Here is a 566,194-nt window from a genome sequence, read left to right on the forward strand (position 1 = left end):
AAGCCTGTATCTGAAACTTCAAAGGAAATTTAAGAAACATTATCACCCAGAAGTTGACCACCAAGACAGTGACTACAGGGAGGCACTTGGCAGAGGTGATGTTGGCTAGCAATCTAGTGCTACTTCTGGTGAAGAAAGAGCTACCAGCCCATCAGGCAGAGAGTGATGTGGTGAGACTGTCCTAACATCCAGTTAACTTCCACAATTTTCAAAAGTTAAATATTTGCAGTGGTCTGAAGTAGACACAGGCATGGAAAAAATAAGATTCTGTCTCGTGCCTTGCACCTTCTCAGAGGCACCTGGTAGCAGCATAGAGGAGCTCTAACACTTTTATAAATCCAGCACATTAACCAGATAATTTATAGTCATTACAGTCAATATGTGTTTCAAAACCCCAAGAGAAGAATAGGATGGGGTTATTCCTGGCCAGTGTTTGGAAAGATGAAAAAGAAATAACAGGAAGATGTTTCACAGCTTTTTCAGAACCACAACTCAAAGGAATCATTGTAAAGTGAAGAAGTAAAGGCCAGTGTCGCCGCCTTGCACAGAAGGATCTAAAAAAGTTTTTGTATTTTCTATCTCTGATTTCATTACTCCTAATAACTCGTTTCCTGATGGAAGGTAAAGAGGCACCTGAAATATAGATTTGAGTCCTTTTAGTTAAACCTTTATCCCTTTGTCATAGCAGGTTTTTTTCTTCTGTAGTTCCATTCATCTGCTCTACTGGAACTTTCAGTCGCACAGTGTTGAAATATGGCTGTTCTAAGCTAATATGCATTAACTTTTTAAAAAACCTGTTTTATACATAACCTATTGTATTAATATAAAACGTTAAGGCCATTTTTTCGTTTCCTGGGAATGGCCCATTACATTGTGAGCAATCTACTCTTGCTTTTTTAAAAAAGACTTTGAACTCAATACAAAAGGAAAATATAATCATGTACAACTATAAAGACCGCTTTTTTCCCTTTTGTGCAGTGTAACAGAGGTGGATGAGTAGCATGGTAATGAAGAGATGGACCGTCTTTATTAGCAGGCTCGGTGAAAGGGTTCTTTTCAGAACTTCAACTTTTCTTATCTTCTTAGTTTTCATGACGTCTATTCGGACTCTTTCCTTTTCCTGACTTTCTTTTAAATATATCTGACAGACTGGCAAAGCCAAACCAGTTCATCCTTCTTTCCACAGAAGGCTAGATACAAAGTCTACTGGTTTAGATGCTTCCATAAAAGTTTTTCATATATTTAGAGAAGTATTGCTGTTTGCATTGCTTAGGTGCTTAGGAACTAGTCACATGTATGTCTCATAGTCATTCTTTAATTCCTCTAAAACCACAAACAACAAACTCCTTGCTATGCTGTTTTTATACTGTAGTTAAAGGAGGCTAATGATATAGGAAGTTTCTTTGAGTAACAAAATAGGACTAGAAATGCCACTTAACCCTGTGCCCTAGAAATTGGTTAATGTAGTAGATTTGTAGAGGACTATTTGATGATCTCTCGCCCTCCTCTACAATGTGTCCCACAACCTTTTTTGATATTTCTCTGCTCCTCCTCCATGCTCCCTATTTTTCTGGTGTTCCTCCCACTTCTTCTGCTTCGTATTCTTTGTTATATAGACAGTTCACTTTTAATCTTGCTCAGTTAAGGAATTCCAATACAATGAAAGGAAATGGCCACACGATTGCAAAAAAATTCAGTCCAGGTGGTAGAACAAATGAAAACTACCTTCCCTACTGCCATTCTGGTGCGGGGGAAGTATCCCATCATCACTGCGTTGAGCACTGAGGAAGGAACCTCAAAAATAACAATCAAGAAACAGGAAGCATTATTTATTATCTGAGGCTGGAAAATTAAAACCTTAGTTTGTTGTCTGGTATTTACTTATTTTATTACTAAAAGAATATCACAGATATACACCACTGGTAGTTATACTACAGTCCTCTGCAAAGGACCACTATTATTGCATTACTCATAGTGGAATATACAGTCCAGGAGTGTTGCTATTTAGCATGTGTATCTTCAGTGCACTAAGCTATTAAAAGATCTTGGTCTTGAAAGAATATGGCTTTTATACAAAGACTATGGAGCAAAATTAAAGTATAAATGAGAAACGATGAATTGTGTAGACTGAAGAGGCTGAAGCACATAAATAATGTCACAGCAAAGTTGATTCCAATTAGATCTTATGGCATGAGTATCTCAGAATAATAAATACGGTTATCTTGGTTCAACAGATGATGTGTTCCAAAGAAACAAACTACCTGCTTTGAAACAGATTTCCAAGGCACCTATCAACACTGTATAGAAATAGCATGAAAGAGTGATTTAAGGCCTTTGTTCTTACAGGTGAAAAAAGTGAAAATTCATAGACGTGTGAATCAGTAAGGTATATTTTGATATGAGTCATCTAGACTGTGCTTTGAGGAAGAAGCTGGACTAGATGATCTCCAAAGGTCCTTCCAACCCCAATGATTCTGTGATTCTGTGAACCATAATTTTGTTCTGCATCTAAACTAAATTAATGATCATGTAGTCTTTATATTTGATCATTTACAGGAATTTACCCAGAACAAACAACTTAAGAGTGTGTGTGTGTGTGTGTGTGTATGTACATATTTCAGCAATAGCATTACCAGCCCAGGGAGTTATACCCCCAAAACTGACATTAATTGCACGCTTATCAAATCAACCAATACAAAGTGATTTACACATATATGTAAGAATTTCTTTATATGCATATGGAAATCTCCTGTCCTCACTGGCAGTAAGTCTGTTACCAGCTTTTCACCAGAAGATTATTTCAGAGGTGGTTGTTATTTAAAATGATTGGCTAGCAGTGAGTGGCTACCATAATCTGCTCTTTGTAACAGCGATTTGTTTTCAGCATGAAAAATACATCTCCAAAAGAAAATACTTATTAAGCAGACATTTTTGCCAAGTCTTATGAATTTCTTAGGTGATCCTCATTGTTTAAAATTCTCTTTAGATATAAGCACCACGTGTAGTTAAAACAGCATTTTTCCTGGAAATTTGAAAATTTTTTACTGGAAAATAAATTTTCTTGGAAATATACCAAGTGTTGAATTTTTAGGTAACTGTTGATTATTTTTTTTTTTTTACGTTTGAGCTCAGGATACGTAACGAGGTATTTTCTTTTTCCTTTGGTGTCTTCAGCTATATCTGACTGCTCAGAGACGTAAAACTGTTCTATACCTAATGATGGTCGAGAAATAACAAGATGCAACTTGCAAAACTAGCATATACGCTCACAATAGTGCGACAAGTCCTGACGTGGTTACTTTGAACTGCCTACAAGATCTGTAAAATCATCCTTCCTTGGCTGCCAGTTCCCACTGTATTCTTCTTTCTTAAGCATAGTAAGTATAATGCTGTGTTGAAGGGTTCACTTTTTGGTACAAGTACTTGCCTGACATAAGGTTTTTCAGGTGACTGTCAAAACTCTTGAGACCATTTTATTATACTGATATGATCATATCCTCTCATTTAAAAAGGAATATACACATTTAGATTTTTTTTTTTTTCTGAGTTCCAGATAATTAGTCTGTCACTGAGATGCAGGTGTGTTGATGAAGAGTTGTCTGGAAGGTAGAGTAAAATCTTTTAAACATTCTGCACAGAATCCCTGTTGTCCTCAAAGAGTTTCCATTCATTGGCTGGAGCCCATGCCAGGAAGTTATAAATCTTTTTCCTAGTATTTCATTTGGTAGGAGAAAGGCATAAAGCCAATTTGCCTCACCTCTCCGCATTTGGAGTATCTTTTCCGAGAGTTCAATTATATGAAAAATTTCTCAGTCTTACCATATTTATTACATCTATTCTGTGTCAAGTGGTATGAATTCCTCTATACAAAAATGAATTTGAAACTTGGAGCTGAGCAAGAAGTGTTGCAACCATCGCAAAACTGATATACCATGAAGTATATGAAAACAGTCTTGTTTTACGCTGTTGGTCTGGTGAATTGGGCCTGTACTATGTTGACTTGCAACAAAAGCCAATACATTGTGTCTTAAATCTACTCACATTTAAAAGCATTAACTCTGTCAGTTCTTAAGAGCTGTTCAGGCCTACGCAGCTCATTGGGTCAACATGGTTAAGGCATATGGGTTTCCGCAGCATGCAGCCAGCTTCACATCAATCTGTCTTTTGTGCCTTATACTAAGCCTTGCTGACCCAATCAGAAAGTCCCCACATATTTTGTACTAGTCTAAACAAGACCTGCGATGGGTACACCAAATATTCAAAAGGTAATCTGCCTGAAAAGAAAGCGTATGGGCACATTCCTTTTGCTCAGAGAAATGCTCATGCTTCTGGGAATGTGCAGGCCACACACTACAAAACGTTTTGCCTAGCCACACCCATGGTAATACTGGGATCCCCCTGCTAGCAACAGTAGAGATAAAACAGGACGCAATCTTTTACAAAATTGCTTTAATCATCATACATTTTCTGTAGTGTCTATCTTTGCAAGCTCATGCACATCCAGTTACTCCCCAGAAGAAAACTCATCTCTGTAATGAAACACAGTGCGTGCAGACTTTCTGTCTTTTAACTTGTATAGACAGTAAAATGTAAATCTTTCCCATGTCTTTAATGCAATAAAAGCATCAGGATGGGTTGAAGCACTTAGTTAGTTCTTAGCTTAAACGGTCGCTAGTTCTTGCCTACAACTGACCACACTGGTCCTTTCTAGCTAGCCTAAGAGATGGTGACAGTACAGCAAGTGGCCCTTTTACAGGAACAGCAATTTAGATTTTGGCCGAACAGAATCCAGTGAAGGTCAGCAATACATCGCGCTTTACCTGCGCAGATGATTCACCAGCCTCCAGACAAGTATGACCCAGCCTTCGGCACCACACCAGTGCTGCCTGAAGGCATCAGCTCCTGGTGATCAGATTCTGGACCATGAAGAGAAAGGGACTCTGTGACAGTATGTTCTCACCGGACGGTGAACGTAGCCCAAGCACTGCTGGTATGCTGGGCAGCTGATTGGGCTTGCACAGCAAATCTGCTCCGCTAAGCTGCTCGTGTGCATGCAAGAACCTCAAATTATACTTCCTTCTGAAACACTACATCCAAGTTTTGAACACCTGTTCTCAAAAAGATGGGTAAAGTAAGAGATCAAACGCAAAGCTAAATGTGTAGATTTCCAAATGAGAGGGGCTGAAACGTCTGGGACTGTGTAGCTTTATGAAGATCAGCAAACAAGTAATACAGGGATACAAAAAATAGGAAAATAGCTTTGTTACTTTCAATTACTACTTCTCCCAATCCCAGATCTGTGCAGAAATGAAACAGAGAAGTGTCACACATTTAAAACCTAAGTTTAGAGCTAGGGAAATGTATTGTAGATGCAGCATATAAATAAATTGAATCATTCACTAGTATAAGGTATCTGCAAAACCAATAGATTAGCAGGACTGAACAAAAGAACAATTAATTTCTAAAGCATAATAAGAACAGCCACAAATATTTTGGACAACACAAAAATAAATGACTGGGCCAGAAAGAGAAAACATCTAGAATAATGTACTTTGTTACTGTCCTCTGTAGGGTTTCCTTGCATTTTCTCTGAACTACCTAGTACTCGCCACTGTCAGAGGCTGGATGGTGGCCTGGACAAAGCAATGATTTGATGAAGAGTGGCAAATGTAATGTTTCTGTTCCGGAAGAATCGCTAAACAGACTAATTCCTGCGTGCTGTTTTAGCATTTTCCTCTGAGATTATTGACTAAGGTTATCGCTTCTGGCAAATCTCTGTTTACTCACTGTTCAGTATTCAAGAACTCAGAAGCAAATGCATTGCCACTGTGTATTGCTCTTCAGCCACACGTGGGTCATCCCACTGACTACAGATGAAAATGGTTACTACCCAGACCAGCTTTGGCTTCGTGACACACTGGGATGTTACGTGCCCTTCTGGTAATTCTGGAGGAACACAGCCCACATGGAGGGCATGGAAGGGGGAAGAGATGAATCAGACTAAATGGCACAAGCAGTTGAACTGTCAGATTCATCCACAGTACCTCATGGCTTATAGTAGCAGACAAAAACAGCAAGACTTTCCTGATGGTGATTTGTTTCATTTTCTTTATTTCAGTTACAGTGGTAAGTATCCAAATATGGAAATAACATTAAATTTGGCTCAGCTCCTGAAAATCGGAGTTTGAATTTATGCTTAAAGTGCAGCTGCAGCATTGCTGTGAAATATGCTGCTGCAACTGTACATCTACAAAGAAGGGAAAACTGTACATCTACAATGAAGGGAAAAACGCATTTTATAATCTAGCGAAAGATAAAGCTGCTGGCTGAAGGGTGACAGGCTGTTATGTCAGTATGTTCTGGTTCCAACAGCATTTTTTTGTGCTAAGCTCTTGCTGTTAAGTAGTCTGGTCACAGTCTTTTAAACGAATTCTGAAATATTTCATTTGAAATGTAGGCTTAGGTAAGGCTTGGATTTAATCACTATAATGATAGGATTTTGCAACTAATTTGGATGTTCCTTTTTAGCTGAAGGTAATACTATTTTATGAACATATATTTCACAAAGATTCCCTCAGACACTTGTAATAAATTCATTTATAGCTACTTGCTTACACACAATAAATAAACTACTGGCATATTTTTATGGAGAGTCTGTAGAAACTTTGTGTAATGTTGAACAACAGCAAAAGATTAAAAAAACAGAAAAAATTACTATGATCTCTTATTGTTCTTCCTTTTCTTAAACCTATTCAAAGAGTCAAGTAATTCTAGTCCACACAGGGTAACTGCAAAGCCTGGATTAATACACTAGATTTATTGCTTTTCTGATATGAAGTCTACTGCAGATGGTATTACATTATACATAAAATGGCACCTTTTTTTTTTTTTTTTAGCTATGATGCTTGTGCAGTGTTCTTTCCCATTCTAATGGCTGGACCAAAAATTAACGTGACTGTGTACGCTCAGCTTGTTAGATCCCCGCAGTTCTGGAGGGCCAGAAATCCTGTTCTCATTGCTGATGATTGAGCTAAATGTACTGCATCACATATGTGAACCAAAATAGATATGTATACAGCTGAAAAGTGGTAGCACCATTTCTATTTACTGGTAATTTGACTCTTAATGTGAGTTCCTGGTTCTAATGAGGAAATTGGGAAATAATATTTTCTGTTAGCATAGAAATATTTTTTTTTCCTGCTGCTTCTTGTAAAGAACAACAGAAAACACCTGGCTTTCAAATCAGTTCAGTGTATTACTTGTGTGGGGTATTGTATTGCTGTCATGCTCAGACAGGAATCGTTTCACCTTCTTTCTTTGTTTCCTCTTTCCTGTAGCTTGTATGTGTCATCTGAGCTGGATTACCAAAAATATGTAACACATTTTAAAATGTGATTAGAAATTACAGAAGTCACCTTTCCTTTCGAAAAATAGCCTTGTTTAGCAGGAATATAATAAAAGGACATGTTAAAGGCAGGCATTTCTCACGGTGTATTTGGATGAAGGTTCTTCGTGCTGTCTTTGGAGGTCACTGATCTTCAGGAGAGCTATTCATGATAATATTATGTGTACAGAAAAATACTTCATGCATTGGAATTCGACTTCTAAAGCATTTTAGGCACATACTTTGTTAGTCATTTTCTCAGCCTCAGCATTAGTACACGTGTGATGAAGATCTGAACAGTACTAGTGTCTTGATATCCTATCCACTTCTGCGTACATGGTGTTTTGTGAGTGGGAAGAGAAGTTAAAGGCAGTGTCATTAGTATTTAGAGTTCCTGCTTTCTTTTATACACCCACACAACTGGAATATTCCATAACTTTAAAAGCAAATTTGAGATCAAGAAAAAGTCAGTTTTATTGTTGTTATGTTCTGGTTCCAACAGTTCTATATTATCATTGTTTGCTTCAAAACTGTATTAGTGCAGATGGGGAGTACTGTTCTTGAATTTTTCTCATTGTTTACTTTATTGATCAAGCTTATTCAGACTGAAGGTGAGGGAAAAGCCTAATGAATGGATAAAAAAAAAGAATAGGGAAAGAAAAGGGAAACAGCTCTGGGCCATGCTGATAGCAGGAAACACCTAGTGGCCCTCAATTTGGACACATATTGTAAACAAGCGAAGTAACAGCACAATCAGAAGGAAAAAAATCATCTAAGGAAACAGTAACTAAGACATTAAACCATAAATGTAATAGCTGATCCAATTTTCAAGCACTGAGTTATTAATTTCACAATAAAATGGCTTTTACTTGCTTATTATAATACATATACGACTACATTATAGCAATGTAATGAGAGATGCAAATTTCAGTAGTGTGACCTCTCCAAGGCATATCCAAAAGATTCATTTGAAAACTTTATATTTTAGTGATTAAACAAAAAGAGATTATCAGAGACTGATGCCTAAACTGTGTAAAAACTTGGGCTGAAAGGAGACTAATATAAACTGAATGTGAACAGAATCAGAGTCTGTCCATTCAGACACCGTACACTCAAGAAATTTCACAACTTATGAGGGAGGTTCATGTCTTAGCATGCTATCACTCCTCTCAACAAATCATGGACCTGTAGATCTGGTAGAAGCCTCCAGGGGGACCTGGACAAGCTTGAGAAGTAGGCCTGTGTGAACCTCATGAGGTTCAACAAGGCCAAGTGCAAGGTTCTGCATCTGGGTCAGGGCAACTCTGCTATCAATACAGGCTGGCGGATGAAGAGTTTGAGAGCAGCCCTGTCAAGAAGGACTCAGGGGTACTGGTGGATGGAAAGCTGGACATGAGCCACCAATGTGCGCTCGCAGCCCAGAAGGCCAATTGTACCCTGGGCTGCATCAAGAGAAGTGTGGCCAGCAGGGCAAGGGAGGTGATTCTGCCCCTCTACTCTGCTCTGGTGAGACGCCACCTGGAGTACTGTGTCCAACTCTGGAGCCCTCAGCACAAGAAGGACATGGAGCTGTTGGAGTGGGTCCAGAGGGCCATAAAGATGATTAGAGGGCTGGAGCACCTCTCCTCTGAGGAAAGGCTGAGAGAGTTGCGGCTGTTCAGCCCGGAGAAGAGAAGGCTGCAGGGAGACCTTATTGCAGCCTTTCAGTACCTGAAATACAGTGTCCAAAATCAGACACGGTGCTTTAGCTATGGCCTAAGCAACGTAGGGCAGGGCAGAAGGATTATTTCTTGTGCCCTGCAGGTTATTCTCCTGTTTATGCATCTCAGGACCAGGTTGCTGTTTTGCTTTTTTTGCTTGTTGAAAGCTTTCCTTTTTTGTTTTGCTACAGTGTGCTCGGATGTAGAAAAATTTTTTTTTCTAATGCATGCAAGATGTTGTACATTCCCAGGACAAATGTCAGTTATTTTAAAAATAAGTCAAAACCAAATTCTGACTCTAATTTTAACCTTCTACATGCTGATTGTGAGAAGCACTACATCACTTGCCAAAGATTCCAGCTGCTTTGTTTTTGTTATTTTCCAAGCAATGCATACACACAAAATGTGATCTGGCAGTCAGGACCTGAATGCTAATATGTAGAACGAAGTGTATTATATTTATTTATCGTAAAGAATAACTGTGTGCAGGGATATATTTATATACTTTCACATAGCCTTCTGTGTGGGTACAGACACAAAAACACATTTTGTTGTGTGCCATCCTATGGGATAAGAAAAGCAGAGTAAATGCAAAAGTGCTGGATGTTGGCTGGTCTCTCTTATGCTACCTCGCATAGGCTCCATTTTATATTTGTTTTGGTGGAATCTGCTCAGTGCCTGTTACTTTAAGCAGAAGGAAGTCAACACTACATATTTTGTTCAGCCAGAAATAGATCTGAAATTTAGCATCTTTGAACTCTAACCTCTCAGTTGGATGGTTCTAAGAAATTCTTGACTAAGTGCCATTTGTACATGGTTCCACTCACGCTGGAACTGTTTTTTAGAGTGTTTTTACATCACATTCCCTTTAAGGTTTTCCTTGACCTGTGTCTCAGAAGAAAAAAGTATTTCTTCCTTTAAAAAAAGTCATAAACTGTTACTGATTTTCAATTTATAAAGTGGTGGTTACACAGAATTGTTAAGTTCTGTAAGCCTTGTCAATAGATTTAAATGTATCGTTTTCATCTGAGTACAAAGTGGGGGGAGGTGGCTCAAAGGTTGGTTCAGTCTTAAAGAGAACTGCATCATAGGCAATTAAGACCTACCCAGCTCTTCTTAGAGTTGACGGAAAAAGTTCTCTGTATCCACACAGATACTTCTAAATTTCTGTCCTACATACATAGACGTTAATAGCTATGTGGGTCTTTTGAAATCAGCTGCACTCTAGAAAGAGAGACCATACCTGTTTGGAATAGATCGTTATATTTTATATCTAAAGGCTAGCCTTCACTAGGTGTTACAACGGTAGATGTTGTTTCCCTTCAAGGATTTCCTAAAAATCCTTACATGCAAACTTTCTGATAGAACAGAACTCACTTATGATGAATTAATCATGTGGTACTTTGCAGTATCAAACATTTTTAACATTTGATGCATTTTCAAGTATTTCTGGAAGCACAGGATGGAGTATCAGTGTTTCTGGCATTTTGCAGCAGTGACCTGGAGCTGTATGATGGTAGTGCATTCCTTTAAAAGAAATCCAGGTAACTGCTTCTGAAAATGTTTTTCCAGGAAGGAACGCAAAGACAGCTTCAAGAGGGCTTAAAAATCTCTTTGGGTTGTCTGCTAGGAGACTTGGCTGCTCACCAGTCTCTCTTTTGTACTTCTAGTTCTGAGTAATTTGCTTGGTCCTAGCCATGTAAAACCAGCTCACTTTGCACATTTCCATGAGATTAGTACAGATACATTCTTATTATTCAATGAAGTTTGTTTGACAGTCTGTTGAAAATGCAATTGTTGAATCATCATTGCCTGTCCATTATAAGTAAATTCCTCTTACCTTTTGAACAACATGACTCATTTTGAAGGACACAAAAGACAAAAGGTATTTATTATTGCTATTTCTTCTTGGCCTAAGTGGTTATCCAGAGTTTCAGATCCTGCAGACTGTTTCCATTGGGAAAGAAGCTCATGATACGAGCAGGCAACCTCTGTAGAGAGCTGCACTGAAGAATGTATGAAGATCTAATTTTGTACTTATATGAGGATCTGAACAAGAAGAAGCAAATTCTATTGCCCGTGGCATCACCAGGTTTCAGCACAAAATATACGCAAGCTTTTCTAACAACTATTCTCCTAGTGCTATTTCAGGCTGTATTTCATGCATTCTAAGGATTTTTTTCCTATTTCTTGTGTTTCTCTTCTTTCTCCCTTATACAAAGGTAGATAGATATTTCCAGAAATCACCTCTTCCCAGTGCATTTAAAATCACTGCCGTCTCAAATGTACCTGTGGAATGATTACACACGCTGGCACTGTGATTTGAAGCCCCTCTTGTTTAATTTATCTACCAGACATTTGTCTCAGTAGCACAGCTGAACTTAACCCAATACAATTATTATTCTTCACCAGCTCAATTTTAACATTACAAAAATTCAGTCTCTTCTCCTTCTGTTTCAGATGTTCTGCCTTCTCCCTCTGTCCAGTTCTGCCTTCTCCCTCTGTCCAGACCAGCAACCTTGCTACCGTATCAGATTCTCTTTTTGTGCTATGTCCATGTTACAGATTTGTCCAACAAGTCCATGAATTGACTCTTTTCTGTGCACTGACCACCTTGTCTGTATAATCCCTTACAAAATGTACTTTTGAAAGCTTATCAGTTCCGGGCTCCAAAAGAAAGTAAGTGCGGAAAGGAAGAAAATTGTGCTGCCATGAGACTGCTTCTTCAGACAATATGGAGTATACAATCCTTCAGCTGAGTTACAGATCTTTGTGTTTCACACCACCCAAATTATATCACTGGGGGAGTTCCTGTCAGGCCAAAAATTAGATACCAAACCCTGCAAAGCCAAAGCAGTTGCACAGATCTGACTGGTCAAGCTCTCTCCTTTATGTCTCTTCTGGCAGAATCAACCTGTGCATTGGCCTAGGTGTTTCCCTGTCACACTGCTGGCTGATGGATACACAGACAAAGTGTTAACATGTTAGTTTTGTGTAGTATCTTGAGATAAGAAGCCACTTTCTGTACCCTGAGCCTTTTGAGTGAACACCTAAAAGTCTTGAGAGCCAATTTCCAGACAGTTTTCTCCCATTCCCTGCACTAACCCTTGCAGTTTCTTTCCTACAGTTTTTTGGTTGCATCAGCATGCACTTCTCTTTTCCTTTTTGCTCTGTCTTTCCCCTGCTTAGATCTCAGTTGAGTGGGAAGACCCAAGACCCTCCTAAGCTTTAATTACTGTCACAATCTGTGGCTTTATCATAATCTACAAAGCATCCAAGTCACCCCTTACTCTTTTCTTCTTACTCTGTATCACACAACTCTCATTAGCACATGTGTGCTTCACTCCTCTGCCCCACTGGCTGTGTGGGAGCCTTCATTTCACCCACCAGGAGGCAGAAAGGTGGTCTAAAGAGGGCCAAGACAGGATACCCTTGCTTTTGTTCCCTGGTGGGCTGGGAGGCTAGGACTTGATTGTGGAAATCATGAGGCAGAGGAATACACAGTACCCATATTGCAAGATGAGACAGTTTGGCCAGGCAGTGGTGGTTTCCCCTCTTGTTTCATACCACAACTCAGACTAAGCCAAAATTGCAGAATGTGTGATGGAAATTGCAAATTGGATGGCTACAGGAGAGTTAAATCTGTAACTTGGTCAGTGAGAGTACCCCACTTGCCTGAAGCAGATGATATATATTCTTTGCAAGGACCTTCTGTGTTTTGTATGATAATGAGAATCAATCAGAACTAGAAAAAAATAAAATATGTGCTTTTATAAACAGCCCCTAAACTGCAATTTCCTGGGATGCTGGGGTCCTGGCAGACAGTGGTGGTTACTACTTATCAGATAGAAAAAAAAAAAGTAATATTTTTGAGTAAATGGATGTTGAAACCCATACAAAATGTTGTTGATTACTTTGGGTTTTTTTCCTTATATTTCCAATCCAACAGCCTGCAATTCTAGCAAAGGCAAATCCCATTGTCAGTGGAATTTTCACCTGGGGAAGGATTTCATAATCGTGGTTTTTGCAAAGCACATTCATAGCAAACAAATGCCAACCATTCCTTGTCTCTACTGCAGGGTAATTGTGTTACAGTGAAAGGCTTTTAACCACGAATCTGACTGAATTGCTCAACCCCCCTAGCAGGCATTCCTGAAACATGAATTTCAGTCTGGCATGCTGAACGCACTATTCCTGCAGCTGCTGCTATTGCTGACCAGATCCTCTGTAGGAAGAGAGCACTTTAAGACAGTAGTGGCAAGGCAATCCTGAGAGAGTGTGGGAGCTGCTTCAGAGCCTGAATGGCACTGATTAGAAGCTTCAGCATAGATTTTAAAAGTGATATAAGAAGTAGCAATTTTATACACAAAACATCCATCTATGTAATGAGTTACTGACTGTCATTCTGCTGACCACAGCCTTCTAACTGCTTCACTGTTCTGTTAATCAGAGTAATAGGATAAAAAATCATGCACTTTTTAGTTTTTCAGGTTAATTTCAAACCCACAATCAATTAAATTCCATCATGTACTATACTACTTATGATGATGATCAGCTGTGCATCAAACATTGCCTTTTCTCAGCAGTGTCTGGTTCATACATTTACTCAAAGAACATAAGCATGAGAAGGTGCTTATTACAGAGTAGCTGTCACATTTTTGATTTATTCTTACGGAAGCATAGTGTTGGCACTAAGCTCCTGGAACCTTTTGCTTTTCAACTTGATCCCCTGCCCAAAAGAAATGAAGAGGCCTTGTTGCAGTTCTAATTTTCTTCTGGAAAATAATACAGAAACACACTTCAGATCATTTTATTTTCTTACTCTAAATGACTGAATAAGGAAAGGACACAAAACTTAAGAGAGTTTTTCTATGGATACTGTCCCTGATCATCTTTATCTGATGTCAATCACTACATTTCCTTTGTGCTTTCCCAAACTGAGTTTACTCCCTAGAAAGTTCAAACTAACCTGTTATATGATAGCAGCACAATTTAGGAAGCCCTGTGCTGCTCAGAACCCTCCTCTCCCTGCCTGGGCTGACCACTTTATGAGCAAGGGAGAGTCTTTCCAGGAACTAATCCTAGCACACAGCTCTTTCGGTAGTAAAACATGGCAAACTGAGAGCAGTGTTTTAATTCCTCGTTGTATCATGTGTGTACCAACACATTTGTGTGATTAATCTTTTCTTCTGTTCAGGAAGAGGTAGGCGCAAACATAAACAAAGCAAGAAGGGACAGGGTACTTATAATAAAGTGACTCATGTCTTTTTGGTCAGTGGACTGAGATGAAAAACAAAAGGTTTCCAAAGCCTCACGATGCACACAACCACTGTCCTCCTTCTCTGAGGGTATTTCAAAGAACAGTAACGCATGAGAAAATCACAAAAACTGTTTAACAGCATCTTTCACACCATTGACTAGAAGTGCACTCAGGGCTGAATATTGTTCTGACAAGCAAAACATTCTAATGTACAGGATTTTAAGATTGTGCTGGCAGATAAATGGATAGGCAGGGACAGTTTCAGGACACTCACCCACTGTTGCAAGGTCACAAAGTCCTAGAGGATGTAACATTTCATCCACGCTCGCAGGAACATAGGTGCCCCAACAGCCTGAAAGAGAGAAAATGGGCAAAACGACCGTTTCAGTCTGGAAGTCCACAACAAAAGTATGTGAAATACAGGATAATAAGGGATCAGGCTATGGAGCCAGGGGCATGGGAAATACTCTGAATGAAGGAAACTCCACATGAGAAATATATTCTTTATGGCTAGACTGGGATCTAGCACGTTGTCTGCAGCTTTCGGGGGGCTTTTACAAATGTAGTGGGCTTTGCTCTGTTGCTGTAAGTCAGGGAGGACTCCCACCTGTCATACTTGCATGGAAGTAAAAATGTATTTAAATATGCATGTGGTTCTATTAAGGCATTTTTATTTTGTCATTTCCTCTAAGAATAAAATCATACTTTATTTGCTGTTTATTTTAAAATATCCTTCAAGAATATAGCAGAAGTCCTATTCAGATTTGGACTCTTCCAGATTTGCATGGTAATAAACAGCTGTCATTACTGGGGTACGGGATGCGATCTCAAGGTGTGCATTGTAGCTGCATCCTCATTCAACCCGGGGGTGAGCCCTGAGCAGTGTTTCTTCCAAGAGCTATAACTTCCATGAACGGAAAGCCCTTCACATGTGGGCCAAAAAGTAGCATTAAGTGGTCCAAACAGCTCTCAAATCCGGACGATGAGAACTCATACCATGTGAAATGTTGCTGTCTATACCTGCCAGGTATATACAAGCTGTAAATGTGTTTTCAGATCCCACATGGCAAGAGCTCCAGAACAAAAAAAAAATCCGTTCAGGGTTTAACACCTAGAAGACATTTAGCTTTAAAAGTTAGATTTTTGAAAAGAAGTAGGCCCTTCTGAAACTCTTTATTCATTGGTCTGATAGGCAAGAAAAGCTGAAAAATGTTTTGCTACATCTCCTTTGCTCTCTTTCAGAACAGGCTCAGGATATGGAGTATCCAGGTTCTGGGCTGTATCGGGAAATCTGCCAGATCTCACTTGTTTCTTCTGCTTTCAAGCCTAGTAGGAGTGATACCTACTTTTCTCCAGCCTGGTGAATGACACAGGTGCGGGTTGCAGGGAGGCAAAGAACTTTCCGGCTGATGGGATTATTTCTAACCTAAATGTCACTCTTGGTTGAGGTAGGAGGAAGAGGACTTTTATTGGCCTGAAAACAAGGCTCTGAAAAGCTGCTGGACTGCAACCAAGGGAGAGGATGACAGCCTGAGGAGAACACTAGGCTTATAATTCTTTTATTGCTCATTTGCACCGTTTACAATTCTGAAAGCTCCTTGTCTTGTTGGCAGGCCTCTTTCCAAGCTCAGCCAAGAAGCAGTCTATTTAGTTTACCTTTGATGAAGCTGTTTTTGCCTATAATAACACTTAGGGGGATGTTAGCTTGTAAAGGTAGATCTGAACTCTTTAGAAACCGTCATGCTGTGTACCTGTCTTGTAGAGGTACAATAACAAGGATAGCAAGAGCACAGAAGGAGTTGTCCTCTCCCAGATATAAAACCCCCTGTAAGTGGGAAATCTTCTAGTGCTATGGTGTGTGTTGCCCATACAAATGTGATTAATACATAACAAGGGAAGGGCCTGTGTAAGGTTTGAGGAACATGCATTATCCAAAAGAGAGTGGAATAGCTGGATACCACTGGGGCTCTCAGCGAGCTAATCAAAACACATGTAGGTCAGCACTAATGCTATGAGATTACTCCCAGGACCCCAGGTAGCTCAGGTGTCTCATTCTGTTGTCCAGTCTCTTAAAGAAATATTTAATATAGTTATTAGCATTGGTTAAAAAGGGATTAAAAAAAAAATGTATTCCTCTTCAATGAAACTCAGAATGGTACCTTTTTAATATCTGTGTCAGAATACGAAAACATAAACTAAGTTCTTTAGGTGGCCAAAATAGACACTTTTAATTTATGGTTTAAAAGTCTAGTTATTTTTTGAAACCTGAAACTGTGATAAAAATTGGTATAAAAATTCATACTCCATAACTTGTCCGAGAAGTAATTATAATAGCAAATGAAGGATTTACTTCAACATTTTTTGAAAGCTCATTCTGTGTCTTGACAGTTTGGGAAAAGAGATACAGTATTCTGCATACATATTAAAGAGATGAAGGCAGAGACATTGTCTTTGCTTTCAAAGTGCTCAGCATATTTTAATAAGATGGTGAAATACAGCCATATGTGCAGGCATATTTTTTCAGTTGAAAATCTTATCTGTTTCCATTTTAAAAAGCTGAAAAATTTCTACGGGAGCCCCTCATCAATTAAGCAGTATGTACATTGCACATTTTCATATGTGTATATATGTATTTTTCCACGCTAGAGATAACTTTATGTGACGTCAGTGAAAAGCAAAACAGACTTCTTTTGTGGCTTTAATGACCTTTTGCTCTTTTTAGATTTAAGGTGCTATTACATAAAACACCTCACAGGTACAACCCTGCAGAATTGCCATAATATTGGCATGATGAAGTTTTCTAACTTGGACTTTGCACATCTTCCAAGGCAGGAACTCACAAAGTTGGTAACTTCATTTCTGCTTAAAATTCTGGACTCAGAAGTAAATTTCTGGTGCAACCCCCATTTTTTCCAGTGGAGTTGTGAACTTGTGATACTCCTTATGAACTGACTGGTGACTAGTACCTTGAAAAGTATGTTTCATTGTACATTACTTACTTGTCTAGAGACAGAAGCTGAAATACAGTGCAGATTGTAGAAACATATAATTTCATGTGGAATGACTCATGGGATAATTAGCAAGGCATTCTCACGGACCATGAATTATTGACTGTTCAGATCTCTTCATACTTGAGAGGTGTAGAAAAATGTTGACTTCTCAATAAATGCCTACACATCTACCTCAGTTGTATAAACCAGTACATATATCATCCTGCCTTTGAGAAAAGTTGCTTACTATATAATACTAAATGCTGCATAAAAATTCCCAGCTCAGGACTGAGTGGAACAGTAGCTCTGCTACCTTCCTTCATCCACGGATACCCAGAGAAAGGGGAGAAGGAACAGGATTAGTAGGGATGGAGAAACACCAGGACAAACATCTTGCATAACATACTGCCTTAAAGTCACAGTAGAAGTTTGCGTTGTCAATACTACTATATTGTTGGGGAGTATTTTTGACCTGATTCAAGTGATGGGTTACTGGGTTAGGCACAGATGTAAGCCTGTATTACTAGGATAGTAGCACTGCCATTGCCTATGAAGGTGTCCTTCTAAATCTCTAAGTAAAAAGCCACTTTCAGTTTTATAAAAAATAGATGTAATTGAAAAGCTTTTTTAAAATGTATTCCTTATCTTGTTCTTCATACAATCATGTGAAACCATTTCAAGTTTTTGAAAATATTGTTCCTGGACTCAGCAATATCAAACTGCTCTACTAATTTTTGTGGTGAGGATGATTCAGTTTCATATTGGCTTTTTAAATTTTGATATATAACATATGGCAGGTTAGTGAAATAGAACAGCCAAGTAAACCTAGGCATTCTAGTTCAGGGGTGGGGGAGAGGCAGACATTTTTAAAATCGTATTTCTGAGTTATGAATAGCTGAAACGGTGTTTCTGTGTTGCTTAGTTACAGTTTTTGTATAGTTGGCAACGGATTTCACTGAAAATATTTTAGCTTCTGCTCCTGACAGCTACAAACATGTGTTCACATGTCATCTTACAAACTCAAATACTGTTAAATGCATGCCTAATATACCTCCTTAAATGTGAGCAATGCATAGCACTGCCAAGTTGCAGAGTCAACACTGAACAGCACAGTCTTACTCAGCTAATTACAAAAAGTTTTCACTGGTTGGTCCATTTCTTCAGCTGTTTATACTCTGCCCTTTCATATCCAGAACAAACTTCAAGAGCAAACAGGAACAATTTGCTAGTCTGGTTGGCAGAAGCCAGGCAGTACGAATGGCCTCAGGAGACTGATGCTGACTTTATGCCAGTTTCAAATCTCTGCTCAGCCTCTCCAGTTTACCAAAAAAGATATTTTCCTTCCAGCCACACTGATAAGGGCAACATGCAGAAGCTTGGTATATGATTAATGTTTACCAAGTGTTAGAAGGCTTGTATGGAGGGAAACATGAAACCTTGTGACCCTGACTCAGAATAGCCAAACTCCATCTGCTCTGGAGCTTCAAATTATAAGAACGCTTCTATTTCTTACTGCGGACATGTTTGGAGGTAGGGTAAGGAACGTGATGATATCAGACTCATTCCTTTTAATCTGCAAAATTTTCATGAAAATAATTGAAAAAATATCTGTTCTTAACTTTTCTGGGAAGAATTAATCTTAAGAGACCAAGACAACCCTCAGATTTGAAGCCCAAGTGACATGTTGGATTTAAACGCAGTTAAGAGTCTTAAAGCAACCGGCAGACAAAAGACTTGGTTGTATTGCCAGCTGAAGTAACTTCAGAGTAGCTGCAGGAACAGAAAATGTAAATGGAGCAAATGGATCCATTGACAACATACAGGCAAAAATGTTGTACGACATACTACACACACATGTTGTCAGGACTAAAATATCTTTGGAATTTTAAAAGTTCTCAGGGAGCATTTCACAACTCAAGGAGCTGCATTCAACACAGTGACATTCCGTGAGATCCTATTTAGAAAAATAAAGAGGGACTAATCATAGTGTTTAAAATTAGTGGTAGCTTATCTTGAAAGCATCATATGATCATATTTTTATCTGCAAATGGAAACAGTGAGAACTGCTTAAATATATACAGTTGGTGAACTTGTGGTGGAGGCAAACAATTAGAACAACATTCTGTAACTTTCTTCGAGTATGAATCATCTTCCACATAGCTCTATATGGCAAAACTGTGATCTTACAAGTCACTATAAATGCAATACTTATGCGTGGTTTTTTTTCTGGCACATTACTTTATCCAGCAGGGAAACCTGAGAAACTGTAACTACAGAATCTCATAAAACTAGAGAAGAAGAATGAACAGGTGCTATAACTTACAACATATTAATCAGTGTCTGATAGAGTCTTTTACAGCAAAATTTAGTATGACCCTTCACCTGGTATTTGGCGTGGGGAATCATTATGACCAATATATTCAAAACACCAATGAAAAATACCACCAGAGACTCCTTACACAAACTGAGTCATCCCAAGTCAGTGTCGGTACCCTGAAGCCGTGTTTATACCCATGCTAGAAGATGCCTGAAATCTCACTTATGTTTTTTCCCTGAAATATCAATATAATGCTTCTTTCACTATCCTGAATACTTTGGTAGTTTTAAAAAGAAAAATATTAAAGGATCAGTATGCTGCATAGGAAGCACTAGTAACTACCAACCGGGCAAACCCTGATCATTGTGTACCGTCTTTATAGGACGGGTGCTTTTGGCTTTTGTTACAGATCACTGTTTTTTCAGTGAGAAATAATTTATTTATGAAATTAAACAACCTCAATTTCTACAATGCTTCCAATCACTGACAAAAACTAGGTTTACTCTCTGTAGTTCCTTTCAAGTTTCGCCCTAATAAACTCGGTAACTGTCAGAGGCTGCTTGTTGTTACTTTTTAAACCATCACCTTTATACTGATACCACAATAAAAACTTTAAAAGAAATTACAAAAAGAATAGGAATAACATCCCTGATCACACAAAGACTTCAGCATGTGCATACTTGACTCCCCCTGTTCCACTGGAATACAGGGAGTTTTCAAATGCTGTAATGTGACAAATACGTAAAAATTTTCAGAAAATAACATAAAATGTTAATTTGTTTCTGTCTGCTTTGTAAAACGATTTGTAGGTCCTCTTTGACAACAGCTAGAATGATAAGTACAGTAACAAGGGTTTGGCTTAGAATAATCTAGGAATATACTTCCATTGCCCCATATATTTAAACCAGACAATTATTTCCCAGATCTATATTTTCTCAGATTCTTTTTCACTGTATCCATGTTATTTACAAAAGTGTCGTCTTGTACTGAAGGGATTTCTAATTCTGCTTTTGGAGATGGGAGAGAAGGTTGGCTTTTTTTCTGACGATTATGAAGTCAGAACATTTCTGATGACAGCCAAAGACTCCCTTACCTCCAGCAAGCTATTGTCCAGCGGCTTGTGAGCTGATAGTTGTAACTGTCTTCAAAGTCTGATCTAGTTTTATCTAACTTCTTCAGTCTAAGAAGATATGCTGGTTTTATAAGAAATTGAACTAGTCCACTTTCATAAATGAACAAAACTATTTTCAGATACTTTGTTTTGAAGAGGATTTCTGGAGTTCTCAGCATAAGCTTTTCAACACATTTCTCAGTCAGATGGTCTTTTCATTTCTGGTTTGATACATAGCTGTGCAGTTCACTTAAAAGTATTCCTTTGTCTACTGTCTGGAGAACTAAATTTAATTACATCCATAGAATGAAGAAGAAAAGCATGAACCATATACACTGGTGAATGCAATTCACTTTGCAAATAGTTTTTATGGTAATGTTGGAGAAGGCAGCAGGTATTCACCTTGTAGTGGTAGGAACAGGCAGAACAAGTCTATTTCTTGCAGTGGAATATTTAACAGCCTAAAACATTGAGAATATTAATAATGATCTTTCTACGAAGCACCATTAGGGCTACTTGACTGGTAAGGTCACTTGGCTACACTTCCGAACTAATCCACACTCAGTTCCTTTTTGTTTAATTTATGAGAAATATAAAAAGCTGCTGTTAAGATTGCATACAAATCCTACTTTGTGCACCATGAGGAGATAAGTGGCTTTGGTTACAACTAAAATTAGAAAAATAAAAATGCCAAAACCGAAAGGCAGTAGTTGAAATTTTAAACAAAGGCACAGTAAAAATTTAAAGAAAGCAGAAGGAAAGTATTATCAGAAGAGATACAAATATCATAAGCTTCTTGCACTGCAAATGAAGGCAAGTGAAGTACAAAACCATTACTTTCAAATCGCTCTTGTACAGTGTCTTATAATTGAGATGTCTGCTATGGCATAAAATATTCTTCTGCCAGAAACTGAGCATGATTTTCATAAACTGTGCTTTTGAAATAATTGAAAATGTAGAGTACATTAGGGTACATTAGAGCATATTATTAGTTAATCTGATTTCATGTTGTAGCAGTTGCAAGTGCAAAAGCATCATGCAACAGTATGATTTGTATCAAGCACATTAATCTTCACGGAGTGCTTGTGAATAGTACCAACTTGCTGGCAATTTTCACACCTGCAAAGTGAATGTGTTTGTAGTTCTTCTACCCAGCAGTCTTAGGGTCAGGTATTACAGGTCCCATTCCACTTTCCCCAAAACCCCATGCAAGATATTAACAAGCAATGTTGTCTCTGTGTCCTATGTTTACGGTCTACAGGATCTACAGGGCCACTTCTGCATCACTTCCATGTGTGTAACATCTATATTCCACTTCTACTCCAATCTCACTCAGGATAATGGCAAAACTTCTGTGTCCCTGAGAGTTTTTTCTTGGGCTCTTGGCACCACATGGAAGCAGAGCCGCTAGCTTGGTGTGGATCCCCTGTCAGACTGCTGCTTCACACTTGCTTCACAGAAGAATCTGTATAAAACAAAAGCTTTCAAGGTTTTCTTCTGTTTTTTTTTCCAGCTGTTAGCTTTAAATAGTATCTTATGGATAAACTTTTATGGTCAAAATAAGAGACCTGTGTCAGCTAGGAACGTGTAACAGGTTTGTGAACATAAGTAGCTCTGGGAAGGAAGGCTGACTGCCTGCTGGAGTGCTTTTTAATACCGAGGCTATTGAATGAGGAAAGTACATAGTCAACAGAGGTGGATGCTTCTCACTAAACATCTCTGCCAAATATAACTGTATTAAGTCTTCTAGACTCACCAGTGAGCAAACATAAGAGCCTTACCTTATAAGGAATTAAGGATGCTACTCTAAAGCCACCACTCCACTGCTGCCTAAGTCTGGAACTCATATGTGCTTGAAGCATTAATACTAAAACCCAAGCATGTCCCCGAAACAAGGCTGTATCATAACACCAGTGTAGGTGCATTTCATCACCGGCGATAATATTGACATCAAATATTTTCTTTGTAAAGAACAATACCAATAACCTGATGCCTGAAAATTTTTGGTAGAAAGTGAGTGTAGCACTACAGCATTTTTATGTTAGTTTGATCTTGCACCATGCTATCCCTCTTTTCCTTCCTGCCCAATACTATTTTAGTATTATTCAAGGTTTTTAAAAGCTCAGTCCAGAAATCAAAAGTCAGAACTTGATTTCCATACTACTCACAAATGGCAGCTCTAGGGCAAACACAAAATGTCATGATCACAATCAGCGCCTTTTTTCCTACTGAAGACTCTTTCCGTATTCACATAGGGTAAACTCAAAGGAAAAGCACATAAAAATGCATTTTCTCTTCATAGTATGCCTTTGGCAGGGATAAGAAGTATTGAAGTATGGCAGATGTGCTTTGGCTGTACAATGGAAATGAAGTCTTTTATAACATCTGTTTAAATATTTTTACTTCAATAAATGCACTGCTGTAATTGGACAGTGGCATGTTATCCTCATGGTCTTCTTTCCCAGATGGAAAGAAGCCCTATGTTAGCTTCAAATATTTAAGTGTTTTACTAGACTATAATAAGATGACATAATATTTCTTGGTTTATTGAGGGCAAAACCAAAAATGCCTTAAAAAATGAGAGTTGCATATTACCCTGGTTTGTCTGCTAGCAAATATTAACTGAAGTATTTTTGGTGCATTTGTGTAATAGTTTCTCAATAGAAGGTTACTGTAATCTCATCTCTTCCAGAGTAAAAAGCCTAGAATACATCAGTCCCTCTGTCAAAGTGAAATGAGATGGGTTAGTCAGAGGCAATGTGTCTTTATACAGTGTATGTCCCTCAAAACTCAAAAACCTTCGCTGCAAATCTAAAATCATCTATGTATGTAAGCCAGAAAAAGATCAACAATAGCACTTTGCCTTTTAAAGTTTTCCTGGGATTATGCTGCAACAGAAAGAAATGTGTAGTATCTGTGTCCCTAATCTACGCTGATTTCACCCTAGAAAAGGTATTAGCTTGTGTAAAAGGCATAAACATAACAAAACTCTCCAAACCTTTTAATTACATTGTTTAGAAACTGTTTTGGCAAAGGTGGGCTCACAAACAACTGCTATTTTGAGGGCCTAAATTACCAAGGAGAGCAAACGTAGGTACTGCTATGAACTTCTAAGAGCTCTTCTAAGGAGCTAAAGGAAAAGGATGAGCACATGTGCTTCCAAAAAATGTCTAGGGGTGGCTTAACGTTCTTTGATCAGCACACAGCCCATAAATCAACCTGTTTTAGCCCTCATGCTGGGGCTGTGCCACAAGACCATTTCGGGAGACTATGACAACATGAGGGCTGTTGGATATTCCTAATATCCAGTGAGGGCTAAAAACATGCCAAGAAGGTCATCTGACGGAAATATTGCTGGGCTGTACTGAGATCTAGCCCATATCCATCCCACTGTGAAGGAAAAGGATCACAGGGAATCCTGGAGTGAATTGTCCCCAGAGATTCTCTTCCATCCTAGTCCTCTGAGGTACCTACTCAGTAGGTTCATTTTTATGGCTCTTAACTAGAGGAAATATTCTCATGCAGTAAGGAAAGCTGGCCCCTACTGGTCATCACAAATGATGTGTATCTGAATAATATCAAAATTGCAAAATCAAGCACTCAAAATGTAGGAAATTACAATGGTCAACTTGCATATGTATATTGAAACTAATTATGATCAGATTTCCCTTTTTTTTCATGAGGATGCTTCTTCAATGCAGTGAACAAAAGGACTCTGCTTCCCTGGTGAACTTTGTTTTCTGTGTTGCTTGTGTATTGTGTTTAATTTAACACAGTCTGATCAGATCCTATTGTGACCACAAGGTTAATGGTATCTTTATGAGCTTTTCTTTGTGCTCATCACTGTAGAATCACGGTGATTTTCAAATATTATTAATATTTACAACAGTGCTGGGAAATGCAGAGATACCACTGTTATTCCCTCTTTTCAGATCGTTCAGTAGGATGGACTCGGAGACTTGAGCTCCAGCCTCTAAGAGAGATATCCTGCATGTGTATAATCCCACTGGAAAAAAAAAAAACCTGGACAGATTTTCAGGGAGGACATCCTTTCAGATTTCAAGTCCCTGTCTGAGACCAGGAACACAATAAAGGCGCTTAAAGAAAAGGTCACCAGAATGTTCACAATAGCAGAACAACATATATGTCCTAAGATGTTTGGGTAACTGAACGGCATTGGCTGATGCTTTGTGACACACAGACCCCAAATACAGAAAAAATCAGTTTAAAAGATCTTAAAATTTGACAAACCCATACGTGTCTGAAAAGAGGGTCCAAGTGCGAGAAACGTAAAGCAACCATAGTTTTGTCACCAGCATGACCAACAGTAGTTCTGGCAGTACTGGCCTCGGGAAGTCTAGCAGGTGAGGTCTCAGAATGCGTCCTCCAGTCCCGCTTCCTTTTCGACCTCCTGTGGCTGGAATACTCCAACAATTGTACAATGAAGTTTAGCTTTCCAGGAACAGTCATTTAAAACAAACTCATGGAATTTTGCCTTTACACGGAGAGCTGACTGTGCAGGCCTTGACTTGTGAGCTACAATGCATTTGAAGATCCAGGCTTGGAATAATGAAAGATCTGTTTCCCATATCTGTTTTATCTCATTTTATTTGAACACGAGCCAGCAAAGTGCCCTTGCAGCACAGAAAGCCAACAGCATTCTGGGCTGCATTAGGGAGGGTATGGTCATCACGTCAAGAGACACAATTATTTTCCTCTACCCAGCACTGATGAGACCACATCTGGCGTGCTGTGTCCAGTTCTGGGCTCCCCAATACAAAACATGGATTTATAGGGGAGAGTCCAGGAAAGGGTAATGAAGGCGATTAAGGGACAAAAGCATCGGACATATGGGGAGAGGCTGAGAGAGCTGGGACTGGTTAGGGTGGGGAAGAGAAGACTCAGAGGGGATCTTATCAGTATTTATAAATACCTGATTGGGGGTGGAATAAGGAAGACGAAGCCAGACACCTCTCAGAGATGCCAGAGACAGAACAAGAGACAACATGCACAAACTGAACTGTAGGAAATGTCACTTGAATATTAAAAAAAAAATAATTACTGTAAAACTGATTGAACAATTGAACAGGTTAGATTGAATAGAAATAGAACAAGAACACAAAAACCAAAATGTCAGAAAATGTTAATATGGAATGAATCCCGGTCTTGTCAGGAGCAAGTTGTGGCTATGGGCGGATAATACAAGCTGCCAGCTATTGTGCAATATTTTGTCACTTCTCTTTCCGTTTTCAGGAATGCTTCCAAATACCAGATAGCTGATGAGCCACTAGGTCAATGAGAAGGTGCTTCCTCACTGCATTTCTTGGCTGCTCCTAGAAGCACAACTTCTTCTGCTTAGTGTCTAAGAGATCTTTGTCTCCTGCTACTTCCCCAGTGGTAACATCATTTTTTCTTTATCCGTGTACAATTTTATAAATGAGATTCTTCTCTGTGGTCCTTGAGAAATTCAGATCCTCTACAAATTTGGAGTCGATGAACTTCTGACCCAGCAATCTCTTTTCTTTCCAGTCTGATGCTCACCTCTTACCCTCTTTTTGTGCCAGACTCTCATTTGCTTTTTTTCTTAGCTTTCATTTATCTACCTTTCCCATTTTTCCACTGTGAAAGAAGCATTAGAAAGATCGGCACTTCAAGATAACTTAAAAGCTGCTGTCAGGCATGAATGTTGCCAATTTCAGGGGACAAGGGAGAATGTGAAATGAGTCTTTCTTCCATTAGGAAAACCAAAGAATACTGAAGACAACAGAGCAGCTCTGTAAACATTTGCTGTGCGTTGTACAGTCTCCACCTAAAGCTTTCGGATTTGTGTAATTTTTCTCTAGAACCAATATGACTTACATGTGAAAAACTCGTGCTTCAAACTAGGTATTTATTGTTTTGATGCTACTGTCGTGTCATTAACGTATTTTAAATCCATCCAGGTCTCCTCCTGTTGTTACACACATGAGGTAGCACGTCACGATTGCTTTTTGACTACAGGGCAGCTATAGCTGGGTTTCCTGTTTACACAACTCAACAGTCTGGTTTTTAACCAAGAAATGCCATCTGTCTGTACCAGCCAGGATGCAGCCCAGAGCTATGGCAGTTTCTTTCCTCACTTACCAATTGGCTCACCTTTTTTTCTCAGTCAGAACACATTGTTAGTGCTGCCTATGCTGTGCTCAGCTCACTCTTTAGCCATTTGGTCTGAATTATTTGCATGTATAAGCTTGCAAGCAAATTTATTGTAAGGTGTATTTTCAAAGCTGTGAAAAGAAGTCTATAAACATATATATAATCTGAGGTGTAGTGTGTCATTACCACCTAAATAAATGATTGGATTTGTCTTCCTTGTTTCATTTGCCTAATTTCACGACTTGTTTCTTTTATGGGTGTGTGTTGGTGCCCCCAGCAGGCCCTCAGAAAAACTAAATCTGTAATCCTGTGAACCAAACCTTGCAGGAATTAACTTGTTTACCGTATTGTGATGAACAGAACAGCTGCATCGAACGTATATGAAGCTGCACAATGAATTACTATATAAATGTGCTGTCTTGTGCAAATGTCTCATGTACGATCTTTAACAGACCATACTGCATGGTACAAGTAAATATAAAGCTCTGAATGCTCTCATTAGAGTACTCCTATGATGCTAATTACAATCCTGTCCTTAGAGTAGTGAAGAACACCTATGTAAACAGGACAGTCTCAGACTTACCGAATGTCTTTGACTTTCACTGAATGTATTTATGAAATTATTACTTGTATTGAAATAATTTGTAGGTTTTATCTGAGTTCACTTTACAGAATTGGACTCACAGTTGTCTGTCTTCTTGAATGAAAGAATTTACAGAAAACTCAAATTTGCAGAAAATAATTAGAAGACTTGTTTCTTTATTCACTGCAGATCACAAGTCATTATTTCACATAAGGTCTGATTAAATTACATGTCCAAGTTATATATAACTCATTGACAAAGATTTTTAGAATTGTTATGATGTGGAGAATATTTTACAGATCTTAATTTTACAAACAAGGAATCAGTGGGACAGCTAAGTTTGCACACTTCTATTCAGAAACAACAGGCATTGGGAGCTAGAGAGGAAAGGCTATTGAAATCACCTGTGAATCACAGGACAGGAATTTTATTTGCCAGGAATCTAAGTACTATATCCCTTTTTCCCTTGAAAACCTCTTAATTCTAAGGAGAGATGTGGTACTCAAATAAATAAAAGACTCTGCTACTGAGAGGCTTCTTCATGAACTGTCATGAGGGAGCTCAGTGGGACTACAGTCAATTGGTTTTACGCCACACATCTCATGAATAATACAAAAATAGAAGTATCTCAGCATCGCATCAGAGCTTTGTATTTTAAGTACTTATGCATGAATGCAAAAACACAACTGTGGAAAAAATTATAAATAGATATATTTTATTTCTGGAACTGATTGCTAGGAGAAACGGGGAACAGATCTTAGGAAAAATAAGTTTCCTACAGTGATCAAGTAAGGTTGCAGCCCAGAAAGCCAATCATATCCTGGGCTGCATCAAGAGAAGTGTGGCCAGCAGGCCGAGGGAGGTGATTCTGCCCGTTTACTCCGCTCTTGACCTTATAGCAGCCTTCCAGTACCTGAAGGGGCCTACAGAAAGGATAGAGAGGGGTTTTTCACAAGGGTGTGTAGTGATAGGACAAGGGGGAATGGCTGTAAACTAAAAGAGGGCAGATTTAGATCAGATATTAGGAAGAAATTCTTCACTATGAGGGTGGTGAGGCACTGGCACAGGTTGCCCAGAGAAGCTGTGGATGCCCCCTCCCTGGAAGTGTTCAAGGTCAGGTTGGATGGAGCTCTGAGCAACCCGGTCTAGAGGAAGATGTCCCTGCTCATGGCAGGGGGGTTGGAACCAGATGATCTTTAAGGTCCCTCCCAACCCTTACCATTCTATGATTCTATAAAATGAAATCTATTTGAATTTAGTATGGAAAGATCAATTATTATGAAAATAAGGGACCTAAGGAGGATCACCTTCTACCCATTATGAATTTTCTGCTGACCTATCATCTATGAGGACATAGAGGCCACAAGGATGTTTAATGGGGTACCTTGCTTCTAGGAATTCCCAGGCTTTCCCTCAGACTCCACCCAGTACAGTGATGAAAACTCGTTAGTTCATAATAACAGATTATGGTAGCCTAATGGCTTCATTAACAGCTGAGCAAATTTAGGGGCAGGCCATGAACCAGTGCTCTTCCTGCTCAGAAGTATATCCATCTGCATCTAGCAGAGAGAGCTGACCCTAAGTTGTGAAGATAAAACTCGGCTCAAACAGCTAAAAATGTGTTCATCTGGCTCTGCAACTAAGCAAAATCACCTTTCCTTTCAGCCTTTGATGAAAATTTATGATTGTTGATATACAGCAAAGCTGGCAAGGAAGGATAAAGGAATAAGGAAGTACAGAATCACAGAATCACAGAATGGTAGGGGTTGGAAGGGACCTCTGTGGTTCATCTAGTCCAACCCTCCTGCCAAAGCAGGGTCACCTACAGCAGGCTGCACAGGACCTTGTCCAGGCGGGTCTCGAATATCTCCAGAGAAGGAGACTCCACAACCTCCCTGGGCAGCCTGTTCCAGTGCTCCGTCACCCTCAGAGGGAAGAAGTTCTTCCTCACGTTCAGACGGAACTTCCTCTGCTTCAGTTTGTGCCCATTGCCCCTTGTCCTGTCGCTGGGCACCACTGAAAAGAGTTTGGCCCCATCCTCCTGACACCCAGCCTTCAGATATTGGTAAGCATATATTAGGTCCCCTCGCAGCCTTCTCTTCTTCAGGCTGAACAAGCCCAGCTCCCTCAGCCTCTCCTCGAAGGAGAGATGCTCCAGTCCCCTCATCATCCTCATAGCCCGCCGCTGGACTCTCTCCAGTAGCTCCTCATCTTTCTTGAACTAGGGAGCCCAGAACTGGACACAGTACTCCAGATGAGGCCTCACTAGGGCAGTGTAGAGGGGAAGGAGAACCTCCCTCGACCTACTGGCCACACTCCTCCTCATGCACCCCAGGATCCCATTAGCTTTCTTGGCAACCAGGGCACACTGCTGGCTCATGGTTAACCTGTCGTCCACCAGGACACCCAGGTCCCTCTCCACAGAGCTGCTCCCCAGCAGGTCTGCCCCAAGCCTGTACTGATGCATGGGGTTGTTCTTCCCCAGGTGCAGGACCCTGCATTTGCCCTTGTTGAACCTCATCAGGTTCCTCTCTGACCAACTTTCCAGCCTGTCCAGGTCACGCTGAATGGCAGCACAGTCTTCTGGTGTATCTACCACTCCTCCCAGTTTGGTGTCATCAGCAAACTTGCTGAGGGTACATTCTAACTCTTCATCCAGGTCGTTGATGAAGAAGTTAAACAAGACTGGGCCCAGTACTGACCCCTGGGGGACACCACTTGTTACCAGCCTCCAACTAGACTCAGTGCCGCTGATGACAACCCTCTGAGATCTGCCATTCAGCCAGTTCTCAATCCACCTCACCGACCACTCATCCAGCCCACACTTCCTGAGCTTCCCTAGGAGGATGTTATGGGAGACAGTGTCGAAAGCCTTGCTGAAGTCTAGGTAGACAACATCCACGGCTCTCCCTTCATCTACCCAGCCAGTCATGCCATCGTAGAAAGCTATCAGATTGGTCAGGCATGATTTCCCCTTGGTGAATCCATGCTGACTATTCCTGATAACCTTCTTTTCCTCCACTTGCTTGTTGATGACCTCCAGGATAAGCTGCTCCATCACCTTACCCGGGATGGAGGTGAGGCTGACCGGCCTGTAGTTCCCTGGGTCCTCCTTCTTGCCCTTTTTCAAGATTGGTGTGACACTGGCCTTTCTCCAGTCCTCGGGCACCTCTCCTGTCCTCCAGGACCTTTCAAAGATGATGGAGAGTGGCTCAGCAATGACATCCGCCAGCTCCCTCAGCACTCGTGGGTGCATTCCATCGGGGCCCATGGATTTGTGGGCGTCCAGATCGCTTAAGCGATCCCTCACACAGTCCTCCTCAACCAAGGGAAAGTCATCCTCTCTGTGGGCTTCTTCTCTTACCTCTGAGGCCTGGGATTCCTGAGGGCCTGCCCTGGCACTGAAGACTGAAGCAAAGAAGGCATTCAGTAGCTCTGCCTTCTCTGCATCCTCCGTCACCAGGACACCCGCCTCATTCAGCAGCGGCCCCACATTGTCCCTAGCCTTCCTTTTGCTGCTGACGTAGTTGAAGAAGCCCTTCTTGTTGTTTTTGACATCCCTTGCCAGCTTCAATTCCAGGTGGGCTTTGGCCTTCCTCGTCACATCCCTGCACGCTCTGACCACGTTCCTGTACTCTTCCCAAGTGGCCTGCCCCTCTTTCCACATTCCATGGACCTTTCTCTTTCACCTGATCTCTGCTAGAAGCTCCTTGTTCAACCGTGCAGGTCTCCTGCCTCCTTTGCTCGATTTCTTTCTCAGGGGGATGCACTGCTCCTGAGCGTGGAGGAAGTGACCAGCACTCTTGGACCCCCCTGCCTTCGAGAGGCCTGGCCCACGGTATTCCTCCCAGTAGCTCCTTGAAGAGGCCAAAGTTAGCCCTCCTGAGGTCCAGGGTTTTGATCCTGCTTATCGCCCTGCTTCCTCCACGCAGGATCCTGAACTCGACCATTTCATGGTCACTGCAGCCGAGTCTACCTCCAACCTTCACGTCCTCCACCAGTCCCTCCTTGTTTGTTAACACGAGGTCCAGCAGCGCGCCTTTCCTTGTTGGTTCCTCCACCACTTGCATCAGAAAGTTATCATCGATGCTCTGTAGGAACCTCCTGGATTGCGCCTGCCTAGCTGTATGGTCTTCCCAGCTGATGTCAGGGTGGTTAAGTCCCCCATGAGAACCAGGGCCTGTGACTGTGAGGCTGCTTGCAGCTGCCTGTAGAAGGCCTCATCAACTTCCTCCTCCTGGTCAGGTGGCCTGTAGTACACACCCACCGTAATGTCACCCGTGTGAGCCTGTCCCTTAATTCTAACCCACAAGCTTTCAACTTGTTCCTCATTTGCCCCCAGGCCAAGCTCAATGCATTCTACTTGCTCCCTCACATATAGAGCAACTCCCCCACCTCTCCTTGTTGGTCTGTCTTTCCTAAAGAGTCTGCAGCCATCTATGACAGCATGCCAGTCATGCGAGTTGTCCCACCACGTTTCTGTGATGGCGATCAAGTCGTAGCCGTCCTGCTGTATAATGGCTTCCAGCTCCTCTTGTTTATTGCCCATGCTACGTGCGTTGGTGTAGACACACTTGAGCTGGGCTATCAATCTCACCCCTGACCCTGGCATGCCAAGCCTAGGCTCATCCCTAGTGAGCTGGGCAATGTCCTCTTCCCCCTTCGAACCTAGTTTAAAGCCCTCTCAATGAGCCCTGCCAGCAACCCTTTTTCCCCTTTGAGACAGCTGCGATCCGCCTGTTGCCAGCAGGCCCGGTGCTGTGTACACCTCCCTGTGATCAAAGAAGCCAAAATTTGACCGATGGCACCAGTCCCTGAGCCATTTGTTAATCAGGTGAGTTTTCCTGTCCCTTTCAGTGCTGTTCCCTACCACTGATGTGATGCAGGAAAACACCACCTGCGCCCCTGATCCCTCAACCAGTCACCCCAGTGCCTTGAAACATATAGACAATAAGAATTTAATTTGCTTTTGTACCTTGGGTGAAAGAACGAGTGAATAATTACAATCTGAGGATTAATTCCATTAGCCACGGTAAATTAAGTATATCTCAGAGAAAGTGAGACATTAGAGCTGCCAGCACAGTGTGGATAAGGTAGTTTCTAAGGATAGGATAGGATAGGATAGGATAGGATAGGATAGGATAGGATAGGATAGGATAGGATAGGGATAAGGAGTTTCGAAGTGCATGCTGTTATGTTATAAATGAACACTTGTAGGGTCAGGTCAGGCCCAGAGGCAGCACAGCTGCCTTCAGACAGCGGGGAGTTGAAATAATGTACCTGCCAGGCCCTTATGGGTATGTGGATAGCCAGCCTAGCCCTCCATGAACCCTATTCCTATGACTGGGCATAAAGCCAGACCCTCTTGACCACGTCTGTGATACAGCTCCAGCTGATCAGTTTGATTCAGGTCCATTAAGCAGCACCGATGTGCCTGCCCTGCACTCACAGAGTAAGGAGCCTGATGGCAGGCTGTGTGGGTCTAGTGTGGTGCTAAGTTCTATTGTCTACTGAATTTTGTACTGGAAAGAGACATAGCACAGCCTGAGTCCAGGCCTGCCTCATATCTCTGCCAACTGCAAAGTATTTTCATGATATTTATAATCTTGAAATTCCTTATGTTGTCCTGAGTTGTGCATACAAAGTTCTGTTTAAACCCAGTATCTTGATTGTCTGTAGATCTAAACACTAATAATTTAAAAGAACATTTATGTAAAGTATTGCATCTTCAAAGAACTATACTTCATCAGCTAATTAATCTTTACAATAGTCTTGTGACTAAGATAGAACTTGTTGTTTATTTATTTCAACAGACACTCTTTTTCCTGTGAAATAAGATTCTGAGATTCTGCCTTCCATTCCCAGTCCAGCTATCTGGCTCTTGACATAACTGGGGAAGTGGACTAAACAGAATAGCCCCATTCATACCTTCCCCTGCTCATCCAGTTTTGTAAGACTGGAAGAATTTGACAAGAATCCTATGGTGCAAACCCCTACTCAAAATAAAGTAGTTCAAGTAGAAATATGAAACCTATGCATACCCATAATGTTGTCAACATTAATAATTTTAAGTATATTTCTTACTGTGTGGTTTTTCTGAGTCTTTTTGGAATTAATCTCAGGATACGGGCTTAGATTTCAGGTGTGCAAATCAAACGACCATCTGTTCAAAATGTGACTCCACAGAAACGCTTTGATATTGGTCATCAAACAGAAAAATGTTTATAGCTCTTCTGTGCAACATGCTGCTAAATCTGTGCCAAATAATAATACAAAAGGCGATTGCTGCATTGTGTTTTCTTAATGGGAAATGGTATCACAGACCCATTGTAATTCATGCTATGAATTTGAGAGTATTTTATTTCAAGGAGTATAAACTAACACAATCCTCCTTGTGTTGGACCTCATTATGATATAGACGAAGCTTTCATTTTACATTCATTAGGAAGAATCATGTCAAATAAGGATGGGCACAGTGACGCAGAATACAGCTCCATATGTAGTGAATAAGCAATCTTTTACTGTTCAAGAAATCTGCATAACTAGTAGGGCATAAATAAAATCGGACATATGCCATAAATCCAGTTACCTCTTTTGCTTTCAGGAAGTTAGAAAACAGTTCTGGTCCTGCTGAACACAACAGCAAAGTGCCAACTGATTTTAAAGAGCCCAGGATCTGAACTTTATTGGTTCACATAACCATCAGCTCAGCTGTGTTTTCTCCACCTTGCACCTGTGCTCATGCTACGCCTTCTATGTAGAACACTGTACTTTTTCTTTCCAGTATATCTGTTTCTTACCAGTCTATCTGTATCTCATTCCTATCTGCTTTGTTGTTGGCAACACTAAGACCTTTTCCAGAATGTCACAGTAGAGCTATCATGAGAAGTGTGGTGCAAGGTTTTCCTGAGTAATGGGGGGAAAGGCTTGTGGTGCTGTGGAATTTCTGAAGAAAGTGCTTTGAAGGGAACTGGGGAGTTGTCCTGAATCAGTGAGGAGGACTGGAGTAAGAAAGAGAGAGAATAGGGAATGATGCAGAAAGTTAATTTGGGAAGGAAGTCCTTACTTGTTCTAAAAAAGCCTTTGCTGTGCTATTATAGGCTGGGCTTAAGGATTAGCATTGGAGAGGAGAATCAGTATGTTGCTTGTAGGCTGTGTGGGACAGCTTTATTAACATCTGCTTTGGTGAGACCCCACCTGGAGTCCTGTGTCCCGCTCCGGAGCCCTCAGCACAGGAAAAACATGGACTTGTTGGAGTGGGTCCAAAGGAGGTCCGCAAAAATGATCAGAGAGATGGAACACCTCTCCTATGTGGAAAGGCTGAGAGAGTTGGGGCTGTTCAGCCTGGAAAAGAGAAGGCTCTGGGGAGAACTTATTGTGGCCTTTCAATATATAAAGTGGGCCTGTAAAGACCTGTAGGGACAGAACAAGGGGTAACAGTTTTAAACTGAAAGAGGGTAGATTTAGATTGTGCATAAGGAAGAAATTTTTTACAATGAGGGTGGTGAAACACTGGAAAAGGTTGCCCAGAGAAGCTGTTGGATGCCTCATCCCTGGATGTGTTCAAGGTCAGGCTGGATGGAGCTTTGAGCAACCTGGTGCAGTGAAAGATGTCCCTGTCCATGGCAGAGAGAGGTTGGACTAGATAATCTTTAAAGGTCTTTTCCAACCCAAACAATTCTATGAGTCTATGAGTCTATATGCATTGGTTTTACATTTGTACATCATCACATCTTTCACAGCCCTCACAGCATACAAATTCCAAAAGAACACATATGCAGGTTTCTCTGTCTTTATTCCACTGTATCCTGCTTATTCCTTTGAAGTCAGTAGGTGTTGTGTATGTACAAATGATAATATCTTTTGGTTTCTACAACACTAACCACACTGAATGTGGCACTGCTGGATTCTAAACATGCATCATAGTTCTGTCAGTCTTGATCTTACTTTCAGGATTTCCAAATGATACACTAGTTTAAACTATTGTTAGAGGCAGAATTTACATGCTCTTTCTGGACTTCCATATAGCAACACAAAACATACTTAAAATCACCTTAAATAACAAACTTGAGACTCCTCTAGAGAAAGGAAATCTTACACATTTTAAAGCTGCTGGAGGTGGCCTTATCTTAGCGTGTATCCCAGTTGTAATTTAGGGACAACGGATTGTAGCCAATGCCTTGTGCTATCAAATAGATTCAGTACAGTCAGTCTGAATCAGAAGAGCCCTGAGACCGAACAACACTTCAACAGACATAGGAATCAGGGGAGTACACTGGTGGCTGCAAGCCAGCTGTTTCCACTAGGTACTCTCTTGCACAGATGGCCAGAACTGAGGACTGAGCTGCTGGGGTTTTGTGTGAGTTTCCTCTGAAATTAAATTGGTTTAGTTTGCTAGCCACTGTGATGCTAATGGTCAGGTTATAGATTCTGTGTCCACTAATTCCTCACTATATCACAGAATCATAGAATGCTTTGTGTTGGAAGGGACCTTTAAAGGTCACCTAGGTCCAACCCTGTAACTGCAATTTCATTAGTATGGAGTATCATAGATAGCATCCTATGCCATATAAACTGTATAATAATGTATAAACCCAAACTGCTGTAGAAAATAGGGCAAACCCTATTGTTCTTTGCTTGAACAGTATTATTGCAGTTGCTTAAAACTTCTTCAAGTTCTTGAGATAATTAGTGGTGTAAAGAGGTTTCCACAGTAGCCCTCTTTGGTACCTTATTACTGTGTAATGCACATCTTAATAAATACATTTAGTATTTTTTTCCAGCTCTAACAACTAGCATTTAGCCTTTTGGTTCAAGCTTGTCATAGCAAGTTCCTGTTTGAGGGGAATTTATTTTTTTCTGGAAGATTTTAGCAAGAGGTCTTGGGCTGTATTTGAGTAAAAAAGTGATGGAATGAGTATTTGTATTGGCAAGAAAAAGCAAATAAATATTCAAGGTATGAAATTCAACATTATCTCCCTTATGTCCCATAATGCAAACAACAGTTTGGACCCTACACTTTCTGACTCAGTCTTACAGGCACAGGATAACTTGAAGGCTGGCTGCTTTCTGGTTTTCTGTGGCTTAAGGGCTTCTGCATGGCCCTGTTACTCCTTTGTAAACTATGGAAAGTTAGAAGGCCAGCTGATTTTTTACATACCTCAGCTGGCAAATCTCCATTTCCCAGCAACAATCTCCTTTGAAAGCAGCTGCCGTCCCAAATTTTTGGCTGCATAATCGAGTCTCACAAATCAGATTGCAAAAAGTCCCATTAGCCTTCTGTTCAACACAGAGAAATTAAATCTGAAACATTATTGTGGACTTCCACAAATGCTGAAAAAGAAGGATGTGTTTCTGAGAAAGGTATTTTTGCACCACCAGTCATTTTAATGATGCATAATCCTTTACCTTTTCTCACGTGAAACTACTACAAAAGGTGTAGTAGAAGGCATGTATAGATACAGGTGAGACTAAGCTTAAGTGCATTTTTGGCCATTAACAATCCTGGGTCTCAAATATCTTTTGGGTCATCTCTTTTTCATACAAGTATGTAACTCAGAAAAGCAATGAAGAATGGGCACTATGAGGCACCAAGAGGAACTATGGTCCTTATACTAACGAAGTGTGCTTCAGCATTTTCCTTCTAGCATATGCTCTTACTCACAGGTGAATGGGCACTTGACCCCATTAACATAAGGCCAGTATTCTCAAATGATATGTTTCCTAGGCTTGTTATGGTCTGAGAGTCGCAGCATAATATAATCTGCATTCTGTTTGACTTGTCATGTGAGATATATATTGCTTATTTGGTACCTTTTATCTCAGGAGAACATGCACTGAGCTGGGGTCCAGGTTTTCTGATTTCAGTAGTCGAGAGCTCCTGACACTTCTGTGCAGTTTGGAGACCCTGTGGTTGACACAGACTGATATCAAAACCAAGCCAATATTTGTTCCCTGCTTCCTAAATTTATCTGAGAAGTTTCACTCACATCCTAATCAGAAAGCTAAGTGATTACTCATAATCCAACTGCCAGAGGTATATTTTGGCTGTCTTGCCCTAACTGCTCTGTAACTGAGACACTTGTGAATGAAGTATGGATATACCCAGGGTTCCTAGCCCACTCTGTGCCTGCCTAACTTGCACAATCCAAAGTGGTGTTAAACTCTCATTTAATTGTTCCTCCAAAAGAAGGTACATCTCTGACCAGTGTGTGCCCACAGCCAGCCACTTGAGCAACATCCTGCAGGTTCATGAGCACTGACAAAGTTTTTCACAAGTGAGCACCGACACAGCTTTTCACAAATTGCATTCCAGGAGAGTATTCCAAAGGTCTTGTCTTTTCAAGTTCAGCCTATTTTCTCCTAGCCTTCTGCTTACCAAGGAAATCGCCCTGCTGGCTACCTTTTATGGAGGCCTGTCCTGTCCTCTGGTGGTTGGCTCACTGAACATTATACGGATGGGAAAGGACCGGACAGAAGTGCCCTAAGTGAACACTGAACAGTTGTGGCACTGTGGTTTTGCTGACTGAGCTATGCTGTTGCTATGTACAAAACTGCTGGTACTGCTATGTGTAATACTGTTTGTGTCAGTGAAACAGCCCGTGAGAAAAGATAAAGGCCTTCAGCTAGGAGTCATTTCTGGGCTCCTTCTCAGGCCAGATGCCAGTTAAGCGGAAAGAGCATCTCTGCAGCTTATACTGGCTTGTGAGGAGAAAGGGCAGTAAGGGCTGCCTTGTTGACTGCTCTTGAAGGAAAACTGTAATTACGTGGAATAATGTGATGAATGTTTTATAATACAAGTAAAAAATTAGTGAGCTTTATTGATTCATTTGTAATGTACATACTATGTTATAAATCATTAATTTGAGAATTTAGAGTTCCTTACATTTGAAGCTCTTGTTCTGTTGGTTCCCAAACACTCATATGTTGAGGAATGAATAGCATTGATTTTCCTCAAGCAGATTGATTGCTTAGATGCAAGAATTTACCTTTTTTTTCCCCAGAGACTATAGCAAAGGAAGAGCTGCAGCTTTGATCTCACTGACTGGAAGCCTCGTGTGCGCTTTAATTTTTTTAAGGCAAAACGAAAGAACGGGCTTTTGTGGCATTTTCCTCTGCTATGTCAACTTCTTAGCTGTCTCCTTTTAGCAAAAGGGATTTTTAGATATATTTCCTTAGATTTTTCATCATACTGTTCAGTATCCTGATGTTAACATTTACTTCTGTTAAAGTGCTGGAAAAGCTATGGGAGCAATGAGACTGTTAAAAGGCAGATATGAAATGTGAAGTAGCACATGTATGTAAGAAAATTACACTTGGTACAGTGAAAGAGATTAGAACAGTGTGCAGAGAAGATAGCCCGTGGAGAACCGTAAAAGGCACTGGTAGATTATCAGCATCTGAATTAATAATTTGTGTCCACACTGTAAAGAAGAGAGGAGTTATAAGCCTGAAGGAAGGCACAGTTTGAGTTTTACTTTGCTATCATCTACACGTAGCCCCAAACACGATGTTGAGATTTGTGTAGCTTCCTACCCTACTCCCACGCTACTCAAGGCAGGTTGTATTGACTGTAAGCTTAAGTTTATGGTTTATACAAAGATTACTTGGGAAGACACAATCTAGATCCTGAAGTATTTTGTAGAAAATATTTCACATAGAACTTCGCAAAACACAGAGACCTGCTGCTCTGCATTCCTTTCTCTGCTCATCACTTTTTTAATCACGTATGCGTTAGCATCCCGTCAGGGTTTAACCCAGCAGCTGGCAACTAAGCACTAGACAGCCACTTGCTCACCCGTCTCTTTCCCCCCTAGTAGGATGGGGAGCAGAAATGGACAAAAGAGGAAACTTGTGGGCTGAGATAAAGACTGTTTAATAAGGCAACAAAGGAGATACTACTACTAATAACGATACTACCAATAATGAACATGCAAATCAAACTATATACAACACAATTTTTCTCACCACCCGATGACCAATTCGCAGCCAGTCCCTGAGCAGCGATCGCGGAATGCCAAACTTGTAAATTTTGCAAAATTCCCAAAAAAGTTTGAACTCCCAGACAAGAGAGGATTCGAACTCAAGGAAACAGAAGAGCTGATTCCTGCCCCCCGGTCAATCCCCATTTATAAACAGAGCATGACATCTATGGTATGGAACATATCCATTGGCCAGCTTGGCACTCTGCCTGGCTGTGTGCCCTCCCAGCTCCTGCACACCTGCTCGTTAGCTGAACATGGGAGACTGCAAAAAGTCCTTGATTTCTTAGCAACAACTGAAAACATCAGTGTAATCAACATTCTTCTCGTACTACACCCAAAACACAGCAGCTACTGGGAGGAAAATTAACTCTATCCCAGCCAAGACCAGGACACATCCCTAAAAAACCTGCATCTTGCAGGCCATGCTATCACAGCAGCAGGGTGTGGATGGTTGTCATCGTATACTGGACTCACCTTTCTCCTACCGCGCTGGATTCCTTCCAATTGCTAAATCCTATTCACAGGCTGTACTGCCCAGCATTTTTCACCTACAATAAACCAGAGCCTTTAGGACACAGTTTCACGTTCAGGATGAACAGCAAGCTGGAGGAAGGCTTCAAACAAATTTCTGAAATGTGGACTGCACCTTCCTCCCGCTCAGCTGCTGTGGGTTTACCACCGGGGGGACGGACACACAGGGCTCCGGAGAGCTGCTCAAATACTCCTGAGCATCCTTAGAATTAAAAGCTCGTATTTCTCCCCCACCCCAAACCCAGCCAAGGACCCCTCTGGCGAAGCAAGGGGCAGGGACCACTAAGCCAGGCTAAAGCGTGCGCACTGAGGAGCTCCCGAAAGCCGGGGGAGGCCGACACCACCTTCTCGGAGGGGAGCAACTCCCTCTCGCCCCTCCCCGGGCCGCTACCTGCCGGCGGCGGGGCGGCCGGGCCGGGCGCTGCTCCCGGCCGGGCGGACGGGCTGCCCAAGCGGCGCCGGGTGCCAGCGCGGCCGCGGGCCGAGGCGGGCGGCTGCCACGGAGACCCGCAGCCCGCTGCCGGCGGCGGGCAGGACGGGCTGCCGCGGGGGCCCGGGCGAGCCCATCGCGCCGTGCGCGGAGGGAGGGAGGGAAGGAGGGAGGACGGAGCGACCGACCGGCGAGCGGGCGGGGGGAGCCGCTGCCAGCCGGGTGCGCGGCGACCTGATCCCTGTCCAACATGGTCGCCGCTCACACCTCCCATTCCTCATCCTCCGGCGAGTGGATCGCTTGCCTGGATAAAAGGTATCGGCATCTTCACAGGAGCGGCTGGGGAGGGATGGATGTGTGTGCGTGTAACCTGCCCCCTGCCTGCATGTACGTGTGTGTGTGTGCGCGCTCACTCCCCCCCGCTCCCCATCAGATCCTGCCTTACATAAGGAGCGTGCCGGTGGGAAGCAAAATGCCCGGGGGAAGCGTTGCCGGGGCGGCGGCACATGATGAGGCAGCGATGGGGACGGGCAGTGCCCACCGGGACAGCCGCTCGCCGCCGGGCTCCGCAGCCCGGAAAACGCTGCACGTGGTGGAGGAGGGGGAGCTCCGGGGGGGGCGCGCCGCGGCCGGGGGGCCTGGAGCTGCCGGGCAGGGACCCGCCGTGCCCGCCATGGCAGACCTGCCGCCCGCGGCGTTCGCGCCCCACTCCGCCCTCCCCCTCGCCTCTGCGCGACCCCCCGCCCCGCCTCGCCTGGGCTCAGCTCACCACACCGGCCCCCACTTCGCCTCGCCTCGCCTCACAGCCCCGCGTCTCGCCTCAGCACCCCGCCCCCCCTCCCCAGCCCCCGACCCAGCAGCCTCGCAGGTCGGGAGGGAAAGGGCAGACCCTCGCCTCGGAGCGCTTCGTGGCGCGAGCAGGTGCAGGACTGTTGGCCGGAGGGGGTGTGAGAAAAAATGTCTGCCCCGAAAGAGGCCAGCAGAGGCTTCCTTCCTTGGTTGGCGACAGCTGCTTCTCCCTGTTGCGGCTCCCAGGGGCCTGCGGCTGTCCCCCGGCCTGGCGGGTCAGGTACAGGCGGGCGGCCCGCGCCGTGCGTGGGGGAGTTACGGCTGGCAAACCTGTGCGCAGAGCTGGTGTACTCACTTCTGAAAATACAGGCAAATTATTTATTTATGTTTTTTAAAAAAGAAATTGTTTGGAGCGCTTTGCCTGGATGTTGCAGCAGAAAGTGAGTCTGAGTGTCGGGTCGCATGGTGGGTGGTTTGAAGGCCCTTTGCTGTGCTCCTGCCTTCGACACTTACTGTGTTAGTTCAGAAGTGAAGTCATTCGGTTTCTGAACGCTCACTGTGTCTCCAGTAGCCTAAGAAAATCATTAACAAAAATTTAGACCATAGATAAGCTATATGGTTCAAATAAAGCTGTCTGAGAGGGTTCACGTACACGGCATATAGCGGTTTACTGAGCGTCGTTAGCCAGCTTTTGACAGATGCCATTTGGGGCTGTGCTGTGGAGAGAAGCCTTTGAGCACACGGAAGGAACCTTCCTCTTCTCATGATTTCTGCCATTTCCTAGTAACCTCCTAGTGTTGTAGGACTGCACCTCTAATTAGGCTTTGCTGAACAGACTGGGCAGCAAACTAAGAAGCTAATGAAACTTTTGGTCTGGACACCTACCACAAATACTGATCCCTCTCTGTAACACATGACTAAAGACTAACCTCTCAGAGGTTAAATAATGTGTATAAATGTTGAAAGTACTATAAATGTAATTACCAGCAGAACTGGTGTTGGTAACCTAGGATATGAAAACCGAAGTGAAGCAGAGGGTCTGATTGTCCACTCTATAAACTGACATTGAGCAGGTGTGAAGAAGCAGAGTGTGAGCCCTAGTACTTTTAAATACGTGATCCTGTCATTTCTCAGGTTTCTTAAATGCAGTACATTGTGAGATCTAAATTGTTCAGGGATTCGTGCTTAATGAGGTGCATAGCCTTGGGGAGTGAATGATGTTTTTAGGAAACACGTGAGGCATTTCATTTAGAAATCTCTGGCGTTATAGTAATATAAAAATTATGTGCTGACCATTTTTATAATGGGAATTTCGTTAGAGCTATTAAGATGAAACTTTTTCTTCCCTTTTTGTTACCTGGGAGTAAGTTAGTAGCATGGATTTGTTGAGTGGAAAGAATCAGTTCCAAGTGCCCTGAATGATTATATATTATTATCCTTCTTTTCCAGAAGGCAATCTGGATGTAGGACAAACCCAGGACATGAGAGATTGTAGGTTTTTTTCTGGTGTCTGCCATGCTTTGCTTTGTGATCACAGGAAATTCACTTGCCCATTTTGTTCTACTTTTCCATTTAAAAAAATATAGTTAAAGCTATGTTGGAAAAGTACTATAGGAATCTAAGTACTATTAGATAAAGCATTTTCAATTAATTTACACACTTGTATTTCTAGAGTGTATTTCTTTTCTGTAGATGATCTATCAGTGTACTTGTTTGAATTACTATGTAATTTGTGTGTCTTTTAAGCCTTTTAAAAAAATCTTACAGCATTTTCTAACTCAGATGTGGATTCTGTAAATATAGGATCATTTAATGAGCCAATTCTCTGTAGGATACCATATGTTTTTATTAAATACTAAGGATAGTTTAACTATGTTTTAGTTAATGAATATATTTATATTTTCAGGAGGAAGCCAGTTCTAAAACTGGTATGCTTTAGATTTTTAGGTGAGCCTCAGCAAAGACAATTAAAATGGCGTGTAATGTGGATTATCCATCTTCATTCTTTAAAAAAAGGAGATTTTAACTCTAAATGGAAATAACAAAATACATCATGTACAGAAATGATGTATTTTGTGTACGTTCTTCGTGTTTTCTGCCACGTCACGTATCAAACTAGAACTAATAACATGTAAAACGAGAGCACATATAAAAAGGAAGAACCACCAAAATGTTTCAGGAGAAACATTATTACTGTGTAGGGTCATGTGGGCTAGGACCACCAATGCTTTGACTGTGCAGCTTCCATGTGTGGTTACTAGCCACGAAAGCCAAAGATCAGCACTTAAAAATCGAATATGCAGGACTGTATTTGTATATAAAGTCACATGTGCAACGGTAAGGAAAACAGGAGCGGAAAAGTTCAGAACACTATGCTCTATCAAGAATATTTTATTTTTGCAGTAGAGAGAGAGTATCAGCAGTGAGCAACTACATCCTGGTTGTACCTGGAGATGTAAATGATTTTTCTCTTGCGGAAACCAGTCCTTTTATCTTTGAAATAAATAGTTGCCTTACCACTGATTTCTTTGGGAGCAGAAGCATGCCTACCATCTTAGCATTTTTCTGTATGTCCAATCTGCACATAATTAAAAGAAAGTTGCTGATTTATGCAAATATGTATAATTAGCTCAGGAACAATGTCTTCTCTGCTCTCATGGTTTCTTTCACACCAAAGACTATCTAATCAGGAAATTTCCATGTTGACACATCTTTACTGAATGGTAGACGAAGTGTTTTTTACATAACTTATTTCTCTGGACCTGATCACAGTTATGGATTCAGATAAGTGTTTGAACTGGATTCACATACAAACTTTTTAGTGATGTATAGCATTCAGAACAGTCAGAGATAGCAAGATTTCATACCTGTCTATGGCATCTTGTGTTTTTCTCTGTATTCAACATAACAATTCCTGCTTGACCAACCTGATCTCCTTCTATGACCTGGTAACCTGCCTAGTGGATGAGGGAAAGGCTGTGGATATTACCAACCTGGACTTTAGTAAGGCCTTTCACACTGTTTCCCACAGCATCCTCCTGGAGAAAGTAGCTGCTCATGGTTTGGATGGGTCAGGGGTGGTTTACATTAGATATTAGGAAAAATTTATTTACTGAAAGAGCGGTCAGGCATTGGAACAGGCTGCCCAGGGAGGTGGTGGAGTCACCATCCCTGGAGGGGTTCAAAAAATGAGTAGATGTGGCACTTCAGGATACGGTTTAGTAGGCATGGTGGTGTTGGGTGGATGGTTGGACTTAATGATCTTAGAGGTCTTTTGCTTGATGATATTAGAGGTCTTTTCCAACCTTAATGATTCTGTGATAACCTTCAGTGCCTTAGCAGACTGGAGGAGCAGATCACAGGGCAAAGCATGTAAGTTTGGTAGCCTGTTGTGCTAAGAATATTATGATCTTTGCTCAGCTATTTATAAATTATTTAAATATGAACGGGAGTTTCAAGGACATATTCTACTTCCTGAGCTTTTATATCCTTATCATTTTTGTTAGACTTTTTACTTCCATCATTTACATCTAACAAAACCAAAATGACACATACAGGGTAATATCTCAGATCTGTACCTTAAGCCAAACTCCCATATATTTGAATGTAAATTCAGACTGAAACTATGTAACAGAAGCATATTTGAATCAGGATTTGTTTTTTAGTTAATTCTATTGAGATCTAAGTTATTTCTATATGCTTAGTAGTCATCAGGTCTCTTGGGAGTATACAGATATGCTAGAATGAAAAACTGATATTCTGAAAGACTTGTTGTAAAAGAAATATGGAAAATGCTTATAATTCTTGATAACCTACAATTACATCAAAAACAATGGGATATAGATTTGTAATCAGGCAATATTGTGAATATTTTAGAATTGCTTTACGATGCTATTTTATTTACTTTTAAAAAATATTTTTATGCGATTGGTAAAACATACACTGACTTTTATATATTTTAAATTTCTACCCATGCTTTTTATTTGTAACAAATTCATAGAAATTACACCACCGTTTTTCACGTGGTTTGAATCTGAACTAAATCATGGACATACACTGCAGCTCCTCTTGGCCTGCGTGCTTGATGTTCTCTCTTTGTATGTAGTACATGGCTAAGCTGGTGTATGCTTGGATCAAGTCTGCGTGGAGATGTATCAGCAGCAGGCACTGCAATGGATGCGGAAGCTCAGAGACGGAGCACTATAGACATAGCCTAAGTGCTTTCTAGCACTCATGCGAAGGTGCAGTCTTCTGAGAGTGATGAATAATTACAAATTTATCTTTCCGCATCATGCAGCTTATTTTGTAGTCCAGTGCAAAGGTGCAGTCTTTGATGAACAATGAAAAAAATTCTTTTTCTTTCCGTATCTTCTCAGAGAGACCAAAATAATTGTTAATGTAGCTTGCCATAAGCTTGTAGGTCTGTGCATTTGATTGAATATATGAATTCAAAATAACTCATAGTGAGAGCAGGAGTTGTATTTTAAACAAATTCATGCTGTTGTGTTCTCTGCTCATGAGCTTAGGCGTTTCTAGTCTCAGCTTCCGTTTGTTACATGTGATTGCAGTAAGTTACACACTTGTTCTACGGGCACGTATTAAGAGGAAGAAAAAGTGATTGCCCTAGCATTCATGTGTGTAAACATTGTCATGGCCCACCAGAGCAAACTGGTATGTGCATATGCCTGTTCGGACATGATGTATCATGTTCAAATTTAGTTGGTAGTCTTGTGAAGTGGCCGCATGATTCGTGTGGTGCTTGTGCAACAGTGGGTTTTCTCTTTTACCAGGTAATGCTAGAAACATGTCTGAATTGTCATTGCCTGAGTTATTTCTGGCATGTTGTTAGGATATGATCTCTAAAATCCTGTATTCTGAGCAGATTTTTTTTTTTAATAACAAAAACTTGTATTCCAGCAAGGGAGTAAAAAACCAACAAACTAGCTAATAGAAATCATGTGCTCAAAGTCCGGTGGCCACCAGATATTTTTCAAACACAGGTATTTTTCTTATCCAGTGTGACATCTGTTTTTGTCTGCATCTTACAATTTGCTACATTTAACAAGCTCGTAATTCTTGTGATACTTCCTTTGTTCTGTTAGTATTTTCTGTGCTATATTTGGTGTGATCACTTACTACTACTGCTGCTTTTATCAGTATCCTCAAAGAATATTTTCTGAGCTGACTTTCCACTTCATCTTTGAATTCAGTAGTTGTCAAAATGTACGTCCATGTTAATCTGTAGAAGTTATTTCATAGTTGCTGTAAGTTTTAAATTTTCATTAGCTGTAACAATGCAGATCCTAAATGGGTAAAGGTGAATTTAGCATAGTGTATTGGTGGATGGCAGTGGCCAGAGTTTGAATCAAAGTATATCATCACTTCTGCATATTGTTCAATTATAAATTTCATTTGCAATGTATCTCAGACTCTGTCTTCATATTAATGTGCTTTTAATGTTTCTTATGAAGCTACAGTAATGGTTAATGTAATTTCATCTTCTATCAAATGGAATTTTAACTGTCCTGAGCTCCAGTTCATGTTTATGAAAGTTGGAGGCTTTATTCAAAAAGGTTTAGTCACACCTTGGTTGCAAAGCATGCACCATACATAAAAATTTTCATAAACGAAAGAAGAAAATTTTCTTGTAATTTTATTTTTTCTCTTGAAGTATTTTGTATTTTTAAAAAGCATATGGAGGTGAAAAAATTCACTTGATGTTTTGTTTCCTATTATAGCTCTGTTGTTCAGGTAGTGTATTTTTAATTTGAGATAAATCTTTATGAATATCATTGCTTAATCAATACATCTTTTGCCATTCCACTGTTTATACAGGTCTAAAAATTGACCTATTGGGAGGATGCATAATTTGTAAAGCAGGGTATGTAAAGAAATGAAGCACACTGAATTGCTCTGTGTAACCCTCAAATAATTTTTCAGTGCATTGGCCAAACTGAGTTGAAGGCACAAATATAATGGAGTTATATAACAATGAGATGAATGTGTAGGTAGAGTCCCCCTACTTGCATTCTTTTGGCCCTCACTGGGGAAGACAGAACTCAAATATTACAAATTCTGTTTGACTGCAGCTGACAGCCAGTCGGTCTGCATTTAACTGGCTGGTCAGTCAGTACCTGCATAGATCAGGATTATCTACAGCATTTCTTGCACTTTGCATAGCAGGACATGAGAGATTATCACAGGGATTCTGAATGTAGGTGACACTAGTAATTAATTGGAAATTAAGTATCGTCAGCTTTACTTACGTTGCATCTTTTTAAGTCTGGAATGATTTGTATGTATAAGAATCCTAGGGAACAGGGTTTAAATAAAATTTTATTTCCTGTGTGTCAGAAGAAATGTGAAAACTGGAATCCCAAAGTCTCATAAAAAATCAAAAGAAAAGAATTGTAACTTGATTATTATTGGAAAGCTTCATGATGAGGCTTTTCCTATGACAAGGGAAAGAGGAGCTGAAATGTGAATTTTGAAAACATGAATTTGGTAATACTACTGTAACAAGTGCAAAGTGGCTCTTGGGGAGAGTTGATTGCCTTCTGTCGCCATGGAAGTAAACCCTTATATCTGGACAGATTATTTCAGATTAAAAGGAACTTCATTTATATCTAGTGCTTACGTCTCTTGCCACAGGTATAAAGTGCTTTGATAGGTCACTGGTATCCCTCTCAAACTTTCCTTTCTCAGAGAGAAATTAAAAGTCAGAGAGCCATACAGCATTGCCTGGAGGAGAGGGGTGCTTCAGTGTTGTCCTCTTACTAGGGGCTAATGGTGTCTTGGTACTAGTATTCTGCATCCTACTGCTTTGCTTTTCTGTATGTCAGGAAAGGGTAGGAGGAAGTACAGGTAGCACAGAGGAACGATCTGGTTTCAATGGCATTCCTTGCTGTTCTCTCCTTGCTCATGTTTCAAAGCAGAATGTGCTTTAAAATACTATTAAAATTCACAAAATGGTCCATGGTAGTGGTTAGTGGTGCCTACCCACTCATAGAGTTTGCCTTTGTATCTTTCAATAGGTGCTTCCGTTTTAATCCAGAGATGAATGAGTTTTATTTGTCTACTATGTAGTGTGATACTCTGTCTTATACAAACAGCCTCACTAGTGGAAGAAATGCATCGTGTTTGCTCATCCTTCATTGGCTGTTCACTGCTATCTGAAATGCAATATTGCCCTTTTAAAGAGTTAAAAAGAGCAAGGGAAGGAAAAGGACCTCAGTATTTTCATTCAGTTAGAGCAGAGTTCAGATTTTTGAACAGATGTTGTAGAAATAAACATTTTAAAATTCTAGAGGCATCTTGGCAAATAAGGTGAAACTATGTATCTTCTGGTTTTGCTTTTGAAAGTGTCAAACCAATTATGAGGAATAATCTAAAAAAAGGACAGATCATATGGTAGAAGAGAAAGTAGTAAGTTATAGTTAGATAAACTTGATAAAAACAAAACAAAAAACTCCAACTTGTTGCTTTCTTCTAGGTTAGTAAGTCTTCTATAGCATACACAAACATTCAAATATTTAATCTTAACACCATCAAAATAGTTTCTTTTATAAACCTATATATGCTACACATGAACAGAAATATTTGCCCAAATGTATATGTGAAGAATTGTAGCAATTATCCTCTGTCTGTATTTAAACTTTGAGCTTGAATAGTTTGCACGTAAAAATATGAAATAGCCTTTTGAAGATACACTTCTGGCAAGTTTTTGTATAATCTGCTTTTACAGATAGTCAAGCAGACATTGTCAAGAAAATTGTTTTATCTCTATAAAAATACATGTCTGAAATCTTCACAACCAAATAAATCAGCAGTAAAACATCCTTTAAAGAAGCCTTATTGACATAATTGAATAGAGATGTATAACTAGCATTGATGCTGTCACTTGTATATGTATGCTGTGATGTTATATTGAAGAAGCAGAAGAAGATAGATGATGTCTTAGGTGAAAACGTTGCTGCCAGATAAGACTTACTATGCTCTGAAGAGGCAAATTAGTAATATAAATAAGGAGCTGTATAAAGCATTCAGTGGTCAAACAAAGCAGAAAGGCTTGTAGGGTAGTGAAAATGAATTAAATGCTCTTGCTTTTTGTCATTTCCTAATAATTTTCTAGCCCTGCTTTGCAACACTGGAAATGGCCACCTCACTTTGGCCACAGTGAAGTGGGACGTACTCTGTTGAGACACAAATTTAGAGACAATCATTAAATTGAAGATTGGGGGGGGAGGGGGAATGTAGGAGTGTCAGCCATGTTATCCTTCATGGTAAGAGATACTAAGTGTGAGGTTTTCATTTCCAAATCAGTCATTCCTCCCACATGGTTTTGTCCTGGCATTTGCTATGGTCATGGCATGATACCTACTCAGTTGTGGTTGCGGGCCAGTTAGTGAAGTGTGGTTGCTACAGCAGCTGCTGAAGTTCGCTCTGGGCTAGTACCCTGCAGACTTAAAGGAAATGGAGATATAGCAGCAGATGCTGAAAAGCTGGGAAAAAGGAGTAAGAAGCTGGTTTTTTATGCAAAAAAGATGATGACAAATATAACACTTCCATGGTTTGTTTTACTTAAATTTTATTTTAAATTGGGTGAGCCAGTCTATGAAGTGGATGCTTCACTGGACAGAGTCATAGATTTTCTAGAAGAAGGATGGCCTTGCCTTAAAATGCTTCTACTCTAGCTGGAACCTCTACCAAACTGTTGAGAGCTGAAGAATTTTAATTGATTTAAGAAAGCTATACACAATTTAGATTCATATATGGTGCTATTCCATACGTTGGGCTAGAGCTTTCACAAACAGGAGCATGCTTGTGAAAGGACAGAAGCTTTAGCAGAAAATCTGGTGGAAGTTGAAGTCTCACTGAAATGCATTTTTTAACTTCTTATGGTCACAGATCAGGTTATAACTCAGTAGCATCAGCAGTGAGAGGACACTTCAGTAGCATGCCAGCATCAATGTCACAGAAGAGAAGGACAAGGGGAGGGAGGCTAAGCTCAGTGAGATTGCTCTCTAGTGAGCAGCAGTGGTGATCACAGAGGAGTGACTTCAGGTGCTCTGGTATGGTCTCGGGAAAATCCTTTCCAGAGGCTTTTGGAGCCATGTAGGGAGTGGAGGGAGATTCATCTCCTGGGGGTTGACTTTTGCAGCCCCGCTCCCTGGTTTGGGGAGTGGTTCCTTTCTGGATTAATACCACTGCCTGCTATCAGTGTGACTACACTGACATTAAAGCTTGAATAATTCTCCATCTGCCTTCAGCAGTACTTTTCTAATTAATAGGTTTAATCGTTAGTGTTCTAAGGAATGTATTATAATAGTAGCTGTTCAAATATTATTCCAAAGTATGCTTTAAAAAAGACAAGTTTACAGCAATTTAGTAAGATAGCTGCAGTGAGGAAGTAAATTTATGTTGTCCTGTGCTGATGTTGTTCCATGCTAGGCAGCTTGTACTTAGGAAATACAAAACAAAATTTGCCATCATAAATAGATTCATTAATGTTAATTTTCGTGATGATGACAACAGTTACAATGATGATAATTTTAGTAAAAGATATTTGTAGAAGGTGATCAAACTTTGAGTTTAGCAGGCATGTGGAAAATCAGTTAATTGGCACCGTGGTATTTTATTATTCCCACTATGCTCTCTCACTAAGTAAAACTATCCTTTCAAAACTAGTCTCATTGTTATACATATAAGCACTTAACAGAAGTGAGTTTGAATGCTACGACTATTACTGTTACACTGGAATCTGGAGTTTTTACACAGGCAAAATTCCGTGTCAGTAAAGACTAAGGGCCACCTCAGCTTGAGTTAACCTAGTGTTAACACTAACCTAGTGTTAGTTAATTCCTTACTCCTAAACATTGAGGACATTTCCCAGGAGCTCTGATCAAATCCAAAGGCATTTTGTTGTCAGACAACTTGGATCCTCATTCATTTTTATGCTTAATCATGATCTTAACCAAACAGCTAAAATTTAAACTAGGTGTTTGTGTGTCTCATTTGAGAATCATTAATAACTTGTTATTCTGGGGTACAGTTAAGATTCCTTACAGGTTTCCATGCTGGCTGCTGCTTTATTTTTTTTTTCTTTGTGCAACACAGCTGGAGGAGAAGGTACCTTTTCTAAGATAGCTTCATGGTTAAATTGTTCACTGAAAGCCTCTCCCAAATTCTAGCATCATTTCCAAATGTGCTGGATCAAAACGCATGTCCTCCCACTAAAAAGATTTGTGGAAATGTAGTTGCACACAGTAATATTAAACCCAGTATATTTTGAAAAAAGGCTACTGAAACAAATGGCTTGCAGCAATGAGTTATTAAGAAACATTGTAAGGAATATAACAATTTTCAGGTTGCTACTATGCATGTTACTTAGAAGTTTGGATTCCTCTGGTTTTTTAGAGCATGTTTGCATGCGCCGTTTCAAATGCTATTTCAAATGCCCACTTCGTGTACTCCAAGTGGAAGTAATTGCTGCTAGTACAATAGTAGCTCAGCTGCTTGCTGAAGTAAGCCACTAGGAACACATGAGTTTAATTTGTCTTTCCCAGTAAATACGGATTTTGGTTTCTCACTGATGTGCTGATGTTTAAAACTGAAAAGCATGGCTCAGCTACCTGTGAGAATGCTTGTCTTTCCATGATGGGAAGGATTCCTTACTGGCATCATGAAGCAGTTTTGTCAGAAGAAGGAGCTTTTCCTGCAGTTCATCTGCCTGACACAAGGCACTCATTGCCCTGCTCTCACCTTCTGAACTAGATGGGAACCCCGTCTCTAGAGCCTTCAGCAACTATCGGAAATAAAGCTACACAGTCTATGAAACGATAATAATAAATCCCCCCAAATCTTGTCCTTTTGATAGGACCAGAAGTGGAAGAGATTTCTGCACTCAGTTTGAGAAAAAGTACTGAGAGAACAGCGTGTGTCAAGTTTATACAATTGATGTGTGCTGTTTGCTAACCCTGTTTGCTTTTCACCTGTCCAACTGCATAAAACAGTTAAAGCCACTCAACACTGAGATCACATGGTCAATTCTATGCAAATGAACTCTTGGACTTGAATGGAGTCAGGTATGAGGAGCTGTGTGAGTGAAACAGTCTCAGACAGAGTTTTTCTCGGAAAAGGGGTTATTCTGAGAATCATCTCCCTTTTTTTCCTTGTCGAGTTTTGCTGTTAATTTTGAGAGTCTATAAATTAAGGGAGTTAGCATTCCAAGTGCTAAGGTAGTTTGGGTAGGGATCTTTTATAAACAGATTTTAAATCTGTTTGCAAGCTGCACCTCCTATTCTACTTAAAAGGACTTTGACAAGAGAGTGAGTGCTTACTAGTACCTGTCAGCTAGTGCGGTTAGAAAAAGGAATGGGTGAAAATCTTACTTGAAATATTTCGAAAGGGAGCTGTTGCAGTTGGTTGCGGTTTAAAGTAGTAAGAGGATGTCACTGTGATGTAGAAACAAACGTATACACCAGGGAGTTATTATTCTTACCTGTAGTTAATAAGGGTAAGTTGGAGTGTAAATGAGGGTAGGGATTTAATCCCTCCCAGACTTAATTTAATAAGAAAGATGAGAGACAGAGATTCAATGTGAGTAGGATCTGGGCTTCTTACCTGAGACAGAGACTTGGATCCCTGAAGTCTTTGATTCCAAAGAGGGATATTTAAAAAAAAAATCCTGTTGGAAGGAGTGCTTACAGTGTGGGTGTAACAATAAGATGATAAAGATATGTGTTTGTGAACTTAGTCTTTGTTCATTGTAAGCTACCTGACTTCTGTTGATTTAGAAGCTCATCCACTGGCTAAAAGAACATTTTTGTCAATAAAATTAACTAGCAGCGTTTGAGTGAGTGATAGGCCTAATGATCACTGACAGTTGTCTATCTTTCTGGTACCCCTTTATACATAAATGATTTCTGCATCTGATCTAGCATGATCTCCTAGGAATGTTCTATGTTTCTTTTTGTGCATAGTGGTAGTCATTTAGTCTGTTACGAAAGGTTCTTTCTCATGCTGTCAGTTAGTGGTTGGCTTACCTGCTGATTCATAATGTTTGATAATCACATTTAAAATGTATGTTATGGATCTAATTCACTTTGGTTCTATAAATATGTAGTAGTTTTCTGAACCTGCTGGTCCACATGCTACTTTGTTGGAGGGAGTTCTACAATTTTATTTTTCTGGAGATCTTGGTTTTTTTAAAGGTGTTACTGTTATATATACTGTTATATATTTTAAATATTTGGATTAAAACTCTTTGCCCTTCCCAATGAAGGGTTAAGATTCTTGCCTGCGTGTTTAATTTGTCCAACATTAAGAGACAGGAGCTACGTGAAAGAGAATGTGCTTGTTAAAGTTGTCTTCTTGCTCGCAAGTGAGAAGACAAAACAGAGCACTTACTTTGTACACAGTAAAATGTGGAAGAGAAATGTGGATATGTGTCTTACTGCTGGTATCTAAAGCTCTTCTTTTAGCCAGTTAGGGAGCTTCTGTTTTGGGCACTGATTCCACAGACCTCTTCTGTGTTTGGACATCTGCTTATTTGTGTTCCTTTACAAACTTAAAACTATGAATCATTCTAGGCTCTGTAAGATAAGGACTGTGTCATCATACCTACTCTTACAGTAATTGCTACAGCAGGACTTTTGTCCTAAATGGGGCTCCTGTACACTGCCTGTGTTGAAATGATAACAATCATGCTGAAGTTGATAATGGACAGTTGTTACGATGTTTTGGAAGGGTTTCATTATGTACCTGTGAAGTGCATTTTAATTGGTTTGTATTATAGTGTGATGTTCAATGCAAACATTTGTAAGTTTGTTGCATGCAGGTGGGGATGTTTGTCTGATAAAGCCCTTGAGAATTTTGTCCTTCGTTCTCTTGCAGGCCTTTGGAACGTTCCAGTGAAGATGTAGATATAATATTCACACGACTGAAAGAAGTGAAAGCTTTTGAGAAATTCCATCCAAACCTTCTCCAGCAGATATGTCTCTGTGGATATTATGAAAATTTGGAAAAAGGAATCACATGTACGATAGCTTCATATGTTGGTCTATTTTATGTAGATAAAATTGGGGGTTGGGCTGGGATTGTCTCTAGGAGATGGATGAGAGAGCACAATCAGTGGAATGGACATAAAAATGTTTACAGTCGTAGTCACAGGGGAAGGCAGGACTAAAGTGCTGCTTATTCTACAAACACAGTGTGTAGTAAATCTATGGTAACAAGGCACACATTACTGGATTTAGAACTCTGCCACTGTTTTGTTGAAAGATTAGAAGTGAGTCATTGCACTTAAGCCTTATTCTTCCCCTGTAAATGTATTATTGATCTCTTTTGTAGGTACTTTGTGATTATCGAATCACAGAATAGTTTGGGTTGGAAGGGACCTTTAAAGATCATCTAGTCCAACCCCTCTGCAGTGAGCAGGGACATTTTCAATTAGATCAGATTGCTCAGAGCCCTGTCTAACCGGACCGCAATGTTGGGGCAAAAGTGTATCACCTAGGCATATTGCTGATAGCATGTGGTTTGCAGTCACTCTGGATAACACAAAGACAGTTTTGCAGAGCTGCATACTGCTGTGGGGTGCACCGGCTCTGTGCCTGCTCTGGCAGCCAGCTGAAGGTGGAGAGCTGTGCTTGGTCGATGAAGCTGAGATGGAAATAGATGGTAGTCCTGTGATGAGAGTGTGTGAGTTCCCAGAGCTGTACCAGGGGAATAGCTGATGCAGACCTGTGGTGTTTGGTAGAGTCTCAGGTACCCCTCAGGTAAATCTGGCGTGCTTTAGGCACACAGCACTGGTGTTTGCGTAGAGTAATAGGAATTCTGGTGCTCTGTAATCACACAGTTGGAATGCCTGACCATCAAAGACTTGCAGTTGTTTCTCAACCATAACTCTTACTGAGGTTAGTGGGAGCTGTGACTGCATTGAAAGATTCTGAATTTCAAAGGGTCATTACTGAGAAAGTCTTTTTGTTTGTTTGTTTGTTTTGTTTATTAACTAAGCAGTAAAAGAGAAGCAAACGGGTGAAGAGTGAAGCTGTTCTATGTGCTTTCATTGGTTCTGCAGTGTATCAACCAGTTTACTTTCCAGTGTCATTGAAAATATTGTGATAGTGAGTAAGTAGTCTGATACGGCAAATTCTTTAGTACCAGCAGTGACTACAGTAGTAAAGTAATATGAGGGAAGCAATATGAGGGGAAATGTTTGTTAATGTTGCTAAACTTAAAAGATAGCTCTTATTTACACGATTTCATCTTTCCAGTATTCCGTCAGGGTGATATTGGGACGAACTGGTATGCTGTTCTGACAGGATCACTGGATGTGAAGGTTTCTGATACAAGCAACCACCAGGTAAAATAGATTTTCCGTTGAAATCATCCAGTCAGTAGTACAAAGAAAGGGTATGACATGCTGAGGTAGATAACAACGACATGTATCATACAGATACTTTGTCTTGTCACAAGCATGTTTCTTTGAGTCTCCTTTAGTGTCAGTTGTCCTTTGTCGCTGGAGGCAAATCATGCCATTGATTTCAAGAAAACTAAAACGTAATGCTCTGAAAAGTGGTCTACATTTTAATATGAAACAAGACTCTGTCTTTTCTAATAGTGCCGTATGAAGTTAAGCTAAAGATCTAAGAGGTGTTAGTTTGTTCCCTAGAAATACTTTAATTCAGTCCTTGTTCAGAAAGTTCAAACCAAACCCATCAACAGTGCAGTCTGATAATACCATGCTGCAATCTTCACTGCAAGAATGGGAAAGTATTGTAGTAATAGCAAGAGTATTGGAACTGCTGCCATGTTAGACCAAAAGCCTGCCGGTAAAACGTATTCAGTGTTAAAAAATAGAAGAACAAGTAAAATTCCCTCCAAATTCCAAGTGATTTCTCAGTATCTTGGCACTCCTGGATTTACTGGAATTAAAAGTGGAATTTTAGAGTAAAGAAAAAAAAAAAAGGGATGAGATATTTCTCCTGGAGAGAGTCTCCAACCCTTGTCATCTAATGTCGTGCTGACTAGTCACACACTTCCTGCTGTGAGCTGAGTCTTCTGGGAAGGCATCATGTCCCATTCCCTGCTCCCATGTTTGAGATCTGTGATTGTCCCATCATGTAGCTCAGCATGGGGTTTTACCTCTGACATGTGACTCGTTGTGCCTTCACATGAGCTAGCCAGAAACTGAAGTGTAACACTACCCCTTTTCCCATCTTGACTGAATATAGAATGGGGGGGGGGGCTGGGGGCTGGGGGCTGGGGGATGTTGCTGTTGTTGTTGTTGTTGTGTTCTTTGCCCAAAGTCTGGCTGATTGGTTAAGGTTTCTTGCGTGTAGTAGCAGAATGGCAGAAATTGGATTTTTCACTTTGTTGAGCCTTGCATCACCGGTGAAATTGGGTCAGAATGCAAGTCAAAGCAGTGTATGAGCACTGGGTCTTTAATACTTCTTACTTTAAAATGATAGATACTAAAGGAACTTCTATCATTATTTTTAGCAGCCTCTTCACTATACTAAGTAGAGACTGATTGAGAGTATAATTATCCTAATTTGAGCAATTCTCAGCGTGGCCCGGCTGCCATTGGTATTGTCACAATTTGAAACAGTACTGGGCTCTTATGAGACCCTTTTTTGTGCAGGTCTAAAAGCAATCAGGAATATTTTCCGGTGTCTGCCAAAAGATGGCACCACACTGTTGTTAAGGTCCAACGCTCTTTACTGAATTAGAAAGAAGTATATCCACAGAAGCGTTCTGGATGTGGAAGTTAAATTAAGAATCTCTTTGGAGTGTTGATTTGTTCCATTAGATGGAGGATGGAACATTTCAGCCTTTTAAGAACTCTAAAGTAAATATTTTTTTCTGCTCATTCAGGTTCACTCCATTTTCCTGCCAGAAGGAAACTACAGAACTACAATTCTAGTTCTAGTTCTAGAAATTATATTCTGCAGTTATTTCTTAACCTCACATTTCCATCTCACAGGAACAATGAACTGAATTCTTACCGCTGCCTAGTTGCCATGAAATACAGCCTGACTGCCTAAAGGACAGTGGCTCATGCATTTGCCGTTCCAGTGCTGGATAAGTTTGGTGACTGGGGACTCCTAAGTAGTATTCGAGTCCAATATTTTCTCTGGTTTTGCTCCAGCTTGGTGTTTATACCGTGCCCTTCCTTGCCATCCTTGGTGTCCTGCTCCTTGTCATGCCTTTAGCTCCTGGGTGCCCTGTTCCAGTCTTGCCTGCACTGTGGCAGGCATGGTGCTAGTCATTCTTGAGCTTGAAGTACTTGCTAGCACTCCCTGCCTACTGTGCTCGCTACAAACCCAGATGATGGAGGAAAGTATATCCACAGGCAGGCAGCCCTGACAGACTCAGTTGCCAGCATTGTGCTCCCAGTTAGGAATGGATGACCAGTGCTTAAGATGAAGGGATGCTTGTCACCTGCCCTGGAGCGTATTTTCCACTAACAGCAGTCAGGAGCCAAAGCACCCTTTGCAAAGTCATAGTAATGGTTAATTGCTCTGCTGTTACTATTATACCATAAATGGCACTAATGCTAATGAGAAACTTCCAGCAGAGCAGGAAAGATACAGGAGTTTATCTGAGTTTACAAGTTTAGAAGTTTGTAGTCTTGTGTAAAAGTACAGAAGGACTATGCCATCTTTTCTAGGAAAAGAGAAACGGACTTTGTATTTAGGTTCCTGTTCGTTAATAAGTCTTTAGACACAACTAAAAAGCTTTTAGTACTTAAGATGAGCAGGAGGTTGTAGTAGATGACCTCCTGAGTTTTCATGCAGCTTGAATTATCCTGTGATTATATGATGATGCCTACAGCATTGTTGTAAATACGGAAAATCGATTCTCTTGATTAAAAATGTGTTTCTCCCACTCTTACTGGGTGTTTATCTGTGTGCCTGGGAAACATAAATTTCAGCAAGCCTGGGAATAAACACGTTGTGTAGCAGCTACCACGTACTAACTCTTTATGCAGTCACCCTTGGTGTTGGGTAGCTTTCTTCCATTAAAAGTGCAGAAAGTGACTGTACACTTAGTGCTGACTAAGAATGCCTTAATGGCCTTTGCTCCTACAGAGGCATGTAGTTACATGTCTTGCACTAGAAATTATATTTAAATGCACAAATGGATCAAGACTTCAGTGTAGCTGGTGAAGTATTAATTCATACACAGCCTTGCTGCCCATTAGCTTACTCATGCAGGTGCCTGTGATTTCTCAGAGAAAGCATTAGTGATACTGATTGGGACCAAGTTGAGAATTCATGTAAACAGAAATATTAACATTACCTATTACTTGCTGTTATGATAAGAGGAAGCATTCCATGTGATTTAAATGTTTTAATAAAGACAACACACAGATTTGGGATCTCTCAGATAAAGCCTCGCTTTTATATTGGTTTGGAAAAATCCTTTCTGACTGCTTGCAAAACTGTAGTATGTCACAAGAGGGCAGTGTTAGAACACATAACAAACTGAGTTAAACAGGCAATGTTTAATACTAAAGTGGCTAGTTTGAAAGTCATACTCAACTATTTGCAATATACATGTTTTAAAGAGTTTGACCAGAGCAGATTTCTCTGTTACGGTTATTTCTGTTCCACTGAGGTGGTAAAATATGCTAGCTGCTGCTGGTCATGATGGTAATACCATTTGCCATTGAAATGGGACAATACAATTTACAATACAGCGATCTGACAGGATTGCCTATCCAGTACATCCTGAGTGGTGGCTGCTCTGCTTTCTGTAAAAATTATTTATGAATTTTCTGGCTATTCAACAATCAAGAAGAGACTGAAGAGAACCTTTTTTGCTTTAAGATAAAAATGTCACACTATGAATTGCAGAGGTAAGTGTAATGAACTGTTTTGGTCTTGCCTCAACTTGTTTGTAACAAATACCCTGATAAATACCATACTTAAAAGTCACACAAAGACTTAGTAAGTCGCCTTCAAAATAAACAGAAAATGCAGCCTATTTAGAATTTATCAGAAAGACGTCTTTACTCTCAGTTATGAACAGATTCTGAATTTAATTTTTATTTGGCACTGTTACCTACCCAATATTACAACCGAGGTATATAGTGATAGAAGTTCCTCTTAGAGACATATTCCTAGTTTGGTGTTGTCTTAAAAATACTGCTGACTGCCTTGGGCATGTTTAATTTTTGAACTCTGTTTTGAAAATGAACAAGTTCTGAAGGTTGTCTGTTGGTGATGTCTCAGAATGAAGCTGGGAATAAATGCATTACAACAAAAGCATCAGTGTGACATCTTTGCCAGATTCTGCAGCATTGTCTTTTACTGAATTAGATCCAGAGCTTTTTACCCCAAATGATTAAGATTTATATTCATATGTGATAAAACAAGAAAGAATGAAGAGAAAAAAGACAAAGACCAAATAGCCATTTAATCTTCAGGTTTGCTGTAGTCTGCCGGCTGGGGGCCATTGCTAGTTTATCTTGCCTGTGTTTGGGTGGAGTTTTTTAAGCTGATCAGATTTTAGAAACAGACCAAACTGAACACAGGACATTGACTTTACAAACAATCAGACTTTTTTATAAAAGGTTTAAAGGAGGAGCTGTGGGTGCTTGGGTGGTACAGCAGTGTCAGTTGTAGGAAGATGCAGAAGGCTGAGGATCAAAAGCCAAATAAGTTAGTGGGGTTGCTGAGAAGAATAACTGTGAAGAAAGAGGTTCAGATGTCCATGTAAGAAAGAGAAGAATTTCCTGGCTGTTTGAAACTGAGGACAAAGGAGGTATGTGATAAGATAAAGTGGAAACAAGGAAAGAGATTTAAAGAGGGCAGTCCTTGCAGTACTGCTTTCTGCATTAAATGCCATTATGTATGCATGTAAATAGCCATTATGTATTTTGGAGGTATCCCCTGTGAAGTTGTAAGATAGGTTTGTACTGTAGTCTGTAGTGTAGTGTAAATATGCCCAAGCTCGCTTTAAGTTATTTAGTTTGAGCACAAGAACTGCTCTACCTATTGTAACACAGAGATTGACTGGACTAACGTACTCAGCTGAGAAGCTGAGTGTGTTGGCCCATGCTGAGCTCCACAGTGTCGTGGTTGTACTAGCTTTGATTATGAACTTAGCTTATTGAAAGCCGATATAGAAAAATCATTTCACTTCTGTCTGCCAGATTACATAGCAAAAAATCCAAGAGATTGCAGGTAGCTTTTAGAGGATCAGATAGAAAGGTATGGAAGTAATGAATATGTTATAACAGTACAGTTAATCTGATCTGTAAATATTTTAATTAGGAACTAGATAAGAAGTTGATCACAGTCTTTCTAGAAGCATAATGCCTTCTTTAAGCAAATCACCTTGTCCTGTGTAAAGAGGATGCTGTAGCCTATGTTGGAAAACTGCAGTTCTAATGTGGGAAGGTATTTCTATGTTATCTTTAAAAGTAGTGTGATTTCTTGTCTAGTGGCTGAAATATACTCTAGGGGAGGTAATGGAACAGGAAAATCACTTTGAAGATAGTTTACTTACATGTGTATTCTCTGGTTTCTCTGTTATAAAAGGAAGTTTTTCCTGAGGACAAGGCGGACTGTGTCAAAGTAATAATAAACAAACTTTTCAAAATGCCAGCTTGTGCAGATCTCCAGTTAAACATGGAGATGGTATGGAGTCCGGGAGGGACATAGGTGCGGAGGTGAGATAAAGGTGCAAGGTGTGGGAAAATGATGAAATTGAAAACAAACTGGCTATATCAACTCCATTATAAATTCAAAATATTGAATAAACTAAAATTTCAACCTAGCACTCGTAGTTTTTTTTTCCTATTTTCTTAATTTCTCTTTCAGACACCCTGATTTTATTTACACACAGTACAAAAATTCTGTTTGCCAGGTTGGAAAATAGAAAGTATCACAAGTCAAGGAGGAGCATGCAGGCGATATGCCTTGTGATGCTGGGGGAGGGAATAAGGCAGAGCCTTGTTTCTGATTCTCAACCATTCAGTAGGATGGTCTTACAAATTCAGTAATGTTTAGATTGATGGGAGTCAGGGAGGGGGAGGTTTAACAACTCTTCACTGCATGTGTCTCAGCTGCTAGTGAGAGTCAGTGAAACTGAATACACAAACAACCTCTGATTTGAACGCTGCCATTTTATAGTGTGTTCAGGGGACAGACGAGCAATGGAAACAATCTCATCTTTTTAAGTCTTTAATACTGTCTTTTAAATAGCCGTATGAAGTTTAGCTGGTTACCAGCAGTGAGAACCCCCTGCTGCTTCTGGGATTGCAGAGGGGAACAGCAAACTGAGTTTTGAGTTGCTAGCAATCCTCCTGAAGCCTACACTGAACAGCAGGAGATTCTAGAGTGTAAGGTTAACAGGCGGAATAGGAAACGCACACCTGATTCCCCATAGGCTGGAGATATATAAACAAGGGACAGAGAGAAAACGGGGCTCTGAAATTTTGAAGAAGACAGATGGGCTTGCTCCCCAGCTGACTGCGAAACTGCATCTCTGTGGAGAGCAGTGATGGCTAGGGAAAAAAACTGGAAGAGCTTTCACTTTATAGAAGCCTGGACTTTAATGAACGTAGATAGGACCATTCCAGCTCCTTGACTTAACACCCCACAATGTTCATTTATTTCTTAGGCTGAACAGCGGGCTTATCAGAAGTTATCTTAGAAAGTGGTTCCTTAAGTGGTTCCTTCCTAATACTGGTCATTTTCTCCTATTCTCTATTCTGTCTCTAAACATCTATTCTTTAGGGTTGTGAAGAATCCATAAAGGTGAAGCATTTCAAAGCAGTTTATTTTTCTGGAGGGAGGGAGGGGAGTGGTAAAGAAGTTGGAAGATGTAAATATTCCTTATGATCCACCTAATGGGAAAGTTTCATTTTCTGCCAGGTGATTTGGTTATTCTGCCCTGAACAGAGATCTTTTATCTGAACTTTCTAAATAAAGTTGAGAATAATGTATTGGAGACCTGGAGATCAAATTTTGTGTGATGAGTAGGCACATTTTCTTTGTGTCTCCTTTGAGTGCAGCTGTGGGTATGGTAGTGTGCATACAGTGTTTCAGCTCTGAAAGATAAGCTTGTTAAGGTGGAACTTTAAGTGTATAGCCTGTATTATAGGCTGTTTGTAGAGACTTCTCTTTAGATGCCTAGGTGCTCTTTCCCAAATACTGTTTCTTTTAAACAGTGCCTGTCCATATTTACCTTCCTTGAAAATTTATTTCAGACAGTTTGTAAATTCTTCCTAGATTTTTTCTAAGACATAATGGATTTTGTTTTCCTGAACACATTGTTCTATATGGTAGTATCTGTGCAAAAGCAATTTGCTATGGTTCAGGGATCTGGCCTATTATGGGCATTTGTCTTTGTAATGCAATTATAAAGCTACTAACTTGATCTTAATAACATTTGCCTATTACCACTTATTAGATGCATGAAAGGAAAACAATTTTAAACACAGAAAATGATGCTGAAATATGCTCATGCATCTCTCCTGGATTATCAGCCATAAAGATACAGTGGATGGGATGACAAAATACTCCAATTTCATGAATCCTACATTTGAATACTAAACTGTATTTCTAATGTTGTGTCAAGTAAAATTAGCATGTGTTTTTATATGTTTATGTGTATTTGTCTGTGTGAATATATGAGTTCCTTAGTAAAGTGCAGTATGTATCAGTTTAAATTTTTAATGCTGTTGCTTTTTTTGTTTTTTTTTCACTACTCAAAAGACAGTCAGTTAAGACCCAACTTAGAAAGAGACATACATAAGTGTTCAGCTTGAAGCCGGCGCTCAGGAACATAGCAACTTGTAAGCCTAGAATAGAACATGTATCTGAAGATCTTGAAGCAGCAAGTTATTTAATTTCTAGTAGTCTAATTTTTTTGTCTGCAGTAGATCATAATTTGTGTTGGAGCTATTACAGAGGAGTTCCTGGCCAAGGGGGATTGATTTAGACATCTTTCCATCACATTAATAGCATGTGCTCCTATAGACTCTTTTGAAGTGGACTTTACTGCATGTTTGGGACCATCCTGAATATTCTGTTCCAGGTTGTTTTGGACTTTAGTAGTTTTCTTGAACTCTCAGACTTATGTGAAAAAAGATTATATATTTAGTCTGGTACTTAATCAGCAGGTATCCGTTAACAATTGAGAGATTTACTGGCATTTTCAACAGAAAGGTCAGGAGTTGATTGAACTGTACAACTGCATTGCACTCAGACCTTGTACAATAGAAAAATGCATTATAAATACAAGAGGATATTATAATTGAAAGGTATGTTTGTAGAAAAAACATAACAGTCAAATTTTTGTTCTGATGAGGGTAGCCTATATAGGGCAGAAATTTATATTCCAGGATAGCATTTCTGATGCTAGTTATCTTCTGATCACCTCTGACATTTCTAAAGGATCTCGTCATCACAGCAGTCTGCAGAGGTAGATGAAGAGCGGTCATAACTTTCTTCCAAAGGTGAAGGTGACTCTTGTGTTCTCTGCTTTGCAGACAGAAATATCTAATTCAGCTGATGGCCATAGAAAACACATTGCTTCCACATTGATGCTTCCTGTGTTGTTAATCAGCATATTAATTTTTTTGTTGGCGCTTTTAATTAGTTTTCTTTTAAAGCAAATAGCTGAAGACTCTTAAGGTAGTGCTATTAGCAAATGTGACATAAAGACTCTTAAAACATGCTGGAATATTTAATATGTGCCCTTTTATTTTTAATTCAAAGGATGCTGTGACAATATGCACTCTGGGAATAGGAACTGCTTTTGGAGAGTCCATTCTGGATAACACTCCTCGCCATGCTACCATCGTTACCAGAGAATATAGCGAGCTCCTTCGAATTGAGCAGAAGGACTTTAAGGCACTTTGGGAGGTAAGTTCAGATTTACTTGCAGTTTATGCAGAAAAAAAGTGGTTTGACCTTTAAAGTATTTCTAATGAAATGTAAGCACATTTATACTGTAGGCAAAGTAATAATTATTTTAAATTAGTTTGGACAAAAAAGAAAGTCTTTTTACTTCTTTTTAGTGCTTCATATTCTGTATGATTACGTACTCCTGTGTTTCTTTCTTACAGTCTTCCTCTAATGAAATAACTCAGGTGAAATTTCTGGTGGAATTTATTTGTATAGTGCAGGTGTTGCTTTCTTAGCTTTAAACTTGCTTTTATTGCCAACATTTAAGAAGAGAGTCTATCCTTGATATACTCTGATATTTTAAATTATTCTCCTTTACTCCTGTCTTATCACCAGCTGTAGGGGGTTTAGAATTTGCAGATGGATCAACTTAAAAATTAAGTTACTGATTACATGTGAATTCCCTTAGAACTTTCCGTTGTGGAGAACTTACTGCTGAGGTTATTCATTGTATAATCTGTGTATGCATTGGTATCCATGCTGAGATGACTTCATTAACATGTTACTGAACTTCAATCAGTTTACATTTTTGTAAGCTTTACACTTGATTTAAAAAGCGTTCTGGGAGTTTGAAGGCATTCTGTTGGCCTGGCCTACTCTTGCCATTTTATACCACCAGCTTGTTTTAAATGGTGACTGTCCAAATTTCAGTGTTATGTAGAGCTGTCAGATGGTGTGACAGTGTCCTAAAGTTGCAGCTCTAGGAACATTAACTATATTTAAGAAATAGATGCTGGTTGTAGCATTGTAGTTCAACTTCTCTTCTAAGTGCAGACTGATGGATTTTTTTTTTACTTTCTCTTTTCCTGACAAAGAGCAGTATTATACTCCAAATAATTGTCCTAAAGCAGTACGAAAGTGAGGCTATCAGGAAGAAAATAAAATCCACAACTAGCTACACTGACTGAGGAAACAGCACTAATAAAACCTGCCTGCAAATATGTTGCCTTGAGCATGGTTAATGGTACAGCATGATCAAGGCATGAAAGACCAATGTGTGAATGAAACGTGCTTGCTGATGAATGCTCTGACAATATCAGATTTCATTTTTTGAATTGCGTAGCCATAATTTATACTGCTTTTTTGGCAATGTCTACAGCTAAAATAAAATGCTAGTAAAGTCTCATAGGAAATTTGAAGAAATTCAGAATGCAGTATTTTTCTGCAATTCATGCTTTTTTCTCAACAGGAGCTGCATTATAGTTTTAGATCCTGGCATTAAAAGATTAAATATGCCAGAGGTCTTATCTGTTTTAACATATGCTACACTTGCCAGTGGTCAGAGATTTTTAATGTAGATAGTGCTTTACTAGCTCGTGATGGAGGAGAATAAATGCAATTGTAGGATTCTTGAGTAACTTTTTTTTAAATTCGCTTTTAATTGGTGTAAGCAGAGTAATTTCTGCTATGTGTCTATGTGTATGACTTTTCTTCTAAGCATTCAGAGATAATTGGTTTCCTGTCAGAAATATTGGGGTAGTCGAGGTTAACTTCCCTCTTAAAAATTTTTAACTTTAAAACATAAAGTTGTTTTAAAACGAAATGGTTGATGTCATTTGCTCTTTAATCACTAACACAATGCCATTTCTAACAATTTTGCTGATCTTGATGATTTTTTTGATGATAGATTTTTTGGAAAAGGTCATGTGTGCTGAAAGTATTAGGAGCTATCGTAGGGAGCCTTAGCACACATCTTGTAAGTTGCAGATTTTATGAAATTGTGCAGTAGAGCATGTCACAGATGCTGCAGGTGTCAGTCACGGACTGCAGTTTAGCTTTGTGGTGCTTCTTTGCCTTTTGTGCAGTTTTACAGTGAACTTTTCATGTATTTTGGTGTGCTTACTTTCAAGGAGGCTATCCTTGTGCATGAGTGGAAAATTATGCCATGAAATACAGCTTCTCTGGTTAGCCTGAGGTAGAATTAATTTGCTCTTTTTTGTCAAAGCAGTATTTGTTTCCTTGCAATCTACTAATCTCAAAGCCTACAGAAACTGCAACTAATGTATGATAAACAGAATGTTCAAAACAGACAGAAAATTATTTAAGAAAATTCTCCTAAAATATACTTGGAATAGCAGCAGTAGTGTATTATTGTTATCTGGAGAAAAGGAAATACTTTTCCTCAGGGAAACTTTTCGATATGTTATGGATGCTGTGTTGTTCTGTCTACCTTATCCCAAGCTTCATGTATCTGTGCTATGACAAAGCCCGTATGGGGAAATGGTTATTGATACAGTGATGTGCCATTCGGATAATTTTTTAATTTTTTAAGTGAAAACCCATACAAAGTCAAGAATGGATCACAGATATTTGTGATCAGTGGTACCATGGACAAAATGGGAAAAGGCAACAATGTCAGTGTCATTACAATTCAGATGCAATAGAAATTAAAATCTGGTGCATGCAATCAATTTTCACCTCTCCAGATGAGAATTTAATTCCAGAAAGAAATAGTTTCTCCATTAAAAAAATATTGAATAGTTCTAAAATAATGTACTTTAAGAACAACCTAAAGAAGTGGTAGGGTTGGAATTCTTAAAATGGTTACTGCTTTTAGGAATGTAGGATTTATATCATTAACAATAGAAGTACAAAAAATACATTTTAGATATGATTAAGGTTCCTGTTTGTTTTGGGGTTTTTTTCCCCAGGAAGTTTACTTTTGGGTGAATTTACTTTTTTCCCTCTTTTGAGGGTAAAAACAAACAAAAACTCTCTGTTAGCTGATTAAAGACTTTTGGCATGCAGAGCATGGAAATTCCAAGACTGGAATTTTTAATACTCTTTTGATGTTACGGTTGTGAATATAATCTAGGAAAATGAACCAGTATAAATTGATTCAGTATTGATGTTAATTTATTGTGTAATGAATCTGAAATTATAGGAGTAAGAGCTATGAACTAACTTCCTTTATAGTAAAAATTTTTTAACACTGAAACCTACTGATGATGTTGATGTTTGCAACAAATGTTTTTCTTACTTTGAAAGACAAAGAGTATCCTTTTCATATATGAATTTGCAGATTTTTCTGACTTTTGTTTAAATTGAAAACTAACTTTTCCTGTATTGCTCTAAGAAACAATTTTATCGATAGAATGTTTCACAGACCAGATTTAACATATTTAATGCACAATGTGTAGAAAAGTGTGTTAAGTTCTTTGAGTATGGTTACAGTTGGGTCTACACCTAAAAGAAAGAGATTGCTACTTCTGAACAAGCTTTTTTTTTTTTTTATCACTATTCTTCTGTCAATTTTATAAATTTAGAATCATAGAATCATTTAGGTGGAAAAGAGCTTTGACACGATCAAGTCCAACCGTAAACTTAATACTGCCAACTCCCATTAAGCCATTAAATAATCTTTGAAGGAAAGATAGGATATTCTTTTATCAAAAATATGATAAGATGCCTTCTGCAATATACAGAACCACATATTCATTCAGCTCTTTAAATACAGAAAGATTTTCTGTGACCTTCATTTTTAACAGTCAAGGAATGCTGGTCAAAACAAATGATACTGTCCTGATAACAACAATTACCAGTTAAAATGGCCTAGTCTTTTCTCTAATGACTATATCGCTTGAAGTAGCATCCTGTTTGGGAACTTCTGTTGAACTTCTAAGCTTATTCATCCTTGGAGTCTTGTTTTTCTATCAAGGGCTGGTATAGCAGATTCGAGGTGATGAAATCTCTGGTTAGGTTCTCACACAGCTGAACACTGTTCCCTTATGAAAAAGCTCTGAGCAGTCACGGAATCGCTGGTCGTGTGCCTTTGTGCACTGATTGCCCCTGGCCTTCATCTCTCAGAAGCACTAACAAACATGAGAAAAGTTTTTCATCACTGTAGACTTACAAGGTGCTATAGGAATCTGTAGGAAGAGGGACTCTTGTGTTGATAAGAACTTGCTTTCCCTCTTTGACATCATTGAGTTAGCGTGGTGCTAGCTACCTTGCCCAAAAAACTGTTTCAAAGCACAAAGGAAAATACATCCAAAAATAAACATGAAAGCAGAAGGTTACGCACGAGGAGCTTTGGTCATGCACATCCTGTTGGGTCACTGGCTTGCTCCACCCCTAATAATTGTATTCTTTTAAACAGAGTAGGAGTGAAATTAATGTATTTGAGCAGTGTTACCATTACAGAAGTTCTCTGTAGTTCATCCTCAAGCTTTGTCCTTTCATGCAGTTGCAAACTGATTCAAACCCAGACAGGAAGGGAGTGAATCTGCTGAGAGGTGACTTATTTTTAGAGGTCTTTCCTACCACAGTGAATTACTCAGCCTTCCTTGGATAACATACACGTAACCAATTTCCTTTTGTGTGGAGTAAGATTATGTTGGAAGATACTGAACATGCCTTGAGAAACATTTGATCTTGAGTAAATGAAGAACAGCTATTACTTCGGTATGCGGTAACTTTGGAGAGAGGGAGTCTTGGCCCTGTAAGGTCAGAATGAATATTTTAATTCTTTGTTATTCATATTCAACAGCACTTGCATGTCTTGTAGTCTGGTAAACAGTAGCGTAACTTGCTTCCTGCTTTTGCCTGTCTGATGATAATTCAATAACCCTCAGCAGACTTCACTGCTCTGAAATAATAGGTTTGGGAGAAGCAGATTTCTTGCTGTCTTTGTTTTCTGAACACTGTGAATGTTACTTTTTAATGAGGTAGTTTGAAAACAGATCCTCTGTCAGAACACAAGAAATTTCACATACAGTTTCAATGGAATGCTATGTAGGAAATACACGTATGACATGGCATGACTTAAATGTCTGTTCAATGAGATTTCTGAATAAACCTTACAAGTTCATCAGAATTGAGACCACAGCTCTCAGTGCATTTGCGTGTAATATCAGTTTGTCTTTTTATGGTATATCTAATCATATCCCTTATATCAGGGTATAATACAATCTTATGCCCTGTTTTATGTGTCAGGATTGTGGCAGTAGGGATTACGAAGGCACTGTAAAAATACATTAATGAAAATGGACATGTAAGGATTTTAATTTGCTTTATCCATTTGGCCGTACTGTAAGAACATTATTTATCAAAGTATGTTACTAAATCTCCTGTAGGTGTTTTGTGATGTAATGCAGTAGGCAGCGTTTCTGAGACACAGCCTTTTCCTTGCCTTAGGCTGCTGGAAAATATATGTTACATTGTTACTTGAGAATGTTCTTGCTTCTTTCTCTGATAGACTCCAGAATACTTCAATGTGTTTAAGGAGTATTAGGAATCTCATGTAAATGTCAGTACTTTCTAATGCACCTTTTCACCAATGAGTATTCCATACCAGAAATTCTTTCCAGTTCGTTTAAGTGAGAGATTATATTTGATCTGAGAAATGAGATATTGGGAGGGGAGAATCAAACAAAAAATCAGATTCATGTCCAAGCCCCTAAACCAGCAGCTTGATTTATGGCATACTACTATGCCAGTTTATTGCCTAGTAATAAATTGCAGAAGTCTTTGCTCTAATTTACTGATTTCCCATAGGTGAACATAGTAGAGGTATAAAACTGTAGTTAATAAAATACAGAATATTTAGTTTTTCAGAATGGATGATCATGTGATTTAAAATAGTGAAGTGCTTGGAGACCCACAAAAGTATAAAAAGGCGGTCATGGAACTCTCAACTGTCTTTATCTGCTTCGTGTCACACTCTCCATTGACTGCTCAAGCTCTGCCTTGAAGATTTGTCTCTCTAATGGGGTTTTATTTGAGAAATGTAAAAGTGATCAGATTGTAGTAGCCTGCATTTGCTATGTAGCTGGAATACTGTGTTCACCAACCTCTCAAATAGCCATCTTGTCAGAATGAGGAAGAATTATTCCGTGTTATCAGATGCAGAATACAACACAGAAGGAGGACGTGGAAGGACCCAGGTGTGTCGGGTCTGTTGCCTTATGTTATCTGCAAATCGTCAGCTGATGACCAATTCAAATTTGCATGCAAAGAAACAGAGCTAGCAAGCTGGCGTGAGAGACATTGAAAAATGAAATGATGATAGGCAAGCAGGAGATTTTTTTTTTTCTAGAGTAACACATGGAAGGAGGAGGAATATAAAAAGTCCTCCTCCCCAGCTTTAGAATATGACGGTAAACAAAGAATTGGCAAGATGTGAGCAAAGCTTTGAAAGTAACTAGCATCCCACTTTCATACCTTCTGTGTTAATACTGATAAATCACGCAAGTGAGTAGCAGGGAAAGATTCCAAAATTGTTAATATACCGAGAAGAAGTGCCGGATTGCACTTCCGGTTTTGCTGGTGTGAACTGAGTATATTTCAGGTGAATACAGTACAATTGCTTTGATACACATGGAGCTAAGTGGGAGCAGAGTCTGGCCTTGTACTGGTTTTGGCTATCCTTGTAATATGCTTTTTGGTTTTTTTCTCTTGTTTTGCTTTGTCAGACCTTTCTAATTTTAATGAGTGATGCTCTGTCTGGTAGAGCAGATTTAAATGAGTATGGAACAGCATTCTATCCTCAGTAGCCAAATTTACGTCAGATCAAGCCTTGTTTGTCAGCATAGCAACACAGTGACTGCTGCTTTCATTTGGGTGTATTAATCCCTTCATGTTTTTAAAAAATGGATGCAGATTTTGTGAACACTGTTTATGACAGTGTATCTCCTAAGGTAACCTTCCTGGCCATTGGCAGTGGAGAAACACACCTAGAAACTAGATTTTTTACTTCGGTAACACAGCTCTTCTCTTGCTGTGATATGTACTGATGGAAGTGTACGAGTCTTTTGATAGAGTCTTGCTATGATGTGTTCTTTTCGAAGTAATGGCATTATGTCTGCAAAATTCATAATCAATAATTGTCCACTTTGTTTCACATAATTTGCCATGCCGTTATGTGTGTTATACAATATTGTCAATGAGGCACAATTTCTGCAGAAGATCCAGTTAGTTTTAACTCTGTGACTTTCCTTTTCTGTGTTATCCTTGCTTTAAGGTGAGAGAGATGGACACTTCAGACACACCTTAAGTGACTGAAAAGCTTGAAAAATAACAAGCTGATTAGAAAGGCCTGATCCTTCTTCATGTCTCTCTGCAATGAACTTTCCTGGTGCATGTTCTTGTACGTCATCCATACAATCAGTTTGCACTTCAGTCACCTGGTTTATTCTGAATGTATTTTAGTAGCAACATTTTGTGCCAGTGTCACTGATTACCATGCAGAGGTGGAATAAAGCTTTGTAGACCTGAATTCTTTTAAACCATACTAGCATGTCATTTCTCTTAGCGGCAATTCTGTATCGCTATAGTAGTGTCCATCATCTTGAGGCCTCTGTTGAATCCTATTACACCAGACACGGTGCAAAAATATATTGTCATTCCTATTTACAGCCCTTGTAAATGTTTATATGTTTATTAGCACTTCAAAGAGTCTTAAATTACATTGCAGAAAGCTTGATTTATTTGAGGTTCCTGCCTGGATAAAAAGAAATATCCAGCGAGCATGTCAGTCACCCTGTTATGTAATGCCTTTATTGGTTTTCTCATATTTTATCATGGTTAGAGGTGAAGTTGAAAAATATGAATTAATCCGATTTTCAGGAAAAGTAATTATTTTGATGAATTCCTAAAATATTTAAATTAAAGAAGAACATCTGACAAACATGCACTTAAAGTCCACAGATGTTTTTGAGGCTGCTTTTTCTTTGAAGCTTTACTGCCAAACTTGCACTTTCTATAACCAGCTTTTTTATTAGCAAAGAAAGTGCTTTTCGTCCTCAGCAGATTGTGTTATTAAATGTGGTATCTCTAAGCATGATGTGCTAAATAGCAAAAACATATATTGCAAAACACAACTGGGAGCCTACGAATCTTATTTCAGGGAGCAAATTTCTGGTCTTTGATTAGTCCATTTTTATTAGGTAAAAATGTCTTTCAGAAGAATCATAAGATTTTTTCGCAAAACATACATTCTGGCTTTTTTTTGCAAACATACATTTTAACTATCAAATATGTGTCTCATCCTCATCGGCCACAGAGAGAAAGAATGCATAACACAGAATTATGTCTTTGTGGATATGTATGTGTATATAATCTGCTGTTTATCTAATACATATTGTGTGTACATATTACTACATGAAATTCATATTTTTCTTGTCAAACTTCTGTGTCAGGTTGCCTGGAGCTTTGGTTCTAACTGCATTTGTGGTTGGCAGTGTCCTTTCCTGCCTTAGAACGGATACCAAAGTGACCAACTGCATAAAGCTTTGCTTACACTTCTGAACTTCTGGATTTGACGCAGACCGTCTGTTGCTTAACTCGCCCGTGGGGTCATAAGTGGATGAGGTTATTTTGGACATTGACCGTTTCTGATCTTCTGGTCAGTGTTACCATCTCAAGCCTTGGTTTCTTTTCAGATGAGTGGTGCTTTTTCTTTCTTACACAAAAGGTTATTCTGTTGTTACTGGTTCCTCTGGGTTCTTGACAAAAGTAGGAAGCCCTTAGAAGCTTCCTTTTCGTAATGAGTTTTTGTTGCTTTACAGCAATGGATATGGTTATGTGTTCCTCCAAGGCATTCCTATAGTATGTGTGCTTGCATGCAGCATTTGAACGGGTGCTTTCTGCTTGTACTATATAATGGGTCAGGCAAATAATGTGATGCCATTTATTAGATCAATGGATATGTTTTAATATTGACATTTTAAAAATCCATTAGCTTAAACCTGCTGGCATTAACAAAAATTAGATATCTTTGACAGTAAGATCTATGGCAGTGGAAGATCTTACACAGATTAACACAAGCAAGGCTATTGTATTATATATTTTTTTTTATTCTGTCTTGTTAGTTTCTAAAATATTTTGTAAAAATCTTGTAAAAGTGTTCACTTTCACACAGCAAGAAAAAATGAAACCTACAGTTCCTATTTAGCAGAATGTAAATTCCTCCTTCTGTACAGAAGCAGTACCCTTGAATGAGCATTCAATACCTTAAAACTCAAAACAAGCTGAACCCCAGACATTATCAATTTATTAGGTATATGGATTAATAAATGGGCCAAAAAGAGAGTGTTCTTTGCTTGCCTTAGATAGTACAGTTCTGACAGGTCTCTTTTCCTGGTCAAAAACAGAGCTGTAAGGGTTAAATGTTTGCCCTTTCTCTTAGACTGGTTCCTCTTCTCTTTTCATCCATGGTGAAACCCTACTGTATTGAAGTCAGTGAGTATTGTGGGATTGCAACCCAGGTAATTACTAATTGCTTCCTTCTCCTTGTATGATAGGCAGCACAGGCTGTTTGCACTAGGTTTAAATCCTCTTTACCCTCTTCTCTTTTGTAACAGTTTCTATCCACTGACATAGCTGGTGTAACTTGAGAGCATGAGGCTGGAATTACTCAAATGATTCTGAGGTGTAGTAGTTCAGGGGTGCTTAACAAAACGGTCAACCCAATACTTGTACTGAGATAAACTGTATCCAAACCTTACAAACTCTAGGCATCCCGGGGGTACGCTTGAAAATAAAGATATAAAAGGCTAAGAACTGAATATGGAATATCTCTCCTGTGGCAAAGAATAAGAATTACAGGGCCCAGCCTGTCATCTGTGCTGATTATGGCCTGTCCCAGATACCAAGAAGAGAAAGAGATTTAAAAAACCCCAAATAATCCATGTGATTGCTCTTGAATCAATCCTTGTTTCCATCTAAGCAGTGGAACTCCAACACTTAAGAGTTCTCAGGGTTAGTGGGTGTTGCTCTAATTCCATTAGTTCGGTGAGCTGCAAAATTCCTAGAAATCTGTTTGCCAGCAATGTGAAAATATCAGACCTGAAATATGCCTTGAGGGGCCAGCAGGCCCTCTGAAATGTTTGAATCTCAACAGGATTTGTGGGACAACCTATTCATGGATAATTTTTTTTTTTCGTTTGGTGAATGGTTGTTTATGCCACAAATATTCAAGAACAATGCATAATAAGACATGATGACCTTCTAAGGCATGTGCTACCTGTATTTTTATACTCTGTAATGTAGTGCATATTCACAGAATTAATGTTTTCATCTAATATTTATGTTACAGGCTGTTGCTGAAATCAGTGTTTTATCAGAATTTGTGGATTCATGCTATTAGTCTGGTGTGATGCTTAAGGCTCAATTTCTTTATCCTTCATGTCATGCCTGATTAGATAAGACTATTAGTGTGTATTTCCTCTGAACTCTGCTTAAAACAGTTTCTCAGTTAAATTTCAAATGAAGAAGTTAAAAGAAAACTGAAACTCACAAATAAAAGTTTACACACTAAATATCTTCTGACTGAACTTCTGTTCATTTTAAGTTATGTTGATAAAATACTCTTGTCTTTCTAGATGCCGTACTTAGCTCTAAACCAGGCTTTTATACCATTTGTTTGAGGTTGATAAATAATGAGCATTTAAAATTAAACCTTGCCATCCTGCATTTAGTACTTATTGATATAATTCAGCTTGCTTACTGTTTAACCTCTGACCGTTTCCTGAGTAATTTCTATTTAATTTTGCATTCCACCTCTCTCTTGACATTTGAAAAATATCTTTTCTCACTACCAATCCAAACCATTTTCTTGGAGTATTAACCCCTTCATTTTCCAAAATAGATAAACTAAATTTGTTCTGTTAATTTCCATAAAACCCTATCCAGGCATTCCTGAGTACAGGTTAGTGGAAACAATATCATCATTTTGTTTTAGCATAATAAACATATGCATTCCAGTATGGTTTTTGTATGACCTGGTCTTTGAGAAACAGAGTTGTTCAAAGACATCATGCTGTTCTGAAAGGAATGAGTTATAAGGGAACTTGTTTGAGTTACTTAGGCTTTTATGCTTAATTCTCTCTGGGGATAATGGTAGAGACTCTCAGTACAATTAAGGAAAGATTAAAAGCTCAGTACAGGCTTATTTTCTCTCTTCTTTCTGTCTGCCAATACCCTTCAAGCCTGTATCCTCTCTAGAATTATGAAACATTTTTGAAAGGCCTTTTTCTTTCTGCCATCATTTCTCAGACAGTTTTCTGGTGTGCATCTCTTCCACAGATCTATGAATATGGTTTCTCTTTCTGCATTTGTCATTTTTTTTTCCTGCTAGTATTTAATGCCAGTTTTGTTGATCTCTGATTATGAGATCATTGGGTATTTCTCCTTAGGTTTATCTGTGACATTTAGATCCTATTAGATAACCAGGGATCACCAAGCAGTTAGGAGATAATTGTTGCACTATTGAAGTTGGTGAGAATTATGCCATCACTTCGTATTTCTTGGTGTATTTGCTCTGCAGAACTGAGGGAGTGAAATGTAGTAAAAGTGTAGATAATTAAGCAGATATGTCTGAATACACTGATGGAGTAGCAGATTTATTACTGAGAAAGCACCCATTTTATGTAATGCTTTGTCAAAGAAGAGCTACACTTCAATCTGAGAATGTAATAGCTGGGGCACGTACCTGTGCTGTTGTTGTGGTATGGTTGAAAGATTATATGCTTTGAGGTTACAGTGGAAGTTCGCATCAAAACTCCCATCTTTGCAGGTTGTTTCTGTCTGATGTATTTGCATACAACTGCCATATGGAGTTGCCTTATAGAAGGTGTTACTTCCATCTGATCTCATGTAAAAAATGTACTTCATGTCATGTTATTCTAAGAGACAGACTTTTCGTGTTTTAACAACAGAATGTGGGTTTTTCTGCCTTTTAACCATTCTGAAGAATTACTTGATATGCCTTCAGAAAATGGTGCATGCTACCAGTCAGCCCACAAATATTGGCACTTGAATGGATTGTTGTCAACTTTGTACTCTAAAATTATGTAAAGGTGCGAGGCACAGGAAATACTGGAAATGCTTCAAGCTCTAGCAATGGTAGGAATACAGATTTTACTACCATAAGAATTCTCAAAGGGGTTGATTTTACATGGGCATCCATACTGTTAATCCAAGTATCATTACAGAATGGTAGGTGAATTACCTTTCCTGGTATCCATTAACTGGACAATGTCTTTGGATAAGAATTGAGTTAATCTGTATTGAAGAAAATTTAATTAATGGTTGTGATATCCAGAAGCAGACCATGAGTTATAGTTTCCCTCCTTATTTAACAAAATAATTCATACTACTAGTATGAATTTCATGCTTTTTTAATGTGTGAGAAAACAGTTGACCCACAAAAAACAACCCTTGTGATGCTGTTCTGTTGCAAGCAGCTTTTGCAGGGAAATGGAGAGGTACTTTATATCTGCCTACTCCCCTGAGTGACAACAATGGCAAAGCTCACTCTTTATAGTAGTATGTATATGTAAAAATAATTACATGTCTAGAAATAAATAGGTTCTTGACTGTGATTGACTATTTATTCTTCGTTGTGCCCAGTTAATGCAAAGCTTTAGCATGTTTCTTCTGTTCTTGCCAATTAACATTTCTGTTGATTTTTTCCTTTTAAGTATACCTTTACTGCTAAAACTTTCTCTTCTTTATTTCAGTCTATGTATGCTTATCTTTATTATCTGATAATGCTGTTGCTACCTGTACAAATGAAAATTATTGATTTAAGACATTGAAGAGCTTCATACAGAAGGAAAAAGCACCTCTTACTTTGAAAGCTATTAAAGTAATAATGAATGCTATCTTTATATTAGATGTGTCCTTTTTGAACGAACATTTTTGAATGGCTTGCTTTGTGTGAGTAGAATTTGCTATACAAGATGCCCATGTGACTGTCACCAAATCAGATTGCTCAGCAACATGAAAATAAATAGAAACATGTATGGAACTTTTGATACTATAGAAAAGAAAGTCTCTTAATGTTGCTAGTTTAATTTTCAAACTGTAAGCAGGGCATTACTGGTCATGAACATGCTGCCTTCTGTAGTGGAAACTTTATCTTGGCGTTTTTACTGCCACAGCAGTGCTCACCTATTTACACTACGCATTAATCACAGACTGCTGCGTAAGAGACGTGGGGGGAAGACAGTCTTATTTTGTTAGGTACTCTGCACGGCGAGAGAGCAGCAGCATGGATTAAGTATTTGGCATCTTAAAACAAGATGGTGGAGTTTATTAAGTTGTGTTTACTCTTGTTAGCAGTATGTAGAAGGACATGATATTCTTAAGCGAAACCTGTCCAATTACACTAATTTTGTTGCAATAATGGACTGTAGAATTTGCCATGCCTGTGGCAAAAGGCTCCACATACTATCTCTTCTGTCTCTTGCTTTGACCAGTATCTGCTATTTCAGAGAATCTTGTAGAAGACCCCTCGATAAACTGTTTCTGTTTTGTAAAAATGGAATGTAACAGCATAGCATCCTGCATAAATAAAAACCTGTCATGCTTCCTCCTCACCAGTCTTCAAGAGCAGGACTGGTTCCATCCCTTCTTTTGGAAGTAAAATTATGTCTTTATTTAATGAGATCTTTCTCTTTCCATTTCTCTCGTTCCATTCACTCTCTCCATCTGCCCTCCGGAGAGCTATTGGTCTCTCTTGTAGGCTCTCTAATGTTTTGTCTTTGCACATTTTAAGTATCCATGCCAAATGGCTTGTCAATGGGTGCTGCTTTAGGAGAAACATTCCACAGCCAAGTGCATCACATGCTACTACCAAATTTATTCTGATTTCCCCTCCAAAATTTTTCAGCGTTGATTCTTTGTTCTTTTCTGTACTGCTTTCATGCCCCTCAGAGGATTTCTCTCTGTCCTCAGTATTTATATCCTTCACTGTTTGCACACTGTGGTCATGTCGATGTTCTGTCATAACTTAAACTAATCACATAACTGTTCTTAATGTTCCTGAAATGCTATCGTGCTTCTTCGTATGAACTCTCTGGAGCACAAAATTTTATGACCCTGTCTTTCCTATATATCTGGAACGTACCTAATCTGATGTTTACTATCAGGTTTACATGCCAGAATTTGATAATTGTTGAAATAACAGCGTTTTGCTATTGCATTAAGAAAGACTGTCACTGTAGTTAAATTTGCATGAATATCTCTACAGAGCTAGAAATGATGTGTACTAGGTGTGCTGTATACTCCAACTATGTTCAGGATTATTGTTTCCAAGACTTTGCTCACTCACTAGCTCTACATCAATGTCTCCATTGAATTTTCCCAAATGGATCTTTTCCTCAGCATTGCTAATTCCCTAGAGACTTACCTATTATATTTATTTTTTGTCCAGTGTTTTTGCCTTCTTCTGTAGTGCGTTCATAATGTGTTATCAAGTTGTTTTTTCTCCCTTTGAGATTACGATAAAAAAAAAATCAGAACCTACCCCCTTAGTACTTGTTTAGACACCTCCTTTTTATGTGTTGCCATGTTTCATTATCTTTTGTTTGCAGTCGTTTAACTAATTGTTAATTTGCATGACAGTGCTTCTACCCAAGGCATTTTCATTTTTTTTTAAGATGATCTACGACTAGTAAATATTTTACTGGTATCCAAATTTGTGACAGTTGTTGCATTCCTTTCTTCCACTACTTCAGTGATTAAAAGAAAACACCCAACAGCAATCCACATGTAAAGCCTCCAACTTTGGTTAAATAGGTTTTGCTGCTTTACAGATTTGTTTCTGTTAACTGTGAGTGAAGGCTGTCTGATCTAAGTGTAGTAATGTTTTCTGCTTCACTCTTGAAAAGTAATTTCCAAGTATTTTTGGGTTTATGTTAACTGTAAGGTACCTTAGTACCTTGTGCTAGATACAGCCTGAACTAAAGTGGTTAGTGGTGGTGTAAATTGTGTCGTCCATGTGCATTGGATGGCAAATAGTGGAAAATTACCACAGTTCTGGTATTGTAAAGATTTACAGAATCAATTGTGAAAATTCACTCTCAAATAAAAGAAGGGAAAGGGTATTAGAAAGTAAGTTATTGACAAGAATATGTAATTCCAATTCTTTTTCTCTCTTACTCACCTGAGTAACTCACTCATTCCTCTTCTGAGTTATTCCTAGCTGTCAATGGACAAAATTCACCACAGCATAAATCAGTGCAACCTGTATTCTGTTATTCTTTGGCACATCTGTTAACATTTAAATTAAAGAAAATTAAGGTTTTTATTGGCACTGCTTCACAATGACCTCTTATCATGATTTATTGTTCTTCTACATTTGCCCCTCTATCGCTATGTACATCATTAAATAAATAAAAAACATAAATTCTGAATTATTTCTTGTCTCAGTGAATACTGTTGGTTACCGCAATATGATAAAGCATTTGTTTCCACATGTCGCAGATGTGTTCTGGTGTTTGTGGAGTATCCCTCTGCGCCCATGTTGCAAGAAAGTGTGTGGAGGAAGAAGTGACCCCAAACTCACGTCCAACTTCATATTTTTGCTTAATGTCACATGTTATTCTCCAGTCAAAAATTGTGTGGCTAACTGCTTAGTAGCAGCTAACCAAGGTCAGGAAGGTAAAACAGAAATATAATAATTATACATGATATTTGCAGAAGGTGCAACATTCAAAGTGCGCACAGTTGATTTCAGTGACTAGTAGAAAATATTCCCAGTCCCCTTCTATGCAGGATTTCTGTAAATATTCAAGTGAAAGTATACTAAGCAACCTCATTCTGTTTTCAGAATGAAATTGCTTATCAGAAGTTTGATTATTAATGTTGTGCTTGTCTCTCTGATGTGGCTGAAACAAGTAACTCTTGTTTCTGTGCGTACTCAACAAACCTGATGCTTGTTGACCTCCTGACACTTACTCATTTATGTTCTCACAGAGGCTTTGATTTTCAAAATGCAGTGTTGTTAAACAGCTGTAGCTCATTTTTCAATAATATTTTAGTACCAGGTCCAATTCCTCTTTGGACTCATGGCTTTTTACTAGTGCATGATTGCCTTTACCTTTTGCAGTACACTTCTTTGAGAAAACTTACACAAGTCTTACTTATTGAGATTAGAGGTTGATGCTAGGAACCAGAAACTTATAAAAGCTTTTCTGCACAGAACAGTGAGAAAAATGCACTGAGTATCATGAGTTCTCATAATCAAATCCAGGCTTGTTAAAAACAAAGAAAAATGTGAAAAGAATCCCCCACTGAAAAGAAACAGTGTACTTAGCATGCCTAGATTTACTTACTCTAAACTTAGTTGCAGGTGGAGAAAGTTATGGTATCATAGACTCATTGAATGTTTTGTGTTGGAAAGGACCTTTAGAGGTCAACTAGCCCAACCCCCGTACAGTGAATAGTATCTCATGAACAGCTCATGGCATTGATCTCCGGATAAGAAACCTGTCCCACATTCGCTGTATGTAATGTTACCTCTTTACCTAGGGTATCTGTCTACATTTGCCAAAACATTTTTTCCATGTTCTCTTCACCCAAGTTGGGTTTTGACCTTCTCTAATGTTTTTTCGAAGTGTGTTTTACAATAGCCTTTACAGATGGGCTTTCTGAAGTTTAACGTTTTTTTGTGAGGTTGTATCTGTCCATTGGGCAGATGCACTGTTCTCAGTTGAGGAAGCTATTTCATCTGGCTGGGTTTGAAGGCTTTAAAGGTAAGTTTAGCTCTCTTGGTTATTAGATATAAATTTAATGATAGATTCAGCATGACAAAGATTCTTTAAGGCAAAACAAGGGATAAAACACAATGTTACGTTGCCATGCAGTAAGACAGTTTATAACGGTCATCCTTTATTTCGTCTTTCACCTGTAGTCTGATCTGACGTGGGAAGTGGAAGAAGACATTTCACAACACTGCCACTAAATGCAAGCAGACATATAGGCCCAGAAAAGTGAGAAATTCAGCTTCATTGTAGCACTGTTGTTCTAAGGAAAAACGTGAGTGAGGCTGATTGTTAGCTATTTCGTAGGAGAAGGTGTAGGCTTTTGCTTTCTACCTATTCAGCTTTTTCCAGTGATTCTGAGTACTGTGTTGTTTGGCAAGTGGATTCTGTAGTCCATGGTACAAGATATATATAGTCTCTTCTATTTTGGTCTTAGTTGATGCTTGCTGCTTGCTCAGCCGACACTGGGGCCTGTGCAGTTTGCAGCTAGTAGACTCCTCTCATTTTTAGGGATCTCTGTATTTCAAATCCCATCCCAACTTCTATTTTGAAACAAATGTCCTGGTTTTTCTTGCAGAGAGTTTTCTTGTTTTTCCCTGCTGTTTTTCTTGTAGAGAGAGCCTTGAAATGTAAACTGGATACCTGGGTTTAAAGTGTTCTTACTGATTTATTTTCCCTAAACATTATTGATTATTTAGTCTTCTATTGACTAAAGCCAGGTCTATACTAAAATTTTGCTGGCAAGGTTGTGGGGGAAATGTCATAGTGTTACGTTGGGAAAACAGGGTTTATAGTTAGCCTAATGAAGGGCTGGTATAAGGAATAGTTGTAAAACAGCTTTTGCTGGCGTAAATTGTATTATCCCCAGGGTAATTTGCTGACCGAGGTTAAAATGTAGGGCAAGCTCTGAGTTGGCCTTTTGAAACTTGTAGCATATTCCTTTAATTTTTCCATGTCATGGCAGTGCTCCATGGGCGGAATGGTCTGTCACTGATTAGATAGATGACCAATAAATTCCTATGTTCTTCCCTGTGGAAAGCCTAAGATGTGCCAGCTCTGCTACGCAGCTATTGTGATTTCTAGCTGTAAAAAAGGCAGGTCATATAAACCTGTCTCATGAAGACCACAAGTCCTTTTGTGATTTTGTTCAAGGCACTTAATTTTACCCTCTTGTTTTCTCCATATGCAAAGTGAGAAGATAATATACATTTGTTTGCTGAAAGCTTTTTGATGATTGTTGAATGGTTGCACAAGCTATGGACATCCAATTGTATCATATGCAACATTTACCTGAACTCAAAGACTCTCAACTTCTAGGAAGAGTTGCCCTTTACTGTATGCTTTCTTGGGGCCTCAGCACAAGCAGCTAGGTGCCCTTTCTGTGATGAGACTCTGTGGCTAAAAAACGCTGTGATTTTTTTTTTGTGTGTGTGTAGTTTTTGCTAAGTTTTAGATGTCCCCCAAACAATAATCGTATTGATCATTTAACCTCCAAAATTCTTCTTACCTGTCTCAATCTAATATTTGACATTTTAGACGAATTAGTTACTTACCTAAGTAAGCACGCTGATATCTGTGGTTTTTAGAGCCTGCATTTTTTTTTTAGCTGCATGTATTTATTTGTTTGAAATTGAAGTGGGCTTGAAATAAAGAATAAATTAGAAATACATTTAAAAGTCTGCTTTTGAAATAATGTTTTTTCCTTGAGCAACACCCTCTTTACAAAACGTTGTATTCCTTTTTCTCCCCAATTAGCTATCTTGCCTTTTAGTAAGGTTTTAATGTGTTTTTGTCAGTAGAGAAGTCATGTTTAATTAAAAGTTTCTTGCATGTTTTCAGTTATAGATGATAATTTGTTTCACTTTACACTCTCAATTGCCTTGAGTAATTTCCTGTAGAAATACATATAATCCATTTACATGTTTGAAGTATTAGTGTGTCATTTGCATAGCTTGTATGTAATACTTAAGCAAACCACTGGGGCTTAGGAAGGACGAATGATGCAGTTTAGTGGCGAAAGTGATACAATGGCTATTTCTTCTCCCTACTGAGTAGATGTGGAACCAACTTTGCTGAGAGAACCGACATGTTATTTCAGTAAATAATTGGGAGTTAAGCAAGTGGGCCAGCAGTAATGTTATATTCATATTTTTGCTTGATGTAAGTCAATGCAGATTGATGTTGATTGTTACTTCAGGACCTCATGTAGTATAGCAGAGAAAATATAATATAACACATCCCAGTTGGTATATGTCAGAATTCCATTATAGGTAAAGCTGTTGTAGTGTTTAGCTGCTGGTGACAAGATGGTAGGAGGTTTAAGTTTTATTGCAACCATGTATTAAAACCATAGTTTGTTTGGTCTACTAAAATAAATTCTGTGGTAAGTCCTTGAGTGGAATGCAGTATATATGGTTCTGCTCACCCACGTTTAGACGAGATGAACTCAAACTGGAATAGGTGCAGAGAAGCACTACCATGGTAAGGGAGGGGGAACGTCTATTTTATATGATAAGACTAGAAGGGCATGTCTTGGTTCGTCTGTTGATGTGAAAGCTGATAGGGGGTATGATTGCTGTTTATAAATACGTAAGACCACCGCTCACTGTTAAAAGGCAGCGCTGCTTAGGACCAGGTGAGTGCTAATGCAGCTTGGATTTACATTAGAAGTTTATTCCTAACCATCAGAGCAACGAGATCCCAAAACTAACTTCCAGTGGAAGTCTGTGGACAAAAAAAATTGTGTGTTTAAAGTGGAGTTGAATTCTCTTTTTAGAGTAACTTTTTGTGTGTACCTGCAATAACAGCTCCAGTGCTGTTTCTGCACCAGATATCAGTATTTTGGCTAATATCCCTTTTTTCCTAGTACAGCAAAGACCTACATGAAACCATGGTGTCCAAAGTTGGTTTCAGTTCTTAGTGAAAAAGTGTCCTTACAACTGATACCGTCTTTAGAATTGGCAGCACTTTTCACTTTTGTTTGCCACATCCACATCACACTTTTTTGTTGGTGGAAGCCTGTCAGGAAGTTCAGCACCATTCTGCTCCTTCTCTGATGTGGTGAATCTTGAATTCTTTTTTGGCATTGTAGCACATTTCTCCACAGAAGGGTGAGGGTTGGAGAACTGCTAGAAGAGTGTAGCTGTTTCTTTAGGACACTGTCCTGAGCCATGAGAGTTGGGAATTTGAATCTCATTGCCCAGAGAAGGCAAATGAAGGTAGAATTATTGCTCTTTGCGTGAGTCCAGTCCTGAGGAGGATTCAAAGCCAGATGGATATGCAGTGCTCTGCCTCCATCTTTCCTGAAATAGAGACCTTCAGTTCTTTGAATGTGTGGTGGTAAGCACCTATTGTCCAGAGAGACTTCTCAAATTCAGACTCGTAAGATGCTCACTCAGAATGTGCAGGGAGCTGCCTGAAGGCTGGGAGGTCACGAGTTTGAAGGTACATCAGCTCCTCAGTGTTTCCGTTTAGTCAGCTGCTAGCAGCTCGGTGTTGGGGATGCTCTGAAACTTTTTTCAGGTACCTTTCCTCAGGAGAGTCTTGCTCTGGCTTCTGGATGCCCTTCTGCAGTCACCGATTTCATTGCTTACGAACAGCACACCAGAAGAGGAGGAAAGCTGGGGAAGCTTGAAGAAGTCAAGTGCAGTCCTGCAACTAGATCTAAAGCTGCCTTTGTAACAATTGTCCGCTAATAAGCGTGCTTAGGTCTTCGTTACATTCTGTCCCCAAGGTTGCTGTGCTCCTGTGGCAGGTGTGACAATAAGTATAGCTAGAAAACTCTTTGGAATGGATTTTGCCACAGTAGACTATCATATTAGAGCAAAAATAGCCCCTCTTTGTTTTAGGGTTTGTAATAAAGTAATGAGTTAATTCTATCTCCTTCCTTCTTTCTTTCCTGGTTTCCTGTTTAGGGTAAGACACTCCATGTATTGCTTTTCTAAAATGAATGCAGATAATAACCAGAGAAGAGGTCTTTATGAGTAGCTGAAATTCTTCTGCTATGGAAATATTACTAGTGTTTAAGTGGCACAGATTTCTTGTTTAATATTCAGGTATGGCATTTGTTTCTTAAAACCAGGGAGGAATATTTGTCTTCTGTGATCAGAAAGAGTAGCAGCTAGGAACAGCAGTGATATGAGTCATTTTGACAGTGAGCAAACTTGTCAGAATGTTCACATTTTCAAGACTAGATGGTCTAAGACATCCATTTTTTCCTAAATATTTTTCAAAGTCCTAATGAAATTTTAAACAGCTGTGTCTCATGCTGTCTGGAGTTGAAAAGATCATGAATTAACAATTGCATTTTACTGTTAAAATACTACTTGTTTGCTGGAAAGTCAAAATAGTAACAACAAGGTTCAGTCAGGTTATTTGTAATACTTTCAACAGCTGAATTCGACAATCCTGTAGTGTAAAATATGTCAGTCCTAAGGAGAAAAGAGAGAATTCGTAATCAACACATACACTGTAAGGCACTGAAATAGTCTTTAACCAAATGAGTTTATACGGTAAGTGCCTTTAACATATAAGGTACTTAGCTTGCTTTTCTTCGTAAGCCCTGTTTGCATTAATTAATTTCACATTGTCCACTTCTTTGGGATAAGCTAGAATTCCACTGCATGCGTATCTAATACCTTTGTGTTACAAAGTGAAAATCCCATGTTTTTGGCTGAAATGTTGGTGTATTATAGCCATCTCTTGCCTAGGGCTATCTGCATAGGAGAATGTTGCTTTAACAGAATAAATCGCTGAAAGACTATAGCAGACTTATTTGAACCATTCTTCTGTATCTCTGACTACTGTTCTTGCCAAAGATACTAAAAAAGAGGCTCAGTGGATAAAAACATGGTATTTGTGTGACACTACCTGCTTTGCGATGGTTTCGGAAAGAAAAAAAAATTGTGCTACATTCACTGGCTCTTTAATTTGGATTGCCAATGATAATGCAGAGTCTACCGCTAAAGAAAGGTAGGATGCAGAAGCAGAAACATTAGTGCTAATCTGCTGCAGAAGGACTAGATAAATCAGCACAGCTCTCATACATCACTAAGAGAGAAGCTGATTGCAACTTGACCATGTGCCTAAGTGGTCACATCAGCAACAAGAACGGAGCATGGATAAAAAACCTAAAATGTACCCTTAGGGCTACTTGCTGTGCAGGACCTATAATAACACATCAATGTAAGTTTAAGATTTCTTTATTTTTTGTTTCTTTCTGTTGTAATTGTTGTTTACAGGATTGTATTTTTATTTTGCATCGTTTTAGGGGAAATGTAGTGAAGTATAATACTAAGCAGATAATAGTTTGATACTGTTTATGGCTGTGAATAATAATGGGCTTTATTACTGTGTGTCTCAACGTAGTTCTTTCTTTGAAGATATTTTAATATTTAATCCTAACAGTCACATCTCGGAAACTGAGTAAGGTTTTGGGTGAGATGATAGTGAGATCTCTTTTCTTCATTTCTGTCATCTTGTGTTTCAAAATTATTTGAAAGACAGAATGCCACAAATACATACATATACCACTTCTACCATGAGAATTTTTGCATTTTTTTGTTATCCTGTTAAGAAAAATGCTCACAAAGAGTGATTTTTGTGGACCTTTATATTCCTGAATTAAGTGCAGATGGTAATTTTCCTACAGTTTTTAAAATTTGTGCAATTGTTTAATTTAATGTCACTTAAGCATCTGCAAAAAGGCAAAGCAGGGATAAGATGGAAACTGAATAAGCATTGATTGCTGGTCTGAAAATTAAATTTTAAAAGGTTTTGCAGTAAATCTGATTTCAGTTCATTTTTTACTAAATTAGATTATCATGTTAAAATCGAGGCTACTATATAGCAAACAAATGTGTGAAACTGTCCTGGATAGCCCACATTTGCTGCTGTATCAGACTATAAAGATGTTGTTGATTGTAGCCACCCAGGAGTACCCTAATTGTAGATTTCAGAACAGCATGTTTAAATAATGCATGGGAAAATAAAAAGGAAAGGTGGAATTTTACTGTTCAGATGTTAAGGTGATGATGCTTTGTTCAAAGAGAAAAAACATATAGCTGTTGATGTGGAATTTCAGGCTCTCTCTCATGGCTTTAGGGAAGGAGGCAGGGAAACCCAAGACAGGTCTTGCTGTGCAGTCTGAAAGTGAGGGAAATTTGGAAGTGCTTCTAAAAAAAAAAACAAACCAGTAATGCTTTATTTATTTAACTTATTTTTAGGGAAAGATAGTGGCTTTAGGCAAACAAATTTATGAAATATTCAAAAAGGGGAGTATAGAATGCTTCAGTGATAGGAACTTCATAAAGTGTAAAGGTACAGAAGAACATCCATTATTTTGTAGTGTTGTAGCAATGGCCAAATATAATAACAGGAGGCTTAGAAACAGAAATAGCATCCATGTATTTAATCTACAAATAGTTTATTTTTGTGGCAATTGAAAAATGTAGAGATGGCTTTATGGCTATTGTCCCCTTCACAGAGCTAAAATATTCAGAATCTGGGCCAGTTTCAGGTCTTGATACATAGATATTTTGTGTAGGTCTTAGCAAAAACAAAAGTTAAGGTTTATCTATTAGTAGCTGCAACTTCACTACAAGAATGATAGATGGGAGTGGAGGAAGGGGAGGGTAAGGCTTTATGGCAAAAAGGATGCTCCTTCTTCCCAGCGGAATAAATAACCAACCTGGCCAACTGGCAGATGAAACATGGACCAAGCGGAGAGTTTAATTTTGTACAAAATATGCATATGCATGATCACACAGGCTCTCAGTTGTACTCAGCCCCTGAAGCAGAGTTCCCATTGGGAACCCGTATCTTTAACAGTCTGACTTATAAAATAATGAACACAAGAAGAGAGGAAAGCTGTACAGCAACAGGAATCAAAGAGGACTGGTGATTTCTTTGACCTTGTTACTTCTGTTCTGATGTACCCAATGTGGTATTAAGCTGTAAACTCCATGGCAAAGATTCCTATAGTTTTGTTCTGTGAAATATTCTCCTTTCACACGTGACACGATAATATAATCAGTCTGGCTCCTCTTAATGGAGTTGGGCTTCTGTTGGTAAAATAAGGGTATCCTTTTTTAGTTTGATCTGTGTTCGTTGGAACAGCAGGAGATTATTTTGGTTTACAAAGACAATGAAACAAGTAGGTAGTTTTCCTTTTCTTGTAACTGGACACAATTTGTAAAGATTCCTACCAAAGTTACTGTGAACAGTTAGAAGTGCTGTGTCTGCTAAATCTACAGCTGCATTCATATTGTGATCTTAAAACAAACATTTGTTTCTGTGTGTTTCTGTGAAGTTTCCTGATGCAGTCATGCTTAAATTAGATGCTAAATGAATTGCATTGCATATGACAAAACTGGACTTAGGTTACTGCTGCTTTTAAGTTTCCTTTTTAGTTGAAGAGACAAAAGTCTACCGAGTGCCTTTTGTGGGCTGAATTTGGTCTTGGATGCAGTTTCCTTTAGTCCAAACAAGGCACATCCTCTTTCTCTAGGGTAAAATTCTGAGTTTATCTGTTTATGATGCTGGGCATTTCCCTGTTACCTGTAAGTTCTTTCACTAGACTCGAACCTGGTCTTCGTTTCCACCTTTAGTTTTAGTCAATAAATTTATGCTAATTATAGTTTCTTGTACTTTAGCGAAAAGTGTGCTAATGGACACTAATCCCTCCACTTGCAGAGCTGCAGGGGGCTCACTGATACCAATTTCAGTATATTGAATTTGCTTGTACTTACAATACTCAGGCAAACAACATACAAATGTTCTCGCTCCCATTGAGTTTAATGGAGAAGCTCCTATTAACGAAAGTTACCAACGCAGGTCCTGAAACCTTTAAGCAGCATGACCCCTGTGGTGATATCTCACACAAACAAAAGGCTGTCCTGAGAAAAATACCTGAGTTTAATCATAGGGGTTCAAACTGTTTTGATTAAATAGCATTTCCTCTAGTTTTCTGTCTACAGAAGCATACAACTTCCACTTGAAGTTGAAAGTCTGGCCTCTGCTGTCTCTGTGTTGTTGCAAAAGACAACTATTGCCCTAAGGAGAGGCCCTGCAAGTTCTGTGATACCAAAGGAGAGGGTGTACTGCTGTATTGCTGCAAAGAATATGTAGTGTTCCTATCCTGAAGTTTACCAGTTCTGCTGGCCAGGACGAGGAGTGACATGGCTTGCTTCTTCCTGCTGCTTCTAGTTCTTTCTGAGCTTTAGTCACTTCTGACAAAAGGAGACACCATTTTGCGACTGTCCCAAAATACCAAGAACTGTAGATCTTTGGAATATGCAAGAAAAGCTCCCATTTTGCTTTATGCACGCAGGCCTAGGAGCTCATTGATTTCTTCCACAGGTTCAATAATCACTAACCATCCACTGAATTGTGTCTGGAATACTCCGTAGCACAACCAGCTTCCGGCATGAAACGTTAACTCACAAGCTACAGCGTATGAAGTAGCCACAGATCAACTCACATACTTTCACACCATCAGTTACCACCTGAAGTACACTTAGAAAATTGTAATAAATGACTTTGCCCTTAGTCAGCATTGCACGTGCTGTGAGGAGAATACACGTGGTCACTGTCAACAAAGTGAACTCTTATCCAAGTATCACTTTCTTCTAGGGAAACAGTGAATCTCTGGAAAGGGCAAGAGAATTTTACATGTAAATTGGCTATAAAAGAAATAGTACCAATTACAGCTTACAAGAAAACCAAACTATTTTCTACCTCAATTGGGTCCTCTAACCAAATCTTGGAACCTATGTTGAAAACAATTCAACAACTAGAAGCTATTATGAAAGAAGATCATACATGAAAAGGCATTTCCTTGGTACCTCTCCTTCTAGCTTTCAGATAGCCTTCCCAGCCTTGCTAAATGTTGTCTCTGAAGTGGATTTCTTCCAGAACATAGGGAACTGCATGGTATCAGTCTCTGCTGGGGCACACACGACAGTGATCTCCGACAGATAGCTCCTAAGGACAACTACTCGTCTAATCTTTCAGTCTTGTTTAAGGGAGACTTATCATGAAAGTATGTTCAAAAAGGGGATCATGCAGACTGATGTCTATAACTCTGCTATTCACTGAAAATCATAGACTCCTAATTAGGGTGACAGAGTTTCATGACATTTTGTAAAGCTTTGAACAGTTTTTGTTACCTCTCTGTTATTATCCTGGAAGGTAAATAGTTACATATTGGGTAACCATATGGATGCTGTGTTAGTGTATTTTAAGAAGATTGCTCAGATGGCTCGGAGCCCATAATGGTAATGCCAGGATTTTTATGTACTGAAAATCTAAACAAATAACTAAAAAATGGAGGGAGCAATCACTGAAAGGAAGAGCGAGCGATAAAATGTAGAATTCACCTTTAGCATTGGTGACAGAGATGAAGGCCATGGGAGAAGTATAGTATGACTTCTTGTACTACACTTGGGCCATGTCCCCATTAGCTTTCCAGTTTGAGCTGGCAGAGCAGTATGGGTGGTTGTTCCTTGTTTGCAGTCACAGTACTGGACTGCCAGTACTCTTTTTAAAACTATATTCCCGTCTCGGTTTTGTATTTCCTCAGTGACTCCGGCTGAACTTCCCAGCAGGAGTGGAAACTCAGGTTGCACTTTTCACCACAAGTCTATACAAACTCCATTTCTCAACTTACCATAACAACTTCTTGTGATAACAAGGCCATTGAATAACCTGGCATTATTTTCCTTGCACAGATGATGAGTGGTAGGAGGAGGGAAGGAGGCAGAAGGGAAGGTGTGAGGAATAATGCAAGGAAAATTGTTGAGAGACTGAGTAATTCCTTTAGGGAGGTATCTCTCATCATTTTTTGTTTGGTGCTTGAAGACTGCTTATACACTATATACATGTTTTCAGTCATATATTTTCTTGAGTGAAAAAGGACCCTATAATCCAAGTCCACTCATTGCACTGTAAATATAACCTCACTGAAGGAAAGGAACTGTTTGAAACACACTTGCATATTTTGGTCAGGATTTATCATGACCTGTAAAGCACATAATTCTCATAAGAGGAAAGCTTTAGATGTTTTAAACTCTGGCAATTTTTCATCCAGCAAAAAGATTCGAGAAATACCCAGGCAGCAAGCCTTCCCTCAGACGAGACAGGGTGGGCTGTTTTATATCAGGAGCTGCCCTTCCTACTTTGCTTCCTCTGCCAGAAATTCTCTTGCCAGAAACTGTCATTTCAGCTTATGTCTGTTTTTGAGGGGAAAGGAGTTAACCATACCAGTAATATCATCATCACTACAACCAAAAGTCTGCAGACAGTTGAAAGGAAAACTGATAATTGCACACAAATGCCTAATTTCCCCAGGCCATGATAAGCGGTGATAGAATTGCCAGCTCCATTTTACAGTACAGATGTATGCCTTTAATATTAAAGTAATCTGTGCACAATTCTGAAACAACAGGGTGGCAGATATCTTTGGTTTATATCCATTACTACTTTTGCTATATTGCTACATATACAATTAACTGTTATGGCCAGTACCATGTTGTGGTACTGGATCCTTGTCTTTTGAAGGAACACACAAGCATAGGTTAGATTTTTAATGAGCTTAAAAAAAATCAAATGTAATCATGAAAATTTTCAAAATTTGGCTACAAGAATCAAAACTTTGTCCTCTTTGATCTAGATATGTATGCACAGACCACATAGGCTTCAGTGGCAAAGCCGTTGCATGCCTTTGACTGAGAATAGCCCAAGAGTGGCTGATAACAGAGTGAGCAAGCTGGAAGCTTAAACACACGTGAGAGCCTATTTTTTATACCATGTGATAACAGCATTTCTGTTGGCTAAATTCTTTACGGGTAGGCTATATGTTAGTAGAGAATATTTGAATGTAAGTGTGGAGCTCAGCTTGCTGAGAGTTAGTATGTAGTGCTCAGCAGTTGGAGGGACCTCTCAATTTCATTTGTTGCTAGTCATGTTAAGGCTTACTGCTGTGGTGAATGGCAACATTCCAGATTGCATCTCAGTCAAATGGATTGTTCTTCAGAGCAATGCTTTTCTGGGGAATAGAATATCCAAGGTCCACATTTAAAGGGTCTTTTCAGTTTTGGTGAACTCACCTGAGAAGAACACTCAATACTTTATGCAAGTGTAACTGCTGAAAGTCTGTAATGTATTTTCTGTCTATGCCAAGAGGCAGTCAGTGGATGCTTGCAAAGGGATAAGGAGTAAAAAAGCATAACTCAGACTGTGCCAGGGAGTGAAGTAGCATATGATATATCAGCTTTTTTCGCTTTTTTTTTTTTTTTCAAATTAAGATCTGTAGTGTGCTAATAACTTTATGGCAATGATGACCAAAATGGTTGTTATCTTTGTTGTACATGCATTATAGCCAGTTTCGAAAGTACCTAGCCCCTATCCAAAAGATTCTGTGACATTTATACAACAGTGGTGATAGTACTGGTAATGGTGTGGGGCTTTGCAAAACAAAAAAGCTGAATAGGGTGAAGCACAGACTTTCTGAAGGAGCTGGAGCACTGGAAGACTAACAGAAAGCTGTTAATGCAATATAGGTCTCGCTTCAAATATGCAGAGAGCAAGCGATGAAAAATACAAGCCCACTTGCATTCCTTGTTATCTGAAAACATTTTTTCCCATTGAATGTAGTCTGGAAGGCACTGATGCTGCTTTTGACCCCAATATGCTCTCCTTAATTCACTGTATTTTTACTCACATATGTATATAAAATCCTCCAAATAATCCAAGCACAAAAATCCTGTGCAGAAAGGATTTTTTAAAAAAAACTGGATGTTAATGCCTCAAAGGAGACTAGAGTATCTTCTGGGATTAGCGAGTAGGTGGGAGGAGTTGATTGCCTCAGGCATAGCCCAAGGCCATTAATTCCAGCTAGTCATTAATCCCCTGTAATGCCCTACGCTGATGCCGGTTCCTGTTACAACATAGAAATAGAAAGCTGACTGACCTATGGATTTTGATGGGTTACGTTATTGTTATAGTGTTTGCTTATATTTCTAAATGGTCGTCACTATAGTGTTGGATAGTGTTTCAGTTTATGAGCTTCATGTCTTTCCAGAGAGTTAATGCGTTGTTTGTTACTCACAGGAAGCCTGCAACGATGTTATTAGTATTCCATTCTGTCCTAGCCTTTAAATAAATCTTGAAAACATTGTAGCCCATATGAGGTATGCTCCGTGTATTGAGTCCTGGCAAAGCAAAATTGATATCAATACTCTAAAGATAATTAGCGTGCCTATTTTCATATCTAGAGAAAATGAAAATTGAACATGTGGTCCCTTTACTCTGGGGTTGCCATGTAAGGCAAAGCGCGGTCTAGGTTGCATTTGGTTTAGTTTTCGGTTTGGTTGTTTTAAAAACAGAACAAAAAAAAGTCCTGAAATGTTAATGAGTTTATTTCAATACCCAAAGAAATGGTAGCGAAGAATAGACTAGTTATGAGCCATTTTGAAGCAAATGCCATCACATGCGCTTTACATGTGTGCTCGTTTACTGGGCAGTGTACAATAAAAGCATTGCTGGGCAGATCTTAAAGTGCAGGAGGAAAAAGTTCAAGAGCAAGAGACAGCCTCCAGCTCCCAGCTTAGCAGATCATGTGAACACACATGACTCTAAGCAGCACAGAGTTTAGGTAGCAAACAGCAGCTGTGAGAATTTCCACAATGCTATACTTGCATGTCTGTTTAAATTATCCTAAAATCTTTTTGCTCAAGAAGAAAGTTGTTAATCTGACCTTTACATAGGGTCCTGCTTTGTCAGGGATCCCACAGTGTTTTACAGATGCGGAGGTTTAGTACTGACGTGCACATGTCGGAGGGAAAGTTAACAGACTGACTGCACCGTGGTTGCACAGAACTTTGGCAATGCAGAAATATGACGACAGATGGGCTTCACTACTACACCCTCTGAAAGACCATACAGCAATACTGCGTAGCAGCTCAGGTCGGGAAGTGTGGGACACTTTACTCAACTGAAAACATAGGTGAGTTAACAGTGCTAGACTGTACGAGAACAATGGTAAACTGCTTTAAAAAGAGAAGAAGCAGTAGCCGAGCTCTCTATAATTAGCACTTGTGGTGAAGGCACAGATTCTATTGCTGAAATGTGAAATTCTAGCACTACATTGATTCCAAGAAAGAGTGTGTGAGGTTGTTTGAGGGTTGATTTAGGATAAATAACCACTTCCCACTGTCTGTGTTCATTATTTACCCAGCTGGGCCTTGTTTAGTTTATGAATTCAAAATTGATCACAGCAGAGAGTGTTAAGGTATATTAGAGCAAAAGAGGAGGCTTAGGATAGACTGTCTTTTGTTATACAAAAAATGGATGATGGTTATAGAATATATTCGTAGGAGAAGGTTCTTAAAGTTTAGTTAGCAATGGTGTTATGGAAGAAGGTTTGTCTATGGATTTTCCCCCCCCCTTCTCATGTGTGAAATCTCCTTTACCTTGTGCCCATCTCATATACATAGAGGGAAAAGAGCCTAGAGCCAGTATTCTTTCATTTTAGAAAGACTAGTTGGAATTCTTTTCCGTTCAGTTATGTTTGTCAATTCTAACGTTTCAGCACCTTTCCTTGAAAACCAGTGTTTTCAGAAGAGGTGTTTTTCAAATGCTTTATGCCTTTCCTTTTCCTTCCTCTGACTTTCCTGTTATAGTTTGGCTTGCCGCTGTGTAGGAGGAGGAGAGATGAGGGAACGAGGAGGTGGAAGCCTTCTTTGCCCTGCTTACTACCCATTCTCCCCCTTTCCACTGGATCAAAATAAATTCTGTACTCTTTGCAGAGCTGTCAGAGAAAAAGAGGGATGGGAAGGAGGAAGAGGAGAGGAGAACAAAGTCAGAATGAGAGGAAAACCTTTGCTCTCTGGAGTCGTTGTGAAGCCAACATGCATCCATTCACGCACCCGAGAATCAGTCCAATGTAAATTAGACCATTTTAGTGCATAATGAGGATTTACTCTCTTACAACTGGGAGTTTGCTAATAAAATCTTAATTTCGTTTCTCTGTGACCCGAGAATTTTTGAAAACTGGGTGAGTTAAATGATGAATTGACTCAGTGAACTAGTCCTTTAGAGACTGTATTTACCCAGTGGATCAGGGGGGCTGACTGAGGAGATCCTGATCTTCCATGAAGGTCTGGGTGAGGCCTTGTCATGTACTCCCTGTTGGCCTAAGCAGTCCTGCAGAAATCCACAGGGGACTGTGCTAGCTGGCAGTGTGTGCATGGTACTGAAGAATTCATGTGGAATTAGGGGTTCGTGTCTTTATCCCAGAAAGCAGAAAGTAGTTTCCTCTGTCGTGATTCTTTTTCTTAGTGGATCTCCTGTCTGTTAGCTTTGATCATCCGTGGGGTCTGGAGCATTCCAGACTTGTGTTTCAAAGGTTGTTGTATAGACAGGAGTGTCTGAAACTGAAGGGAGGGTCTATGAAGCTCTATGCAGACCTAACTCAGCAGAGTTTAATGTGTGTTGGATGCAAATGGTGGGCTGCAGTACTAGTACTTACAGGGGCAACTGGAAACCACTGGGCTAAACCCATCCAAAGATAGTAGTGACTTCCTGCTCACTGTCTAAAGTGTTCCAGAGACAAACAAGCAATGCTTATGTGCTGTTTCCACAGAGACATGTCACTGCAGTTTGATGCTGACTTATTGCTATTTGAATTTATCTGGTTTGGGTTTCCTTTTTCTCTGAAAGGACTTTTTTCCAAATATTTTTAAACTTCCTTCCTGATGTTTGTCTTTTTTCCAGATTCCTAAATTAGATCAAGTCACATTTCCTCATGGAACTTCTGCTGCAAGCAGGCATTGCGCTTTTGCAGCCCCTAGTCTGAAGGTGCCTGCTCCAGTGGATGACCTGCACTGTTGTGCATGCTACTCAAAAACAATTGAACAATGGCAAACTTTAAAAGTTAGTGCATGTCCTCATTACTGTCCCATCCCCCTCAGCCTGTGCTTTCTGACTCTTGCTTGATGTTGCTGAGTCCTATTTGTTGAAGGTACTATTTAATCCATGACTTGACTACTGCATTGTCATTTGACCTGTTAACTGTTAAAGCAAAGAAGTTATTTTAAGAAAGGGCTTGTCAAAGAGAGCATATCTCCTCCCTTTAAAGACCTCTGAGGATGAATATTTGATTGAAATGTGACTGCAGCATTAAAACGGGTGCCCTGTGTCTTTTTGTAAATGAATGACTAGCAAACTTGTGGACTGTCTAGTTTTTAATTGTCAAATTATTCAGTGAAAGCTTCAGGGGGAATTGCAGGGAAGGGTGAAGAGTTAATTGATTTTTAGATAAATTCATTACTACTTTTATTTCTAGAGATAGTCTGAAGATGACTAAATTTCCAGATGCATCCACATATCCAGTTTAAAATTCCTCTCTGGAAATGAGGAAGAGGTTGTGCTCTAAAACGTGGGATAAAACCCCAGGTCCTGACTTGGGCAGCCCCTCATCAAAACCGGCAGCTTAGGTTAGTGGTCATCGTAGTGGTAGCTGTACGTATGACCCATGCACCTGCTGCATCATTCTTTTTGCCTGCTTCTGTTTGTCTGCTGCTTTATTTATGAACTCCAGTGAATGGCTGTTGATAAAATCTGCTCTCAAAAGGGCCTGGAGACCAAATGCCTGTCCATTTTAATACTCTGATGCATCAGAAGGACAGCCAAGTCGTTGTATATGATTATATGCTCTACAGAAGACTCTAGGACAGTCAGTACAGAGATGGAAAATAATAAGTAGACTTACTATACAGTTACCTAAACACACTACTGGAACTCTTAACACTGTATCAGTCTACTGGAAAGTACTGTTGAATGGGGTATCAGGAAGAGGAAGGAAGTATAGCTTGAATCTGTTTGATTTTAATTTTGAGTCTGAAAGTCTGGGTAGCACTTTGTAAAGAGAAGAGACTGTCCCGTTTGATGTTTATGAGTTTGATGTTGCTATCTTTGCTTCTGAAAGTAGTGTAATCCTATGTAACAGCTCATGAGAACTAAAGTGAGACACAAAGGGCTCCAGAAACAGTCTCTTTGAGTATGTCTCTTACTGGGTCAGCATGGGGCTCAATGGTCTCTGACTAATTTTCTTTTCTGGATAGTTGGCTGCTGATTTCTAGTAGAAACAGAACACCAGAAAGTGCTTTAAAAGGGCTACTGTTATTTCCAAAGTACCCTTTTTCAAACCAGAAACCTTGGTAGAAGTGAGATACGCGGGCAACCTCTAGTACCTAGATTCTCCCTGTGCTGTGGACAGGCCAAGGAGCAGTGGCACCGGCTGCAGTCAGAGACTTTTTTTATACATGCTCCATGATCTGGAAGACAGACAACTGGAAATGGTTGACTAATCTGGGTGTTCATCTTTGTACAGTTGGAGACAATGAGACGTTGCATGCAAATTCAAGGTGGAAGGGAGTCAACTGTTGTTTCAGCTTTTCTTTCAGTGGAAACGAGGCCATTATTTTTAATGAGAAGAAAGATTATACAAATAGAACTTGAATCACCTTCATGTTACATTTTTCTTTTCTGGCTGATGTAATTAAATTGATTCAGTGAGATACTCTGAAATGCAGTATGGAGTGGAATATATGCAGTATATACGTATGCGTGCATCTTCTTTGTTTCCCTTGAAAGACTGCTAAAATGTTGTATATAAGATATAAAAACAACTTACTGTAACAGTAGCAAGCAAAACCAAGTGCTTTGTTGCTCTTTTAGAGTTTTATAGCATGCTTTGATTACTTTTGTAAATATCTAACTGATCTTGTGCAGAAAAATGTGGCTATTTTCTCATGTTACAGAGAGGCAAATATCATCTCAAGATTTGCCTTGCCCCTTTCTGGCTATTCTTTCTTAAAGACCCAAATCTGTTCACTGATCCCTGTTCACAGTAGGGGCCCCTCCCCAGTCTTTGCAGACCTGGCAAAGACCTGCTGCAAAGTTTTAAAGCTGAGAATATAGGTAATTAGATGCTGATGAAGAACAGACTGCAGGAGAGGAGGGAAGAGGGTGCAAGAGGGTCGCAAGAGGGTGGTGTTCAATAGCTACATCCATTATTGACTTGAACTCCTTGAAGAGTGCATTACATAGCATTTCAAGATAGTTTCAAGATTAAAAAAAGGTGCAGCTGCAATGAGTTCTATGACTAACATATAAGTCTCAGTGGGTTTATTCCAGGTACACTCCTCTCTTAGTACTACCCTGATTTTAGCCAGTAGCTTTGGTTTTACTAACATTGGTGATTTCTGTCACGTCTTAAGAGGGCACTGAAGAGCCAGCAATGGGTTTTCCGGCAATGTGGAAGATATGTTTTGAAACATCACAGAAAGGTTTGGAATCTGGGCTGACCTTACCATTGGGTAGCAATTCCCCAAACAGAGTGGACTGGCCATCATCATCATCTTTGTCAGGCTGCTCCTCCTGGAAATTTCCAGGGTTGGTCATATGGCCTGGTAATGAGACACGTGCAGTAGTACCTCATTCTCTTTAACAAATTGAACTCAGTATCAGCTGTACGTATCATGTACCCTTGTAATTTAAATTGTAATGGTGTGCAATAGCTCAGTGAAAATGTATTTAGAAAAAAATGCACACAGTAGATTAAATTATTGGTCTAACTGAAATGTTTAGACTCCAGCTATGTTGTGTTGAATTTGGACAGAATGGAGGCCTGGGAGGAATATATAGTCCTTGTAATGCTGCTGGACAGAAATTTTTTTAGTCATAAGGGAATTGTCATTAAAATTCCTACTGGTCTTTCACTGATGGTCCTGGCCATTGTCTGTGCAGAACACTTCTGAAAAGTAGTTTATCATCACGGAGTTTCTCCAGCTTTCCCGGAGCTTACTCACAATGGGAAAAGGTTTTCCAATTAGCCAGGAGAGCCTTGTCAATCCCTAGTTACCCTTGCGCCCAAAGCTCCTGTTTTTGTGCCAAGCTTGCTTGCTTACCCTTAGCCATATTCGTCTCCTGGGGAGACAGCGCTGGCTTGCCAAACTGGAGTTGCCCTGAGCAGCCAGCATAATGGTTCAAATTAGGGCTGCTGTTTTCAGAAGCTGCCTCTGACATTAAAGGAAACAGAACTGGCCCAGTGCTTACCACTTTGGAAAAGGCATCCTCTTTGGAAAAAGCATTTTAATTCTGAATAAAACATTGGGTTGGCTTTTAGCTCATGAATAGCACTTTATTCCACTAAAATAAATGTCAGTACCAACAAGTAATGACATCATGTCATGACCTTACGTAAGTGCATGGCAACGTTCCAAGTTAATTTTGGCTATTATTTCCACAAATGTCTAGGACAGGTTTTTGTAGGTATTAGATTCCTAATTAGGCAGTGCTTTTGCAGACAGGGGCTGTAAAACAACCTGACAATTATCTAGGCTCTGTGGGCTAGTCCTGGCTTCAGACACTGACAGTATCTCTGGTACTTCCTTCCCAGATTCCTCCTGAAGAGTTTGCTTCTTCAAGGAGCACCTGACAGTTGAGTGCTGACACACAACTGAAGAACTAGAATTTTATGGAAAGGTTGGGAAAGCAAGATTGCTTTATTAACAGGGAAAATTCAAGCAATTAAAGTCACTGGAAGACAAATGCTCTCTCATCCTACTTGTGCTCTCCAGACTCCATGAGGAAGTGATGTCTACCAGTGTGCAGCCAGGGAAATAAGTTTTCTTCTTGCCTCACTGGGTCCCTGATTCAGGCAGTCTGCTCTCTGCTTGGACAACAGAATGAAACACCAAATGCCTCATCTTCTGCAACTTCAGAAGCTTGTAATGCTAATCCCTGCAAGTCCTAACCGGCAGTTAGAGGCCCTTGTCATGTGCTGTCATTGCAAAGGTGAACTTCTCCATCATGGTTCTCCTTTTTAAAATTGTATTTTAATTGAGGGTCATCTTCATTTAATAACCCTCTTGTTGAAGTTGGAGGCTTGATAAAGACAGGAGTTCATAACTTTACATGGAAGCCTGAAGTTGTCATATGCTTCCTGTGGGAATAAGAGGGCCAGTGCTTAGGTAACTGTCTCTGCATGCTTAAATTTCTTTAAATTCTGTCCCCGAGGTCACTGAAGGTCAGTGCTGCGTAGTTTCTGAAATGCCTAAGTCATTGCTATAAATGGAGCGTGGTTGCTTAAGTCATTTTGGTGCTTTGGGAAATTTTGTACCTTCACCTTGTTTGCCAGTTAAATAGGGAAGGTTATTTTGTTGCAGATGCTTTGTGTAGGCTATCACTCAAAATATTAACATTAGGAAGTGTAGACTCCTGCCAGATTTCTCTTGACATTTTTTTAATTAGGCAGAGAAAAGCAGATTGAGGTTTGTCATTTAGTGTTTGATGGAAGGCCCTCTCTCTCAGTGCTCTGTTTCTATACAGCAATCAGATCCCACATACTGTACTATATTCTGCCTGGGAATCTGCTAACCTTTCACATAATAGGTTTTATAGCCAGTGCTGCAGAGCCATTTTCAGTGCAGGACTTTCAGCAATTTTTTTCTGCTGCTTTGGTAAGATTTGCAGTGGTTCTTTCTACAGTGCCAGATGTTGCACATAAAACAGGAAACTGTATACTGTTCTTTTGCTTATTGAGCAGAGAGAAGAATATACTTTCAAAACCTAGCTGGGAGAGGTTGCTAGATATGGCAAGTTTAAAGAGGCAGGTCAAGTATGGGAGATGAGAAGGCAAGACAAAACTTGCCTGAATATGACGATGAATGCTAAATCTCAACTGAAACGCAGCTGATGTACTGACACTAAAGGAGTGTACTGAATTTATAATCATTGTGGATATATGCATGGGGTTTTGTATTGTAAGATAATCAAATGAGTAGTTCTTTGTACATACATTTACTGACACTGATGGGAATCTCAGGAGAGCGCTAATGATCAGTATTAAAAAAGACATCAGCCCAATTACGTACTGTAGTGTTTGTCTATTCATGAAGGAATGCAATGTCAGAATAATATGATTTTGGTTAGCAATTCTGTGAGATGCTTAATCTACATATCTTGAAGCATTTTACAAATATTAAGCACTTAATTCAGTAGCATTCCACTGGGCTGTGTTCGCAGGGGTGCTGATGCCCTTCCAGAGTTCAAGTTAAAATGTCCCTCATGAATAACCCTGGTGCCCAGCTGCTCCTGGCCTGCAGGTTCTCCCTACTTGGCCCATGGCTTTTCCCAGTCAGGTACCAGGGAGCAGCTGTTGGGCCACCATGCTGCCGCATAACCCAGTGCCTCCAGCTGCCCTGTGGGCTGTTCCGGTGTCTGCAGACTGAACTCGGCTACCTGTCCGCGCGGGAAGAGAGTATGGCCTGGGCTGCGTGGCAAGGGCCCGCCGCAAAGCTGGCCTCCGGATGCTGTAGCTGCAGAAGTTTGACCATTCCATTGCAAGGCATGAGAAGAGAACTGTAAATGAACACATCAAACATAGTATTAGTTCTCATTAGTAAGCAGTGCCTAACATGTGACACTGAGAATTATAGTTCTAAGGGGATGCATCTTTTATCTTTCAGAAACTTCTAAAACATACTGATGAATTCAGAGATTATTTGGGTCGGGCTCTTTGTAGCCTTTTCTACTAGACAGAGCCACTTCAGGAGTTGTTTATATGCCTGTGTGTTAACTGTCCTTTGAACTGTTCAGTGTGATGGTGAGAGATCTAGATAAAATGTATCTCTGTGCAAGTTAGAGACAACACAATCAACTTCTCTGCTGGGACTGCTGCTCCAACAATTAACCTGGTATATGAGCATTATTTGAGTTTTACATCTCTTGGAAAAAAGTCACACTGGCATGAAACTGGAGTAACACATTGGTGCATTAGACCCAAAGTTTCTGTCTTGAGGCAGAGCAAATCAGCAGGCCTGTGCTGGCCGTGTTGGGCATGCTAGGCATCTTAGTTAATTTTACATCTGCTCTTTTTTGCTCACTTCTTTATTAAAATGGCATCTTTGGACACTTGTAGCAATTTTCCTTTTTAAGAGGTCAGATTTTATCCATGCTATTGTTGACAAATGATTCCCTAGGAAGTATTCAGGCACTAGCACTTTTTTTTCTCGTCTAGATTTTCCCACTTGTTTCTGTTTGCAGGAAGGATTAGCTCTCTGAAGCTAGCACTACTGACACTCTCTGGGCAGTGCAGTCATTCAGAAGGTCTGCAGGCCTGTTTGTGCTGCTCTTTCTAATCATGTCAGATTTGTAACACCTGTCAAGTTTGCTAAACCTAGGTGATACCAGTCATGTGAAAGCTTTGTGATTTTGCCATGAGAAAACACCACCAGGTGGTTTTCCAGACAGTGGCAAGAGTATGTCATACCTGTCTCATAGAGCTTTTGTTTAGTGCTGTTGGAACCTACTGTGATTTCCTAAAGTCTGGAGGTGAAAACAATTTCTGAAATTGTTATGCGATTCTTCTGTAGCATCAAGGCTGTGGTAGGGGCCTGTTAAGTCCTGTGCTCATCCGTGTTCCCTATTGGTAAGGCAATGCAACAGAGCCTGGGAATGGAAGGGGGCCAGGACACAGCTGAAATGTAGGCTGTCTGCATGTGGCCCTTCCCAAGGATGACATTTCCCACTGCAGAAATCAACAGCAAATCCCCTTAAGACTACAGGGTAGTTAGACTTCACATTTCCCAGTTTTAACTGCTTTGTTTCAAGTATCAGTTATGGTGAGTGAGTGAGTGGCATGTTTGGGAACATGGCACATAGCACATGAGATCTAGTCTTCAGTAGTAGTTAGTGGACAATATGCCTTCCTGTCGGAAGACGGATGATCATTAGTGCTATTGGAACAGATCGATGAATACAAATCAGATTTGCTGAAGCCAGTGAAACTGTTAATTTGTTAGCTGAGGATCCATTTCAACACAGTTCTATATACTGGACTGTAAGTCCATAGGAGTTATGCAAATAATAATCTTATATAAAAGCAGAGATTACAATTGCTATCTTATCTAAAGGATATCGAGATTTTCACAGAAGTCTGAAGTTTATAAAGCTGAAGAGACAGTATAATGCTAAAATTGTGTTCTGTGATGCTCCCTAAACAACCAGCTAGCAGTATGTAGGGGAATACCTGTAAATTGAAAACTAGCCAGTTAAATATGTTAGGCATATGTGTACAGCTTCCTTATTCTACAACACTGAATTCTCAGTGCTGTCAAAGGAAGACAGATGAGATAAACAGCAGTCAGCATGTGAAAAAATAAAAATTATATGGAAAACTATTTTTGCCTTATTTCCATGTGCTTGATTTTTATTACAGTACAGTTTGCAAAACTTGTCTCTAATACAGTTTTAGAGTTGTAAGTTAACAGAAGAACTATGTGAAGTGGATTTAGATGCGAAGGCAGATTTTTCTCTCTATTAATGAAACCTTTCTTAAAGGCTGTTCTATAATTACACTTGTGGCTTGGTGGATAATGCCTTGTTCTCATATGCAAGTCATTTGATTCCTCTGGTGCCTCATAACACTGAAGAAGCATGGACTCTTGCAGTGTGACTCATGCTGTAGCTTATTTTACTTTATATTCTATATAAAGACTTTCTTTGAACGGTGAGTGGATACACAGTGTCAAAGTGACAATAACAAGCTTTATCATCTTGCTTCATGAGAGGGAAGGAGCCCTACAAAAACATATTGAAGTGTAGGTCATTGCAAATTGGGTAGCCCTTCAAATAAGAAGTCTTCTAACTAGTCTTACCAGTGACCTTGTCTTGTCTTCTAGAGGGACTGAAAGTCTCATCCCGGTATAGCAATATACTTGCTTCAAAAACTAATCATTCTTCTTGCTGTCAGAAAAAGGGTGAAGTATAGCAGATTACTGCTCAGTAAAACCTGCCTCTCTTCTATCAGGAGTGTGGAAGAATGCCCATGTATATTTTTTTACCACTGCAGCAGCAGGCAATAGCAATGCATTCCAAGCCAGAGCTGCCTGTTTTGGATGCTTAGCGCCTTCAATACTGCTGTCCACAAAAACCTGAAAAATTGTCATTTTAGGACAGCAGTGCGTGGCCATAATGAAAGCACTCAGAAAAATTGCTAATAATAAGAATTGAAGTTGCAAAATAAGTTTAGGGTATAGATATAACTACAGCCAATGGAAATTATTGATAAGTTTTTGCTGGGAGTGGAAGCACTGAAGAAGCTTATTTCCTTTCCACTTTTGCTCTTTCCTGCCACCAATAACTACCATAACTTCCATGATGTATCTACTTGATGGTAGACAATGTATGTGGTGTTTGGAGTTAGACCCGCGAGGATCAGCCAGCCAGTGTGTGTGTCCAGACTAGTCAGCTGGCTGCTACCCGGTGAAGTAGGAGGCAAAAAGTGCTGCCCTCTTTTCCCTTAGTAGTGACACAATGTTTGGGACCTCTCTCCTACCACTAATTTTTATTTAGCATTTAGGACCTTATTTGAGCCCCCTCTCAAATTTGGTTAAAATTCTTCCACTGGAATCAAAAAGTTACTGGGAAGAAGGGAGAAAAGGGAGGCATTTCCTGCCAGGCAAAGTGGTTGCATTTCATTAGGAAAGCAGAGCGGCAGAACAGAGTCTTTGTACCCGCAGGCCCGGCACATTGTGGCCACAATTGTAATGCAAACAATTAAAGTTTGTTTGGGTATGCTTTTAATGAGAAGACTGGGAAAACTGTCAGGGACTGTTGAGTGTAAGGGAAATGGATAGAAAGATGAGTGCACAAGACGCTCTCTCCTCTCAGCTGCCACTGCACAGCCAGAGCTGGGGTTATTTACTGCATCCTCCTAGCAAGGCCTTTAAAAAGGAATTTTGTAATGCATGTGGAGTCTCTCTGAATTTTCAAAATACATTTGTACAGTAGAAGTCTTAAACAATCCATTCATCTTCATTTGATAATCTACAGAAATAATTTAAAATCATAGTGCAGTAATATTGTGCACTGTTATTTTTGCTCCTCTACTGAAAACCAATTTAGTTTGCGCTCTGTGTAAAAACAGTGCATTTGTCTAGTACTGCTGTTTGCTTTGTGTAAATACTGTCCCTTGTAATACATCATTTCCTATGGGTTTGGAACAAGAACAGCCAGGGTTCATGAGCAGCAGGTGGTGGGGCCTCCCCAGCACAGCCTGATGTATTTATTTTAATACCTTTTTGTTATCCTTTAAACAAACAAATACAACATGATTCCATAAAGAAGGAGCAGAAAATACAAAAATACCAGGAAGCGAACAATTGAAAGCAATGGACTAGAAAGATGTTTTATTTTCAAATTTAATCATCTATTGTACATCCTGCCTGTATTAAACCTATATATGTAGTGGGTAGGCTGAGATTTCAGTATGCTGAAACTATTTTTAGCCATGTACAAGGGGGTACCCAGAAGAAATGGCTGTTTGCCCAAGTGGAATGGAACCATAGAAGTTCAGAAAATTGACTCAGTTCCTAGTGAGCTTGCTATCAAATCCGTAACTTTTAAAACCAAGTATAAGTTTTAGAATATACTTTTAAAAGCCAAGTATTTCAGAATGGCAAACTCAGTGCCACGAGCATTTCACTGAGAGCATCTTTTAGCCAATTTGACAGGAGTTGTCTTTCCCCTGAGTGGCCAGTACTTGAGCATTTGTGCTGACAGGTTTTGGATGCTCGTGCTTGGCAGATTGTTTCTGGAGGAGTCTTAGTGCAGGAATCAGCTTTTCTCATTGCCCCTCAGATGGGGAATTTCCTTGCCAAATTGCCTTGCAGAACTGCTGTGCTGTTATACACCTAGTATGTGGCCCAGCTTAATGGTCTGTTAGTGAGTCTTCAGCAAACCTTTTTCTCTTTCTTTTACAGTTGGTTGTTTGCAGTCTTCCGTCATCATAATTTGTGTAGTCCTTCCACGTGAACTTAACAGTAATAACTCTGTCCCTTTGAATCTGGTTATGTACAGTTAAACCTCAATTTCCGATAGTGTTGGCTCATTTTCCTTATTAGTTGCATCCCTTGTTGGTGGCATAGCTTTAGCGTAAGAATGTAACAAATAGCCTTCTTTCGGAAGAGGGAGTGTTTCCTAAGGCATTTTTGGTTTGGCCTTCAGAGGTCTGTCCTGTGATGAGTGCCAAAGCTGTCAACTTCTTGTTCTCTGTTACCTCATGCTCTGATATAATCTTACTTGCTTTATTTGAGCAAAAATCCCTGGTGAAACATCCACTTCTTGTATTTAGTTAATTTCTGCCATTCTGCATCTTTTGTGCTCTGTCACTTGCCTGCTTGCGCCCTGCCTCGAAGTGCGCTGTGAGTCTTTCTGGATGGCAGGTGGAAGAGGCAGGATCTGACCTTTCATTTTGTGTGTAAAACTTTGCAAAGCTGGACCCCAGTCCAGCTGATTTCAGGGCTCTATTGGGCAGAGGAGGAGACTGATAAGATGTTACACCCTTCTCCTTCCACTCTTCTTTCTTTTTCTGGACAGATCACCATTCAGTTTAGTTCAGTACTTTACCCTTCATTATCTTGTGAGTTGTCTCCTTTTTTTTCATATTCCTCTTGTTTCATTTTTCTCTTTTGGTCATGTGTAGGTTCAGCCTTAACATATTTACTGTTTTTTCCACTTACAGAAAATCTATAGTGCATCTTCATTAATGTGCCCAGCTGCATACCTCAAATGCTGTTATAATCTTTGAGATAGATAACATGACAGATCATAGAGAGAATGAAGGCTAATAAAGAGGAATGAAAATCAGGGTGACAGTTTTTTGTGATTATATATTGTACTGTGAACAAAACTCATATTCAAATAATGAAATAAATAGGAAAAACCGAAGGATTTTCAATACAAAATTCCTGCCCACACTGAAGTGTAAGCCTAGTCAATCTAGGCTACATGCTTCATGGTCAGCTCAATTGGAAAAAAAACCCAATCTGAGTAGTTTTTAAATGGTAACCAAAAGGATTTGGATTATTTTTACCCAGCTGAAATAATCTGGGAGAACGTTCTGTAATTTCTTCAACAAGTCACTCCTCAGAATCTCAGAGGACTTTTGATTTTTTCAGGTAGTTTGGACTCTGCTTGGCTTATACTATTTTAATCCTTTAGAACTCATGTTTTCTCTCCTATTTTCTTCTAATTCTGCTTATAATTGACATCCCGGTGCCACAGATAAAAAAGAACAAATGTACGAAATGCTTCACTATGGAAAATTGAGATTATGCTTGTGATTGGAAAATTGGCAGAGGCTTCGTGTTGTATTGTGCGCTGTTCATCTGGATCTGCAGAAGCTTAAAGCCTAAACTGTCTCAACAACAGCTGGATTTAAGGAGCCTAGCTTCTGCCTGTTGTGAAATTGCTTATCTGTTTCTAATACATCAACAGGTAGAACTACTTCAGTGGCAAAAAGACAGAGGAGGGAGTTCATTTATTAGGCAAATCCATGGGCCACTTGTCATTGTCTCTTCTCTTTTTTCTCTTCTCTTTTTCCTTTCCTTTCTTCTCCCCTGGACTGTGCATGTGGATGCAAGGCAGTATATGTAAACACTGTGTTATGAAATAGCTGAAATAACGTTGTGAACTCCAGTGGGGAAGTACCACAGGCAGCATCTATTGCACCACCCTGTGTATGAAAGGGACTCCGGATTTGAGCAGCTAGACCCATAAGAGAGTTATGCTGGCATGGTAATTCCAGGGTGCCATTGCACTGACTGCTGGCTGAGTTGGAGGCCCGGGTATTTTGGGGTCCAGTTAAGTGATACCAGTCTGATTGTCAGTGATTTTCTGTGTCAGAACACACTCTTTTCCATGCACTATAAGGAGTAGACTATGTTCAGTTGCACTTTTTGAGTTATAATTATTTATAATTATTTAGTTTGTCTTTAGGTTGTCCCCTCTTATTTTGTGTTGTACTTGCTGTTTTGATTTCACAGCAGTGTTACTGAGTGAGCTGCACAAGCTGCTTTTAAAGCAGCTCACACTGTAACCAAAATACTATTTAAAAAGCATTAAAGAAAGTCTAATGTTATAAGGGAAATTCCCTTGTATGTTTACTTATTTACAGTTATGAAATATTCTTGTTACTGTTGAGCACAATTGAGTAGAAACAATCAGTTTGAGGAATTATCCATGAAAGTAAACCTGTAATATGAGTACTGGAAGTTGATACTTGCTTGTTTCTGTGAGAATCAAAAGCACAGCGTTAGACTGGCCCTGCTGAAATCATTAAGAGGTTTATATTGATTGTAAAGGAATTAATATTTAACCCAGAGTTCGCTTCCAGATGAAAGCAAGTTTCTAGACAATGTGCTTCCATGCTTAGAGGCTGTAAATATGAAAAGCAGAGTTACAGATCAGCATACCATTTTGCTTTTTCTTTATTTCAAATCTCCCTGTAAAAAAATATAAGGGGAGGGAAGAAACAAACCTGTTTATGAACAATGGATAAAGACACTGCTGCACACAGTGTCAACGTAAGGCCAATGTGTCATTTAAGTTGCACTTGAAACCTATTTTTAGGACTGAAGTACTGCACAGATCTTGTGGTGACTTTACAGAATTTCACTACAGAGGAGTATGACTTCAACCCACTGTCAGAGCACAGGCTGCACCGAGATGTTTGCAACTTTTCTGTGTCTTGGTGGTATATACCTTGTTCCACATACATTTCTTCAGATGAAGCGTTTTTCATAGCATTCAAGTGAAGATACGTTGGTCATGTGTATCTGGCCTTCTGTATTTGCAAGATGGCAATCTGAAGGTGGAGCAATAATTTGGTTTAGAGGCTGTTGCTGACTTCTGACTTCCCTAGTACACACAATCTTTGCTTTTTACTTGTTCTGCAGGTTAAGATATGTGATCAGAAACGGGATGCGTGTGTTACTGCAATTACAGAATTTACCATTCTGTCAAAGCACTTTACAAACGTAAATGCCTTTCTGGTGTGACCTTTTGTCCCAGTTGAAGCTCTGCTCCAGTAAAATGCTGAAGATCAGTTCAGGGAGGCACACCACATGGAAGAAACGGTGTAGGAGGCAGCCTGTAGCTGGCCCAGGCAAGGAGCTCAAGAAAGCCAGCCTCATCCTGTATTTGCGAGTCTCATATTGCCTGTCTCTGACCTTCCTTGTACGCTGTCTTCTTGAGTAGCACACCCAGGCTGAACTCACCTCCACAAAGATGCACAAAGAGCGCATCTTTGCTTCTCCCCTCATTAAAACAGTGTATCTGAAAATAGGAGGTGTGTTGCCTTTGTTGGCATGGCGACCTGGTTCAGGAACCGCACGGCGACCTACCCCCCGGCCGCTCGGGCCATCAGCTCGCAGACACCAACATGGTGGACAGCAAATGGCATTTATTGACGAGTAGCACAGTATTATATAGCTTAGGTTTACAGCGTCACTTCCGTCTGCTTACACCATGGGCTAAACGCTACTGGTTATCAGGAGAGGAGGGGGGGGGGCCTACCTTTCCGTACAGCGCGACATCTTCTGACCGCCAGGCCCTAACTATCCACATTTCCCCCCTCCTTATGCTTAACTAACTAGGTTAATATAAAATATAAAAGTTTTAATACTTAACCTTAAGACTTAAACTTAATATCTGGCCAGACTTAACCTTAATTAACCTTAACTACAATTTAAAAAATGTAAATATTAAAATCTTACGATTACAAAGATAAGGTACCTTAAACAAATGCATTTGTAAATTAGCTAAAATATAATCTTAAAAATTCTATTGTTGTTATTCTTATTCTATATTGTACAGTAGTGTTAAAAAGTATATGCTATAAACTTGAATAAAAAACATAAGGCACAGTAAACGGGTAGAAGTTGAGGTAACTTTTAGGGACGATTGAGGATAACACTGGGTAGGTACATTTTTAAAGCAGTTGTTGGTGTTCTGCGAACATAATGTTAACTTTCTCTAGCCGATTCTTGACGAATGACACGATCTTGTTCAGTATACAGGGTCCAAAAATTAGTGTCATTACGATCATCGCGATCGGCCCTATCAAGGTGGATATCAGGGTGGTTAACCATGGCGAATGGTTAAACCACGATTCAAACCATCCTTGTTGGGCTTCTTTGTCTCTTTTTCTTTTTTCTAGACCTTCTCTAAGTTTGGCCATGGTATCTCTGACTACTCCAGTGTGATCAGCATAAAAACAGCACTCTTCCCCTAATGCAGCGCAGAGGCCTCCCTGTCGCAAGAAAAGAATATCCATTCCCCTCCTATTTTGTAAGACAACTTCTGATAGTGAAGTTAGGGACTTTTCTAATGCCGTGATTGATTTTTCTGTTCATTCCAGGTCTTCGTCTACTGCGGCTCTTAAGGAGCTGAAACCTTGCTGTTGTTGTATAAGAGATGTTATTCCTGTTCCGGCCCCTACTACTCCAATACCTAACAAGGTGGCTATTGTGATAGCAGTGATGGGTTCCCTTTTTGTAATGTGGTGTTTTTCCGCATGCCAATAGTCATAGATTATTTTTTCTTCGTGGTATAGGATTCTTGGAATAATAATGACTTGAATGCCATATTCATTAGAAGCATTAAACACAACCAGAGAGATGCATGGAGTAAGGCCTGTTTTGGAACAGATCCATTGAGCTCCTTCAGAAGGAATAACCCCTTTTGCATTGGTTTTTCCCACTGTGGACGAGACAGAACTACAGAGCTTCCGCTTTTGTCCCCACACTTTGCCTATACAGGCCCCAGATCCAGAAACATATTGCATGGTTACCCCTTTTTTCTTATCTTTCCAAGAACACTGAGGTGGTACGGTTCGGGTGTCTAAGCTGTATGTTGTATTTACCCCTATGGCCTCATAGAAAGGGGGTCTTACATCATAGCACAGCCAACAGTGTGTAGTTAGGTCTGGGTTAGTTTGGTTCAAGGTGTGATAAGTAGCTTGCATTATTTTCCACAGGGGGAGTTCATTTACTTTCCACAGAGGAGTTTCATTTACTTTCCACAGGGGGGTTTCTCCCATCTTGTTTAGGGAGGGTGTTACAGTAATTTTGGTGGTTTCTATGGGGCTGGTAGTTATCTCCGGTCCACTAATGATTAGATTGGGGCCAACTCCCTGAGGAGGATTTTTTATTTCTTCCTTTTTTATGAAAATTAATCCTCCTTTGTCGGTCCCAGGCTCCAAGTATCTTATCCCCCACATTCTTCCGGATATCCAGCCTTGGTCCGTGGGTTGGGTAACATTTAAAAAGAGGTATTTACAGTTTCCACGCCCTTGCCACCCTCGCGGTGGGATGCACCCGTATGGACCCCACTGGACCTTTAGGTATTTATCTGTCCCGCTGCCCGGTATCCATCCAGGGGCTATGGTCTCACAACCCCAGTGACTGCAGTAGTATTGATTAGGGTAGTTACAGTACCCCTTTCCAGGATTTGAGCTAGGGCACATATAAAATCCCATATATTCCCAGCATCGGGGCCTCGGGGCTAGCTGACATAGAGTGGAAGTAAAGCTTGGTTCCCCTGACGTTATTTGGGTTGCGATAATCTCTTGGTTTTCGAATCGACTTAAAGTCCGCTTAAAGGGCTGGTGGTGTTCATTTGTTGAGACTATTAAGGGGCAGCATATCCAAAGTATTAGTACCTCTTTTAGGAGAACTGGTGGGTCGATGGTAACCATTTCTGTTTGTCCTATAGTGGGAAGTTCCAAAATCAAGATCACACAAAGGCATTGCAGCCCCCTTTTGCGGAGGCTATTCTGCCGTTGTTTGGGTTCTGCTGGTGCGGAACTCTCAGGCTCGGACAGGATGCTTGCTGACTTGTCATCTTTTCTTGTCACCGGGGTGTACAGGTTACGGGGGTGTCCGATGATCCGGTCCTGTGAACAAAAACTCACAGTTTTCATTAGTTTTATTCTGGAGGTCTGGTTTAATGGACTTAAGCGGACACCACTTAACTTTACCATCTTTTTTGACAGCGGCATACCCTCACCCTGTAAGGACTAACCTCCACCCTTGTTCCCACTCTCCCAGCTCATTTCTGATTATGACTAACGGGCCTTCTTCTAGTGCTCGGGTGGCCCAATGTTTCTGGGTGGGGCTGTTTACCTCTTCCCCCCTGGGGAATTGATTTAGTGCTAAAAGAGCAGTAGCTAACAGGCGTGTTTGGTCTCCCGGGGGAATGGCGTTAGCAAAACCCTCTGTTTTCGCTAACACTTCTAATTTAGATTTTAAAGTCTGATTTGCTCGTTCGACTATAGCTTGACCTGTGCTGTTATACGAAATACCATGTGTTAGGGTGATACCCCACTTCAAAGTAAATGTTTGGACTGATTTAGAGATGAAATTTGGACCGTTGTCTGTTTTGATCTGATTAGGGATACCGAGCCATGCCATGGCTGTCAACCAATGCTGAATGGTTGCTTTGGAGTCGGTCTTAAGGTGTTGTGTGGCTACAATTATTCCGCTATATGTATCTACGGTTACCGCTAGCCACGCTCGAGGTTTCAGCAACTGACAGAGCGTAAAATCTGTTTGCCACACTTCGGAGGCCTTGAGACCTCTGGGGTTGACTCCACTGGACCACAGTGGTGTTTTCTGACAGTGAGGACACGTGGCTACTATGTGTTTCGCGTCGGTGACTGAGATCCCGCATTTTTTTGCTAGTGCTTTAGCTCCGATGTGGAGAGACTCGTGTAGCTGACGGGCATCTCTTAGCGTCCACACCCCTTTTGCAGCGGCATCTGCCTTGTCATTACCGATTTGGAAAAACCCTTTAATTGGGTTGTGGCTGTTAACGTGAATAACTGATATGGTGCCCTTTCGGGAGAAAAGTGCTTCTTCTAGCATTAGAGCTGTTGTGGATGTTGACACGCCGGGCCCCGACATGGCTAAACAAAGCTTGGCCACGAACATTGAGTCAGTTACTATGTTGAGATGCTCTGTTGGGAACAGTCCGCACGCTAGCACTACGGCCGTCGCTTCTAATTGTTGGACTGAAAGCGCACGATCAGTCATTTTGACACAGTGCCATTCTTCTCCCGATTGCCATACCGCCGCCGCTGTTGAGGTCGCTGAGGATGCATCTGTGAAGACTGTTGGTCCTTGTTGGGGCCGGTCTATGATTTTTTGCGGGAGGTCGACGTTGACAACTGCCATCATTTGAGTCCAGGGAGGCTTTGCAGCGTAACGAACTTCGTCGCCGAATCCAACGAGAGCTATGGCCAGATACTCTGACGTTGCCACTGACTGCGCAGGGAGTTGTTTGCGGAAGGGTAGGTATATCCTGGCGGGTTCGATGCCTAGGTGTCTCAGGGCGAGTTTTCTGCCTTTCATGATGAGATTACCAAGGCATTCGACTCCTGGAGAGAATGCGCGTGATGGTTTTCCCTGAACTACCCATTGTATTGGTTGAGCTTTTTCAGGGGGGCCCTGTGCTAGTGCTCCCACTCCCCCCCCTTTTGTGAAGTGTACATACAGATCAAGTGGCAGATTTGGATTCCATCTGGCAAGTGTGCTTGACGATACCTGTTGCTCGATGAAGTCGAGAGAGTTTGCTGCTTCTGTTGTCAGAGTTTTTTGTTCCCATGGGTTCTTTCCTTTTAAGAGATCATACAGGGGAGCCATGATTTCAGGAGGGATCAAGACAATGTTGCGGAGCCATTGTAAGGACCCCACTAACTGCTGCATATCATAGAGCGTTTTAATGTGACGGTGGATTTTTATTTGAGGGGGGGTCACGTAAGAACTCGTGATCCCCACTCCTAAAAAGCTTATGCATGGTCCTCTTTTAATCTTTGCGCTCGCGATTTCGAACCCGTTTGTTTTCAGAGTTTCCGAGACTGTTGACACTAGCTGGTCCACCTGACTTTCCGACGGCGCGGCGATTAAGATATCGTCCGTATACTGAATGATGGTCGCGGTCGGATTGCTATGTCGGACTGGTGTTAACGCCCGGTCCACCGCAATCTGGCAGATGGTAGGTGAGTTGATCACTCCTTGAGGCAGCACTTTCCACTGGAAACGTAAGTTGGGGCGTTGGCTGTTTGGAAACACAACAGAGAGAGCAAACCGCTCCTTGTCTTCCTCATGCAGAGGTATTGAGAAAAAACAGTCTTTAATATCAAGGACAGCACAGGGTTGTCCTTCCGGCATCATAGAGTTCATGGGTAAAAACGTTTGAACAGGACCCATTGGTTGGATTTTTTTGTTTACCTCACGTAGGTCATGGAGGAGGCGAAACCCCTCGCCGGTTCATTTGGGTATTACAAAAACTGGGGTGTTCCATGGGCTAGTGGAAGGCTCTATGTGACCTCGTTGTAACTCGCGGTCAACTAGCTCGAGAAGGGCATCCATTCGAGGCTTCGACGGGGGCCACTGCTCGACCCACACTGGGTCAGACAATTTCCACGTCAGTTTAATTGGTGGAAGTGGGTGTACGGCAGTGGCCCTTACGGTAAATTTGTCACCCTGGCTTTTAATAGGGTTAGAGTGTCCCTTCCCAGCAGGGGTGGGATTCCTGACATGACATATGGGAAGAGGGTGATGGTTTTTTCTGGTCCTTTTTCAGTGTGAAGCGTGATTGCTACCAATTGGGCACTCTTTCGAGCTCGGGTTAATCCCCCGACTCCTCCCACCATGGGGGCATCTTCCAGTTTCCAATGTGGGGGCCAATTTGTCTCAGGGATAACTGTAACATCTGCTCTGGTGTCGATTAAAAAAGGGACATTAATGGTGGTGCCGTTTGGGGTGTCATAGAGGGAGCAGATTCCCCATACTACCGGCGGGTTATCACACTTTACCGCCAGGGCCACCCTGGGGTCTCGCCCCCAAGGGGTGGTTCTTGCTGTCCCTGAGGTGGGAATGGGTTCGGCTGGACCATCGGTTGAACCGTAAAATTGGTCGCTTCTCGAGGGGGTAGCGGGTCCGGAAGCGCCTCGCCCCACTTGGGGTTGGCATAATTGGGCCGCCTGATGTCCCAAGTGGGAGAGGGCTGTGCACGGCCCGAGTGCCTTCTCCCCCTTCCGTTTCCCTGGTTTGTAGATCTGCATTCTTTGGCGAAATGCCCTTTCTTTCCACAGGCCCAACACGGTCCTCTGAGTCGATTTTGGCGTGGGTCCCTGAACTGAGGACAGTTGGCTACGACATGGCCTGCCTGGTCACATTTAAAACATGTCATCACGTTAGCTATTATGGTACGAACAGCCGTCTCGATCGGGGTTAGATGCTCTTCCTTCGCGACATGCTTAATCATGTCTGCGATACTCGACCCCGCTGATAGTGATTGCAGGATTTCTTTGGTTGTCGAATTACACTGCTGACGTAAACATTCTGCTACGACTGGGCCTTTTGCCTCCGCAGGCAAGGCCGAAGAATCGACCGCTGCTTGGAGACGATCCACAAATGTTGTGAAACTCTCACTCTCACTTTGCTTTATTGTGGACCATGGCGATGGTTTGGCAATGACTCTAGAGGCTATGCGAATAGCTTCTCTGGCCGCATGAGTGGTTGCCATAACTTCATGGGCCCGCAGGCCCTGGGCTTGTGCCTGGGGAGTAATCATTGTGGGATCTGTGCCCATTAACCGCTGCAGGCTGGAGCCATGCAGTGGATGGTCTGCCCCAGTTACTTGGGCCAGTTGCCTCGCACAGTTGTCCTCCCATTCTTGTTTAAAAACGATCATCCCTGCCCCGTCAAAGATCAATCTACAAGTTTGTTTTATATCGAACGGGAGCATATCGTCTCCCCCGAAGACACCATCTATGAGGGCGGAGACAATGGCAGAATTAAGGCCTTTATCCGCGATTGCCTTAACAATCGCTTGTATATCCTTAGGGTTTATCGGTGTGTGGACCCTCTGTCCCCCATCCGTCACCCGGACCAGGAACGCTAGCACGGCTGATGGGGCCCAGTCGGCGCACGTAATCTTTATTTTCCTCCAGTCCGTGAGAGGGATTTCTCCACCTCGCGGTTTCTCTTTAATTTGGATGGGGATATTTTGGCTCTTGACTTTATTTATCTTTGTTTTCTTCTCTTCTAAGTTTAAATTAGTTACGAGCCACTCATCCCCGCTAGTGTCTGATTCGGAGTCGGAACTCGACTGACTGGTTACTTCTGGTCTCCAGTACCTTTTTGCCGAGCTCCGGCCCCCTCCCCTATGGGCGGGCCGCTCCTCCCCCCCCCCCCCCCCCCCCCCCCCGGGCCCGCCCCGCCCTCCGCTCGGCGGGGTGCCCACCCCACAGGCGCACCTTTCGAAATGCACACTCTGGTTGGCTCTCTGCCCCCCGCTCGCCCCCCTTTTCCCTTCTAGGTCGCTCCTACCACTCTTCTTCCCCCTGTTCTCCTCCGCCTCCCGTTTGTGTGCGCTTGATAACTTTAGCGCTTCCTCCCTGTTATCACCAAAGGAATTTTCATCCCGCCTTTCCCCTTTGTGCTCGGCGCCATCTTGGGGCGCATAGGGCGGTGGTGTGGCCCAGACTTTATCAGACTCTGTTTCTTTCGCGGCGCCCCTAGCCTCCTCGGCCAACCCGCCCCAGAAGGATTTAGCTTGTTTCTCTCCCTCCGTAAGCGGATCGGGGTCCGGGAGTTGAGGGGACGTGTCGCCCTCTTGCTGATTTTTAGGCTCAGCAGAGCCGTTATCGTCGGGGGGGTGCGAAGTCTGTGTGGTTGCCCCGATTCCCAATTTTGGGGTAGCTAACAAACAGTTCTTTGCCGCCTTCCAGGTCCCCTGCTCTTGTATAGCTTTCTGCAGGGCCTGCACGACTTTCCCCCACGACTTAAGCTTTTTCCCACAACGCGAGGACATCGTTTCCTCGGCTAACGCTTTAGTGCACTTATCCCACACCTCAGGGTGGAGAATATCCACCAGCTGGTCAATGACCCCAATTTGCAAAAGCCTCGCAACTGCGAGCGTAAAATCTTTGGGCTTACAATCGATACCCCACTGCTTATGTAATTGCGATACGACCTTCACAAGGGCTTCCATCCTCCTTGTTGGTCCGGGAGCGTCCTCCCCGCCGGGCTGGTCCTGCCGCTCTGGCTGCCATTCACCCGACTCCAGGCGAGTCTTTCCCAGGTTTCGGCACCACTTGTTGCCTTTGTTGGCGTGGCGACCTGGTTCAGGAACGGCACGGCAACCTACCCCCCAGCCGCTCGGGCCATCAGCTCGCAGACACCAACGTGGTGGACAGCAAATGGCGTTTATTGACGAGTAGCACAGTATTATATAGCTTAGGTTTACAGCGTCAGAGGTGTGACTGCCTGAGGGTAAAAGGAAGTATTTTGGCCCAGAACTTTAGGAAATTGTTCTTGGAGCAGGTTTCCCTTGTGCATGACCAACGAGATGATGCCAGACTTAGCTTGATCTAAGTGCTGTCAATGTAGCTTTAAAGGTTGGCTGTAATGGTAAGAAAATTTGTGTTAAAATGATACTTTTTTCTTAGGAGTTCTGATCTTTGTTTTCGAGACAAATCTTCTGGCTTTGCTAATAAAGATGCAGTTTTACAATTGTTAGAGTCACAAAGCAGTTTGAAGAGAAGTCAGATTCTATGCTGCCACTTGCATCATTCAGAAAATTCCAGCTAAGATGTGGTTTGCTGCCTCTCTCCTACAAGTGATAATGACTGGGGAAGAAAGGAGAGCACAGCTTGATTTTCTGATCTCGTATTGAGTTTGAAGCACTGCGTTGACAGTCATCATCATCTGATTTTAAAGTGAACAAGTTCAACACAGATATCACTATGAAAAAGTAAATATGGAATTATATAATGCTCTTTTTCAGCCACTTTTGAAAACTTGAACTTCATGTTAAAGGCAGTTAAGTTGTTGTATTTTTTTCCTGTAAATATATTATCTATTCTACGGTTACAGCAGTGTAGTAAAAGAAGACATATAAATCAGATGGGACTTTTTGTTCTTTTTATATGTTTTCTTTGTCCTCATTTTAGTATATGCAATCTTTCCCACCCCTCCCAACCAAGTCCTGTCTCCACCCAGCTGCATTTCCTGAGTGGATTCCTCTAGGAGACAGAATCAGAGGGCTGCATGATGTCGTTTCTATATTTAAATTAGATGAAGCAGAATAGGCTGTGTAATTTTTAATCATTGCTCATGCTCTAATTTCCTTGGATTTGATTTTTTGCAGTGCAGTCTTATCTTTGGGTTTCTATCTGGTAGCCAAGTCTGCTATTTGGCATGACTTAAGGGAGCTGGATGCATTTTTCTTTTCGACTAAAACTCAAGGGGATTCTGTGATCAAGCAAATTCTGCACACAGAGCTTTTCAAGCATGATAAATTGATATAAGTGGCAATGTGACAGAAAAATATATGCCCCCAAAACAAAGAGATCAAATAAAATCTAAAGCATAGTTGATGAGAGCCATACAGAAACATTCAGAAAATGGTAAATAGGTAAATAAGTGGAAAAGATGCAGATTCATCTGCTATTTTATAAACTGTACTAATTCTGGGATCACGATTCAGCAATTTCAAGACGGGCGTTTCCTTCATTTATTTTATCTAAATATGACTAAATGGTACTTCACTTCTGCTATTTCAAGCCTTTTCTGTCTCATTTTAATGACTTGATAGAGTGATGTGTACAAAACAGTCTCTGTTCAGTAAGTTGAGGTAAGATCTTCACGTGGTTTATTTTACATTTTTCCACAATACATAAAGATATGGTTTTGCTATTGTAGCATTATTTTTTCCTAATTTGTCTTTATACTTTACTTTAGAAATACCTCAGCTCCGTTCTCTTACCTATACTGTGAGTGACAGTGAATGTATATATTCTGTGAATGACAAAGGCAAGTGTTTAGTAAGATGCAGGATACTTGGTGTTCTGGAGTGACGCACCAGCTTCAAGCAGTGATTTACTGTCTGATGTTAAACAGCCATGGGTCAAGTCCTGTTTGTAATACCCAGTTGAGTGTCATTGACCTGAAATGTGTGGGAATTTTCTGATTGAGCTTGCTTAGAGGAAATATACTTACTAATTTGTAAATGTACTAAGAAGGCAGTATCCAAAATCAGAATTACACCAGAGTCTTCTGTAGGTCTCAGCACATACTTCTGGGCAATAGCAAGTGTGTTGTTTGGTTTCCCCTTTGCAACAAGTTTTGGGTAAAACCAACTATGGATATGATTATTCGTTATTTTTTTCATGAAATTCTGTGATAATATTGGGCACTTTTTATTGGAAAACACTAATGAATAGTAGGCAGATGACCTGAGATTTTACCTGTCAGGTCAGTGAAGAGCAGTCTTTGGAGCATCGGATCTGAAGGCAAAGATCTAGACTTTGAGACAGCAATCTTTGCTTGGTTTGGTGCGTAAAAAGAGAGTCCAGAGATCTGCAGGGGCTCTTTCACATCTCTCCTTATTGTTCTGGAGAAAAGAGAAGAAGAAATAATGCACCATGGGAGTGATGCGCTTTTGTGAGTAATACTCATAAGGGAGGTCGTTCATTGGCAAAATGGTCTGACTGGTGCAGCCAACTTAGAGGAAGAACACAGTTGTTCTGAGAGTATCGGTGATCAATTATTTATTGTCAAAAGAAAATAGAGGAGCTGGCCCATGTTGTCAGGCCACAGCTTATATTCCCCAAGAGAAACCATTACAGGAGTATGGACAGCTAGTACAGGAGGATTGCACAACGCAGGTAATAGTCAGAATAATAGCATCTAATAAAATAATTACACAAGGTTTTGAAAAACGTGTGTGGAAAGGGCACCTGGATGTTTGGCCTAGGATTTCTGCAACTGAAATTAATTATTTTGTGTTACGCCCAAGTTTGCAAGTAATGCAGGCTCTGCCTTGTCACCTGCTCAGCTGCCAGTGGCAGGCAGAACAGGAGGCAGCAGAAGTGCGTCTGATCAAACTCTGGTTACAGATTGTGAGTGGGGGAGAAAGAGAGAGATCCTGTATTCAGCCAAGCATCTGTTGGGGTCTACAAAACCTTCTCCAATGTTACAAGACACTCACTTTGTAGTATCTGGCCACTTGTAGGTTCACCTTGGGATGGGGAAGCGTCAGAAGCCTGCGTTGACTCCCTAGTTCTACAAACCATCTCTGTCTGGGTCCTCATTACACAGCCCATCAGATACTCTTTGCTGACTGGAAAACTGCTGCACTTAGGAGCCTGTCTGGTGTGGAACCTGCATTCAAAGCTTTATGCCCAGGAGGTCTTCCCTTCATCAGTCCTGAGTCTTTCCCATTAGAGTGCTGTGGTTTTGCTATACAATGCACATGGAAGACCACAAAGGCTCGTCTATGTTCTTCACATCTACCTGGCTTGTTTTTGAGTGTTTGTATTGGATAGATCTCTTTTGTGCTCGTTCTTCCCCTTTAAACAGGTAATAGCTCTTCAGTACTTGTAGCAGAAGAGAAGGGGCTAACTACAAAGACATATTTTATATACCTTATGTACACTAGAAAAATTTGTAAGGAATTTAGAGATAGCTTGCATCAGAATTATAGTAGTTGCCTTTCTAAACATTAGCATATATAAAATATACCAAATTATGTTCAGGGAGTAGAAGAAAATCTACTGTAGTCATGAAAACCTCTGAGACTAACTGCAGCTAACTGCAAATGAAGTCTAAATAAGGGCATGTGGAGGAACACACTGAAAAACCTGACAATGAGTGGCCTTAAGAGCTGTTGATATGAAAATTCGCCCACAGCACCTCCCCAGTAAGGCAAGTGTGTGCTTCTCTTTCCTCCTTTTCTCCCATCCCCAGCTGTTCCTTGTCAGCGCTCTTCTGTGCTTTACGCTACAGCAGTGGCTGAAAAGGTTGTGTTAATTTTCACCGCTGCATGGATATGAGGCGGTCAGTAACTGGAAGAAAAAATACTGTCTTTATTACTCGTGCTGTCAGATTAGATGCAGGAAGTGTCTGATCTTTAAGCTGTTGCGTGATAAGAGTTTATAAATCGGTGGAAATCTGAAGACAGAGTGAATAGGTCACTGAGTGTAGTTTTAAAACCTGCTGTCATGTTGAATTTACAGAACTTGAAGACTTCTGGTAATAAACAAGCTTATGATGATTTGATAGCTGTTGTTGTCTTTCATAAGGAAAGCCTTTCCAGAGTTTGTACCACCAGTGGAATACGTTTTCAAAAACCTTTTGTAAATATTTAGTCTGTTAATCTTCAGGATGATTTTAAATGCCACCTACTAGTAGAATTTAACTTACTGCATTTTCTTTTCATTTACAGACATTACGGTAACAAGATAGGTCTCACAGTCAGTATTGTGTTTTCCTTGTTATCTCAGCTGTGAGAGATCTCACGCCTGAAACTTCATTATTTCATCTGATACTGTAAATCTTTATGTAATTACTTACATCTGTCTTTGCATACCTAGGTTTCCCAGCAAACAGTGTTTCCCTGACTTCTTGACAAATAAATGTCCCTTGACATTTAATTTGGGTGATGAGGTGACACAATTTTCGGTGTAAATTATACCTCCAATGTCAGCCCGCAGCCTACCGAAGTATCTTCGTGGGAGACCACATGTAGGCAGTCATTTCAGCCTTCCCTCCAGATACCCAGATAGAGCAGGTAGTTTCGTTTATGCAGAGGTCCCCTGGAGGAGCCTGCACAGCTGAGCTTTCTGAGGGCATGCCTTGAGCTGATGCTTCTTCTGGTAATGCTGTCTGAACTCCTTCCAAGGCAACACTGCTTGCTGGGCTTGCTTATCAGACTCATAAGCAGACTCATCCCATGGCAGGGGGGACCTTCATGGGAAAGATGACAGAGCTGAAGTCCTTGGCAGCCCGTGCTTTTGTTCCTGGTGGGCTTTGGCATCCTGAGCATGAGGTGGGGCTGAATGGGGTTAGGTGCCTCCTTTAAAGTGTTATATGCAATTGTGGGTTATTCTACCTCTAAGTATTTTTGTTAAGCTAGGCCCCCAAATCTTTTGGCAATTGTATGGTGTGTTCTATGATTCCTTTCATGAGAAGAATAATCAGTAAAAGTGTTAGAGAATTAATCAGAAGGGAGACTGCCATGTGGTGTATTGTGGCTGTGAACGTGGTATAGGAAATAAAAGAGAAAATTACTGTCTTTCTGCAATTCGAGTTCCTTATCAAAGTGGATTAAATGTGGACTAATAATGTATTTCTGGGAAAACGCTATTTTGGGAAAAACAGAATAATGAAATGAACAGTGAGAAAGAACAAAAGAAAAAAACCCTACAAAATTTGATTTTATCATATCCTAAATAAAACATTTCAATTTTCCATTTCTAAATCAGATTTGAAGACCAAATTCAGTAGAAGGTAGAACAAAAATTTTATCTACTGATTGAATGAAATGTTGTTTCAGCTCCTTGTGACATGCTTTCCTTTTTTTCATTTGGCCCGCCAAAATGAGTTTTTCCCTTGTTTCATGTGTGTGATTTACTAGTTGCACTGAGAAAAAAATTCTCACGTTCTTCCACTCGTGGAGCTCCAGGCATAGGACTGGATGCAGAGTATGGGAAAGTGAATGGTTTGGGAAATAAAATAGGAGAGTTTTATCCTCAAATGAAGTAGCATTTATTTTGTGTGACTGACCAGGGATATAACATAGTTTTGCTTCTACAATGTTCAGCTGGATTATCAGTGAGATTTAAATAATATGTTACTAAGCTTTAGGATGTGTAATAGGTTGTCTAAAAATAGGATTGGATTATTAAGATTAATGTAATCTTTGTAGCTTTTGTTATTATTTAGAATGCAAGACACTCAGTTTTTAGTGATAGAACTGATGATAATTTCATATCCATTTCCAAGAAAATTAAATGCTAAAAGCATACTTCAAGCATCTGTTAAAATCCAGCAGCCAGCATTTTAAAAGTGAATACATCCAAACAGCTCCATAGAGCAAAGGATAAAACTTAAAGATTAAAATTGTACTATGAGGGAAATTTTCTGTCTCAATTATTATGTGTGCTTAGTTGAAACCTACGTGAATTTCAGCTGGTTGGTTGTTCATGTTCAGCTCACTGCACACCCTAAGGACTGCATGACACAATTTATTTACGCTGATCATCAGCGTACCTGTTGCACAAGATTGTTTTCTGACAGTTCCAAAAGGGAGTTATAATTGTTTACCCTTAAGCACAACAGTAATATAGTATGATTGAAAATTGTGTCGTTTATTCATTGAATGATTTGTATTTGATAAAAGGACATTTTTTTCTGTTGGTGTTATTTTTTAGCTTCTGTGAATTTCTTAAGCTGTAGACAGAGCTTTGAACCTTATGGTCATGTCACCAGCATTCACTGAAGAAAAATACCAGTTACTGACATCAGTTACAATTATGTAGTTTACAGTGGTACACCGGGCATTATTTTTTACACTTACAAAGTTTCACTTGATAGTACAGTTTATTTGTGTGTGTGTACACAACATGAGGTGCTGGGTTTGTGCGTTTCATAACCTTGTCATTTCTGAAAACCAAACTTAGTGTGTTGGAATTAAACGTTCAGAGTTTTCACACGAAATCCTGTATATTTCAAATTTGACACCAAAATTGTGGTGGTACATGATTCTCATGAATCCGTGTCTCCATCCATACGATAAAGCAGCTTTCTAGCTTGACTTCACCTGAGTAGTATAATTTCCAATGAGCTTTAAAACAGCCTTTATGGGAAATAACACAACTAAGTACAATATTGATTGATTTGAACCCTTGAAGTCATGCTTTGGGGAAGATGGAGGGAACTGTTTTAGCACAACTTTTGATAAAATAAAGGCAGTGTACTCCAGTCAAGAAAGCAGGCCTTGTAGCGTTAAGAGTGAAGACACGTCTGACTGCCTCGGATTGCTTGTGTGTACGTGAAGCATAAGGCAGCAGATACAAAATGTAAATGCCACAGCATCCATTGAATGGCTTTATACATCTGTACCTGACTGAATGTGCCATTGCTGTCTTTCAGAAATATCGGCAGTATATGTCTGGACTTCTCACTCCTCCTTATGGTGTTATGGAAACTGTCTCCAACAATGACAGTAAGTATGAGAAAATAGACACCAGATGTTAGAAAAAAGAGAAAAGAGAAGAAAGGGTAAGATGAAAGTCCTCTGGTTTCAGGTGCTGAATTTAAATGTTAAATTCAATTCAGTGTTACGACTATATTAATACTGCATATAGTAGAAAATACATTGGAACTTGCCTAACTGCATTCCCAACTGTATAAAGTGTACACAGAGCTGTACACAAATCTGCACTATGAACCAGGCCTGTTGACTAAAGCAGACTGTACGACGTCATGTAACTGGTTGCAGGCATGACATGAATTCCATGGAACATGGCCATGAGTCCTGCTGGTATAATAAATGTGACAAACTGGCTTATATTTTTAGTTATGACGAGCTACACAACTTGCTTGGGAGCCTAGGTCAGTGCTTGGGCAGACAGCCTGCAGTAAACATGCTGCTGTCTGACCTTAGTTACGTCGCTAAAGAAGTTTGGGTATGTCTCTGCCTCATGAGAACCTGTCAAACTGTGGGATAGTGCTGTAGACAGGAATCCAAGTGCAGCCTTTGGAACTCATCAATTCTGTAAATCAAGGTACTTTTATTTGGTTGCCAGAGGATTATTTAGATGTCAGCCAGGACAATATCTGATGGCTAGCAATTGCATCTGCCAATTTTGTCCCACATGTTATGTGTTCTACTTGGGAAACAATAGCATAGCATAGCAATGCCAGTTAGTGCAAACCCAGTGTCACATTTGACTTCCAGGTACTAAAACACAGATAATGTTAAATGAAATAAATATAAATAATTCCTGTGTACATACATCAAATATTAAGTTATGAGAAAGTACTATATTTAGCAAACTGTTTCTAGTATTTATACAAGTTAGCTTTTTGTCTTTTTTTGCATTCACCAGAGAAAACTTTTGTCTGAATAAATCTGTTTTGCTCTTAAAAAATCATAGATTAATGCATATGTTATCAAAGTATTGAACCCCTCAGTTTCCTATTCTGTTGATAAATATTTCCACTGTTCCTTAAGGAATGTACAGTATGTACCTATTTTCTGTATTTTTTTTTTAGGAATGCCAGATAAGGACAGTATGTCAAGCAGTGCTCTTTGCCAAGTTTCTAAAAATTGTAATAAGGTAAATCACACCTAGTTTTGCCTTTGTTTTTTGATGGGGGCGGGGGATTTGGTAGTGAAAAATACAAAAGTGCAGCATTAAATTGAAAAGAACCAGATGCAAATAAAAGCATGTAATTGATGCATGTGACTACAGTATACAAATTATAAGGATGCTTTAGACATTGTATCATACAGCTGGAGAAAACAACTGGTCCAGGATCAGCATTATTAGAAAGTGTACTGCTGCCAAAGTTTGTGTTACAATCTGCTTGTCCTGTCTTTGTCAGAAAGGTGCTCAGGGAAGGGAGCAAAGCAGCGCTGTGACAAGACCAGTGCATAGCCAGTGGATCATAAAATTCGTAATTAAATCCGATTTTAAGGCTTAACTGAGTCTTAACTGATGCATAGGCATTGTTCGGGCCCTTTGCTCAGGGTGAATTTTCTCCTGTGTTCAGAGAGCAGCTTTACGTTCCAGTTCCCCTTTGTAAAATAGTTCTGTGCCTTCAGTCTCACCAGATGAGGACTCACATGAAAGAACTCATGAATATTTTTCTGCTGGGTTTAAAGGAATTATAATAATGGGAAGAAATAGTATCAGGCATTGCTGTAAAGATGAATAACTTTTAAATTTCTTTATGGCAGGAGTAGAAAAGTTACAATAATAAACAGATGCTTGGATGCCGTCTTTCTGGACGTAGCAGTTTAATTGGATGCATTTGTGTGATGTCTTTAAAAGGTTAAAGGTATTTTTGTTACACAAAAAACATCTCTTGACAGCAGATAAAGACATTTTAGCCTGTTTCCTTAATGCAAAAATAACTACTTCGACCTCTCCCTGTCTGTCTGTCCTGCTTCCTCAAGGGTATTGACCTTTCTTAATTGTCACATTCAGCCTTTATTAAATGTATGAACGTAATGGTATGCAGTTCCTGTTTCTAGAGTCTTATTCACTAATGCTATACTACTTCCTGACACAGTCTTATCCTGTATGTAAATAAACATTTTTCCATGCACTGAGTAATAATTCTTAGATGCTTAGATAGCACCTTTCATTCTGTAAGCATTTTACAAACAGTTATGAGTTAAGTGTCAGTACTTCTCTACGATGTTGGCATTTCAGTGCTACATTTGGAGTTAAGCCAGATCAGGGGTCTTGCTTGACATGTCAATGAAAACACCAGGCATAAGATCCAGACTGAAAGATGCTGTATTTTCTGAAGCACATGGAGATAACAAGGTAAAAACATCCGTCTTTCCTAGAAGGTGATATCCCCTCAGTAATGGACAGTGATGCTCAGCTAAGGATCGTATACACTTTCGGGTACAAAGTATTTTAGAAACTGAGCAAAGTTTAGTGATTTAATGCTGCTGCCAGTAGCTGGGCTTTTCTAGCACAACGGGACTCTTCGCACACAAAGTGATGTTCACCTGGGTGGGAGACAGAACTTGGCTGGGGCAGGCTCAAACTGTTCAATGACTTACAGGAATAAGGTCTTCTGCAAACCGTATTAACTTCCTTCCCGCGACACACATATAAACCAGCCATCCTTCTCCCTCCCACACTGTACACATTTCTATGGAGAGAAGCCAAGAGAGTAAATAAGTGACAGATGCTTGTCACCTTGTTTCATGCCGGAGGAACTCAGACAGTTCCATAAGAAATGTGGCAGAAGAACCTAGACAGCATAGAAATGGTTCATGAATCCTAGTTCTGTGTTTTTGCCATATGGCCATGGTTCTCTTTAATTATGTTAAGTGAAAGGTAAGTGCAGCAGAGATAAATACTCGAGTATTTTGTTTACTGCATGCAAGCTTCATTCCTGCAATTTTAAACTGTACAACTGTTACAGTACTTACACAATATGTAGATCTGCGTGCCCTGCAGTCGGTTTTGAATGATCAGGGAGATACTGGGATTGCAGGGCCAGATGCCCAGAATTGTTTCCTGCTACTTGAAATACAAAGTAACAGGGTACCAGAAAACCGACCTGTGTTTGTAGTTTTTATATATATTGCTTATTTTGGGGTGATTTATGTCTGTTAAGGTGGCAACTGCATGAGGGAAGGGCATTCATCCAGGGAAAGGGAAGTGTTTGCAGGACACCTTTAGACTACTTTGTATCTTTAGATTGCCAGAATTATATCTGTGGGACTGGCAGCAAATACAGCTTGGAGAGGCCTGCAGGCTACTCGGTAATGTCCAGAAAAAGACCGAGTGAGAAACTTTCTGAGATTCAGAGAAAGTTCCTCAAAGTCTTTAATATAGTAAGAAAACATTACACTCTTAGACGGAAAGAGGTAACATCTTCAATAGTTCTGATGATAATGATGCATTTCCATCATATTTGATGTTTTTCCATCATATTTGTGAAGTTGTGGTAGTCCAGTGAAGTTCCCAGTGACTGGAAAAGGGGAAACATAACCCCCACTTTTAAAAGGGTATAAAGGAAGACCCAGGGAACTACAGGCCAGTCAGTCTCACCTCTGTACCCAGCAAGACGCTGGAGCAGATCCTCCTGGAAACTATGCTAAGGCATGTGGAAAATAAGGAGGTGATTGGTGACAGCAAATATGGCTTCACTAAGGGCAAATCGTGCTTGACAAATTTGGTGGCCATCTATGATGGGGTTACTGCTGCGTTGGTGGATAGGGAGAGAGAAACTGGTGTATCTACCTGGCCTTGAGCAAAGCATTTGACATGGCACGCATGACATCCTTGTCTCTAAATTGGAGAGACATGAATTGGATGGCTGTACCACTCGGTGGATAAGGAATTGGCTGGATGGTCACACTGAAAGAGCTGTGGTCGTTAGCTTGATGTCCAAGTGGAGACCAGCGATGAGTGGTGTTCATCAGAGATCGATATTGGGACCGGTGGTGTTTAATATCTTTGGTGACATGGACAGCGGGATTGAGTGTACCCTCAGCAAGTTTGCCAACGACAGCAAGCTGTGGGGCATGGTTGACACGCTGGAGGGAAGGGATGCCAACCAGAGGGACCTTGACAGGCTGGAGAGGTGGGCCTGTGCGAACCTTATGAAGTTCAACAAGGCCAAGTGCAAGGTCCTGCACATGGGTCGGGGCAATCCCAAGCACAAATACAGGCTGGGCACAGAATGGATTGAGAGCACTTGTGAGGAGAAGGGCTTAGGGGTGCTGGTCAAAGAGAAGCTCAGCATGACCCGGCAGTGTGCGCTCACCGCCCAGAAGGCCAACTGTATCCTGGACTGCATCAAAAGAAATATGGCCAGCAGGTTGAGGGAGGTGACTCTGCTCCTGTACTCTGCTCTGGTGAGACCCCACCTGGAGTCCAGCTCTGGAGCCCTCAGCACAAGAAGGACATGGACCTGTTGGAGCAGGTCCAGAGAAGGGCCACAAAAATGGTCAGAGGGCTGGAGCACCTCTCCTATGAGGACAGGCTGAGAGAGTTGGGTCTGTTCAGCCTGGAGGAGAGAAGGCTGCAGGGAGACCTTATTGCAACCTGAAAAGGCCTGCAGGAAAGCTGGAGAGGGACTTTTTACAAGGGCGTGGAGTGGTAGGATGAGGGGTAATGGCTTCAAGCTGAAAGATAGTAGATTTAGATTAGATGTAAGGAGGAAATTCTTTACTGTGAGGCTGGTGAGGCACTGGCACAGGTTGTCCAGAGAAGTTGTGGCTGCCCCCTCCCTGGAAGTGTTCAAGGCCAGGCTGGATGGGGCTTTGAGCAACCTGCTCTAGTGGAAGGTGTCACTGCCTATGGCAGGGGGGTGGGAACTGGATGGTCTATAAGGTCTCTTCCAACCCAAACCATTCTATGATTCAATGATTTATTTCGGGGTTTGTGTGTGTTTTAATTTTCTGGGGAATTTTATAACTATAAATAATTTGCTTCAAATGAAATTTAGTGTGTTCTGCTCTTGAACTTTGAAAAGCGTGTTTTTCTCTTTCAGCCTGTGCTGAGTCTTTTACAAGCACCGTAATAGATGATTTTTCCATATTTGCTAATTATTTGAGTTTCATCTTCATAGCTTAATTTTTTTCTCCTGTCACATCTATTAGTTTTTGATGAGTAACATAACATTTTTCTTTTAATACATGCTTTGAAATTTTCTCACCATACGGGGATGTTTAGTTTTCCTAGTTCATTAAAATCTATAAAAAAGTTCTATTTGGAGAAGGCAGCAAAGAGATTTACCAAATACTAATTTATTTGCATTTAGTGTTACATTATTGCACATCATTTAATGCAATATAGCAGTTAAATTGAGCATAAAATACTGAGACAGAGTATGCCACTGTCCTCAGTTATATTTTGGGGCATGGAAATGAAGTCAATTGAAAGCTGTCTTACAGAAGGGAAAATAACACAGCTTTGGTCTTTTAACTAGTCAATGTAATACCTGTACACTGGTCTCTCTAGCTCTAGTTTTCGAAAATTCTTATGGGGTAGAGTTGAATATAGCTGGATCTGTGAGATGAATGTAACCCTAAAGCCAAAATGACAAAATCAATAATAATTTCAAGTACATTTTTGGAAAAGATACAGAAGAGTACTTAGAACGCGGGGGAGGTCGGGTTCCAGCGTGCGGACAGAATAGGTGGTGGTTCTGTTTCCATATATTACCAGCAGAGCTGGCAGCAGGGTTGCATGGTGCTTCCCACTACAAGATCCTGTTTTTACAATTTGGCCACTTTTTCACTGTTTACGCTGAATTTGCCATGCTGAGAGTATGCTTCTGGCTGATTTTTAAATTGAAATGGATCAAACCTCTCTGACCTTGAGGTTGGGGAGAAATACATAGCACATATTTAATAGCTTTTACCAGTAATACACTAGCAATCCTGTCCTTTGGACTAGGAGCTCGACAGCTGGGACTTGTTCTGGCAGTAGGGAGTTCCATTTGCGATCTCCTACAGAATAAACCGTATTGTTAAGCCTTGAAAAAATGTCTGTTGAAACTGGCTCACTAGAGGCTCATTGCCATTTGACTGCAAGCTTGTGCACACAGGCTGTGCGCGTTGCGTGTGCAGAATTCCCACACTGTTTGTCTCTGGTCCTGGGCTGCTTGGGCATTCCTGAGCTTATGCTTAACGGTGTGGGTTTTCTCACAATCACTTGTTCTAGTTGCTAGAGCAACATTTTGATTATTATAAAGCCAGCTGCTAACCGGAAACCACAGTTGTCTCCCCTGTGCTTTTACACCCACTACTGGTTCCCAAGTAGGAAATAAGTAAAGAAATAGCCCATTCTTCTTTGGAGACAGGAGATATATGATCATTTTAAAGAAGAGGGCATTGCAGAAATGAGTTGTAGAGGCACAGGAATGAATGTGGGTAAGAACAGAGGACAGACCCATTGAGAGCGTGAATCTCTACTCTCCTGTGGAATGTGAATGCTTTTTTCTGCTATGAGTAGAAGTCTTGAACTCCTTTGCAAACTGTGGATGCTGTGCCTGAGAGCATAGGAAAGATCTACAGAAAGAATAGAAATCTATGATTAATAACAATTGTTCTATTTATTCAAGTAGTTGATAGTAAAAAAGTTCTAGATCTGCTAATGATCCAAGCTGAAGTTTTATATTCCGTACCGTAATGGAATCTCCATATTGCAGTTTACTAGAAGAACCCCTAAATCCTCAAGAAACTACACAAAAACAATTCTGTTTGAAAGGAAGGATGAAACATTAAGTGCTCAAAAGCAGAGACTTTCAAGAATGAAGGCTGAGTAAGCAGTGTTAATGAAGTCCTCCTATCCGTGTTTGTTTGTTATGATACGGACTTCAATTCTTCATGTTTATTGTGGTACAGACTTTGATTACCTGGTCACATACATTTTTCCTGTGACACATTCAATTAAAACAACATCTTGCCTTCAAAAACCAGGCTAGCTTTCTTTTGGTATAGCTTAATCTCTGTAACTGTTTAAAACCTACACAGATTTGTGCCGCCTTCATTGAAAGCATATATCCTGAAAGGGGGAAAGTGCTGCTTCATCTTCTTTGTACTGAGGAAACCATACTGAACATAGATGATATAAGCAGATTAAGTTGTGCAAATTCATACAGTCATTCTTGCTGTTGGGTGAAGAATATATCTTTTTTTCCAAAATCTCTCTCGTGATTAATTTCCATTATGTTCCACATAATGTCTTTAGATTTCTATTGTGATAAAGAGTTGCAGGAGCTCCCCCTTGTGCACGAAGTAATATTCGAAAAACACATGGATCGAGTTCATGACACTTACAGGCTGAAACGTCTCCTTTGTGTTTTTCTTGTAATGACTCCACATCGCTGGACTGGAAGCTTATTGGAAGTGATTTGTTTGAAGATATCTTGTATAGCAAAGCTCCAGTAGGATGTGCTGGAATACTCCTCTGAAAGTCACCTTTTCATCAATCTTCTTCCCTGGCAAATTTGATGTGATTAAATGCAGATTCCTTTTCTTTACTATGTTTTCAATACAGCTTAGGTGCTGTGCTGATTTTTATGCATTTAAATAATTGGAGTGATTGTGAAAACATGATTTGCGATTTTACCACCTCTAACTGCATTTATAAAATTATATTGAAAAGATCTTTGAGTTGACACAGAAGGAAACAATCTAAGTGTTAATTCTCAAAATATTGCAATTTTCAACATTGCCTGGCAAACGGATATTCACTTATTTCAATTTTCAAGCACTTAAATATAGCTCAGGGCATTTGGAAGTATACTGTTTGTAAAGATGACATTACAATTCTCTAGTTGCAGCCTTGAAGAGCCCACACAAGACAGCAGTAATAATCATATTCATTCACCATATTAGCTACTCTAGCAATAAACACAATAATTTTACTTCTGATTTCCCTATATTTCAATTTACTTTTCCCATATGACCAAGAAGAAAGCTTATCTTTTAGCATATTCAGTAGATTGTCAAATGTGGAATTTGACAGAGCATTAGCAGAATGCTAAGGGAAATGTTTCACATGCTCATGAATTTGTGAGCCTACAAGAAAAAATAAAAAGAGAGCAAGCAGAAAAGCAGGGCAGTGTTCTGGCAAGATTATAGATGCAATGACAAGGTGTTTGTTTGGAAGTGGTGACCTCTCCAACATTCACATAAATACTGTGTTATAACAGGACTGATTTTCTATGTGGATGGTTTATATAATGTCCAGTGATATGTGACATTATATATATAACTGTAACTGTCCAGTGATACCAGCATGGGCGAGGTCCTGTGCAGCCTGCTCCAAGTGACCCTGCTTCAGCAGGGGGGTTGGACTAGATGATCCTCAGAGATCCCTTCCAACCCCTGCCATTCTGTGATTCTGTGATGTGTGCATTAATTCCTGTCCTCTCTTGAGCTCTGTGCCAGAGTCAGTTCTCCTAGACGATGTTAGCATAGGGTTAAAAAAATAATTCGCTTTCTGTTTTTAAGTGGTTGCATAAAAGCACTATGTACAAATATTTCTAAATAATGTCTTCATGCAGTCCTAGCTGTACCAATTAGTTTTAGAGACTGCACTGATATTTTGGTACCAGTTTCACATGTATGAAAGTAATCTGCTTAGAGGTCTGTTCAAGTTCTTCATTTTGCTCTAAATGGAAGCCCTCAGGGTTCAATCATTATCACAGCCTGTAACAATTTGGCTAGTGCAGAGGCTGTGCATATAGTCCCTGGCAGTGAGTCACATGGTGACAGCATATGGCAGGAGAGATAACAAAGACAGGAGTGTGAGATGAGTAGGAGTCTGTGAAAAATACATTTTTCATACATTAGTAATGAACTTCATCATGAAAAATGTGAAGGTCTTTATGTGTCATCAGAGCTCTTTAAACAAAATTATTGGTATGTCTGCTGACTTACGTAAGTAAGCTTTGCATAAACTAAATTGTTACAGAACCACCAGGGAAAGTTTTGGTACATCACTGTCTCCAGTTCCAGCCATATGGAGGTGATGCACAGCTGCAGGCTTCCCTTTCAAATGTCAGTGTGAATAGCAGTGCCTCGAAGAAAAGCTTGCGTCACCCCATCTTCTGTTATCCACTTCAACTGCCTGATAATCTGTGAAACTTCTATGACCCATGATTTCATTTTGTACCCTCAATTCTGGAGACCCTAATGGCAGTGTCTATTGGAAACAGTTTCTTCTGCTGTACCTAGTCGTGTAATTGAGCTCCAATCTGACCAATACAGATCTAGAGTAGTCCCAATATGAAACCTGCGGATGCAATTAGTGATTCTCATTTGATCTATTACTGTCCAGGAATGAGTGGCATTGTGGAGAAAAAGAACAGAATCCTTGGTCCAGATTGTTGTGTATTTACCAGTATACGTGTCAAAATAACTTGATTTCTCTTCAGTGTGTACTTGATCCAGTTCAAGGATCCATGAATTTGGAAGGAAAAAATAAGGTCTCTTCTTTCTACAATGAGGAGTTTTTATTGTGGTGGCTTTACAGATAAATAAAGCTGTCTATAATGATAGTGAGATTGGTAAGAGATGGCAGCAAGACTTCTCTCAGTAGATGAATTAAAAGGGCAGAATTTTTCAACCTACAGATGCTAAAGGAATATTCTTATTTTAAATTTTACCCTCATTTTCTGAGGGCAATAACAGCAGAGAATTAAATATATGTATGTGTATTTCAGTTTTAAAATATAAGCAAATTGCCACATTTCTCTTGGGAGAAGATGAATAATGGGAAAAATAGTGTATAGTGTCCAATATCACAGCACAGCTGAATTGTCAGCACCTGGAGACAGAGTCTCCCTTTCCTGTCACAGTGGCAAAACATTCCTGAAGCAACCACTGCCCTTTGCTCGGGAATGGAAAACTGAGCTTGGACAAGTGTGTCTGCATCTGTATCCTTCTTGAAGTGCTGCACTGACTTTCTGAGTCATTGTGAAACTACCTGCGAGATCCAGATCAGGATAGTGAGAGTTTTATCGTGAGGGAGGAGTGAAAAGATGAAGAATGAGAGGTACAGGAGAGAGAGACAGCAGAACAATGCATGTACTCGGGTCAATGCTAGAGCTAAACTGTATGAATTTTTAGTTCCATGACTTTTGCATCTGAGTATTAATATGTATGATCTCCACAGTATTTGTCTGAATGAAGGGTCCCGTCAAGCAGTTATTGTTGCTGTTTTGGTGTTCTCCACTTCTGTTGTTTTTTTTTTTTAATTTAATGTCAGTCTTTATAATCTTTATTGCAATTTATGTGTCTCCTAAAGCCTTGCAGTTCTTGTTTGTGCTTGGTGCTGTGATGCAAAGGAGGGATGGAGGCCTCTGCTGCAAAGAGCTTGCAGTCACAGAAAACATGGAGTGACTGTCAGACGGAAAGATGCTAGTTTACTCAGAATGTTGTAAGGCCTGGGATTCGTATGTGTTCATACATTTCATAGGAGTGTCTCAAAAGAGACACTGGGAGTGGGAGGAAGAAGTTCAGAAATCAATAGACAAATGAAAAACTAAGTGGTATGTATATTTTTGTTAATCTTGTAATTAGGAGGGGATCTAACTCACACTGTTGGCCTTCTTCAGAGTAGCAGATAAGAAAGTAACCTTCTCCCCACAAAAGGGTTATGGAGGTGCTTGATGTAGCATGGGAGAAGCAGTTTGGCTGAAGAGACATTTTCCCTTTCTGACTCCTGTTGCCTGGTTGAATGAGTGTTGCTATCATAGCTTAGACAAATAAAATAAATAATGACAAAATAACAGAAATTCCTACAAAATGCTAGAACTTGTAAAATACTCAATGTTGTAAAGTCGGTGTGGGACTTCTTTCAACAGGAGCATCACTCTCAGTTCCAGTTGTCTGGGGAAACAGCCCATTGCCTTACCTGTCAGTGCTGGCAAGGGCAGTCTGATAATATATACTGTGGAGTCACATTTGATGACTCTTGCTCCTTGGCTGTGTCTTCCATGTGATTCCATCTCCCAACCCGTAAAAAACATGCACATATGCTCCATTTATCTCTTGCAGTTGAAAGGCAGAAAGAGTGGGTAATTATACTGAGAAAGAAAGTCCTTTTCAAGGTTCATGTCTTCAGACAAGTCAAGCGTATACAAGTAACACATTTGGCACTTATATTTGAAACAGCAAAATGAATTTTTTTGAATCTTGTAATTATTTTCTCAAGTTTGGCAGAAAAATTGGATCAGGGATCTTAAAATCAGATTTCTTCTAGTCACTCATATCATCTCTCGCAGAGCATTTTGACTGCCTGTCCTACAGTGCACGCTGGAAATTGGTATTCCACAAAGTCAATTACAGTTCTGAGTCCGTAAGAAGTAATCAGTGTGTCTGATCTGATCATGTAGCAGCATCTTTTTTTGTCTATGTACAGATGACAAAAATTTGAGAGATTAATAAATAGTGAGGAAAAGCTGTCCAGTTATTTGGTTCTTGTTTTTGTGTTCCCTAGTCAAGAATCAGGAGCCCACTGTGCTGACTCCATGCAAAGAGAACCACCACCAAAACAAGTGTTCAGTTTGTGGTGCTCATGTTAGAATTGCTGAGGCAAAAATATCACATATCTACGACAGAGACAAAAATGTAATTGACTGTTATCTCCAGTGATGATTAGGAGGCAAGTGCTGTTCAGGTATTTAAAGATTTATGATTTATGACTTTATTTATTCTTCTTGTAAATTTCTTTCTGGAAGAAAGCTTGGCACAAGATTGTGAGCGTGTTTGATCTTTGTGTGCTTTGTCATCAGTGATGCAGCTGTCTTGAAGATAGCAGTTAGTGAGGAAATACAAATACACATAGCTGAGCTGACTAGTAGGGAAATGAAAAGAATACATAATTTATGTTCCCAAATAAAAATGAAAAAAAAAATCTTACTTCCAATGCCAGTTATTACACTGCTTCTAATTAGGATTACTCAGCCACACTTGTTTTCATCTTAGGAAATGAAATTTTATAAACAATTTGTATAATAACCTTAAATATGAACTGGATGGAGAAAGAGCCAGTAGCTTAACAGGAGAGAATTACGATTTAGTCTTTGTATACTTCCCCGTACTGCTGACGTGCGGAAAACAGACTCCACAATCTGTCAGACTGTACAGTAGGTATGTATATTCGGTGCCGGGCGGCACGGGGGTAGCCCCACCAAAGTCGTGCGCGCCGAGCAGCAACTTGTCTCTTCAACTTATTCAATCAAGTATTACATGTGCATTAGATTTCTCAGTACACCTATACATACGCATAACCTATCCCCGCTTCATATTAAAATTCGTTCCAAGGGATCATTTCCATAGACTCCTCCCGACTGCGCCTGCGCAGTGCCTCCTTGTGGTGGTCGTCGGGGTCGTGGGGATGAAGATAGGTTACTCCTCTTCGTCACCTCTAGTTAACCTTTTGTTCTTGCGCAGTCTCGGTTGTTTCCTGGCTTCCATCCAAACTATGGGGTCGGTCTTAGCCGGTTCTTTCAGGCGCCTGCTAGCCCCCATCAGACTACACAATAGTTAGCAAAACATGAAGCACCAGCAGCGCAGCCCCCCGCTGTGCATGTCAAAGAGCTAAACTGATAGCGCTCAGCGATCCACCAAAATTCCTTTTAACCCCTTCCTTCATTGCTTTGTCCATCCTCACTGTTTAAACTGAAAATGCGTGAGTCTGAGGGGGCTAAAGAAACATCTCTCGTGAGAATTCTTTCACAACGGCGCAGGTGGTTACTTTTCGCCCGAACCCGTTTTCTGTCCCAGCCCACCTTGGAGCCACGTGAGGCCCAGCGGTGACACCAGGAGCAGAGGTAGGAGAGGGCGGCTGTGCACCAGGGAGATGGTGGGAACTTCGGCTCCCAGAGTAGAGCACGTTTGGGCCCGGGGAGAGCCGCGGGGCTGTGGCTGCCCTTCCACAGCAGCTTCCAGGGAACTGCACCGCAACTGCAGGGCACCTGTCTTCCCCCGTGTGTGCCCCCGACATGCCTTCTACATCCAGCTACGCATGCCCTCTTCTCCATCACACTGACAATCCTGTTTGCCTGATGGTAAGGGAGCAGAACTGTTTGAAACACATAAACCTTTTTTTTCTGAGCTTGATTTTCTGCTGTTTTGGATGAAAATTAGCTTCCTGGCCAGGCCCAGCACAAGCAACAGGGCCGAGCCTGGGTGTGGGGTTCAAGGAGGGGACAGACCACAGCAGTCCTATTTGAGGCTGCTGTGAACTGTCTGCAGCTTTCAATGTCTAACCTCCGCACAGAGTACTACCAGGTCTGTCAGCTACAGACTGAGACTCTCTCCTGCCCCAAACCTGGCGTTTCTGCCAGCCCACGTCAGCTGCAAGGGAAGCAGAGGGACACCTGGCAGGGGATCGTTTTGTCAGACCAGCTTGCAGCCCCATCGCAATTCACTGCTAAATCACAAATGAATTTGTGTAATTTCAGCCTCCTGTGTTTAAATACAGATTGGTATGTATCCTGTTGTATTCCTGTTATTGCTGTAACACACATACAGATGCAGGCAAATTTTGTTTTCCTCTCCTTCCCTCCGCTTGATTTGGCTTAATTGTGTTCAGAGCCAGGCTAGATTAGGGATTTTCAGTTTGTGGTCTGCAGGCTGCTAGGTTCTGGCAGCTATTCCAAATGAGTCTGGGAAATAAACCTCAGAAAAACCTATTGTCACTAGCTGCGCAAGGTACCACATCTTGACTGGCAAAACTATAGGTGTCCACAAGATAAGGGAGCCTAACACCCCGCAACCCCACCCCCCACCTTTTGTTTCCCCCAATTCAGTTCACACTCTGCTGAGTGTCAGTGTTAGCTGCTGCAGATTCCAGGGGAATATTGGAAAAACCTGTGTCGACAAAACTGTAACAGGAAGGTTTCTGGCATTCCTTACACTGTAAATGTACAGCCACTGCTCCACAGGAGTCCTGGGCCTGTGTAATAACATGGCTCTCTTGTCTTCTTGATATACTGGTCCAAACTGGGGGAAGGAGGAGGGCGAGGAAAACCAGGAGGTTGCCTTGCTAGAGCTCATGCATGCTACTTAGTCTGTCTGGTTTCCTCTGTGTTCTTGAAGTGCTGTCTTTTGTGTTTTGTCTGGCTTTTCTGCTATGAGGATTGGGGTAGAGAACCTGGATTGCTGCCTGCAAAGTGCTGCATGACCTTGTGGCAGTGCAGACACAGGGCAATCTGCAATAGTGTTGGACTTCACTGTACCAGAAATTCCTCTGGGGAGGATGCATCTTCCTTTCCCCAAGACAGTCTCCTAGACCAACGGTCATGGAGAAGCTGAAGATTCCTACATTATTGCAGAAATGATGGGGTTTTTTTAACACAAGTTAGCTGGGAATACTCTATGTGCATTCAGTATTTCCCAGCAAACTGGTTTGAATTGAAGTAATTAAGCTTCTCTGGAACAGCAAACATTTTCACACTGTGATTTGCGTAACATAGTGCAATGTTCCTTATCCTTTATACAGCCCACAAAGAGACAGTAAAGAGTCAATTAAACCAAAGAAGATTTTGAGATTATGTTTAAAAAGGAGGTGAGTGTTTGAGAGATGGCAGGGGCAGAATTTCAACTGGACAAAGCAATATTTTTAGTGGTGATGTGAAAATTAACACCAACATTAAAGAGAAATAGGAGAAAGGGGATAGATTACAAAATACATACAATAGGTCCCTTTCCATTTCACAAGGACAGGGCTGGTTCTGTGAAATCCCTAAAAGCCAGACATCACAGAATTTACACAGCTTGGACTACATACTGAGAGAGGTAAAAAGAGGTCATCTCTTTCAGAAACATACTATGGTGAATTGGGATGTAAAGAAATGTGGTTTTCTAGGGAAAATGTTAGGCAGAGTAATTTCATCTCTCCATATCAAGTCTTGGGTTAATTACTGCAGTGTTCTTTGTGCATTTATGGAGCCGTTTTTTTCTCAAGTTGCAATAGAGATTCGTTTAGCAATAGAAGTGGCTCAGAGTATGCGTAGAAACGTGTCCCCCTCACTGATTATCAGGGAAGATGAGCTGAAATTCAAAACAATAAGAACAAAAGTGAACAGGCCTGGTTTAAATGGTATCAGATTAGGCAGCTGCAAGCTCTGTAGGAAGTTAGGAGGAGGGAGGAGCAAATTTACAAATATGAAATATTTACTATTTTCCAATGCTAATTGTATTTTGTTCAGATTGGCAGGAATTATTAGTAGTATTCTTTTAATATTTATTTGGGGAACACCTACTGTTCACACAGATGCACATTAACTCAGTGTTTGTATTTTATTTACCGATTATTCCCATTGCATTATGGAATTAATGTGGAAGATGGGGCATATTAATACATATTGTTCAGATCTAATAATTTGATTCCAAATGCCTTTGTATCTTTTAAATCAATAAATACAATTTCTGCCAGTAAAGTATCTGAAGAACACTGAATTAACTAATTAACTGATTAACTAATACATCAGTTATGGGTTTCATTTCATGGTAGTTAAATGTGTGATACCACAATTGAATTTTACTGTAAAAGAAAAAGAAATGCCCTTACCCTTCATCACCAGTATTTCCCCCCTGAATTTACACTGTTGGACTTTGCCCATTACTGAATCAGATGATGATGTGCCCTCATAGCAGGAGAAAGTAATGATGTTGATGGGCTGTCCTCAGAAGATGCATGTTGTCCCTCATGACTAAGTCCCTTCTGTTTTCATAGAATTGTACAGTATCTCAAGTTGGAAAGGACCCATAGCAATCATCAAGTCCAACTCCCTGCTTCTTGCAGGACCACTTAAAACTAAACCATGTGACTGAGCGTCGTCCAGATGCTCCTTGAACTCTTCACAAGCTTGGTGCCGTGACCACTTCCCTGGGGAGCCTGTTCAGTGACCTACCACACTCTCAGTGAAGAATTTTTTCCTAATGTCCAATCTGAACTTCCCCTGACACAACTTCATTCCATTTCCTAGTGTCCTGTTGCTGGTCACCAGAGAGAGGAGATCAGCACCTTCCCCTCTGCTGCCCCCCCCCGAGGAAGTTGTAGACTGTAATGAGGTGACCCCATGTTTTGGTTAGATCCATCTGGTAGTGAAAGTTCACAGTGGTTAGCAGAGCTGCAGGGCTAACGCATCCCAGTCAGGGACAGGAGCTCTCTTGCATCAGAAGCACTACAAAGAAGGGCACTACGCTAACGAGACTGCAATCCAATTTTGAAACAAAACCACCCAATAGTTAAACTGCACAGACTGAAAGACTTGGATGAAACAGGATAGGTAGCAGGTTCAGCGCATCAGCACCCTCCACTTTGACGAGCTTTTAGTAGACGTCATGGGAAATTGAACTTTTAAGTAAGATAAGAAGGTTGTTTTGTGGATATTTGCCAAGAGCAGAATGCTTATCTTTTCCGTTGACACACAAATATGTAAATTAAACAGAAGTACTTGAAGGTTTTGTATGTTTATGACAGAAGACTGAAAGCTGTTGAAGTTAAGAAGTACTTGGCTGAAAGAATAATGCTTGTGCTTTTTTTTTAAAATGTGTTCTGGTCTAGCCATCAGTGTGGGATTTCTTTCCCCTGTTTACTTTCATATACTACAGAAACAACCATTTGCTTTTTTTAGGAAATATATTCTATGTAGGTGGAAAACATCTATGTAGATCATTAACAACATTCTGTGAAGTAGGATAACAGAAGGTGTTGCACTGGATATTGTTAGATTGTTCCTTTTCAGTTTCATTTTTAGCAAAAATTTATTTCTGAAAAGGATGACAGGAAGACAAATGAGTAGATAGGGCAGCTGGAATCTGAGGCAGGTGTGCTGCGCTCCTTCAGTGTTTCTTCATTTCATGTACATTCACATATTGCACTGTCCTGAACTGGGAGAAAAAGGAACCTGGAATCACCGGAAGAGACACAAAACAGGTTTAAATTAACTTCTTTTCCCTGCTTCCCAGAGGCTTTACCTTGTTGCTGACCTCCCCAGGGAATTCAGGAGTTAACCTTCAATGCCCTCTAGCCCTGTCTTTCTGTGATGACTTTTTCTTTCTGTGTTACAAGTCATTGTAAAATGCTCAGGATGAATTTGTAGACACTAGACTTCCAGGATTTCAGTTGCAGCATTCAGCAGTGTTTTCACTTGCTCATTCTCGTAACTCATCAGAGATGTGAGCAGATACTATCGTCCCCGTTTTACAGATGGAGAAGTTGAAATGCTCAGAGGCAGAATGACTAGCTGGACCCACAGTACCTAAACTGCTGTCACCTAGAAGACAGTGGTGCTCTTGTCTCACTTGGGTGACTTTTTGACTACAGTGAACTCATGATTTTTACCACTGATTTTAATCGGTTCACAATTTCACCCCCCAGTCACACTCCATCCAGGTTTTCACACCCTTACCTTTGACTTGAAACCACTTCATCTCAAATTTCGCCACCTAGTCCTGAGAGGGCAGTTCTGGCATCTGGGTGTGATGGAATCGTAGAAGAGCCCATCTAGTCCTGTTTGCCTAGTGGCATGCCTCGGGGGATACGTGGAGGTGGGTGATGCTTGCAGAGGTTATAAAAGTATCTGGAAAAAAGTGAAATAAATCCTCCAGAAGCTTACTAATCTTTAACTTCTCTTCAGTTTGCCTTTTGAATAGTTGCTGTGTACCTATAGCATGGTGAGAGGCAGGTCTTAAAAACCAGAAACCTTGCTGCCTCATATTTATCATACTTTTTAATCTTCATCATTAGAGTTTGTTTCTCAAAAAGTAAATAATTTCAGGCAAATGTGCTGTTAAAGCCATGGATACTAAGAAACCAGTAATTCTCATGAGTGACAATGAAAAAAATGTTTTATTCTTTTGTAGGGTAAAAAAATGCAGCGGCAGAGAAACCCGTGGCAACACTGGCTTGAGATTCCTTATGACAGCTTTAGTCACACCTCTATCAGAATATCAGGAATGCTCACAGCAGAGTTAGCATTTTCTGACATTTTATTCAATTCATGCAGTGTAGTTATAGCAGCTGTTTCATTGTAGCAGGGAAGCAGAAAAATGACAGGAAAATAAGACATCATTAGCCATGTTCTGGGGGGAGGTTGTGCACTGGCCATAGTCTGTTTCAATATTCTTTTTCCCTTTGACATTCACAGTGAAGTATCATTTTTGGTAATGGCTGAACCACGTTGTGTTAAAAGGATGGACATTTACAGTTTGCCAAAGAAGCATTGCAGAAGTGTTAATAATGCAATTTCAATTTAACTTTCTAAAATAAATTTGCTACACTGATTGTATTTGAGAATTTAAAGGGACACATTTTCCTGTTTATGCTATGAATACATGTAGATTACTAAAGAAAAGCAATTTTAGAATGTATTTTAAAATACAGCTTAGTCTTCACATTGTATTACATTTAAAGAATATAGATTTTTAAACAGTCATCATTACTCTGAATATTTTGATAGTAACCCATTTGCTGGCAGTATTCAAAGCATTTTACAAAGGTAGAAATTATTAGCATTCCACTCCAAAAAGGGGAAAACGAAACACAGTGTGATTACGTGATTTGTGCAAGGTCATGCAGTTGGAAAAAAAGAATAAAACTGAGCTGTCTTAACCACTGGTGCTGACAATTTCCACTAGTCTGGGGTTTTTTTGGTTTAGTTAGTTTGTAGTTAGTTTAACATATGGGTATTTAGATTACAGGTGCTGTAGTTTTATGAAACGTGGAAGATTTATAAATGTGATTAATTCCTGTTTCTGTGGAAGTTCCCTAATTTTGCAAACATCCTTGTGACTGTGTGTTCCTCTGTCCATACCTTGAGCTGCTTCCCACTTTTGCTGTTTATGGATGTTTTCTTGGTTGAACATATAGCATGGTTGAACAAGGAGCTTCCAGCGGAGATCAGGTGGAAGAGAAAGGTCCATGGAATGTGGAAAGAGGGGCAGGCCACTTGGGAAGAGTACAGGAACGTGGTCAGAGCGTGCAGGGATGCAACGAGGAAGGCCAAAGCCCACCTGGAATTGAAGCTGGCAAGGGATGTCAAAAACAACAAGAAGGGCTTCTTCAACTACATCAGCAGCAAAAGGAAGGCTAGGGACAATGTGGGGCCGCTGCTGAATGAGGCGGGTGTCCTGGTGACGGAGGATGCAGAGAAGGCAGAGCTACTGAATACCTTCTTTGCTTCAGTCTTCAGTGCCAGGGCAGGCCCTCAGGAATCCCAGGCCTCAGAGGTAAGAGAAGAAGCCCACAGAGAGGATGACTTTCCCTTGGTTGAGGAGGACTGTGTGAGGGATCGCTTAAGCGATCTGGACGCCCACAAATCCATGGGCCCCGATGGAATGCACCCATGAGTGCAGAGGGAGCTGGCGGATGTCATTGCTGAGCCACTCTCCATCATCTTTGAAAGGTCCTGGAGGACAGGAGAGGTGCCCGAGGACTGGAGAAAGGCCAGTGTCACACCAATCTTGAAAAAGGGCAAGAAGGAGGACCCAGGGAACTACAGGCCGGTCAGCCTCACCTCCATCCCGGGAAAGGTGATGGAGCAGCTTATCCTGGAGGTCATCAACAAGCAAGTGGAGGAAAAGAAGGTTATCAGGAATAGTCAGCATGGATTCACCAAGGGGAAGTCATGCCTGACCAATCTGATAGCTTTCTACGATGGCATGACTGGCTGAGTAGATGAAGGGAGAGCCGTGGATGTTGTCTACCTAGACTTCAGCAAGGCTTTCGACATGGTCTCCCATAACATCCTCCTAGGGAAGCTCAGGAAGTGTGGGCTGGATGAGTGGTCGGTGAGGTGGATTGAGAACTGGCTGAATGGCAGAACTCAGAGGGTTGTCATCAGCGGCACTGAGTCTAGTTGGAGGCTGATAACTAGTGGTGTCCCCCAGGGGTCAGTACTGGGCCCAGCCTTGTTTAACTTCTTCATCAACGACCTGGATGAAGAGTTAGAATGTACCCTCAGCAAGTTTGCTGATGACACCAAACTGGGAGGAGTGGTAGATACACCAGAAGGCTGTGCTGCCATTCAGCGTGACCTGGACAGGCTGGAAAGTTGGTCAGAGAGGAACCTGATGAGGTTCAACAAGGGCAAATGCAGGGTCCTGCACCTGGGGAAGAACAACCCCATGCATCAGTACAGGCTTGGGGCAGACCTGCTGGAGAGCAGCTCTGTGGAGAGGGACCTGGGTGTCCTAGTGGACGACAGGTTGACCATGAGCCAGCAGTGTGCCCTGGCTGCCAAGAAGGCCAGTGGGATCCTGGGGTGCATGAGGAGGAGTGTGGCCAGTAGGTCGAGGGAGGTTCTCCTTCCCCTCTACACTGCCCTAGTGAGGCCTCATCTGGAGCACTGTGTCCAGTTCTGGGCTCCCCAGTTCAAGAAAGATGAGAAGCTACTGGAGAGAGTCCAGCGGAGGGCTACAAGGATGATGAGGGGACTGGAGCATCTCCCCTACGAGGAGAGGCTGAGGGAGCTGGGATTGTTCAGCCTGAAGAAGAGAAGGCTGAGAGGGGACCTAATATATACTTACCAATATCTGAAGGCTGGGTGTCAGGAGGATGGGGCCAAACTCTTTTCAGTGGTGCCCAGCGACAGGACAAGGGGCAATGGGCACAAACTGAAGCAGAGGAAGTTCTGTCTGAACATGAGGAAGAACTTCTTCCCTCTGAGGGTGACGGAGCACTGGAACAGGCTGCCCAGGGAGGTTGTGGAGTCTCCTGCTCTGGAGATATTCAAGACCCGCCTGGACAAGGTCCTGTGCAACTTGCTGTAGGTGACCCTGCTTTGGCAGGGGGGTTGGACTAGATGACCCACAGAGGTCCTTTCCAACCCCTACCATTCTGTGATTCTGTGATTCTTAAGAAACTTTGTGGTTGTCTTTTGTGAGCATGGCTGGTTTGAAGATGCTTTGGTAAATACAGTTTTAGACTATGTAGACTGGCAACAGGTCCTTCTAATACTTGCATAGTTTGGTAAACATGGATGAGAGCAGAACCAAGTGCTCTTTCTGGGTAATTTGTCCTTTGTTAATTGCAAAGTGTTGCTAAGTCACCTACAGACCTGGCATGAGGTCAGTCGTCAGTTCTAGACTTTTCCAGGTAGGAGACGTGAGCAGGCATTTTGCTCTTTGACTGCCAGTACTGTCTTGTGGAAAGCGCTAGGGAGCACGGGGTGGTTCTCTCAGCCACTACATACATTTGTGGGTAGATAGTGAAGAGATGACTGAAACATTTCCAGCATTGCAGTGATGATTGCATTTCTGTTTCCACTTTTCATGTCTTCTGGAGGAGTGTGGTGAGGTCTCTCTGCAGATGTGGCTGTGGTCTGCGTTGGACGGAGCTCAGTCCTGATAATGTGTCCCAGCCATCTGAAGACCCTGTGGCAGGGAGTGTGTGCCAAGGTTTCTTGCAGACTATGTACACCCTGTAGGGTTGAGTAGACATCATGACATTGGTTATTTTCTGATAACAAGCACTGGTCAGTGTATCAGCATGTCCTACATAGGGCTACTCCAGCGATCTAGCCTATAGGCTAACAGAGCGCAGAAGTTCCTGCATAATTGGTTAGATTTTCCTTCAAATTTTGACAAAAATGCTTTTCAAAGGACCTTTTTGTGACAGGATCTTTGGCCAGCTGCTTCTCTGATGTTTTCAGCAAGCTGCATTCACTAAATGTATTGTTTTGCCTGCAACATCCTAGCAGAGGTTGGTGCAGTCTGGCTAGACGCATTCTTTCCCTACAGATGGAAATAGGACCAGTGGAGGTGACTTTAGGATACTTTATCGAAGACTGCTTTCCACCTGGAAATGCACAGCTATGACACCATATACTCAGCATTATCCCTGCTATATGGCTGTTTTGTAGTGCTGGAAGTACTGGTTTGTATTGGAAAAAGAGTCATCTCTACAAAGGTTTCTTACCTTTGGAATTCTTATCTATACCTTTGGTCTGAAGTAGCTCAGATGATAGGTGACATATTACAAAAAGAGGGAACTTTTTGGAAATAGATATATGGATTTAAGAAAGAATGATAAGAATAGAAGGACGAGGTTCTGTGTGGGAGGGCTGTGGGGACTTGCTAATTGTCGGCTGTAACTTACTGACTGGCTATACTTTCACCAGTATTGTGGGAATGGTTTTTTGCATGTTTTATTTCCTCCCATGTGAACCAGGTATGGCACTGATAGTCTTTCAGGAGATATATACGAGGACATTCAAGCATATCAGTCATAAGTGGCAGTCATCAGAAGTCATTAGGAAACAGTAGGAGCTAAAGATGCTCAGCTTCCTGAAATACACTTAGGAGAATCAAATGCTACCTGACTCAAAGCCCATTGAGTCAATTAGGGACTTCTCAGTGATTTCAGTGGGATTTGGATTAGGCCCTAAATCACAGACAGCAGTAAATAGTAAGGGTGTAAAACAAACAGACCTCTTAGTGATGTGGCTGTTGCTGCTGCCACCTTTCGACTCGTGTGGCATTTGTCCTGTGTTTCTTCTGGATCCCCTGCCAGCCAGCAGGAAAACAGATGTCACTTGCAATTCTTTTCAGTGCCCTAGTTGGAAATAAAGTGTTCAACAGTAGTGCACAGGTTTATCTGATCACCCTGGTAACCTCACATGCCATGTTTAACTCCCATAAATACAGAAACTTGGTCTCTGTTCAGAGATGAGCTACACTGAGGTCATGGGAAAAACACGTTTCACTGACTTTTGTTTTGTTTCTTCTTAGTTCTTTGCAATACACATTTCCCGTTAACATTTGAGAGTAGTGAATTAGGTCCCCTCCATCAGTTGATGCTGTAGATCCAAATTGCTCTAGATCGAAAGCATTTGTTCAGATCTAAAGGCTCAGAAGAAACATACCTTTACAGCTATTTAACAAGGGAAACAGAAAAATGTATTTTTATAAGAGATGTTCTTGGATTTTATTTGGCAAATTCAAATAACTTCACAAATATGGACCTCATGTTAGGTGTCTGTTATTGTTGTTCATTATATTATTGATTTGTTTGCATATGGCTTGCTCAGTGATGTAAGAAGCACAGAAATAAAGGTAGCCCTCACCGTGTAGCTTGTAATCTAAGGCCTATTTCTCCAGAGATTAAATGTGTGCATAAAATTATACACATGAATAGTCCTATTTAAATCTGTGGTATTGCTCTCATGCATAAATATTTGAATCTTCAAAGGAATGGAGGCTAAAATTGTTACTTTCTCTGCTTCACCCCAATTGAAATAGAGTTTTGTGATTGGCTGCACGACGCGTTTGTTTGCATGGCACAAATGTGAATCCAGAAATGTACAGATACGGAGTTTGTCAATGTTAAAGCGGAAACCATTTTATCACAGTTTGTTGTGATCATTTTCTCCTTTCCCCTACCAACACCTGCAGCTTTCCAGTCTCTACCCTGCAGACCCACATGCACCTGCTCCCCTACAGGGGCATCAGCAGATGGTAGTAAACTCTCTGTATGTGCACTACTTGGAAAAGTACACAGAGTATCTAAAGCTCCAGACGGTACTGCTGTGTTGCTTTATCTCTTGCTGGCGGAAAGCTAAGAGCAGGTACACTTGTCACTACTGTGGCCAGGAGATGGGCAATAATTTGTACACTAATCTAATTGGCTTGCATGTTTGAGCTCTTCACCTGATGACTTTTCCTGTGTTCAGAAGTCCTGAAAGATGTGATCGTCAGGTAGCTGCAGCCATACAGCTCTGTGCAACATGTATGTACTTTAGTCACATTAATTCTTCAAAGATATCAGAATGCGTTAAGAAGGTAATTAAACACCCTGCTCACTCTCTGCTGTTTTATAGGGAGAGCTACTTCTTTTTTCGTAAGTGCTTTGTACGTATCCCTTAATAGGAGATCCAAGATTGTAAAGTCTTACAAAACACTTCTTGGACTTCAGCCAAGTTGTGTCTATTATCCTAAGGTGTGCTTCCTTACAGAATCTAATTTTCTGTGATGGGAAGTTGTTGCAGGAATACCGTATCTCCTATTAACTAATTGATGTTACGTTTCTCTGCCTTTGAAGCATGATTTACCTTTCTATAGCAAACTCGATCCAAGCCCTGTGGTTCGGTTTGTTGCATTTCAGCTCATCTCTAGTGCAGCCAGATTTCACTGCAGTAGGTAGCTTGGAAAGGGTGTAACTCTGCGGGGACTCTTTGCTGGGCATGTCTTCTGGATGGCAGCGGCGTTGTTCCTCAGTAGGAGTGACTGCCTTGCTCTCTCTTGGGTCCGCGCTTACTGCTCTGGGGGCTGTATCATTGATCATCTCTTTAAGCACCACCTTGGGGCTGAACTAATTTTAGGCATGTAAAGGTGTCCTCGAAAATTGCCCAGTCCCACACAGTGAGGCTAAAAGATACTTCGGGAAAGCATCTAGTCCATCCCTGAGCCACATGTGCAATGCGCTATGGCTGTGTCACTCCTGACAGATACCTTAGGGATCCTCCCAAGCCTCCGGAGATGGAGGAACCACACCTCCCAGGCGATCTTTGCCAGTATTCTCTGCTAGAAAAGCTTCACCGATGCCTAACCTGAATCTTTCTTACAGCAATTGGAAGTCTTTATTTCCTGATCTCTGCATGATGGACTAGGTCAGTTCTCTCTTCCTTTCAGAGGCCTTTTAAATCTGAAGACTTTTTTATCACACTTCTGCTAAGACTTGCCTTTTCCTTGGCTGAACAACTTTGCTTATTTATGTTGTGCTTTCTGATTATTCTTATTGCTCTCTTCTAAATTCTGTCCAGTTGGTTTAGATGCTTTTGAAGTAAAATGGGCAAATGAGATACAGTGCTTTAGCTTAGGTCTTATCTAGGCTGACTGAAGCAGAACTTCATTATGTATCTAATCTGCTACTACATCCCAGTGCAGTATTTGTTGCTTTCACACAAGTATGGCATTGCTTACTCAGTTCTGTTTAATATCCGTTGTAAACCTTATTTCTTTTTCTGTGGAAGTATGCTAAGACACTTGTTCCCTACCCTGTCTCTATATAGCTGATTCTGCCTGCTTCAGAAAAGTAGTTAGCACTGTCTGTGTTGCGTAACAGCATCATATTTTTTTCAGACCAATGTCAAAGCTATATAAAATTGTGAACTTATTCTCCAATGTATGTGCAGCCCCTTCCATCCTGAAGTCTCCTGCAGAATCAATCAGTGTACATTCTACTTCATCCCGTGTTAATATTTAATATTATCGGATGTGATATATTCTTGAGAATGTTGGTTAGAACAGACTTCTGGTGTGACTGCCAGTTTGACTTTGCTTCACTGGTAATTGCTTTCAAAATACACTTCTCCAGCTGGCTTTGCACCTATTTTGTAAGAATTTAATCTGCCATTTGCAGAAAAGAATAGCTTACGAGACAGTGCCAAAGTCTTAATAAAGTAAAGGCTTGAAAATCTACTGCTTCTTCCCTGTCTTTTAGTGTTGCTACCCGGTCATGGAAAGAAATTATATCAGTGTGGCATGATTTGTTCTTGATTAATATGCGTCATGTGACTCATCTTCCTGTTCTTTTCCAGGTGCTTACAAATGGACTACTTCTAGGAAGACAAGCTACACTGACATGTCTATAATTTTTCAGCTCCCCCTTTTCCCAGTTTTCTGCCTTCTGCTGCCTTCCTTAGTCCCCAGGAGTTGTCAGAGGTGGCTGCTGATAGCTCTGAGATGGGTGCACCTCTCTTTAAGTTGCTTCAAGCTCTTAAGGTTCCTGCATGAAATTCTAGAAACGCAGCCAATCTGAAAATAGCTAATTTACGTAAAATTTTCTCATCCCTTCTTTTGTTTTTTCAGACAGAGATTTTAATCCTTTCACTCTGCTACTTAGGATATTAGCCATCTCTGCCACTGATCTTTCGGATGAACCCTGATACAAAAAATAAATCAATTGCTTCTGGCCTTCTTGAATTATCTGCCAATAGATTTCCCTCTGTTGAACAGTAGATCAATACTTTTTCTTTGTTTTACTACTAATGTACTTATGGAATATTTCTTGTAGCTCTTGACATTTCTTGGTAGATCTGTCTCATTTTATACCTTTGTTTTTCTAATTCTGTCCTTCATTATTCAATTTATTTTTTATACTTACCTTTTGTAAACCCCCCACTTTCTCCTTTCTGTACATTTCCTTCTTGTATTTCAGTGAAGAGCTCTTTCTTTAGCTGAGTCTTTACTGCACCTTCTAGCTCTGTGCTAGTATATATTGTATGTGTGGTTAGTATTGTTTCTTTAACGAACTACCAGCTCTCTTTAACTCCTTCTATCTTACACTTGCTGCCCCATGACCTGCTCCAGGAATTTAGCTGTCAGTATTCTGTTTTTATGTTTTCTTTCTCATCCATTGTTTCTACTTTGATGTTCCTCTTCCTTCTGTAAATTTCTGACACTGGATCATTTCATGATCACCTTCACCCAAGTTACCTTCTGTCTTCACAGCTGATCCTTCTGTATTGGTCAGGATCAAATGTAGGTGAACAAGCCTTCCTGCTGCTTTTCTGCAGGTTTTTGTGCTGTGCCTTAGCTTTCACCTTGTTTTTTTTCTGTACTTTGGGGTTGAATCAGTTTACTTCTAAATGCTCTCTTTTATTCTGTTTTGATTAGGATGGGAGATTTATTGACAAATCTTCATCCATATTCAATTTATTCACCTATTAGTTTTATGCATTTTTGTTGTAGCTTAATAGAACCTCTAAAGAACAAAAATGTGCATTCATTTTCACTAGTCTATTGCTGTAAACGTCTCTTACATTTTTCATCTTATGCATTTTATCTCTCCTTTGAAGTATATTCCTAAACAGAATTAAAATCTGGAAGCTAGATTGAGTATATTGTGCTTTATTGATTTTAAAAAAAAAATTTCAAGAATGTGGAATTTAAAAATAATTTTCATAATGACTCCAATGCCAGTTTAGCCAACCATTTAAATATATATTTACCTCCAGTCTCATTGAACTTGATGAGGACTTGAAATCCTTTTAAAAGAAAATGGAAGCAAAAATTATTAATAAATACTCAGAGTGATATCTCTGACTTCATTGTTTATTTATACCTGTTTGAAACTTATTCAGTGGTTTTGTTTGCATTAGAGACATCTTTCAAAAGATTCTTGCTATTCTTAGCATGCTTTAACTGCAAATATAGGCTGTCTAAAGCATGCTCCACACAGTTCCAGAAACCAAGAAATACTGAGGGATGTTCTACCACCTTTTTGGTAGGACAGAAATGTTTATAACTTAAATGAGTCTTTGAAAAATTGTTGACTTTTAATGAGAAAAATCGGGAATCCCAATTTAGTTGTATTGATTTGCCTTTTCAGAGGCTTGTTGTAAGGTAGGAGTAGAAATTAAAAACCATTCACATTGCTTTTCATATACAGCCTCTCCATTAAGATTATCTTTATTGATTTCTGCCATGTCCTTCCCTCATTTTCCCTTTCCTGACTGACCTGTGGTCTCCTAGTGCATTCGTAGCTCCTAGCACTATTTGAGTACTACAAGGACTTTGTCACATCATTAAAATCCTGTGGGAGCTAATGTACAGATGCCCAGCTTAAGAAAACCGATACCTGGCAGCCCAGCAGCACACGACGTGTGTCTCGTCGCACCTGCGAGCTGGCTGTCCCGCCTCTGCCATGCGGGCGCGAGGGAGCCGTGGCTGCCGTGGGCCGAGGTGCAAGGTCTGGCCCCTGTGGGAGGGCTCTGCGTTCGCTGTGATCTGCCCTGTCGTCAGGCCCACAATGCCAGCCACACTCTGCCCTCGTGTCGCGTCTCCTGACATTTCACACGGGAAGTAAATTTGGCCCATGCTGTTACCTACCAGTCCCAAGAAAGCAAACGTCTTCCCATCATTCTGAGGTGGCTGCTGAAGTTTGGTTTTGTTCTCCTTTGTCTCCACCTCTATACTGTCCTTTAACCCTCTGCTTTTCTTTTTCCTCTGTGTCGTGCCTGTGCTTCCGTCTCCCCCCTCCATTCACCTGTTCGTTACGGGCCTGCTTTCCCATTTCTCTCATCCCCTTCTCTGCTTCTCGCTTGCGGAGCCCTGGTAGCCTTCCCTTCCGCGCTTCCCTTTGCAGAACCAAGTCACCTACTTTACTCTTTTCTTTTTCCTTCACCAGCCCCTTTGTGAAAGGCCTCACTCAGGTCTCTGCGAGCAGCCTGTGTGGTCTGGCATTTCAGAGAGCGGCTGTAAAAGGGTTGCCAGCTAGGCCCGATGATACTTTAGAAAAGACAGATAGTGGCAGCAGAGCTGTGTCTTGTGCTATGCTGTAAGGGAGAGGAGAGCTGAACAGAAAAAGGTGCTGGAGGAGGAGAGAGTTTCCATGGTGGGCGACAGAGTGGCGGAGGCAGCCGTGTGCGGAGGAATGCAGTCGTGCCCGCTGCAGGTTGAGAGCACCAAGCGGAAGGACTAGCTATACCTGCATAGCGTCAGATCTGGTGTGAAGTATGGCCATTGCACACTTCGTTAGAAAGTTTAACGTGCATTTGTTTGCTCATCTTCACATGTCACATCACTGTTTTAATTTACTGAGCATTAAAAACCAAGTTTGTCTTCAGGATGTCTTCAGAGAGATTTTTCTACTCATGTCCCCTGAGTAGAGCTTGGAATTACACCTCACTCTGGTTTTACAACTTCTTTGTTCAGTTTTTTATTTTAGCCTTTATTTTATTTTACTGCTTAACCTTTAAAAATGTATTCATTTTATTTTTCAGACACCTCTTACTGAACCTCACATCCCACATTGTCCTACTAAAACCATTACACAGGTAATAGGGCACAGGTGTGCTGTAGAGCCAGGCCGCTAGACAAATGGAATTAACTCCTATTATTTCCAACAGTGTGATGCGTATCAGCTGAAGGGATGCTTTCTGTTAGATATGATAAGTATGTGAGACTTCAAATCCCGAATATATACTACATTGCTCTGCAAAAGTAAGCATCTATGCAAGGACTTTTAATTTAGGGAAAAGAGAACTTGTGTTTTGTTTTGCAAAAGGCAGTACAAAGATTGTGGAAAGTTTAAAATCTGTGTGTCTTGGTCCCTTTTTTTTCTCCATGATCACCAAGGTTCCTTCAGAAAAGATCCTCAGAGCTGGAAAGATTTTGCGGAATACAATTCTGTCCCGAGCCCCTCACATGATAAGAGATCGTAAATACCATCTGAAGACTTACAGGTGTGTGAGCTGCTTGTATAGAGGTCTCTGAATTTTTATGCCTGCCATCCTCTGATCTGTGATTTATGCCTTACCATATTTGCAGGTCTCAAAAGGTCTGAAATTACTCTGTGGTGCTATTTGAGTCTGGATGTTATGCAGTCTTTAATGGGCCTGGTAAATCTTTTCTGAAGTAATTTCACTGGAAATTGAGTCCATGATTGTGAACAGAGCATTCACATACAAAAACTCTTCCAAAGTTAATAGCGTAGTTAGCTGGAATATTCTATGCAATATCAAGTTAAAATGTAGATTCTGTTCTCTTTGTGTATCAGTAAGAGATAATAGGAAAGCTCATTAATGTAGTATGTTTCTGTACTGATTGCTACAGCGGTATTGCTAAGTGTGGAGTTTTGAAAATTCACCTGGTGAGAAACATTCCTTATGTAGATTCACTGTTCTGTTTAAAATTATTTTTGTCAGTGTATTGCCAGGCTTTCTTATCTTCCTGCTGGTGGCAGCACTGTCTTGCTGAAGTGGGATAACAATGGCGCTTGCAGAATAGGAATCTGACTTCAAGGAGTCAGGATCTATCTACTGCTGGCTTAAGAAAGAATCAGTTTGTTTTCATGTCTAATGTTTAAATCAAATATCTAATGCATTATTCAGAGTATATTTAAATTAAAATTGGTTTAAAATCTCTGAGTGTGTCTTTTTCTAAATAGTAAATCAATATGTTCCTTATCTGCTTTTGAGTTAAGTGCGTTGATTTTCCATATTTCAGTCCAAAATGTATTTAACATGATGCAAGGTATGTGGAGCTTGTGAGTTGATCTGAGAATATATCACAATATGACATTGCTGATTGTTCTAGAAGAACAAAAGTGTATATGATAAATGAAGACGAATGCTAGTCCAAACAACTGCACCATTTAAAATTATACATAACTGTAAAAAACTGTTTTTGGGTTTTTTAAATATGGAATGCAAAAATTTAGATTGCATCTAGGCAAGGGAAAGTTTTGTCATCAAAATCGAATTTTAATTAGAAGATAATTATTTAAGCTAAATTTCAGCAGTTTCTGAAAGTGATACAAGAAGTGTGGAGCCACGAGAGCGTATCTAGAAGGACTAGCCAGCTTCCTCTGTTCTACATGTGATCAGTTATAGATTTGTAAGTTTTTGATCACATTGCTTATTTGCTTCTGTTCTGCTGAGCTAGGGAGTGTTATGACAAAGCATTTTACTTAGTGATCATGTGGCTTTTTGGTTTTTTTCCCTCTCCATAGGCATTCTCCAGAACTTGAGGCTGGCTATTGTCTGCCTCTGGGTCAGCCAGGAGCTGCGAGGTGACCAGCACCTAGCATGAGTGTGCCTCAGAAGCACTAGATCTGCAAACCAATGTCCCCAAATACAGTGTGGCCAGAGTTTGGTTATGAATGGAGGAACACCCTCATAACACTTTCTCTTCCTGTGGAGGCTGTTGTCATTGGCAAAACTTTTACAGTGTTAGGTGATCATTTTCATGTAGGGTTCTGAAAAGTGTGAAGGTTTTGCTATCACATGGTATAAAGGTTTCCTTTGAAATTTGGGTTGGAGGTTGTTGCATTGGTGCAATAGGTTTTGTACCAGATGGCACAGGCTTGCTCTGATCCTCTGAAATTTGCATCTCCCAAAACGCTTTTTGTTCTGATGAGCTGATCCTCTTAAAACTAAACACCTTCACTGGTATTTCAAGCATATACACATAGATGGGAGATTTGACTAAAATTATACGGAGTTTAAGATATCACTGTTCTTGGCTAGCTCCCTTTTCATTTCTATCTATTTATTTGTCCTTCAGGCAATGCTGTGTGGGGACAGAACTAGTTGACTGGATGATGCAGCAAAGTCCTTGTGTCCATTCACGAACCCAGGCTGTTGGCATGTGGCAAGTATTGCTGGAAGAAGGTGTTCTTAACCATGGTAAGATAAAGAAAATCAGCATCTTGACTAAAACTTGGGCAATGTGTAACTTTCGTGCCTTTGTAGGTCTCTTGTGTGAAACAGAAAGGGATCATAAGCCCAAAAGAAATGCTGCAGAGCAACCTTTTCATTCATAGGTGCAAGTGCAACACACAGACAGTATAATATGAATCTGGCTACCAATATACCTTTTTAACTTACAAGAATATTGAAAAGTAAACGAGCAATTTATAATGCTAATTCTAATTATACTTAAGAGTACACTGGCTTGTGATTATATTGCAAGACCTGTATAGCACTCAGGCCCAAACCAAAAGATGTATTACCATACACAAAACTGATCTTCATCAAAGATTTGCAGCATGTGGAAGTGAATGTAAGCATTTGTGTTTGCTCAGATCCATAATTTTGGAATGATTTTCAGTTGTTTTGGAATGGTTTCCAAATTCAGCACTCCAAATATTCCAATGCAGAGGTCTGGGATTTTCTGTTAGTTTTCTGACTGTATTTTACATTGATTTTCAGTTTCCATTTGGCAGGATTTACTTGGTAACATGATATTGCAGCCCTCAAACAGGTAGCTTGGTAAAGCAATATTCACATTTGAAGCTTCGCATGTACAGTTTCACTAAGTTCAGAAGAACAGCTCTGTTATAGTACACTTCCATTTATCCCCTGTTGTGCTTCCCATATCCCAGGGAGAAATTTCCACACTGAGAAGACTGTTTCCACCGCTTCCTTACCCTAAGGGCTTTAGCTTTAGTTCCTGCCAAATACTCCCTTGAACTCCCAGTGGCAAGCTGTTGCAAGCTGCATCACAGTATCCAACTCAACGCATCACTCTGACTTGCTTGGAAGACCAAGGATTTGTCCTTCACCATATCATAGTCTCTGTTTAGAAGACTTCTGTTGCTGGTCGTTCCACAAAGTTCTTCCACCAGGACACAGGTCAATGAACATGCCCCTGGGATTATATCTTGATGATGTACATTTCTGGTACATCAAAGAGTTTAGATGCTTTTGTTACCTTTTAGCCCTGTCTGAAATGTGCAGGGCAAGGTGTTCATGCTAGAGAACACCTCTTAGAAATTCATGATGTAACCGTTTCCCCAGTGTGAATTGTTGTGTGAATGCTTCTATTCAGCAATGTGAATTGCTTAATAGAAATGGTTTGAAACGGTAAGAACACAACCAGATCTAATAAGAAAACCGCACACACATGCACACACACACATATATGTATACACACCCACAACACAAATACATAAAAGCCTTTTGGAAAGTATTTGTGGTACACAATGTAAAAGTGTACGCCCCAAGCTACATACTTTGGACATATATGAGAAATAAGGGTGTTTTATACTCTTGCAGTTTCTCTGTAGCTCGCTTTCCCTTCTTAACTAATATATCTGTGACATACACGATGCTACACAGATTTCTGCAAGGTTAACTTTAATGAGGAGTGCCTAGTGTTTGATATGTTATGTTGTTTTCAGTGGATCAGGAACACCACTTTCAAGACAAATACTTATTTTATCGATTTTTGGATGATGAGCGTGAAGATGCCTCTTTGCCAACTGAGGAAGAGAAAAAGGAGTGTGATGAGGAGCTGCAGGACACTATGCTTCTTCTGTCTCAGATTGGGCCAGATGCTCATATGAGGATGATTCTCAGAAAACCGTAAGCAGATTAATGAGTTAAGATGGGTCTTCCTTGTGACATGGAAACAAGAGAAGTCTACATTTATTGTCAGGCATCCTTTGGCCAGTTATTTCATTTCAGTGCCAGTTTGTTCAACCTCTAAAGTTTTTAATTCCATAATAAATCATTTCCAGTTGTTATTAATCCTTAGAAATTGAACTGTGTGTTGAGAACAGCAATCAAAGGCCATGAATGCCGTTATACTCCCCTTGAAGAAAATGCGGCATGATCAGTTTTTATTTCATTTCTGAGTGTCCCCAAAAGTAATTTGCAGGTAATAGAAGAGTCCTGCTCAGTTAACATTTTCTGTGTAGACATACCATTCTATTAATTATGCTGCTTTCAGTTATTGTGAGCAAGTAGAGTGGTAGGATGGCAGCACAGCAGGTACCTTTCAGTTGCAGTTGTCAGTGGCAGCCATTAATTAGATTCATCCTTGGCAGAACTTTGTTGAATTAAGATAGGCTGGACTTGGCCTGTTGTAGTTTGCTAGCAAGGTGTGAAATGTGGCTCTGTGGGTTTATTTATCCATTCTTATTGTTATAAAATCAATACTTTTTTTTTTAAAAAAAAAGCTTTCTGTACCTAGGCCACAGAGGATGTCTGCCTAACCTTTTCAGAGCTATCAGATCAGATCCTCTCACTCATCGGTTGGCTAACCATCCTTTCAGCAATACATTCTGGTCACACTGAAAACTGTGCTAAAGGCCTTTTTTACAGGCAGCTTTATAGTGACTTCAAAGCAACCAGTATAAACTCTGTTTGACCCTCCATTGAAGGCAACCTCTTCATTATGCAGGTAGTGTTTAGAGGCCACTGAAGACATATTTTACTGCTAATTAAGTGCCCTGAGAATAATGAATTACTTAAGGTCATCTTCACTGAAGATTTGATTGTAAGGGTCAGTTCAAGAAAGAGAAGTACACGAAGCTGGATCCTGCTGCTTTGAGGCCATTGGCAAAGTCTTCTTTGCTATGGAATAGGATTGGACCTTGCCTTCAGTGGGAGAACATTTTTTGTGCAAAAAAATATTTTGAATCCACTTAACACAAGTGCTTGCTCCTGTTCTGTTTCCATCTGTATCCCTTCCCCGCCCCATTCTTGTCCCTATGTTGTCTGTTTAGATTGTAAGCTCATTTAGACGACACTTTTCCAAACACTTGCTAAAAGCATTGATTTTCAAAAAGTGCCATCAGATACTTGTGCTTATAGAAGTAGTTAACACTGCCATGCAGCAGTAATTTTAAAAGTATAAATTCTCTTTCCTCTGTTAATTAGAGGACTAGTCAAACACAGCCGAAGGAACACTGACTCCCTGTTACACAAAGTACATAGATAAACCAGACTGGGAGCATGGTGCTTCCATAAACCCTTATGGTGTCAGTGAAGTGAGGTGTTTTCTCCTCACAGAGATGTCCTGTGCGTTCTCCACTGCGGAGCGAAGGAGGGCTTTTTGCACCCATGAGCAGATGCCAGGCATTAGAAGACCATGAGCAGTGTGCTACGTGTGATGTGACCCTGTGCCTCTGCACCACCTCCTTTGCCTCAGGCTGACTGAGCAGGTTCACTCTTAGAGAACTGCACCCCTTAGGCTGGCGTGGGCTTTTTTGGCTGCCTGCTTCACTTGCTTTCTATCATGACTTTCAGAGCAGCCAGTGTCAGTTTACCCTGGCAGGATCAGTGTTGATTATCCTCCACACTCCTTGCAGAGAGCTGAAAGGCTGGAACGATGCTGTGGAAAGTACTGCTCTCCCTTCTGTGTCATCACTTGCACAGCATCACCTGAAAGAATATTCATAGGACATTTTTCATTTCATACATAGTAAGGGGAAAGAGGTTTTCTCAAGATTGACAGCAATCTGACATCGTTCCCTATCCCTATCCCTGAAGGTTCTTATTTTTGCTGCCATTTGCTCATGGAAGCAAGCCTGTACTGTCAGGCACCATACTAACTACTGTTCTAGTATTCAGTTTACACGCATTATGATTCTGTTAGTTGAAAATCCACCCTGGGCTGAGCTGTATCAAAGCTGTTAAAATCTCCGTGAATCCTCAGAGTCCTGCTAGCTTTGACTAGACACCATTACAGCTGCCAAAAGTTCAAGGAATTGTCAAGGCTTCAGAGACAGTGGCTCTAGCTGACCTGAGCAGGACCCACGATTTTCAGACCAACACAGCTGCATTTTGTAGTAATCACCATTTCCGGAGAGGTTGCAGAACTCAGATAATTACCCTGAAAGAAATAAGACAATATTCTTTGATGAGAAGATTACTTTGAGAATTTGATTGTATAATGAAGCTGTTGCTTTGAAAGGTACTTTCTATTGTTCGAAATCTGAAAATCTCTAGCAAAAAGTGTCACTTGTTTTGACAGCCGACTTAAAAAATTCTCTGTTTATTACATTAACTGCAGCATTTTAACTGTCAAACTGTGAAAGAATGTTCTATAGTTTAAAAAACAGAATAGAGCTCAGGGAAATTTTTGGCAGACTCTTGTTGCTATTGGGTGGGGTTTTTTTCTTTGGAAACACATACACTGTGAATGTGAAAATAGCTTTTTGTGAAGTAGCAAACACGGCTCTCTGCTCCTTATAATGCCTGGAGCACAGGTGCAGACCTTGACCAAGACCCTGAAAAAATATTGTAGGATGAATACAGCTCTTTCTTACAAGTGTTTCAGTCCTTCAGTATGCAAACACGTCCTGAAAACATTTTTCTAGTTATTTTTATTTGATTTTAATGGTGTTCAGATATAGCTAACTTGATGGTAAACCCTAATTAAACAGGATGCTATAATACAAAGCTAAACACAATAACAGCAGGAGTCTTTAAAGGGAGAATTATATTAATCAGAGAACAGTATTTAACTCAGAGGATCTTATGGACCATATTCTTTTTTAATACTCTAGGCTACAGTAAGTTAGCAGTATGGCTGAAACAATAAATCTGTGTTATATATTCTTGGTGACTTCACTCAGCAAATATTTTTCTGAGTACAAAGAGTGTTTGATTCCACGTGATCAGTAATCAAATTTTAGTGTCACTTGCAGAAGTAAGATTGACAGAATGCTTAGGGACAGGAAGTGAGAACAAATCTAAACATGGTAAACGTGTTTGTATATATGTAATAAAACTATTTTATTATTGCTAAGAATCTGTAGCTTCTTGAAGGTCTTTTATAAGTTAAGCAAGATATATTTGTTCTCTTGTTCTTAAAATTTTTAATTTAGATATTCCGCCCAGCTGTTAGTAGTAAGAACCGTACTGGATTTCTCTGTGAAGACTGTATTAAGTTCCATACTCCTTGCTGGAGTTCCCCGCCAATGATATTTAATAAACCAAGTGTTATTCCTGGAACAGGAAATACAGATTATCTTTCCACATATCAGTTCACTGATCTTTACGGGTATTATAGGTGGTAAATGGTATTTATGGAGTTAATTGAGGAGCAGTGATTCAAGTAGAAAGATTGCGTAATTAGAGTCCATGCTAAAGTAAGTGAACATGCATTCACTTTCACACTCAGACACAGGTAATGGGTAAAATTATTCATGTCTTCTATATATTCTTTATGGTATTTGAAGGCAAAATTTGTACTCTCAAAATATATGCTTATTTGACGTATAATTACAATGTTATGGGGTCTCTGATCTTTTCCCTTGTTCTTATTTTCTGAGAAATTTCTGGTTAGCTGTGTAATAAAAATAATCAATGGTATTGCTTATATGTACATGGTTTATCAACAGCAAAATACTATGTTATTGTCAACGTCCTAGTCACAGAGAAGCTTAATATCTCTGACCTTGATAAATTCTCCAAACACTGAACAGTTTTTATTGATCACTTAATATCACCTGAGTTCTCCTGTCCATTAATGTGTAGCCTCATTCTCTGCCTATTCCATTTATTATCCTTTCTATAACCAGCTATTGCTGTTAGAATGTGTCCCCTGCAGAAACTAGGTCTTTACACAGCAGGATCCTACAAATCAACATCAGTGGGTCACCACACAGGTTTTACAGAGGCAGTGATGCCTAATATCTCTCCACGTGACATCTGCAGGAGCAGAAGTAAAGACTGGGTACGTCCTCTATAGATTGTGAGTCCTCCCAATGTGCTAACACAGGAGGCAAATGGATGTGCTGAAAGAAGAGTGTTGCCTTTTGTCTTGATAGAGATCTGATGTAGTAAGACATCATTCTTTCATATTTTAATTTCATGTAGAAATTTTTTAATTTGTTACTCCGTATTTTCTGTTTTCCAAGACATGCTGGTTTTGCAAGCATGTAATAAAGTTGTTACTTCCCATTGGAAGTACTGTTTGTTAAAATCTTTACCTTGTGTTTCTTAAGTCTCCAGTGAAAGATAGCTAGTACTGGCTTAGCTTTATTCTGTGCTCAATTATGCTGCTACTGCCCCGCATAAATCACTAGGAGTGGCCGCCTCATAATTTCAAGACAGATTCAGAAAGAGTATTTTGAGTCACTAGAGGGCATAGCAGTACCAAACCAGTTTCTGTTCTTCCCTTAACAGATTATTCCATTCTGTATGAGAAAAGAATAATTTCATCCAGAACATTTTTGTCTAAATTGGTCTTTAATTTGGGTATAATAAATGCATGTCATTGGTAAGTGAAGAACAGATGAAGAATATAGCTTGCTTAGCAGAGAAGATATCAGTTGTCCTTATGTTTTCTATGGCTTCTTCAGTACTTGCTTCATATGAAAGAAGTCTCCAGCAAACTTCGTTTGCAAAAAGATGCAATGTAACTCCAGAGTGACACGGTTTCTGGGTACTCCCTCTACCTCACATATGATTTAGGTAGGCTGTTGAACCAAGAGGTGATTAGGCAGAAAACCTGTAGAGCACTATATTTCTTTATATGACTTTCCTGATCCTCTAGATGCTAGAATCTCCTGTAGTACTGACATTTTAAGAGGAAAACTTTGATCGGAAAGGCTCATTGTGACATTTCTTTTCGGATTGTCCAAAGATTGAGCTGTGCTGTTAGTTCTTTTGACACCACTCATTGCAGACAGTGGGGTTTGGAACTGCACACTAGCCTGTTCTTAACGTGAGCACGTAAACCTTCTCCTTTGAACTCCTGCCCCTGGACTGGACTTCCTGTATCCCATTTCCTCATATCTTAAATGTGTCCTCTCTCCCTGCTTATGACTAGGTTGCTCTTTTCTTCTGTTCTTGTCCCATTGATTTAATTACTTACATTCTGCTTTTCAGAAATCTAAAATTGTTTGGAAGGACTCAGTCCTACAAAAGTAACTCAGGATAATGCTTTAAAGGATTCTTTCTGTGGCTGTGTATATAACTGCAATGCGCTGTATGAAATTAGATCACAGGAGAATTTGTCCTCTTAGAAAATCAAGTTGTATTAGACACTTTAACTGAAGAGAATCCTGTGAGTGGGAAAAAGATTAGGAGTTACTCACAAGCTCCTACAACTCTTTCTCGTGGGAACTATTTATTAGATCCTCCAAAGCATCTCTGACACACTGCAGTCCTCAAAGTATTTGTGTCCTTTTTTAGCGATCAGAAAATTTTCAAAAGTGTAGAGTACAGAAGTGCAATTATTTTAGTCACAGTGGCAGCCTCATTCCTCGTTGTGCTATAGGAGGATCATTCCTTCATCAATGCTTGCTTTTTATTAATGGCAGCTTCTTGTATTTTTCAGTGAGAGAAGCTGAAACTACTGAGTTGTTCTTATTTACCTTTCTGGCTAAATCACAGCACTCAGCATTAACTCTGCAGCAGTCATTTACTGTCCTCCAAGATGCACTGCTGCCTCTTCCAGTTCAGCAGAAATTCACACACTCCTTTACAAACCACTGCTACTGTCTGTTTGCTACAGCTAATTAGTGCCACATGTGAAAAATAGTGCAGGCCCTGAACCTGGGAGTCCTTCTGAAAGGAACAGATCTTTATGTATCATTTATGATTTACCTGACCATTTTACATATAGAACACTCGATTTCATCAGGAAAGCTGCCTAATCAGGATCTTGCTAAGGTGGTTGCCATGGCTGCTGCTCGATGTTATTCAGGTGGTTTCGTAGCGCTTCCACCCTTTGTGTGTTTCAGTCCTCCAGCCACAACCATCGTTCAGTCCCTGTTTAGGGAGGATGTACTCTTCAGGAGACGGTACAACAGCATTTTGTATTGTTTTGCACTTCTCTGAAGCAATTATTTGGGGCATTTATTGCATTTTGCGGTCCTTTTTGTCTTCTTTCTATAGACCTGGCCAGAGAACTGTAGATGACTTAGAAATCATATATGAAGAACTTCTTCACATTAAGGCCTTATCTCATCTTTCTACCACAGTAAGTATTATAAAAAAAATTAACTCATCACCAAAAGGCAGGTTGAAATTTGGCTTCTGGTGCTTTTAGAATTGGAGCACCTACAAACTTTTCCATTTATACTTTCCGTGCAAAGAAGTTATTCCCAGCTGTGAGGATCACCCAGATATTATGCAGATGTTGGTTGAATGAGTTAGGAACAGGAATTCCACAGTGCAGAAAGAGGAGGAGGAATTACACAGTGCGGAAAGGTGTACTGTGCAGTGTAGGCTTTTTGGAGTTTGATCCTAGAGTGAAGGAAGTGTCATCAGACACCTTCCCTCTGAGAGGGCAAGAACAGTGTAGAGAACCAACAATAAATGAAATGGAGAAAATGCCTGGAGAAGAGAATGCAACTCTTTAAAAGTCTCACCATCATTGGCACACTGTGTAGGCAACTGAAACAAGCTCAACAGCACTTTGCGTGGTAGCAGCAAGATGTGGGTGCTTTCAGAAAAAGGAAGCCAGTCAGAAAGCAGATTTATGTTTGATAATATCTTCTTTGGAAGCTCTTGATATTTTCCATAATTGTCAGCTAACTTGGACAGATGCAGCTAGTTATGAAGCTGCATTACAGAAAGATAATACTCTGTGCAAACACCTGAGCAATATTTTTCAAAAAGAGTATGCATTCAGAGTCAACTAAGAAGGAACAGCCAGCCAAAATCCTTAAGCATCTCTGGGATGTAGGAAAAAAGTATTTAAAGAAGGACTTCTGTAAGATCCAGAAATGACCCTTTTAAATCAGACAAAAGAAACTACCCAAGATAGACAGATACTGAGAGGGAGCAGAGAACACTCTTGATACTACACACATAACCCAGAACAAAAAAAATATCCAAAACACAAAATATTTCCAGCTCAGAAGAAATTCAAACTTGAGGTCAGTATCCACAGCAAGTAGCATATAGAACAAGTATGGCAAATGATACAAAATGCAAGAAATACTTGGCATTTTGAAGAATTGCAGTTGATTCCATGTTTTTAGTAAGAATTTGGAAATGCCAGGCTATTATGTGCAGCTTGAACTGTAGCAGAGGACAGAAACCATGACTAACTTAGAGGAATTATTCAGAGGAGCAACAGACGGCATTGCTCCTGTGAACCAGAAGATTAATGGTCAATCAACTTGAAAGCAAATGAAATCTTTATTCATTTTAAGCAAGGCATGATTCCTAAAGTAACAAGTTTTCTAGATATGCCACGAGCAGCAGGAAGTAAAATGGATAAAACTCAAGTCTCATGGTGGTGAACTAATCCCTGCTAGAGAAGCCTGTGAAGTTAATGTATGAATGAAAAACAATTATATAATGATGTTAACAATAAATACAGTTCTTGGCTTCATCAGAGGATTCATTCACTGCAGAGGCAAATGACTGAAACAGCTGAGAAGACATTTGAGGACGTACATGGATAGGAAGGCTCTCTACAATGTGCAGGACAGTGCTAATGGGGTTGTATTTCCTGTCCCTGTGAAAGCATCATTGCCTTCAAGAAGAGGTTATAAAACTGTTTGGTGAGCTAATTGGTATAGAAATCACAGGCCTGTGGGTGCGTTCACTGGTCAGTGTACTAAAAAACCCCTGTCCAAACACTTCTGTTTACCCCTTTTCTTCTCCAGACCGCAAACAGGGAGTGCTTTGCACTGGCTGTCCGAAAGAGTTCTGGGAGAGGTGGCTGGTGTGGTACGTTTATGCTTGGTGCCAGAGCAAAGGTTTGGTGGGTGCCTTTAGGACATCAGAGCCTGAATTAGTCCGCCCATCTTAGGTGGTGCAGCCACCAGCATCTCATCTGGGTTGTGTTCAGAATTTGAGAGTTCCTCCCCAAGTTTTTCTTCATGGCCTAAAAATTTTTTCGATTTAAACAGTTGGGAGAGTGGTGTGAAAATACTACTAGTGAACATATGTTGGAACCAGCTTTTGATCTGTATTTGGCGTGGTTAAGTTACATGGTAGTACCTCTGAAACATGGATTGTCACCAGGTGATGTTCTCTGAAAACAAGAATCTCACTGCTTGGAAATTGGCCTGGGAGACTTGCGGTTGTATGAAGAGAGACGTAAAGCACACAGGAAAACTCAGGATAATACGAGGTTCCCAGTGCTATTTTGTGAACGTAACACTAACAGTGTTTACAGTGGGAAAAAGTGGTTGTAAACAGTGTCTCAATAGATGCAGCTGCCCAGTCAGTCATAAGAGCTAATTGCACCGGAGCAATAAAAACCTCGATAGGAGCCGGCTGACGCCAAGGGCAGTGTCACATCCCCCAGTTCCTGGAAGAGGCAGTGAGCTGGACGTTTTGCCTGCGAAGCTGCCAGGTGGCGAGGGGCCTCGGCAGGTCCAGATGGCTGTGCCTCACAGCTCAACATGGCAGAAGTGGCCAGGCTTGCCAGGGGAAAGGTACTGATTTCTCAGGGAAGAACAGAAGTACTACGGAACCCCATGGAGTAACTGGCAGTTGCTAGCTATCTTCTGTAATAGATTAGCTATTACCATTTGAAATTTTCTGTCATGTTAATTTTAATTATTAATGATGGTTTCACATGTGTGCATATGTAGAAAGATGTGGAGAGCTGTATCTTAAAGATGCCTTTGTCTGAGCCATTTGAAGCCAGGAAATGTAGAGGCTCGTGTTCTGTGAAGCCAGTCAGTAGGAAACAGGTCATCAAGCGAAGCAGACCATTGTCTGGCTGTGTGGCTGAATGATGCGGAGGGAAGGGAAGCTGCAGCTACGGTATATTACGTGACTTCCTCTCACTAGGAACAATAAGGTACATACGAAAACTATAATTTCTCTCTCTTTATTTTAAGGTGAAGCGAGAATTAGCAGGTGTCCTCATTTTTGAGTCACATCCCAAAGCAGGAACGGTCTGTAAGTAAATGGAGTCCTGTCAGATCTTCTTTCTCATCTGTGGTATGAATATTTAAAATTTTAATGTTTAAATGACAAGAGCAAAACTTCATTGCACCCTTCAAACTTGACTGGCACTCAGTGTTTAAAACCTGGGGTAATAGGTGTTGGCTTAGTCTGTTGCCAGTTGTAGGGACAGTACCAAAATTAATTCCATATCCTTGGTTAGATGTATGTATTGCCTACAATTTGGGTGTGGTTTTATCTAGAATTTTTTGTTGGACCAATCTCTGTTTAAAATGTATTTCAATATTATCCTTGTATTAAAAAAAATCTTGCACAAAATAGGGATTTAAAATGTTAGATTACTCAGACCTTTTTATACTAAGAAGTTTTAGCAAATGAATGTAAAATTCACAGCCACTAGAGAACTGGGTTAGAACATGGTACTACTGGTGGGATCCAGATCTGTGTGCGGATTAGTAATTGATAACTGACATGTATCAATAACGTACTTGTCACAGTTGTAATGGAAAATAAAAGCAACTTTCACATCCATGTAATAAAATAACTGCTGTATGGCTGTGGGGTTTTTTTCTGAAATCTGAAGGCAATTGCTTTTAATATCATAGTAAGCCCTTTTTCAAGGTAGACATTAAAATGACTGCAGTAGAGTTACCTTGAATTTTATTGAGAGCAGAATCTGGCCCATTTATATCTTGAATAACTATATTCTCACCATAAAATTTTTTCTCTCTCTTGTAGTATTTAATCAGGGAGAAGAAGGTACTTCTTGGTACATTATCCTAAAGGGATCAGTAAACGTAGTCATTTATGGCAAGGTATTTTTTTTCAGAAGCCTTTTTATATGATTCTTATTATTGAAATTGTAAGAGTAAACTTTGAAGGAATATAGTTTAATTTAGAGCAAAATTGCTTTGTCTGAGGAAACAAATGTAATTTTATTAAGAAATGATCCAGTGGTTTCACTATACTTCCAGTTGATTGCTGTATAATTTCGGGATATATTACATACTTTCTGACTGTAATTCAGGAGAGTTACATCAGTATCTTCAGCACAAAGTAGTTTGCTGGAATTTGGTGAATTGCCAGACTTCTGCCTAATGGGGGATTTTGCCCTGTCCCTTTACCACCCTATTCCTTGCATTTGTATGACTAACTTTTCTCACGCATGTCAGGCTTGTCTGACAGAAGTACTGCTTTGTGACTAGTGGTTCTCAGGTTGGATGACCCCCTCCCAAATTTATGCCAGCTCTTTATTTTAGTCAAGCTCTAGACTGAAAAGCATCTCTATTAGATTTCCTGTTTATGAGATTTTTCAAGGAAAAAAAAGGACTTTGGTACACAGCAATCCCTCCAGTCTTTAAAAATCGCTCCTTCCCTATTGGTTTCTCATTCAGTGACTGAGAATCCTCCATTCTGAACAGTGGAAACAATGGAAGACAAGCATTTCACCAAAATCTAGCGTAGAGGCCCTGGTGCTGAGTCTGTTCCTAAGTAACCCATATTTAGCTACATTTCTTACATCACTGGTTGGTCCAGATCCTCTGTTACTATCAATTGGAGTAAACGGAGGACTGCTGATTTACAGCAGCTGAGGATGTGGTGTAGATTTTTTAGGGCCTCTGTAAATAAAAAACAAACAACTCAACAACTTTCTGTCTTCAGCAGGGCTAGAAGAGTCTTCAAGCTGAATGTAATTTCAGAGAAGACAATTCTTTTCTATTCTTGCTTTTCTTTAGTAATAGTAATAACCAGCTATCAAGTATTGTTTCCTAGTTATTATTTTGGCTGTTGATTTCCTGCCAAATAGATTTGTTTTAGTATTTGATTGTGAAGTCCGGTGTTTGCACAAGGGCTTTCAATAGAATCCAGAGTAATGATGGGTTTCTGCATGTAAATGTTTTGCTCCGTGCAGGGTGTGGTGTGTACTCTACATGAAGGAGATGATTTTGGCAAGTTAGCGCTTGTGAATGATGCTCCCCGAGCAGCATCCATTGTTCTGCGTGAAGACAACTGCCACTTCTTGAGAGTAGACAAAGAGGACTTCAACAGGATCCTTAGGGTAAGAGCGGGAAGGGCTGCCCTGACAGTGTGTTATCAGAACTTGCAATTTTTGTAGAGTCTGCTGTATTTCTATGGATATATTGATATTAATAGCTTTATTTGAAGCATCCCTAATTGCAGAACAGAGATGTGACAGCCTAAAAGATCAAGTAGAGAATACATTAATCATCTTTCCTCTTTTTCTGGTCCTAGCTCAGCTGTCAATATGGGACCAAATGGAATCTTTTGTCTCTCACATTTCTGTGGTCTAGAATTTGCCAAGTGCTCAGTTTTTCCTTATGCTGTCCAGGATTTCTGGGCAATCTTCCACCCAAATGTTGAATAAAACAAGGTCAGCTGTTCTCCCAGATAGATCAGTGTCAGGTACCTTAAACTCAATAGATTCAAGGCAGAATCAAATGGAAAATTAAATAAGCTACAGGTAGGTAAATACACAGACGTCTTTATCAAAGAGCTGTAGAAAGATATTTCCAGACTAATTTTACAGTTATTCATGTTACGGCAAATACGTTCCAAAGTTCAGTTGCAATTCTGTAAATACAGGCTGGTTTGTGATCATTCATAGTATAGGAAGTCAAAACCAGTGTCATCCTGTATTGGAATTTATACATGCCCAGTACTGCAGCAGTAAAACCAGTCCAGACAGAGTACTGTGCTAGAAAAATGACATAAGATTGTGTTTACTGTACAAAAGAGAATGAGGATCCCATTGAAGGTAAGGTTGGGTTGGCCATGAAGACTCCCAACTGACTGAGCTTTGGTCGATACTTCAAAGAAAATCAAAGTCCGTGGTCTTACTGATTTTCATCTGTGTTGTTTGAGTGCACATTATATTTATTTATTTTTTACTTTTTCTACTATGATCTGGCAGTAGAAAACAAAAAGTTTACTGACAGTTTACGGAGCTAAGACTTACCATTTTTAGGTGCCATTTTCTTTTTTAAAAAAGAGTAAAGTCAGATTATAGATAATAATGTTCATATAGAAGTGGGGAGACATGACACTCTGTTTTTTGGCAATTTTTTTCCTTTATCGTAGCCAGAGATTTTTGACGTTGTTCTTGCTCTAGTCCTTGCAACTGTACTCTGCCTCTTCCCCCAGTGCCAGTGCTTCCCTCTTGATTCTGCCTGTGGGAAAAGAAGAATAAATATAGATAAATACAGGGGAAAAGAACCAACCCCAGTGTCTTTTGTGTTTGAAAGCCATGCACTTTTTCAGAGTAGCTAATCAGCCAAATTGGGTGCAATTACTTTATTAAAAGTAACTTGTCTTGCAGGATGTGGAAGCAAATACGGTAAGACTCAAAGAACATGACCAAGATGTCTTGGTGTTGGAGAAGATCCCAGCAGGAAACAGAGTTTCTAATCAAGTAAATTCACAGCCTCAGCACAAGTATGTTTTCATTCAATAGTGCAAATGTCAGACAATGATTAACCTTTTCATATGGTATTATTAGCCAAACAATAGCATATTCCCCTTTTCTATGGAAGAATGCAGTGCATATAAAGTTTTGTTTTTTAATCACCAGCTGATCACATGCCCCATACTGGATAATATATCCATTTCCAGCAGCACACCAGTTCTATGTCTTTACACAATAATTCTCTAAAGATCTCACTGTAAATACTTATCTCATGTAATACCTTCTAAATAGACTGCACATGGAGAATGCTGAAACCCTATTAAGCTGAGCTACTGTGTAAAAGACGTGAGAAAAATACATTGTTTTATTGTTAAGTACAGATATTTTCATTTTGGATTTTGATCTCTGGATTCTAAAAAGAGTTTGCTAGGCACAATTTATGTACAAAACGAAGATCTCATGCAATGAAAGTCGCACAGCTTATCCTGCAGAATAGGTTTGCACTGTAATAACGATATTCATTATATTTTCTTTCTTTCTGAAAGGGAAAAAGTACAATTCTGTTTGGATACAACTGTGATAAGAGTAGAGTGAGGCTATTATCATTCCAAATGTTAGTAAAACCCCTAAACACTTTTTAAATGTGTTATCTGCAAATGGATGCACAATTTTCTTCAGAAATGCTCGAACAACTCCATCAAAATAAGCACCAAGAAGTTTTGAATCCTTTACCCTGGACCTTACTTTTTCTCAAAGAAACAGCTACTTTACTGTGAGATATTTTGGGTAGAGTTTTTATCTGGTCCAGGATTTCATATACCTGTTTTATCTGCGTAACTTAATATAAGATTTGTAAAGATCTGTGTAGGGTTGAATAAACCATTCCTTGTATTTTATATACACATTTCACATATTTCAGAAACTGCCATTTCATCTTTCGATTGATCGATTAGAAAAACAAAATATGCTACCAGGAAAACAAGTACTCTTACAACTAATTTTTCTTTGTCTGAGGGGAACTTGACTGCAGCCAGTGGATTTGCATCAGCAGCTGCAATGCACAGCAACTTGGTCGTAGAATCATAGATCATAGAATCATACAAAGTTTTGGGTTGGAAGGGACCCCTAGAGGTCATCTAGTCCAACCCCCCCGCAGCGAGCAGGGACACCACTAACTAGATCAGGTTGCTCAGAGCCCTGTCCAACCTGGCCTTGAATGTTTCCAGGGATGGGGCCTCCACTACCTCTCTGGGCAACCCTTTCCAGTGTTTCACAATCCTCATTGTAAAGAATTTCTTCCTTATATCAAGCCTAAACCTACCCTGTTTTAGTTTAAAACCATTACCCCTCATCCTGTCACTGCTGTCTCTACTAAAAAGATTGTCCCTATCTTTCCTATAGGCTCCCTTTAAGTACTGAAATGCTGCAATCAGGTCTCCCCGCAGCCTTCTCTTCTCCAGGCTGAACAAGCCCAACTCTCTCAGCCTGTCCTCATAGGAGAGGTGCTCCAGCCCTCGGATCATTTTTGTAGCCCTCCTTTGGACCCGCTCCAACAGTTCCATGTCCTTCTTGTGCTGAGGGCTCCAGAGCTGAACGCAGTACTCCAGGTGAGGTCTCACCAGAGCAGAGTAGAGGGGCAGAATCACCTCTCTCGACCTGCTGGCCACGCTTCTCCTGATGCAGCCCAGGACACGGTTGGCCTTCTGGGCTGCCAGCGTACGTTGCCGGCTCATGTCCAGCCTTTCGTCTATCAGTACCCCCAAGTCCCTCTCAGCAGAGCTGCTCTCGATCCTTTCGATCCCCCAGCCTGTACTGATACCGGGGATTACCCCGACCCAGGTGTAGGACCTTGTACTTGGCCTTGTTGAACCTCATGAGGTTCACACAGGCCCACCTCTCCAGCTTGTCCGGGTCCCTCTGGATGGCATCCCGTCCTTCTGGTGTCTCGACCGTACCACTCAGCTTGGTGTCATCTGCAAACTTGCTGAGGGTACACTCGATGTTGCTGTCCATGTCATTGATGAATATATTGAACAGCACCGGTCCCAGTACGGACCCCTGAGGGACTCCACTCGTCACTGGTCTCCATCTGGACATTGAGCCGTTGACCACTACCCTTTGGCTGCGACCATCCAACCAATTCCTTATCCACCGAACGGTCCACCCATCAAATCCATGGCTCTCCAATTTAGAGAGAAGGATGTTGTGGGGGACCGTGTCAAAGGCTTTACAAAAATCCAGATAGATGACATCCATAGGTTTTCCATTGTCCACCCTTGTTGTTACATAGACTTAAATCCTTTTTATTGGGTCTGATATATTTTTCGTGCTTTCAAAAGTGAAAGTTTCATTTAAACATATTTCAAACACTACCTTCCTTGCAAACTCTTTGTACCAGCACTATTTGTATTATTTAACATTTTCTAGTTCAGAATTTGATAAAAATAGCTGGAGACATTTATGATCCCTGATTAGGTTAGGCTGTATTTTAGAGCTTACATTCCAGGAATATTTTCAGGTAAAGCTTGGAATTTCCTTTCTGTAAATATGTTATGCATTTGGTCAGCTTTTGTGTACTACCAATGTGCCAGCAAGGGAGCTTTTGCTGATAACAAGGATAAATAGGCATAACCTACACAAAAGAGGAAGCTACCTTGAAAGTTCATTGTCTTCTCTTCAGCAGTCAGATTACTTTGTTAATAGAGTGTTGGCAGTATCGTTTTGTTTAAAATCTTTTCAAGGAAGCTCACTGGTTTTGAAGATGACGTTTCTTTTGTTTCTTTGTTAGTAAATAGAGTAAGTGGCTACATTTATGCTTGAGAGTCCAAATCAAAGTTACTGGTGTATTCTGATTTCCAGAATGTGTTACTGGAATGTGTTGTAGTACTTTTGAAAATCCCTGTGCCCAAAAGACAGGCTTAACAGGGACCTCTTTGTAAAGGCTTGCTGCTTTGCCCTTAATTGGGTAGCTTACCCCTCTGATACCTCTTCAGATGAGCTGCCTTTTGGGCTTTGCTCCCTGAGCGAGTACGTAGCATTTGCACTAGAGAAATGTTCTGCATCCCAAAGTTGTTCCCTGGGATATCCAGTCAATGAAGAAATTAATTTTCTTTATCTTAGTCTTGGGGAAAACTTCACTTTGAGACCAGATCCTCTGAGTTGCAGTTTGGATTCTACTGCCTCCTCTGCTGAGGAGACATAGCTCCCACACAGCTCCCTGAGCCATGCTTTCAAACAGTGGCAGTTTCGCTTCGAAGGACTGGCTCTGAAGTTCTCCCTCCCAAGATCTAACTCTTTATGGGTGATCACACTCGTGCGGGATGAATTCAGCAACCCTGCAAGTCACTTCACTGTTCATTTTCACTTTCATATTCAGAGTACAGCAACCTGTGATTTCTCTGCTTCGCTCACTTAGATACTTGGTTAGTATCTCTGTGAGAATGTGCACTGGCTTAACAAGTGTTTGTGTTCTTGGGACATCAATACAGTTCTTCCAAAGGGGTTGGCAGGTAAAAGAACTGTGACGGTCAGCGCTCAAAGTGAGGAGGAGCTCCCAGGAGCTCAGCTCCACCACTTATTTCTCAGCAGGAGCAGAGTATCTTCACTTCTAGGGGCTTTTTCTTTCTTTTTTTTTTTAAGTTTCATACTTCATCAGTTGGATTCCAAAAAAAAGAAAAAAAAGATGCAAAGATTGAAAGAATGGAGGGAAAGATTAAAAAATCTGATCTGCAAGGAAAGAAAAAAAAAAAGGATGACAGGACAAGTGTAGCAATATCCTATGATATTCTGCTGGTACTTAAAATCTTGCCAGTGTTTTTGCAGGAAGCAGAAAACCCTGACTATTGCACTAGTTCTCTCACCTCCCTAAATTTACTCCCAGAACTGGTACAATCCTAAGTTTATCCTCCTGAAAAACTTACTGCAGCTATCTAAGGCATTGCACAAATTAGAAGATACAGTGTGCTGTTTCATTATCTGCCCCCATCTTCTCAGCCCAACCCCTGTCAGCGATGCTGAAGGAAACTGTTTCCTTGCTCTGACACCGATACACACCAGTTCTTGTTTCGTGCTCATAGTAAGTCTGTTAAGACCCTCTAATGACTGTGAATTGCTATCATTACTGAGATATTTATTCTCAGTGGAGAAGCATTTCTGATTGCATCTCCCCAGGTTTGCACCAGTGCAGCTCTGCTGATTGCGGAGTCACTGTGGTGGTGTTATACTGGAGTACTTGTGCGGGGAGGGGGCCGTCTGTCATCTCACACTCCCTGGGTAGGGTGGAGAGAGTTATTGCTCCCATTTTACAGGGGGGAAGCCAACAAAGATTGTGAGTGTTTTTGTCCTAAGCCACACAGAGATTCTGGTCAGAGCAGGTGTTTGTACTCTGGCACTTGTCAGTGCTGGTCTTCTCACTGGTGCACAACTGTTTCTTGATTAGCTGTTTTGCCTATGAAATACTAACTGCTCCTTTCCCTCCCTCAGGTATATTGTGATGTCAGGAACACCAGAGAAAATTTTAGAGCACTTTCTAGAAACTATGCGCCCTGAAGCAACTTTAAATGAAGCAACAGGTACCTATATGACAAAGCCTGTGTTATTATTACTGCATAAGATGGTCTTACTGGGGGAACACAGCGATGTGATGCTTTGAAAAGCAGCTAGTGGTGCTTTTTCCCAGAATAAGAACTATCTACTGCTTTGAAACAACCCTGAGAAAACATAGGAAATCCAGAATTAAAGATAGCAATCCACTCCTCCTAGCCTGCCCTATTGTATTTGTACTTTTGTTTCAGAGTAGAACAGCAAAATCTCAAAAGGTACCAGACTACTAGTCATGACTTTAATTAGGCACAACTGTAAGGCTAGGATTGAGCACGCATTACCACCTGATGCTAATGGTACTCATGCTTCTTGTTCTGGATGTCACATAATATTGTGAACTAACTTGATATGCCACTGTAAGTATTCCCAAATTTTCATATCCATGTCACTTTTAAAGCATCGCAGTTTAAATTACTTGTTTGTGATACTTTCCCTTGTGCAGGGAAAGAAGAGTTGTTACTCGAAAGAGAACTCAGCACACCATGGGCAAGTCCCAAGAACGCAGGTTGCTACAGCTGCACTTAATAGGCTGTTTTTCATTAGTGTAAAGAGAACAGAGAATTTACGTCTAGGGATATATATATTTGCTGAGTTGCTATTAGTAAGTACTTTAATTTTTCATAAGAGTCAGGCACAAAAATTTCCTCCTAGTTATGATAAAGTAATGCAGAGACTTTTATATTAAGCTACAAAATATGCTTTAGCAAGTTCTTTTTACATTGCAGATGTCTAAGAAGTATGTATTTAAAGGTGTTCTCAAATCCAGTTAATCTGTTACTGACCTCGTAGTATTGGAGAAACCTGTATACTGGTCCATAAATAGTGGAAGAATAGAAAGATTAGAGAAATCCTTTTATAGTGTATGTTTTAACCACTTTTAAGAATAAAAATTATCCTTTTCATAGATACCTCTTTATTAGGATTACAAGCAGAGTGTTGTTCTTTAAGCATGCAAGTATATAATCACAAGTTTACTATTCATAGTGTGCACGTATTATACAGTTTTCTAAAACAAATTATTTTTTAAACATTTAAAAACTTTTCCCCAAAACATCCAGTGACAAGATTATACCTATATCCTTATGGGGTGCAAAATGTCACAATTCACAAACAAAGCTATTTTTAGGGTACAGAAGCTCAGAGTGCTGGAAAATTGAATTTTTAGTTTATGCATTCCTTTAATTTAAGAACATCCACTTTGCGGTGGATATTACGCAAAGAAAAAGTCCCACCCTTATGGAGATGAATTTTGTCAACTGATATTTTCATATATGAATTTCAGTGGAAGCAATGATGTAATACTACATTACACAGTTATCTTGCCTTATTTTTTCTGGCATCCCTTACTTAGAGGGGTTTTAAATGTTTCTGTTATCTCAAAAGTTGCACTGTGTAAATGATATGCCAGGGTACTGTGTTTATTTTTGCTTAGTGATTCCATATAAGACTTACATAAAGTATTTAAAAGTAAAATAAAGTTTATTCTCCCTGCCAAACTTATGCTGGCCTCTGCAGCCAGGCTTTGTAAATCCTGCTTGTCACAAACATGAACTGGGATTTACACCTGCTAATTTTTGCCAGGGAAAATGTCAATCATATTGTTCATGTATGTTTTAATGTAAATGTAGCAGCTGTGATACTTTTGAATCAAAATAAAACCAGAAATATGACTGTCCATTTACCTCTTTTAGGCCTTCTGCTCGTTGCTAGAATTGCATTATTCACCTTCTGCTGTGCAGGATATACTACATGCGCTGTCTGATATTGTAGTTCCCTAAAGCCAAATGCAGCAGCACTTCTTAGGTACCCAGGTGTGACAGGCCTGATTCTGCTTATGCTAAGATCTCTACACTTGTAGAGAGTTATATCCAAGTATTTCACTTCAGCACAGACAGGATTTTTTTTGCTATGCCAGATTTCCCTTTGACACAGGCAAATGCATGAAACATAATATGCACATAAATGCACGAAAGTTCATGCACACAATAATAAAAGCTTAATATTTCAGATCATATTTTTTGTTCTCCATTTTCATATTTAATGCCTACAAACAAAGTGCAAAGACCCCTTTATTATCTGCAGAGGGCTAATAAGGTGTTTTAGCTGAAAGAAAACTCATCCTTGTGATCCCCAAGCTGTTTGCAGGGTCTTAATTGACTGGGTTTTTTCTTCTCTTTTCACAGATTCTGTTTTAAATGATTTTATTATGATGCACTGTGTTTTTATGCCAAATAGTCAGCTCTGCCCAGCCTTGATGGCACAATATCCTTTTGTAAGGGAAAAGTTACATCCGTTTAACAGCTGTCGCTATCAGTGGTGAGACTGAAGCTTCTCTCTCTCGAGAAAGAAATCACGTTTCATGGAGGCCATGCCTTGTGGGTAGGTTCTCAGTGTCTGACTAACAGCTGTCCATAGCTCAACAACTCTGAAATGGATTGCGTATACCCATGACAAGATAACAGTCCCAGAGCGTGAAAACTGTATCTGTCCTGTGCTGATCACTATTCCAAGGGAAAGAAATGTGCTGTCCTTCCACCAGATAAGTGAAATTACATAAAAGTTTGGATTACCCTTCCTGTATCCTTTCTGTCTGTCTTGTTTTTTGCTGAACTACAACATCTAGAATTAATTTAATTAAGATCATTACGTTTTGGTGATTTCAGTGGTCCTCTTTATAGATTACAAGCTGCAAACTGCCTCAAGCAAAAGGGTGCCTAAACTAGTAGAATAATGAGTAAGTAGTTCGCAGGTGCTGTCATAATAGTCATGAATAAAAATAAAAGTAATAATCTATAGTAATAGTCTATAGGAAGTGTTTAAAAACTGCCAGAAACTTCAATTGCATGCAGATACCTAGGAGATGAAAGCTTGCAGTGGATAGCATCAAGAGCTGGAGGTGATTCTTGTACTGTCTGCATGTTTTACAGAAGGAGGCTGTGAAATGTCCATCAGTCAGTTACTGGCAGGTCATTTAGTTTGGGGAGCTGTTGGGCACTGTTTTCCTTGTGCACAGTGACTTGAAGCTATCAAGTGACTGGGAGCATTAAATAAACATACAATGTTTTCTGTTTTATAGAATTCTGACAGGGGTATAATAACTTCAATTCCCTGTTTATTTTTTTAGAATCAGATTGGTGTGAAAGTGTGCTTCACTTGAAGCTCAGTGGGGCGAGTGACATCTGGGAAAGCTAACACCCTGAAACCACCAAATAGAGCATCGTGTCCTTGTCTGGCAAGCTGGAGAATCCATTTGTGTTACTCCTAGCAAGGACAGTAATTGTTTTGAAAACCTTTGGACCCATAAAACTGGTCTGCAGAAAATTGTTTGTACACCTGAAACAAACACATTTTCCAAAACCACGTAGTTTTGGATATCAAGAGTATTACGAAATGCCGTTGCTGACAGCTTTGAGAGGAGAAGAAAAGGACAGCACTTTTTATGATTTTTTTTCCTGATTTATCTAGCTCATATTATTCAGTCAGTCGATTTGAGAATCAGGCTTCTTTCTCCTCAGTTATAGTTGTATACCTCTGATATCCAATAACTGGGAAAATCAGATGCATAAGGAAAATGGACCTCATTGTTTATAGGGGAAAGGCTTTTCTGAAGATCAAAGTGATAGTGTCACTTATGTGTATGTATTCGCTTGTGACGAAAGCTATTCTGGAGAGGAGGCTAAGACCATGGTCTTCAGTGGGTCATGGCAGGCATCGTGCTAATTCTTTTCAGAGAGGAGGAGGAGAGCTGGAAGTGGCTGGTATCCCACTGCTTTAGTGTCAGCTTTTCCTAGAGCTGAATTATTGTTTATTTGGTCCGTTCTGAATATGGAGAATCAAACTGTGCTCTGTTGATTGTACCATTGAAATTTATTGTTAGAGTTGAAAGGTTGCTAACAAAGCTCATCTTTTTTGAGCAAAATGACTCCACAAAAATGTTTGGCGGTGCTGTGAGACTAAGGAGAGATTAGTTATGCTCAGTGAGGAAATTAAAACAGAAAAAAAAAAGAAGAAAGGTGATTCAGTCAGAGACACTGTTTTTACTCCAGCTCCTAATTTTGAATCAACACAAGTCTATTTTCCTGCACCCACTTAGGAGACTATTTGAGCTGGCAGCATGCAAACATGAGTAGAGCTAGACCACTGTCATGCTTTCAAGCATAGTACTGGGTAAAAATTACTTGGGTTCTTTCATAGTAGTGCTTTGTCATCTGTAATCCTGAAAGGAATGGACGGGTGCACCATTTTGGCTAAGTAACCTTATTGCTTGCTGCAGATTCAGTGCTCATACTGTGCTGTCCCTTGGCACACCACTCTTTTTTAGTCACTAAAGTATATGGATCCTGCAGTATTAAAAAAATCACATGCTTCTTTTTTATGGGGAAGCAAAGGGCATGCTCCCCTGTCCTGGATCAGGGCGTCAGTCCTGTGTGTTGGACCAAAGCCCCTGTTTCCCTCTCTTCTTCACAGAGAGGGAAATGGACAAATTCTCAGAGCTACAGCTTGTCAGAGGGAGGCAGGACAAAGCCCAAAAGAAAACTTTGAGTAGGATTTCCAAAAGTGCACTTGAAATAGTGCAAATATATGAGCATGTGTGCAGGTGTGCATCTTTAACAGACCACTGTCAAAATACTTACAAAGTATAAGCTCCTCTTTTGCTCTCTGTAGGTGATAGTCCTTTAGCATGTTTCTATATGAATGTTTTGTGAACCTTCTTTACCATTATGCCAGTCTGCGTTCTGCTGTAGTAATGGGTGCTGATTTTGCACAGCTCCTGATGTGGTTAAGTGTTCCCACGCAGGCGAAGAACAGACTTCAGAATTGCTTCCGTTTCCTAGCATATGCTAGACGTAATTAGAAATATATATATTGAACTCTAACCAGGTTGGTGTTGATAAATATTTTACAATTATCTGACACTTGTTGCGAGTATACACAATATTTCACTTCTGATTGCAGTCTGCAGTGAAGCTGCATCCTGTAGGTCCCGTAAAGATGGGAGAACCCTTCATTGACTTTCCCTGTGATAGTGTTAATAAAAGAGCAATTAATATAAATGAGCAGTAAAAATACAGAAAAATTACCAGTGCCTGTGGTGAGTCAGTTAATAAGAAAGTAAAAATACATGAAATAATTACAGTGTTTGAAAGGTAAAAAAAGGCATGAGAAAAATTACTCAGTAGAATATTAAACTTGCTCTCTGAGACATTAGAGCACATAGCTTGCAATATGTTATTTACTTCTTACGACCCTTTGACTTACTTGACTCCCATAAATGTACTGACATGTTTAGTTCTCTAGTAATTTTAAACCTTTCCAAATGAAATTAAAATGCAGATTTGTAAAAGTTTGTCAGTCAAATGAGTGCCCCAGTAACCCTCGTACCACATCAAATCTCTGTAGGGGTTTTGGGCAGGAGGGATCATTTGGAAAGTGAGAGTTAATAGATAATTTTTGCCATTATTTTTTATTAGTATAAAATATGTTAGCATTTCTTAGAGAAATGCTTCTAAATGAGAAGCTTAAAATAAATATCTTTCTTAGATAATTTTTAATTCTAATTAATATTTTAAGATATTTTGTTAGAGCAGCTGAAAGTGCAACTTGACAGGGTGCTGGACTTTGCTGTCAGTGAAAGAATGTCAGTATTTTAACATTAATCGTTGCTATGTAGTTGGGAATAGAATTATTCATGACAATCCGGAGTCAGAATTTTGGTATCTGGGAAGAAAAGTTGAAGATGTAACTGCCCTCATCCTGTGCTTACTTCACATTCAGCTACCAGTTTATTGGGAAACAGTTTGAATATATATAGTTAACCTCTGATCAGTGATCAGTGAGAAGTAGGCACACAAATTGTCATATCCTGTTTCTGCTGGGGATTCTTCTTCGTTTTCGCATAGGTAAAAGGCTGCAATTTTCTCAGTTTATTGGCTATCGTGCCTTCACTTTTTCTTGGTTTCTTTCTTTCAATGAATGTTACTTATGGCCTTTTTGCTATTTGCATATTTTTGAAATGTTGACACTTCATCATGAAAAAAATTAATTAAATGCTTCCCATTTTTTCATATTGTTTATCAGAAAGTATCTCTCACAAAGTATTGTGTCCCAAATACGGTTTATTTGATAGAGTGGAAACTTCTGATTTCCTCATATGTAAAATGAGGCTACTCCAGAATTTATTATTTTATCCCATTTCTCTGTAATCAGTCTAGGCTGTAAACTTCCATGTCCCCCTGCCATAATGGGACTGAGGTTCATTGGGTTACAGTAACTTCTAAAAAGAAAAGGAATAACACTGATGGTTCATTCCAGTAGTCTTCCTCACAAATGGAAGACTGGAACTGTTAATAAACACAAAGCGATGTTATTCTTTTTCTTCAGCTGTCTCCAAAGAACAACAAGGAGAAATATCCTTCCTCAGTCTCCACGGTTAATTCCTTTCTCTGTTGTTCCAAGTGTCATTTCTGTTCTGCTCCCCTACAGCAACCGTCTCTGTGGTGGGATTGTGATCATCCCTGTGCCCTTTAGAGAATTCACTGTCTTTCTACTTTTTAGTATGAATTTGAAAGGTTTGCAAGTCCTTATGATAGCAGCAGTCAGAAATCAAAAGTATTTATTGGAAAGTTACGTTTGAACACCCTGAAAATGGTTTGTTGGAAGTCAGTTGTTTGTGAATTCGTGCTGGTTTTGATGTTTTCAATCACTGAGCGTTTTCCTTGACACTGTGGCACCTATCATGCCCAGCCTTCCCAGGGTACAGAGCAGGAGAAAATGGATTATGCCCTCAACAATAAAAGGCGAGTCATTCGACTGGTTCTGCAGTGGGCTGCTTTATATGGAGATTTACTACAAGAAGATGAAGCAGCAATGGCCTTTCTGGAGGTATAAAGGAGTTGTTGTATCGTTTTATTGAAAAGTACCTACCAAGCAAGATAAGCTGAAAGCCTGTTCCTGGTCTGTAGAATTCTGTTATGAACTAAAGAGAAGTAGGTCATTTCAAAGTGCAAACTCATGACTCATGTTTCTTGGCTTTAGCTGCAGACAATATACGTACTACAACAGTGCTTGAAATGTTGTCAACCTCTGGACCTCTGAAAATATCTGCCAGAGTTGCAGACCCCTTTCAAAGCACTGCATGGGTAGATTGTGTTATAGCAATAGACGAATTTGCTTTTTTTACTATTTTCTTGCGAATAGTTCAGAGGCTCCACAGGTTGAACTGCAGGGCTGTTTATGCCTGCCTGAGATGTGCCGGGAAGGAGCTGGAGAGTTCTCACTCTACAAAACCAAAAATCCTTTCCATTTGAATGAAAGGTGTACTGCAGCTATTGGAACTTAAGATCTTTGTCTTCAGAACCCTTCTGATCCCTTAAAATCATTTAATTCCTCAGACATTGGTTGTAAGGTCTTTGTGGTAGGTGCCATATCCTTCTATTGCTAAGGTAAGATGCGCTGCCAATGTCACGTTAAGTCGTCATGATTGCCGTTGTCATTATATATTGTGTTTATGGATCACAGTCCCATGTATTACTAGCTGAATGGAAGTTCTTGCCCCAAAGAGCTTAGAATGGAATCTAAGGTAATACTTAGCAGAGGGGAATAAAGAGGAGCCTTAAGTATGACAGACATACAGCAAGCCCAAATGGGAAAGCTTTTCATAATAGATGAGCTCTGGAAACAGACGTAGTGTCTTTCAGTAGTCCAGAAGTTAAAGAACAAATACGAGTTGCAAGCACATAGATCCTTCTTTGAGTCAGTTTTATGTCAGTGTGGCAGGAAGAGGTTTGAGGCATTTAAAGGAGGGTAATATCGTAGTGGACTGGAGTAGCTGAAAGTCAACAACTCAGTAGCAAATGAATCACTAAGGACTACAGCAGCAGTGGGTCAAAAAAACCCTACCATGCCAGATTATTTGTGAATTTTGTGGTCTTTATCCTTGATAACCTGAAAATGCAGTTTTTGCACAAGCAGTCGGTTACACAGTGAGCTAAGGAGCCTCATCAGGCTTCCTTTCTGCATGTGTAACTCTTGCTTTAAATCAGCTGGAGATAAACAAGTAGAAGTAATAGAGGGTTGGGCCCAGCGTGTGTTCCTCTATGCAGATTATCATTCTTTATAATCATTAAGCTATCAGATGTCATCTCATAATCCTCTCTCCTGAGTACTGCTCATTTACCCCTATAGTTATTTAAAGACTATTCTGTATCACTTACAGGAATTTTATGTATCTGTATCAGATGATACTAGAATGATTGCAGCCCTAAAGGAGCAACTTCCAGAGCTAGAGAAAATTGTAAAGCAAGTGTAAGCACAGTTTTTGCTTCTTTCTTCCCCCCACCCTTTTTCTTAGTAAATAGATGAAGAAAATTTATTGCTTATCTCTATTAAAGATCCATGCTATGAATGGCACTTGGTCATATAAGAGTGAATGTTTGCATGCAAGCTTGTTTGGATGAATGTCTGTGGCCCTTTCTTTCCACATCCTTCTTGCAAACACCAAACTCTCATGAAAAGGTTGACAGAAGGAATAAGAAATTATGTATACAACATTGAAACTAAACTGGATGCTTATTCAAGCTTACATGGACTTTGTATAGTATTTTCCCTACCTTGGCCGTAGGTTAACTATGGTATCATCCAGTCTTCTTCTCATATATGCAAACATGAATATGTTGATGTTGTAGTTTGACAAGTGGCCATGTTCTATGGGTGATTTTGTACACAAAATATTCCAGGTAATATTCAATTACATGTTCTATGCTTTACCTTTTTATAGTTCTGAAGAACCTAAAGCACTGCAAAAGAAGGTAAGATAATTTATGTGTCCATTTTCTAAAGCGAAAGCTTTAGCACAGCAAATCCATAAGCATCTTCTCTTTAGTAATCATGGATATATTAAAACAACACATTGAGAAATAGCTTTTAACATTAAGTGTCAAATTTTGCATTGCTACTCTTTTCTGCCGTTGATAAGAGATCTATTGTAGTGCATGGCTGCGCCATAATGTTTCTTTTTGCATTAATGTGAATCCTGATGATTCATTTTCAGCACAAAGTTCTTCTGCAGCTGTTCAACACAAGTGATGACAGAGCACAGAAACGCCAGCCCATCAGGGGCAGTGATGAAGGTGAGCTCCTCCTCTGCAAAGTTTTCTTGAGCCACTGAAATTTGCAGTGAATTTGTCTCTCTCCAAAAAAATGGTCTAAAAATAAACAAAAGTACCTACCAACAGTTTTGAAGCCTGACCTGAAGCAAACTCTGTTTGCTTTTGCTAGCCCAACATTGTCCATTGTTGATTTGAAGTGCTCCTGGTCTTTTCCCTTAGATACTTATGCTATCAAACACTCTGCTTCCTCAGAGAAAGACGTAAAAACCTTTAAAATAGGGAATGAACAAAACAGGTGAGAACCAGTACAGACAGTGTCCATGCAGGTAATGGCAATGCAATAAACAGTGGATGCTGAAGGTCATGTTTGAGCCTCTGTCTCCCCTGCATAGTTTGAGCTAATGTGTATAGCTGTTCCTTTGCAAGACAGGAGTGGAGCAGATAATCATGCTGTGGATCTCTACCCTGTGGCACACAGCGTAGGAAACAAAATCTGCTGGTTTGCCCTATTGCTACTGTTTAATTCTCTGAAGAGATTAAGGTAAAATTTATAGCAGTGTATCAGAACAACTTTTTCAGTTGTACTGGCTTTTCATATTGTCCTTTACACCAGGCAGGCTGAAGCACTGCTACGTGAACAAAATTCTAAGCTCTGCTGATGAGATCTGTTCATTGTAAACAAAGATCCATGCCCCTTAAAACTCTGAGGATTTCTTTGCAACTGCTAGGGCCAATCTCTCAGTGGTTGTTTTGGTGCATCTTCATCACAGAAAATAGCTTCTGCTTCAAGGTGTCTGATGTTAAAGTATAGCTCTTGCTAGTGAACAACAGTAAAAATAAGGGAACAAAATGCAAGGTCATATAGCTGAGAAAGCTGGTGGCATAAATCAAACCAATGGAAGAGCCATTTCAAAAGCTGGAAGTAACTGTGTATGAACAGCAGATGTCCTGCCAGGCCTGCAGCTTCTGTTGTCCCTATCAGTGTTTGTTCTGGGTCTACAAAGAGGGAAATAGTTGCTGCTGCCAGAGAAGTACTACTGCTTGTGTCTGTGTGGACAGGCAGTAACTGTCCCTTTCGTAAGGCTGAACCTTTCACATTCGTAGGGCAGGCAGCACGCTCAACACTGAAAACCCATGGACAGCTATACCCCAGGGGCAGCTTGGCTTGGCTTCACAGCTGAGCTGAAGGGAGTATTTTGCCAACTTCGTCTGTCTTAAATTCATGTCACTTTGGGCTGCCTTGCTTTTTGCAGGCTGATGTACTATTGTATTGATTTCTAGGCAGCCAGGGGGCTGGGTTCATGTATTACTCTGTGAGCCAGTTTGTACTGTACGCTCAAGTGTATTCTTAGGGTATTTTTCTTCATCATCTACAACATTCTTGATTCAGCAATTATATACTTGCTTGTAAAAAACAGGTTGCAACACAGTTTTATTTAAGTTCTGATTGTAACCAAAACTATTTTCAAATCTATTTTGTAAATATGAAAAGTATTTTCCTGTAATTAAGAGAGTTTGTTGCCAGTTTTCCTGACTCCTGAAAAGAAGTGTTCATTTAAAATATTATAATGTCTGGAACATAACAAAGTGCCAGATTAAATTGGCATCCATAAATAATGTAGCAATACTGAAACACTAGCACTTCAGTGGTTTACGAAAAGCTGTGGGAAAACAGAGAGTTCTGTACTAGAAATTGTAGAACATCTGAGGGATGGGGAGCTATCAAAACCGTAGTGATTTATTGTTGCTTTATTTGTTTCATTTGTGAGGAGTGGTTACTGAAGCGAAGTAATTTGTGCAGTAGAGTCTCTGTGGTTGTTACTTATGCCATACACAGCGCAATCTTTTTTTCTTTAGTTCTGTTTAAGGTGTACTGCATAGACCAAACCTATACCACTATCCGAGTGCCAGTGTCTTCCTCTGTGAAGGAACTGATCAGCGCAGTAGCAGATAAGCTGGGTTCTGGAGAAGGCCTCATCATCGTAAAGATGAGTTCAGGAGGAGGTACTGTATTTGCATCATCTGAAACGCTTCTCACTTCCAGTGAAGCAGAATGTTGGGGGGGATTGAAAGACTAATTCAGTCAAGACTTTTATATCCATGTGCATGTTCAGCTGGTGCACAGGTTCTGTCCTAGATGCAGGTCCTTTCCCTAATGCAGGCACAGACTGGAGCTCACACAGGAGACAGGAAAAATGGAGAAGCTTGTGTATCTGCATGTTGCAGAGCAGAGCTACCCCGAGTTTCCTTCACTGTAAGACTTGTAGGAGTTTTTTAGCAACGGAATTAGGAGGTAAGCATAGATAATGTCAGGCTAGACATATAAATCAGCAACAGCAGAAAACTGCAGTGCAGACATTCCAGTAGTGGTCACTACCATTCTGGCTATTCTGTCCATGCAAAGCACTACTGAGCAACTTGGTGCCAAGCCCACTGACCTATTGCTGGCAAGGGGTCAGGGGACAGCCCCCCACTATAGGCTGTGGAAATGGGAAAGTAACTGGAAGATGGTATCTGCTGGAGAACTGGTGTTGCTGACGTGCTCTGGTTGGGTATGACTGTGTGGACACACACAGAGCTAATGAGGGCTGTGTTGGAAGGCATTTTTGCAAACAGTGATGCCTGCCAAAAACAGCTCACTTCCTGAGAACTGACACCAGGCAGCTCTACTTTTTGCAGTTGCAGCAATTTTTTATTGTCAGATTTGCTGACAGCCAGCGCATGCTGGAAGAGACTGTTTTGTAGGTTACTTAATTATCTTTTCTTTACCTGTGGTGTGATGTTTTTTTAGAACTGCTGTAATGAGATTTGAATACAGTTGCATTTCATCACCTCCATGTGCAGTTACTCTCTTCCAAGGCAAGTTCTGTTAAGAACAGCTTTCCAAATGCTTGCAGCTCAGAGAAGAATGAATGGAGTCCCTAATTATGGCTGATTTTTTGCAGGTAGTTTCTAAGGATGGCAGCACAGGCTTCTCGACCTGCCTGGAGAATTTGGGGCTGGGATTCCAGTTCTGTATGATTGTTTTGTAGGAGACTGGTTTGGGCTGAGCTTGCTGTCATATTTCTTCAATAAAGAGGATGTTGTTGTCATCTATTTTGTATCCTGGACATTGGTTTGCTGTGTAAAATTTGTTCCCACAAGGGTGATCTGTGCAGCTGTTGGATCAGTCCTGCTGTAAATTCTACATACATGTAATAAACAATCTTTTGTTTCATGTTTATAGAAAAGGTTGTGCTCAAACCTCACGACGTTTCAGTGTTTACAACTCTCAGTGTTAATGGACGGCTGTTTGCTTGCCCACGTGATCAGTTCGATTCACTGGTATGTATGTCTGCAGTTCTCAGAAAGTTCAGTTCTTCAGTTTGTTTGAATGCTTGGCCCTTTTTGCAGTACCAACGCGTTAGGTAAGGAAACATTCGCAACAAAGGTCTTGTCACAGTGCTATGGGATAAGCCCTGAAATTAAAACAAAGTAATGTTATAATTTCCTAAACTAGAGCAGAAGTCCATCTGATCCACATGACAGCAATTGATCCCAGTATTCTCTGTGTCACACTGAGCATGTAGGAAGAGCTGAATAATGTCACTAAGACATGCAGCAATTCCTGATTACAGAATTATATCCTCAAGGCCACAGGGATATATTCTTGAAGATAGATGTTACCAATTAAAGCGTTCTGGAGGCTTGATTCCAACAATAAATTCCTTAAAATCTTTTCTTTCTCAGCCCCACAAAATACTGTGTCAAAATCTCAGATGATTCTAAGTACAATCACAGAAAATATTCCTGGTAGCAAGTCTGTTTTTTCTTAGGTGGAATTGTTCACAAGTACTTACAGTTTATACAGTAATTCTGATGATCTCCATGGGGTCTGCTTTTATAGAGTTTGATTTGACTGTACTTTTTGTTCCTTTTATTTCATTAAAAACAAATGTCATTGCCAAGTCATGTCAGCATGAATTCTATTACTCCTAGCCTTGTTTCAGCCTCCTGTATGCTTTTAACAAGCCACTTAGTATGTATGCCTGACTTCTTTTATAGATATGGTAAAATCCATGCTTTGCTGCTGCTTTCAATTTAGTAACCAGGGAATGCACATCCAGCATACTGTAGTTCCATGCAGAGATACCTCTTGTTCAGTTTATTAAATTCTGGTGTGCCCTTAGGGTTAATTAATCCTGCCAAGTAGATACCCTCATGGGGCGTGCTACTCTAAAGCAGGGGTGTTGCGTCAGTACAACTGCTCTGGGTGCTTTTATGTGGCCCTGCATTGTCTGTGTAGACATCCCTTTGGCAGCAAATTGTCGTGGCTTTCTGTGCCTTTTCCCCTGTGCTTTTTACCATGGAGCAAGAACCCGAAATGCTGCAGGGAGCTCTCAGATGCAGGGCTGCAGTTTTCATCAGCGGGACTGACTTCAGTAGGAATCAGGGACAAACACTCTGCACCTTAAGAAAGGTTCTCAGCACTGTGTAAGAGAATACATCCCCTGATCAGATGCATTTTTCAAAGAGGTATAAACAAATTTAAAAATGTTACAACCTTACCTCCCTCCCGCTTTAATCCTCTCATGTTCCAATTTCTGGCTGCTGTCTGTGCATGTACATTTAGTCACATTACACTTGACAGTTCCCGTGTGAAAATTGTTCTGGGTTAGATGAATTTTCAAATATGCAATGAGTTTGCATCTAAAGGCTGCTTTCCTAGCCTTGGAAAGTATGTGTTTGTTATGGTAACAGCTATGTTGTGTTTGTCTCTGAAGAGGGGAAAAACGTGCTTCCAGACTGTGGGCAATTCTCTTTCCACAGATTTCCACAAATTAAGATTTTCTACATAAAACTGCTGTACTTTTAATTCATTTTAATACCTGCTCTGTCTTAAACTAAAGAAATTTTGTGTTTATGCAAATCCCAGTTCAGAGGAATCTGCAGGCTGTTACAAGATTGATGGTTGTCCTGATTTTTTTAGATAATACTCTGCTTGTACACACAATTTTTTAAAATTGTGGACGTAGCTTTTAATGCCTGTGGTTTAGTTTAATTATTTTAAATTAGTTTGTATCATGATGATATCTGAAAGACCAGTTTTCCCTGGAGCACAAAGCAAGCACTGGTACAGAATCACAGAATGTCCAGGGTTGGAAGGGACCTCTGTGGGTCATCTAGTCCAACCCCCCTGCCAAAGCAGGGTCACCTACAGCAGGCTGCACAGGACCTTGTCCAGGTGGGTCTTGAATATCTCCAGAGAAGGAGACTCCACAACCTCCCTGGGAAGCCTGTTCCAGTGCTCCGTCACCCTCAGAGGGAAGAAGTTCTTCCTCATGTTCAGACGGAACTTCCTCTGCTTCAGTTTGTGCCCATTGCCCCTTGTCCTGTCGCTGGGCACCACTGAAAAGAGTCTGGCCTCATCCTCCTGACACCCACCCTTCAGATATTTATAAGCATTTATTAGGTCCCCTCGCAGCCTTCTCTTCTTCAGGCTGAACAAGCCCAGCTCCCTCAGCCTCTCCCCGTAGTAGAGATGCTCCAGTCCCCTCATCATCCTCGTAGCCCTCCGCTGGACTCTCCAGTAGCTCCAGCTCCTACATGCTGTGCCTTACTGAGAAGGTGACTTGATGTATTAATCCAGTCGGTCTTTTTTCTGTCGGTAATATAATATTCCTGTGTAGAAGGGGATTCATTTTGTCCGCTCGTTTTTGATCTCGCCGTGACGCCCTGTTCGCCCTGCGAGCTCGGCGCTGCCCGCACCGGCCCTGCGCCTCCCCGGGGGAGCGGGGCCCGCGCTCTGCTGCCCTCTGCTGGGAGCCGCCGGCACGGCGCGGCTTGGCGGGAACCCTGGCTGCGCCGGGCCCGCGGGGGGAGGGCGAGTGGCGACGTGTGCCGTGTGCAACAGGCTGCTTCCAGCCCGGCCCGGTCTCCAGCCGTCCGGTGACTCTGGCTGTAGCGTAAGGTTTAGTTGTGTGCGACACGGCAGGTCCCGTCTCATTCATTGGGTGGTACGGAAGCGTCTTTCAGAAACGCTTTACACTTGAATGCTTTAAAGGATTCTTAAGGCTGTGTGCATGTCATTTTAATTAGCATAGCCAGGAGTTCTGCAGTCACAAATAGTGCGTCCTCGTACTGTCAAAGTGTGAGGCTTTATAAATGATCAGAAGATCTTGCGGTCACTGCAGAATTCTGAAGTATGGCAGATGTAATAATTCTTACCATTAGAGTCAGTGATTTGCACAAGTATTTGGCCTGGGCTTTGTGGTCTGGTTATTTGTGTATGTGAAAAAGGAAACTGATAACAAAAGCTGTGTGGAAAGACCTATGCTCTTAAATAAACAGATAGGCTTTAGTTAGCACAGTGTGTATTGAAGTCCTTATTTCTGGCTTCAATTTTTAGAACAATGCTAAAAATATCACACTGAGAACAGTCTGTTTTATTTCCTTACAGTGCCTCTGAAGAGCTTGCAGAATTTTCCTATCTCGTGCATAGTGGATACTGGTTTTGCACAGGGCTTTGCATTCCTAGTGCCAGCCTCGTTAAAAGCCAGGTTAAAAGCAAGATTCGGTTTTACTATTAGAAACATGCTTAGGAAAGTGGTCACACTGAAAATCAGAAACATTATGGAAGAAAACCACCAATCATGCAACTTAGTATTTCTAAAATATTTTTATACCACATTTTCCATTTGTAGGCACCATTACCAGAACAAGAAGGACCATCTGCTGGTACAGTGGGAACGTTTGAACTGATGAGCTCTAAAGACTTAGCACACCAGATGACAGTTTATGACTGGGAGCTCTTCAACTGTGTGCATGAGGTATGAGGATCTATCTATTCAGCCAATTAGAATCTGTTAGAAAATGCTGTTAGAAAATGCTTAGTTGTACATTGCAGGCTTGCGCATTATTTGCAAAACTTTCTCTAAGCTTGATTTTCAAAAATACTACAATAAAGGCACCTACAAGTTTTGAAAGTATAAGGCATTCTTAATTTTGTAGGCAAAATGCAAAAATGAAGTTGAACTTCTCCTGAACATGTCTGCTTATTGAATTACTTTTTGTATGTTTTAAGGTATTAACCTATTTATACATAGTCTGTAGTTATGGTTTTAGTATGCCTCAGCTATTGTCTACTGGATTTGCAGCCTGAATCCTTCTCATCTGCACAGCAATAAAGGTAAACTGCAGAGCAAGTTTCAGGCTACATACTGACCTGCTCATTCTTAGCCTCTTTCCTCTGTCCAAAAGATGAGAGTTCTAAAAAAATAATCCCAAACTGTTTTCTTTTTCCTAGCTGGAATTAATCTATCACACTTTTGGAAGGCACAATTTTAAAAAGACCACAGCAAATCTGGACTTGTTTTTAAGAAGATTTAATGAAATTCAGTTCTGGGTCGCAACTGAGATTTGTCTTTGCTCTCAACTCAGCAAGCGTGTTCAGCTGTTAAAGAAGTATATTAAGATAGCAGCCCAGTAAGTATACAGTCATCTGTGAGCTGGCAATGGGGTTGAACGTAGTCAATTTGTTGTTATTTTGCTTTTTTATTTTCATACAGCCACACACAGTAGAGGTTAAAATGTTCTGTATTTGGTAATTCTGTGCATTTCCTTATAGGGCGGTATAGAACCTTGTTAATATATATTCTTCTTTCCTGTCCTACTCTCCATTGCTCCTTGATCCGTGATCTCTTAGGGCCATGTTTTCACATAAAATTTGTGAGTAAATATATTTCAGTTCATTAGGAGGATCCTTCCTTTACCCTTTCATGTATTAGCAAATATTAATATGCAAATTAGTAAATACTAACAAAACAGCCTTAATTTTGCTGAGAACAGTATTTCTAATGCTGTTCAGGAAAACTGTTCTCAGAATTGCTCTGAGTGGGAAAACCGAGAGAGGAGAGCAAAGAGATGTAGGACGGAGATGACAAGGCTCCTGTTACCTTCAGTCTGCTTGGTACATTTTTCTAATACTTCTGTTTGAAAACACAACAATATGATTCTCCTTTTTTGTCACCAGCTGCTGGGTCTGAGGGTGCATAGTAGGCAGTTCTTGCTGTCTTCTATTCTTTTATTCATATTAAAACTTAAATTCTTCGGAGCCTTCATGTCAAAGATGTTGGCCTTGACTCCTTATAGCTGGAGTCAAGGGCAGGGGTGTGACTGACTTCAGAGGGAGCAGGGGCATGCCCCTGCTCTGCGTAGCTACGGGTTTTTATCGCTGTTGCCCTCTTCCTTCCTTCCTTCCTTCCCAGTTCGTGGTGTATTTATTACGCTCACCACCGTCTGAACAAACAGTTTGCTGAGGTGTGCAGTGGGGAGCTGCCTGTCGCTGTGTTTGTCTGTGCCTCTGGGCATTGTGGCTGGAGGGCTGCAGGCAGTCTTACCGAACAAAAGAGTTATTACTTGCGGTTAAACCATGGGGTTTAACTTTTTTGCATCGCTAAATGTAGTAGTGTGAAGGAAGATATTGCTATTACAGCTGTGGTGCCCCTCTCCTCCCAGTTAATAATTCCACATAGCTGAAATCGGTGTTCACATCGGAACGCTGCATCAGCGTGCCTCCCTCCTCCGGGAACCGCCGTGCTCCGCCACGACCGGCTTCCTTCTGGGAACGGCTCCGGGCCCTCCGCTCCAACCGGATTGCGGCTGCTCGCAGGATCAGGTTTCTATTCAGAACGGAGGACACAATTTACCTCTTTAGTTTCTAAAAATACATGCAGCGGCTGTTGCACCATGGCAGTCAGCAGAACGAAGCTGGGAAGCTGTGTCCAGGAGAGGGCAGTGGCACCCGCGCCCGACCGCCTCGCCGGATTCCAAACTCGGGGGCATGAAACGGGAAAATGCTGAAATTAAACATGGTAAATTAAGATACGAGAGTCATTTTCATTAACGCTTGAAATCAGGTATCCCAAAAATTACAGTTAAATGTCTCCTTAATAAACTGCCCCGGCCCATGGGTTCCTCAGTGTCATGGGTTTAATCCTATGCTATTTACAACAGCTTGACAACCTCCTGTTTACTTCCATGTTTCTGGCATCACTACAATGCTAAAAATAAATAGCTAGAAGCGGTCTGCTCTGCTGAGTCCTCTTTGTCTCCTGAAAGCAGAGAAATCTGAAGCACAAGATTTTCCTCCGTACAAACAGAGTGGGCAGGTTTAATTGCAGCCGCTGGAAAGACGCTGGGAAGTTTTGCCAGGCTGCTGCCCTCTGTGCAGTGCTGCCATGGTAACAGGTGCTACAGCGTGCGGTAAAACAAACACAGAGTGCACCGAAGTTAGAGGGGAGAAAAAGCCAAGGAATTGGATCAAAAGATGTGGGCCCAGGCCTTGAAGCAGTATCTCTGAGGAAGTTTTGCTTGTGAAGATCCTTGAGACCTAATGAGAACTTTACCCTACCTACAAGTACTAGACTCATTAGAAACGTGTTCAGGGAGAACAGCTCAGTGCTGCACTATTAATCTTAGCCATGACTGGTGGTAACGAGATGCCTTGCACATACCGATTTTCAAAGATTACTGTTACTGAGAACCCTATTTCCATTCTGTGGCCGGGGGCTCAGACACCGTCGCTGAAGGTGCCCCGTTCTGCACCTGCAACCCCACGCACCCGGCAATGTGCGCTGCCTGTTGGTGCGGGCAAGCGCAAGGCCACGTGCTGGCTCCAAGGGCTGTGCACATGTGCTTTCAGTTCCAGGAGCTGCTGTTGCCTTTGCATCTGCTGGGAAAGGACGTAGAGGTATACCAGGTTCATATCTTTTCTCCAGCCACTGTAGGATTAAACTTCTAAACAAAAGGGAGAAGTGAACTATATTTCCTACAGTGAGTTCTTCCCATGTTAATTGTATTAGAAAGTACTTGCACGTACTCTTATGGGTATCCACACACCCAGTTTGTATGCATTACCTCTTTGCAAGTATAACCACAGGCTATATAGAAGACTTCTTGTGTATCACTATACTCAGACACTTTCATTCAGTTTTTGAAAATCATTCTTTCCATGCACACACGTATGTTATAAGTCCAAGGAGCCTGTAAGAGATTTTTGAAGGGTGTGTATTTACAGGGAAAATGCCAAGGTGAATATGCTCGTGTAAGTACCGAGAGATTTTAACCACATGTGTGTTTGTGTTGGAAACAAGAATGTGTGCATATGTGTGTGTTCACAATTCATACTAACAGGAAGATTTTTTCAGTACAGTCTGTTCTGGGAGGCAGAGGGACCTCTGCTCTGAGCACACTGTGGCGCTTTGGAGGATCCACTTTCTGAGATTTTTCAGGCAGCATATGTGCAGTGGAGCCATGGAGCACTGTTTCTCCTTCCTTACAATGGTCCTCTATCTGGAACTGAACTGTATAGTGTAGAGCCTGTAGAATTTATAGAATATTTTTTGTAGGATGTCATACATCTAGATGGATTTTAACAGGGACTTTGTCAAATTACATTACTTAACAGGGTATTTGGCAAAACTTTTCCTTTTTAAAATGAAAGGTAGATTCAAGTTACATATTGCAGATACATTTGCAGCTGCCTACTATGTTTGAACACTACTGCTGTGTGGTACTAATTATTTTTACCGTGCCACAGGCTGTGGCCAGATACCCATTTCTGGATTTAGTTGTGCCTGGGGAAGAGGTTATCACTGACAGCCTATCCTGACTGCTTTTCCTCCTTATCTCCCCTCAGATCCACTAACGAGGTACTCCCTGATCTGCTCTAGTTGGAATAAGTTGGGGTAGCTTTAGCATTTCAGTTTATCTTTGCTAACCTTGCTCACTGTCCCTAATCTGATGTGGGAGAACTTGTATGAGCAGCTCTGCCAGAAGATCTGAGGGGGCAGCAGTTTCCAACAGACAGACCAGCAGATGGGACAGATTGTTTTTCACGCCCTCAGTGTTCACACAGTGCAGGCACAAGTGAGGCCCAGATCTAAAGGACTCTCCCACTCAATACATCGAGGCTGGTGAAATGAAGGGACAGAAAGAACAGAATAACAATAGGGTACTGTGGCAATTATGGAGTCAGACAGTAGGATGTGATGATTGTACTAATTTTGTCTGGAGCTGAGGGTATCTCAAAGGAGCTAAGAGCTTCAGCAGTGAATTAAAAAAGCTATCTGAGAATCATAGCTTGAATCTTGCAAAAATTTTCTTGGTAAACAGCAAAAGAAGCAGAGACTGAGGTGCTGAAATCAGGTGTTGGCTAATCAGTTGTGCAAAATAGCAAATTATTTGCAGGAACCTAGTGAGACACAGACTGATGAGATATAAGCTTTGTTCTCTCTCTTCCCTTCCCATCGAGTCAATGAGCCACCTGATGCAGTCCCAGCTGAGCAGCAGTGGGCTGTTCCTGTCAGATTGTGTCTACTCCTGCATATGGTGTATTATGGATCTTCCATAATACTCAGTTACATGTCCCAGTTTTTCCTGATTGATAACAGAAGTTCTCCTTTGCATTAGGGATGAAGCGTGACCTAGAGCTCCTAGTGCCCAGGACCTCTTTAATGATACTGGTAACAAATGGCAGTTCTTTGCCTGAAACATCCTAATGAGTTCCAGAATCTACAAGTACTGGTTAGAGATCATATACAGCGACAGAGGTCACTGGCACACAGGGATCTCTAGACAGCTGGTCTTCTCCCTTTAAAAAGACTCAGTGCTCCTGTAAACTGTCACGAAGATCGTCTGGGGACAGCTCCCAGCATTCAGTAGCTGTTCAGAAGCTGTCAGCAAGTTCTGCAGCAAATGAGGTTGTAAACCAGTTGCTTCCACTGTTTCTGGTGTTCCCTGGGACTGAGTTGAGCCCAGTTTCAGGACTGTGTTTCTGAGTGGGGAGGAGCTTCAAAAACTCCTTTAATGTCCTTGCAGAAGTTGGCACCCAGAGAAGTGGAAGCAGGAGGTCACTTTAGGAGAGAGGGGGAAGGAGCCTCCAGAGTGCGGTGGTGTGCCACAGGCGTGCTGGCCAGGGCTGCCCACGTTCAGTCACAGCTATGCTAGATGCCAGGGTTCATCTCTGTGAAGGTTGTCACGTGTACTTGTGACCTGACTGATACATACAACTGAAAACCTGGCCCTTTGTGTTTCAGCTGTAAAGAATACAAAAATCTGAATTCCTTTTTCGCTATTATTATGGGACTGAGTAATGTTGCTGTGAGCCGTCTCTCGTTAACATGGGAGGTAAGTCTTAGCTAAAATCCAATTCTGAGAAGTTTAACTGAGATTTGTGCTTTTAGTTAGCAAAAACATGGCTTGGGCATTTATTATTGATAAAATTAGATCTACTAATTCAGCTCCCGAGCGTAAGCCTTTAGCTAGGGCTGACAATTTTTTTTTGGTAGGGCAGTATACCCATATTTGTGCTGAATACTCACAAGCAGTTAACAAGAGTGACAACAGCAGCTTCTATTGATGAGCTAAACTGCACAAAAGGATGAGCGAGTTAGCCAGTTAACCTCCTACATCAGCCCATCCTCTGCTTGACTTTACTGATCATTTAGTGAGATCACTCCAAAGATACTTCTCTAAAATCCATCTTCTGTTTATACATATTATTTTCTGATCTCATATGGACTCTGTTGCCCTATGAAAATGTGGGTTTGTCCTAACCAGTTCTGGTTTTCTCTCTAGCATGCATTCCCCTGCTTACTAGCAGTTTGGTCTTCGTTCCCAGAGCTTCCACCTTTTTCTGTGGCTTTGCCATTTTGTATGGAGCATATAAAAAGGGTGCAACGTCCAGCAGGGTGAGGTGGTAAACATATGTAACCACAAAAACACACTGGCTGTCAAAAGCAGTGCAGATTTGAATGTGCATGTATTTTGTTCATTAGAAATTCAAAATAGTTGGCATGACTGAGGTCACTGGTGCAACTGAGACCAACATTTGCACACCTTTAAAAAAGTGCTCTGAAACAGGAGATCAGACTAACATATCTGAGGAGACACCAGCCCAGTTTTCAAAAGTACATGTTGCAAGTGGCATAAACAATCATTGCTAAAGGCAAAGATTTGCAGATCAGTTTCTCAGAATAATGATCCTTCATTTGTGGCTACTGAGAGGAACAGTTGGGAGAGCTGAGACACTACGAGAGGAGTATGAAGAGAGAAGAGAGAGCTGAATGTCTATACTACATACAGCAATCTGAAATGGGCACAGATCGTTTGTAGGTGTGGGATATAAACCTGAGTTCAAGGAAATGTTGTCATACTCTGGTTCTGTAGGGCAATCAGTTTATCAAGAGAATTTCTGCAGCTTGATTTTTATCCAGATATATGTGCAGAATATACTTAAAAACAAACATATCAATACCTGATTTTTGCTATATTATCATGCATTTACATTAGTTGCATGCACAAATTAGATATTTGCAGGTGCAAATGTCCAATTATACCGCTTACATCACAAATACCTAATCTGCATGCATATGCAAACTAGGCACACAGTTGTTGACACACATCATTAAAAATTAGGCCCTTGCTGTGGCACAGTGTAAATATCTTGCTAGGGTACACACTCCAAATGTAGAAAGTATTGCAAAAAATAATTTCTGCACTGTAAAATCTCTATTAATTTTTAATGTTACCTGCTGCCAGTAGTAGTCTGATTAAATCAGCAAATACAGAGAAATTTCTTATTAAAACTAGAAACTTGACATATTCTGAGTGTGCATAAAGCATTACTGTGATCTCTGAAATTCATAACATATCTTACAGTCTTTATAGTAAAATTATTTAAGATGTATAATGTAACATGAGGGGGAAAAAATATTTAGTAAAGCCCATCTCATCCCAATCACTGCATAATCAACTGACCATGATTTATTTGTGTAGGTATTGCAGACTGAAAAGAAGCTATTCATTAATTTATACCCCAGAAATTGGTAGAGGCCCTTGGCTGCTGGGCATGTCAAGAATTTGAGCAATAGTTTGTGATACATCAGCATGAACAAAAAAACTTCCTGGAAATGCCCAGGCATAGATTTGAATGTTGCAAGGGCTGTTCATCATAGGTGTGAATAATTAAGCTGAGCGACCCCTATGCAAGCTGTGTGTAAATTGTATTTTCAGATAGGCTACAATCAGGAATGTCCTGAAACCATTGACTTCAGCTTTCACTTACATTCTGAATTCAGTGGTTGCAATGTGAGCCAAACAAAAATCTGAATCTAAACATCCCAAAGGAGTAAATTCAAGTTCGGGTTTAAATCAGGATCCAGGTTGCATGGCTGGTCCCGTCTCTATTTATAATCTGGTTGCTAGGAAACATGTTGTATTTTAGATTAGCACATTGTTAGAAATATTTGGCAAAAAGAGCACTTCCCTGACTTAGGGCGTTGTAGAAGGAACTAGCATTTACAGTAAAATTACCACACAAATTGGATTTAATTAAGGTTTTCTATTTTTGTTTTTATTAACAGAAACTTCCAAGCAAGTTCAAGAAGATCTATGCAGAGTTTGAAAGCTCAATGGTGAATAGCAATAGATCCCTTATTCTATGCACAATCTGAGCTAATTCAGTTTCCGAATAACTGATTTGAATTCCTTGATTCAGAACGTTTTATATGTCCTTGTTTGACTTTAAGAAGTTTATGATCCCATTTTAGAGCTGCTAAAACAAGTATGTATGACTAATAAATTATACTCTTAGGAACCTACTCTGAGAGAACTTATGTACCACTCAAAGTTAATCTGGGAACTCAGAAACGCTTTATCACAAGTTTTCCGATTGTACATATGGGAAATTATATTTTCCAACCTGGATTTCTCCAGGCAATACGTTTTAGTGTTACAGCATATGCAAAACTGGATCTGCAGCTGCAAGGAGGGAGGAAAAATGTGCAGTTCCTTTAATGAACAGTTTTTTGTAATTGTATCTTACCTTGCTATTTGGCATGAAAAATGTTTGTGTTTAACGGCTGCATTCTCATCATGTAAACTGTATGGGAGAATGATAAAAGGCTTTTAAAGCCACAGGAAAAAATAATTATTTTAATAAATGCCATGACATCTAAATGAATGCATACAGTGTCTCAATACTTATAATAATACATATTAGTAATTATTTGATATCTCGTTTTTTCTTAAGGATCCATCAAGAAACCATAGGGCCTACAGACTAACTGTAGCTAAATTGGACCCTCCGATAATTCCTTTCATGCCACTACTTATAAAAGGTAAGCTTGGATGTTACCAGAATTATTAACTTGAAAGCTATTTGTCAAATATTTGAAGAATAAGAGTAGCAGCAAGAAAAAGCAAAAATCAATCTCAGTGTGAGGTATGATCTTTCTCCTTTATAAAAAGCATGACACAGAGACAAGAAAAACTGCTTTAGTACCTCTGAATATCATACCTCAATTTTACTAGTCTCAGAAATGCTGCAAACTAAAGACTATATGTTTTACAGCTGCTTTGATTTTTGTAAGGCATAGGTAAATTTTTCTGCTGTTTTGTATAGCCATGATTCAGTAATGTGCTTTTATGTGGCTTTTATTTCTATACAGACATGACGTTTACTCATGAGGGAAACAAGACATTCACTGACAATCTAGTAAACTTCGAAAAAATGGTATGTATGACATGTTTGAAACGAAATTTAATGAGACTTCCCTATTCATGTCTTCAGGAGGGAACTTCTCAACAATAACTTCCAGGGCCAAAGTGTAGGCAGAACCACGAGCTGGCAAAAATAGTCTGCGGTGTGCACAGCACCTGGGACCTCTGGGTTTCTGGAAAACCTCACAGAGGTGGAGAAGAAACTGCCCGCTGAGCCATGCACAGCCAAAATGTTTCCTAGGAGAGGCGGCAGCAGTGACAGGAAGCAGAGCTGTTAGAGACAAGTTTTAACAGCCAGTGTGGGACCAAGCTGTGATTTGAACTGCTATTCCTTCAAACAGGACTGAACTGCCTCAGGCTGGGATAGTTCTGCATTGCTCCTCCGAGAACGAAAGGAGCTTTCATATAGAACATGCACAACATATTATTTTCTTCTTTCCTTTAGCAAGTGAAAGGAGACTTCTGTTACTTGATTACTTTCATATTGGAAAGGGGGATCAATGATAGGAGGCTAAATTATGCTCAAATTTTATTAAATCCTGCACCTAAGCTCTCATAATTTCAAAAACTGCAGGCAGGCAACTTCTCATGGCAGAAATATCAACTGAAACTCACGTTTTGCAGCAGTGAGAAGCCATTTTCTTGGCTGCAGAGGCGAATTAATGTGGCTAATGACACCTGCATCTGAGAACCAGGGTTAGCCAAGCCCAGCTACAAGGAGCTGCACTGCAAAACCAAACCTGACTTGCTGTTCTGGCAGTACAGCTGCATACAGCAGTCATGCTAGAGCATACCTACTCTGTCACCTATATCCTCTTGTTCTCAGTACTACAGTAAACAGGACCACTCTGTGGTTATTTCCAGTGCACGATGGAGGAGCTTCTCTTACCTTTTGAGCACTGATACTGCGGAGGGGAAAAAGGGCAACTTTCAGCTCTTTAGAAAACTTTGCAGAAAAGGGATCATCTTTCTGAATGATTTTTTCTCTTAGATTTTAGTCTGTAGCTCCAGGACAGTCTCTGTCCTAGGGTGAAAATACCTCTTTACTAAGCTGAGATTTTTTTGTGGGTAAATGGTAGTGCTAATGCCTGAGTCAGGGCCTGACCTCACTTTGCAATAATGACATTCTGCAATTGCATACACAGACTGTGTTGCCATCTCCTTCCAAAGGCCTTGAACCTTCTACCTGCAGAGAAGGACATTTTCCTGGGCCGCTTGTTCTAATTAGATAGATAAATATCTATATTTTAGGACAGATAGTAAATATTTGGTGGAACACAAAGGGATCTCAGACTTGGCTGGAGCACCTCCAAACCAGGACGGATGGCAGCTGCATTGCTATAGCCATGGCTATGTGGCTGGCTCTGTGTTCTCCACCTCACTTGGCCTACTTACACCTCCTGAGCCAGAAGAGCGGGTATATCCGCAGGCCTCAGAGCTGTATGTCTCAGGCTCTTCTTTATTCCTGATTATGTGTAAAAGTCATTACAGGAGGCAGGAGCTCTCCTGCGACCACTTGCCCATAGACAGAAGTTCAGTCCAGGCTTGTCATTTAGAAAATGGTTCTGCACCACTCTGTACCACAGTCTGGCATTCCCAAGGCCACGAGTGAATTTTACAGCAGCTTAAACTGATCCGCATCTAGGCTGCTGCAGGTCTGCCCTTTTCATCCCAGTCTGCACATTGCCTTATCTTCAATGTAAGTATGTTATCTCCAGAACATGGATTTACTAATAGCACCCAAAAGTTTTAAATAAAATTTTATGCTGCGTGAATGTAGTATCACCCATTTTGATCAGTAATCTGAGTTTTGAGCATTTCTTTTAGGAGGGGAAAATGAAGGCCAATTAATGTATTTTTGATGCTATATATTTTTCAGAAAATCAATATAATGTCTCACGTTTCTCCACACAACAGAAAGGGAAGCGTTCTCCTTTCTCAGTATTCTAAACCTTTCTTCAGTTAGTGCTCTACCTAAAAGCTCACTCTGCTTTTTCTCCAGGCCTTACTACAAGTGTATCTTTTGTGGTTTTAATGCTCTGCACTAGCTATTCTGCATGCTTCTATGGTGCTTTTACTGTTTTGCTCAAACCATGGTTCCTCAAAGCAACATGTATTCAGATTCCACCCACGTAATTCATTCAAATCCTAATGTGGACCTGGCATTTTTTAGCTTTTTGCATATGTCATCAGGTCAAGCAAAGAAGAAAAGCCTACTGTTAAACCTCAGTCGCTACCGCCTACTTATGTTAAGCTTACAACTGTCACATCCACACATAATTGCCAGATATTAACTAGTGAAGACAAGACCACTCAGCCAGATAACTCTCAGACAAATTCAGCTCTCTTTTACATAAGTATAAACTGAAGGTAAATCCGTGATGTTATTCTGCCATTTTCAGGAGAAAAGCAGAAGGCAGATTTCCTTGCAGGAATCCTGTCCTGCCGTTTGTTGTTTCTGCCTGTTTGTTCTGCTGCGTGATGTTGTGTCACAAGCAGATGGAGATATCTCTGAACATTGCTGGGAGCCACTCTTACTGATCTGTCTAAAACATCTTCGTTCTTTGCAAAATGATTTCCCTCGATCCATCCTAACTTTGATGCTTGCTGAAGTTTATGAATAAAAATATCTGGGTCGTTGCCACTGGTGGTGCCATTTGCCACCGGAGAAGGTGGATCCTTCCGACTCTCACGTACGCACAGTGATGAAACTGAGAACAGCCTCTGGCATCGTGTCTGCATTCTCACCACAGAGCTCTGATCCCAACAGCTGATGTGCTGCTGACAACTTTATTCCTGTAACTGGCAGCCAAAAGTAGAAGTTTGATCTAGTGGCATCTCTTCAGCTGAAACAGCTTCCTCTAAATCTTTTATGTTTTCTGATGCTACTGTTATTATTTATATTAAATGGTGCATCTTAACACATGCAGGAGCTGTCAGACGGTGTCTGAGCCAGGAGTTTCCCAAGTGCCAGAAACAGTGCGGCCTGGTTTCCTAAACATTTGTGTTTCATGGCTGCCTGCGCTCCGCCCAGAGCTCTCCTCGTGGCTGGGGCATGTGTGGTTTCTTCATGGCTGAGGAATTCTGTGTAAATAGGCTTTTGTCATAACATAGGAACTTGCACTACAGCTTTTTCCCTGAAGGAGAGAGGAGAAGAGGGTGCTTACAAGATCTTTCTCTTGTCCACAGCCATCTATTTTCACAGAAAATTAGTAGGAGCTTTCTTACGTTTGAAAACTCTGGGTTCTTTTTTCAAATTTGACAAAATTGTTTAAAGAACAAGGCAAAACCGGATGTTTTTTAGCAAGTCAAGCTAAAAAGAAAAGGGACTGAGAAATGTTTTTCCTACCACACTTTCCTATAAATCGGTCTTTTCAGAGGTGTAGTGACTGAACTGTGGTATTGGCAGTAGTAGGGGGACATCACTCGGCAGAGGATTACGGAGATTTACCTGCTGCTGCCTTTGTGACTGCCTGCTCCTTCTTCCCCTTCTGCATCTCCCGATCCCCATGGATGCCTCTCATCTGGAGAAGGCTGTGAGGAGTGGGAGGGCAGGGACAGCTAGCCAGGGAAGAGAATGTCATGTGTGGCAGAGTCACAGCTATGCGTAAAGAGGGAAGTTTGTAAGCGGGTCCATTTGGTTTGTACAAGATGTGGGCAAGCGATGTTAAATGTGTCAGAAATAGGTACACTCTTTGTATTTGCACTGTACCAGTGCTCTTTACTATGCTCTTTATTGCATGAAGCAAGGTGGGGGGATGGAGGAAACAAGGATTTGGCCTTAAAATCCAGCCTGGAACATTTTCATACTTTTGGCGGTAAGTAGACAGAATAATTAAGTTACTGGTATTAGTGGTATAACTCTGTAGTAAAAGGCTTTGTCTTCAATACCAAACAAGACATGATTTTAGTGAAGTATTGAAGGTCTTTGACTTATCTCACTGTAAGAAGCTGATGGAGACAACGTACAAGCTGTTTCCGCTATGGTGTTGCTCAGATGTACCTTCTAGGTTGGCATATACTCCATGACCTTGTGTGGAAAAAAGTACCTGCATCTTTTCTCCACTAGTGAGTTGACAGTAGATGTTAGTTGTGTTTCTTTAGAAGACCCATCTATGTAAAGACTGAAGACATACTTGTCATGGAGGAACAAGGAATGAATCAGCTTGTAAAGTTTTTTAAATACTGTAGTTGTGGTTTGGCAGGTTGAGGCCATTTTGAGAGCTGCAAGCAAGCGAAAGATAAAAAGATGGCAGTAGACCACAAACACAATTAGTTTGTGATCTAGAATACACATTTATCTTTTAGGTCCAATAATGACCCTCTTTTCAGGTGAAGGAGAGCTCCCAAAGCTGTCAGTAGTATCAGTTCCTATAAACTCTGTATGATTTAGCAGATACAGGACAACCTACAACCTGCAGCACAGTACATGGCAATATATAACATTCAAGTGACACTGCTTTTATAGCTATATATTTATAAAAAATTTAAAAGCCCTTGCGTAGAGTTATGTTTTGCCAGGGGAAGAAGAGAGAGGAAAGTGAGGAAAGTACTGAACATGACTCTCCTAAAGGACAGGCAGTATTTCATATTCTTGACCACTTAGTGATTTCCGCTTTTTTCAAACCTCAGCTCCATAATCCTGCATTCTGACTGCCAGTACTGGGTTTTGTATTCGTAGACAGAGGGAAGATGCAATTATCTGGGAGCTTTATCAGTGCCATTTCTCAAATCATCAGGCAGCCTGAACAAAGATCGCTTTCCGTGGCACCATCTCCGTGTCGCGCTACCCAGCATGTCTCAGAAACGGCACCTGTAGAGGGAGCAGAAATCACGAAAAAGCTCTGAAAGTCCTGACCTGCCATGGCAGCACCAAACAGTGCCATGATGCTGGCCACTGATGCTTCTCTTTGTCAAGCCTCTTCACCCTTCAGGTGTGAAATGACGATTAGAGAGTCTGTGCAGATTGGTTTTCGGGTTTTGTGGAGATGAACAAAAGGGAATTCACACTCTGATCCTTATGCAAAAAAGGGCAAACATTCTTTCATTTTTGGAACATAAAGATTATGCAAAAAGTGTGTGACTAAAGACCTTAGTAGTTTTCTATGGCATATATGAATATTTATAACATTTAGAAACCTGGGTTTGGAATGGATTAGAAGATAATGTGCTGGCCTGCTGCCACTATTCCAGACTGTGTAAGACTTGAAAGGGTATTGTTGTGTTTATATAGCATGCTGGTATTAGCACTTGCTTGTTAGATTATGCAGTTGGTTCTGTTTCAGAAAGATCCAAATTTAGGTTTGTATGGCTTTTCAGTAATGGTCTTTCTTAGCACAGTGAGAAAACAGAGGTTAATTTTTGCAGATATTAACTAGAGGTAATCCTGTATTTGAAGAAAAATTGTAAGGAGCAGCAATTAAACTTCCATCTGAACATTTTCTCTGTACATGTTTCTAGTTTTCTTGAATCAAAAGAAGACAATCCAACTTATATACAAGATTCAGGAAGGGAAATTCATTTTCGCTTCATATGCTGTTTTTCTGTTCAATGTGCACCTTCCAAAGAGGAGCTCTTTTGAGTTTATATTAGACAGTACAACAGCACTTGGAAAAAAGCAATGTGAAAGGAGCTCTTCGAGGATACATAATGCGCCAGAATCTCCCCACTGGGCTGCGATGCTGTCTTCTGGCCACGGTTTCTCCATTTATTCTGTTTTAACACCCACTTCCTCATTCCTTTGTGTTTCATCATTGCCAGGATACTTCTGAAGACACAGGTTGAAGGAGATTATCCTCAGGAATAGGCAAAGTAACTCCTTAAAAGGAAGCCTTTCCACCAACTGAAGGAAGCCGGGCAGTTCAGCCTGTAACCAGAAGTGGACAAGTTCAGTGCCACTTTGTTTTTCCTTGCCTGGAAGAGTCCATGTAATGAGAAATTTGGAAAAGCGAAAACTTTTTCAAAACCTTCACTACACATGCGATTTGTCTTTCAGTACAGTACAGCATTACAGTACTTATACTGAATGCTATGCTTTCTTTTCTGAACAAATTCCCTACATAAGTAAAAAAGAGTAAAATGATTCCACAGAACACACTTTTTTTGATAAATCTATGTTTTCACCACAAAAGCTTAATACTAAACTAATGAAACATTGAGCCTACAGTCTAGCTCCAAAGATTATTATGAAATGAGGCTTCAAAACCTAAGCATTTACAGGTATGAAAAATTAGGGTGTGTATTAACAATCCATCTACAGCTGGCTGTCTCCATAAAAATGAAGTGTCCTTAGCAAAGCTTCCATTGAAATTAGATGCTCTTCAAACTTCATCAGGTCAGCTGGTCCAGTTCAACTTTATGTTCTCTCCTTGAAATAGTTATTTTAGGGGAGTACTTTTTGAAATGGTATAAATTAAAATAGCAGCATCACATAACAGAAGCAAATATGAATCCATAGAGTTATTAAGCTTTCATGTTTACGTGTTCATGTTGCTTTGATTTTCATTTGATTGGGTTAGACTTGAAGAACCAACACTGTAATATGCAGTGCGTTCTGTCTCAATCCGGTACTATAATGGGTGCTTATTTTTGAGTATTTAAGAGGTTCCATTTAATTCAGTGGGGCTTATTCACATGCTTAATGCTAAGCACATAGGAGAATGTTTGCAAGGTAAGTGCCTTAGAAAGTCTGCCTCGTAACAGCTTGAAGAAGCATGAAAATTAACACAGGATCAAAATTACTCGTACTTGAAATCCACTTAGTTTCCACATGTAAATACATATGACTTTAGGAACAATATAAGCAAACCCATATCCAAATTCCCCAGATCTTTTTGGAACTTGTGTTTTAGAAGTAAAATATTTTAGATCAGTTTCAGAATAGCTACATTTCATTTTATTATTCAATGTGTAATCCACAAAAATGTAGTAGATGATATATCAGTAGTGTTTCTAATGCTGACCACGAGCCATACCCATTTTTCTATGCTTGACAGTGCATTAAAATGTCTAAGATTATTTGGTATGTGTGTAAGGAATGTTTTACATTGGTGCTTCCCACTTCTGTAATGACAGATTTTACAAAGGTACTTTATTTATAACATCAATTTCATGCAAGATTATCATTGTGTGTGAGTTTGAGGAGCGTATGCCCTAGGTTATACTGTTTACTAGTAAGAAATGTGTCCTTCCATTGTGCGAGGCCTTGTGACTAGCTTGTTAATCGCACAAAAATTTCAAGAAGGTACGAAGCAGCCTGGTGAGAGTGCGCTGTGTTAAAAGATGTAGCTGTGTTGTAATAGTTGGACCATGTTAAAGTGCTGGAACAAATGTTAGACTCTGATTAGAACAGCATTTCCCTCCTCTGCTTTTAATCTAAGCAAAAAAAGACTGAAACAAATGTTGTCCGTGTAACAGTGATTGAATCAAACTACCTAGCTAAGGAGTCCAGTTTTACTGCTGAAGCTTCAGTTCATTTGATACTATGCAGAACAACTAATTTTGCCCCCGCCCTGGTAGGTGTATTACCTGTGTGGTGCTAATCACACAAGCCAGTTAAAATTTTGCAGTCCAGGACAGAGTCTGAAATGTTTTGCTTTATGACTTACCTTCATTTATATTCTTAAAAGCTATTGTAAAATAGCATCTGATTAAGCAGAGCAAAATGTATTGATGAATATTTTCTTACCCGAGTAAGTGAAATGATGGCTTATTTACCGGAGAGCAAGCACAGCCAAGATGGATGGAAGTGACTTCTGGTTTTTTTATGAATTGCCAGTAGAAGTGTCCACCAAAAGCAAATCCACTTTTCATGCTGAGTTAGATGCACTTGTGCGAGCTAACACAAACAGGTCGGTTTGATGAAACTTGCTTACAGCACACAGTTCTAACGGTGGCCTTCTCACCTGTGGGTCGAGCATCCCTCCTTTCCAGAGGGAATCGGTGAACACACATCCTTACGTGCTCATTTTACACGCTCATTTTCCAGGAGGTCTGCATTTTAAACTCAAATTCATATTCAAGGTGAAGGCTCTTTAATTGCTGAGTACATTCTAGAAATGGCCTTGCTGTTAGGAACCGATGGTCTTAAAATTAACATGTGTACATACTCCAAGGTGTTCTACATGATGTGTCTTTTACTTTTTAATGTGGGAAGATGCTATCAAAGCAACGCGCATCGAAGGGGCTGATTTTCATTCTTAGTTAAGGCCTTTTACGGCATCCAAGCAAGGGAAAGGGTTCTCTGAGCGCATGTAAATTGCACTCATGCTCATTTAAAGCCTGTGTAAATGCAAATCACACCCTACATATGAGGGTATCAGCATTAAAATTATATTTTCATTCATATGACTGCTTTTATTGGCATATGTCTTCACACTCAGGCACAGTTAGGTGCTTCGTTTAAATGATGATGAAATACAGTGCTTGTTCTCTGATTGCATCCCATCTTTTCTTTCCAGCGCATGATTGCCAACACTGTCAGGACGGTGAAATTCTGCCGCAGCCAATCTTTCAGTAAGTGTATTACAACATCTGCACAGTCAGCATTATCATCAGTAGCAACAGTAATTATGACTAATTCTGTGTGTACCAGAATTGAAAAGCCTGGTTTCCAATGATTCTTCCATGTTTGGATCCTCCACTGTTTCATAGGGTGAAGTATCCTTCAGGAAGCTCTAATAAGCCCCTTCTCCTCCATCTCTTTTCCAAGCCCATGAAGGAGCTAAATATCTGTGAGGTCTCTACACATCCGTCAGATTAGAATTGGTAGAAATTAGCCACGGGGTTCAGAAGTGGTTGAAATCAGGCTAGCAGACAGCAGCACACAGCTACATGCAGAATACTTGCTTGGGTAAACCCTGTTTTTATAGGATACCTGTCTGGAAACATGACGTTTATAAATTAAATAACTGCATAAGGTGATGAACTTAAAACCTGTTTGTCAGTAAAATTACCTGAACCTGCTTAAGGCCATGTAAGATGACAGAGCTGTACGGTCAAACAGGCTTGCTTGGTGGGGCTCACCCTGTCTGGGTGCGCTGTCAGTCCCAGTCACACCGGCATTTCCTCAGCACTTCATTCATTTTGCCTCACAGCAGCCTTCCTCTTTCTCAAAGAACAGAATAAGTAATATAAAACAATATCTTTTTATAACAACAGTTTATTTCCATCTGGGTCAAAGCTTAACTCTAGAAGATCAAGTTAAGGGAGCTTTTTTTTTCTCCCACCACCAAGGTTTTTCTGGCTATGTTTCTTTTAATTTGAATGTATTAAGCACTGTTGAGACCTCCACACGTTTAGAAATGGGCGTGGATTTTCACTATACATGGTATAACGAAAGGCCGGCATATGGATGTACCGTATCTAGGTCTCGTGCTTTTTGTGTGTGTGTACGTGTATTTATATATAGTAGATGCTTCAGTATCTTTCTTTTAAAGAAGTTTAAGTTACCGAACACATATTTCATTAGATTGTAAGCTGTTCACTGTGAGGCTGGAGATACTCAGATTTTAACTTGGTGGTATTTCATAATTGTTGTCGGAGTAGGTATAATACAGTTAAGTAATGTAAACAGGGAGTAAATTTTGAGGCTTGGATAGGGCAGCTGCTAAACACTACAGTGTTACAAACATTTAATACTGAGCTAGAAATGGCAATATTTCATGAAAGGAGGCTTAGATCAGTTATATAGTTTTGAATCTGTGTGAAAGCTGCTGGTTCAAACGCAGATGGGCAGCTTTAAATCATACTAGTTAGCTACAGAATTTATAGCTATTGACTGGTAAGGTGATGTATAAAACTGTAACCAAGGGCCATCAATTTGAGTAAATGTAGCCAAAGATACCTGAGAGAAAAAGTTAATTTGTGGGGGAAGTAACCGGAAAGACTATCAGATGTGGAGGGAAGGTATCAAAGAGAGCAATTTCTAAATATTTTCTTTTTAACTCAGCAGGATCTGGTGTTTCCTGTGGCAGCTTCTGAAGCATTATGCATTCTGTCCAGGCATTTGTTCGTTTAAGTGTATCAATCCTACATCATTTCTCTTTCACCAGATCCCGATGCAGCCCTAACTAATAAGAACCATCAGGATGTTCGGAGCTATGTGCGGCAATTAAATGTGATTGACAACCAGAGAACTTTATCACAGATGTCTCACCGACTAGAACCGCGTCGAGCATAAACATTTGAAGCGATGATGAGAAATGATCTTTTATCCTGTCAAGGTCACTTGTTAAGAACTTCACTTTCTCTGCTACCGCACTGCCACTACAAAAAATAAGCAAAAACATATTCTAAGGTCTTAGGCAACGCACAATGTACCAGCCTGTCGGAGAACTTTGGCTGAGGAAGAATTTATGCACTGTAGCTGTACGGGTGGCCATGTTGTGAACTGTTAATTCATCTTAAAGCTTAGTAAATGATTTCTCATATGGATAAAGAAGGCAAAAGATAAAATAGAATAGCTAGTGAAAAATGCTCAAAAAGCTTCTAACAATTTTAAGAGAGGTAGTGTTTTTCTCCCTAATTAAAGATCTGTATTTTATGATTTATTCTCCAGGTTAGGACCAAAACTGATCATCAGTTCAGCTTGCCCAGCTACTCTTGACCTCAGTAGAACACGTATGTAAGCATCTGATAGAGGAATGTGGGTTACAGAGAGGTCCCAGGTATGGTTCCATTCAGAGAAGACTTACAAGTATTTCCATTTGAAATACAACAGCTAAGAAGAATTCCTGATCTTAATTGTACTGCCTACTCCTGCAAGCGGTGTGGCCTTTTCAGAAAACTGACAGGGCTGAAAATGTTTTGAATTATAAATAGATTAAGCTGTGTTTACATTTTACTTCTTTTTTTAAACTACCAATCAGGTTTTTACAAAATTCCATGACAATAGTGAGGTTGTCGAAATCAATAGCATAAAGGTAGCAAAGGACTGGTTCAAAAAGAGCACAATATGCACAAACAGATTTCAAGAGAATAATTTCTTGGACATTAAAACCTTAAACTTCACCTATAATTAATTGTGGCTGGTTAACACACATTTTCACATTTTCTGGTCTTAAGCATTTACAAATATCTTAATTTTCAGCCAATTGTTTTGCACTTTCAATAGACTGTAAATAAATGTTAATTCATTATGTTCTAGAATATTTATTTATGTAATAGCTATTGTGCCAAAATAATTCAGTTTTATTTATTTTGTTTAGCATGTTATGGGAGTGCAGCTTTTGTCTTTATACTTTGTGTGCATTTTATGTGTAGGAATTGTGTGATGTATGTTTTCTGTAAATAACACGCAGTACCTTATTAAATGTAATTGCCAGAAGGGTTTAGTTGCTGGCCTTATTTGCACTTTCAGCTTCATTCCTGCATAAATACCGATGCTATTAATTGGCTGATACAGCAAACTTCGCCTGTCATTTGCTGGGCCTCGACACCGCAGTTAGCCTGCGTCCACGGCGATATGGATGACCAGTCCAAAGCCAGGCAGCTCTGTCCCTGCCGCAGGGGATGACAGCCTTGCAGTCATGGAACACTATGGTTTTATTAGCTGGTTTGCTCAGAGTTTCTAAGAGGCTCCCTATCCTCCCATGTAAAGAGAGGAAACATTTAAAGTGGAAAGGTTTAAATGAAGAAGGGACGTATTCTTAATTTTGGCTATCTGACTAATTGGTCCTGCTCGGTCACTAATGTGAGCGCTACCAGTTACCTTGTCTTGGCCAGGATTTTACCTCAGGTTGGCTAACTCAGCTCGAGACCTTGGCTCATGGCACTCGAGAGACCGCTGGCCTCGGTCACCTCTGGGCGGTCTGTCAAGTCCTGCAGCCCAGAGGGAAGAGGGGATCCGGCTCGTACCCTTTCCCCTCCGAGACCATCCGTGCTAGCCGAAACCCTCCACGGGATTGCCGTACCGCAGCGGGGCAAGCGCTGATGGTGGCCACGTGTGTGCCAGGGGAACAACGGCAGTCAGCTGGCACAAGGCTCACCTAGTGCATTCACACCGGCTCTGCTCTGCGAAGCTGGATGTTGTGACACTGAGTAAGCCTGAAATTAGAAGTGGCAACTAGTATCACTAAGCTTCAGAGCTGACCTCATTGATACAGCCTACATTTCACTACTGACGCAGAGTATACTTTTCATGGCATTGCCCAGGACTGTGTGAAGTCAGTATACACATAAAGATTTCACTTTTTTAATCTACAAAAATAACTGCATCCTTTTAGTTAAAACATAAATTCTGTAAAAGCTGAGAGGGTCACCAGGGAAATGCTGACACACAGAACTACTATCTGCTCAGTACCTGCACTCTGCAAAGGAAAGAATTACACAGTTAAGAAATATTCTGCAGCATGATGAAATAATTTATTTTAACTTTGCTGTCTGACTAGAAGTTCAAGATGATTCAGAGGAAAACCAGCTAATAACAGAGACAAATTTGTGTCTTATTATTTCAAGTAAGAAATATTTCCATTTGTACTGCTCTATGAATATACTTCTTATGGCTTATTCAGATACAGAATCTTCCCAGAAGCAAAGAATGCAGTAGAATAAACTGCAGGGACACAATTAACTCAAAAGACGTTTTTATCTTTATAATCAATTTAAAACATATGCGAGTTCACAATTTTATTTGTTCCAGATTTGTTCCTATCGTTTGGACTTTCATTTATTTCTGTGTTAACTGGTTTATAAAGCTGCCAGGTTTCAGCTTGGCTTTGCACATAGAGCGATTCTTCATCTGTTTAGCATGACTTTCTCCCCTTGGTTTGTTCTTCTGTTCCTTAGAACTTCTAACTGTTTTACTTGCTTGTTTCCAGACACTCTCTATCATGTAGATACGTCCCAGTGACACAAACAGAGGTTTTATGGCACCTCCATATCAACAGATGAATGCAGTTTACCTACTCAATGAAACCGGTATCTGGCATTTTTTAATTTTCCAATAAAGGGCGCTGTACAAATAACGAGTGTTGCTATCTCTGTATCTAATTCATCCAAGTGGCTCCGATAGTTGCTATGGTGCTGATCACAGTCAACATACCTAGAGATTAAATGAATAAAAGTACCTTCTGGCTGTGGGATCCATACTGGCCTGCTCTCGCTCCCCGTCTTGGCTTTACAACAGGAGGGCAGCTGTCGATGTGTTGCTCCCGCTGTGTGAACGCTAAGCGACTGTTGCAATAGCGTGAAGAATGCATAGGAAATGTTGAAATGTCAAAACGCCCATGCTGTCTTCGCCCTGTGCTTGCAGCTGCGAGTCACAACTCGGATCCTGCCTCGGTGAAGAGCTGCCCCTTATCTGCTGCTCTGGGGCCGCTCTGCAAGCCCGGGCTCAGGTGCCGTGCCAACACAGCCAAGCCAGAGAGGGTCGGGGCGTCCCCAGGCCCGCTCCGCTCCTGGTCCGTACTGCTTTTCATTGCAGTGCTTGTCCACATTTTGGCCCGTGCCAACCAGCACCGTATGAGAGCGTCCAGCCACTGTTTGTGGGTGAGCATGCACCAGGGACCATCTCCAGCGGGCAAGCCAGTCCATCCCATCACCACCACCGGGATGGTGATGCCTTGGGCGCTTTGGAAAATGTTCTGCATTACAGGGTTCCACTGTCAACATGGTTTTTTTGCTCAAGCAGCAGCCCAGAGCACAAACACCTCTGTTTGGGGCTGCAGAGCCCAAAGAGTCACAGGGTCCAGCTCTCCTCTGCCCCAGCGCATCTCCCTGTTGTCGATTTGTTAGGATTTGCTGGATTTCTCAATGGCCGGCCCGGGGCTGCCCATTGCTGGACAGAGCTGGGAACAAAGGTTAAATCCAGGGAGGCTGAATCCAACACTCCAGGAGACCACTGGATCCAAAATATTTTCCCCAGACAACTTGTTCAAACCCAATCAGCCACAACAATGTGACAGTGCCAGATAAAAGAGTGCAAATGTATTTGCAGGACTCTGCAGATGAGGGTTTGGGTTTTTTCCTACTGAGGAAAACGCTGTGAAGGCACACAGCCTCCGCAGACCAGGTACAAAGAGAGAGACGGACAAAAAAAGTCCCTCTTTTCAAAGAGACACTGGCAAAACAACCTTTTAAGCACAAGAAGTTTAAACACAATTTAGAAATCTTACAAAATAAGTTAGAGAGAAATCAAAAGGTTTAACCTGCAGGGGTACCGAAAGAGATAATGACTTTTGCTTTAAAAAAAAAAATAAAAGAAACAGTTTAACAAAATGACAAAATGTAACGGCAGAAAATTATAAGTCTAAATTGTTAACATAGCTTCTTAGTAAGGTCAACTGCATAATATAGAGTACCTTAACCTCTTCCAGCAATTTTTAAACACCACGCAGCTTAAATAGACTACGTCTGAATTCAGCGATATTTCTTCTGGGAGCTCGAATGCAAATCAAGAGGTAATAGTGGAAGAAAATTAAAAGATGTGCTATTCTCATTTCATTTTTTGTACTGATAATAAGGAAAGCAGCACAGAGAGTGATACGGCAAAGTGAACCTCTAACTTCAATAGCTTTTCTTTCACTGTTAATCTGAAATGCATTACACCCTGCCTTTTCAAATAATCATAATGTTCTTTACCGTAGCTGGCATTAAAGTTTAGCAGGCATAAGCAGCAGCTGTCACCAGAGGTCAAGGTATTAGCAATCAAAGAAAATAATGACCAGATTAAAAAGTTATCATTAAAATGACTAAACCAGAAACTTCTGTAGCAGCCTGTCTTCACAGGGAGCACAAACGGCCAGTGCAGCCCTGCCTGTGAGGCTGTGGCTGGGTCCAGGGAGCCCCCGGCACCCTCGGACCTCTCCCTGCCGTGGTGCCGTGGGGCTGGCCGGCCCTCGGCGAGGATGACAGCATGGCCAGCCTCAGCGGCCGGCAGGGACCCTCACCCCTCTGCTTCTCTGGGGAACGGGCACTGCCGCCCCAAACCAACTCCCACCAGGGAGGGAGGGAGCTCCCCGACGTGGCTGGTGGCTAAGGCCCGATCTCTAGCTTCTCACCGTGGCGGAAGGCTGGGCTCAGTGCGCTACCGGAGCACCCGGGCTACGTCCTCCACGCATCTGCCCACATGCCGTCCAGTAACACGTAAGACTGGCTCTTCATCTGCCCCGTGCACTGCTGGAGCAATAAAATACAGCCCTCACGCAGCACCTAACTAAGCAGATAACTTGTAAATTCATAAAATAACATAATCCAACCACAGTCCTGGTGTTTTATGACTGAGGTGATGGGGGGACTATTGTAAAAATGAAGATTCTTATCATTAAAAGGGCAAAAACGAGAGCACGTGCAGCTACAAAAGCTACCATTTACATCCAAGCGCTAAAAGATATTTCACAAAGGGTTCCGTTTTAACAGGTTTGGCACTGAAATGTAATTTCTGAATTCAAAATAAAGTCAGAAAACTACATGAGGATGCATAAAGAATGCATAATTACTGACACAAATTGGAATATTTTTCTTGGAAACTTCATGTAATAAAAATGTGACACACAGAGGTACTGGTAAGAGACTGACCTTTATTTCCTGGCCCTAATCCATTTGGGTCAGAGTGACAAAAAGCAAAGCCTTTGTCACATGGCAGGGGTCAGCCAGACGTGCTTAATTTTTTTTCCTCTTTTTTCTTTCAAATGCAAATAAAGCACATTACCAATGAAAATAATGATTGTAAATGAATACCTCAATTAAAGGAAATTTACATAAAGATACTCAGGACAGAGGTGACAGTGGATACTCCAACATCCTAACAGACAATAATCCATTTCTTAATCAACTTCTGTCAATAATCATAAGCTTTCTGCTCTCCATGGTTTCCTCATTATAACACCACCCCTCGTGTTTTTAAATTGTTCTTTCTTCAGATGCCGTCCGAGCCAGCAAGTGAATCCGCTAGTTGCATTTGCCAGCTCTTTGTGGTTTTTCACAGGTGTACGTTCTTTCCGCGCGGGAGTACCGTCGGCAGCATTGTGGATGTTCTCAGACAACAGAGAGCCAGTGCTGCCTTGGGTTTTCTTTAGATGTCCTCATTCTCAGTAGGACTGACCCTTGAGGGCTGCAGTACTGGCAGGTTGCTGCCTAGCGTCTGTTTGAAATCTAACATTTCCTTCCATTTGTAATTCCTGCCCTAATGCTTCTCCTGTTCCAGTTGTCTGGCATGTAACTCCTTTGTGATGCTCCTGATCAGTTAGCGCTGTTGCCAGAAACCAGTTAGAGGTTTGCACAGATTTTTTTTCCCTCCCTGTCACAACTAGCCATTGTTAATAGTGTGCTAGTGTTTGGAGGGGTTGATCACCTTTTTTCTTGGAAACACAGGCAAAGAGACCGAGATGATACAGCTAAACACATTTATCTAGAATAACGGCTTTTCTAAGGCAGTCTATTATTATGGACATTGTCTAGTCTTGTCTCATCTCTAGATCCAAAGAGAAAAAGATGTGATCGTCAATAGACAGATTTGTTTCTAATTAGTGTACTCTGGATTAAGCAAGCAGCAAAAAATGTAAGCCATTGTACCACTACAGTACGTCATTAAAAGGAGCTGATATTTTCTTTGTAGTTCAAACCGAGTCCTTGTCAATGGTGGCCAAAGTTTTCATGATCCTAGTGGCTGCCTTCACTTTCCAAGAACGGTAAATGTACTAGTTAGATACTAACTAGTTTTAATAAGGAAAATAGCATACGATGCTTTGAACCAGCTGTTGGATGTTCTGTGTTGTCGTCTTCCCCTGGTAGTCCTCAGAGGTGGAATTGTGCCTGCCTCACCCCAGACTCCCTCCGACCCAGCAACCTACTGGAAAAAAATTATGAAGGAAATGAACGGACTGCTGCTTCAGTGGAGCTCAAAGTAGCGTGGATTAGAAGACACAAACGGGGACAGCAACAATAAATTCAGTACAGCTTTAAAACAAAGAAAACAGTGTTAAGCCATATTACATTTTAGAGAAAAAAATGTGCTGAAATTAGAGCAACAAATTAAGTCTATTGGACCACAAAATTTAATATAAGAAGGAGTATGAGCTATATATATATATAATTAAAAATATGTAATGAAATGGTAACTGAGCAGAGTACTAGTGACTGGATTACAGCTGAGTATAATGATCAGCTACAAATTGTGGTTCCAGTAAAAGATAAGAAAACCATTCTTGTAAAACAATCAGGAAATGTATTTCTTGTTAATATTTTGCCATCTCATCACTATCTCATTGCTTATTATACTGACATTTTTGTAGAAGTTATATGTGCTTTTATACTGCACGCAAGCCAGACCAAAAGACAAACAGTGTACAAGCTGCAGCTTGCCAGTTCTGAAAACCACTATGCACAAAGCAGGTATTTGATCCACATGCAACACATCCATTGAATACAAGCCTTCTCTGCCACACAAATGCCTGTATTTTAGCATTCTAGTCTGCATTTAATAATTCTGTGCGTAATAATTTTATAAGGAATTAATATTTTATAATAACATATTTATAATTTTATGTTAAATATACAATATAGACACTTTCACAAATTCCTTATCTTTCTCTCAAATACAAAAAACAGATGAGAAAATAACAGCAGAAGAAACCACCAGATATGTGGGTCTGCGAGAGGTTCGATTGTTAGTACAGGCTCTATCTTTCCTCATTCCTCGTGAAAGCCGAGAATTGGGCACTAACCACAGCACACCAAACACAGCACACTGCTGAAGCGAACAGGAATCACAGCCCCAGCTGTGCGGGCACGGGGGCTGCACATGGCATCAGGTCGGTGAGTCTGGGGGCACGCTCACTGCGTCAGCTGCAGCAGGAAAGGCATGATTGCCTCTGAGCCAAATCCAAAGGCAATTCCTTGTATTTTCCACTTGCTAGAGCTTGCTGACTCCATCTCTCACAAAGACTAAATGCAGCTGATTTTGGCTAGCAGTACCTCGCCAGTTCTCTTTCAGCCATGAAACAAGCCCTGCTAGTTACGTTTTGGGGTGTAACCGCAGAGGTGTGTGGCTGCAGCACATCTGGACATACCTGCATGAACTTCCGTCTGGGCAGCGCAAGCAAAAATAATGCTGCAGAGAGGATTTTCAGGCGAGCCACTCACGCACCTCTTCCAGGTCACAAACCTGATGGTACAAATGGCATAAAATTAACACTACTATGTTGTTACTGTTACTATTGCCCAAACTAGCTAGATTAACACTACTGTACGCTAGTGCTATGTCTTCTATGGCAATGTGTGTACAACCTTTTGTCCTAGTATATCCCAGGCATGACCCCCACCACGTTTTCCGGTCAATTTTTTAAGCCAGAAACAGAGGCAAGCCGTATCAGCCAGAGAAGCAGAAGTGCTTCAAAGAAACCCCAGTACTAAGCCTGAGCTGAACTCTGAGCCAATCTTGAAGGAGAATTGAAAAATATGGAGCAGGTGTCCACCTCCAAATTATCTGTGTCTAGAGTTTCACGTAGAGTTTAAGCTGGCATAAACCTTCGCTGCTGCTAAAAAAGCACTTCCACACTCCATCCCCACTCAGCTGCTCGTATCAGCCCTTGCTCCTCTCCTGCCTTTGCACTGGCATGAGTCTTTGTGCAATTGCCCGCTGACCCGCATTCAGAGCTGGGTGAAAACTGATTGCTTTTCCCTGCAGTAGCTTCGCCTCTGCAGCCCTGTTCACCGTGCAGCTGTACGAATACCATGCAGGCGAGCTGGGCAGTGTGGCGGCAGGAACGGGCCTCGCCAGGCAGGGAAGGGGTGTGACTGCTGCTTTTGGCAAGCAGGATGATTTAAACCACTTGGATGTATGCATGAAACTTATTTTCCATGTTGAAAGGTGGTGAGACGTCATCGCACACCCAGTGTGACAATGAGGTGTAAAGAGACAATTCATACGAATCCTTTCAACTCCAAAATTGAGTTAAAAGTTGCTAGAGCTGCCTTTATCCTTTGCCAATTGCTGTGGTTTTGCAATAAGTTATGTTAGCTTTTAAATGTTTTCTTTTTCTGCCTGTTCCATGTAAGTCGAAGAAGCCTGTGATTGGGATCGGTTTCTCCAGAGTTAATCTGAGAGCTTCCCAGGTTGAATTTGCTGCCTTGAAAAGGGGGTGCAACCACACTGCCATGCATTGGCTCATTGTTTTATATGGTATTATGACCACCCCGGAAACTCTGATTACTCCGGTTTCTGATCTTTTCCAGCTAATTTTTCAGTTCTCATAATAATGGAAAAAAACTTGAAAACACCTGCAAGACTCACTTGCCAGAGGGCAGAGAGAATAGAAACCCGAAAGTGCACACTTAAAACCTTGTTGTAATAATTCCAGCTTCACGATAATATACCACTGGGGCTGGACAGTCATCGCGCAGGCTCCTTCGCTTCTGCTCTATTGTCCTCAATATATCGAGTGCAATTACGTGTTTTAAACAGCGGCATGTTAACACAGTGCCTGCTGCAGACTCTGCACTCCTACTCTCGGAGTAAGAAATATTAACCACCCCCTCGTTTCTCATGCACTACTGGAATAGTTTATTTGTTTCTGCAACCAGGGCCTAAAGTCAGACATGAAAAATTCCAGCTCTGCAGATACACAGCCCTGGACAAAATGCCTGGACAAAGCACCTTAGGCAAGAGACCTCTGAATACAAGCGCTCTGCTCTCCGAAACAAATGCCTACGAATCCGAGTGATTTAACATTTAAATAGATTTTAAAATCATTTGACTAATTGGCAATTGCCTCAGACAGGAAGGATAAACATGTTAGTCACAGCATTGAAGAGACTAAGTATGTGGCACCTCTCCTCCTCCAGAGCATGAGTTTCATGTGATTTGCATTTGATGTTTGTGCTTTCTTTTAAAACGTGGCACCTTTGATTGACTTTGTCTGGAAACTTCTCCAGGCTCACCAGCAGATCAGTTCATAACAAAGCACAAGCACTCTCAGATCAGACAGAAAGTGCCTGAAAGTGCCGTATCTGGGGGAAGCCAGAGCCTGCCGACCTCCTTCACTGCTTGTCTGGGCAATGCTGAACCTGCCAGGCGGGTGGAAGGGGTTAGCCAGCGCCTGCTCTTTGCCTTTCTTAGCATCTTCATGTACTTATTGCACTGAGTGCTTAAGATCTTGCTGAACTTTACTCCAGTTAGTTATTTTGGCTCAGTGAAATAATATAGAATAATGGAATCATTAAGTTTGGAAAAGACCTCCAACATCATCAAGTCCAACCGTCACCCTAACACCACCGTGCCTGTTAAACCATGTCCCGAATATGCCATTTCATGCCCACAAATGCATACTTGTGCTCCACTGGTATTAACTGTTTTTTACCCTCCCTTATGCTGATATAACACACCTTGGGGAAAAGCCTCTCATGTTTGTGAAACTATTGTATTATTTGATTCATCAGCAATGTGTTCTTCCATGATTCACCTCGATACCACACACCTCTGTGATGTACAATTAACATACATGATTCAGTGTGATGCTGCACACCTCTTTGTGATTCACTGTGCTACACAGCTGATTTTCAGATGGCAGATCTACACATACATGTGACAATCGTCAAATACAAGAGATGATGAGGAGCCGAGGTTCTCCAGTGAAAGCAAAACCACAGTATACAGACACCAGGAGATAAGCTGGGGCTTGTGGTGCAGAACGGTGATGGGCACTGAAGCTTGCATGATACCGATACAAAAAATGTACCGTCACAGCCATGTGATGTGTTTGCCTCAGCAGAAAAATTGTGTGCCCCCCAGCCTTTCGAGTCACTTCCTTTGAGCATGACAGCTTATTTTCAATTTGCAAAAAAGCCTTCCGCAACAGCAGAGTACCTCAGTGCCATTAAAATGTTTGGATCGGGAAGGGTCTGCGTGGTTTCGGCGGGCTGAGGTGGGTTGCGTCCCTGTTTTCTTCCCGAGCGGCGGGGATCATCCCGAGGGTCAGCCGGGCAATACGGACCGGTGGTCGCGCTTGCCAGCCAGGTCCTGCTCTTCTCCCACGCCGCTAAAGGAGGCCCAGCTGCGGCGGCACAGCCTTCTCCCTCAGAGCAGGCCGGCCAACCCAGACGAGGAGAACCGAGACCACCCGAGCTGACAGGCCGAGGGCCCCCCGCGGAGGCCAGGCTCTCTCCCGCCCGCCCCACGCCTGTCCGGGCGTGGGGCGGGCGAGAGGGAGCCTGGGCCTCGCGGCCATTTCTGAGGTGGGAGCGCGCGCCCGGCGCCCGTCGCTGAGGCGCCGGCGCGAGGCCCCACCAGGCCCGACGCCTCGCCACGCGCCGCCCGCCCAGCCCCAGCACCTCGCCCCCTGCAGGCGGGGCGGCTGCGCCGCCCGCTCCCCTGAGGCGGCGGCTCGGGCTCGGGCTCGGCGCGGAGCGCGGGGTGGCGCCGCTGCGAGGCGGCGGCTCCGGTCTCCCCGGCACCAACCGGAAGCGGCGGGGGACGGAGCGGGAGACGCGGTCGCGCCGGTTCCAGACACCCCTCGGCGGGCTCCGGGATCGGCGCCGCTCGGGGTCCCGCCAGCCCGGAGTCCCTCGGGGAAGGTGAGGAGGGGCGAGGCGCCCCCGGGCAGTGGGGGGCAGCGCGGCCGGTGCGCGGTTCGCTGGGAGGAGGGAGGCGGCCGGCGCAGCGAAGCGGGGTCGGGCCGCGGGTGCCCCCGCCGGCTTTGACGTTTCCCACCCGCCGGAGCAACTTTGAAAGTCCTTGGAGCGGAGGCGCCCGGCCTGACCTTTCGTCGCCCCGCGGAGCAGCCGCCGGCCGGTCCCGCCGCGCCGGCCAACTCCCCGCACCCCACCCCCCCCCCCCCCCCCCCGGCAGGCAGCGGCGCCCACGCGTGTCGGCGCGGCGTGGCGGGGGTCCCGCGGGCGGCGGTCGGGGCCGGCAGACGGGCCGCGCCGCGCCGCGCCGGGCCGGGCAGGGCAGGGCAGGGCAGGGCGGTGTCCGCCGAGGGGCTACCGGGGAGGGCGGGAAAGGTGCTGCCGGCTGGGGTGCGGGGGCCGCCGGCCTCCCCTCGCCCACCCCTCGGCTCCTCGGGCGCCCTTCGCAGCGCCTTCGCTTCACCTGCACCTGCTGCGTTCTCCTGCGGCTTTGGGCGTAAAATCCCCCGGGTTGGGCTTTGGGGTGCGACTTTCTTTCCCCTCCGTTTTTTCCTTTTCCCCCTCAACTTGTAAGTGAACCGGCGTTCTTCTTTTTTTGCTGTGTTCGCTCGAGTTAGTTCCTTTCCCGCAGCGTGCCTTTTTTTCAGCCCGTGTGAGCCGCCCGTTGCCGCTCCGCCTGCTGTGCTTTGCTGTGAGTTTTAGCGGCAGACCCGTCGGCAAAGCCGTGGATCATTACTTTTTCTCAACTCCAGAAGCAGAAATAATTTGAAAGCACTGGATTAACTGGGTGGCTGCCTGAAAACATCGTAGCTGTCCGCTGGAGGCATGCGATCAGATGTTTTCAGGACTTTGCCCTGGAATTGTAAGTCCTCAGAAGCCTCCTTGTTTGATCTGTCAGTAATGTGCTTTGCATACCGGTGGCGTTGTGTGGGTAGTGGTAACCCTGGAGAGCCCGGCTGGCCGGCGCGGGAGAAGGCAGAAACGCTGGCAAAACCAAGGCCGGGGTCCCGCGGTCATGCCCGTGCCAGGGCCGAGGGGCTCTACGGGCCAGGGTGCAGGTTTAGCTGCCCTGTCTTTCTGGCGTGGTGGTGTGTGCGTACTCCTGACAAGGTGCAGTGTAAGCAAAATGAGCAGTTTAGGGTTTCTCCGAGGTAAAATGCTTTCTATTTAAAGTGAAGCCTTTAAACCCTTCAGTCTCTGCCATTGACACAGCTTGGGTCGAAAATAGTTCTTTTCCTGAGGTACTCAAACTGTTTAGGCTGAGTTGAGCTCTTTTTCCGTAGCACCGAGGGTTGTATAAATTCAAATAAAATTAGAAATGTTATTAATGGAAGTTATGCAGAATTCTTAGGTCCTGACAAAGGACAGGCTCAAATGTTGTTGCTTCTGTAACTAAGGTAGGCAGAGCCGTGCCTCCAGTCTCACCCTCTGCAGGGCTGCTGCTCAGTCTGGTTAAGAAAGTTTAGGAATTGTAGGGGTTGTTGACTTTATTTTAACTTTTTTGGAAATTAGAAGATTAGGATATATTTAAGTTGGAGTTGTGCTTGGAGTTTGTTTGCATCTTATCCATCAGCAGTTCATGATATGATTAAAGGATCTTTTATTTGTAAAAAACTTCTTTCTGCAGTGTCTCTTATAGCTCGATATCACTGTAACTCCTTTTCTGTTTTCTGTTTAGACAAGACAGTGGTTAACCCTGTTTTGGCGTTTGAGGGTTTGTTTTTGTTGGGCTTTTTTTTTTTTTTAATAAAAGGCTTAATAAATATGCTGCTGCAAAAATCCAGGTTGATATGCTCAAGGACTGTAGCCCATGTTGGATACAAAGGACAATTTGGGTCTAAAAATGGATGGTCAAAGATCCTGAAAGCAGATGGGCTGTTTTGCCAAATAAGGAAACTTGGCACATTCTGCTGTGTATTTTAAGATAGCACAAGTGTAGTGTGCTACTACTTTATTGGCAATATGTTGGCAGCGTGCCTTCCTGAAAGAAGCACTGAATCCTGCTGTGTGGAACCACACAGTGAAGTGAGGGCAGCGAGTTGTGTGGCTGTTCTCTTTAGTAAATTACAAAAGGTTTTCCTGAAGTAATCAAATGTTTAAGCAGCGTCAGATGCACGTGCAAGACGAGGGATGCAATTTTCAGTTCTGCAGCCACGTACTAGGCAAAATATGAGTTGCAGTTACTGTGCAATTTGTGCTAAATTCTTTCCTGCCTCCTGTCTCTAGCTTGCAAGTACCTCAATGGAAGCTCTCTGTGCTCTGGGAGCAGTAGCTGAATGACAAATGGTGGGGTGTTCTGGCTTGTACATGGAATAAAGCAGCAAGCTGGGCTTGGCAGCACTTCCCTGATGGTGCGGGCTGGTTTTGGGGAGCTGGGAGGTAGGAGTGAACGTGTCAGGTTCTTCCAGTGTCGCTGTGCTAGGACGCAAGGCAGGGCAGCCTGCAGCGGGGTCGGTTTGCAACCCGTCTGCCTGGGGGCTTGGGGATTCCCTCAGCTGGGGGGGCCTGGGCAGAGCAGCAGGTGTGGGACCCCAGCAGGGGCCTGGGGAAGGACCCCCGTGCCAGCTACTCCCCCAAAATGCTGTAATCACAGCAGGCCAGTGATGGCAGATGGTTTCCTACACTGAGCCCTTGTTTCTGTACTGAACTGAGCTTGTTGTGGCTTAATAGCTCGCTGCAAAGTGACTCTGCATAATAGAGTCCTGACATGTTAAATACCGATGTTAAATAATGTTAAATAGTAACCTGACATGTTAAATACCGCCAAATGTGGCTCAGATCTGTTTTATTCTGGTGTGAAATGAACAGCTTCTTATAGCATGCTCAAATATGTTATTGTGAGAACACCACCACACAGAAGAAGATGGAGATGTTCTTGCATGATCACAAGCTCATGTTAACCATCAGAAATAAAACAGAAGGAGAAAGTTCCTTCTCCCCCCCCTCCAATTGCGTAGGAATAATTAAAATAACCAGCAATTGAATTATTTCTTCAAATACCTATCATTCACCATTTCTGAACTGTCACAATTTCATCGACAACAAGCAACAAAGTTAGTCAAAACACTCATGTAGGAGTGTTCCCCACTCCTACATGAGGACTGTGGTTAAACACTCAGAGCTGTGTTGGTGGGGAAGGACGATGCTGACACCAAACCTTCGTTACGCTGCATGCCTGCGCACGGGGCAGTTGCCGTAATGACCCCAGCCCCAAGCCTGGAGACCCTGCTGCAGAGGGTCTCTGCAGACTGCTCTCTTGGCTGCAGAAGTGTAAGATGCGAAGAAGTGCCACGTGTTGTTGAAATGATGTGCTTGTTTCGGATGCATGTGTAAGACTATGGAGTTTAATGAAGTACCTGCTTTTTTTTTTTTCTTAACCAATGGTGTAAACTCAGATTGTTAAGTATCTTTTAAAACAGCATGACAAGTTAATAACTGTGTGTGGATTTGTCACATGCAGTTGTTACTCTAAACAGTTGTTTTCTCAAACATAACAAAGGGATTGATCTGTCTAATTGAGGATTAACTACCTTGCATCCGAAAACACAGAGTAATGTTTAAAGTCGTCTGTTCTTTCATTTAGAAGGAGAAAACTGTATACCTAACTTAGGCTGTCATTAATTACAGCTCTCTAAATGAGGAGTGTCCCATGTAAATCTCCTCTACTTTCCCTGGAAAAAAGCATCTGGAAGAAGCTGATACAGACCAATGAGTCATTCTTTAAATCATATTACTTTATTGTATGCTAGTGCCTATAGCATCTGTGGCCGATTGACTGTTGTAGATAAGTTTGAAATTGGAAAACTGTTAAAAGAATGAACAGTAGCTTCTGCAAATGCTTGTGTGCTGGGCACTGCATTGCTGTCGCATAAATGTTTAGGTGAAGTTTTAAGCAGCAAGGAGAACACATCAGAGAAGTACTCACTTGTATTTATCAAGTGTCTGGTGTGCGTGTTGTACCGTCTTGAGGTCTGTCTTTGTGAACTCTTGGAATACTATCTTGTTGTATGTTAGCATAACTTTCAGAAGTCAAATCATTTATTTCTTTGTACGGATGATTTGGTTCTTCTGGGTGAGCAATAATTTAAAATAATTTGACATCTCTTCAGAACTATTGAATTCAGATAGTGAAGTCCGGAAATACTTGTTTCCTGTGATGTATTTTTCTTTTTGTTTGGTTTTCTGTTCCTTCTGCCATCCCAAACACAACTATCTAATATCAGCTGTTCACACTTTCCTGTTAAATTTATGGTCCAGTCAGTGCATTTGTTTTTGCCGATGAGTAACATTACTCATCTAAATAATTGTGTTGTCAGTAAGGAGATTATTCACTGGAGCATAATTATCCCCGTGCATAAACGTGTGCAGGGCTGTGACCTTAAATTGTGAGGTCTCTGGGTTGGGAAACTGACCTGTTTTTTTTGCCTACAAAGTGTCACGTATGCTTGAGACACTGTGTACAGCGTTAACTTGGAGCAACTGCTAGAGCAAAGGAGGCAAATGAGCTTTTGTTGCTGAAGAGCTGCTAATTAAGCAGTACTGGCAAAGAAGCAAAAAGTGAAAACTGGCTTCGCTACACTCCTAGTTTGCAGGAGTAACCAATTTCCTCTCCCTTGAGCTTTCTCTAAAGAAAATGTGTGCAGGGCAGCGCAAAAGATGACTCGGGGATGGCAGGAAATCTAACGACAACAACAACAAGGTTAAAACAAGAACAGAAGGTCAGCAGAAGAGCTCAGGCACTTGCTTTGGGGAAGGAGCCGGCAGCGTACTGGATGGATGGGCTTTATTTCATGTCCCATGGGTAGCCCCTGCTCCGACTTGCAGAGGTGGTGAAAGAGCGTTCGTGTTCTGTCACTGGGAGCTTTGCAGGCTGGCTGTCAGCGAAAGGTGTGCTTGAAGCCTGCTCCCTCCTAATCGTGGTGCCTTCTTTCAGCAGGAAAGTTGTCATGGTCTGGTCAGCGCTTGCCTTTACCCTTATGGGTGGTGAAGAGACATAAACTGAAGCAGGCAGTTTCAGAAAAGGCTGTGTGTTATCTCACACAATATGTAGAAAATGCTGGTGTCTTCATCTCTCATTTAGAGAATAGCTGCAACCAAATAGTGCCAGAAATTTATGGTCAAATGATATCTCAAAATTTTAATCAGAGTAGTTGCACAATCAGGAGATCCAGAGGGGAAAGTATGTCTCTGTGTTTGTTACAGGAGGGACTGGGCTGAAGGGATTTTGGCAGTCGGCACAGCTAGGTGTATTACAGGTGCATTTCCCAGCCCTGGACAACACATAATGTGTGGATTCCATCTCAAAAAGCCCTGTGGATTGGAGGCTCCCAGAAGACACAGTGTGTTTTGGTACTGTAGTTAGACCAATATAATAGGAGGTGTAATTTCCACCAGCAACCCAAAACCTCTGTATCTTTTTTTGGCTTGTTTTATTCAAACCCGTTTCTTTTGTTTTATGCTAAGAAGTTTACTTTCATTAATTGCAAGTATAGTAACTTTTGCTGGCAATGAAAACTACTTTGCCTAAACTACTGCGTCTGAAACGATCCCGCAGCAGGCTTGCTGGTGGTTCTGGAGGATGCCGTGTCCTGCAGTCCCACTAAGGACCCGAGGCTTCCTGATCTTACACCATCAAAAAAATACGCCTAAAATTCGTCATTGTTCATGCATTTAGGTGATAATGTTTCTTGAAATTCGCTACGGGCACAAGCTTTATCACTGTGAAATCTCCAAGAAGGACGTTCTGTTCCCCTGGCAGCAGACGTGGGATCATCTCTTGAAACTGCCGACACCGGTCTTGGCACAGGCCGCAGAATTTCAGATATTGTAACCCAGATGAATTACCCTGTACTTGCGCTTTGTTACAACATGCGAACAGAACTGAGTCACTCAGGAAGAGACGTTTGCCGCGGCCAGGTTTTTTCCACATCCTTGCGCGGAGCACCCCTGCCTCGCCGCGAGCGCCGGCAACGCGCGTGGTGCGTGCCGAGGCGCGGTACCCGCCTGCCGGGAGGCCGCCTGCGCGGCCGGGCAGAGGGAGGGCCGGCGTGCTGGGCATGCCTGAGCGCCTAGGCAAGCTCGGCACGGAGAGCGCGCGTCCCCTCCGCCGGCACGCTTCGCTTGCGTCCGGGAAGGCAGCGACGCGCCTGCCTCTCGCAGAGCCCACTCCAAGGTGTCCAGGAAACGTCAGTATCGCTCTGAGGAATATTTTTAGTCATTTCTGTCTCCCACCTTCTTCTAATAGCTGGTGCAAGTTATGCAAACATTTGCACAGCCTGTTGAAGTGCAGGTTCCCAGGCTCTTTTCCTCCTGTGCCCCGTGGATTTTACTGTAGCGTGTTTATGGCGACTGGTTTTGGGGTGTCTAAACGTGCGTAAGGAAGTCTGTAAATCCACAGAGCGTATATGTTAATGAAAGCTTTTCTCTTCGCAGGTTTTGCTGTGGTATATTTTGTCATTATGAGATGTCGTCTACCAGTGCTTCATTTGTGCAAATTAGATTTGATGACTTGCAGTTTTTCGAGAACTGCGGTGGAGGAAGTTTCGGGAGTGTCTACCGAGCCCGATGGATTTCTCAGGACAAGGAGGTGGCTGTAAAGAAGCTGCTCAAAATAGAAAAAGAGGTAAGAGTTTACTTTTAATTCACTTTGCTGTGGAAACGAGGACAGAAATTCTTTTCTAGTGTCTTCCATCGTCTAGGTAATAGAGGTAAACTACCTTGGGCTTCTTGTTTGTTTAATTACAAAAGGCCATAGCTGGATGATGTTATAATACAGACGTACTGAGGGGGCCCCAGCCAAGGGTGTCTCTGATTTAAAGCATTATTATTTTACTGTTTCTTTACTGTCCTCCCCTACTTTTCTTGTTTACCAACTCCTCTCTGCCCTGACCCTGAGGAGGAGGTAAGCTGGCTGCACCAGTGGAGCTAGTAATTTCGCTTTGATACCACTGGGCATGTTGCTAGATAGGAAGAGGTAGTGTTCACTCTTTGCCTGCTTCTGTTTTCTTCTCTGTACATCTGGTCTCTTAAGTGCTGTGGTTTGCGTCTGTATGTTCTCAATAGGCTTAGTGTGTGTTGCTCGGCGTTGTCTCTTCGCTGCCTGCTGGAGGTTTTGATCCTGAGCTCCACTAGCTCAGAGTTAGCCATAGCTGCACTTCAGCTTGGTCTCATCTTGCAGCGAGGTTTAAGCCTAACCGTTCTACCAGTCACCTTCCCTCGTGGCGTCCTGTGCACTTGGAAAGGCGGACAGGTCCTTGGCAATCAAAAAGCAGAATTAACTTACTGCACCTTTACTGACTACAGCTGGTTTCAGTTTTTGCTTAAAAGAGATTTTTAGGTTTACCTAAGCTTTGTACAGTCCCAGCAGAGACACAGTGTATGTGGTCATTGCAGCACTCCAGTCTGCCTGCTGGTCACCACCGCTGATGCAGCAGGGAGGACACGTCGGTGTAGTGATGGACAGCACAGTTACTGGACCTCTGCTCCAGCATGACTATATCTAACTTGTGTACAATATTGTCAAAGTATTTTAGGGAGACAGTTGTAAACTGGAGGACAGCAGAGCAGTGCTAGGGATAATATGCTTAGTAGTCAGACACCAGGGTTCATCCACTGTTGCAGCAGCCAAGTTAGCGTGATTATGTCATGCTTAGTGGTGTGATAAGCATGTTTGATCATGATGAAGCAAGTTGCTGTCTAAAATAATGTGGAAGGATCTCATGATTTTTCAGGATGGTAGGAGATGTACACCTTCTGTCCACTGTCAGTTTGTACTGTTCTTTTTATTTCTTCTATTTGCTAATCTCAGAAGATATACAAAGACAAGTAAAATCGGTGCTATGCAGTATCAGTAATGTGCTCCTTAAAAATCAGCTGGCTGGCAGATCTCAGTAGTAGTCAGTGAAGTATCTTTGTTGAATAGGTGTGTTTCTGGTGGGATTACACAGGAGTCTGTGCTAGACCTGTTGCTAGGTACTTCAAGCATTTTTGAAAGAAAATTTAGAAATTATATTACTATGTCTTGTCATGGGATAAACCTTAGTGGAATGGGAAATAATGGAAAACAGAGGACAGTCATATATATTGCTTGACAGAGTTGGACCATTCAACAAAAATATTTTTTTTTAAAACAGCCAAATACAGTATTCAGCTTGTAATGAGGAACACAGGTTGCACGCTAGGAAAAGGAAACCATATGATGGAAAGAATTTAGTATAATTTAAGGATTTATTTAGAAATTAATGAAGACTTGCAACTCGTTAAGCGTTTATATCGTGGTGCTGTTAGGTAAATTAGGTTAATGCCCTGCATATTCAAATGAGAATCAAGTCATTTGTAAGAAAGAGGCATCCTTTGTCTTGATACTTGATACTGGGGAAATTGGTGTTAGGCAGTAGGTGCAGGCCTGGTTCTGTTGTGTTTGAAAGAATGTAAACGACTGGAGGGGCAGCCTAAGGGGGACTGCAAAACACTCAAGGAGTGCAAAATAGGGGGGCTGTGGGGGGGTGTGCGTTGGAAGGGAGTGATGGACATCATCCATCAGGATGAGTTGACAGAAGGGGAGCAAGTGCCTTCCAGCACAAAACTGTTTATTTTCCTTCAGATTGGTCATCATTTGTAGCTTTAACTAACAAGATAGGTTATAGCTGGGAGCAGCTTGGTGTGGGCACCTTTTTTTTGAAGTTTTCTGGGGAGGCAGCAGAGAGGCAAGTGGTGATACCTTGGAGAAGTCTAGCAAGTTTTGCCAGAACTTGTCTGTCAAAAACCCTAGAGAATTAAAAAATAAGATAAGAGCTTGTTTACAAAAATTACATTTTCATATGGAGAAAATGCTGGCCGTGTTTAATCTAGTGCAAAAAGTTTTACCAAGAGCTAATGGTTGCAATCTGAAGCCAGACAAATTAGAATGGGAAATAAAGCACAAATTATAAGGAGTGAGGATGAGTAACGCCTGGAACAGACTACAAAGGGAAGGAGCGAAGATGGAGAATCCTTTCCATCTCGTCATGTCTTCACATTGAGATGTCTTTTTGGACAGTTGTTTTTGTCAAGTTGTTGAGCTCAACACAAGAGCAGCTTTCTGAAGTATCGTGGCCTGTGATGTACAGGAGGCCAACCTTGGTGGCCTAAAGATCTCCTCTGGCCGTAAGGGCTGTCAGTCTCTTTACATACATAGTATGCAGTATGTTTATCTGTAGCGATGACAATAATGAACGTCTGTGACTGAACTGTGCTGAAAGTCATGGCGGATCAATGGCTTTTCTGATAGCAATAGAAAAATAACTCGCCATAGCTGTAATGTATGTGTGTTTAGTAGAGATTTGGATTGTTTGCATTTAGCCCAGAGAACTAATTGTTACCCTTTCTGGTTTATTTGAAAGGAAATGTCCTTTTAACTTCATGACTGATTGTCTTGTATTTCTGTTAACTGCTGCCAATAATCCATAACAACTGATTAAACAGAAAACAGAGGAGAGTTTGGGAGAAGCTTGCTCAGAGGAATTTCATGCTACCCAAGTCCAAGGACACAAACCAAGTCAATAGAGCTGTGGTATCATTCTGCAAATATCTTGTATCTGTATTTCACTTTATTAAACAAGCCAATCAAAACGAGCAGATCTTGAAAGCTTTATATTAGCCAAGTGGCTAACAAGTTCTAACATGTGAAACAAGGCAATTTTTGTTCCAGTATATAGCAGCATATCATACTAAAATATGTGCTCAGAAAAACTTACAGATATTTGGAAGGGTGTTGCTCAGGCAGATTTCTTCAAAACTCTTTAAAATGTGAGAAATGGGAAGACCTCTGGAAGGCATTAACTTTTTACAGACAAGCAGTAAAATGCGACTGTACGGGAAGAGCTGTATGTTTATGTGAGTAGAATACAGCTAAATAGGTGTGCTGAGAAAAATAAATGTGCTGCAAGGCCTTGATTAGAGTATCAGATCTGAAACTCTGGACCAGACTTCTGCTGAGTAAGTAAACCATAGGAGTGTGTCATGAGTGATTAAATAACAGCAAAACCAAAATTAAATTATTGTTTTACTGTCTAGTCCAAGCACTTCAGCAGTTTTAGGTTTTAAGCAAGGAACAGGAATTCCTTGTGAATTGTTTTATGGAAAATCAAACTATCAGTGTGATGTTTATGATGCATGTGGGGGGAGTAGAAATGCCTCCTATAGTAGGATGTGTGCTTGCTCCTTTTGCCCTAAGTGATAATTGTGTGCATATTCAGGAAGTTATTTGGTGTTTTTGTGAATGATTTATATGAATTATTAGAGAAGCCCATAATTTGGCTCCCACTGAAAGCGATGGAAGAGAATGGGCCCAAAGGCCTTATTCTGCAAATTGCTAGCAGTTCTTTTAACTCCATTACCTTGAGCAGATGACTGCTGGAGTGAAGTGTTACAGCTTTTTTTTTTATGGCTTTCCATGTTAGCTTTTCACTGAATAGCACTCACCTCCTTCGATTGCCTGTACATCTCTGAAGTTCACCCATTATTTGTCACTGCTTTTGAAGGCTGTGCTTTTGGTGGCTGTTTTTTGGCAGCTGGCGTCTGATGTGGAGTGTGGTTCTTCACCTGGAGATTTATTACTGCTGGAATTTTACCTGAAATTTGAATTTAATTTTAATGTCACTGCTGTTTGGAAGTACTCTGTGATCCATGAACTGTCTCGGTGCTGTTGATGGACAGCAGTGTTGCATCTGATTTGCTTGCTTCAGCTGTTACAACCTTGCTACTTAGGTAGAAGTTTGTTTGGTTTCACGCAGTACAGCTGTTCATGGATTCCTTCAAAATGCTGGCAGTGGTCTGTGCAAGCTGCAGGAGAGGGGTGGAAAAAAGTGCAGTAAAATGTAACTGTAATCTTGCTGGGAAATAGGTCTGTTAGTTCACCAGAAGTAACTTGTGGATACAAGATGCTAAATTGAGTATTGCATGCTTTGTTCAGTCATGTCTGTGCAATGCATTTGAGTTTTATGAGACTTAAAAATAAAAACATGTTTTTACTAGTTTTGTTGCTGTGTTGCTGGAAGTCTGACTACCATGGAAATAAATTTTATATTGTCGGGTTTTCTTGTGTGTAATACATGTGCAATAAGCTTTAGGGGATCTTTTAATGCTTCATAAAACTTTTCATATGAAATGTAATGCAACTTGTTCACTTTTTTATATCCATTTCTGGAAGGGACTGTCCAGAAAACATGGATTGTAGCTGTACCTTCTGATGGGGATGAGTGAAGTATTAACCACATGCATGTCACTGGGCTTACCTCACTCATGTTTGTAGTCCTAAAAGAAAGCCTGTGGTCAGTTTAATGTGGGTCGTGAGAGTAAGGACTGGGAATGACTTTCAAGAGTAACAAGAGAAAAACAACACAGTAAAGTAGAGCAAAACAAACCAAACCAAACTGAAACTGATACTTAGCGCTGACAGGACTAAAAATAGTAGATGTTCTTTTTGCTTGCAGTTTATAGCTGGTATGGGTGCTTGGGTGCCAGCCTTGAATGACTCTCCACACTGGGACTTGGCTGTAATGAAGGGCAATTTTGATGTTTTTTATTAACTCTTTCTAGGAGCTCTTACTCCCTTAAGCCTCTCATGTCTGAGTCGGCAAGAATGGAGAGTGATTCAAGGTAACATCTGCCAGGAAATGTCTGGATTTGCCTGATTCCAGCTTGGAGTAGGGGGTGACAAACCCCGTGTTTCCAACCCATGGTCCTTTGGTGCTTGTGTTATTGCTAATGAATGGTGAGGGAGAGCTTAGAGAGTGTGCTATATAAAGGTAAGTAAGGTGTAGGGAGTAAAATATGTGAACTTTCCAGACATGTTCTGCGCCTATATTGGAAAATTAGAGTTCACAAAAAAAGAAAGGTTGTATATCCCTAGAGTACGTGATCTCATGGGAATCCTTCCAGCCCCATATTAATTTAAAGAAATCCTGTTATCTTGTTAACAGCTAAATGGAAGTAAAACTGTATTTATTATACCAGAGAGGTGTCTTAAAATGTCTTTGTTTCTGTTTTATAGAGTGGTTGTTTTGCAGGGCTTTCTATTTCTTTTTTACATTTTGTTAAAGGAAATGGCTTAGAGCAGTCCTCTTGGTGCTGGCTAGTGTATTTGGAAAAGGTATCAAGAGGGTACTTGGTACCTTTTCTTGTCTGTGGAAGTTGTCAAAAGGGGTTCAGATGCTCCAGCTGTCGTGTATTCTGTATCTTGCAGAATAAATTGTTTTGGATAAGACAGAGTTCTGCAATAAATCTCAGACTGCTTTTGAGTTTGCCCTGCTTTTGGCTTTCATTCAAGATACATTTTCTGGAGGACTTTATTTTGTAAATGAATGTCATGTTTTCAGGTGTCAAGAAAGTCACTGCCTTAGATTTTCTTAGTGGATGCTTTAGATAAAACTGTTGTAAGTGTTGAGTGGCATGTGTGTTGCAACAAAAATTGTATCAAAACCCCACTGGTATTTGGGAGATACCTGTATAATGAAAGATGATGTAGCATTGCCAGACTACAATTATTCTTGGGAAGAATAACTGTACTGGGAATAGTGTGGCCAGCAGGAGTAGGGAAGTGATCGTGCCCCTATACTTGGCACTGGTGAGACTGCACCTCGAGTACTATGTTCAGTTTTGATCCCCTCACTACAAGAAGGACATTGAGGTGCTGGAGCATGTCCAGAGAAGGGAATGAGTGGTGAAGTGTCTAGAGAGCAAGTCTTAGGAGGAGCAGCTGAGAGAACTGAGGTTGTTCAGTCTGGAGAAGAGGCTGAGGGGAGACCTTATCGCTCTCTACAGCCACCTGAAAGGAGGTTATAGTGAGGCAGGTGTTGGTCTGTTCTCCTAAGTAACTAGCGATAAGATGAGAGGCAATGGCCTCAAGTTGCATCAGCAGAGGTTTAGATTGGATATTAGGAAAAATTTCTTTACTGAAAGAATGGTCAGGCATTGGAACAGGCTGCCCAGGGAGGTGGTGGAGTCACCATCCCTGGGTTCAAAAAACGTGTAGATGTGGCACTTCGGGACATGGTTTAGCAGGCATGGTGATGTTGGGTTGATGGTTGGACTCGATGATCTTAGAGGTCTTTTCCAACCTTAATGATTCTATTCTATGATTCTATGATAAGAATGGGCTTTAGTTTCATTTTGTCTGTTTTAAGAAGAAACTTCATTCGTCTGTGTCTCTGCTCACCAAAATGATCTCAGCAGTCCAGGCATAGAAACATATTTGTCTGTATTTTGTTACATTTTATAGTAGTGGATTTTTTTACTTGTGTATTTAAACATTTTCATACCAAGTTCTTCATTAGATGAGTAGCGTCTTTCAGGGTTGCTTCATGTAAATAAGGAGTATTTGTAGTACGAGTTGTGTGGCTTACTGAGTTTTTTTGACCAGCGTAATTTGAGATTCTTACTTACACAGGCTTGTGTATATACATTCTTTTAAATCAAGCCAATTTTGTCTTAATTTGATTTAGACATCAGCTTCAATGAAACTGGCATGTCAGGGCCCAGTCTGGCAATCTGTGGCTTCAAAAGTTAGTTTGGGTCAGTTGAGACATAGTGAGTGTCAGCGTTGTCAACATAGCTTACAATAAATGAAAAACAATTTCACAGGTGCTGGGAATCTTGCTGTAGCCATATTTAAGAAGTTACCCTATCTTTTTTTTATCAGCTAAACACCCAGCTTTTGTACTGAATTGTGAAGGGTTAAGTGCACGTGTCCTTCTGATGGCTGGTGGGCAGCTTTGAACAGTTACTACATAAACAAACTTGATATACAGATAAATTAATAAGCTAAGATGCACCAGACTTGTCTGTTGCTTCCTTTTGCTTGACTCTCTCGAACTGCCCTAAACTTTGTCAGCGTGAAGCAAAATTATCTTGCATGTGCTGCTGCTCAGGAATACGTGTACAGTTGCCATAGCTTGGTTGTGGCACAGGGACTTACTGTGTGCCTGATCCCTGCGTTAGGAATATCTCTGTGAATTTTGAACCCTTTTACCTCAATTGTCTTTAATTTTGTTTTTGTTCAGAAGGTGCAATATCTGCAGGTGAACAAGTTTTTATGCCAGTTTCCTACAAATTATGAATAAATGTTTAGAATAGAAAATTTATCTCTGATTGTTTAGAAAACACTCATTCTTATCCTTGTTGCTATCCACAATATGCAGCCTGTTAGGATATTATTAAATATTCTTTAGTTTCATAATTAGTTTAATTCCATTGTATATTATCTTAAAAGTATTGTCAATCTGCTGCAAATTTTTGTTTGACAGTGGGTTGCTCAAGTTGCCAGTAGATACTCTGCTGCAAATAAGGGTATTTTTCCTAGCTGTGTTGTTTTGTTTTTTTTTTTCTCTAGATATGTTTCTCCCTTTTCTGTTTTGTTTTCATACCGGCCCAGTTATTATTTATAATTTGGAGGAGAGGTTGTGTTGCTTATTTCTCCATGCCAGCAGCCCTTGACATCAAATGGCAGCTCTTTTGTTTCCCCTCCCACGACATTCTCTGACCCCAAGCTTCTGTTGAAGTGATCAATGGCAAAATGGTATTTTTGGATGTTGAAGCTGTCCTGAAGCTCTGCTGTAGAAATCTCGTGGATACGGAAGAGATCCTTTTCTCTCAAGGTAGCGTTCTAGGTTGTTGCAGGCTCAAGCAGTTGAGGATTGGTTCAAGTTAGTCTTATCTCTACATTTATCCAACTATATAGTTTTCTTAAAACAAGATTACAGTACAAAATCACATGGCAGGCGAGAACTAGTGGTAGCTGTAGAGTGTGGTAAGAGATTGCATGTTTGAGTCTGGAGTGCTTTTGGAGACAGCTGACAATTTGTATGTCTGTGACCTGCATTGACATCTGTTGGTGTTGCAGTCCCTGGGGACTCTAATTAAATAATTTACACTCACTGCAGCATATGGAAGGACAAATTATTGTTTCTGATAATACCAAAATTGCTGTTGAGGTGTGTAGAAGTATTGTTTGAATCTAACACAGTTTCTGGCTTGTTGCACGCCTCTGTGATGGTTCAGGTGAAGTTGGGGTTCTGTGCAGGAGTTGATGTGATCTGAGTCTGAGACCATCGCTTTCCTGGAGGCCGTTTTTCACAGGGGTATTCCAAGCTGAGCACAGGGGCCAGAATCTTTGGTTGGGGACTCCAAACTACTGGCTACACACATGATAGCAATGGAACCACCCTCTTAAGAAGGCAGTAAAACACTCAGTAGAACTAGACATGACCTTCGGGTTTTTTTTTTTTTGTCCTAAATTTTTGACTGGCTGCACATGAGCTGGATAAGGGTCTGGGGCACAAGATTGCCTTGAAAACAAAGTTGAAAAAAAATACATATCCTGAATTTATGCGAAGCATCAAAATCAATCTTTTTAATTGTAATGATGCCAGTAAGACTGTAAAAGTTAATTCACATTTACCTATTGCCACTTATTAAGGTGCTGATAGAGAAAGTTTCCTTTTTAAGAGGACAATATAAACAGTCACAAGGAAGCATTCAGACCTGTTTATGTTAGCTGGAGACTGCAGAGGAGCCCAGAGAACAGCTGCAGTGTTAACTCTTTCTCTCATACTCAGTTAATTTTGCTAACACACTGGGGAGATGAGGGCAATAAGGGCAAATATGGAGCTGCTCTTCTGATCCAGCTGCCTCCAAACTGCCCTGTTTGTCTTTTTAAATGTGTTTCATCTGTTATAGTTCAGCTACTGGGGAAGAATCCTATTCGCAAATACATGTTCATTTATTAGATTAATGTTTAGTGAATCTGCATTCTGCATAATTTCCATTTAAGAAAGCCAGCTCCACTGGGAGACTGGGCGACTGGAGTAACAGCGGCCATTTCTGTGCCTCCTCGGTCCCCCCTGCAGCTCGGGTGCCTGGTGCTGGGGCGCGGGGCAGCCTCTTGCGCACAGCGGGGTCCCCCTGCGGCCGCACCTCCTCGGCGCAGTAGTGCCTGGCCCCCGGGTGTCACTGGGAGGGGGCAGTGCCACAGGTCTTCCACTTCTTCTGCCTCTGGTTGCTTATTAATTTTGCTCCAAAACTTCTGAAAACTGAGGTTCCTTACAACTAAATGTTGTAAGCAGGGGAGAGAAAAAATAGTGTCGTGATACACACCCGACCAAATCGCTGTGGTTTTGTGTATCGGGCATGTGAGTTTCCAGTAGCCGCAGCAAAAATAAGCGTGGCTTGTAAAAACCCTTGAGCTGCTGTAGGAGAAGGAAGCTATCGGTAGACACAGGAAGACAAAATGCAGTAGCTTTGCGGTTCATCTTTGGAAGGTGGAAAAAACAAAAGGCAGGCATGCAGGCTGGGCGGGTGTCGGCTTTTCAACGAAAGCTGAGGCCCTCTGTCATTTTTTTATCTGGCAGAGGCAGAACAGGAGAGGTGAGTAGGTGGTTGTTCTGGAAACTTGTTGAAATAATCTAGCTGCTGCACCCTTGAGTGTGTGAGTGACATTTTCCAAGAGGATATCTTTTCCTTTTCCTTGGAAGAATCGCAGAGCAGATAAAGTGTAGTGCATGCCTGCATGCAGTTAGAGGGGGAAGCACAGAAATCACTTTTGTCTAATCATGTAGTAACCTTAATTTTAGTAATGTCGTATGTATTTGAGGCAGTCCTGTCAAAGATGATGGCTTATAAGAAGTCATTGGTAGTTTTGCGTTTTGGTGAACTGTGTACATTTAAGCTCCTAAACCAAGAAAAGGCTTTTTACTGTGACCTCTTTGCGATGTGTCTGTGTATGCTGAGGTGCTGCGTGTGATGTAAGTATGTAGCAACAGATGGATGAAATTCCAGGCTGTTGAATTGCTCTTCCTTTTGGATGTCGCCATTTCAGTACCCATTGTAAGAGTCTGTGAGGGCCCTAAAGGCAAGTACAGGATCCAGAACCCCACTCGATAGGACCGAGTTCTGCTCTTAATGTTTGCTTTTTCGGTTGTGTATGTATTTGTACCAAAGTCTTTATAATAAAGTCTTCTCTCCAAGCCAGTGTCTCATCTGTCCTGTGCAGAAGTTGGCAGTAATGTGGTTTCTGGCACCGTGTCCCAAGTGGTTTACTCTGTTCCCATTGCAAACCACTTCCCTGTTAGCGCTACAATTCTGGAAAGAGTCCTGCGATTTTTCACTGACTGAGAATAAATCTCAGTCCTCCTGCGGTAAACAAGCATACTGTTGTTACTTAATAAATTTGAAATATGCAGTGTGGAACCTCCTGCCTTTTCATTACTGTGTTTCTGTGCTATATGTGAGAAGGGAGAGATTCCCAGCCTGTTACGAGACATGGAGTAACAGCACTAACAGGGTGCCTGGCTCAAGAAATTCAGGGCAAGTGACACTTGATTCTGTAACGACGCTGGCATCGGCTGTTAGCTCTAGTGACATGGTCATTGCCTTGAAACTGTGACCTGAGTTCCCTTTTTGGGAAAGAAAAAACCCGCAGACCCATTTCAAAGACTAGGGCAGCTGCTTTGTTTGTCTTTTAAGATCTGTATTTCTGCCTTTTTGCTTGGTCAGTGTTTAGAACCATTAAAAAAGTAAACGTGACATGAGGACTGAGATCCTGCAGCGAGAGCTCCTTTATAATTATATATTCAGCCACAACCGTACAAAGAAAAATGAGAGTCCCTTTTTCTTTATGTACCGTATTTCAGTTTTCCCTTAGGTTTAAATTGGCATTTTGGACTATGTTCGCTGGAGCCACTGAAGAGCTTATCAGAAAAGGAGGGAAACAGAGGGAGGGAAAGAAAGATAGATTTCCAAATGACAACCTTTTGAATAGTCCAAGTTCAATCCCTAAAACAAAAAGTGGAATCTTTTTTTTTCTAAATAATGTGCTCTACAGTTTCACCTCTTCATCTTGAGAAACATGAAAGAGCAAGTAAAAGAGATGACCCAAATCACAGAGTTCCTTTGAAAGAAGAAATTCAGCTGTTTTGAACACTTACAATCAAAGGAAGTGGTTTCCCTAATTACATGAACTATGTGAAAGCTCTCAGAATAGCTCTTCCACCCCAGGATTCCTTGCACTTTAGAAGTTTGCATAAAAGCTCACATGGAGAATCAGATGCAAAGTGTTTGATTCAAATTTTATTAGGCAGAAGTGAGCATACATTCATATCTCTGGGTTTGACAGCTGGTTGGGTTTGGAGCACAATCCTGGGTTTGATGGATTTCAGTCCTGTACTTTAAAATCTTTCACTCTTCAGGTTCTCCGGTGAGACACCGCTTTCAAGAGAAAAGTGGAAATGAAAAAATGGAGAGGGGATAGAGGGGTCCCTTTGTGAGCTTTCAGTTCATGATTCTTCACCCTGATCAGGCTGTTCATCGTTGTGAAAATCCATCCCTGTACACAGCTTTTAAAAGAATGAGGAATGTTACTTCCTCTCATTTTAAAGAATCTGTATATCTTAACATATGTATTTGGAAGAATTGGGATCTGAATTCTACAACTTCAGTGTTATTCTAGCACCACCATTTACTTCAACCCATAAAAATTCAGAATTCAGTAGAGACTTTGAACAAAAAAGCAGTATTTTAAGAAGGCTAGTACACCTTGTGCTTTCTTTTTGTACATGCACAGTAATAAAGGTATGTTAGTCTGAACTGAACAGTGAGGACATCTGAAAAGATGTAGGACGCTTCTAAAGGCTTAAGATCTCTGTTCCTCAAGATTTCCTTTTCAAAAAAAGAGTTTTGCTTTTTTGATGGTTTGGGAGTAATGGGAGCAAGCAATGGAGATCATTTTCAAATGTAGGCACCTGAAGTTAGATGCATCTTTGACCCAATTGAAATGTTCAGTTTTGTCCAAATTTTGGCAAAGTATAGTTTTGTTTTTGCTCTGTAGTAAATGTCTTTTATTTCTCAAACTGTTTGTCAGCTAAACATGCAGTTAGATTTTTAGGAAGATTTATGAGCATTCATTACAAAATTGTCTGTCCTGAAAGTACTAAAGATAGGTATCTAATCTTTACCTAGCTAAAACTAAAAATGATTCTTCCATTCCAAACCATCTCTGAAACTAGCAATAAAGTGCTGTACCTGAGGATACAATATGGAATAATTAATGGTTGAAATATTAATACATAATATTTGCAAGGTTGGCAATAATATGCAAGACCATCATGCTTGCTCTGCACAAGAGTAATCTCCGAATGGTCTTACATTCTCCACTTAGAGCCAACTACAGCAATTATATCTAGATTTGATAAAAACAGAGTTAATCGATGAAACTGGCCTTGAGGAGAAATCTCGAAGCCCTCCAAACTGCAACAATTCAAACTCAAGAAGGAAAAAAGGCAGAAGGGTTGTGACTGCCTTCTGGATATATAGGATCAGCCAAACACTCTTTATAGTAACACTGTATACTAATGACGAGCTATCACTAACTCTACTTGAAGAGATGAAGAAATGTTTCTCTGGGTGCTTTTTCCTGCCAATGCTGCATCTTTCTTAGAAGAGTTAGCCTTCCTAAGCTCCATTTCTTTTTTTTTTTCCCCAGGCAGACGGAGGGACTTTTGCTGGAATCGGGGAATTGTCTGCTAGAAGGGAACACCCTCAGCAGGCTGGTGGTGTTGCAAGAAAAGTGCGCAGCACAGTAGCAGCACACGTGGAAAGGGAGGGGAAATGCCATACAGCACTCTGACAGGGTGGAAAAGAGTTCGGTCTGTGCACTCTGGAGCGATGTGTTTCAGGCGACGAAGCTTTGTGATCAGTATTGCTAGAGGATGATTTTGCTTGAGTGAAGGAGAATGCTTAAAGCCATCCCAACCTTGCATGACCTGAAGGTGGCATGGAAAATTACATTTGCTCATGTTTGATCCTTAATGGGAGTTGATTTCTCCCTATATGTAAATTAGAATAGTCCCCAGACAAATTTTTGCATACATCTGGCATTGGAAAATGAGAAGCTGTGGTATATAGGACGCTGTTATTCTTCCACATGAAAGGAAATGTTGCAGATTTGAATGTGCTGTGTGCCACCGAAACAGCACAGAGCTCTTGAGCCCTGGATCCAGCTTGAGAGCTCAGTTCATTATAGTGAACTTTGCCAATCTAATCCTTGTCATACTCGGAGCATAAATCAAACAGTAGTTGTGCAAGGACTATGGACATTGCTAGAAGAGGAAGAGACACAGAGTCTTTCTGCTGCACTCAGATTCAGATTGAAATTGTCATTAGCTGCAGCATGATGCCTCCTCTTCGGCTTTTCAGGTACAGCCCGCGGGGAGAGGTTTCGTTGATGGTGTGACCCCAGTCCTCAAGTTCCTGTGGGCTCATGTAATGCAGCATTCCCACTTCCTCTTCGCTGTTTCATTTATTGCAGGTCGTCGGGAAGCACAGTGCAGGGCAATGGAGGAAGTAGTGCAAGTCAGTCGTTTTGTAATCATAAAATAGATGGTCTCCATTTTATAACGGGCCTTTTAAATATTCTTAATTCCCCATTGGGGTATGTGTGTGATGTTCCTCTCATTAGTTTCTGATGTGTCTGGAATTTTTCTGATAAAATTATGTATGAGAAAATTCAAATTAACCCTGAAGGTGCAAGTTACTGGTGTGAAAGTAGAAACTCACAAATGGAGAAATGCCAAAGCTGAATGTGGTTGCAAGACGTTCTTTCCCGTTATGTGTTTACCCTAAAATATACAGTGGTTACGTTGTGGAGTGTTATTGCAGTACTGTTATTTTGGGATTCAGCTATCTTCTGTTTGCCACTTTTCCTACCTCTGTGTTGTTTTAGAAATTTTTGTGTGTTTATGTCTGTGAGTTAGAGCAGTTCTCAGAAACATTTGTACATGTTAGAGAATGAGACTTAATGACATGCGTGATGCTGTGATTTTTCCACATTTCCAATTCTTCTTGGAGGAAACATGCCTGGCTTGCATGTGCTCTGTTCCACCAAGCCATTGAGGAGGAGTTGGAGCAAGTCTCCGGCTTTGTGTTCTCAGTTTGGCTCATTGTTCAGTTTAGCTCTTTTCTGGTGGGTTTGAACTGCAGAGCCAAGGTTGCAGCACAGATGCAGGCAGAGGTTACGATACCTCTGGTCATTCTGTCATAACTTTGGGGAAGGAACTGGGCTGGGATATTGCTATTTGGTTGGAGAAGAGCAATGACAAAGTCAGACTTCTGGCTTAATTTGTTATGCTGTGGTAGTACAAAAACTGTGTGAGTTCTCTGCTCCTTGTAAGTCTGCTGTTCATGAACCTCAAAGCCACTGCCTTCGCAGGATACCAGGTCACTCTGTAGTTAGTCTCTGTCACTCTTCTAGATAGGTTCTTCTAGATTTCCACTTTCTACAGAGTTCAGAGATACTGGTGTTCAAGTTATTGACTTTTTACACAATTTATTTTGAGGCTGGACGCTTGTATTCTTATATAGATATGATGTCAACATAATTTTTAAAAAAAGTGTTTCTTTCTGAAAGCTTTTTTAACAAGGATTAGAAATTGAGTAGTTGTTACTGACATACCTGTGTAAGAAGATAGCTATAAAGAAGTCTAGATGAGATAAGGAGTTCTGTGTACAAGAAATTCAGCTTTTCCCCTACTTCTGTTTGATAAAGTTACATCAGAAATGTAAAATCCGGTAATACTAATAAATGTGTTTTTGTGACACTAAAACGAATTTCTAAATATTGCTATTTTTCCTTTAAGGTTTTTATCTTAGACATTGTTTTATTTGAAATTTATTAGTCTTAATGGTAAAAGCTTGAGCTACTATGAAGGTAGCCTGAAGAATCCGAAGAAGAAATAAACAGTGGTTCTGCTCTGCATAAAGATAAAAGCTTCAAATTTCAGGAGTTTTGTCTAGTTTCATTTTTTGACCATCGCTACCCAGTAGGGGTAGCATTTGAGCCAGGTTTCTAAGTAAAATACAATTTTCAATCTTAAACAAAGAAGAGTAACTTTTCTGAAAAGGAGGTAAGGAATTTATGTCCTGAAGCTTCAGTTTTGTTGGGAATGGAGACTCTGTTCCATATGGTCTAGGTGGTAGTGTGGACATAGCCAGAGCTGCTGTGAAGTCTGTTGTTCTCGCTGTTGCTTAATGGCGTGGTCCTGGTTGAAGGGCAGTGATACTTAGTTGGAGAAGGTACAAGCCGGTAGAGTTGGAAGTCCTGTGTTTCTGGCCGCTGTTCTTGCTTATGTTCTTGCTAATCTCAGCAAGGTGAAAGGGAAATCTGGCTGTAACCTGAGGAAGGGATGCTTACTGCTTAAGCAATGGTAAAGAGAAAGAAGACTTCTAAGTCACATAGACAACTTGCTGCTCTGGATTCAGGCAGGAAGATGATCTGTTGCTAATATATGGTAAAACCAAAACTGGAAGAAAATTCATGGTGAAGACTTCACCATGATTCATGGTGGATTATCTGGACAGTTGCACATAAAACCACAATGTGTGTGATGCAGATAATACATTCAGATAATGCACACCAGTCGGAGATTCAGGTTCTGGTGACAACTCATTTTCTTGAAAACCCCAGAGTTTGTGAGCTTGAGCTAAGGCATAGGCAAATGTGGCATAGAATCATAGAATGGTTTGGGTTGGAAGTGACCTTAAAGATCGTCTGGTTCCAACCCCCCTGCCGTGGGCAAGGACACCTTGCACTGGACCTGGTGGCTCAACGCTGCATCCAACCTGGGCCTGAACACTTCCAGGGAGGGGGCATCCACAACTTCTCCGGGCAATCTGTGCCAGGGCCTCACCACCCTCATGGGGAAGAATTTCTTTCTTGTATCTAATCTGCCCTCTTTTAGTTTAAAGTCATTACCCCTTGTCCTGTCACTCCATGCCCTTGTAAAAAGCCCCTCTCCAACTTTCCTGTAGGTGCCCTTCAGGTACTGGAAGGCTGCAATAAGGTCTCATGAAAAAATGCTTTTCATCTGTGAAGGACTCTCAGACACTACAGCAGAAGAATGTCTGTAGTTGGCAGCTACTTTCTCTCTTTTATGCCAGCTGGTCACAGCCAGAATTTCTGTGCTGAAAGTTTTGTGTCTTTTTGAAGTAGGTGGTCTCTGGGTAGGGAGCACTTCTTTGCTTTGCTGCAGGGGCAGGCCATTTTTGAGTGATGACTGGGGAGAGCCTTCTGCAGAGCTCTGGCAGGCCACATGGAAAGCAAAAGCCCACATGGTTCCCCAGCAGTTGCTGTTAACGTGTAACAGGGAGGTAACACATCTCATCATGTGCTGTTTTCAGGAGGGTAGGCTCAGCCTGTCTGGTTGAGGAACATTTTCTGAAATTATAACAATCACTGGGATTCCAGTAAGAGGGATCCCAATCAAGTGCTGTCCCTGTCATTAGCTACAGTAGCTTGGGTTTATATACTCAAAGACAGACTTAAGGTGAGTGCTCGTCAAGAACATGAGGATTTTTTTCCTTGGTTAAATTACAGGTTTCATGATCAAGTTTGAGAAAATACTTTAGTGGAAAGATCATAGCTGCTTTAGAGGAGTGGATCAGGATCCATGAGTATAGCTGCTGCTGTCTCTGTTGGAGTCTGTGCTGACTGTTCAGCAAAAACCACTGTATGAAGAGGTTAGACTTGTTCTTCTAAGTTATGTTATCCAGATTCCTTATTAATACTCTGCAGACCTCAGAAAAGATCATTGCTCTAGCTGGATATGTATGGACATGGCCTTTCTGCAGATACAATTTCTTTGACATGATTTTCTCTTCTGTTGCTCCTAAGCACTGCAGGAGACCCCTTGAGAGGGGATTGGTTTTGCCTGTCATTGTTGTACCAGAATGCCTTTCAAACAAGGCACTCATGAGACTTATAGTGATGATGATCTCAGAAACAATTTCCTTGGATATTTTTCCATTTGTTGGGTCTGGAAAGATTCAGGTATTGTGTATTAGCCATAATGCCTGGTCACCTGTGGAGTGAGCAGGGGGTCAGGAAGTTTCATGTTTTGTTATTCCCTTGTATTTTAGAGATGTCATGGGTTTTGTTGCTGTACTCCATAGTCAAAACAGGCTTGTGTTCAAGATGATTGCGGGTAAATGGGAAAATTTCCCAACACTGAGAAGAGAAATGATGATTGCTGAAAATACACTGCTCTGTGGGAGTTCAGGTATTTCAAACCTGCTGTTTAGTCCCCTCCTCTGTTGTTTCTATTCAATTGCTGGTATTGCTTTGCAGCTGGAGGCAGCTTCTTACTCTAAATCTGCCTGAATGAAATATTTATAATATTGCAGGACATTGCTCATTTCTGGACTCTTACACCATTACAAATACATAGCTTATGTGTGTTTTGAAGAGTTTTACTAACTGTAAATAACACTAGGGAAACCCAAACTGCTGGTCTTGTTCTTGGCAGATCTCCGTTTACCAGTTACCTAAATATTAAAGGCTGATACAGTGTCAAGCTGTATGCTGCAAAATGTAATGCTTCTGTGGGATATGTTGGACACTGTGGATTTCTAGTTGAAAATGTGTCAAAAGTGAGTTATTTGTCTGTGATCTTAGTGTGCTGCTTTTTTTGTGTTGTGGCAGTGCACTCAAAAATGTTGTTTGCAGGCTTATGCAGAAAGTGCCCTTGCTTAGTTTTATCCTAAATGCTGCAGCTTCTGTTTACATCCTCTTCTCTCACTGATAGCAGGTTTTTAACCCCCATCGCAAGGAAGATCAACACCATTATCCTGTAATTTTATGGTTACTGCTGGGTGGGCTCCATGTGGTTATTGTACTGGGCTGGTGTACTACGTCAATGGCAGGGTTGAGCCAGTTATCTTGATCTAACTCCCTCTTACTGCAGAAGGCTGAGGGTCTGCTGCCACATCACAAGGACAAATCTCCCTGTGACTTTTGGAGGGACCAACTGGCTTTCCGTGAGCTGAGCAAGCCTTTGCAGGGTTGATGGGCATGTTCTGAATTCACTAGATAGTACTTCTAATGCCATAGCCTTCCAATTATCCTTAAAACTGCCAAGTTATGTGCAAAGGTTGCTATAAAAACTTATAGTAGAGTATAAACCTCAGTTTTCTTTTCAAATGGTGAATATCCAATACGTTTTACTACCAACATGTCCTACGGTGTTCCTTACCTCCAAAAATGCTCATAGACATTTGCTGCTGCATGATGCAAATGAAATATTTTAAAGTAAATTATGTAAGATGAGGTGAACCTGTAACAGCACATAATAAATTTATGTCCCTATTCCTTCAGTGCTGTACATTATGACAGCTTAACGGAATTGAGGTATCTTAGTAACGTGCTTTTTTTTTGCTTCAAGATTGCAACCTAAAAGTCAATACAAGGTATTTAAAGTGTGTGTTTCTACCACAGTATTTCAAAAAATGATAATCGTGTGGTGATATAAAACAGTGGATTTAAAATAATCAGATGATTATATAGCAATGAGAATTTATTAGTTTCCTATGTATTTCCACTTTTAGACTTTGAGACTTGTAACAGTGCAGGACGTAATTTTGGATGCAAAATGATGCTTTGAAACATTTGGTCAATCAAAATGCTTTCAAGTACATGTTTTGTAGGTCATTGTAGATGTACTTACGAGAACTTAATTCTGCTATTTACAGAAATGCTGATGGCATCAACGTGAGAATAGAATTTAACTCTTCTGTGTGCTTTATGAAACAGTATCCCTGTAACACTGTATATATATGGCTGTCTTCTAAGACATAACAAATGCTGACAGTTTTAACTTGTTACTGGGCTATAGAAAATAGCTTGTATTTGTGGTAAGTTATCCTCTAAATGAGTACTGAAAAAGAACGCCAGGTTCACACAGCTTTAAGTGATATGCAACCATAGTTTTAAGAACTATGATTGCCTTTTCAAAGAGATGGTTATGCATTTGTGCTGGGAGGGTGCCCACACCACTCATCAAAGCACATGATAACTCTGCTTATTTGCAGTTAAAAGATCTCACTGAGGATTCTTTGGCTTTGCCGTGTTCATGTGGTTTTTGTCTTGCATTGTTAGTATCAAAGACAATTTAATAGGTTTAACAAACATTCCTGGAACTGGATAATCGGTGTGCTTTGCTTATTGTTAGCTTTCTTCTTGGGGACCCCAAAGCACAAAACCTTTGCTGTGTTGTTGTTTTTTTTCCTTGCAAAACTTTAAGAGAACGTACAAAACAGTAGGCAAAGCCCGAAATTTTTATTTTGTATCTGCTTGATTTTCTTTTTAATGTTTAGAACTGTAACAAATGCATTAATTGCATAATGTCTCTGCTGTATAATTTTTACTAGCAGTTTTATATTCTAGAATTCTCTAAGTATCCCTGTATTTATTGCATATTGAGAAGATCATTTGTTAACAATGATAGAATGGTAGTTGTCTAAGACTATGGCACGATAATAATGCAGAAAGAGCTAAATTGCATAAACTGTTTCTATATCCTGCTCAGTAAGAATTGTATTCAGTTTAACTTTCAAAAGGACAGAAACAGTGAAGTAGTAAAAATTATCTGCTGTGGGTAATTTCTGGCTTCTACCAAAACCTTAACATGATTTGAAAAGAATCATTGTGTGGCTGTGTAATATTTATGTTAAAGCATGTAAAACATAATTACCTTGTGAAAAAGTATGCAATTTTTTTTTTTTTGCTTAATGGTTTATCAGCATTACATTAAAAAATACATAAGCCTGTTGGATTCTAAGATCCATATTTTACTAATGTTTCATAGCTGAAAAGTAGGTTTAGATTCTGATTGTCTTAGTATTGCATCTGTAAATGATGTTTTGGCCTCGTTTACCTGGAGAAACTGTATTATAAGATACATCATCCCTTATTAGACGTTAGTGAATTCACAGGAGAGCGCTCCTGAGACACTGGACATGGACACAGACTGAATGTATTTTTGAGCAGGAATCTGGAAATAAAGGTTTGGGATTGATTTGTGTTAGCATTCTATATCTTTTTTGTACATGGTTGCCAGTAATAGAATGATTTTAATAAAACATCAACTGGCTGCTTCAGCTGCCTGTTTATTAGAGTGTAAAAACCCCTGAGAGTAGGTAAGTTGCAGCTCTCCCAAGAACATGACAAAGGTCAAAGCCTTTAAAATGCTACAAGACTTAGGAAAAAATGTCTTCTCATAGCTGTCTTAAGTGTGTCTAAATATCTCCTTAATAAGCATGGCAAACATTTCTTTGGAAAAGTAGATAAACTATTGCACAATGTAATAAGAAATATTACAAGGCAGTGAAGGAAGTTGTGTTAATCAGATTCCTTTAGTAGCTAACCATGTCTAACCCTGTAATTTTGCACAGAGCAAAGGTGCCTCTTGCTGTGCAAGTAACTGATGCATTAACAGGAGAGTCGGCTGCCTGCTGGCTGACCTGATGGTTTCACAAGGGCCTGCAGCTGTTTCCCGTGTTAATCCTAAACCAGCATGCTCAGACCAGGGTGCAAGGATGGCAGGACTTCGTCCTTCGCAGCCAGCTGCTCCAAAGGCACCTGGAAGAAATGGTGGTTAAGCTGCTGTGGACCCAGTTTGCCTGGACCCAAGCAGAGAAGTCTTTTGATACCGAAAAAACTCTGCAGACAGATGTTCTTTTGCAGATCCAGATGTGCTGCTGGAATAGGCTCCAGCCCAAACTCTTGACCACTCCTGTTGACTACAAGTGTGAGTGCAACAACTTTGTAACATATTTCCAGGGAGGACCAGAGTAACTGAAATATGCTGAATTGCTTGGTCTTTGCTAACTTTAGCTGCCTTGGGATAGGGAGCTCAAAGAGCAGCTGCAGCTGGTATGAGTAGCTGGCAGGCAACAACGCAGCTGTGCGCAAAGTGCCTCCATCCACATCCTTACTGCCTTTGTGGCAGCAATTAAAGATCTGACGATATGGCCTTGTCTGCATTCCCGAGTAATGCCAGCTCAGCATCAGGTGGCTGTTGCCCACATCTGCAGTCAGCGCCGAACTTGACGATGTCGTCAGAGCTGAGCTGCGTTTGCTGCTCTTGCTGTTCTGGCACTGGACGAACAAAAGCAAGCTAGGACTTGTGTCATCCCGGTGAGCTGCGGCTTGTGCTGCTTATAACGAGACCACACTGTCCAGGTAGCTTGCTTTGTCTCATCATCTGCTGCTGGCCACACTCAAAATCTCTGCTGGTGGTTTCAGTTCAGCAGTTGCTGAACACAGACAAGGCCTAGAGGAGGACACTGTTTTTTACCTGCTGAAAACACTGAATGTAGGAGTATTTATGCATAATTGTTTGTACTAGAAGGTTAAGAGCAGTACTAGCAGGTCTAGAGGCAGCCGTAAGGTAATGTCAGCCATAGATGATGTAATTGATATTTTCACATATGTCAATAAGCAGAGATTAAACAGGCATAAAAATAAAGTAGCTGTTAAGCACTGTGTTCTAGACCATGGTTCTTAGGACACAATTAGCTTGTACGCTGAGGGATTACCCGTGTTCCTAAGTCTCATACTGTAGTTCTCTTATGAATTGGATTTGATTTACAGTAATGCTACAGGAGCCAGTAGTGAGAATTAAATTAAAATGGTTTTAGTATAATTTGCTCTGACCTTGGATTTCATGATAGTGGTTGAATTATGTAAACAATGGGTTCGGTTTGTTTAGACTTCTGAATCCCTTTCCGTTCAAGAAATGGCATCTAGTCTGAAATTCCCTTCAGCAGGACTGAGGAGAGGGACAGAATTCCACCCATACCTGGGGTGTGAGTACAGGATGAATGCTTTTAGTGTGATTTGATGATCAGTACCAGGCTATGACTAAGTTTATCATGGGACTAAGCATAATATTCAGCTCCACTGCATTCACCTTGTGTGTCTGACTGTGTCTCTATGTTACGTCCAAGGGGTTTGTATTTACGTGTTTGGGTTGTGTCTCTCCTTCAGCTGAGCCCACAGAATCACAGAATCACAGAATAGTAGGGGTTGGAAGGGACCTCTGTGGGTCATCTAGTCCAACCCCCCTGCCGAAGCAGGGTCACCTACAGTAGGCTGCACAGGATCTTGTCCAGGCGGGTCTTGAATATCTCCAGAGAAGGAGACTCCACCACCTCCCTGGGCAGCCTGTTCCAGTGCTCCGTCACCCTCAGAGGGAAGAAGTTCCTCCTCATGTTCAGACGGAACTTCGTGTGCCTCAGTTTGTGCCCATTGCCCCTTGTCCTGTCACTGGGCACCACTGAAAAGAGCTTGGCCCCATCCTCCTGACACCCACCCTTCAGATATTTGTAGGCATTTATAAGGTCCCCTCGCAGCCTTCTCTTCTTCAGGCTGAACAAGCCCAGTTCCCTCAACCTCTCCTCGTAGGGGAGATGCTCCAGTCCCCTCACCATCCTTGTAGCCCTCCGTTGGACTCTCTCCAGTAGCTCTTCATCCTTCTTGAACTGGGGAGCCCAGAACTGGACACAGTACTCCAGCCCCATCTAGTTATGCTTTGATCCAACATTTAAAAAAAAAAAAATTGTCTCACACACAAAAAAGTAATACAGTGAAGGAGCCATGTCATCACCATCGCTTGAGGAATGAAATTGTTGCTCATTTAAATTGCGTAAGATAGCAGCTTTACCTAGGGAAGTGAGTGTGTCGTGCCCAAACCAGTGAGGGCTGGCTTCTTCAGTGGCCCTTAGGCAGACAGATGCATGGCAGTGTTTTCTTCCAAGCATTTGGGCATACTGGATTTAAGTATGAGTTTGATGCTTAAAGATTAATTCTAAATATCCTTGTAAGTGCCTAAGAGACCTTTGAAGTACCGGTCTTTAACCACCACTTTGTAATTTGCTGTCTGAAAGCCAGTCTTTCATTGAAATAAGACACCTTCTTGTCAAAAAAGTACAAAAGCTTCAAAGATGTGGATTGACTTGCATCTGGTTTCTCACTGTAAGGAACAAGTGTCTTTAAATTGGCTAATAGAGTTCACAGATGATCTACAGCAAATGGAAAGAGCAAAACATGAAAGGAGTAGTCTAGAATCGCCAGTGCTAACAGCAGCAGAGTAATTAAAAGTGTTTAGAAAGGATTTCTTTCAGAAGTAATGGTCCTGAGAAAGTGTTGACAATTTTTTCTCCCCAGTTTTTAATTTGGGATATCTGTGGGCAATTAGTAGGTGCCTTTCCTTATTCTTAGATGGAACCTTACTTTGGTGTCTTGTTAAATCCCCATTTGGAGTATGAACATCAGTGCGAAGATGGTGGTATTGGCCACAGTCGATACAGCATTTCTTCATACTCCTGGAATGTGATCTTACTGTGTAATATACTTTAAATAAAATAACCTTAGAAAATAATTATTTTTGAATCTCCCAAGAATGAAAGCACTGTGTGTCAGTATGCCCGTGGCAGCAAAGGACTCGTCCTCTTGGCCCAGTGCTCCAATATTGTGTGTTGTCCATTTCATGGTAGCACTGGGTGATGGTTAGGCCTGGGTTTTGCTGCTGGTGTGGCTGCAGTGCAGCCCCTCCTGTTGTCCAGTGACTCTGGTGGGCTTTTACTGGATCCAGCAGTGTCTTGTGTGAGACTGAGGACAGTCACTGGGTTCTGCACATTGCTGTGGTGGAGTAGGAAGCTATGGCACTTGGATGTGCCAGGGGTCACTACTCAGTGCAGCGTTGTTCAACTTCTTCATCAATGACCTGGATGAAGAGTTAGAGTGCACCCTCAGCAAGTTTGCTGACAACACAAAGCTGGGAGGAGTGGCTGATACCCTGGAATGCTATGCTGCCACTCAGCAAGACCTGGGCAGGCTGAAGAGTTGAGTGGAAGAGGAACCTCATGAAGTTCAGCAAGGGCAAGTGCAGGGTCCTGCACCTGGGGAGGAACAACCCCATGCACCAGTACAAGCCAGGGGCTGACCTGCTGGAGAGCAGCTCTGTGGAGAGGGACCTGGGAGTGCCGGGGGATGACAAGTTAACCATGAGCCAGCAGTGTGCCCTTGTTGCCAAGAAGGCCAGTGGTCTCCTGGGGTGCATTAAGAAGTGTGGCCAGCAGGTCGAGGGAGGTTCTCCTCCCCCTCTACTCTGCCTTAGTGAGGCCCCATCTGGAGTACTGTGTCCAATTCTGGGCTCCCCAGTTCAAGAAGAAGAGGAGCTACTGGAGAGAGTCCAGCAGAGGGCTACGAAGATGATGAGGGGACTGGAGCCTCTCTCTTTGAAGGAGAGGCTGAGGGAAATGGGCCTGTTCAGCCTGAAGAAGAGAAGACTGAGAGAGGATCTTATAAATGCTTATAAATATCTTAAGGATGAGTGTGAGGAGGATGAGGCCAGACTCTTTTCAGTGGTGCCCAGCAAAAGGACAAGGGGCAGCAGGCACAGACTGAAGCATGGGAAGTTCCAGCTGAACATGAGGAAGAACTTTGTTACTTTGAGGGTGACAGAGCACTGGAACAGACTGCCCAGAGGGTTTGTGGAGTCTCCTTCTCTGGAGATATTCAGAACCCTCCTGGAGGCGGTCCTGTGCAGCCTGCTGTAGGTGACCCTGCTTTGGCAGGGGCGTTGGACTAAATGATCCCCAGAGGTCCTTTCCAACCCTGAACATTCTGTGATTCTGTGACATGTTCATCACGTGGCATTTTTAACCATTCTCTGAAAAGATTCATCTAGTACTAGTTCTGCAGCCAGGACCTAAATACATTATACCGTGGGAAAGATAAATGTGACAGTAGTCAATTTAAATCTAATGACCTGTTGAGGTACATGTGCTGTAAACACCAGCAGGTGGTGTGCACAGTGCTTTGAAGACATGGATTTTTAAGTACTGTACAAGAAGATAGTTTTATTCTGCTTCTTTTGACCAAGGTGTTCAAGAAAAGATGGTCTAGATTGTTTGTCTGATGTTGTTTGTGGCCTGGTATTCGTGTCTCATTTCTAACAATGTTCAGGTACGCAGTCAAGGAGTATTAGGTCTCCTGGTTATCCAGCAGTAATGCTGGTAGGAATTAGAGGACATCCCCAAATTTAATATTTGCTAATAGAAGATAAAAATGTAATACAGAAGTTTTTGAAGTATAGGGGTCTTGGCGTTTGCTACCTCGTGGAGATGGAGTTTTGAATGACTATGAGGTTACTGAAGGAGGTTGGAGGTACAGCTCGTGAAGTGGGCAGTGCCACTGCTGCTGGAGGCCCCTGCCTTGGGAGGCTGGTGGGGCTTCAGCTGGAGGGCAGAGCTCCTTCTGCCGACAGATCCCTTGCTGATCTGACAGATCCTTTCTGGGATCTCTTGACTGGCTGTAGTAGTGTTGCTGTTTACCTGCAGGTGAGTCTTCCCACATTTGCTTTGATAGCTGCCAATTAAATTATTTTGTAGGTGAGTCAGACTGCAGTATGATTTGCTGAAAACAGTGTACATTTTAAAAATTTACTTTTCTGATACTGGGGAAAAAGATGACTCGCTTCACAGTAACACCCTTTCCCTTGCTAAGCAGGCTAAGCAGCATGAAGAACTAGTGCAACCCAAGTTAAGTTCAAAGCTATAGTTAAATATTTAATTGAATATGTGTAAATCTCAGTTCATTAGCTAAAGATAAAGGTCTTAATTCAAAAATGTGTTGAAGTTACTTAGAAAAGGCTTTAAACAACAACAGCAAAAAAAAAGACCCACCTGGTGCTTTTATCTGTGGTCGTGCAGTTACACACATGTATCATGGTACCAGCTATAAAGCACAGGCCAAAACAGTTACTGTTTTGCTATGTCTATACAGTCATTACAGTAGCACTAGCTGATGTACCATGGTTTTCTGCATCAAAGCTGCTACAGTCTTCCTGTTTTCAGTGAATCTACAAGGCCATAAAATAATTTAATTGGCAGCTATCTAGGTGACAGTACGAGGGGTAATGGTTTTAAACTAAAACAGGGTAGGTTTAGGCTGGATATACGGAAGAAATTCTTTACAATGAGGGTTGTGAAACACTGGAACGGGTTGCCCAGAGAGGTAGTGGAGGCCCCATCCCTGGAAACATTCAAGACCAGGTTGGACAGGGCTCTGAGCAACCCGATCTAGTTAGTGGTGTCCCTGCTCGCTGCAGGGGGGTTGGACTAGATGACCTCTAGGGGTCCCTTCCAACCCAAAACTTTCTATGATTCTAAATGTGGGAAGACTCATCTGCAGGTAAACAGCAACACTCGTACAGCCAGTCAAGGGATCTGAGAAGGGATACGTCAGAACAGATACCTTTAATAAGTTCAGAGGAATTGTGATTTTGTTCTTGTTAGATGCTCTTGACTGGTATAGAGTTAACATCTCAAAGAATTAAAGTAATGCATTGCTGTAGAGAAAACTAGATTATAGTATATATCTGTATTTGCATAATACATATATTTGTGTAAAGACATGTCTAAAATCTCTGGAGTGTTTATTTTCATATACTACAGAGGCAAAACTGTTGAGAGACCCTGAAGGAGACATCTGACCTTCTTTTCTCTCAAAAACCACAGGGGCTGTATGTCTTAATTTCTGTGGATACGTTCTCATTCTTTCAGTCTTTTTTTCAAACCTAGAGGCATTGTTCAAGTGGAATTTGAAGGGTTTGTGTGTTTATCCAGAATTTCCAAACATCTGCAGCCTGCTCTGAGGAGCAGCTTCAACTGCACTGCTGGCTGTTTGGCAATCTCAAACATGCTTGCTGTGCGTATTCAGTCAGACTCTACAGCGCATGCCTGGAAACTCCATGTTTCCAGTAAACACTGGATGAAGCTGTGTGTGCATGGTATACTCTAACAGCCTGAAGCGCTGGACTGGCTGAACCCATAGTACTTTGTGCGTAAACACAGATTCTGGATAGAACTGCTGCAACTCTGCCAAAAATTCCAGATCTTTCTTTGAACAAAGTTTTCCAGTGTCTTCAGTTTTTCCAAAGACTTAGCTTCTACATTTGTGCCTTCGCCATGAAAGAATAGTCTGATTTTATTTTTTTTCCCCCAAACATACTAAGCATTTGCCTGCCAAACTCCCTCATGAGGTTTTCAAATGCCAAGGATTTGTGGACAGTCTTTCCTAGACACCTGTGTGTTTTTGTACATATATATATGTGTGTATATGCACTTGGATATAAAATAAACTGTTTCAGTAAATGCCCCATTCTTAATTGTCTGACTTGTTTGTTTGTTTGTTTGTTTTCAACAGGCAGAAATACTCAGTGTGCTCAGTCACAAAAACATCATTCAGTTCTATGGAGCTGTCATTGAACCTCCAAATTATGGCATAGTTACAGGTAAGGAGTTTTGTCTGACCTTCGTCTTAATTCTGTAAAACTCCAGTGTTACAAGATATTAACTTTACCCAGTTTTGCTAAATTGTTCTGGCTGCCTTTGAATGTTAAGAGTGCTTGGCACCACTGCCTCAATGTAAATGGGAGTGCTGGAGGTAGGAAGCAGGCTGGGAGCAGCACAGAGGCAGTTGGAGCCTGGGGTATTCTTAATGCACAAACTCAGCACTCCTTTAAATAGAAACTTTCACTCTATTCTGTGAATTGCTTTTCCTTTTTAACTTACGTGTGACAGAAACAGAGGTTTTCCTGATACAAAGTTCTGGCAAATTCTGTGAAAAGGGAACACTGAGAGTCTGCTCAGAGCAAAGCTGCACCATGAATTCTGCCTGTATTGAAAATAGGAGAACCTGTTTTGGGAACTTCCCAGCTGTGGGAAGAGCTTGAAATAGAGTGAAGGGTTTATTAGACACCATAAGACAACTCCCTTTATTCACTGGAACCTATTCATTCTGGCATTCCTAGAATTATGTGGAAGTTGGTTTTTGTGGTTTTGGGTTTTTTTCTGTCACCACTTTAAGCTTCCTTCCTTTCCTTCTTGGAGTTGGTCCAGATATAAAATAACATTACAGATAATGTAATTTCTCCCATTCCTGTATGGGAGAAACTAGGTAAAATAGTAGAAAACAAATCCAAAGCAAAGCAATCTACAGTCTGCTGAAACAATGTTTGGAGAGGTAAATACCATGAAAGCGTGCATTAGGAGGTACGTTGTGGCATGTCTGTAACACTGCAAAGAGTTTGATGCAAAGAGTAGTCTTTGCATGTGACACAGTCTAATACCAGTTGGAAACACTGCTGTTCAGGTTTTATTGGTTCTGAGATGGTGGACAGAACCTGTGAAAATTCAGTTACTTCCACCTGTCTCTTAGACGTCCGATTATCACAGTAGATGGCAGTGTAATCCGGTGGGAGCGCATCTGAGATACAGCACTGCTCTGAGCATGGGGAGCTTTACCCACAGGAGTATGAGCCTGCTGGAGGTCACGGTGTTGCAGCCAGTGCTCCAGAGGTGCATGAGGGTGACCACAGTCTGCACCACTCAGAAGATGCACTGGTGATAGCGTATAGACAGGAACTTCAGTACCTTCTTGAAGCAGTAAAAATAATAGAAAGCTAATAAATAATGTAATTTTACTATACTTTATAACATAAGCGTAATAAGTGTAAACCAGCAAGCAGAGTAACAAAGGGGATATGTAATCAACAACTTAAAATGATGTCTGGATCAGAAAGTCCTTAGTGATCTCACAGAAGGTCAGTGTTCGGAGGACATTTGACCTGCTCACCAGTCACAGGACAGACAGCAGCTAAACTAGTTCATTATGTCATTGGGAATGAGGACTCTTTAACCATCTATGAGAAAGAGACTACGTTGCGTAGTCCAACCACTTTGTTGCTCGGGGAGCTCTGATTCCACCTGGCTAAAGAAAAAAGCTTTTTTTAACAAACAACTTTGATTCTCCCTGCAACTTCCAAGGAGACTGGAGTTCTGTTGGTTGGAAGGGAAGCAGGGCTCCATTTCCCCACACCATTTTCAAATGGGAGGGTGGCTACTGAGAAAAGAAATGTTGATTGCACTTGAAATATCTTTTAGAGGGATTTTCACTCCGTGATCTTCTGGGTGGCCTTCAGTGTTGCAGGCTTAATCCTGTGTTTAGTCAGAGGTCTATTTCTTATGAGGGAAAATCCCAAACAAGAAGAAATACCGAGAAACTAATTTTTCTTCACTGCGATGGAGATGAGGGGATTCAGCCAAGTATTGGCACGTACCGAGCATTAGCTGCATGTAACGTCTTATGTAGGATTGTCAACAGAGTTCTCTGAGAAAGCCTACATCTGCAGTCAAAACACGTTTCCCTGCTGGGGTGTATGTCAGTGTTATAACTGATCATCCTGCCCAATGAGCTGCTAACATGGATCACAATATTTTAGATGTCACTGGCTGTCTCAGTCAACAGTGGTCTCAATACCTAACTTTGAGATCTGTTTTTTGACCACAGCTGCCTCCCCCCAAAAAGGTTCTTGGAGTTTGTGCCCCCCGTCTGCAGAATCACAGTGTCCCACAGCTCATCACAGGGTGGGACCAGTCAGGCATTCAGAGCTTTTCTTTTAAAGCAAATACCTCTTTTCCATTATTGACAGAAAATTATCCTTGCGATACGATTTCCAAATCCATAAGCTCCTAGTAAAAACCCGTGACACGAGTGAATATGTAGAAGAAATAGTAAAGGATCGAGCTTTGTTGATTCAAGCTTGCTTGCCTCTGTTCACACAGAGTGGCAAAGGGCTTGGGGAGCTGAGTTCTCCCTGACCCTGGTAGATCAAGTTATGCATTGTAAAGGCATGCAAAGCGTGCAGCCAGCCTATTCCTGAAGAATCCATTTATAATGCAGATGATGACGTCATGGGTAAAAAAAGCTGATGTTTTAATTGAGGAAATGTGCAGGTCAGCAGCTTACTCCTCTTTCAGTGACATCAGAAGCAACACTGCTGTCTCCTGCAGAGGCTCCTTTCAGCGGGAAGTCCTGCAGTACTGATCCAAAACTAACTTGCCACTGGAGTGTTTATTTTCAAGGGACTTCCTGGTTTCTGCCTCTTCCCTTTCATTTCGTGCTGGAATCTTCTCATGTGGCCTGCCATATTCTAGGCTGCAGATTCAGTCTCGTCCCACAGTTTCCTTCTCCACACGGCAATCTCCCAGTGGCTTTCATTTCTTTGATGAGGAGCAATGTTTATTTTTTATGCATTTAGCCTATCAAGTATGATTCATTGATTAATTAAATAACAACAATTTGGAAGTATTTGATGTAGTCTTGGAGGGAACGATTTTATGGCTCCTTTGAAATGTCTGAAATTAAGCATTTCAATTGTATACCAGCTGGTTTGCTACCTTAGGTATGAAGAATTTGGGAGTCTTGTAGGTTTTAAATTCTGCCGGAGAAGCACACTGAATAGCCTTGGGAGAAAGGGACGAAAGGCTTGAAGTTGCTCATTGCATCCCCCTGGTCTTTGTGCTACTTGGGCTATGCTGGGTGGCATATGCCCACTCTGTCCTTGCAACCAGATAGAAGAAAATGTATCTGCTGCTTCAATTCATGAACCTTCTGTTGTGTTTTCAGTGAAAGATGAATGAATAGTAAATAAGGAGAAAGCTTATTTAGTAAATACTAAGCAGAGGAGCTACAGCCTTTCGAACATGACCTGCAGCACATGGAAATATGGCCTGCTTACCTCAGGGTTAGACCTCTAGTTTCATCCTTCAGTATTTTTTATGAACAAATTATTTGATCTGCCATTCTGTTTCTCCATGGGGAAATAGGAAAACAAAATTTTCGTTTCCCTTTCTACTTGAAAACCCTTTCTTCCTAACAGAACATTAATCTGGTTTTACTTTAAAAAAAACCAAAATCCTTTGTTACGCGGCATAATTTGTATGTAGTAATGCTCACCAGTGGGGAATATCCTCTGTCTTTGGAAATAGTAAGAAGGATCTGATACCATCAAACTCATCCGTTAACTGCTCTTCTGATCAGGAGTGGCACATTCACCATTTAAATAGGTAAGAATTTTAAGTTATATCAAAGTGGCACTGTAGAGGTTACAGTTGTCTCCAGTTTCACATCTAAATATGTGTAGGTGTCACTAGCTTGTTATTCCAGCTCTCAGCCCCAAGAGCTCTGACAGAATCACAGAACGGTAGGGGTTGGACGGGACCTCTGTGGGTCATCTAGTCCAACCCTCCTGCTGAAGCAGGGTCACCTACAGTAGGCTGTAGAGGACCTTGTCCAGGCGGGTCTTGAATATCTCCAGAGAAGGAGACTCCACAACCTCCCTGGGCAGCCTGTTCCAGTGCTCCGTCACCCTCAGAGGGAAGAAGTTCTTCCTCATGTTCAGACGGAACTTCCTCTGCTTCAGTTTGTGCCCATTGCCCCTTGTCCTGTCACTGGGCACCACTGAAAAGAGTCTGGCCTCATCCTCCTGACACCCACCCTTGAGATATTTGTAAGTATATATTAGGTCCCCTCGCAGCCTTCTCTTCTTCAGGCTGAACAAGCCCAGCTCCCTCAGCCTCTCCTCGTAGGGGAGATGCTCCAGTCCCCTCACCATCCTCGTAGCCCTCTGCTGGACTCTCTCCAGAAGCTCTTCATCTTTCTTGAACTGGGGAGCCCAGAACTGGACAGAGTACTCCAGATGAGGCCTCACTAGGGCAGTGTAGAGGGAATTGACAGTCGGGCTGGATTCCATCTGCCACGCTTGAAAACACGAACGGGCTAAAAAACCCCTTGTTTGTACGTATATAATTCTGCTGTGGATTTCTGTAGGTGTAGTTGAGAGAAGTTAAGAAAAAGGTCAGTTGATCTGAACAAGGAGCATACAGAACCTTTTACTCTGGAATTTGAACTGCTTTGACTGAGCTTTCTTGACACCAGATCCTTCTAATGTCTTTTCATTTTAATGCCTGTTGTTACATAGGATTTTACTGGTTTTTTTTTCTTCCCCTTAGCAGTAGGTTATGTCTGTGTTGGGATAATCAGAACAGAATACCACTCTCCTGCTACACTACAAATAATACTAGCTGCTGAACCCAAATTCTTTGTCATTAAGCCAGAGGCTGACTGCTTTCTAGAACTGGCAGAGTTTCTATTAGACCTTTCAGTTTAGGTGCAATGTTTTAAAATGCCACATGAGTTTGTTGTTGTTTTTTTAACAGAGTATGCTTCTGCTGGCTCACTGTTTGATTACATTAATAGTAACAAAAGTGAAGAGATGGATATGGATCATATCATGACCTGGGCAACTGACATAGCTAAAGGTAAGCAAGATGAGCGGTGCATTACTATCCTACACAGCCAGCAAAGTGTACAGCTGGAGATGCTTTCCTATGAAGTCAGGAAAGCCTTCCTGTACTTCCTTATTTAAACTGTAAAAAGCAACCCAAACCACCAAACATTAAAAAAAGCAAACCCCATTCACTGTGTTTTTAGATATGTTCTTTGGTTGTTATGAATCCAAAATAATTTCTGGAGTGAAAATGGCTTCTGTGAGCCAGTTTTACTTCTGGTTTGCCCCTAAGTCCGAAGAGGATAATTTTGATGGTGTGGAGTAATTATGAGGTAAAGTGCATAATTATCCTTATGTTTGATTTGAATGGGGACATTTAAGGAAGTTAAGGGCTTATTCTCAGCCAACGTACTGAGATTAGTCCTATAATAATGCAGAACAAGCTGTTTTGTCCTTGTGTTCTCTGTGATCACACAAGAATTAGTGTAAACTAATGAACAATAAATTCATATCTTGGCTTCCCTGTGTTGACACCACCTCAGAGAAAGTAACTAAATATGGCGTTAAAAAGCATTAACATACCCATATAGATGCTCCGAGAGATATATGAGCTTTGCTTAGTGCTTTTTACTGAAAGTAGATTATGGGAAGCTTTGCTTCTCCTTCAGCATATCAATATGAATCATAGAATCGTAGAATGGTAAGGGTTGGAAGGGACCTTAAAGATCATCTGGTTCCAACCCCCGTGCCATGAGCAGGGACTTCTTCCACCAGACCAGGTTGCTTAGAGCTCCATCCAGCCTGGTCTTGAACACTGCCAGGGAGGGGGCAGCCACAGCTTCTCTGGGCCACCTGTGCCCCAGCGCCTCACCACCCTCATGGTGAAGAATTTCTTCCTAATATCTAAACTAAATCTGCCCTCTTTTAGTTTAGAGCCGTTCCCCCTTGTCCTATCACTACACACCCTTGTGAAAAGCCCCTCTCCATCCTTCTTGTAGGCCCCTTCAGGTACTGGAAGGCTGCTATAAGGTCACCCTGGAGCCTTCTCTTCTCCAGGCTGAACAGCCCCAACTCCCTCAGCCTGTCCTCATAGGAGAGGTACTCCAGCCCTCTGATCATCTTTGTGGCCCTTCTCTGGACCTTCTCCAACACATCCATGTCCTGCTTATTATGGGGACTCGAGAGCTGGACACAGTACTCCAGGTGGGGTCTCATGAGAGCGGAGTAAAGGGGCAGAATCACCTCCCTTGACCTGCTGGCCACGCTTCTCTTGGTGCAGGTCAGGATACGGTTGGCTTTCGGGGCTGCAAGCGCATATTGCCGGCTCATGTTGAGCTTCTCATCCACCAGTAGCCCCAAGTCCTTCTCCTTGGCATAGATATGGCATTCAGATACGCCAGCTTGTAATGAAGACAGCTGGTGGGAACCGCTGATAGGTGAAGACCATGTTCAGCCTGCCTAACTATAGATTGTTCCCTTGTTTTGTGTAGGAATGCACTATTTACACATGGAAGCTCCAGTGAAAGTAATCCACAGGGACCTGAAGTCCAGGAATGGTAAAGTAGCAAAACACTGAAACGCTCTGCACTTACTGTTACCTGTTAATGTAGCATTTAAATCTGTACCTGAGCTTTGTGAGCATGCAGAACTAACGCATGCCTTGGCTGTTGTCAGGCTGCACTAGGAGTTGTTGAGGCACAGAAGAGCCTCTTCCCTCCTCTCCATCCTGAGCCTGTCTGTGCTTCGTTACAGTCCCTGGCATCATTTAGAGCACTGTGGAGGGCTTTCTCAAGTTGTGTCTTGCTGACCATGATTGTACCCTGATAAGATTGTATCTTATCAGCTGACAGACATTGCCTGGACCCTCCTCACTTCCTTTTTCTATTTGGAAGGGTTGAGTACCAGGAGAGGCTGGCAGATGCCAGACATGATAGACTGAATAAAGTCTATTACTTCTTATCTGAAAATCTTGTCTTTACTGTGGCCTGTTTTGAGGTTTGACAGATATTTATGTTTCTGAGTAATATGCACTCAAGTGTGGAGCTGCACTGGTTAGTCTGTACTTGGCAGTTGATGACCATTTATGAAGTTTGCAGAACGTTGCCTTTTAACTGAAACTTTCACTACTAGTACTGGGATAGGAGCGATGTAGATTTTAAGAATGCACACGGGGGGAGATAATAGTCAAGAAAAGTCTAGATATCACCTCAGTTGTAAGTTTTCTCCTTTTATTGATTAGTCTTTCAGAGAGCTTCTTGTTAAGCCTAACTACATTGGGGAGAATGAAGTTTGTCTGTAGCGTTTGTTCAGAGGCTTACAGGTGTTCAGCAGATGTTCTCTAAAGCTTCTCAGAGAAGCCAGGACAATAGTGCTTGTGTGCATGTTCAGGTGCTTGCTCACTGCAGGATCATTTTTCTTGATTAAATGCAAAGTCTTTTGCTGTGAAAATGTAGTGTATTTATTTTAATAGCATTCTTGTAACCTATTGTTTTTTCATTTTCAGTTGTTATAGCTGCTGATGGCGTGTTAAAGGTATGAACATTTTAATTATTTGTAGAGAGGTGCTGCTGCTTGACTTGATGTTTTGATGCCTACTGAATGAGATTGATATCCTAATATCTGTTTATTTTTTATTAATGTTTTGCCAGATCTGTGATTTTGGTGCCTCAAGGTTCCACTCCCATACAACACACATGTCATTAGTGGGCACTTTTCCATGGATGGCCCCAGAAGTTATCCAAAGTCTCCCAGTGTCTGAAACGTGTGACACATACTCGTATGGAGTGGTGAGTCCCTCTCATTTCCCTATGCGTAGTAATAAATCTCTAGTATGACATAATTCGTGCAATGCAAGAGCAACAATTCTAAATAAGGACAACAAAAATTATCACACTTTCTTTCAAGACCAACCCATAATTTATAATTACATGCTTGAAAATGATAGGAAGAACAGTGTCTTGCATGTTTAGTAAGATCCTTATGTGATTAAGTTAGCAGCATACCAATATAGGAACTCCATGCTTTGCCACAAGTATTCAGGATATGTCCAAAGGCTCGCAGGAGCCACTGAACAATCTGCATCATGAATCTCTGCTTGTTTTTTTTAGTGGAACAGAAGAGAAAAAGGTTGTCTTGCCATAGGTATGTAACAGGATGAAATTATTGGGATTCCGCTTCCCATAAAATGGAATGACACTGATCTTATGTTAAAAAGTAAGCCACTTCTCCATGCTTAATTGTTTAAAAGACCCTGCTGTCATTAGCTGTGAGAATAGAGACTGTACCTCTTGTGGAGGTAGACGCCATGTCTAGAAAATACAGAAAAGACCAGCATTGCTTTGCCATTTTTCTGAAGGAGGAACAATCACTTAATAATTCATCAGAATATCAGGTTTTCAGGTACAGTAATGTGAATTATTTCAGTCTGTCCACAGTTAAACTCTAATTTGGTTTTGCTCTGCAATGCAAAACAAGTTAGAAATAGCCCTACTGGTGAGACCAATTGTGTGCCTAGCCCTATAGGCTCTTCTCTGACAGAGAGCAGTAATGAATGCTTTGTGGGAAACAGGAAAGGAAGTGGGGCTGTAGTTTCCATGCATACCTCTGTATTAACCATTTTTGGTTTTGAGTTCAGTGGTGGGTAGCAGAATGAGGAATTCTTTCAGTACCTGTCAAGTATTGCCTCTTTGAAGGATGGGAGGAGATAGAGGTGCGGGAAGCACTATGGTTTTAAGCTAGCACCTCTGGCTGTACATAGCTAAGCTGATGTCCCAATGGAAGATGACTTAAACTTTTTGCCAAACAGTTGTTTATAGTGAAAAAAATATGAAAGATGATGTGGCATCACTTACAAATGAAAAGTTGAAGGTGTGCAAGGAGGGAGAAAAAGCAGATTCAACATCCTTGCTTGCTTAACTGAACTAGGTCACAAATAGTAAGAGAACATAAGGTAACAAATGTACATGTTAATGTAAACTGTTACTGGAAGCAATCACATATTATCCACTGAAGGGAAACATTCCAGTTTCAAAACAAAGCAAAAACGTTAGAGGAGAAATTCCAAACATGGTCTTATAGCTCAAACTGCTCACATAGTCATCTTGGTGTGAATTGACTGTAAGTAATGTTCTAGAAGTGGGAGAAGGTAAGAAATTGTTTAATATCATGTCAAGTATTACAAGAGCCTTGGGAACAGTATGTCGCACATAGTTTATTCTTCCTTGTCCAAAAGGTAGAGCTCCCTTGACAGTTCTGTGCTTGGAGGTAAAACTCAACTACCCTCTGTATGACAACAGTTCAGTGTTACTAGAATATTTTGATGTGGTTAAGAGTGTACGGTGCTACTTCAGTATGCCTAATAATATTTGACCCACATTTTTTAATATATTATTTTTGAGCTAATGTGTTCTACTGTGGGTAGAAGCTTAAGAATTCATAAGCATGTAGGAATGAATTAATCTTTTTATAACTCTAATCTTGGAACACCACTGTTTTCAGGGGAAATAGAGGGGTAGAAATGAAGAATGGCAGTGGCCCATGTTCTCTGCTGATGAAATTACTGACGTAAAGAGGTTATTCCAGCAAGAAATTGTCCGAATAGAATGTTGAAAGTTGGAATCTCCCTATAAGAAGTGTTAGACTATCAGAGAATTAGCTAGGAGATTGAAAACAAAAAATCTTAGAAAGGGTATTTTTGTCTTTTCAAATGATTATCATCTATAAAAACAAAATTTAAAGAATCTCTTTTCAAAATGTAACACTTGCCAGCAGCTTTTGTGCTAGAGAGACAAATCTGCTTTTCTTCAGTTAAAGTTCTGTTAACAAAGAACAGAATACTTTCAAATGTAAACTAGTAAGATGCTAGGAATAGATACTCTGTTTGCAATATTTGTCGCCTTCCCCATGGTTTCTTTAATTTCTTTTCTGCTGTTTTTTTTTTCCTGACTGGCTTTTCTTTGTACAAAGGAGTCTGAGATTTTAAATGTTCTGCATAAGGTGTGCAAGAGCTTTTTTCCATGAAGTGTCAAAGTCTTTCTGCAACCTTGTAGGTCTGGGTTGCTCCTCAGCTGAAATGAGTTTTCCTCTTTGTGAACAGTTGCATCTATGTTTATAGCTAACGTTCAGATTAGTTTGTCTTGCTCTTCATGGATGGTTAAATAGGTCCATATATTCTCTTTGATACATAGTAAATAATTTATAATACTGCCATGAAATGCTAAAGCTAAATGTTCCAGGAGATTTAGTACAACACAGAGACACATCTTGCACTTTTCTTCAGCCATACTGTGATTCTCTTTCCTAATGCATTTCCAAATCCATACGCTAAACAGCAGGTACCAAGTGTTAAGTGATCAGCCCAGAAGTTAACTCGCATGTCATTGTGTGTGTTGCTTAAAGATGTTTCCTTGCTTCTCTTCCAGATATGAAAGTATATGTGGAATTACAATGTTCACTCTAAAAGCTGTTTTGAAATCATGAAGATACATGCTCAGAATATGTTATCCTGGCAAAACTGTTTGTAGTGCACTGCAGTGTGTGTTTGTTGTTTCAATATAAATGTGTTTAAACATAGAAAGCTTATGCGATGTAGCTGAATTATTTTAACATGTACAAGAACAAAAAAGTAAAACCATTAACTGGCTATTGGTAGCCTAGAGACTGCCATTAAGTGTAGCAGCTGTTATGCTCCTAGGAATAGTTCATACATTGCGTTAGCTATGAGAACATACGTTATTTATAGAGGGAATGCTGGCCAGCTCCAGGGGTTATCCCTTACTCTTTTTGAAAAGAATTATGAGATCTTTAACTTCCACTTGGATCAATGCAGAGAAGACTGACCTAATTTTCATGCCTAAGGGCAGTACCTCTAAGAGTGCAGCCCTTTCTGTTTATGCTGTACTTCCGCTGATTGTGGCTTCTGACCCTCATCTGTGAATACTTTCCTATCAAGAGGAACGTACCTTTTTTCAGTGAAGATGTTCCGAGTGTTTGCTTTTTCTCATGTAACTAATTTTGGATGTTCCCTATCCTATCCAGCACTTTGAATCTTTGTTGGCTTTGCACTCAGGTGGGTGTGTAGGAGTTTTGTTGTTTTGTTTTTTTCCTTCTGATGATTGTCACATAGTTGAGAGGGTAAGAATTGAAATGCACAGCTGAGCTAACAGAAGTAATTGTGTGAGCTTTTTCTGAAGACCACGTAATTCTTACTCTCAGCTTCATGTGTAGGATGAACATTCATACATTTGTCTCTCCTTTCTGTTTCTCTGTATGCAAAGAAAAGCCCAACATCTTCAGAGGCCACAGCTTACAAACCACTACATTAAATGATCTTGCTTTGTTTTCCTTCATTGTGTCTAGCTTGGCTGTTTCTTTGTGAGCACCTGCTGTCTGTTATCACAGAGATGTGATGTGATCAGGAAAGCAGGTGATCCTCACCGTCAGAGATGGGAGGGGAAGTGAACCGTGTCAGTATCAATTAAATTACACCAGAAATGGAAGGTAGATTGATTTCCATATGAGGTGAGCTGGGGAGCCAGTTCTGAAAATGAGCAGAGTTGTATTTCACAATAAAGAGGCCGGGGTAAGTCAGGGTGAGGTGCTTATTCTGCTGCTGAGTGACCCTGGGGACAGGAAGAGACAAATGGGAATGCAGAAGATACCCATTTGCTGCTTCTAAGAAAAACTGATAATGCCGTCATTCACCTTAGCTGAGGATTCAGGGTAGCTGATTCATGAGATTGGGTTGAGGCTCATATAGAACTGAAGACAGAGATAATCACCATTGGAAGGAAAGGCTTTATCTACGCCATTGGCCTGAACATGAAACTTGCATTGCTGTTAGAACATTTTCTAAACCTGTGTGAATAAATACAATGATTTCTGATATCCCGCTTTGGTATATTTTACTTTGTTCTACTATTAGTAAAAAATGAGACATTAAGAAAAATTCCTCGTACTGTGTCAGTTTGCTGTTTTTCTCTTGAACTATGTGCAGTCTTGAAGTGTTTTAAGCTGGTGCTGTTGGTTTAGGAAGGCAGTGATCCATACAGGCAGTAGAAATAAACACTAGAAGTGTCATGACAAAGGAATCCAGAGCAAAATGTTCTGCGCACGCTTATATACATGAATGAAATGAGACAACTCTTACTATTTACAGCCTTCGAAAGAAAGGTAGCAGAGCAGTATAGTTTTCCTGCTCAAGACTCTTGGAGACATTTAACATGTATTTCATTGTTCTGTACTTGGAAGATGTTTTTAGATACTGGTCTGGCTGATGTACAAACTTGAGTTTCTTCTCTGTGGTTTCCTGGTACAGCCGTTAAGATGAGGTAGTTCTGCAAGGCTGCTCAACTGCATGTTTGATTTGGTCCAGGGGCTTTTGTTTTAAACTGTATGCTTTGTACGCTGCTTTTTTTGTCTAAATTACATGGGACTGCTAAATTATTTCCTTCTCTCACAGTTAAATTTCCTTCTCTACCATTAGAGAGGTGATAATTGCAATTACAAATTGAGATACCGTTTTTTTCCTTCTGAAAGGAATGAATTAAAGCAAATGGGAGAGTTGAATACACATATATTTCTTATTCTCAGGAAAACTCTCCTTTTACTTATTTTTCCAGGATACCCTTACCTTTACCTTTTTCTGAAGCATGCAGATCATTCCGGTAGGTCTATTGATGGACTACCCTGTTCACTTGATTAAAGGCCCAACTCTGCTTCAGTGCATTTTTTCTGCTTGAGCAGCATCTACCAATATTCTTGCATTATCTTTCTAATTACCTTCATAGCTGGCCAGAATCCATTTGAAATGGTATAACTGGAATAAGCCTGGGTACTCACCCAAATAGTGAGTATATAGAGACTTGCATAAGGGTCTTAATGCATTTAGTCAGATCCTATGTAAATTATGTCTTTTTTGTTGATATGCTTGGTATATGGTATTTAGATATTTATAGCAAGATACGTAGATGAAGGTTCTGATTTAAAAAAAAAAAAAAAAGAAAAAAGAAGAAAAAAAGAGACATATACAAATGAAGGTACAAAGTGCCTGGTAATTTGGTTGAACTCCGACATGTAGTGCCAATGGCAGAAAAGCAAGTAACATTCATTGACTTGAAGCCTTTTTGGTGATGCCAAAGTCTTTTCTGCAGAGTAGCTTAGATTCTTGGGTACTGTGTTAACCAGAATGCTAAAAGCATGCAAAATTAGGAGATCTTTCTGTATCTAAGGACAGTGCATCTGTAAGGTACTGAGGAGAGCAGAGTAATTTTCTATATGCTGTGTATTGTTTGGTTTTAACATAGCCACGTACTTGGAGATAAGTAATTACAGTTTTGCTTGCAAAATTATATTTAATATTTTCATAGGCATGTCATAGGAGCAAAATACCTTCTGGATCATATTCTGACTACTGACAAGCACTAGTTGCAATCATATAGAAATATTTTTAAATGCAAAATGAGTACAAAGCAAAGATGTGTCTGGTTGGGGCTGAGAAGGAGAGGAGTTCATTGTCTTCCCAAGTCTCAACTGCCAAATGTGAACTTTATAGTATACAAAGAAAGTAAAAAGCATTTTCCATGGCTCTCACAAAATTGCAGGCATTAGACCCCGCACAACCTGGTTTTTCATCTGGGCTTTTCTGTAGAGGAAAAAGCAGAAACATTCAAATTAATTTAGTGAGAGGATCTTGCACACAAACACTGGTCCAAGTTCCTGCAAATGGAAACTGGTTGCCTGATAATTGGATACAGAATAGTGCTGTATCGAGGTTTAATAATGTATTTAAAATACAAAGTACAGAAATAAAAATTCTTTTCTTTTTTTCTGTTCCAGGTTCTCTGGGAGATGCTAACAAGGGAGGTCCCCTTTAAAGGCTTGGAAGGATTACAAGTAGCTTGGCTTGTAGTGGAAAAAAACGAGGTAAGACTACGTTTCTACATTCAGGTACATAGATCAGAAAACAGTATTGGGGTTTTGCAAAAGACTTTTTCATCTTCTTCAAATTGAAAGTAAGTTCACGCGTATGGAAAGATTAGCAGTAGGAGCTAACACAAAGGGTCAAAGTGATGTTATTCCTCATGAATGGACCCTTTACATCTAATTGTTGCAGCTTCACGTCGTGATGCTGTAGATCAAAAATTGTACAAGTACTGTACTAGTTTCTCAGTCTCAATTGTAAAACCTAGGGGTTTGTTCTTAGTGATGAAAGAAGCCATTGCGTCCAAGGTAGGGGAACAGTTTAACTCCATCTCCTGCGTTTAGGACATCTTTTTACTGGCCGGGAGTTGATATATCTGTAAGAGACCTTCAGCTACTTCAACTTAACTCTCCCAGCAGGAGTCACTATAGTACAAGAAACTGCCGCTTAGATGAAAATTTCAAAAATAAAAGAAGAAAAAATAGTTTTAAAAAAAGAGAGAAATTACAGTTTTGCCACCTACGTTCAACACTACATTGAAGATGAGCTCCTCACTGGTATCGGCAAGGCTGTGGCATAGCTGCAAGCCTCCTCATGCAGAGTCTTTCCATTTCAAAAGGACTTCAGTGGTGTAAACACCGTTTGTACAGTGTCCCCAGCCTCGCTTTTCTTCTTCTCATAAATTGAGGCTTTCAGCTAGTTGGACATGTGAGCGTATATCTGAACACATAGTCCCTTGATATCAAAGACAGTAACTACATTTAAAAAACATTTAAAGTTGTGACTGTACCACACACAGACAAGCATGGAAATCCTCCACAAAGATGAAACCTCCTCTATCTAGACACAGCGGAAGCTTGGGAAACATTACAATGGCGAGGCAGTGGCTGTACAATACAGATTCCTATTATTCTACATAAACTGTTTCTCAAAATGTTTCAGAGTTAAACAGAGGAGTTAGGTTTCCTCCTCTTAGTTTAATATTTTTTGTTGGTGTTTTTTTTCCCTGCTCTTTTTTTCTTCTGTTTGAGGACTGGATTAATTCCAGTGAGTGATACTGTGATATACAGATTAGTCAGAAATGCTGCACTAACAGTGTGAAAGGTTAAGGCTGTGGTCTTCTACAGTGTTTGTCAGAGCAGAAGGCACAATGAGGCTCTTTCTCCTAGTTTAGGAAAAGCCTCATACATCAGTTTGAAGGAGGAACCACAAAGCCTTCCATCAACAGTATTTCTCTATGCCTACCATGTGCGGTTTTATGTGAAGAGTACAGAGTGGCATTGGGAACATTGTAAAGAGATGTAGTCATACGCTGAAAGATGTTGGAGGGTAAAACACACACTTCTCTGCAGTTCTTCAGAGCAAGGAACTGTGTAAAATACAGTAGGAACAAAATGTGGAAACGATCACTGTTTTTACTTGTGGCTGAAGAAACCTAACGGGTGACATGTTCAGAGCCAGCTGTTTGGCTGCCAGGTACCCCTAGCGTGTTGCTACCATCTTCTTTGCTAGGTGGCAGGGCGCCAGGGCATTAACGCTTGCTTACATAGTTTTTATTTTTTCTGGCCGTGACTTAAGGCTTATGCTGAGCATGTTCCCTGTAAAAGTCAGCTTGTGCTGCTTTGCTTCATAGTTCTATGTCCCAAAGCAAGTGTGAGGGTCAGGTTCTGCTCTCAGTTCAATCTGTTGACATCATGGGGGTTGCATAGTTCCAGTTCACAACAGAACTGAATCACTGTTGAGCCAGCCCTTCATTTTTTGCACTGCAAGTCTCTTACTAAAATCAGTGTGGGTCTGAGGCCAAAACATAATTGCACAGGGTGAAGAATCCCCCTTTGCAAAGGCAGAGCCCAACAAATGAAGTGGATTTTAGTGATTCTGTATGGGTCTTTTTCGACTCTCAGCATAATTTCACAGTGTAAATTTTATTCTGGTAGAGTTTCTTGTTTTAATCCAGAAAAGAAAAACATGAGAGTTCAGATTATACTAGGTGTGAGAAACATCATCTTTATTATAATATGACACTTTTGGAACCTACTATCTCTATAATACATGACAGATAACATTCTGTACAAGTGAGACATGCAAATGGTGATTGCAGCTGATTTTCCACCTCCTGGACAGCGAGGGTTACAGACAAATACTGTAGCAAGACTAGCCAGTATATTTTTAGACTAATGACTCAACCAGAGATCAAGCACCAGTACAATTTGTTTATGCATTGTACAAATTTCTGTGTATTTCTTGCACAGAAAGCTTTGCACCTTAAGGTGTTACATTATTTTAATAATCATACTCCTGCAGTGCCCTGGCTCTGTGTCTCATGTTTCCAGTTTTCATGGTGTTCAAATGCTTGTGCAGCAGAATGTTAACTCTCACTTTGGCTGCTGTGGCTTGCAGGCTTTGCAGGTCACGTTGCAATAATATAATGGTACAATTTGACACAACTTGCTCTGCTTTGCTTCTGAAATGCCAGGAGTAGGACAGATCAAAGGGTATTCCTGGCAGGTTGGTCTGAATAGGGCTGTAATACCTGGTTCTCACCTGTTACAGGACAGGGAACCCTTTTTCCAGCTTGACCCCTCTTGTATTTGGACCCATTTTCACTAAGGAAATGGGGGTTTTTTAATCTATGTATTTTTTTAATTTAGTATGAAACATCTCAAGTCAGTTAACTGCCTTAGCAAGAGCAGAGTGATCTCCTTATATGCATAATGTTGTCAGGATGCACGTTTAATCTCAACTGGAGAGGCTTCAGTATCTGGATGTGTGTATATTAGAATGCATTTGCTTTTAGACTTTCTAATGTGGAGGCAGAGTCTTTAAAGCAGAAGTCCTCCAAGACTGACTGAGGGAGTCTTTTAGTTGTTTAAAACTCTCAGCAAAGGAAACCAAATAAGCTTCAAACTAATTCTCTGTAGTCAGAGGTCCTGGCTATAACCAGCAACTCCTTGTCTTCAGTCATCAGGAAATATTTATATGAGTTCATTGTGCTCTCTGAGTGCTCTCTGAGATCTGCATGTCCTCATTAATCCTTCTGACTACTGGCTCATGAAACGTCTCTTGAGTCATGTAGAGCTACACTCTCTTTAATTCACTTAGTCCATATTTCAGCCATTTGTTATATCAAAAGTTAATATAGAATTGTACAGCTGCATCATCTGTGTGGGAGAAAAGAATTAGGGCAGGCTGTACGTTATACCTATCTTGACTAGCATCTTAGAATACCATGCAGTAACCTCCACAAGCTGTTATGTTTTAGTATGACAAGTTGTTTGCCTTGTTTTCACTTGCTTGTCTCCAAGCTTCCTTAAGCAACTCCGTTTGTGCATTTGTTCCATTCCTCCTTTATAGGTCTATTAATTAATTTGTACATGTTGCTAGTGTTAGTAATTTTGATTTTTCTTTTTAATATATTAGTCCTCAGTTTTTATATTGCATTTTAGAGAAGAGTGTGTTTTACTTCTTTGAATTGCATTGCTTTTATAGGAAATCTATTAGTAGCAGCTTAAAGGGAAATGCTTCCAGTAACTGGTACATTGTCTCTCCTTTAGAGATTAACCATTCCAAGCAGTTGTCCCAGAAGTTTTGCAGAACTGATGCACCAATGTTGGGATGCTGATTCAAAGGTAATTTAAATTGTATTTGATTTCTGCACCACCCCCACCCCCCGCCTTGTTTTGCGAAGTGTGTTAGTGTTTCTTTGGGGGACAAGTCCCTGCAACACCATTGCTGCATGCTAGTAGACACAGTTCTTCACAAAGATAGCTGAGGCTGTCGTCTTTTCATGTGTTTACATATCTATACCTAAATGTCTCTACTTCCTTTTTAATCAAGAATTATTATGCTACTAACTTACCTGACTTCTCAAGACAATGCCTGTAAATAGGGTGAAATGGCAAGCCATTTTGGAGCAAGTGAAAAATTATTCTTTTCTATTTTCTTTCAGTAGGTAATAGTTAATCTTTCTTGCATGTATGTGAGCATCATGTATGATGTATCCATTTCAAGGTCCAACTTTGATGCCTTCTTTGTGTTGAAAACATGTAAAGAATAAATTAATCCATAAAATGTGGGTGGCAACAGTAGCAACGCATTCTAAATTAATGTTAAACCTTTCCTAATCTTTTCTCTTAGGACTTTGAATGATGAGCTTTATAATGATTACACTGTAATAATAAAATAATAGAAGTACTAATATACCATTTAACCATAAAAACAGTAAAAATACAAGTTAAAGAGCCAAACCGTTCTCACTATTAATCTGCCCCTATGAGAATAAACTAAAAGGGAAATTAAAGACAGTGTTTACTCAGTAAAAGCTTTTGTAGATTATGGGAGTTACCTTCTTTAAATTGACTCTACTGCCATCCTGTTGTACATAAAACTGGCTGGAAAGAGCCTGTAGGCATACTCGCTTTGTTGCCAAGTGTTAGCATCCATTTCCTTTGCCTATGAAGGTCTTTGAGAGAGGGGAGGATAGGTAAGGAAAGGAAATGATGCTCTTTTTCTCGAGTCAAGGCACCAGCAAGAACTTTGTTCCTTTAAACCCAGAAGAAAGTTACTTAAAATTAATCCCACGGCGAATTATAGCGTTCAGGTGCTCTAAAACTAGAATTTACCACCAGAAAGTAGCCACAGAAGAGCAATATGAGAAAGGAGATTTCCCTTCTTTGTTTCTTTTTTTTAAGCAAGGAGTTGCTTTCCTATAGAGTGGATCTGGAAACTTGAGATCCATCATCAGCGTGTGGTTTCCACGTGAACACCCATTTAAATACCGTTCCCATAATATCTCCCTCTGTCCTCTCCACAGAAAGGAGGGGAGAAAAATGCTTTGAGTCTTTGATTCTACAAGTAGACTGTCTAAGTTCCAGGTCAGTAATTACTGACAGGTACTTTCCAGTGGTAACTAGATAGCTTTAATAACTACTCCCAAGCATCAGCATCGCTACGAAATGCCACGGACTAAGAATTATTGGAGCTTCTTTTCTGTCATTGCGGGACGTACTAGATTAGCTCGCTTGTGGGCTTGCCCCAGCCACATATATAAGTGCCCAGAAGGCTATTGCTGTTTTTGAAGTAGAGGGATGGATCTGCATGTTGTAAGAGGGATGCCCAGCCATCAGGCTGAGTTCTGTCTGCATGAGCAATTCACCTGGGTTTGGGCATTGCCAGAGATGTCTCTGATGTGTGCAGAGTGAATCTCATGTTAGACGGGTTTTTCTGACAGTCTGCTCTTTGCTACTTTTTTCATGCAGCTTCTCTTCTGTTAGGCAATTATAAATGCTTTGTTTGCGTGACTGAAATGGAGTAATCTCTGGTAACAGTTTGGGCATGTGACTGACAGTCACGTGTTGGAAAAGGATAGCTACTTACAGCTCTCAAAATGCCTTGATAAAAGGCTGTGTGGCCTGCATGAGCCAAAAGATGGAGCACACTCCTCTAAAATACAGCTCCGTGTAACGTTCCCTATTCGTCAGGATTAGCTTTAGAAAATCAGATAGTCAATGCATGAACAAGTTACTGAAGGTCAAGCAGGGGTGAGCTTGAGGATGTCAGCTGCTCAAAAGCAATTGCTAACGTGCATACTTTCAGCCTGCAGAAAGCATGAGGTATCTTTAGGTGGCTTAACCCTGAGAAAGAGGGATGTGCTTTTACTGGCCACAGAATACACTTGGAGAGCTGCTGCAGAGCAGCTGGTATGTCAGACACTGCTCACACTGTAACTTCCTCATGGGAATGGACAGAGTTACTGACTTGGCTTTGAATTCTTAAGACTTTCTTCATGTGTGTAGAAAAATGTCCATAGTGCATTGCTCCATATGGTATTTGTAATAGTAGTCTTTATACAGTTTAAACTGCGCTAGCTGGAACAAACAGTCCCTAGTGGGTTCAAAGCATTTTACTATAATGTTAATTACTAATTATTTTAAGTCAGTAATTATTAAAGAACAATCTCAGTGGTAAATAAGTATCTTAAATAACTACTTCCACATGTTAAAATCCCTACAAAACAAGCTGCTTTTGCTTGGGTACTAGATCATTGTACAAACAAGGTTGCTCACCACTGATGCCTTTGTTTACTGGGGATACTTGCTTTTGAAACACAGGTGAGTGGTTCTTTCTCATTTCATCTGTTCCTTCAGTTTATCCCCAATTTAACATCAAAGGTGTTTATAAATTACTGAATATTTTAATGGATATCAGAAACCTGGGAACAGAGAAGCAGCAAGAAAGGAAAGCCATATGGATTAAATATCCTGGTTTTATGCAGACCTATTTATTAAGAAATACTGAGTGGAAGGAAACCGAAAACATTAGCCAGAATTATTTCTAGAGGGGCATATATTTTAAAGATTTTTGTGTGAGACATCACAGATATAAAGGGAAACAATTTTCAAAGGCGACTCATGCCTTGATATTTTAAGAATCTCTTATAAGGAATGACTTGAGATGCCTGACTTTCTAGAAAGTGCTAAGCTGTCATCCACTAAAAATAAGCCTTTTTTAAAAAAAGCTTCTCAGCTTGGGCTGCCAGTTTCAACAATCACTTCTTGCCAGTTTTAACCAAGGTATCAGTCTGCACTTAGAGTGCATTTATTAAATCTGAAATTATCCTTGCCTAGGGGGAAGAAACCAGCAAAACCCACATGACAGTGTAGGCTTGTGTTCTCCTGTCGTCTTTGCCTCCAGGGAGGGCTGGTACCTGTGAATTTGGCAGCTACGAAGCTGGCATGGTAGCTGGTGGCTGTTCACAGAAATTGCCCAGCCAGAGATGTACAAGCTTTGTTAGTACTGTGTGACTGTGCATTTGTTCCAGCTCTAGTTGCACAACTCAACAGCTCCTTTGCCTGTAGTGTAGGACCCAAGGAGTGTGTGTGCCTGCTCCTCCCAAATCAGTCAGTCGGTACTTTCACCCGCCCTTTGTAAAAGCCCTGTTTTCTGTCACCATCCTCCACTCCAGTTTCTCCAGGCAGGCCTGATAGTAGTGTTGACTGTGCTCACTTGGTGTCAGCCCTGCCCTATGCTTCCCAGTATACCCCAAGAAAGAAGGATCAAGCAAAACTCATGGAAGTGGTTTGTAAAAGAATCCTAAATTAGTCATAAAATACTGTAATTAATGCAGCATGGGAATGTTTGCCCTTCACCTCTTCCTGAAAACAGAATTAATTTAGTAAAGGCACATTACGCGCCTGCCAGTCCCTCGGGCAGTACGTAGCAGCAGCAGGACCCTGGTGTATTGGTGGGTAGCCACAATCTCCCACCTGGCAGCTTCCTCACCGTTTGGGAAGCTCTTGGATCCCCTAAACAGTTCCCACTGACTGGGTTGGTAACAAGAGATGCAGCTGTAGCAAGAAGAGGGTGTGAGGGCTGTCGGAAGGTTCTCCTTCCCCACAACTGCATCGGAGTTGTCTGTCCCAGTTGATGCCAGTGGTGAATTTTGTGCTCTGTACCCCTGATGCAGCACACTCCTGGACTGCGGAGGTTTGCGCTCTTGCAGGGCGTGCTCAGGGTCTGCTCAGCTGCAGCAGGTCCAGCAGCATCGCGCATGTAGGGGCATGACTGCTGCCTCCCCCAGCCCCCCTTTAAATGCAGGGGGACTCCACTGGGTTTCCACGCTGGGATCAACAAGTGCAAGCGATGTGCTGCTGAGTAGGCGCCTGCTGCCGTGCTGCTCGACGCGCCCAGGTTCTGCTCCAAGGGCGCTGGGCCGGGGGGCCAAGCTGCATAAGCACGTGGTGGCTGGGGCGAGATCTGCATAGCTCATCCAACTGCCGGTTGCCTGAAATCACGGAGATGGACCAAACAATGATAGACAAACCCTCCAGTTACAGCCGAATAGTGCAGCGTTACAGTCTAAGAGAGCTTGTCTTTTTTTTTTGTTATGCATTTGACACTTTTTCATGCTGTTTGACATTTAAAACAAAGAAATTGTCTTTCTTTTATAATGTGGAAATCACTTGGATCTTCCTGGGAGAGACACCTCAGCATTGTTCATAATTGTTTTTGTGCTCCCAAATTAAAATGCACGTTTTAATTGCGGCATCTGTAATTTTTAGCAGAAATGGTATAATTACAGGCGCGATAGAGAGAGAATGTGCATCATCCCCTTATTATGTATCTACATTGTGTTTCAACCTTTTGTCTCAACCTTGTCTGGGGTCTGTCAAACAGACTAACAGAGTCGGCGCTCTTTCAAGAAACACATTTAACTGTGGCTTTTTCAGTTTTTGGTTATTCTACTTCAGAGCTTCCTTTTGGGACTAAGGGGAAAGTAGCAAACACAGGGGAATTTTAGCTGCTCTCTGTGACTAGCGAGCACAGTGGGTGCTGGATGGAGAGCCCAGGAACAGAAAGTTCAGTAAATGAGCCCAGGACAGAAAAGCACAGGCATCGCTGACATGAGCTCGGCTGCCAGGCAAGACATCCTCATGTAGCCTGTAGATCTTCACTTCTTCCCCGGCTGCTCCTGAGATAGCCAAGTGAGAGGTTTTTCTGGAAAGTCAGTCCTTCCCTGCAAGAAAGGAACTGCAGCCAGCAGCCCATTTTTGATGGGCAGCTGAATAGCTTGTTCACACATTAAAGAGTTTGGGTTACTCCTGTAAAAGGCCATCTGTCTAATTACCAGTTGCTAACGGGTCCAGCCTTCTCTTTTGGGCAGTATTTTCCTTTGAGGAAAACTTTGTTGTTTAGAATTAAGAATCTTGATGGTTATTGATGCCACTGATGTTATTTAATGCTCTTACTGAATACCAAAAGATTTTACTGGTGGATACAGGAGACTAAGCTAAGGCTTGAGTCCTGTTAGCTTATGTGACTCTTCCCAAACTAACCTTTTCTTCAGTGGGGATAACAAAAACAACACATTTACAAATTTACATTCCTCTTGTAGGATGGTGTGTTCAGAAAGCAGCGTCCCAGTTTCTGCTGCTTACAGTCTTTCAATTGAAAAATTCCCGCCAATAATTTTACTCAGTAGTAGTTGTATATGAATGCAAATGCTGTGTTTTGTTATTTTGTCTTCAGAAAAGGCCATCTTTCAAGCAGATCATTTCAATCCTGGAATCGATGTCAAATGACAGCAACCTTCCAGACCAGTGTAACTCATTCCTGCACAACAAGGCGGAGTGGAGGTAAGTTTCCTTCCTCCCAGGATGAAATGATGTGGTTTTCTTCTGGGATGGTGCGAGTCCATATTCTTGACAAAGACATCAGCCTCCGATGATGTATCGGTAGGAAATATCTGTGCTTGAGGTATTTTTAGAACGTAACTTACCTTGTTTTTCAGGAATGCCCAGAATGTTGTGAAACTTGCATTAGGAGCCAATGCATTTAGCTCTACCCTATATTTATTATTACACTGGTTTAGGTATCATGATATTTATGGTTTTGTGATTCACATCTTAAAACCAATTACACGTTTTCAGTCAGTGGCATGAGGGCAGAATAATTTGGGTGTATGTATGTTTGATGCAATTTTCATAGACAGTATATAGCCGTATGTTTATGTTAAAAAAAAAAGGGATAAAGGGCATAAAAGAATAAATTTTCAAATCATGCCTCCGTTTGTCTTCACTTGCATGGGTTCTGCCATTTGTTGTGCATTCTCTCCTGCGTGCTGACTGTGTGTCCACGCATCCAACATGCGCCCAGGCCAGCCCTGGTTTTGCGCAGTGCACCAGTACTGCTGGAGCGTATGATTGTACCGATTGCTGACTGTGATTTGTATTCCTGAGTGATTATAAATGGAGGTGAGATCTGAGAACATTTTATTACGTGACACGGTTTCACAGTAAAAGTTTCAGCCTATTTTCTGTCTGTGCCAAAACTGCAAAAAGCTGTCCCCGAGGCGGGTTTGTCAGTTGGGAAGCTCGCCGCTTCCCGGTGCATCCTTCTCTTCGGAAAGGAAAATCGAACACAGATCTGCGCGGGCAGAAGGCCTGCGCCGCTCGGCCCTGCCTCGGGCTATATTAAGCAGCGCTGGCCCCGCTCCAGCTCAGCCGGGAGCAGAAGCAGATTCCGCAGCCGGACACGAGGCCCGGATCGAACCCGGCGCCCGGCTTTCCCCCGCGGGCTTCCCGAGGACGCCGGGCCCGCCGTGCCGGCCGGGGAGCTGCCGGCGGGCCGCAGCCCGCTCACGCCGTGGGGCGGTGAAAGGCCCGTCCGGCGCCGGCACCGCTCCGGCCCGGCCTCGGCAGCGCGGCGCGGCGGCACCGGCGGCGGCAGCGCGCCACCTGCTGGCCGCAGCGCCCACCTGCGCCGGGGCGGTGCTGCGAGGCCCACCGCCCCCCCCATATTGGTGCCGGCTCTGGACGTCGTGCTGTGGCTTTGGTGGCAGGCGGGGGACGAGGAGGGGTGGAAGAAAAATATCCCTCGGTGAGGGGCTTCTTACATACCCCTGCAGAGTGAAAATATTTGTTTCAAAGATGAGCAAGTATGCAAATTCCTTTAGGAAAAACAAATAATTGGTTACATCTTGCCAATACAGCAGAATAAAAGCTGTGGTAGTTGGCATTTGGTAACATTAAACTTCTGTTCTTTTGCTAAACTGATTCCTGTCTTGGAATGTGACTCACAGAATCACAGAATAGTAGGGGTTGGAAGGGACCTCTGCGGGTCATCTAGTCCAACCCCCTGCCGAAGCAGGGTCACCTACAGCAGGCTGCACAGGACCTTGTCCAGGCGGGTCTTGAATATCTCCAGAGCAGGAGACTCCACAACCTCCCTGGGCAGCCTGTTCCAGTGCTCCGTCACCCTCAGAGGGAAGAAGTTCTTCCTCATGTTCAGACGGAACTTCCTCTGCCTCAGTTTGTGCCCATTGCCCCTTGTCCTGTCACTGGGCACCACTGAAAAGAGCTTGGCCCCATCCTCCTGACACCCACCCTTCAGATATTTATAAGCATTTATTAGGTCCCCTCGCAGCCTTCTCTTCTCCAGGCTGAACAAGCCCAGCTCCCTCAGCCTCTCCCCGTAGTAGAGATGCTCCAGTCCCCTCATCATCCTTGTAGCCCTCCGCTGGACTCTCTCCAGTAGCTCTTCATCTTTCTTGAACTGGGGAGCCCAGAATTGGACAGAGTACTACTCGGGTAGCTCAAGTATTTCTTGAAAATTTTATTCCAATGCACCTAAATTGTTCCTATGAGGAATAGCTAACAAGGTGTTAATGAAAAGCCACGTAGAAATAAAAAAGTTCTTTGGCACTATCAAGTCATGGAAAAACTTCTTACCGTGGAGACTTGTATTAAAGGTAAATTTGGCGGGTATTTTTGAAGAACAAATAACTTGCATGCAAGGAAATGTAAGAGAGAGAACACAAATTCATGAGGAGGCACGATTTGCCTGAAAGCAAAGGTGATTTCTGAATTCAGCTGAAATGAAAACACAGGGTGCAGAAAGAGTGCAAGTCGCGTGGGGACTTGCTCCTCAGCAGCTGGATGAGAGGGGTTCCCTTACCTGAGTTCTGGTGACGGCTGCCTTCCCTGGTGTGAAAGCCGAGTCTGTATGGAGACACTCGGGAAGGTTAAGCCGCATGAACAGAAAGTATGCAAAAAATATGCAAGGTAAAGTACGTGAAAGACTTGTATGCATAAAGAGATCCCAAGGGATAAATGAAAACAGACTAAGACCATTTCTGAGAACAGTTGTGCAGAAGTTTAATGTGTTTTTGAACTTGTGCATTGAAAAATCTTTGATTTTACTCATTGGCTTGTTTTTTTAATACTTCTTATCCCATAGTGGTTTGCAAAGAGATAGTTGAACCAGTAATAGGGAAAGAATGAGATGTGTTACCAAGATATATGGTATTTTAATGAAGCCTGGCTCTCAGAGCCCTGGAGAAGGATGGGCTTGGGAAGAGCGAAGGTTGCGTTTGTTCCTTTGAGGGACCTCCAAATTAGTGATCCAGATACTGCACTTGCGTGGGGATGCTGCACCTACCAAAGCAAGTAAAAGCTCAGATGAACTGGGTTACTTTTTTTCCCCACTCTTAAAAAAAAGACAAGGTGAGGTTCTCTTTGTATGCAGAAAATGCACCTGTAAGAGCGAGCAGCCATAGTCTTCAATGTCTCTGGCTGGCTGGCGTGAAACTGGAGAGTGGGCTGAGCTTCTGCGTGACTGACAGAGGCCATAAGATCAATGACATTTTGACCTATGTTTAATGTGGTCTTACTTGCAACATTTACTGGTCTTGATGTCTATATTAATAATACATTTTAATCTGCCTGTTCTAGCATTTCCTTAAACTAATTCAGTGTCTTATTTCCTAACTGTTCTACGCTTCAAATTTTTATTGTTCAATCAAATAGGGGCACTGTCTTACGACTAAGTTACACAGGTCTGCCTTATGTTTAAGTTCGTATTCTGTGATCTTTCTGGAGCTCTTTCTCAAGTCACTTTTATTACAGTAGGAAAAAATTACTATTGAAGTAATGATGTTCCAATTCGGTGAGAGATCACATTTGTCTGCATTTAGCCATATATACTAGCTGCATTTCTCCTGCCATCCTCTCCCCATGAGTGGCTGGTCTAATGATTAAAATAGTCTATTAGTGATACTTTTGTTAGTGTATCAGTAGCAATTCAAGACGTGTAAACAAATGCCAGTCATTGTTTTTAATCTGTGACTGTTTATCATTATAGTTTCTAATAATACATATGCGTTCTTCAATGTCACAGAATGAGACTATTCTAGAAAAGCCAGTAAGCTTAGACTGCAGAACTGCAGAAGCAAACAAATCCACATGCCCTACCACGTATAATGTTTCAAGCTGCTTCATTTATGAAGTAAGATTCATTAACTGGGCAATGTACGGTAGCCTTCTCTTTAATTACACGGTTTTATTATACAATGGAATTATTTTTCAGAATGGAACTGTTTTCACAGACTGACCTTTTATTATAAGAGACATTTCTGTCTAATGAAGAGAGGTAATTACAGCACAAAACAGACTTTTGACATACAGAAAGCTATTGTTACCAGGACTTTCCTAGTGCCGAATGCTATTTAAAAGAGAACATAATTTACATATTTTAGAAATTAGAGAGTGGTGTATAAGTAGCAGTGATGCTGAGAGACAAACTAAGAAAAGCAGCGCTTGCAACTATCCTGAAATTGCTGTGTAGTTCCCACAGTAGATTGCGTAGTGTATGTTGCACCTGACAGAAAGGGTTGATGATAGGGAAATGGATATTTGGAGAGGGGTCACTTTCTGACCTTCTGTCCCGTGCTTTTTAGTTTTGTTCCTCTGTTGTCTCTTTATGAGGATGTGTGACCACTTTCCACCCAGCACAGAGATCAGCCTTGACCTGTGCATGCCTAAATACGAGAGAGAATTTTGCTTGAAATCTGAAGTACAATAATTGTGAGGGGCATTTGCTCTGACCACCCCACTGAACAGCTCACTCAGCAGGACTGAAGTGTGATAAATGCCTTTGCCCTAGGTGGCTGATTTTTGCGGCAGAATTAAGCGTGGCGGTAGAGTTTGCAGTAGAGTTTGCTAGTTATTCCAGCTCTGAATCCTTTAGCTGCACTTCGTAAGCATTATTCTCTGACAGAGATGTCTTACTAAAATAAGAAATCTATAAGATTTGGAATATTTAAATTATTTCATTTACTTACATAGATTATTTGGGTATGCATTTTCCCCACACTGAGAGCCTGAACTCCTTTAGGTTGATACTGGAGAAGAGCCTAATCATACCCTGCTAGGACTGGAGATTTACAGGAAAGGAAACAACTTGGTTCAGGGTTGAAGTACATGCAATGCAACCAAATACAGACAATATCTGAAGCTTCTTAGAGTGCTGCCTTCACTTCCTGTGTTTCTTGTTTTTCACACCTTTGCATGTATGGGGAGAAGCAGAGAAAAGTAGACCAAATCCTTTTATTAACTGTTCCAAACTCGAGAAGCTTGTATTTGTAGCCATTTGCAGGGCTGGGTCATACCACAGTTTACGTTCTTGCTCTTACATCTTCGCCTAGAGAAACAGGAAGGTAAGTGGGAAAAACACCCAAGTGCTGCTTTTGTGCATTTTGAGTATAAGTCCAAACAATATTTGTAGCCAAGTTATAAACCCAAGCAAAGGAGCTTCTTAGACTGTCTGTATTGTGTTGCTAATGATTGTCCCATTACCAGTTCTTAATGCAGTTTCATTATGGATTAGACTATGTTTCATGATGTTGAGGGAAAAGATGGCATTTTAATTTTTAGCATATTGTTATTATATGGCATTTTACTCTTTTAAATGTTATTTTTCTTTAACTGAAGGTATTATGGTTATTCTCAAGTGTAAATATTGCAGTTTGTTCTTAAACCTCTGAAAGGCTTTGCATTTGGTAATTAAATGAACTGCTTGAGTTAGTATTGTACTTTTCTGCCTTTCACATTTAATTAACATTCAGGTGGGAATTATGAACAATTTATATCTGTCAGGAAAAGACAAGATGTAACAAATTGTCTCCGTGCAGATGTGAAATTGAGGCAACCTTAGAGAGACTAAAGAAACTGGAGCGTGATCTGAGCTTTAAAGAGCAGGAACTAAAGGAACGGGAGCGACGTTTGAGGATGTGGGAGCAGAAGTTAACCGAACAGTCCAATACTCCTGTAAGTAGACAATAATTCAACCTTTCATGTTACTTCAGAAAGTATTTGGAGCTTTGTCTACGTACATCTAATGACATACCAAGGAAATAGTGCCCCTGTTTTCTTTAGTTGTTCGTTTGCGCCAATTAAAGTCTGTTTTATTACATCACTGCAAATAACTATACAATTTTTTAAAGTTTTGTCTAATACATTAGATATCAGATATTGCTGATAGTTCATATTGTGCCATGGACACTTTAGTTTCCCATTGATTTAATTATAGTTCTCAGCTTTAAAAGTTGATTGCATTCAATAAATTCATTTTTCAACTAGAAAGTTGTTGACTTTAATGGATGTAGGATTTGGCCTTAAATGTAAGAACCATTTGTTTCTTGCAGAAGAAGCCTTGAAAAACCTATGTGGATTTTTTTTTTTTTTTTTTTTTTAATTCTGTTCTTAGAGAAGAAGCAAATTTCCATTCTGTGAAAAAGAGGGTCAAAATTTAAAGTGTTAAGTTAGGGCTTTGTTCATAATTATAGTTAACATACTTGTACTGGCCAGTTATTAGCTGTTAGGATCGCCACATTTGTATTAATAAATTGAAGAAAAAAACTCCTTTGTATTATCCTGAATTTCTTAATGTAATATGATGCTCTTGACTACTGATTGGCAGAGGGAGGACCACAGGGTTAGTGCATGGCTAGACATATTACAACAGAATTGTTAAGAAAAATACTGCGTTACCTGCTTGTTTTTAAAGCACTAGCCAAAACAAGTACCAAATTGAGGCTGCAGTAGCATATGATTTTTCTTATGCACAATTTTATCCTATTTTGTAACCTTGATTGCAGCCAGACCTATTTACATACAGCTTGTTTTTAAGGCATAGCTTATTGCTGTTGTTTGAATGAAGTTGCATTCATGTTCCAGCTGTGAACATGCAGTCATGAAATCACGAAGAATGAATGTTTTCCTATGTGCAGATACTGTATGTTCTCAGTAGATACCTGTATGCCTGCTTTAATGCTTGCAAACTTCCAGTAACTGAGCTGTGGCCATCATCTATCCTGAGCACAGCATGAGACACAGCCTTAATGAGCAAATCTTTTCATGAGCAAGGCCCTAGGGTTTTTTATGCTGTAGTTGCTTATGACTTCTACTTTTCCCTTAGAGCTGGCATTGCTGAAAGAATAAAGCATTGTGCTAAGGCCTATTGTGCTAAGCATGAACTATCTTTCTGCATAACATTAACACAACTCTCCCATTGCATTTAAATGTGATTTCTTCTAATAGAGAAATATAGGTTTGTTTTTTCCATAGATCTTGAGTGAACTGTTACACAGAACCCCTTTAAAAAGACCCCTTTTGTTGGTAAAAAAATGACAAACTGGCACAAATTGTCTTGTTCAAGCAGGATTGGTTTTTTCATAGCAAGTGAATTTCTACAAGGCATTGGCTACAAATACAACTATATTTTAGATTCATAGCTGGAAATCATTTGCAAAATATCCCTGGGCATTGTGTTTGCAAGCTATAATCCTTGGAGTCAAGTGTCTCCCTCCTTCCCTTGGTTCAGGGTATGCCCGCCCAGCAGTATCACACTGGAGGATTGCAACAGGGAGATGTGCTGCTACCTTGGCTGTAAAAACTGTAGTAAACATATGGCAGCCAGAGCTAATAACGCAGCTTAGGGTGCCTGCTAGGCTTGTACCTGGTTCTTAACCAGCGCTAGGCCTTGTTTTGTCTTGGCTGGTACTGTCATACCTGCTCTACGCTCTGCAGCCACTTCTTCGTTCTGCTCTGCAGCAAAGACCAGAGGCCAGCAGATAACTGTTAAAGTGGTGTGGAGGCGGAGAAATTCAAACCAAGTGAAAGGAGAACAGGGAAGCTGTCTCTGCCACTTGGTTCTCCAGTGTTTTAGGGTTGGTAGAAGCTTCATCCTGCCATCCTGCATGGTAGGTAGCTATGAGTGGCAGGCTGCTCCTACTCCAAAAAATAAAATACAGCTTTACACACATCAGCATGAGAGAAGGATGAGGCCAACCTTTAGAAACACTTCTGTGAAAGTAGTGTTTTTCCCTGCTCTTATTTTGACCCTGTTTCTGCTATGTCTTATACAGCAGACACCTTTTAGTCTGATCTCTGCAAATTCCCTTTGTGCACATCCCCAAAAGCCTCTTGCACAAGGGAATCTGGAGCCTTTTGGAGGAGTAAAATATATCCACAGCTGTAGTGAAAGGAGAGACTTCTGTTGAAAGACGACCTGACTTTAAGAAGGGAGTGTATGTAGCTAAGCTGAAGCTCATATTTAGAGGAAGACAGTGAGCAAGACATGAAATCCAGATATTCACCTATGGTGCCATGCACCTGCAGGTGGTCATTTAAGAAGAAAAGTGGCTTGTACAGAGATAGGGGAACCCAGCCATCTATAAAAGTCTCTTCATGATGGTTATCATATGCAATGCAGCACCAAAGGCAGGTCCTGTAGCAAAGAGCTCAGAAGTTCTCCCGATAACAAGATGGAAAAATATGAAGGGAGTAAGATGATTATAGCTCACAAAATGAGCCACAGTTATGGCCCATTCACAGCTTACCCACTGCCAGGCATTGCACAACGCTGACCCAGAAACGTGTTTTAGAGCAAAGCTGTTTTGCAGCTTTGTTGATTTTTATAGGGAACTCTTCCGCTATGTCAGGGAATGCTTTTCCATTGATCTAAAGTGACTAGAACTCCAGTAGCTGATGGAAGAACTACCTGGCACTGAATCATGTGTGCTGTGGCATCTTGTTTTTAGAATATTCCTTCTCTTTATCAGTAGGAACTTTTGGTGTCCTTGATCCAAGTAGCACTCTGGTGATGGTGTAACTGTTTTTTTCCTGTATAGCCAGTTATACAGAAGCTTAGCTGCAGGTTCTTTCATCACTTAGCCATAGGACATATGAAGAGTGTTTAGGGCACCCCATCTCCCCAACTTCTTAATTTTATTTTTGTTTCTTAAACCATGATCACTAACTTTTATTAACCACAATGCAAATAGAAAGCCTGTGCAAGTAGGGAAAACTCGGGAGGAAAAAAAGACAGATTCTGTCCTTTTTAATGATGAGTTCAGATGTTCACACATGGCTCCTTTGCTGTTGCTGTAGTAGGTAGTTTAATTTGGGATGAAACTTCTGAGTTTTTACTCCCTGTGGAGAACAGGCAAGCATGTCACAGAGGTTACTAGCCCAGCCACTCGGAAGAGGGATTAATCATTATGTAGCTGGAGAGGGCGTGTTGCATTTGTTGTTACAAACAGACTGGATCAGGAAAATGCCGTTATCTGTAGGTGAAGATTAAATCAGTAGATATTTAATAGGATTTACAACCAAATGGCAGATATCTATTGATATCACTTAAAAAAAAAAAAAAAAAAAGGCAACCAAGCTGAAGAAGCTTACCAGGCGACCAAACAGCCCCTCTTCCCCTGCCTGCTTCTCCCTGGGACAGCTTCCAGAAGCAAGGTGCTGGTGCGGGCTGGAGACCGGTTCCCATGTCTTTTGCATTGGTGAGAGGCTCTTTTCTGGTTGTGGCTGTGGCAGGGTGACCCCTTCCTCTCCTTCTGAGCACAAATAATACTGCTGCTGTTATTTCTGACATTTAGAGGGCTGCTACTTCTGCACCAAACTTTAGGAGCTTGTTTGGGTTCTCTGACCTTAACGTGATTTATTCTTCAATCCTGAAAAGTTCAGTTAAGCAACTCAGTCAGACTTGTGTTGTACCCGGATTGCCTTGGGAGCCAGTCCACCTGGCTGGGAAATGTCACATTCTGTTTTATGCTGTACAAACAAAGGATTGAAGAGTTTGAACCTTCTTTTGTGATGAAAGCTCTGCTACCTGTGGTTCTTGCCATGCAACTCAGTGATTTTGCACTTTCGTTTAAGAACAATGACCCCAGAATGAAGCTGTCTGGTTTAATGAATTCTTACTTGATCTCCGTGTTTAGATTCACTAATCGTTGTGCTTTCTGTTGATTGCCAACTAATCTGGTGGTGTCTTTTTCCTCAATTTTTAAATTGGTTCTAACTTTCACTTTTGCTCTGTCCTTTCCTCCTTTAAATAGTTTTTCTTACCTCTTGCTGCAAGAATGTCTGAGGAGTCTTACTTTGAATCTAAAACAGAGGAGTCAAACAGTGCAGAGATGTCATGTCAGATCACAGCAACAAGTAACGGGGAGGTAGCTGGCATGAACCAAAGTCTGAAGGCCTTGATGATGACGGGCTTTGGGGATATCTTCTCTCTGAACCAAGCAGGATCTGTCCTGCATTCTGGAATGCAGATAAACATGCAAGCCAAAAAGAATTCTTCTAAAACCACCTCTATGAGAAAGGGGAAGAAAATCAACATGGCTTTGGGTTTCAGTGAATTCGACTGGTCAGATGACGATGATGATGATGATGATTTTGATGACACAGATGATAGCAGCGAATGAAATCAGTTATAGAATTAACCTTGAAATCGGTTTTAGCGAAGCAAAACAATAAAGTTTCAGAACAAGAATCCTGTCAGTTTGGTCTGTTTAAATCCTGTAAAAGAAAAAAAAAAACAACGTTTTCCAGGCTGAGCATGTTTGTGTGTAGAAAGACATGTTGTTTTTGTTTAGATTGTACTGACTTATTTCTGCTTTGATGAAATTTGGAACTAAACTTTCCAGACTAATTGAGAATATGATTATTGTAAGAACTGTGATAATTCTTGATGCCTGATTACAGAAACTATGGCTTGATAAACTTAAGATCTGAAAACACTGGGGGAAACCTCAATGCCTTTAATGCCATTAATGTACTTCAGTTTTTTGTGTTTTTTGTCATTTCCCTTACCCTTTAATTGTGAATGGTATGAATATACTTGCACTTCCAGATTTGCTGTTCTCTACAATCCATTCTTTCTTACTGTTGCAGTGAAGGGGTTTGCTGTGTTTCTAATTTAAAGCCTTTTTCAAGGCGGCATTATGGGAAGTCACGTTTCTAGAAAGAGAGAAGCTTGGTTGAGGGGAAGAGAGGGGTTAGTTAAATACACAGTTTAAAAACTGAATAGAAGCAGAATCCAGATAATCCCTATTAGTAGATGATTTGTATAAATGTTCTTTTTTCCCCTCACGTGTGTGTTCATGTGTATATAATTCACTCTAGCAAAGCAAACTGCAATCAGACCTCTGCATCTATTATCAGATATTGTGATCTAGAAGCTAATTTTCAGTTATGTTGATGTAAATCCAGGAAGCCTCATTAACTTTGATGGACTTATTCTTGTACCTGAGAGAAAAATCGGTGTTAGTAAATTCTGATTCTGTTGCATCTCCTAAACTGTGTGTGCTACCCTGATGAATGGACAAAGAGAAGCTGCAATGACATTTCAGCTTAGGCCCTGCTACTGTGGCTTATGTGAAATTCTCCGTGACAGCGGTAACATGAGGAATATTTACTAATCTCTGCGTACATGTTTTTTGCAGCTAAACCACTTTTAAAGTCTTGCCACTACTGTTATGACTTACCGGAAAACTCATTGTGTAACAGTCTGCTGCAATAATTGCCTGCCAGGCACTTGTGTTGAGAGCAGCCAGTACGTTTCTCCTGATGACCCCTTTAGTGGTGATGCAGAAGGAGGGAGGGAAACTAGTGCAAACACAAATGCAGGTTAGAAAGGAAGATGTTGTAAAATATTTGCCCAAGGAAGAAGGGCAGCATTTCAAAAGAAAAACACTACTGTCTAGTTCAGCTGTAGTGGGAATAAACTATCAAAATTCCGTTTTCAATTACTGGAGGGGTTTCTTTTGTGAAAACTTCTGTTTTTGAGTGGCTGCTTTAATTATAGGCTTGCCTGTTACACAGCTCTAACCTACATATTATGGTGAGTGTTTTTGTAGATAGCTTAGAGAAAAATGGATACATTAGATAACAGCAGGCTTGAAATCATTACGTGTTTGCTCAACAAAAGAGAAAGTTCTTTGAAGGAGTTTTACTAGGGTGATGAGTGGGCACCTCTTCAGGTTGTGAGAGAGAATTGTTTATCTTTAAGCATCAGCACTGGTTTGATAACCTGCAAGCCAGCAAGTGCTGTGCTGCGAGCTAGCCTAGTCCACTCAGTTTGCACAGAATTAGACCCTCCAAGTTGCTTAATTTCTGTAGGATGTCATTCCACGTTCCGCCTTCTTCCTAACAGTTGCAAATCCATTGGCTTTAAGTTAATCCTCTTGTATCAGGAAGCTTTTCTCGTGACAGAATTGTCATTTAAATGATGTAATAAGTTTATGGAGTATCCCATGGAGAAACTTGCTCCTTCGGCACGGGTAGGGATGGTTTCTTAGGTCCATCAAAGCAACCTGATTTTAGGGAGAAAAAGGGACATTGAAGGACAAATAATTTAACACAAATAAGAGCAAATAGGCTGTTTCCAGCGCGGATTTATACTATTTTTGTAAGTCTACATCTGCTAACACCCACAGCAATGACACTGTTTTTGTAACTGCCACTTTGCACCCAGGAAATTGTGATCAATTTGTGTAATCTAATATGTGCAATTTAGATCTTAAGATGTGTGTCATTGTGCATAAATTACTGTACCACATAAGCAGTGTAGGGTTGTACAGCTTTAACTGAAAGTGAAATTTGGTTCGGTACATTTATTATTCAAAAAAAACAAAGAAATCTGTCCCTAGCATTGATGTTTTGCACTTTTTTAGCATCTGACAATCTCAGAGCACTTCATGCACATTTATATTTACATGCGTTTTAACTGAATTTGTAAATCCACTCCTTAATCTTTACAGAAGTAAAAATAGTCCTTAAGCAGTGTGACACAGGGTTTCATAGTTGCCAAATCACAAGGTTTAAGTCTGTCTTCAAGGTCTTTGTGCTTACCCAGGTGTGTAACTTACTTCAACAAAATGTCATCAGAATTTGGTAGCATGCTCATAGGAATTTCCACTACCTAATTAGTTCCAGTATTTTTTATGAAACAAAGATGGATTTTTTCCACCTTCCACTTTCTTTCCCCATATATTATTTGTCAAAGCAAATGTAAGCTATATGATGGAAAGAAATCAAACTCTTTTAAAACTCACCTGTCTGTTCCAAGTAACAGTGGTGGTCTCTGAATTACAGGGAAGGTGATAATGTACGACAGACTCTTCTGATGCAGTTCCCTTGAGATAGCCAATATCCTGAATATAACACTATGCTTATTAAAAAAATAACGGTATTGATTGCATTTTTACTTTCCTGTGAAGACTTTCATACCAGATGTCCCCAGTTTAAAAGCCAAAACTCGTATGTGAGAATCAAGCTGTGTTTTGTTTCTGCCTGTGATATGATTCTCACTAGATAAAAATTTTGAAAGTGGCTCTGGTGGGCAGATATGTTGGTTGGAGGAGGTCAGAGTGTTTCATCTTCCAGACCTGATTTTGCTCTGCAGTGCAGCCCACTCTGTCTTCTACCTGTACCGTCACCAGGGCATATAGATCTCCACAACAGTCCACAGCCACATAGTGTGTCAGCTTATGAAAGCATTGACCAAACCCAGAAGGTTTGCTCTGGCCTGTGAACAAAGCCACCAAAAGCTTTCCCATGCCTTGTACACCTCTTGGCTCCCTAGTCCCCACCAGGCCTTTTGGGATCCCAGTTTTCTTTACCTTCCATGAAGCACTGGAGGTATCTGCAGTAAATAATATTGCTGCATTTGACAGAGGGGAAAGGTGAAAACCAGGCCTGAACTTCTCATTTTTACCAGGCTGTTGTATTGCCAGCATTGACCTAGATGGGTAAATGGCCCGAGACAAGAATGGTGAGGGTCGGCTTTTGGCTTGTCTAAAGATGCAGCGCGAGCTGGGACCAAGAAAGGACATCCAGCTCCCAACTCCCTTTCCTTCAGCAGTGGGGCAGAAATGGAAGGGGCAATTAACAGAGGAAGACTTTTGATCTAGTCATTTTTGTGACAAGCACACCACTAATTCCTTGGAGTGGCAAGCGTCCCGAGGTACGGTGTGCAGGTGTGCCGCGTCTCCAGCCGGTTGTGTGCTGCCTGACGTGGAGCTTGTCCCCTCTGGATGGGAAGGGCTTCCAGGAGGTGAAGGTCCGGTGCAGCTCCTTCTCACCCAGTCATGTTCTTGACTTGTCATTTGTTTATCGTTCCAGTGGTTTCGTTAGATGTTGAGCCCCTTTCCTTCTGGGTTCTAGAGTGGTTACTCTGAGTTAAATACTTGATGCAGTGATGATTTCTATTGCTATCAGCAGTAGCAGTAAATCCGTAGAGTGCATATAGCTGTTAAGTATTCAGCGGCGTTACTGTGTGTCTTTAGTACTGTAGTTCCTTTTTCTGTAGTCAGGCAGCTTTTACAGGTTTTTAATAAGACCTCTAACTTGACAGAGGTTTTAACTACAGTCCTAGGTAGAGTGTTCAGGTAGAAAAATAAGTTCATTTAGTAATTTTCACAGCCTTTAAAATGCACTGGTTGGAATCTGGAGGAGAGACACATTTTCCTTTTCCCCCAGACTTCAACTTAGTGTACACTGTAAAATCTGCACAGATTTCTGATGTGTGAAGATTTAATTTTAAAACTGTAGAACCAACAACCTTCTTTAAACATTTTATATTGTGTGCTAAATATTCATATTCCTCTTAAAGTCAGATATAGTCCACTGCATTTCTTGCTTTTGCACTACTGAAGAAGTTTTGTACTGAATAGTAGGAGTCAATGGTACTTACACTTCAAGTGTGAACCGATGAAATTTGAATAGAAAATATTTTCACAGTGTTAGAAAACTTGATTTTCCCTTCTGAAAAAACAAAGCTGAGCGCAATGCCTGTGCCAAAACTCTTGTGCTGTAAACTGAATATATCATTTGTGTGGAACATGCGATGTTACACTTCTGTGTGGTAAAACCTTGCAGCGTCAGTTAATTCTCCTTATTGCACTTGACATATGATGTCTTGTTTTATTCACACGGTGGATTTGATTTTCCAGTGTAAAACCAAAGCAAAGAAACAAAAAGAAATCATGCAATGTATTCAGTTTCCTCAATCGGTGTCATAAACTTTCTTTTGATGTGAACTTTTTCCTTTGCTTCTCTTTGTTCCAAACTTCTATTTTGCAATAAACATTTTGACAGTAAATTTTATGCATCTGTGTCCCTGTGTGAAATGCTGGTGTTTCAAGAGGTTCCTTAATGTCTGCTCATTTAAGTCACGTTTTGTTTTACTCACTGTGTGACATTTCTCCTTTATTCTTCCATCTTAAAAAAAAAAAAAAAAAGAAATAATACAGAGCATACTCTGCCACTGGTTATATTTAAACATGGAAAAAGCTGAAAAAATCCATTGTGCAACTAAAAATGCAGTTTTGGACTTCTGCAGTGAAGGATTCAGTTGTACACATTACTGTGCCAGGCTGCTCCCGCCACGCCGGCCGGTTTGCCTGTAAGCGCCGACGAAAGGCATGGCCCGCTGCCTTCCTAAGGACGCTTGAGGTTGCAGCTTGCCCTCCCTTGTGCTCAGGTGTTGTCCCCAGCACTGCTTGTGCCCCACTGCGTCCCGCTGGGCTGTGGGTAGCTGTTAGCACAGGGAATGCCAACTCAACAGCAGGTGGGTTGAGAAGATCGGCTAGAAGTGTGGTGTCGTAGAGAGGAAAACTGAGGAAGGTCTCTTGCTCTGGCAGACACATCTTCCCTTCCGCTGCTTCCCCCTGATGCCTTTAGCTCAGTCCTCTCTGGGAAGCGGTGGGCAAAGGGTTGGGTCAGAGGGCCCGCTAGGTCCTCCTTGTAGAGGTGGCTTCAGCTGCTCTCGTGGGTGGTTTGTGCCCAGCAAGGTTTGACCAAGACATTGGTGGAGGAGGAGGAAGAGGGTCTGAAGAGTCCTCAAAGTGGGGTGGGCAGCAGAAGGCATGGATCTGGAGGCAGAAATCAAGGGGTGCCGGGCAGTCACAAGTCCTTCAATGGGAGTTTCACATGGAAGCTGCAAAAGGTGTTTACAGAGGTGGTTGAAAGTCACGGGTGGATTATGTTAGGCTCGTGCCGTTGGAGCCACATCGTGGGCGACTCTGCCTGGGGCTCGGCATGCAGCTGGAGGCAGGCAGAGGCGAGGGCCTGCCAGGGCTGGGGGGCTTGTTCGGCTGTGCATGGGGCTGGGTAGCTGGTGGGCGGCAGGGTTTTGGAGGTCACAAAGCCTGGGGGGCTGGAGGGTAGCCAAGCCAGGTCTCTCATCAGTCACTTATGTACGTTGGATAAGTTTGCAGCTATATCGTGGTGTTGAGCCTGTGGGAGACACTGACAGTCCAAATACATACATGCCAATTACTGTTAACCCTTTAACCAGATAAAAATGTCAAGAAGGTGAAGCTTGGGGTACCATATGCTTGAATGAGTAAAATGGCGATCGGTGTTACAGTGACATCTTCTGTGTTAGTTTTCAAAACGTCCCAGAATAACGCAGCCATTCTCCTGTGCATCCTCCGTGGTTCCCTTGTGCTTTGCGAGCTCGCAGCACCCTGTGTGCGGCACAGCGTGCCCTGCGTGGGCCATGGTGCCGGAGGCGGGGGGGGACCTGCTGCACTGCCCCGGCATCAGGGGAGCAGTTACGAGGCGTTGGCAGAAACCAGGAGGGACTTGTCTCTAGAGGAGGACTAGCCGCAGCGGCCCCACTCCACATTCTGCCCTCACTGCTGTCTAGTGAGAGTTTGCTTTCCTTCTGCCCAAAATACCCATCATTTGGGTGAAAATCATAGTCACGGCGTTATTGGAGAAATCAGGTGGTACCAAAGCCGTAGCAAAAGCAAAAGCCCTTGCATAGTGTCGGAGCCAAGAGGAGAGGCAGCTAGAGAGTCCCTCGCCATCGATCTGTTAACTTCTTCCTAAACTGTGTCTATCAGAGATCTGATAATTTTATCTGCATAAAGCGATGGGATCGATTTAGCACTGCCACTGTGCTGTTGGAGCCAGCCCGTGGTCAGTGTGAATCCAATGGTTTAGTGTGTCAGTATGAGAGTCGCAGCCGAGAGTCCTGCCCTTTGCAGGAGAAAAGGAACCGAATAAAATTGGCCGCCGGACTAAAATTGGGGTGGAGGGGAGAAAAATGGTCAGATGGTTTTCTTTTCAATTCATATCTCTCACACAGTTGCTGCCCTCCTTTGATATTTGTGCATGGACCGAAGAAGATGTGGTGAGTATTTTGTGTTAATGTGGCCAGTGTTGCGCTGGTGGAGCTGTCTAACAAATTACAGTGGGTACAGAGGGAGGGAAGGCAGGGTCAGAACATCTGGGTGAGATTTTACTGCTATTTGTTTGGTGAAACTTGTGTCCCAGAAAGGCTTTAAAATGACAGTGAGTAAATGAAGGACTCGAGCGACCTTCATAAAACAGCCACATTAGCCAGTGTCCAGAAAATAATTTGTGCTGGGAGGTGTCAGCAGCCAGGAAGGAATTCCTGAGTGATTGTTGGAGGAACATGGAAGTGCCCCAAGACCTGTCGAAGCAAGGCCTGTCCTCAACAGGACAAATGGCATTCGAAGGTTTTATCGCACTGTGTGCCATCAGAAAGGCAATTAACTGGAAGTTAAGGGTTTTTTAAGGGGCGTGGAATCTCTCTTTCATATAGAATAATGGCATTGGGTCTTCTCTACCTTTTTATTCAGTTAAAAGGCTAAACAAGAAACATTAATGATTTCTTTGTATCATAGTGATGTGTCATAGTGATTTTAATGTCCCATCTAGCACCCTCCTTGTGTGTTGTGTATCGTGGGGTTGTTTAGCTTTTAACTGAAGGACTGACTGGGAAGCCAGTGCAAAAGCCATTAATAGCTCTGGCTCCCTAACTTAGCCCTTTTAGCGTGTGACAGATGGCAAGGCTTCTGCTTTGGTCATTTCTGTTGTTCTTCATAACGATCAACTGAGGAAGGTGGCTGTAAAATAGAAGGCAGTTTTAAAAAGCCAAATAAAAGTAATCACTTCATTGGTGAATTTTAAGTCCTTTAACCCAAAGTTAAAAATATTTTTATATTTTGTTTTTAAAAACAATTATTCCTTGCAAACTCCAAATACCTGTAATACAAGATTTTGATACTGTGAACTTCAAGACCGATTCCTCTTTTTTGCAGTTTTTCTGGATGCAACAACTTACTAGGAAAGGTAAAAGCTATTCGTATGTACCTTCATATTCACATTTATGAATATATGTACATTTGCTCATCTTTTTCTCCCCCCAGTAAAGCACACTATGGATTTCTGAATAACCTCTCTTATTTTAAGGCGATGCTTCTGGTGAAATGAGTGTATATGCTAGCCTGTTTAAGGAACATCATATCACTGGGAAACGATTGCTTCTTCTAGAAGAAGAGGATTTAAAGGACATGGGAATTGTTTCCAGAGGACACATCATCCATTTAAAGGTAATTAGCAGCATATATTGAACGTTGCAATAGGTTATAGTGTGAATGTTAAGAAGGAGTCTACAGGTTTTCAGTAGTATTAACAACAAAAACAGTTATAAAGCTAAACAGAGAACATATTTGGCGTAAAACCCCCCCAGAGTTACAGGTTGTTGTGGATGTAGAACCCAAAGCAACCTGAGCATTTTATGAGGCATGAAAACGTGCTGTGATCTTTACACTCTTCTGCCGTTCACGGTTTTCCTGTGGGCCGGAGTGTCAGTACTGCTAAAGAGTCATCTAGGAGGGCCGCTCTCCAGGCAGAAAGTGGTGGATATCTTCAGCGAGAGTTCTCCCCGAAGATTTCTCTTCAGCTGAGGGAGGACCAGATATGAGAACAGTTACTTGCACGGAAATCTCTGAACTTCTCAGCTTCCACATCTCCTCTATAGCTTAAAACATAGTTTCACTTACAAAACGCCAGCAGACAACTTTAACGCTGGTTGACGGCCAGGTTGCTTTGCCCTTAAAGCTTTCTTTCACAGCGTTTTAAGTATCTAGTATTTGTAAAGAGTTAAGAAAATGATGACCTGGAAAACGTGATCATGACTGCAGTAACAAGATTAATACTGTAGCCACAGGAGAGAGTTGTTTACTGGCAGTCAGCGTTGGAAAAGGATTTCTCTAAAAGCAGCCTCTATAATTCTGTTGGGTCTCAATGATTTTATACCACAATTTGCTAGTAGAGAGATACTTGTATCCTAATTGCTAGTCCTGCAAATTCAGCTTAATAAGTCACACAGATTTATTCCCCTTTTGCTCATCAGCCTTTTTTTCCATGCCACACACCATTACTGATATATTTAATTTACATTTCCTACAGGGAAAATTATTGAAACTTAATAAAGTCAATAATGCCCAAAATGAAATATTTCAGCTTCCTGGGTTGATTGAGCGTAAATAAAAACAACCAGAACAACCCCCCAAACATCTCTTTCTCTGATTAAGCCGATCTGATTCTGAATGCGAAATGGGGCTGATCTACCACGACAGTTTCCAGAACAGGGCAGTATTTTAAACCCTGCTCACATGCCCGAGTGTAGCCATGGTGGAAAACAGTTGCGCTGTTTTTTCTGCTGGTATTTGCAGTGTGAGGTACTGAAAAACTGGCATCTGATTTTGTTGATTTTTTTTTTTTCTAGACTGCTATTGAGAAGTTAACCCATGACTACCTAAATCTGTTTCATTTTCCACCATTAATTAAGGCAAGTCTCATTGTTTGTGTAAGAAATGCTCCTTGTGTTGGTATGGACATTGTGCTGTTCTCGTGTCTCAACGTTCCTGCCGTTGGCGGGAGGGTGAAGCGGCAGTTCCTGCTGACGGCTGTGACAAATGCGGAGGGGCAGCAGCCGTGATGGGCCACATTGGAACAAGTAGTAGCATAATAAAAGTTGTTTTCAAGGAGGCTTTTCAGATTTTATCGTGGAACTGGTAGTATTAAATTAAAAGACTACTGGTTGCGATTCCTTTGCTGTCGTTAATCAGATACTATCTCAAAAGCCGTTCTTCCGAACTGGTGCCACTGACTGGTCCACTGAAGAAGGGCAGACCCCTGGCCCAGAATTAGCCTGTCATTCCTCGGTTTGTTAACGTTACAGGAGCCAAGGATGGTTTACAACATCTGGTCACCCTTGTGTTAACCTGTTGGTTTTCTGATATCAGTAACAAGAGCCATGCAAAAGAGTGGGAACCTTGGGGTTGCCAGAGCAGATATTTGCCTGATTTAATTCAGTGAGTTAATCAAGCAGTTCTAGACCCCAAAGCCTGAGGTAGCTTTTTTAGTCATAATTTATTGCACAGCTGTAAGCGAAATCTACTTAAAGTGAATTTACATACAGTGAAACTTTGTTCCCCGAAGGGGAAAATGAAAGTTGGCGCTTTGCCACCGTGCTGTGCCGGCTGCAGTTCCAGTGGCAGTGGCTGCCACGATGCTCACAGCGGCACCGTGCAACTTTTGAGCAATCGCGTGGCGTCTCCCAGGTGCCATCCACTGTGCACCGTAAACCCGTGCGGAAGCCCTGACCTTTCGGAGCGGCATGGTCGGGCAGGGTGATGGCTCCTTCCTGCCGCCTGCCAGACTTGCAGCGTCTGAAAGGCAAATCCCTGCTGCCACCAAAGCCTTGCCGCTGTCTCCCCGGGGGTTGTGGCAGATGTGAAGTCTCATCTTGCCTTTTTTTTGGCAGGATTCTGCAGGTGGAGCTGAAGAAAACGTAGAGAAAGTAGTGAATCTTGAACTCGTTTTTGGTTATCACCTGAAGCCGGGAAATGGTCCAAAGGTAAGCTGGGAGCGTTAGATGGGTTAATGGTTAACAGTCACTACCCAGAGGGTCCAATATCTTCTGGACACAAAAAGATAATTTGCTGTGAGAATCCTCTTGTTTTGGAAAGTGCTGACAAAATGTCAAGGTGGCAAATGGGGCTGCGTTGGTGATGGGTAACTGCACCCCAGAGCAGGCGAGGAAGAAGAGAGTGGCATGGAAAGCTTTGACTGAAAGCTTGTGTTTCCTCATGAACAATTTTTTAACCGTAATTTTTGTAATTTTGGCTTTCACTTTGTTCCTTTTATCTCAATGGATGTGAAATAACTAACAATCCATTTATGCAAAAAAACCTATTCACAGTCGAGCAGTGCCGTACGCCTGATGTTAGTGGATAGACTGGTACTGTGGTCTTGGCGGAAAGGTGGTGGCTTTTTATGCAGCCCAGAGGAGTTTGGAAAATACTTGGTATGCACGGCTGCCGGCTGGGGGGGACGGGACTGGTCCTGGTGGTGACTGTGTTCACTCATGGTGCTGGGGAAGGAGGGAGGCTTAGGTGCAGGACATTGCAGATGGCAAAACTACTGTGCAACGGCTGGTAAAAAGGCAATTGCCAGCATGCCACTTCCTAATCAAACCTCAGCTGGTTCAAGGATCTTGTTACACCCTGTGTAACAGGAGTGTTGGTGCCTCCAGATGTTCCAGCAAAGCATCTCCACCACGTTGTCTTTTCTCGAGAGTGAGGTTTGTCCTGTGCTGCTTGTTTTCTTTATCCATTCTGCCATGTGAGTTCAAGGGTTTTAGAATTAATCATCTATGTGGAAATGGTGTGCAAAGCATTTCTGAGTTAGAGTCAGGGGTGGTGACAGCAGGATTTGTTTCCTTTTGTGTTTGACAAACCTGCATTGTGTGTCCACCCTAAACTTGTGGGTGGCTGACTTTCATCTTGTGTTATCTGGCTGCTTTGCTTTCAGGGCATATTGTTTGCAGAAGTCTCTTGATTTCTGTACTTGGTGGTGCTTGCAGAGAAAGCATTTAGGTTTGTACTTAGTAGGAACTTAAACTCATACTGAAATAATTTCATCAATTTGAAAAAGCTTTTTATCTGGAGATTTCCTTTTTTTTGCTTGTTTCTTTTATCGTAAGGGCTTTTTTTTTCTATTAAAATCTTCTCTATGGCTATGTGAATTACTTAGACTGCCTCAGCGTTCTTGAATGCATGTAGCTCCTGTAAGCTGCTTTTTTGTAGGTGTGCATCTTTCTCTCCCATGTGCTACTCTACAAGGAACTAAAAGTCCATAAAATAGTTCATATCTCCCTTCCATTTCCAATGTGGTTTGTGAGCTGTAGTGCAGGGAGGTGGGCAGCCTCCTCTGGGAAAGAGCAAGAGAAGGAGTGAATAGACCTCCCGAGTGTTGGAGAGAAATTCGTGTTGCACTAATGCCTACTAAGTTAGAGGACAAGTGGGCGGTTTAGTCGTGACGGCAAGATTTGCAGATGAGACAGTGTGCCAAAGTCTATGGGACGGAAGCTGAATTGTTGCAGGAGAATGGGGCTAGGTCAATGGGCCTGCATAGTGCCGACACAACCATTGCAGGTTTCTGACGTGCTAGCTCAGAACCCGTTTTTCTTCGGTCCTGCCTCCTCCGTGACCTCCCGGTTGGTCCTCTCTGCTCTGTATGCTGTCGGGCCCCTTCCTGAGGAAGCCATTCCCCTGCATCCGTGGGCGCGTGCCAGGCATGCCTGCCCCGGCATCCGCCCCGCCGCGGCACCCGTGTCCCTGTGCCCTTCCAGGGAATGTGCAGTCTGTCACTTGGGTTTGTCTGGGCTGGAAACTTCTGTCCGGGATCTGCTCATTAACTCATCCCTGCCTTTAAAGATGTTGCAGCTAAGCCAGTTTTAAAGAGTGGACTGGAAGGAGTAGATCGACTGAGCTTTCGGGCAGGATGCAAGGGCCAGCGAGAGCAAGGTAATTTGCATTAAACATAACACTAACAAAGACTGGTGTGGTACACGCTATATGGAAAATTTGGCTGGCTTGCCTCTTTGAAAATCCCTGGATACAATCTTCTAGCTCCCCTAGAGGCTGCTTTAAGCCAGCTACTGCTGCCATCCAGACTTGTTCCAAAATGAGCTGGAGATACTGGGTAAACCAGGATCGAAGAATTTAGGCTTCTTTTACTGTCCCATTTTTGTAAAAGAGTGGTGCCTGTTCCTGTAAAACTGGGTCAGCAGAAGCACTTTGGATCGTACCTTCCACCATCTTTATAGCTAAAAAGCTGGCCTACATCAGTTTAAAAATAAATTTCTCAAAGGAACTTTACCCTAATCAGTCCCTATAACCGCTGCCTAGCTAAGAAGCTTTTGTCCTGTTTTAGCCATGAGGAAAAAGAGGCAATAAGCTCAAATCTGGGTTATGAGTTGAGAATGTGCATTCCCCGGGTGATGTGTAGACTGCTAGACCTGTGGACATCACGGAAGGTTGTTAGGCTCAGCTGGGAGCTGGTGAGCGCGGCAGGAAGGGCTCTGCACAAGGGACCAGGTTGCGCTGGGAGGTTTTACCCCAGGCTGGCTCTGTGCTGGTCTCCTGGGCTGAGTTCCCATTAGTTACTGGTGTAGTTGCACCTGGAAGCAAGCCTGTCCATGCACTCGGAGATGGCTCTGCCAGAGCATGGGACAGGATGGACACGTGGGACAAGAGCACGCTCCTGGATCTGAACTGAAGCTCTGCTGTGGGTGCGGCCTCGGCTTGTGGGGTGACAAACCACAGTGCCACAGGGCATGGAAGTACTGGATGAGCTGGTCCAGGACCCAGAAACTATTGGAGGGGCACAGGTTAATTCAGATGCATTTGGCTGGTCAGAGCAGAGCACCATCTCAGGTGTGAAGGTGGTTCCTCGGGGCACAGGTGTCCTCTCCCTGGCACTGCACCGAGCCCCATCGGCACAGCCAGTGCATCTTCTCCATAAGCAGGCAGAAACTTGACGGCCTTAGGAACGGCGGTGCCTTTTAGCGAGGACCCTGATGAATGTACTTCAGGACGGCATTTGAATGTTCAGCCTTGTCTGTACGCTGAATGAAACATTGACTTCTCAGTACGCAACTTTACCAGCCTCAGATTTGTTACCTGATTTAAACGGCATCTTCTAGTGGGATTATGTTGGTCTGCACCAGCTGACAGATGCAGTCATTTCATTATAGTTTCCTTCCCTTTTTAGCTGCATCTTTGGAGGTGATGAAAGCTCAGTTGACCTTTGTGCTCTCCGAATGCATCAGGAGTGAGCGCTGCAAAGCTAACCTGGTTTTTAAAGGTTTCTTTTCCAACTCTTGTAGTTTGAGTTATGTGGTTACTTCCATTCACTTCCTTTTAATGACCTTTCCGTACACAATTCCCACTGATCTGAAAGGTAATAGATTTAGACATTTTTTATGAATTTTTTCCACAAATTAAAAAAAAGGGGGGGGGGGGGACACCACACACCAATTAACTCCAAGATACCAAAGAGGGTAAAAAAACAAGCCCTGGCAATTGTGGCTTGAGCTGATTCGCAGAACCGCAGAGGGAATTTTCAATGGCTTTCTCATCCTAGGTGGCTCATTAAAATTTCCCAATCAGGGAAAGGTGCCTGAGCTGTGTTGGCTCTGCACTGATGAATCACCCAAGCCCTTAAGAAGGATGGTTCACAGTCTTTTTGTCTCCTGTTGATGTATTCTTTAGTTTTGGTCCTCAGATGGGCAGATTTCACCATGCCTTTGAATGTTTTCGTTTTCTACCAAGTGTGGCACAGTCTGACCTATATCCCAACACAAAGCCTTAATCTGACTCACCATTTTGCCTTATTTTTCCCCAGTTACCTCTCTCTCCATTGGACAAGGTAAGGAGCAGAGCCTCTTCAAAACCATCTGCTAACTGTGTGAACTATTTTCTACCCTTGAATATCCAAATTGGGATATATTTTAATGCTATTATTTAAATGCGTAGTGCAAAAGTGAATATAATATTAAGGCTACTGTAGAGAGACATTGTGACCAATTCTTTATGTGGAGAAACCCGGCTGGCAAAATGCAGGCAGTACCAGACAAAACAGTGTAGAAATAGTTGTTGTAACTGGAATGCAGTTTCACAAGCGCTTGAGACCATTTCTGCTGCTTCTTCCTCTCCACCCTTGCACTACATCAACTCTCATGTAACCTTTCTTTACTTTCCCCCCAAAAAATTCCTAGTTCAGACAGATATAATATAACAACAGCAGTTTAATTTGCTGAGTGAGGTATTCCTCACATTAAAAATGTGGCAAAAATTAAAGCAAGTGTTGAAGTCTAAAATTTAAAATTCCAGTTTTGTAATTTTTCAGTTGGACATATTCCCCATGCTCTGCAGGTATTTTAACCCACTCCAGTAAGTAAAGCTGGGAGAGGAATTGGTTTTATCTGACCCTTCCTTTGCAAGATACTTGCAAGTACCTTGACTTTCTAATGTGGGGTTATTTAACCGTATGTCAAAACCTCGTCTTCTAAATCCTCGCTAATTACATCTCAAAGCACAATGCTTCCACTACTAAAGGTGAGTAGTTAATGCAAGAATCAGAGTAGCTGTGTTTGTGTACCATTTTCATAGATTTGCTCGTAATGAGTAGTCATTAAAGAGGTAAATACTTTGTGAAGGAAGAAAAAAAATTACCTAAGATGTAAAATAAAACCACGGCCATATTTAAATGTAACCAGCACCTTTAAGAACCGGTTAATGTAGTCCACCAAGGAGGTGGATCAGTGGTAGGGTGTTTGAAGTCTAGTGCAGGTGATCTGAGCTCCTTGTGTTTTCTTTCAAAGAGGCTTTTCTGGACCCTGTACTGTTTTTACATGAGGTGGAGCTGGTATAACTCCATCACCTCCACTGGGATTGCTCCAGCTGTAACATCCGTGTGTAACTGAGGTCAAACTCAAGCCAACACCTTTTAAAATACTCGTGTAGGCAGTGCTGATCCAGGGATTCCCATCAGGAATGATTCCATAATCCTGAAGAGGCACAGAGACTTTTCAGCTAGGTAATTTGCTCACTTGACTTTCTAGACTTTTTAATTCTAAGCTTTATTTTTGTACCTTGGCTGCTCTGAATTAACTTGCTGCCTTCCACACGTTGTCTCTCATGCATGCAGCCTTGGTCACGGATACATCTGCAGAAGCACAGGCAGGCTCCCAGTGGTCTCTAGGTCTGGCACACACGCTCTCCAGGCAAAAGCCTGGCAGAGGACCCTCTGAGCCCAATGTGCGCAGGACATGTCCCGCGCCCTGCCCTGCCTTTCCCGAGCTCCTGCGCACCCTCGTCCCCCCGTGCGTGACCTGCAGCCTCGGTGTGCCACCCCGCCGTTGGCTCCGGGAGCCGTCTGTGGGCAATGCCACTGGAGGACAGGGCTGGCTCGGGCACCCGCGCAGCCCTCAGGGAGGGACTCGTGTTTTTCATGCTTCCACCTTTGCAGTCCCGCTGTCACAAGCAGGCTGCTCGTGAGGATGACGCCGCCTGCGGCCGCAGCAGTCCCCGTTCACTTCTGATCACACAGCAAGGGCAGCTTTTGGTGAAGGCTGCGGGGAGGCTCAGGACCACTGTTACCACAGAGCTGACGGTCCCGGCTCGTCGTGGGGCACGAGCCCCCGGCACATCGCGGTGCCCGGTATTTTCCATTGTGTTCCCCTCCGCGGCGGCACAGAGCTTCACAGCACTGGATGTGAAAGCAAGGCGCTGTCAGGGGACAGATATTTTTGGTACTGCCGGGTGGTCTGCGTAGGTGTTGAGGAGGCCTCGTGCTTCTCCAGGCGAGGCTCCCGCCGGCCAGGGCCTGTTGCCTCACGGAGGAGTGAGGGCTCCGGCTGGCAGAGGAGGCACCCAGGCAGCGGAGAACAGAAATGCGCCTTTCGCTTGCTTTGTTTCTGTACATTTTAAGCCCATCTTTCTCAGAAGGCCTCCCCTCCGCCCCTGTTTTTTTCTGCCTGCACAGCTGAAACAAAACCTGCGGTGGAGCCACCTTCTCTCGCTGGAGCCTGGCTGGCAACAGCCTGCCCTGACCTGAGACACCAGCCATTGTTAAGGGTATAACACATTTACATATTTTGCAATAAAACATCAGTTATTTGCATTACTGTGTCAAGTTTTATTTGATTCTTTCACCTAAAAATGACTCATTTTCCTTTCTTGTATTTTAAAAACCAACTACTCTAAGCTTGTTTGAGAATAATCAAAAATTGCCCATTTAGCTAGAAGTCATTTTCTTTTCAAAAGGCAAATGTTATTTAATCTTTCAGCTGTTCATTGTGCCATCATAAATACTTTCTTTTCAGCACAGTTGTGGGGACTGAAATGAGCCCACTAATTGCCTCCCATTTCGACTGACATGTGGTGGTTTAGTGGAAAGAGAACACAGCGGGGAGAAGGAAATAGGAGGCTGAGAAAATGAGAGCTAATTATTTTCACTGCCTCATGTCAGGCTCTGTGTCAGCCTTGTTTTTACAAACTGGAAGGTTTAGCACTAAATAAAACAAACTGGCGTCATGTTTTTATATACTGGCAGTGTCATGGAAGCAGCTGCACATCTCAAAGACAATATAATGCCTGCATTCGCATGGACACCATCTGACAGCCACTGTGAGCCACTGCTAATGAGGATATCACAGTGGTGCCAAGTGAAAGGTGCTGAATTATGTATGATTCTTCATCAGTGCAGCAATAGTCCTGTACATCATTATGAGACATTGTTTTGCTGAAGAGATTAAAACATTCTTAGTTCCAGACCCTGCAACCTATACACGCTACAAGAGGTTATTAATGGAATTTTTAGGGAGAGTTTCTTGTGGATTTCTTTTTGGTTAAAAATATCTCATGGGACAAAGCAGTGGTAGGTCATGACACTATATATATAAAGAAGAGAAGCAAATTAACCATAATTGTGTTATCTTCCTTTAAATCCAGAATAATAAAATATAGTGTAGCAGGGTGATACATAATGATAAATAACCCAAGTGCTGTCACTAGATGTTCAACTCTAATGCCTTTAAAACAGCAGGTTTCAGCAGCTGAGATAGATAATAGCGAAGAATGTAAAGGAGCTTCTGGGGACCTAAATCATCAACGTGCTACTACTTTTAGTGCCAGCATGACCAACATTTTTTTTGTATTTGTTTCATCTTGCGTTACATCTTATTTTTCTTCTAATATCCAGTTGCCTGCTACAATGCTGTTTCCGTTTCTTCTTCAATCTTAAAAAAAAAAAAGTAGTTTATTGCAACCACTGATTTTAAAATGAATGCTGGATTTGGGCCTCCTTGAAAAATGCGGTGTCTCCCCAGCAAGAATTTTAAGCTGTTGTCGCAGGAGACATGTTTGTTGTTTAAAGCCTATGCCTGATCTTTTTCATTTCCCTTTCGTTTTTTGTTGCGGACGTTAGCGCATGTGGGGTTAAAGCAGTATTGTCACCACAGTAAGCTGGAGACTTAATTTTTAAAGTGTTCTTATTTTCTGTTTCGAAGCTGAGGAGAAGTGGCTCAAAATACATGTGTGATTTGCTTTTCTGCAGTCGTTTGCACAGGCTGCTGATTTATTGGCTTTGTCAAACTGTTATTCGGAAATGTTTTTCACACAAAGTTTTGCTGCTTGTGCCTCTCAGTTCTGAAACTAGATCTTTTTGTTAAAACAAAAAGCTGAAATTTTTTACTTAAAATCAAGCAGGAAAATATTGGGAGGTATTTTAACACTTGAATTGCAGGATGTCGAAGGAAATCTCTTTGAAGGACTTGCATAAGTATATTTATCAACCAGACGTTTTGAACAAGCCATTTCCAAATTATTTTCCCACGTACGTCTGGCACTAAATGTAGTCTCGATCCACAAAATCTTACGGCTCCAATTCATCAAAAAGTTGAAATACGTATACTTGGTTATTCTAGCCAAATTTTTGCTTAAGTGGATGAGCATCTCTCTCTTATTTTACTGCTAAATAAGAGCCTAGAACTCGACTGTGAATCAGGGAAAATATGTCCCTTTCTGCAGCACACAAATCTCGCATTATTTACTGTGTGGTTGAACAAAATGGTTACCAAATTTGGAAGACAAGTAGCCACCTACTTATCTTAGATGTTTCCCAAGTGCCTTGATTCAAAAGTCACCTACCTGCTGTCTTTTCTCCTTCCTTTTCATTTCTTCCCTCCTTCTTGCTTTCTTTCTATCTTTTCTTTTTTCGTCCAGCCTCTCCTTCCCTTTCTCTCCTCTCTTTATTTCCCTTTCTCTCTTTCTCTCTTTCCCCTTTCCACTGATGATTTTACAATAACACAAAATGAAAACCTTTCCAAATAAAACACGATACATATTTTTGAGTGACCAGAGAGAGTATGCTTCGTGTGGTAATTTGCCCTTTTGGTATCTGCGCGGTGTGGCTGGAGGGAGAGGGCTCCAAGGAGGACCGAAGGTCTGGGGGCTGGATTTGAAGGATGGGGGAATGCGTTTCTTCTCTCTCTGAAGCTGCAGTTCGGCGCTGGGGAAGGCGGTGTTTGTGCAGGGCTTGTGCGTCCCCAGCTGCGTGGGGCAGCCTGATTCGTTACCGCATGGAGAGGCTCCTGCCTGCGCGGCGGATCCGGCTGGGGGCCAGACCCTGGATTACACAGCTTGTCAGCCTCCTCTTTAGAGATGGTGGTTTGATTTATGTTGTTTATTAAAACGAGCTCGCGTTTGTCAGATCTGGTCTGTAGGGAGATGTGACTGAACAGTACAAAACCCTGAGTCGTGATGGCACAGGAGCCCTGGCACAAGGTGCAGCCCTGGCTCTCGGGTGCTTGGCACTGGTCTCACGGCAGGAGATGCACGGAATTAACTGGAGGATAGTATTTTATGTCTATGTTTTGTTCTTTCCTTGGCTCAGGTGTTTTTGTAAAACTTATAAACGTCATCAAGCACTGTGTCTCTGACCTCAGGTTCGATCTGCAATAGGCAATCCTGGTAGTGTGAATTTAGGAAGTCCTGCAAAAACGTCTGGCAACAAGGACAGTGTGGGCAGGGAGAGGAGCACAGCTGGAGAGGCAAGGAGGAGTCAAAGACATCTCACTGCGCTGTTGCTGCTCAGTCACACAGCATGTATGGTCCTCAGCCGACGTCAGGGCTGGTGCGTTGCGCTGCACCTACCTGGGAAGAGCCAGGTGTAACCCTCGGTTAGCTCACAACCCGAAAAAGCAGGACAGAGAAAGGATGTGCAAAGAGATACAGTCCATGATGAGGAAATGGAGGCACAGGGCAACGTCGGTGCCTTACCAGGTTGCACAGAAAGCTGATGGCAGAACTGGAAACTGAACTCGGCACCTCCGAGTCTTGGTCCGGTGCCCTGACTGCTGGACCGTGGTTCCCATCGCTCAAACTCGCACTGGGGCGATGTGAAAACCAACCCACACGTCCACTCTGCTTGTGAAGCGCGGAAGCTTTCACTGGGGACAGATGGACACACAGGGCCAAATGCTTTCATACGCGTAATTTGTTGTTGCGGTTCAGAAGTGATTATACTCCAGCCTTCTTTTATCTTGGAATTGCCAATTCAATGCCTGATTGAAAGCTCTGAGACTTCTGAGGGCTGAGCTCCTGCGTTACATTTATGAGAGATGCACGTGCAAACACTAGCAGATAATCACACGTGCGGACAGATACTTTTTAGGCTGCTGTACGTTTGTGTGTGCAAATAACTGCTTACGCAAGCCCTTGGCCCTAAGCGGCCGTCTGTGTCCCCGTTGAAAGTTTTTGCGTTTTCTGAGCAGAACAGAGAAGACTGCGTCCCGCAGATGCTGAGACCGCACCGGCCCAGCCTGTGGCATGTGGTGGACACAGACCCCCTGACCCCCTGCCACGTCTGGAGGAGCTCATGATCCTGCAAAGGGCAGATCCCCTCCTGCCTGCACGGAGCTGGAGACACTCTGCTTCGCTGCAGCCCTGTTGTCCCTTGGGGGACTGATTTTTGGAGGAGCTCCGTGCACCGGACGGTATCTAACCCCCAAAGCACCCGCCGGGCACACCAGCAAATGCTGGCTGGTTTGCACCATGGACAGGCAGTCCCTGGTCCCCAGTGGGAGCATCCCTGGCCACAGGCACGAACCCTGGTCCCAGCACCCAGCCCAGGCGGGATGTCCTGCAGGATGCTGCCAGAGCCGTCAGCTCCTGCAGGCTCGCACCTGTGCAGAGCATTGGGTGTTGGCCCCGTGTGCAGCTCGTGGGATTATTTAAGGATACCTTGCTTTGCTTTGGTTTATTAGACTCACTGTGATTATTTTCTCTGCTGGGCTTGCTTATAATTAATAGAGCAATTGGAGGTGAGCAGAAGTTGAGGATGCTCAGTGCCTCGCTGGGCACCCAGTATCTGAAATAATTGAGCTCTAATAACCAGCTCGTCCTCTTGCCCATTGTTTGAGCGACTGTCTTAGTGTTCCACAAGCCCTCGGGCCATTTGTTCCCAGGTTCACTGGGAAGAAGTCCGTGAGGCTGGCCGCCAGCACTGGCTGTGACCCCGAGTGACAGCTCCCACTGCTGCCCCGTGCCTCCCGGGTGTGCAGAGCTCCCGGGCTGCCTGCTCGAGCAGGCTGCCTGTCCCGGCGGGTGACACCACCGTCCTCCTGGGGCCCGTCAGGGCATCCACACCTCCGGGGACATCCAGACCTGTCAACGCGGCGGCTGACTCTCAGGGCCAGCTAAGGGGAGAGCAAACAAGAGAACCCGAGCATTTTCCATTATCGACACTTCTACTGGAAAATGTGCATATCCTAAAATATGTGTGTGTTCCTTATCTTTCTCGTTGGGCTATTCCCCCCCTGTCCCTATATGAGGATTACGTTTGGTGTTGTTTTGGCTTTTGGTTTTGTTTCATTTTGGGTTTTTTTTATTTGTATTCTAACAATCCAGCATTCTTTTTTTATTATTCATAGGATTGTAAATGGAAAATGTACATGGAGATGGACGGGGATGAAATTGCAATAACCTACATAAAAGATGTGACATTCAACACTAACCTACCTGATGTAGAGATTTTAAAGATGACAAAGGTATTTACAGCCTTAAAGCTTTCACGAATTCACAGATCTCAAACAAAGACATTAAAATACCACAGCAGTCGACTTTTGTGCTTGCGGAAGCTCAATCTCTTGACAGCTTTTAAATAAAATGCACATTTTAAACAGATTTGTATCATAATAGGAGTTAGGTATTTTGGTTCTCTTTTAAGCTGACAATAATGTTAACAATAGAAAAATAAAAGAAGGAACTAATTTATATTTTCTTGTTTTAATTCCATGTTATATCCTCTGAATTTATTATCCCTTTTAAAGAAAAGAATGTTCAAAAAATTACTTTCCTTTTCAAGAGAAGAAAGTGATTTAAATGTTCCAGTTTGAAACTTCATGTGATTTGTCTGGGGTTTTTTCTCTTTCTTTTTTTCGACATGGTTTTAGAACTTTTACATGGTTCTAAAACTCCCTTTTTCATGCAACGTTGGATTGCAAAGACTGAAACCCATCAACAGAAAGAACAGCACTGAACATCTGCCATTCAGTGTCACTGGGCATTTTACCTTGTCTCAGAACTTGCCTGTAAATTTTTACCAGGCAGCATTTGTACTGCCTTTACCATAAGCAGCAGAGGCTTTGTTAATGCAGAGGGCATTGTGTTTGCTGTTATATTGTTTGTTTTTATTAATATGTTCCACTTGATAATAGCTAACAAAATAAATTTTAAGAATGAAAAAATACACAGCGTGATTACCAATTAGAATGCTGCTCTAATGTGCACTGATAAACCCCCCCAAACTCCTGAACACTTTTAACTGTGAATTTTCGGGGGAAAATTTTGTGGGAACCTTTAGTTATTTTTCCGAAAGGGAAAACTGAAAATCAGATTCTCGACAGTCAGAATTTAAAGGAAAATGTGAAAATATGAATATTTGCCAGAAAGCATTCTCATATTTAATTCACACTGATACTATTTTCATACTTACTGATTTCTGGAGTAACACTTGTGATTTTTTAAATTATCATTATTATTATTTAGTTGCAAAATAGTTTTCTGTTTAATTTTCATCTTGGACATTTTATATTTTTCCTTAAAAAAAAAAAGGCTTAAAGTTAAATAACCTAATAACTAGATACAATACCATTAACTTTTCACATACTTCAACATTTTTATATCTGTCAGGGAATACCTCCGAGAATCTCTAGATATTTGTTCTTGCTGGCCTCTGCAAATCTAGCAGAAAAAAACCTGTACATGCACAAAAATGACAGAGGTTTATGTCCCCATGAAAACATTCGATGTTGCCTTACTTACTGTCTGTTATTTATAGAAATCTCTTCTCGGTTTCCTTTTGTAAACAAGGAAGTAAATAATTCAAAAATACATTGCTTTGTCTCAAGATTTTAAGAAAAGTATTGATGTTAACAATATGGAAATGGATGAAAAAAGGCAAATGCTGAAAATATCTTTGGGGTGTTCAGAAACAAGTCAGGAGATGAAGAGCACCTTGTAAAACTCCCACCATGCTTTTTTCAGCCACCGTTTGTAATGGAGAAGTGGATTGTGGGGATAGAAGAACACCAGGCTGTAGAATGTATTGTTACGTATGAGGTAAGCTCTAAGAAACAAATAAAAAAATTGTTTATCTGAGATAAAACCTACATGGGAGGTGTGGAAATAGCATCCTCTGGCTTTGTTATGTCCTGTAATCAAGTCTCAGCAGCCTGTAATTAATTGTAAAATCTAAAGTTCAGAGCAAACACTGAGTGAGGTTTACAGAGACAATGTCCTCAGGCTGCTGCCTGGGACAGCTCTTTTTCTCAAGGACGAAAACTCCTTTTGCTTGAAGTGTAATGGTCAGTGTTGTTTGCATTACTTGAAGAGACTGTTTTTTACCTTTTCAATGAAGTGCTAATTAGGAGAGCAGAGAAGCAACATGAGGAGAAAGAAAATGAGAAGTCAAGAGTAAAAGAAGATAGAATAAAACACGGAAGACAATTTAATGTGATAGAAATCAGCCTTTGTAAAAAGAGTTTGCAGTTACTTACAAACGTGTTTTTATAAAGACCAATGCTGTGCATCGCAAGGAGGCTCATAATTGAGATTCCAGCTGTCCTGAGCAAGGATTCAAGCAGTGATGGAGAGACAGGGAAATCCTGGACCTTGCTTGCCTGTCTCAGAAGTGAAGAACAGCAGTTTTCTTTCAGCCTGAAGTTTCTCACAGGAGTCATAGGCCCTTAACAGCAACCCGTAACAGCAAATTGAAGAGCTTGATACTCCAGGAGAGTGTTGTGGAGCGTCCCCCTGCAAAAATACCTGCTTAGTCCTACCTCTTTTGGCAGAAAGCACTGCCCATTTGATGCTCACTTTAACATATTTTTGTGTTTGTAGAGGAAGGCCTTCAGATCTTTCCTACACATGGTACATGAATTGAAACAGTTATTCACTACCACATTTTTAGCATAATCACAAAATACCAGCCAAAATTATCTAGAGTCTAAAAATACTGGAGAACTGGCAAAGTGGTTTTGCACAACAGACTCTATATTGAAAATGCTGTTGCCACCCAGGCATTAGTGGAAGTTCCCTCGTGGGAGAGCTTAGTGGGCTGCGTGTTGTTATGTCCTCGTGTGTTATGTCCTCATGTGTGTTGTGTCCTTCCCGAGCAGAGTGACGTTAGAGCTCCCAAAACCACCAGGCACATCCAAGCTATCTGCTGGAGCAAGGTGAAAGCGCAGGATGAGGTCGAGACAGTACAGCTCATGATACAGACCTCGCTCCCCAACTCGGAGGGGAATTCGCGGAGCCGATCCGACTCAAGTAAGTCAGTACACGCAAACTTAATTGCTGACATAGGCAAGGCATATACGGGGAGAACAGCAAAAAGTCGATGCCATTATTCTGTTCCAACAACAGAGCATATCTTGCAGCATCAGCTGTCATTGTGGTCCCTGTGATGTCTTCGCAGATGCATGCAGGAGCACCCTGGCATCTCTGACTCAGCTTAAAAGCTCAACTTTGGGTAGCAGCATGTTCTGTATCATAACGTGATTTAAGGGGGATGACCTGTATGCTCCTGTAGAAAGCATGCTGGAAGCAGTCCATGGCAATTAGCTACAGATCTTTTGGCTACTATAGTCACTTGCGGTTGGACATCAACAGCAGACATAGAGCTCAGATCCTTCTGCTCCAAAACCCCGAATGGTTCACATCTTCCAGTAGCAAGCAGCCTTAAATCCTGACACTTTTTCAACCCCTTCCTTGAACTGGCCTTGGGTCAACCTTTCGACTCCCTCCAGTGTAGAAGGTCATTGGGAGAGGTGTTTCTGGCTATGGTCCAGGCTTCTTCCCCTCTTTGTTGGCGTATGTGTACACATCCATGGGAGGCTTTCCACGATGTCAGGCCTGCTCTTCTCCAAAGTCTGCTTGTGGAGGCTGGATCGGGGGATCAGACAGCAAACCTGCCCTTCTCCTCCAAATCCACCCCTCTTCACCAAGACACGAGAGTGCCCAGCTTTGTGGAGCCAAGTGTATTGGCATAACAAAAGGATTTGGATTGAATTATAGCACCCACACAAAGTGTGCAGGGCCTGAGGTGTTTCTCAGCCAGGATGTCAGGAAGGCATCTGCTGGGAAAGGAGACAATCTCACACATCTCTACCCTCTGTCTGTATAATAGAGTTTCCCACAGCTTTTTGAGGATTTTAGGAGCCAGTGCTTTCAGCTGCTTTTGTCCTCGGTTTTTCTCCCTAGAATCCAAACTCAGCAGGAATTCTTTGGCCAGCTCTTTCCTCCTGCTTTTGGCCACCCAGCGCACAGGCAGCTTTGCACAGATGTTGTGCTCAGATACAGAGCACCTCCTGGAAGAGACGTGTGAGCGCAGATTGCTCTTGCTCGGGGCGGGGGTGCACATACCAAGGCTGTAGCCTCAAAAGCTGCCTATGGGCTGGCAAAGAGTCCCCTGTGAGCACTACACTGTTCTGACAGGGCCGTGCTGCCAGCTTGGCAGACCCCGCAGGCACTCCTGACGTCCCGCTCTGCTGTAAGGAAGAGTGGAAATCTTCCTGCCGCACTCTTCTTCCACAGCTCAGCCTGCCCGTTTGAGCCAGCCCTGTCTCATCATTATCTGACTTGGAATAGTGTTTGTTACGGCTTCTGGGGTTTGACTTGTTCAGTGAGATACATTTAATAATACGGTGGGCTTTACACTGCAGTCTTCATTTCCTAACTAAAGTATGCCGCTGACATAGTCAAACTCAACTCAGTTGACTCTAGCACAGTTCTGCCTTTAAGATCTGCTGTTCTTTCAGTAAAGGTGTTTGTTAGCCAAAGCTGTTTTTCTAGCTGAGTTCACAGTAGGACTGCAGAAGTGTTTGGGCTGGGACAGCTGAGAGGCAGCACAGGAGCTGGAATGAGATACCAGTGGGTGGAAGGTGATCTGCCCCGACTTTGTTACACTACATGGCCTCGTGAATTGAGAGGCCCTGGGTTTAGACTACAGACACATCTAAAATGGGTGCTCTTATTCCTAAGCAATTGTGATCCATTTGCAACACAACTGTGTTTTGTAAAGCAGACGGGACCTAGAGCATGTCCCAAAAGATACATCTTCACTGCAGATTAGCTCTGCTGATGGAGATTATCCTGTTTAAGGGTGACGAGCCACACAGCCATATCAAAGTGTGGTGCTGTATCTTCCCAGGTTGGCTCTGCTGCAGTAAGCTGACCTGCTTTCATTTCTTTGTGGTGAGCCGTGGGAGACCTTGTCTGTCCCTTTGGCACATGAAGTTACACAAAGGCACTAATGTATTGTCAGCACCCAAGTGAACAGGCGCAGTTCAGAGGAGGTGCGTTACCAGCCAGCGTGAAAGCTGTGCCTCAGCTCTTAGCACACCTGCTGGCCTGTTTTCTTTCCCAGACCACCTACTCCAGGCTTAAAACACCACTAAATCCAAGCACAAAGGTAAGGGTAATACCTGTCTAAGAGGCTAAAATAACCAGCCGCGAAGGTGCTACCTCTGTGGGCTTGCCACACAGAGCATTTAACTCAGTGTACAGAGTTGGTGGCTCAGAGGCCATAGGAGGGAGAAGCCCCCCAGCTCCTGAGAGGCGAGGGGCAGCCCCACAGGGCACACTGGGAGGTCCCCGCTGGGCAGCTGGTCCCTGGGCTGTCTGTAAGGAGCACGAGCTGAACGGCCTGGAGGCGCTGAAGAGAACCCCTTGCTCGGGACAGTGTCTGCACTGGTCCCACAGGGCATGTGGTGGCCACCTGAGAGTTGATATCAAACAAAGACCCAAACTCAAGTCCTGAGCCTGCTGCTTCCCAGTTTATGAGGACGTAGGAGGGCGTGGAGGAATGGCAGAGGAGGTGGTGTCTAGCAAGTACATTTCAGCATGCGTGTTTCTCTTGAAACCGTGACTTTCAAGGAGGTTAAGAAGCAGAACAGGCAATTCCCATCTGTCTTTCCATGAAAGGAGGTTCATCTCTCAGTGCAGCCGGAGCCGTCTGCTGTGGCGGTGTCACACTCGCACTTTGACAGTAAAGACTGTTTCCTTTTGACATATTTGACATTAAGTTGAAGTGATTTAAATCTCTTTGGATTCAAGCAAAGTCTGGGGAAAGGAGGAATGGCAGACACCATCCATTACATCTTAACAGAAGCAATCCTAACGAGGACAGAGCCACTACCCAGCTCCCACAAAACTCCCTACGGCCGATGCAGTGTTGCAGCGAGAGGCAGAGGGCCCACAGCATGGGGAGTCTTTCCCTGGAAAACCATCTAAAAGCGAGTGAGGAGCTGGGGTCCTCTGTTGAAGATAATAACATTTCAGTTGCGTTTATGCTGCTTCAGGCTGGCGGGGTTATGCTTTCCTGTTGGAATATTAGCAATCTTTAAGGACAAATCATTCATATCTCTCTAGAGCAAAATTATTTAAGCTGCTCCCCCATGGGTTTTGGCCACAGCTGTGGCCTCAGATAAGAGGAGTTCCTGGTCTCTGCTCTTCCCATAAAGTAGCAAACCAGGCAGCCTTTGCAGTTCAAATGGAAAATTTACAACTATTGTATTTGCTATAGGCTTTCATGCAAACCACAGGACTGACTTTCAAAAGCGCTTCAGTCTGATCTCTGGGAGCTACAACTTTTGTTATGACCCTGGGGCTGTGACAGTAGGTGTGAGGGAACTGTAATACCCCGAGTTGCTCACAGTTAAGCACTGTCTGAGCTATCCTGGCTGAAGTCTGCTGCCTCACCGGCTTTTCCACATACAGAGCTGATTTTCTGTGTGAAGCTGGATGGAGCGGTGTAGCTAGGGCTTAGGCTCAGTATCTGGAGCATGCAAAGTGGATTGATTTCTGAATTTGTAGCAATAATATGAATTGAAGTGGCTCTGGTTGTTGTGGTGTGTAGCAGCTTGAAGAGAAAGCGGGGTGAGAGGAGGTGAGTCTGGCTGCCGCAGCAGGGATTTGCAGCGGGGCCTGCACCGACTCGGTCTCCGTGCCGGGCTGTGAGCAGCGTGACCATGCCGGCTGGCAGAGACGCAGGCGGAAGGCGATGCTGCAGCGGCACCCGCACCTTGCTGTGCCTGCTCCATGCCGGCTCTGGAGGTCTCCAGGCTCTTTTGCAATGAAAGCTGTGGAGAAATCTGCCAAGGCTGCCAAGAGCATCACGGGAAATGTTTAGAACCAGGTTGAGTTAAAAACACTGGGAGGCACTTGGGAGGGGGAACCCACCTGAACAGCCAAATGGATGGTTCAGGAAGCATCTTCTAGTCTAAGCTCCATAATCTGCATTGGCATCAGAAATATTTGCATCACTGGCTCTTTTAAAAGTCCAATATCGTGTTCAACCATAACATTGAACACACTCAAACCTAGGGATATTTGCTGCAAGGCCCGGAAGGGGAGGGGGTTTGAGATACATTGAGGTTCCTCCGAGAGAAACCCCAGTACCTAGCCTCTCACCTTCGGTAAACCAGAGAGCGGTTTTCCATCAGTTCACAGAAAGCTGACCCCATTTCCATTTCCCTGCCAGGCGTCGACAGCCAGTGGATGCAGACGCTGCGGATGCACCAGATAGCGAAAGCCATTTCTCTCCAGCACGGCCACCCGCACAGCCCGACCACCATCACCCAGTACCTGCCCTACCTTCGCAGCCAGGACTCCTACGCCGCCGCCGTGAGGAGGACGCGTGGCCCCGTCAGTTACCAGTTCACGTCCATCAGCCACTCCAGAAACTCCTCTCCCCTCTCGCACGGTTTGATGAGAAACCTCTCGAATCTGCACCTGAACTCGAAGGGCAGCAGCACCTCCAGCACGGCCTCCGACACCGCTTCGGAGAGGGACAGGTCTGCCGGCAAAGGCAGAAACGCCTCGCACAGCGCGAACTCCCGCAGCTCCTCGGACGGGCGGCGCAGCGGGACCAGCTCCCCGGTGCCTCCCCGGCTCCCGGGAAGAGGCGGCAGGACTTCCTCGCCAGCTGCCGCCCCGGCCCCCCAGCACCGCAGGTATCCCCGCAGCCCCCCGCAGCCCCCGGCCATCCCGGGCATGCCGCCGCAGGGCGACCACGAGCCCCGGAGGGGCGAAGGGGAGAGCAGAGTCGGCGAGGGGGGGTGGATAAAGGTGCAGCATGCGAAGAAGCCCCACAGGCAGACGGCCGGCAAGCCAGGGAAGGAGAGGTCCAGAGGGAGCTGGCGGGGCCGGAGGACGTTCTGAGGGAGGAATTTGCCCGTTTGTTTAACTTGAACGTTCAAACTAGAGAAGATACATCTGCCCCTATTTAATTCTCTGCACCAAGGCCGGGACACCACGGCCCTCGCTGGGCTGGGGCCTGCCAGTGGGAGGGGAGAGCTGCCCGCCTCGCCTCCTGGCACCGCCAGCGGCTCCCGCTACCGGCGCCAAGGGATTTCACTCGATTTTCTCCCTCCCGTTTGGCTGCTCGTGTTCTCGGCTGACTGGATGTCCACTGATTTGCTTAATATTTCAATAATAAAATCAGGAAGGCACAGCCGGGTGCTGTAAAGAAAGGCTCTCCGTTTCATCCTTAGGGGAGGAGTTGTGGTGCTACACCTCCCCTCGCCTTGCTTATGTCTCCAGACACCGAGGCCAGCTCCGAGCCGGGTCTCCTCACCCCTTGTTCAATCTGCTTCTGCCAGGGCTATGGGAAGAGGTAGTATTTTTATGAGACCAGCATAGTCTGAAAAAACAGGGATGCAGGGAGATTTTTCTTCAGGTCCACTCCAGTAGCTTCACTTCTCCACTTCCAGCTTGCCGTCCCGTCTCAGGAATGTCCCACCTTGCTCTTTACTAAAAGCCCCGACACCAGCTACCCGACACCACTGAGCACACTGTCACACACACGGTTGTTGGAACCAGAAGGAGAAACAAAAACTTGGCTTTATTCTTTCGGGGAAAAAAACAAAAATTGAGTGAGAAAAAGGCATTGCCTTTATCATACTTACATCCAACGCCACTGAGGTCTATGATAATGTTTATCCCTGGGCAGCAGGCATTTTGTAATTGAATTTTTGAATGTGGCCAGACTGTGTCGCTTTTGTCTTTCAGTCTTCAGGTAGTAAAGACAAGGTCAGTAAAGTTTCTGATTAATGTGGTCTTTAACTCCACTGAGAACAAAGACACAGCTGTCGACTCACTTGTCATCGAAAAGTTTCTTCTTGGCCTTTTTGCTCCAAGCTGATTTCACACAATTAAAAAGGGGAAAAAATAAAAAAGGGTTTCCGAAGATGCAAGAGGGGAAAAAAAAAGGAAGAAACAGACAAAGGAAGCTGAACCCAAAGCAACGCACGGTACCCTCTGAAAGCCAAGAAACTGTAAATTAGAGATGCCTTTGAACAAGGTGCTACATTCCATCCATGCCAAGCGGAGCTCGCTGGCATGCAGTTGTCACCCCCTCGATGAACCCCATCACCATAGCCCTGTCACTGACGTTTGAAAGGACATGTACGTGTCCTGCTCTACAAAAAGGCCACTCCTGGGTGTACGTGCAGCTCTCCTCCCTCCGATTCCCACCAGCCCCAGTGAGGGCTGAGTCCTGTGGTGGGTTTCCCAATACCTACCAGGGCAAACTGGGACTCACACTCCATGAATTTAGGACAGGGTCCACCAAAACCAATGGAGCAGGACACAACTGATACCAGGAGTCAGGAGTTGGATCTCTGTCATTTTAGCACCTTTTCCTCTAAAAACAGGTAGGAACAGAAAAAACAGCAAGAAGCTTTACCTGCAATTAAATGGGGCTGCACGTGAAGCTCTGTGATAACAAAGCTTGCTGCTTTCTTGTGTCTTCAAACTGGTTGAAAGCTAGTTAGTAGCCAAGCTTCTGACCCTGGTTTAATGAACCTGACAACAAATTTGGGGGACATGAACAATCCATCACTGGATGTTTCTCTGTCACAACTTCGCGGGAGACTGGCATTTTGTCTAGGTGGGGGATCCTTCCCTAACATTTCTTGCCATGACCAAAATGGGCTGGAGGATACCAGCTGCTAGTAACCACACCTGAGAGCACTTGCTAGAAATGTGCTTCTGTTATTAAAATCTGAATATGCATCTCGAGAAGCGAGATCTTGTTTCATGGTTGGGCCTGCACAAATCCTAGAAAGAAATTGCGAGAGTTTGGAAGGGTTACATTTCTCTTGCAGGGTGGTGAGGACGGCAGTGTGGTTGTACAAGCCTGAAAACAAGGCCCTACCCAGCAGACGCTGTGGGCTGGTGGTGGCAATTCAAGATTTATCAGCTGCCTGTGGTTGATTGTCAAGATGTCCAGAAGGATTCCTCTGCTGTCTGTAAGCAATTTAATGCTGCGCCTAATTTTAATCTGCAATGTACTGTCTGTCCACAACTGTTGTATTAAAGTGTTCATTAGCATTTAAAGGAGGAGCGGATGGTATTGATCACGCCTATTAAAATTAAACAATCATGCAATAGTGCCTGATTAGAAAACCTCTTGCTGCACCAGCATTGCTGGTTAAAGCAACAGTGAGTGAACTTTAAAACAAAAAAGAGATTCTCAGCGAGATCTCGTTTTCCATCTCATTTTTATCACTCAGTGTGGCTATTCCCCATCTTGGCAATAACTCATCATAAGTCAAAATGTGCTTACATTTTCACCCTGCAGTAGTTCACAAAGCCCAGCAATTTATTTCCATGTTTTACCAAGACACAGTGACCACTGGCGAGAAGACTGTGCACAGCGACGTGGAAGGTCAGACTGCCTCGGGCAACTGCACCACAGCAAATGTCCGTTCTTTGGAAGGGAGCGTGCTGCGTTTTCTTAGGGGCTGCTTACAAGTCCGTTAAAGGCAATCACATTGAAGTACCAGTAGCTCTAGATGTGCGCACCAGGAGCTGGAGACGCTGTCCTCCATCCACGCACGTATCCTCAGCAGTGCCACAGCCTTCCTCCATGGCTTACTCTGCAAGCGGCGCAGAATACCACTGCTGCAGAGCCGCCCCTGGTTTGCCTGGCTCTCCTTTCTCGTGGGCTTCATATCTCCATGCACCGATTTTGCTGTTCTCTGAATCCCCAAAAGGTACCTGCATTTTCCTTTTCTACAGTTTAAAATGCTCTGCGTTGTAAGAAGCCAGCTCTGGCGTGCTGCTGGAATGGATGATGAGAAACAGTGGAGAACTCAGGAAGGCAAATAGTGAGTATTTATGTCCAATGGGGAGAATGTTTACAAGATCAGATACAAATTTTCTGGTTTTTGTTTTTGTTGTTTTTTGTGGTTTTTTTTTAATTAAAGTGCGACACTGACTGTCAGAGCTTACACAGAATCTGTTTGTTTGGCAACATTTTACTCCAAATCTTGTGGGAATCGCAAGCATTGTGCAGCTCCCTCTGGGTGCCAGACATGGGTTTCGGGGTGAACAGCAGCGCCTCAGTGCAGCCGTTGGCTCCTAACCCCGCTGGTGGGCTGGCAGGGAGGAAGCGGTGCTCAGCTCAGGCAGGAAGAGCAGGTTAACCTCAGCATTACGGTCATCGGTTTTCTGAAACTGTACAGGCTTCCCCCTGCAGCTGATGTCCTCATGGCATAGGCTAAAATGATGCTAATGCTTCCTTCTTTTTCTGACAACAAAATGTGTGGTTCAATTTTTTTTAAGCTTTTTTTGCATGTGTGTTTGTCTTTCCCATATACCTAAGGGTGTCTTAAAAAAAAGAAAAGAAAACAGGAGGATGAAGAGCTGGCACTTAACACTGAGGTTAGCAATCGTTCTTCTTCAGCTTGGCAAGGTGTCCCAGAGCTGGGTCTGACTCTGGTGGGTGTTGGCTTCCTCAGCACACCGATTTCTCCAGCAGCACTGGGGTACCTGCCACTGCTGCCAGAGGGACTGGTCGTAAGCGCCGAGTGTCCTGGGGACCCGCCCTGCGGAGGGGCCAGCAGCCAGCCCAGCAGCCCAGCGCGGTGCTGCACATGGAAGGGGCTGAGCGACTCTCAGGGCACGTGTTCCCCATGTCCTGCTGGTCAGAGGCATGTCTGCCACGGTGCTGCAAACCAGCCGGCATTTCCAGCGCCTGCAAGACCCTGCTCCTAAGCACAGCAGGCGGGACGAGAGTGTGAGGCTCCCTGGAGCAAAACCATCGCCCCATCCTGCACACACAGACCGCTTTTGCTCACGCGGAGCCTGGGCATGAGGGGGCTGCCCGCCTGCAGCCTGCTCGGCAGAGCCGAAGGCATCTCCGAAAGGGCGAGGGCTGCTCGGAGGGCTTCTGTAGCTGCTCCTCTGCCCAGGTGGGGAGAGGGTGAAACGGCAGAGTAACCCATCTCCCAGCTCAACCCCTCACACAAGCCTTTCCTTTTCCAGCAGAGCCTTTGCAAATTAACAGAAGGATGATTGTCGCAGCGGTGACAGCCCCCTGAGCAGTCCAAGGGGCCCAAAAATCATAACCCCAGGCTGTTCCTCACCCTAACCCTCTGTGACACGAGTAGACCGTCAATCCATCCCAAGGCAGCGGAGCTGCGGAGGTTGCTTTTTATGGACTGGGCAGGAATTTCACCCAGCTCAGTGATTCATCTGGGCAGCACTGCAGTCTCTCTCTTGCAACATTTCTACTTGTTGCTTTGGCCTCTTACGGATCTCAAAGCACATACCAAAACATTATGGCTGCGCTGCGCTGCGCTCGTCAGGAAGATAAACAGAAGCGATGGTCAGAGAGGGGAGATGGGGTGGCCGTCAGCCCCATGTCGCTGGGGAACGTGGCTGCCAGGGATTCAGCCTGTCCGACCGCCGCCACGGTGCGCTGTGCCTCTGTGCTGGGGGGATCTGGTCATCCTGACTAGGTGGGATGGGGTGACTGCGGGACCTGGTCACCCTGCGCTGCTGCCAGTAGCGGGGGGACGCCAGCGGCCCCTTGGTCTCCCCACCTACACCCGGATCTCAGGGATGCCATGCCAGCGGTGCCATGCTCCCAGCAACAGCGGTGCTCAGGGCTGGGGTTCACGCGTGTCATTGCTGCTGGTTGATTATTTCTGTGAAATGCTAGAGAAAGCAAACGGGGTTCCTGCTCAGCTGGGAGGGGAGAGCGCCCGTTCGTGCCTCCCCCCGGCACTGCCATGGCTGAGCTAACGCCTGGTGAGAACCTGTTCTCTCACTGGCATTGGTGTGAAACAGGGACAGGTGTTTTTGGACATTGTTTGCTTTTTAAAGAAAATAATTGCTGCTGCAGTTTTGCTCTTTCTAACCTGCTCCCACTGATTATTTTCTAGTGATTAGCCGTGTCTGAGAGCAACGCCACCCATCCTGGGCACACACCAAACCCCCGACACTGACCACGATCTGGCAACTTGCCGAGCTGATTTAAAGAGCAGACGTTACCCAAACTCCCTGTGTCCCCCTTCCCTCCTCACTCGGAGCAACAGCCTGTGGCCGGGGCACCCCTCACCACTGTCCTCCTCTCCAGCTCAGCCGATGCTGCTGAGGATCAAACTCCAAGTATTTTAAGACTTTCTGTAAACTTGCTGCCAAGAATACTGGACTGTGCATCAAAGAAAAGTACTTGATTTTTTTGATTGTGCTAGAGAATGCACTTTGACCTAGTTATTATTATTATTATTGTTACTTTAGGCTGGGAAAGACGGGCAGTTTCTTTTGTAATTGTGGAAATACCCCAAACCGAGAGACCTCCTGACATCTCACATCACTAAAATGGAACCAAATAGCTGTGCTACCTCTGAAAATTACATCTGACAGAATTATTTTCTGTATATGTGTCCACCATAGAAGGGTTTTTACATAATTTTCTTATCTAATGAAGTGCCAAAGCTTAGCAGTTCAAGCCAGTTTGTTGCAAAAAGTTAGAGGTTATGGACGAGAAGTCTATTATGGCAATAACACTAATAAGGGTCTGCCAAGATCACATTAGAGTATGTGTAAACACAGGGCATTTGAGATGAACGTCTCGGAGGACAGAGGAACGGGGCTGGCAGGCAGCGGCAGCCCACAGCGGCTGAGAGATGGGGTAGAGCGTGCGGCCCCTCTCCGCAGCCCCCACCCCAGCACCACCTCTGCTCCCCACCGCGTCCCACCGCTCCCGACCAGCCGCCCGCCTGCCCGCAGGTCCGTGCTTCCTCCTAGAAGTGTCGTGAGGCGGTTTTGCAGGTGCTGACGGACTACAGACATGAACACTGTGCTATGTAGAATGAAGTGGCTTAATCTACCAGGCACTCAACGTATACATTTATTTTCCTGCCTTCGCAAGAAAGGTGAGGGCTCCCTGCAGCAGAGAGAGGGCATTTCCCTCATGCTGTGACAAAACACAAGCAGGGCCTGAGCTGTGCCCTGGGGACCCCTGGCAGGCAGTAGCAAGTCCTGGGGGGGACTTTCTACTGTATCCCCCCCTGCCTGCCTCCCTCCCGAGGGAGCTGCCAGGACAGAAGTGCCTGGGGAGAAGGTTAGGCCACCACCTGTCCCCCCACTCCCATCCTCTCCCAGCAACTGCATCTTGCTGAAGGCTGGTGGAGGAGGTACAAATCAACATGCACAAAACGACAGTGGCAAGCCTTACATAAAAGGGCAAAAGCCCCACACTGCAGTAAGAATTTTTTATTATTTTCTGATAGCCTCCTATTTCCCACAGCTATGCATTTGCAGAACATTTTGTAAGCAATTTCTTTATGATGTGACAATCTATTTTGTGTTTTCAAAGGGAAATATAAATTAAAGCCCACGAGTGAAAGGGCTGGGATCTTAAGCTTTTAAAAGTGGCTACTGCATCTCAACAACAGCTACTTTTGATCACCATTTTTTGCTATGCATTTTGTGGAATGGCTACAGGATACTCAAATGAGCATTATAATTACACTCCCATAATGTGCATCACAATGCTGCGGGCTCTGAATGATCTGGTACGACATATACTTGGAATAATCATTAAGATTTCTATCAAAACTGACCACATTTCAGCCATTCTCTTAGTGCACTGATGAATATAGGTTCCTAGATGCATTTATCAACTGCACTTTTTCTGTCCCTGGGCTGTACTTATTCCTTTGGTTTTCCTTCTCTTATTCTTTCCATTTTTATGGTCTCGCCGGTTTGTGTCAAAGAAACACGGTATCGAGTGGGATCAGACACGACCACCTTCAATTCAGCATGCAGGACGCATTTGTACCCAGCCTTTACTATCAGGAACTTAGAGCAAAGCACAAGGAGGTACAAGACTCTTAAATTAAAAGGGGAAAATATATTTTTCCTTGGAGGGAGAAAAAAGGAAAAAGATACTAAGTGCATTGTGGAGGTACTTTGTGGAGCTGGTATAGTTGGTCTTGGCTATAAACTGATTATACATGCTAAATATTTTAATTTACATTTATTGTACAAATTCTGGTTCTCCCTACCAGAGCACAATGTCAAAGTATTTACAGTAAAAAAGTACTTCATAAAAATTAATGTCCAGCAACCATGTAGAGGTCTAACTATAATTAAATCTCCAAAAGTAGCCACCCTCCTGCTTCTGTATGAGAACAAGTGTCCTTTCTGGGTTGCAATCAACAGGAGGTTACCTAATTATACACCTTACTATGTCTCGTATAGTGGTGTTAGCCACTGGAGGGTGACATGTGAACAAATACATATGCTTGATCAGATCTCTTTTACAGAAACACACCTTTCAAGAGAGAGAAAAACAATTAGTGTGTGTTATAGGTTACCGATTTACAATTTACATCATAAATCAATGTCTGATTATTTTAATGCAAAATGTTTTTAGCTTTACTTTATTGCACTAACGGTTTCAATAACACTATAATTTGCTCAGATAAAGAGGTGATTGGACAGCTCTTACAGAAATTTTTAATTACTGTCATTAGTGGCTGCAATCTTACTCTTTTCTATGGAGCTAAGATATGTGTTATTGCATTGTGCTACAGGTACTCTGCGGTCGTAAGAATCCAGACTGTCCCTTTCCACTGAAATACCTGCATCTATAAATCTGTGTCAGTGTGCAAGTCCCATCACAATAATTACTGGCATCACACAAACATTAATGAATGTATCCACATGCTATTTTAGGCAGGTAGAAATGTATTGCCCCCATTTTTTTTAAAAAAGGGAAACTAGAGCATAAAGTGTGTTGTCCATATTTGAGATAGAAAAGCGTGTAGGAGAGCCAGAGACGGGGCAGCAGAAGCCCTGCCTCCAGAGAGAAAAGCTGTGGTGCAGTCTGTGGGGTGACATGGAGGACAGTGCTTGTCCTTCGTCCCGCCGGACCAAAGGTCATGTTCACTGTTTCTGACAATGGAGCTATTGTTGTTGGAGGTCCATGTTCTTCTATTGCTTGAAGCTCCTAAACGTAAACAACTTTATTTCCCCTAGACGGATGCAGAAAGCGCTGCACGCTCAGTCCACTGCATGTTCCTCTGTAATTTCAGCTGATTCCGTTAGCAGGTCTTCCAAGGGCCGCTGCCATGTACCGACAACCCATTTCAAGGAAAGACACGAATTTAAGAGACTGTTTTCTTGGAAAGACCTGTCAAAATACTCCAGATCATCTTTGCTGATGGGTGAGCCCTGAGGGGTGAGCTCGCCCCGCCGCTGGGCAGTAGGGGAGGCAGAGAGGCTGGTAGCACCGGACAGGCCGCGCAGGACTCGGGCTGGGGGACCGAACGGGCAGGGGTGTTTTCTTCTACTCACATTCGCCTAATTTGAGTTAAATGGGGCTGAAAATGCGCTGGTCACCTGGGTTCAGCTTTGCATGACCTCAGCTGTTGTAAACAGCTGGGTGTAGGACAGTGGTACTGCCCACATCTCGACAAACACGAAGAAACGTTTTCCATCATGGTGAAGTGGGTTGGTGAGTTTGTCCTGCCCACCACGGAGGGCGTCGGGGCCCTGCAGGGTGGGACACGGCCGCAAAGGGCGGGAAGATGAGTGCAGGGAGTGGCGGCGGCACAGGTTACCGCAGCCGTCTCCCGAGTCACAGACCTTCACCTTCGGTACCCTGCAGTGTACCGCGGGAAGGGAAGCCCCTGCCCTTCACATACCGCCCGTTTCTCTTCTCCCTTCCCTGCCCCCTTCTCCCCAGTCCCCTGTAAAATATGTGAGCTGACATATGCAGTTTTCAATAAATGAATTCTTTTTCACATATTCAAAAAAAAAGCTGAAAATACAGTTCAGTAAATGTCATGTCCAGTTTCCCCACAAAGTCCCTGCTCTGGCCTATTAATTTTAAAGTCACTTGGCTACATATGTTGGTTGAAGAACACTGTTTCCATTATGCATTAAATGGAAAATTAACTGCAGTCTGAAGTACGGATTCAGCCAGCCCCATCAGTACTCCATAACATTTCATAGGATGCTCTTAAAAGCTGCGAAGGTTGGCTGCTTTTCTAGTAAAATCCTGATAGTTGTGATTCAAGATGCTAAGGGCTGTTACTGTTGAGAAACTGGATCTCTTCTTCCGTGTATGTGAACTAGTATTTGTAGATCTTTTTTTTCTGAAAGAAGTAAAACTACATCAAAACTCAAGAAACATCCCCCCTTCCCAACTGAGCTGTCTTAGCTGGAAACCACCTGGGTGGCAATCCTCCACTAATGCGGATTTAGAGGAATCGAGTGTGGTTTGGTCTCCAGAGAACCAGGTTTAGTTCATCTGCTTTTGTGCGTGTGCTGGGAAGCCGTTGGTGCAGGTAAGTATGTAATTATGGGCTTATTTAAAATGGAGATTCTTTTACTCGGTGGATTGCAGCGCGCGCAGGAAGAACAATGCCCACAGAAAACAGAAAACCCTCCTCCGCGAGGGCTCGTACTCTGTTGTGCCGCAGCCTATTTACAGGCTTTGGCTCAGAGATGACTCGTGGTTTGCTTTACACGGGCGTGGGTCTACGTGCGGGCTGCACGTGCACGGGGCCTGCTTCCCTCGCGCCGACGGCAGCCGGGGCTCGCCCGCCGTCGCAGCCCCAGTTGCACTGGTACCGAGCCCCGCGGGGTCAATGGAGGAGGATCGCAAACCCTGGGGCCAGAAGCCCCATACAGCTTCGTCAGGGCTCTCCCGCCGCCGCAGCTGCCCAGCACGGGTTGCACAGCGGTGACTGCGCTGTGTTACATAAAACCGCTTACAACGACCGATGACCCGGGTGTCGCTGGCCTGCCTTGAAGCAGTATTTTGTGTGTGCAGAGCAGCGCGGCCAGCTGCTTTCTGCAATGGCACTGCGCCGCTCTGGCTCCCCAGGCAGCAGAGCCGGGGGGGGGGGTTGAATAAAGCGCGCTGTCACTGTCACTGTTGCTGTCGTGCTCGGCAGGGCCCGGGGGCGTGGGGGGCTCGGGGTCCCCGCAGGGTGCCGCAGCCCCCGCCCGCCCTTGGCGGGGACACCCCCCGGCCCCCACAGCGGGCACGGCTCGGGGGTCACCTCAGCGCGGCGGCAGCGGGCCCAGGCCCTGCATACAAAAAACCTCCAAAAATGGCAGAAAGAGTGAATTAACGTCACTGCCCCCCCAAACCCGCCCGGGCGGCACGGCAAGGGGCGGCCCCGGTCCCCGCGCGCGCGCCCCTCCCCTCTGGCACGCGACTCCCGCGGCGTGCCGACCGGGAGCTTTTCGCGCCACAGGGCCAGGCCCTTGCAGCTCAACAAACCCCGCGCGGCGAACAGAAAATAAAAAACGGGGGCTCCCGCACCAGCCCATCCGGTGCCCCCGGAGAGCTGAAACGCTGCTCAGCAGGGGCGGGCGGGAGAGCGCGGCGCGGGCGCGCCGGGGGCCCGATCCCTTGGGGGGGTGTGCGCTGTATCTGCCAGGACGCGGGCGCCAGCGCGGGAAACGCGCCGCCGGGCCCCGCCCCCCGCTGTCCCCGCCGCTTTGGCGCGAACCTTCAGTTCCCCGGTGCTCGCCCCGCCGCCGCCAGCATGGGTCTGCCGCGCCCGCAGGTGAGCGCTGCCCGCTGGGCTCGGGGTTCCCGGGGGCGCGGCGCGGCACGGCACGGCTCGGCTGCGGGTCGCTGCTGGCGACTGGAGGGGGGGAGGGTGCGGTGCGGTGTGGGGTGCGTGCGGCCGCGCTCTCCCGGGGTCTCACGGCCGGCGCAGGCCGGGCTGCGGGGAGGCTGGTGGAGTCGGGCGGGGCGAGGCTTTGGGCTGGGGCTCGCCGGGCACCGCCGGGGGAGCGAGGTGGGGCCGCCCCGCCAGGCAGGCCGGCAGCCCTGGGGCTCCCCGCGGTGCCCTGGCTGGGGTAGGGGTCCCGCTTTCGGAGCCGCGCTGGGCGGGGGGGCAGAGGCGGCCGTGGCGGGGAGGGGGGGGCGGGCGGCCCGGCGCCGGCCTCCCAGCGCCCCCGCCTTCCTCCCGGCCGCCGTAACGACCCGGGCGCGCGGGCGGCCGTTGGGCGGGGGCGCGCGGGGAGAGGGCATCTCCCGGCGGGGGCGGGCGGGCGGCACCACCTCAGCGGGAGGCGGGGGAGCGGCCGGGCCCAGCTGGGCGGCCCCGTGGCTGAGGCCCTCCTGTGCAGCCCGGCCTGTCCGCGGCGGCAGACGGCGGCCCCAGCCCCTCCTGTGTGCGGGGCCGGGGAGTCTCTCTGCTCCCCCTCAGCTCCAGCGAGGCCGTGGAGCCTCGGGCGTGCTGCGCGCCGCTCCGCAGACGGGCAGCGGCCGAGCGGCGCTGGGGAGGGGGCGGAGTCCTTGGAACGGCCCTGCTTGGTTACTGTTTAACCCGGGCGTTGTGAGGTACTCGGCCCGGTCGGCTGGGCCTGGGGACGGTTGGCGGCTGGGCAGTGTCCGAGCGTGAGCGCAGCAGGCTTGGCCTGCGGGCCGCCCCGCCCGGGAAAGGTAAGACGCGTTGCCCTGGGAAATGAAAAGCTGAAGCCCATCAAAAAAAGGTGTTTTAGCCTGGTAACAAAATTAACAAACCGGCAGGATGCTGTGTCCAGAACAGTTGTTTCAAAGGTCCTCTTCTGTGTGGAAATTATCCTTAGTCACTTCCTTAACAGCTGCAGTGTATTTAGTGTTTGCCTCGAATTAAAAGTAATTAATAAATCAAAGCAGGTTTTTAGGTACTATTTGTGTATTTGCACCTTTTTCCCAGCATAGTCTATAATGACTGGGGAAGGGTCTGATTTTTGTGTGCATTTCCACTTGGCTGTTTGCAGAGAAGAAATTTCTAAATACTGAACAACACTCATCTATAACAATGATCAAAAATGTGTCATTCCCATTTCTAACTTTGGGAGTTATTTCAAAGCTGATGATAATCCTGCTGGCTTGTATTCAATACCGTTCAAACCTCCCAAACTTCAATTTAAGGATGTTCTTAACAGCTAGCATGCTACCATAGGTCTCTCTTAGTAACGGTGTTGCCATTATCCTTTTGCAGCGCCGAGGTTGCTTAGGAAGGAGAAACTTCACAGCATTCCGAAATACGAAACTGATTCCCATGGAAACATCCTCATCCTCCGATGACAGTTGTGACAGTTTTGGTTCTGATAATTTTGCAAACACAGTAAGTGCAATGAAAGAACAAATAAAACTGAATGTGCAGTGCTAGTAAAGCCTGCAAAAATGTGAAGCTGGTAAAGCTAGTAAATGTTTTGTGCACGATTAAAACTGCTTGCTCTGCTTATGTTTTTGCATAGTAGTTATAAATCTGTGCTGTATGCTGTAATTTCATTTCACTCTTCACTTGTGCTTCTAGGTGGTAATTGTTGGAAACAGATTAGCTATTTATTCTAGCCTTTGAAATGTCACCTAATCTAACATGCCTGATAATTTGCAACTGTGGTTCTGAAACCCTTTCTTAAATGCCTTAACTATTTTTTTTCTTTATTAAAAAAGCTATTTGCTTATACTGCACTTGTAAATGTAAATCATTTTCTGTATCACTTCAGTTAAAATATATTTTATTCTTCATAGAAATGCAAGTTGAAGTCTGGTATTAAAGAAGAACTGGCAAAAATTTTTCACGAAGCCTCAGATGAAGAATCCTTCTGTGGCTTTTCAGAAAATGAGATTCAAGGTGCATTGGTAAGACAGTTCATTTTTAGTTTGCAATTTTAAATTTAAGTTCCTGCACATTCTTTATTGAAAAATAATGGCAGCTTCAGCTTGAAAGTTAAATGTGAGAAAGAAGCATGATTTTATTGAATTTAATGTACAGTCTAAGTAGCCATAGTTTCATTTTTGTTTTGTCTCTGTAAAAAGCCCTCAAGCTCCTGAGCTTTGTGAGGTCAGAATAAAATCTGTCATACGGATTTTGAAATACAATACCTCTTAAAGCTGTTCTTGCTGGATGTTAGTCTGTTAGACTCTTAATGTTTCTAATTTCCTCGATATGAAATGTTATGTTAGTCCATAGACTCCAGCAAACCTGAGAAAAATTTCTGTGTATATTGCCATGCAGTCAGACCTGCGCTCTGACCGTGTAACAGGAAATGCTGTACTTCTTTAGCAGCAGAGAAATAGTGGTCGGTGGTGAAATACGCCTTCCTGCTTTTCCTTGACATCAGTGTAAGAGCAGTTTTATTGCTTAAAAAGACCAACAGCTGGTATTTAGTAGAGAAGACAGAAGTAGTACAATGTTTGGCATAAAATAGGTTTGTCATAACTTCAGAACATGCCGAGGAATGATGAGAGAAGAGTAATGTCTGACTGGAAGAGGATGTGTCCAAGTTAAATAATACACAACACGAAAGAGAGCAAGTAGGAGACAAAGCTGGAATAGATACGTTGGAAAAGGGAACTGATAACTACATGTAATGGACAATCAGAACCACATACCTGGTTTAGTAAAAACTCCATGCAAATAAGGATTGCCATTGAGACTGATGGTCTGTGCGTATGAGGCAGGAAGCCTGGTGTTATCTATGACTGAAATAAGACTGTATGTTAGTGAGTTTAAACCTGGAAGTCAAAAAGGCTATTGCAAAATGAGCTGTTAACTAAAGAAATTATTTTCTGTCCTCCCCGAACCCGTGGTTCTTGCAAAGATTGTAAGCAAGGCATCAGAATTTGAAGATAAGAAAATATTGGGATTTTGTTCATAATTATTTCATTGACTGGCTCTAGAAGGAAGTTTTCGCTTGATGTCATTGGTACTATGAGATGATGACTATTCTTGACAGCTTGCAAACTTGGGTTTGACCCTGTGCTGAGAACTGTGTAGGGGCTTTTTTTACAACCAAATACAATACGTTGCAAAATCAAGCCCTCTAAAGGCAATTCTATTTCTCACGCTTATATACAAACTATCTTCTTTGCTGTTAGACCTGCAAGTGACAGCGAAGACTGCTGCAACTGAAACCAAGCTCCTTTTTCTCATGTGATGTGGCAGTACATTGTGGCTCTGCAGAGAGTTTTTTATCCCTGTGCCCCCATCTCCTGCCCCCTTCCCCCTGCCCCCCACAATATACTAGAGCACTACGACTGGAGATGTAAACATCTAGATTTCAGCCAGATAGCCTCTTTAACCACCTTCCAATAAATATACTGACGAACCATATTTCATTGCAGAGCAACTCACTTGGATTTATATGCTACCATTCTGTTTTGTTAACAGAAATTGGAATCGGATTCGGAGGAGAGTGATATACGTGGTGAAAGTGAGGTGGCTCAGAGAAGGCAGGAATGCCCTATTCCTCTAAAAGTAGCTATGAAGTTTCCACCTCGAAGATCGGAGAGGAGGAAGGGTGCGATGGAATCTCTTCCTGAAAAGCTGGTGCCTGCTACAGATTCGGACTCTGACTCTGAAGAAAAGGGCACCATATTTTTAGAAAAAAGAGCTTTAAACATAAAGGAGAACAAAGCAATGGCAAGTACTCAGCGTCTTCCTGGGGACTCCCCTTCCCCCCTGCCTTGACTCTTAGGGGATCTCTTTGGTTCAAATTAACTCTGAAGGGAAGTATGTGAATGCATTAAGAGGAATTTGCTTTCCTAATACTAAAATCTGATACTTTATGTCCACTGGCATGTGAAAATCCATAGGCTGCAAGCCTAAAGAATAACCCTTTGACATAAGTTTGAGCATTTTCCAATTATTTGCAGTCACTAGAATGTAAATAAGACATAAAAGTAAAAAGTTAGAGCGACTGCATTTCCTGTAAGTAATTGTGCTTTTAGCCAATTGCCCTAATCTAACAGTCTGTAATAGCACATAAACACCCTTTTAAGGCTCTGCTTTTTCTTTCCCTTGTTAGCTTGCAAAACTAATGGCTGAGTTGCAAAATGTTTCTGGTATCTTTGGTGGGAGAAAATCTTTGCCAACTGTCAGTCATGTAAGTATAAACTTACTATATTTCCCTTCAGGTTTCTGAGAGTCAGATTCTGACATTATAAAATAGGATTCTCAATTAAAAAACTTAATGAACAGTGTAAATCAAAGTCCAGTTCAGAATTTTATTACTTTCTAAAACAGGCATCCTTGTTGTGCAATTCTGTTTTGATTTGCCACTGTATAAAGCAGAACAGATTAATTCATAAAGGTTAGCTGTCTCCACAGGCCAGTAAAGGTGAACAAGGTGCTGTGTAAATATGCGTTTATACAAAGGCTGGAGATAAGAGGGGCGGTTCAGACTTTGAAGCTCAAGTCTGAATATTCTGTGAGTTTGGAGCCTTGAAAAAAACAACCCTGACATTTGGCCTAACTAGGTTCTTAAAGAAGATTCATTTGTGAATCACCAATGTAATGAATGTCACTGCTAATTTACCATTAAGCTGTGTGAAGATGGGACCAACACTAAAAGTCGCAACTCCTTGTGGACGTGGGTTCTGCTGCTACTTGGGGATATTATTGTGTCTTATACCTGCTTGGACACAAACGTGCTGTTGACTATTTTTCCGCAGCTAGCAGAAAGCTTAAGATGAATTTGCCTGAGATGTTTTTACCTTGTGTTTTCTGATTTGGGTCAGAGGGGAGACTGCGTCTTTGGGAAAGACAGAAGGAAGGCATGTCTTGTGGGAGGAATTCATAGTAGAGATGGGAGCTGTCTGGGTTTTCACCTGTTTCATTATGGGCTTTTAAACTTGACCAGGGACCAAAGCGACTTCCAAGACGTTCATTGCCCAGAAGTGCTTTGAGGAGGAATCCAGACCGAAGTTCTCGGCCTCACACAAGATCCAGGTCCCTGATTGAAGGTCCTCCTACTCCTTTACCAGAAGAGGAAGATGATGACCAGTACATCTTAGTGAGAAGGAGGAGGATGTCTGATGAATACCTGGAGGTATGTTGAGTTTCTAGTTCTCCCATTACGGGCTGATGATGAAGGTGGTTTTGTATCCATTCAAGAAAATTGCAATTCATACAGAGTTGATCAGGGTTATAAGTATGCCATGGCCTGGGAAGAAGTACAGAAAATAGCATGTAGTACGTGTTCTCTATTGCCCCCCCGCCTTATCTTCGAAAAAACACTTCCTCTTGCACTCCAGCATGAGTTAAGCAAGATCCAGTAGCATTTCTGCACCCTGAAGGTGACAGATCAAGTGAAGGTACTAAAGCTGCATCCATATCATATGTCTTTGCAAATATCTGTTATCTCTTGTTTAAATATATGATGGATATTTGAGACTTTGGCATTGCTTTGAAGATTCCTACGTTGTTTATGCAGAGTTTTTGCTGAAACGACTACTGTAAGTATTTATTGTATCTTCACTATGCAGCATGAAGCCCAAACTCCCAGGAGGGGTCACCGTGGTGCCATGGCTTTTCCACACATTGTGCGCCCAGTTGAGGAGATAACAGCGGAAGAGCTGAATAATATTTGTGGATCTGCAAGAGACAAAGTATATAACAGGGCCATGGTAAGTATATTCCCACTTTGTGAAATGCATACTTTGTGAAGTCATTTTCTTGTTATTCCCTGCTTGTTGTTAGCATCAAGTAGAGCAGATTTCTTCTCACTGAGAGGAACATTGTGATTTTGGGGAGAAGTATGGCTGAGATATTGAAATGTCATCTCTTATCTTTCCCTGAATTTATAGAATGGCCTTTACCAAGCCAGGTAGCTTGCTTTCACCCTGGAACAACTGTAGTACCTAGGTGATGCCAGCTGAGGAAAGTGATTAACAGGCACTGAAGAGGCAATGTTAAGACAGTCTTGGTTCAAACTTGCAAGGTGGCTTTCTGTTTCAGGATAAGCACTGCTAGGTGCCAGAGAGATTGCTTGTTAAATGCTCTGTTCCCCTAACTAACCAGCCATCTTTAATGTCTTGTTTTCCAAACTACTTTCCCTGTGTTCTAGGGGTCCACGTGTCATCAGTGTCGCCAGAAAACCTTAGACACAAAGACAAATTGTCGTAACCCTGATTGCGTAGGAGTACGGGGCCAATTCTGTGGGCCATGCCTCCGCAATAGGTATGGGGAAGATGTCAGAACGGCATTGCTGGATCCGGTAAGACAATTTGAGTATTGGCTTTATTGTGCTTAACTTGATCAGGGAGGTGCATTCGTTGCTGATAGCGAAAGAGCTTTAGCAGAGGAACTGCTTAGAGTGCTGTAGTACATAATGCAGTCTGGTTTGATCCAAACTGAATCACAGAACCTTGTGTTGTGTAGAACTCGTTGTAGTTACTACTTCTGTAGCTTTATTTGCAGGAGTAAACTCTGAGAGCAGAGCAGCTACCAACATATTCTTGTATTTGAGCATCAGAATAGCGTTCACCTTTGCCTTGCATTAGTGCTTAATGCCCTGTGGAAAGGAACTGTATCGGGGACAAAGTGCTGCTGTTGGCGGGCTGTGGAAGTGGTGCAGGAGTTGAGCAGAGTGGAATGCTTCCTGTGGTTATGTGCAAGGCAGGCAAAGGAGAGTTTAATCCCTTACAGACCTAAGAATTTGTACTCTTGCCCTGGTTTAGACAACTTCTGCAGCATTGATGTTCACTGCAGAACTCGGTACGGAGCAGGGCCCCCTTAAGTTGCATGTATGTATCATGTCAGCCATTCCAGTTCAGTTAAAAAGGCTTGCTGTCTGTCTTCTGTCTAGACCTGGAGGTGCCCACCATGCCGAGGAATCTGCAACTGTAGCTTCTGCAGACAGCGAGATGGCCGATGTGCTACAGGTGTCCTGGTCTATCTGGCCAAGTATCATGGCTATGACAATGTCCATGCCTACTTGAAGAGGTAAGTATGCCATTGTGTCAGTGGCGTGGCTCTGCTCTAAGTGGGATAAGCAGCTCAAAACTGGGAGAGGAGAGTTCGTCCGCATCCCAGTTTGTCAGGTAAATCTCAAGATCAGTAAATGTTGCCTTTAGAATTGAAGATTCTGCCGTATAATTTTTCTGACATGTTTTGGGTAAGAATCAACAAGTGGTATATCCACTGTCTTCTGGCTCTCAACTTCAGCTGTGTTTGTTGTCACGGCTTTCACTAATTTGTCTAAAGAGTTTCCAAACAGCGTTTTGCTACAAGCTAACTCATGTTTCTACTTGTCTTTCAGTCTGAAACAAGAACTTGGGATGGAAGACTGAAGCTGTGACTGCCTTTAAATTACATACTCTTTCACCGATGTCATATTACTGCCTACAGTGAATTGTTTAATCAAATGAGATTACAAAGCCAGTGCCTTCCTTCCTTCCCCTTTGGAGTAAAAAAGGATAAAGAACTTTCACTTATCTCCGTGCAAATTGTACTTGGGAAAGTTGTTTAATGAAGGTCCCTGCCCACACAGTTGTTTCCTTTTTAAACAACTTTGCAAATCAGATAGCATCAGTCCTTGCTTTCATGCCAATAACGTTTTTTTTTCCTGAAAGGAGATGGGGCTTTAAGCCATTAAGAGTTTTATTCATGTGGTGATCTGTAATGCAGGTTTATTTATGCTTTGAAGTTGATCACAAAAAGATACACGTGTTCTGAAAATTCAAGGCAGTGTTCCCCACAGAACTAAGCAGGGAAAGGTATGTGGCAAACTCAGGCCAACTCTTGCTGCAATACAGACTCTTACTGAACGTAAATGATCAAATAAAAGCTAAGAATTCTCTAAAACAGCAACACATTCTTGAGTTCAAAAAGGAGGCCCTAAAAGTTGCGGCTGAGCAGTCTCCAGGCACTGATACTTGGTTTTTATAGAGCACTCAGAGTGCACATGGGCCATTTTAAGAGAGATTCTCCGAGTGACTTAAAAAATGCAGCTGTTGAAGGTGGCACTTAGTATTTTTGTTCATATGAGAGGAGGCTACTGCTGAAATCTTTGGTAGCATCAGCACTAGCCTTGCCTAATGATGACAGTGATGTGAACTTACTGGTATACTTTGTGGAGTGACGGCTCTGTCTAAAACAGAATGTACTCTTTGTTAAATTACTGTTCTCATGGGTTCTCCGCTCCCTGCTCTTGCTGCAGCTGCAGAACTGCTGCTTTGCAGAATCAGCACTGGTCCTGGGGAAGGGAGGTGCCTCCAGAACATTGGGCTTGGTTAAGCAGAGGGATAGTGGGTTCATGTGCCTGTTGGCCAACTACAAGTGGATGAAAGATGGTAACTTGTTGAATTTGGTTATCAGGAAGAGTGTCAGTGACGAACAATCACTGGAATCGGAAGCCTCAATTTTCTTGCCTCTGAAAAAAAATTAAAAAGCAAGGACTTTCTAAGCTATAGTCCAGCTTAAAGTGAGGTATTCTTCCAGTTGCATAGAGCAGCATGAATGTAAATAGATAATGTTCTCAAGAGACACCCTGGTTGTAGTACCAGATGAGGAAGAACAATTGCATCATCAAAAAGGCTTTTAAAAATAAATAAAAACGGAGGAGTAATGGATTGCATACGGTTAGTGAGCACTTACAAATGTGGTTAGTGCTGTGGTCTCCTCCTTAACAGTCCAGCCATGTTTCTGTATCTGGCTCTGCATGATTGTAGGAGGATATTTTGCATGATGTTGTTAATGAAGCACGAGTACAGCAAACACGGAGCTGAAGAGTTCTGATGTGCTGTTTGGATGGGGTCTTGTGTACTCAGTGCTGTAGCAAAGAAGGTGCTGTGAAAATTGCACCCAGAAAACCACAAAGTGTAAAAATGCGCTTAGTTTGGTTATGGAAGCTACTGTATAAGCTTTATATAAGGTTTAGAATGCAATGTTATAAATAATGTACAGTTGAATAGTAGAAGAATCAACTTGCTTTTACTGAGCACTAGAACAAAACATAGGTTTAGACATCTCTGCACAGTATTTGCACTGTGTGTACACATAATGATCCACAGTTTATACCTTTCTGGGAATTACATCAGTGTGTGTGGGAGGGGAGGAGAGAGGAATTTAGAAACAAAAGATATTTATGTCTCAGACTTGCAGTTCTGTTTCATAAATCATCTGTCTTATTGAAGATCTCCTGTCCTCTATCAGTTTTTATAGTGTGAATAGCTGTGCAATCTGAGGTGGTGAGTGCTCTACCCTTTAGGTACATTTCTTGAAGAAGGAGCTCTAGAAATACATGTTCTGACAGAAAGCAATTTTTTTTTTTTTCTTTTTTGTAATTGCTGGGCTTGGCTTCTGATTGCTAGAGTGTGAAAGGACTGTGCTAAAAGCAAACCTTTGCGTCATATCACAGACTGCTGTATTTAGATTTACTCAGATCTGCAATGCTCTGTACAGAGTTTTTCTATTTTGAAAATAAAAATTTTCTGGTTTAGAATTTTTGCCTCGTAGCTCATTTTAAAAAGTGTAAAAAAAAAAAGCTTAAAAAGCTGTACTTAGATTTTACCACCTTTCAGGTAAACTTTTGTTGTGAAGTAAAGGAGCTGGTTCCTCCCAGCATACCTGGGGGAGCAGGGGGACTAGGACATCTTTCTTTCCCTAGCCCTGTGTCCCTGAACCAGGCTTGCTCTGATATTTGTGCTGCTTGAATTGAATTGTCTGGTGCCTGGTGACTAACTTGTGGTGGTAGAAATATGTAGGTGCTGAGTCCATGCCAGATACAGACTTCAAGCACGTGTGCTATGCGCTTACCCTTCTGTGCTTTTCTCTACATTTTGTTCAAACTAGATGCCTACATCCTGAGCTAAGAAGGATGAGGATCATATCATTTCAGACACACATCACTCAGGTGCCTGCGCTATATATTTTTTATTATTATTTTTTCCAAACAAACTTAAGTAACTTGTCTTCGGAGCTCTGTACTGGAGCAGAGAATTACCTGGGGGGTCTTGATTGCAGGCTGACAGTGCTGAAGACTGTTTTTGATGCGTGTGCTGCTTGCTTTTGCATCAGCATAGCTGGGCCTAGAAAGTTACATGAGACTTCCCGAAGATTACACAAAGCCAACCTGTAGTGAGAGAGGAAACAGGAAAGAAGTGATCAAGCAGAGTGACTGAGCTGTCCCCAGATACTCTCCACTGGTAAAAACCTCATGTTGTTACTCTCACCTAAAAGTGCATTACCTTTTATTACACTGCTGGTGATGTGAGAGTAAATTTGTATGTAATTGTGTGGTATGTTAGCTTACTGTTTATGTGATGATTTTGAGGTGTCTCGGTACACCTGTTTCCCGAAGCCTCTGTACCATAGCTACTTAAGTACTGTTGACAGTAACTTGACAAATAATTAAAGAGCTCGCGATTTGTCTGCAGCAATTTAAGAAACTTCATGAGGAAAAGATCCTAACTGTCAGCTTTAAAAACAAAGATGCATGGAAATAGCGTATCACTATTAGAAGAACTGAAGAATGAAGCTCGTGTGTGAGGCAGAATAGCTGTTAATTTATTATTGAAAAAGGCTGTATGAGTTGATCCTCCCTACTCTCAGCTTTAGGGCCAGGTGATTATGTGCCTATGTCCAATATAACTTCTAATATTTTTTTAACCTGATACAAGAATTTATAACTGTTAGAATACTGAAAAGGCTGTTAGGCAAATTACACTCTTCAATTCCTTGGACATTGGTTCCCTGGGATGGGAGGTGAATGGGAAGGGCATTTGTGGCTATGTAATAGTCTGAGAGAAGTGACTATGCCGGAAGGAGGAGTGATAGCTTTTTTTTTTTTTTTTTTTTTTTTTTAAAAAAAGTTAAATATATAAATAAAAGCCCAAGCTTGCTTATGAGTAAACTTTATTACAGTGATATAGTATCTACTGCTGGAAATGGTCAAAACTTCCATACTATCAGAAGATTCTTTTAGGCTAGTCTGTATTAATATGTTATTTGCTGCTTCCCTGTCTCACTTGCTTTTTAATTAAGCCAAATGTTGAAGCATTAGGTCTTCTCAAATCTTGAGAGAAGCGTTTTTGTCCTATTAAGCAATTTTTTTTTCATTCTATGTAAGTTACAAAAATAGCATTGACGTGTTGCTTCGCAGGCTGATGGTGTAGCATACACCGTACATTCCAGAGCAACACACTCAGCTGCTTAACCAGTTACATCAGTGTAGCAGGCTGCAATGGAGATTTTAAAAATAAGCATTAGCTTTGGAAGCTGCCCCGTCTCCCTAGCCTCATGGGCTGATATACCTTTATTTTGTCTGACAGAAACCTAAAAACATATTTTGAAGAGAAAAGCAAGGAGATGACATGTAACGTGACAAAGCAGCAGCATCATTTGCTTGGGTATGCTAACGGGATCAAAAAGGGCGAAATGGTTGCATCTGGTCGAAGAATGGCTTTCGGTGTTCCAGGGTGAGGTAACAGCTGACTTTGAAACCTTGTCTGTAACACGCAATGTGCATCTGAAACATTTGGCAAGAGAGGCACCCACTGACCTCTGCTGGCATAAACCAGTTCCTTCCCTTAACGACTTTGTGTTAGAGGAGCTCTTGCACGGCTGATGGCATAAACTGGTGTGGAGAGTTTGGAAGCACTGTCTGCTGTTCTTTCATGTTCTTGGCCTCACAACTAAAACAAAGTGAGCAGAAATGATATGACTCTGTGAAGTATAGGCTGGCCAGTCTATGGGTCCTAAACACCAGCACCCAGGTAATGATGCTGGGCTATGTCATAGATACACGAGTGTATGTGCTCCAAATGTTGAGAGAGGAAGCATCATGCTTTCATCCTTGGGTCTCGCCTTTCTTCCAAACAATAAGCCTCGGGCTCCTAGATGGGTGTCAAAAGAAATGCACAAACCCTTTGGGGTGGAGGTGGCAAATGGGAGGGGAATTGTATGTTTGAATCCAAAAATGTGTTGATTGGTGCTAGTGGTCGGAGTCTGAAATGGGGAGTGGAGTGGGGAGTTGAGACTGCTATTGTGACTGATATTTCTACAAAGTTGTAGATGCTGAATTTGTATGAAAACATCTAGAGCATAGAGCTATAATCACGTTAAACAAGATCTGCTTGCTGCTCTTTGGTACAGGCTGTCTTCCAGCTAGTGATAACTGTAAATGTAACAAATGTAACATGTAGGGGATGTTATCACTTCAGGTGGTCAGAAACAAGTCTTGGTACTTTGTGAATAATTCGGACGGTTGCAAAACAAGGGACTCCTGCATAATCCCTTTAGGCGCCTGGGCCTTGGGAGAACAGGTATGCAAACTACAGAGATAAGGAGGCTGCAGGATAATCTGAAGACCCCTGCCGAGAGACGCCAAACAAACATGTGCGATGGACATTACCATATATTAATGAATTCTCGGAAAAGCCATTACTATGATAAACATTTCTTGGAAATGTAATGAATATGTATGTTAACATAGCATAAATACCTAGTAACTGTGTCTCTTCGGTGCACGCGTTTGGAGGAGAGATCCCCCGTGTGCCCGGCGCTGCAATAAAGAATACCTGCTTAATAGTCTGCCGACTATTGAGTCTTCAATTCCGGCTTTTCACGGCATCACTAGAATGGGTCGAACTCTGATTACAAGGATGGCAGACAGTTCTGTGACATGAAAAAAATACACCAGAAGTCATGCTATGGTCAGGATGGGGTAAGAAGGCATTGCATCTGTCTCTTTTATTAGTAGTACTTTAGCAGTATTTGTGCTGATCACTTGAACTAGAAAAAAAACAGCTGAACTGTAGATCCTGCTGTGTTGAGCCCTACTCATACAATCTTTCCCCTGGAGTATATCTGCAGGTAAAACTTACATCTACTCCTGAAAATGGAAACAAAACGTTATTGAAATTATGGATTTGTGTTTGGGCTCCGGTTATCTTTATATCCTTACATGTCTGTTAGTATTATTGCAGGCAAGGAGAATGGAATTGTGTGCTAGGTTGTGTCAAGAGGTGTAAGTAACAGAAGCCTACGGCAATCATCCTCATTTTCTTTTAATTGTGTACACAGTAACAAGGCAATCCTACCAGCACTCCTTCTTCTGGCCTTGCTTTGCCTCCTTTTAGCTTGATTTGCCATATGAAAGTGGTATGTTTGTAAAATTCTACATAAACCGGGCATTCACAATTGACTGCTACCAGGGCTGAGGGTGAGAGGGCTCCCACAGATATAAAAATTTGCATTGTTCAAGTTTTCAGAGAATTAGCAGTTACACTGCTGTTTGAAGACAAAACTACTGGAGAGACTATACTGAAAATTTAAACATTTTAGACTTCAGAGATATTTAGATGTTTTCTATTTTATTATATAGCTGAAGTAAAACAAGAAGTTCAATCAGTGTCAGCCGTTTTGTTTAATACCTTGGAGACTCACCATCTTTAGATGTGCTCTAAAGTTCCAGATCTAGAGGCTTAGCTATGTTACTACTCAAATGTGAATGAACATAGGCACTCTTATCTTACATGATTCTCCTCTTATATAGCTTATTAGCAGAATTTAGCAGTAGGAAAGATCCTATTTCTTAGTGCTTTTGTGCTGTGGGGTTTTTGTTGTGGGGAATAGGGGGGGGGTTGGTTTCGGTTTTGGCTATTTCTTTTTGAGGCTGGTTGTAATGTGAATACAAGTGATAACAGTGAATCATCAGGAAAAAAAAAACCAACCTTTGGAAATAAGCCAGAGTCAAATTCTTTTCTCGTGCTCTGTTCAATCTGATTCCTCTTTAAAAGAAAACTTTCACATTAGCAGAAAAATAAATGCTTAGCCAGAGTTCTTTTTGTGTCCCTTTCAGCAGGGAGAAGGGGATGAGTGTGCCGAGCTCAATGCCCATGCTGGCTTCCTCCTGCCGTGGAGAGTTAGCACTCTAAAAGCTTTTTCTTCCCCATTTATTTCTGTTTCCATTTAATTCTTATGAAAAAGTTGCGGTGTTACAATTCTGGTATTGGAAACCAAGCACAGAGTTTTGTTGTGAGGAACTGAACTGCTTTGATAATCCCAGTTTTCTCTGGGAGAAGTAACTTCTGGTTTTTAAATGGTTGCTGTGGCTGGAAAACAGCATCTGTGCTACAAAGCTCTAAAGAGTACTGCCAGTAAATAAAAATATGCCAGTATATATATGGTATCTATGTGCCCATGACAGCATACCGATACAGTGTTCTGTCAAAGCCTTCTGGTATGATCTTAAACAAGTTACTTTTTCTGCAGCTGTAAGACCAAAACCCCATTCACCCACATAGCTAAAGCCTACTTTACAAAAAATTAACAGTTGAATATTCTTAACATGATTACAATTAATTCTCATCAAGACATGCAGAGTTGCCCACAGCAAGGAATAATGTTTTTTTTCTGTGTGCTTTCTAAGCACAGACCGGAGATATACACCCTTTCTCCTTGCAAGTAGACTTAGTCTTTCATAGACATACTCACTATTAAGACTATTATGCATTATAGCTGAAACAAGGGAGTTGAGAGTATTGCAATCTATTAGGTATCATTTTCTTTCTTCCTACTGTTTTAACAGTTTCCAAAAGTTCATATCTAGCATCTGATTTTTTTTTCAGTTCTGAGATGAAGTTATGGATGAGATGAACAGTTTGGCTGGTATCAGGCATAGCTGACTTGCTAATTAAGCCTGAGTGCTGAAATCTAGCTTCTGTTTTTCCCTGTGTAGATATCACATTATACTTCTAACATGTTGGGATCCACCAGGAGATGTGATTCCTGCCAGATCCTGGGTTCTCTGATATCTAGTGAAACAGCCAGCCTTGCTGGAGCACCCTTGCACTTCCCAGTATGCCACGGCTTGCTGTACAATGTGCAAGAAGACATGGATTTTGTAAAAGGGATTTTAAGAAGTCCCTGTGATAAATGGCCTAGTTTGGACTGAACTCCTCCACACAGTTAAAACACCTAAACCTCTTTCTGCCTCAATTTCTGAGCGATGTTTGCTTGGTGTTTGCCTGGCACCTAAACCATGTTGACCACCTCCCTCAGAAAATAAACTCATTGGAGTAGAAGACGGGTACTGGAAGTGTCAGACCACAGTAGTGCAGGGCACTGTTACTATTACTTTCACCTGTAGTTGTACTGAGGTCTGCAGCACTGTAGTTAGCATGTTTCCGGGACATGGAGCACCAAAAATACGAAGGAGGAAGGCAAGCTCTCTTGTAGTTGCTCTTTGTGCAAGGATCATTCAGTAAGTGCCACCAAATCCCACTGCTAGTGAGATGAGGGGGGCTATGTTTTGTTCGACAGCGTGTCTGGAAGCACAGATATTCATCAGCCAGTGCTGGTGAGACGGAGGTTCCTTCACATCTGTCACAACAGAAACCCAGGTACTAAAGGGACTTCATGAGAGCAAATGTGAAGTGTCTTGAAATACAGACACTATAGAGTGAAGCAGCAATGAAGGTGGATCTAGTCTTAAGGTCCTACGTAGAATTAATTGCCTACTGTTCAGTTGGAGTTAATGTATAAGGGGGGAAGGTTGCATGCTGGTGAACATCAGAGAGGCTGTTCTGATGACATACAGTTACAAATGAGTAACTGCACTGTGCTCACTCCAGTGAAATTTGGTGGAGGCCAGATCACAGTTTGGGCACAGCAAGGAGACTTGGTGGGAAGTACTGAGCTAACAATCTCAAGGCTCCCCAGGTTTTCTTAAATTAAACAACCAAGGGAGAAAATGCAGCTCATTCAAAAATGTTCATTAAATAGGAAAAACTCCTTTCAGGTACATGAATTGTCCTCAGTGACTATGGGTTTACCCATGCACCTTTTTCTCTTGCCTTGAATAAAAGACTTGCTTAAACAAAAAACTGATGGCACAGGCCAGCAGTGCTATTTGGTGATGTAGACAGATTTACTTAAAAATTATTTAAGTAGTGCTCGAGCGATGGAACTGAATCTATGTAACGTGGTACCGTATAGCTAGAGGTATGGAAAACATTCTTAGATGACAGAAAGTTCAAGGGTTTTCTCCTGATGCTGAGCTCCTCTGATGTATATTCGAAGACGTTGCAAATGCATGCCTTTTGTTACAATTCACAGAGGTTTGTATGCTAAAATCTGGAACTGATGAAAAAGGTGTAAATGATGCTGGAAAGTAAATATAATATGCAGCCTTAGTTTGAACTATAGGTTAATGTTCATTCAGCAGTTACGTATTTCTGTATTTTTCTTGAACCTGTTAGAAGAATGTTTCATCTGATCAAGTAATCTAAAAGCAAATGAAACATAAAGCATCATTGTTTGTTCACATGTTAGTTCTCTGAGGTAAAATGCCTTGTTGTATCCTGCTAATACACCCTACATTTTTTGGTATCACTAACTTACAAATCAGAGATGCCAGACTAAAGCAGGCTGCTTTCTTGAGGGCTAGAGGAGAGACCCACATTGGAGCTCCTCCTTGACCTCCAGACAAACCCTTCATCTTCATTAATGTGCATTATTTTACTTTTTGCAACAGATACCCCAATTTCTCTTTTGCTATCTGCTGTGTGGCAATTGACACGTCAGAGTGCTGGCTATTTATTACATACTAGCCATGGATAGGAATACAGTAAATTCTTTACAAAATAAAAATCAGTACTCACTGACATACTGTGTGTCGAAGAAAATAATTGTTTATGGCACTCAGCTTAAGCTGTTCTGGTAATCACGTTGAAAAATACAATATTTATTCATTAGATCAAATTTAATGAGGCCTCCTGGCAGTAATTATAAAAATTACTGTAGCAGTAAATTACTAATGAGTTGTGATGTGCTTCCTACTTGTGAGGAAGGACTGGGGGTTGAAAAACCTGATATCCAGACAACACTAGGGAGGGTGAGATCTTGAGGCTAGGAGTGAAGCTCACAGCAGCGCCGAAGTTGTTCACTGCACCTGAATGGTAAAAAAAAAAAAAAAAAAAAAAAAGCAGAGAGACTCCTAATCAGGAGTTTCACTTTAAATAGACAGTAACTCTAGGTTCATTTCCAAACCAGCACATATAGGCAAGGGAAAAGTGTTATCAATGGGAGGAAGAGGCTTTGCCGTAGGTACATCATCTTGCCTACAAAAGCAGGTGAGGTGACCTAATTTGCTGTAGTAGATCTTAGGCTAGGAACAACTGCTTGCTTTCTAGTTTTTATAAAGATTCATGCAAAACATAGCAAAGAGGACAATGTTTTCTTAGTGCCCTTAAATCTTCAGAACAGTCACCTAAGACATGGAGCTAAGACAAAGGTTGAAATCCCCCACCAGCTTGCTTTGATGCAGGGAGTTTGACCCAGATTTCTTTCTTCTTCTGAGACAAAGCTTTAAGGAGTGCAGAGGCTTTTGGTAGCAAATGGTACACAGTATGAATAACACCAAGGCATAAAGTTGTAAAAATGATGCCACTTCTGTTGAAAGTCCAGGTTTCTGCTGAGTACAGGGTGTTGCTGCAGTAGCAGAGGCTGGCTAGAGAAAAGGGTTCTGCTGCATGCTAAAATTAATGCACAAGTGAATTGGTGTATAATTACGTCTCTTTCTGTAGTTTGCAAAGGTGCCATAGATTTGACAGGTGGCCTTTGGTGTTGTGAAACAGTGAATAGGCTAGCTTTTAGCAAATATTTGCTGCAGAAGATTGATCCTGGGTTCAAACATCTACCCAAAATCAAATAGAAAAAGGCTGTGAATTTTAATCTCTCACAGCACAGAACTGCTCTTAAATATACTGTTGAGGCCTGAAAATGAGTGGGGAAGTCTACCCCCATTTATCTTCTCCTTATGCTGATACGTTGCACTAAAAGGGACCACTGGGCATGGATGCTTCCATGTGCTCATACACGTTGTGAACTCAAAGGGGAGAGAAATGTGTCCATCCACCATTGAGCCATCTTCCAAACCCCTTGAAAGCAGCAGAAACGTAGGTCCCTTGCACACAGCCTGCTTATGCTGTGCAGAGATGCTGGCTTTTGTGGAGCTGTAGGTTTCTTAAGCAGAAAGAGCCCCAAAGAGTCAAGCATTGCAGTGTTGAGCCCAAGACCCTTTGTGGCTTTAGGCTTGCACCGAAATAAATGTATGCACTGAAAAATATCTACAATTGGGTCTTACAAAACCTTGGGTGAGCTGGTAAATGAACAGCAACAGGTCAGCATACAGCAGGACTATTTTGCAGTTTCCATAGTTTCAAAAAATGGTACACCTTCGTTACCCCCTCCAAAAAGCAGTGGTTTGCAGTGATTCAGCTAATTCATGTTGCCTAGCTTCTTGTTATTGAAATAAGGCGAGAAGAGTTTTTGCCGTGATGCAATTAGAAAAAGACAACATGTCTCTGCCAACCAGAAATTTACCTTATCTGACTTCATTGCCACAAAATCCACAGAGCCTACTGTCTGTGCTGTTATGTCACCATGACAGAGCTAGTGCAGTCACACTGCAGGAGAAACCGTCCATTTTTGGCTGTGAAGATGGTATCTCAACTGCTGGAGTGCTGGGTTCTTTTGCTAGTACTGCCACGCATTGCCTCAATGACCTTAGGAAATTCAATCTCTTCCTGTTTCCCTTTTTAAAGCATGGAAATCCTCTCCAGGCGTTCCCTTGCAGCCTGGTGCTGTCTGGAAGAGAAAATAAAGGGTGTTTTTTTTATTATTAGCTAAACTGAATTTGGCAATGGACAGATGTTCACTTTGCATACAGCTGTGCTGGCTGAAGATGCATTTTTCTGTCTTTCTGGAGCCCTTGTGAGGCTAAATTAATGCTGATAGAAAATTCTGTGGTCTTCAGATAGAAAACGCTTTACAGAAAGGAGTTCTTGTGGGTTGAATTTTCAGAACTGCTGTCAGCCGCAGCTGAAATCAGTGGAAGCTGTGGGCTGAAAACTCTGGAGCCCTGAACTACAACAGTTTACATGAATGTAGAAGTAGTTCATGGCTGGCACAGGAATTTGGATGAATCTACATTAAAACCTTTTGAGTAAATACAAAAGGTAGGCCTGGTGGAATGATCCTTTTTTCTTTGGCTTGAGGTTTTCTTTTTTTTTTTTTTTTTAAACTGCAGCATGCAAGTCTGAGGACTTAGAAGGCTACAAGCTTTCACCATAGGCTGGCTGACTGTTGTCTCATGATGCAAAATAGGCTTGCAGTTACTACTGTGAATTCTTATGGAATCTTACAGTGACAAAATGGGAGCAATTTACCTAATGTTTCTTCTACACCTATGAAATTAAATTAATGTGTGGAGGGGGGGATACTGTGGAACTAAACCTAAAAACTAAATAATAATGATGAAGCTTTTAAGAGAGAATGTCTCACAATCTGACATAAGTAGTAAGATTGTTGCTGTGCACTATTACTATAATTAAATTACATTATGCTATTGCATTAAACTAATCCGTCAGTAATACTGTACTTAGCAGTAAGATTTTGTCACATAAACGTTGTGAGCCTTTAAACTTCTGCATTTTGTCTTGCAAAATGCAGGGAAAATACAGAAACTGGAGCAGCAGAATCTAACATGAAAAGCTACAGCAGTGGAAAAAGGCCAGCTGGTTCAACATGCCAGTCCTTTTAAAGCAGATAAGAGTGTTAGAATACATTTACTGAAAGGGTGGAACATGAGATGTATGCGTTAGGTGCCTGCTATTACTTTGAAAATATTAGGTACTGGTCTAAAATTCTCTTTTTGGCATTTTTCTGAACTTCAGAACATGTAAGGTTAACTCAGAAGCTGCTGAGAGTAAACTGTTAAGAAAACCGTGCAAATAGTAACCAAAATGAAGCTGCAATCTTTTCCCTGAACAGAGGCAGAAAAAGAAGGAGGCTGCAGATCACTTCGGCTGTGATCAGTGAAATAGAGCCGCTGATCAGAGGGATGCAGCCTTTAGAACAATGTTAGCTGTTGCAGACCCAGGAAGCAGAATAATATTTTTCAAACTGAGGACTGCACTCCCATCGGAACAGATCAAACCATCATTCAGACCAGCAGATCCCATCCTCTCTCAGCCCGGTAAGCTGTTGTACATTTATCCTCGTGCTAGATCTTTTCCAAATGGTTTACTGGAGCTTTCATCGACATCCCGTTGGCAGCAATCCCTTTCTCACCTTTGCAAAATACAGACGCTCTTAATTGTTCCTTTTTGTTATCATGCACAACCAACCACTTGGATTTTAGCAAAAATTATTAAGGAAAATTACAAGCAGATTTCTGTCCCTTTGCTTACGTCTTCCATAGATAGCATACAAACACACACTGTAAACTTACTGTATGCCACAGCGCTGTGACTGGAACTACAGCATTTGTTGTACTTGGTGTGCGGTCCTTGTGATCTGATTGTGCACATGGTATACTGGGATGGCCGTGCTGTTCATTAAGGATTCAGAATGTATACAGGGGTCCTCTTCCAGCTCCTGGGGGTAGGAATAGCATGAAAACATTACGAGACTTTATTAAGTCTTAGAAGACTGCCACCCCTTGCCTCTGGCAGCCTCAGGAGTGGGAATAAGCCTTTCCAGGGAGGTTATCATCCATAATGCTGATTTATGCTGTGTCCATCATGTCTAAGAATGCTCTCAGTAAAACTTAGGCTAAGCTATAATATTACTTCGCACTTCTTTGTTGCCTTTCATCTGAGGATTTCATTGTGCCTTTAAAAGCTTTCATTAACGAAAATTCACAACCCCATTGTGCAGTAACTGTGCATTAACACCTCCACCGTATGCAAAATACAGTTCAGAGAAGCACAGACTGGTGTAAGTGGTTTAAAAAGCTGGAAAGAATGGAGGGAAAAAAACTGGAACTGATAATTCCCACATCTACATGTTAGCCCTGTGTTTTCTATCTGAAATATCTTAGACTTTGATGCTCTGACTGCACTTTACTGCATTTTTAAATGCTGATGTGTGTCAAATTTTCCATTGTTTCAAAATTCTGAAGACATTCATTTCCAGGTTTGTTTATTATCTGCTAGAAATCTGTCCTTTGATAACTGGACGCAGATGCAGCAATGAGAGTGATACAGTTGCCTGTGGAGCTAGGTATGTGTCTTGACTATTGTTAAGCTACAGGGTCTGGTTTCCCCAGGATGTGTATGACTCTTGTGAATTTGTGAATGCCGGTTACACACATTCCTGAGAAGAGAATGTGCCCCTCAAGCTACAATGTCCTTCGCGCATAGCCTCCAATCCTCTACAAAGCTTACATTTCATAGGATTCAACAGTATTGGTTCTTTTGGGATCAGTGAGAAACTCGCCACCCATCTCCAGTATCTCTGAATTACAGAGCAGAACCAGATCAAACATAGAAGAGTTCCCTCATTTATCCTGCCTCTGTAATACATCAGAGTGTGTGCTGCATTCATTTCGTGTAGGCGGGCTGGTGTCTAATGTACTCTGTGAACATATTTATAAAGGATTAACCTGTGCCTGGTATTCCTAAAAACTGATTTAGTTAAAATACATATTCTACTTGTTTCAACCATGCAAATCATTCCTGTTTAGCTTTGATATTAACCATTTTTGCTGGGGTGTAATATACTGCAGGTTATCGGTAGTCCTGCGATGTCTGACAGGCTTTTTTTCCCCCCAGCCAATACTTCTCCGCGCATTGTATGATCTGCGTCTGAGAATTTTAACCCACAGTGAAAGTGTTTGCTGCTTAGCAAACGTTAAACACTGAGGATTTGAACAGAGTGCTCTTTCTTTAAAAATGTTCAGAAGCAAACTGGGAGTAGGATTTTGGGAATCACAGGCGCTGGGGAGGACGCAGATGCGCTGTGTCCGTGGGATGCTGTGCCTGAGCACACACCCCCTGACCTGGCCCTGCTGCGCTAGGAGGGATCCAGGGGTGGGAAGCTCCTGGACTGCAAACAGTTGCAGCCCACCCCTCCCACCAGCCCCAAGTTAAGGCAGTATTTAGATGTTGTTTTTTGTGCAGGAAAAGGATTAAAAGGAAATACAAATGAATAGCTTAGTAATGGGGAATTCTGACCCTCATCTGCAGTATGTGAAGAAAGCTCCAAAACATTAAAGGCAATTTGAGAAGTTGCCAACCAGGAACTTAGGATAAAACTGAAGAAGGACAGACTTCTGATGAAGGATTAGGGGTAATTTAGTAGAGATCACAGCCACAGGGAAAATGACCAAAGCAAACACTGAAAAACCTATTACTTCAGATGCGTGACAGCCAGACTTAAGGTTTCATCTCACCTTGATCTTCAACCTGAGATTCAGGCTATGGTTTGGTTTTGGTGTTTTGTTTTTTTCACTTTGTATCAGCCTATAGTGGGATAGCAACCGCGTGAAAAAGCTTACAGAGTTTTGTTTTCAATATCTAACTTGTTCTGCTAGAAAGGAATGGTGGTAGTTGATTATAGTTTTGCCACTTATTTGATTCCCTTTGAATTCAAGGAGTTCACCCCGTTTTGAATTCTGTTCTTGGTACTATGTTTTTTGTATAACTTGTATGTCAGATATTATTTGTTGTACCATCAGCCCATCTTATCCGGGTGTAAGAAAACACAGAAATCTGTGTGTAGGGGGGGAGGAGAATTCTTCTCGGCAGCCCATCAAGCAGTTTTTCTAGTTCATTTTCTTTCCTATTGTTCCAATAAGAACTCAGAAGCTTGCAAATGTTTCTTTTTCTTGCCAAGACAGTGGTACTTTTGCCCTGGCACACATTAATGTTTTTTTCCCTTTTCTTGTGTTTTGAGTGCAGCTGAACAACAAATTCTTCTCTGTTTAACAAGCAACTTCCTCATATTAAGTTTTTTTCCGTACTAAAGTATCTTTTTCGATTTTGGCACAGCTCTGCATTTGTATTTGTTACTTAAGTACTGACAAACAAATAGCAGCAAGGGCAGCAATACTGTGTGCTCATGGGCTTGAAGAAAAGCCCCTCTGGAACCCACGCCCGCCTGGCTGGAGGAGCCACGGCAGCAGCCGTGCTTTGAGAGGTTGCCAGTACAACGGGTCGGTATTCAGGAAACACGAGTGGCTGCTTTGAAAGAAATCTAACTTCTGCTCTGCTGTTCCGTGTGCATTAGACTTAACAGCACACTCAGAAATTTTCATGCAAGTTAGACCCATTTCACGCTCCTCCCTGAAACCCAGATCATTTCAAGTTTTACAGCAGCAAAATAAATTGCTACTTGTTTTCTCACTAATGTAAGAGGCTTTCTTTACGTGGAAGTTGGCTCATCAGAGGTCGCAGGAGGATGTGGACAGATGGATGGATGGATGCGTGTGTACGTGCATCTGGAGTTCTTTTGTTCTCTCCCAGTTAGCTTTGATTGTTAAAACAACCATTTCAGTAATTTCTTTGCTGGCTTTGCAGGGAAAAAGGTCTTGGTCTTTGCGGCTCCTGGAAGAGAGGTTGTCATCAGGTTGCTCCCCCACTTGACTGACAGGCATCTTTGCGAACACACAGCATGTTTCATCTCAGAGCACTCGATGAATATCCTTACCCCCCCCTCTGGACCAGCCCACCTCTACTTGCAATGCTCCTTGCTTTTTCTCTCAGGATTGCAATCCCTGCCTTTTGTTCCTCCTTCTCAGGAGTTAATACCTCCCCACCTTACAAGTCAGCCGTGGATTCTGTCAGTTAAAAACCCCAAATAACAAACCCGCCTACCCTGAAGCCCTTTTCCTTTCAAGCATGTATTTTTCTAGCCTGCAAGGGAGTCGGTGCCATAACCCTGATCTTTCATGGAATAGTTTCTAAGCCTGTATCTGTGTATTATGAATATCTTCCAAAGGGGGAACAAGCATGCCGTCTTCTGGCAGCTCCTACGTTCGGTGACTTCCTGCCCCCCCCCCTCCCCCCGCTGCCCTCTGCTCCTCGCAAGCCCCCTCACTTCATCCCCTGCGCGTGTCACGTCTCCTTTCACGTCCTCCCGCGCTGCTGCTGTCACCTCAGCCCGCTCCAGCCCTTGCCTGCCAATGCAGTCACAGCCCAGAACCCGAACATATTGCCTCTGTTGAGACATGCCACTGTTGGTCTTTTGCAGATTTCCAGAAAGCTGGGTGACCTGTGACACAAGCGTCCAATCTTTCTCTTCTATCCACACTCTTTTTCCCTATCTGTTGGATTTTTCTCTGAATTTCTGTGGCCTGAAAAAGAAAGCATCAGCTTGTTTTTCTCCCTTTTACCCCATTTAACATCACTGGCATCGTGTCCCCACCTTTCTAGCTGAGGTCTTCTTTTTTTTGGCGCTATTCAGTGTTGCTTCTTGCTTCCTAACAAGCTGCTATTAAGAAAGAAATGCTAGACACATCATCTGCCCTGGAGACAGTTGACTGTCTCTAACCCAGAGACAGGAGACTGCTGGCTCAGGGGCAAGAGGCGACTCCTACACAGCAATGTGAAACACGAGGTGACACATAGGGCCAGCTTATGAAGGGAAGCATTAACAGAATGTGTGTTCATCTTGGAGACGTAGAAAAGGATCATGAAGACAAACTGAAGATCTGAGATTATTAGGTGATCTGACATCATCTCCTTCGTTTAATCACTCATGTTTGCTGTTTCTGACACATTTGCTGAGCCCATGATGCTTAAACTGTGTGAGCACTCAGATTTTTTTCTTTTCCCTTCTCTTCCTCACCCCATCTTGTGTTACTTTGAAGTGGCATCTGCTTAGAAATGAAAGGTTTTTATCTGATGTCTCAGACAGTGGCATGTCAGGTAGGTATGTAAGAGATGGAGGGATTTAGAAAACAGGGAGGATAAAACCATCAGGATGACTGAGGCCTTCTTGTGCTTTGCAGCGTGCATAACAGGGTGGTGTCGAGAGGACGTCCTTCTCTGCAGGAAGCTCACGGCTCCCGCTACTGGCAATAATTGCTGCAAGCTTTTTAGATGTGACAGTGATGCAAGTTTTGTTTTCGATCTCCGTTGTTTTTTCTTCATCTCCCCAGACCCAGGGGACTGATGGCCAAGCAAAACTGGCTGCTCCACTAGTCCCATCCATGTGTAACCTCTCTGGTGCTCATGACAGACTCCCATCTCACCTGCTCACCAGACCCTCCCCACACACGCTCTGTTCTAGCGGGGAGGCTCTCTTGGAGCCCAGCTGCGTAACACAGCATCTCCTGGCAATGTTTTTGTGACTCACTGCATTTTGCACCTCATGACAACAGAGAATCTGTCACCTCAAATCCTACTAGTTCTGCAAGACAGCTTTTATATAATCAGTGGGTACTTTTACCCTTTTCTCCAAACATGAATATAAGGTCCAGCTTGACTCCCCCACACATTTTTTTAAAGAAAGCAGCTGTGTTGTCCTTCGGGAAAACAGCTTGTAATTTAGCATTACTGTATTACATCCCCTAGGCAACGCTTTCTGTCTTCAGGACGTATATTTATCACAGACATTGCAGTATCTCTATGGTTCTTTAGTTTTCCATCAAGGGAAGCTAAAAGAGCGTTTAATTCCATAAAGCTCTGATTGATCTTCACCACGATGTACCTCTGGTGCTTCTCTCAATGTCTCCTGTGCTGAACAAGATTCCTTCTTCATCTCTTGATCTCTCAGAAGTGTGGGCTTGCTTTGCCTTCTAATGCTACCTGCCTTTGTGCTAGGCAGAGCTTTCCTGACTTTTGGTCAGCTCTCCAGTCCTGGGTAGCTCCATCAGCTAGTGGCTCTTTGCCTTACTCAGGAGGCTCCCGAGGAGTATGCCATTCTCCTGTCCTTCATGCAAGAGAATGTATGTCGGCAAATAAAGAATTTGTCACCGTTGGATGGCTTTTCACTTCTTGTTCTCAATTCCACTTTTGGTATTACAAGACAGCCATGGAGACTAGGTAGATGGACACATCTTAAAATGGGTTCAATTAGGATGAACAAAAACATGATGGCCCCACTACTTGGTCTGAGATTTTTCTCTAAGTTCTTAATGCATGCTACTTTGTTAATTGCTGCTCCTTCTGGTGACTGTTTCACCCTTGAGCTCAGGGCAGTACCCTTCTATTGTTACAAATTCTGATCCAAAAAGAGACAAGAAACCAAGCTTAGTCTTCTGAGTGGGAGATACTGTGTGCTACAGCACTTGCCAAACCTATTTGATCAGCACATACAGCTGGAGAAAAAAGCAAGCAAGGAAGAAGTGGGAATGCAAATTGTAGAGAAATCTTTCAAAGTCTTCAGTAATTGGCAAGGTAAATGCAAGGCTCTTTCTGCTTTTTATAACACTGGTAATATCAATTTATGATAAAAAGCTGTTCTGAGTTACACAAGAAGGTGAGATATTTGCCAAAAAAAATTCTTTAATTTCTATTCTGTTTTTTATGATGGACAAGAAGCGCCATCCATACTGATTGACTGTTGGCATGCGACTACCACTGAGCAACTGTATGTTGATGGATAAGCCAGTCTCATCCAAGTGTCAGGAAGATTATAAAAAAAAAGAGCTGTCTGTAGTTGCTCCATCTCTGAGGAGATTGCCAACTCACCCTAACAAAAGAAAACATTAGTGTGCTATTTGCGTCTCACAAAGAGACTGTGATAAGATGACATGATAAATGATAGAGGGCTTTTTTTTCCCCAGTAAAAACACATAAGGTAGCTAAATCGTCAAGTGTAAAGAATATCTTGGCTCTTGCAACTGGGGTGAGTCATTTATTTTTTAAAAAGGGGAAATGGTCAGAAAAACAAGAATGTAAGTTCCGGGTTTTTGGTATTTCTTAAATTCACTCTAATTGCATTAAGTAATTATGTGATATAGTAATTCATATGCATACGCACAGAAGCACCCACCTACGCATATGTACAGAGAGAAAATGATAAAGGGCCAAATTACTAACTTGCTTTCAGATATCCCACAGAAAATTGTACACGCAATCAAGCTACCATTCTGCTGGCTTGCTTGCACTAATGGCTATTTGAATGCCCATGTTTTGTTACTCTGAATTAAAGACCGAAAGGAAGGTAATTCTAGGTGGTGAAAAAGGAGGTCCCTTTAAAAAACTAGCCCTATGAATTAGGTTTTCAGTACCTAGTCTTGGAGTGGTATGCATTAACTACAGCTGTGCATGCCTATACCGCGATTGTCTGTGTAAATTGCTAGCGATGCTTAAGAAGCTGCTTGGTTCCCCAATTCCGTGATTTGAACATATGTTAAATGTTTGTACAGCAGGTACATCGCTGTTGGAGATTGCTAGATATTATGAAAATTTGGCCCTGCATGGCTAAGAACATTATGTGTTGCTATTCAGTGCTTTGTAGGCATTGAGAGACATACTATTCCAAAAAAATGCCAGAGGGGTGTGATGAGTTACTCATGCCCTTTTTACCCAGCCTCACTGCTCTCACTAGATGCACAGTGAGATCAGGGCTTGGGTGTTTGTGTTACTGTGCCTCTACTCACAGCTAATGGCCATCTCTTAATGATGGTCAAATGTCACATACCAATGTCTTTGAACATGTTGATCATTTAACATGATCTGAACTGTGTGCTTTATCTGTTGGGGATCTATATGAAGTAGAGTTCATTTTCGGTATCAGAGGGTCTCTGAGGTATCAAACAGCTGCCTCCCTTCTCTCCTATGGATTGCTTAGAACACTGGTGAGCACACACCGTGACTGGCAACCAGGTCTGTCAGCAGTTGTAACAGGGGAGCCAAATTTCTGCAGTGGCAGAAGAGAAGAATGTCCCGATCTTACCTCCAGGTCTGGCTGAAATGGGAATCAGACTGTAATCAGAAGCCTTGCGTTTTCCTTTCCAGTATCTAGAGAGAGAGAATTTCAGTCTCCTGAGCAGTTTCATGGCAATTTTTTTTTCACACAAATTGAAACAAGTTGTTTGATATTCAGAGACGAGTTACATGTTTGCAGTAGGCAGTTTATGAAATGTTTCAGTCAATGAAATCACGAAAAAACTCCCCAAGTATCACTCACAACTGCCTGTTACTGGCATCTACACTGATGCTATGTTTAAAGCCATGCATCCCCTGAGATTAGTAAAGCACAGCACACGTATCTTCAGACCTAAACTAAGTTCTTGGAGAGAATGCCTTACCTCATATACCGGCAGATCCAGTCTCCCATATTCTGGAAAACCAATCAGTTTATGAGAGGAGCATTCTGCTGGTGTTTGGATAAAATGGCTGATCTTACTTTTGGAAGTCTTTTTTTTCTGTATGTCATCTGGCTTTCCCTTCACCTTCAAGAGATACCATGTTGTCATGAGGCAAGTGTCCTGTGCATCCACTTCCGTGATAATGTAAAGGGAATTATAAACTTTGTGTATCCTGACTTTATCCAGTGAAAGCAGTTCTACTGCCTTCATGTCATAGTATGAAGGATATGGAGGATTTATCCTGTGAAATGGAGGAGGAGTGGAAGACCGACCTGTGGAGCAACATTTCATGCTGTTAGGAAGAAAAGAAAATTCTGCCTTGTAGTTTGCAAATAATGGCATTTTGCAACCAGACAAAGAATCCTAAATGGCCCAACCCTATTAATATATCGTAACACTCCTGCAAGATCTTTCTTCTGTGTGGTGCAAAATAATACATATATTTGTCTCGCATATAGTAGAGATCCCTCATTATAAATTTCAGATTGAATCCCTGTAAAAAACAGGTATGAAAATATGTAATTCTGTTGAAATCGGTGGCCACAGGAGAGAAAAACATAAAACCAGAGACATCACACCATCTTGTGACAAATTTGCAGCCTGCTTTATATTTTGACTGACCTTGTCTTCCACGGCTTGGGAGACTCCTTCCCCAGTGACCGAGTATTTGAATTGCAGCTCTAATAGCATATGGAGCACATTGGCTGCAGTTGTTATTACAAAAGCAATCTCCACATTGGGGTGTGGGCCAGGACAGAGGGGGCTATGGGGAGGTAGCATTTCATCCATATTTTTATGGTAACCTTCATAATCCAGGTTTGAAGAGACTGCAAACCCAGAAGCAAGCACTGACTTCCTATCAAGCTGTCAAAAAAATAATAGAAACCCTGTCACCAAGACACTGGTGGCAATCCTTGCTAGACAGAATGAGGAACCTGCCTAGGCATAAATGAAATTGTTCTGTTATGGAGTCATTGTTGAGAACAAGACTTTTATAACACTTTTATATCCATGTAAATTAATCTAATTTGTTCCCCATTTTAATTAGCCTCTTTATGTCACGGCCAAGTTCTGATGCTTCTAAGAAAAAAAATTTATGAATTTTCTAATAATCAGGTTATTCTTCAGTTAGAAAACAGCAGAGAGATAATTTAAATTTAAAAATAGAGAGACCAAAATATTTTAAGAGAAAACTGTTATTTCTTCCAAATTACAAAATGCTGCTCTCTGGTGTAACATTATTATTCTGTGTAGCAACTTATTAAATGAAGCAATTTATGGTAGCATCTCTGAAAAATGCCATCCTTTATTGAAATGAAAGTGCATAATAGCATAAGGACTGTAAAATAAAAAGACAGAATATCTTCTTTTAGACCTTTACAAAAATACATGTATTGTCTATTTGACAATCAGTACCCTACCATAAAATAAAATGGAGCTGTGGTATCATCATAATAATTTCTATTTCAAATGGTTTGTTGAGAGCCAAATTGTGTCTTTTATGGAAAAGAATGACAAATGGCTTAATTCAATATCACACGCATATGTGTATACGAGCTGAAATTCTGGTGCAACTCAAAGCTGTTAGGCAAATATTTTAGTATCATCACAAGTTTAAAAACAACAGACGTGGGAGTACATCCACTTATTTACACTTGTACTGACTTAAAATTCAAAATGTTATTTGATGCTTTTAAAATACTGCTGTGGGGTGTTAAATTACTGCTGAATTCTTACTGTTCTGAGATACCTTTCAACCTGCCAAGATGCATGATGATGATGATGATGATAATGATAATAACAGCGGTAGTGCAAGGATCTTTAAAATAATGCAGGGCTCATTCCTGTAAGATAAATACCATTTTCACTAACCCCTGTTTTATGATTCAGCATTTCTGATGCAACAAAGTGAAATAATGAAAGTAAAATAACAACAGGTTTGTGTGGGTTGGGAAAGGGAAAATGAGCACGTGCATTGTCAGAATTTCTGCAGAAATTGTAGGGAAAAAAAAAAAGCCCCTATAAATGGCACTTCCCTCTTCCCCCCGCCTGGGAAAATTCCTGCTCTTGTTTTTACTATTCACTACATTTCCTTCTTTTATTCCTTTTTCTGATCTCGTCCTTTTGTTCCCGTTCCCTCCTCAGATGCTTCTCCTTCCTCCTCGCAGCGGGAGGCTCCTGGCAGCTGGGGACGGAGAAGCCACGGCCGGCTGCGGGACAGTGTGGGGGCTCGCTGGCAGGTGAGGGGCTGCTGGCTGGGAGTACGGCGGGGGGCTCACTGGCAGGTGAGTGGCTGCTGGCTGGGGGCACCGGAGCCCCAGAAGGAAGACAGGGACCCACAGTTTGCTGCCATGTATGTGCCGGGCCTGTTCCTCTCCTGCATTCCTCTTTGCCGTGCTGCTTTCCCAGGGACAGGGCGGGTACGAAGTCCCCACGCGTGGCACTGGGAGCTTTCTACGCCTGCCTTGCTCTGGGCTGGGGGCGAAGGAGGAGGAGGAGGAGGTGAGATGGCAGATGTGTTCTCAGGTGAGGATGGGGGCTATGAGCCACCCCTCTCAGCCGTGCTCGGCGTAGGTGCTGCCTGCTACCTGCCTCTCGTCTCCCTGCGACAGAGCGCTGGGTTCAGCCAGGGTCCCTCTGGCCGCCCGGCACGGCCGCTGCTGCGGGCTGCGGTCACCACAGACTGCCCCGCGGAGACGGAAGGGAGAGGGCGGTTTGCCTCCCTCTTGCCAAAACGATTCTGTCGCCCGCAGACACTTCGTAGGTGTTGCCGCTCGGCTGGAGCCTTGCTGGCACAGCGTTACGAGAAATCTTTGCTTTGATAAGGGATCAGAGGTTACCGCTGCAGGATACCAGGGGCTGATTTATTAAATAGCTAAATCTATTTATCTGTCCCCGCTGAATCTGTCCCCGCTCTGGGCCTGGCTTCTGCGCATGTGGCGGCCCTGTCCTCCGCATGGAAGCTGTAGGTGCATCCCTTGGCTTGGGCGGCAGTGCTCCGGCGATGCTGGGTGGCTGCGTGCTGGCGATAACCAGGGCCGGAGCGGGAGGCCCTGGGACGAGGCAGGTTAGTTGGGCGCTGGGCGTGCGACCCGGCGTGGGGAACCTCGCACGCCCCGTCTCCAGCCTGAACGAAACCCTCCCTGAGGGAGCGGCCGGCATCCCAGCCCCGCCGCCCCGGCCGCGCTCGGAACCGGAGGGCACACACCTCGCCCCCGGGGCAGCCCCGCGGCTCCGGACGCTCGGCTGGCCGCGGCGGCCGCGTCCCCTCCGTCCGTGCGGCCGCAGGCCCGGCGGGGCGGGATGCCGGGGTCGGCCGGGCCCCGCTCCGAGGCGCCCGCGACGGGCGGCGCCCGGCTGCGCCTCCGGGGGCAGCTGCCGGCAGGGGGCGCTCTGGCTCCGGGAACGCGCCGCCGCTCCGGCCGCGTCCCGCTCCCCGGCCGCTCCCGCCGCCCGGCGAGGCACGGCGAGGCCCGCTGCCGCCGCCCCACGGAGACGGGCACGGGCACTGGCACGGGCACGGGCACGGGCACGGGCACGGGCACGGGGGCTGCCCCGGGCGCCCGGCGGCTACCCCTGGTTCGCACCGCGGAGGAGCGAAGAGGTTACGACCTCCGGGGCAGAGCCTGGCCGTCGCCCCGAGGGGCCCGGCCCGTGGCGGCGCCCCGCAGCCGCCCGGCAGGTGCGGCCCGGCCCGGCCCGGCCCGGCCCGGCCCGGCCCGGCAGGCCGCGACGCCCCGAACGCGCCGGCCGCAGGTGGGGCCGGGCGGCCGCGGGGAAGCGCAGGCAGCGGGCGGGGCGCGGGGGCTGCCCGGCCCCGGGCCGCCGGGTCCCGCCGCGGGGAGCGGGCCCGGCGGAGCGAGGCGCCGGGGGAAGTTGGCGGCAAACGCGCGTTGCCCGCGGCCGGCGGTTTCCTTTGTGCGCCCGCCGGCGCGCCGGGGCACGGACAGTGCTGCTCGGTGCGGCCGGCTGGCCGTTTTCCCCGCGTTATGGCGCGAAGAGATTGTTCTAAGCAAGAGGAAAAACAGAAAAGCCTTTGTAATTTTTACAAAGGTTTATTTTTTAGAACATACTGCTTAGGTGACAGTCGAAAAACAGGGGTTTTTTTGGTTTTTTTCTAATTGGTGAGTTCCTGCGCGTTCAGGTCGATGCTCTTTCTGTAGTGCAGACGTATTCCGAAGGGATACTTGATTTCTCTGACCATATCTTTGATCATCACCTGTAATTACTACCTGTATACGCCTATGTTTGTATGTAGCTTTTGAGAGGCAGTAACAAAAATTTTTTTTTATTAAAAGCTTTTCAAAACAAAGGTTTAACGAGGACAGAGGAAAATACAACCTAGCAGCCAAAGCACTCTTTCCTCTTATGTCCAAACATTTTGAACCAAATCCTTAGCAATATGAATTGGCATAGTGAACCTCACTGATTTACCTCAGCTGAAGACCTAATTCCAGTGCACAACATACTCGGAATACATAAATGGTATTCCAGAGACACAAAAAATCATGGTCTTACGTTTCAAGAAAAATCAAACTAAGCTAGACTGAACCAAAATAAATTCTTATTCCATGCTACAGTAATTATCTGTAGTGACTGCAAATTCTTTGTTTCCCATGCACACAGGCATGTTTTTAACCAGAAGCTGTATGTGATGCTTTCAAATGAAGTAATTTCTGGTTTGATTTTTTTAGGTGATAGGTATGCAGTTATTTCATTCTAGGATATGTAAACAAATCTTTAAGAAATGAAATGTGTTCTGCTTTATTATTGCATATCCTGTAAAGGCTTTATTGACTTCACTATTTCAAGTGGCTATAAAATGAGAAGTTGAATAGTCACATTTTTAAAGTTTTATTTCTGTGGTGTTTTACTCGCCTGGTGAAATTTATCCAGTGCAGCGTGGTGATCAGGCAGCACTTCAGGTAGTGGCTTATCAGTTATTTTAATAAGAGGTTTCCCAAATCCCCCCTGGAATGAGATGTTCTTTAGGAGAAGGGGCAGGTTACCTGCTCTCAAAACCGATCGCCTTGCTGACTCCCTTCCCTGGGTTCCTTCAGTAATTTCTCTAATGTGTCAAGCCACTTTGCTACAAAATAAATATTCAGAGATGGGGAGGGAAGGGGGGGAGAAGGGAGGAAAAAAATAGGCCTCCCAGTGAGCTATTGATTTGAAATATGAAACATTTTACTGATACAAGAAAAACCCAGACATAAGGCAGCGGTTTGATATTGCACAATGTTTGAAAAAAATCATGTGCATCTGTTTAGCACAATATACTGCATAATGACAGCAATCTTCCCTGTTTGTATCTATTCATCTGATTATACAGCGTAACAATTCTTTTTGCTACACATTTATTTACTAAAGGATTTTTTTTAATGGGTAATAAATTAGTAAATCAGATATCATGTGCTTGGGAAAATACATTAGTTGACTGCCTACACACAAGATAGTTGCAATTCATATTTTATATGATATTCAGCGATACTTACATATACAGATGAAGTTACGTGCTTCCCTTGTGGTGAAGACAAAGGAAGTTTTAAATCACTATTTAGTACTCTTTCATCTAGGCACATGTTATTTTGAAAAGCTTCAGTTTTTAGCGCTGCAATGCAGCACTGATGTAATGAAGAGCTTTGACTTACTGGAAGTATAACCCAGTGGCCCTCTTTTGATGCTTTTTCCATAGCTATTTCTGCTACAGCTTCCTGTCCTTGACTCAACAATACATTAAGTTCTCCTGAGACAACGGTAAATTCAAACTTGTTCCCTAAACAGAACAATACACAGTACTACTTTGAGCCAAATAATGAAGTGTTCCAACAAGCATGTGTTGTACACACAGTGTTTAAATGGCACCACATCACATGAGTCACTAAAAAAAAACAGCCCTCAAAAATATCGTTTTAATAAATCAGCTGAGCTAGGATATTGTATTGCTTTCTGGCTAGATATTCTATGTTAGCAAAATACTGCTGTGTCTGAAAAGCAACCCAGAAGTAGAACAATTGATTCTTGCTAATGGATTCCCTACCTATTGCCTATATAAATATTTCAGTGCACTCAGAAGTGGATATGTCAGAAATGTATCTAAAGAAAAAATAAGAAATGAAATTAGTGTCTCACCGCAGGTAACATTGCACACAGGCAGTACAAGGGACTAAACAGAAGTCCTGACACTGGCACTAGGAGGGAACTTGGTCAGAGGAGGGTTAGCAAGTTTTCAGCCTATCGAGGCAGTAGGGTCAAATATGTTGCTCAAGTGTACTTACACAAGGTCGATGACATGCACTAATAAAATGCAGACAAGCAGAGAGCTACCTCTTGTTTCAGAAAGCAGCCAGCATTCGCCCAGGCAGCTGCCTGAGTCAAGCACTGTAACTTTCATCAGCAAGTGCGTGTTCCAGATGTAATGCTGTCTGCGCGTTAACATGTGACAGCGCGTGGCAGCAAGGGAAAGGCCTCATTTATTTCTCTGGTTGTGGTAGCTGGAATATCTGAGACCACTGGTACTGCTAACTAATTTGGTAGAAGTTTCTTTTATTTCATGGTAAGTGCTATGTTTTCTTAGCATCGAGAAGGGGACCAGTCCAGGAGATGAACGCTACTGGGGAATGGTGTTTATCCAGGAGATAAGCGCTACCTTCTTTGAAAGCTTTTGTGAATACTGGACACATTTTGTTCCGAGTTACATTCGGGCAAAGTTCTCATAAATTAAGAGTTACAGTTGACAGAGCCTCGAGGAAAACAACAGTTAAGGTGTAAGACCCATCTATGGGACATAATATTTTATCATGACTTATATTTGGTAAAGATCCAAGTACAACACACGTTAGGGTCACTGACGCTGCAAAATCTGTCCTTCAAAGGGCTGAGGCTCGTAATCCAGACTGACAGCACAAGTCATCCTGGCCAGTCTGCTGTCTCACATTGTTGTCGGGTTCAGGAGAGAACTTTTTACTTTTCATTCCTTTAGAAATTTCTCTTTTCTGGACAGTCCAACTCCATTGCTTCTGCTTGACCTTTTCAGGAGCCTTCAGTATCTCTGTTCAGGTAACAGAATTTATTTATCGTTGTCCACGCTTGAAAAAATACTATGTAGAAGCCATGTGTGTGAGCACCGGCATATGGTTTTTGAAAATCAATGTAACTATAAAGTTTTCAATTTTTAAACAACAGTAAGTAGGATTTCTCTTCATGCAGAGTTAGAGAGAAAATAAAGTAACTGTTCAAACAGTGATCAGTGTAAATTCAGAGACTTCACAAAGCATCAGTTTCTTTTTTTGTAACTAAAAGCTTTAGGGCAGAATAGCTGTGAAATTAATAGAAATTATTTGTAATACTTATCAGTGTTTATTTTCACAAAAGCTTTGGATTTTATTTGTGGCCAAATTCCCCATTTAAAATATTTTTAAAGCTTTTAAAACCATGCAATACAGACTCCAGGTATCACAAGCCTAGATCAGACACACAGAGGAACATTCCTCATAGTACATGAATCTGTTCACCGATGATGATTAAATGTGTCAGCTTGCAAGACCAGCTAAACCTTCACCAAAATAGGGACAAAATTCTGAACGTAAGGCTTTTCTGAAATGTCTGCCTTCGCAAATTAAAAGTGGACTTTTGTGTGTAAGCCTTTAAGTATGTCAACAAGGCTAGAAACACTGAATTGTGCTGAGAAAGAGTATTAACACAATATTCCAAGGTCAGCTGAGCTCTGATTCCTCTAGAAGAACAGTTTCTGTTAAAAAATTACCAGATCAAAGATATATGGTGAAATGCTTAAAATCTTGCAAGCCTGTAAGAACCAGAGCTAAATTTTCCACTGTTGTAAAAACAAAAAGGTAGCTCCACACCCTAATTTATTGCATTGTACAGGGATGTGCTATGTTCTGTTACTTGGTATTTAATCCAGAAGTGCATTCAGCTATGTATTAGTAGTGAGCACTGAGTTATAAGCTGTGCGAGCAGCAAAAGATAAGACAGAAATAAACTGTTGGCTCCACTTGCCCCTGTGAAGAAGAACAGGAATTTTGAGAGGGGAGAGAAGGAGTTTCCTTGTTCCCGGTGGAGGTTATTATTCTCTATAAACAGGTAAACCAACCCTGGCTCATGAAGATACTTTAGAATAGGAAATGTTTTGCCTTTGAAATGTACCAGATTACATGTCATTTCAAATAGTGTTCATGGCGAAGATACCCCTGGGACCATCTTACAAGAGCTTTATTTCTTGCCTGCAAATTAGGCAGTTCAAAACACTTCTCTCATCTCTGCCTTCAGCTCTTAACACCACATGCGCCATTCATAAAACAGGGGATAAGAATGGAAAGACCCTGAATACAAAAGTACAATTAAAAAAATAAATGACTGTAAAGGTAAGAACAAGATGGATTTCAGCCGACAAGGAAAAGAATGAAATTTTGGTGCATTTTTGGAGGCATTTCAATAAACCCTCTTTTTTCCATTTCAGCAGGGACTCATTGAAACAGCTATGTTTTCCAAGTGGCAGACAGACAATAGCATCTAAATTATTTTTAAGAGAGCACTCATAGCACTAAGCACCCACTACTACTAAATCCGTCTTAGAGGAGAAGGGTGGAGGAAGAAGAAAGGTCAACAAATGTATCAAGTTCTTTGTGTAATTCCTCACTGACATTTTCCAACTCCCTCAGCTGGCTTTTATTATTTTTTTTTTTTTTTTTTTTAGAAACCCGGTAAAATGCAGTAAAGGATTTAAGGTTATCGTCTGTCTCTCTCTAACTTCTGACATCTCTTTATAACAAGAAAGAGTCACAGCCAACTGTAACAGGAGGGCAACACAATGAATCCTGGTAAGGCAGGGAAGGGGGGAGATTCAACTTTGCTGCCCCTTTGCCCCTGTTTCTTCCTCACAGAACAGAAGTGCCATCTGTTCCGAGCCCTAACACGCATGCATTTGATTTCCATTCAGTAATAACTAACGCAGGAAGAAGATTATCAAGTGATCTAAAGCACTGTCAGCATTAGCAAGTCTTCCCCATCCAGTGTTTTGTTTGCACCTCCAAAGACCTGCTGATGAAATGGATATGGGCAAGTGCCTTAATTGCCTAGAATTATTCTGTTCTCTGGTAGGGGACCATATGGTCAAGGTGTGGAACATGACCAGACTGAGGATATTTAGGTGCTTGGGTCAGAAAGAGATTTAGGAAAATCAGATGAGAGGATGGATGTTTAGATTCTCCAATCTGAATTCAGTACACCAATCTCTATTACTTGGTGCTGTAATACATCATCAGAATAACGCAAAGTCAAGTCACAGCATGGTGTGTGAGGCTAGACAGTCAGTATTAAAGTATAAGCCTGTTTCAAAAGAATCTGTAAAAATGCTTCTTCGGCTTCGCAGTCAAATTTGTCACATTCCCAATTAAAAGTCCAACAACACCAAAACCACCAAACACCTTCCCGTCCAGCGAACTCAGTTTAAGATCAAAAACCCGACGAGAATGTCTTTTCTTTATAACTCTCTGTGGGTGCCGAAGACCCCATGGATCCCTCAGTTATGCCTGCTGTCTTATTGTCGGAAGTAGTAGGGTGCAGCAGCAGATGTCAGCGAAGGAAAGGTGCCTGCAATGTGCTGTTTGCAAAGCAAGGTAACGATTAAACAATGGGTGCAGTGGGATTTCCCTGTCCCAGCCATTCAGGCATTTCAGTGCTCTTTTCTCTCGCTCTCTATACCTGATTATTTTAGCAGTCTTTCATTTCTTCATCTTCTCATCTTTTCCCCCTTTGCTGCTGCTGCCTGCCCACCTTGTTACTTAAAGCACTTCTATGGCCAGAAATTGAGCACGTTGTCAAGACGCCAGCTTTCTTCCCAAGGACTGGGGAAGGACATCAATCACGGGAGAAGCATGGCCAGAGCTGTTATAATGTAAATAAACTTGTAAAATGGTTGAAGAGGGCAAAGCCAAGAAAATGGCTAGCTAGTAGCTTGTGCTTTAGGCTAGCTTATTTTGCGCAAGTCAAATGTTGCTTAAGCTGTATCTGAAATCTGAAGCTGATCTGTCTGGCAAGCCTACTGATGTCTACATTGTCAAAATACATGAGACAACATTTCATTTCTCCAAATTTCCATTAATTTCATTGCCTTATTTTCTTTCTTTTCCTCCTACACCAGGATGACATTTTTGAAGTGTACTTCTAAGAGCATAATTTGATCAAATGATCCAAGGGAACTCCCTATAGACATCCATGATTTAATGCTAGATCTGTTCCAAAGGTTGGCATGCCTGGCAACGGCAACTGGCTTAACCCCAGTTAATTTTTAGATAATAAATATAGTGTATTTTTTCTGAGTCAGGACTGTATTTTGTTAACACAGCTCAATCAGGAAAGTCTCAAATAAAGGCAGGGTCCAGCCATGCGTGGTGGTGAGCATTCTGAGCATCCAACCAGAGCAGGAGGTGCTCGGAGCCTTGCTGGACTCAGCCATTGTGCAAGCCCTCATGCGAGGTGCTTGTAGGTGACTTCCAGATGACCTCGAGAAGACAGGGCAGGAATTCACTGGTTAAGTGATTTATGGTTCACTACAGTAGATACTCTGTGCTCTGAAAACGAGTAGGGTCAGCAGGTGAATCTGAATTTCTTTGTCCTTCCTTCCACTTCTTCATTTAGGATTTCACTTTTCGCCTCACAGCACATGCACTGGAAGCCAAAGAATCCTCTTTTATTAGGTTAGTGTTTTCATCCTAGTCCTGGCTCACATCCGTGCAGGCTTTGGGCTCCTCTGCTCTGTACCAATTTACCGCTCTTTTCAAAGGGAAGAAGGAAACTCTTGGTATGGGTGCAAAACTTAGATCTGTGCCGAATAAGAGCGAGAACACAGCTGCACAAGACTCAGCATACTTCTCACAGACAAGATGCAGTGAAGGAAAAGATGGCACTTTAAATCAGAGATCATTATACAATACTCTTTCCATTCAGCTCGTTCTAGGAGGAATATGTACATGTGGCAGCAGCACTTGGGACATGAAGAGCTACTTTGAAAGTAGATGTGGTTCCCGGTGTTCGAGATGGGGATGGATAGTGGGGAGTGAGCAAATCAGCTGTCCCTGCAGAGGTACCCCCAGACACAGTAGTGTCTGTGAAATGATGCTGTTCTGTCCTTAACGAGAAAGCAGCCTGGACTGGCTGAGAGCAAACTCAGTTTGTTAGGAAGCATTTCAGACTGACACTCGCTGCCTGAGGAGGAAGTTTCCAGGGGCCTGGCAGAGCTGGTTAGCAGCACAGACAGCTCCAGCTACAGCAAGGAGACCCGAGCAGAGGAACACGAAGCTGTCGCTATTCCCTCCTACAGTGGAGAAGCAGTAAGGCACACGAGTGAGGCCTGAAAATCATTAGGCAGTGGACTGTGGTGTGGGCTGCAGGGCCGCACGTACAGCCGTACACACACAGGGTCATAAATGGGAGCTTGTGCAGGGTTCATGCTGTACCGGCAGAGCTGACTGGGCTGTGAAAGTAAGCTTTTCTCTTCCAGACTGGCCGATGTAAATGATAGCCAAAGGTGTAACGCAGGTGGCAGAGTTCTTTACACTCAGCCTCACGTTGTCAGAGGGTTTTGCTCACTCCACTGCCCTGTGAAGTACGACAGTAAAAGCCTGTAACAGGAGGGAAAGAAAGGTGTAAGCCAGTGGTAGCACTAGATTAAAACGGCAGCACACAAACACACTGACCTCTTCCTGAGTGGTAACCTTGAGGGAGAGCTAATTCGCTGGATTGATTTTATTCAGCTTGTCCATGAGAAAATAGAGCACAGCAGCATTGACTGCAACTGGCCGAAACTGCTTGTGAGCTTCAGCGATCTTTATAGTGTTTGTTTCAGCTTCCAGGTCCTCAAAGATATTGGCAATGTTAAGATGTAGCATTACACTCAAAGTTTTCTTGTTGGTAAAAGGCACAATATATATGGATCTCAGAATTTATTGTTAGTCCAGTTAATGCTTTAAACACTCTAATAGTCAAAATTACTTAATGAATACAGGAAGGCCTCATAAAAATAGAGTTAAAATTGCCACACAAAAATGTCCCTATTCTCTAGTGTGTGCTTACACCTCCAGTGCTCCTTTGGGTCTTAAGACTGACACTTCGATATTTATCAAAAGAACTGGGGGAGTATTATGATGAGTCATCACTGGGAGGAGCGTGGAGGGGGATGGCTTTCTCCTCAGTCTGGTGTCTGCTTGGATTTAATATTGTATGTTTTCTTAACACTATCAGCTTACTGTTATTGAATGATTGATTTGTATCATCTGTGTCTGTCACTCTTCCCCCACGACTTATTCTACTGCTATAGGCAGTTCAGTCCGCAATGAATAACCATTTGTTATTACTATAAACTAGAGTTAAACTAAACCAAATCTAGTCAGGATTACCTCACAGCTGGAGGTACACATTGCTATCACAGCTAAAACAAGTTAAAATCTACTTAGGCCCAGACAAAGCCAGGGAGTTGCTGAGACCATACGCTGTCATGTCAATACAAACCTTGTTGCTCTTTATTAATAATGGCAAAATCACATTTACTGGGCTATAAAGTCCCTTTGGATGGTCTGTGAATTGCAGAGTTCAGCAAGGAGTTGCAAACCCTCCTCCCCGTGGAAGCCTTCACACTTTCCTGTCTTCTCTTGAATCAGGATAATCTGTAAAGGTCTGATTGACCTGTGTTTCTTCATTGCCATCAGGAGACCAGCTAACAAAAAGGGTTTGATTTTCATCACCAATATAATTTGCACAATCAGCAGGAATATTATGATTATTAAAATGAGAGCTATAGGTTGTAGAGCTAAGTTAATAATTCTTGTAGCTGTAGGAGACTATAGTGTAACCTGTAAGGGTATAGGATAATTAAGATCACATGCTTGAATCTCTCACACACACACAGAGTCTCAGGCAGGTTTTACACATGCGATAATTCACAACAATTTCTGGAACTGAGTCTGTACACAAACACAACTAGATCCCGTATATGTGATTAGAGATTGGTTAGAAGCAGACGGAGAAATGTCATAGTCACATCTGGTTAACTTTTGAACTAAGCAGTCGTCTGAAGACTGGAAACTAATATCTTCACATATCTCTTGCATATTTCAATGCTTTTTGCTGGCATTTTTCTGAAAACACTCACTGGAATATTCCTTTGACAGTCTGTGTTCACAGATGCACATCTTTAATATCAGAAACACTTGTTAGACATTTCCAAAATTATCTGATCAGCTTCTTGGTAGCAAAAAAACTTTTCCATCAACTTTGATATATGACTACATATCTTACATATATGCAGTGTGTCCACCATGTGCTGAAGTCAAAATGTTTTAAAACACCTCCAATACAACAGTACACAAATGGTGCATTTATTTAAAAAATGTGATTTTCCATGGCAAAGAATTTTATACCTTGTTGATCCATCTTTGCTTCTATATCTTATAAGCACTCAAATTTTCAACTGTACTTGTAAATGTATGTATATTTTAACGTTACAAGTATAGACATTCATATCATGGAGATCTGTTAAGTGTGGTCACTCTCAATGAAAGGGCGTCCAGCTCTCCTCATCTGGAGGAACCTCACCTTGAGAGTGCCGCAACCTCCCAGGGGCCCTCCGCCAATATCTCACCACCCTCATGTCCTAATCCCTGGTCAGAATTCCTCATGCTCTAACTTCTGCTGGTTGCCTCTTTCCTGGTTTTGTGCATCTCTGAGAAAAACTTGACTCTGTCTTCGCTGTAGCCTCTTATGAAGTATTTTCAGACCGCAATAAATGCCCCCACCCTCCTGGCCTTTTCAAGGCTGAAGAGTCGCAGCTCCCTCAGCCTCTCCTCGCATGCTACCTGCTCCAGCCTCCACTGGATTAGGGCCAGTAGGTTAATGTCTTTCTTGTACTGTAGGAAATACAGTAATTAAAGTCTTACTTTTCATTTATAACATATATTTTTGTTCATATACTTACTGATAGTGTAGCACTTTTAACCTGTTCTACATCTGTACCCTCTTCTCGAGTTTTATCCTTTCTGGTTTAGTTGGATATGCTCCTACTTCAGCTTTCAATTTCCTTCTCTGAAGTCCAAATTTATCCTTGCACTGCCAGTTCTTCAGTTACCTCTTGCCATTAACCAGAGAGCCCAAGTTTCAGTGCATTATAGGCTTTTCAAGAGAAAAACTTAGATTTTTTTTTTTCTTTGAATTTTGCAAAATCTTGTTTTGCTTCTTGGACACATCTGCAAGCAGCTGGAACCCATGGGTATGGTCCCCTCTGAAGAGCTGAACAACACACTCATCTTGAACCAACAAAATTTGGTAAGGAGAATTCTTCTAAAGAAAATCCAGGGTTTGAAAATTAGGAGAGTAGCAGAGCTCTTCTGAGTTTGACTCTGCAGTATCCTGGTATGGAGTGCTCCTGAGTTTCCTCTGCAGTCAATGAGAACAGAGGATACTCAGGGCTTAGCAGAAAGTGTTCTCCCTTTTGAAGGATCATGCTCTTGAAGAACCCCCACCGTTAGGAATATGACCTCTTCAGGTACTTAAAGTTATATAATTAGAATGATAAACGTTAGAAAGAACACAGCTGACAAATCATTCTAGCAAAGATAATGGAGCTGTAATTGGAGGTGTCACGGACTTTAGCACAAAAGATTGTGTTTCGAAAATTTGTTTTTTAAGTGTTTTCAAAGGCTGTATAAAGAAGGGAAGCAAGCAAGCTATCAAGCAGAGAAATTTTTTTTCCCTTAGTGGTTTTTGTGGGCTAAGAATAGAGGGAGCACGTAGCAAGCATCTTGCTATTAAATTTGCCCATGACAAATAGTGCAGCTGCATGGAGCGTGCAAGCACATCTGCAGAATCATGACACATGCAGAATCCCCCACACTAAGAGCGTGACATTATACTGAAAACAATTCAGTTGTAAAAGCAATAGAAGTCCATTTTATATAATCTTTCTCCACCTTCTCCTCCTTCTTCTTTTTTGAATTACGTTAACTAAGGGATTCTGCCACTCCTTCATGGCATCAATAAAAACCACAATATAAAAGTGACTAAGCATTTCAGCTTAGTTTCATTCATTAACAGCTAGAATGCAAGTATGTCTTTCCTGAAGAAACAGAAATTTTAAGAATATCCACCAGCAGAAGTGCACTAGACGGCAGAGCTTGCTCCAAGTGGAACTTGACACGGTTTGCCAATGCAATTTAACTCTCCAGAAATCAAGGGGTGATTTTCTGTGTCTGTATCTTGTGTGATCGTTTAGTTCAAAGAGAGCAGTAGGATTGCTACCAGCCTTCACCCCCATAAACAACTGCACAAAGTACAGTGGTATGGAAAAAATGTATAGATTTGTAAAGTAAGTGGAATCTCCTTGCGTGAGATTTTGTGAGTTCTCCCAGCTTACCGTTCAAATGCAGCTATTGTGGAGTTCGATAAAAGTTCCTGTAAGCTCCACACTGTCACAAAGAAGGGCTGTGCCTTTTTCAAAATCCTTGAGGGCTTTTGTTTTCCCCAAAATGACTTTAATAAAATGTTTGCTTCCTTCTTCTAAATATTCTACAGTTTTCTCTCTGAAATAGTTTCTTTGCAATCTTTAGATTTGTTGAAGTAAGATATTTTATAATGGCAACGCAAACACTGATTTTTGTGTAAGTCTGAGGTTGTCCAAAGACTGTGATGGTAATACCATGGCAAGGCAAACACATGCATGCTGTTAATGCCTGGATCACCATTAACTTGTTTCTTTGGCAACATCTTACTTTGAGTCCTTAGGACAGCTCAGACATGATAACTACATGAAGCGCCAAGCACATTTCCACATCCTTTATGCAGACATAAAGCCTGAATCTAGAAGAGTCAGCCAGGTGGGTCAGAATTTTCAACTCTATGCCCATGAAGTTCTTGCAACCTAACTGCAAAAACACAAACCTTGTGAGAGATTTCCTTAATGATTTTATTGATAGCATACGTATTGAGTTTACTCACTTGCTGATACTCATTGGTCAAGTCATTTGAACTCTGTTTTATTTGCCATCTGAACAAAGCCTTGTTTTCCTATTTCAGAGAGATGTACTGTCCATAAACATGAAGGTTTTTAAAGTACTCTGATGATGGAAAAGAGACTTCAGGGCACTGGGGTGACTGGATGAACGATCTGGGGCACAGGTATTGTTTTCCTCAATCCCGTCAGCAGCAGGAAAGAATACTGAAAGGAAGAGGAAAACTCACCTGATTGATTAACAGGTGGCTCACAGGCTGGTGCCATCGGGGGAATTTAATTTTTTTTTGATCATGGGGAGGTTTACACAGCACCGGGACTGCTGGCAACAGATGGAGTCCAGCTGTCTCAAAGGGGGAAAAGGATTCTCAACCATGAATTGGAAGGGCTCATCGAGAGGGGTTTAAACTAGGTTTGAAGGGGGAAGGGGATATAACCAGGCTCATGAGAGATGAACCTAGGGGTGGCATGCCAGTGTTGGGGGTGAGATCGATAGCCCAGCTCAAGTGCATCTGCACCAATGCACGTAGCATGGGCAAGTAAACAGGAGGAGCTGGAAGCTGTTGTGCTGCAGGAAAATTATGACTTCGTCACCATCACGGAAACATGGTGGGATGACTCTCATGACTGGAGTGCTGCAATGGATGGCTGTAAGCTCTTCAGAAAGGATAGGCAAGGAAGGAGAGGCTGTGGGGTAGCCCTGTGTGTTAGGGAGTGTTTTGGTTGTCTAGAGCTCAATGATTGTGATGATAAGGTATTCAGCCCCCAGTGCTGGAAGACAGGGACAGAAAACAGAATAAATCTCCCACAATCCAGGAGGAAGCAGTTAACAACCTGCTACGTCACCTGGACACTCACAAGTCTGTGGGGCTGGATGGGATCCACCTGAGAGTACTGAGGGAGCTGGTCAAGACACTCTCCGTCATTTATCAGCAGTCCTGGCTAACAGGGGAGGTCCCAGACAACTGGAGGCATGCCAACGTGATGCCCATCTGCAAAAAGGGCCGGAAAGAGGATCCAGGGGGCTACAGGCCTGTCAGTCTGACCTTGGTGCTTGGGAAGGTTACAGAGTGATTCATCATGAGTGTTCTCACCAGGCATACATAGGACAACCATGGGATCAGGCCCAGCCAGCATGGGTTCATGAAAGGCAGGTCCTGCTTGACCAGCCTGATCTTCTTCTATGACCAGGTGACCCACCTAGTGGATGAGCGAAAGGCCGTGGATGTTGTCTGCCTGGACTTTAGTAAGGCCTTTGACACTGTTTCCCACAGCATTTTCCTAGAGAAGCTGGTGGCTCATGGCTTAAAGAGGTGTACTCTTTGCTGGGTAAAAAAATGGCTGGATGGCTGAGCACAGAGAGTGGTGGTGATTGGGAACACCGAGACAGTTCTGTTCCTAGCTGTGTTGTGACTCCAGAGCCATCTCTTTGGTTGTAGCAAAGTTCTGCTAGATTTTGAATAACATAAATGAGTTTACCTTGCGTGTTCCTCTGAACACAGTGAGGAGCGTGCGTGTGTGTTGGTGTGTCAGGCTCAGACTGCTGAGGCCAGTGAAAGAAATGCTGCACTATGAGGTCTCCAGCATGTGCACATGCTGTTCCCGTGGCCCGTGACAGATGTGAGAGTCATGCAGACGCTCATGGGATGTCCTCAGTTTGGGCTTTCTGAATGTTTCCCCACTGACCTCACGCATCCTGAGTAACAATGACACTGGTTCCAGTTCTTTAGGCCTAGAAGCCCCGCTTAGACTTGGAAGCTTTCTGTGGAGAATGAGTGAAAAATCTGGTGAAACCTATGTCCCCAGGTGCAAGAGCAGTGGCCTGGCAGCCAGTGTGAGCGTAGTCCCATTTCTGCTCTTCTGCACACTGGGGAAAAACACGTGGGATTCATTGTCCCAGGACACCACTTGTTGCCACAGCAAGAGCGAAACCCCAGCGTGCACTCAGATTCAGAACGGCAACCACCGGTTCCTGAACAGCAGCCACTTCCTGCGCCTCAACAGACTGCGAAAATCCTCCTTGAATCAAATGCTCCCGGGGGAGCAAGAAATTAAAGATGCTCATCGGCCCCGGGCTGGCGCGTACCACGAGATCGATACTCAGCACAAAGAGCTTTCTGCCTGTCAGTGCAGTATGGGGGTGGGGTGGGGGGACGCTCGCCACCACAAGCAAACCCCACAGGCAGCTCGTAAGGTAACACGAGAAAAGGAAATCGGCACTAAAGAAGAGCTGGAAGGTACAGTGCCGAGTGGGGCACTGTGATGGCTGAATTCAAAAGTGTTTTGCTTCTCAGCTTGAACTTTTTAATTAAGGAATTTCACAGTAATTTTGACTCAGCTTAAAGAGTAATAATTTCAGTGCTCTGGCTCACTAAATGCTTTCTTGCAGTCTAAGCAGCAAAGATCGGCGCTGAAGGAATTCAGTGCATTAACAGCAGTGTCTCTTCAGCCCACGCTGTAGGAAAGTGCTGTCCTGTGGCAACCTTCTTGGGGTCAAGTGATTTAGAGAGCTTAGACAAGGCAGGTAACGTAATCGGCTGGGGCTCGGGATCCCTCCACACTCAGACGCAATCCCGAGCAGCAGAGGCTGTGAGGAAATATTTTCTCTCATTTACTAGAGGGGCAGGGGAGGGAAGGGAGGACGCCTGGTAGCTGTAGGAGGGGGAGTAGGTACAGCTAAACTAGAAGGAGGGGAAGGGCTCAGGAATATAATGAGGAGGTGGGGGAAGTGACACTGGAATAAAAGGGTGAGTGAGTATATGAGATACCCACTCATCCTGGCCTTCCTCTGTTCAAAGCACTCCCTCAAAGGGTGGGTAGAAGATGTGAATAGAGGGGATGGATGTCAAAATATTTCCATAAGGAATATAGTGTAATAAATCAGAGAAAAGGGCAGAATGGAGGCAAGGAGCAAATGGTAGGAGAATTATTTTTATTCTAAGTGAATGATTATGTCTCCTGGGTGATTACACATCGAGATGGTGGTGTGTTGGGGAGGACTATTCAGCTAGATAGAAAGGAGTGCTCAAATTGCAATCATTGACCTGTAGTGCATGCAAGGGTGTAAATAAGAAAAGAAAGGGTCAAACAGACAAGTAAAAATCCAGCTACAGTCAACGTGTCCAGGGCAATGCAATCCTGGGGCGTTAACTGTCATACAGGTGTAGGAAGACAGCTTTCAGAGGAAGATACTTTGAATACCTGCAGAACAAAATCAGAGAGATAGCTGATGGAGAAAATAACAGACTATTAAAAAATACCTTGAACATAAATAACTTACAAGTACCGGATCGAACAGAAGATCGATCATTTCTTCCAAGCTGTCTATCAAAACAGGGCCTCCAGCAAGAAATGCCTGCTGTATAACACGCACCTATGAAAATCATACCAGTGTAAGGCTGGCGAAAGACGAGGGATACAATGCCGGTGTGCTGCATCCCATTCGTTATACTGCCACGAGCTGAAAGTAGGAAAAAGCTTTAACAGAGTTGTTATAGTTTCTGGGGCATTACGAAAACACCTTGTGCAACATCAGGAGTTCAGGAAAAAATGGTTGCCATGCTTCCTCAATAGTTCAGCAGATGTTTGTACTCTCACTAGTACTTGTAGCTGCCAACTACCTTTTGCCCTTTTTGATGCAAACGGGTAATTTCTAAATCAAAACCAGGTTTGACTTCTACCCATGTGATCGCTGTGGCTGAGGGCTGATCAGTATATGCCAATGCTGACTAGATATGTAAGACCAGGGGCTTATTGTGTGGCCGTGGCATTGCTAGCACTGCTGTCACTTTTCTGTTTAGCAATTGTTGTATCATCCATCCGCGCAGTGACTGGATCAAGACCTTCTGTTCCTGGAATGGGGACCTGGAATAATAAAGGTTAAGTTTTCAGTTCCTAGTTGCAGAAGCTGGTATGTCTCAGTGTTCATTCACTATTTTTTGTAAGAATAAGCAGCATCAGTGGGAAAACCACACCATTTCTGCTCACTTCACTCAAAAGTCAGGGGAAATAGAGATGAGGATTCCTGCACTGAGTGCAACAGTCCTTATTTTGCCTCCAAGAGATTACTGAGAACTTAGTGCTGGGGAATTTCTGAACTCAGCTTTGCTCCATGTGGAGGAAAGTCAGCAATTACTATGGGAACTACGCTTTCAGGGGTTCAAAATTACAGTTATATTGCTTTATTTACATGCTTGTATTTTACTTCCAGATGTTTCAGGAGAACACAGAAGGTTACCTCACAGCACCTTTTTTCCATGTGGTGGTGGGAGACTGTTCTAACACTCCTGGCTTCTGCTGCCCAGGTACCCCATGCAGAAACAATCCCCTGGTACCGTGGAGAGTCACACAGTGCTGATCGGATGATGTGCAGCCCATTGTGTCCACTGGCACACAGGAATACAGCAAGGCAAAAAAAATACCAAAGCTTTAGTGGTTTGGTGTCCCTGACAGTGTAGTAAGTTGGAACAAACTGCAAAAACTCTGAGTTATTTTCCATAGCAGCCTGGCACTCCGAGAGACCGGGACACGGAGACAGTAACTGCCACCACGCACTGTCTCCCCCCTTCCCCAGGCCAGCTTTCTGGCCAAAGTTAATGATTCATAAGATTCTGCACTGATTTCACTGCGAGCTTCCACATTTGCATAAGTAAAAGCTTAAGCAGCTTCTGTAGGGAGATTCTTAGTGAAATTGCAGTACAAAACAGTGATATTATGTAATTATAGTAGTTCATCATAACTTAAATGAAATTGTTACTTTAAAGTTGCTCTAAGTGGCTCACAATGGAACTTTTGTATGACACACCTACAGAACAAATGAGTTAATCACAATATATGTAATTTTTAATTTTTCTCTTTCATTTTTCTTTCAGTCATTCTCTCTTTGTAATTAGCATGAAGACTATCCTTCAGTCAAAACTAGCCACCTGGAAAGTTTCAGCTTGTAATGTGCAGCTTTTTTTGTGAATTATGAATGTGCAAAAAAGAGACCTTTCTCCCCACACCCCCTTCCTTGCATAATTCAAATATGAATGAATTAATTTTATTCAGACTTGCAAAAAAAATCATATTTCAGTGATAACAAGCATGAAAAATTTCAGATGAAAGGGATTTTTTTTAAAAAAAAGAATTTTATGAGCATGGGAGAACAGCAGGTTAAGGTGGAAGTCTCAGCGCAGCCTTAACTATAACAATTGCTAGCAAGCAAATACTATATCCAAGCACTAAATCTTGCTTTGTGCTGTCCTGGTGCACAGTAGTGGGGAGAGAATAGAATAATAAAAGCCGTTCCCCTTATGCAAACAGCAGGGCACAGCACTCAACAGAATACAAGAAGAAGGTGAGCCTGCCTACTGTTCTGGCTTGCTAACCGTATTCCCGAGGTCTGTGGGTTAGTTGTCACCGCTAGCTCCAGTCAGCTAGCAAACGTACTTCAAACACTGGCAAGGGGCACACTTTGGTCCCTTCCAGAAGAAGATTTTACAAATTCATTGCCTCCAAATATATTGCTCTATTAAATAAAGTATTTGAAGGAAGTTCATATCAGCAACGTAGTGGTTTAACAGGTCAAAAAGGGAATGGAATAGCTGCTAGATTTTTTCTGATTAACCGTGTATTTTAAAAAATATAGAGCTGTGAGGAAGGTATTATATGCAAGCCTCATCTTATTGCTTTTCAAGCAAAGCAGGCAGAGATTTTGGCTCATGCCAGCACCACTTTGAAAATGAACTATCACAGAAATGAAAGATTTCGATCTGGAACACATTTCTGCATCGCGTTTTCTCTTCTTCCTAATACTGCTCTGTTGATAAGCCCAGCTGTTTTTTCTACCTAGAAAACAGGATTAAAGAAACGTTCATTTACTAACTGTTAATCAAAAAACAGCCCACTACCATGGCTAAACCATAGTGAGTACTTCGCCATTGCCCTATGGATCCACATCGATTAGAGGATCAAGGGAAAGGATTTGCATGTGGCAAGCCTGGACATAAAAAAATCCGCTTCTATTCTGGCACGAGTTGACTCTTGCAAGTTGAGTTTGGCAGTCAGTGACCGAAATTGAGTTGTCAGCATCCTTTTGCATAGTGGAAAAAGTTGTTGCTTTCTCGTGCAGATGCGAGAGTTTCTGTGGGAAAACAGAACATAATCACGGTTCTGAATGTCTCTGTGGATTGGTAATGTCTCTAATACACAGATCACTTGTGCAAATTCAGTCCCAGCTGGATGAGAAATTATTGAAAATGGTTGTTGTTTGATTGATATAAAATGAGTTGTCAGCTTGATTCAATGCCTCCAGGGCAGATGTCCACAGCATAATTGGCACCTGTCAGAAGCAAAGAATTCCTTGGTACAGAGTAACAACCACTCATGCAATCACCCAGAATAGTCCTTGCCTGCCAGGGCTCAGAGAAGAAGGCAGGAAAAAACAGATTCTACTTTTGGGCAGGATCTTTTATGCCATAAAGTCAGTTCAGAGATTTGACGTGACACTTGGTGCAAGCTTTTCCCTGGGATCCTGGCTGGATGCTATCAGCTCTCCTGCTGTTTGGTCAATGCTTTCCCCAAGCATTAGAAGAAAACATACAAGTCTGGTTATTTGTTATTTTTGTCACAGTGAAAGTATATTTATAAAGAATGGCTAATAAAGAAATTTTAATCTATTTGCTTATTACAAGAAATGTTGTGAAATATTTTATTTTCCTATTTCTTGAGCAATTCTCCTCACAGCAATAGCTTAACCGTACAACTAGGGAAATAAGAGCATGTCTTCTCAGCAAAAAATAAGGCAAAGAAACAGCCAGGACAGCAGTGTCAGTATTACTATTGCTTACCACCGGATGGACTGAAACAGATTTTTGCCTATAAGTCACCAGATAGCTGTCGTATGGTGATTACTGTTTTTGACTGGGTGTGGTCCAGCTAACAACAGGAATGAATTCAATTTCCCATCACCAATCTGTCGAGCTGGCCACCTTCTTCATGGAGCTGGTGCTTTGGGAGGTACCAGCTGAAGAGCTTTCCATTAAAATTCATTTTACTGTCTTCATCTAGTGCATGGCTCAACTTTCCTTCTTTTCTTTCATCTCTGTTTCCTCCTTTAGATTATTTTTCATTATGCCTCCCCCCGCAACATATACACACGTTGCCTTTCATCTCTCTGTGTATGCTATTCCGGCACTTGTCAGCCCCAGCAGGAGGGACATGGTAGAACCAAACAATATGATATGTTAGGTGGAAGAAAATATTATTATCAGATGCCTTAGAACAATTATTTATTGTCACACTTTAAAGAGGTCTGCTATGTTATTTATTTTATTATTCTGTATTAGGTACATGGTTTAATTTTACAGGCATTATTAATCACTAAAATATATTACACTTTCAGCCGGGATGTTAACATTTTCAATGCATTCATCTTGCTTCTTTAAACAGAAACAATGGGCCTTCTGCACTGCCCTCCCTCCCCTCTAGTCAATAAATCCTTTCTATTGATTCAGGAAATAACTGTAAGCACTGTTTTATATTTTAAGTTCCACTAGCCACACTCAGCCATATAATTTTGCTTAATAACAAATGGATCTTCTATTTTTGCTGGTTACTACCTGTTTGGTTATCAAACTCAGCTTGAAAGTACTGGGTAGAAGAGCACAAAACCTATAATGGCAGTGAGGCACCACAAGGGATTTCCTAAATGAATGTTACAAAAAAATAAAGTATCTGTTAAAAGTGTGTGTGTGTGTGTGTGTGTGTGTGTGTGTGTACAAAAAGCAGCCTCATCATTAGATGAATGATAAATGAAAAATCCATCGGTGAGTATGGATTCCCTTGAGCCAGTATGGATCAACAGACAACATGGATTTTTGATAATTTGTGGCTTTGCCATTATTTATTCTCTCCTGAAATACTCATTGCAAATCTCAGAGAGATAATTAGAGAATTATCATATTGCTTAACTGAGTAGTGCAAATTGTATTATATTCTATGTATTCCAACCCGGGGCAGTACCATTAGCGTTGTTTAATTGTTACAAATATAGTCATTGCATTTTAATAAACTGCCTTCATTGTCAATATCTACAATCAACTATTTTTCTACTCTTCATGTTCGTGGATAGGTTAGTTACCAGGTAATCTTACAGTTAATGTATACCACAATGAGGCAAAATGTAAGAAAATGCAAAGGTCAAAAACATGTTTCTATTATGAAAAAAATGAATGATAATGACATAATTTTTTCAGCTCATCAGGTTCTTTGCTAAGTGCCTCTGTTATTGCCAGATCAGTAGTGTATAACAAAGAAGTGCTTTCTGTAGGCTGCTTCATTAGCCTGCCCTGTAGGACCTCACCTCAGACCTTTCACTAATCTGTTGGCCAGCTCAATAGCCTTGTTAGTTCTATTCACTTCTTCCTGGCAGCGGATTTTCTCAGCTGCAGCTCTCTCAAAGGCAGTGGTTAAGGCAGCCAGGATTGTGTCTAGTTCCTTCAAATAAAAACAGTAAGAAACAACTTTGGACATTGTAAGAACACATAAAAATATTTCTGCTGTCCCATTTTATATTTCTGAAAGTTAAATTACATGGTGCAAGAAAGGTGTAAACATTAACCGTGCTCAGAATTGTGTCGAGGTCACGCTCCGAAGGTGGATTCGGGAAAACCTGAGGAAAAAATGTGGCTGGTCTTCTGATTTCCCCTACTTGTTCAGAACAGCCTTCAAAATGAAATTACAAACTTGAGCTTGCATCAGTAAAAAAGGAATGTCACCTTCTCCCAGAGGATTCTGAAATTAAGTGAAATACAATATATTTCTTATTGCAGCTGTATGTACTCTATAGGAGATCGGAAACTCTGTGAAGACGGCTGTTTGGAAACTAAAGAGAACAGAAAGGTTTCAAGATGATAGATGAAATACTTGAAAATGCACGTCAGTGTCCTTTGCTGACTTTCAGTCACACTATTCTTCCCAGTGCACAAACTGCTTCTGAAAATACAGCCTGAAATCCCCAGCCACCTCAGATCTGGGAGCAAGCAGCTCAGTGTCTGGCCCATCAAAGCATTTAAGCACACAAACAGTCCCACTGGGTCAAAGCCTTAGTTATTCCCGGAGGGAGGAGTGGAAGATAATTCAGCATGGATGACCGAGCATGAGGACAAGGCAAGAACGACATGCAACTCAGGAGAGTGGCAGGCAAAGCACCCAAACGATGCTGAGCGCTGAGGGCGAGCTGGCTGGGGAGCTGGGAAAGGAAAGATGAGAAAGGCGCTGTGAGACCCCAGCGCAGGGAGGCACTTGGGAATAGGTGTCCTTGGGTGCATGGGGATGGAGCAAGCGGCTGGAGCCCGGGGCTGTCCGGGCAGCCATAGAACACGGGTGAAAGAGCATGATCGCCCCCACAGCAAACTCAGCTTGGCAAGTAGTTGTCCACACAGCTTACCTGAGCTCAGCGGAATTCCCCAGGGAAGGTCAGAGCTGAGCACGGCTCCTGGGAGAGGCTGTGTTCCACCCCAGCGGTGCTGCTGACGGGCTCTGTGCACCTTGGGGACCACCAAGGGACATCGCTGGGCCTCCCTGGAGCAATGCTGAGGCAGTACCTCTGCGTGTTATGGGGCACAAAAAGGAACTGAGTGAGGGGACTGACAGATATTTTATAGGGAAGGTTTGGAAAAACAGAGTAATTTACAGAACAAATGTTTCTAAACGGGGCCCAAAGATACTCTTTAAGCAAGGGATTCAGGAGCAAGCGGCGTGGGGGCACGGTACCTCCTGCCTTCACGTGCTCCCACGCAGGGAAGGAGCAGGCAGCACCTGTGCTGGACACGTGGCCGGTCAGCACGGCTGAGTGAGGCACACCGGCCGAATCCTGGCTCTTCTTCCCGCACCGGCGAGATCTGGGCACTGACTGGGAACTGGCTGTGCACGAAGGCAAATGTCCGCTGTGGTCCCGAGGCACGTCGTGTGGCTGCAGAGGCTGGGGATGTGGCCCAGCCACCCACCTGAAACTATTAAAAATGTTAGTGAGTGATAAATTATACTGGCAAATACCTTTGCTTTACACAATGAATCATACTGGAAATACCTCAGACAGAGAAAGGTATTATAAATAACTGAATTTTAGAGGCCTCTAAAATGACCAAAAAAAGCTTTTTAGATACATCTGGTGATCCTGACTTTAAAATTCAGGTCCTTGGGCCAACCAGGATTCCAGCTTTCCCCGAGATTTGTCTCCCACCGCAGCGCACTCCTGAGAAGCTTGTTGCTTATGTATATACATCGCCTATACACAAACCACGGCTGACAAATGGGTAACAAGAGGTCTGCAGACGAGATCAAGGACCGGCACTTTGGCACTGAACCTAAGGGGACGGAAAGAGAAAAAAGTGGAAGAGCTACCTGCTGTGCTGAGCCTGGATGCTGCAGCTCTCGTGGTGGGGAGCAGAACCTGCTTGAAGCTGTTTTTAGCAGGTCGTTCAGGATCCAGGAATGATTTGTTTTTTACTGCAGTTTTGGCTCTGCTGAGCCAGGCTGCAACATATTGTGCGCTACCCTGCCCTCAGACCATTCAATGTCTGGGAAAACATTCGTGAAAAAGAATAAAATATAAAGGAGGTATCTGAAGTGAAAATGTAAGTGAACACAGAGACATAAAAGATGGATATAGAGGGGTCTGGGGGTGGGTGTGTGTGTGTGTGTGTGTGTGTGTGTGTGTGTGTGCATGTGCGTGTGGTTAAACAACAGCAGAACAATTCCAGTTCATGCAGGTCCAACCCAGGACTTGCGGAAGGTGCCAGCAGCAGTGAAAGCGGTGGCGTGTGGGTGGGCAGGAGCCACATGGGCAACTGGAAGTTGCCAGCTCCTCCACAGATTTTTTCATGGTTTTATCGTGTGAAACATTGTGTGCCAGGAAAGGTGTGCAGCTCACTGCTGGGTACCGCTCCTTCCATCTCACCTTCTTCTACCTCATTTGCGAGACAAGCACCCCTTCTCAGTACTCCTACTCAGCTGGCAAGTTATCTGTGATGTGGAACGGCTTGGGGAAGGACAGAGAGGCCAAACGACAGGCGAAGAGTGGAGCTGCACAGCACCACTCCCTATTCAGATGGAAGCCCAGAACAATCAGGCCCTTAATGTGTTACAATTCATTTGACTGTCCACATTTTTGACTTTCTGTAAATAATGTGCTAAATGGATAAAAGAACATACCATTTTTCCTTCTTTCCCCTGAGCTACTGATAACAAGTTCCTTCCCTTACAGTTTGTGCATATAAATGTGATTAATGTAAAAAAAAAAAAATTAAAGTGCCAAAATCTCTTTCTCTCTCTCTCTTTTTTTAAAGCATTGCCCTTTTCAAAACAAGGGGAAATTCAGTATAGTTTCAGTGCCACAGTGATCAAACAGTGTCACATCACTATGGCAATTGCTGCCCAGGCCAGGAATACAGATCAGCTTTAATTGTGCAACGCCTTATTGCTGGTGCATGTCAATCAGAACCTATGAATTGAGAAAAATTTGCTCTGTTCATTCTGTTAAATGATGTATCCAATTAAACCTGTTAGAATTCATGATCTTCAGTCAAGGTTAAATGAAAGTAGTTACTCCTGTCAGCTAGGTGATTAAATGCTGCCTACATCAGGCACATTTATGTGCAAAATTAAAATTTTGGTATAAAGCATGAATCTTTATGCATGCCAGTTAATTATCTTGCGGTTCCTCCATTTATTAAATGCCCACTGCATTTCTTCTTAATCATCAGCTTCCTTTCAAAACTTATTTCATACTCTACATTATACCAAATTTCAATGTTTAAAATGAAACGCTCTCTCAATGAAAACTTCCTCTTTTCAAGGGTTTGGCTGTTGCTATGTTACTAAAGATGGCCATTAACAGTTTTTTGAGTCATTATGCAGAAGGTCTATTTGTGTTGTTTTGTTCGATTCTGAGCGAGCGTGATAGGAATCCCTCGAGTTGCGGCTGTCGGGCAGTTCCTCCTTCCCAGAACTACCCGAGTTCTGCGGCGCGTCAGCCAGCTTCAGCCCTCGGCAAGGCGGCAGCGAAACCAGCCGCCGTGGTGCTGCCTCCGCTTTCTCGTGCAGGGGTGGCAGGACCAGCGCCGGGCCCCCGCTCCCCACCATCCTCAGCAGCGGGGCCTGCAGAGCCAGACTGGACCCGCGGGTACCGCTGGCACCACAGCCCCCGGGCCCGGCACTACTGCTGCCCTGCGCTGCGGGCCCGGAGGGCTGGCCCCCTTCCTCCCGCTGGCCTGCCCACCTGGAGCTGCGGTCCCTTTGGTCTGGCAATGTGATGTGTCCCGTTTGCCCTAGGCAGTTACCATATTGCAATATCGTATTTTAATTAGAAGAAAAATTATGTGTTGCATGCTTGAATTAAATTAAATTGCATATTTATATTTATAAGACACTGTATTGGCAGGATTTAAATGCTATATGAATTGAAGAACCAGAATACAGGTGTATTATAGTGATTCGTAGCTGAAACATTTGCTAGAAATACATACAAAGCAGAGCAGTACTAAATGCTAATTTAATACCCTAAGACAACGCTCTGTGCTCTTACAAGCACAATTTCCCATATTCTGTGTGAGCATTTATCCCCTTCCATTATGAAAAGGTATTAAGAACCTTTGTTACAAACAAGCAACATAAAAAATATGTCATACCACTTCATGACTACTAATGAATAATATCATTTAAAACAGACTGGGAAATAAACTAGTATAACATGTTCTACTAAACTAGTACTATAAATATGCTCAAGGTTGTTATTAAAGATAAATGCACACAGTAATTTTCTACTTGTAGGTTTTACAGGTATAATTTTGAATCATACAATATTTTTTAAAACACATCACAAGGGATGGAAACCAACAGAAAGACTGACTGGCAGCGATTCCCTGTGATCAAGATGTGATGTCTCCATCTATCTCTGAGGGCCCAAACGAATTATATCGCGGTAGTGCGAACCTTCAGGGTGGGTGATGCGAGTAACTTGTCCAGGCTCACAACAGGGAGCACCTGACCACGAGGATTTTACACCTGCGGCGCGGCCACATTTGCAGAGGCCGGCGTGGGTTGGAGGGCTGCGGGCAGGTCAGCCTCAGCTCTGCACTCCGGAGGGGCAGCTCGTTTTCCCTTTGCCGCGTGCGCCTTTCACAGTGTGCACAGTTGAGAGATGTGTTTCGCTGCGTGCAAAGGCACGAGTGTCGCACCCATGGCTGCGCCCAGCCTGAGAGCCTCACTGGGAAACTACGGTGCAGCAAACAGCAGTGGCTGCCCCAGCCTCCCTTCCCTTCCCTTTTTCCTTCCCTTTCCTTTCTCCTTTCTCCTTTCTCCTTTCTCCCTTCTCCTTCTCCTTCTCCTTTCTCCTTTCTCCTTTCTCCTTCCCTTCCCTTCCCTTCCCTTCCCTTCCCTTCCCTTCCCTTCCCTTCCCTTCCCTTCCCTTCCCTTCCCTTCCCTTCCCTTCCCTTCCCTTCCCTTCCCTTTTCACTTCCCTTTTCCCTTCACTTCCCTTTTCCCTTTCCTTTCCGCAGCAGCCTCCGCTCCAGGCCCCTGGGGAAGCAGCAGCAGCAGACAAAAGACCCCTCCTCTCCTGCTCCCCTATCAGCTGCAAATAATGGACTTCTTTTTCCCGGCAGCTGCAGAGAAAAACAGATATTTTTTCCTTTTTTGTTCAGCAAATACAAGCTGTAAGTTAAAGCCCAGTATCTTTAGATACCTCAACAAAGGAGGAAAAAAGAATAATTCCTCCGGGGCTGTGGCAGGAGGCAGCGATGCACCAGGGAAGGCAGTTGGAGAATAAGCCTCTTCGCAGGTTTCTGGGATGTCTCTTGCTGAACCGCTTCAACTCACTTGGACCATCTAGAACTCATATTTAATTCCTATTCTTCTTTCTCTAAATGCTCTTACTTTCACTCCAGTCCTCCAAAACCAGGTATCATAAGCTGTGAACCCCAGGCCCAATGTGCCTTAATGTCACCCCATGAAACAATACTGGCAGGACAATTTATTTCTGCTCAAAACAGTTTCCCCATCTTAAAATTGTGATTATTAGGTTAACATCCCGTTGAGACGCGAGGAGAGAAGAGCTGCAGTTTCAGATTGTGTCTAAAGTTTTAAGGAAGGCAAGCTGCACTGATTTATCCTTGGCATACTGTTTTATATCTGTAAGAGCAAAAAAACTTCTTTTTAGTGGCAGATTAAATTGTGCAGAAACTGACTGACACTGATAGTGCAAACACTGCGGTCCGCTTAAACAGGCTGAGAGCTGCACATCAATGACTCCTTGGCCACAAGAATATAAGTGCGTACACACTCACACACTGTCTCTGGTTTATTTGATTTCATAAGCAATTTTATCTTTGATAAACATATAAAGCAATATAAAAACTGAAATAAAATTGGCACAGAATTACATATTTTTAGGAGATAGATTCACAAAGAATTTGTATTTTAGATTATAGTCATTTTCAGGAAACTTAGAAAGTAATTAAGCTTATTTTGTCCATTAATTCATATTTTTTTGTTTTGCATTGTGCTACTGAAACAAAACTAAAAACTGGGGAATGGAAGGATTTTTTTTTTTTACTGAATATTATAAATGAATAGAACAAGCGTTGTTAATGTTTGTTATTTTCCTTATCTGTACACATGAATATGTTACACCCTCATTTCCATTGCAAATGGAACATCAGAATGATCACTGCAAACTAAAATATACTGTACATTTCATTTCTCCATTTCTTTGAAAATACCACTGCCAAAAATAATCAATTGCTAGTAGTCTTGTAGTAAAGCTTTGCAATGCAATGAGAATTGAACGAATTAATGGTGTCCACCCAGAATAAAGCAGGCAACGTACTCTGGAGGGTCATTATCATTCCCTGCTGAAACAAAGTCAGCCTATGGGGCCCTGAACCACAACTGGGCAATTGTGCAAGGCACTGTGCAAACACAGTCACCCTGCCTCCAGCATACCTCTCCTCCACCTTCCTCACACTTAATGAAACAAAATGAAGGCAGCGAGGAAATGCCACTCCTTACCACAGCTGCATCAGGAGTAAATACTGGAGAAGGATAAGAACCATTTGAGATAAAGGACAAGGCTGTTACAAGCACAAACATGTATAAAATGGCTGTGAATATATTTAGAGGGAGAATTAGGAGTTTTCTATCCACCCAAGCGGTGAGGTTCTGGAGTTGCATTCCTGTAGGAGCCATGGGGCACAAGAAACCTCCCAAGGGCTAAGGAGAAATTCACTTTGTTTGAGAAAGGGCTTACAGGCTTTATCTTTCTGTCCACTACCCTGTGTTTACTTTGCAAAGCACAGTAATGTCCCCTTCTCATTTGGCCCTAGAGAGTTCCAAAATGTATTAACTAATTAATTACAAAATACAGTGAGAGATAGTGCCTAGCCCAAAGTTTGTGGGTTTATTTTCATCATAGAAAACAGAGACAAAGGAAGAGAGAGCTGTAAGGGCAAGCATCAACTCTGCGCTTAGAATGACATTTGAAGATGCAGTAAAAAAAAACGACACAAGATGGAAGGAGGACTGGTGCTCTTCACACAGCGATGAGGCTCTGTTGGCCAGAAAAAGAAAAATACGTAGAATAAATATGTGGGAATAAATCCATAGGATGAATATGTAACAGAAAGGTAAACTGCATCCTTCTGAACTGAGTGGAACTGACATCCATGTATGCTTGGTCTTACTGCTAATGGGACACCGGGTCATATCCTGCAAGCCCTTGCCTATGCAAGTAATCCCACTAAAATCAATGGGAACCTGTGACTGTAATGACTGCTTCCTTGTCGCCGCTACGGCTTGCAAGGTCAGGGCCATTTTCTGTGCAATATTGGATGAATGCTAGAAAATCAATATCTCTATTGAGACTTCTTCTTTTGGAGTAAAAATAAACCTGGATCATTTTGAGTTCAGATGTTCATTGTTCCCGGGTGTTTTTATAAATTCCTTTTGAAAGCAAAATGGTCAAATCAAAATAGAGTGAAATGCTTACCTTTTTGGTGTGTTATACAGCTTGTTGTTATAACTAGCTTTGTAATGTCATAAAGGTTAAAGGCAACTTCGTAGTTTCTTTGTATTTATCCTCTATCCATTAAAACAGACATAAGCTCAAGGCTACAGTTTTATAATATTTTTGTTTTAGCAATTCCCTCTACTCAAACGACTCAGGGCTGAGGGATGGGTGGAGGGAAAGAGAATGCCAGAGTCTGTTGTTACAGGAGTTTTGCTATACTATGGAAAATTTGTTGGTCTTTTGCCACAGAAAATTCCAAGGAAGGAGTTTCTTTTTTAATAAAAATATTTCAGTGCAGTTATAAAACTACAACTCATTGTTTTGGAGCATTGCTTTGGTACCATGGAAAAAAATTACTCAACTCTGTTTACATTACAGGTTATTATTGTACTTCAATCACTATGGAGCACCTTCAACTACCATTTCGTTTAAAATGTCTAAACTTAGCTTGGTATTTTTATTCTTAGTCTGCTGCTAACCTGCAATTACACCTACTTGTAATTATGTCCAAATTGAATTTTCATACTGAAGTATGTTAAATCTGTGTTTGGTTGGCTTATACTTCACTTGTGGTTCGTCGGAAAAAAATTATGATTAATCGAAGGCATATAGATAGATTATTTTAAGGATTTTCTAATAGCTTTAGGTTGTTCTGCAGCAATGGCAAGCCCTTGTTGGCTTGAATGAAAGTTTAAGACCCATTTCATTATGGTGGGGATGTGATCAGCTTCATGTCTGCATGAACAGTAGACTGTGGTAGCATTCAAACAGTGGTTACAAAAGAAGTCATCTCACAGAAAATAACAGCTAATTCCTTTAACCTTCATTATTATCAAAATACCTTAGAAATGTAAAGTCTGACAACTAAGAGGCTAACAAATAGGAACTGGTGTGCCTTCTCTCAGAAAGAGTTCCTTAAAATTTTGAGAAAATACATCCCAGGTCCATTCTGCATCCAGAGATCCCTAGACCCGAAGCATTTGGTTGACCCAGCTCAAATATTTTTCCCAAGGGATTGTATTTACCAAGTATTAATGGAAGGATCAGTTCTCTTTCCGTCCAGCTTAATGGGAATTTTGGATGATCAGGAAATAAAACTGCTTTGAAGCCCAGGGTTCAGCTAAGGCAATTGTGTTGTTCTTGGGACCAGTACAAAAGTATGGACTTTTCTCAGGATTCCAGCACAGCTGGATTTATTGGCATGGTGGGGAGCAAATCCAAGGATGTCTTCCATGCTCTCTCCCTTTTAACCCCTCTGCACAGCTTGCTTCCCACCCGCTGTGTGGCACACCAGCCAATGAACAAGTGACTGTGGTTTGGCTCGATGACTGCTAACAACAGTATGGACAAAGCAATGCTCAGCAATGTATAACAATAAGCTGTTGTAACACCTATTTACCTAATAATGTACACTTTTCAGACAGTCCATGCTTATATTGTTTTCGGAGCTGTATTACTCACGCAACATGTTTACTAGCACTAACATTCTCAACAGTACAAAAAAATGTAACTGAAAATCCAGGAGAACCATTGGGACCGTTAAAGCCTCACACAAGCCCAGCACATAACTACAGCAAGTGAGCACCAGCGTCTTCACCGTGTGCCCTGCTTTATTTCATTACCTAGTTGTTACATTATCAATGCAAAAAAAGCTAACCCAGAACCCAAAGCAGGGGACAACACTATACAATCTGTTTTTTAATTAACTCTGCTGGCTACAGTATAAGAATAAAAATATTCCAGTTCTTGGAAACGTATAAAAATTAGGGATCAAAACAGGTCAGATACATACATATATCTTTTTGATGTGCTCATATGATAGGAGAGCAGATTGATAAAGGACTGAAGAAATGCTAAATATGTAGCATGACAAACAGTGAAAAATTAAGTATTGTAACTAACATTAATTACACTCTAGTAAGATGAATAGGCTGCTCATCATTAACGAGAAAGTACACCTTTGTCTAAGTTTCACATCTACCTGTGATAAATGTGCTAATGGCGATAAAATACATCATAGTAACATTTGAATTAACAGCACACTAATAGATTGACATACAAGTATGAATAAAGCATTTAATCATAAACATTGTACCACACCCAACAGCAAATTTTCTTTTTTGCATTTGTATCAAGCAAAATGGGTAAACATTACAATCTTCTTTTAGTTTATACTGAGATAATCTAATAATATTGCCACATACTATCGCAACATTTGTAATCCAGATTATTAGATACTTCCACAGTGTTTTTTGGGAGACATTCAGGCAGTTTAATTAAACAATAAGGGGGATTTCTGAATAGAAAGGGTGGGGCTTGGTCTCAGTACAAACTACCTGCTAACTCTTGCCCATGTGGCGGGGATGGAATATTCAAGCAATCTTCATGATGGGCAGACTCTTAACGCCTGTTAGAGGATTTACTTTAATTTACGCTTAATGAAAGTCTGCAATGCTTATCTGTATCTTTAGTAGCCTTTCTCTCCTGCGTTTCCAGTGCCTTTTTCCTGGCAGAGAGTCACAGGCGTGACTGAGCCATGTGTGCAGCCTGAATGGTCAGCACTGCCTTCGGCGCTCGGGGAGCACAGACCCGCAGGCAGTTGCAGCCCGCCCCATTTTGGGCACCTTCTCTCACGTGCTGTTCCCAAAGTCTCCACGTCAGTGAAGAGCTTGGCAGGCAGTGATGAGAAAGCAGAGGGAAAGAAGAACTGGAGGAACCTGCAGGCTCAGTAATGGCAAGCAGGGCTCTGCTACAGGTAACACTAACAAACGGTATAAAGACCAGCTGTAATTCACAGAACAAACATTGTGCATTAGTTAAACGTTGCCAAGAGGGAAGTGCTTTAACCTAATAGTTTCCTGAAGACCATTCAAACAGTGCAAGCCCATCAGTGTATTTTTAATGCAATTAAGCAGATGGTTTCAAATACTTTAATTACTGCCAGGGCTCACCTAGGCTGCACAGTAGATGACACTGGACCTGTGCAGTGCCTGTCATAAAATACTAAAAGAGAATATACAAGCAATGCACAATTCACCCATCTGCATGGACCATGAAAAGGCCCTGCAGGAGGTCAGCATGCCTATGGACACAAGTGGAAAATCGTGCCTGCTGCCCTCCTTGCACACCATGCTGTGCCCAGATGCCTTGTGCTGGTTATCTGCTGGGGGGGCTGCAGCAGCACCCTGGGGGAGGGAAGTCCCCGCCGCAGAATGAGGCATGTGCATGCGGCCAAGGCACCTCACTGGAGCTTTCCTCTTCTGTCTAAACCGACAGATCTCTCTAGGAAAACTGAAAGTCTTGAAAACTAATGTGGGGATTTCAAACTGTTTATGTGTTTTATACTATTGCGCTATAGCACAAGCAAGCAAGCCAGCGATATAATACAGTGTGACTGCACTGGTAGTGGCCGTACTCACATTGAAAACACATTAATTTTAGTCTTTCATTGTTACGCTAAATGGTACATTACCCTTGCGCTGTTTTCCTTTGCATTCCAGCTGGCAACTTATTGATTAGGGGAACACTTCTGAGCTTCTCCCTCCCATGTAATAATCTTTATAATTTCACATTTTTAAATGCTAACAGTGCACTAATGCAAGTGGGAAGAGTTTCCTCTGCCATTTCACATACTTAAGGAGAAGATGCTATCGATTCATATGCTCTGCTCTGAAAGTGCCTTGCGAAGGCTGTAAGTATTATTATTTTCATTTTAGCAAGCCGGAAAATGGCACACAGATTGCCCAAGGTCACCCTGCAGATCAGTGAAAGCACCAGGATTAAATTCAGATCTTCTGGGTCCCCAGGCAGAGACTATTCTGCTGAGCTATTTTTGGAAGGTCAGAACTCTCCAAATTAAGCACAGCCGTGATACACAACACAATATAAAAATAATTTATGACATTTAAAACATTTTTTCTCTAGTACCTTTAAAGGCTATAAGCGTGAAGTGAGTTCTTTGTGTTAACAAAAGAACTGAAAGAAGCAAAATTTTAAAATTCTGAGCTGAAGAAATTTATACCAGTTTAACTCCTATCTCCTGGACTCTAATGATGTTAACAATCCAAGCACTGTGCGCAACAGCAGCTGAAATTTTGCTTGCACAAATTTTGTGTTGAACTCTGCGTCACAGAGATAATCTTCTTTTATGGTTTTAACAATAATTGCAGAAATGTATTCCTTATCAAAATTAATAAGCTTTTGCAGAAATCCGTCTACCTAAAGGAAATAAAAGAAAAGATGTGCGAAGATTTACTAATCAGGTAATAAAATTCGAAGCTCGTGGAAATGCCAATATGTACCACAAAAATACCAGCTTGGTAAATTGTGGTTCAGTACCAGCAATGGTAAAAAATGGTTCAAATCTGCTTTTCATAAGTATTTTGAATGTTCATCTGGCTATTTCTTCTGTCATTAAATCTGTTCTTCTTTCCAAACCTTCCCTTTACTGAAGTTTATTGTGACCTGAAAATATAAGTCTTTCTTTACCAATAAATTGTGTCCCACTCTTTTTTTTACGTATCTCCCTCATGTAACCATAGTGTCCTGAGATTAAATTAGTAAGACCTAAAAAAGGTATTAGTACAGAGAAAATTAAATAAGTGACTTCACATACATAGAAAGAAAATATAGTTCACATATTTCATTATTTTCTTATGTTTGTTAAAAAAAAAAGTAATTACAAATTCTAAAGCACAACCTGAGGGAATACTGCAGTTTTACTTCAATAAGACTGTCAATATCTAGCATATAACACTCAGTTCTGGCCTTTACTTTGCATGAGCAGCTCCCACTGACATCAATATGTTGAGACTGACTGTAGAATACTATTTTCCCATGGCCCATATTGCTATTTTCAAATGGATAATGCTGTTTTTTCAAGCCCACAGTTCTGAGTATCTTTAGTATTAGGCATGACCTTTTTATGCAGGCTTGTTCTCTGATCTCAGCAAGTCTTCTGGGTAATCTAGCAATTTGCTAACAACAGTCTCATAAAGAAAAATAACACAAAGCTTTCATTCTACGTGCAAACTATGCAAATACTGTATATCTCAATAATGTGTTTGCAATCACTGTTTTAAATGTTTGTGATCCTAGGGATATTCTAGCTCTTCCAGGATATGGGAAACAATTTATCTCTGGAGACAAACACTATTTAATTAGACTAATGACTGATTTACTAACATGAACTCTACTTGAAATATGCAGTAATTTCTTTCTTTTATTCACCAGGGACTGTTGTTTTTCTGAAATAGATCAGTAGTAAACCAAAGTAACAAAATATTTTAGGTTCATTACTCTGCAGAAATGTAACTTTTAAATATTTAATCTAAATGAGGTATTAACTCCAGTGGGTACATCATTAATTTATCAATAACAAACTAATCTTCAATAACTAATCAAGCAACAACTTGATTTGTCTTATTTTCTTCATTGATCAATAGATCAAACTAGGTCTTCCAAGTAGTGGGATGAATAATCCCCGAGAGAGAACTGATAACAAAACTATTAATGATTAATAATTCAGGAGAAACTAAAACTCAGCCTATGCAGTAGTCAAGAGATGCTCTTTACACATAGGGTTTCCTGACATGCTTTGTATTCCCACATGGGACTTCTGCAGAAGGATGTGTGTGCAGCCCTGCACAGACACTGCTTTAAAGCATACTGGAAGACAGACAGCTGAAAAATCCATAGCCCTTTGAGGCTTTCAGCAGTTTTATGGTCAGCTACGACGGTCAGTTATTTTAGTTCTTAATTTCAGTATGTTGTTACTTTGTATGGCCATCAACAAATTTCCAGTCATCTCTTTAACTGGAAGACTCGGGTTATATTCTCAAAAGATATGGACAGCAACACCTGGAGAGGTTAAAATGCAAACATGTGTTCCCCTACACCCCTGTCTCAATCATTTATAAACAGGTAAGGACCAATACCATAAGCCTTTGATTTTCCATAGCACCAAGGGGCACAGAGCAATGTGTGAAGTGTGTATCAGTATCTTCTTCACCTCAGAGCTGTGAACCGTATTTTTGTAATTACTCTGTCCTTTACAACACCACCAAATTAAAGACAGGCAAGGCTGGTATGCTTATTTCCTAACTCAGAACAGAATTTCGCAGTCTAATATGACGTGAAGTGTGTCTTTTTCCTGATGTGCATTTTGAACTCTTTTTATTTATACTTTTCAATCATTTCAGTTCAGATAACCTGGGCTAGGCAGTGTGTAACTGGAGGAAAGGGCAGATACTGGAGGCTGGAACACAGTCTTGACACTGTAAGTCTGCTACACTATGATTGCAATATTGCTACTGGGGACTGTCACAACACCACTCACAGTAACTGTTACTTCACCCACCTGAAGGCATCTAGTGCGTCATCCAGTCTTGTTCTCAGCTTAACCCATCGGCAGGTGTTGTGCAGTTACACTGCTCCTGGCAATTAGAAAAGAAATTCACAATATTTTTCCTCCCATGGAAGATTCTGAAAATGTTTGCACTTTCCCTTTCAGGGATGTGGGGCACAAAGAAAAGTCTTTATCTTCTAGGAAATTTCTGTATGTTAAAGATCCATTTAGTGTTAATGAAAAAATTCTTTTTCTCTCCACAATTAACAACTGTTGATATATAACAACTGTAAGGCTTTGGAACTTTATTGTCTATTTTGTGTCTCATCTATTTTGCATCTACAGAATGACTGTAGCGGAGGATTGGAACCTTATGCAAAGTAGATACGGTTGAATCTACCCATGCCATCCCACAAAGCAAGGCTTCAACTTTAAAACATGCTGGTGCTTAACTGGGCCTCAGAGTTTGCAAGAGTTGCAAAGGATGCAATGTTGAAACTGAACCTTTGGTGCCTGACACCATCAGGTACATGAAATTCATCAGCATGATAAGTGTTCCCCTCATGCAGTATCAATAGCCATCTTTCTTACATGATATGAAATTAATCCTTCACTTGAAGCAACTTTCTCGTGGTCACTATATCTTACTTCTCGGTGACAAATGGCCAGGATGTGCTACAGAGGAATCCAGCACAAAGGAGACGAGGCAATGTAAACAGGCATGCTATAAACCTCCCACTATCTACCTCTTTGGCATTTCAGCACTGCTGTCACCAGCTGCTCAGCAGAATGATAAAAGTTAGTATGTCCCAAGCCTCAAGCAAAGCAAACAGGAGCTTTTTTTCCTTTTTCACACACGGGCATTATTTGGGAATTGTAGGCCTCCAAGACACAGCAAGAACAGGGTGCACTGTTGGTAGGCGTTGACTCCTCTTATGACTGCCTGTCTAAAGTACACCAGAGTAAGCAACGCTGAACACTGTTTTCAGCCTGTGGCTGTCTGACGTAGTCCAGTCCAAACAAGCCCAATAATGACAGCCCTCTCAAGAGCTGTCAGTGAGTTGCATTAATAGTACATATTAGACTGAAATTTCTGAAGCGTCTTTGGAGAAAGATTTTCTGTGGCACCCATCTAGGGAATCTGGGTTTTTGACATACATCTTAGAGTCGTTACGTTTCCTAAAAACATACTGACATTTAAGAAGTGTCTTCTTTGGCAATGTTTAAATACATCACTTTTTGCAGAAATAAGATGGCAAAGGGGTTTACAATTAACTTGGGAACATTTTTGGAATTTGACAAGCTCCTGCCATTTCTGTGATCTTTGATATTTTCTTGAAATATCACTAGAAAACCTATGCCTAGCAATAAAACCTCATTTAGTTGGACTGTTCAAATAAATCAAATTTCTTAAATGACTTTTTCAATCACCTTCTCCAGGTATATCTTCGCAGTTTTCCAGTGTCAGTCCTCTGCACTTTTTCCCCTGGAGACACAAACCCCTGTGGTGCTGCATCACAGTGGTTATAGCTTGAGTAGGTTCAGGAAAGTTCGCAACCCCATCAGGTTTACCTAGAAGCTGACAAGATTACAAAGCTCAGTTCTACGAAGTATAGATCTAGAACTTACAACTGGGGGAAAAATATTCTAATCATTCTACCTCAGACCAAGGAACAGAGACATGTTATTGCATTTAAATTATTTAAGGCAGCATTTTCTGCATTAAGAGCAGGGTCAGGTTTAGCAAGGTCATCTTCAGACTCTTGTTGCTGTTTCATAACTTCCGCCTGACTAGCAACAACCTGGAAAATATCACACCTCTGTTTTCACACCCACTGCAGTCGTGCTGCACAGCAAACAATGATTAGAAGCAAGTGTATTTACAGCCAAATGAAAACAACATATTTACAACCTAGTCCAGCTCAGGAAAGCCCTCAACTTCAAATTCAATCACACAGGTGCAAATGACAGCCTATTTAACACTTGATTTAAATTTCAAGGTTTTACAAATTAAAGAGGCTTATTATATATGCCATACTTCTAGCTCTGAAGGATACTGTTTCTATATGAAAGCTACAAGATTTGTGAGTAGTCTATGTAGTTAAATAAAAACATAATTTTGACATCTTAAAGTTTAAGCATTATCATTCTAGGAAAAATTGAGGCATACAACATGTCAGTCACAAATACGATGAATTTGTAGATTTGCAAATGAACAGGTTATTAGTTAATGTAATACAGCAAGTATGTGAAATCTGTAACATACTGCCTTCTCTAATATTTTGCATCTCTTATTTCCATTAGCACTCAATGAATACACAATCTGAAAGCACAGAGAAGGGCTATGAGGATGACTGTCACCAGCATCGGTAATGCTAAGAAATGCCTGGCATTTCAATCAAAAGGAATGGATGCACTGGACAGAATGAACCACTGGGAGTTGATTCCCAGCCAGATGCTCTGCCAAATCACTTGAATTTATGCCCAGTGGCAATTGTGCAATAGCTGGAAGTTTGGATGAACATCTCTCATTGTGAGTATGGTCATACTAAAAAGGGTGAATTAAATCAATGCAAAGCTGCTTTCAGTTGGATGTGAAAGCTAAGAGAAATATGTTCTAGTTCAAAGCAGAGCAGCAGACAGTGGCACTTGTTATTAAACACTAGCTGGCAGATATGACACAAAGAAAAGACCTGAGGCAGCAGTCTCCATGTCGGTGGGATGTGTCATTGATGGAGGAAATCGAGAAGCTACCCCATTTTCTAGATTCCTCATCTTTCTTGGCAGCAAAGGTGAAACTGGGGGGAAGAAGAGGGTGTGGGGGGCAGCACCACAATGCAGAGAAGTCATATGCTCTGCTCTATGCTTTACCTTTAATGTAAAGAGAGAAGACATTGCTGGGATCTTTGGACAAACACATAAAAAGCAAAAGAATCTTCCATAAAGGAGACCAAAGAAACAGGTTTTGACACCCAGCATTTCTTTTAAATTGCTTACCAGGTGCTTTATTTGGGGTCCAAAGCTGAGGCCCTCTCCCTGACCTCATACCTCTGACACAGAGGTAGAGTTGCCATTGTACCTGTTTCTATCAGTCACGGAGAAAGAGAACAGATTATCTTGTTCGGACGCGCAGCCTTAAAAAATAAAAATGGATCCATGGGTATTCAAACAGTAGAAATTCCCCATAAAATGTGCCTCTTCCACACATTGCCTAAACCCTGTAGCCAGGTCAGCTTTGAACTTAGAGATATTCACTTTTAAAGCTGCTCTGAGCAGCCACCATCTCCCAGAGAACAACTGGGGAACAGGGACAGAGGATGGAAGCATTAGTCCTGTAACTCCCCTCCCAGGTGGATACAGCTTGAGCTATACCAATATGGACGAATAAATCACCATATATACATAAGTATGTATGTGTAGATGTAAATATTATATTTAGCTAGATGTAAATATTATATTTAGGTTTATATATATGCTGGTGTATTTATATTACCACCATACAAGACATCAGCTCAGTTCTACTTTATGTGGATGTTAATAGATGCGTGTATATTCTGTTCCTCATCATCTGATGACTTTTCTTCTACCAAGTTTTTCTCTGCACTGTCCTATTTTGTCAATCTGTGCCTTGGTGTCTTTGTTTCTCTGATGAAGTCCTCTCTCTCAAACAGCAAGCTTAGACCTCAGCTCTTCCATCTAAACTATTACAGAAGAGAATTGGTAATTAAGTTTTAACAAGATTTAAATGATATTAAAAACAGACAGTTAAAAGGAGACACTGCCTTGGGCTTTGTTGTAAATTTGTATAATTATTTTTAGTCCTCAGGAGGATGCATGATTATGTTTCTGTATTTATAAAAATACTGCCCTGGAGGCACCAAAATGAATTTTATAGTCCACTGATTTGCATATTAATGTTAGTCTTGTGGTGTCAAATGTATTTTTTAGCAAATAAATGTCCATGACAATTATCAAAATTTCCAAAGAATTTTATAATATTCTTGACCTGGATTAATTCATTAAATGTCTTTAAAAAGGTATGCTGCAAAGACAAAGTAAGAAAACTAGCACAGCAATAAACATAGAGAAGAGGTATGAAGCAGATGAACTAAAAAACACTTGTACGGATTTTTATCAGTTTTTGATTATAACAGTTTTGGTAAGTAAGTAAGTGTTAAGTAAAGACTTAGGATCTGATCCAAGGCTCTCTGAAGACACCTGGGCTGAAGATTTTTAACAATACAGTTCTGTACATTTGCCTTTCTACAAAAGCATGATCACTGTGACAGATCCTTAGTTCGATCAAATATCCTCAAATACTTTTCAGAATAAGAATAAAAATCAAGCATAAATTACTTGCTACAGCCCAAAATCATAATCAGAGGCTGGAACTGCAATGTCCAATGTTTGTATCACCAGTGTAGTGAAGGCTCTGGTTTAATGCTGAAAGTTCATGAATATAGAGCCATCTCTTCCATGCTGCTGCATACAGGAAATAGTAGTTAGGTAAAGATTTGTTGTTCTCATTTATGAATCTACCCTGTAAAATCCTAATAGGCCCACAGTTGGCTTTATCCCTTATTTGTCTTGCATTTCACAATTTTTAAGAGGCATTTTCAAAGCCAGAAGTCCTACTTCTACAGTGCTAAGAAAAGGCATAGGCTTTTGGAGCTTGCTAGACAACAGCAGAGTAACAATAATGCTATCATACTAATTTAGGATCCAGTCCTGTTCTGTATATGTAGAGAAAAGTCTTACCAGCAGTCAGTCAAAAGACAATGAACTCAATGGGAGACTTCTTTGTGCATGGGTGGAAAAATTACAATCATAGTTAATAGTAATGCATTTTGTTATCAAGATAAATCCATTTGCCTTGCAGTTTATCTCCCTATGGAACTAATGTATTGTAAGCTGAAATAAGGTGTTGTTATCATCAGCGCAATAATTATCATTGTAAAACAATTATTTAGATTAGAAACTTGTCATATTGTCCAAGTTTATGAGGAGAGCTAAATACAAATTTTGTGATTTTTCCACACACAGAGTGGAGATGAGATGCTTGTTGTATGCCAAAAATTAACTGAGAAAGTGCCATCTCAGTGTCCAATAGTAGCAGATAAGGTGAATTTTACAAAAACGGTTGAGTGTCAGTCAACTGCTGACTCAGGGCAACACTTGTTAGGCCATAAATGAGCTGATTGAACGTTCAGAACTACAATTTCCATGAAGTCTCATTCAAGGAGATATTAATGATCACTATTGAACTGTGACAAAATGGTGTCACAGAGGGAGTGCATACCTGACACTCTCCACCAGGCCTTTGCAAGCATAACTCCTGATAAGTGATCTTTTACCCTATATATACATTAGACAGAATGCTTAAAGGAAACGCAAAAACACTTTAAAAACAAAAGTAAAATAGAAGATGAGCAGTCTGACTGAGTAAAATGTTTCTGTGATGCTTCAAGGTTGATTGCCAATCATGTATATAATGTTGCAGATGAAATGAGGTGGTCTGAAAAAGCAAGCACAGAAAATTCTTGTTTCTTTTTTTAAAATTAAGAAATCTTTGGTGGGTTATTAAGATCATTTGCACTTGGAATTTTGTATCCACAATCAACTGCAGGAAATAAATTACAGATGAGATTCTACGGAACCTGCCCTTGCAAAGTGCTAAGCATTGGCTTTGAGATGAAAGACAGGCAGGGGCTGAAAACACCCAGCTCCTTGGAGTACCAAAGAAGAAGAGAATAAATGACAGCACTGGCAATGAATAAGATATGAGCATACCATCACTCTTCTGCAGTGTAAGTCATGGCACATGGCATAATATTTATGCTAGCCTTGTGGTGGCTATGAACAGACCGGCTGTGAAACTGCCTGATCCAGTATGAGGTCTGCCAGGCAAAGCTTCACTTCAAAAATCTTTGATTAAATTTGAGCTAGCAGAGTGAGTTGTACTGGTATGGACCTTTGTATACTTGAAGTTGGAATGTTTCTGACTCAGAATCACATGCCACAAAACCACATTCAATGACTTGTAGTCCCATGATTTACAATATCTGACTACAAACAGAAAGTATATTTATTGTTAGAAAAGTATACTTAGCCTTTATTTGCCATGTAAATCTTCCATAAAGAAAGAGTGAAATTTGAGGGCAGGACCTCTTTATCTTCAAGGGTTTGCCAAAGATATAATGAGTTTTACGCATACAAAGTTATAAACAGAACTGCATTTAACAAAAAAGAAGTAGTATATGGAAGAGCTACTTGCAGAGATGTAGCTCATGGTTCTAAAAATAATTTTCCAGTTTTTCCGTTTTCCCATACTTGCCCTGAGATTAAAAGTAAATTCAAGAAGAAATATTTTTACACATCACTTCATCAAGGAGATAGAGTGTTTCAGGCAAATATCCAGAATTTGTACCTAATTTTCCTTTTCATTTATATTAATAATTGGGGATCAGTTACTGCTTGACTTGAGTCTGTGTGTGCATGGCAGGGGAACGATGAACAGAGCGGGGGTGAAGAGAGGGCCAAAGGAGCCTTCCTTGTCTTCAGGCAGGAAAAGTCAGTCACAACTGGAGTGCTCTGGGCCAGCCCATTCTGCCCCTCTGGGACACAGCACTCCCATCAGGAGCAAAGGGGGAGAGTACTGCCATTGCCACAGACGGGCTCCATTCACAAAAAGAGTCGCATCTGAGCGGCTCTAACACGACTCCAAACTGAGGAGAAATCCCAACTCTTTGAACTTGCTGAGGCAATATAACTTTGCCCTGTCCCTTATTCTGGGTTGCTTGCATTGTGAACTGTTTAGTTGTAAGAAAAGAGAAGGTAAAACTGCTGCTATGGTTATCTTTGATCTACGCAAGAGCAGCATCGCAAAAAGGCACTGGAAATCAGGTAACACACAACAGTGTCTGCGTACCTGTGTAGCCACATTGCTGATGTAATATTATAGAAAGCTGATTTATTACCAACATCTTGTTCCAGGAGTCTGCAGCCCTGTTTCATACTTTGAATGCCTCATTATACAGAATCCGCACCTCTGGACACTTTCTTTTCTGGGTGGTGTCATTATCAGTTTCCTTCATCTGGTGATGCATTACCAGAATATATCAGAAAAACAGCTGGCTCAGTCTCTCAATCCTTGGCGTCCAGCAACAGCTGACTGTGATGATATATTGCATGAACTCTTCAGTCTATCATTGTAATACATCAAAACAAGGCACTGGTCTGAAGGTGTATTACTCAAAGAAAGGCAAAGCTCAGTGAACCTGTCCAGGAAAGGGCTTCTGGTTTAATTATGGAACAGAAGTTACAGTACACTGCTCAGAGAAGGCTTGTTAGCTTCAAAATTTTGATGCATTGGTAAAATACAATTTACATTCATACAGATGATATTATAGGAGAAGGTAATGTTGTTACTCAGTTTGGAGACAAATACCTCCACAACCAGAGTTCTGTCAAAATGTTGCAGTGTGCTGTGTATCAGAGAGGCTGCACATTTTATAATTGAGCTAAGTGGGATCTGAGTTCAACTGACAAACATAAGCACCAATTCCTGTTCTTTTCCTTTCTTTATGGAAAAAGCAGGCAAGAACTTGATATTTCAGTATAGTAACTGAAAGGGCATCTCACCAGCGGGTTCTCATTGCTGTCTCTTTTGGTGGCACTCTCAGCAGGTTCTGGGTGATGCTGTGAGCCTGAGGAAAAGCAGTAGCAAAGGAGAGGGACTGAGGCATTGGCAGGGAAGGAGCTGGAGCTGAAAAAAGAAAAAACAGAAATCGAGACAATCATCAGCAAATAGAAAAGATTATTTAATTAAAGACTTCTCATAAGAGCTATTTACACCAGACTTCCTGTTGCTGGATGAACAAGAATCTCCCATTGATCAAGACTGCAGACTTGCCATAGGAGTGTCTTGGGCTGTTAAACTGATGACAAACCTGTTTCCTCCTCTTGGGTCACGTGGGGTGCAGCAGAGAGAGTGTCCACGTTTCCCTCTCCATCTAACCAGGGCTTCCTTTCTGTTCAAAAGACAGGATGTGCTCCCAAAATGTTCCCTCTGGACTGGATTCAAACTGAGAGTCAGAGTATGGGCTGCATTTTTCATCTGCAAACCTAGTGATGACAGGCAGGTCATCATAGCAAGTACAACCAGTTAGAACTAGGCAGCAAAAAGTCCACTTGCCTCTAATGCCAGAAGTATTATTTCTCAGTATTGTTTCAAAGACTCGGCTGCTTCACCATTTTTATGCCTAGCTCAAGTTCCAGCTTCTTATTAAGGGAGCTCAGGATAGCTCCTTCAGCACTTCACATCCCACTGTTTTCTCTATGTCCTTGCAATATTAGCCTCCACGATCCCACCCTTCTCCTGCCTGTCGTGCTGCTATGTGGTCAGCTCTATATGCTGCCAGCAATGCCCTTAGAACTGAACACTTTGCTGATGAAGATTCCTCTAACCTTACTTCAGTCCCTTTCCAACCTGTTGCTCTATCTACACAAAGTAAACTTTGGTTGGTTTGATGCGGATAAACATATGCTAAAACGAGGGCATAGCATGGTATTACTCTGATCTGTATCTTCTCTCCTTTCTCTGCTATGCTTCATTGCTCTCTGTCTAAGAAGTAAAGAAAAATTTTTGAGTGAGGGTTGCAGCATTTGAATTTACGTTACTAGCAGAATAAACCCAGCAATTAATTTCATGGTGACTTGGGAAACTGAGGGACATATATTTTTCTGCTCCATGTTTCCGCTCAGTAGAAACAGCCAATATCTAATGTTCTTTGCAGGTATTTGAGCACAAAAACTGATTGGAGATGGCGATAATGGGCAGCAGTTTGCTTAGAGAACATAGTGTATTACAAGCATCATGAATCAGACACACTTGAGAATGAACATTTCACCAATGTGTTTTACTAGTCAGGACAATTTTAGCTCTATGTTGTTATTTACCAGCAGATCTAAACAGTCCTTTATTTATGAAAGAGATGGCTCACGTTGATACGCATGACAAGAGTCCCTGAATAAAACACGCAGCATGGACAGATTAAAAGTGTGATCAGTAGTTAATGAGAATGGACTAACATAGGGCTGTTACACCCACTTTTGTAAGCCTTGAAAACGGTTCAGTGTGTTATAGATTTAGTTGTGAATGTGAACAACGTGTCCTTTGCTGCAATATCTCGCTGTATTGGTGTTGTGGGAGGGTGTGAGTGAGGATTAAGGACAACAGAGACACCGGATGACACATGTAAACACTGCTTACAAAATAGCGGGAAGGAGAGGAATTGATTAATGGATGATATCCCATAAGGATGCCTCAATGAGGGCACAGGTGAGACAGCTGCCGAGATAGAGAGTGCCTCAGTGAATCACAGAATCACAGAATCACAGAATAGTAGGGGTTGGAAGGGACCTCTGTGGGTCATCTAGTCCAACCCCCCTGCCGAAGCAGGGTCACCTACAGCAGGCTGCACAGGACCTTGTCCAGGCGGGTCTTGAATATCTCCAGAGAAGGAGACTCCACAACCTCCCTGGGCAGCCTGTTCCAGTGCTCCGTCACCCTCAGAGGGAAGAAGTTCCTCCTCATGTTCAGACGGAACTTCCTGTGCCTCAGTTTGTGCCCATTACCCCTTGTCCTGTCACTGGGCACCACTGAAAAGAGCTTGGCCCCATCCTCCTGACACCCACCCTTCAGATATTTGTAGGCATTTATAAGGTCCCCTCGCAGCCTTCTCTTCTTCAGGCTGAACAAACCCAGTTCCCTCAACCTCTCCTCGTAGTGGAGATGCTCCAGTCCCCTCACCATCCTTGTAGCCCTCCGCTGGACTCTCTCCAGTAGCTCTTCATCCTTCTTGAACTGGGGAGCCCAGAACTGGACACAGTACTCCAGATGAGGCCTCACCAGGGCAGTGTAGAGGGGAAGGAGAACCTCCCTTGTCCTGCTGGCCACACTCTTCTTGATGCAAAGGATCTTTCACGGGCTTGCTGGTTTTTAAAGTATCAAAGTCCTGCAGAATTGTCCTTTTCAGTACAACGTGAAAGAGCTGCTCCACAGCAGCACAGCCACCTGAGGTGTGTGCCCTCTCTGTCACACGACACAGGAACTACTGTGACCTCCCAGTTTTCCTTACTGATGCAGTGACTCCACCTGTCCCAGTAGATAAGAACTTGGATTTTGTTACAGGAACATAGCAATGCAAGTACAGTATAAGAGTCAGAAATGCTATGCAGTTAGCCATTTCACAGTGTCAACTTCCTGGTACTGAAAGCAGAAAATAAGAATAGGATACTGTTTAAACACATCATTTAAGGAAAATCAGCAGATTAAGAATTTAAACTCTGGTTGCACTTGGATTATGTATCTTTGTTCAGTGGGAACAGAGCTGAGCCATATAACTACTTGTGATTTATTGACTGAAAGGGCTGGATTTGTCCGTGATGACCTAATCTAGCTGAAGATGTCCCTGCTCATTGCAGGGGAGTTGGACTAGGTGACCTTTAAAGGTCCCTTCCAACCCATTCTATGATTCTGTGACTCAAACCCACAAATGTCCGGCCATGCAGAGCCCAGTGGAAAGCTCACACAGAGCTACAGAGCAAAGCTGGATGTAACCAGCCTTTGACCACTCACCCTCAGCCCGTCCTTGTGCTTCACCCTATGAATTCCGAAGGGAATAATCTGGAAAAAACAACAGCTGCTGAAAAGTATATTGCTCTTCAAAGACAAGAAAGGCAAAGTATCTATGTTGAGACATTTCTTCCTTAGACAAGACAGGAGAGGACAGAGGAAGAGCTTTTGGAAGAAGAAATTCATTGCTCTACTACTCTTTCTGGTGGGTACTATCAAAGTATGAGCTGGGACAGGTGTTATTGGGATATATGGAACAAACGATGTTTTGATAAATTCTTATGTTTACACTCCGCAGCATTTTTAACCTGAAAAAAGTGTACCAGCCAGTTTGTGAACTCCATGGAGGACTTAACATATACAGGTGAATTATAAAAGAAGCTCCTGTATATTGTGACAATAACTAAAGCTAGGTGGCCAGTTAAGAACCTCAAGAGCTTTGACAAAATCATATTTTTGTTACAATCTCTCCCCTGTTTTCTCTAATTGTCTTATGTGACTTCAGGGTACATGTGGTTAGTTGCCTAAACTGATATCTAATACTGCAAGTTTTCCAGAACACAACTGTCCTGCTTTTAAGCACCATGCCCCCAACAACATAGTGATAAAACCAGTGGTTATAGTATGCACCTGTTCACACATATGTATAAATAAATCCATTTAAATGAGCTGAATGAACCCATTCACTAGCCCAAGGCACACCCACCCTGTAGGTCATTTTTTAGAGGCACACAGATGAAAGACTAAAACCCCAAAAATGCTCATACAGCTGAATTTTGTCCTGACTTTTACTAGCCAGCAAATTCAAGACAAAAATGAACAAATCAAGGTCGACTACCTTGTATATCTTCTTTCTTCCAGGAACTCAGAGCAATAAACCCTCCAGAGAAGGTTACTGTTTTTTTAACCTTACCTAGGAATCTACTCGAAATTAGTGTGGCACTTGATTCTGGCACTCACTGCAATATCAGTGCTCCATTGTCATTTAGTATTTGGACAGCTGAGTTGCTATATTGTTCTGTTTCTATGAAAATCATTTTTTGTGTTGACTACACTTGTTCTTTTCATTTCTATATTATAAATCATCTTAAGCTCATCAGGGATATTATTAGTAACTTATTGCTACTTTTTTCAATGCACTTTGGAGACCAACATTCCCCAGTCACAAGTGTCAGTGTATTAACTGCCATTCAGACATTTGAACATAATATACTCTGTTTCTAAAGCTTCCGTTGTATTACTAGTATGATAATTATTACAGCAAATGATAAAATACTGCAAAATTGTTTTCTCCCCCTTTAATAACATAAATAAAAGGAGCAATTAATTTCCTACAATAAAAACAGGCAATACAATAACGTACAAATGTGGAGTTTCTTCATTATTGCATCAAATTGCAAAACGGAAACATATAATTTCAAAAGGCTCATAAGCAAAAATGGAAACACAGCTGATGTTGCGTCAGCATGTAGTACAAAACTGTGAAGCTTGCACAGCTCACAGCTAGTCTCAAATGAACCAGTCAACATTTCTAAATGAAAATACATAACCAAAGCTCCTTCTTTTTTAAGGCCATACTTCCAGAATTTAAGACAATTTTCCAGCATGTTACTTCCACATATCCAATACTATAAACTTCTAGAATCACCAGTTATTTTATAACCTTTCTATCATGCATAGCTACATCTATAGCTTTATTGACGCATCTTATGACAGACGGCAATAGTGTTTTCAAACGGAATCAATGTACTTCAAAACAGATACACCTCCCTCTACACCCCACATATTTACCAGATGTGTTTTTAAACCCTCTTTCCACACTGGTATTTTGGTTTGTTTGGTTTCAGGTTGCTGAGAAAAGGTAACACATTTTCTTTGACATCTCACGCAATTTTACAAGTATTCAGGGCACATTCCCTGCTTTGCATGGAAAATGTATTTGCACAGTTGTCAGAATGATGGACAGGGGGAGAATGATAGGAAGGAGCACTGATCTTTGCTTGTTATTACATACAATAGCCCAGTAGGAATCATGATGTGTTGGTGAGACAAACTGTGTCCCATTCTGGAACATATTAAGTTTGTCTCCAGGACACACATGACTTCACTAGGGTGTCTAACCTCATTCATAATAGATGCTAATCTTTTCAGGGCTGACTGATGACAGCACTTCCTGCCCTTCACGGAATTAGAGCTGGGTTTTATCAAAGGACTCAAACTGCCTGCTAATTAGACTAATTCCCTTCATCATGAATTATTTATTTCCATTGGTAACCGATCACTGTGACATTAATGGGTTCTGCTCAACTTAGTTTCATACTAATATACACTATAAGTTAAATGTTTAAAAACTCCTGATACTTCACTCCAGGTCAAGTGTATCTTCACATAACTCTTGATGTTTTCAATAAAGTTTCGATAATTAAAGACTGTTAGAATAAAATGCTCATTGCTAAGAAAATAGAAAAAGAAAATTAAGAATAATTTTAAAATTCTGAAATCAAGTTCGCTTTTTTCCCCTCAAAATATGAGGTAATATATACAAATTTATTTAAGATTAATAATAAGAGCCCTCTACTGCACTAATTGTGTTTCAAGGCAATTCACAGAACTGAATGCATACTCTCAGCCAGAACACATAGTTCCCGCGTATTCAAAATTCTCACCCAGTACAAGAAGTTTTGGGGTTGTAGTATCGAAAATAAGTTAGGTATCAAGTATCAAACATACAAACACAAAATAAAGAATACCTGGACAGACAGCAGCACTGCAGCCCAGTACTGCAGGGTGGAGAAGGCCAAAGGTAGGGTGTGGGTCATCAGTGAGATGGGGCTGGGAAAATCACAAAGCATCATTGCGGGATATCTTAGCAGCAGGATCTGAACAGGACACCAGAGGTCATCTATGCAATATGTACAAAGTCTCAGCAAGAGAACTGATGGCTGGTTTTTGGCATCACTGCTCAAAAGTTATATTGACAACTGAGAGAAAATCCATGGAAGAGCAACAAAATATGAGAGCCATATAGAAAAAATGACCAATGGGGAAAGACTGAGAATATTCAGCGTGACCTGGATAGGCTGGAAAGCTGGGCAGAGAGGAACCTGATGAGGTTCAACAAGGGCAAGTGCAGGGTCCTGCACCTGGGGAGGAACAACCTCATGCACCAGTACAGGCTTGGGGTGGACCTGCTGGAGAGCAGCTCTGCGGAGAGGGACCTGGGTGTCCTGGTGGACGACAGGTTAACCATGAGCCAGCAGTGTGCCCTGGCTGCCAAGAAAACCAATGGGATCCTGGGGTGCATCAAGAAGAGTGTGGCTAGCAGGAGGAGGGAGGTTCTCCTTCCCCTCTACACTGCCCTGGTGAGGCCTCATCTGGAGTACTGTGTCCAGTTCTGGGCTCCCCAGTTCAAGAAAGATGAAGAGCTACTGGAGAGAGTCCAGCGGAGGGCTACAAGGATGGTGAGGGGACTGGAGCATCTCCCCTGCGAGGAGAGGTTGAGGGAACTGGGTTTGTTCAGCCTGAAGAAGAGAAGGCTGCGAGGGGACCTTATAAATGCCTACAAATTTCTGAAGGGTGGGTGTCAGGAGGATGGGGACAAGCTCTTTTCAGTGGAGCCCAGTGACAGGACAAGGGGCAATGGGCACAAACTGAGGCACAGGAAGTTCCGTCTGAACATGAGGAGGAACTTCTTCCCTCTGAGGGTGACGGAGCACTGGAACAGGCTGCCCAGGGAGGTTGTGGAGTCTCCTTCTCTGGAGATATTCAAGACCCGCCTGGACGGGGTCCTGTGCGGCCTGCTGTAGGTGACCCTGCTTCGGCAGGGGGGTTGGACTAGATGACCCACAGAGGTCCCTTCCAACCCCTACTATTCTGTGATTCTGTGATTCTGTGAATAATGTTTAGAAAAGAGATGAGAGTTTGATGACTTCTCCGCTTCTGCATAAAGATGTTCTGGTTAGGCTGGTGATCAGTTTCCTCCATGTTCACCATAAGCAGGACAAGAAATAGCCATTTCAGTCTGAAGCCATGAACATTTAGCTGAGAAATTGGGAAAAGGTTTCCTAGCTGTAAGGACAGAGAAGCACAAGTCCAACCTAGATAAGAAGGTGGTGGAATTCTCATCACAAAAGGGATTTTGCCTCAGACTAGACAGGCAGATGATTGTTAGGGAAGGTTCAGGTGTATGTGAACTCAGCTCAGTCACAACATTATTTTCTAAGGCAGAAAAAAATGTCAGCTGAGTTACCATAACACAAATTTCTCTTATAACATTCTTCTTCAGAATGTTGCTGTTTCTAAAGAAAAAACTCCTTCTGAAAAGTTGTGATTATCTGAATATTTCTCAATTATAAGAATGTCTATTTTAGGAGCATTCTACACAGAATAATGTTTCAATTTTCGATTTTCTATAATTTAACCATTGGTCTTTTCCACTGTCATCACACAGTGAAATTGACTTTCACACAACTAATTAATGGCATTTTTGTGACATGCACAGGATAGTATAGTTCAGGCTGTACATTTTACAATGGTATGCTTCCTATTGTAGTGGGTTGACCTTGGCTGGATGCCAGGTGCCCACCAAGTCACTCTATCACTCTCCTCCTCAGCAGGACAGGGAGAGAGAAAATAAGATGGAAAAGAATTCATGGGTCAAGATAAAGGCAGTTTAATAAAGCAAAAGCAAAGCTGTATGGGGAAGCAAATGAAATCAAAAGATTTATTCTCTACTTCTCATCAGCAGGTGATGTCCAGCCACTTCTTGGGAAGTAGGGCTTCAGTACGTGTAGCGGCTGCTCTGGAAGACAAATGTCATAATAAGGAATGCCCCCCCTCCTCTTAGCTTTTATTGCTGAGCAGATGTCCATGGTATTCAATATCCCTTTGGTCAGTTTGTGTCAGCTGTCCTGGCTATATCCCCTCCCAAGATCTTGCCCATCCTAAGCCTACTGGGTGAGGAGGGGAAACGTTGGAAAGACAGCCTTGATGCTGTGCAAACACTGCTCAGCAGCAGCCAAAACACTGGTATGTTATCAACACCTTTCTAGCTGCCAATAAAAAGCACAGCAGTGTGAGGGCTGCTATGGGGAAAATTAACACGATCTCAGCCAGACCCAATACACCTATTTACCGGAACTCTTTGGAGATCAAGAGACCACAGACCACTTGGTCACTGATGTCACCTCTGAACCTCTTCTCTTTCAACAAAATTTTAAAGACTTTCCACACATTACAGAGTTGGGCTCAAAGTTCCAATATATTTTATACATACTCATGACTAAATCGTGCATATTCTCACTTGTTTCACAAAATAGGTTTTATTCTGGTTTGATTATCCTGTCTGTGAAATAAGAGAAAAATGTATACAACATGTCAGAAGGATCAATAAGAGTCTTGTTTGGGGTAATATTTGTAATGATAAGGTGAGTGTAAAATAACAAATAGCAGAAGACAGCTGGACAGAATAGTTTATATCCCTTAGCCTAATAAAGACTTGAACTACGGTGTATTTGATAAATAGTCTTTCATGTGATAGCCATAAAAGAACACATACCTTTCTAATCCATAGTGATAACACAGGAGTTAGATAAAAATGAACAGAGATGATATTCAATAAGCCCATGTACATTTCTATCACAGTGTGAGATACTTTGGCTGTGAAAATAAAGGTGTTATTTTTCCGCTGTTGAAATAATACAGAATCAATGAGAGGCAACTGTGAGCCTCAATGGCATCAAGGGGCTTCTGTTGACACTCACAAACCAAATAAGCAGAGCTCTGCTGGATTGAGATGTCACCAGAAACCCCAAGATGGCATTACAGCCTTGTTTTTCTAAGTTGTGTTTTTTTGCAATAAACACATCCAACTGCCTTTTTATTTTAATTAAAAACTAATTTTTTACATTTCTTTCCATTTTATCTCCTCATCTTTTTTTTCAGGTTATCTGCCCTGCTCTACCTGCCTTCCTCCACCCCATTCTCCTACCTTCTGCCCCAGCCATCCTCTTTTTGCCTTTCTCATTTACCTTCTTTCTTCCCTCATTCTCTGACTCCCCAAATCAAAACATTTCTGGAATGGGTGACTTTGCTCAGTGTGTTAGCAGCGCTCCCTAATGTCATTTCACCAGCACAAACCGCTCCTTCAGCACTGTGGACAGACTATCCTATTAAGCCAAAAGAAATGTCACTCATGTACCACTCGTTATTTGTATAGAACAAGAGACTTCAAGTAGCTCCTGACGTAGCAATATAAAATAGCTTTCATTTCAGAGCTAATAATACCTGACACTTGCACAGAGACTTCTATTCGATGTTCTCAAACCATTTTGCAGGCATTAATGAATTATGCCTCACAAGTGTGCTCTGACAAACAGGCTATTCCCATTTCACAGATGGAGATAACTGAGGAGGAAAGAATGGGGTAATTTGTTATTACAATGTCTCTTAGGGCCCAATTCTTCACCGTTGTATTTAAAGAGTTTCTATCACTGGCTTCAAGCCAACAGTGAGTAAATAACACTAAAGAGCACTCAGATGTTCCAAGCCTTAGTCCTTTAATAAGAGATCCCTTCTCTTTACACAGCAGAGTATGTTCTCCTTGTAAACTGGTGTATAGACACCTTTGGAGACATTTTATTTCATGATTCTAATTCTTAAGTTACTAAGAAAAAGAAGATTTTGTTCTAAATTGCTCTACCATCACAAATTAAACCCAGCTAACCCACCTTTTAATTCCTTATAAGCCTTTGACGGCAGGGTATTCTTGAGGGGGAGCATTTCTTAAAATGTGACAGGAAAAGTGTATTCTGTTATTAAAAAAATAAAGTGTGACCAGAAATTTGTCTTTCAGCATCATGAAAACCAGCTACGATGACAAAATAAGAGGATAGTGGGCAGACAGCCCTTACAAAATGCATGTTAAAGAATTTGGATAGACTGGTAACTACAAATTGCTTAAATCAACAGTTAAAATTACAAGTGTGTGCAGTGTTACTCACTGTTCCTGAGCTGTGCTTATCAGAATTGACTGATCTCATGAGATGTGACAAAAAGATGTCACTCATCCTCTATAACGGTCAGTTCTTTGCAGTATTTTTCAAAAGTTTCTGCTTGTTTGACAGATTTCTAGAAAAAAAAACCAACATGAAAATACATTTAGATATATTTTTGTATAGCGTATATAGATACAAAAAGGGGCACCAACTATTGGTGTGAAAGGCCAAGGAAGATCAGAGCCACAGGTGGGGCCATCAAGCAAAATGTCTTTAAAACAAGTAAGTTTTCACTATGTTCATATGCACAATTTAAGGCAGGATAAACATGCAGGATTCCTTACAGAACAGGGAGAAGATGGTTGGTCAGAAAAAAATTTGTTTGCTATTAAAGAAAACCTGTTTAATTACAATTGCTCTTGAGCAAAGACGAAAAAGCAAATAGTTGCTCCAGTTTCTGAAACTAAGCACAGTAGGAAAAAATGAAGACTCTTGCACAGTATTTTTTTTGTTTTGTTTTGTTTTTTAGAAATCCTGGTTGCTGAAGAGCCAAGGAAGCATAAGAAAATAAGTTTGCATAGAGGGCTGAGGTAGTCATGGGGTATTGCAGAACTGAGTGAATAATTGCGTGGGATGCTAGAGCAGTGGAGCAGAACCAGACAGCCGGGTTATTCTGAGAGGCAAAGACAGCAGGAGGAAGTTAGTTTTGTTGGTCTGGGAAATCAGATGCAAGGTACAAAGAGAGACAAGAAAGCGAAAAAAAAATTAATCAGCTAGGCTGAGTAAGCACTCATCCTATTTGCTACAGGGGAGCAAAGGAGGATCACTGGAGTGAGAACAAGCGGAGCTGCACTGGACTAGGCACTTCTGGCAGTTGAAGAACGTAATGTGTTCCTTGATTTTTAACGGTGTCATTATGCTTGTGACATATAAACCCACCTCATTTAGGAAGGGAATTTATCTCCTGTTGTTTGTGGGCAACACCTTGAAGGCAATGCTGACTGAATCATTCCTGTTATGACACAGTCTATAGCTTGTCTTACACTTAGCTAGTTCCCCGCAAATATGAGGTGCTATGACACATTACGTATAAATAACCCATCAAAATAAAACCATTGTCTCTAGTACCAGCCCACAAGCAAACCTCCATATGAAGCACATCCAACTCAAATACACCCAGCCATAAACACTACAAATATAAATATAAATACAAATACAAATGTAAGTATAGGGGATCTAATGCTATTTGCAATGCTTTTGTGTTTCCCATCTATCTACAGGAACATCCCCATCCAAATTCCAAGCTAGAAGTTGGAAAGCAAATATGCCTGCATGTATGTAAGATGTATGTGAAAACCTAGGGGTACTCAGGTCCCCACTCCTAATTTCTCCCAAATCTGGCAGCTAGCAGGAAAACTGCCCTTCTCTTTAGAGCTTATGAACTGGGATTTATAGACAACTGCCTAACTACAACATCCAGCTGCTGCTTTTGAAATAAAAGAACAGGTCTGTGATTTGTTACAAGCTACCTATGTACATAAAAGGTACCCCCACACATTCTGCTGGTGATGGATTCTTTACAGAACATTGCTTTGAAATCAGCCTCCATGCTAAAATTAGATAGTTGCTACAAAACCAGTATCATTTTGGTTCCACATCTGCACATCAGCCATCAGAATGGAGCCCATGTTTCAGTGGACTTCTGGACATCATCAAAACAACCACGTTGTGCAACAGCAACAGTAAGAGAGTTGGGATCATAAAGTACGCATTCTGCTATACAGAAGACTGCCAGCCACAGCCGTGATTTGGAGGCAGCAACACGCACTTTCAGAATTGTCTTCATACATGATCATATGAGAAACAGAACCAACTGACAGAAAACTTCACAGGGAACTGGTGGACAATTATAGTGGCCATTTATTAGCATAACATTTAAGCTCACCAGAAGTACAGTGCCCATAACGCTTATTACTTTAGCCTGGTAATGTACAAGGGCAATAACTTTGAATTTTTTTTTTCTTTTTTGGTGATGAGATCCATGCTCAGCTAAAGTTATGCCCCTGATGGTCCCAAAGGCAAAGTGACGGTTAGGCACATAATGAGTGCTTTGAACAAATGTCCGTGGGTAAATCCAGCAAATGGAAATGAAAATCCTTTTTCAGTTCCTGCAACTTTCCAATTCCAGGAAGCTAAAACCAAGAGATATCTGCTTTGTTTCATAACATCCAATTATGCAACTACTACTATTTCTGGAGATACTGGCCTGTGAGAATGACTCTTTCAGTACGAAGGAACCAAACAAAAAATACTCAAACAATAAAACTTTGATATTTATGCATGAGAAGATTTTTGAACCACTCAGTGAGTCATTTTATAGAGCAATTAACTTTCCTTTTCATGTAGATATTTTTTCTTCGTCTGCCACCTTTTTAATAGTCCTTTGCATAAATTGGTAAAATAATTTCTCATTCCCTCAGAAACAACAGCTGCATTGTGAACTCCTGAATTGGCATGTCTTTGGAATATATTATAATAATTCAGAAACTGCTGCCATTTCTGTCAAACTTTCATTCATACGAAGGTTGCTTCAAACTCCCATCCTCCCTCCCCCTTTCACTGCTATTGCTGATCTCAGTTAGATTGTCCAGCCACTCCCCCTTCTCTTCCAACTCCCTCTCCCGCCTCCAGTCTCAGCCCTCTCTCTCTCAAGCTCTTGACACAAATCTCCTTCCCTTGTGCCTCCCTAGGTCTGGCTCTCTGTAGCCTTCTCAGTCGAATTAGACACAAATGACTTGACTTGACTTCCAAAGCCCTTTGTGGCCTATCTGCTCACCACTGACCCTCTCATGTTCAATATCAAAAGGTCAGTGCTTGCTTCCAATTAGTCTATGAGCCAAGGCACCTTTCTCTGACTGTAACGCTTTCAAACAAGCCCAGTCATGCTCTTTCCTCTGTTGCCCCTCACACTTGGGGAAGGAATTGCCTATCAGTATCTCAAAGCCTTCACGTTCTGCCTTTTTAGATCCTCCCTCAGATCTTCATTTTGCCTTCAGAAACCGCAGCAAGATGAACCAGGCTGTTCGTGTGCCAGGGCAACGCTAACCAACACAACAGGAGGGCTTCCTAGGGGCCCTCCCTTATTTGTACCTCACTCGTGTCAGTCCTCTACAGGCAAATGCAATTTTTGTTTGCCCTGTTTTGCAGCACCTTGCTGGGGGAGCTGTGGCTCCTAACTTGAACTTGTGGGTCCTGCAAAGACGCAAAAAATAACGAACAAGAGAAGCCATAATAAGGAAAGCACAGATCCTTGCTTTCTAGGGCCCACACTTAGCCACTGCAAAGCTCACATCAGTTGAAAGTTGCTACCGAATGAAAAGCCCTGGTCTGTCACAACTTCAGGGTGGACCATTCTTCTTTCAGATGCAGCTGCGAAGTCTGGCAAAACTATACACTGCTCATGTGGTTCTACTGTAGCTAAAGTTGGGTAGAATTCCACAGATCTGGCAAAAAGTTTGTTTTCTTGATCAGTTTCAGAGCCCTGCCCCAACTACTAAAAATTTTCACATTCTGAAAGAAACAGTCACCAGTGTACTTTAACTTCCGCAAATTCACCCACCTTGTCTCAGCGTTTCTGTTGAAAATACCTGCACTGCTTTGGTTGCAGTTTTCCCAAAATTTCAGACCAAGGTATACACAGGAAAAATTCATTCTGATAAAGGTTATGAGTAATCGAAATTCTACTAAGTATCTGAAATTCATTCATATGAATAACTGAAAACACAGCCATTCAATGGGAAGTTTAAGGCAAACTGATAGATGATGCTCCCAGTTCCATTATTATAAACATAGTGGTTTATTATGAAGATAATTGTGGGTTGTTCAAGTGGAGGATGGAGATGTGTGTGTGGGAAGTAGCAGAAAGGAGGTAGCCAAGTGAGTAGACTGTAGGTGAATAGCTGAATGGCTTAACTGTTAATTTCATTGTTTTTTATGATTTACATTAGTATGCAGAGAAGTGGGATCTAACTCTAAGAGCTTTTCTGAACAGGAAAAAATCACACATAATGTCTACATAACCATGTGAAATACAGAAAACCTACATATAGCATTACGTAATTTACTTGAAAGTTGTAGCTTGTTGACAGAAAGGCCCTGCTGTGTTTCACAACCTGGGAATGTAGCTTTCATGAAGCAAATTATTCTTCAAGAAATGAGTAACAATGCCATTTGCTTCATACCTCTGACACAATATTTAGCTCTGTCATTTAAATATAATTGCTCTATTTTTACAATGTTAGTGCTATTGATAAATGCAGATTGCAAGGAATAAGTAAATTGTCTTATAGTGATAAAGTGATTGTTTATTAAAAAAATAAGAAAGCTGACACTTATTCCACATTCTAGATCTTAAAAAAAATGTTGCCATTATTATGGTAGCTTAGTTATGGTAATGGTTCAAGGTTTTTGTGGTTGAGTATTTTAATACTCCAGTGTAATCTACTCCAGTCATCCTTGACAGAGAATAAAGATGGGTTTTCAAGGATCACAGCTTTCAAGCTGTGTGGAAATGCCCATTTTCCGTCTTGAGAGTAATCACATACACACACAGAGAAAAAGACAATGATATTTTGAGTGGTATTCATAAACTGAATCTAGGACAAAGTGCATGTTTCTGCCAAAACCCATTTTTTTCATGGCTAAATCCACTGTGTACCCAGAAATTCCACAGTGCTAGTAAAATTGCCATCTTTAATGGACATTTCATCCCTTTGGCAATCACAACCACAACCTTTAACACTGACATGAAGCCATCAGTTAAAAGCAGCTTGTCCAGTGAATATGAAATTTATACTGCTCTACAAAGTTGGAAGAAAAAAGAATCCCAAACCCTCTAGCACCTGTTTCATGAGTAGTATGTTAATACACGTATATATATTTATAAATAGATATAAAATGTGAAGACTTTTGGCTCCACAGCTTACATCCTCTCCTCTGTGGTGAAATTCTTTCCACACCTGCCTGAAATGTTTGACCTCATCTTCGTCAGTCTTCAAATGGCAATACAGCCTTGACCTCTGAGTTCAGACAACCATTCCTGATGGGCTGGAAGCAGGAACCTGCATTTATGACATCTCAGCCAGCTACACTCTCCAGACCAGTTAAATATGGTGCTCATTTTGGTGCAGAGGGTAAAGATCTGATGAGATCAGGCAGCAGAAGATTCTGCAGCAGCGGCCAGAGGCCCAAAATTTCTTTTTCCCTAGTCATATAATGTTCTCTAGAATACTTCTTTCTCTGCTTCTCCCTGAGCTCATGAGGACTCAGTGCTATCTGAGGAGGATGGTTCGTTCTGGCATTGGGATACAACTTGGGCCTTATAGATGAGGAAACTGGAAATTCTGCTAATATCTATGCCTGCTCTATGTTCCACAGAAAGACTGAATTGGCTTTAAAGTAATGAAGTAAAATATATAAAATATACCTTTTTTTTTTACAGTTATTCAGAACATGTTTTCAAGCTTCTCTCTGTAGCCATGGAAGCAATAAAATTATTAGAAAGATAGAAAAAGAGAGTGATATAAAAAGAAAGAAAAGAAGGAAGGAAAAGGAAAAACAAGCAAAGAGAAAGAGAAAAAGCTAAAATTTCTAAGCAATCCCTTGATTCTAGGAATCAAGACTTTAAGAAGAACCTAGATGACAAATGTCACAAATCTCAGTATCACAAAATCCAATAAAGTCGTAAGAATTTACAATCTTGATTCATCCTGGTATGTTCAAAGCCCAGCATGTGGATCATTTTGTTCCCACGCTGTGCATAATGTGTAAATTTTGCCTTACTCTCTACTCTTAAGTTTCAGAAGGACTCAGCAGAAATAAAATTGAACAAATCTAAGAGAGATCCTCTTAACCTAGGAATACATTTCACAAATTGTTTTGCATTGCTGCATTATTAGCAAAATTCAAACTATTCAGCTTTGATATTTAGCATCATTCAAACTATTCAGCTTTTGCTTGAAGCTCTTACTAACAGACAATCTGAAATAACACAATATTTTGTGTTATTTCAGAACAGATAGTTCCAAATAACACAATATTGGAGGAGGGGGGAAAACCATATTAACACATGAAAGAAGTAACATAAGCTTAATCAAGTAACTCTACCTTCTCAATGACACTGCTGCTGACAGTACCCAAGGCTCCCAGATGCCACGCATGAGTCAGTCAATGGCTGTGCAGTTCACCAGGATTGGAAACTTGTTTTTATTTTAAAACTCATACAATCAGGAGAGTCTTTTGGCTGTGTTGTGGGGATTTTTCCCCCGATATCAGATCGGCATTTCAGGAGTTTATCTTGCTTTCACAGAATTTTATCTGAATGAAAAAACACATTTCCTTAGTCAGAACAATTTAGACATGAAATTGTTTGGGTTTCTATTTAAAAAAAAAACCTGAAATTAACTTTAACTGTATTTAACAGTTTAAAAAGCTGAAATATCAGTATTTCACTTTGCTCAACAAAACATTTCCTTTAATGTGTAAATTTACTAACATACACGGGAAAGCATATATGTAAAAGTATGTATGTATGTAAGTATCTATAAAAAACAGTTACTGCCTTGTCAAAAAGTCCTTCAAAATAAGTCCTTTCCAAATGCTACCAGAGAACAGAGGAACCCTTACTTTTAAAAAGTGAGCCTTGAAAGAAAAGTGTCAGGAGACAATATACTAAAAATTAGCACACATGCTCCACCAGAAACTTGCTTTTTGTTTTTACCTGCTGCTTTCCTATGTGAATGTTAAGCAGTTATGCTGACAAAATCAAGATCATTTTAGCAGGTCTTACAGGCTCTGGTAGTATTGTGTATTGTCAGTTCAATTATTTTAAGTCAAAATTCAGTCATATTTATGACATGCTGTCAGTCTATTTTGTGTTCATCATAAGATATTGGTGCAATTTTATCCATCTGAGACTATGATCTAGTCATAAATACTTCATGACTCTACTATCCAGACCAATCCATGATGCACCCAAGCATGTGCACAGCTGGATACAAATATACACAACACACAGCATAAGGAGAAACAATAGAAAGGTACAGCTCTAAAAATTAATGCAAGTTAAATAGATCTGAAATAAAAAAGAGCACATTTTACAAAGTAATTAAAAATTACATTTTAGAGAGTAATCTCAGACGCGTTGTGAAGGGTTGGTGCTCATTTAAAAATCATTCACTTTTTTTCACGTTTGTCAGCTCCTTCTGGTTACCAAACCAGTGCCTAGGCAATTCCAGCAGCCTCTCTGCTGGAAGCTGGATGCTGTTGCATTCAGATTTAGCATCGTCTGGTCAGTACCCACTCCCTCACAAAATAGGAGCTGTTCATTATTTCTCCTTCCTTTAGTGCAAAATAATGGCCCTAACTTTAAGCACAAGTAGGTATATTCTACCCTCCATTTCAGTACGAATGATGTGACTCTGCCTAACTATGTGGCAGGGAACAGATCTGCTTTTCTTTTTCTTGCTTCTTCAGGGTAAAAGTGGGAATCATGAGGCTTTCTGTAGGATTATGAAAAAGTCCTCTGAAGATTTTCCTCATCTCTGACCCTGCGTGAGTCACTTTGGAACACCAGAATACAGCTTCACGACCAGACTTACATTCCTTGCGCAGTACACACCTTATTTTCTCACTTAGGCATCTCCTGTAAATACTTAAACACTCAGTCACATGAAATTAACCTGTTGGAAAGGGCTGGATCACACTTAAAACTAGGTCAAGTATAGATCACAGAAACATAGCAGTGGATCAAACGACATCCAGCTGGTGAAGCTTTGTGGAACTCTACAAGAGGCCAGAACTCAAAATGTCTCACTTTTGTTATGTTTTGCTTTCTCTATTTCAGGAAATTCACATAAATAACATGAGAACCTACCACTACTTTCTTTTACCTTTTGAAAACAGGCATGGTTCCTGCATGTCATCTGAAGAATTCCTGTATAAAGGTCAGTGCTTGGAGAATCTGATGGTGAACAGGACAGCAAAGATTACAGAGTTATCCAAAGCTATCCATCATCTGAATAAAGGGAAAGCAGCAGGTATTGATCAGTTCTCTGGAGAAATGCTGAAAAGGGGTGGGAAGGTCAAAACAGGGAGGTTACACTATCTTGGAAAGGAATGAAATCAACATCAAATGACAGAGGCAAGACAACAAATTCTCAATGTACTATGCACAGCATGTATATTGTAACACAGCTGAAGGGAAATTTTACAAAGTGCACAAACACACAAATACACTGTGGAAATATATACTGTATGTCAAAAAGATGAGGCATAGGAATGCCAAAATATGACTTAGGACAAGGCAGAGGGAAAATAGTGAAAATCTGACACAGCCATTAATGTAAAAGCCAGCTGTACCTGGGACCTGCTCATTGCAGATCTGCAATTTCTACTAGTTATCAAACAGGATTTGTCAGAGAACAAAACCTGAATATACAAATATTGTATCTAAAGCAGATGAGAATTGTGGAAATAATTGCTGAAAGACAAAGAAACACACTCCTTAAGGCACACACGCTTCTCACTTTACAAAACCTTTTCCTCCATTTGTGAACTGTGGCCGAGCACCTTTTCCTTGGTACCTGACCGAAAACTGCTGAGGCTGCAGACTTTTGGTTCTAGCTACCTCTATTCAGCCCAGCACAACACAGAAAAGTATATCAGAAATTGGCTGTTATGCGAGTGTGCCCTACCATGCAAGTTCTACTGCCGTAAATGCTGTACTATCTGGTTCAAGTGGGAGCCTAATGCTATGACATGTCACAAATCAAAGAATTAATTTGAAAGGAAACGTCCAACTGCAAAGCAGAGATAATCAAACAAACAGTTGAAAAATGGCTTCAACCAGGCTGGAAATCTTGAGGAAGTATTTTGGTAAAAAATATGAAGCATGGGGTTATGCTTAAAACCACATGAAAGAAGCTATGCTTATGTTCTTTTTCAGTTAAACAGTATTTCAAAGACCACATGCTACTCAAAAGCCTGAAAAATTTAATATAAAATTATTTCTACAAAAAAACAGGAAATTCTATGCCTGCAACATTAACTCATCTGAATTTTATTTCCTCCTATCTTTAAAGGAAAATGAACCATGAAGAATCCCATTTATTCCCATGACTAACGAATTACAAACATTAAGTTTGGTCCAGTCATCTGTATCTTCACTTATGCCAACAACATGGGTGAATAAGCATTTGGCAGAAATTCTAGGTTACTCTATATGTTAAATTATTGTTTTACAACTGAACACCTACTGGGAGAATTGTAACAAATAGGTGAAGCATTTTCCACTGAACACTCTCTTCAGCATCATCTCATAGTGACTCTCACCATGATTCTAACTGGCAAAATAAATCTGGTTGGTGGAAACAGAGCCACCTAAAACCAAGCTAACATTTCTTTTCCTTGGTTTCATTCTCCAGTCCAGGAAAAAAAAAAATGTTGTGCACATTTGTTCCATGCTAAAAGCCCAGGAAAGGGCATTCCCACACACACCCATACAGGATGCACAAATACCATGCCAAAAGTGTTCGGATTGCTTTCAGCAACACAGTAGTATAAATAATGTGAGACTGTATGTGCTTTCAAAATACTCTGGATTGAGTTTTTTTCTCCTTTACGTTGCCTTTACACTTCTGTAACTCACTCTAATTCAGTGCATTTACACTAACAAGGTAGAAGTAGTCCCATGTATCTGCTCACTTCCTTCATAAAAGTATGTTTTTATTACTGCCAGCAATACAGTCAGAGGTGGTTGTGTTCAACTCACTCTACTTCACCCCAAATGTCAAATTTGTCATTTGTAAATCTGCCAAATTATATCCTACAACTTTCAGAAGTATGCTAGGGAATGCATCAGCACGTGTTACTTTGGAAACATTGGAGTTGTGTTGGAACTTGGAGATGAGAAAGAAGACTATTACTTTCCCAGGATCTTTGGGAAGCATAGTCAAAAAGACAGAAAACGGCCCTCAACTCATATAGCTTTCTGGCATCACTTATACAAAGTTGAATTCAAGCTTCAAAAAATATCTAACCTCTTCTCTTGCCCTGCGGAAGGGTACCTTGCTCAGACCTACAGAGCTTTTTGCCATTAGCTAGCTTAGTCAGGTGAGCTATTGCAGAAAGTCAGTGGGAGTTACCATGGGATTTACAGGGGGAAGTCAGTGGCTAAACTTACTCACACAAACTAGTTGGCTCAGACACAGACCTTTTCTTTTTTACCCCAACTTGAAGCTGGGAGAGTGACTGTTAAGGACCCTTCAAAATCAATATGAACATGTTTTTGCCATTTCTGCCATTCAAGCTTTTCTCCAGAAGCAAAAAGAGAATGAAATACTATGATCTGAAATGGAGCTTCCCTAATTTACTCTTATCTTGCCAATAATATGAGGATTAAAAGGATGATTTTACAAGGCATCCTGTAACTGGATTCTGCACATAAAAAGAATAAATCAATACATTGATTTTTCCTCACTAACAAAGATAATTTACCACAAACACCGTGTTTATTACAATTCATTCTGCTGTATTTCTGCCTGGTGAAGTTATTTGTCAATTGTAAGAGGAAAAAAAACGTTCTCATCATTCCCGTTTATTGTCCTTTCTCACCTTTAACTGTTGATAAATTCTGTCAATAAAAAAATTGCCAGCCATTCTCTCTTGAATCTGTCTGGCTAAACCCTTGTAATTCCATGCCAGTAGGAGAAATGATGGTCTCTACTCTTCCTTGTGTAAAAAATGCAGGTATCACCAGAAAGTTGAAGTATTCTTGTCTACAATATAAGACCATTACGTAGAACTTGCAGGCTACTTTACAAATTCACACCACATAGCTTACTCACTTATTTAGAATATCAGACCACTCTACAAAAATAAGTAAATCCTTCCTCATAAGATCCTTGCAAATTAAATCCTTACCTGAAAGAAAAAATAACTTCTAAGACAGAAAAAAAACCCCAACATGCCCAAACCCCAAAACTAAGGGCCATATTATGAAATTGTTCTTGCCTTTGGTAGAAATTATTTGCACAGATAGACACATTTAAATTAATTGGATTATTTCAGCAAGCAGTTGCATACCAGTGGGGATAAGCAGTGGTCAATTTGACTACAATGACATGTCAAGTTCAACATTATGTCCCTTAAAAAGCCAGTGTGGTAACAAGAAAGATATTGGCTGGCCTGGAATCAGAAGACCAGGACTCTTTCTTCCCCCAGTTAGTAAATGTTGTGCTAGAAAGAACTGAAAAAGATAATGTAGTCCAGCTGCTTTACCAAAACAGATAATTATGCAAGACATATTTATGTAGTTTCCAGTAAAGATTTCCCAATGTCTGTAGATAGCCTGGGATATTGTCAAGTTGCCTTCATCATCAGATTTTTTTTATAATTCCCAGGATAAGCTTTTGCTGGAATTTTATTAACTTCCTTTTCTGTTCTTCCACCCATCTTTTTACTTCTGTATCTAAATTTCAAGTTTTTTAAAGCAGCAGCTGCTTCCAATTATGCTTATATATTAGCTTACAGAACCCTCTCACTTGAAGTTTCCAGATTATACTATAAAACTAATAATCCTAGGCGTCTTTATGCCTATTTTTCTGCTCTAGTCAAAGTTTCAGTTTTTAATCCTACTGAAAACAATCAACCCTGTCCCAGTTTTCACTATAACAATATTCTAACCGCAAAATATCCCTGATTGCCTGCCATACTTTGCACGTTATTGCCATCCCTCTCACAAGATACTATCAAGCAAAACTGCAAGACTTTCTTTTATCTGGCCAAAACGTCAAGAAAATGAAGAAGTGTTCTTCTTCTGCACTTTTATTTATTTATTTATTTATTCTTAATGTGCGCTTTTGTTTCACTAAAAGCTTTCCACCCTCTCATTCTCTTATGTTTTTCCTCATCTTCAGGCTTGTTCTCACCTAGAACAGGCTCTTTCAATGTTCTTTCACTACCTCGGAGTGATGTTGGTACTGATTTGGAGTTACTCACTCTCTTTGGCTTGGATGGCAGTTAATTTCATGCTTTTATCCAGAGTTTCACCACAGGCACCTCATTTTCTCCGTTCATCTTCTGTGAACTTCTTTTTCCAGTGATCATCACTAGTACATTTTACCTCAAACGTGAATGTAAACAACGACCCCTGAACTAGGAGAGCACAAGAGGGGGTGAGCACATACAATGGTGAAAAAAAAAAAATTAATTCTCTTTCTTTCATGACATCTTTATTTCTAACACTTACAGTTGAAATGTAAAAGGTCTGGTTATCACCCACAGGCCACAACTGGATTCAAAACATCTCCCTCTGCAATGATCACCATGACTGGCGCTTGCTTCAGGATCAGAAAGGGATCCAAAGGTTGCTTTTGTTTTAACATTTCATTTCAACACTTTCTTTTTAGCTCAGAAAAATGATAAATACAAACTAGAAAATGTCTTTGTTTCTCCAATGAAGCTTTTCTGGAAATGCCACTTAAAATTTTTTATCAGATAATGTTATTGCATTTATTTTAATCTATATTTTTTATTCCTTTAGGTGGCTTTTTGCAAAACAAACAGGGTATTTGATACCATGTGACATCACGCTTGGTTCTGCATGGAGGAGCTGGCTGGTGGGAGCAGAATCACTGCTGGGAAGGGCGCTGGGCATCAGGCAGTGAGAAAGCTGCTCTGTGTATTCCCTTTTTTTTGTATATTCTTCTTATCATTACTATTGTTGCTACTGTTTTCATCCTTTGCTGTTCTGTTAAACTGTCCTTACCCTGACTTGTCAGTTTTGCCTTTTGCTTCTGATTCTCCTCCCCACCCCATTCGGGGGAGGGGCGATAGAGCGGCCCTGTGGTTCTTTGTTGCTGGCCGGGGCTAAACCATGACACTAGGGAAAATGCCGGCCCTCTCTAGAAGGAAACCAGCAACCTGTTTACCTGGGATATAGAGAAGGCTGAGGTACTCAACAACATTTTTGCCTCAGTCTTCACCGGCAAGCGCTCCAGCCAAACCACCCAAGTTGCAGAAGGCAAAGGCAGGGACTGGGAGAATGAAGAATTGCTCATTGTAGGAGAGGATCAGGTTTGAGACCATCTAAGGAACCTGAAGGTGCACAGGTCCATGGGACTGGATGAGGTGCATACACAGGTCCTGAGGGAACCAGCGGATGAAGTTGCTAAGTCACTGTCCATCATATTTAAGAAGTTGTGGCAGTCTGGTGAAGTTCCCAGTAACTGCAAAAGGGGAAACATAACCCCCATTTTAAAAAAGGGTAAAAAAGAAGACCCAGGGAACTACAGACCAGTCAGTCTCACCTCTGTACCCAGCAAGGTCATGGAGCAGATCCTCCTGGAAACTATGCTAAGGCATATGGAAAACAAGGAGGTGATTGGCGACAGCCAACATGGCTTCGCTATGGGCAAATCATGCCTGACAAATATGGCGGCCTTCTATGATGGGGTTACTGATGCGCTGGTGGATAAGGGAAGAGCAAGTGACATCATTTACCTGGACATGAGCAAAGCATTTGACACTGTCCTGCACGACATCCTTGTCTCTAAATTGGTGAGTCATGGATTTGATAGATGGACCACTCGGTGGTCAGGAATTGGCTGGATGGTCGCACTCAAAGAGCTGCAATCAACGGCTTAATGTCCAAGTGGAGACCAGTGACGAGTGGTGTTCCTCAGGAGTCAGTACTGGGACTGGTGATGTTTAATGTGTTTGTCAGTGACATGGACAGTGGGATTGAGTGTACCCTCAGCAAGTTTGCTGATGACACCAAGCTGTGTGGCGCAGTTGACACGCTGGAGGGAAGGGATGCCATCCAGAGAGACCCTGACAGGCTGGAGAGGTGGCCTCTGTGAACCGCATGAAGTTCAACAAGGCCAAGTGCAAGGCCCTGCGCATGGGTTGGAGCAATCCCAAGCACAAATACAGGCTGGGCACAGAATGCATTGAGAGCAGCCCTGAGGCGAAGGACTTGGGGGTGCTGGTCAACGAGCAGCTCAACATGACCCGGCAGTGTGCACCCACAGCCCAGAAAGCCAACTGTATCCTGGGCTGCATCAAAAGAAATAAGGCCAGCAGGTCGAGGGAGGTGATTCTGCCCCTCTGCTCCACTCTGGTGAGACACCACTTGAAGTCCTGCGTCCAGCCCTTGAGCTCTCAGCACAGGAAAGACATGGATGTGTTGGAGTGGGTCCAGAGGAGGCCACAAAAATGGTCAGAGGGCTGGAACACCTCTGCTGTGAGGAAAGGCTGAGAGCTGGGGCTGTTCAGCCTGGAGAAGAGAAGGCTGCAGGAAGACCTCATAGCAGTCTTCCAGTACCTGAAGGGGCCTACAAGAAAGCTGGAGAGGGACTTTTTAAAACAGCATGGAGTGACAGGACAAGGGGTAATGGCTGCAAGCTGAAAGAAGGTAGGTTTAGATCAGATATAAGAAAGAAATTCTTCACTATGAGGGTTGTGAGGCACTGGAACAGGTTGCCCAGAGAAGTTGTGGATGCCCCATACCTAGAAACATTCAAGACCAGGTTGGATGCAGCTTTGAGGAACCTGGTCTAGTGGAAGGTGTCCCTGTCCATGGAAGGGGGGTTGGAACTGGATGATCTATAAGGTCCCTTTCATCCCAAAGCATTCTACAATTCTATGAGTCTCGTCTATCTATGTTCTCAGCAGAAAACACTGACATCTGTTCCTATTGGGACTGGCTTTCTTTTGTCACCTGAAATCCAAATCCAAATATTTAAACCCTTGGAGGAGGGGGTAAAAGGGAAAAGAAAACTTTCTCTCTGTGTGTGCAACTCACTGATCTGTGCCTGCTTTTTTTCAAATTCAAACTTCTTCTAACATTGCAGACAGCAAGCAAAACACCAAAGTGTAATGCTGCTGGCAGGCACTGGTGTGACATACTGGCTAATGTGGTGTTGCAGAAACACAAGCTACTCACATAGTTGCATTCGTCTCTTCAGAAATCAGCACAGAGATTCCAACAGCAAGGAACATAACTGGCACGATGTGAGTAGGGTTGTTTCCAACCAGAAATGCTTTGCAACACTCTGTGCTTCATCCCTGTCTGGGTGGCAAGATCCACCTTTGCTGTTTCTCAGACAGGGTTCCCTTGCAGCAAATCTGAGGTTATACCAACTGATCAGCTAAGAAGTTAATTTCTAACACCAGGAATAGACTCGTCTGAATTACAACAGGGAACAATATGAAGCCTTTCATTTCCATGGTCAGTATGAATGGTAAAGCAGAATAAATTAGTATGTGAGAGTCTTCACTTCTCATGGTTTTCCTCCCTGTGGAGGATTTTAATTTTATATTTTATTTTAAGTGATAAGAGAGTCAATCTTGATGTCAATGATATCAGGGTGGCAACATGGGACCCATCTCAGTCAATGTCTCTAGGTATAGTACAAATAATAAGTAATAATCTTGGCAATATCCAATTTTCTAAGAGAATTTTTGGAAATAGTATCACGGAGATTAAATGCTACTTCTAATTTTTTAATCAGTTTCTCACAGACAGCAATGCACAGGTGCCTTGACCTTAAACTTAGGTAATTATTATAATTAAAGAGCTAATACTCCATTCACAAATGTCTGCTGCACTATCTCTATTGTCTAAAACCCATTATTCTGCATGTAGTTTCTTTTCTGTTCCCTGTTTCTTTGGAACTCTTCCAAGATTTGCTCAGTTATTGTTTAAAGCCTTTCTCAATATGTTAGTGTGTTGGTATTTTGTGCTCTGCATCCCATGACTTATGGATTATTCCAATTCTGGAGAGATATTTTCTATATCCATTCACAGACATTATTCAACCCATACCCAGCAAATATAACACCCTTCTAATCAATCATTACTGCTAACTCCCCAAATAAAACCATCCTTTCTTTATTATGTTAAGCAAATTAGTCAAATGAGTGTTTTGTAAAACTTGCTGCCTTTTTAGGTCTCTTGGCTCCCAGCCTGTCTCATTCCTCCTCCTCTTTCTTATTTCATTTATCACCAAGTACTACCCATATACCTCAGCTATATTTACAGGACTATTTGGTCTCACTAATTTTGTCACCAGAATGAAGTCTACGTAAATGAGACTTTGTCAGTATGGCTGCCAAACTGTCCTTTTCCAACCTTAAATTTCTGTCCAAATTAATTTTAAATGGTTTTAGTTGGGGGGTGGGAGGGAGGTACACACACTGCAAATAAATATTCAATTTCAATTTCAGACATTTTAATAAAAACTAATGTATTGATTTAAAAAAAAACCACAACAAAACAAAACCAAAACAGTATCTCTCTCCTGCTTTACTCTGCAGGTCATGTCTGATAGAAGAAAGATTGGTTCAGTTCCTTCTTCTGCCTGAGGGGTTTTGTACCACATCTCCTGGAAGAATGTTTAACTACCATATTATAGAGTTTTCATATTCTGGGATAAAGACTCTCTCAATCTCTCCTGCTGGTGCTATTCCACTTGGTTTAATATACTTAAATATTCTGAGAGACAGTGAAAATGACTCAGTAACCTGAGGTTTGGGGTACTCGTGTGGAAAATGGGACTTCAGGGGTCAAGTTCTTGCTTCAATAAATATCTAAATATTTTTAAACAAAGCAGAACTTTAACAGAAAAAAAATGAAGGAACTTAAAAGTACGACACAACACAGTCTCCAAGGTATTCTCATGGACAGTGACAACTGCTGAGGAATAGAGTATGGAGCCCTGGCCTTCAACAGATGAAGCACATGACAAATGGGGATGGGGATTTGCTGATTTTGTGAAACCAGTGTGGACAACTGTTCTTCTCAGTTGAGAACTGTTCAGCCACTATGTAGCAACTATAATGACAATTTTGGTATGACAGAAAACATATTACAGTTTAAAAAACCTGCAAAAATGTTCATCAAATTCTAACTATACTTCATTTTTGGTAATCACAACAATAGTAAAATATATGTCCTTACATAAGAAGCTTGGGGGAAGGAAGGGAGATATTTCTGCCAAACTATATGCTTGGAGGTTAGAGTTCAGCAGATTTCATTATCACAGAAAATAGCTACCAATGTGGGATGGTAGGCAAGACAAGAAGTGGACAGAAAAGGAGTTGAGTGATAAATATACACCCACCTTTATAACTGACCTCTTTAGTGAAAAACAAGTATTGTTGTTTAACATCTCGGTTGCTGTTCTGTACAACAGGTGAAGGACGGATACTTGCTTTGGAGATATAACCCGAAGTTCCATTTCCTGTGAAGTACAGATGTTAAGGTGAAAACATATAATGATTTTTTTATACAACCCATATATAAACAATTTGCAAAATGACATTTTGCATCATTTCTCTGGAAAAATGAAAACATGCAGAGATCTGCTTCTGCTTCCTAACAGCTTAATGACTTGCTTCAGTCAAATACTTAAGGATATACCTAACTTAAAATATAATAGCAGTCCAGAAAGACACACATTTATAAAGATTGCCAAAGAACACAATTACATGTACTACTCCATGGGAGAAATAGTGTAAGTAACATCAAATCGATCTGTTAAAAACTTACTTCTGTCATGTTCCTGAATGTTCCTCCCTCAAAACATGGGTGCCTTTTAAAAAAGAAATCTCATATATTTTCAGAAATTATGTTTTCTTCTATTCATAAAGTGTTCATTAATTAAAGCAAGCCAATATTGTCAGCAGAGATGCATCTGTTACTCTTCTGAGTCTCCAGGACAAACCCTGTTTTGGTGACGTCTGTCTTGATATTGTCCTAATGGAGCAAATGGCTAAAGACTGAGTTCTTTCTGATGTATATGTGTTTTGTATGTAATTAAGTCTTGCTGTAGTGAAGAATCACTGTCAGCAGAGATTATTTTAATGGATGTACAGTATTACTTTAAACTAAGTCTTCACCATCTGTTCATCTTCATTATAAATGCAAAACCAACATATCTTACATTAGCATCAGAAAATGGGGAAATATCAGTGACTGAAATGTCCACATATACTCTTTGTGCAATACTGCATGCATCTGTGCCATTTTTCGTCTCCTCTTCCAAGCAACACAAATTGGGAAAGGGGGAGGAAAGAAGGGGATATAAAAGTGCTTATTCCTCGCAGATAATTTTCTGGCGTGGTTAAATATTATTTCTGGCAAACAAGGATTCATTATAGAAGATTTCAATATATTATGCTTCAGAAAGCTTTCCAAAAGTATGTACTCTGCTTGCACTCATACCTCATTCTAGTTCTTGCTGGCTGCCAGATAAACAGGGAAAATGAAAGGAGCCAACACATGCTAATGCCATCTAATAAATTACCAAAAAAGCAGGTAAAAAAATATGCAAGAATATTCTGAGTTTAAACAAAATAAGACACGGTGAGGAAGTAAAATTTTAAAATTACAGTTCTAAATTTCTGACATGATACTACTTTTCATGGACCAGGTGGACTTTGAGAAAATAATAAAGTAAGTGAGAGTACAGCCTTGATGGTGGAAATCCATGTCTACAATCTGCTGTGATTTGGTAGCTTGCTAGTAGACATTTGGTCCTACAAATGCGCATCTCTATGGGAAGCAGCACTACAATGGTTAAGACTGAGTAAAGTTTACTGATTTTTAAATACTTTGCCACCCCTTTGCTGACTTGATTTATGGGGCAATTTATTGTGCTTTGTGGGTGCCCCAGCCAAGCTCAGTAACCCGAATTTGAGGGTGCCTGACAAAGGGGTCCTGACATACATCACTACTTGCTACATGGTGTGAGACAAACTGATGAGCCAGAGAAAGAAAGTGTGCCCACTGGTGTCAGAGTGAGTTGGTTGGCTCAAGAGAATTTAGTGCAGTATATTATGGAGTTTGCACGTAAATTCTTATTTTTGATTTAGCAGCTTTCTGCCAGTTTCATACACTATTCTGTAAGTAGTAGAACTGTAATACACACAGATTTAATTTATATTGTAATATAAGAAAATATCTGAAATAAAGCTATATCTGAGTTCTAGGCCAAAATAATCCCACTGAAATCAGCAGCAGCATAACAGTGAAGAAAGATAGTGGTAAACAATGCCTCAGATTCCTAATCCTGGCTCTTTAGAGAGATTCCAGCATTTTCAGTGCTGGAATTTATGACACTGTAAATTAGTTTGCTTTTCTGCCAGAGGTCTCACACTATCAACAAAACTGAGGGCAGAGCTAACATAGTAGGTACTACTCTCTCCCCTCTGGCTAAGTCTCATATATTTTTGAGTTCTACCTCTTGCACCCACAGGACCAGATGGCATCCGGACATTTTCATTGAGGAACTCTGGCCCAGTTCCACCTGTAAAACACTTTCCAGACTTATACTGAAATTCAGAGTTTGTTTTCTCAGGCAATCTATAGACATTGTTCAGTGTGATAGAACCAGACCATGTATTCTCACAGGATTATGACCCAGAATGAAGGGAAACTCTGGGAAAATTATGAACTAGTGTCTTGCAAGATACTAATTTGTGCCCAAAATTTATGCAAAAAAATCCCCTGGCCAGATTCAATCACTCTCAAATTTTTAAACTAGTCCTCATCAAACATGAGAGTCAACCTCTAACCCATCTTGCAACCAAGAGGTGTCCAAATCCAAAACTCTGATCTGGGACATTCATCCCGAGATAAACCGTAGTATTACACAACATTATGAGAAACAAAAGTGATGGTGTAAATCTCCACATTACGTACAAGAAAATAGGCATAGACCAGTCTAGCTCCAAACTGAAGAGACAAGATTAGCAGATAATCCCTTTTTATAGATTCTTATCGCTGAATGATAAGCACTTGAAAGAGATGACTGGAATTGTGTCGTCAAGAAGGATAAGCAAACTCAGACAGGGCTATAGGATGCAGGACTACCTGATACATAAACACCGTATCAGTTGCAAGTATCTACAACTACAGCATAAAGAAAAACGTCTACACAAGTCTTCAAATCTATTAGTGAAAATAGGTTTGGAGAGGTATTTCCCAACAATTTTTTACTTTGAAAGTTGTCAGAAAAAGCACCACAAATCATTAATGCTGATAAATTGTACTGGGGAAATGTGTATGGCCTTACATTACATCATCTTACATAACAATATCAAATATGAAAATCCAAAACGTTTTGTAATAAACAGCATTTTTACTGATTGCACATGATTATGTTAAGCAGCTTCTTCTAACAGTGTCACAGAGGTGATTTAATAGCTCCTATAACTAATCTTCCCAAATGACCTCTCCCCTCTGCTGATGAAGCCCATTCAGAACCCACGGCCCTTTGCTTGTTTCACCATCTTTTATTTCCGAACTGGTTTGATCATAAATACTTCTGGCAAAATTATTCTTTCCTCTGAACAAATTTTCTGTGGACATCTCATCTCACCCACGCGAGTGATGCACAAGGAAACTGCTCTCACTATTACTGTTATTTACCCGCACCCACCACGTCACCCACGAGTGTCAGCAATCACTCCTCGGGTAGCTGACATCTGTGTAACAAACTGCAGTTTCCAGCTTCTTCCTTCCAGCGCTGAAGCAGAACGTGGCTCCGAGAAGGAAATTTACACCGCTCATTTTTAACAAACGACTGAACAGAAAACCCACCTCCTAGAAGTACCGAAAGGAAAAAGAATTTTTTAAAATGTTACCATCCCATTCCAACCACGCAGAGAAAACTTCTTACGCAAAACCAAGTGTGCACGCACCGAAAATACGCAGAACGCCGTAACACCACGGATACTGACAATCAGCCCTAACAAAGCCCCAGCAGCGCTGACCGGGAAGGCGTGAGCCCGCCACCCGCGCCAGGAAGCGCCCCCAAGTCACCGCCGAGGCCAAGGGCGGCGAGCAGGGGCGGAGCCACAGCTCCGCGTGCCAGCGCCCGCCGGCGCCCAGCCCCGCGCCCCGCGCCGGGTGGCACGCGGCGCGCGCGGGGCCCTAGGGGGAAGTGCGCTGTCGGCGATGGGAGCGGCGGGGCAGCGGGCGGGCGGGGGTTCGCCCTGGCGTAACACCGAGCTGCTTCCCGTCACAAATATTTCCCTCCAGGATCACTAAATTCCACGGTAAAACGCAGGAGCTGCAGAACGTGCGCACAGCCGCCAGACAGAGTGAGAGAAAAGCAGTGAAACGCTCCTGTTCGGGGAGGGGGAAGGTGGAAAGAAGGTGAAACAGCCATCAAAATCGGCTGGAGTGTGAAAGTAAAGTAAAACTTGAGTTGATGTATACGTTATACATAACTATTTGCGTATACTTCCCAAAAAAAGAGCTACTATTGAGTTTATAAATCAAATCATTGATAAAATAAGATTTTTCTGATTGAGCTCCAAGACTGACTCACCCCATCATATGAAAAATCACTCAAATTTGTATTTTTGTTTCCAGATAAAAATAATGCAATACTAAAAATGTCTGCCTGCCGAAACCAGCAAAGAGAAAAGTACCTTTATTCTTCAATTTTAAACTCAGAGCTAGCAATCAGAGCAGGCTCAAAGAATACTGAGAGTATCTGCGCTATATAGGGCTGTCAATCTGTATATAGGGCTGTATATATATATATATGTGAAAGCTGCGATTTCACATGTATATATATACAATAATGTAGGTGCCAGGATACAGCCACCTTGTGAGAAATTTAATGGGTGCCTCTGTATTGTGTGTGTAACTCCAAGTACTGATGACGGTTTTTCCTTGAGAATGCAGATATCATAGGAATTCTGGCTATCCGTGTCATACAGCAGGATACCCGCAAGAGACACAAATGTGGCCCATTCATGTGTAATTTTCAGCTGCTTTTCCTGATCCCAACATAGAGATGATAAAAAACATCTAAGTTCTTTTATACTAAAACTGTATTTTGGAAGCAGAAAGCAACTAAGGAAATGCCTAGAACTGGACAAGATTTTATCTTTTCTATGCTATTACTTTGTTGTTATTGAGGACTAATGCCTTTCTCTAACAGTTTCAACCACGACCTTCCAATTCTGTCCTCTAAGCATGGGGTTCTGCACAAACTGCTATCCTGTCAGAAAGACTGCCATACTAAAGCCACTTCTGGAAACTTCACATAAATCATCAGCTTTGCAGGCACATGAGTCAAAGTTAAATTTGCTGACACAGGAGAATAAATAGAAATTATCAGGACAGAGGCTGTCCCTGTTCTTTTTTTGGGGAAGTCCATTATAAAACTCATCAGGAAAAACAAAAAAAGGAGGGAGTGTGTTTTGATTACGATGCACAGACAATCCAGTCTCCTCAGATCAAGTCTTCTGGCCTATTGTAGTTGCGTATCAGAATCTTACAGTCCCTTAAAAAGATACGGTGTCTAGCATGCTTGAAGGTCTTCCATATGGCTACTTCATATTTTTTTCATTTTTACTGTGTAGGTTTTCACTAACTTCTTTTTGGTTTTTTTTAAAAAAAAAGTTCATCTGTGATCAAAGTTCAAATCCAAGGCCTAAATTAAACAGAGGAAGGTCTGACAATATGTTCAGACCATCTGAAAACTTAGACATGAAGTCTATCAAAAGGGCATTACCTTGTATTTAGAATCATAGAATCACAGAATCACTAAGGTTGGCTAAGACCTCTAAGATCATCAAGTCCAACCGTCAACTCACACTGCCATGCCTGCTAAACCATGTCCTGAAGTGCCACATCTACACATTTTTTTAACACCTCCAGGGATGATGACTCAGCCACTTCCCTGGCCAGCCTGTTCCAATGCCTGACTACTCTTTCAGTAAATAAATTTTTCCTAATATCCAGTCTAATCCTCCCCTGACACAACTTGAGGCCGTTTCCTCTTATCCCATTGCTAGTTAGTTGGGAGAAGAGACCAACACCTGCCTCACAACAACCTCCTTTCAGGTAGTTGTAGAGAGCAATAAGGTCTCCCCTCAGCCTCCTCTTCTCCAGACTAAACAGCCCCAGCTCCCTCAGCAGCTCCTCGTAAGACTTGTTCTCTAGACCCCTCACCAGCCTCATTGCTTTTCTTTGGACACACTCCAGCAACTCAATGTCTTTCTTGTAGTGAGGAGCCCAAAAATGAACACAGTACTCGAGGTGCGGCCTCAGCAGTGCTGAGTACAGGGGACAATTACCTCCCTACTCCTGCTGGCCACGCTATTCCTGATACAAGCCAGGATGCCGTTGGCCTTCTTGGCCACCTGGGCACACTGCTGGCTCATGTTCAGCCAGCTATTGGCCAGCATCTCCACGTCCTTTTCTGCGGGCAGCTTTCCAGCCACTCTTCCCCAAGCCTGTAGCGCTGCATAGGGTTTAGAACAGGTTTATAGCAGGATGGAAAATCAAGTTTGCACTTCTGTGAGAGATTCTATTCTTCAAAAAGAAAAATTTTGCTTAGCAACAAAGATTGCATATTTTCAAACTTTCCTAAAGAAGGGGCAGAGGAATTAGTTTTGAGATAATAAAAATATTTTGAAAATTTCAAAATAATATCAAGCCAAGAAGTTCAGTGATTACCACCTTCAGAGCAAAGAGCCCAGAATCCTTGGAAACTTAGCTTATGTCTTTTAGAAATTGCTCAGAACTGACACAATACATTGTAGTTGTCACTAGTCTGGGTTTTCGAGTGAGGATTTACTTCATTACTACATATCAAAGCAGCTGTATTTCGTATACAAGAGATTCAGTGGAAACACCATGAATGTACCTTTTTCTAAAATTAAACTAAGAAATACACAAATATATTAAGGGGAAAGGAGACTCAGTCTTCGTTCAGGATTGCCTTCAGCATTGTGCTGTGAGAAGGGCTATCACCCATGAGACATACAGGAGTAAACTTCTCGATTACAGAATTTTGCCAATGAGAACACCAGAAAATCTTCTCTCTGCAGCATTCAGTTCTGATATTCTGTACTCTATTACATAATATTATCTCACCGTTGACTACATTTTATTATGCACTGTAAATGTAAAATACTTATTTTACTTTCTATAACTATAGGCATATCCCTAGTAAAATATCCATCTTTGGACCCTTTCTATTCGTGTAAAAATAATCATTAAGAAATATATTAATACCACTACAGTTTTACTGACTATATATTTTGAGAAAGTTGTAATTTTTTTTTAAGTTGTCAGTCAAAACGGGGTCAATTTCCCATTATTTTCAATTAATTTCCAATAGATCAAATAATGTTAGCTACCCGTTACTGTATCATACTTGAAGTTAAATTTCTCTGTAATGCAGTTCCCAGGGACTTGAAGAATTTGATTCTGATGAACCTGCTGAGTTAATTAGAAGCAACGTTCCCTGTCTTCTCAGAGAAAAAGCTAGTCAACAGGTAACTTTGAAATATTACCTATTTCATGAAATGGTGTAAACAAGGAGCTGACAACTTTTAAAGGGCAGTTGCCAAGATTATATGTTTCTTTCCTAAACTGCAGATAAACTGTGTTAGCAGGAACTCAGTAGGAGCCAGGAGACATTGTTTCTAAGGCATCTAGGTTTCACCTAGTCAGTTAGCTGGTACCGTGTCACCTGTCTGTGAGGTGGAGGTTTCCGAGCTTGTGCTGAGTGTTATAGAGCCAAGAACTGGGATCCGCTGCCTCTCACAGTGCTTCTCTCAGCGCCACAGCCTTCATCTTCTGCCTGGGCTGCACACCATTTGACATGGACCCTTGCTATGTATTGGGAACTTGTGTCATCGGTTGCTGATGCCGGTCTGAATTTGGGATAGATGGCCAACTTTTTGCATCCCAAACAACACAAACATGAAAGTTAATTTAGCATCCTTATAAAGACTGAGAAAAAGAAAAAAGAAAAACTGCAGGTGAGAAAACATGCACTCATGTGGCGAGAGGCCTTCTTTGTTTGCTTTCTGACATTGCTTATCAACAGAAAGCGCTCAAAAGAACAGCCTACGTACAAAACCAGGCAATTCACAGAACAGTATTCCAGGGTCAAAATTTACAGCCTCTGCGATGATGGGGAGAAGAAACTCTACAACCTGCTGTTGAACTTTAATCTCACTGCCTGTACACAACCTGACTGGGGTCATTGCTTGTGAAGAGCAAACACTCTCCCATTGCTGGCATTTGGAGACAGCAATGCTATATGAACTGTTGCAACATAAGAACAAAATGCCATAGCAAACCAAAATCCATACCCTGAGCATCTTCTGAAGTCTAGTGACTTGATGAACTTCCAGAGAGGTGAGAAAGACTGCTAAACAGTATAGACTTTGCTTGACGCTACTTCCAACTCCAGTTACGAGAGTATTGCCATAAAGAATCTCAAGAATGCAGCTAATAGAATCATAGAATCGTTTAGGTTGTAGCAGACCTTCAAGATCATCAAGTCAAACCATTAACACAACGCTGTCAATTCCACCACTAAACCATGTCCCTAAGCTCTGCATCTATAGGTCTTGTAAATACCTCCAGGGATGGTGCCTCAACCACTTCCTTGGGCAGCCTATCGCAATGCCTGACCACTCTTTCAGTAAAGAAATTTTTCATTATGTCCAATCTAAACCTCCCCTGATGTAATTTGAGGCCAATTCCCCTTGTCCTGTTGCCTGTTACTTGGGAGAAGAGACCGACCCTCACCTCGCTACAACTTCTTTTCGGGTAGTCATAGAGAGCAAGAAGGTCTCGTCTCCCCTCAGCCTCCTCTTCTCCAGACTGGACAACCCCAGTTCCTTCAGCTGCTCCTCATTGACTTGTTCTTCAGAACCTTTACCCGCCTCGTTGCTCTTCTTTGGACACACTCCAGCAACTCAATGTCCTTCTTGTAGTGAGAGGCACAAAACCGAACACAGTATTCGAGGTGCGGCCTCACCAGTGCCGAGTACAGGGACACGATCACCTCCCTACTCCTGCTGGCCACACTACTCCTGACACAAGCCAGGATGCTGTTGGCCGCCTTGGCCACCTGGGCACACTGCTGGCTCACATTCAGCTGGCTGTCAACCAGCACCCCCAGGGTCCTTTTCCTCCAGGCAGCTTTCCAGCCACTCCTCCCCAAGCCTGTAGCATTGCATGGGGTTGTTATGACCCAAGTGCAGGACCCACCACTTAGTCTTATTGAACCTCATACAGTTGGCCAAGGCCCATTGATCGAGCCTGTCCAGATCCCTCTGCAGAGCCTTCCTACCCTTGAGCAGATCGACACTCCCACCCAACTTGGTGTCATCTGCAAACTTACTGAGGGAGCACTCAATCCCCTCATCCAGATCATTGATGAAGATGTTAAACAGAATTAGCCCCAAATCTGAGCCCTGGGGAACACCCCTCGTGACCAGCCGCCAGCTGTATTTAACTCCATTCACCACCACTCTCTGGGCCTGGCCATCCATCCATTTTTTTACCCAGCAAAGTGTACATCCATTCACGCCATGAGCAGCTAGTTTCTCCAGGAGGATGCTGTGGGAAACAGTGTCAAAGCCTTTGCTAAAGTCTAGGGAGACAACATCCACAGCCTTTCCCTCATCCACTAAGTGGGTCACCTTATCATAGAAGGAGATCAGATTAGTCAAGCAGGACCTGCCTTTCATAAACCCATGCTGACTGGGCCTGATCCCCTGGTTGTCCTGTGTGTTCCACATGATGGTACTCAAGATGATCTGCTCTATAACCTTGCCCAGCACTGAGGTCGGACTGACAGGCCTGTAGTTCCCAGGATCCTCCTTCCAATTGTTCTTGTAGATGGGAGTAGTGCTAGCTAACTTCCAGTCAGCTGGGACCTCCCCAATTAGACAGGACCGCTGATGATGGAGAGTGGCTTGGCAGGCACATCTGCCAGCTCCTTTAGCACTGTTGGGTGGATCCCATCCAGCCCCATAGACTTGTGTGTGTCTATGCGGCGTAGCAAGTGACCATTTCCCCTTGGATTTTGGGGGGTTTCCTGCAGCTCCCCATCCCTGTCTTCCCGCTCAGGGGGCTGGGTGTCCAGAGAACAACTTCCCTTACTGTTAAAGACTGAGGCAAAGAAGGCATGAAGTATCTCAGCCTTTTCCTCATCCTTTGTCACTAAGTTTCCCCACATCCAATAGAGGATGGAGATTCTCCTTTGCCCTCCTTTTGTTGCTAATGTATTTATAGAAATATTTTTAATTATCTTTTACGGCAGTAGCTAGGCTAAGTTCTAGTTGGGCTTTGGCTCTTCTAACTTGCTCCCTGCATAACCTCACGATATCCTTGTAGTCCTCCTGAGTGTCCTGCCCATTCTTCCAAAGGACATAAACTCTCCTTTTTTCTTGAGTGCCAGCCAAAGCTCTCTGTTCAGCCAGGCTGGTCTTCCCCACCGTCTCGTCTTTCGGCACATGGGGATAGCCTGCTCCTCTGCCTGTAAGATTTCCTCCTCGAACAGTGTCCAGCCTTCCTGGACCCCTTTGCCCTTCAGGACTGCCTCCCAAGGGGCTCTCTCAACCAGGCTCCCAAACAGGCCAAAGTCTGCCCTCCAGAAGTCCGAGGGGCAATTCTGCTGATCCCCCTCCTTACTTCTCCAAGAACTGAAAACTATCATTTCGTGATTGCTATGCCCAAGAGAGCCTCCAACCGTTACATCACCCACAAGTCCTTTCCCTGTTTGCAAACAACAGGTCCAGTGGATTGCCTTTCCTAGTTGGCTCACTCACCAGCTGTGTCAGGAAGTTATCTTCCACACACTCCAGGAACGTCCTGGACTGTTTCCTATCCACTGTAGTGTATTTCCAGCAGACATTTGGTAAGATGAAGTCCCCCATGAGAACAAGGGCCAGCGATCGTGAGACTTTCCCCAGCTGCTTATAGAATATTTCATCTGCCTCTTCATCCTGGTTGGGTGGTCTATAACAGACTCCCACCATGATATCTGCCTTGTTGGCCTTCCCCCTGATTCTTACCCATAAACACTCAACCCTATCATCACCATCATCAAGCTCTAGAGAATCAAAACACTCCCTAACACACAGGGCTACCCCACAGCATCTCCTTCCTTGCCTCTCGCTTCTGAAGAGTTTATAGCCGTCCATTGCAGCACTCCAGTTTTGCAAGTCATCCCACCATGTTTCTGTGATGGCCACTATATCATAGTTTTCCTGCTGCACGATGGCTTCCAGCTCCTCCCGTTTGTTGCCCATGCTGCATGCACTGGTGTAAATGTGCTTCAGCTGGGCTACTGATCCCGCCACCTTTCTGGGGGGAGAAGCCTCAATTCCTATGTGACCATTCTTAGGTGCTTCCATGGTTTCTAACACCTCAATAACCCTTGAGCCTTTGCTGCTCCATGGCTCATCCCCTAACTCCACTGGGACAGCAGACCGAAGGACCTCGCAAGCACACGGTCCCTTTCACATTGGTGTGCCACCCCCAGGCTTGTCTCTAGCAAGCCTGTTATTGTCGCTTTTCCCCTGTAAATCTAGTTTAAAGCTCTTTCAATCAATCAGCCCTGCTAGCTCCTGCGCAAGGATCCTTTTCCCCCTTTGAGAGATGTGTACCCTGTCTGTCGCCAGCAGGCCTGGTGTCGTGTAAACCAACCCATGGTCAAAGAACCCAAAATCCCTTCGGTGACACCAGGCTTGGAGCCAGGTGCTGATCTGCTGGCTCTTCCTGTTTCTTCCCTCATCATTCCCTGCAACTGGAGGGATAGAGGAGAACACTTCCTGTGCTCCTGATCCCTTAACCAGTGCCCTTAAGGCCCTGAAGTCTTTTGTGATGGCCCTCGGTTGCCCCTTCACCTCTGCCTACCTGAAAAATCAGTAAAGGATAATAGTCTGATGGCCGTATCAGGGTAGGAAGCTTTCCCTTCACATCTTTAACCCAGGCCCCAGGGAGGCAGCAGACTTCCCTAAAAAGTGGATCTGGTCTGCATATGGGACCTCCTGCTCCTTTCAGAAGGGATGGGATAATTATAGAAACAAGCCTAAGTTAGAGTATTTATTTTTGCTTCAGAGCAGGCATTCCCAAGTTATTTGATGTATCAAAAGTGATGGGCTAGAAAACAGCATTAGAATCTTCATAGACTGATCCAAGCTGCAAACTAGTGATCTGAATTTCTGTCTTTCCAGGAGCAGCCAGTGGGAATTAAATGGAAGTTCTGACTGAGTCCTGCTCTACATTTTGTATTAACTTAACTTTTCTAGATGTAGTTTCCTTAGGGAAACTAATTTGCTTCATTCCGGTTCTTATTCAGTCATTCTTCATGCTTGTCTGTTGATTCAAAATTGGTAATTTTCACTAGCCAGTTGCAATAAAAATTGAGAGGCTGAAAGGTCACAGATGCGTTAAGCTCATCCAGGTTTCAGAAAAATTCCAAACCCCACACAGCCATGTTTAAAAAAAAAGAAAAGAAGGTATCTTATAATGTCCTGATACAGTAAGTGTGAAATTACCACTTGTTATATATCCTAGAACTCAGATGGGAGTGCAGCACTGGGACATAAATCCATAGAAAACGTGGCTTTGTTTTCCTGCTCATAGAACTAATTTTGGGGTTTTTTTCCTCAGTGGTAATCCTTGGCAATTCTGTGCAGGAGGAATGACTCTTGTAATTTATCCACAGATAAGATGTGAAATATCAGAACTGTGGAACTCTAGGCAGCATCACAGGGCTCTACTTTCCACGTTAACGTTAACCTTAAGTAAGATACTTGTCAGCAGCATTCTGCCTATAGGCTAACCCACGTAGTTTCTGACTTTGTTGTTAAGCAACAGGGCTATTCTGCTTTCATCCCCAATAAACAGATCTCAGACTACTTCCAAGTACAGTAAGAGGATGACAGCAGTTTCTGGTTAGCACCAGTGTTGGTTGAATCTCAACAAGTGATACAGTTCTGTCGCCCCATTCTCTGCTCCTGTAGTTGAGATGAAAAAAATTGTCACAGAATCACAGAATCACAAAATGGTAGGGGTTGGAAGGGACCTCTGTGGGTCATCTAGTCCAACCCCCCTGCCAAAGCAGGGTCACCTACAGGAGGCTGCACAGGACCTTGTCCAGGCGGTTCTTGAATATCTCAGAGAGGGAGACTCCACAACCTCCCTGGGCAGCCTGTTCCAGTGCTCCATCACCCTCAGAGTGAAGTTCTTCCTCATGTTCAGACGGAACTTCCTATGCTTCAGTTTGTGCCCATTGCCCCTTGTCCTGTCACTGGGCACCACTGAAGAGAGCTTGGTCCCATCCCATATAAATATCCCTTGAGATGTTTATAAGGTCCCCTCTCAGCCTTCTCTTCTTCAAGCTAAACAAGCCCAGCTCCTTCAGCCTTTCCTCATAGGACAGATGCTCCAGTCCCCTCATCATCCTTGTAGCCTTCCGCTGGACTCTTTCCAGTAGCTCCTCATATTTCTTGAACTGGGGAGCCCAGAACTGGACACAGTACTCCAGATGGGGCCTCACTAGGGCAGAGTAGAGGGGGGGGAGAACCTGCCTTGACCTGTTGGCCACACTCCTCAATGCATCCCAGGATCCCATTGGCCTTCTTGGCAACAAGGGCACACTGCTGGCTCATGGTCAACTTGTCATCCACCAGCATAACCCAGGTCCCTCTCCACAGAGCTGCTCTCCAGCAGGTCCGTCCCAAGCCTGTACTGGTGCATGGGATTGTTCCTCCCCAGGTGCAGGACCCTGCACTTGCTCTTGTTGATCTTCATCAGGTTCTTTTCTGCCCAACTCTCCAGCCTGTCCAGATCTCACTGCATGGCAGCACAGTCTGCCGGTGTATCCACCACTCCTCCCAGTTTTGTGTCATCAGCAAACTTGCTGAGGGTGCACTCTAATTCTTCATCCAGGTCACTGATGAAGTTAAACAAGACTGGGCCGAGTACTGACCCCTGGGGGACACCAGTAGTTACAGGTCTCCAACTAGACTTAGTGGTCATAGGTTGCTAATGCAAAATAAACATTTAGAACTGTGAAAGTATAAGTTTTTCCTACGTGACTGATTGAAATTCCTATTTGGATAAAATAACAAGTTCTTCTAGCTGTGATTGAGGAGGTTCTCTTCTATTTACAGAGAAGCAGCACAACAAACTTATGCTACCTCAGACTGCATGACATCTGGCCCTAGGCTCAGTGCAGTTTCTACATGCACTGCTTTCTGTCAGAGTAATTAAGTGCATTTTTCTTGATTAACAAAAATCCAAACAAGATAAAGAGCTAATTTGCTTTCTGCTCTGGGTCCCACTGTATGAAGCCTGTACATATTTCTTGGGGGTTCTTTACCATTTTCACTTTGGTACTGAGATAAATCTAATGACTTTCCTGAGAATGCTATAAGCAGGCAATTTTTGGATGCATCATGGGTTTTGTAATAAGAGATATTATTTAAATGTGTACCAAAGTCAGCTTAAGCTTGAGGAGCTGAAAGGAAGGAACCAATATGAACAGAAATATTTTCTTATTTTATCTTCCTGCAAAAAGTGAGAGGTGCAGATTTTGAGTTAACACTTGCCATCGGTTCAAAGCTTCTATCAATTTAAATTTGCAGGAGAAACAGAAGGTGAAACAATAAATAAAAAACAACTCTGATCAAGGCCATTTTACAGTTCAAACTGTGTGGAATGCAGTAAGCGCTTACCCAGCAAAAGCAATGAGTATTTTGTTCTGACAAATGAACATGGAAATATTTGCTTATATGAGCAATCCTTGATTAAATAACATAGTGACTGTGTAGCATATTTTGTGGAAAAAGTCATTTAATAAATAATTAATATAATTGGTGCTGAACTGGTGTTGAAGTTGTCACCCAAGCACAAAAATAAAGTCTGTATAGGAATGGGAAGTAAAACTACTTTATCAAGCACTTGTCAGATTTAGAAACATGGAAGGTATGCCTCAGAAACTCCCCTAAAAAAAGATTTAGCAAATTTACGTGTAAATCACATTCTTTCTCCCCATCTACCCTGTTAGTTTTCTTTTCAAAACCCTCCGAATTCTAACTGCAAAGGAGTAACTGCTCCTATATGCGGTGACCCCTTGGAATATATTAAGCAGATGATAGCTCATCTATCACGTGACCCCTTTGCAAAATATGGGTCTAGCTTAGCAGCATTAAATAAATCTCTTTTCTAACGCCCCGGGCAGGTTTCTAACATGCAGAGATTTTTTTTTTTTTTTTTAATATCATTCATTTCCTTTCCACATAAAATGTAAAATGTTTGAAACCACTGGAACATTGTAATAAGGAGTTTTAAAATACCCCAGTGGGTCAAACCACAGTCTGCCTTGGGGCTCTATAGTGCATTTGGCATGACCAGCAGCAGGCCCGTGGGTCACACTGAGAAGGAGCCAACAATTCACAGTGGGTGAAGATTCTTGGAAGCATTAGAAGTAAAAATGGTTACATTTCATATTAAAACTGTGCTAAATGCCTGGCTTAGCCTGGTCATTTGGGGCACTCAGCATATATCTCTGAAGCTGTAAGGTTATTTTTAATACTCTTGCAGGTCACCTTTAAATGAATTTGCATTTGAGTTCACCCCAAAGTTATGATTTTTTTCCCAGGCTTTTTATGCTATTTATATATAATGTCATGTAGTTTTACTCTGCTTTCCTTGAAGTACACTCTAATTCAGTGTATTCTCCATAGATTCCTAATATTCTCCTAGTCTTTACCATGGCGTGCAACCATAAGGTGGTAGCATCTGAACAGAAAAAAGGTAAACAGTCTCATTACAAAGGAGAAACTTGAATAAGTTATGCTTCTTCAAGTGAAACAGAGGACAGAATGCTTCTTATGACTGCAATGATTTTAGTTTTATTCTCTTTTCTATTATATTGAGATTATGTGAACTGAGACCAGGAACAGAACAAAAAAAAAAATTCTGTAATAAACAATTAGTCTGTAAAGTAGAGTTCCAATATCACAACATCCTTTTCATCTTCCTCATGGTTAGAAAATAATATGGCATGAAACAGGGCAGATACAAAGAGAGACATCTTACCTCACATTAAGAATCACACCTCAAACTACCTTCTCTAGCATGGATGAGAATTTTGTTAAAATGTTTGATATCTTTTTTGTCCATACATTTAAGTGAGCAAATAGAGCATGTGTTCATGGAGCCATAAAAAGACCAAGTCAGTAGGAATCTTGGTATCACTGGCGTGGTGAAAGTGTTCCCTACAAAAACATTTTCATTCAAACCCTTTTTGTTCCTTATACATGGCACTGTCAATCCCTCATTAGAAACTAAAATGTTTCAGTCAGTGATATGCATTCTTGGGTCACCAAAACATACATATTTACTTTCCACAGTATGTATGTTTAATGGGCAATTAATGACCTGTTGTAAAAGGAGTTATATAATGAGGTTGTGTGGTTGCCTGGAGAACAGTGAACTCTTCCTCCTCACCCTCCTTTCTATGACTTCCATCTTTGTTGTAATCCCATTTTATTTACCTCTGACACACCTCTTTCTCTTCAGGAAAGCCTGACTGTGTCCTACTGGAGTCCCAGCTTCTGTTTAAAACTTCTTTTTTTCTAGATTGTCTCTTTTGTTATGTATTCTTCCCAGCTTCACTCCCAATACAGATTACCCTGATACACTGAAAACCAAAGGACCGCACCAGCATTATAAACAGCACATCAGACTTGAGATTGCTGAAGACACTTTTTCCCTTGTTTCTGATGTGTTGTTCAGCTTGAGCCTTTTGGGTACCTATCATTAACTATCACTTTGCTACTCCTACTCTCGATTTTCTCATTGGCCGTTATCAGTCAACAAATTCTGGCCTTGTTAAAGGCAATGAAAATGTTCCTTTTGACTTTAGGATTTACCCAGAGTGCCAGCTCCAGCATGGTTTCTTCAAGAATGTTGCTTTCATTTTTATAAACTGGCGTATTACAGTCTCTCTGCCACAAAGTGCTAATACAAATGCATTCACTGGGGCTTTTGCAGTATGGAGTTACCCTGATACTTAAGACTAAATCCAGCAAGCATGTTAATAGGTGTTTGTGAGCAGGTGGCTCATGTAACCATACTTCCCTTACCGTCTTCATATTCATGAGCAAGGTAATTCAGTGTCATTTATCTGTTTTTATGCCTAGCACATATAACTATTGGGAAATTTTATTTGGAAATTTTCCATGATTGGGAATGTCATGTGAATATGCTCCTTTTTGCAGTGATCTTTTGATCCAGCTGTATCATGATATTCTAGAACCAGACATTCTGATCTCCTCCTTGTTACTAAACAAATATTAAATAAGCAGCTCTCAGGAACTATAGATAAAATTCCAACCTCAATCCAGAGAGGAATATTTCCAAATGCACTGAAAACAAGAAATTGTCTTTAAAACCTAGAGATAACATACAGAAGATCAGAAACTGCTGAAGTACAGAAAAACAAATCATGCTCTCAACAGCACAGTTGTTTCAGCAATACCTCTTATAACTAGAAAGGTTTTTACTATGCTTTTTGTAACATTGATTCCCTTTTACCAACCTCACATGGACTCTTTCAGGCTTCCCAAATTGCTGCTCTCCCACACACCTGATGATGGTCTCATACTACTGCTCATTTCTTGCCAGCTTGATCCACAGTACTAAAAATGTTCTCACTCATACAGAACGTGACAGCTGAATTTGTTAAAAGCTAACCCACACAGGAAGGCTAAACAAAAAGCAAGCCAGCTTGGGAAAAAAATTAGCGCCAGTTTCAGCGAGTTGCCAAATTCTACAGTATTTTTACAATATATTTTTTTTTAAAGTACATTCAGAAACATTGGATGTGTTTTGCTTCCACTTACTTCTTTCGTCCATCCTCCTCACTTTCTGCTTGCAGCACGCAATAGGCAGTACAGGAATTGTGATCAGTGCTTTTTCTAGAAAGACCCTCCCAAACTTTGTGGGCATGAAGCAGCAGAATGAAATGGGGGTACCATTCATATTTGAAAAGATAGCAGTCACAGCAACAGTAAGCACAGAGTAACTGTTGTCCGTGTACTTGAAATGACGGAAAGCACAGCACATGACTGCAGCATTACAAAACTGGGAGGAAGGAGAAGGTCATCTCAGGGGTTGTGCCTCAATTTGTCCAAAAAGAAAAGAAAAACAAGAGAGAAGATCGGAAAAAAGAAGAAAGAAAAAAAAAAAGAAAGAAAAAAACAAACAAAAAAAAGAAGCTGGCAGCTTTAATCCAGAGCCCAAATTTTGTCCTTTGCTACATCAGGCTTCATCTATTAGATATCTCCTTCATAGACTGTATCAGAGTGGAGAGATACCACGTAAGCTTTATGTGAGCTGCCTTCACTAGGGAAATAGCCTAGCTGTGTGAGAACTAGCACTCTGCAGACATGTTTACCTGGCTTTTTCAAAATAAGTGGGAAGTGTGCAGGGACCATGGATCTGCCACATTTAGATTGTTTCTGGTACTTGAGTCAGCTTGTTCAAGGTTCGCACAACATGGCACAGTAGTTTGTGGTACAGACAGGCTCAGAATAAACACATTTGGGAGTACTGCTTTTTGCAGGAACTGTTCACATTTAGTTTTACAGCAGCCTGGAACACAAACTTAATTTCTTAATCATGTAGCAGTTTGTCATGGGTGCCAAAATTTGGAGCTTTCAAAAAATTCTTATTGTAGCGTGTCTGTGTTTTGCACTCCACATTACTGCAAAGTCATCTACCACATTCATGCTCTTGACTAGATTAGGAGCATGACTCCAATGTTCTGAAAAATTGATTTTACCCTCTCATTCCTACTATTCTTCTCTCCAAGGAGGAGTGCCTTTGAAAGGCACAAGAAACAAGACGTGTGAGATCTGCTAGTAGATCTAGTAAATACTAAACTTTTAACTATCAGCTTCATACAACAGAAACCTGGGAATGAGATCATGACTATTATGTAATGCATTACAATTTTTAAAATAATAATTACCACAACAGCAGAAACTGGCAGGAGTTTCCAACCTGACAGAATCCGGTGCAAAAGTATGTGAAACATAGTCAAATTTATTCTCTTTGTACCTTTACCCTTTAGAGTTTATAAGATAACTTTCAGGCTTATAGGAGAATTGTATAGTAAGATTTTATAAGCACTTCTATCCTGATAACTACAACACCCTAAATACCTTTATGGCTGAGATCCTCACTGCCTGAGAATGTTGCATTCTTTCTGGTGGCTGGTAGGCCACCATAAGGAAATGGTACTACAGAATTTATAAGATGATCAGACATGGTAATTACTTGGTATTACATGGTATTAACATAGACTCCACATGTAGATTTGGGGAACTCTCCACTGAGTTAGACCAGAGATGTTAAAAAACGAGTGTTGCAGAAATCATACAAGAATCTATAACATTTAGTGAAGAGAAGGAGCAATTTATACATACAAGAATGACATGGAAAGACCTGTATTACCTGGAATATGCGAATCAAATCTCTTAAATTAAAAACATAATTGAACCCAGTCACTGTGGGTAGAAAATTCTGGGTCATTTTCTGATGCAAACAGATTGCATCTTATATGAGTGAGATGATAGAAGTGCAGCTCCAGTGCTGGAAAAGGATATTTATGGTCCTGCTCTATGTAGTGGTTAGAGCATCCATCTCTGGGAAGCAGACAGCAAACAGAGAGAAATGTCTCTGAGAGATCAAAATGATAGTTTGTGTGGAGAAAACGATATTTCTTTTAAAATATACCCACATAAATATTTTAATAACACTGAAATTCAGAAATTGAAAGCACAGGTTGAAAAGGTTTTCACAGCCAAAGAACACAGTGTTAAATATCTTATTCACTCCCGGTCTCACTTGATGGAGATCATAATTACTATCAAGTTAGTATGAAACCTGCCAAATGAGCCTGACTTCAGGGCAGTGTGCTCCTTTGCAGGTGTTTTCTTTCCAGAGTTCCTAATAATCTGTGTATATTTAATCAAATTGGAATAGTTCGGAGTCTGAATTTTGCTGTTTTTTAAAAAAAAAAGTAAGGCAGACAGCACCTTAGTGGAGTACCAGGCAAACACGAACTGTAATAGCATTGTTAAATTTCTTAGGAAGTGTAGTATATTGATCCTTTGTCTTGGATGAATCTAATTATAATTCTATTATGAACACATTTATTGTCTTTTTAATGGTCACCTAAAAACCAGAGAACTCGGAAAACATACCTGAGGATGTTTTTATTTCCCCTAGGTGCGGCTCAGATAGAACTGGTCAAATCACAGAATTCCTCATTTGCAGAAAATTTCTATAGGAAAGAACAAAAAAACCCACACCTGTAAAAGTGTTAAAGTTAAAAACAACATGTCTTGAAGCTAAACAGAAGTTTATAAAACTGGTACACTTTTTTAGAAATTACACATCTGATCAGTCAGCGTTTTCAAATGAAATCATGTCATAGAACATTTCTAATCAACCTAAATGTAAAATATATATGCAGCATCAGAACTTTGACTCTCTACAGTGAAACTAATTGGTATGAGAAGCTATTTGACATGTCTTCCTCCATGCTATGTATTAGCAAAAAAGTTGTTGAAAAGGTCAAATACAATACAGACAACACCTCAAATGATGGAAAGAGGGCTTCAGGTAAAGGCACAAACACAATTTTTTAAATCTATATATCTCTAGGTATGAAAAGATTAAAACTACACAGATAAAGTCACTGCTTAGGAAAGAACTCAATGTAAGGCAAAGAAACCATGCTAAATATATTTCAGAGTGACAAGTTCAAATATAAGCATAAAAGGAGTCTAAGAGTGCAGAGTGGTAGCCAGGCACAAAGTCTGCTATTGAAGATAAAAGGACTCCTGCACTTCACACTTCAGGCTTATTAGGTCTCAATTTCAGCTGTCACTAGTAGATGAAAAGACATGAACCTGACCTTGAACTTCTTGTGCAAGGGGTTGAATGAATGGTTAAAACACGAGCTGAACTTGCCCACTGAAACACCGTCCCTGCACTCAGTACACCACTCTGTCCTGACTCTCACATCCAGCACTGAATCTCACGGTTAGAAGCCAGCTTACAGGAAAACAGTCAATAAGAGTCAATAACTGTGAAACAGCATGGCTTTACTTTAGTATTAAGACTATAATCTTACTTTTGATACTTGATCTTCTCCAAAAAACCCCATGATTTAATTGAGCAATATGTTACAACTGTCTAGATGTGAAAAATTTGCATGTGTAATTACCTGTCATCACACATGCACATGTATGACCAGCCATACAAGTTCAGAGCAAGGATTCATCTAGACTAGGACATGGTCAGCATCAGCCACCCAAGGAGAATATAAACAACACAAGTACACGTAATATTTCCCCCCTAAGGCTCTCGTAGTCTCCAAATATTTTCAGCTCAGGAGATTTTCTGAGTTGGTTGTGCTTTGTCTGTACACGTAACATAGCAGCCTTCCAGATGCAAGTACCGGTCTCCCCTTGAACACATGAAAACTTCTGTTCGTTACAGCCTGTGGAAAGTTGCAAAGACCCACTGCATCAACTTCTAGTTTTAAACCTCCCTCTCCCATTCACTCCATGTGTTCTTGCACTGTAAGAGACAGCAAACAGTCAGTTCACATCCATCTTCTTACTCGCAGTTGTGACTTTGTAGACTTCTGATACATCTGCTCAGGTTGCCACTTTTCAAGACTATCAGGAGTCAGCCTCTCTACAGTAGCTGCTTGCTGATTTTGTCATCTTTGTTGCCCTTCACTCCACCTTTTCCAGTTCTAAAACATCGTTTTTGCAAGGACATGACTAGAATTGTACACAATTTTCAATGTCCAGGGGAACCATGGCTTTATATAGTGGAATAATTATGTTTTCTGTTTATTCTCTTTTCCTTCCCTAATAACTCTTAAGAATTGATTTGCCTGTTTTTTTTAACTGCTGGCAAGCACTGAACTGATGTTTTTGTGGAACTATTTATCACAACCCCCAGGTCTCACTCTTCAGTGGTAAATGTCAATTTAGAGCCCATCATCCTCTACATTAAACAGTCTTGTTTTTCCCAATGTACATGCACTTTACATTTATCTACACTGAATTTTCATCTGAGTAATTTTATTACCCAATCACTTTGACAGTTCTTCACAGCTGGTCCCCATCATTACTACCTGGAAGAACTTCACGTCATCACCAAACTTAATCACTTCATTGTTCACTCCTATTTCCAGGTATCTTATACATATTTTTAAACAGCATGGGTCTCCCTGTGGAACTCCCCAGGTGACCTCTCCTCAACTGCAAGAACCAGCCAGTTACTCTTATCCTGTGTTTCTCACTTTCTTGGCCAGTTATTAAGCCATGTGGCAACTCTTCTATGTTGTGGCTGTTTAGTTTTCTAGAAGCCCTTAGTGTGAGATTTTGTCAAAATCCTGTTGCAAATCCAAGCAGAGTACATCGGTCAGACCACTCTCACGTTTGCTGTTCAAACAGATCCAGCTGTTTCAGCCTTCAGAGCTTTTGGGTGGAAATTGCTTATTACTGTTTATTAGTATTCATTATGTCTTTTGGTACTGTGATTCTTTCCTCAGTTTCTTTCATTTTAGGAAGACCTTTGCTGATATCCCTACTCTCTCCCCACAAAAAAAAAAAGATTTCTAGATGGGAATAGTTCCAGTTTTACTCACAGAAAACATCAGAACAAAAAATGAGTTATCCTCCCTGGAAAGCCTTTATCCTCAAGTAGCCAATTTGTATGCTGGTCATCAGGTGTTTTCTGCTGAAGTGATCAAAAAAGGTTCAGTGGAAATTTTGATCCCTGAAATGAGTTACTCAAACTCTTTTGGCTAGACTTATTAGTGTTTTGTATTTAGTCTTTAGTTTACAGTCCTTCCTACTCACTTTGTTTGGACACGACTTCAGTTTTCTGAATGATCCTTCCTCTTTCTAGTAGCTTTCTTTCCTTTACTGATTAGCCATGCCAGTCTCCTTTTACCCTTTCTGAAGTCTTTCCCGAAGCATGGGGCATGCTCTGCTGCTGTGCCCTTAGCTCAGTGATCTTCTTGCTCCCTGGAAAGATTCACTTCTTTTAGTGGCCCATTTTAGCTTCTTTTCAGTGGGCTTCCCTGTTTTCACAGAGTTGCTCTTTTTGAAGTTAAGCACACTTGCGGTGGATGTTTTGGCCTTTGTTGTTCCTGTGGGGGGACTGAATTGAAGTACATTACAGTCACTGTCACAGAGCGGTGGTTCCATTGTGAGATTTTGAACCAGATCCTGCACATCACTGTAGACACAAACAAGCTGTCACTCAGTGCCGTCTAGTTGTTTAGGGAGCTGAACTCAGCCCCCCTATCTGCTTTGCTGCTCAGCCAGCTCAGTCACAGGTGTATGGCTCTCTCGGGGGATTTGCACATGGGTCTGTCAGAAATGGGATTAAGGGAACGGAATTGTTGTTTCCTTTAGTAGACTATACATTTAATAAATATGGCAGAGAAACAAGGTTGCAGAAAAGTGTAGTGCCTGTTGAGGTAGATGTTTGTTACCTGCACATCTTAGCAGACACATTTTGCCTGTCTTCGGAATTCAAACCCTAACCACCTTAAAAAAGGAAACCCCTGAGGCTGAGCAGGGGTACAGGCAGTGGCAGCCAAGATTTGGCACAAGGCAGGAAAAACGTCTGCTATGCAACTGCCACAACCAGCTCCTTTGATCTGGCAGACAAAACACAGCCAACACACTCTCCCCTGCAACTCTGAAACAAATTAATCACAAATCGATTTTAATACAAAATAAAAGTAACCCTAAAAAAAACAAAGGTCCCCTCAGGGAGAGTTTTGCTCCCTTCTCTTAATCTCTTATGAAAGACAGAAGTTCACTGGAGGCTTCCATATTCTCTGATTCTGTATCTCTCTGCATCGTGTGTGGCAGGTTTCCAGGCCCTGCCAAGAAGAGTAGCACCGCAAAAGGCAGACAAATAGCCCTGCTGGTGTGTGAAAGTTTGGAGACCTCTGCGTACTCTTTCACCGTACTCCTTAGGGAGTCAAAGGACTTTTCAGGAGTCCTGGGGTGTCTTATGCATGATTCTTGTTTTACAATGCAGTGCTCGTTTGCCTTTGTGGGCTCTGGGGATGCCTTGGCAATGGTCTAACTGAAGGTTTCCCTATATACCCTGTTCCTTCAGTACCTTCTATCTGGTACTGATAACGGTGTTGTTCCGTGTCTGCTCTATGCGAGACAGAGCACCATCTGTCTGCTGTGCAAGGCTGTAACAAAACATTAGGATGCTCATTCACTTTAAATTAAGAGCCTGAGTGTTACCATGAGCAAAAACATTTTGTTAAAATATGGCATTTGGCGCACCTACTGGTGCACCATTTACTGAAAAACTTCTAGCAGTGGGATTCATGCATGTGACACACTGACAATTGTGAATTTCTTTTAAAATCAGTTTCTGTCTGTCATACCTATGTAGTTACAAAATAACAAAGGGATAATAAAGCTCAATTGTATATTCACAGTTTGAGATTTCTATGACAGATCTTCACACTGAATGCTTCTGCAAGAAAGTGTGATTATGTAGCGCTCTGTTAAAAGAACTGAAAACCTTTCCTTTGTTACAACTCTCTTACACACCATTTCTATCATTTGGAATCTTTTGAGGGACGTGTCAAAGTTGACAGGCCCAAATTTGGCCTCCTCTCACCAAATTATATTTGTAGATTTAGAATATCTTCCACATAGGAAAAAATCCCAGCAGCCACCCTCTCCAAGACAAGGGCTAACTCTTTGCCTAACTGCAGGTCATCCAATAAGCTAGCAAAAATCTACCCTTTCGTCTTACAAAATGCAGGTTTCTGCTCATGTTCTACACCATCCCTCCTCTTATGACCTACATACTAAGTCAGTACTGGGCTGAAAAATCACTCTGCTAACTCATTTACCTATGGGTTACATAGTTTTACTAGTTCAGCTTGTCGCCTCTAACCTTTCACTGCACCATTGAGAGCTCTGTTGTATCATAGCCATGAGAGTGCTCTACCAGAGCTTTACTTAAAACTTCCAGAGCCAGACTTCTGGGTTCTCTTCTTTCACACATGATGTTGCATGGGATTAACAATGGCAGCTAGTTTAACCTCTTGGGTCTTTGTTTTGTAGCTTGCAAATTAGGTCAATAACATTTTCTCAATCTATGGGAAAGCCGTGTGGTTCATCTTGTCGAAAGGAATCCTAAATCTGCAGCAACAAACCTTTAAAAAAAAAAAAGAAGAGAAAAAAAGTGGAGATTTTTTATATATATATAAATAAAGAACATCTGTTTGCTTTTGCTTCACTGAGAATCCAAAAGGATTCCTGGAATAAATTTATGTTTGTAAAAAAATACTTTGAGATATTAAAGTGTGAAGTGCAATAGCATAGGACCGCAAATGTGGCTGTTGAGCTGTTCTTGACAAAAGAAAAAGAATAATTTCAGGTTAGAGAAAATGTTAATCTGTTAGCTACTTTAAACAAACAAACAAACAAAGGAAAACCTAGATTCACAGAGTTGCAATGCTTGTCTTCTCCTCCTGCTCACGTAACAATCCAGTAGAAATCCAAAAAGGATTCATCTGAATGCATATGCCTAGAGTAGGCCATTAGATTATAACCTCTCCTGGTTTAGATTTATTAGAAAGCTCTATCCAGAAGACTAACATTTTGATCCAAGCATCCTAAAGTAATTACTCTAAACTCCTAGTCAGTCTTAGCCACTTTTCCTTCAGACACATAGGTGTATTTTATAAGAAGCGAAATAGCTGCAAAGGACAGACTAAGAGCATCTGTGTTGATCCATCTCCTATCTCCCCCATCCTTTTGGAAACATCAACAGGGAACACAATGGTGATTTGGAGTTCCTGGACATAGTATGTTTCAAAGCCTTTCAAGCAAAAAAGGTAATAAACGCAGAAGTTCCCACACCGTAGTAGATCACGGGGCTCTTGGGAAAGAAACAGTAACATTTCTTTTTTTGCTTTCGTTCAGCCAGACCCGAAATATTTGACATAATCAAAACTCTGACAAAACAATAACAGCAAAATACTATACTGCAGTTAGCAAACAGCATATGTAATGCTTCTAAACTATATTGGAAATACATTGCCCTTGACTTGACAAGGGATAGGTTATAGAAAGTCGGGAACAATGTCTGAAAGTACGTTTCCCTCCCTGATGCTCTGCATCCATTGCTTGTTTCCTTTGTTCACCCTGCAGCGATGTTGGGTCTCGGCTGCACTACTTATTGCTTAGCACTTCTGGGAACATTTCAGCATATCAGGGAGGCTTTCTAAAGCAAGACTTTAGGAAGTTAAATGTTAAAAACATATATTGCCGTAATGGCAAGAAGGAGTGGACAGTAATCAATTCCTCTGTGTGTTTTTAATGTCCCACTGTCTGCCTAAGTTAAATTTGCTTTAGGTCTTCATTTTTGTTTCCAACAACTCTATTCAGTAGTGCCAAACTAAACTGTAAAATAATGTGAAACCCTTAGGAACTTACATTTCCCTTTGAGCCCATGTGTCTAGCTCTGTGCATTTAAATGTCAGTAACAGAAGTTTTTTCCTCAGATGTGCTGGCCACTATTTGGACATACAACTCATAAGCACCTCTGTGAGTGACCAGCAAACTTATCTCTAGATTTCACTTGTTTTCTGTGGCAAGTATAGAAACATCTCTCTTGTACCCTCGTGGAGATTCTCCTTTTGCACATAGATCTTCCTCTTTCAAAGAGCACATCAGTTGCCTTCACAGTTTTGTGACTCGATGTCCACATCAGGTAGAAGCACTCAGTGATCCAAGGACCGTGAAGAAAAACCATAACAGAAATCTCCACAGATAGCAACGGGGAACCCACAGATATCCTGCTAGGCTCTGAAGTTGCATTTGTTTTTCCTATACGCTCCTTTTTTTTCTAAAATTTTCTCTGGGAGGTTTCCTTGTAAAAAAAATTTCACGGGCAGATAGCATGTGAGGAACCAGAGGCCTCAGAGGTACTGCACAAGCTAAATCTCCCACAGTCTACCTCTGACTTACAAGTGGCGAGTTGTTTTCCTTCGGAAGGTTCTTTATTTCTTCTCCCACTCTGCAGTCCAGGGCAAGGTCACATATCCCATGACTCCCTTTCTCTGAAATCTCAAGTACTCAGCATTATAGTGAATACTGTAGACTGATTCAAAGGCTGGTTCTTACACCACTAAAAATGCTAAGTACATTTTAATAACAAAAGTGGAGACAAACGACAGAATAGAAACATCTTAAATAAATAGTATCAACTGAAAACTATGAAAACTTTTGCTGGTGGCTGTAGTCAAGGTGTTGCTGGGTTAGAGCATGAAGCTGTATGGAAGAACAGGCATTAGTATCAGGAATATTAAGATCATCAGTGAAATTAATTACCTTTAACAGCCCAAAGGAGCATAGCTTCTCTCTGTTTTCTCTTCCAAGAGTTTTTGAGAACACCTGCCAACAGAGTAGATGCTGTTACAGTAAATGTTAAGGCAATGCCTCAGGCGTATAAATATCCAAGCAGGTGTTTCACTTTAAGCACAAGTCCTCCCAAGAGACAACCCATAGGATCTACCTGACCCAAACTGCTCCAACACCAACTGCTTCAGAGCCTAAATGTGATTTTTTGGGTAGTAATTTGAATGAATTACTTCCCCTTTCCCAGACCAAAACTGACATGGTCAGATACAATTAACTGAAATTATATGAGATGTTACTCATTAGTTATCTGTAATATCCCATGATTAATAATCAGAGGAGGTTACCACAAATGTAACTTAAAACACTTCTACAGTTTTTAGCATATTTATAGTTTCCGTTGTTTCGAACCTTGAAAAAAACAAATACTCCTGGTGTATATTTGGCACAACTGCATTTACAGTAGACATGCCAGACTACAATGTGAACCAAGGAAATCTCCTTTTCTGTTTTTCACAATGCTGGACTGTGCAGTACGGGAATTGGGAGAGTAAGTTTCCCCACCAGGATGTGGACTCAGAAGGGTTGAAAGTCTAACTCCATCTAGGAAACGTCTTTCAGTTTTTTGTCTTTTCTGCCATGTTTGCTCTGTGGATGCTGAAGGTCCTCCAAACCAAATCTTTAACCAAAGTTAAATGATGTCTTCAATTCATTTTTGACTGGTAACAGAGAGGATGTCAAGCTAGGACTTGCAGATTCCGGGAGTTACATATTTCTTTGCCATTGACACTTATCCTCCTTGCCCACTATTTTTCCATTTATTTTTGGATAATTTTTTGCTTCAGCAAATCCTGTGCAGGAATCTCTGAAATCAGTTTTACCTGGCTCAACCGTGGCACTCCAGAACCGCAGGATGTACACAAATAATAGCTATTATTTTACAATTTGTTCGTAGCATCAAGGCAGGAAAAATAATTGTCTGTAGAACAGTATTCTCTGCTCATGTCCAACAACTGAAAACTGAATAACCAGTCTGCTAAAGTCCCTGTAATTGCAATTATGTCTCCCTCCCTCTTGAAATGTAGGTTATGGAACGAATAGTTTATACCAAGAAAACAGCCACTAAACTTTTTATATTTATGACAATGAGTGATAGTTATACTGCATTAAATAAGTGATTTGCTGTGCTAAAAAACATGTCTAGATTTGATCAAGGATAGGTAAAGAGGATGTCAAAAATTCTATCAGAATTGACAGCATTTCTACTGAAGAGTTACCATTCATCATTAGTTGAGCTAATTGGGTTACTCAGAGGCTGTGCATGTGGCATAAGGATTTTTGTCCTGATTTTTTAAATTCTTTTTTTTTTCTACCAGTACTACTCAGAATTGACTCTACTAATTCTTCTACATATTAAGCAGTGCAAAACAAGCCTACAGGAAAGAATCAGGCCCATTGGAGCACAGGAAATGTTACAGACACAGAAGCACAGGAGACGCTGTGTAGTAACTGCAAGGCACTTGAGCCATTGCATAATTTTCTGATAGTTCAATAACCTTGGCAAACAGGACTGCTTTCCCAACTTTAGCCTTTCTAAGCAACATAATCAATTCCCCTTTCTCCAGAAAGACAGCTAGAAAATAGTGCAAGTAAACTGCCTCAGCAATATGAATGAAGACAACCTATTTGCAAAGACAAGATGCAGAAATACCTCTCCATTAGTATCAAAAGAAAGATTATGTTAAACTGGTAGGAGAATTCAAACACTGATATAAATCACAATACTTGTATGTTTTTAATTTACCAAAGTAAAGAAGTGGAAGTACACAGCATTTAAGAATACACAGCCTTCATATTCATCTTAATTTTTTAGTAGTACTAAAGGATTATTAACACTGCAAACTAAAATGCAAACAGGTGTTTCAGCCAGATTACATTGTATAGCATTTGTAACTCAGTGTAATAGAATGTTGCATTTTTCCTGTCACTGAAAAGGTAGTGAAATGTAATATTAGAATTATTGTAGTGTCTATATGCACATTTTCCAATATGAATAGTTTGCCATAAACATAACTCATTTGACTACTGCATGATTATGTTGAAATAATATAACATGGTCATAAATGAAGAGAAATGATGTTGAATTGTTTGCTGTATTGAAATACTGTTCAAGAAGGTCAGAATTAAAATAGGGACACTTAGTAAATATTGCAGTGATGGTTTTATTCTTTGAAAAGCGTCAATTGTATGTGAAAAAGAAACTGCAGATACACTTCAATATTTATCGCGCCAGGTACTTCATTCACATTGTAGAAAATAGCCATATCAATGGCAGAAATGAGGTATGAAGTTAGCTTGTGTAGTGGATAAAATTATAATCTGGTGAGGTGACGGGGAAAGAAAAAAATTGCTCTCTAAATCTCCAAAAGAAAAATAAAATATAGAGCTTCATAATGCCTTATCATTTAGACAAACCTATGAATTGGAGGAGCCATACAGAAAAATAAATATGCTTAATATGTCAGATATGGAGTTTGTATTGGAAAACACGCTACATAATTCAGACTCATTACAGTTATCCAGCAGTTTATATAAAACATGTTCAGATAAGCCATGAGTGAAATAGTTGTGGATGAGGAAGCAGAATTGTCTCAGGATTAAAACAGGCTCTGAAAGATGGGGTCAATTAGTTCAGTTCTTGTTCTTGCCAGTGACAGATAGTGATTTCTTGGGCAAGTCATTTAACTCAGCTTTATCTCCTCCATCCACATAGAAGATATGCTATTATTAGGTCTCTCACTGGGACGTTGTGTGGTTTAATAGTCTTTTAACATTGAGGGCCTCAGGTGTAGGGTTCTTCATAAACACAACTATTTCATTCTGACAGATGGCAGCACCTTTGAGCTAAGACTGCAACCAGCTTCCACTTACAAATTACTTTCCTTTATAGTTCTAGCTTGGTAAGTGGCCTTGCTTAAACATTGCTATTTTTTTTTTCCTGAATACATGCAACATTGTATCTGTTTCTGTCAATAAAATTGACAAGGGAAGAAAAATGAGGAGGAAAATAAGGTGCTAGAGGGCATGCTTATACCACACAATTGAGCATGATGCAGAGACTGCAGAATTAATGTTAGCCAAGCTGATTACAGAACTAGGACAACCCAGCTAACCTGGCTAGTCAGCCAACCTTCACAGCATTATTCTGAAGACTCACCGGGCGGGCACTGTGAGGATTTCACTGTTTCGTAGCAACTCAGCTGGTACTATGAGGAATCAAGCTACTTACCATGGCATTGGCTCATCTGATGCAGACTAGTCTGGAAAATCCTAGCAGCAAACCTTCAAATTACAAGTGTTACTTATAAAAAGTGAAAGAAGTTTGATGGAAGCTTTCTCTATGAAAAGTAACAAAACACAGACACTTGCTTTCCAGATGAGACAACATAGGAATACAGAAGGACAACTTGCCAGAGGTCCTCTACCATGATCTCCTTGCAGACCTTCAAGAAGAAAATTATCCTCTCAGATGATAAGGAAATTTCTCTTTGATGTGACCAAACAGGAAATGTCTGAAAGATGCCTAAAACTATCAAATTATTAAACCAAAGCAGTGAAAGCTGCTAAACGATGACAATATCTCACGTGCAAAACTGAAGTAGTTCAGCAGCAGCAGAGTATGAGTATCATCAATCTTATACAGCCCATATAATAAACAAACATTTTTATTAAGCATTAAAAATGCCTGGTCACCACGAGTGATATAAATGCAGGCCAGGAGCCAGCTGGATCTTTCAGAACAAAGCACTCATCCAGCAACAAGTGTATCCTATTCATCAAGTAAAGAGACAAATGTAACATTACAGCCTGATTTTCCGTGCCAAAGAACTTTGCACTTACCATGCCCCACAATCCTGTCATCCTCCTTCAATGGAGCTGTCAGGTCGAGCAATGAGACCATGCAGGAGACCTGTCTCAAGTGCAAATGAAGGGAAAAAGAGGGTGGGGAACTGGAGAAGTCCATGGCATGTTTAAAAGGAAAATACATGAATTCTCACTTTCTCGTTTCTCTACAGAACTTAAGAATCTGCTGATGAGAGACCCGAAAGGCCATTAGGAAGCAGATATGGGCTTAGACTGTAAACTTTGAATCTGGAGCACTGACATTTCCCAGCAAAGTTGTTTAGAAACAAGACCTTGAACACCACCATTTTCCTGTTCAGGGAAAATTCTTTCTTGGGAAAGAACAAAATGAACGAATGAAAGAAAATAAAACAGCAACAGAGGGAAACCCTGAAGAAATACTAATTGGAGGAAAATAAAAAAGAGAGATTAAATGGATATAGAGAAACATACAGTCATGGACAAGCATTTTGTTTTCAAAAAAAAACATCCAATGTGAATTAATCCTTGTTGCCACCACATGTTAATTTCCTTCCAGTGTGAACCCTTTGGTAGCAAAGATGACATGCAACACTTCTCCTAAGAGGCACTGAAGTTTTTCGCCTGGCCTTGGTACATGGGTCTACGTTGCAGCCTAAGGACATGGCATGTTCATGGGTGAGTGCAGCAGTGCCTGGATGTGTACTGCAAAAGGAGAGAAAGAGCCAAAGGGAAGGGTAAAGGGTGGGGACCTCGCTCTCTGCCTTGGCACTATGCCAGCAGTTTTCTTACTATAAGCATAAACCTAGAAGCACAGCACACCTTCTCAGCAAGGCCTCTAGTACATACAGGACATTTACGGGGATCAAACTTCATAAAAAAACCTGCATGTACATGCAGCAGCATGTATCTGTCTGCATCACATGCCCAGGTACCTGCAACACCTGTCATATAGCTCATTTGGTGCTGAGTCTCCTACATAGAATTTTGGGCCATGGCCCCAAGTAAGGGGAATTTCAGTTTGCTCTGGCACAGCCTCTCAGCAGGAAGAAAGCAGCTTTGGGAATGACACAAGAAGGACCTGGTGGATCGGTGGCAAAGGCTGTAACCAGGTCACATTGGACAGCGTCTTGCAGACAGCCTTTGTGTTTGCTGTGCAAGTAATTCAGCTGGTTGATTCCTGCTCACCTCTAGGCCAAGTTTGGCAAGTACAGCGTGTGGCTGGGGACAAGACTGGGCAAGAAAAGCAGAGTGGAGCAGGTTGTGGGTACATGCATACTGCATGTGTGGACAGCTTGCACACACTCCTCCCTTCTGCTTGTCACATGGATCCCTTCAAGGGATGGATGTTTCCCATTTTCTTTTTTCCCCTGGACACGCAGGGGTAGAGAAAGGGAGCAGCCATCCTCCAGTGCTGCCTCAGTTTGACCGTTGTCATAGCTCAATATTAAAGTGCCCAGGAGACAGAGAATGTTTCCACAAAAGCACACTTTGCTGACCATCTAGAAGGGGTTCAGCCTGGAAAGGACTGAGCCAATGGAGGAGTCTGCTGTCCCTGCCAGTCAGCAAAAAGGATACTAGGAAGAAGGGCAAGTGGAAGGGCAGAGATTTCCTGTTTAAAGGGGTTGAGAGGAAAGGTTTGGAGAGTGAAGAGAAATCCAGAAGTACAAACCTAAGTTACAGGGTGCCTAGGAGGTAGTGATATCCCTGGTGTGGGAAGAAGCCCTCGCTTGCAGAAACAAACTGTGCTGAGGCTATTGCAAAGATTAATGCTGGGATGGCTAAAGGCCATCTGAAACCTGGTAAAGGTCATCCTTCCTGTGACCTCTGAGTCTGAAATGGTTCCTTGTGTTCTTACAGAGGGATCCTATGGCATTTTGCACACTGATGCCAACCTGAACTCACAGATAGACATGAGGATTGCCAATGTCCAACAAGAATGCAGAATGTGACTGGGTCCTCAGTGGGTGTTGTGGTTGTCAGAGTACTTGTCAAAACAGATCCTGCCAAAAAAACCCCTCACACTAAACAGTTCATAGGAGTCCTTAGAGACTCTGCAGCAATGCCAGGTTAGGGTGGTTTAATTTGCATTGAGTGGACTCCCAGCAATGGCACAATGAATGAAAACTGCACTGAAACCCAAATGCTAAATAAAGTTAATTCGCACGAAGAAACACAAATTCCAAAAAAATCAGCATCTATTTAGAAAAACACAAGCCACTACAGTCTGAGATAAAGTAGATATAGTGAGAAGGAGTAATATGGAAAGTAATTACAACACAAGGGCCCCGTGATGGAGACAAGGAATACAAATTTAGACTTGAGCATACACTGCATTTTGGAAATGTTGCCTTAGAGCCAGAACATCACTGCTGTGAAGCTTCATCTCATTACTATTCTTCTCCCCAACCCAGGATCTCTGCTTGGATTTCATCTTCAGTTGGAGTGAAAGTGGCATCGCAGCACATGGTAAAAATTAGCAAGGAACCACTAAAGAGAACAAGGCACCCCAGCCACAACTACTCTGGTAGCAATTTCAGATGTAAATATCTCAGTTTTCTACCAAAGTATTTGGGGTGGCATTGCATTTTCCTTTTTTTTTAAAGTCAAAACTGTTGCAGAACCTTTGAAATGAAATAGTTTCTTCATTCAGAAAATAATTTTTCACCAAAAATTACATTAGAAAATCTTGGCCTTAGCAGTCAACATATATTTGGATGAAAAATTCAACAGGGCTCTGAGGCTTGAGATTCTCAACATATGTTTGAAATTATACATTAGAACTTAGATGCTTCTTGAGCTTTTTTTCATTGTACTGGTTCACTGATCACTTTGCTTTCTCTTTTTTAAAAACAATAGCTGTAATTTTACTAGAATACTAACAGTGAGAAAACTGCCAACAGCACTGAGCAGAACGTTAGAAAAGAAAACATCGACAAAATACCAAAGAGATGCATCAGACTGTGCAGTATTATCTTAAGTAAGACAGTGAAACTTGCTGTTCTCCTATTTAAAACTAGAAACACTAGAAAAAGTGTCCATCCTACCATAACAATGTCACATGTTCACCAGAAGTAGCTCTTCTCTAATTAGGATATTCACTGGCCAAAGAGGTCAGACGCATTAAGCAAAAGCAGTGCAGACTAATATTTGAAAGCCCCCTTCAGTTTCAGCCAGCCCGCAAAAACCACATGAACATGTGGCTCATTGGCAGCACTGCAGGGCCTCACACAGTGCATGACACTGACTTATCAATAAGAGTGGGATGAAGTAAAGCCAGGCAATGTATTCTGCCTTTCTCTTGCAAAGTATCACAAATCAAATTATTTTCCTTTGCTGCACAAATGCTTTCACCTCAGCTGAGTAAGCTAATATTTACTAATGTACAGAGTTCACATCTCAGTTTCCATGTGCCCCTGTTCTTGCTGACTGCAAACCGAGTTTGGCTTTCCAGCACTTTCAGCAAAATGTTAAGCTTGTTTCAATGGCAAAAAATGCAAATTTCCATTTGCCACCTCCAGTTTTGATTTTAGAGACATATAAATATCTCTGAGATTTTGGGCCTGTTTTTCACTGTTTACTGTATGTTAGGAACACAAGTGGTACAGCCAAAATAATGAAAACCAATGGTATTATCTTGTAAATTATAGTACTTCATAAAATAAAATGCTAAAGTAAAATGTAATAAAATAAGCAGTGATAAGTAAGAGACATAAACCATGCAAAACATCAAAAACAACCTAGTGTAAATATTTTGGCCACTGTGCACTAAATGGTAAAATGCTGATTTAACGGTGAAAGTTTTCTTATTGTATAGCTTTTGCTGTAAGTAGTAGAGTGCTGCTTTCGATACATTTTGATGTGAAAGATGTGCCAAGCAGGAGAATACACACTTGCCCTGAGAAGTTTGGCTTACTGACTTTGGGCACAGGGCTTCGCTTGTCCCAAGAATTGTGCCCTTTTCTTTCATTGTCTTCCCTGGCCTGAAAAAATCTGGCAAAGCTTAGGTCAAATTTTGTCTTTAACATGCAATTACCCATGTGACTTTAGAGATTAGTCTAGAATTTTATACTGAAATGGAACTATAGCTTTGAAAACAGGGACAATGACTTAAAAGCACACCTCAGCCTCATGCTGAGAGACTTAACTGATGCACAGAAGTTCATAATAACAGCAATAACAGGTCTCCAGTACAGATATATCTCTGGGAGCCATATATACATTAAAGTAACTGTTGTGGAGACTTTTACTTCAGAATGTCGAAAAATCTGGCCCACGCTACTTAGGAGGAATAGCTGAAAGATAGGTGAGCATCATCTCACTCACATGCTGGCATGTGGTTTCCTAGAGGTGTATGTAAGTCTGTTGACATTAGGCAAGGATTTTAAGTGTCACAGGGAAAAAATGTTCAGTCATAAATGCTGTTATGAAGAAGCAGCAGGTCAAAGAACTCCACTGCCCTGGGGACTCTGCTGCTCACCAGAAGGAAGGCATGGTGAGAACAGTGAGCTCTACTTCACCTGCACAGTATACACAGCCAGAGCAGCCTGTGCTTGCTGGGTCCAGAAACCAAACAACACTAGGACCTTGGGAACATATTGTGGTCACTTATGTCTGCTAATATTCACAGCTATCCACGCTATCCGTGTTCCCTAGACTACCTTGCATGCCCTTCACCTTCTTTAGCTGTGCATTTAGCCCCAGGAGACTGGGCATCCTTTAACAAAGCTGAAGCCTAATCCTGCTTGCTCTGTAGGAGTGTAATCAGACCAATTTACTCGTGTAAAATTGTCTTTTTCTTTTCACATGTAGAAGTCCTAGAACATAATGCCTCACATGGCACAAATGGAATTTAGGTTCTCCTACAGAATTTTAGAAACTACATTAAAGAATTCCTTTTCCCTTCTGGGGAATGAAAAAAAGTGAAATGTCCAAATCCCAGAGTGTGCCCCATTAAGCATGCAGAGGAGAAAGTTTTTATGCATTTACTACCGCCCATCTTCCTACCTCCAAAATATTAATTTACTTTTTTGCTTTAGCTCTACTTGCCAGCTTCAGATCCTGTGTTATTAACACTGAAGTTGATAATACACACCTACTGCCTTCCGTGAGAACAGGCACAGAGTATCAAGCTCAGCCTGGTATATCTTTCACTACTGTACATAAGTGTAAAGATGCATGTATGTAAAGGTGTATGTTCCATTCATGCATTATTAGTCTTCTTTATAGGAAGAAATTTACACAATAAAATCCTCCCCAGTTAATGGCACTTAGAAATTTATCACAAAGCAACAATGAAATCTCCAGATTTCTGCCAGCAATGTAATAATAATCACATATTTACAAGTCTGCCACAAACCAACACAATTCAGAGTCATCCAGAATGTTCAATATTGCAATGAAAAGCACCAAATGTAGTTCAAATGTGTCTTCACTATGAATGCATTGGGCCATTTACCTTAACAATGTGAACGTGCTCTCATTATTATGTTCAACTTGATTAGTGTGTAGTCTAACATTTAAAAGTGCACTTCAGATGGAAGAAGGTATGAATGCATGATTGGTTCCTAATAAATTGAGCAACCCCCTAATGAACTGCAAGGGATCTGTAAGAAACTGGTAGACACTAGACATAGACACTCAGAACCAGAAAAAAAGTGGTAATAGCAAGGGGAAGACAGTAGAATTTCCTAAATACATTTATACACTGTACTGTAATGCTTATTGCTATCTGAAGTAGCAGTAAATAGGAGGATGTACAGTTTCGGAGAAAAACATTATTAGAAATTTGCTCGGGAAAGGATCATTGCTATTAAAAGCCGACGCATAAATGAGCACTTTGGCTGATGTGATGTGTAGCCATGTTATGCAACTGTATCTTATAATGGAGTGGGAAAACAACATTCCCTCTCTGTTGGTGTCTAGGAATGTTTTCTTCAAATGACATTGTCATACAAAACCCAGTCAGAAGAAAAGTAACATCTATATTCAGGGGACTGGGCTGGTTTAATAGGGAAGATTAAATACAGAATTTAACTGACTAAGAATAAAGAGAGAGTACAAGTCCACAGCCATTTGAAAGCAGTTGACAGAGAATTCCTTTTTATGAAACAGGAATATATGATGACTTGGCAATTAACTTAGATTACGTACAAGAAAAAGTGAACACTGTCTTACTACTGAAATGTATGAGGCTGCAAAATTCTTCTTTGCAGAAAAAGTAAAAGTTTCATCAGTGAGGGACACTACAGCTAAAGCTCTGTATTGAATTAAGGGCAGGGGGGAATTCAAACTCTGAATTCTGCACCTTCATGTTAACAGTGAGAGCCTTACTGCTCCCCTTATCCAGGTATCAGACTATCTCAGAAATGACATTAGAAGACATCTCAGTCATATTTTTTCTCTGTGACCTTCATCATTGCTAGCTGGACATTTAAGAATCGCAGGCAGTTTAGCTTTTTTCCCCTGCCTTCCTTTGTGGGGAAAAATGTATTCATGAGAAGACAGGTAAATCAAGAAAAGCAGTTAGGCACTTTTTTCCCCTTGAAAGGAGTAGTACTGCATGTTTAGAAGCCTCCACTTCATATGAAAATGATGCTTCAGTGGGGTTGTTATTTTACACACCCACAAACCAATGTAAGACTGGACAACAGTGATTGCAGTGAGTTAGCTGCAGTGTGGCAATGCTTATGTATTTATCTGGGGCACTACTACATGAATACCTCTGTTCTTCTCTAACCATGATTCCTACCTCCCTGTAGCTGATGGCTACATCCTCCTGTCACTGAGTCAGTAACTATGGAAGAAGAGTTTCAGGATTGTAATGCTTTCTTTTTCTGTTATATTCTACTGGTTAGAAAAACAATCCCAAACCTAAAACCACACGTGCAAAATACAGTTCTGCAATAATTTTCTTACCTGGGGGAGATGCACTTCATCACAAGGCAACAGCAGGGTCACCTACTAGCAGCAGTATCTCTCATGAAAGCTGCAAATACTGAACAGGAACAGCATAAGCCTTATGACACACCTGCACCTAGCCAAAGCTGTCCTCTCTTCTAGTACACAAAGAAATAGACCCTGTCAGCCCACCTCAAATTTGCAACAGCAAACCAGGAATAAATAGTATCCCTTTCAGCATCAACACTGACAACAAAAGCAGTTGGAGTAGGTTTAGTACTGATGCTCTTCGGAAACATCTGCTGGTTACTAGAGTTACTAGAGTCATCATCTCCTTCAGATACCACTGGGTAGAGAGGCATGATTTTCCCCACTGGACAGGATGCAGGATTGAGCTTAAGGAAATAAGGGCTTGCAAACAGGCTCAAAGTAGAGCTTTCAGTAAATTGTGCTGTGCCTCAGTTTTTCCATCTGTGACTTGAAGTTGTCCGAAAATCTCAGCTGAAAGCACTCAGCAATTTATAGTGCTGTTAAATGTTCACCACTGCCACTGTTACAAAGAAAGGAAAAACACACAGGAGAATATTTGATGCAAGAGGGAAGTCAATATTTGCAGAAGATACCCAAACAAAGAGGAAATACATTAGCTTGGACAAGAAGCAACAACTTTCCCTCAGAAGGAAAAATAAATAGAAGACATGAACTGTCTGGATGTTCACATGGAGTATCATGGGCATGTAAAGCTGGAGAATGGACTACATGGCTACCTTAGTGTGGTGGTGAACCAGCATTAGTAAATCCATATTGCAAGCAGCCAGTTTCCTGAGCAACTTACGACTTTTTTTTTTCACTCAGAAAAAGCCAGGAATAGCTGTTCTGCAGTAGTTTCCTATGTGAACAATCTCTTTCTGCCTGAAGAGTAGCCTTTTTGTTTAGTCCATTTTGAAGTGGACTAAGTTAGACTGCAGGAAGGCATTCAGTGAAGAAAAAAAAAGAGGTCCATTGTGAAAGGCAGCGAGGAAGAGCTATTTCAATTCACACCTTCTCCTATTTCACAAAAGCTTCCTCTGCCAGGTCAAACCCTCAGTGTTGGTGGAGCTTACTGAGGATGTCCATACACAGCACAGTGTAGAGTCCAGCTGTTTCTGAAGAGGTTAGATTAGATACAACAAGCAGTTAAGGTGCAATAGCTCAGCCCTCCCAACCCCCTCACATGGTAATATTCTGCTTCTCCAGTATTACCATACTGCTTTCAGTACCTAGCCAAATCTGAGCCATTCCCTTACCACATGCTACATCTGAAGAAATAGGGCTCTACTCTCACAGTGAAATGATCTTTCATCAGCCTGGTAACAAAATCTTCTGTTTATATACTGCCTATGTGTTTCTGGCTGAATATATCTGCAAACTGCCTAAATAACTGCACACATAACCCACTTAACAGAAATTAATTTTTCAAATAGATGAAAGTAAGCAAAAAATCCCAAACAAAATCCTATCAAAGCATCTTTTCTGGCACTCCTTATAAATGGGTGTGGTTTTGTCCATTGACAAGAGGGACACAAAAGATAAATTAATATGGTCCAAGTCTAAAGAGAAGGTGGAAAGGACACTGCAGCAAATACGGTGTATGACTTTGGAGAAATTGTTCAATGCTTCAGTCTTGCTTTCTACAAAATGAGACTGATGATGCCTCATGGTAATGATACAGTAAGACAACAAGTTCTAAGAGCTCAGTGTCATTGCTATTGCTACTTCTCGAATTAGCATAATAGGTTGGATAGGTTGTCAGCTCCTTGGGGAAGAAGCACCCAAACAAACCAAACAAGTGGGGACACGGGTATTCTGCCTGCCACAGAAGTGAAGGATTTTTAGGTTGAGTCAGCCTTCCTTTGTGTTAAGCACAATTAGAGCTTCACAACTCCTTGTGACCCTACATTTTTGGATAGGTGTTGGATAGAGGCAAATTTGGCTGGTCAAGTAGCTACGAGACCTAGTATAACTGTGCCTCTCCGCCCACTACAGCATTGTGACTCTTGGGATGTTTCAGCTACAATGCTCTGGAGGGCTGTGGCTGCAGCTACATGATGTCCTGTTCTTACCAAACCCAGTTTTTACGATGCACAGAAACTCATTTGTGTGTGTGAATTACTGGTTTTTCAATTGACAGAGAGGGAGCAAAAAATCATCTGCAAAAGAAAAGCTTCTTACATTATAGTCTCACGCATTTTACTATGTGTTTACTGTCAGAACGCGTTGCAGTTAATATCTGAATCTCTGCCAGACTGCTGACAGAATATGATCTATCTTAAGATACTTTTTCTGTGAAGTGACAACTGCTAGTCTGTAAATACTGTGTGCAATAATAGAAACACTAATTTGACATAGCTATATGTTTCAAAAATATTTGTATTTCCTTTACGTTTTTCATTCTCTTTGCAATTCCAATCAGCAAATGCATGATCATTGATGCCTGGAGTTGCTACAGCATATTTTAAAATACACAAATTATAGGAAATATTTAGCTCACTGCTGTTGTTAAAATGGTGCCTTGTTGCCTAGTAGCTTTAGATTTACCTATAGTTCCTCTTAAAATAAAACACAAACCTGAAATCTCTATATGCATCATGGCAAAGAACACTGAGGAAAATCAGAGCAAGGGAGCACAGTAGAAATCTGATAAACTTTTCCGGCTAATTACAAGGCTGCTCTCTCAATGAGGTAAACAAAAGCAAACAAGACTGAAGAAAATGGAAGAGCTCTAGATTCAAGCCACACTAGAATTTTCCCTAAATTTCACAGTACAATTTTTCCACTCCCCAGATTTCACAGATCGTGTTTAAACTTAGACATTTTTAAGCTTCAAAATGATCCATATACTGCTGAGGATGTAACTGGTATGTACAAGGCATCCTATGGCATTCTTTTCCCTATTTCTTGTTTGCGTCTCCTGGAGCCCAGTTCTTTAAATGACAACATCAAAACATTACATTCTAATGCCTTTCATGGCTGTTGCAGTTTTATCATATTGCCCTGCCTGTTTTAGATGTTACTGTGAGGTAGCATTGAACTACGTAATGAACATGCTTAAATCAAAAAAAAAATGCTACTCAGAAAAGCCTCTTTATCTTCATTGTCTCTGCTAGGGTGCCGATCATACATCCATCCCATTTAAAAACAATGAAAATTATTAATTTTTATTGTTTTTAGTAGAGCTGTGTATGGAAGAGTCATTTTCTGCCTTGATTCCTTTAAACTTGCATGTGTTAAAGGAGAATAAATGTACATTTGCAGGATGGCAAAACACAGCCACCAGAAAATCTTAGGCTCTAGTCAGCCCTATTCAACTGTCTTTTTTTTTTTTCCCCTTCACTGAGCTTTGCATAAAGCTAACCCAAAGCCACATGGATTTCTATAATATCCAAAAAGAATGACAATGAGTGATGTGATGTAGGTGGAAACTGCCTGAAGAAACCTAAATTGTAACAGGAAAAAAAATTGACATTTTAGATTTTAAATGTTACACAGTTTTTATAAAGCTTCAGTCAATTTATTTTATTTATTCTAATGAAGAGCATTACAACTGCTTTACTGCACTGAAGCAAGCATCGATCACACCATTAATCACACCTTGTGAATAGTCACAAATCAAGTTCTAACAGCAAGCACTGAATCAGGAGCAATGAAGCATAAACTCCTTCACAATTTATGATCTCTCCAATTGCATCTTTTCAACCATTAAATTGCAAGATACCATAAATTTTTATCTTCTTCACTTCAGTCACATTATTGATTCTGCCTTGTGAAATATAGAATAGCTGTAAATCTAGGCTATTGAATTAAATTTAAAGTCTTGACTTCAGAAAAGAAACCCAAAACACTGCCATGGCTGTTAATTTACACTGAGGAACAAATGATAGAAACATTAAAATTTAAATGGACAACAGGGATTTCAAAGAGCCAGTTCTGTCAATCTTAGTCCTTGTCAACCTTGAGGGTATTTCTTTTAGCCAAATTTTAGATCGCAAAATATAAGAAAATATAAGCTCCAGGTGGATGTTGAATGGACAATTCTTGCAAACAAGTAAATGATGAAGAGGCTAAATCAAACCTACTAAACAAACATTTAGGCTTAAAATAACTTGTCTGAATTCAACACAATTTACCTAAATACAAGGCTCAGGTGCTTTAATACAAATAAATCTGGCATACTATTGCTAGGACATCTTCTGTTGTAAGTTCCCTAGTGAAAAGGCAGATCGCCTTAATGCGTCTGCAAGATTCCCTCTAGGACAGCACAGGCAGTTTTTCAGGGAACCATCTGTCCACCAGAAACACAAAGAAAGAGACACCAAGGTGGAAGCCTCCATGGGTGGGTGGGAACAGTAAATGCAGGTGGAAATCGAAGCTTCCAAGGAACTGAAAGAATGTTAAAGCAGATCTGTAAAATATCATGTGTTGGAAGAAAACACAGGGTGTGACCTGGATTTCCAGGGTACCGGGGCAGAAGGGGGAGCTTCCTGGTGCTGTTGTGGGCTGCCTCTGTAGGAGTGGTGCCTGGCCCAGGCCAAGCACAGGGTGCTGGCTGCTGCTGCTCCACGTGCCCTGGCTTTCCAGGCGCCTGGACATAGATCGTAGTCCGCTCCCAGCCTCTGAGACATTTCTCCCTACTGCTCCAGAGAAACAGGGTTGGCCACTTCCAGGCCCCTTGCCTTCAAGGGGAAGGCCTTATGCCAGCATGGTGGAACACTCTTCCCGCCATTTATGTCCCTGCAAAGGAGCCCCAGCCTGACAGCGAATGCACTCTTGTGTGCACAGCTCCCTGCCCCACCGGGTGCCCTCCAACTCCCTGCTGCACGGAGCACAGAGTCGCCCTCACCACAAGGTCAGAAAGACATGATCTCTTACATGGGTTAGAGGATTCAGAGGCTTAAATCAGCTTTCTGGCACATCGCTTACATAAATCCCCCCACCCCTTAGGAGACGGCCATATCAATATTTGCTGATGGCAGGAACAGAAAGAGAGCAGACCGTGCGGGCCACCCATGTCACGCTGCCCGGCCACCGTCCCTGCACCTCGGCCTCAGGAGCAGCAGCGGAGCGAAGGGACTTTCCCCTCCCAGGGCGCCAGTGGGCGCAGGCCCCACTGCCACCCACCAGCTCTGCTGGAGAGGGGCAGGCAGGGCGAGGGGAGCAGCCGAGGGCACAGCCGAGGTGAGAGCTAGCGAGGCGGGAAGGCCTAACTGGGCGTGCGGGGGGCAGAAAGGGGAATGTCATCGCCAGGAGCAGTGCCACAGCAGGACGGCTGCCAGGAGCAAGCTCCCTGAGTTCCCAGCTGCATGTAGAGGAGGCTGGGGTGGAGGCGAGGGTGGAGCAGGTGATATCAGACTCTGGCAAACGATTCAACTTCAGGGTGATGGGGAAAGCAGGGCTCCAAGCCCAGACACTGTTGATACATTTAGAAGTTGCCTACAGGTACTCAGTTGTCTCTCAAGCCCAATCCTAGCTATATTTAATCGTGTAAATCAAATAAACTAAAGGGGTGGTGTGAAGAGTTTGTGGGATCAGGTGTTGGAACTGAGGGGTGGGATCATCCTTATCTGATCAGCACGTACCTGCTCAGCAGTAACCTCCCTTTCCTTCCCTCCATTAGGTTTTTCAGCCCGTGAGTACAGTTATCTCCCAGTTCTTTGCGTATATAAAAATTTTGCCAGATGTAGATTTTGCAACTGTTTTTATGCTTTCACTTCAGCCCATTTTCCTATCTGCATATCAACTCAAGAGTCAAGAACACCACAATCCTTAAGGAACTGAAATGTAATAAATACAAAACTGCAACTCAAAACTTACTTCTGTAACTTCTTGCACAACCTACTGGCAGCACCACATTACTTTCTCAGTGCAACATCATACCATAACAGATCATTCTATTTCAGGCAGAAAAGTTATTTGGCACCACGCTTTGCAGAGGTATAAAACCCGAGAATTTATATGTCATCAGTTCCTACAAACTGCAGAAGCCAGTGTTGGTGACTTAATGTTATACCCCCAATATGCTAAATGCACTCTGTTCCTGGGCTGCCATTTTTCACTAGGTAAACAAGTGCTCGCTGCTTGGGATTGATACGGCCCATACTGAGAAACGAATAACTTTGAGCTGTGTCACCATTTCCCCAGTGGCAGCAGCAAAGATCTCCGTAGTGCCTTTCATCAGAACAGCTATTACTTTCTATCCCAAGGAGAAATGCATTTCAGTACCAACTGAGCCAATGCCCAGCAGAATCCTACATAAAGCCACATACAAATACAAAGTATTTTGGAACTTCAACTCAGATTATTTACAATCAGATTGACAACTCAATTATGCCAAATAAGCACAGTTTGTTCTGTGGATTCTGTATTGTGCTAGTGCCATTCTATGGGCTTTGCATTCCTACTGATCACAGTATTAAAACTGTATTAAACTAGTTCATACCTGGAGAGGAAGATCCACTTCCCTTTTAACATCTGGAATTTTTTCAGACCAAAGAGTAAACTTGTATTAGGTCAAGGAAGTAAATTAGAAAGAAATTGTATTGCTATTTTTTCTTTGCTCTGTCAGTTATTAATTCCATGAGATAATCAATTAGCTAGAAAACAAGGCAAAAGCTGAACACAGAAGACACAATACTTTCAATAAACATTTTTATGGCACACAGCAATAGAAATGACCAAACTTGAAATGGCCGTATGCTCAGCCGCATATCCGGAAGTTTAAGTACAGTTGTCAGACTTACCTCAAATTTCTTTGACTTGCTTTGGTCTGAAATTTGGTTTCCAAAACTGGAGAGAATATGTGCATGTCTGAATCCCCTGCACATCCTGGTTTTGCTGCTAGCAAAAATTTCCATGATCATAGTTTCTTTCATTTTGCTTCTTATTTCAAGCAAAAAATAAAAAGCACAATCAACTAAAACTCCGAAGAGCCAAAAACTTTTAACAACGGAGAACTGTGAGGTGGCCATAGTGTGTGTGCAGTATGGAGAAACAGTGCAAAAGGTGTTGTCGAAGCTGGTGTTCCCGCTCAAGGGACAGACTACAGGGCCTAGGACATTCTGCTAGTAGGACAAGGCACAGCAAATGGGAAATCCTTAACTGTAGCTAGGTTCTTCATTTTAATACAGATGTAACGTTCACTATATGGATGACTCAACTGAACTTAAACACAACAAACCAACACTCTTCCTCCTTGTTGAAAAAAGCAAATTAGGAACTTTTCTTCATATAATACCTGCTATATGATGTGCTTTCTGTTAACATGTTGAAAGGCCAGACACTTTCATTTGCAAATGAAGTATACTTCACAGACCTGAGAAGACAGGCAATCCTGTAACAAACAGAAAGCCTTGAACATAAAAACAAGAATAACAAGAATAACAGAAAGGTTTAATGAAGTCCTCACAAACATTTTATTAACAATAATACAAAGATAATGTAAGAACAATAATGATAAGCATCCAGCTCTGAAGTTCCATTTTTAAACTTTCACAAGTAATAAATTTTACAACACTGTCTGAGGTCAGTCAAGAATCTTTACTGAGTGGTCGACGGAAAAAAATTATGTTCCCAAACTCAGATCTGGGATTTGTATGCTCAAGGACTACGAGACATAGTCTTTGAATTAGCCATTTTTCCTAACAGGACTACATGCAAGCTCAATGTAGCCAAAAAAAAAGGCCTTCCATTAATTGTGAGGGTAAATCCCCAGATATCCACCCTTTCCAGGTCTGAACACCTTATCAGAATAACACTTGTGTGCATGCGCTCTCCCTGTGTGCCATGAAAAGTGCTTAATCTAAATGTGGCCTGTAATGTCTGAATAGTAATTACACCTGTACATTGCTGTAGTCACAGCATATACACTTGGCTTTGGTTTGTCCCATATGACATAGGATTTTGTTATAAAATAAATAAAAATTCAACTTCATATTCTTCTTTCGTAAAGAAATTGTGTTCCTAATTAGGCCTGCATAAAGACTGCTGGAACTACTTTGTGCGCCTACACCAAAAGCCTGGATTCAAAGAGGACGCAACTTTCAGGAATTCAAAAGTTGGTCCCAGATCTGAACTGCAGCTAAAGCCCGTGTCTTGTATACTGTTCACAAAGCTTTGGTTTTACTTCTGCCTTCACTTCTTCACAGCTGAATCATTTGATCTAAAAAATTTCAAAAAATGCAGCGAGTTGCACTGAAACTCACTACAAAGTGTAGTACCAGCATGTTTGCACAAAATTTTCTGCTTTAAAAATTGTGGCAGTTTTGGTCTAATTATCTGTATGTTCCAGAACCTCTCTAGACAGTAATTCCTACCATTTTCCATGAACATTACTGGTCGGGCTGGATCTGATCAACTGCAGCCTTCCCCACTTCTGAACAGTGTCAGCAAGTTGCTTTAAACTCCTGCAGATTTTTTTAGTGCAATGAATATTTTATAATCAGTACTTTTCTTTGAGAATTCACCTCTGCCCTTCCCTTAAAAAAAAGGAGGGAAGAGTACAGAAAAGTGGTGTAGTGCTCAACATCAGGAACAAATGGCTGCTGCCTGTGGAGTGAACTGAGCTTCTGAGGAGCCAAGAACCATATGACAACCCAAAATGAGAAATTATGCGACTGGCTGCTTTTTCCTGACTATGTGAGGAGGAAGTGCTTGTATGCCAGAATGAGCCCTCCAACATGACAGAGCAGAGCTCTACAGAGACAGCTCTGACTGTTGTTTGGAAGGGTGAATGCTACAGCACTCATTTAATGTCCTTTCTCCAGGACACAATGGTACTTGTTTGAAAGGGTGAGGAGGAAGACTGCCAAGCAATGAAAAGGATGTCTAACAAGAAAAGTTACTCACTGTGTTGTAAAGCCGCAGGTGACGAGGATACTACAGGGTTTGCAATAAAGGCTGTGATTAGACCTTCTAGTGGCTATGACCAGAACCAGAAGTCTGTGAAGAGCAATGCACTGCTCTCTTCCAGCAAAAATAGGATTGCCCAAAGTTTTCCTTGGCCTTCAGAAGGATTCTGCCTTGCACAAAACTCTTCTCAGAAAAACAGCTGGGGTTATTCTCCTCCTTGGCCATATGCAGCTTAGCAGATAGGAGTAAGCCACAGAAGTAAATAATGTTGGGTATACAGTTATTTTCTAAATATTTACAATGCAAAAAAATGTTTCTAATGTGACCTGTAAATCACCATTTACTAAGCAACAAATGAATCAGCAAAATTCTCTGGAGAATGTGAAAATCTTGGGACAGGAACATTCTAGTCAAATTTGGGAAGGATCTGTAGCAATCTGCAATAAAATCCTGACAAGTAACAACATAATTTCTGAGAAACTGATGTCAGTACAGAGGTAGAAATATTTCACGGAGGAAAAAGAACCCTGAACATAAAGGAGAAAAATGCATCAGAAAAAAGACAGAAATATAAATCCCTGGCCCAGAAGCTATACCAGGTCACATAATAACCATCTGTTGTATTTCTTGCTCATAAAGGATTTCATTTTCACAGCTCTGTAGGTTTTCCAAGGTAGATTCTTCAGAATATGACGAACGTGAAAAATCAGGCAAAAACTTTTTTCACGTCCAAAGGAAGTATCTTGAATTCAGGTAATTTGTGGCCTAAGCACTGGCTAGGGATAGCAGCAGAATCTTGGAGAGTGAGTACAAAAAGGAATATGGCAACAGAAATGAGATGGGATTGATACTTGCCTCAAAAAAATCCTACAGAAGATAATCTTGGAGTTGATGAGTGGTTTCTGCATATGTGACGTTTTAGGGACTGCTGACGGTAGCAGCCTTTGGCAGGGCGGTGATGGTGAAGTGATGCTGGGAGCCAGAGGCAGTGCTGGAAAGCAAGAAATGATGGAATCTGTTCTGTACTTCTGGCTGAACGTAGCGGTGAGCACGAGTCACACCCTTCGCTTTGTAATTTCTGTCTGGTTGATTGAGATGAGAACACCAAGGTATTTCACTGAAGATAGATCTCAAACTCAGATGTTAGAAAGGTTCACCATGACTGTTCATCATCTTTGTTACGCAATGTTCACTGTCTTTGTTCTGGATTGCTTTGAATATCCATTCTGTCATACAGTAAATATTTCATTTTGCACTCAAAACAAACAGCCTTTCTCCATCAATGCTGAGAGAAGATGGCATTTAAAGGTAGAGTCATTAATTAGGTAGTCTTAGACTGCATGTATACATACAAGAACCTTCTACTTCTCAGCAGGGATATTTCAGAGAGCGCTCAGCAAACTTTGTGAATTTTGTAATAGCTGTTTGGGCAATATATATTATCTCAAAACATCTATTGGTCATCGGGTGAAATTGTTGCAGTTCTGAACTATGTTAACATTGCAGAGTCAACACTACTAGCTAAATACAGATCTGGTTGGTGTAAAAGAGAAAGCATGGCCAAAGCAGGTGGAAAACCCCTAGAAGGCTGAATGTACAGTAAAACTGGAAAATGTGAGGAAGTTTGAACTGGATGGAAGGGACAGACCTACTGCAATTTTACTCTGTAATATTTAGCATCTGAGGCAGAGTCGTGAATGCCTATTCTTTGCCATGAAAGAAAATTAATAGATAATATGATCTAATTAAGATACAATAACTGTTATTTACTACTCAGATTTTCTGCATAGGTAACAACAATTCTTCTCTGATTATTGGTCAAGATAATATTTTATTACATTTCCCATTTCTCTGCGTTTGTTTGCTTGCCTAGACTTTGACAACTGAGTAGAGACGGAGCATCATTAGTTTAGGGTAAAATTGCCAATTGAAAAAAGAAAAACTAATCTTTCTACAGGGCATGTGGGAAGGGCAATAAAACACTCCTATCACAGAAGCATGCCATTGAGCCAGGACCATGTCAGTAAACTATCCGCCTTGTCCCCCCTTGCACACTACCAGGCGCCAGGCTCTGCTTGGATTTAGCCAGCAGGCAGTGACCTTTTCCATGTGTCAGAATTAGACTAGCAGTAACTGCAGAATAACTTTGCTCTGTTATCCTCTACTACTACAGTCATGCATTTAAACCGATTCAGAATTTCTATTGCAGAACTTTCAAATCCAAACTAAATAAATAAGCTTGAAATCAGACCTTAACATGCCCAGTCAAGTTTCAGAAGCTATGTTTCTCTTTAACAAGCTGCATACATGTTGCAATTCCCCAAGTCTGCAGGAGGGAAATCACAGTGTGCATACTCGATAAAGAATGGGAATGATGCAGATGTTTACCACACCATGATTTTTATGATTTCATACATGAAATGTATCTGACTGCTGAAGACTGCTTTCCTATTCAACAGCATGACAGGCACATACCATGTTTTCCATGGCACCTTACATTTAGTTTCTTGGGAGCAAACTTGCATTACTGTATAATTAGACAGTTATATTTAAGTGCACCTGCTGTGTCAATGACTCTTCTCCGTGCCTTGACATGTCAAACCTGAAATTAGCCTGTGCCTTCTAGAAATGTCTGTAGTAAAAGATGAGAAGATGCTTTTCTCTAGGGTCAAATCCTGCAGGTATTGCACCTGAAGCAGTGAACTTGCACTTAGATGCACTGACCCAATAATACGTCGACACAGTGCTTTATAGCCTTCAGCAGTGCATATATATTGCATTCTTTTCTAACCAGCCCAACTTTAATAACTGTAGAAGGACAAAATGGTGTTGAGTTCGTATTGGCAATGCCAAAAACTGCAAATGCTTCACATGCAGGCATGTTGTCTTTACCTTTCAGTTCTCTCACCTCAAAACAAGCACCTTTGAAAACCCAAGTTGGACAGTAAGGAGCAGAATGGAAATTCTGCTTTTACTGTTATTTATACTGTGCCATTCTGAGGAATGGGAGTAATGGTTTTAAAGTTACACTGTCAAAATATAAGGAACATACATGTCAGAGGATGGTAAGATTTGCTCTTTGCAAGTGTCAGTCCAGCTTTGCATAAAACCAGAAAAGTGAAACATTAAAAATAACGACCAACAACATCCGTGACATAACAACAAAAGCAAAAGACAAATAGTGAGAATTTAAATCGATGCTAGAACTCTGCTGTTGAATCAGATGGAGAACTTCACCTAGCATATTTACGTAATCAATCTTTTGGTTTAACATATTTAACTACATATGGCATTCCTGAATTACAGCATAAAGCAGAGCGCGCTGAGCGCTCCTAATGCCCATTGACTTCCCAGTGGAATGAAAAGACACCTAGCACTTTGTAGGGTGAGAGTGCAGCGTGTTCCTATGCCTGCTTCTGTTCCTAGTTCTCCTGTAGCAGGAATCTCCTAATGTGTATTCCAGATGGCTTCTGTTTGAAGTGCCATTCCTCCCAAGCCCAACTGCTAATAAACTCCCTATAGATTACAATATGAAGGCTGAAAATCTCTGCTTCAGTCTACAGCAAGGAAATCTGCGCAATTTAATTTGTGTAATGGTAATTGCAGTGTTATTACATAGACTGACTTAAGGCTGCACTTTACTGAACAGAATCCTGAAAGACTAGAAAAGTAACTGATTCAGCTTGATGTATTTATTACCGGTGAGATAACTTAAATTTACCAGCAGCAACTAGTTCACTAGCAATGAAACAAACACACCAAAATTATACAATACCATTTTCATGCCCTATCTGCTGCAAGAACTAGTCTCAAATTCAAGTACAAATGAAACCACCTGACTGTGTTGGCTCACTTTCCACACGCCAGTCTCCCTGACTTTGCCAAAGAAATGTTCCGAGTCTCACACTGTGAACGACAGAATATATGACTCCAGTGGCCCATAAAAAGAAGCAGAGAAAATGTAAAGCTGGCAGACAATGTCATCTACTGGTAACAACTATATGACTTGATAAATCTTTTCTGTTGTTTCTGCTCAGTACAGCTTCGAGACCAGAAATATTTGTAACTGCACACGTGCACTGCAGTTAAAATGTGCTCTCATATATTTTATTTTCCTAATGAAAAAAATGGAGCACTAATTTCACACCTGACATACAGGTATGACTCAACAGAAGTCAGTGGAACTGCATCACTTGCTGCAAGAATAAATTTGACCTAGAGTTCTCGTTTCATTTTACCTTATCAAGAGAAACCCAGTGCTAAAATTAGCTTACAGTAGAAGTCACATGGTCACATGAATAAATCTCTTCCCGCTAGTTCTGTGAAGATGCCTCTGGCTGTGAACCATAGCCATCTGTGGGCAATAATCCTGTCTATCTAATAAATATCAGGCAAAGTCATAAATTATGTGAGGCTGTACTGTACATTAGAATAAAGGAACAATGACAGATGGCAGAAAGCCCATGAAGTCACTGCAGGGGTAAATATAAGTGTGCAAAGTGTAGGGAAGGAACTGCTGGGAAATGTACGTACATTCAGTCTTCAAAAATATTTTTCAAAGAGTAAATAAATGATAAGTAAACTGCAAAATGTACAGGTAAAGAACCATCCTGTCTGTGCCGCCATCTCACAGAAAAGGAGATGCACCTATATCTGTACGTCCAGGCCATTACAACCACTAAGCCGTTGCCCTACCTTGTGGGAAGTGGAGAGTCACACAGTCTGAACAGTGTTTTGAAGAGAAATTGTGTTCAGGAATTATGCAATGCTCCAAGTACTTTCTCTACCTGGAATGTGAAAGTGGCACAAAACGAAGCAGGACAACGATGTGGAGGGAAAATGCCTTTAGGAAAAGCTCTAAAATTCACCTGTCTTTTGGAACAGGTGATTTTCTGTGGTTCTTCCCAGGCACCACAGCAATCAAATTGGAATATGTGAGATCAGATTCTGAAACTGTTAGAAAAGCAGATGACAGCTAATTAAACTGGCAAAGAACTTTAAATATTGGAGCCTGACCTTCCTACTTTAAATCTGTCTATAGCTTTAAAAATTGAAAATACCTTTGTATCTAAAACTAAACAGTCCTTTTGTAGCAAGCTAGCCTGATGCTTTCATTAATCTGGTAATTTTATTTATTGACTCCAGCCTAAGTCAAGTGTATTCACATAGACAGTGTCACCTCAGGATATTGCAGCTAAAGTTGCTGCTCAAAAATGGCTAATTTCAAGCCCTGGAAATCTCAGAGAAATACCTTCATTCCTTGGTGCTGATAGAACTCAACCAAAAAAAGCAAGAACTCATTGTCATGGCCCCCTGCTTGTTTTCAAGTAGCTGCAATGTTCATTGGAACAAGGCTCATGGAGCACCCAAGTAAAACCGTTTTTTTTTCTTCAAGGCACTACAGTCATTTGTCAACTGAACAAATAAATCCTTTTGCCCTACATATCTTGCACAATATGCATTAAAAGAAAATATCTTGACAATTTCTCCAGTCTACTGCATATCATGGGATCAAGGAAATGGGACATTTTCCATTTTAACCAGATTTTCATCTGCTCCTACCTCCTCTACTTAGATAGTTTTCTTTGCCCCTAAAGATTTTCTTTGCTGGTCTACGTTAGAAGAATTTTTTCTCCACATAAGAACACGCAGACAAGTAGGACTTAAAATAATTCCTGTGAAAGTGGAAAAAAAATTCTTTAAACTGTATTTGCTGAATGTTAACTTCTAACCACTTGGGTTAAAGTCTTCATATTGTTTCATATGCTGATTCTTAAAGAACACTGGCAAATACATCAATGGACATTTAATCTTGATGGCATCTTCAGATTTTTCTGTGACTATTGTAGTCACTACTGGCAGATTTCGCACATCACCGACTTCGCACACTTCTGCCTACAGAACACAGTCCCATTTACACTACTCATAACACTAATCCAAAGCCACTGGAGATTTCATAGGCACTGTCTGAAGCGCAAATCCCAATATACTTCAGTGTTAACGTGTTTATCCCACAAAATTCATCAAGCTCCGAGTTGATCTTTCTAAATGTGACAGCATCACTTATGCGTAACAATTTTAGACACAAGATAATTTCTCCAGGATTGGAGTCTCTTCTACACTGCAGATTTGAATTATGCGTGAAAATCTAGTGTCTGCTTTCCAATAGCACTTACAATAGTGTTGCAAAACATCTGATAATTGAAATCTTTCAAAATCCTTCTGGAAGACTGAAATATCAACAGTTACCAAGACTGAAGAATGCACTATTATTATTGCCCAAAAAAGAAATAATACATGGGAGTTTCATCAGCCTTTAAGCAGTAAACAAAATGCATTGGAACATTCAAGCCAATTTCACTGGTTGGGAGAGTAACCACCACCCAGAAAATTAGGACAAAATTTTCTGACTGAACCACAAATTAACTTCACTGCATTACAGAGCTGAGCAATTATACTTTAGATCAGACTTTACAAAATCTGAGACATTCATTAAAGGACAGGTGACGATTTAAGGCAGTTATAAATCTCCTCCTAGGGCACACGGATCACGGGGTGTGTTTAAGTCATCTGGAGACTGTAGAGGGAAAAGTTGTACCCATCTGCCCCCTATTCACACCAGCCAGCAGGCAGAAGCCAGTCCATAGTGCACACATATATATATAATAAAAGACATGGCCATGGCTGCTGCTATGTCCTCCTACTTCTGAGGGAAAAAAGGAGGCAAAAATTTTCCAAGCAAAGCTTTGGAACCTCCCAGAGTTGAGACTTTTTACATTGAACAATGCATTAAGAATATCTGGGAGGGAAAATCCTGTGCCGGCAGATGGGAGGACTGGATGATCTACAATGGTCTGTTCCATTTTTAAATTCTAACATCAGATTTGTCCTCAAGTACAAACCCTTTAGGAGTTTCTTGGGGGCGGGGCATCCCTGCACAACCCCTACTGTGGGCTCTGGCTTAAAAGCCACAATAGAGTCCTTAGAATCTAACAACAAGAGCTATTCTAGGCACTGGTTAGGAAAATGGGATTTAAAGGAAGTTTCTACTATTGTGCAAAATTAGGGCAAAAAATCTCCTTTCAGATAAGCAACAAAGTATATCAATTCCAACAGTTTGCTCTCCTGCTGTTGTATCCATCATAAAGAAAGACAGTCTTTCTATGGTGAATAAAGGTGATCGTTTAATCAATTAAGATTTCATAGAGAATACGGAACAATTCAGCTGTCTGCCCCACCCTCTTCCCAGGTTGAAACAGGACCTTTCCACTTTACTCTGCATGTCACTTTTGTTAAAATGACAGGCACCTCACAGAAAACACCAAACATACATGTAGAGAGAGAAGAATTCCCACTTTGAGATCCACCATAGAAGTAAAGGTTTTTGAGCTATGAATCTGATTGCCCTATGCATTGGACAATTGCTTATATAGCATGATATGTATCATTTTCCTATATGTAGTTATTGCTGTATTACATTCTGAGCATGATTACTCTTATTTTGATTACACCAATATAATGAAAAGGTGTTCGTGAAACTGATGTGAAGTGTGCATCACACAGAAACACTAGTAAGATGATTCACTGACCTCCCTATCATCCATGAGTGTTCAGTGATTCAGTTGAATATGGTCAATATCTCCACCAAGCACAACCTATTTCAGGGTATCACAGACTGTGGCAGAGTATTTTTTTTTACAGTTGATGAGAACAGGCCTGTTAGCTGAAGTCAGAAAGCTGACTCCCTTTAGTCTCAATCATGTAAAAAGTTAGTCATTCATTTACCCAGTTTAACTTGAAGATATCTTAGAGACTTCCAACTCCTCCACTGAAGGATGAAGAAACCCCAAATGATCACGTGTTTTTACAGTTGTAAGGCTAACATCAGTCAACAATGACATTAACATCTTGTTGGTATGGGTTTTATGCAGCATCTTTAGTCTCTAATGACAAGAACAATGCCAGAGCATAGCTACATTTTCTCTTTATCTGGAAATAAGTTGGAAATAAGTTCGTGACTTGTGACCCTTTCATGTTCAGAAAATATAAATAGAAAAAGAGACATAAAGAATATATTTAGAAGACGAGGATTGAGCTCACAACACTTGAAATGTATTCTAACAGATTTTGTCTGTTGCTAGTATTAGTTTACAAGGGTTTGGCTTAACAAACAAAAGAGAAAATATAAAGAGAACAATAAATTAAACAAAGCATGGACTGGTGCCTATATGAGACGCAGAGAAAATACATGGACAAAAAGAAGGACAAGATGTCCCCTAAAAACAAATGAGAAGACATTACTATATAGGTAACATTATACCTTATTTACCCAATCTATAAAAAAACCCCAATATCTGCATAACACACCAATTTTATTCAACTTCCCTACAGTTCACCATGTGAATCTTAGAATCTGTTGTTCTACTCTGGGGTTATGCTGCTAATGATTTTTAAGTACTGTGCGTGCAACACACATTGTTTTCCCTTAGAAAACCCAAGCAATTAGCAAAAGCAAAACAGGTGTTTTTGGAGGGTATTTGAAAATATAAATTATTTTACCTGACTTTTCCCCATTCCAGCATTTCCAGCCACAAAGATTGTGTCACAGCTTCTAACTGTGAGAACTTGAAGTCACAAGATTCTAAAATCAAAGATTACTGATAACTTGACACAGACATATATTTTACAAACACTGCTATAGCATTAAAAACTGTAAAAAACACACCAATTTGTATTAAGGATTTTTTTTCCCCACCACAGAATTATTCTGGAGATTTTCTTTAAGGGGAGGAGAAGTAATATGTACGAAGAAAGGTTGTCTCCTTCCCGTAGGTTTTGACTAAGCTATTTCAGAAAGAGCTGACTGACATGTAGAAGCAGAAATTCTCAAATGATTGCTTTATTTATCTAGACAAGGTTGGGCTAGTGTTGACACATTTTCAGATGTTTCTAACTTGGAGGATTATTAAGAAGGGTACACAGTCCCCTCAAAGCAGTTATGGCCCAACCCTGCTCTTTGATGCAGTGCTCTTTTTATATAGATCACTTGGAATTTATCTAAGAGAAGAGCTAAAAAGGAATCTGGATGTGTTCTAAACACAAGGAAAGAAAGACAAACCTTAAGCACTGTAATGCTTGTATCTTCTTGACAGAAGGCAGACATCTCTACTGCAATTTCAATAAAATGCTATGATCTTAAAATGTAGTGCAGCCATGCATGTTAATAGGACTCAGTATAGTAAACCTATGCAGCAGAGAGTCTCTGTAATCATACTGCAAGTTCTGACTTACCAGAACTGATGGATATCCTATGGAGATCAGCTTGCCTCAACTTCAGTTGAATCATAGAGGTCTCTGATTCTAGGACAGGTGAAAATCCACAAAAACAACCATTAAATGCATCACCATTTTTCTCAGAAAGCTCCTGCAAAATAAAAAATAGCTTACAGTTTCCATAACTGGCAGCATGAATAAGTAAGCAAGGATTGCAGACAGGAGGGTGAGCTGTATGCCTGGTGTGGAGCAGGCTCAATAAGCCCTTCAGATGTTAGAGTCATGAAACAGTGGTACAAAAGCAAAGAAAGAGGTAGGGTAAACAGTCAAGAGGGCAAAGGGTATTAAAAAACCTAGTAAGGGCCTTACCATGCTGCACATTGCTATCTTATTCTCTCTCTCCGTCTGGCAGTCTGTTACTGGATCTTCAGATACCCGGACAATTCAAGCCTAGCATGACCTTTTTCTAGATATCAGTCAGTTTTTGACAATTGTGTAGCAAATGGATGATCAGCTGGTCTAGCTCCTCACAGCAGCACTGGCTGCTGTTTTATCCATATTTGTAGCACTGGCCATCCTTTCCCCAGTACTTTTGATGCTCCTCTTCTTGGATTACTTTCCATCCCATTGAGAAGCTCAGGAAGCCAAGTCCAATTTACCAGCTACTCAGGATTCTCTGAGTCTGATATAAAGTCATTTGAACCGTTAGCAACTCTGCTATTTGTCTCAGTCATTGCAGTCACCATGTGAGACAGAACAGTGATGCCTGGGGAAAGCATAGAGGCAAGACTAGCCAGCACTGTAGACAGACGTGGAACAGAAAGACCACTCACCAAACCACAGATGCTTTACTGTGTATTGATTTATACTTTATGTCTTGTGTTGATCACTACAGCAATGAATATATCTCACATAAAAGTCTGTTTAGGGAGCTTAACATGTTGGAATGGGTACAGTGTTTTTATTTTACTGATGGATAAGCATTTGATGCCACTATTACTGTTTCCCTGCAAAGGAAATGAATGTGTCAAACCTTACTTTGTGGGTGTTGCTATGAATTTCACTGCATCTGTGATGAAGACAAAAGAAAGGTAAGTATCAGTCCAATATAAAACTTGATTATACAGAAATTAAATCCATGAGTTGATGTGTACAGGAAAATGACTTGCAACATGCACCATAAAAAGAAAAGGAAAAAAAAGACAAAGATCAGCAGCTAATAGGAATCACAATAGTTACAGCAATTTTTTATTTTGTGAACAGCATTGTCCTTTGAACTCCAGGCTACTCTCAGCATCCTTCTACTCCATCTGATCGTATAAATCACTTGCATAGATCCTTAGAGCCTTTCGTGGCTGACACTAGGTAGCATTAGGTACAGATACACTGCCAGTTTGAAAAGAATGAAGAAATACAGAAAAATCAGGTTTTTAACTTCCCACATAGTTATTTCAAATGCTTTCTGTGGTTATTAACCCTCTTCTGTACCTGTCACAGCCTCTCTCTTCAGACTTGTATTATAAATAAAACTCTGTGTAAGCACACATTTGTCCTACTGTAAGAAAATTCTGAAATTACAAAGCTACAGAAAAAGAAAAATGAAGGCTTTAGCGCCATGCAACTTCAGAAATCAGACTTGGCATTAGTTAAAAACTAATTACAAATTCACTGTAAGCAGCATATGCTTCATGAACTTTTCTTCATGAAAGATGATACAGACTGTAATTAAGGGTAATTAATGTGCCAGATTCTGATAGCCTTAATCAGAAGCTTAATGCTTTGACCATTCTTATTATCAACAGGTACTTTATAGGCCTGGCCTGAAGAATTCACTGTCTAGACCAATGTGGCATAAACCGACAAAGTATCACATTTTCAGGTACAAAAACCCATGACAAAGTTAATTAGTGACCATCAGACTCCAGTATTCTGAGTCTTTTTTTAGGTGTTTGGGTCCAAATTCAGCACAACATTTTAAGCCCGTGATTAAGGTTCCATTGAAATCAAAGCACTCACACTATGTGCCTAAATTCTGGTAATTTCCCATGGGTTTTTTTTGAATGTAACTGGAATGTTAAAAAAAAAAAATCAAAACCAGAAAACCAAAAGTATCATGCTGTTAGAGATTTTGGCAATTTGTTTCAAGAATACCAGGCCAAGCTGTTGAATAAGTTAAGACAATACCATCTGGATTTCTAAAACAAAGCTTCCTAACTGTTGTCATTATCTAGATTGAAGTACAACCAAGCAAAGAAACAACTTCAGTAGAGAAACAACTTTTTAAATTCTCTGTGAAAACACTATTTTTCAATCATGATTCATTTTAACAATATTCCATCAAGTCAATTATAGTGCAGTGACAGAACAGACTAGTGACTTTGGTGATTTAGTAATTACCTGCTGAAAAGTCAAGTGTGACAAAAGGTGGTGCAATGAGGTCCATCGCTTTGAAGGAGGTGGTCTTCAGCCTCCCTTACAAAGACCACTTCTATCAGTCTCATTAGTGCTTCCTACTTGGACCCTATATGAGAAGCAGAGCCATATGTGCTAATTGATTTGGGTTAATGGCTTGGGTCTGTAGGCAAGAGTAGATAAAAGACAATTTTAAATAATTCGAATTTTCAAGTAGAAATCAAATTTGGATAATGAAAAAAGGAAGCCCAGTGTTGGCATGAAAATCTTATATTATGTAATATTCCATTTCACTTCTTTGCAAATCAGATATTGATATAGACACTGATTTATGTATATAAAGTATATATACACTGTCATATGCAAACTCATGCATTTGTGTGTGGATGTACGAACATGTATATACATATGCTATAATCTATTAAGAGAAAGAAGCAGAAAACCCTATAGTGCCTTTTCTTACCGTTACAGCTAGTAAAGGCATTAGCCAGATGTTGAAACTCATAGTCATCAAACAACAGTGATCATTATAGTCTTCAATGACCCCATTTAGAATTTACAATAAGCTAAGCAGAAAACCATTATTTCCACCTTCGTATAAAGTTTTCTTCAGGCTGCAAACAGAGTTCTGCAATGGACAGACACACCATCTGTTCTAACTTCAGAACCCTTTTTCCATGAAACTTCCAGCAAGGGGAACAAGCTATTGATGAGACCCAGGAATATAAGGACATCATTAGTTAGTATTGTAGTAAGATTAAAATCCCTTGAGGGCTGTCATCAAAACCTAGATTAAAAGGAAACAAAGAAAGAGAGAAGAGCCTGACATTATAATAACAAACCATAATATAAGGCATAAAATTAACAAACATTATGAATTAATCATACTTGGACAATTACAATCCATATGGCTAGTTAAACTCAATCTGCTACCTGTAGTGACATAGTCTGGAGACTGTATATTCAATGCCAGTGCATTTCTCCCCGGATGTAATTACTTAATTTTGTGAATGAGAAAATGATGTGTAAAAGTCAATGTTTCCATGGATTCAGTGCCCCAAGTCAGATAAAATGCATGAATGCTTATCAAATCTTATGACGCTTTTTAACCCTATTTCATCGCATTTGTATTACCTTTAGGTAAGTAAAAACAGTAAACTCACATTCACACTAACTACTAAGGTCAATACAAGAAACAAACTGCGTTCAAAGTCTAGTTTTTTGCAAACAGGACTCTTAAGATTTAGATGCCAATGAATGGCATAAGATTGATGAAATCAGTAATTCTTCTGAAGTTTTTTCATCACTTGAAGCAGACACATTTGGATCCTGAGCATAACCACTTTCTTCTTGACATTCCACCTACATTGAGACCGGAGATTTCAATCTCGCAAAGGACTTGACTTTGAGATTCTGATTCAGTCCCCTCCTTTGTCACATATAGTATGTCATATCTGGTGACATTATACATTCTAAAATTCGGGATGTTGAGAGCTCCTCAAAATGAAAAAGAAAAAAAAAAAAAAAAAAAAAAGACCAAGCCAGCTCTCTAATATTTTAGTCCTATGTGGACTCTGCAAGAAATTTCAAGTTAATACTTGGTCCTTCCCCATCCCAGTCTTGAGGTCCATCCTATTGTTCTAGAACATCTGGAAGAGTCTCCTAAAACAGCTTACATTCAATATAAGAGAATCAGTTGGACAATATAACAATATACTTCATCACCTTGCTTGTACCCTGAACAGATATGAATTAAAAAAAACCTGAACATTTAAAGTAATAACATATACATACAAAAAAAGAGGAGTTATTACATGGAAAAAGCCCAATAGCTACCTCAGAACTATCTCAAGCTTTCTTCCATCTAGTTATTCAGATCAGGCTGCTAGCATGAGGAAAGACGCTATTCTTAGATGCCTACCAGAGGATTGGTTTTGGAGGGAGGAGAGGACATCACCTTTCATTTACCTCAGAGTGACTTTCCATAATGGTGACAGAACATAAGAGATCAATGGTAGGTGGCATTCCGGATCGTTTGTTGTGGCTTTATCACTGAACAACCACAAGCTACTTGGGTTTGCTTTTGCTGCCACTCAAGTAAAACATTAAATGATTATTACAAATAGGTAGGACTAGTAAACCACACTGAGTGAACAACAACAAAAATGAAACATATCATGAAATACTGAGGCTTTAACAGAGCTATGACAGCAACACACTCATAGGTCCAGAAATTAGCGTCTACTCTTCCCGATTTAAATATCCACATAGTAATAACAAAACCCAACACAGCTCTATAAGCTCCACGTTTACTTCAGTCCTTTCATTTCAGGAACACAATCACAACCAAGACACTTAATTACTTTGAGACTCTGATCATAGAAATCCAAGTTACTTTGCATCTAACGAGTGAAAGTGCAAAAGAAATATTTAATGACTGCTTGAAATAGACGAACGTTTGTTGTCCCCAGCATTTTATTGCTTTATATCTTAAGACTGATGCAACCAGATACAAAATAAGTTATACACAAAGCATTTCTGGTTTGAGGTGGGGATTTCTGGGTTTTTGTTTTGGTTAGTTGTTTTTTTCCAGTGCACAGGTACAAAGAAATGTTCCGTTTTCACTTTTTCCATCTCTGACTGCAGAGAATTATTTAGAAAATATGTACTTTTCTTTGGGTCCATAATCTCATTTATCTTCATTATTTCTGACTTGCGACATATCATACGATTCCAAAGAGGACATTTGGTTTCCTTCATAGACAGTATGGTGTGCCCTGAATATATTTAAAAGTTACACTGTGCTGTCATGAGCAAACTAATCCCAGAGACAGCATAGAAGACTTCAGAACACAAATAGAGCTTTCTTACTGGCCGAGGGCAAAGTCTTGGCCCTGATGACTACGATCAGTAAATGCTTCCCTTATTCAATAATATATATCTCATTAAAGAAACCAGAGGGCACTCTAGTCAGTCTAGAGTGATTATTAATTCACATTTTGAACGGTTAAAATCATTCAGCTTTCAGCCACATGCTTTATAATACCTTGTGAGGAGTGCTACACTCGCCACAAAATCCTGTGCTTGTCATGTCTTATTGCTTAATTAAAATAATGTAATCAAAAACCTCACAGAACAAATGTTGACTGAAAAAAATATGCTAATCTTATATGTATCTACTATTCACATATTACTTTGAGAAGAAGTTGACTAATGTATTAATAAAATGAAACATACCCAACTATCTTGTCAAATGCTATTTTTATCTCAGCATTTACATACATTTGTCATGAAGGGGGTACCTTCTGAGTAAAAGGAATAAACACTGTTATGATTAAACATGTCTGATGTGATGTTCTCATTCGAGCATCAGGAAACGCCACATGCATAGGAAAGTCTCACTCATGCAGTCATAAAGCCAATGGCCTTACGTTGAAATCAAACTTAAAGCGAGCAGGATAGCTTGATTTTGTAAGGAGATGCATCTGGTCATATTTGCTTTGATTTTGGGCCTGAACACTCAGGTGAAAAATGTGGCGCAAAGCTTGAACGAAGTGCAGCCTGGTAGGACTGAACACTGCATTTAACTGAGACCAGAAGAATCTTTGTATGGAAAAAAGAAACTGAGCAGAATGTTCTCACTCTCCAAAGCTACTTCAGGAAGTTACCAGTGTTGGGAAGCAAGGGGGACCCAGTCCTCTCACATAAGCAGACATGCTTGACTCTCTGCACCAGGAAGGACTTTAACAGTGTTGCACTTAGAAAAATTGATAGTTAAGGAAAAGGGGAAGAACTGAAAGACTAGTAAGGAGAAGGACTGGAGAAGTGGTGCCATTTGTCCCTTTGGAAAAGCACAGGTAAACCTATATAATTATGCATCCCAGCTTTCTTAAAAAGCACAGGTCTTTCAGCAGCCTTCTTTCCTCTACTTTCTGAGGGCATTGGAAAGAGATAATCAAGACATGAGCTCATACAGGAGTGTACACTAATGACTTGCCTGCTTTCTCTCTTACTGCTACTGGCATTCAAGCACAATGCCAAGAGTATTTCTCACATTCTTGCTACTGAATATGCTGGGATTCCTCTATAGTCCATTCCTAATGGATACTGCCCTGCCCTCCAAATTCTTTAGTATGCTTGCCTAGCGGCATCTTTACCAGAAAGTTTATTTTTTTTTCCTTCAGCACCCATTTAGATACAGTACAATGTGTAGAGACAGATCAACTTTCTCACATGTCTACTTGAATTTGCAGCTCTTCTGATGTCAGCACTATTTCACATGTAAGTCTGAAATCACCATTGCATCAGCTTTGCAGGGTGAAAAGAAAACATGAACATGTGAGACAGAATTGTACTGCCACCATCCTCTCACTGTGTTGTTGACTACAAGAATTTGTGCGTAATCCATAGATCAGTCAAAGCATCAGTGGCTTAACGACAACATCAAATTAATTAACAAGATATCTGTGAGCAACAGGGATGTTTTGTAGTAATCTTTGAACTTGGACATTTTCAGACTCGGAAACAAATTGTTAATACTAGCAATAAAAAAGACAAGATTAAGAAAACCCCATTAGTATTTCACAGTTCAATAAAAATTTTCTTGTTCTAGATTAAAAGAACATAAACGTCTTGGAATTTGACAAGCACAAAAACCTGATTTTATACTAAGCCAATTTTAAAAAAAGGAAGTCTAAGTGCTTTTCTAGAATGATGATACAACAAAAAGAGAAAGGCATTAAAATCTGAATTTAGCATACACACACAAGAAAAATTGTGGTAAAACTGTCGTGGAATAGTCAGAAATAATCCTCTGATAAAACAGTAACCCTTCAGTACTATATGCCATCTTTTACCTAAATATTTCTGATACTCAAGGGGAACAAACATTCCAGATTTTAAGTTACAGAAAAACTTTGCCTCTCCTACACGGTATCGCATAGCTCAAATTCTTAATACTGTTAGCTCCATCACAGTCTTCTGTCACCTGTTTTGCGATTAGATATGCCAAGTCTTACTTGTCTCAAGTCTTTCTAGCAAACTGCCCTCATGCGAGTTTCTTGATGTTCAGCTCTTGCTTTTGCCTATTTCTTATTAGTGGCAGCTTTACTTTAAGACCTAATGCTATAATTCAGAAAAGAAAACTTCACCAAAAAAGAGGTTTGATATTTTCTGGAAGACCTCTTTTTTCTGCATTTACTACTATGAAAATCTGCCATTTTCAACTCAGTAGTCTCACCTAAAAATCATAAAAAATAACTGTGCCATAGGATAACACAAAAGTAAGCCTGTAAAATCACTTTATTTCGATTTCACTTTATTCTTTGGTCAAATACCATCCTGCATTGTCTTAACTTAAAGTGCCACAACAGAAAGCTTATCTACAGAGATGCAACTGAGTTCATAAAAGCATTCCTATACTGCAGTTTGGCATAAACCTTTATAAGAAGACTTCAAACTAGACTAGAGCCAGCTGCAGTGATGAGGGCCCAAAATACCAAGACAGACCTTTTTGTGGAGTGTTCTAAACATAATTCATTTGATTCACAGAGATTCCAGAAAGTATTAGAAGTACTTTTGTTGCTACATATGTTAGAAGGGTAACCCTATCAGCAGAAGCCTCTAACGGCCCACTGCATCTTTTCTGATGAAGGAAAGGGATACTTTTTCATTCACTGTGAGGTGAGAAGTAGGACATGTACCTTCAAAAGAGGGCTCCACTGTGTCTTTTAAGGCACGCACTTACTTTGGAAACATGGTATTCTAGAGAGATTGGGAAGTAGCCTGCCTTTAGGAGAAGGATCTCCCCCAGAGATCCACAGAAGCATAGAATCATAGAATCACATCTGCTGGAAAAGACCCCTAAGATCATCAAGTCAAATCATTAAATGGACTCGTGATGCCCACCATTTTCATAAAGAGCAAGGCACGACCTTACCTCAGACCTGAGGTAACTTCAGACATCGCAGACAGAAGCGTAGAATCACACAACACCTGAGGTTGGAGGAGAATTCTGAAGGTCATCTAGTTCAAACCCCCTTCTCAAGGGGGATCAGTTAGAGCAGGCTGCTCAGGACTATGTCCAGCTGGGTTGTGAATATCTCCAAGAATGGGGACTGTACAACATTTCTGGTCAACTTGTGCTAAAATTTGACTTCTCTGACAGTAAATAATCTTTTCTTTTTTCATGTTTAAGTGGAATTTCCTTTATTTCAGTTTGTGCTCATTGGCTGTCATCCTGTCCTTGGGTACTACTGGGAAGAATCTGGCTCCATCTTCTTTACTCCCTACCATTAGGTATTTATACACATTGAAAAGATCTGCCCTGAGCTTTCTCTTCTCAAGGCTGAACAGTCCCAGTATTCTCAACTTCTCCTCGTATGTCAGATATTTCAATCCTTTAATCATCTCTATGGCCCTTCACTGGACTTGCTCCAATATATCCATGCCTTTCTTGTACTGGGGATCCCAGAACAAAAACGTGGTCTTGCTCCCTTCACCTAATTTCATTTAGTGGTGACTTATGCCTTTTGTGTATTCCTAGTGCTATAAGCTCTACCATAAATTTATTCACTCTTATTTGTATATCTGACCACATGTTCTCTGCTTTAACTAGATTTGCATTTTTATTTAATGGATGTGCGACTTCATATACCACAACTTATGACAGTTACTTTTAATCTCCTCTCCTAAGAAAAACACAGAATAGTCCAGCAAGAGCATTGTTTAATTTTGTTCAAGAATTTTTTAAATGAAAACAATTAGTAAAACAAGGTAAATCCTCATCTATCAAAGCAGTTCTAATGTTGTAATGGCTTATAGCAAGCTCCATAAAACAAGGAAATCATTTATTGCATTGTGTTAGATTCAGAAGCAACACAGCTCCCTTCTTACAATAATACAACATACATAATCTCATCAGGAAGAGTGGATATGTGAATTAAGAGTATACAATTAATCAATCAGACTATTCCTGAATTAATTATACAAAAAAAAATCAGCAGGCAAGGGTAGGATTGCATATAGCACCAAATTTCACTTCTTGCTAATGACACATTTTATGTAATTCCATCTGATTTTAAATTTAAAACAAAGAATGCACTCTCTAGGGCAGGGCCAGTCAGGAATTTTACCAGCATTTTGGTCTCTGAATTATCTGTTTATACTAAACATCACTCTCATGGCCTTTAGTTTCACCTACTGTGTGTATCATGGTGCTCTTCTGTGATAGGCTCCACTCATCTAGCATATTTCAACATATTATATGTAATAGCCATATCTTCGTTACATAGCACTGTCTACTTACCTCTGAAGATTCTCAGGAGCCCGTTCTGTGACTGCATGCTACATTTCCGGCAGGTCTAGGTAGGTCATAAACGCATAAGTAGTATCAATCCTCATGCTTCATCATAGAAACTGTATGCCTGTGGGATGCTGCAAAGGGTTTCCGCAATTATTGTCAATGAAAATATTTTCCACAACTGGACAATCTCTATCCTGTATGTAAATTTCTAAACTTCCTCTACAGAGAGAAGAGTGTCCCTTTTGGTCTGACCTATAGTCTGTTCTGAATCAGCATTTCCCTTCCTTTCAAATCACTGCTTTGATATCTATTTCATTGCTTTCTCGTAGGCTGCTGATATAAAGACAGAGTCAGTTTGATACTTACAGTTTGGTAACCACTACGAAATTCAATTAGCCGGGCCTTCTATGTATGATACAAACTCTTGTTAACTAAGAAGTATAAAAGTGTTGCAATTGGAGTTCTGGCAAGGAAATAGACAGAACTGCAAGAAAAGAGTTTAATATTTTTAATACTGAGGACCACATCATCTGCAGATAAAAGGCCCTGGTTCAGCTGGCTTCAGCACTGTGTTGACAACAGCCTCTCCTGTTCAGATCATAACAAACTAAGCACATGGAGGTGTGACTACCTTGCTTTTCAGATGCACTTACTCTAAACTGGCATAATGCTTCAGGTACACAAGATATGATTTTATAATTGATCAGAGCAAAAGAACTTGTTTGTCTCTCTATTAGAGAACAAAGCACTCCTCCTTTTGTCCCTGCGTACTCATCTGAGGAAATATGGAACAAAAATCAGTGGCATAAAACCAGGGGTACTGTGTGAATTCTAGCCAAATATGCATCAGCAGAAAAGGTTTCTCCCAATGTTTCTTTGTGCCATCAGATCCCACTGAATTATAGGCTTATTGCTATATTACTCAATAATGCTACAGCTGAGGGAAACCAGGCTGTCAAAAATATTTAATATCAAAAATTTTACAAGGGAAAATTTTATGAAATATTCTTTGTACTTTGTCTCCTTCAAAAAGCAGTATGATTTCAGTGCGAGACAGTCACAGGTTGCAACACCACCATCCTTTCTAACAATTCACTAATTGCTAGCAGGTTGCCAGATTTTTACACAATCTCAGCCAAATACATTACTTTTTAGTCTCTTTGTTCAGAGTGGCTGAAAATATAGTTACCAGGGATCACCCCAGATTCTTGGTCATTTCTGTTTGTATGTTTCAGCATGACAGATACGCAGTGAGATTCAGAACATGTTTCATATACCTACAGAAACAGTCTTTATCACTTTAGTATATGTTGGAACTGAAGTTACATGACACAGCTAACTACTGAAGACTTACACATGCTTTCCAGATAAGTACTTTTCACAAATTAGAAAATACCAAATGGGTAAATACTGCACTAGATTAACTGCAGCTATGTATCTGTTCTCTAACATGGACCAGCACCAGAATCTTTAGAACAAAACACAACCTGGAGACTGGAAGAGTACAGAACAAGACGAAACTCTCTTACTCATTGTACTGTGAAACAGTCTCTTTGCTCTCTTCTTACTTTGTATTCAGTAGAACATTAATAGATTTAAATTCATAGTTCATCTGATGAAATTACTGCGATTTTACATACACTCAGTAGTACAAAAAAAAAAAAGCAAAATCGTCACTGAAAACATATGAACTATATCAAAAGAGGAAAGGTGATCTTATGGAACAGCTGGTCATAGCTACCTACATTGTTAACTCTCCTAGGTGTTTGCAGTTGCCTTGATCTCAAGTCCATGGTCAACGACCCTGCTACTGCCAATCTAATTGTAATGCGACTGCTCACAAAGATAGGGACTTTCACCACCAGTGGGAACATTCTGCTTCTACCAGTCTGGAGTGGCTGTCGAACCTTTATGTCTGTTATGCTCAAGACAAATTTTCAGTAGTAGTGAGCTCAACCATACGTTGCTCCTCAGATGACCTGGGTGCAAGTTTTAAGGAGCAATTTGTTATTCATCTTCTTTTGCTTCTGATGCTAATGACACTTGGCCAGCTTGTGCCAGCTGTGCTTTAGAGTTTTTTCCTGTTGTAAAACAAAGTTCTTCTTTCTCCAGTTGATTTATAAAAATCAGTAATGCTAGCTAATGCCCAGCTCTTGAAAAATGCATACCTGTGAGTTACTCTGCCCATACATTTTCTTCCTTGCCACCTGCTGATCACAGACTTCAACAAGATACTCAAGTATTTTCAGGGCCAGTCTACTGACTCTAGAAGGGAAAAAAATGTTACAGACTTACTAAACTGGAGTGGTGTTTGTTACATAAAACAACGCATTTGAAGAAAATACCTGTCTATTATGGTCATCTTGCCTTTTACTTTGACAAAATTTTAGAACACAGTGTAACTTGGAAGTGGAGAAGGTCTCTCTAATGAGCATAGAATAGCACTCTTTCATCTCAAGAGACAGGTTTATGGAGGAAAGTGCACAGCTACAGTCTGATTTTATGACTTCACTGTCAAAGGATATCAATCACGTATTTCCTGAACACTGCCCTCGTTGGCTTCACATAGCTGTTGTTACATTGAATAAATAAAATCAAGAGAAAAAAGAAAACTAAATGTTCATACATATATAGCACATGGATTCTGTGTGCTCCTGTCTCGCTCTGCTGGTTGCTTAGACTGAGAAACACAGCAAAAAAAGGACAAAAACTATTGAGATATTTCAGTCCCCATGACTCCAAATAAATCGGTTATCTGCTGCAGCCTACTCTTTCCTATGGTTTGTTATTTTAGATGGTAAATTTGGAGTAACAATTATGATTGACAGTGTACCAGTAGTAAGCAGTGAAATAACCGACACACCGTTTGTTTTCTTTGTAATTACTCTAGTAAGGGTGACTTCATACAAGCACAGTCAACATTTCAGAGGTTTCTGCAGAACACTACTTTGATCAGCTGAAAAGTATGACCTCAGACAAAATAGTGTAGGATATATACTCTGAGAAGTCTAGAACTCGATTGCACTTAATGTGTCTGCAAGTTCCACCCATTTAAAAAGAAAACAAAAAAACAGAAAAAAAAAATCAAACCAGAAATTACTACTGAGAGACATAGCATTGCTAGGGAAGGGTGAGCAACTGACACCTTTGATCTTCTGGCTCATCTGGCCCAGCAGGAAACATGAGGAGTTCCTGAGGAAACACACTCTGGCAGTTTGAACAGAAAGGAAGAACAGCAGCCACTCCTAGAGCAGGCTTCATGCCAAAATGGATGGTTTCCTGAAAAAAATGATAAATTACTGTGGTTGAGTTTGTTGTTGGTTTTGTTTTGGTGGCATTTATTTTTTAACCCAAAGTTGTGGTTTCCCAGAGTTAGGCATGTAAAAGTGAACACAGGCTGACACTTTTTGCTAGGTTAAAATCAGAATGCCACACTTGCAACTCTCAGCTCTTAGTCACACACTGATTAATATCACGCCTCTTTTGATCTGCCATTTTCTTTAATATTGTCTTTAAGAAAAAGAGGGGGCCATGAAGATGAGGTTTTTCCTGTTGAAGTGGTGAGTACTGGCACATATGCAGACATTTCCCATCCTTATCACAACGAAAAGCAGAGAGTGAATTTAAGCTACATGTAGATTCATATCTGAAAAATACATCATCAGTATTCTTTGCCACTTTATTGTTGTCATGTGTTTTTCAAGATTTCATTTTTCAGATGATTGCAGACAAAAAACCCCATGATTCCTTAAAAACACAAATTTGAGGCAAGAATATAAGTATCGCTGATTCAGCATGGTTCCTACTGATATCAGCGTAAGATCCGATTGTATACTGAAATCTTGTTTCCATTTTCAAAATTCTGAACTCCCAAAGTGAGTGCAGAGACTATCCAAGGGGCTTCGTTCAATTATGTATGAGTGAAAATAACTCTCCGGAGTGTATCACCACAAGACAAGAGAATCTGAAACAGTAATAAAAGGAGAGCTTGTTTGAGAAGCTACTGATTAACAACACAGAAGTATCTGAACAAAAAAGTGCCTCATCATCTGGTTTACCATCTCTCCAACAAGAGAAGACTTAAAAAACAGGTCCTTTACTGTTATCTATAGCAGAGAAGCAGATACTTTTGCCTTGGTGGCTCTGCATCTACTTGGAGACCTGAGCTTCATCAAAAACATCTTTTCCCTTCTCCCTGCCTTCCACTTTAGCAGGAGGATGTTACTTCATATCATTTGATGAAGTGGATACATAGAGGGACAACCATCAAAAATCAATCCTCCTTGTTTTGGCCTACTTAGAAGTACTGACTTCAGGATAGGTGCGAGCATGCTCTGAATCATGTTTCTATCAGTAATTAGGGTTGATAACATTTTTAGTAAAAGTGAGATTGTCCAGATAAATTAATGCAAAGGTAAAATATTTTTGTTTTGTTAGAATAGCAGAGCATCTCAAGTCAGAACATGGGTAAAATCTGCTATCAGTTAAATTACAGTTTTGTCAGAGTTTTGACTTCCTTGCTTCAGCTAGTGCACAAGTAGCCTCAACTTTTTGAAAAGCACAAGGAGGAGAACAGATCAAAGCCTTAGACAGATGTTGTCTCATGCTGGCAGCTTTCCTCTGTATTTTGCCGTTGATCTGAGTAAGAATTACTTTGTAGATTCACAAAAGGGCAATAAATATCACGAACAGAATTATCAAATACTTGACACACACAATGTGAAAAAGTCTAAAGTGTAGTCTGTTTCTGTATTCAGTTGTGATCGCTAAACACAAACCAAAGTTAGACAATGAGAGCAGAAATGGGCTTGGAAAGAACAGTATCATTTTGATTGTGATGCTCCATGAGTAAATTCTACCATGCATACACCTTCTTTCATTAGTGTTTCCATAATTCCATCCGTAGTGCTATTTCCCCAGTTCTCTAACCACAAAGCTGTCTTACCCAGGAACAGCATATGCCAGCATTCCACTTTTCTTACCACATGTAAATGCTCATGAAGAACTCTCACCTATTTCTCTGTTTTCATTTTGTCCCATCAACTTTTTCCGGCCTCAGTCGAGGCAGGTTTCTTCCTACCCACTGATATTCTTCACCTGCTTGAAGAAATTCCTTCTCCTATTTATCCATCTGTGTTCTTTCATCTCCCACGCTAGCAGGCACCGGTGGTTCTCCTTGCTTGCTCTAAATCTCCCAGGCTCATTAGTCCTCTTCTCCACCCTTGATCTTCATCTTCTTCACCTTTGTGATTGTCTTCCATGTGCTTTCTGATATCTGTGACTTTCTGTAAACCTTTTCCCTTAGTGCTGCAGTACTGCTTTCTTCTGTGACCATCTCCACGTGATCCTCGAACCCTGCAGTATTTCTTGTTATTGCTGTAAACTGCTCACCTTGTACTTTGCTTGCAGGTCTGCCTCCATTGGCTTCTGAGGAATCCAGCTATTTCTTTTGTCCTTTCCTGATCAAGATGCTCTGTCTTTCTGCCTTCCACTCCATGAGTCATCCTCTTTTGTTTGTTCTTGTACACTCTCTGACACATTGATCCCAGAGCTTTAGTAAGATGCAATTGATCATATGTCCCTCTTCCCATTTGGCAAAATCTAAGTGTCCACACTTCCCTGTCTTCTCATTAGCTGTTTTGTTCATGCGCAAGGAAGATACGTTCTTATAACCATTTCTAAAATTATGAAATCATATTTGGAGAGTAATAGCATTGCATTAAGCTGTCTCCTCTCTTAAATAAGAGGAGTAGCATTTAAAAAAAATTACCCACCACAGTTTCCTGTTCAAGCTCACTGGAAACTTTTTATAGATAATGAAGAAACAAACATGTTTTACAATGGTAATTCTAATTTCATACTATATTTGTTCATGTTTTTGGGGTTGTAGCTATTTGGAAAGCACTGCAGAATATGATTTCGTTAGGTCATTTCTGCTGGCATGGAGAACAAACCTTGCTGTAAGCTCTGGAGATGGACATTTTTGCTATACACGCAGTAGTGGTGCAATGTAAGCTCTGTTGATGCAACATTGCCCATTCTATATTTCAAGTAGCTTCAACTCTTAACTTACTGCTCAAGTGACGAATCAATTTCTATGTCGACTCAATAACTTGACCTCTTTCTTTAGACAGCAAAGGCTAGCAATGTGGCCTCTGAAACCCAGACACCTATGCACAACAACCTGTTGTGCCCCCAGTCAATTTTTATTTTGTTTTACTTTGTAACTAGGCTACAATAGATTATGAAACATAAACTCCTCAAGCTGATATTAACATGAAAGAAACACTAACACGATAGTGATTCCATGTTTCTGGCTAAAGTAGTTTTAGCTGAGTTATATGAAGACACGAACAATAACAAGGACACCCATTCTCAGACAACCTCTTGTGCCACCTATGGACGTCAACAAGAGACTTTTCATTGACTTGGAGGAGCTCCTAATTAGTTGGGAACAGCATGTGCGTGCTCCAGCACTCAGGGGATGAAATGGTTTGTTAGCAGAGCACATGGTTTTGATTAGTGGTCTAATGAACTAACGCCTCAAATCAACAGGAAATACAGCATCTGGTCAGCATTTCATTGCTTCCTTCAGCCCCCGCCACATCTTACTGCCCCCTCCAGCTCTCTTGTGCTATGTTCCAGTACACAACAGTGTTAAGAAAGTAGTTATTCAGAAGAAGAAAGTAGGTATTAATATATTAATTACTACAAGTGATACATGGGTAAACAAGTGCTGCTGTTTCCAATGTTCTACGGAAGAAGTTTCTGCCAACTGAGGCAAAAATCTCAGGCTTTCTCTAGTTTTAACTGCCCAATATTTTCTTCAGCATGTTCTTTAAATAACTGGCCAGAGTAAATGATGTAAAACATTTGTTTATTCATAAACCTATTTGTGTCTAGGAGTTGTTGAAGTACTTTTACTGACATTTACATGCTGTAAGATATTGAGATGATGGTATCTGTGGCAAATAATTTTACTTGATTTTTTACAGAGCCCCTTCCCCCCGATCCCTACCCAAAATTCTAATAGGGACTCCATATTTCCACACAGCTTGTCAGTTTGATTATTTAAGTACTTATTCAGTGTACCAAAGACCCTAATCACCCCTTCAAAGCACACATCTCTATATAAGGCCTCCAATGTCTGAAATACATAGGGATCATCATCATCATAATAGCATGGCAGCTGTGCTTCCTAGAAGCCAGAAAACTTGGTCCTGTATACAGCAGACACACCTCAGCTACTGTGTGCCATCTGCCTAGTTAGCGGTTAGACAGCCACAGCAGATAGAAACAGCTGCTCCTGACAATATGAAAAACATCAGTACTTCCTTAAAGGCTTTGGCAATGTGGATAAACAATTTCAGTGAAAAGAATATTTTAAATTGCTGCAAATTTTTGATGCAACTGCTATTATGCATCACACCACAACAAAGTGATTATGCTTAGTAGAATGGATTTTGTTCAGCAACTGTAAGTGTGTTGAGCGGTTTTTTTGTTGGTTTTTTGGTTCTGTTTTTTTCACAGTTTTACAGAATACCAGTTAACGAGGCTAAGAGACCACTGTCCTGCACAAAGAGGTTTCATGGCACACTATGATAATTTACAGTGCCTTTTTTCTATTTTGTTCTTTCAGGTAAAACCATTTTTACTTTCATGAGTTTATTGCAGACTACGTCTTGCACTATTTATTTAGATCATTTATGTAAAGACTGGATTTCTGAGAAACCTCAATGCTGTGTGTCTGGCCTACAGCTAAATTATTATTTACAATAAAGCAAAGCATTATTATACCAAAGTCCTTACCATCATGGGGTTGGGAGGGTGTTTGGAGATGGGGGGAGGTGGGGCAATCCTTGCTCTTGGCAGCCATGCTTTGCCAAAAAGTGGATTTTGCTGTAAGTAAACATGTGAAAATGCAACATGTAGAAGGTTTCACAGGCTATAGAGGATGGATGAATAAATATACAATACACACACACAATTCATACCTACACAGTTTTTCTCTTCTCCCTTGTTGTTCCTCATGAATAACCAGTACAGCTTTAGTTATCTGACTCTGAAATGAAGCTACCCCTTCAAACTGGGGACTCTGTGCCCCCTTTGGAGGTCAGAACCGTCCATTGCTTGCAGCTGGTTGCAGATGGGAGGAGTGGAAGATACAACAGCTATCTCTCACCTGCCTAACCATGCATAAGGGAGCAGACATTCCATGGTGTCCCTAACCACCTCCTTCCTATCTGAGTGGTCACAGTCTGAAGATGGAGTAGCAAATTACTGTAAACAGGCCCTGGCAGTGCTGAAGTCAGGCATGGAAAGAGTTAGCACTACAGGCTCCACCTCAGAAATTCATAGGGAATTAAAACCTATTTATTAAAAAAAAAAGAAAAAGAATGCTCTCTGGAAACAACACAATTGCTCTTTTATATTTTGTATGTATTAAACTTTCAAGCTATCTGCAATAAATGTGAGGTTTTATATTAATTGTGAACAGATCAGTAATTGGAGGCAAATTAGTGAGAAACCTGCTGTCACATTACAGCATACGTTTTTAACGGATGTCTTTAAACATTTGGACAAAATATCTATATATTTTTAAATGGTAATTCTTTAACTGGTAAATGTAATTATCTAACTCTAAAGCAAAAAATATAAAAGGACAAAAATGGATTGAATCAAAATATTCTGTCATTGCCATACATAAGCCACCAGAATATCTTTTCAACAAATGAAATTATTCTTTATTTTATGCTTTTAAAAATGCATTAGTGTAATTGCTCTGCAACAAATTACCTTCTGTGCTATAAGCGTGGCTACAACATCCCTCGCATGTACATCAATTGTGCATATTGTCACGATGTTCTGATGATCACCAGGGGTGAGTTCCCCTAACAGCATGTTTATAAGGGCATTCAGTTGAGTAATCTGCAAAATAATTATATTTCAATGGAGATATTACACAGTGGGGAAAAAAAAAAACTATTATATGTCAAGTGCTAAATGGAGTAGTTATAGAACCAAGACACATTTATTGGTGCTTTTAATCAAAGCAAATAACTTTCACAAACTAATAATGGTGTTGTTTTCTTACAATTTTAATTTGATTCCTTAATAACAAAAATACACTTTTCATCTGGTGCCCAGAACTTAATTTCAGAACAGATAAATACTAGTCTGATACTACACTTGGAATACTAGTCTGAAACTGCACACGCGCTAAAGCTACTAGATATTTAAAGTATCACGTGTGTACTTCTAAATGCTGCTTCCAAAATAGTCACAAAACACGTCATGTGTACTACAGGAAATGCGGTGGGGGAGGGAAGCAGAATAACTATTTGGGGCCCGATTGCCTTCGGCATGGTGTCTCCTTTCTGTCAGAGGAACATGAAAAGCTGATCCCTGAACAACCTCCTTCATCAGATTACTGTGTAACTCCCTATCCTGGTGGGAATGGTGACACTGAAAAGGTGTCCCAGAGTGCCTGCTTTCATGGCCCTGGAAGCCACCAGCAGTCACTGTGAGTTAGACATATTCGAAGGCATTCAGACAGCTAATTTTAAGAAACAATGTTTCTGAACAAAAATAATAAAGTATTTCTTTGGTTATTTTGGGGGGGTAGGGGAGAGGAAGGGGGATGGGGGCACTGGAACAGTCCTTCTAAAGTCCTCTTGCTACTAAGATAATAAGCACAAACCTGCTTATTAAAGGGTTGCAAGACAAGTCTTTCTGACAGAGCCTTCCAAAAATATTAAGCCCCTCATTTTGCAAAACTGATTCATGCAGAATCTCACCTTTGCCAACAGAGGAAAGTTTGCACTGATGCAAGAAACAGGATTTTATTTCACACATCCCAAGTAGATCGATATAGTGGCAAGTAGTGTAATGTCTTCCTCAGATCACTAGATTTTGCATTTAACTTTTGTAAACCTCTAAGTTCTCACAGATTTGATTTACACCTTAAGACTTACGTCTTCTCTTAAAATTACCATTTTTATACATCTTATGTGTAGTAGCTTCACATACCTACTTGTGGTTGTAGTCTTTCAGATGATTTCCAACCATTCTTCCAGATTCTTGAAGGAAATTTCAACACCCTCAGCTCAACAAATCTCAATATCCATCAAAGCATTTGTGCTGAATGGTCAAATAACCACTGATTTTGTAGTTTATCCTCATGTCCTGCTGCAACTTCTATGATTATTTTGCTGGAAAGTGGCACAGATTTCCTTTAAATACGTTAGCCAATATTCTACCTAATGTAAATACTATTTTCTCTAACATTATGGAGAAGTGATTTATAGGAAAACCATTACAAAATGTCATTAACATCACAGACTTTGTCATGTAGCTTCTGAAGATCTGTCTTTCCAAGCCTGCTGCCTGGCAAAATGCAAAACATACAGACCTGAAACCCATGCAGGCCAGATGACTGCACCCAGGGGACACACCAACCCCTGTCCTACCTCTGGACTCTGAGCTTGAGTCACACTGTGAAAGACCTCCATCTTGTGAAATACACCATGATCTACCTGCTTGGAACACAGGTTCATTATGAATAAAAACTTTGGTGTTCTGCTCTTTTCACTCAGCCTCCTTTGACTAAGAAGTCCTACTTCACGCTTCGGTCCTGTTCTTATGACAAGGGATTTCAGCTTTTTGTAGACTGTGAAATTGTCTAGCTGAGGTGCAGATCTGTGCTCAGCAAGTTGGACTGCTGACAATAGTTTAGCTTTCTTCATTATTACCCTTGCAGAGTGGCATGTGAACCTTGTGTGCATCTACAGAGAGCAGGATGAAAATAACTGATTTTTGGTATGCTTGTCTTGAGTCGTGCCTCCCTCCCTAAGCTCAAACAATAGACATATAAATGTTTGTGAACCTGAGAGAGAGAATTTTATGGAGATTTCGCTTAGATTGGAACTCCAGAAGTTCCTTCAAAGGAGAAAACAGCTATAGAACAAAAAAATCGGGTAAACCCCGAAAACTTTGCTTTCTCTCAGTATACTGCTTACATTGTAACACGGCTTATACACTTTGCAACACACAGCACTAACTGGATTGATAGCCTGTGTTTCCTACCAGTATGAAAAGAATGATTTGGGTGGCTTACATCCAAAGACGCAGCAGTGGATCACTGTTCATATTACTCAGTGATTGCATATAATTTGGCATCACTGAAACAATTGCAGTTCTGAAAAGGTTGAGCTCTGGGCTATTATGAAGGCTAAATTAACTCTCATCACTTGAGTGAATGATCCATTCACACCAAGGTCAAAACCACTAGCTGAGCAGCATGGGAAAGATGACACTGTAGCTGACTGACCTGCCGTTGTGTATGGAGATTTTATATTTATTATTCTGACAACCTGGATTTTACTGAAAACATTATATTAGCCTTTTACTGTGAAAAATAAAAATCTCTGTGGAAAAAAAAAAAGTAAAATCCAACCCATTCACCTTCTTCTAGCCCCCTTCGCTACTTGGGTTCAGACAAAAGTATGAGCGCTGCGTGGGAGTGACTGACTGAAGTTGCTGAGGCAGGAATGAAAGTTCAGGAGGAAAATGAGGTGAGACTTTTCTTGGTTTCCTCTTGGAATCTCTTAAACTAGTCTATAGATCAGACACTTGTGTGCACTGGCAAGACAGGAGAATAGGTAAGAAAGGAGGTTAGCAGGTGCTTAAGAGAAACACAGGCTAGGGTCTCCTAAAGAATACAGATTTCTTTTTCTGGAGGAAGAAGAAGGGTTTTCTTTTTATTAATTTTTCTTTCCTTTCCTAACCCCAATATGAGTTGATCAAATATGAAATCTCCATGTGGTAGGATAGTCTGATACTGTTTTTTCTGAATGGCAATTATGAGTTAAAATAGAAAACTTCTTGCAGAAAAAAACCATTTTTTAAAAAATAGCCACTTGAAAAGGTCCAGTCTTTCAACTTTTGAATCATTATTAAACTCTGCATCCATCTGCACTGCCCTAAGTTAAGTTCTGATCCTCCATGGCTCACATCCTCTAGGCAGCCCATATTTCAGATTGCACACTGCTGTGTGATTGTGGAGCATCCCCTTACTGGTGACAGTGGCTGAACTACAGGAAGAGAGCATGGTATGTCATGGGATGTACGGTCCAGCAGAGACACAGGTCCCGCTGTGGAGGATTGGGAAAGAAAAATAAATAACTACAGTTTCCAGTATAGGCCCAAGGATACCAACAGTACAAGCTGTGGAGCTACCTGATCACTGGGACCTCTGCCTGACAATGCTCCACGGTGGTGACTCTATCAAAAGGAGTAGCTATTTTTGACCCACCGTTTCATGGTTTGTTTTACTTTTCCTGACAGGAAGTTTGCCCAAAGCATCATTTTCCCACATAAAATGTTAATATTATCTTTTTTGTTTTAAGTGGAGAAAAAAAAATCAACTAATCATTTTTGATAGCCCAAACTCTTCCTGCTTCTCTCAGGAGCCTAGGCTGCATGTCAGGCGATTCTCCCTAAACCTCAGTAGACACTTATTCTGGCTCCCAAACCTAGGTGGATTTGGTTGTCCTGGCTCCTCAAATTTACTAAGTTATTTAATTTCCAGTATGTGGAAATTAGTTCTTTCAATTAGAAAGGTAAGTCTTTACATTCTGAGATTACTAAACTAGCTTCAACAAACTATCTTCACACCACCTTTGCGTACAATTGTACTTCAGTGGGTCTCAGGGGGAGAGAGAATAGAATGCAGACAAGAACGATGCTTTGTACAACTGGCAAACAGTTCTGGGATAACGGGATGGACAGCAAATATTCACATTTTCTCTTGAGCTCCCCTCAGTGCTGTCTAATTGGCTCTGACCTCAGGATTGATGGAGCTTCTCCTATTAAAAGCAGCAGATAGAGTGGTCCGGACAGGGAGTCTAAGGTTTCTAGAATTATTTGCTTCATATCTTTCTAATTCAGCGGAACATTAAGCAAGAAAACACAACACTCAGTAATCTGACCTGTTCTTCACAAAACACAGGGTTTTGAAAAGTATAGATAATTGCTGTTCGTACTGTTAGATTCTTACTCTCATCAAATTTTAGGTAACATTGTCAAATACCTTCAGCACTTTGCAATCTGTTGATAGACATTGAAGAAAGCTGCAGTTAGAATAATTCTCATTCAACTAAGCACAGCAATTGAAGAACACAACAATCTAGGATGAAAAGTTTCCCTGCTTTGAATGATTTCCCTCAGGAAAGATTTTCAGTAAAACTACCACAGAGAAGAAGTGGCAGCATGGAGGAGTGAGACTCCCAGCTTCCACAGAGATCGCAGAATCCTTCTGGTAAAGCCTGAGCAAGGAAAATTAGGATAGCACTTTTTAGAACTATTTTTAGAAATACTACAGTTGTTGTGTTAGAAACAGTTAGAAATATTAGTTGTTATTGAAGGAACCAAATCAGCCCGAGGGTACTGACAAATTAAAGCAAAACCAAATAAAATGAACAGAGCCAAAGAGAGCCAAGTCATTCTTCTATTTTCTATACTGCAATCTTTCTAGACAACCTTACTGTCTAAGCAGGTGTTTGAGCTCATCAGTGGAAAGATGCTGTAAAATTGAAAGCATTTCCATTGTTTCAAGGTCCTCTGTGTTTCCAAAGTGTATATAAACCTTAAGTGCTAATCCGCAAAACAGCTCCGGGAACTAGAACAATTCCCGTTTTGCTGAAATACAAATAAAGTTAAACCATTTGAACACATACACACAGATGGCCAGTCTTCAAAATACGGAACAGTTGCTTCTGTCTTTCTATTACACGTCTGAAGTGTGTGTGTATAACAAAATCATTCTGTTGGTAAACAGTTCACCAGTAAGGACATCTTTTCTCCAGATGGATTCATATTATTCTAAATCACAGTATTTGCCAGCTCATTTCTGCAAAATATTCTTGGTCTGTCAATTTCTAAATAGGAAGTTCCTTGAAAATTACATTGTCTAGATAAGATATGAAGGTTATCTACAGAATTTGAAATGAACTCATTGCATTAGTGACAGAAGACTTGTAATTAGAAATGGAATGCTTGTTTCCAAGAAAGGCCAGTCCAACATTAAGAGCTTTGGCCCAGGACTTCGTAGATTTGCTCTCTCACAAAGGTTCTGCAGGTGACCTTTGATCAGTCACAGAAATTTTTGGGTCTCAGCTGTAACATGGAGATAACAGCACTTTCCTATCTACAGGAGCTCTTAAGAGGGTAAGTAAATATATTTCTTATATTTAGAAAAATTAGGAGTTATTGAGATGTACAGTAGGAAGGCTTTTCCTGTTGAAACCAAAACCCGCAAAGAGATTGTGTAAAATTCAATAGATAGTTTCTGTTCAAACACTTGAGGGTCAAAGATTTGCATTCAAACAAAATCAGATGATGGACTCCCATTCAGTTTTGTCCCCTAAGGAGATCTCAGCCATTGTCTCCTCAGCCTTTGGAAAGTGCCCCAGCTACCGAGACATTCTTAAATTCCACTTTGATGTTACCCTGTGCTGCAAAAAATATTTAAATACTCAGTGGCCTGATCCTTGTGCCCTAAATCAAAGTGAAATTTTCATCCTAATATGAAAACCAAAGATTTCATTTTGGCCCAACTTAAATGAATTCTTGATCTATTCACCAAACCCCATATTCATTATTTTTCAGTTTAACTTACATTTTTGGCAGGTGAACACATGACTTTCTAATATAGATACATAATGCCTTTTTATAACATTCTAAACATTTGTTTAGCATTGTTTCAGCAAGCATCTTTCTCCAGAAATTGATACAGCTGAGTATTTGCAGAGTTAACACTAGGGGACTTCAACAGAGGCAAAGCGAATGAAATTAGTAAGTGATCAAATATTTTTGCCACCTGTCCGCTGTTGATATTTAGCTTTCACCACTTACTAGACAAGACTTGTCCTCTACAACCATTTAACAATCAGTTAGACTTCTAAACTGAATGGGAATTCTCTGGAACAAGAGTCCAATAGTTCACATGTGAAAATCTAACCACTTAGAACTTATCTTTTTGAAACAGTTCCATGCTATTTATTATCTTACTTTTTATCTTGTCTTTATCACTCCAGCCACAGGTTCTTGGTATGACCAAGCAAAAGAAAGGAGGGAAACAAAAATCAATAGTATTATTGTATTGTTTAAAAAAGAAGAAAATTCAGAATGTATAGGTAGAAAGACAAGAATTTCCTGTGAATCTGGTCCAGGGAGTTCTATATAATAGAAGTCTGTATACAAAGAATCCTGAAGAAATTGCATGTAACAATACAAGAACCCACTACAGAGAAAAACTGGAGTGTTTTCTAGCTGAACCTGTGATATTAAAAGTAAAACCAGCAACCAATTTTAATATTATCCTATATACATTACCTTTAAATGCATTAAATTTTGGAACTACATACGTAAATTGAAATCTTTGTTTTGGGCCGGAGGTAGTAGAGCTGAAAAGTATAGACTAGACATTATGACGTTGAGTTCCTGGAATTACTGAGACTACCTGATCGTGTCATTCTGTTGTTCCTTGGAGAAAAGGAGAAGGTATCATATAGACATAATGATACTGAATTCAGAATCTGTTTACAACTGAATATTTGAATTTGCACAAATTTTCATCAGTATGGTTTTAGGCTACTCAAAGAGAATGGAAAACAGATTAACACAACACAGATTTCTCTCCAAGGTACTCTCTACTGAAGGACAAATACCCAAATACAAGTTATACTGCAAGCTATGAATAATGGCCTTAAATTATAGTGATACCTGCTCACATGCATAAATAATGATGCAAGCTGAAGGTGGACTTTTTCTTTCATCTACGTGGAATAGTACCCAATCTGTACGGCAATTTTTAAGATACAGAAGGATGAGGATTGTTACATTTTACACTTGTTTCTTCTATGTTTAGTGGTTCTTTCACTCTCTGATCATGTATATTCCCAAAACACTATATTTTTCAATAGTTCAGTTTTAAAAATAGTGTATGAGTACAGAGGCATCTAGCAGATTCTGGATTATTGACATGTGTTCAGATCATCTCACATTCCTATAAGCCATCATTGGAACTGAACTGGGATCAAAATCCAAACAATGCGAAGACAGTTCAAGTCTTATAAAAACAATAAACCTTACGTTTATTACAGACCTGAGCTACAGCCATCTGAAATCAGTGGAAAGATACTTCCATCCATCCAATATTTAACATACTTTGCTCAATAACATTAGGAAACAGAGGAAGACCTTTTACTATTTGAAGTTGCCTATTCCAACAGTACACAAGAAAGAGGAAATATACATATTTTCTTTAAAATCTGGAACAACAAGGCAATAAACCCTTATCACATCATCTTATAGGGTCTCTGAGATTTTCAGTAGAGGAGCACCTACCCAATAGTGTCCAAGTAGCCTTTTAAGCTTAGTAAGGAGTTTGTCAACATTTACCACTGTCTGCATCTATCTTTAATGTTGCCATTTCTCCTACAGCTTTAGCTATGCTTTTCTGTTTAACCTGCAGCTCCTCTGTGCAGCTGAAGAAAGAAGTCCTCCAATGCATTACTCACCATTCCTGACAAACTTTATCTTAGAAATAAGACACAAACAGGTCAGCAATAAAGGTACCCAAAATTCTGCAAAGCCAGAACATAAAGACTATTGTATTCATAATCTCTGGGTCTGAATTATCAGAAGGTGTAATTTCTTTATCTTCAGCTGTTTTCAGACCCTTAACCATTGACTCAAAAGCAACACGCATCCCAGGTCCATAGTGCTTTGACAGATCTTCATTTATTATGCAGCACACAGTTGTGAACAGAAAGACAGAAGCAATGAGGTAAGCAGGCATCTTGGAGTTTGAATTCTGAATCTCACATGCAAGCCAGCTGGGTAATTTGTTGGTTACCGAAGAAAAAAATGAACTCAGAAGGATATTTTCAGAAGTACTTTGAGATTTGGAAGTTCAATCCTGTAATACTTGTTTCCCCAATTTTTGAACTCCTTTAAGTTCCCTCTAACGAAGGGAATTTAACAAGCTACAGGCTCCTACATAATGCAGAGTACTCAGAACAGGAGAGATTATTTCAAGTAGCAAAATACTGTTCATTAGGGAAATGATCACATTTGCAAATCTTCTGAGCTCCATCTCCATGTGCTCAACATTTATTTGTTTCCATGGAATTTTCATCCAATCTTTAATACTTGTCTATAAAATTTAAAAAATAAACAAACAGCTCCTGCAACATTCTAAGCAAATCCTGAGGCAACTGAACATGGAAGGAAGGTTTCCAACTCATCAGCAGGTGAATATTTATAAATATGTATGGTGTGTAAATGCAACAATATCAGTTTCAAAATTTGAAACTTACTGATGCTGAAATTTAATCTAAGAGGATTTATATTCTTGGGTTTTGTGCTACAATTCTGTTTGTTATAGGGAAAGAATTCTGCCTAAATATCATAGGTTTGATTTTTTAATTTGTTTTCAAAGTTTAAAACATGTTTCAAAAGTATTAAAATTCCAGAACTATGAAGCAGTTCACTTCCTATACGATGCCTTCTCAGTAGCATTAACTGATGAGAGGGTTGAAAGTAACAAAAAAATAATGAACTAAATTTCAAACCTGAGGTAAGCAGGTGTACCTCTCTTACAATCATAAAATGCATTCCTGCTTTTTGGGGGAATGAATGTCTCAAGAACCTCAAAGTAAATTCAGTTAAGGTAAATCTTTGATACTCAGGGGAACTGAAAGCAGAAGCATACTTGCTTTCTCTGCTTTATAATATGCAATGATTCCAAATTAAACTGGATCTTTTAATGAAATTGCTCATCTGGCAACATTAATTCAAAAAAGAAAGCTCTCGCTTGAACACCTTCTCTGGAAAATTACTTGGAATGTGTATTCAGTAAACAATGTTGCAGTACTGCTACTTTCAGTAACTTACTGTATGGGTGCTCTACACCAATATAAAGTGACTTGATTCCTGAGAAATTACTCCACTATGAAAACAACCATAGTGGATATCTGAACAAGATGTATAACTACAATTACAAGCATCTCCCACATGTAAATCAATGGATTAGAATGTAGAAGTCCACCTGACATTCAGAAATATATGGTTTTGATTTGGGACTAAGGATTCATTGAATACATAACTTCAAGTAAATCTGAAGTATCCCAAATTCTTATTAACAAAAAACAATTAGCTGCAATACTCCCGTGTACTGTCACTGCAATTCTGTTCCAATGGCAAAATCATTATGGTACAAGATACTAAAACTAGTAGAATGTATTTAGAAGTAAGCTTTACAAAAGATTTAGGTTCTGTTGATAAAATGAGCTCAAGCTTAGATCAACTTGTAGTTAAACAAACTGAACAATGGCTTATTCATTAAAAAATAAATAAATAAATAACAACCAGGAAGATCTCTTGCTTCCTAATCTTGTCAGGCACTCTGTTTCATCAGAACAGAGGGAGCTTTTCCTATTCTCCCGCAACAATACCTTCACCTCTGAGGTAGCTGTGCACTCATGGACATTAAAATAAATTTTGTCCTCTCCTGGAGACTGAATGACTTGTGTACAGCTGCAATTACCTCCAAGGAAAACCTGGTGAAAAGAGAAATCTGTGATGACCACTGAAAGGGACTCCTGTCAGTCCAAACAAATACAAGTGAAGCTGGAAGCCAGATTAGTGACTTAATCATAAACTGTAAGTCAATAGACAGGATTCCGTTATAATCTATCCAAGGCCAGGTTTTCATAGCTCTTATGTTATAAAACAGGAGTGCTGCAAAGGTTACTCTTCTAGGGGATTATTAAACGGCCATTTTGAAACCTCCTTTCTTTAGGCTAAAGAAAATACAGAGGAAAACGAAAGACAGTTGTATAATTTGCTGAAAAACACCATGAGAAACTTATCCTCACCAGGATCAATGTTATCCATCTGAATCCATAATAATGTGCATTTGTGTTTGGAACGTCTCCAACTTCAAATTGATTTGCCAAATTTCATAAAACATAGCAGAAAAAACCACTTTGTTTCCTCCTTGAAGACCTCTGAGACACATTTCAGCCTCGGGCACTTTTTACAGCCATGCACAACAATTCAGAATAGAAAAAATGACAGATCCCATACTCCAGCAGTGCTGGTAAATACCATTGCAATAATGTTATCATTCGCTGTCAGATACTGAAAAGGTACAAATTGAGGCAGACAGTATGACACTGTGGGTGCCACCTCACACAGTACTGTGTGAGGCTTTCTTCTCACTGCTCTTCATTGCTCATTCGTGCAGACACCACAAATGCATTTCCATCCAAAGGAAGGTTATGATAATGAACTACTAGTGCTTATTTTGCAAAGACAGTTAAACTAAGTCTGAAGTCTAAACTTATAATATTCCACAGCTCACAGACAGCATGTCAGATTGTTTCTTAGACTACTTGAGAACAGAGTTCACAGGTTCGGAATACTTCAGCAAAACCCCAAACTGCCTATTTCAAAGCTCCTTCCTCAACCATTCACTCTGCACATGTGCTAAGCACGAGACACACCCAGAGCCTGTGTCCAAGCCTGTTCCACTTATGAGATATCCCTATACCTCTGGTGTTTCCTGATCTTGTCCATCCAGGAACTGAGCTGCAGGCCTGGGAACTGAGCCAGATGCTTTCTTGTGGCACGCATGGTAGCAGCACACCTGGAAAACCGAATGCTCTCCAGTTATCTAAAACTTTGTTTTCCTACTGCACAATCCTCAAAATCTACACTTTTTTTTTTTGTTTTTTTGTATAACAGCTCATGTCTGTATTGCTTTGTTGCTGACAAGCCACATTTCTGTCACTTTAGTGCTATAAATACCTAAGAGCTCATCTAAAGCCTGCTTAACTACTTAACTAGGTTCGGACTATCACACAGGCAGCAATTGTATTTATTTCTGTGAAAGATGCTACAAGATGTGCGGATAAAAAGTATATTCAGAGCATTAACCTGATTTTCTCAGTTTGTCCAATCAAAATGACCAATTCTGCCCTGAAAACTGAATTTCAAATATTTGTCCCTCCCACAAGATTTTTGCTCTTTAAGTGAGTGTTAGAGTAAACAAGCTACAATTCCAATCTTACCTTTACAAACTTGTGGGAATCCTTGAACAGTCAGGCCATTTCTCTGAGGTCCCAGAGTGCCTCTGGTGCAAGGCTACTGCCTGCGACTCAGCAGAACTGCTGCGCAGTTGTGCCCATTGTCATGGGAAGCTGCGTTCTACACCTGCCGACCCCCAGTCACCATGAAATCACCTTTAACATCAGAAAACCATAAAACTTAGAAAGTAATATATCTGCAGTTAGAGAAGTATACAGAAATTCACTAAGATTTGAGATCTGTTCTATTTTTTTCCATTACCCAGCTAAAATCTATTGCATTTTAGATACTCAAAGAATTTTACACATTCAAACCTTCCCCAGATGTCTATTCAAACTCAGACATGCCCCTCTGCTCCGAGGATTTCCTGCAGTTCCTATAGTCTTAATCTGAATGCTGAAGGAAATATTGACTCCCCTTACCTTACTTTCAGAATGGCGTTCATGTCCTTTAGATAAGCTGAGGCACAGCCTTTTTGTATTCAAAAGGCAAAGAGAAGGGTTTTAACAAGTATCCCAATGCTTTGCTTAATTATTAATGAATTCCATACAACACATGAAGTAAACATAGTCAATCCAGCTGTTGGCAGGGATCAGGACGGGATTCACCTCGTGTCTCATCACGTCTCCAAACCTGGGTTTCATATACACAAACCTACTTTGCGCAAACCAGCGAGCAAGAATAAAGTGCACCATTGTCTTGATCTGGACATAGCAGCACCTAGGATACTTTGACATGATCATAGGTCTGTTCGGACTTTGACGTATAGCGTGACATGGACCCGACGGAACTTGACAGTGCTCCTTATCACTGACCCTTAGATTGAAATAAGCAAGAAATGAATTCTTATGGACAGATAATTCTCCCAAGAAGAGCAACCAAGCTTTAAATGCAAAAACGATGAAAGACAACAATCAAACACACACTACTTGTCTGCAAAAGGAAGAACACTTTCTGCACTGACCTTCGTCTCTTCCTGCTGTGCCTTCCTCTAAAATGCCTGTGGAGGTCAGTAATGCATAAAGCTGGTAGGGGATTGTGAATACCAGGTCTATGCAATGTGCCGATGGAGCCTTTCCTCTGCAAACATGCGAAGGTCTGCTCGCCGTCAACACTTCACAGGGAGCTACTGGAGTCATCAGCCATGCCGCTATAAACAAATGTGCAAGTATGTACATATTTAGACACATACACACTTTTTCACATGCACACATTTAAAATCATCAAGCCTGGAAATTAATATGAAAGCAAGATAAAGTAGATGCCCTCTGTCTTGCACAGCTCGCTATCCAGTCGAATCACGGAAGTGGCAGACAAATGGGGGTACTGCAAATACAATAAGGGATAAGAGGAAGACAGGTTTACAGAATTATGAACACTAAGTGACTTGGTTTAAACAAATCTATGTTTTGGGGTTCCAGGTGTATTTTTTGTTTGTTTGTTCATTTGTTCAGTTAGAGGTTAATTGCTGCATGTAGCCCTATAGAAATTATTTTTTAGGAGCTACTTGAATTAGACAAGATATTTGGGGGAAATTTGAGAAAGTTATTCCTCTTCTGAATAATTTTTTTCTCTCTTCTCATTCACATAGCCAATCATTGTGCTCAGTGTGTCACACACTTAGGTAAGTGGATTTGTTTCAGTCTTTTCTTTTTTTTTTTCCCCATCTTTTCTTTTGCTTTTTTTACATTAGCAGATGTATTCGTATTAGAACACAATATTGAAAGTGCACTGATTAAGAGCCCATCCTGTCTACTAAATATGAAGAAAGGCATTCTGGCTTTTTTTCCACTTTGCTGTGTAACTGTGCAGTGTATGAGACCGTTGCTGAGCAAACAAGTCAAAACAGGCTTTTTCCAAGCAGATAACAGAACAAACCAATTCTTAATAAATTCTATACAACACAGGAAGTGAACATAGTCAATCCAGGTGGAGGCACTGGAGGTCAGATATAAGGCAGCACCAAAATCCAAGAAATATAGCCATAACACAAATTAATAACTTTTTATGCTGGTTTATTATAAATGAAATATTAAACACCACATTTGTCCTCCAAGTGCACATACATAATTTTATTTCCTGGGTCTGGCATACAAAAAATACCTAGATTAGGCTGTAAAAGTTATCTGTGCCCAACCTTGAATAAGCAACTCTTGGTGCCAGTTATTTTTGGTCATGATTGGTTGCTCATTAGGCACACAAACACAGAAGCTTTTTGTGTTTGCAAAGGGACAAAAGTAAGTTTACAGCAGGTAGAGTCGATCACATAAATGTTAATAAACATAGTCAAAGTCTTGCATGAGTGTTTAAGCTTATCTTCATCAGGAGAAAATTATGCTGTCTTACATCAAGTTAGTTAGCTAAGTTGATATAAAAATATAGTCAGAAATGATTCATTTTACAGTCAGTGGAGATCTAGTTCAGAGTCAGCAGTGCATATCTTGTAACTCATTCGGTCCTAAAGGGCATACCTAAATAGGTCAGATGAACTGCACCAAGAAAGTCCTCATTTCTCGCCATTGACTGCAAACACAGTCTACTAGTTCAGGTGTCAATAACTGCCCTTAATTCAATCTGCCAATTAATAGGAAGGCTACAAACTGTCTTGCTGCCACTTGATACTTGGATGCTTCCATTTTAACATGAGAAAATACATTAGTCTCAAAGAAACTGAAGACACAGCATCCCTGCATGGGGGCAGAGCTCCTGAAGAAGCTTCATGGAGAAGCAGAGATGCCATAAAGTCCATTTTAAGAAAAGAAAGTACCAACACAGGTATTTAAGTCTGGATCTGAACTTTCCCATAATTTGGAAATACGAAGTTCCTGATTCAAACCTCTCTCTATTGTTTTACTGTTTAGGGTAAGACAAGGCTTGCTTGGGTAAGCATGGAATTATACTGTTCCAGAATGAGTTCATGAAAAATGACAGCTCAGGTCTGTTCAGCACTGGGCTCCCTGCTGCCCAGGGGACTACCCCAAGTCACACTTCAGCCAACAGAGCCTGTTCCATCAGCACTCTCTGCTAGTACATTCAGAAGAGGCCAAAGCCTCTCCCACAGAGGAAGAGCTAACAAACCTCAAGCAGGTATTTGTCCTCTCCAAGAGGCTTTCCTGGCTCTTGTACCAGCAATATGCTAGAATGGCAGTGCTGCTCTGGTCAAAGTTAATAAAAATTTGGGGATTCCAGCTGTGGAAAATAATTTGAAGCAGCACAGCTACACAGGGCTTGACGTACCCCAGCTCTTGGGAACTCTGGATCCAGTCCAGCTTGTTATGGTTCTTTTCTGTCTGGATCCATGATGATACAAAATGGTCATCTGGGTTCTGTTCTATAGTGACAGGCTATGACCAATTACCTCTGAATTCAGAGGAAACTAGTTGCACACATCTGGCAGCTAAAGAGTCAGGCTCCTGGATTACCAGCTGCTTGTACCTTTAAGGCATTTGTTATTCAGCAAATGAAAGCATAAAAACATTCAGAAGAACTTGACATGCTCTCATAGCAGTGCTGTTCAGGACCAAGTGTTAGTAAAATATTTTTCGAGTAGGACTTGGGATTATTTTTTTGAAATCACAGGAGTGATGCTGCAAAAAAATTCTTTTTATGAAGAGTTTCCTTCTGTATGTGTTTCCATTATGGCTCTTGCAAGCCTAAGCAAGGTGAAAATTACAGTGAAAACTTAAGTGCTTTGTTTTGAAAGCAGATACCTTTACTAAATGCTACATCCTTTCATTTAACTTTTACAAATGTACATACTTTTGCAATATATGTTAACACACATCAGTAAGGCAAGAACAGAAGGAAAGCAAAGCTTCTTTTCAAATTTCTCTGCAGAATGTTTACCACTGTGGTTCAGAACTCTAGTTTCGCAAAAGGTCAAGAGAGAGAAAAAAAAAGTAAGACCTGAAAATCTTTGGAGAAAGATCATCACCAAACAGCATATTGAGGTGCTTGCCCTCCATGTTTTTTCTTATTTTGTCTGCTTTGCAATTATTTTTGCCTACATGTTCAGAAATATAATTATGTTTTAAAATACACTATTATTCAAATGAGAAAACAGGGTGCTTTTTAAAGCAAGCAGTAACCACAAGAAAGTAAAAAGAAATTAAATGAACTAAGTTTCCAAAGGTCTTTTTCTCTCTTCTCCTTTTACGCTAACCATCTAAGGTGTCTCTAAATTCAACAACACTAAACAGTAGCACCTGAAATCCTCCATCCTTTTCTCTTTGGTGATATTGTCTCCTCTTTCCTTCAGTGAGGAGGATGAATACCTCTTTTTCCCACTATGGGAGAGGCCTTATTCTTGAAAGGCTGCTATATGACACAGACTTTCGCAAAATAGCATCAACAAAGAACTGTTTCAGCCATCTCTAATCTGGTACGCACATTTCAAGAAAGATATAGCTGGGAGCACTTTCAGCTCAACCTGCCGCTTTTCAGTATCTTTATGAGTTTGCACAGAGTGCATCATCTACTAGTGCTGTGATGCACACTGTGAGAATGTTTCTATGCTTTGTCCAGGAATTTCTCTTCTTCACTTTTTCCATGCTTTTTTGTCATTACTGGTTGTCCTGATGGGAAAGCTAGAGAGGGAGGTAGATCATCATGTTTAAAAGAAGGATCATTGTATGGTCCTAGAACAAAAGAAAGACAACCCATACTGAAGTATTTGACCAGAGGAGTTAGCTGTCCTTCCTTCTAGCAGACACACAACGTTTCTACCATCAAAAGTAGCATGACTCCTCTTGGAGACTTTTGCCAGTGCCTTGATTATAGCCACTTCCCTGCCATAGGGAACAAAGCTGTCGCACACTTACGTGATAGGTTTCTGTTTGACAGAAGTATTACAGTTGCTGTGCTTATTTGACACAGTCATGGCATGTCAGGCAAATCCTGCCAATTCCATTCTGGTTTTTATGGGAATCCAAGGAAGAAAGAAGCTAAGACTTGGCTGCAGGCTTGATGAATTGCTCCTGCCAGGCATACTCATCTTGCAGGCTCACTGGCTGAGTATCTGTATGCTAGAAGAACAGCATAGCCAGCTCTCCCAGTGAAGCAGTATGTGAAAGAGTGAGGACACAGAGATTCCTCACCACCCTTTGTCTGGTGGCTCCTCTTAGTATTTACAGAAGTTCTCAAAGGTAGCATCACACAACATTAAGGAGAGAGCAGCATCCATAGCCTGACAGTCACACATTTGGGTTGCGTTATGGTCCTCTTGTAGGGTGGAGTGAGTCAGAATTAGTCAATTGCAGAGGGAACATTTGTGGAGAAAGTTTTTTCCTTCAAATGCCAAAATGGTGTCTGTGAATGACCCTTCTGCTGAGCACGCTGAGGTAGATTCCTTCCACATTACAAATTCACCAGCTGGTATACAATTTGCACCTGTATGTGTGTATAATACAGAAGGCACGTACAGGTCCCCAAGAGTCTGAATCAAGAGCTGAACCATAGCAAAAAAAAAAAAACAAACCACAAACAATAATCCAACTCCAAAACCCCTGAAAACCCAAAAGAAGTAAACAAAAGAACCACCACACCACACTTACATCGCCCTCTCTCCCCTCATTTTGACCTGTTCAGCAGTCACTGATCCCCACATGCCCAAACAACACTCCAGTTACAAATCAAAGAACAAGGAGGAAACACTGATAAAACATAGACTTCTAACTTTGGTCTCAAATCCATAATCAGCCTGCAATTAGAATATACTTTAGAATCATTTCAATATTTCATCAACAGAATTTTGAAAGAATACAGATGGATTCTTCCTTTAGTTCTTGATCATGGCAGAGAAATAAATGCATTCTTAAATAATTAATCTGTTGCTGACTTTAAGATGAGATTTGTGAATCTTCCTCAAGGCAGAGGTCACGAGAGTGTACATTCAAAATAGAACATACTCAGGGGAGCTACTCTTTTTCCGAAATTTATTTCTAGTTGGGAAAGATTTTTTTGTTACATTTTTCATTCACACATTGTGGAATACTTGGGACTATACATTGATAAATAATGTTCATGCAATTTTTATTTTGACTGTAAACTGCGATTAGTACTCCAGACTATTGACAGTGACAGATATGTCATAACAGCTCATAAAATAATGATTATTCTTAACTTACCCATATCCTGGAAAGGAACTTGAACATCAAACCTAAAGATGACTTTTTATTTATTCTGTTTCTAAAACCGTGCTGTTTAACCTGAAAGACACAACCTGAATTAGGGTTCCTTAGAGGTTAAGCAGGTAATCCGTGGAGACTGCTCCATAACTTTTCCTTACCTGCCATTCGTTCAATATGTTCCGTCTCATGAACTATGAATCATTTCATTTTTAAGCACTCTTATTTCCTTTAAATTTACCTAAAACTTTATTACATTCAGTCAGTACAGCCTTGACAGACAGCCTGCATGCATTTAAAACATTCCCAGCGGAGAAGCATAAAACATTTAAAACCTGTATTTGATCTGACAACAGCAGTACCGTGTTTGAATTAGAAACAGATTAGACATAATTGAAGATAAAGAGGACACAAGCATCACTCCCATTTTGGTGGAGTGGGCTTTAAATTATCAGATTCATCCAGAATACATTACTGAGAAACATTGAATTGTTATCTTTAGACAGCCTTTTCTAAGAGTTTACAATTTCTCAGTTCAGTGAAGCTTGCCACCAGGTTGTTATCAGAACAAAAAACGAAAAATCATTCGGTTCAGAGCACAGAACTGATCTCACCTCCAAAACTACACGTTTTCTTCTGATAACAGACACTTCTTTGGACTGCAGAGGTGCCACTTCATGCTTTACAGTAAAGGCAATTTTTTAAGATTCTCCCACTTTTCAGGTAATTCCTAACAACATTACATGTAGATATTGTTTGTCAGCTTGCAGAGCCAACAACCCTCCCCACAGAGGAACACACATACTTTCATTCTCCCCTCCTCCCCTCGCTTTTTCCCTTTTTTTGAAAAATATTAGTTGACCTTGTGTCATTCCTTCCCTATGTCCTTACAGGGTGACAAACATGGACTCCTTATTCAGGGTAATTTCCAAAATGTAATTTATGCAAAAGATTAAAGTTTATGTACAGTATCCTGCGTTTTCTAGTTAGAACATGTTTATGTATATTAAATTTGGAAATAAACCTCAGCAATACAAAAAAAAACCACCCCAGTGATGCAAACCACTATAAAATAGTTTTGAAAAATACATTATTATTATTTTGACCCACCCCTAAAAATTTGCATAGTGAGGACTGAATGTATTAGTAAGTCCCAAACTCAGTGTTAAGTGCTTTTGCTTAACCTGCCTAGCTCTTAGCAAGGGTGTGCTTCATCCCAGACTGGTCCCAAATAAGTCACATCCGTTATGTTGTTTTTGGACATCCCAAAGGCTCATCTGCTGTACAAGATATACCGGTTGCTGACAAAAAGGTCAGCCAAAAGTGTAGCTGAATACGGACAAGGGCTTGCTCACAAGATACATAATTAAATGCTGTAGTTTAAAGGCAACTACAGAAAGAGAAATAGGGCTTGGCTGTTGTTTTGGAAAACTTACACAGGGCTTTTGCAAACATTTGTGTTTACTTTGAATCTCATTCTACATAATTCCACAATTCTGTGACACCGCTGAACCTCATTGCCTCCTTGCAAGTCATATTGCTCAAAAAGGTTTCCAATCACTGTTTGAAGCAGGTTGGCTAGAAGTGTAATAAATGCCAGCAATCCTCTGAAAATGCATTCATAAATAAGAACACAACAAAATATCTGCCTATAAACTGTACTTTAAAAAGGATATTTCCATGGTGAACTTTATTTATCAGCTGCATTAAGGCGCATGAAAGAATAGAATTGAAAAGTTAAATGATTGGAAAGATTCCCCATTTTCATACACAGTGCAAGTCTTTACACTTCCTGCAAATCACACTAGGAAAAAAAATAACTACAGAAACACCTTGAGACATGTGGAAAAATCAGACTGAAAGCAAAGCTCCAGTTCATAAAGAAGAAGTGGTTTACATACTAACACAGTCAAATATTACAATGGTGCTATTTTTGCTGCTTCAACTTTCAGTCTGTCAACACTTCCCTAATTAAAGTTATATTAAAGAGCATGGCGCAAATTTTCAGGAAGATTATCTTCAATTTGCATGTACCATCTGAGACCATTTCTGCACCTCTGTGTGCAAAGACATACCTACTCATCAGGGAGCAGCAAGGGCTGGCTGCTTCCCGAGGGAAGGTGAGCCAGGAGCAGAAGGCCACCCCAGTACAGACAATACCCTCACCAACCCAGGGCACAGCCCCATGGGGCCTTAAGCATAGCAGCAGAGCTGGGTTCTTCTGATTGGGCGCATCAATAGCCCCAGACGCAGTGAGCAATGAACCAGGTCCTGGATCCCTCCAGAAGGTACAGCCAGGAGGGCTTAGAGGGACAGAGACAAGCTACAGCATGCAACCCTGGGTGTCTGTCCAGGAGAGCATACCTACCTCAAGTAGAGCCCCCGGTCCACCCAGGAGGCAGGGCCAGAGGCAGGCACACCTAGCACGAAGCTCAGATAGAGCCCGAAGGTCCAGGGCTGAGCTTCAGTGGAGTCCCCTGGGTGTGGGGTGGAGCCCTGGAAGGAGCTGGGCAGGACCATTAAAGGCCTATGCGGGCGCTCAGGATCCTGTCAGTTTGCACACAAGCAAAGTAATTAAGCTGCTCATTACCTCACCTGCCTTCACAAACAAGGAATGCCCTGATCCTGCAAGATTAAGAGTGCTCAATAGGTTTTTACAGGATCAGAATTTAACCTGCTTCAGGTTATGCACAGAAAAACCTTTCAATTTCAGGGACAGGGGCAGAATGGAGACCTTTTCAGTAGCTGTTTGCCAGGTATTATTTAGGAAAACTAAAATCAAAAGTACTCTGTGAGGTTCTTAGCTAAGATCAGTTGGAAAAGAAATTTTCGTTTAGCCAGAAATGTTCATGTTTCAAATTTTTTTTTGTCCCAGAGAGACAGTAGACACAACCAACCTTTGAACAGTTTTTATTAAAAATACGGATATATCAAAATGCAGCAGTAGATTACCCCATGTTTCATGCATTCACCTGGAATGTGAGAAAGTATCAAGATCAAGGTTCTGCTGTAAATCAGACACTGGATGAAGTCCACCATATCTCACATCTCACTCTGAAACCCCTGACTAAGAATCTGTGACTATTTGAGCCACGTGTTCCCTCTGTATCTCTCAACTCTGCTCTTAGTCACAAGGATTGGAGAGGAGCATGTGTTACATCTGTGCCTCTGCATTTCAGGTCTAACTGAAATGCAAGCACAAACACAAAAACAAAAGTAAAAATTTCCAGGTGTGCCTTCTAGGACACATTTGTGCAACCTGGAAATCCTATTCAGTGAAAAACAGACCATGTAAATTAATGATCCTGTCTGGCCTTAAAATCTATGTTTCGTTAATAAAGGAGATCCATAGCTAAAAACTGCCTTTAGGTTATGACTACTTAGAATCACAGAATGGTTTGGGTTGGAAGGGACCTTAAATATCATCTGGTTCCAACCCCCCTGCCATGAGCAGGGACATCTTCCACCAGACCAGGTTGCTCAGAGCTCCATCCAACCTGGCCTTGAACACTGCCAGGGAGGGGGCAGCCACAGCTTCTCTGGGCAACCTGTGCCAGGGCCTCACCACCCTCATGGTGAAGAATCTCTTCCTAATATCTGATCTAAATCTGCCCTCTTTTAGTTTACAGCCATTCCCCCTTGTCCTATCACTACACACCCTTGTGAAAAGTCCCTCTCCATCCTTCCTGAAGGTCCCTTCAGGTACTGGAAGGCTGCTATAAGGTCACCCTGGAGCCTTCTCCAGGCTGAGCAGCCCCAAATGTCTCAGCCTGTCCTCCTAGGAGAGGTGCTCCAGCCCTCTGATCATCTTCGTGGCCCTCCTCTGGACCCGCTCCAATACATCCATGTCCTTCTTATGTTAGGGACTCCAGAGCTGGATGCAGGACTGCAGGTGGGGTCTCACCAGAGCAGAGTAGAGGGGCAGAATCACCTCCCTCGACCTGCTTTGATAAACACTTCTCATTAGGTCTCTTGAAAAAAACTTCAGAACACTAAGAAAAATCTACAATGTCCCTAATCTAGACCTAATTAAGTCAACAGAATTTCTAGCTTAGAATTGGGAACTGACAGCAGATATCGTTCTATATTTAAAAATATATCCAGTTTAAAAGTGTGCAAGATAAACAGCTCTACCAAAAAAAAAAGGTCATATAAGCTCATTTAGGGTTATTTTAATTCTTGCTCCTATTTAAGTGTGTGCCAAAGTTTTATAGCTATTATGTTGAATCCTTACCTCCAGTCCTGCATAGGGTGCTCACTCTCAGATCTGGCAGCTGCTATCCAGAAGTTCTCAGAAGGTCAGTTTTAAGACTTTGAAAATGTCATCTGTGGATTCCTGGTCCTGTATAGCCATGGGATGTCCCACTATTTCACCCACAGCTGTGCACTCTCCTCCTCGCACTTTCTTACTCTAACCTGTCTCTGATTTCATGAATGAGTGTCTCCATTCAGGAACACTAATAATATGTAACGTAAGAAAATGTTGAGTTAATTAGCACAGAGCAGCTGAAAACTTACGGGAAACCATATACATCAATTATATTAATGAACAAGCAAGTGCAATCAAATCAAACATGGAAGCATTGTGTCAAGGCTTGGTTGGTGGGCTCTTTTTTTTTTCTCTTTCTAAACAAGAGAAATGCATTTCACACGTATGATGAGATGTTCTTGAGAAATATCATGGTCTCATTTACACTTGACTGTCTCTTCCTTTTCTGCATCTATTGCACATGGTTGAAGTAATAACTCTATTTGGGTTCTCAGTGCTGCAGAATCAGGGGTGGGGGCATGCTGTCTGACAGCAGGAAATAGTTCAGGGTGGGCATCTGAGAGCACAGGTACAGCACTGTGATCCACATTCATCTTTTAGAAGAGCTCGGGATTGCCACCAATTTCAAAGCGCTCTTCTCCCAGAGAACTGATCTTCAGAATACCATACACAGCCAATTTTCAGTCTAGACACCAGCTCTCAGGCTCTGAACAGTCCTGCTCTAGTTTTTCAGCATGGTGAGAAGTACCATTTTTAAGTGCATTTTAGATATAAATTTGTAGCAGAGATGACACAGAAATGTTAGAAGTCCTTAATACGGTAATGAGTAAAAAATCCAGTCCACATCAATCAAAGAGGAAACAACTAATTCTAAGATATTATGAACACCTTAAAAACATCAATATTTTTGTTAACTTCATGTTTACCCAGAAGAAACTTAAGGCCAAAGGAGTTATGCCTATTGTCCCAAGGACAAATCGAAGGCAGCATGGAGACCAAAGTCTGCAAAAAATCTCTGTCTTATAGCTAAAAGGGATGGAGGGGACTTAAAGAGTTCCTTTCATCCATCCTTCTGAATTTAAATACAAATATATGTATACACATATACAGAGGATTACATATATATATTTTTGTGTGCGTGGATGGATATATACATAAAACTATATATGGAACAGAAACCAGAGAATCTTGACTAAACCTGAGCTGTTTTCCTTAAAAATTCAGGCCCATTGTTAAATTACATTCACCAATTATATTTAAAAGGCTTATGGTCAACTTGATTTAAAACAACTGTTAAAAAATCTTCTGATTTTAAGATTCACAAACTTCTTTAGAATATTGGCCCTAAAGAAAAGAAAAACCAACATGTTGAACACTAGATTTTAAATACATCAATAAAATAATGTAATTATTTGTATTTCATAGAATCATAGAATCATAGATTGGAAAAGACCTCTAAGATCATCAAGTCCAATTTCCTTAATAGGCACAAGAAAGAAAAGTAAAGAAACCTCTGTAAAAATGGAAATACCTGTTCTTTAGAATGCACTAAGTCTCATGAACATTTTGGAAGCTCGTAATTTTCATAGAATTCCAGTTCCCCTTTACTAAAAAATTGTTCACAGAGCAGAAACTGCTTCACACATCTGATTTTATCATCCATGCATGAAGTACCACTATTCGTTAAAGTGTGTTTGTCCAGAACATAAACAGTGACCGAGCTTCCCCTTCTCATAGCTACTTGACTTATTTCTTTCAGGGTATCCATCTGATCTACATCATGTTAAGTGAACACCTGAAAGTGAAAAAGCTGTGGAGGCAAAGAGTAAACTGAAGAAAGAAAAGACGTCCTTAAAGCCAAGTCACATGTCAAGGCCCAAGATATTGTACTGATGGCAATGACAATTATAACTTGTTTCCTGTCTGCTCCTGGAAACAAGTTAATAGGAAATGACTGCTTGGATACATATTTCTCAAGTATTATAATTTCTGTTTCATGCAGATCAAAGATTCAAAGATAAGATCAAAATCTTATCTAAAGATCAAAAATTCAAAGTACCTACTGTCATCAGCCAGACACAGAACATTGCATTTGTTATTACTCACATCCTCCAAGGAGTTGATTTAACTTACAGCAGTTGCTAGTGAGATGGGTTGTGATTCAGATCCTTATGACCGTCAGTATTAGTTTCCAGTAGAGCTCAACAAATTGGAATCTTGAGTCCAAGCATCTTCACCTAGAGTTTTCTTTAGCCCATGAGCAGATTTCTAATCCCATGGAGAGATGATAAACATCTCAACTGGCTGGACTGCTACGGCTAGTAGAGGGTTCAGTGAGGCTCACAAACCTCACCCTTTCTAACACTGGGGTTGAAGATACTGTTTTGCTGGCAAAGGTAATGGACTCACTAAAGCCCGGGATCAAAACTAAGGGCCTTTCCTGCCTCTGAGGGTACCAGTGAAGCACAGCTGACAAACACAAGCTGTTGCCTTTTGGAAATAACACAACAATTTCCATCTCCACAGACTGCATTGCCTGGTGGAGAACGAAGAAAGAGGAAAATGAACATCTGTAGAGTACAGATTATGCAAACATTGTTCTGGAAGTCTGAGAACACAGTTTAGGACCTTTGTTTCTACGTTTCTACTGTTTTCTCTTTGGTCCTAGCTTAAAAAGAGCCAGCCCAGCAGTGACAGACTCGTAACAAACAGGTAACTCCTCCTGTCTGCTCAACAGGCAGTGCCGGTAAGCCTTCACATCCTTGCTGCTGAGTACTGTGGAATCAGTAGCCATGAAGTTTGGAGAAAAATCTAGCTGGCAGAAGCCAGAAGAACTTCAGGAACAGAGTTTCTGGGCTAACTGACTATTTACTCCTGTCTTCTATCTTTTCCTTTGCTGTCTCCTCACCTCATGGTTTCTCCAGCTGCTTTCTTTTCCATTCTCCTCTGTTCTATCAACATCCCTTCTTTCCTCAACTGTTATTTTGCCCCTCATTCATTTACTTTCCACTATTATACAGTGTAACAAATCTGCAGTTAATCTATTTTTCCCTGCATAAACTGTGATATTTTGATATATTTATTTATTGATATTTCCTTCCATCTCTTATAAAAGAATTTGAGAAAGGAACAAATTGCATAAAGACTTTTTTATGGTCTGCTAGTCTGGCTAAAATAGTCTTGCAAAAAAAATTGTTTTAACATTAAATCTGTATAAAAAGTGCTTCACTGTAATTCATAAACCACTTTTGTCTCCTGTCTGTAGACATAACCTCATAGCTTATAGAGAAGGAAAGGTTTGTGGATACATAAGCTCACTGGTACTTGCAGATCTGGGAGCAGAAACATTATCAGGCGTCCTGAAGAGAAATGAGGCACTGAAAGAGCACACATTCAACCAATAGTCATGAAGAAACAAAGAGTTCTTGAGAAATACCCAGCCTAGAATATTGCTATAGAAGTCATTTGACACCAAATGCTCAGTAATACATGCACTGTAAAGCCAGACTGCCTGTGCACAATATACAAGCAAAGTAGAAGGTAAATTCATGAACCAGCTTTGCAGACAGTCCTTCCAGCTGCAGACTTCAGTCTGTATTAGAAAAGCACTCTCAACTGGGCAAGTGAACCAGAAGTTTAAAAAAAAAATGTTAGCCAATATCATTCAAAGAATCTGTGCTAGTGGCTGATGGAAATGACTGCATGTATTCAAAAAAGAAGAGAGGCAGAGGTTAAGGAGAGCAGAATATGACAGCTTACAGTGAATAGATGGGGGAAAGCCTCACAGCCTCTCTTGAGATATTAACCTTCTTGGCATAAGCCACTGGATAGGGGTGACTCAGCTGGGAAAACAACTACTTTTAAATGTCTAGAAGAAGGGTCAATTGTGACACTATTTAAAAAAAGAAAGGAAAAGTAGCAAAAGTAGCAGTACCTGGAAAAGGTCTTTTCCGAGGTATCTGACAAATCTGTCTACAGATGATGAAGTATCATAGAAGTTTTTGTTTAGTGCCTCCATAGTATCACAGAAATTGCCATTAAGTCCAAAGAAGGTTTAAAAATTGTCTCACCGCTACTAAGAATGAACTGCGCTTCAAATAAAGGAGTGGATTTAAGTGTTGTCTCAGTATTTTCAGTCAGATACTGAAGAGAACACTTGATAGCTTTGAACAGCTCATCTACAATCATGTGGTCTATGTAGTTGGGGTAGAGTTTCCCTTCATCAGAAAGAGGATCTGCCTGGAGCAAATACTGATTGTCCTGGAAAGAGTAATTTAGAAAATCAGTAACAGGGGTTTAGAATTCTCTTCCCAGTGTGGATTTCTTAACCCAGCTAACTGATCAGTCCAGGAATAAAGGAACTCTCGCTTTGATGAAGAAGAGCATTCCTACCATTTACAACATAATTACCTTGTCATTGTAACTTTTACAAGTACATCTGGAACTAATTACTGAAAGCTATTTCCCTTTGGAGTTAGATTTGCATTAGCAAGTTCAAATATTTGGAAACAGTTTTAGCTTTTACTTAACCCTGGTTTTCCTAAGTATTTACACCTATTTAGCAAGAAGAAATACTCCCAGGACAAATTTACTGGACTTGTTATCATGTGGACTATCTGGTGGATCTTTTCTACTGTTTCTTGAATCATACAATCATACTCCGTAGTTTGAATACTTTTTTTTTTCATCCAGTGACAGAAGAAAGGATTTCTGCCATTTTCTTCTTGACAAAAAAGGAATTTGACCCTATACAACATCCAGCTTCACATTATGCTTGAATATTCAGATTCTCTCATCCACATTTTAAACAAGGTGTCCCTGTCTGCTCATTACAGTCCCAGAGATCTGCACTCTGCCAAGTCAGAAACAGGCATCAGTTGTTTGTCAAAACTCTCCAGTTCATGTATTCTGCTTCTCTTTGCAGCATGGTCTTCTGCAGCCTCTGGCACAGCTTTGTAATTACAGTTAAATTTGCAGTATAAGGAGAGTAAGGAAAGCTCTTACTCTTTCTCAAGTTATCAGATATATTTTTGACCAGATTCCTTCCTTCTTTGTTCAGTCTGTTTAGTCAAGAAACCCTGATAAATCAATTGTACCAAAACTGAGTTTACCTGTTATGCTGCAATAAATCATTGATCTTTTCCCTTAGGAAAAAAGAAAAGGACTGAAATCAAATGTACTCAAGCTTCTAGTTTTAAAAACATCTAATGACTGGTTCTCAGTGAATTCAACCTTGTTCGTATTAAATCAACAGAGTCTGCATCCTATTTATACATTAGTAGAGAATCTGGCTTCCAGTGTAAACAAAACGTGCCAGGATAGCCTGTAAAACCGAACACTTTTGGCTCTCCGTAAGACAGATGACTGGGCAGAAGCAGGACAAGTTTCTCTACACTGCAGCTCCTCCTTTGTCTTTCTGCCATAGCTTCTATGTGAAAGACCCAGATTTTAGTTCACAGGCAATGCAGCCAAACTGGTACAATTCTGAATGTGGACATTACCCTGTTTCAAAACTGGATGACATCAGCTTGTTCCTGTTACCTAACAATCTGTTTAGACCCTAGGAAGGTCTATTTCACTGGCCATCCACGTGCAGACTAGAACCATTGTAACTAAAATCAATCCAACTTCACAACTTCGATTAGAAAAGGCCATATTAACTTTTACAGAATAATCCCATATGTATCTGCATAGTTCCTGAGATGCCATTTCCATCAGCAAGAAGAAGTCCCATGAAGTAACTTTTTGCTTTTTTTCTGTGGGGGAGGCTGCAGCACTTCCAGTCAGTACTCACTACAGCAATGTCAGTACTTTTGTCAGTATGCATCTCTGGGAACTGGACTAAAATCAGCAGTAGATTTTATTCCAGTGTCTGAAGAGCATTCTGTTCAGCCTATGAAGAGGAGAAGTTTCATTATCTGTTACTAGTCTCATAAACTATTTCTGCTTGATTTCATAAATTTCCTGATGGGAGGAATTAGTTCTGGCCATGCATTTACAAATTAATGCATTAAGAGTCACCCTTTTTTACTGAAAGAAAAACATACATACACTCAGTAAGACTACAATGTACGATTAACTACAAACTACAGAATAACCACCATCCAGCAGACAAGATGATTGGGAAAAATAGGTGAACACAGTTTGGTTTTGGTTTAGTGTAGCTGAAGATTTGAAGTGATTATTATGGTTATGGCAATTTTCTAGTATGTCTTTATATTCAGACACATCTGTCAAAAAGAATCTTCTTTATTTACCTTGTAAAGTGTGTGTCTTTTGCAATATGAGAGCACTTCAGCTGCTTGGTGCTAGAAGGACATTGTAAAATCTCAAGATATTACAGCCCTTGGAGAAACAGCAGAAAACTACAGAATCACAAAAGATTTTATTATTCAGAAAAAGGCAATCAGGCAATCAGACACGAACTAAAGAGCTTTCTCAAGTTACCACACCATAACTACAGATTTTACTGAAGCACTCTTTACACCAGCCTCCTGAAAGCTAGAGCTATAAGTCTTTGCCGTCTGTATCCTGCAGTGGTAGTCACTGCATTTAGATCCCATGTACAATATCCTCTTTAAAAAATGAAATCTAAATAGCATTTATCTTATTTTAAACCACTAATGCTTCTCAGGGAGCATGTATTGTAGTATAAATACACAATCCTGTTATACTTTTTTGTACCCTGAAGTAAAAATTTATGAAATCTGATACATGATTTATGTTCATCTCCAGAACAAAAGAGAATTTTTGCCATAAAATAAGATAGTTGCTAAAACAGTTAAAAGAAATCCATACAGTCATGCAGCAAAATTTACTGGTGTTACTTTCTGATTAAAAGTACTTCATACTGTCCAAACTCCAGAGAATGATTACACTGAGGTCTGAGGTACAGAGAAGGTGCAGATCCTGTGTCTAGCAGAGGTACATTTGATCATTACATCCATCCATCCATTCCAATACTCTCTCATTTTTTTGCTCCATCTGCAAAAATCTACAGAAACAAAAGAGATTTCAACTCCATGTCATTTCTAAGTACACAGTGCGGCTATAACTTCAGGAAGTGCTTGAAGTATTTTAAGCCCCATTGTACAATGTTTTATAGCAATACTTACGGATGATTGATGTGCTTAAAACACATTCCGTGCCTGAGAAGCCTCTGGTAACTCCTGAGACCATTTTAAACTGCCTGCAGTCACTGACATGTTTTTGTAAAGTGCATAACATCAATTCCTTAACTTTAATAAAAAGAAACATTTATGGTGATAGACTGCCAGTTTTACCACACACATAAAGCACCAAATTCACTCTCCGTAACTGAAGAGGTAGCAGCTTCAGATTCAAACCACTCTGTTTCTGGGCAAAATACCCAAGGGCTCCCTTGGACAAATTACATTGGGTGACAGAGGAGCTTTGGGTGTTCCACAGAGATACTTTCACTTGACCCTCTGTGAAACAGCCATCAATCTAGAAAGAACGAGGCTGCAGGCAAGTCCAGTTATTGTTTAGGAATCTTAGTGACTTTTCTGACAAGACCACAGAAAGGAAAATGCATTTCTGAAGCCTGGAGAACTGCAGGGTGTTCCTCTGGCAAAACTTCAGCAAGAAACGTACGGATGATGCTAAAACAGTGGGCTGAAAACATAACACTTGTATAGTCACAAGGCCCATGAAGAGCAGAGATGTGTCAGACTTCATGTGGCTTGTCACCATGCAGTTCTTGACCCTTATCTTAAGAGCGTTCTGAAATCTGATTTCTGCTGTAACTGTCACAATAGTCAATTGCTCTTTCTTTAGATTTTTCTCACAGAGAACAAGTTTCTTCACATTTTGTGAAGAAATTTCCCTCTCTTCCATATGACCCCTGCAGAAATTGGAGAAATGGAGGGGGGGGGGGGGATCAATGAGGGTGATATTCGCAAGTATGATTCAATGCTCATGAAACAGTTTATAAAAATGAAAAAGCATCCTACGGGAACTTCATGAGTACATGTTTCCATATTTGTCACTCATGTCAAAGTATACCTGTAATTGCTTATATAAAGATATGTGGATCTGAGCTTTTAGAGACAGGAAATAGAACCAAAATATTACTGGCTACATCAGCTTTCTTGTATGCCCATGCAATCTCTGATGTAATTATTTTCCATTGGTATTCTAAAGAACTGGATATGGCCTGTCAAATTTTTGTCTAATTCCATTTTATCCTTTAAGTGTTTTGCTTTCACTGAATTTCATCAGAAGGTAATTTGGTTGTGGAGAAAAAAAAAGAATTGTGAGCATCTGCTTCTTCATTTTAAAGTCGAAGTTTAACATAATTTGAATTTCAATGAAATAAAATGAGAAAGTGTTCAGATTTAAAGTATTTTTAAATTTCTCATGAACATTTCAGCAGCCTCCAGAACTTGTGTTTTGGTTCACAAGAGCATCTGCCTTTTAAAATCTCCCTTTTTTCTACTACTATTGCTACTCTGTTGAGTTCCTTTTTATAACATCTCCTTTTTCAAATCCTGATGAAGGGAGAAGTCATCTGCCACACTCTGGAGTGTCTCATTTCCACACAGGCAATAGGTATCATTACAAACTTGATGAGTAAAGAGAGAATTTAAAAATATTTAACTTCCAAAGCCTGCATATTGGCCAGAAGGATGGGAAAAATACCACAAATCCTCAAAATGGTACAGCAAATCTCCTCAGAATGAACTAAATAATGAAATTCCCATTAAATCTGCTTGTAATCAAGCTAGAAACACTACGAAAAACTGCCTGTCTCATGACATTTCAAGAATTCTGATTTTGGTTTTGTTTAGAAGCCAGAAGAGCCAAACCTCACAATGCATGAAAATGAGCACTGCTCTAAAAGCCGTGGCAGCATTTTGAGAAGATCAGCAGAAATTCACTGCAGGTTTATTTTGAATTCTGTTCAGCTTTCTCCTAAGTCATTTGGCTAATTTCACTATGTGTGGAGATACGTTTCCTTACTTTCCAATTACTTCAGAAATTGAGTTATTAGCGATACAGAATTTCATCTTATAACTTAGTAATTGCTGGCTTGAAAATGAAGACGCCGTTCTAAGCATCTTTATGTTTCTTTCAAGGAGAAAATATTTATAATTTCTATCACCAAGGTGTGAAAATGAACAGAAAAAAAATTGCTCCTCCTGTTGACATATAATAGAGACACAAGCATGTAGTTGCAGAACAGTAATACCACTAAAAACACTGCACAGCAGAATAAAAGCAGCTCTTGGAACTAAACTCCTATGAAAATAAAGCATATGTCTAATGGCAAGAGAGAAAATCAGTAGGTATAATCCAGAAAACAGGCAAAGAAAATTACTATGTCCTTGATAACTCATACGAAACTGTAAAGAATACAAAAAATATAATTGAAAATATCTAGCTCGTTACTCAAAATTTATCAAACAACAATCCAAATAAAATTTCCCTCTGCGGAAAAAACTGACAATAAATTATACAATTAACAAGACATATTTATTAATTTAATAAATAATACAATTAAATAAATAATTATAATAAAATATATTTTAAAAATAATGATTAAAATTAATTTAAGTTTAATTTTAAAAAATTAAAAGAGGGGAGATTTGCCCTACTTACTGTCTTTGATTCCCAAAGATTTTCTTTGTAGCAGGTAATTTCCTCATCAAATACTGACAGACGAACAGAAAAATTGGGATAAATGCTGAAACTGGTGTCAAAACTTTCCAGCAGAGTACTAAATATCTACAAATTTGCAGAAAATTCATTGCACAATAAATAAAGAACTGCAATTTTATTTTAAAACATCTTACTCCAAAACCTACATTTTCCCGCGAAGTTATTTAGTTAAAATAACAAGTTTATTTTGCTAAAATAACTTCTAAATATTTTACTAATTAATTGGGTTTTTTTCTTTTTGGTTTGAACAGTAAACTAGGGATTGCATTAGAAACTGTACATAGAAACCTATTATACAATGACAGTTATTGCCTCTTTATATGCAAGATTAACGTTTTGCGTGAAATGTAATGGCATTGAGGAAGAGACTATTAAGAACTGAATGATGGGAACTAATTTAATAAAGCTATTAAAAAGCGAATATAGGAAAACAAAAATAATACAAAAATCTAGGTACTGTCAGTATGAATAGAAGAAAAATGAATACAGATGAAAATATAACTGTTTATAAACATATACATATATATGGTAATAGATATATGAATTATTTCTGTAACTAGTTATTAGAATAAACTTTATCTTTGCTCAGTTTGTAGGAGTGATTTTGAGAGACGGTTAAGAAAGGCAGCTGGAACAGCAGTGTGAAAAACCCGTATCTTGCACCACTGGAAATCAGACTAGACAACATGTCCAAAATCACCTTTGAAGCAGGCATGAAGAACTTGGGGGAGGATGGCGAAACTCTCTAACTTGCATTAACCATTGTAGACCCATTCCAAAACAAAGGACACTGGAACAGTGATCTATGAATGTGAGGAAACACTCTGAAGTAGCATTGTGAAACAGCGCTGGAACTTCGCAAGTGGCATTGGCCAGGAATCGATGCGTTTTTAGACACTGTCCTCAGTAGCTCTTAAACTACAACAATGGGTCAGAAAGCCAGTAGCACAAAGCTCCAAGGAAACCATTCTGGCGGAAAACAGGAGAACAGCTGTCATAAAGTGCTGGACAACCAGCTACAACTTCTTCAGACGGCAAGTCTGCAAAAGACAAATTGCAGGTGCCTTGTGGACAAAATCAACAAATACAGCCAAAAAGTTTATAGCGTGATTTTATATGATTTTCCCAAATAACATGTTTGCTGTATTTGAATATGCATTGCCAGCAGCAGCCTTGGTCTCTGGCAGTTTGTAGTTAAATATCCCATAAAAGCTAACTCACTTGTTCTATTCTGAACTCACTACACTCATGCTGACAGCTCAAATTATAGTATTTTATTATATTGCATCTTCGCTGTGTATTTTATTTATCACTGTTGTGCCTTCCAGTTTTTGGCATCTATTCAAAACCTTCACCTGCGTTCTCCTGCTGTTTGTCCTTCTGGCAAACTGTTCTGGGTTTTTTGTAGCTTCTTTGGCTTTGTACTCAGAGCTATATTTTTTACTTTCATATGCTACAAAGTTCATTAATTTAGAGAGCTTATGCAAGTCCCTCAATGACACCAAATTGTGCTTCTGAATCACTACACAGCTGCAAAGATAGCCTGTGTATTAAATCACCAATGTTGACAACCTGTGAAATGTGCTCTTTATGGCATAAAGCCAGCTCAGTTTAGCAGTTACATGTCTTAAGTGAAATGTCACAGTAAACAGGTATGTTACCTATAAGCATTTCACAATTCAACTGGTTTGCACACTGTCCATTTACAGTTTGTTAGAACGTCACGTCTTAGTTCTCTGTGTCTCTTCACGGGTTCCAGTAGTATAGCATCCATAAAAATTGTAACTTTTCATGGGGCGTCGAAGTTTGCTTCCTGCTGCAACAGCTACCTTGACTTCATGCTTCCTGAATTTCCTTGAAAGAGGATGTTTTTCCTAGATGTGAAAAGCTTTAAAAATTAATGCCTTCATTTTGCAATACATTCCATTATGTAGCTCTTAAAACTAGGTCTTTGGTCTTCTCTGATCTTTGGTTTTCCTCTAGAGTCTGAGATTATGGCCCAATCTCACCATAGGCATGAAGTAACACGCTTCTATTCACTTCAATGGTTGCACGGATGCGAACAGTTAGTGAGCTTCGCTGGGTGACATTTAACTTTATCATTCTTCATAAGCATTGCAAAACCTTGTCTTCTTTTCAATGTCTGCAAAGAGATTTTTATTAGCAACTTTTTTTATTTATCTGCTAGCCTTGCTGGAAGACCATTTCTAAACAGTAGCTTTTGAGGAGAGAGCTTTTATCCATTTTTGTTTTGGTGAGATTTTATAAGGGTCATAAGCACCTGTGTCTTGTAAAACTAAAAGGAATGTAGGTGGTAATGGCCCTCTCTTTCTTCTGAAGCTTTCTACCTACAGGTTTGAAATCTTGTATATCAGAAGTGAATTAGACAGAATTTGAATCTACAACATTTATATCAGAGGAACTCCTATGTTTTACTGGTATATTTTTCATAGGACTAGTGAGCTATTTTGCTGAACATACCTGCTGGATAAAAAATCCATGCTGTAAAGAGTTAGCTTCTCCCTGCACCAATTCCTTTCGTCAGAATCACCCTTCTTCAACAGAGGGAGTACATGCTTCCCATGTTCCTCAGGCAGCCATATGCTGTCAATCGTCTGGTGTATTCCTCTGTGTCACAGTACAACGTCCATTTTCTCTTATGTCTTCCTTTCTCACCCCACAGTTCTCCCTTTGTTCCGTCTCTTCTCCATTACATGTGGTATGTTTGTATACTTGTATAAACTCCTTCTCCTACCTCTTGATTTTATGATGCACCTACTTTTATGTTTGTTGTACTTGTTGGGATACATTTGTACAGCACTGATGGTAAACCTCTTCTGTCTCAGCAGGAAACTTCCTTACAGTAATTATACTTAATGGCTTGCTTTCCATTTTCCTTCAGCTTCTCAAGAAATTATTTTTTTCTGAAACCCTGTGAATTCTCCCTTAGAGTCTTACATAACTCAATGTATCCAGCCATCTTTTTTCCATCTGTCTTCTGGTTTTCATGTTTTTCATTTTTTTAAGTATTTGGCTCATTTACTCATATATTATCTACTCTGATACTTTATATTTTTCCCCACTATTTCAATTGTTATTTTCTTTAAAATTTCCAGGGTTTACATGAGATCAAGGTACACAACACCCACTGATTTGATCAACTCCCGTTGACATCAGTGTGAGTTTTGTGGCTAACTCCCTGGCAACTCTGAAAATACAGGGTCTGGTGGGTATCATTTATTTTTTGTAGTTTCTTTCAACAGGAGTTTAGAATCAGTTATTTAAAAGAATAATCTTTTAAAAGCTTTTTCTGTTTGATTGATCCTCCACTACTATGACTTTCAATGGCTGAGGGACCAAAGAAGACATTTTCTTGTAAGTTAGAGTATTTGTACTCTGCCTGTCCCGATTCAGAAAAAAATAAGATAGGTTAGTCATTTCCCCTTGAGTTGTGGCCATATTTTGCCCTTGCTTTTATCATTGCAGTCTATGGTGGTCCCCTGTCTTCAGCTGCACACTTCTTGAATAATGAATGAGCCTGCCATCAGTAATATGCAAATCTTGTTCTTCATTTCAGTATTGGACATATCAATTTCAATTTCCTAAATCATCTCTTCTAACTTGAGCTATTAATGATGCTAAGACAATTATCTAATTCCACCAGACTGCCTATTGTTCATCCAACACAAACTCCTATTTTTACCAGAATGTCAAACTATTTCTGTAATTTTTCATACATTGTTTCCTCATTCTTCCACAGTGTTTCTGTATCTTAAGTAGTAGCCAGGGTGTCTACAGCTAGAAGACAAGGAGGCTTTGAAAAAGTGATGTATTCTTCTAGACCATCTGATATGACTAAGAAGAACAGGTGAGCTTTTAGGCTCATAACCCCATCATCTATATCTTCATCTTGTGTTCTTTCCAACAAGACTAAAATCCACTGTCACACTTTGGTCATCTAAAAAAAATGTCCTTTTTCTTCATGTATCTCTAAAGGCAGTTTCACCAAACCTGGGTATTTCTGTACCTGTTTTTCATTCCAGACAACAAGCCAGTTCTCACATAGCTACAATTTCTAGAGCAATTGAAGACAGCAGGTTTTAGCTACTTGTCATATTTGCTTTTAAAGTCAATCCAGCAGTTTACAAAATACAAAACTGAACATTAGAAATACCTACTGCAAATGATAACGTGAAGTCTATATTCAAGGCCAGACTGTAATTATACTTTATGTAATTTCAAGGGAAAAAATAATGGAAGGATTTTATATTATGATATACTGGCAGCCAACTGCCGCTGTGGTCCTGAATACTTCCCACGGAGCAAAAGACCAAGGTTTTGGCAGAGCCCTGAGTCACCTTCCCAGAACAGTAAGGAAGCTGGCCATGGAGAATTCAGATTCTAAAAAGATCAGGGTACTTTGATGCACAAAACAGTTTGCATCCCTGTTTCAGAGAGGTAGTACATAAAGTATCGCTTACTGTGAGCAAACAACAGGATTACATTCACTAACTACCATTGCTTCTGAGTCAAACAAGCTGTGATTGGAATCAGGGTCCCCATATGTCTCTGCCTATGAAGTGACTTGCAGCCACAATGACTGATACGATATACATTCAAACTACAACAAGATTGCATTGCAAACAAATTTTCAGTTATTAGCATTGATTTTAGTTGGGGTTGAGGAGATATATCTGATTTGTCCAAACTTTTCAGACTTTCTTTCCGCAGTTTTTCTTTACTGAATAGACATTTACTCCATGTAAAAGAAAGCTTTATATAAAAGCTGAGAACATTTATCCAGCAATAAAAGTCTTGGGCATTGAAAAAAGAATATTTGCCAAAATTATTTATTTCCCAATATTTTCTATTTAATTACATGGAGGATAAAACATGCACATGAACCAAATATAACAAAAGTTTTAAAAAAAGAAAAAAACAAACCTGTAGATGTGGAAAACAGGCATGATTTGTTTTCCTTCTGCCACCCTTATTCACACTACCTCAAATTTTAGCTCCAAGTCCTGAAAATTGCTCAAGGCAGCTAAGCTGTCATTGGAGGTCTGCCTGGAGCATTTTTCAGGATCGGGGCCTGCCTCATCAGGTGGTCCTACCAACATGAATTACACTAGTTCAAAGTACAATTCTAATACAAATTAATCACAGCACGTACTCAAACATTTATCAAAATGTTTCTCAACCTAGTAATTTCAGACTATAGAATTTTGAGATATGAAATAGATTAAATTTTCTACCTTAGAAGCAGATTTCAGCCCTTTAGACTCTTGAAATGCAGGATTTAATATTGTTCCTAAACAGTGACCATTCATCAGCCAAGTGAATCTCACATAATGAGCGAGCTTCCTGCATTACAAATGTATGGAAAGTTCTATCTCAGAATTCAATTACAAGTATCAGTATTTGCTATTCAGAGCAACAGCTCCAAAATAAAGCTCTTTACATTCAGATTATAATTGAAAGTGTAACCAAATTATTGTCTATCCTGTCGCTTTTGGCACTGCTGACAAATACAGGAACTAATCCCGCACCTACTACTCACTTTAGCACTAATGCAAGTAATCCCATTCAAATTAAGAATGTATAAATAAAGATTATTCATGTAAGTAAAAATTACAAGATAGGCTGGATAAATCCCCTGAAATTGAATGATACAATCCATTTATTTAGTTTCTTTCTCTAAGGTATGTGGTTTCACGTACCCGGTTGAAGCTGAAAGTACAACAGAGAATACAAGACCCCAAATAACAGATACCACGCAAGGTGCAGTCAGCAGCCCTGATAGCAGTTGTTGAGTTTATGAAAAAAGCAGCTCCCAAGACCTCCCTGCATCCCTCAGTTCATGTTCTCCCACATGCTCATAGAGTCTAGGAGGCTCCTGACTCAAGCATAGGGCTCAACCTTATGAACTATTACTTAAGCAGGTATAGAGTACTGCCATGACCAGGCCCATTAGAGGGAATTAGACAGAAACAGATGTTGGCAGGATTACATCTAGAATTTTTTCTCTATTTTTCTGTCTCAGCTTTAGATCCTCACCCCACCACTACTCAGTTATAGCACAGATGACTTACCAAGAAACAACATTATAATCAAGATAATAACATCAAAGAAGCACCTGAGTAAGAAAAAGTTTTAAAACTCATATCACTGTTCTCCTTGAAAAGGACTAAATAAAAATGCTGTGGATAAAAAACAGTTAGGTTTAGACTACAGTTTTCCACGGTGTTTGCTAGTTTCAAACATTTACATACTTAAAATCTTCTTGTACACAGCTCCACAACCAGTACTAGACCAGTCTAACCACACTTCTGCTGCTGCATAGCAGGGAATGTAACAAGCACAGCTCAGCTGGTGAAGAGAAGAATTCTCGCTTGTGTAGACCCAGAGCTTACTTCCCAGTCAGCTTCCCATGATTTCCAGTCACCCTGAGCCACCAGTCATGCCTCAATCTGCCTCTGTGGCAGCTGGAATTCTTGCCAGCCCTTACTAACAGTCCAGTGCTATGTGAAGTTGTCAGTCCTTCAAACAGCAAGGTAAAGGCAATTAGTCTGTAAGGTTAAAAGTAAAGCTTTGTGGATTGACTCTTTAATCTGTGTCATCACTCTCAGAAGGATTAGTATTTTTATACAATTTGTTTAAAAAATAAGCAAGCCATATCTAGATTGAGCATGTGTCTTCTGTGGAAGGGTAATAATCACATTTCACCAAAAATTGAAGAAATCTATTTTGTAAATGAAGGACTCCCTAAGCACACATTAGCAAGAGAGACCATAGCAATCTATCACTTCAATGATCCCTGAACAACAGGAACTGTAGGTAATTTTGATAGAACAGATTGTGACAGCTTCATAGGAATTATTACAAGTTGCATGGGCAAAAATCTGCAGAATAAAAGGAATCAAAATAGGCTGTAGGCTGTTGTGCCGATTCGCATATGAACAAGCATTGCAAGTAGCCTTGCTAAAATTGGTGAAATGGTTCACTAGCACAAGAAGACACAGTGGTGGTATAGGAGTTACTAAAGCATCACATATGAGCTAACCATACTGAGAAAACCAAATGAAGATTTTGTTGTTAAATGAAAATATAAATAAAGCAAAAAGATTTATTTTCATCTTTCAGGAAAAACAAACCTAAGCACTGTATTCCTCATCATATGTAAAAACAATATGCACATATGTATATTAGCTTGACTGGCCTCCCAGTCAACCTACCAAACCTGTGAGTTAACTGTAAGTCTGTTTTTTGGGGTTTTTTTTGTGTTTTTTTTTTTTTAACAGGAAGATAACCCCAAGTTATTAAAGCATGGCGTAGTCTGGTATAGGTGGAAGTAGTTGTGCTGGCATTATTCGAGTTATAAATCTTTCACGCTCATCTCCTTCATTTTGTCCTTGTGTGCCATGTCACACAGAGATAGTCACAAGAAATTTGCCAAGTAGGACAATGTTGGAAAGCTGCACCAGCCTTCCCCTTGAGGAACAGTTCTGGTTTTAAGAAAACATTTCTCCATTTTACAGAACACTCAAACAAGGCACTTACAATGAAATACTTCAAAGTTAGTGAGAGCAGAGAGCAAAATGTGGCACTCTCCTCTCAACTTCTCTGCAAAAGAAGTAAGAAGTTGCTGCCTGTGAAAGTGAATGAGTGGAATTTATCTGCCAGCCCATACCTGTGAATAGTCGGAAAAGAAATAATTTAGAATAGTTCTGAAATGTTTGTCCACGGTAATTTAGCCTTTCATGTCAACACTTCTTTTACTACTGACACTAGCATATCTTGTTAATAGAAAGGTGTTAACATTTTGACAATTTTGCATGGGTAATCAAAAAACAACAGAAAGGATGAGCTGAAAGGAAGAGAAGTTAGCATCTAAATGCCCTAGCAAAAGGCCAGGTTTGTACTTACAATGTGCTGCCTGAATTTCAGCATCTTGATGTTAAATAAATACTTCATTTGTGTTCCCTATCCTCTGCTCAGGGATCACTCCATGTGTAACGAACAAACGCAATCCAGACTGACACAGACCATTTCATCAGCACCTCATCGCACTTGACAAAAGCTAGTAACTGAGCCTTCCTCTCCCTTCTACTAAGTTCAGTGGAAGCTTTGCCACAAAGTTAATGGGAGTTAGAGGGGTTTCAATTCCCAGCACTGTTGTGAGGTACAAGTGTGGTTTACAACTTTAATGCATTACAGGAGACCTAGGCCACAAGATGGTGTTCTGAATGCACTCTAGAAGCCAAAACCAACAGATCCTAACACACCTTGATAATGACTGATTTACCTAAATTGTAACACCTCTTTTCCACATTTTTTTAAACTTTAATGTCCCTCAGTGTTATTTATTCACCAACTGCAAACAACCTTTGTAAGTAAAGCAAACTAAGAAAGAAGAAAGGCATATAACTTCGTGAAATATGAGAATAATAAAACAACACAATACACTGTGTGTAACAGTTGCCTTCACAGCAAGAGCTCTATGGAAACATTACAGCATTTGTATTTGCTAACCCATTGCAATCCAGTGGGCTCTGTTTACTTTCCTGTGTTTGCCTTCCAACAACTATGAAACCTTTCCCTCGTGCACTGAACTTCTTCACTGAACACCTTTCCTCTCTGACTTCCAACCACTACTTTCTCGAACTGAAAAGGTGGTGTGAAAAGCTTTAGGGAGCAGCAGAATGGTTTGAGACATCAAAGCTTCTTCTATCCTCTTTCAGCAATAAAATGGTTAATTTTGGTGACTTCAGCAAAAGTGGCTTCATTCACTGTCAGTGGCTTCATTCTTGTGCTACTAACACTGCAAGACGTCTTCTCCTTTTTCATCCAAGAAATAGGTGTGTTTGCTGAAAAATGCAGGTTGAGACAACCCCAAAATAACCGCCCACTTAGTAAACAGTTTGGGCTAGCTACAAAATTTTGACTTTGGTGCCATTTGTAAAATAGCATTAGTGTTGGCAACCTACTCCTTGTACCTTCTATCCTATAAAAACTAGGGCACTCAGTCAGGAATTTGCAGGCATTTGAAGTCACATATTTGTCCCATACTTACCCCCTCCGAGAGTGCCCTCTCTGAGAATCTTTCCCTGACCCTCTCCCTGGGATTTCAGGTAGGAAATTTCAAGAAATCAGTTGTCCTTCGATAACTTTTCTTCCATTAAGCTATCAAAACTCAAAATTCATTTTCATAATTAAGGCAGTCAGCAAAACATTTCCAAAATTTAATAGCAATCCAAAAAAAAGGCAAAAAAAAAGAGTGCTATAGAATGCAAACCTGATAATGTAGTGACTTTATCCTGCTGCAGAGAGGATTACTTGGCACAAGGTCACAAGCTTAGTGCAGACACGAAAGTGAGACCACAGCAGTCAGGGTCAGACTCAAGAATTCCAGTCTTCACTGAAACACCTTCACTAAAAATCCAACTGTGTTTGATTTCCAGATACAAGTTCTTCTGCTCGCTGCTTCAGGGCAGTCAAATGCAAGTCAGCTTTGCTCCAAAAAACCCCATATTGTCACAGCACATATTAGCTCAGGAAAAAAGAAGCACTAAAACAGCTGTGGAGCTTTTGGACTGAAGCTGCCTTCTGTCCAGAGCTCAGAAGCACTTCTGTCTGTTAAAATCAGTCTACACAGGCAGACACAGCTTGACTCGCTTATAGTTAAATACTCTTCTTTCCTGATAACTTTGAAGTCAATTTCACTCTAGTAAAGCTATTTTTTTAAAACAGACTGTAGCAATGATATGATTATGGGACAATTTTGATTAATCAAATTTCAGCTGCTGCAAACAAATAATTTTCAAAAGTAGAGTCCTACTCCCCAGTAACTGCTAATTACAGCCAAAACTTCCTGGCTTTCCTTGTCTCAACTGAACATACATATTGTTTTTCTGACAATTCATACTGTAGAGGCTGCACTATGTTTTTAACCCACCGCTTTTTTTTAAATGAGACATAAAATAGTATTTAATTTTGCATACAGATTAAATATTAAATTGATTACACTACCCCAATGTAGAGGAACATCTGAAAAATTTCATTAAACTGAGAAAAAATACAGTGCAGAAGCAAAGTCAAGCTGTTTAACAGCTTCCTCCTTTTCTAGGGCTCTAAGGAATTGTCATATTTTAAGTATGAAAAGTATTCTTAAAACTTCTGAATGCATACACTTTGTTGGACATTTTTGATTCCCTCTTCTAGGTCTGTTTTGAAAATCGCCCCATAGCTTATTTACTTTCTAAAAATACATATAATTATTCCCATAAGTTTAAAATCTTACACTTCTGTATTTCAAAATATAAGATTCCAGTTAATCATATAGCTGTGTGATATCAACTTGGTATTGTGATGATATCCTTGTAAAATAAACAAGTAAAAATTGTTTCGCTCTTCAGACCTTGATGTATAATAATTAACACCCATTTTGTTCTAGAAGTGCATGAAATACAGAAAAACATGTAAATATTGACAGAAAAACTGACCAGAGATGCACATGCATCAAGGAGATCTGTGGTAGAGCAGGCTGAACAAGTGAAACAAATCTCTAGAGCTGCAAGGGAGGCAAAAGCAGCCACATTTGGGGCTTTCAGAAAGATCTCTTGTATAAAAAAGAAAGTGGATTGGCAACAACCTGAAAGTATTTTCTCTCATTCTGAAGATTATTATCCTCCTTCTTTTTCCAAATAAATGAAAAATGCCATGCCAAAATAAAAAAAAAGGCACAAATCCTTTTCATTTTAATCTCTCAGAACAGAGCAATTCAGCTTTGAAGAAGAACTGTGGCCAAATACTCCGTATCAGATGTTCTGACTTTTCTTAAAATTTGCTTTCATTTTTTCCTGACAAAAATGCCTGCCAATGTTGAGCAGAAGTTAGAAATGGTTTGAGTTTTTCAAAGATCCTTTTTATGACGAGTACTTTATGAACAGTAAAAAGCATCATCCTCCCCTTTAAGCTATCTTTTCCTCAACATCGTGCAAGATGTAGTAAATATTTACATCTTTGTGCTTCACTCTACTCCCCTGTATAATGATATGCTGCCATAGCTACACTGTCTTTATCTAAAGCCTGATTCACTAATGATTGTAAGGCACACTGAGAGGCTCGCTTAAAAGCATAATATCAGAAACAGCTTTTGCAAAGAGCATCATAAATGAAGCATTGTTACAATAAAATTCAGCTTTTCTATATGAAAAGGAACAATTACATTCATATGTGTTTCTTAAACACTAGAAAGAATTATATTCAAAGTTTTTAATCAACAAAAGTGCACTGCTATCCACATTTAAGTACAGAACAGATCATTCAGTAATGATTCTATTTTTAACGTCTTATATTTGTGATCTGGAAGCCAAGCATAAGACTAGGCTTAAGCTGATCCTTACCAGACACCAGACAGCTGAGGGTTAAAATCTGCATCTCTGCTTTGTTCCTGCTCTCCTGTGGCAAGGTGCACCAAAGAGGCCTAGCTCCAGGTGATGCGATGTGCCATATGTGCTGCATTTCCTGCACACGCTAGGAGTTTCCATGTTCACAGCCACTCTGATTTTCTTGCTTTTTGTCAGTTAAGCCTGCCCCCTCCTGTTGTTTACACATTTTATTAAATTTGTGCTTCTTTTTTTATACATATATATATACCAAGGACAATTAAAAACGTACAACAAAAAGGCACAGGAAGGGAAACAGAAGTATTCCCTGAAAGACTTAGAGTCAAATTCAGCCCTTTGGAGAATCTGTTCACAGAAGCATGAAATTTTCACAGATGTCTGGGCAGTGCAAGGGCAGCATGACTGACACGTTCTGCTGCCCTTGCTATTCAGAATATTTTTGTGGGTGGCTCTGGGTGTGGGAGGGGCTTCTCTTTCACCGCATTTCAAAACACAAATCAGCATAGCCATTTTCAAAAGGGGAAGACATACACTAAAAATGCTGACCCATACGCTGAGCTTTAGCCTCTCTGAGTGGTCCTGCTGGTTTTGCAGGGGCCATTCATATGCGAAAGGTACAGCATTTGGCATGGGCTCAGTTGTGTGGTCGGATTTTAGGAGGCACCTCCGACTCATTAACTGGTGCTGAGCTCTGCCACGGAGGGGCAACAGCGAGCACAGGAGGCAGAGACACTGTGGGTCACGCTGCAGCTGTGCTCTACAGAGCTTCAACAGCAGTGATGCTGGCATGGGAAGGAAAAGAACAGGGAAACAAGACCATTCAGACTACAGTTTTGAGGCTATTATTATAGCCGCATGCAGCATACCTTCTACTACAAGAACACCCAACATGCAAAGGGTCCTTCCTCACACACAGAGTCTTCATGGAGCGAGCATTCACCCAGGTTTGCAGAGGCAGTAAGACAGGAATCACTGGCAGTAATTATCCCCCAGCCACCACTTCCCCTTGGGATTTGGCATGATGATGGTCTAAGCACTGCCAGAAACAAAAGAACAATGAGATAAATCCAATGCTACAGATTAATCACTTCTCAGATTTATTTGGAAACTAAAAGTCTGCAAAAGCAACTAGCATTGGTAAACATTTTGCATTTGTTACAAGTACTGTGAACCAGATTTCCCCCTCTCCAAATATCTCCATCGAAATCTCCCCAGAAAAACCTAAAACATTTCAAAATAAACTCTGTGCATAAGCCTATTTTTAGCAACCAAGCTACGTGTCTACAAGAACAGGGCGCAGGGTCAATAGTTCTAATCTAAAAAACATTGCTTGCAACAAAACAATATACTTAACATCACAATCCTATTTTATTTCCACATTCTGGTCAGTAAGACTGTTTTCTGACCACATTCATGTAATTAAATAACAGTGAATCTCTTGTTAAATACAAAGCTTAATTCTCATCTCACAGGAACTGATGGCAAAGTTGCTAGCTGAAGTTTGGAACTGATCACACTCTATTTATATCTAACATATGTAACATGCTATGTTTTTGGTGTGGGTTTTTCTGCCAAAGGAAAAAGATCTGGTAGCGTACATCTGTCTCACAGTAAAACAAGATATTAATATTACCCAGTCATTCAGCTGCTTCCCAGCCTTTGGGCAAACTTTGTTGAAGCGAGCAGAATCCCTGTTTTCATAGTTGTTAATTCTGCCAGCTTCTCTTGAGGAATTTACATGAGAATATGTTCATTTTCATGCAAGTTAGAGTCTGGGGTTTTCTTCAGAATAGCTTTCCTGAGTAATAAGTATCATCTGGTTGTAAAGCTACACCCTGCACTATAAGTTAGGTGCTGAGTGTCTGTTTAGTAAAGAAAACATAGTAAACCAATATTGTAATTGCATAAAATGGAATCCACATACAGTTCCAGAAGGTTACATTAAATACCAGCCCCTGGGAGTGGGGAATCTTTCAGGTAGTGTATTAATAACTCACAACAACATTGGAAAAAGATAATAAACTGTAATTGCTTTTTGTTTGAACAGATTCACCACCAACAGAGGAGGAAGCACTTTCTTGTTATAGGATCTTACACTGGTGCAGGAAAATATACCTTCTGGAATTTCGGCTGAAAAACAGAAAATTAATGATATTTCCTATTTCTCCCAGGAGACGTCTTTAAATTATCAAGGTAGACACTCAGTAGAGAGCTATTTAACATATGAGTTTTATCGATCATTTCTGTCTTTGGTGTGAAATTGTTGTCCTCAGGTGTCTTGATTTCAGCAGCTCCTGGCTCTCCTTTTGGCACTTACCAACCATTCTCTCAGTGTATCATCACAGGTCAAAAGATGAACAGAGGCTTACATGCACCACTCCCACCATTCCAGTTCAGAACATTTGTACTGCCTGGAAAAGGGCCTTTGTGTAAATGAAATGCAAGTCTTCAAGTTATGGCTTGGGGAAGACTTGAATAGTGCTGACACCTCTGAGTTACCCTCCATGTGTATCCTCAAACCATTGCCTGAACTCCCAGTGTCTTGCCCCAGCACATACAGGATTCACAGTTAACCCTGGAGCTGGCTGCCTGAGAAGACACTTGTTTCAAGCTCCTCCTCTAGAATCTGGAAGCGACTCTGACACAGTGACAGATCCTGAGAGCCAAAGGTTCACTCTTTCAGTGGAATGAATAAAAATTGCTTCTTGAAACCAGGACTACAGATCACCTAAAACATTCATCTCTTTTAAAGAAAAAAGCATTCTCCCTTAAATTTGAGAGTACATAAAATAGCAAAAAAAAAAACCAAAAACACGGTTGTGTAAGAGATGTTCCGGGATACACAGTGTTAATTGTTCGACAAGAAATTCTATCACTGTTGAGAGATCATCTGATAGTTCAGAGTATAATGTAATATGCTCCTCTTAAAGGAAGTTGCCAGTATCTGATGGGGTTTTATTACAATTGCTCACTATAAAATGCACTATTTAATTACTAGCATGAAAGTGATTCTAGCATAAAGGAAAAAGGGGAAATGAGACCTCTCCACCTTTGCAACAGTTATTACACTTGTGCGCGTAAAAATACACTTCTTTTTCATATGTATTTTTAATGATGCATTGCATTTTCTTAGATCTATGGGATGTAATTTCTCTGTTGATGTCCTTAGATATGATGCAATGCCTAAAGCAATATATGACCACACTATATCATTTAAATAAATCTAAACTTCTTCAGATATTGGTCAAGAAGAGATTAGTGATTTTGTGCCCAACTTGACAGTCCATTAAATGGCACATGGCTAAGTGCTCAGCTTCTAAAATACGCTATCTTTCCTAAGACATTTCATGTTGAACTTCTAAGATAAGACAACTATTTCCAAAATGTTGAATTAACACTTCTGCAATGCTGTATATAGTCTGGAACTTGACATTTTTTTTAAGCATCCAACCAGATTTCAATATATCCATTCCTGAAGATTATACAGATACTGTAATAAAGTAATTGTCAAAATAAACAAACACAGAACATAATGACAGAAAACACAAATATTTTTAACAGTGAGTGTCAGATTTTCAACAAATCAGAGTACAAGTCAGATCTTCTGGCAGAGTTTTTTTGATGTGCATCTTAGAATATACAAACTGTAAGTGTACATGCCCATCCAATATTTATATGCACTATCAAAGAAACAACTGAACATAATGTGAATTTTCCTTACCCTGACTGAAAACTCTTGTACCAGGACAACCATATCCATAGGGAAAGCAGTATCATTTGGAAAAAGGCCAGATCAGACAGATGGCAGAGAAAAGGGGATCAGTGAAATGCTCACTGTTGGAAAGTTTCAGTAGCAATGTAACATTTTAAAGGACAAAGAAACTGGTCAGTCTCTTCAGCTTCTGATATTACTTGAAACAAAGACAGGTATGGCATAAACAAAACACATTTTTCTAAATTAAACCAAATACATACAAACACCTGTGGTTTTGAGAAAAAGATCTGAAATATTTAGTGAAACGAGGTATCAAAATGTATACCTTCTCTTCATATATAATCCAAAATATTTTCCTATGTTTTCCAAATGAGTATACACTGTATAAAAAAAATCATGCCTCTTAGCTTCCTTAATTTTTAAGGTAAATTTTTGAATCTAGTGTAATTTGATTCTTATTATTTTTATGATCTGTATGACTGTCTGTAACTTTCAACTTTTTAACTATGATAAAAACATGACAGATTCAGTTCAGGTGTGTGATCAATAGGCTGCACACTTCAAGTCACTGGTTTTTGTTTGATGTAGTGCTGCGAACAGAAACCTGAGATAAACAGACACCGTCTGTTTTCATGTTTCATGCACCAAGTTTATGGGTGCACAGTGAAACCCTAAAGTAAAGATTTAATGAGATCTAATCAAGCTATCAAACAATGATTCAAGCAGATCTGTTTCTGTTGCCAACACCACACAAATGTTGATGTGGCTCCCTCACCCAGGCACTTTGACTCCCCACCCAAGTGACTCCAGGAGATCAATAAATTTTGGAGCAAAGCTCTGACTCATACAAGTGCATCCATAGTGCACAGGAAGATAGGTGGCAGTTAATAATGCAACAAGCATCTGCTGAGACATTGGGGGGAATCCTGGAAAACTACAGTGAAACCAGTTATCTTTTGCAGACCCTCTGAACTGTTCAGGGGAAATATTTTAGATAGCCACACTATCAGGGCTCCTGCAAACACCTTCATATTAAACCCGAGTCATGTATATGTACATATTCTCTGTATTGGCTTCTACCCAGGTCAAACACACAGGGCAATATGGATCCCACTGTGCCAGTCGTCATGCTATACATTTATTTTCATTTGTGCTGCCACAAATAAAGAATTAAAGATAAAAGTGGTGCCTCCGGTATGAAATCTAGCTTTTGTTGTTAAGATTATTTCCTTGTCCAGTGACATAAAAGTGATCAGTATGCCATTATGTGGATAAAACAATTAAAAAGTTTCTCAGAACTAACTCTGTCATCTTGGACAGCAAAATTACTGCTGCAAGGAGCCACCAGCACATTTGTTTTCAATATAACCAAATGCATCACCCTCATCAAAATGATAATTTGACAGGGCTTTTTTTTGTTCAACTCATGACAATTTATCCATGTCAGTGTTTATTATCTTACTGTCATGAAAGCTCCTATGCAGACTGCCAGTTCATTATCTATACATGAGTTTAAAGCAGTATTTTGTTTGATCAGAAATGCCAAGCAGCTTACCATTTCGCGTTTGACAAATTTATTTTGTAATAGGTCACTACGTTTTTTTTCTTAGACAGAAATCTGTACTGAATCATTTCTTAAAATATTAGACATCCAATGCATCTACTGGATTAGTATAGTTTCACTGGAGTACAGTGCCATAGTTTCAATGGAATGTATCTTGGAACAAATATTTTCGCTAGTTGTAATGAAAATAAGTATCAATTCTTAACCATATTTTCTACTAAACACTTTTATAAATTCTCAGATGTTGATTCTTTTCTCCACTTACAAAAATATAAAACTGGGAAAAAAGTGGGTTGATTACTAACAAAACACCAAGATTCATAAATGCTGAGTCTCAGCACAGATCTGAATATTTTACATACTACTCTGGGAAAGTAACAAATACACAGCAAGGTATAACAGGGATATAGCCATGTAAAGAAATACAGAAGACTACATTAGTGACCAGTGTTATCAGTTATGAGGGAACTGGATTTCCGGCTGCAGCTTGTTCTTTCAAATTTTAACATGCCCTGTCTTTAAAAACCTCTCTCCTAATCTCTGTTGAACATTTCCCCAACTACCACCAACCCTCAGTACGTTCACTTTCATATGATGTTGGTATGTACTTTCTAAAGTTATCATCTTTTCTGCCTGAAATTTTTCTAGCATACATCAGCCCCTGACTCACTCAGTTGGCCTTAACAGTCAGCAACACTGTTCTTGATGACCTGTTCTTTCTGGAGTGGAAGTTTAACATTTTTTTTTACTTCTGATATGTTCTCGCCTTCGCAGAGGGTCTGTGGAGAAATCCCTGTGATTATGCCTGCCAGCTTGCCAGCTCCCTATCAGGTATTTTGTTTTCTTGCACTCCCCTGTCCACATCTGAAATCTCTAATCTCACACCTACACTGCAACTTCTTTGGGCCTCTGTCCTTGGTGAGTCTTCCCTCTGCACCCACCCTGCTCCCCCAGCCAACTTATTTCTTTTTACTTCAAAGACAAATCCCTCTAGTGCACACACGCCAACACAAAGTACCTCAGTTCCCCAGCACCTACATCTTTCTGTACCTCCATACGTTCTCATCCACTCTGTGACAGCTCCCTCTGGATCACTAGCTGATGATCAGTGTGGCTGAAGTAGAGCAGTTACTCTCCCCATCCGTCTCTCTCTCCAAGTTAACCTTGCACACGGTCTCCTATAATAGCCACCATAGCAACATCTCATTGGCGTGGCGACCCTTGGTTATTCCGTAATCCTGCCAAATGCCACCTTGTTAGATTGTCAAATAAGAACACATACACTTTATCCTACACTGCCCTTCACACTTGGGAGGAGCTTTTCAGAAATAGCTATTATCTTCAAATCCTTCCTTCAAACTCTCTTTTACCACTGTACCAGTTAATTGCTGAGAAAACTGCTGTGCTATGCTCCCCAACCCACACTGTCATTGGGTTCTTCTGCTTCCCTGTCTCCATGTCCACCTGCTGTCAGCTCTCATTTTACACCTACACTGCAAGGTTTTGGGCAAGGGACAGTCTCTTGTGTTTGTATAGTGCCACCCAGAGCAAAGCACACTTTATGATTAGGACTTCTGGAGAACACAGACCAGTATTGCAAACCACAGCAAAGCATCACTGTGGTAAGAGCAGCTGTCTCTGTCAGCGTAGCCTTCCTTACTGCAGAACGGAGAGAAACCCCAGCAGACTTTTCTTCCCACATTTGTCTGCTTGCAGCTTCTCTTAACAAAACAGTGTCTGTTTCACTTGGAGGCAGCGTCTCGAAGGGACACATCAATGTCTCACACTTTGAAGCCTGTGTAGCAGTCAACCAGCCATCTTTCCCTATCAGAGAAAAAATAAGATAAAACTTTAAGAGACACAGCAAACAAAAACAGTGTCAAAACTAGCAGGGGCCAGATCCAGCACCTATTATATTTAAAGGAAATGCTAAATTTACTTTAATGGGCTCTGACAAAGGTCCGCTGTTATAAAGAAAAACAGGTTTTCTCTGAAATTGGTCAAGTCATCACAGTAAGAGGCAGAGATCTCTTCCAGTCCCACCACTGAGTTATTCAGCCATTCCCAGCCACCTGCTGGCAGTTCACACTCCCTCTCTGGGCTGCCTTCCCATAAAACTAACATATTCCAGCTGTTCTGTGGTCCCAGGCCTTAACCCTTGCCTCCCCTTACTAAGTACTTACTGTCTTCCTCTGTGTCTTCCCTTTCCCCAAGCAACTTCATGTCACGCTCTTTATGCAACTCTGTGACGAGGCCTGAGAGAAGGGTGAACCATTTAGATTGCAGAGTAAAACAAACAAACAAGACCCAAACTGGGATCTTCTTCGAATTCAAGTATGGGAATTCTGGGGGGGGTGAATAAGATAAAAATAATGATCTCATGACAAGTTGACCATGAGCCAGCAGTGTGCACTTGTTGCCAAGAAGGCCAATGGGATCCTGGGGTGCATTAGGAGGAGTGTGGCCAGCAGGCCGTTCTCTTCCCTCTCTACTCAGTCCTAGTGAGGCCCCATCTGGAGTACTGTATCCAGTTCTGGGCTCCCCACTTCAAGAAAGATGAGGAGCTACTGGAGACAGTCCAGCGGAGGGCTACGAGGATGATGAGGGACTGGAGCATCTCTCCGATGAGGAAAGGCTGAGGGAGCTGGGCTTGTTCAGCCTGAAGAAGAGAAGGCTGCGAGGGGACCTTATAAATATCTTAAGGGTGGGTGTCAGGAGGACAGGGCCAGACTCTTTTCAGTGGTGCCCAGAGACAGGACAAGGGGCAACGGGCACAAACTGAAGCATAGGAAGTTCCGTCTGAACATGAGGAAGAACTTCTTCACTCTGAGGGTGACAGAGCACTGGAACAGGCTGCCCAGGGAGGTTGTGGAGTCTTCCTCTCTGGAGATATTCAAGACCCGCCTGGACAAGGTCCTGTGCAGCCTGCTGTAGGTGACCCTGCTTCGGCAGGAGGGTTGGACTAGGTGACCCACAGAGGTCCCTTCCAGCCCCTACCATGCTGTGATTCTGTGTATGATTCTGTGAGTATTTTGCACCACCTGGTATTTTAATTCTAATTATAACATAAAAATAAATGATACATAGGTCTTTAGCATAGCCCTCTCAAATTATACCTTAGGAAACAAAATCAGTCCTTGCCACCCAACTTTTATATATATACTTCATATACACTTTTCATATATATATATATACATGGATATACACTTCCTTGTTCTAGTTCTGTAGGAAAATTGCTGCCTTGGTGCATGTATAATATGATATTATAGAAGATCCAGCCCTACTACTGTTGCTACGCGTTACTGGTCATCATGAGAACAACATCAAGGAAAAAAATCCTACCATTTCTTTATGAAAAGAAAAAAAAAAAGGCTTATTTTGGTTTCACTAAATTAAACATAAACTTATTATAAGAATTTCATATGTGTCATCTTGTCATCTACTTCTGTTCCCAGACAATGTGGTTTAATGCTGATAATCAGATACAGCACACAGAATGAGTACTTATTCTTCGGCTCCATCCCGGTGGTTCTCAACTATCAGGGGAAGGGTAAGTTCGTTCTTGCTGCCATTAATTTTTCAAGAAGATTGCTTTACTTTGCTGCTTTTCAATACTTATTTTTTATATCCTCAGGCACTGTGTGTGGCCAGCCATTGCAACTGTTTCAGCTGGAAAGAACATCAAGTAGAATCTGTCAATAAGTCAGATGCAGGGAAATAATTGAGATTCTAAAATGTGAATCTAGAAGATGGTGGAGGGAGAATACTTACGCTTCTGAAAGAAACCACTCAGCAGTAAGAGGTCTACAATGACTGTACAGAGACCAAGATAACACAGTAGCACAGATTTAAACACCCTTTCATGTTCCAGCTGTTCACATATGAAGAGTCAATTTATATTCTGTATGTTCTGTCTGCTTTGTGACAGAACATACATAGTTCATATTACAAAGTCGTTAGCTGATATACCTTATTACAGGACTAATGTACTCTGTCAAATTCCTACACTTGGGGAAGCACCTGGGGCTGAAAGTAAAATATCCATGAGTGATAACATTGACTTGCACCTTATTGGAGGTATTTACATACGGCAAACCAGCTGTTAAAAGAAGAAAGCTGATTCAGTGTTCTCTAAAAAGACGTCAGACAGTTTGAGAAACAGCCTCAGTTATTAGGAACAACAAGGTTTTGGTGACCATCAAATATACTAACAGGAAACTAAAGCGCACTGGGGCCTGCATCTGAATGTTCATGTAGTTGAGAGTCCTTATCGATAAAGGAAAAAGGATTGGAATAGCATTTTTTACTATAGAGAAACAGAGCAACAAATAAAATTTGTTCCAATTTTGAATTTTTTACTTGTATACAGTGAGATATATCTATGTTCTCAATCTCTAAAAAATAGTTTTTATACTATATATTACTTCTAAGGGCATCAGGAACTGTACAGCATGGAAGGTAATTAGAGCACTGTATATCCATAGGAAGTACTTCAACAGATAGATGTAGAAAAACAGGGATAAGATGGATTACCCTAAAGCATGCAGGAATAGGTTCAGAGATGTTTCAAAATTTTGCAGTTGAATGCTGAAAGAAACAACGAGCAAACATGGGAAATCCTATGCAAACCACAAAAAAAATCCTGTGGTTAAGGACTCATCTTCTTTATTGAGTGTATATCCGGAGGCTTTTCCCTGCCCCTAAGAAAGCTAATCAATGAGATATGAAATCTAATTTGGATATTTATTTCTAGATCAAGTATAAATTATTCCTTGGTTTGTTTTACCTTTTGTAAGCTGGGCTTCATCTGAAGATACTAGAAGTATGTCTAGAAAGTTGGAGTTTGAGAAGAAGTATTGATTTTAACCCTGAGTTACAAATTTCTCCAATTTATTGTTTTATTTGACTCTTTAGGGAGATTTATAGGGAAACTGAAAACATGAGTTTCCTATTAAAACTTCTTCTTTCTATGGAAATTGGTGTGCTATTAAAATAGCCTTCAATTGTTACACTCTTAAAATGGCTGCAGGCAGTCTAAGGTATGGGGACACAGAGCAAGAGGTATAACTTTGTCTATCTTCTCTTTACTATTTGGAGTAGCAGGTGCCCTCACCATAAGCTAGGTTTATGATGATGATTATATCCTTCTAGTATACTGTACAACAATGAAGTTTAACAGACATTCTTTAGCAAGCTCTTACAAAACAATGTGTCAACTTCCAAAGGCAAAACCTGACCAGCCTTTAAATGCATAGTGATTGCTACTACAAGTTGCTAAGTAAGGTGTTTAGAAGTATTTAAAAGATCTAATCTCTGGGCTAGATGGTAATTTTCTGAAGATATTTTCTAATTTTTTCTTACTCAGATGGCTTCAAATGGTGATTTGGGCAGCTGGAACCTGGGGACATATTTGCTTCATTACATACATTATTTTGTCAGCTGGAGCTGATTTTTTGTTAATATACAGATGGACACAGAAAACCTTCAAAGACCTTACAAATATATTTTGTTTTAAATGTAAATACAACCCTGGTATCATTAATAGCCAAGCTAGCTTGTTTCCCTTAGCATGCTATGCCTTATATGCCAATAATCTCAGGGCTTTATTTTGCCTGATATAAATTTTCATTAAATCTGAGGAGGGCTCTTTCTGTCTTTTCTGACTGAGTCAGGTTTAATTGGCCTCTAAGGATAGTAAGCTGCTTGAGGGTTCTTTCAGAATCTGTGTTCCTCTGCTTCTCTGCCAAATATTTTTTTTTATTTCATCTAGCAATTTGTTTCTATCAGCTTCCTTTTCCCATTTTCCCTGCCAGAGACAAAGCTGCTACATTTTTTCTCTCATTATACTTTTTAAGCATTCCATCCCATCAGGGTTCTCAGAAGAAACGCTGCTTCTCAGGTAGCTCCACCTTTTCTTTCAAAGTCTATTCTGATATGTCTTAAAAAAAGGTTTAGTTGGAAGATTTTTGCTATTTGTTTCCACTCCAGTTTAACTGAATCTCTATAGTAGATGTGTGGGCTGACCTCTTTCCAGTAAGCCCAAACCAAGTATAAGGAAGTCAGAACATAACTGAATCTAAGACAGAAACAGTGGGGGGGGGGGGGGGGGGAAGAAGAAAACTCAAAAAACCCTCTTATATAAGGAATTCAAAATTACATAGAAAAGTACTTTCCTTTTGACTTTCTTAATAATCATACAGAATTCTTGGAGCTTTTTTCCTTCTTTCTATGAGGGAAGACTAGGATTCTTATATGATTTCCTTTAAACTGAATTAAGTGTTTTGCTATCATTGTACATTTTCCTGATTTTTCATTTACTTCTGTGCGGTACAGAAGCCTTCATTTCAGCAATGTATTGTTTCCATAAGCAGTACTCAATCTATTCTTTGCTTGCCTTACCTCTGGTTGTGCTTTCAGGGTTTCAGAAATAGTCCCATTCTGCAACAGTCATTAGTAGATTTATAAGCTGGTAGCTCACAGTTTGCTTTTTGGGCTGCCTTTTTAGCCAGTACACCTCTGTTCCTCTGTGCGGCTTTATTTATTTAACAAATTTCCAACCATAAAGTTTGTAGCAGTCAAAGACATCTCTGTTTTCACAGATGATCACAACATTCAAATTAACGGCCATTTCATACAGCTGAGTACTTGTCGAGCCAAGCTTAGCCGGAGATGGATTCTGATCTCTCAAAGATGATACTTGGGGTTTCAGTAGCGTAAACTATAGATTTTGAACCATGACATTCTCAAATATGCTCTCATGTTCATGTCATATTCTGGTGTTCAAGAGCCTTTAAAAATGAAACAGACAACTATTCCAGAATTTTGGTGAAGTTCTGGGTAGTAACAGCAGAAATTGTATCAAGAGGAGTCTAGCAAAAGTCAGTCATTTACTGTACAACATTTTTTATGTCTAAGAACTCAAAACTGCACAGAAATACTAAAAATGTATGCTTTGTACTTTCTATGACAGGGAGTGTGGACAGAGGAAAGACTCCAAAGAGAAGTAGAAAGAATAGGAGAGAAATAATAGGGAGGGGATAGAGAAATAAAATGTTAAGACAGAGAGATGACTGACAGAAGCAGTCTGCTTCTGACCCAGACGTCGCGGATTCCCCCCACAGAGTGCTTTCTGTAGTCTTTCTTGAAATGAGAAGAATGAGAAAGACGAGCATGGAAGTAAATAGTTAAACAGTTTAATGCAAGTGTTTATGCTTACCTGGCTGAAGAGAAGCAGGAAAGCACGTTCTCCTAGCTCCGATGCTTGCTTGTAACTAGTCTTGGACCCTTTTGCTACCTTCATCTTCCTCAGAGCGTGCAAAATTTTCATGCTCCAAGAAACAGGAATCTAAGATGACAAGCAATAGTATTTCTTTGGCTTAATGAGTTTACTTTCACAAAGTATATGTATCAAAGGATACAAGATCTCTTTTGTAAACAGTGAAGCCCCACATTACCTGATAAGCATCAAATATTGCACCTGTATCTTAGCCTGTTTTTGAAGTCTTGGGATTGCAGGACCACATTTCGCTTGTCTGCTATGCACAAATCTTCTGCACGCATGAAATGGACAAACTGTGCTGCCAAACATAGAAACTAAACAGGAAAAGAGCAGAAAACTTTTGGCCTCTGTGGTCTTTTCCAGTTATTGCTGCTTCAAGTGTTCCTAGGATTAAGTGCAGGTTAAAATTACTCAAAGAGAGATGTCATTTTAAATTGCAGGGATCATCATCAAGTTTGCAGATGACACCAAGCTGAGTGGTATGGTTGAGACACCAGAAGGACGGGATGCCATCCAGAGGGACCTGGACAAGCTGGAGAGGTGGGCCTGTGTGAACCTCATGAGGTTCAACAAGGCCAAGTGCAAGGTCCTACACCTGGGTCGGGGTAATCCCCAGTATCAATACAGGCTGGGGGATCGAAAGGATCGAGAGCAGCTCTGCTGAGAGGGACTTGGGGGTACTGATAGACGAAAGGCTGGACATGAGCCACCAATGTGCGCTGGCAGCCCAGAGGGCCAACCGTGTCCTGGGCTGCATCAAGAGAAGCGTGGCCAGCAGGTCGAGAGAGGTGATTCTGCCCCTCTGCTCTGCTCTGGTGAGACCTCACCTGGAGTACTGCGTTCAGCTCTGGAGCCCTCAGCACAAGTAGGACATGGAACTGTTGGAGCGGGTCCAAAGGAGGGCTACAAAAATGATCCGAGGGCTGGAGCACCTCTCCTATGAGGACAGGCTGAGAGAGTTGGGCTTGTTCAGCCTGGAGAAGAGAAGGCTGCGGGGAGACCTGATTGCAGCATTTCAGTACTTAAAGGGAGCCTATAGGAAAGATGGGGACAATCTTTTTAGCAAAGACAACAGTGACAGGACGAGGGGTAATGGTTTTAAACTAAAACAGGGTAGGTTTAGGCTAGATATAAGGAAGAAATTCTTTACAATGAGGGTTGTGAAACACTGGAAAGGGCTGCCCAGAGAGGTAGTGGAGGCCCCATCCCTGGAAACATTCAAGACCAGGTTGGACATGGCTCTGAGCAACCTGATCTAGTTAGTGGTGTCCCTGCTCGCTGCAGGGGGGTTGGACTAGATGACCTCTAGGGGTCCCTTCCGACCCAAAACTTTCTATGATTCTATGATGATCAATATGTACTGAACAGTGCACTCAAAAAACAAATAACATTTTGCATGTACACACCAGTCTTTAAACATTTAAGTTGCAAAGTGTTTATGTTTGTCATGTCAAATATTTGGGGGTGTTGGTGTTAGCCTTTTTTTAACTTACATAACTTCATTAGTTTAAAAAAAAAAATTGTAATTTTTTACTGCTGTTTACATGCTCTTGTCCTGAAATCTGCAATCTTCTTACAGGACCTGGTGCTGAATTTCAAAACTAGCCTGTCTGTAAAGTAAGAAAAAAGTCATGAACATTGGAAGAAAATGTATAACCCTTACTCAAGGGCTATACATGAAATACATATTAAAATAATAACAGTGTTTCACTTCACCCATTTTTTGGAGTGTAACACTGAACCTAGCTTTACTGTAGCAATCTCTCACTTTTATCACAAAAGTAGATGTGAGCCTTACCAAAACAAAAGCATAAAGCTTGTTTGTAAGCAATAAATTATTTATGAATTTGTATATTTATTTTTTTAATAAAAATGAGAATGAAGTTTTTTTCCTATTAGTATAGGCTTCATTGTATGCAATTATATATATGGGATAATATAATCTTGCACCGATTTTCAAACCTGTGCAACGACTGGACAAGAGATATTCACAAATAGCTCTTTTCCCTTATTTGACATTCACAGATGTAAAGGTCCCTCGCAGTGACACCAGGCCACAGTTAACTCTTTGCCTCTTTTTATGTGTTCATCATTCAAGAGTTTGTTTTTTCACACTGTCTCTCTCATAAGCAGGGCAGAACAAAGTTTTGACCATTTCTACCCCAAAGCTTTCTGTCTCCCACAAATGAACAGACAGGAAACATCTGTTGCTCTTGCTGGAAGAGGCAGGAGGAGCAAAGGGGCTTTTAAGAAGTTTGGAGAGCTGAGGAAGAGGCATGTGTTAAGTGAGGCTGAAAACAAAGGCAGTGAGAGGATTAACGCTGGGAGGTGACAGCTCACCTCCCTCACTCTGCTCCTGAACTTGGAGCTCGTCCACAATTGCCCTGTATTCCCATTCACTAGGGTATGGTATCGTACACATGCCGACAGGGATAACTGTAAAACATGGCAGGCCCTCCTGTCCTTCTGCATTTGAAATATTTCTCATAGCTATTCCTTCCTCTGAGGACTGTTCAGACTTCCCGGGAAGCTAGAAAATACATTCTGCTCCAAATCTCAGATAAGAAAATACATAATTGGACACATAAGAAAAAGCTAATTAGCACAACTGAAAATGGCACTATTTTAATTCTCCAGGTAAACACTGATTGGGGAGGTCATTTTTTTTAAGGATACGTAAGAGAAGTCTCAAAATGACATTAAGTATTGATATAATTTTAAAAGCTGTGTTATTTACAGAAAAGACTTGAATAGCTCCTTTGGAAGCATTTCAAGCTGTTAAATAATTATGTATTTAGGACACATTACATTTAGTAAAAACATCTACAAACATACATGGAAAAATTACAACCAGATCCCGTTATCTCAGACAACAGCTTTGGCACAAGTAACCCCAGGGGGAATTGCGGATTGAAGCCAAGCATGTAAGGCACTGGCCTGCGTATGACCCCCTCACAGGCGCAGTGACCCTCCTCACCAGCATGGCAGCACGCTGACCAAACACCGCTTAAAAACAAAGCCCAGCGCTGACCAAATGCCGCCTAAGAACGGAGCCCAGAGCTGCCTGCTCGCGCCTTTGGCCCCCGCCTGACCCACGCCCCTGCTTGCCCGTTCCCTCCTCAGCCCCTCATGCCAAGGGACCTTGGGGCTGTGGTGCCCGCCCTACCGCTAGGCTGTGGGTCCCCCGCTGCAAGCAGGACCCGGGCCAGCCTTTTGGACTGCTTTCCAAAATAAATCATATTGCTTGAGTCGTGCTCTGTGCGTGTGTGCCCGCCTGTGGCGGCGGGCGCAGCGGCGCCGTGGCTGGGGAGCCGCAGGGCTGTGGAGGTGTGTGAGGCCCGTGGGCCCCCCGCCCGGCGTCAGCGTCCCCCCCGGGCCTGCGTCCGTGCTGCCGTCACAGGCCGCCTGCGGCCTTCTCAGGCGGCAAGGCAGCCGTGCAGGCCAGCTCTAACCACAGCAGCCCAACAAAATAACTGTTTTTTCAGACAATAAATAAAGCCAAGATGCAAAAGAGGCGTGGAAGCAAAGAGGCAAACAAGCTTGATTTTGCCACAGGACCAAGCTCCCCCTCTCATATTTAATTTTCAATCCAGTTCCTAAACTGTGGTATCCCTGTATGTAAAGTGAAAGGACAGGATTCAGCCAAGACATCGCTCAAGCAGAGGTCCATGGTTCAATCTTTAATGCATATCTATTTTTCTTCAGCATAAATCGCCTTCAGTAGTGCGTATTGCCAGATACAAGCTTCATTAGTCCTCTAGCAAAAACGCGTATCTGTGGCAAACCTCAGTCTAGCATGTGCTCTCTTGCTGGGGTTATGGTATCTGGTGACCTGGCAGAATTATGGCAGGAAAAAGAGGTGCACCAACCAGTAAAGAACCAAAAGACAGTAACGACTGCTATGAAAGCATCATGAATGCTGGAAAACTTCACACAGCATACAAATTTGGCCTTCTGGCCCCCTTTCCTTGCTTTATTGCGCCTTGTCTGGTCCATCTACAGCCCCCCTTGAACAGCTGCATTCGAACTTGTCTGGAACCTGGACCTCAGAAGGTTTCAGTGGGGGGACCAGAGATTAGGACCCGTAAATTATATCAGCTCTTACTGGAGTGTGTCTCCACAGCCTTCTGCAGCCCTGCTCCAGGTCACTTGTCCAACCCATCTGTTCCTACCTCTTTCCTGTCATCCTCACTACGTTCTCCTGTTCCCATGAGTTGTGCCACTTACTAACTGCTGGTTCAGCACCTGGGACTAACAAGCTGCTTGTTACCAGCTTAATTACCTCAGCTCTTCTCACCCACTCCCCAGCGCTGCTCTTGAAAAATATGGCAGAGTGCGTCCATACAGCACTGTGTCTGCTCCAACCACACTTAAACATTAAATGTTGCTTTATGTCAGGCTGTAGCAGAGGTCCCAACAGGCATCCAAGGCTTACATAGTAAGGGATACAGCTGTGCCAGATTAGCTTGTGCTCAACCCCTCTGAAACAGGCAAAGAGAGTGACCAGAAACAGCAGGAGCTCAGAGAAGTGGAAGGGCTGGTGGAAGGTCCCGCAGCAGGTCGGCAGCGAAGCTAACAACACAAGACATGGATTCTTCCCTTTCAGAAGCCATCATTTTCATCACTAAACCTTTCAGCAGTACCATTTAGAGTACTAGAACCAGACTCTAGTACCAGGGAAAAGAATGGTTCACGAACTACAAAAAAAAGGTCTCCAAAACCCACAGTGAGCAGAAGCAATAGGATTTTTTTTATTCAGCTACCTTGCCTATGTAATGATAACGACTCATGGCCTAGACAGAGAGGATAGCATCAGGAATCACTTTAACCAGTAAATGTCCCACCAGAAGCATCATCATGATGTCTCCACCATGGGGTGAACCCATGGACAGAATCCCAGTGATTTTCCCTGCAAACCTCTGCTATGGTGTTCTGTCTTAACAGATCAGCAATAGTTGCTTGCTGCATAATGGAGTAGACTCTTCTCCTCCTAAGTGTTTGTCTGTCAAACCAAAACACAGCCTGATGGAGGAAAAACAAATGCAGTTACAAAGCATCTGTGATGAAGTAGCCATTTGTGCATAAATTATGAATAGAATTCTGTGAATATCTTGCATAGGGCAGTAAGTTCTACAAAAACAGAAGGGAGAACTTCAGAATGTGGGTGGGTAGGTGGCCCAGCATATGTGAAAGTCAGGGACTTCTTTGAATAACATAAGATTTCAGTGATATTTTGTCCAGTCCTGGAACCCAGCTCAACCAGATCTCTGATGGTTCTTTTCTTGTCAGGGGCCAAGAGGTCCTCACGTGAAAGACCTTTCTGGAGAAGGGTGTGTTGGATTACATGATACCACTTACCAACTAATTACTGGTGCTTGAAAATTACTTGCTACCATGATCTAGCATCCTACAATCCTTGCAAAGTTACGGTTCTTCAAGTAGTTCTGTGAAAAACGCAAATCCGTTCTAAGATATAGAGAGAAGTAAATCTTATTCTATCTGTAGGCATGCCACTAGCACGCTCAGCATTCGAGCTTTCAGCAGGAACAGGAAAGCTGTGCGCAAACAATAAAAGTTCCAAGTCTTGCTTTGGAACTTTTTCCTGGGGGTGTTCATCTCATGTTGAGTTCAAAATCTGAGCAATTGGGCTTTCAACTAAAGACAGAGCACAGCAGGGGAGGGAAAGTTATTTCCTTGCAGATACCAGAGCATTGCTCTGCCAACTTAGCAATGATAGCGCTTGAGAATGTGCACCAACTTGCCCGGACAGGGCTCAGTAAGCATCAAGATGCAAAAGTGAGCTCTGGAGTTACAGAGACTCTCTGATTTGAGTCAGAAATGGCTTTTCTTTTTTTACTTTCAAGATTAAAGAAGGAAACATATGTAGAACCCCTTGTATAAAATGTTTCCTTTGGATACCATCTTTCAGAAACTAGAGCACAAAACAACCTGATGCAAACCACCAGCATCCCACTGGTGTGAAAAATGGATGCAATTCCCGTCTAGCAGAAACACTAAGGGTAGCACAAGGTATTTCTCTGCTGGGTGATCAGAGAAGAGTCGTGTGTTATTACTCTGCAGAATTCGGTTTATGTTTTCATTAATTTCAAAATCAGCAAACCTTAAACTTTCTTTGTATGGGCAATTTTAGCTCCCAACGACCGCCCAACTACAGGATTTACTATACACAGTTTGCCACTAGCTACGACTGTCAGAGATAGCAGAGACTTACCACTGAGGTGAAGGATAGGTTTTCACCGGCAGGAACATTGCTGGCTTCTGGGTGAAAATGAAGAATCTTCAAATAACATATTACCTCCCCCCACACACATACACAGAAAATGTATGTAAATCTTATATACAATACAGTACATCCTGTATTCTGTACCTCAGAATTAAATCATATACATAATTTATAAATATTTATTTTCCAAGCACAAAGGCTGAGACGCTGTGCTAAAAAGGCATGCAGCACAATTCTAAGCAAAGGGACAATCTGAATCTCTGAACTGCTGCAAAACCCCCAAATCACAAGAGCTTTTTACCCGCGCCCGCCCACCCCCCACCCCCCGTGGCCTCTTTGACATCTCAGGCATTGGGAAGGACCAACGTATCTGGACAAGAGACGTGGACGGCTCCCACGGACAACCATTTCACTGCCAGGAAGAGCTGTGGTAACAGGTTCTTGTGATAAATCACTGATCCCCTTTGGAGCAATACTTGAGACTGCATAAAGCACCTCCACATCTGACTAAAATTCTAGCAGATGTCCTACAGACATAAATTATAGGAAAGATGTACAAGAACACACTGAAGTAGTAATGAACGGCAATTCTGGAGCATCAAATGGAGATGATCTTTTTATAGAAAATATCACCTGCCAGATAAGATCTGAGTCAGCCACGTCAGCTTCTTCTGCCCTGGTCTACACCGCATGCTCCACACGTCTGGTGGTAACGGTGGTGGTAAAAAGCTGGAGGAAAGATAGCCACCTGCTCTTTAGTTCTTTACTTAAACGAACTAAGAACGATTTGACAGGTGACTATTAGCTCCATCCCCTCATTCCCCGACACCCAGAACAACTTGTTAGAGAATGTATCAGAGCTTTCCTGAAGCCATTGGGAAGGCTTATCTTACTTTCCGGCCTCTCAAAATGCCTCTAACCAAAGCTTCATATTTATTGTTCAGACAAGCCAAAAGAAGAGCTCTGTGGAGTCCCTTCCCAGAGTGAAACCTGAATCTTCAAACCAGAAATCCTGCTCCTTGCAAGTGTTTCAGTGATTATATAATTCTCCTTAGTCATACTGCCCCTTGGCCTGGGTAAGTAGCAATGATTAAAAGCTTTTGTTCTCTGCAGGAACCAGTAGTTGTAACTTGCAAGGATCAAACCATTAGTTCATTCAGGAATGAGCCCAAGAACACTTACATTACAGCAAGCGTATGTACAGGCCTTGTACTTACTGAAAATAAGTACCCTGACTGTTGAAACTAATATGGGGAGCGCTCAAGCTCCTGCTCCTTGCAGAACCAGTTTTAAGGTCGTCTTAATAAGTGATTACATCAGACTGCAAGAGATACAAACCATCCAAGGATCTAAAGGCTACCGTACCAAGAAACTATACAAGCAAGGAAGTCTGTCATGAACATAAGTATGTAAAATGATACAGATTGTACCAATAAGAAACAAGAAGCACACCAACCAATCATCATCAGGAGCCCATGAAGAACTGATCTGGTTCACATATAAACTCAGAAAGCCTTCTACAGAATACACAGTTTTGTCTCGGTGTCATGAGTTGCTAGAGTGACCACAAAAGAAAGCCATGAGGTAGCAACAATCCTAGACATATCAAAGATCTTATACTTGGGCTCGTGAACCTTTGCCCTGGAGGTGAGCAGAGATCTTTCAAAAATCACTGCCACGCAACATGTGAACACATGAGCAGCATTCTCAAGTAACACAAACACTGCAGCTGCGAGCCATTAGACAGACAGCCCTTAGACTGCAGGCTTTCCATCAGACTTCTTCCTACACATTTCCAGTTACTTTCTTCCAAAACTTCTACCTTCTGAAGCTTCTTAACAACAAAATATCCTTTTGAAAAAGTGTGCCACCTAAACATTAGTTAGAGTAACTGCTTGACGTACTGAGCACTAAAGTTCTGAGACACAAAGCAACATCATCTTCAGCAACGAGGCATCAAA

The 566,194-nt window shown here is 41.2% G+C and overlaps 3 protein-coding genes and 1 long non-coding RNA gene across 8 annotated transcripts; 3 read left to right on the forward strand and 1 right to left on the reverse strand.

The window, feature by feature from the left end:
* The first annotated feature begins 40,606 nt into the window (after positions 1-40,606).
* On the forward strand, positions 40,607-211,256 carry RAPGEF4 (Rap guanine nucleotide exchange factor 4). 3 transcript variants are annotated; one of them, XM_075430946.1, is made up of 31 exons: positions 40,607-40,740; positions 54,109-54,251; positions 55,491-55,579; positions 63,954-64,100; positions 123,484-123,556; positions 124,609-124,673; positions 152,642-152,748; positions 154,571-154,692; positions 156,189-156,372; positions 162,643-162,727; positions 165,555-165,615; positions 166,360-166,436; positions 167,534-167,680; positions 168,959-169,074; positions 173,528-173,616; positions 175,831-175,909; positions 180,379-180,529; positions 181,863-181,951; positions 182,424-182,454; positions 182,697-182,775; positions 184,612-184,758; positions 185,981-186,078; positions 189,438-189,563; positions 190,040-190,218; positions 194,832-194,922; positions 197,160-197,210; positions 197,828-197,915; positions 198,246-198,310; positions 206,757-206,811; positions 208,350-208,520; positions 208,856-211,256. In XM_075430946.1, exons 1-30 carry the CDS (start codon positions 40,676-40,678, stop codon positions 208,475-208,477), a joined length of 3,027 nt encoding a protein of 1,008 aa, XP_075287061.1. In that variant the 5' UTR covers positions 40,607-40,675; the 3' UTR covers positions 208,478-208,520; positions 208,856-211,256. The 3 variants fall into 3 exon arrangements, with proteins under 3 accessions (XP_075287061.1, XP_075287060.1, XP_075287062.1); XM_075430945.1 differs by having other exon boundaries at positions 208,350-211,256; XM_075430947.1 differs by lacking the exons at positions 40,607-40,740; positions 54,109-54,251; positions 55,491-55,579; positions 63,954-64,100 and adding an exon at positions 85,661-85,816 and having other exon boundaries at positions 208,350-211,256.
* A 2,316-nt stretch (positions 211,257-213,572) lies between these two features.
* Positions 213,573-220,387, reverse strand: LOC142362465 (uncharacterized). Its single transcript, XR_012765095.1, has 3 exons — positions 220,325-220,387; positions 216,306-216,400; positions 213,573-215,086 (listed from the first exon to the last, which is right to left on the reverse strand). It is a non-coding gene; the product is annotated as an uncharacterized LOC142362465 (long non-coding RNA).
* On the forward strand, positions 219,603-316,053 carry MAP3K20 (mitogen-activated protein kinase kinase kinase 20). 3 transcript variants are annotated; one of them, XM_075431196.1, is made up of 20 exons: positions 219,603-219,807; positions 226,294-226,483; positions 253,934-254,021; positions 258,790-258,891; positions 260,351-260,416; positions 261,364-261,392; positions 261,509-261,646; positions 267,696-267,782; positions 271,335-271,409; positions 276,808-276,914; positions 282,248-282,383; positions 293,506-293,550; positions 294,485-294,515; positions 294,636-294,775; positions 295,957-296,019; positions 296,998-297,090; positions 308,014-308,130; positions 309,629-309,703; positions 310,762-310,912; positions 315,126-316,053. In XM_075431196.1, exons 2-20 carry the CDS (start codon positions 226,325-226,327, stop codon positions 315,803-315,805), a joined length of 2,382 nt encoding a protein of 793 aa, XP_075287311.1. In that variant the 5' UTR covers positions 219,603-219,807; positions 226,294-226,324; the 3' UTR covers positions 315,806-316,053. The 3 variants fall into 3 exon arrangements, with proteins under 3 accessions (XP_075287311.1, XP_075287312.1, XP_075287310.1); XM_075431195.1 differs by lacking the exon at positions 219,603-219,807 and adding an exon at positions 220,634-220,723; XM_075431197.1 differs by lacking the exons at positions 293,506-293,550; positions 294,485-294,515; positions 294,636-294,775; ... (4 more) ...; positions 310,762-310,912; positions 315,126-316,053 and adding an exon at positions 286,463-291,515 and having other exon boundaries at positions 219,725-219,807.
* Positions 316,054-326,383: 10,330 nt separating this feature from the next.
* CDCA7 (cell division cycle associated 7) lies at positions 326,384-336,133 on the forward strand. Its single transcript, XM_075430949.1, has 10 exons — positions 326,384-326,469; positions 327,901-328,026; positions 328,437-328,547; positions 330,079-330,330; positions 330,716-330,793; positions 331,550-331,738; positions 332,175-332,315; positions 332,756-332,905; positions 333,497-333,633; positions 333,950-336,133. The coding sequence occupies exons 1-10, from the start codon at positions 326,449-326,451 to the stop codon at positions 333,978-333,980; spliced, it is 1,236 nt and encodes a 411-aa protein (XP_075287064.1). The 5' UTR covers positions 326,384-326,448; the 3' UTR covers positions 333,981-336,133.
* Positions 336,134-566,194: the final 230,061 nt, after the last annotated feature.

This window comes from Opisthocomus hoazin, chromosome 9 (assembly GCF_030867145.1).
Source record: "Opisthocomus hoazin isolate bOpiHoa1 chromosome 9, bOpiHoa1.hap1, whole genome shotgun sequence".
Lineage (NCBI taxonomy): Eukaryota > Metazoa > Chordata > Aves > Opisthocomiformes > Opisthocomidae > Opisthocomus > Opisthocomus hoazin.

Coding starts and splice junctions, on each gene's coding strand:
- RAPGEF4 (XM_075430945.1), top strand. CDS start 40,676: ATGGTCGCCGCTCACACCTCCCATTCCTCATCCTCCGGCGAGTGGATC. Junction 123,557..124,608: donor AACTGTCTCCAACAATGACA/GTAAGTATGAGA, acceptor TTTTTTTTTTAG/GAATGCCAGATAAGGACAGT. Junction 167,681..168,958: donor ACTTCAACAGGATCCTTAGG/GTAAGAGCGGGA, acceptor CTTGTCTTGCAG/GATGTGGAAGCAAATACGGT.
- MAP3K20 (XM_075431196.1), top strand. CDS start 226,325: ATGTCGTCTACCAGTGCTTCATTTGTGCAAATTAGATTTGATGACTTG. Junction 226,484..253,933: donor TGCTCAAAATAGAAAAAGAG/GTAAGAGTTTAC, acceptor TGTTTTCAACAG/GCAGAAATACTCAGTGTGCT. Junction 294,516..294,635: donor GCAACAACTTACTAGGAAAG/GTAAAAGCTATT, acceptor TCTTATTTTAAG/GCGATGCTTCTGGTGAAATG.
- CDCA7 (XM_075430949.1), top strand. CDS start 326,449: ATGGGTCTGCCGCGCCCGCAG. Junction 332,906..333,496: donor GAACGGCATTGCTGGATCCG/GTAAGACAATTT, acceptor TCTTCTGTCTAG/ACCTGGAGGTGCCCACCATG. Junction 333,634..333,949: donor GTCCATGCCTACTTGAAGAG/GTAAGTATGCCA, acceptor CTTGTCTTTCAG/TCTGAAACAAGAACTTGGGA.